This window comes from Lipophrys pholis, assembly GCF_963383615.2.
Source record: "Lipophrys pholis genome assembly, chromosome: 13".
Classification (NCBI taxonomy): Eukaryota; Metazoa; Chordata; class Actinopteri; order Blenniiformes; family Blenniidae; genus Lipophrys; species Lipophrys pholis.
In genome coordinates, this window is record NC_137632.1 from 13,545,561 (window position 1) to 14,122,276 (window position 576,716).

Genomic DNA, 576,716 nt, shown 5'->3' on the forward strand with positions numbered 1-576,716 from the left:
CATTTTATAATATCATACTCAGATTTCCCAGTATTGGGAGTTTGAAGAAATTCCTCAGCACTTCAATGGAAGACCAGTAAATAGTGGCCTTTCTCTGCGTTTAACAGATATATATGAATTCACAGCAACATTTTTTTGTTGCTATTTTATAAAGAAGAGTAGAGTGACACCTCTCTGGTGCTGCCAAACAGGGGTCACACACCCCAGCCTAACTTTTTCATCACACAGGAAGGTACAAAGTTATGCTACCAACCTGCTTCCTGAAGCCGCTGAATTTTGTTGCAGCTCTGACACTGTGGCGGTGTCATTTCTCAGGAATCCAATCAAGGGGGAAGTGAAGGCAAACGCCTTCTGTCTCCAGTTTATCTTTCTGCAAGGATGAAGTTGCTGTTAAAGATTTTAAGAGAAAACAAAGAGTGCTGATTCTTCATCTTTCTTTTTAACTTACTGGTACAGATTGTTGACGTGAGTATGTGGAAGAATGAGAACAACCAAGTAACAAAATGTCGTACAATAACCTCACTCTTATTTCCCTTGGAAATACCCACTGTGTGTGTGTGTGTGTGTGTGTGTGTGTGTGTGTGTGTGTGTGTGTGTGTGTGTGTGTGTGTGTGTGTGCGCACGTGTGTGTGTGTGTGTGTGTGTGTGTGTGTGAGTGTGTGTGTGTGTGTGTGTGTGTGTGTGTTTGTTTGAGTGGGGGTGATGGGATTGAAGAGGTTTGTCTTTACTGAGGCAGGTATGAGGTTGGACTATAAATCAAAGGCATCTACCCACCACTGGCACCATCTGATTGAAAAACCAACAGTGGTGGCAGAAAATGTGAATTAATGGCAACCTTCAGCAAAGTACAAGCTCAATACTATAATCAAAACACTGCTGTTATCAGTGTTCTAGGTTTCGACAGTTCTGGCTTTCACTAATCCATCAAACTGCAGGTATGTAGTAACTAAAGAGAGGGTTGTTGTAAAATAATATACTTTGGTGATATGATACCAAATGTGACAGCAATCGCACCACGACTTCAGCTCATTTTCAGGTGAAAGTAATGGGTCAATATATATGATAAACTGATATAACTGAAACCAAAGGTGACCGGCATTGTAAAGAAGTTCATCGGGCCAATAGGAGTCAATGGGTCAGCATTAGAGGAAAGGGAAAGAGCCCTGATTCAGCACTCTGCTCAGGACACTAATGGAGGGGGCAGGGTCGAGAGAAGCAATTGAACCACCCACCTTTTATGGAACACTGAAAGGAAAGGTTATCTCTGACTTTTGTGTTTGTGTAACACTACAATAATATTGATTTCACCTAGTAATATCCAAAAGAAAGTCATTTTGTATACTGCTCAAATTGTCTTAGTTACTGAAATGCACAAACAGGGCTGCCAAGAACTTACTCAAATATAGTTGTTATGGAGGGAAGAATAACAGACACCAGGGTGTGTGTGTGTGTGTGTGTGTGTGTGTGTGTGTGTGCGTGCATGCATACGTGCATGATACGTTCACAAACATGCAATCAAGACACTATATGCAATCAGATACACAAGTTTCTGGTCTCTATCTCTCTCTCACACACACACACACACACACACACACACACACACACACACACACACACACACACACACACACACACACACACACACACACACACTTGTGGGGACCACTGACATAATTCTTTCCCTGTCGCCCCTTTCCATACCCTACCATCACATCTGACCCAGTCTTTGGATTGTAACTTCTACCCTATTCAGATTGTCACTCTGGTCTAAAAATGCATATTTTGTACAGAACATTGCTTTATAATAGAATAATGACCAATTCAATTTGTAACCAAGTAAGTAATACAATCAAGTTTTTTATAGTGACACCTTTTTTATGTTGTTTCTTTGGTGTGTGGAACTATAATGTCTGCGGTGTCATTGTATCAGGTGGAGTAACGTCGGATGGTTTCACTTTTGATTTCACTTCAAAAAAATCAAAACTCCTTTCACAAGACAGGTATCGTTTGTACAACGTCTGTTGAGAACTCCGCTGGCTGTTTTTCAAACTTCTCTGAAAGTGAATTGACAGCAATACTATTTACCTTCACAGTGATCATACACGGTTACCAAAAGCAGTGAAAGTATGTGTTTATAACGTGACACGAAGCTTGATTTACACTCACCACTTTCAAGCATGAAACCCACCAGGTGGAACGTTTGGTATGCGTCCTTTTAGTGAACAAAAATACAGGGGTGAACCAGTGTCGTCGTGTCGTTTGTTTGAATAATAACGGAATTAAAAATAGCTGAAAAATTAGGGAAATCCTTTTTATTATCGTTCAAGAATGTAATTTTAACGCATATCAAGCAAAACATCACAGATTTGTAGTTTGTTTCAGACCCGCACTCGCCATTCACCCCCGGACGGTGACACGAATGGTTTGCCCCGCCGTAGCGGCGCCTGTCCTGGTCGAGTTGACTGCAAATCAATGAAGGCGGTCAAACAAATAGGGCCGGTGGATCGAAGTTGGGACAATTTACGGAGGGTATATTTTTTTTAAAGGATAGTGGGATAACAAGGACATGTACTTGGCGAATATGCGCAGTAACACGCTTTGTTGTGCTTTAGCGGAGTAAAGAGGGCGCCTATGTCAACCAGTTGTCCACTTCGACGCGGAGTTTTACTGTAACAGCGATAGAATTTTGGGGCTCGCAGAGAACTGACCCTCCTCTCCACAGTGAGGATGATCTTTGCAAATACTGGAAACCCACTGAGGACGCCGTATCGCAAACAGGTAAATGTTTACCAAGGCTACCTGTAATGTTCTCAAGTCATGTCATCTTTCTGTTGTTAAATAGCTTAACGCGAGCTGAGGGAAGTTGTTGTTGTTGTTGTGTAAATGTTAAAGATGCGCTCATGTTTGTAGTTCAATCTCCAAGTATCGGCCACTTCTTCAGCAGATCACTACTTATTGCTCAGGCTGTGGTCCTGGACCAGCAGTCGACCACTGCGAGGCCCAGGACACTAGTACATACGCCTGATAAACAAAAAAAAAACAACCTAAACAACAAAACTAAAAGTTCAACACACTCTGTTAGAGCCCGAGATGTATTTGATAGATTTCAAACTGTGAAGTGCACCCAAACTTGCTATTGACATCATTTTAGAGACAACCAAACCATTCCACATTCTACATATTAACTCATTCAGACTAGCAAATATTAAATACTTTTCTAACTGACCATCTAACTTAAAATGTAGTAAATCTATTTATTATTAGGACTATTTACTGGTTGGATCCCAAGCCACCCACTGTGTTGTCTTACTTTATTAATTACATTTTTTGTACATTTAAAGAAATATGAAATCAAACAATTGCCTGATAGATCCACTTTGTTCGAATTACATAGTGTTCTTTAAAACTCCCTTGAAGCCCCCCCCCCCCTTGAGATTTGAATAAACATATTTACTCTGTGGTGCTCATGCTGTTATCCTGTGGCTAAAGCTCCATGGGCGAGGCCTGTTACTGGAAACCCTGTGTATATTTCCAGCTAGGATATGACAGGGTCTGCTGGTCTGGAGCTGGCTGATAAGATGCCGTCCTCTCCCCATCTCACAGGCCTATATCTGACCGCTCAGGCGCCTCAAAACAAAGTTGATCGTATATAATGCACATTGAGGTTTTTCTTTCAAGGTTAAAAATGCATGTATTTGTCATGTCGTTATATGTAAAGAACTCAAAATTCCTACTTGTAGCCTAGATACAATTAGTTGTTGTCTACCTGCCATTTGGTAAAATGTTGTAATGGTTGATGGGAAATTACGTGTTTTACAAATAAATACAGTTCCATGTGATCAGTTTCAATTTATGCCATGATGCAATTATAGCCTGTACCCAATATCAGTTTGATATCTTCAAACTTTTTGAACAGCAGAAGCTCATTCGTCATTCAGCACTGAAACATAGAACAATAAAAGGCATTCTTTCTGTTAGCCTTTAAGCAATTTAATAACAGACATACTCACAAGGCTAATATGTGGAGGTTATTCTCCTGTAGGCAATTAAACTGTAGCAGAAAGTCGCTGTGCCACAAGATGACACATGAGTGTCGGTCTGAACTTGGAAAAAGAGAAAATGACACGGCGTGTGGTGATGGGATAAAGACATCTCTATTAGTTTGATTCAACTCCTTTTGGTACAGATGAATAGAAATAGTGAAATAACTGATTGGGCAGATAGTTTATAACTGTGGAGGACCTACGGAACAAGCCGAGGAAAAAATATATTATCCTTCGAATAAAACCACGAGATGTCCTATTTATGTGAAAGAATATGCAGCAACGCTATTGAGACTGGTTCAGTATGACCCACACCGCTTGTGATTATTAATCTTGCACATCGCTGTGGTCATTTGGTATTTATTGGTAAGGTTCTGCTTTTACATCTACAACCTTGGCAGCAATAATAAAATAGCCATTTAGGCCACTGTTAAAATTCAAGACTTGCTTACCTTTTAAAAATGTGGAAGCATTTTGTGCGCTCACAATACCACAATTGTTTCTTATTTAACTGTGATGCAGGTCATGCTTTAAAAGGCAGGTGACCGGAGGTTTTGTTGGAGGAATTTTAAGGGTTTCTGCCACCGGTTTTGAAAACAGGAGGCTAAACTCATTTCATGGCGGAGGCATGGGAGGTGGTAAACCAGTCAGTCACAACAGAAGATCCTCTCGACATCCAGACTTCTGTTGCTCAATCTTGTCACCACTTCATGCTTGGGATTCCTTCGGCTTCCTCTCAGCTTGTGATTCCTCAGAGAGATAGAGTTGGGAGGGGTGGGGAGGGGAGGGCGGGGGTTCAGCTGGATAATCAGTGTCAGATAGTCAGGAAAAAGACAATGGTCTGTCAGACCAAGACATCTGGGTCTTGTCAACGTCCAGTTGCTCAACAACTAGAAATGTGTGCTTTTAACCCCTCGCTCTCAGCTGGACATGTTGCACAGCTACGAAAATGCAGCAATAAGAATTTGAAAAAGATACAGCCAAACTTAAAGTAACTTGCATACTATTTAACTGGACAAATCTACTCGTGAATGAGGGCATTAAGGTCAGGAAGTGTAACACTACACCAGAGAGGACAGCGATAGCTTTTCTAACACCTCGAGGCATTGTAGCATCACTGCGACACTGATGTCAAAGCCGGAGGTCCCCGTAGACTGATTGCGCAGACTGTGGAAGTGGAGATTGGTCTGCACATATGGATCACCGCTCAGGACAGCATTAATCCTCACACTGGACAGATACTCGCATGATACTATGATGATGTCCTCTCCGATATCCACACAGAAAATCAGTTTTCCCCTTGTGCCCGATTGCGCAGCATACGAGTGATTTTCAGAAAGTTCTGGCTTTGATGGGATGCCGTTATTGGTGCAATACATTTGTCCAGATGGGTAATGCGCAACAAGATTGACTTCAAACGACTGTGTCTCTGCCTATTTCAGCCACCTGTTGTCCCATCGTCACACCCAATGGCTCCACCCAGTCCGAGCACCAACAACAGCAGCAGCAGCAGCAGCAGCACTGCAGGCTGGGACCAGCTCAGCAAAACAAACCTCTACATCCGAGGCCTGTCCCCGTCAACCACAGACCATGACCTGGTCAAGCTCTGTCAGCCGTGAGTGTTATCTGCTATTGATTGGCTATCGATTGCTTTTAGCCTCCGTGGTTCAGTTTCAGTTGGCGCTGGCTGTCACGTATTAGCAGTCATTGGCACGAACCCAAAACAAGTAGTGAACAAGTTCAACTCTTCGATTTGGATTTATTTCCCTTTTGGAAATACAAGGATTTATATTTGTTGATTTTGGAATTGTATATTTTAGTGACACTGCTTCTATAATTACTACAATTAAAGAATATAAACTTTGAGGGTGTTTTTATCTTCACTTAGAAGTGTGTATGCGTGTATGTTTGTTTGCTTTTGGATGTCTGCCATTCAGAACTCAAATTTCTTTGAAGCCAAAATGGTTTATTTTTCTGCGTGTTTGGCTTGGAGATTCTAGCAATTTTAAATGTGCTTGCTTCACTCCCTTCGTGAATGAAGGGACAACATGAGCTGTAGTTTCCGGTGCATTCAGCGTTTCTCTCAAGATCATATTAATTGCTTCCAAACTGGCTTTCGTTAATGATACACACATGAACATGCAGGAGAATTTGATGCTCCGCGAAGGTTACGGTTGAGAGTAAAACCATGCATCAGCAGGGAAAGAAGGTTTAGTAAGTTCATGCTCTTTCACCCAGTTTGGCATCTCTGATAATCCGCAGCAGTTTGTTTTGCGCCGTGTTTTGCGGCTTGCATCAGTGTCATTATGTGTCACAAATAATAAACGACTATACCTTTCTCCACATTGCTTACATTCAGATTAAATTCACCGCACCTGCGATGAAATGTGTTGTGAACAAAAGATATGGTTCAGATGAACATCTCAAGCAGGATGTTTAGAAAGGAAGTATACATTTCTGTTGTCCTTGTGTTTTATACAACTCTGTTGTTATCACATTTATCTAATACCTTAATTTGTAAGTGAGGGTTTCGCGGTTTGATACCATCTAACTTTGAGCCTGTTTCATTATTACAAGGCGTTCTCCAGCAATTTCCTGTGGTCGAACACATTACTTCAACAGCTCTGGTACATTTTTGGCAATGATATGAACAAAACTGTAGTTTTAATTGCCATAATGTCTGTGTTTATTTAGGAAGGGGTTTGCTATACCAAGAAAAATAGAAAATCAGTTGTCGATTAACTGTAAAGATTGTTCCTGAACGGACAGGGTCATCACCAAGTGACCCATATTCTCTACTGGAAGTCCTTGTATAACCTCTGATTTAGTGTTGTTTGTTAGTTTTTTTGTTTGTTTTTGCTGAAGAAATGGGGACTATTTGAGACGTGTGATGAGAGCTTTGCACACATAGAGGGGTTTTCAGCACCACACGGAAACCACTTCCTGTTTCTCATTTTCTGCTATGATGTCATGAAATATTGCTCAACAGTGTGTGCGTGTGTGTGTAACGAACTGACGATGTCTCACCTTTCTGCTCCTTTTATTTTAGGTATGGCAAAATTGTTTCGACCAAAGCTATTCTGGACAAAGCTACGAATAAATGTAAAGGTGTGTGAAACGTTTCTGTTTGTATTAGCATTGTTATCCCCTCCCAGAGTGCAAATGGAAGTAAAGACCTACGTTTTCTCCAAATTTCCTGCCGAACGGCAGACATCCTGTGTGTGACTCCTATCAAAACAGTCAGTCCTCCAGCGCGCTGTGTGCTTTTCAGATGATCCATGCAGTTCAGGAAACAGACAGCGTGGCTGCTTAATGTTGCCTCCCAGCTTGTGTTATTTTAGGCCGCAGCCCTTGTCTGCTGCTGTCACTGCCGTGCATGACTCCTGGGGAAGAAGTGGCCATCTGGATCGGTTCTAGTGGACTCCCTACCTGACTAAAGAGGGACTCACTGATTCTATATAGTGGCGATGAGATTAAGAGATTGCTATGTCACTCTCCTCTGGATTATACGGATGCCGATTAATCAAAGGCGCCCGGTGAAAGGGCACACCGTTTAAGACCTTGGAGGAATTTCAAATCAAAATCAGCAATGGCTTTTACAGAAACGTCTTTTACATCAAAGATACAAAATTGTCTTCATTTGTCGAAAAGCCACTGTTTTAAAAGAACTTTCAGTCAAAACTAAAGTAGCAATGTTCAGTTTCATTTCTCATAAAACACATCTCTACGTTTTCATAAACAAACAAGAAAAAAAAGGGCATGCTCAAATTTGTGATGCAACAAATCTTCCAAAAATATTTAAATCTGCTTTGGCCACCTTTACTTGAAATATGAATTCCACTTGATTGTTAATAGGAATCCTGCCCCGGCAGTATTGTACACCTGAAAAGAACCAGAGCTGCAAGTGGGGCACAAAAAGTTGCAGAAAGACATTAAAGGTCAGCAGTTGTGAAACCAGTCTTCAGGTAAATAAACCTAAACAGAGCAGGATTTCCTGACCATAGAAATCCCTGTTATGACTGACACATTTTACCACAGTGTTATTAAGAGAATAGCTACCAATATACTGAAAACAAGTAACTGCATATATTTTTTAATAAATTGAAATGCACAATAAATTTTCCATTAGAATTTGTTAATTGGTAGATAGACTAATTGCAATAGATTATAGTAATATGTGGTCAAAAGTACACTCTGCATTCTATTTCTGTTGTCCGAATAGTAAAGGTTTTAAAAAACAAGTTTGCAGGCTACAATGACAGGAGCCCAACGAATGTGTTCTGTGAACTACAGTTTTCCCATGTCTGCTGAAACTCGTAGAATTACTATCCATCCAGTTATCCAGTTCCCAAACTGTTTAATCCAACTGCTTGGGGCTGAATATGGGTGTAGGCTGTGTACACAACCTGTTGGACAAGTCACCAGTCCATTCCATCGAAAAGCAAATTCGCCTTGGTAATTATTTCTAATGAGGAATACATTGATGTGATTAAGAAAAAGAGAAAACCTATGATCATACTGCAACTTGTGTAACCTCTGATTTGTATAAAACATTTGGTAACAGTGACAGGCATTCCTCAGCAGAGAGAGTCGTGACATTTTCACTATACTTCATTTTGAATAGACTAAATATAGCAAGTGCAGTAGAGGCCAAAGACTATAGGTGCACCCTGTTTGCGCCCCCCTGGACAAAGAGCTGACCCAAGCCACTGGCATCTACATCAGCACATTTTGCCTACACAAACACACACACACACACACACACACACAAAAGGACTTGAGCACTTAATACAGACTGACCCGGCCGTCCTATTTAATACAGAAACATACACGCTGCATCAAAGTGAAATCATTCCACACTATAAGCACATCATCATCATCATCATATACAAACTGAGGAACACGCAGCTCATAGCTCTTCATCACAGAGAGCAGCACACCCAAACCAATATTTGGACCGTGATCGGCTTTGTATGTCGAATTTCTCCTAACTGTGCTGCTTGTCTCATCAGGATATGGCTTCGTGGACTTTGACAGCCCCGCTGCAGCTCAGAAGGCTGTGGCTGCCCTGAAGACTACTGGTGTCCAAGCTCAGATGGCAAAGGTAAGGATTGATTACACTTTAATCCTGCTATCGCATCCAAACAAGTCACCCAGTAACACTGTTGTCCTCCATCTGGCTGGTCGGGCAACCTAAACCTAATCCTGGTGGTATTAAATAGCAAGCCTGGAATCCCTGACTGCAGGCCACACGCTCCTCGGACCGCTGGTCCGTGGACTGCTCAGCAGCTCTTGACACACTCGGTTATGAAGGAAACCTGATTTAAAAAAAAAAAAAAAAACCAGTTTGTGGAAATGTGCTTAATCTTTTGTCATCTCTGTCGTTCCGCTCAAAATCTACTGACACACTTACATCTCAAATGTGACTTGTGCGTCAGTCTGTCGCTATCGTCTCCATTTGCTCGTCAATGAAACAAGTTTTTGCAAGGCGTGGCTCTTTCAACACTATTATTGACGATTCTGAAATGAACAGGATAATAATATAATGGGGGGGTAGTGTGTTAGAGGCTGACTGTATTCTGCTAGGTTAGGGTTGCATCATAAATATGAATTGTCCTTCTTTTTCAGAGTGTTAAACAAAGAATTGGGTTGTTGTAGCGTATGCAGCTTGATGTCAGAGCTGATGTTCATCTGTCACCTCGGGACAATCTTAGTGAGCGTTTGACAACCTGTAACAACAAAGATGTTTGCTATATCAACAGAAGCGGCTGCACCCTTTCCCTTGTGCTCCGTCTTTCCTGCTTCCCTATACCTCACCCGTCTCATTTTCATTTTCATTTTGTTATCTTATAAAGTCTGACTCTCATTTGTGCAGTTAATGGTTTCACTTTGGTTTGTAAAGGTGCGGTTAGAGCTTCACCTCTGTGGGTTCATATCATGTTTGTCTCCTTTTGTAAAGGTTTATGAAAGCCTGTAAAAATCTGTCATCGTCATACGGACATGGGATTAATGACAACCTCTATGGATTTAGAAGAATTCAATAATATTAGCACAACACAATAGGTTTATGACACGAGTGAGAAAAAGCATCCACCTTAAGCAGATTAGAGACATCGACAACGTCCTTCACTGAACCAGCAATCAGATGACACTCAGGATTTGCTCGACTCCTCAGAGGCCTTTTCTAATAAATGCCACTGCAAGGCCATTGTCCGCCTGTTGTGAACGTGGCTGTCCTAACATACAGCGGCATCTAAAGCAGCACTGCGAACACTGTGAATAACATGGTCTCACAAGTATGTGAAAGGCCAGCGGTCTAATTGTTCGGCTGCATTCCTGTTGTCTCTCAACTTGTTCGTCATATAATGACGTCAGATCTTTTGAAAAACCGGGTGGTGGCGTTTCCATCAAGGCTTAAACAGACTGTGCCGGTATGGAATCTATGCCCTTTAGAAAGTTAATGGGGCTAGTTGTTCTAACATTAATGTGCAGGGAACAAATGTTTTTTATAGAAATAAATGAAGAATCTGGATGTTTTCCAGCATTTGACTTCCATCCAATCAACAACTTCTAGTTTCACTGCAGTACTAGTGTTGCATTGATGTCCCGTCTTTTCATGGTGCATTGTTAGTATATGTAGCTCATAGAAGCAGCCGCACCGTGTGGAGTTGAGGGCCAAGGTTGAAAGAATTACTGACAATATTATCTCAAACTGCTTGTCGTCAGTCCATGAGTCTGTCTTACTTTCCAACATAATCAAATATCAACATAAAATGTCTTTAAACCATTGCTTGTCTTCAGTTTGAGACAGTCAGAATCACACTGTGCATAACTGATTCAATTATGACTTTGCAAGTTTGGCCCCGTTTACGCGACAACAAATACGAGTGTATTTGCAAAACTTTCTTTACTTTTGGGGGGTCCGTTTACACGACACCAGTGTGCGGATCCACTGTATCCGCAAAGTTTTTAATCCGGCTCCCAAGGTTGAAAGATTCTTTCACGGCCGCTATTCCCTCCTGCAGAGACTGCCCGGAGGCTACGGAGCCCGTTACTGCGCACATGTGTGTCTCTCCCCCTCCCTCCTGCCCAACCACTTGTAAACAAACATGGCGGCCGCGTAGTGGTATGAATCACGGTCCGTATTCTAGTTTTATTGTCTATATCAGTAGTTTTATAGTTGAGACTCACTGATAGCATCCGATGCGTCATCAGTCCATGCGGATGTGCGGCGCTCTCCCACTTTCCTCACGTTGATAGTGTATTGTTCTGCGCACACCCGTCTGTGGAGTTTCATTGCAAAATCGAGCAACAGCGCCCTCCCGTGGCCCGGCATACTAACTACATCGTTGTCTCTGTGCCCGCTGCTGCAGTGTAAACACGGATTAGGTGTGTAGGTCGTGTAAACGGGGCCTTAGAAAACAATACGTACACCTCCAGGAAAACCGTTCTTGCATTTGCTCTCTCTCTCAGAATAAATCAAAAACATCAAATCATTCACACAAACGCCTTTACTTCAAAGCTCTGGCAGACTTGTGATCACCAGTCATTAGAGTGCTCGGACAAAAATAGCTTGAAAGCGCTAGAAAAACATCTAAATATGACATAGTTACACGTCACGCTATGCAAGGTATTGCAATCAAAGAGGACAGATTGTAATGAGTGGCTTTCTGCTGCACTTCCTGATGACATATTTATTAAACTCAGGGATGTTGGAGCAGGGAGACGCCTGAAACCTGCAGGACTGTAGCACCGTCTGCACCAGGAATCCACATCTCGGTTCTCAGTGGATTAAAGCTTTCTCAGCTCCAAATCATTGCACATGTGCTTTACTGTAACATCTTTGATATTTGTTGTATTTTTCAATATTTTGCTTAAAACTTTTCAGTTGGTCAGATTGCAGTCATTAGACATTGTGAGGAAGAGCGTTTGTGGTTGACTTCATCAATAAAACATTCTGTCATTCGTCGCACCCTAAAAGTTTGAATCGCTGAGTCACGAGTCAGCTTTGTGCCTACAGGTAAAACTAAGACCTGGCTGAATGTATGATCAAGAAATGGTTAATGATTGAAAAGATGTAATCTTATTAAGAATTGATCAGTTTCCTCACTGTTGTTTGATAAAGCACATGACAGGATAAATGCTCAGCTCTGCCACTAAAGATCTAAAAGAAGTTGCCTTTCAATGTTATAATGAGCAAATGAATACGCCCGTGGAATAAAAGCAAAACATGATTAAATACACATCATCTATGAGCCATCGCACTGTCTTCAAATCTTTTTGTGTTTTCCTATTCAGCATGAACAATAGAATTGTTGATGACTTGGCTACAAAAAAAATTTTTTGTCCTCCTAATTGTGAAACGTTGGTTTTTCTGCCATTACATTCCTGTTTGCGCTCCAACCCGTTCCTGTTGCTGACTGTGAACAACACCTCACTGATGAATATTAATGATGGGAGGCCACTCTCCAGGGACTTGCAGGGACGTCTCGTGTTTCTGCTGATGCTTTTAAAATAGGTCAAGAAATCGGCTCGTGAGGGCAGTAAGCCACCAGAGGCTGTATGTATATCTCTTATAACTGCTCTTAGTGACCATTTAATACCTGAAATCCCCAACAGAGACACACTGGAGAAACCGGCCATTAGCGCAGTCATGATAACCCCATTACACTCGTCCGTTTTAGGTTATTCAATGCTTAGCCTTTTACTGGAATACTGCTCCTTCACCCATTCGTATACATTACCAACAGCTAAATAACCAATATTGGGAGTGGTTTCAATATTACTGATAACGTGTGGACGTGTCTTCCTCTTTTTTTTTCCATCGTACAGCAACAAGAACAAGATCCGACGAACCTTTACATCTCCAACTTGCCTCTGTCGATGAATGAGCAGGAGCTGGAGAACATGCTGAAGCATTTTGGCCAGGTTGTGTCCACACGCATCCTGAGGGACTCCTGCGGAGTCAGCAGAGGCGTGGGCTTTGCAAGGTTGGTATCTTGTGCCATTTTTAGTTGAATCAAACCAGTGTTGAGAAACGGCGTTCCCCGTGCAAATGCAGTTTAATCCAGGGGCAATCACCATTTGGCCACTGCAATAGTGTGGAGTGATACAAAGGACTGCTTGTTACAAAACCACAAAATACAAGTTGCGCAAGTCACCTTTACTGACAATTAATAGTTAAGAGTCTTATTCTTTCTGATCATTTCCAATCGTTGTACTATTTAAAAGTCAATTAATATTTTGTAAATGTCTCTCTTGACAGCATTTAACAGATTTGTGGAGATTTGTTTAGAAAGGACTCCTTTTGGGGACTTTTTGAGGAAGCCCGTAATTCACATAATAAGTCAAAATGTTTGTACTGGTCATTATTTTTTAGAGCAGGTCCTGCAGGTTACTCACAGAATCCCTGCAGGCTATCAAGTGCACACAAGCATCTCTTTGGCAACCTCCGTGCTAAATATAGCTATAATTGAATTAAGTGAAGTATATCCTCCAGGAGTGGTTGTCAGTCCTGCCTTTTTGCTTTGTTTGCTAAAAAAGAGCCAAGAGGCACATCTTTGCAACAGGTAACGGGAAGAGGTCACGGTTTTGTTCCTAGATACCAGAAATACGAACACAAATGCCCAAATTCCTTTCTTAATAATGGCGAAAAGAAACTTGCAGTTGGTATTGGTACTAATTCAAATACATAATTGCTGTAATACAATACAGCTGCATGACTAATCTTTTTTCCATCCATCCATCAATCTTCTATACCACTTAATCCTGTTCAGATTTGCGGGACGCAAACATAGAGAGACAAGATACCCACCCACTCACATTCACACCTCGGGGCAATTTATGGTCATCATTTAACTTCACATGCATCACATGCACGCTAACCTCCGCTCCATCATGCGGCCTCAATCCATTCTACTGGCTTACATACAATTGGCAAAAGAAAAGTGACATTTTAAGATGTTTTTCAAGACACATGTCAAACAGTTTAATGAAGATTCAGGGGGCAGAAACGTTTTTTTATTTTTTTATTATCATATGAAAACCTCCTTGAGTTTTGACACTGAATTATTATTACTGTACGTGTCTGATTTTATGACGGTGTTTTGTTTAGATTTTTGTGTGGGAATAAGTCTCACAAAGAGTGGTTCTCTCATATTCAGTATCTGATATTCAGTTCCTGGTGTTATGCAGAACTTTGCACAGAAGCTTCAGAAACAAAACCAACGTGCTGGAAACATGATGCTCCAAACTGCTGCGGCTCATTTACAATTTGGTCCGCACGGACAACAGGGAAAGCGCTCTTGATGATCATACCAAGAGGATGGGAAGGCTTTAAATGCTGCGTCACCGAAGGCTTTGGGTGTCAGCGAGGATGAAGTGCTTTGGGAGGAGCAGGCGGAACAGGAGCACTCGAGCAACAATAGCTGGAACGAAACGAGCCGGGCAGGAAATCTGTGGGGAATCACCTGAGGACTGAGTTATTAGACTAATATCCCAGATGTTCACCAAAGTCACACGGTTAAGCATGCGCATGCCCGTGTGCTCATGTCCTGTTATTGATATATATAAAAAATATTAACAACAGCTGTTTAATTCCAAGTGTTTTTAATGTCTTTATTTTAAATTTTTTTTTAAAAGAAAGTCTGAAAAACCTTTTTCAATACAGGTGTCTTGTAAAAGAAAGATTGTCTCATACATTGTCTGGCCCTAACAAAATAAAGTCACCGCTGATGCAGTGAGTAGCTTCTCTCCATGTGGAAAGACACGTCCTGTGGATGTGGAAAAAATATTATTCTGTTTCAGAAGGGTCAAATCCGTAGCGTGCATCAAGCAGAGAAAACATCTAAGGAGTTTACAGAACCTACTAAAAATTGGGTTAAGAATTGTCCAACCCATCATTAAAACTCAGGCTGTGTTTAATAGTGACAGTAAGAGCATTTCCACACACAATGCAAAGAGAACGAGGGATTGGGATTGAACAGCTCTGGCGCTCCCAGAAAACCACTAATCAGTGAAGCTAATTGGGGGGGGTAAAGCTTGAAATTGCTCGGGAGCATAAAGATCGGACTCTGGAGCAATGGAAGAAGGTCCTGTAGTGTGACGATTCCAGATTCCCTCTGTTCCAGAGTGATCAGGGTAAGAAGAGAGGCAGAGGAAGTGATGCACCATCATGCCTCGTCCTACTGAACAAGCCTGGGGGAGCAGTGCTGTGATCTCATGTTGCTGCAGTTGGTCAGGTCTCGCTTCAGCAACATTATGCATCTAAAGAATGAAGTCAGCTGACTACCTGAATATCCTGAAAGACAAGGTTATTCCATCAATGGATTTCTTTCTTCCCCGATGGCACGGGCATATTCCAAGATGACAATCCCATGATTCATCTGGCGCAAATTGTGCAAGAGTGGTTCAGGGAGCATGAGACCTCATTTTCACACATGGATTGGCCACCAGAGAGTCCAGACTTAACCCTGCTTTTCTTTTCTTTTTTTTTTTAGGTCTTTATGTAAAAATAATACTAAAGAGACTGCTTTATTGATAATGACCAGACAGAGGTGCTTGTGCATGGACAAATGCGACTCTTTACAAAGAAAATATTTCCAGACTGACTGGGCGGTTTAATTATAGTGGCAATGATCACTTCCTCCAGCCGTACGTGCCTAACCTGACATTTGACAGAAGTACCTGACGGACAAAGCCAGAGTCAAGATGCACAAGGCAAAAATATCAGCGCGTCATCGGAATGTTTATACCAAGGAGTGCTCTGAAAGGCGTGTCCAGCCAGAATGATTAGGCATTTTAATTTCTTTATTAATCTCCTAATGATTAAACCACCTCCAGTCGTAGATCATCGCATGTTACCACAACAATCAACCAATGCTGTGCTTTGTGTCTCTTGTGTAACTTCAGGATGGAGTCCACTGAAAAATGCGACGCAGTTATTTCTCACTTCAATGGGAAGTTCATTAAGACACCTGCAGGCACCCCAGGTAAGAGCATGATCTACATTCCTGGGATGGTCAGTCTTTCTGCGGCACTTTATTACAACAATGCTCGTGAAAGAAACACCACTGGTCGTGGTGGGCGGGGTTATACAAGCGTGATGATGACTGCACATGGTGATTCATGCCTCGAACAGGAGTCAGAGAGTCTGCTCGTACAGAGCTCGCATACACTTAAGCCCTGAGTGGCAGAGCACAGAGACGAGGGAGGGAGAGAGAGAGTGAGAGAGAGGGCTCCTCTTGGTGTCTACCACTCCTTCTCTAAGCTTTTTAATTGGATTATTAGACTGAAATAGTCTCTGCTGGCCTTGCCCTGTTTAGAAAGGGGAGGGGATTACAGCCTCCACAGCTGCCAAATTAGATGTCTGCATTTCCAGGCAGCCGAGGAAACGCGTCCTCCCATGCTTCGGGGCGTGAATGACGGCATGGCGAGCAATGATCGACAAATATGCGTGTGTGACAGTGTTTGTTAAAGACAAGCCCTTTTGTTTTATGGCCCTATTCTTTTTCTCCAGCGCCATCCGAACCATTACTCTGCAAGTTTGCCGATGGCGGACAAAAGAAGAGACAGAGTCAGAATAAATTCAGCCAAAATGGCCGTTCCTGGGCTCGAGACAGTGACTCCAGACTGGTAAGTGATACCCGGGGTGGAATATGAGAGCTGCAGCAACTAACGTACACCAATCAGTGAACATATCGCAGTCTAAATGAACCAACCTCAGGACTGCAGGAGGACTGGCTCGGTCCTGAGTTTGGTGTACTACTGGCACTTGAGTATAAAAAATGTGTACATAGCAACCATTTCATTCATTTTACATTTGCATTGTGTGATACCATCAACTCTCCGCTGCTGTTGCTGAGCTAATTTTGAGCTCTAGTTCTTATCTAGATAGTCAGACCAGACCAGATCTCATTGCAAATAATTTGCCCTCAGCTTGTTTTGCAAGAACTAACCACAATTGCCACAATGACTACTTGGAGGCATGTTTGTGTAGGGCGTATTTAACAGGTTTTTCTTTTTTTTTTTTTTAAATGTGTGTGTGTGTGTGTGTGTGTGTGTGTGTGTGTGTGTGTGTGTGTGTGTGTGTGTGTGTGTGTGTGTGTGTGTGTGTGTGTGTGTGTGTGTGTGTGTGTGTGTGTGTGTGTGTGTGTGTGTGTGTGTGTGTGTGTGTGTGTGTGTGTGTGTGTGTGTGTGTGTGTGTGTGTGTGTGTGTGTGTGTGTGTGTGTGTGTGTGTGTGTGTGTGTGTGTGTGTGTGTGTGCTTTTAATCTGCATGACAGCATAGTCTTTAATTCTAGGCTGCAGTGTGGCCCCACCCCCGACACTGAGGAACAAAAAGTAGTATTGTCAATCGGCCAAATCTGAAAATGTGTAGGCTCTTTTTTTTTTTTTTTTTTTTTTTTTTTTTTCCTTTACAAAATGATATAAATATAAGCCGTCGATTGTCTTAATTTGTCTTAATATTCATCACGCCCTGACTGTTTAGGCTCTGTTGTAAAGTCTGAACTACTAGTCCATAGTGTGGCCTCCGGGACTTCTGCAGCCCAGGCAGTCGGTCACAGAAAGATAATCATCAGCTTGTTCACACATCTGCAACATTCAGTCAAAACACACACTGATATTGAAGCATTCACTCAGATTAGATTAGGGAGATTTGGCAGAAATTAACTAACTGTGCAATCTGAATCAATTCAAAATATAAAATTGTCGTCATTCAAAGGTGGAGACGGTTTTACTCAGCTGACGTTTGCTCAGGGTTGCTGTAATATGTATTTAACATTTCTTTTTTTCCTAAATGAACTACCTTATCAAAGTGCTGGACTCAAACCTTTTCGTGTAACTTATATATGTGTTTATAACGTACATCACACCCGTGTAACAAATCCAGCTTTCAGCTTCACACAGCAGACGATGACTTTCTATCGATTTCTTTTCTTTTCAGGCTGGAATGACACTCACATATGACCCCAGTACAGCCGCTATGCAAAATGGGTAATTCACGCTTGCACCGTCATGCTCAGCACATTTTTCATTGCACCTCATTAAAAAAGGATCCTGCGTCTGCGTTCACAGGTTTTTTCCACCGGCGTACAGTATTTCAAACAGGATGATCGCCCAAACGTCCATGTCTCCCTACATGTCTCCAGTTTCAACATATCAGGTTTGAATCCCTCTCCTCGTGGAACAATGTCAAGTACTGAAAAGGTTTTAGTCTATAGGTGCATTTAATGTATTAAAGTTTGAGTTTCCCATAGTTTATTATGGGAAAATCAGGATTTACAAGCATTTTCTGTTTAATTTAAGCTTAGAAGTGCTCCATCTTCTCCTGGGAGAGAGCTCCTCTCAGTTATGGGCATGTCACAGTCCATCGTAATGCCTACAGGGAGAAGATGCAGAGCACACAGGAAGGCCTGTAAGCCCCGGCTCGTACAGGAGACGGTCTCACTGTGTTCTGACCTCCGCAATACTCTTTTAACTCATGAAAATCTTAAATATGTTCTCAAAATATCAGAATGCCACAATTGTTCTAGCTGAAATCTTGACGCACCTGCCACACCCCAGTATTTGTATAAAGTATGACTCAACCAATACTTAAAAGGTTTTACTGTAATACAGAAAAGAGCTTGTAATGACTTCCACAAACATAAAGTTTGCCTTTCTGACTGTAAAGAAGCAATAATCTAATAAATTAGTAAAACAAACTGTGAAATCTAGAAATGCAGCGCTATTTGTGTATCGTTACATTATTGGTTGCAGTTATTACATTTCAAAAGGGTTTATTTTAATGCTACTTCATTTGTGTCATAGGTTATTGACAAACTATTATCATAGCGAATCAAATATCTGATTATTACTGTTATTACTATTCCATTTAGAAAAAAAAAAAGGCCACAGTTATTCCATGTTTGGTAGGATTTACATTTTTACATTCTTGGTTGTTCCACTGCTACTGTGCCTGCTTTTTCACTTGATCTCCCCCAGTGGCTACATGACTACAGGACCTGTTATTTTCACAGTACCCGTGTATTTACAGAGTATTTTTTGTGGACCTTGCAGGTCCCGAATCCTTCCTGGATGTCTCACCAACCCTACATAATGCAGCATCCAGTAAGTGCAATAACTGATGGAGTCTGTCCTCGTCGTCTTATCTTTTTCTCCGCCGTGGTTGCAGCAGAATTTTTTATTTTTTTTCTTCTCTCCCTTTGAACAGGCAGCGATAGTATGTGAGAGTAGTAGGTGACACATAAGGTGACACTGATCCCTGACGATTTACAGGACTAAAGTGTTGGCGTGCAGATATAAAAAAACGACTGCTTTGGAGATCCTGCAGGAAAACTGTGTATTTAATGACAGATGCTAAACATTTTCTAGCAGATGGGTGTACATTGAGAGTGAAGCGTCTTCCCTTAGTGTGGAGGAGAGCCAGCAGAGAGGAGAAAACGCTTCCTGGTGCACCGTGCTGGCCAAGATGCTTACAGACGACTTGCACAACTTGTAACTTTCACCCTTGTGTTTGCCTGAGGCCCCGTCCAACCGAACTCTCCTGCGTTTGCATCTTACAATTCATAATTTAGTTGTCCAGAGATTCTATTATCTTATATTTTAGCCTTACTGTAAGTTCACTGGCGCTCTGCATTCTTCTCACCTGCTGGCTCTGTTCATGCAGGGTACAGTAATATCGCCCTCTATGGACCCTGCTATGTCATTGCAGCCTGCCTCCATGATGACCCCTCTCGCTCAGCAGATGGGCCACCTCTCTCTGGGCAACGCAGGAGCGGTGAGAGATTCAGAAATGACTCCACAAACTGTACCAGTAAGCTCCATGGAGGTACTTTAACGTATAACTATATTCCTTCTTCTTCTTTCCCTAGTTTATGGCTGCCAACACAGCTATGCAAGGAGCATATATCCCACAATACGCACACATGCAGACGTCAGCTGTACCTGTGGAGGTACGTACGATAAGCTCCCGCTGTAGCAGACGGTAAGATCCAGTCGTGAGGTTTTTTTCTCACTCTCTTGTGTTCCAGGAAAACGGTGCTCCATCACAGGCAGACTCAACCGCCAATCATTCTCCATACTCCTACCAACCAACCAAGTAGTGCTGAGGTAACATCTGGACAACAGCAGGAACCACCGTGTCTGCGCGTCCAGTGGATCTTCACTGTTTCCCGCGGGGCGTTTCAGATATTTAAGCCAGACTATTTTTGGTATCAATGTCAGAGAGCTTATCCAAGTTCATTGAATGATTCGAATATATTTAAAGAAGTTTTATTTTCATACAAGAAAACGTTTATTTTTATTAGGGTTTTTTTCACTTCGTTTTTTTTTTTTTCTTTTGAGGATTTATTTGAAAAGGATGTTTTTGTGCTTGCTGTGTGAGTGTTCCTGTGGTGAAGTGTTCCGTGTTGTTTTCTTGTAAAGTGATTTTTTTTCTTCTCTATAGTACTTTAGATCGATCTTGCTGTCTTGAGTAAAATTTTGCCTTAATAGTTTTGATACAGTAGTTGTACAGGCCACCGCAGAGGGGCAGAGAGCAAGAACATTTTAAAAGCTATTTCCTGTGGAGTCGGCTGCAGGGATTTTTTTTTTTCTTTTCTTTCTTTTTTCACTTTTATTCTCCAGAAACCAAAAAGACTTTTGAATTTTTCTTAAAAAAAAAAAAAGAAAATAGCTTTAAAATAAATGGCTGCATATGTGATCGTTTAATTGGATTAAAGAGACAGTGAGGACGACCTTCCCGTGGACGTGCTGGAAAGATCACATTTTTAACTTTGCCTTTTTTTAGATACGCACGTAAACCCTGGCGGTGACATGGAGAAAATGTATTTTGATTGTCGGTCAAGGTTTTGGTTCCTGGGTGGTGTTAAATTCTTACTTTGATGGAGTATGTATTGATCAGTTTTACTTTGAAAAAAAAACTACAATAGGAAACATGATTGTTGTGGGGTGGGGGGGTGGGGGGTGGCAAATCAAAGCCTTATAGAAAAACAGAGAGATAAATGGTAAAATGTGTATTTTATTGCACCTCACTCATTGATAGGAGACAAACAAACTGGGCACTTTGAATTGCAGTTTACTTCACCAAATATTGTGACGGAGTTTCCCGAGGAAAACGACATAATTTGTCTCTTAAACCGGCACGTGACTGAAAATTAGACTGCTGTCCGGACAGTGTGCCTTTTTAATGTGTTGAGTTTTTACTGGGATCAGCACACACACACACACGAGCTTCAACAAGTTTCACAACCCATTCTCATAGGAATAGTTCAATGCAATATTGGGGTGAAAATGAAAAATGTCTGCAAAATGACAGTGCTTCTATCTGTTTAGCAGAAAATAAGGCATTGGTGCAGACTGGATCGCGGCGTCTTCGACAAAGTGTGCGCTTCAACCTCGTGGTCAGTCAGACCAGTTATCTACCTCAGACTTTTCTTTCTCCTCTGCATTCGGCCGGGTTAGCAGGTCCAGCCCGTCCTCCCAGACCAAATGCCACACACCCAGGAGCTGGCCACAGGCAGCCGTTTCCTTTTCAGGTTGTTGTGGGGGGGGGGTTTGTTGTTGTTTTTTTCTGATGCATTGTTGTCAGTAGAGGGGGACACCATGTTAGTACTGATGTCCACACGATCTGCTTGTTCAGGAAGGTTGATCTGAAGCTTTTAAGATCAACAATGACATCTAAGCTTGGTGGGTTTTCACTGGATCTGAGTCTTGTTGTTTTTTTTGTTTGTTTGTTTGTTTTTTTTGGGGGGGGGGGCTGAACAAAGCATGATCTAATTTGTAGATAGCCAAATGGGTGCAACACATGGAAAAGGGCGCTGCGATTGTACTTGATCTTGGTGCGTGAAGCATGAGAACGTGGAGTAATACTGTCTTGTGAGGTTTATGCTGCTAGTGTTGTCCGAGCCAAGTGCCATGGTGTCTGGGTCAAGAGTTGGAAGAGGTGCTTCAACCACAAATTGCTCACATAAACAACCACCGTATCGAACAGTCATTAACTTATAAGGAAAAACTTTTAATTTATAAAGATTTTTTTTTTTTGTGTACAGACGGCTTGATGAAATAAGAGATTTTCAGAGTTTTATGAAAGTTTTTTTCTATCTTGTGCCATAAATGCCAGAAGTAAGTGGTATGTACAGTTTAAGGAATTTCTTTTTCTGTATAATTTTTTATTTTTTTTTATAGGGTTTGTTGAAGCCTTTTTATTGAGTAGGTTCTTGCCCGAGGTTTATTCTGTTCATTTCTTTTGACATTTTTTTTTTGAATAAAAATTTCTAAAACGCTGTAAATCTTGTCATTTATTTCCAGGAGGAACTGATGAGCCGCACGGGGGGGGGGGGGATCTTCAGTCCACCCGTTTTTAAATGGCTGCGCCCAGTTGTGACCTTGCAATGTTGACTTATGAAATTATGTAAATATATCAGCGTTTTTTTGTTTTTTTTTAATCAAACATTATGATAAATGTTAATATGATGGAAGTTTGACAGGGATGAAATCCAAAGCCGTCTCACTCTCTTTTTCAGTGGATTGGTTAATGAGGACGTTGGCCTTATTAAAATGTGCAAAATAGTGCCGCTGTAACTTTTAACCTGACAGCTTGAAAATAATGTCTTTACTAAATTATAGAGGGGATGCCAAAAGAAACATATCGATGGATATCATGCAGTCGTATGTGGCTCTGGTTTTTAGCATCCATGGCTAATAAAGGAGAATTTAAAAAAAAAAAGTGGAAGAAAAGGAACATCTGCTTGGTCTCATCATCAATGCAGCAGCTGACGAAGGTCACTTTGCTGCCAGCTTCCTCGCAGAAAGCAGACTCCGCTAATTTGACCGTGGCCATCTTTACCTCGCACATTAATCAGTTTTTCAGATCTACTGGAATTAATGAGACATTATGTTGTGCAGGTGGAATTTTTATTTTTTTTATTTTTTTTTTGTGGACTGAAAGCTGCCACCTATTAGAGGTGACGCTTTCCTCTAAAAAATTGCTATGTTTTGTAAAAAACAAAACCAAAACAACTAGCTAATTGAACGTAGCCTTGTGATACTAATAAAGGAAAGTCTGCAACCACAGCTCACTGAACAACCCATACTTGTGATGCTGCTATGGACCACCAGTGTTTATGAATTGCCTTGCTTACAATCCAGACGGTGGCGGCCTGCTAGGGACCATGTCAACACTGTCACATGGTATTGTTGACAACATGCATGGCCTGGACAGAGAGGCTTTGGGAATCGGGCGGTATGGCGAAGGGCGGGTAGTTGGGGAGGGGGGCGGGGGGGAGTGGGGGTGGGGGCCACTCATGAGGCTTGGATTTGGTCTTCAGTGAGCAGGCCTCGCCGTGGCAGATGGGACCCCGCGGTGTCCTGTGGAGTGTTGTGCCACCCTACGGGGAGCCGCCAGCTCCAGACGAGGAGCAAAACTCACACTCCAGCTTTCTGTGTTTGTGCCACATGCGCCTACGAGCAAGAGAGCTGAAAGCCCCTCTTCCCCAAGAAACACTCTCCTCCTCCTCCTCCTCCTCCTCCTCCTCCTGAGGCCTTCTCCTCCTTCAACTTCACAGCACTGTCTCATAACTGTCTGCCGCTTTCGACGCAAATATTTCATACACAATGGTGTCCTCCAAACTTTGAACAAATTCTAATTAATTGCCGTCACACTGAAAGCTCTGTTGTCTTATTGTGTCACTGTTTATTGGTGCAGACTGATGTTTGGTAATGATGCTCAATCAAATGCTCACAACACAAAGGACTCCAGACTAGGGTGATCGACTTCAGTTACGACCGTATTCAAACCTGTTTCTCTAATAACCAGCATGTTTTTATGAATAGTTGTGAATTTTAATTACAAAACGAATTGTCATAAAGTAACTTTTTACAATTTATTATTTGGTAAATGTGTCATGAATGTAGATATGCAGGCAAAAACAATACTTAATGTACTTTTATAGTTGAAAACAAGTCATGCAAAGTACAATTATTCTACCATGGAAAATCGCTGATTTAGCTTTGCTTACAAAACGTTGATGTGGGGCATTTTTTCTGAACTGTCTTTGATTCAGACGGGCAATTTGAATTGAATAAATGCTGTTGACAACACAACTAATTATAGTTTCTGCTCAAAGAGACTTTTTTTTTTTATTTATTTACACTCTCACCCATAATTGAGTAAGATATAAGCAGTGTAACAGAATGTGCAGTCAAGTCAACATTTCCATACTCCGTTGGCACTCTGGTGATGAGTATGTAATGACATCTTATAAATCCTATGTATAATAAAGCAGCCATGGAGTCAAGGCATGACTTTAATGTACACCAAGTAAACACTGTCGTCACAATGCGAACCATAGGGAAACACAATGCACAATGCAACACAAGGTGTGAGGAATTTAAGGCTGCAGCCAAGAGAGGAAGTCCCACCTTATTGTTTGGGAGGGGGTGAGGCTAAAGTAAACAGGAAAAAATGGGATTGTTTGAATATGAGCCAATTATATTCGCATAATTGCCTATAGCTTCTCTATGGTTTAATATTTCTCAAACTATGTTTTGGAGAGTTAAGTATGGTGGGTTTTTTGCAGAGCGGGTGGGGGGGGGGGGGGGGGTCGTCATGCATTCGTCTCCGTGATTTTCATAATTTCCATTAATGTCTGGAATTACTGTTCACTGCCATTCACAGCATGCGACATGGGTTTGAGCCACACTCTTCTAGGTGCAGAACTCTGTGCCCACAGCGCCATCTGCAGGTTTTATTGTTTAAAAAAAAAATAAACTGAGTTGATACGTATTTAAAAAAAAGAAAAAAAAGAAAAAAGAAAAAGTACTTCAGCAAATGATAAAGAGGGATGAATCAACAAAAATAGTAAGGACAAAGTAAAAAAACGAAACAAAAACTTCAAAATGAAAATGTACAAGAGCAGAAATCAATCTTCAGTGTGGTGGATAAGTAAACAATCAACAATGCGAGAATAAAGTTCAACGTTCCAGGGAATGTTAAATAGAACCATATTGAAGACCAGAGGAGGCCCGCAGCAGGTAAAGTGCTCAAATGCATCACATCCTTTATTTAGAACTCCAATGCAATCCAAGAAACACGAGTGAAAAATAAAAGCAGATTTGGATGTTTTTTTTCCCTGCGCTGCTCTGCAGAGCTGATTCGTGCTGTGCAGTGAGTGGTGTGTGTGTGTGTGTGTGTGTATATATGCGTGTGCGCGCGCACGCGTGTGTGTGGGAGGGATCTCGCCCGCTCACGTTGCTCCTCGGGCCAGCAACGCTCCGAAACTAGTTTGCTCTGCTGGTTTTTCTTGCAAGCTGTCATGGAGTCGCGGAGGAAGAACCGCGGATCATTCCTGTGCTGCGTTTTGGTCCTGTGCGTGGATCTGCAGCAGGGCCTGGCGGGAGGTAAGACCCCGAACCCGATCGGAGCCACGCGAACGCGCTTCTTTTTATTATTATGATTATTATTATTATTATGATCAGTATGTATCTGACGCTGCGTCGGCGTTGTTGCACTTCAGGCCTGCGTTACAGCAACACGTCCTCCCCTCTCTTGTTTGTCCACATGGATCGGACATGTCTGTGTCCACGGAGGACTCTTTACTAACGCAACACCCAGCAAAGTTTAGTTTCCCAGGAATCGGGCGCTCGTGTTTGGCTTTGTTGCGACACAACTTGCAGAGTGACATTGGCGGGCACCGTCGACGCACGTAACTAATGGAAGTGTGTCTCCATGTTGCGAAACAGGAATAAATCTCTTTCTCATTGGCTCCCCCGACTGATCACGAAACCCACCCCCGTGCAAAGAATTCACACTAAATTGTGGAGAATCGTAAGCGAAAACAAATCAAGTTTGGAAGTCTGCGATGTAATTCTGGGACGGGAACATCTCCGGAGGGATGAGAATGAATTGATCCCAGATAACAGGTGCAGAACTAAAATTAACCTGCAGTGGGAACATCGTGAATTAAAATCCTGACACCATTCTCTAAACACGCGCAGTGCATCGATAAAGAGGAACAATGGCCACAGGCTGAAAATACAAGGACCATGGGAGAGGAAACACTGCAGCAGCCTCTTAAATAGCATTAGTGGTGATCACAACGTCTCTCGCTGTCTCTCTCTCTCTCTCTCCCAACTATGGAACAATGATCATAAAAGAAACAGAAACTGGATGTTTAAAAGGCTGCTTGTTCAAAATGTTTTAGGTGCTTCTTCTAAAAAAAAAAAAACACACACAACAACAACAAACGAACTACTTGTTGGAGACTGGCTAAGAATTGTTTATCCTTAGTTTATTTTAAAAAGAAAAGCCGCCGCAGCTTCTTAAATATGTGTTTGAGTCAATATCAAAGGTTGTTTGGTGACTCTCTCACCGGGACCTTTGACCTGCTCCACAAAAACAGCTGACAGTCAGAAGGAAGTCCCATACAGTGCAAACCGGCAGGATTTTCTCGTGAACCCATTGCTTAGTCTGTCCTTTCTTTAGCAAGGTTAGAAATTCAAAGGTTACAACTGCAGTGTGTCGGGGGAAGAGTTAGACGGGAGAACACGGAAGTTAGAAGTAATAAAAGTTGTTAAACTCCATGAGAAGTCTCCCGTCTGTTCCGTCCTCGCAGCGCGTGGACAGAACACATTGCTCTTATCAAGCCAACAATAGTGGGTACATGTCAACGTCTCAATAACTTATCGTGTGCCCTTCAGTGTGAATTTTTTGCTTGACGACGACGACGTCTCATGCTGTTGACTTATTGTCTGCTGAGGCAGTCCACTCTTCTTGAAGGGTGACCCTCCGGTCCTTGAGGTTCTCTCCACGGCCACTCGGCTGACCCCAGAAGGTTTTCTGTCTGATCCTGGTCTGGAGGAAGTGCAGGTGACTCCATCTGAGGAACCCCAGTCTCCAGCAGTCCTTCTCTAATGACGCCACCTCGATGAGAGGGAGCATTGCCGTCTGTGAAGATGAAACGAGGCCTGTGTTGTTCATGCAGCGGCACAAGGATTGGATTTATGTTATTCAGGTAGAGTGGGCTTGTCACTGAAAGTGCAGGGCAGCTCTGTATTGACGAGACACACCTGCTCACAGGGTAACGCCACCAAAGGCTTGTCTGGTGACAACGGTGGCTGATGGATGACGCTATTCTTGACGTCTCCAAAATAGTCGGCAGCCGTCCACACGCACTGAGGCCTGCTGGTCCCTCATCCAGTGTGAATGCTCCCTGGTCCATGTAAGACAATGACGCTGGCGCCTGGTGGTGTGTTCAGGTACCCTCCAGGTCGTCTTGCAGGCAGACCAGGCTGATGTAAATTGTTTCCAATGGTCTGGCGTGACCCTTTGTGCGTCTCACTTCCCTTAGATGTGCCTGGAGTTGAGTGCCATTCATCGTCCGGTTCCACACTGTTCTGGGTCCACAGCCTCGTAATGCTGAGTTACTGTCGATCAGTTGTTGGGGTTTAGGGGTTGTCTTGGTCTCATGATTTCAACATGTGTACAAACAAACAAACAAACATCAACACCACGTCCCTCTGACCCCCACATTGCTCCAGATAAAGGAGACCTGGCACACAGTTTGAGAACTACTAGTTTGTAGTCAGAACTTAGTGGACAGCAGTTTATTTGTGAGGACACTGATTGAATTATCTTTACTCAGCAGAGTTACTCACATGATCCCAGTCTGGGTTTTCCTGCTCGTCTACTCCAACTTAAGGCCTGACGGTTCCCTCCCTCACATACCAAAACCTAGATATTACACTCAGTACACACAGTAATTATTGTGACTACAGTACAAAGCATAGTGAACACATGTGCCAGGCTTTGGACTATAAGTAAGGTTCTGATTTTATTATATTTTATTTTCCTCTTTCTTCAGACTGCCCTGCAGATGGACGTACCTGGGTGCCCTTTGGAGACAGATGTTACCACTTTGTCCATGGAGAAGAAGACCAAATCAAAAGCTACACCTTTGAGAGAGCTAAAACTCTCTGCCAAGACTTTGGTACGTGAGACATTTTACCTTGAAATGTTTTTCTCATCGGGGGAAAACGCCAGTTGTGCCATGTTTTCATTGTGTGTGGGAAGATAGTCTCTCTATTGCTGTTTCTCTTTTTGTCTCTAGAGCTTTTGACCATCCAGAGTGCCGCAGAAAACGACTTTGTAATTCAATATTGCCCAAATGTGTGGAAAGGAAAAGTCAACGTGTGGCTCGGGATGTATTACGACACAGGCGGTACGTAGCAACGCGCTTGTTGAATTCATAAGGTGTGTCCGTTGTCTTGCTGGAGCACTGACTTGGAGCGTCTCCTCAGCCGAAGACATGAGGTGGTTTCACGAGGACCCCGTGAAGTTCACCAACTGGGAGGACGGCTCGTCGCCGTCCGACCTCGTGCCCATAGACACGTGTGCGGCGTTGCACAGTAACACGGGGAGGTGGGAGAATGTCAGCTGCATAGAGGAAGTGGAGAATGGAGTGATCTGTGAAACGGCTCAGGGTAAGAGTCAAGTCTCTCCCGACTGCTTGATCGATGACTGATTTATTAGGACGCGTGAGAGTGTGAGGTTGTGACACGAGAGCTTATTGTTGGGAATGTTTCTCTCACAATGTGCTTTTCTCTTTTCCTCCTCAGAAGCGGAGGCAGCCAAGCAGAGTGAGTCCACCCCTTCAGCCTTTCTTTGCTTATTCCTCTGTGATTTTGCGCTAATCGACGTGACCTTCCTCGCATTGTTTCTCCTCGCCGTCCTCAGAACCGAGCGCGCTGCTCTCCGCTCTGGTCATCCTCAGCGTGGTGGCTATCATCGGGATCTCGGGAGTTGTTTGGTTTGTGCACCAGAAGCACCATAGCGGCTTCGCTATCCTCTCGGCGTTTGAGCACCATCCTCCGTTCCGAGTCCTGGATGCGGACCAGTCCTGCCTGGTTGAGGCTGAGGAGACCAACAGCGTGCCCTAGGTGTTTGATTGTTTGTTTGGTTTTTATTACCACCACTCCTAAAGTAGTCAGTTTTGGATTAACATACAGCGGGCGAAGCGTGACTCGGAACAATGTTGTGTGTTTGGGGAGAAAACTGACACCCAGCTTGCTGACACTAACTCCTTAATTTCACCGTTGCTTTTTTTTGGTCACTTTGTACTAACAAATAATCACCAGTGTGTTTCTCAGATTGGTGCATTTGTCAGGCACTACACATGCTTAAAACCTTGGTCTCGCAGTTTTTTCTTGCGCATGTTAAAATCTCTTTAATGCATTATGGATAACAACAAAAGGCGGAGGAGATTTTCTACTTTATGTACAGGTTTATTTCAGCCCGCTTGCATTCAGACTGATTTGGGAGAATATCAAATGCATGACTTTATGATGCACAAGTTGCTTAAAATCATGTTGAGTCCCTAAGATGCATTGAGCCTCAACATGTTGAATGCTCCGTTTTTTTGTATAATGCAGCCGATCGTGTAATAATTGGATCCTGATCCTGTTTCCAACTCTAGTTTTGGAATCCAAGTTTTGTGTTGACCAGTTGTAGAACTACCAAGCCAAAATAAGCTGACAGCAAGAGAGTTTATTTTTAAGGAGAAAAACTTGCCCGCATTTGTATTCACGGTGAGAGCTTTTTGTAAACAATTCCAGCAAAACCATGAGCGTTTGGGGCTCCGTCCTTCGTGCATTGTAAATGTAGCCAGTAAGATGAAGTTGCACTGTCCGGTGAAGCATTTTTAACAAATGAAATATCCTGACGTGAAAAACTGAACCAGTCCTGTTTCAGTCCCTGCAGTCTTGTCAGGTCAAGAGTTTGTTAAACGGCTATGATTGTCTCCGAACCGGTTAAATGGTGCACTCTTTGTTCGGTAAAGAATTTACTTTCTGCCTTGTGAAATACATTATCGAAATACATTATGAAATACATAATACATTATGTGAACGAGCCCGCCTATGAATGAGTAGACAATCAGGGCTTGGCTGACAGTGACAGTCCTACAGTAGAATGACTACTTCTAGTACTATTGCTGTTTTGGTTTTTTTACCTGCACGCTTTTTGGCGCGTGCAGACTCTTCACTTATAAGTGTAACCTGCCAAAGTGTCCAAATATTTTTAAAAAAACTTGACGTAACTTGTGCATCTTCAATAGGTAAGAACCCCTCTGTGCAATATTTAGGATTCAAATGTTCGAGTCCTCTTGTGCTTTCACAATAAAGTGTGTTTGTATCATTGACCTTTTTGACTTTTCGGCTGTAAATTCACGTCATCGCCCACATTCTGCCGGCCAAAGGTGATCCGGTAAATACGAACCGAGGAAAGGAATGGACCACTTTGAGTTTTGTGTGATCTATATAGAACTCCCCTGCTAAATATATATGTCGATGCATAATTAAGGTGAAAAAGACAAATGAGGCCACCCGAAATTGGGATAGAATAATGAGTTTTTTGAAAAGATATCTAAATCACTGTCGGCTGGAAAGAGCCACGCCTAATAAAGGTTCAGTGGCTCTGTTGAACGTCTGTGTGGTCACAGATAAAACAGAACTGAAAGAAGTCGGCAGGATATCCCCTTTTTTTTTTCTTTTTTTTTTTACTTCACTTTCAAGCACATCTAATTTTGGGTTCCCAAGAAATCCTGTCAAATCTCTGCTTCAAATGCCTCTTTGTTGAGAAAACAATTCTGTCAAAGTTTTAAACACACTGTCCAGAATGATCAAGGCCGCAGTGGACCAGCATTTACTTAAAAGACACATCAAAAGGTGGTTCTAACAATAGCCTGTTCCCTTTAAGCTCTCGAGGTAATGCCTGTTTGTAACCACCAGGTGGAAGAGTAAAACACTAACGTGTTGGGGTCTTTCCCTCTTAACTTCTGAGAAATGTTTTCTAGAGAATACATTTGTTCGTCACGGAGAGTGTTTCTTGTCTTTTTCATAAATACACGAGCAAACGGTGTGGGGGCGGGAGAACGCCCGAGAGGTACAAACCTTAAATGGAAGTCGGATTTCTTTGGGAGGCCAATGATGTGAGGTCGAGGCGTCACAATGACGCATGCACTGAAAGGTCAATCCCGCAGGTAGAACATATTAGGCCGGTGTGGCTTGAGGTGGTAACCTGCTGTGATAATGAAGTGCACGGGAATATGGAAAATACACCTGAGGAGCCCTAAAAAGAGCAGATTAAAGGTGTAGTATTTAAACATGAAGTGAAAGCACTGTTGTGCATTAGGTGGCAGTAGTAGGTCACTGCATTGTCCAGCTTGTGTTCAGTCCTGTGTATTCACCACAAAGATTCAACAATTTCAGTTGTTAAAAGTTCTAAACAACAAACATTCCTGATCACACTTAATACTTGCTCGGTTGCTGTGTGAACTGTGTAATTTATATGAGGGAGGGCCGTGGTGTCAGGAATTTAAAAAAGAAAATGCTGAATTGCTTGAGTGGTTTCCACATTTATTACAAATCTATGGAGGGTAAAGCAAATATGATTATTATATATAATTTTTTAAGATTAGGCCTTTAAAATGACTTGATTGGCGTAAATGTAGATTTATCATCAGACCTTAAAATTGAAGCCGAAGGGTCACTGCTCATTAAAACCCAGTGGTGTGTAATTAATTAGACAGGCAACGTGCTAATTATCTGTACAATAATCTACAAATTATTGTTTTTGACTGGTTGATTGTTTTGAAATGACTGCTTTTTTCTCTCTTTTTTTCAAAGATTGTGGCAACTAAGGCAGAGATCAGACAAAAATACCGTCATTAAAATCTAAATTGCATTTCTCTTCATTCAGCCACATCATTTGAAAATTACAGGCAGAATATGTGATTTAATTTCTGAAACTTGCTAAACTGCAGCACCCTACGATAAGACCAAATGACACAATAAATGGAAGTATTGACTCGACTGGCAAAGTGCATTCGGTGCTTCATCCGTGATCCTGTCCCTGCACCTGCTCCACCATCACTTAGCCTGAGCTGTCAGTTCTATTATTCCCCGCTGCTCGCTGTACTGATAATGATTCCTCCCGTCATTCAGTTCTTTCAGCCGATAACTTGATGGACTGTGGGCTCCTGGCACGATCAGAGTTTGAACATTGAAATGATATACAATTTGAAATATTACAGAATGTTAAAATGTTCAGACTACCCCGGCGACAAAGAGTAAAAATCAGTTTATCTGTATTGCGAGAAAAATGACATTTTAACTTGATTGTTGTTTACAAGCAGATTCCAGGTAAAGTCATTAATCCTGCCTCATTGTTAAAACATCTTTTTGTGTGTATCTGGCGTATTGTCGCAGCAGAATTGTCTCCTCTCAAAAAAAAAAAAAAAAAAAAAAAAAAAAAGCTGTGGTGGCCTATTTTTGCTCAAATTACACCAAATGATTTTCCTCCACACATCTGCCACGCCACTGCTTGGAGCAGGACGGGGTCGACACTGACCCAGAATGACTAATTAAAACGGACATTGGTATGCATGAAAAGGATCTGACAAACAGAAGCATGACAGAATAACGGCGAGGCACAAAAGACACACGTTCATCAGGCATGTGAATGATCTAATCGTCTGTCAGCCTGAGAATGAAATATGGAAACTGTCCTGCTCACGAAGCTAATGTAAAAAAAAAAAAAAACACAGAAAAGAGGAAGGACTCTTTATGTGGGAGACCTTTCTCAAGCTGCTTCTAGGTTTTTGGCTGCAACCTTGTGTTTGGTTCATTTTCTTTCTGAAGATTCTGCTGAATTTAATATATTTGCATTTAGGCTCTTTTTCTATTCATGTTCCCGTCTTTCCTGGAAAAGGTATCTGTACACAGAAATACACGGCATCTGTTTTTCATGTCCTAGTCCTGGAAGTCCCCCTCCCCATTCAGTATCCCAGAACATGCTCCAATTAACCAAAGGAAACCAGAGGCACCGAGATGCTTCCTCTTTGACTGGCCATTCAACGTACAGTAAGACAAGACGTGCTACATTTCCATTCTGAACCCTTAAAGGTGGGATTTCACATCGCAGTATGCACTCAAAACATACAATGTTTAAACTGAATGTATTTGCATCGCTGGTGTAAAACCTTGTATTTAATTATCAAACTAACCAGGCAGCGTAACATCAAATAGACTTTCATTTTTGTTATAAGGGAAAACTGATAAAAAAAAAAGCTTATCTCACACACACGCACACACGCACACGCACACGCACACACACACAAGATGAAATCACTCAGTTTTTAGCTCAGACGTCGAGCCACAAATGCATATGCCGGGCTGGAAGGCTTTGTTGTCGAAGGGATCAGAGAATTGTGTCCTGACATGATTAAAATCTGTATTATTTTAATATGTCAAGGGGAAAAAATTATGGTATCCAGTCCAACTCCTTTGCCTTAAGGGTATCCTGAGCTTTCTCTGTGTAAAATAAGGGCACCTTACAATAAAAAAAAAAAAAAAAACCGCCTCAAACATCCTAATTTGTTTTCTATCAGTCTCCCCAGAGATCATCTTTGCTGTGTCTTTGGTATCTCATTATACTTTCTAATCAAGACCATTTAAAAATCTCTTTAAAAGGGACAGGCCATTTGCCCTTCCCCCAGCAAGCTGCTTGCATTGCAGCCATCGACTGTGACTTATTACGTTACAAATGACCAAGGCAAGCTGACATTTGGATTTTATGTGGCGCAGCTCGGCTCTCATCCATTGCTCATTCTCCTGCATCAAAAAGGCAGGTATCATATGGCTCGGATGACAAATTTCTTAAAGAAGCCTTCGCCTCCCTCACGTTGCCATGTGTGTTTACCTCAGTACAGCTGCTATTGTGCTAGAGCTTCGACAATGGCACAGAATTAATAGGGAGGAAATCAATGAGCTTCAAGGGACTGTGAACAAGAAAAATAAACATGTTTTAAATTACAAATGCCAATCAACGATTTTGTTCATCCCATGATTTGGCTCAAACGAGCCTTTGTGCCTTAATTACTGTATCCACATATTACTCAGGGTACTTAAGCGAGAGCAGCCATGCCAGTGAGGGGAAACATGGCTTCAGGGAAAACAGAGAGCTGTAAGCGCATGTCACCCTGGTTTAAGAGGCATTTAATACACACAAATAAAACACAATGGTTTTAATGGTCAACACGTTTCCCCCGCTGTTACTTTGTTTGCGTTACATTTTGTTGCTCGCGTGGCTCTTCCTGGTGCTTGCTGGTGATTGTATGTTTGCTTAATGATCAGAGGGAAAAAGACAGATGGTAATCCTTGGCCTAATTGAGCCACTTCATTGGCTGCAATGTGTTGCAGCCTTTTTTCTTTCTTTCTTTTTTTTGTTTTTTACTTCATTCCCTAATTCCAGCAGAAAACACAACATTAAGGCATTCATGTTTACATTAGTTCATCTGTAGAAGCCCCAATTTGGCGATGATTTAAATCGTAAGAGACCTTTAACACCCAGTGCCGCTTTATTTTTTTTTTGAACGGGTTGGGCAACAACACATGTGAGCAGTTACCTCGAATTATATTTTATAAAATCCCCTTTATTTGTGCATTAAATGTATTTGTTGTTTCCCCCCGTGGTGACAGAGAGAAAGAGACTCTTGTCATTTCCTTGCAAGCATTCTGCCTCCATTGCTTGTCCCCGTTTCTGATTTCACCATCTTTGTTTTCTGCGTTGTTGCACGCAGTACAAAGTGTGGCAGAGCTGTTATCCCCGCACCATCAAATCTTCTAAAAGGTCATTGCGGGTTTTTTTTTTTTTTTTTTTTTTCTCTGTACGTCTGTTTTTATTTTCATACATTTGTCAGAGTGTTTAAAGAACATTTCAACTGTCGATTGCATTAAGAACACCACCGTCCTCCAACAAAGACATGCTTGGTGGGTTAATTGGTGAGTCTAAATGGCAGGAGGTGTGAATGTGTTTGACTGTGTCAGCCATGTGATGGGCCTGGCGCCTGTCCAGGCTGTACCTGCCAGGACTCGTGTTTCTACACCTGTGGTATTGTTGAAAACCTCTGACAGTTTTCTTTACCTGCTGGTTGAAGAAGTTCACACTGCAAATTAGTATTCATGGAGTGTGCACGAAGCCAAGGGGTGTGTTGAAATGTTTATTTTGAAAAAAAAACAACAAAAAAACAGCTCTGACAAGTGTCGGAATTTCATTTGACGTTCCCCTAATGCAAATATAAGTTTAGCTATTAAGACATTATGTACGTTGGGGGAAAAAAAATACACATCGTGACATAATCTAATAAATAATCCCTCTTCTATACAGCTTTATCAAAACAAGATCCTGGAGATGATAGCAGGTGATTATCAGTAAAGGCTGAGTACAACACACACACACACACACACACACACACACACACACACACACACACACACACACACACACACACACACACACACACACACACACACACACACACACACACACAGGGAATTAGCGTCACCAATATATCTATATATTGTTGGAGATTATAGAAGTCAATTAAAATCAAGTTTTAAACATGGCTGAAAGGATTATTAATATCATAAAGTATACAATGCAGTGAGTTGTGTGAGGTTATTATAGATATCAGATCTTTAATAATCATCAGTGTTCTCCAGATACGGGCTGAGGATTTTTCTTTTTAATGCAAAGATACGAGGGTGAATACAGTTTTACCGAGGAAACAGGAGAAACACTCACTTATACTCACAAAATAAAAGGAACCCCAAATAATAGCCCGGTAGGTCATATATTTGATAAATTAACGGCACACAAACGAACAAGACTTGTCTTTTCTTGATTAGTTCTTTGTTGTTACAATGCTTCTTTTAAATCTTAGTCTTTAGGAAAGCCTGTTGATTTTCCTTTCAAATGTTGCTGTATTTGTTAGGAACACTCTTTAGAGTTGCCGCTTGCTTTAAACCCCATTTCAATGAGCATTGTCAACTTTTGCCATAACTCAAAACAAAAACAAAAATATGGAAGAAAAAAAAAAAAAAGTAAGGAAAAATTGGATTTGTAGATTATTTCTTTGTAGAAATGCTTCTCCACAAAATATCTGATACTAGTGGACATCCAGGGTGTTTTCATTTTAAACGGTGCTGCGTTTGAAAGGAGCATCCGTTTATAGGATAAGCAAAAGAGTTTAAAATTGTTGATTTTGTTTAAAATTGTTAACCCTAACCCTTGAAAGAAAATTGCTGACTCTTCTCTACCAGTTCAGAAGCTTTTTTTTTTTCTTCTTTCTGTCATCATCAAATACACACACACAAAAAAACCTACTAAAAAAACAAAACAGAACTAACTTCAACAGCAAAGAAAAACTGTTTTGGTATTGGTAGAGATTTGATAACAATCCTCATAGCTCTGCTGCTCATCCTCCAAATGCAGGTAGGTACCCTGTTTAAAGGGAAACAAATCAGTGTTCTATTGGTACAAGATTGACTGCAAATGGAAAATAATCAAGCTCATATTATCTGTTGATTTATGTGTGGTTTATTTTATAGTTATCAAAACTCTCTGAGATGTGTCATTGAGGTTCAACAGGACAAAGTGTCAGTGGATGACCTGCCATTCGGCGGCTCCAGACCACCCAGTCCTCATGCCAAGTGAAAGTTTTAGAGTTGAATATCAGATTTTCCTCATCTCTGTCACTCATCATTATCAATGGCTGTTGGGATTTGTTATCCATTACCATTACAACATACTTACTAACACAAATGCATGTTTTAATGGAGATATTTCTAGTTTTACCTTCCAGCTATTCATAGGTTTTGGCAGGGAAAACCCTGCTAAAGGTCACCAGTCCATCACAGAGCAAACACAAAGAGACAGAACAACACACACACACACACTCCCAATTACAACTCAGGGAAATCAAGGGACAGGGGGACGATCATCACATGCATCTTTTTGGACTGTGGGAGAAAACCGTGGAACCGTGTGGAACCCAATGCACAGAAGGGGAGAAACATGCAAACTCCACACAGAAAGGCCAAGCCAGTATTTGCGAACCACCATTCCACCAAACTAAGAATTTTTTCTTGGAAAAGTAAAGATGAAGTGAATCCTGCCTGGATAAAGCATCCCCCTGACCCCCATTGTTGCTGCTCCATCCTGCCTGGGGAAGGGCAGGTTGGCAGTCATCACCTTGAAGGCAGGACCTGCATCTGGTGAGGATTCCTCCTAGTAAACTAAGACTCCTGGATGTGTTCACTGCCTGCTGGTCCTATGCAGCTACTGCTACTGCTGCTGCTGCTGCATCCTTGATGCTCACCGGGAAACCAAACTTTGAATGTGTTCACTGCATCGCGGATGATGCTGTGCAGCTGAAGAGCTGCTCCTGCGGCTGCAGCAAGTCCCGCTGCATCTCCTGCGTGCAGCTGCAGCCACCGCCTGCAGCTCCCCGCCGCATCTCCTCCGGCCACGGCTCCCGATGCGTCGCCTCGCTGCAGCTCCCCGGTGCTCGCTGGGAACCAAACTTTGCCCGGCTCGCGGGCTGACGTCACTCCCGTGGAGTTGAAAACAAGGAGTATGTTGGATCTGCGACCACAGACGTTCAGTCACACTCAGTGACCACTTCTCCATTCATCTCCCGCAAACACCCCAAAAAACACTACAAACTTGGATGTAAAAGACACACTCGCTCGGGCATTTTCCCCCCTCTCCCCCCCTTCCCTCTCCCCCTCTCTCCATGAAGGAATACGCGCTTTCTCGGGAGATAAGGTGAGTTTTTTTTTTTGTTTGTTTGTTTTGTTTTGTTTTTTCTCTCGCTCACGTTTATTTTCTTGTGCTTTGATTAGAGCTAAGCTAACGCCGCGAGGCTACCTCACCGAGCATCCTCGCCTCTCCACACTTGCCTCTCCGGCTCCAGCCTCTCTCCCCGGGACTTCTGGCCACACCGCGGTTTATAACACAACTTCATTCTCAAAAGTATTCACAGTGGCTAGCCCGCCGTGTCCAGCCGAACTTTTCCGCCGGGGAAACTAGTCCCCGTGTTTTTCTGGTAACTTATATCGGAGGCGAGCGGCTTGTTTGGCCACGCGCAGCTGTGCGAGTTGAAACGAGCAAGGAGGTGTCACTCCTCCGGCTCAGCATCGTGTGTCTTTTGTTAGCAGCTGCTCCACTTTTACGCCACAAACCTCGAACAACGAGACAGTCCGCAGTGTTTTAGAAAGGATTATAATACTAAGATAATAAGAAGTGCAGTGTGAGAGCGGGGTTTGCTTGTGCTTTGTGCGGATGTTTAAGAATGACCCAGAACAGCTGATTATAATACAGGTGGGCTTCCTTTTAATGATTTTTTTTATTTTTTATTTATTTTTTAATCTTTTCGTACAGAAAATTATCAGTTGTGAGCCGAGCTGCCTCTCTGTCCTCATCTTCCTCTATAAAAGAAAAATGATGCAGCTGTGATCTGAGTCGATATTTACCTTTTTGAGATTATGACAATACGCTCCATTTTTCTATATTAACAACAAGGCATTCGCCATCTTGGGCTATTTAAACCTGCTGTGTGTTTATTTTAAAGGGAGCCTGTGTCAACCTTCTAATTAAACTTTGGAGGAGGGGGCAGATCTGAAAGGCACAGCCTGGTTTTCTGTTGTGTTGACATTGCAAGCAAGTGTTTCAATTACACTAATGTGATGGTCTCATAACTGATTACAAAACCGTGATTCAACAGCTTTTCATCTGTGTGTGCGTGCATGTGCATGTGTCACCCATTTGCAGGAGCCTCAGCAATTCTGTGTTTTAAGCTCTTGTTATCACGCAGGCGTCACAAACACAAACTTGGCTTAACTTCTAATGTAGAAAATAATATTGTCCTGATCGGCTCCCTGTGCGTGGTGTTTTTATCGGAACTTGGATTACTCTGAATTTGAGAGTAAAGGATGGCCTGTTTTTGCCTGTTGATTTTCACAGTGGAAAATCTGCTTGAACTTGAAGCATCTTAGTGGCAGACAACACATAAAACAACGCATAAACACATTAAAGCAGGACAAGGTGTCGCCAGTAATAACATCAACAATAGGCAGTGTGACAGAGAGCCACCGTGCAATCAAACGAGGACTCAAAACCCCGGAGCAGGTACATGCCATTCAGTGATCATCACTACCATTTGCGCCTTCACCGCTGCAACATGTCAAAATGACTTGTATATGGATCGTAAAAAACCTCGACAAGATCATTTCTCGGGAAGTGAACACATAAAAGGCACTTTCAAACTTTGCCATCAAGCAGGCTTTTTATTTTATTTATTTATTTTTTTATTTTTTAATGCCTTGCACTTGGGTTTGTGCCATCAAGCTCATTTTGATGGCGTAGATTTATCATGCATCATTTAGTTTGTTTTGGCATTCATCTTTTGTTTGCTGCGCAGTGGAGCTGATTTGTCTAAACAGATCCAATTGATAGTAATGAACTAGCATGTGACCTTAGTGCGCGCTGTCTCGGCGAAATGGCAGCAAACATTAGTTCTGGTAAAGTTCATCATTTAAATGGCCTCAGTAGCCAAGGAAGCGAGATAAATCAGATCACAGCCTTGATGTGTTATGCATGCATCCAGTAACTGCCAATGAATCAAAACACAGGTAGAAGGTCACTAAATTCGCCTCATATTTATTCAGTGCACACGTCCTTGAAAAGCTCTGCAGACAGGACCGTGTTGTGCGCCGCTAATATGAGCCTTTAACACCGGGGGAAACAAAAGAGTCAGCAAGTTGGCATTTGAATGGTGGAACTAGTGCAGTGTTTTGTTCTTCTGCCTCCAAAGGCTAAAGGAATTCAGAGCTGCTGAACGAGATAAAATAGATTTTCTTGACCTCTCAAGAAGAAAAAAAAAAAATAATGGTTTTCTAACAAACAGCGTTTGTGTAACTGTACACAACGACAGTAGACATGCACATTTGCCTTATCGCTGTATATAGTTCAGAACTCTAGTAAATGGTGGGTTTATTTATTTCCGACAATCAGGGATTTTCAGTATCTGGCAGGATGTTTCCACCCTCCTCAAGCTTAAACCAAATTGCACCCTGCAACTCTCACACAACAGATGCATTCTCTCATGCCAAGAGACCATTTCTGGTTTAATGCTGGACTTCCTAATTTTGTTCACATGATACATTATTATCAACAGCTGTTGGCATCCATGAAACTGTTCTGGAAATATATTTCAGCTCTTTATATATAATCAGTTACTGTCATAACGGTTATTGTTTTGCAGTAAAGATGACGATGACAGGACTTTTACAGGAGATGCCTCAGCATGTCATTGCTACTTGCACTGTAAATCTGATATTTTGCATTGAAGCCTTCGTCTTGATTTCAGTTAGTTTATTTCACCGAACACTAAGTTCAGTTAAAAAACATTAAGTTTTCCCAAAATTAAAAGACCAACCCCACAGTTTGTAACCCACTCCCCTAGATTACTCACCTGTGTTACTTTTCTTATCATAATGGACCTTTTTTTACTTCAGTTGGACATCAGAGTAAAACATTACTGCCGCCCCTCTTGGTGTGTTTCTATAGAATTTGAGCTGACCCCTTTTTATGTTCCTCTGGCTCTTTCTTTGGCCTTTTGAAAGGGCCAAAGGAGGCAAAAAAACCCCACAAAAAAAAAAACAGGCCCACTAATAATTGTGTTTCACCCATTTTCACCCTGTCTCTCCTATTCTTACCCTTTCCACAAGTTTGCACTCATTAATCAAAGATGCTGGACTCCTGCTGAGGGCTGAGCTGAAGGTTCATCAATTTGGCAGCCAGCTTTCTGTAAGGAACAGAGCCGGGGCTCTTAACACACAAGCATAAATAAATCTATGGTCGTTATATGCAAGCCCTGAAGGTTAATGCTGTATAATTTAATGTACCCTCTTTGTCTGCTGTGATTGATGTTTTTAAACATGTAAGGCTTGACGGGAGTCCCTTTTTGTAGGTCAGTGTTGACACTTTATGATTGGGTGAGCTTGGGGGGAGCGGCACAAGGGAGGTGGATTATTAGGAATATGTCAGGGAGATTACTCTTTTTCACTCATCTTCCTGGTCTATTTTCTCTCTGCCCGGAGATGCTTGTCGCAGTGCTTTATTTGAACCAGTGACGCCTCCGAGATTGAAGCCTGCCCGCTGTGTTAATGGGACCGATGTTTAAAATGCCAGCAGCCCGTTCTGTTTGTGTGGCTGTTCTTGTATTTATTTGCATCCTGTACTGCTTAGATCTCAGGCCTGCTGGAAAGGAATGGATTGACTCCATATTTATAGTTCTTGGTCAGAGAGGCACAGCAATACATACTGATACTGACAGACCTTTGGTCCAGTTCCTGTTGTCAACCACTCTCACACAAAGACTGTGCCTCAGCAGCCCTGCGTTTATTGATCCTCATGCATTTAAAAATCCTGGCACTGCTGGTCACGAGCACTTCAGCTGTGTTGGGCTTGCTGCTGCTGCCACACTTCAAATATTCAATTCTTTCTCCAAATCATATGGCCTGATGCACCCCTGAAGAGGAGAGCTGCATTTCCTCCCAACATTGAGATGAGCAAAACTGAGATGTCAGACTCTGTAAGCACTACCCACTAAAGTCTGACTTCAGCAAAAAGAGGAGAGGAGAAACGATAAGCTACAAATGTGACTGACTCATTATTTGTTTTGCATGTAAACAAGCTCCTTGTGCTCTGAGGTGGCTTACCTGAGTGGTTTAAAGTGATTCATAGCCTAAGAGGAGTACATAGTCTGAAAATAGCCTCTGTGTGTCTTTATCTCACTTAATAGAGTTTCATATAAGAACAGGTGGAGGATTCTTGTTTTATTTCATGATTATTGGCCATGTAACCCCAATAATAGGAAAATATTAGTGTACCTTTATGAATAAAATTAAAATCAATGAATGCATTTTTTTTTTTTTTAATGGGCCAAAAATTTAATTTCCTGCTTTATTTAATTTTTTTATCAGGGGACCTGGTTACACATCCAGGTTATGGCTGAAAGTACATCTAGAGTGCAAGGTGCTATGACTGTGATGACCCCGATAAAGGGGAGTAGCCAATCGAAGCTTACCTCAACCTAACATAAATGGATCACCCCACAATGTGCTGGTGATCCCTATCACCCCAGCTGTAAATCTTTTCTTTTTTTTTTTTACAGTGACTCGCTCTCTGTAAGGCTTTTGAATTTCATTATAGATGTCGCTCCTTACATTTGTCTTGCTCATTTAAATTCTCCAGCAACATCAATTTCGTCATCATGGACAACGTTTTCCATTGTAAAGGTTGCAAAAAATGAACGCGGCAAATTGTATGAAAAAGCCTGTATATATTTGGTTTTAATCGTGTATGCGTTTAATTCTTTCGGCCCAGAATAAGTCATGTATCACAGGGATTTCCCTAATTAAAATGTCTAAATGAATCAATTCATCATTACTTGCATTACCGACAACCGATTAACAACTTTTGGGGAATCGGCTGCTCGGCTGCAAGCTGTGTGAGACTAGTTGCTGTCTGATAATAACAATTATAATACCAACTTTCATCCCATAATGACAACATGGTATCAACTAAAGGGAAATGCAGTGAAATATTACATTCCTGGTTGAGCGTCATATTGGTTCGTTTTGAGAAATGAAAAGTGATTCATATTATTCAATAAGAGGACACCATGGAGTTGAACTTCAATCACCCCCCCCCCCCCCCCCCCCCCCCCCCCCCCACATTTTATTTGGCTTTTCTACAATGTGAATGCAACTCTTTTATTTTGTTTTCATGCATGTGCACGCAATGAAAACATTATGAAATCCCTCATTATCGAAATGGGTCATATAACTTGATCAGTTGGTCCGAACGGACAGGATGAGGTGGGCAAATGAAGTTATGAGCCAGTTGTTGTTGTAACACAAGAGGACTGTGGAAGAAAAACTTTCTGTTTGGATGTAGGTTAACACTTCCCTGACGGAGCAAGAAGCTTTTGTGCGTTAGAAGTTTGTGTCATTATCTGCACTCCAAACGACACGCAGCCAGACAGACGATCGGTAACCCGAGGTGGCTCGGCCTTGTTCTCAGAGTTTCTTTATTATAAAACGAGAAACTGATCTTTTTATCCTTGATGTGGAGCGTATAAGACGATCTCTTTTACTCTGATATTCTTTTCACACTCTCGAGGCGGATGGCATAGTGAAGTACGTGGCCATGATCAATGTACAGCCGAGTGTTAAAGCTGCTCCGACGAGAAGCGTCAACACTCGACTTGAGTGCAGAAATTGTGAGATGATAAAGATCAGTTGTTTTCTGAGTTTTTCTATTTATAGCTGACATAAATCGTATAGCGTGGAAGGCCAGCGACATCTCCAAGAGAAAATATGGCAGATGAAAGTGGAAATTTCAATCCAGAGCCGCTCCACTTTTGAACTTTTCTTTCTTTTTCATCTCGACACTTAAAACACATCAGTTGTTTTTTTGTTTTTTTTTTAGGGTAGGCCACAGTGACACGGAGTGAGCGTCATGTGAGAGAGCTATTGTACCTGTCATGGTAGATATTTTGATCTTAAGCCAACTCGGTTCTTTCTCCAAATAATAAAAAAAAAGTGGCTTTTAAGCGCTTCAAAAACAGGACAGATGCTACTGTACTCCCAAAAATCTGTCTCTGCTCAGTGTCTGGGCCATAATTGTTTTCTTCAATAGAAGCAACTTTAAATTGACCACAAACAGATTAAATCACAGTCAATATTGATAAAAAAAAAAAGATATCTTGATATACATATTCAACTATACTCTCTAAACCGATTAGAAGATGGATGGATGTATATTTAAGTCGCCTCATAGTTCTATCAACGTCTGCATGTGATCAACGGCTGACTGCCAAATCAAATGAATTCGGTGCAATTCAGAAACGTATTGACGTCTGCTGATACAATATTCTCTCATTTACCAAATAAAAATCAGGCTCATTGTCAAAATGAGAGAAAAGAAACAAAATGTGAAAATTGTGCATGTTGACATACGGAACTTGACTTCAGAACAATAAAACGCATTTTACAGGTAATAAATCTAAACGCATGTTGCCTACTATGGAAAGACTCCCTTCAGAGCCATTCTGAGACTGTCAGGACACATCTGCTTGGAGAGCAACCATCAGCACCAGGAGAGGCCCAGCATTTACCCATTTAAAGTTCTGTGTGACCTCATACTGGTCATACTGGACTCTCAGACTACTGGTTCTCTGTGGCCTCACTTCTGATTCGAGTGTTTTTTTTTCTCTTCTTTATTCTGTCTTTTCCTCTCACTTTGTCAGTTGTAAAATGTCTCCGTCTGTCAAAGTTTTTGCCCCTAAAATGCACAGATTTGATTGGCTGCGTGGTGTCACGTGTGACGGCTTAACTCGCATGCAATTGGCCCGTGCGTTTCCTCGTCCACCCATTACCGTAAAGCAGCAAGAGAGTAGTCGGGTAAATCTCCACTCCTGATTGTGAACAGCTGCTTTAAAATCAAGTAAATACACATTGTACTTTTTCAAAGAATATCTAATTACTATGGAGTCACAATGATACAACTTGCAGGCTAAACGGATAAGTCATATCCCCCTGAGGTCACCATTACCATTTTTTATTTCACTTTGATGGAGCAGTTAGATGAGAACAATGCTGAATGAGTAACTCCATTCAAATGGAGCCATAAATGACGGTTGTTGCGTTGTCGGGCGTTTCCAGGTGCGGCGCAGGGACGTCTCGGAACCGAGGACGGTCTCATGCAGCATGTGTTGGATACCTCAGCTGTTCGTTGTTAGTCATGTTTGCCGTCAGGCTCTTTGAAGCGCTCCTTTTTGATGTTGAGTTGGAAACAATTGGTTGGCTTTGTTTAACTGGGGAAAGGTACGCGAACGAGTACAAACGCGGCGCCGCACGGAACACCATTTCAAACTCTTATTTAGCTATAGGATTAGAATATTCCAATTAGGCTGAGATTTAACAAAGTCCTCCTTTATGAAATTAGTTTGTGCTGCTTTGCGCTTTGCTCTCATTTTGTGTGTATCTAATTAATTCCTATCTTTCTTAGAATTAGTGTTAAGGCTTCAGAGCATATTTAAATCTCTTGGGGGACAAAGGAAAACTTTTTTGTGACTATGGGGTATTTTTAGATAAATTACTGCCAACCAAATAAGGGTAATTGGTGGGATTGGAGCCATTGTTTGGTCTTTGTTTTAAAAACTGTTTCAGGCTATTCCACATACAGAGTAGAGGCGTTATGTAGAAATGAGTTGTCGGTGGTGGGTGTATCACAGTTGGTTTCCAGCAGTTTGAGCCACTCTGTCAGAAGAATTGTGGTAAATAAGGATTGTTAAACTCCAGTTTATGCGAAAAAGAAAAGAAAAAAAAAAACCTCCAGTTTATTCTCGTTCAGTGAAACTTTGATGGTACTTTTTGGCTTAAGCCGAAAATTGATGAGGCTACATTTAGATTCAGTGAATATTTGTTGACTCCTCTGCTAAATCAACAGTTTGAAGTGTTGGGACTTGAAATGGGCACACTTGAAATGAATATGTTGTTGTTGATATATCTACAGTAAGTAACATGTGTTTCTCCATCCATCCATCCACCTTCTGTACTGTTTTATCCAACTCAAGTGTACAGAGAGTACACGCAAACTCCCCACAGAAAAGCCCCCAGTCTCATAACGAGCGCTCACTGCTCCACCACTGTGCTGCTCATGTCATTCTCAAATCATTTTTATTTCCTCGTGTTTCAAAAGCCTTTTTTTTTTTTTTTTTTTTCCGTCTGGTCACGTTTACAAAGAGTTACAAATCCTTATGAAGAATTCTCCCTTTTTGCTCTTTTACTACGTCTCCCACACGAGAGCAGTGGGTGGGTGCTTTTTTTTTTTTAAGGAAATACTGTTGAAATATTTGTCATGAAATTCATGACATGAGCAGGGCCACCCTCTGATTTGGAGGAAACGACTCCGAACTCTTTATGCGAGTGACCCTGAAAAGACATGGGTCATCTGCAACACTGCAGACAAGCTGAGCTGAAATGGCAACGGCAAAATGAGCCTCGCCACAGGAACCCCATCATCGTCTGAAGCTAAGCACTCTCCTTTCATCTGCGCATGTAGCAGAACTCCTCCAGGATTTATTAGAGCGGTTATCGGTATCCTTTAGTTTATCTGCAGGGCCAACATTAACTTTCATTAATGGTTTCCATACCAGCAAGTGCCAGGAGTTAAAACAATGGTTGCTTTGCATTGGGATGATGAATGAAGGAACTGTTTCTGAAATATATTTCCTAGAATGTAGCGCACATTTATTGTCTCTATGCTTTACACTTCACTGATTATACATAATATTCAGGTTTTTTTTTTTTTTGTTAAACTATACGGAAACTTCTGAGGGTGCAGTTTGCATTGGTTTTCAGCTGAAAGGGCCATTTCACCATTTTCATTCATGTTGACGGAGGAGCCATAATTGGAGTGACATTATCTACTTAGGTATTTTGTCCGATTCTGATTACATTATTGATGTGACTATTAACGCCATTGATGCTGCTTACCTAGCTTTAAATGAAAGGGAGTGCGGGGGGCTTCGTGGTATAATATGAAGTGTAATTTTGTCTGCTCCGTCTTCGTCTCGACGAAAAGGGAGGACATGGGCGCAGATCAAAAGACCTTTCCTTCACTCGTATATTACTCCGTTGGTGGTGTCCCTTCTTAATGCAGGGTCTATGTAGTGACTTTGCCACATTAGTGAGCAGACGGTTGCTATAAACACTGAAATAACAGCAGCATGTACACACTGGTTTCAGGAAGGCAGAGGTAAAAAAAATACAGAAAAGGAAATAGTTCAACTAAACTAAAATTGAATACATTGCTGAGAATAAACTAAAAATACCCAATATATATATATATATATATATATATAACATTGTATGCAAAGGTCATAAACAACAGATACATTTTAAAAGTAGAAATTCAGTAAATTGATAAACCCAGTGTTAACATGTGCAGCAATACATACATCACCTCTGTGTAAGGTGCATAATGTGTCTATTTGTGGCCGTTTTCAACGACCACGTCATTTAGCATGCAAGATTATTGGTCTTCACATTAGATACCGGACGTTCCACTGATCCCAGTCTTGATTTTATGGTGGTTCCCTCTGCATCTAATGAACACTTAGGAAAATAGTCCGACCCCGCAGACCACGTACATGAAGCGAGCAATACGACTGGTTTGCTTTGATTGTGACTGCAGGAGCTTCTTCCCCAGTGTGTGTCGTGTCCATCTCCGGTGTGTTTGAAGTTCAACCAGGCAAACAAATATAAGACAAGAACTGAAATAATCCAGAGTAGGCTCAGTCGTTTATCAAAACCATGAAACATGCGGCTTTCTGATTAGCGATCTATCGATATTGAGGAGAATTTAGTAGATTTCCTATTCTATCTCTCCGTTCGTGTAGTTTTCGAAGCGTTTTCGGAACATTGCGTACCAACACATTTTACACGGTTTAAAAGGAAGACCAAAAAATTATTTGGACAATCAGATACCAGGAATTTCATTATTCACTTTATGATCCTTCATCCTGAAGCTGATCAATCGTGTTTTGTAGTAAATCCACAGAGGAACACATGGAATATGGTCAGGGCTGCTGGGAAGACTTCATGTTGAATATGAACTCATCTTCAATGTAACACAGATCCTGAGGCTGCTGCGTATTCTTAGGCAGATTTGATCCGAGCAGTTCTAATCTTTGATCCTGGTGATTCCCGGTGTCACCCTCCCTTTTGTATCTGCACTCAATTATCCTGTTTTGAATGGTCTTTGAACTGAGCGGTATCCAGTAATTGCCATTGATCTCTGAAGCAACTCGTGTTGCTGTTTCTTGCCACATTCTGTTCATTTCCTCACTGTCAGGGGGTCCAGGCGGCTGCCGGGCTTCCTGTGTATGCCACATATATAGTATGTGTGTCTATTTTCTAATGTTTTAACATTAAGTTCAGTTACGGAGGGTATATTAACATTAGTGCTGAGTTCACAGAGACAAATCACTTTTGTGATTTTTTTTTTTTTTTTTTTTTTTAGTTTTGTGATTGATCCTAGCAGAGCAGCTCTAATGTAATCTGTGACGGATGCACGAAATCGGTAATGCATCAACAATCAGTCCCAGCCCGTTAGAAGGTTTCTTGTTTGCCGTTTAGAGGTGCTATGAAAAAGCTTCCTCAGCTGATAACAAAATGTATTTACCTTTTTGAAGACAAAATATTTGGTTGAAGCTGCACAGAAGATGTTTGAAAAGCGTAATGGTTTATTTTAATATTCATCAAAGCACAGTGCACAGTGTGTAGCTTTCACCTCGAGGACGACACTGGAATCAGTCTTCCTGTGAGCCGCAGGATTGTTTTGCTTTAAGCAGTCCTCCAGACAGTTACGACCTTTTGGTCGAACTTAAGGAAACTCTGCAACATTTATTTAGGACTGGAATTTTAATTACTGCCAGGTTTCTGCAGTAAGCGCTACTGTAATGGACCGACTGTCATAATGGATGGAGGAAATGGCTGATTCAATGTTACAATATAGAGAAACTCTTTCATCTGCCAATAAAAAACGACCTGGTAGACAGAATTTGGAACTTTTGGACGTGCTTTGAGTCAAAATTTTTACAAGTCGATTGCAAATTTACTCCCCCCCCCCCCCCCCATTTTTTAACAGGTGCTATAATTAGAAGAAAAAAAAAAGGGGATGTAGAAGAAATCTTTAAAGACAGCTGTGAAACTGATTCTCCCTGATGTCTGCTGTTCCTCCAATGTCGGCATGAAGTGTTTATTGGATGACAGATTATCAGCCCTCATCGCCACACGCCAACATCGTGAAGTGTCCTGCCGAGTGTTTCAGATAACGCCTCCCACTGTAAACATCTGTGCCACCATGTCCTGCTTGGTGCGCTTGATTTGGAAACTGACCTTATCTGGTCCGTTCAAGAAGTGAAGCAGGAATGTGTCCATCGATAGATCGACCTCGAAACACTCAAATATTATCAGTGCCAATAAAAATGAAGACGGTTCTCCGGGCGGCATAAACGCCACTTAGCTGGATGAGAGTTTTGCTGGCAACACTGGGCCTGCACGCCGAGGATCCGTGGCGTCAGCTCTCCGACGGTGGCTTAGAGGCGACGTCAAGGTGAATGCTGAGTTGTAGAATGGGAGGAAATCATTGATATTCTAACTCAGAGGCTGCAAATGGCTTGGTGGCAGATGGAGTCTTTGTCAGGGAAGAAAAATGGCAGCGAGGGAGCATCAACACATTTTTCCTCCTATCGGCTCTGCTGGCGGGCGGTGACCTTCTGTCGCTCACCGAGATCCCGGGGCACGCGATCAGTTACCTCACTTTCATTGTTTACAAGGCGAGCGGAAATGGATTTAAATGTCAATTGTTTTCACAGAGACATTGCAGGTGTAATTACCAAACGGTTTTGTTTGTGCGTAATGAGGAGGCGAACAAACACACCTTGTCATCGCTGGATCCCAGTAGTACAAACAAACTCGGAATTGGACTCGCGCGTATGAAACAATGTATGGTTTCAGAAATAATGGAATCGATTTTTTGTTTGGGCCAATTGCTTCTTCCACCTCTACTGCACAAACCTGCAACCGGCTGTACTTTAAGATACAAGTACTTGCATCTCGTAGTTTTATTTAATTATCTCCCATTTCTTTTTTCTTTTTTTTACTTTTAGCCCACGGCCTCAATTAACCAAAATATCAACTGAGATCCTGGAGAGTTAAACAACATGCTTAATGGGAGGGATTCCTCCCGAGTATAGACATTCTGCATTACATTAATGTTGCAAGTGGTTTTCATTAACACGGTTTGACTCAAAATATATAATTTGCTAAAGTGGAAATGTTTGTAATGATTATAATGTTTATGCAAATGACATTAATTTGGTAATGGCTCTTCTCATTACACTGATAACAGAGGCGCAGAATAAAACTGTGATATGGGTTCATTGTTCTTGGCTGTAAACAAGTCAGGATAAAATATTGACTGAACCTGGGGAAAAATGAGGAAAATGAACAAACGATGCGAAAAGCAAATGACATTGAGACACCAGTTTAATATGTATGTATTTCAGCTTGATGGTTGATTTCATTAGCAGAACTCATTGTTATGCATTGTCTGTCTTCCTGCAGTAAAATGAATATTGTATTCATGTAGTCTGAATATTCAGGAGGACATGTTTGGATCTGAGTGGCATATTTAGGGGGAAAAAAGGCATCGTCTCCCTCCTGGAGATTCTGATTTATTATGAAAAAGCCATTTACGCATCACATTGATCTTTATTCATTCAACTATTGTGCTATTTGTTCCGAATGGTTTTGCTTGTAACACGGAAAAATGGTATGTTTGTATTTACATTCAATTAGAATCAAATCAAAAATCTTTTGGATATTATGTTTTGTTTAGGTGTTTGGATCCGTCCGTGACGTCAGTTAATATTTTCCACAACATGCGAGAAGACAAACGGCAGCGTGTTTGAGCTATACATCACGTTTGTGGTATTTTTGGGGCATCAGCTGCATATTTCTATTCCATTTTATCCTCCTGAGTACATAACCGTGTGCTCCACATTTGGATATATAATGTCTGCTTTAAAAAATGGCTTTTTGAATGTCATGCGCTCACTTTAAGTACCACTGCTTGCTGCTTAATGCCGTGCACCTCAGCCCACCACCTTTTCAGGCCACGATGCATAAAGCTTCACAGCTTTTTGATTGTAGTGCCAGTCGAGATTGACACACAGGAGTTTGATATGTAAGCCTCTGTGTGTGTGTTTTTTTCCTCCCCTTCTATGTATGTATGTAATATTTTTGTTCTTGAATAATCTCTGCTACAATTCATCTAATATTGAGGGCTAAAATCTGTGCTTATATTTTCTTGTCCTTTCCCAAATCTCCTTTGTTTGTCTCCTTTTAAATAGTATTTTTTTTTTTTAACATTCTTTGATAATAATTTACTGAGCACTCATATTTAGTACAGAGGGGATTTTATAGAGACCATTTACCTACAAAAGAGCTTCTCCATCGTGTATTTTCTGTTTTGTTTATTCCTTAATAATGTGGAATATTTAGACAATATATTGTGCAGATATTTCTTATGGAATTTAAACTCATAATCACAACCAGAAGAAGGTTACTGTGTCCGTCGCCCTCTCCGACTTCAGGCTTTGCACGAGTTTGATTAGAATAAGCAGTCCCCAGTTACTGGCTATACAAATTAACTCTGGGAAGATAAGGGTAAAGATTTGTGCATGTCTTAAGTGGATTGGCTGTAAAGTCCTCCAAAAATAAGGCTGTTAAAAAGCAGCATAGCACCGAGTGGCTGTTTTACTTGTAAAAGGGAAAATCAACATAAAGTCCTGCCTTCGGTCTCTCATTTGCTCCTGGGGTTCTCCAAACTTACAAACTATGTTATGATCATTCCAGAATGTTTTGAACTCGTTACTAACGGGACCAAATCTTTAAATAAACCTTACCTGTGCACAAATGTTTTCTTAAACATGAAACTAAAGCAAGCCTTTAATTGTATAAGCTAGATTTTGGGTTGCTCGGTGATAACAGTGCTTGGCAATTTAGATGTTTGTTCACTTAACTTGTTTCTCAAAAGGCTCTAATCCATCCAGCTGATGTTTAGTCTTGATGCCGTCTTTTGTGACGTGGTCACAAGAACGGAGTCCGTTTGATAACTTAGTTTTAAGCGTGGATACTACTCAGTGAAATGACTACTGCGATTCCCGTGTCAGCTAAACCTTCTTTCAGGTCCTTTTCAATGACATTTTGAGTTTTGATTAGCGTTTCTGCAGTTTTATCTAAAGACTTTCTCAAGATCTTGTCTTTGACATCTGTGTTTTCTCCTCACTGATGGTGAAAATTGCATGCTGGGGGTGCTTTGATTTCTTTTTCTTTCTTTTTTTTTTTATCTCTTCCACTGAATTGTAGGTGGCAATTAGCTTAGTTTCAGATCATCTGTCAATTGCGTGGAGAACCCCATGGATGTTCTCTTCTTTGAAGTTTCCTAAACTGACAATTCGTAATGACAGTCGCCAAACACCGTTAAAACTCTTGTTCCAGTCCAGCCCTAAACGAAGCACTCAGCGTTTTACAAGCGGAAGGGGTGCTCAAACTTTTGCACGTTGTACAATTAAAGTTTCCATTTTTAAACCGTGCACGTGAACCAAGGGGTCACTTCAGTGTGTTATCGCTGCCAGGTTGTATTTACTACTTTTCATGCTTTGGAACTTGTGTATATTTGAGGGCTGAATATACTGCCTGTACTATCAACGGCAACAATGACGACACGCTCTGCCATAAATAAACAGTAGAACAAACAATCCAAATACTTATATGATGGGATTTTCTTTGTTTGTTTGTTTGTTTTGAATTTGCACTTCCAAATCATCATTCTTGCCCAATTTGTGTCTCGCTCATCTCTATCTCCTGAGCTCAGTACGCTCCCTCTTCAACCTTTACCACTTGTGCCAGTTCATCTATGTAGGGGGTGTTTAACTTTTGAGAGGAAAAAAGATTAAGGTAATACTCTGTTGGTGTTCCTGTCTGTGATGTTGTTTCTTTCCCCGTGGACTCGGTGGTGGAACAGGCCAAAATGTCAGACTGGGGAAACGGCAGGATTACATCTCTCCTTTCTTACAACCTCGGCACCACTTTTGACTTTAGTTTTGAGTGAAATTTTTGCTCGTCACCATTTGGATTAAGTCTCGCAGGTGACTCTATCCTTGAATCAAATGCACAGCAAGCTTTGTTATGTACTGACGTTTAGCATCGTCATACATAAGTGCCACGGATCCTGTTTGCATCACAAGATGAACACACACAGTCACTCGTAGTGATGGAAATATGAATTTAGTAGAAAAGTAGTAGCTCCTCTTGTGAAGATGGCTCAGAGGCAGACAGGAAATTAGTTATTTTCCCTGCACATTCATCAAAATAAAAATAGTCTGAGTATCCCAAGTGACTCTTGCAAATCTATTTAAGCCCACAGCTGCATGTTCTCTGCGCTTAGGTTTAACTCTCTAATGAATTTTCAGGTGTTTTTGAGTACTATAAAAGTCAGCCATGTTTTTTTTTTCTGCTCTCAGTCATTGTCCTGTGTTTTTTTTTTTTTTTCCATCAGCATATTTAAAATGATGAAATGTCCTGTTTTAATTTTATAACCTTTCCTTATCACTTTGCTGAAATTATTGTGTGAGTCCTGGTCACATCCCAGTGCCAAGGACGAAGGACTGTGAATAGCCAGACGTATTGCTATAAAGGGTATTTTGCTTCAACACCTCAGTTTGTGATAACCTCTGATTTAATGGCGAAGAGAAGCAGAGTGTCAACAGGGACTGTCTGTTGCTCTTGTGCTCCTTCCACAGAGAAAAACCTTGTTATATTTTGAGAGCATGGTGAACAATTGACAGACCGTTAAGGAATAAAGTGCCTAGATGTATAGCTTTATTTGAGTGTTGGCTGTATTCTTATAATCAGCCTGATATAACCTGCACAATGTCATCAAGTCTGATCAAATTTTGGACTTCAAATATCAATTATGCATTAGCCAGGACTCCTGTATTTCATGACTTTGTTAAAAAGTACTGTGCAGAGGTATATACTCTTTTTTCTGTATCTTTATCTCATGGCATCAAAATGTTAAACTTAGACAAAATATACGATGCATTGTCCTGTTTTCAATTTCTTTTTCCTACATGTTACCTGAGATCAGTGTTGATAGCTGAATTACATTTAGTCTCTCAAATCAGTCCTGTTCAATTTATTTTCTTCCACCAGGTTAGCTTATAAAAAAAAAAGAAAGAAAAAAAAGAAAAGACAAAACATGTTGGGGGACAACTTTCCTGAAGTGTTCACTCTGAGGAGTTCATTGTTTCAAATGGTTTCCAAATGGCTGCATGAAAAAGCAATCAGCCAAGTGACAGCTTGTCTACAGGTGTATCCTGTAATGCACAAACAGTTGGAACGACTATTAAAAAAGACTAAGACTCAAAGTCTTGCTATATATATGCTTTGTTTTAGGCAATGTCTTAAAAAAAAAAAGATCCTGTCTCGACCAGATTGCCATAACACTATATCATCATTGGCCTTATTTCATGAGTTATAGGTGACACAGCTGTCGGCAGCTGTCTGTCCAACAGTAATAAAAAAATGAAGTGATGTCTGGAGAGTAATCATTGCTTTAAGTTTCAGACTCAGAGTCTGGTCTGATAGCATGTTTCCCCATGACGTGTTACTCCTTGCATCCTCTGTACTGCTTGATGCAACTGAAGGTCACAGGGGGCTGGAAGGCAGAGTCCACCACGTCAGTCTGTCACAGAGCATAGAGAGAGAGAGAGAGACACACAACCTCACACATCACAGGGAATTTAAAGTCGCCAATTACAACGGATGTTTTTGCACATTTGGAGGAATTAGGAGTGCCTGAGAAAGCCCAGGCACTCACAGGGAGAACATGCAAACGCCACACAAAAAGACCCGAAAGCCCAATTTCTTATTTCTTACATGTTTTCATGATTCCACTGAAATAGTTTTTTTTTTTTTTTTTTTGCAGTAACCTAATGCTGTTCCAGACTGATGTGGTTTGAATGAGCTTTTGTGTGAGATGGTTGGACATGCTTGAATGAGAAAAGGTTGGTTTGAGAAGTCCCATAAGATTTGTGTTTTATTGACTCCAGACTGATGGGGGGGTAACAAGGCAAGAGAATTCTATTTGTGTAACACATTTCAGCAACCATGCCATTCAAAGTGCTTTACATCAACAAACATGTTCAGCTGGCTGGAGCAAATGCAATGAGAAAAGTAAATAGAAGCGATATCTGGCAGGATCAGGTAGGGAGAGCATGGTGGATTTGGTTACCAGGTACAAGAAGAAAAAAAAAACAAACGACAAGCTATAGGCTATAAGGTTTTCTACAAGCGTTCCTCCTAAGCACAACTTTTAGCAGATTCTTAATCTGGCCTCATGCTGAAGTGCCGAAACAATGAACTGATGAGTGGTTGTCTGCCCGGACCTTAAATACAAGTGCTGATGAGATGCGGGTGAGTGCAATCAGAAGCCCACGGAGCAGCCACACTCACTGAGAAATCCTGAGAAAAAGACAAAACCGAGAGCCCAGCCTGTGCCATAACACTTATTGGAGAATGAGCTCATAGCTTTTCCTCATCACAGTGACTGTTGTTCATAAACCTTCACGTCTTTCCATTGGTAGAATGAAGCCCAAACACACTGTGTTCATGATCGAAACAGCTTGAATGTATCTAGTTTTAACATAACTGTGCCAGATTTTAAGGTTGCAGTTCTTAATCATTGATAATACTGCATACATGTGTGACCTTGATTTTGGACATCGAGAGCGTGCACACAGATGTTTGTCTGAATGTAAGCAGCGTCATCTGCTTCAATAAAGCAGTGGACATATGGACGCTGTGTCACTAATGCCTTGAAAGGGACACCGAGGATCTGTTTTATTGCTTCATTTGGCACACTGCAGTCCCTCTTCCCATTATGGTTGCCATGTGATTTATGTTGCGCTCCTTGGAGACTGAGAGGAGATGGGAATGAAAGTGCTAGGATGGCGATGTTTACCTTGATCCCATCTGCCTTTTATTTCATCTCGGACATTGACAGTTGGGGTTTAATGGGTTAAAAGCTCTGTCAGGTCTCTTCTACATGAATGTCATTTCCTTGATCAGGTACAGAAACAGATAAATGACATTGTCATGTCAAACCTTCAAAACTGACAGAGCCTTGGACTGTGAATCTGCACAGTCTTCAGTATGATCCCATCATCAGATGACAGCACACCTCCCGCCCACACAACCACCACACAGATTGATTAAATGCCACACAGCAGTATAATCCACCAGTTCTACTCCTCATGTTTGTTTGCCTGACACATAAATATACAATAATCAGAATGTCATGAGGATGTTTGTTACAGGAGAATTCATTATATTGAATTTCCTTTGCTCTGCTGAGCTTTATTTAAAGGTGCAGAATGATAAATAACTTTAGTATCAGCTTTTTACTCTCGTGGAATTTGGACCCGTGTGTCCTGTCAGATTATTGTGCTTGATTCTTACGTCTGTTTTTTATATTTTGATACGGGCAGTTGTGGTTGGTGGTGTGTGTGTGTGCGGTCGTGTGTGTGTGCGTTTTTATTTTAATTTTATTATAGTACGTGAAGCACTTTGTGCTGCAACCTTTTGTATGAAAAGTGCTGTATAAATAAAGTTTGATTTGATTTATATTCAAGCTGTTTATATAAATCTTGCTTATATGCAAATTCACACCTTCCCCAGTCCTTTATTATTTAACTGACACATTCGGCAGCTAAATTTCTTAAAGATTCTGAGTCGGGCATTACAACCTTGCCGGTAGTAACTTAATTTTAAAGGTGATGTAGTGCACACAATAGTTTGTTTCTTAATCAGTTATAATTATACACTGAAAATCTTTTTTTTTTTTTTTTTTTTAAGAATTATGCAAATATTCTGAACATGGGAAAATGTGTGCGCATGTATTAGTATTATTGTACTATTTTGAATTAAGCTGTAGTAGCAGATATGTTTAAACTCCCTCCCTACTTTTTTTTTTTTCCTTTCATTCCTTTTGTAGGTCCGTTTTTTATTTTGGTGATTCACATTTTCAAATGAACTAAAAAAAAACCCAAAAAAACTAAGTGATCAGATAGCAAAAGACAATTATGTAGTCATTACTCTTCAATATGTATTCTACAAGTTGCAGTGTGTTTATTGTTTTCCTAATGGAAGTACACTGACTTGTGAACTTTAAGGGTCATACTCAGGCCGTGTTCGGGCTCTAAACAAGTAGACTATAACTCATTTTTACAGTTGACTTAATTTATGAGAAGTCTCGCTTACTACTGTGTAATATCCTGCTCCGGAAATGCATTAACAATAAAGAATAAAACCACGAGTGACAGTTTCCAAGCTAACAACAAAAGATTAATAGCGTTTGATTGGAAGATGCATGAAATTGTTTTCCTCTCTTTACACCCTCCTCCCCCACTTTCTTCTCCTCCGTATGTGTCTAATTAAAAACACTGCAGGCACAGCCTCACACTTTATTGGCGGTGCTTGCTGATGGTGGGGCAGCAGTAGGCAGGAGCTCAGGGAGCACGCTCATGATGGATGTCAGCCGGTGTAGAACATGTGGGACTCCTGTTTCCAGGCTCCCCGTTCCATCCCCAGATCATGAAAACGGATCCTCATGCAGACTCTCGTATCGCCGCGGTGAAGGACAAATGTACGTCTCGGAAGCATTTCTCACACCGAGGCACCACACATTAATCAGAGCAAAATTGCTGCCAATGACTTTATGATTGAATTCTGCATGATTGATTTGATGAATGTGATAAAAAAAATAGAAATTCTATATTTTTTCTTTTCTTATGATCTCTAAAAGACAAAAGCCTTCAAAGATGAGAGCGGATCGCCTACACTTTGTGTTCCCAGACATTTCCCCTCAGCAAAAGCAGACTATGATCCTTGGCACAGGTGGATCTCTCTGCTGGACACAGTGCACGCATGTATGCCTGCACAGTAGGTTAAAGATATGATTACACTGATGCATGAAAGATTATGGCTGAGACAAGAAAAATCAGGGATTAGATGATGAGTAATGGTGTTTAGTATCAGCGGGGCATATGGATTACATTCAGTGCAATTGTGGGACAGCTGCTCTCATCTCACAGAGCATGCCTGACTCTGTTCGATGTAACCAACACTGTATTGTCATCTGCTACCCAAACCCGGCGATCAGAGTCGTGGATAATTTTCTCCCTGGACTCCTTATGCACGACCTGCATCCATTTGCCTCGGATGAGCTTTTCATCCTTGATGACAACCAGTCTTGCCCCATTACTTGTGAACACGGCGTCTGGAAAGCACATGCTTTCTTTTGACTCCCAGCATGGTCATAAAATAAGGGGCCCTCGCTGAAAAGAGCAAACCTGAGATGAATAATAAACCAGCTCTTAGTGCAGAATATTGATTGTGTAGCAATGCCATGTTTTTCGTTTTAATCACTCAGCACAGCTCGTCTCTAATGACAGGATACTTAATGCACTTGAACACCATCAGTTGAAAGGACAGCCTGTCCCCGTGTGTGGAGATTGTTGGTACTTACAAATTGCTTTAAGTTGGGAAGCAGCAAGGTAAGCAACATCGCAGAGGTACTCATTGCATACATTTAGTGATGCACTCCTGTATGATTATAATTTTCTGCCTTCTTTCTTGTATTTGTTTGACTAAACACAATTAAGCAGTACTATTTATATGAGACAGATCTCTTTTTGGTCTCTACTGCTTTCCACAACTACCACCGCTGGTCAAATTACACAGCGCTAGACCGAGTTTACAGGTGATTCAGTGCCGTCCACAAAATGTTTCAGAAAGTACATTAATTTCCCACACTGTACCACCATCAAACATGGAAGGCAACAGCTGGCCTTGAAAACAGCCCTCTGCTTGACTGTGTGAGTAATGTTGTGGGATACTGTAGTTTTTCCCCGACGCGGGTCTGTCTGAAGTTCCCTTCGGTATCTGGTATCGGTCAGATACAACACTTCATCACTTTCCTGGTAGAGTGGGAGTCGACGCCCGGAGCCATAACTTGTCTTCAGGAGACACGGGCAGAATGAAGAAGTGATTGAAATAGTAGGAGTATGAAATTTCATCTCCACCGTGGGTGTACCGACGGACGTCCACGCCGGGCTGTGGGGACCCGTTCACACTCTATTTGCTGTCACCGCTTGACCATAGAAGCTTTTGCCCTGCTCATCTTTTAGTGTGTACCCAGAAATGGGGGCAAAAGAAAAGCTTCACATCTAATTGACTTCATTTCAGCTTGTCTGTCAACTGACCTCAAACAGAGTGACAAGTGGGGGAGTGGAGAGCCTTTTTTTTTTTTTTTTTTCCTTTCTTTTTTAAAATTTGCTTTTCTGCTGTCAACCGCAGAAGTCTGTTTCAGCCACTCCGCTTTTTACATCCACTTAATTCCTCTCATCCAGAAAATCACAGAGGTCAAAAATGAATGGCATTGGTGTTTTTTTTTGTTGTTTTTTTTCATGGCAGCAGAAGGAAATAATTGTGTTAAGTAAGATGATGGACGCCAGTGGTGCTTTGTGAGATCGGGGATACAGCAGACTGTTAGACAACCAAGCAGCCATGTATGGAATCAATCAAGGAGAGGTTTGAGGTACGAAGAGGTGGCTGTTGCAATGCAATGCTAATTAGCAGCTTACCGGCAGTGCATAGCGAATATAATGAGACGTGAGTCCCCATGATTTTCTAGTTTGATTTCCATAGGCTTTATTTTCATTACTTCACTGTCATCCGAGATTTATGAAAAACAAATAGAGGACCTTTTGAGTAATTCAGCTCTCTGTCTGAGTAAACAGTGTTAAGGTGATATATTGCCTCTTTCTCTCAAGTGTGTGTGTGTGTGTGTGTGTGCACCTTCCATTAGCTGAGAAGACACCGCGTGTGCAGACAGAATAGTGCTGATCCATGCTGATGACTCTGTTAGCGGATTATCGTTGTTAGCATCAGCCATCTGTTATTTGTTAAAACACAACATGAACAAGGAGGGAGATGCTTGGGTGTGCCCCCCCCCCCCCCCCCCCCCCCCCCAAAAAAAAAAACCAACCAAAATGGCACAGGATGAGAGACGCAGCTCATGACTCTCAAAGACACAGCTATGGATTTAACTGATTGGTGTGACATATTTGGAAATATATTGCCTGCCTGATGTGTTCACGTGTCTGACACGTCTCAGTTCAACTTCCCGAACCACTTACTCAACTGGAAGTCCTGCGCGATGCTGCTGGGAGTTCGCTGAGCACATGCCAAATGTTTGAGACGGAGGATGAGGTTGTACATTTCTTCAACATAGAAACTATTACTATACAGGCAGTCAAAAGACAAAATAGTTAAAAAAAACATGGAGCGTCTTATCAATTCTCATAATAAAAATCCATTGATCATCAGCTGTAAAGCTGTTTGCAGTGTGATGAAAATGAAATGCACTGTGTTTGATAGGTGAGGGACATGCTAGACGAGAGGTTAGTTTGGTGATGTAACCTAAGTTCATACTGATCTATCATTTAGTCGACCCCAAAAAGGTCAGATTTATAAGCAACAATATTTTGCAAAATGTATTTAACTAACAGCCAGTAACATTCCAACAGCATTGAAGTGTTGTTCCAAGTGGATGGCGGATAAGGGTAGAAATTAAATCTGCAAAAAGGATAATTAAATGGACACTTCATTTTAAAGCTCTGGCTGGACGAGCTTCGCCGTGAAGCCAAGTGCATCATTTTTCACTTGACAATTTTTTTGTATCCACGGCAACATGTCAGCTGAGTTGGTTCGCGTTGCCTTCTTCACAGCGGGGCGTTGCTCTGTTTGTTCCTGGGGCTCATTCTGTTTGGAGTTTGATGAGTCTGTCTGTACTCGGAGACACTAAAATAGTCTGTTGGTGTGAGCCTGCCCTGCGATGGACTGGCACTAATGTAACTAAGGATTTCCCTTCCATCTGCCCAGTGCCCCACTACATGCTGAGATATGTTCTGTCCACACAAGACCTTGAGTAAAGGATATTCAACACAGTATGTTTTCCCACTCGATAAACATCAATGTATCCTTATTTTACTCGCCGCTGAAGAAAAGTCTCCAGTATGGTCAGTGCTTTGTCATTTACTCAGTTGTCGTTAAAGCCTCCGAGTTTGGACGTGAATATTTGCGGTGCTTCATCGTCACACCACTTGGTAGATTTTAATATTGGTTTTTATGCGAATAGCTTTGGCAGCGTACATTTAAATGATTGATGTTTTTTTTTTTTTTTTGCTTTGTCTCATTACAACCCCATTCTGTTGATAAGCTCATTGTTTGCCTGTTAGCAGATATTTTACAAGCGACGTCGTGTTTGTGAGCTCATATTTACGAACGTGACTGTGATTCAGTCTGACTCATTTGTGGTATATGAGCCTTCATATGACTGTTACCCTGCTGGTTTTAGTGCAACGTGTCTTTTACCACTCACAATCATGGTACATTACACTAGGCGGTTGTGGATGCATCCATCAAATCAATTTAAGTACGAGGGGCACTATTAAAATCTCCATATCTCTGCACTGGTTGACTCTCTACTTTTTTTTTTTTATTCAGTATAAAATCATGTTGGTTTAGTCATTTTATTTTCTTGTTACTAATCTTGAATAGGCTTTCTAAGGCTTTTTACGATTTCTAAGGGAAAGGCAAGCTCACATATGGAATCACAGCGATGGCTGCTAAAAATGTCAATTTGGTTATACGTCAGAGAAAATGACCATCAAAGCTTATTGCTGTTAAACAAAGATGTACACTGTGTAACACTGAAATCTAAAGAGAATTAGTTCGTAACACATTTATCTTTAATTTAAATCATACTGGGTGTACATCCACATAAGACGTCCCAACTCCCGCTCAGCAGAACGCGCGGTCCTTTCCAGTGTGGCATGGCAGCAGCTCTCGTGTCATTTATGCCTTATCAGTGCGGTTCCCGGTGAGGGATGATGCTTGATATTCAGAGGGTGGCTTTGTCTCCTCAAATTAATCAGATGCGCCTGTTTGCTTGCGCAGAGGAGATTCATCAGGGAGATCTAGAAATTGTTGGTGCAATGTAAAAATGCCTTAACAAAACCAGGCTGCAAAACACAGGTGTTATAATGAGTTTGTATAGAAAATCCAGAAAACGTGGTACTGATAATGAGGGTATTGTAGTGATGATGGATGAGAGACAAAACAAGGATTCAGAGAGTCGTCTAAGAAAACGACATAGACTATTATTCCTCCTGTTTTGTGTGTCTGTGTTGACCTAATGTAAAGGTTATGAAAAGAGAAATTGAATATGTATTTTTAAGGGTGAAGATTGCATTATTGATGCCCTCATTGAGTAGTTGCAGTTTCCTTGGCACCAGCTTCGCATTAGAGAGCTGCAGAGACCTTTTGTTGTGAGGGATTTCTCACAATCAGTGATTAATGTGCATATGTGAGTGTCTGATGAGCACACGCTATTTCTCTATTTCTGCTTTTTGCTTTTGCAGGCATGTTGTGTGTCCTCATGTAATTCTATACCACCAGCTTGAGAATTTCTATGATAAAGAATCATTTTGATGCAGAAAAAATGGTCATATTGTAACAAAAACAGTCACTCATCAGACAATATGCTGGGTTTATTTTACAGCCGGGGGCCCGTGAACCTTTTAGGGTCCTTCCAGTGCAAGGCTGTCATGGTTGAATTAGATTAGTAGTACATGTCAAGGAAAACCACAAAGAAACACTTCCTAGAATATAAAGCAGACCTTGGAAAATGCCAATTGATTAAATTTTGTATAGATTTGTTTAGAGTGGCTTTGTCAGCATTTGGCTTCACTGTAATATTTGGGCAAATATGAGATTTGGACAGGGGGTACGCAGCCTTTCCCAGAGGGGAAAAATAATAAACAACTGAATTTATGCTATACTATAAATGTCACCACTCGCTATTGGATTGTATTTTCTTGGAAAATAAAGTGATACACTAAAATTGCGTTCCATAGAATCGCAGTTCAGAGTGACAAATCATTTACTTGATAATATAATTGATTAGGATATGTTTAACATTGTGCTGCTGTAAAGTACTCGCCGTATTGGATGAATTATCTATAGTTTCTTTGGAGTAGATTAGATGATGTGATACGTCATTTACATGCATGCCTTTCAAAAGGCTTCCCAGAGAGATGTGGCCACTGATTTGTTTTTTTTTTCCATCAGATTCCGTACAGACATGGAGTCTGGAGGGTGGCTGGAGTCCCCGCCCCCATCACCGGCCCTGTCCTCCTCTTCAAACGGCTCCTCACCGGCCCCTCCTCAGGCACTCACCGCCGAACACAGTCCAGCCCATAGTCCTGAAATCAGCTCTCATCTCACCGCCCGTGGTATGTAAACACTTTACTATTATTATCTCAGACTTAACTGAGAAATACATTAAGCAGGGACTCAAGCTCTAATCTAACTACAGGTGTGAATCATTTTCAGGTCATTATGTTTGATTGTTTCACTCGCATTTCACCACGTTGGGCACACTAATCAGAAAGTCCTCGAAACTATTTTACGGTGAAATTTAAGCATCCACAGTCACCCACACAACAGCCTTTGTCTCTGCATGTAAATATCATTAACAAACTTTACAATCAGTCGACACTTTACGGCTCCATTTCCTCGCAAACCTTCGAAGTGACAGACCTCTTAGAGCAACCGTCCAACAACATTTTCTGAAAATTTGGAAGTCGAAGACACCCTCCAGTCTTAACGTGGCTATGACAGCTTTGATATGAATGAAAAGGCTGTTGAATTAATAAATGCCAACAATTAAAGGGCTTTGTATGCCCTTGTGGATTTCTTTTGACAACCTTTAGCTCCAGTTTATCTTGTGTGATTTGACATGTCTGTCAGCCGCACACTGTGCATGCAGCCACCGACATCCCCTGTTTCCTCTGAATACTAATTGTGGCCAAAGAGCCATTATGCATCGAGCTGTGGTGACGCATAAGCTGTCAGATTACCCCCTGACCACAAAATAACGCGCACATTTACATACCATGCTTTGTAATTATATTTTTTTTCTTTTTCATGATAAGATGCCCCAAAAGTAGTGTTTTATTTTTTGAATTTTTTTATTTTTTTTGTCATGCTGTCACAATGAGGCACACAGAGACATGCTCATGCATTATTCATTTTCATGTCCTCACATCAAACGTGCACTGAAATTTCCCAGATAATTTATTTTGGACCGAACGCTAAATGCTGAAAGCGCATTGGCACCTCTGTAGTCACATCGTTGTTATGAGTATCAAGTAAATTGAGTTCCTTCAAAGATTTCTTATCCCCCTGTGGGAAAGTAGGGAGAAAAAAAAAAAGGGATATCACATGCCCACTGATAGCAGCAATCTTTTGAACAGAATTACAATCATGCTTTCATACTTTTGCAGGCTGCTTAACTGCTCCCACTCTGCAAGCTTATATCGGAAGCTTTCCTTTTAATGCACCGCCTCAGATTGTATTAAACAGAGTTAGAGCAAGTGTTGGATCCAATATTGGTGTCTTCAGTGAAAACCTTTAGAATTGTATACTTGCCTCTGAATACAGCACAGCATACATGCAGTACACAAAGACCAAGGCGTTGTTTCAGCGCACCCCTGAAGAGCTGATTTATTTAATAATATACAAATATGCAAAAATAGGACTCAACAACATGGTGGAAAATGGAAAAATAGCTTCACTAAATTGCCAGATTAATTGTTTTATTGATTGATGTTGTTGTTGTTGTTGTTGTTTTTTTTAACTAATAATATTCTTTGTTCTCCAGAAGATTTGTCACAGACGGCCAGAGAGAAACACGTGAATATATCTGGCACCGCCGGTGGTTTTAACCTGACCAGTCACCCAGCCTTTGGGCTCTACACATCCAGTGCAGCCCACTCAGAGTTTGGAGGCCTAGGAAGTCTGGGTTTGTCTGCCATGGCTGCTCACTCACAGTTCTCCACAATTCCAGGTGAGACAGCTGATGATTGAGCTGAATTTTTAAAATTGTGATGGTAATTCTTTTTATATATAGAATGAAGTTACTGTCAGAAGTTCCCAGCATTTCTTTTGCTGTCTATACTGCATTTTTAGTTTGGCAATGTGACTGTCCTGCCCACAAACTTGGGCTCTCAGCTTATCTACTGTATATATACGCATGAAATGATGTCTGACTTAAGTATCGCGTTACTCTTCAGATTGGTGGCGTTCACCTGAAGTACTCGCCAGAGGAGCAGCAGCCGTCTTTCCTACTCTTCTCGGGCTGCATCCTGCATTTGTATCAAGCTTGCAGAGACACAATGCAGCTCATTTACAATCCTGCACCTCAGGTAAAAGATGTGGCCCTAAATGTAAAGTTTTTTTTTTTTTAAAACAATAATTCCATAAGATTTTTTTGTGCCTTGTTCTATAATAATGATGATCCACATTTTGAGACATTCTTACGAAGTACGCACAGGGATTTACTTTTAAAATGCTTCTAAAATAGTTATTATACTTCAGTGTAATTCATTTTTTGTCATTAGTGTGGGCCGCGTTTGACTTTTATTGATAGGCCTGAAGAGTGGCTATTTAAGAAAAATGCACAATGTCAATCTGTGTAGGCGTGAATGGAGCGATAAATGGCAGGAGTGCATCCAGTGCTGCGGTGAGCACCAGTTTATTTCCAGCGAAGGTGAATAAAGAGGAACCTCAAGCCGACGGTAGTCGGCGCAGAAGGAGCAGCTGTGAGCTGGGCCGCCTATGCCTGAAGACCGAACGGAGAACCGAGGAGAAGGTTAATATTTTGCCATGTTCACGAACCGCGCTGTTCTGTTAAAAGACAATCCCATCTTTTTGTCCTGTGGGGCGTAATTTGATTGATTTGAGTTTGATTTCACATTTTGTTTTCACTAAGAAACCCTGCGAAAGACAAGCAGAGACGTCCAGCATGAGTGGCAGCCAATCAGGGTCTCTGACAGAAAGCTCCACTGACAGCGAGGAAAGCAGCAGTGACAACATGGGGGAAGAAGAAGAAGATGATGATGATGACGATCAGAGCAGCGACAGTGAAGACTCTGACTCTGAGAAAGAGAGAGCCGGTAAAAGGAAAGCCACAGTAAGTGTCCCTGTTGTGTTTTGTATTGAAGACGTTTAATTTTAAATAGTTCTGAGGAATTCTTAAAATCATCTGAAATATTTGTAATCATGTATTGGTAGATGAACACAAACAACCAGTAAGAATTATAGTAATATAGACACAACAATAACCCATTCATAATATACGACCAAAAAGTGGTTCATATAAACATATACAGTTTGGAGTTACTGGCCATAATTATGCCAATGTGCATAAATTGTATGTATACATATAAATACATATTAAAGGAGTGAAAAAAGCATATAATAGCCCACCATTTTCCAATAAGTCATTAATTAAAGATAACAAGGTTATTCCACATTTAATAAATATATCCAGATATTGAATCTATCCAAATTATTGTTTATTTTATAGTATATTACCATATTGTTTCATGATGCACATTTAAGTTCTAAATATGGGCCATAGTATCCAATATCTGTGTATGCATAGAAGATGGAATTTATGAACATTATACACGATTTCTATTTGAAGTCGGTTTCAAATTTGAATTTATGATAAATTTCCTATAAAGTCAAGAAAAAGAGAAAATACGATTTCCATCGATTTCTTTGACACAAGCACCATTTTCGGCACGACTATTATCTGTTAAGAATCAGCATATTCAAAGTCTTTCAGAGTTTCACTCCACATACGGGCACACGGAATGTTTAGCTTTTTCTTTTGTGTGTAACAACTGCAGGCACACCGCTGAGTAGAAGACAAATTAAAGAGATAAAAGTTTTCTTTTTTTGTTGTTTTTGTTTTCAATGTGACAAATAAGTAAAATGTCTCAAACTATTCTCTGTTCAGTAATTGTTAGTTGGTTTGTTAAAAGCAGATACACTGGTGGGTGGCAAACTGAATGTATGTGCGAGCTGACAAAGCTGCCACTGTGAGGCTTTCCCAGCAGGAGCCGACATGACATTCTGTCTTCTCTCTGTTTTCCTCATCCTCCTACTCAGTGGTCGGCACAAAACGAGAGTAAAAAGAAGAGGCCTCGCCTCGCTGGTAGAAATGCAGCGCCAGACCGCCATCGTGACGGCGGTCCTTTGACTTCCACTTATCACGTCCAGACCTGCTCTCGTCCTGCTGGCCTGCCCCGCTCCGCATCGCTGTTTCTCCAGAGCCCCAGGATCTCAAAGGAGGAGAACAAGCCGCACATAAGTGTGATACAGACCACAGGGGTGGCGGTCCACGGCAGCCGCCGAGCACAAGCCCAGGGCGAAGCTTGTCTTCTAACCTTCAGGTCCTCATCCAACGCCTTCAACTTCTCCGACGCGTCCAAACACGTGTCCCCCTTACCCTCAGCGAAGCACGCACCTTCATTGTCCTCGCGAAAGCACAGCTCGTTCTCGTCCCCTCCTCAGCCTCTCGCCCTCTGTTCCCCTAAGAAATCCCTCCTTTCGTCCTCCTCTCCTAAACCTTCCCCTTTGGGTTCAATCAACCCCTTTTCCGACCCGGCTTTACCCAAACCGCCAGCGCAGTCGGCCTCGAAAAAGCCGTCGAGCAAACCAACGTTTCTGATGGCCTCTCGCAGGCTTGTACAACCTGTTGATAATGACGGCATGAACGATAGCAGAGGGAACCTCAAGGAGATTTACAAATTGAAACAGGTGAGCTATATATTTAACGAGGTACAGTATGTTATTCCTCGAGGCCACAGAGTGGCGTCGTGGTGACTATTCTTACCGTGGGCCTTTCTGTGTGGTGTGTGCGTGTTCTCCCTGCACGCACGAGTTCTTTCTCCTGCCACAAAATCTGCATTTCAGGTCAATTGATGACGAAACTGCCCAGCTTACTGTCGGGGCATAGACAGTGGGAATGAGCTCCAGCGGGCTAAAATTAGATAATGTGGTATATAAGATGAAGTGATATTTGTATTCACACTGCTGCTTTCCGATAGATGTACAGTACACCTATTTATTTATTTATATCTCACTAAAGTATATGGAAAGAGTGACCGCATTAAAGCCCACAAGTACGTTTCTTTCCGTTACATAGTAGTAGTCCTGTTTTTAATTTTGATTTCGTGTCGATCATTGTTTTAAAAATGAAACTTCAAAAAACCCCACTGTCCTTTCACGACAGAGCATGAATGGTCATACATCATTATCAGGGCTTTCATTTGTCCTAATGAGCATCTGACCACTACATGACTAGAAGTGACAATGTGTTTAGCTCTATCGGGAATACTTCACACAACTGACAAGCAATTAGCTCTGTTATGCTTGGGGATGTTTGTTATCAAGAGAGAGAAATTGGCCTCTTTTCCAGGACTCAGTTATTGTCACTCTTCTGAGAAGGAGGCAAAATATAGCAATCCGTAACAAGAGGGTTATAATTCGCATGATGGTTGTACATTAAATGCAGGCTTTTGATTGCCAGAGTCTGACAATGGCAACAAATGCAAGATGACAGCTAACGTCTCATGATGGCACAAAGCCAAACAATTTTGAAAATATTTCTCCGCAGCAGCCGGTTTTTCTCTATTGTTGTTCACAAGCCTGAGCCTGTTCTTCATTGTCCCTGTCACTTATCACACCTTAAATTCTTCATTTACAGCCCACAGTAATGTAATGTGAGTGACAGTTTGTGTAATAACTTCCTCGTTTCTTTGTTTTTTTCCCTTTATTATTGCATTTTTATTCATGAAGCCCCTCAATCCCAAGGATCCTGTGAAGCAGACTTTCCCTCCGCAACCAAAGAACCAAAGCTGGTATAAAAGTCCTAATCTATTCTATTGCTGTGTATACCACCTAAATATTTATCCGATACATTAAGCAGTGATTTTTTATTTATTTTTTTCTGCCTGTCTCAATCAGCAGTAACACCAACCTGTTCCTGAACCTCCACTCGAATGGAGCCATCAATAGTGCAGTTCAGGATGCACCTTTAGCCCTCATCACGAACCCGCAACGGCGGAGTGGTACCCCCAACAGCAAGCCACTGGCAGCTTCCAGCCCCTCGGACCCAATGCCCATGAACCTGAGCATTGGCAGCAGGGATGTATCGGGTACCTCTGCATTCCCGCACACATCTTCTGACTCATCGGGGCTTCCTCCCACACCGGGGAAGACTGAGACCCCCAAGACTGTGACTATGGGAAAGACCCTCACTAAAACCAACTCGCCCTTGGCCAGAGGCAGTGAGTCTGATTTCCAAAGCAGCAAAGACTCGGATGAAGACGAAGATGATATGGACGATGAAGACTCTGGCAGTAGCATTTCAGGTTAGACTAACCAAAGCATTTGATTTAATAGCCTTTGCGAATGGAACCTGTGTGAGACTACCGGCACTCTGTGGATTATGTGAATGAGGAATAATTATTAGGGTCTAATTCAGCTTTCTTTGTCTCTTTGCGGCACACTGGAATCCCCCGCAGAGGTGGAGAGCAATCTCGTGATTGACACTGATGGCTCTGAGGACAATGTCAAGGAGTGCCCGGAGACGGAAGCTGACAGTGCTGCACATAGGGCTCCTCCACAAGCAGCTGAAGTGTCGACTATTCGCAAGTCCTCATCTTCCGTGAACATCTCAACCTTCATCTCCCTGCTCAATCTGCAGATTAAGACGGATCCCAGTTTACACAGTAGTTTAGAGACCCCCACTACCAGCACCACAACGTGGAGCAAACAGACCCCATCCTATAGCTTCACGACAGTGCCAGGTAGTATGTCTGCTTTCATGTGATTCATATACAAGCGCCAGGTCTTTGTTATGTTACCATTATTTGCTCTGACGATAACGTCTGATCCTCAGTCACCATGGTGAGATCTTATTATTAGAAGAAAATGATGTCACTAATTGTTTTGATGTTGTTGGATGTTGCTTTCACTTTAATAACCCAGCCAGATGCTTTATACATCTGATATTTAATGACTCAGAGTGTTGTGTTCCTGAAAGACATGGATCCTGACCTGAGTAATACTTGTTCCATTTAGTCCATGTTTAATATCTTATCATGGCTTTATGTCATGAAACTCTGGTGATGATTATAAGAATAAAAACAGTATTATATTGTTTTTAGTAAGTAAACATTTTTCCACAGTGTTCAAAACTCGTTAAGGTTTTCCCCCAAAATGTTTTACACCATTTCTACCAAACATCTTTAATTTGGTTGTCATTTATTATTGATGCCCATGTACAGGATGTATTTCTGTTTTCTTTTGGGAGGTAGGTTTTATATTTGCAAGGATACGGACGTCTGGTCATCTTTTGTCCGGTTATTCCTGGAAACAGGCAGGCTTGTGAATTTGCTGGGGTCCAACCGGAGGTGAGATGAGCCATTTCTCCTTTTTTTTTTTTTTTTCTAGGCACAGTGAAGCGAAGGCGGATCACAGATGAGCGACTTCTGCAATTGCCTCTTGATTTTGGGTGAGAACTCTCGTGCCTGCACTTTTCATTAAAAGCAACACATGCAGGTTTGGTGGTGTGACCACGTGCCCTTTGTTTTCACCGTTTGCTGGAGATGAAGTGAAATGCCAGCGCTTCAGTGGCTGAAAAGTGACCTTTCCTAAAACACCACCTTTTGTAAAGGTTTTTTTTTTTCTTTGCGGAGCTGCTGAAGATGCATTTTCTTCATCCACGTCAAGCATGATAGGATTTATCTGACTTAAGTTGTCATCTGATACGGGCTTGAAAGTTGTTCCCTGTAAAGCACAAAAACAAGAAGACAAAGTCACAAATCATTGTGTTCTTCAGGATGCCTTTTGTTATGACTATATTAATACAATAGGTGACATCAGTTTCCATACGGAAAATGCTGAAGTTCTTCTACCATTCCGGCGTAAAAAATGTTTATGATGGTGCACATGAAAGTATACTGTACCACCGAACATCTTCACTCCCCTTTCAGGGGACTTTTTGAGTAGTAAATTATTGTGGGGAGGAAATTAAATTGGGCCCCAGCAGTTCAACGCAAGGGGTTAACTGCATCCAGCCTTGATGCAGACGTGCAACATTAACAGCTCTCTGCACACAACCTTGAACGAGAACAGCCTTTCATCTTTAAGGGATGCTTTTTATCACCAGCTCCACTGGAGACAGAGGCCACAGGGCTTTATTTCAACCTCTGCCCTGTGTAGGACAACCACAGCTGCTCCCCAGCGGAGCTCCAGAGGGGGCTGACGGGGGGGTTGCTCCACGTGAATCATGATTGTTGAGGAATCTGATGACAGCGGACGGCAATAATGGCACGGCAAACATCTGTGATTAAGACCTTCTATTTTGTTTGAAATGTCTTTGTGTAGGTGGCGTCGGGAGACTCGGATCAAGTCTGTGGCAGGTCGTCTGCAGGGGGAGGTGGCTTACTTTGCTCCATGTGGGAAGAAACTGCGTCAGTATCCTGACGTGAATAAGGTATATCCACAATGTGCTTCTCGTTTTAGAAAATAAAAGCAAAGGTAACGCTTTCATCGATTGCATGTACTAATTGCATGAGTGAGGCATTATGCATTTGCTGTTTAGTGGTTGAGAAATTCATTTGGCTTAAGGTCCCTATCTATGCTTTAATTAGTGCGCACTTTTCTCTTGTCTGCAGTACTTAGTCAAGAATGGGATAACAGAAATCTCCCGGGATAACTTCAGCTTCAGTGCCAAAATTAAAGTCGGTGACTTCTACGAAGCCAGAGAAGGATCGGAGGTAAATGCTGCTTCTTTTTTGAGGGTATTTCTAATGGGCAAGATTTTCTGTTGTATCCAGCATGTCCTTTTTTTTTTGGTGATGTTTTATTCTACAATTAACTTTAGGATGTAAGCACAAACCTAATAATTAAACGTAATACTGTGACTATTTGTGGGCTTGATACAAGACGGTGGAATTAAACTGTCACACCTCCATGGTGATTGAGTAAAGTCTGTCTGTTTTCATCTCCTTGTCTGTTTACATCAAATCTCCCAGGGAATACAATGGTTTTTGCTTCCCGAGGATGAGGTTGTCCCCATCATCATAGCGATGGATGGTAGGCGCAACCGTGGCGCCAAGTTTGTGGTCCAGCCGTGTGGTGATGGCCCTGGGGTCGGACAGTGGAATTCCCAACAACCAACTGTTGGTGAAAAAAACTTCCGAGACGTCAGTGATGCCAAGCTGTTACGTAAACTGCAGGCTCAGGGTCAGTTTTCATCATCGAAAAGTTTTGATTGTGTTTTCGAAGTCACTCAATAAGTACATCCATCTTAAAATGCGAGCCTCTATTAAGAAATCAACCAGAGATTTTCCCACCTTAGTACGCATGAATTATAATGGCTATACCACATTTAGCTGAATCAATTATCACACCTGTTGTCTTGTTCATCTGCCAAATACCCCCCCGTGCTGCTGGCTCTCCATATTTGTATTTGCATGGGTATACGTGATCTCCGTCTGGCTGCAGGAGCTTTCTTTGGGAAACCTTTTCTCTCACCCTTTATTGACTTTGATCTGTAAGAGGTGCGTTTTCAAATCAATTTTAGTAAATATACGCTTTAAAAAAAAAAAAGACATACCAAAGCAGAAATATAGCATTAGCTGGGCCAGGGGCCACATAGTGACTGAACCACAAGTTTTACTCAATATAAATATATCCGTTTTTAAAAAAAAAAAAAAAAAAAAGCAGTTTGTTATGTCATAATGACAAGATTCTGTTTGGCATCGGTCAAGTTTTTGGTTCATAGTTTTACTGACAATCATGACGTAGGAACCCTGAATAAAACAAAGCTCACACTGTCAAATTTCTTTGAAAAGACACTTTTTGACCAGTGTTCCATTTGATTTTTTCGTTAACACCTTGCAGGCTGGTCAGGGACAGCCAAAGGGCTGCTTGTGTGTCATATAATCCCCACATTTGGTGTAATGTAATCAAGGTGAGAAAAACACTGCATGTCGGGGGCCCATGTGGTGTTTTACTCACTTTGCTCCTTTGTTCGTTTTCTTGTACTCAAACCACTTTGGCACTTCTCAAAAGGATCTAAGCTCCCCCCCCAGAGGTCATTTTGAAGGGATTTGGGAAATAACTGTAGGTCAGTTTTTCATTAAGGTTTTGAACTCGGCACGGCCTGCGATTTCATGTTTCATTTTTTTGTATTTCATCATCTTGCAGAAATAGCTCGACAGGCAGCTCAGATAAAAACCATGAGAAAACTAGAGAAGCAGGCCATGGCGGAAGCAGCCAAGGAGGCGAAGAAGCAGCGAGGTAAACAGCTGCTCTCGCCACAAACGTTCCTCTAATACTAAATACTTAACTGTGTTTCAATGGCAATTTGCTTGTGTTTTAAAGCGTTAATCGCTGCCGAGGAGCGCCAGAAAAAGAGGGAGCAGATAAGGATTTTTAAACAGCAGGTAAGGATTTTCTTCCCCGTGCATTGTTTAATTTTCCATGCAGAACCTCTTAACTGTCTGCAGCTGCTCTGCTCATGTGGAGAGTTTATGCGCTCCAAGGTCAAAAGGTTTTCAAGCGTAGTTGAATCGCTTCCTAAACTCTCCAAGAAAGTTGCCGTTCTTCAAAATGCAGCACCTTCCTCATCTGCATAGACCCACTATACTTCTCCAGCCCACATCCCCCCCCCCCCCCCCCCCCCCCCTCCACCACTCTATAACATGCATGACTTAACAGTTAATTCATTTGATCTTGCCCTCATCCTTTTACCAGGAGAAGATCAAGCGCATTCAGCAGCTTCGTATGGAGAAAGAACTCCGTGCACAGCAAATTCTTGAGGTTGGTCCTGAAAGCTATTGCAGAAACATTCTAAAACACTTCCTTTCTGCTGTTGATCGGATTTAATAAAAAAAAAAAAAACCCAACCAAAAGCTATTCCTAAATTATGTGGCCCTACTTTTAGTCAGTACATGTGACTAATGCTTAATTGGTTTTTTGCAAAAGTACCATTGAATATGAAAATCTCCTCAGACCATGCTGGAGCTTAATACAAACCGCGGTATTTCATTAAGTAAGAGGTGTGCCCAGAGTTTACCATGGCTAGGTGAAATACCTATTTTGCATTCTCTCACTAATATAAGCTGTGAAGTATTTTAGCCTTTATAAATCAAATTCCAGTTGACACGCTTGGCAAGTGGCTCTTAACAGGATTTTGTTGGGGCTATAATTACTGATAGAAATTTTGCTTAATTTATTCTCACTGCCTGCTGGTGTTTTATAATAACTACGGCCATTTTGTCTTACGGTGTTAATGGGGAAAATAATTATCCCATTGCTCAAGACTTTTGTATGTTAGATTTGATATTATCATGGAGCCACGGGCTTTGTGTACAATCGGTCAACACATACGAAACGGACATATTAATTGAAAGGTGTTTTTTTTTTTTTTTGTCTTGTATTGTATTGTTTTAAATAATAGCCTTAACTAATTGACTACTATCTGTTGTCGTCATGACATCGTAGCATCATTTCCAAGAATATGTATATTTAATATGTATATTTTGCTCTGTTAGTGTTTGCTACACTGTTTCAATGTTGATTCTCCTTTTGAGTATTTTGCTTGTGGTGCGCTCCGTGTCTGTGTTTTGAATGAGTATCAGTTGCTTCTGTACCGTGACCTCCAGACCTGTTTTGCATACGCAGGAGAAAAGAAAGAAAAAAGAAGCTGCGGCCTACGCCAAAATAATGGAAGCTGAAAAAAGAAACAAGGTGAATGAGATGGGATTTATGAGCCTTTTTTTTTTTTTTTTTTTTTTTTACTGTTTTAGTCAGCGTCGCCTGGAGTCTCAAACTTCATTAGTCAGTCCTTAATGTCCCCCACACTTCCTCTCTTGATCTTTTCCCCTGCCAGACTTAGTCTTTAGATTTTTTTTTTCTTTTTTTTTTTTTATTGTTATTGGTCAGCTGCACTGCTTCTCCCTGTTGGATTGTAATTTAAGAAAGGATTGTTGTCTTTTAGATCTGCCAATTTAAATGTAAAGTTGATACAAAATAGCTCAGTAAGATTAAAAAAAAGGATGTTTTATTTTATGACTTTACAATAATGTCGACATTTTTGGTTTCTAATTGATCATCTTGTTTTTGAAGGAGAAAGAGCTCCGACGACTGGAAGCTTTTATACTGAAGCACCAGGTAGGCATATTGTTCTTGACCACCTTGAATTTGTATGCAACTCTACATATTTATAATTAATTATATTTTGTTGGAATTTGATTTTCATGTGTTATCTTCTATTTCTTAATCCTTTGCCAACTGTTTCTCCCAGGAGTTGGAGAGGCATAGACTAGACATGGTATGATTATGATCGTTTCTCTGCATTTAACAACTATATGTGAATGGCTTGTGGTAAATGGTTGCCATCGTAGCAATGGGCAAAGTGTCGTGTTGTCTGTAGTTGTTCAACTGTTGTCTGCATGGCTTTCCTCACAGCAGGGCACTTCACATGCTTGTCATAGTGGTCTCTCAGATAAAACACATCCATCACATATAGTGTATGCTAAACATTTGACCAGAATGCAAAACACATCCTTACAGAATCTAATGGATTTGACTCCCTCAAAATGCATCTGTGTTGTGTGGACAAAAATAGAAAATATAACAGTTGGATGTTGTGCTGGTTTCTCATCATGTGGTTCTTGATTGGACTGAATCAATCATCCTTGTGCTTGTAGTTGTAACACATACCTGCTGCTCACATTCAGATTAATATTGCAATTACTCTTTCATCCCCCCCCCCCCCCCCCCCCCCCCCCAACTCTGTGTCTTTATGTTGATGTCATGGTAAAATGTGCACCATTGACCTTTGCTTAAGCTGCTATTGTGCATGTCGCCTTGTGAGTCATGTCTCTTTTCTTCTCTTGAACTGATTACTACAGAGGGTCAGTTTGATATGTGTGTGCTCTGATAGGAGAAAGAAAGACGCAAGCAGCACATGATGCTAATGAGGGCTGTGGAGGCCCATAAGAAGGCAGAGGTGAGTGATTTCAGTCTGCACCTCGGGCAGATCTGTTTTTGTATGCAAGATATATATGTACGAATAAAGATCCTAACCTGTTGCTGTCACACCAGATGTCTCACCAAAGCCCATTCTAAAATCCGGTACCTGTGCAGATCTTCATCTGAATATGTAGAACCTGGGAGATAAATAGGTTTGATTGAGGACGGCCGGATCTGTAAATATTGTAAGGATGCTCAGGTGCACAATGGAATTGAATCAACTATTAATTTTCATTCATCTTTTATGGAGTTACAATAAATATTGCTCGGAGAACTATAAGGAGTGGATAAGGGGTTGCTTTTTTGTGCTGAGAGGGTGAAAAATCAATCCAAGATCGAATATGTCTCCGTAAATGTAAACGAGGTTCTTCTGATACGAATTAGATGACGTATTTGTCAGCGTTGGATAGTTAGTGTGAGCAGGCTTGTACTTATGAGCTGTGTCTGTGGGCTCTTCACGTTTGATGATACTGGTTTGTTGCGCTGTGAGATGCTGGTCGGATCTGAATTGCTTGAAACTAAACACTGGTAATTTAACCCTTTTGTGCTGTTTGAGATATTTCTTAATTTATTTTCTTGGATGTTACTGACTTTCCAAAGTCCCTAAATATAAAGCTTAATGCATATCATTTAGATACAATCAAATATTTAGGAAAGTTTAAAACTGACTAACAACACACATCTTTTACGACTTTTTCTCTATATTTCCCTAAAAAACTGTAAAATATTAGACAAGGTTGTTGCAACCGGATTTTTCACACGCATCCACAAGCGACACAAAGATCTTAATGTTTAGCAAAGCTTTCTCTGAAACCAGTAACTTATCTGACTTATTGTTATTAGTCTAAAATAAACTTAAAGGAATATCAAGGAACTTATATTAGCAATGACTTGGCTGATTACTGGTTAACACGTCTACTTGTCCTGTGTATGGCGTAGCAGGCAACCTGTCTGACTCGATGTCAAATGTTTTTGATGATGTAGCACAGTGGAGATCTGCTTCACCTCGTGGAGCACTGCTGAACGCTGCCTGCAGCAGAGACATTATACCTGCTCTAAGCAAGTCTTTCATTTTGCCGCAGGAGAAAGAGCGTCTGAAGAAAGAAAAGGAGGATGAGAAGCGGCTCAACAAGGAGAGGAAACTGGAACTCAGAAGGCTGGAACTGGAAAAAGCGAAGGAGTTGAAGAAGCCGAATGAAGACTTGTGTTTAGCAGATCATAAGGTATTCACACGCTGTGGAGCTGGTGACAGATGAAAATGTGAGTGCATGTATGTCACCACGGATCAAGCCCATCTGTGGAGTTTATGTGAGAGCAAAGATTGGATTTTCCATCAGTTCAGGGATTTTTTTTTCCCCCCTCTCCCATAGAAATGAACCGGTATAATTACTGTAGGAGCTATAGGCATGAAGATTAGAGCTAGATTTCATGATTTTTTGGGGTTTTATTGTTTCACTACCGAAAAAGATGCTTAATATCATTGAAAGCACCTGGAATTGATTGAAACGGGAGAGTTATACATTAAGAACACTGCCACCAAGTGGCTACTGAAGCCATCACACTGACAGGCAACGTTTACATTAGATACTTATGACAAGTCCTGAGGTGAAATTGTCATTATGCCTCTTTAACATATTTCACAGACTAACTAACTAACCTCAAACAGTAAACCCTCTTATTTTGAAAAAATATCTATTTGATGTTTTAGTTAGAATCAGTGTTTTGTAATTATGGTGAAAATATTGCTATCTTATGACGTGCAGAGCATCTTTTGTTTTGCTTTTCAATAATTGATAATGATGACAGTAATTTTTATTTTTTTTTGTCATTACTTTTCTCCAGCCCCTTCCAGAGTTGTCCCGTATCCCCGGTCTGGTCTTGTCAGGAAGAACCTTCTCTGACTGCCTGATGGTGCTGGAGTTTCTGCACAGATTTGGAAAGACCCTGGGTTTGGGCTTAGAAAATTCAAACGTGCTCACCATAAATGACCTTCAGGAGGGCTTACTCAATATTGGCGAGAGTATGAGCGTGGTGCAGGACGTGTTAGTTAACATGCTCTCTGCAGCTTTGCGTGATCCCGGTATGCCAGCAAATCACAAGGTGAGTGTCTGTCATTGTCATCGCTCATCTCCTGCGTTTCTAGAGCTTATTCAACCACAAATTCTTGCCGAAACATAAATTACACACGCATCCACCTTGGACCCAGCAAATTGACTTGCATCCTCTGTGTTTGACGAGTTTGTCTTTAATCATTTGATCGACTATGATGTGTTTTACTGGAGTTCTGTACCACAAATAAACTGAAAAAAGAAACACTTTTTCGCTCGAGTCCCAGGTGGTAGAACATTTGTGACAACGCGATGGTGGCAGTTTGTTCCCAGCTAACCAGTTAAATCACATATTTTAGAATTATTCAGCTCGTTTGCACGGCCGGTCTAAATGAAGTCTCTTTAGCAGGTTATCAGATTTTAAAGCTCTTAGACATTTTACATTTAGCTCATCGTTTCAGTTCATTCCTCAAGGCCATTTGTCTCGCCGTGTTCTAGGGTGTGATCATGCCTTTATGCGAGTTTGCTAATCTTCTTTGTAAGAGGCTATTCAGACTGTTTGGTAGACACCAGGAGACATTTACATACAAAGGGCATTCAAAAGTCCAAATAAACATTGAGTAGGTTTCATAATAACCTTCACATCCTGGATTTGACGCATCCTGGGGGACAAATAAGCACTTAGCAGCAGGAAGAGATAATTGCTTTGAAAGCACGGCTCTCTACAGGCACCTGTTGTCAATCTACTATCTATTTACTTAACGTTATAATACACAAACCAACCCTTGTTTAAGCTGAGTGGTTTGAAAACAAAAACAGACTTTACAATTTATTTATTTATTTTTTTTACTTTTCTTTTAGAGCAAGACCATCTTGGGGGACCAAGTGACTAATGTAGAGATCAACCGAGACAACGTGTCTGAGATCCTGCAGTTGTACATGGAGGCTCACTCTGAACAGACGGAGGCTGCCGTCAGCCTCATGACTAAAGCTTTTCAGGCCCACAGTCCATCACAGAAGGCCTCTATGCTTGCATTCCTGGTTAATGAGCTTTGCTGCAGTAAAGCTGTGATCAGGTACGAGCCACATTTCCCTCTGAAACACACAGTGTCTGTTTGCTCCAGTTGACAGTTAACACCGCTTAGGTTTTTTTTTTTTTTTTTTAAATGTTTGATTTTTGAGAGAGAACTATGCACATGATACATTTACAGTAGATCTTGTCCTTTGAAATGAATGCATAAAGCATTTCAAAGTCAAACATAAAGGCTGTTTTGTTCACAGAGGCTTCAGCTGTAATAAAATAATACAAAGTGTGGTAAAATCTATGACAAATCATGGTCTGATAGACAGTTTCCTGTGGTTGCATCAGGCGATGTGTCACCATTTTTCATTAGTGCTAGACTTTGAAAACAGGTCTGATGCACACGGAATACATTAAGAATACCTCGCACTCATCTAATTTTCAAAAAGGTCACAGAAATGCCAGTTTCAATATTGTCTGATGTTTTCCAGTGAAATCGACAAAAACATTGATTGCATGACCAACCTGAGAAAGGATAAGTGGGCTGTCGAAGGAAAGCTCCGCAAGTAAGCATAAATGTGACGTTAGCTTCGTGTGTATGTGTACTCAGAGTTATTAAATGACTAAATAAGACGTTACCTTCTTTTTCTCTCTCTTTTTCAAAGGCTGAGGAGCATTCATGCCAAAAAGACCGGAGGGAAAGACAGCGGTGTAGGAGCGGAGGACAACCACACCATTGCCATCCCCACGATCAGAAACAAGCGCAAGAGAAAAGAAGGGGACAGTGAGGAAGAGGAGGACGAATACGACGACAGCTACAACCAAGGAGATGACGTGGAGGAGGACGAGGAAGAACTGGGAGGGAAGAAAGGAAAGAAAGTGGATATGTGTGACGAGGAGGTCAGTGTTAACCCGATTCCCGTGCTTGAGCCGGGAGCTTCATCAGTGTTTATCACAGTGAATATCAGCCTCTCAATAATGAAACCTTCTGTCCAGGATGACAGTGTTCATTCAGCCAGCATTGAGGAACTGGAGAAAGGGATCGAGAAAGAATATAAGGTAAGTTGAACCCTTGCAGACCTTTCATTTTAAGTTGAACTCTTTTTAAGAGATTCATACTTTACTGTCCTGCACTTTATTCTCACTTTAGCAGCGGAGTCAAATTAGACAGAAGTTGCTTGACTCGTCTCACTCCCTGCGCTCGGTGATGATTGGCCAGGACCGATACAAGAGGCGCTACTGGGTCCTTCCACACTGTCACAGCATCTTTGTCGAAGGCTTGGAGAGTGATGAAGGTGCGAACCAGAACTCGAGGCTCAGATTGTTTTTTTTTTCTCCTGCCAGTGTTCAACATGTAAAACAGTCAACTCTTAATTAGTCCCTCTAGGAAACTGTGATATTTTCAGTACAACAATCATTGTAAACTCCAGTGTTTACCCGTGTTTGCAGATTTCACTGCAATTTTTCTACATCGGACACACTGATAAGACCAAACATCTTCAACATTAAACATACTGTATATAGGAAGTTGATATTACGGTATGTAGAAACATGCCGACAAAATGACCACAAAGGATCATAAGAATGGGTGAACTTGTATAGTGAGAAACAATTTCCAGACAGTTCGGCATTGAAGTAAGGTTGACCTTTGTTTACACACTTGGTGCACCACATTGTGGAGGAACATGGAGAAAATGCATTGGTGCAAAACAATGAACAACAACCTAGAAGATGGGCATGTTTTTCCCATTACATTGCTTCGTTTAAAGAGCTACTTTAATCCACTGGGATCTCTTTGGAAACATTGTGGGATCCAGTATTTTGAAGCTTATTAAATAACACTATATGACATCAGTTGCTACTATTTTTGTATTGTGCATTAAGAAAATTGCCTGAGTTAGTGATTATATGACACTTTTTTCAGAACGCAGGAGCTTCAAATATTCCCCTGATTTTAAGGTTTTGAGAAATTATTGCAATTATGACGTTCACATGGTTGGCTTTGAAAAACAGTCATTTAAATGTTGTTTTTGAAACTGCTCAATGTTTCCAAACTGACATTGTTTTCATGTTTTTCAGACTCTGAAGAGCTCGAGGAGTGGAAACAACCGAAAGCTGTTGAGGGGATCAAGGGAAAAGAGGAGCACCTGGAAGAAGCAAACGAGCCAGGAGTGTCCAGCACCAGCGCGAACGCTGATAAAACTGTGCCAGATTTCCAGAAGGACAAAGACAATCTCTTTCTTCAAAAACCTGGCTCCCCATCAAAGCTCAGCCCGCTGCTTGAAGTGGCCAAGATGGCTCAAGATTCATCCATCAATTCTCAAAGCAGTCATCCTGCTGAAGTTTTTACCAGTGCACCTTATCCCTTATGTCCTACCTCACTGACCGCCACTACTCAGCAGGGACCAATAGATAAAACAGATGCCTTGGCAGCATCTCTGCTCACTGATAGCCAGCTCAAAAGCAGCCAATGGATGAACCATAGCCCTCAGTCCGTCCTCCATTACGACCAGCTGTCCAACATACTGACTGAAAAAAACAACCAGTGGTTCAGCCTCTTGCCTCGCTCCCCTTGCGAGGAGTCCTCTGTGACAACTGGCTGCAGTCCTCCAGCTTCCTCCTCTGCACAACCCGTCAGGACCGATTCCCCCTCTGTGCCTTCCTCTAATCCTGCAGCTGGAACTGACTGCAAAGCTGGGATCAATAATATGATGTCGCCTATCCATCAGGTAGGTGTTGTACAATATTGGTGTCTCATCTTCAAAGTAAGCCTCAGGTTATGTTGTTTTTTTTGTGTGCTGACAAGTTTTGAAAAAAGTATATAATGCATAAAGGTTATTCTTAAGTGTGAGAAAGTATAAATGTATTATAAATGCTTTCATCAAACACCATGCCCTAATAGTGGCACACATTAGTCATCTGTTCTGATATTTGTGTCCTCTCAGCAAGTAACGCCTGGTATTCATCAAAGCACACTGCCACAGTGTGGCATGTTCAGCCCAGCGACAACTAGTCTGCTTTTCTCTGGCACTTCTCCATCACCCGTGCTGGATCACGGCTCCCAGCATGCGGAGGGTGACGGAAACAAGGAGAATAGCAACACTGTCAACGAGAGCAAGACACCAGCGCCCCCAAGTGACAACCTCACTTGTGCTTCACTCCCTGCTGTCGACATGGTCAAGACCCAGGACTACTCGACTCCTCAGCCTATCCCAGAGGGTAAGAGTGGCACACTGCCACTATACACAGATCACACATGCTGGACTCATGACATCTGTTGCTATGAGACCACGAGGAAACATGCTGTGATCACAATCAAACAAATTCCCCATATTGGTTTTCAAAAAGTGTACAGTGGTACTTTGTTACTGGTTCGGCAGAGATGCTGCGGGGCTGGTGGACCGTGTCGGACAATGAGAACCTGCAGAGCCTGGCCCAAGCCCTGCACAGCCGAGGCATCAGAGAGAAAGTCCTTCAGAAACAGATTCAAAAACATATGGAGGACATGGCTCTTCTCTCTGCAGACAGCAAAGCCGGTTTTTATATATTTTCTTTGCCCTCTCAACATTTAATCCTCATGCAATGACAGATCTTGTGTGGTGTGGTACCTCTGGAGATGTAAGCAAGTTTTCAGCAGAGAATAGCTGGCTGTAAATTTTTTGATGTGTCTTTGGTGCCAGCAATCGATTTAACAACGCTGGAAAAGCAGAAGCTAAGCAAGGAGATGGTGGAGGACTGGTGTGTGGAGGAGCGTGCCATGAAGGTGGACATTGCTCTGCTGCAGCAGGTCGAAGCTCTGGAGAGGAAGGTCATCGCGGCGGGCCTGCAGGTCAAGGTACTGGAAACTTGAGTGTCCGAACCTGTTTTACAGCTTAAACACCTCTAAACACCTATTTTAGATGCAACTTTGTAGTCAAAGATTATTACGATACTTGAAAGTACATTAGATTTAGGTTAGTGCGACCTTTGTGCAGTGGGTGGCAGTAGTGGGTCAATGTGGTTCTGAGTTTCAGCAGTTTGCTGTCAATTATTGCCAAGCGCTTCAGTGTTCATCAAATTGTTTCTCATGTAAAACAACAAAACAACTACCGCTGCTGCTGTTTATTTTTTGACTTAAGGCGAGATTCACTGCTCCATCTTGTGGTTCCAAGTGGTATTACAGGACATGATGTGACTGGCTAGCCTGTCGACTTCAGTAAATTTCTCGGAAACATTCACAGTTATTTTCAAATGCGGTTCACTAAGAAATGTGCATATTGCAACTGTAAAAAGTTTATTGTGACTCTGATTTCTCTGTCAGGGATGGAAGTGCCCTGAGCCTCAGTCAGACCGCGAGGATCTGATCTATCACGAGCACAAGCCCTCTTCTTCCCCACCTCTGCCTAACAAGGGCCAGAGAGAAAACGACGGCCAGGAGGACTTCCCGGGCTCTGTCGTGCGACGACCCAACAATCCCCTCGACATAGCCGTCACCCGCCTTGCAGATCTGGAGAGACACATCGAACAAAGGTCTGCATGATGAATTGAATTGGAATAAATGCTGACGTTCCCTGTCTGCAGTAGAGGCACTGTCATGTTCCACAGATTGTGTTATTTTCTGTCTTGCGTTCTGTGACCTGACAGCAGTGAGGAGGAGGGGGTTCCAGAGATGAGACTGTGGCGTAAAGCCGTGGGCCAAGTCCACGGCTCGGCTCAGCTGTCGCTCTGCATTCAGCAGCTGCAGAAAGCCATCGCCTGGGATTCAGCTATCACGAAATCGGTGCGTGTCACCTGACTGGTCTCCGGCAACGATTTATCCGTATCATTTCACGTGTTTAACAGGGATGTGGAGCTCACGGCAAAATGTGCTCTCTTTAGGAAGATGAATGATTCACAGTGCATGTGTTTCTCATCTCATGTCATAAAATGGAATGCATTATGGATCGCAGCGCCACATTCATGTTGATGGCGTGAAAACACATACCAGTAAATCTCCTAAAAATGGCAAAGGAGAACACTGCAAGTCTAACGGTGGAGAATATGTGTTTATAGTTTATAATATATCAACATAGGCGGCAACCATTTTGGAAAATAGCATGGTCACAAATATGGGTCATCCAAAACGCCTGGCTTCACAGACCTGCACAAATCACTTCATTTTATTGTGACATTCATTCTCTCGGGTCGGATTTGTCCCTAAAAATGGAGGCGTGACGCTCATTTGCCTGCATCCTTCGTGGTCTTTTCAGCACTGCCAGCTCTGTCAAAGGGGAGATAATGAGGATCTGCTCTTACTTTGTGACGGCTGTGACCAGGGCTGCCACACTTACTGCCTTAAACCCAAAATCATCACAGTACCTGAGGGAGACTGGTTTTGTCCTACTTGCGTCATGAAGGTATGTATGTTTTTATTTTGGTACTCTTGATCCTCTTTTTTTTCTCAACACCTCAGCAATAGATAGTATATTTTGTGTGCCACTACAATCTTTTGAGTGCTCTGTCATTCAGGAAAGTGGTCAGTCCCTCTGGAGTAGAAAGCAACAGAGCCGAACAGCTGGAGGAGGGAAGAGGAGCACCGACGCAAAACGAAATGTTAAGCCATCTGTGGAGGGCGAGCTCATCAGTGAGGAGGATGCCAGCAGCGTGCCAAAGAAAGGGACCAAGGAGTTCAAAAAGAAGAAGAGAGACGACAGCCCGTCCATCTCCCAGGCCAAGTCCGACAGCGCCGTCTCCTGCACGAGGAAAGCCAAGCCTCACAAGGACGACAGAAATGACTTGGCAGCGTGCCGGTACGTGATCCCTCCCCAGATCTGCCCATTTTCCTTTCACATGTTGTCATCCCAAATGCTAAAAAGTGACGATAACGTGGCGGTAATGGCTTCAACATGTCTGCACTCTCCAGAGTCCTGCTGGCTGAGTTGGAGACACATGAGGACGCTTGGCCCTTCCTCAAACCTGTTGACCTGAAAGCTGTTCCCGGGTACAGAAAAGTCATCAAGAAGCCCATGGACCTCGGCACCATCGGGGAGAAGCTCGTCCACAAGCAGTACGTGCTGTTATGAAAATATACTGTATGTACACTATTGTGTGTTTTTATGCACAATGATGCTGTAGTGTATGTTAATTCAAACTGTGAACATTTATTACACAAACTAAGATACAGTATCTCAAAATAGAAATTTAAATAAATAAGATTTCATGAGGTCAGAAGATTTTCCTATTTCCTGAGGACTTGATTAGCATGTCAACATTTAAGCAATGTGGGAAAAACTGGTGTTTAATATGTTGTGAGTGCAGAAATAACGGACAGAATAATGAACTTTATAATGATAATTCATTTGCATTATTTCTATTGAATACAGGTACTCGACTTTGGAGACGTTCATCCTTGACGTGAACCTGGTTTTTGACAACTGTGAAAGATTCAATGAGGACGACTCTGTAATTGGTCGAGCCGGCCACAACATGAGGAGATTCTTTGACCAGCGGTGGACTGAACTGCTGCAGTGAACCTCCGCTGATCCGTCTTTCACTCAAACTTCACCCCGGAAAAGAAAGTGGCACATCACCGAAATAACGTAGAAGTGCTGCGTGACAAGTTGACGGTCCACTGATGGTGGTGGAGAAAAAGCACTTCATGAACTTGGATCTTAAAGTGCAATATTGTTTCCTTGAACGCAACACACAGACTCCTGAACTTAACATTGTATTTGGAAATTGTTTCCAATGTATAAAAAGGCAATTTTTTTTGGTTTTTGCTATATTAGAACTTGTGCGTGTCTGTGTGTGTGCGCGCGCATGTGTGGTGTGTGTATTTATTTCCTGAAGAATTTATGTTTGAGTCTTTTCTAAATAATGACAGAAAATGGCATACGGCTGTTAAAAAAAAACAAAAAACTGCTTTACTGGCTATTAAAAAAAAAATCAAACTGTTTACAACTTTGTGGCTTGAGTGTGTTGCAGGATGTACCATGTTAAATATGAGTGATTACTGACACATGAAATATTACTGCTGTCTTATTTGTCACATGAATATTCTGCACGTACACTTTGTGCACTAATGATGTGTGATTATAACACTGAGGTGCATTCTTGTGTCACTAGTATCCAGTATACGCTTGTTTCATATCCGAGCATTTCCTTCATCCAAAAACCTTGTCAGACAACCTGCTTCTGGGCTTCAGTCCAGTGGGGGTCGGACAGTGGCACGCTCCACTGGAGACATCTGGAGACTGCTGACGTCAGTGGAAAGGCAGTAACTCCACTTCATTATGGATACAGGAAATAAAAGTGGTGAGTTTGGTGTAAATGCAACATTCAACGAGTCCATTAATGCACAAAATATACTTTCTAAAGTAAAATTATCTAGCTGTCACTACTGTCCCATTTGTATATACAATTCTAATTGTTATATTATTTTTACATTTGTTAGGAAGCTTTTCTAATATCATGGGTTGAGTAAAATGACAACCAGACTAGATTTGAGAATCCCACAGGATCTTGAGATCATTTTCAAACTTCAGAAGTACAGTACCTACTTCATTTATCCAGACAATCTAGAAACTGAAGAAGTTGATACACACTAAAATACTTTTAAATACAGCGCGTCGTTTTCGATCAGAATGTGACATTGGATTATTTTATATCGTTGGAAAATCAGTGAGGTTGTTCAGATATTTGTTTACATTGGAGCAAATCAGAATTATGAACTGGAACATTTGCATAAAAAGACACGTGGACTCTGACCAGAACTCCAACCACATGACCGATAACAGGAGATAAACAGACTGGAGGAGGAAGAAGAGGAAGTGTTTGCGCTCACAGCGTTGAGCCTGTTGTTTGTTTCATTTAGAGAAACTGGGAGAAGAAAGAAACAAAAAGCGGAGCCGACTCGTCCCACCAGGTGTCACGGCTGAAGATCCGAGCATTTTGCGCCACCTTGTGAGCGCGCTTCTCCACCCTCTGCCGGGGCATCTGTCACAAGATGGTGTCGGTCGTCTGCTCGCTGCGGCACCACACGGACGAGATCCGCTGCTGCGCCTTCTCCGCGTCGCTGCTCGCGACCTGCTCGGGGGACAAGAGTCTGCGCGTGTACAGCACGGCCGACTTCTCCGAGCGGCCCTTCTCCCCTCTGACGGGACACGACTACGGGGTGCACTGCTGCCGCTTCAGCTCCTGCGGCGGACACCTGCTGAGCTGCTCCACGGACGGCAGCGTCCTGCTGTGGAGCGCGGCCAGCGGGGAGGTGACCGCGGCGCTGCGGCACCCGGCGCGCAGCGCGCTGCGAGCCTGCGCGCTCTCACCGGACTCCTCCTCCGTGCTGGCGGGGGCCTCCGACGGCACCGCGGCCCTGTGGGACCGCACCTCCACCGCTTTACGCAGGTACAGTGCGAGGGTCAGGGTCACTGTGGAAAAAAAACGAACTAACAACACACAACTGACTTTTTGTTTTGTTTTCTTTCTCAGAATTCTGAGTTAAAAGTCAGAATTTTGACTTCAAACACTTATATTCACGCTTCAAATCATGTTTTGAGATTTGAGTGTCTGGATAAAGCCCACACAGACACAGAAAGAACATGCAGATGATACAATGAGATGAAATGCACTAATTTCTACATTCCAGTACAAATAGTAGTTTTCCAATCAGTTCTCTGTCTCACCAGTTGGGAAAGGTGACTGTCACCATCACTAACATCTTGGACAAATAGTCAAACGTTAGACGTGATAAATTAATGACCTCAAAAACAACATTTTAGCCATCCTAAGTCCATCTTCTTTTCTGTGCTTCATAGCAACATCTCAGTCTCCATCAGCAGGTGGAGTTGTCGCGCAACAGTCAGATTTTCCCCGAGTCCTACGTTTCTGGATTTGATCAGCACAAGTATGTGATGCTTGACTTCTCCGTCTGAGCCGCGCATCCAAACTGCTGTAAATGATTTAGGAAAACGGTCAAATAGTTTTAAACGGGCAGAAAAAAACAAAAACTGTATTCCATCATTTGCGGGTGGCGTGTTATTATGACCCCGCTGTGATCCTGGATGGATGAAAGGTTGTTTGTTTGTTTACAGTAAGATAACAGAGAAATATTCAGGTTTGAATTACAGGATGACTTTAGTATAAGTTCAGCTTCTGTCAACCTGGAGAAAAGTGGAAGGAGCGAGAATGAAAGAGCAGAACAAACACCGGAACTACCAGCTTAGTAATCCTGACAGAATCCGATCAGAAGGAAAATGTTAATTACCTGAAGTGATTTTGCTCCGTCATGGCTCCTACAGGCACCCCGAGGTGTGCCACGGTCTCTTGGGGTGTCCCAGTCACACTCCGTCCAGGACTCTGCCGTCTAAAACAAACATCACTCAAAGATCTTCTCCAGATGAAGTCCTGGGCTTTATCTCTTCCCTTTGAACTCACATTCTGTTCACCGACTCTGGACAAACGTTCCCCCTGCAGATGCAGCGTGGTGAGTGAAGCCAGCGTTGTGGCCTGCTGCTTCTCTCCCTGTGGCCAGATGTTTGTGACCGGCTGCACTGGCGGAGACCTCAAGCTGTGGGATCTGGACATCAGCCTCCTGCACCAGGAGAAAGACGCACACGACCTCGGGGTCACCTGCTGCAGCTTCGCACCCCAGTTCAGAGTTGGTAAGAGCCGAGAGTCCGACGGAAAGCGTTGCACCTTTCTTTTTTTTTTTAAATGAAATTCATTGATTCACTTGGAGCGACGTTTGCAGATGATTTCCTACAAAGTCTTTAGGATTTATGATGGTATAGAAACGGGCTGACGTTAAAGGGAGTGTGGCTCCTGTTCTTCCATTCCCCTTCTCTCTCCTCTCACATCATTCTACTGTTTATTGAGTTTTGCTGTGTTGTCTGGTCTCTGTAGGTATTGTTCATGTGTGCCGTGGTTTTATTGTTGCACTGATATCCATGTGAAGAGGACGAGTGATACTGAAGTGCTACTTTCAAAAAGGGGAAATCGACATTCAAGAAGTGGAATAAATAGAATGTACTGGAGTTTCCCCACCTCACTTTCAAACCATTTGAAATATCAGTGACAGTCCGTTTGAACTGTATATCAACCGATTCCTGGGATTTCAACCGAAAAACTTCTTATATTTATGTTTGTTCCCCTCTGTTGTTGGGACATTTTCTCATAAATGCATAAATTGTTTGGATGAAACCGAAGTTTCCTCGACTGTCACAGTTTGTAATTTGGAGTCATTCAAGTGTCGCACATTTCACTTCAATCAAAAGCCCCTTTTTTTTTTTTTTGATCCGTGCCGTTCTCCTTCACAAACAGGCTGTCGGATGATATTTGTTTGTTTGTGGACTCAGCGGAGCGCGCGCATTCCGAGATGTGTGATGTGCCCACTTTTGTTTTGCAGATGACTGCTGTGTGGAGTTTCGACTGGCCTCCTGCGGGCAGGACAGCCAGCTGAAGATATGGATCGTTTCCCAGCGTGAAGGAGCAGGTAGGTCAACCCTGCATCCGCCTGCTCGACCCAGTGCTCTCTCTCTCTCTCTCTCTCTCTCTCTCTCTCTCTCTCTCTCTCTCTCTCTCTCTCTCTCTCTCTCTCTCTCTCGAACTGGTTTAACCTTGAAATTTCTGCACGGAATACGAGCATTTTTTTAGTGTGTGGAGTAAATCAGCTGCAGTCTGACTCATTAATAATGGATCACTTTGAGACACAGCTGTGTGTGTGTGTGTGTGTGTGTGTTTGTTTGTGTGTGTGCGTGTGGACTTGGAAGGAAATCGGGTGCATACATCCTCTGTGACATTTCTATCTCGTACCACTGACAGCAGAACAGGAACATTTTGTGAAGGTTGTGTAACCGGGCCACAGACTGTATTTTCGTTAAGTGCGCGAACATGCCATGTTGTTAGCCTCTAAGATGTGTTGCCGTGGTAACAGCCCGACGCGATGCGTCCCACATGGTGACCCGAGTCCGCAGAGATTTCTTTTTTATCTGTGAGCAGATTGCAGAAGGACGTCGAACAATGCCCGTCCTCTTCATCTCTTCAGAGTGCGCTTCTTTTCATACGTGAAGCAGCTGGCAACAGGCCGGCCTTTGTGAAATGTGAGTTTGTCGTGTCTGAGCGAGAGGACAGGCGTGCTTGAACCCTCCTCTCTCGCTTTGCTTTGGAAAAATGCACTCAAGTGTAGGTGATTCAGGGAGGGTGGATCACAAGCTACGATTGCTGTCGGTATAGAATGTTTTTCAAGGCTCTGCTGGCTTTACATTTTCTCGTTTCATGATGCGGCATCCATCAGAAATAAATAAAAATTAATTTCCAATTATAGGTGGACCATGCAAAGGTTATACATCGAGTGTTCTGAATTTTTACAGTGTGGAAGAAAAATCACATTTATGCTATTAGAAAAGTATAGAAATTCACATTTATTTGCTAAACTATAATAACTAAATGTAAATTAAACCCAATGCAATAATTTTCAAATATCATAAAGACATATTTCTTTCCACATAGAGCATCAGCAACATATCAGAAGTTCAAACAGACATTTTAATATTCATTGAAAAACATTTATTTGATTCTGATGGCGATGACGTCATCAAAATAGTTGGAACAGAGGAAATGAAGGTAATTGGCTCAAATCCAAAACAACAACGCCGGCTGATTGGCAACAGGTCAGTAAGGAATCTTTGTGCTCGGAACATCACTGCGAATACTCCCAGAAACGAATGTCTGTGAACAGCGGTCACCGTGCGAGCCGCTAATAAAAGCTGAAGCTGAATCGTACGAAGGAGAAACTAAACACTTTCCAGAAAAGCCTGTCTTTTTTTTGGGGGGGGGGTTTAAAAATCCACTTTTTCTAAGTCAAAATGGAAAAATCCTCTGCGGTGAGGTGGATGAAAATGAGACGAAGTTAAGTTTTGCTAAGCCACGTGTCCTGCAGACGACAGAGGAGACCGTCCTGGTAGTATTGGTGTCTGTGGTGGTGAATCAACAAAGCAATAGTGAACCAAATACAGCTTCCATCACAGCAGCTTTGGACTTCAGCTGTCAAAGACAAGGGGGCGCTGCACTTCTTTTTCAGATGTGCCGCTGCCGTGCTATTCAAAGTGAGCTCTTATTTTGAAATCTGTAAAAATTTCTCAGTTTCAACATCTGATGTTTATGTTTTAAGAAAAATTTGCTTAACGATATTCACAAATAATAGCTTCTTTTTTTTCTATTTATCAAAACATCCCAGGGTTGAATTTTAAAAAGGGTAAATAGGAGGAGCCGTGACGAGACGTTACATTTAGTTTTTTGGCTTTTCTATTGATAAGAAATTGGGTGGTTGTGTCCTTTAAAGGGACATTTTGAAAGACTCCAGGAGAAATGCAAATGAGAATACACAGAGATTTTAGAGGATCCTGAGGACATGTGCTGGTTCTCCTTCCAAAATGTTTTTTTTATTTTTTTTATTTACCTACTTAAGCATGCAGAAAGTTCTGATATAAAGTATGAACTGGGAGTGAATGGTGAATTTTAATCTAATCTATTGTGTTCATCTACAACATACAGTATATAAATCCGAAAGAGTCACGACACTTTAGTTTGATCTTCTTTTTTTCTTTCCTGTGTTGATGATGAAGTACAGACTCTTCCTCCCACAGTGCCAGGCGCCTCCCATCAATCATGGATATACACAGAATTAAAAAGCCCCTCCGACTGCAAGCAGCATTAAAACTCCTATGGAGAGGAGTGAGCTTTATTACCGGTGCGTTTACTGGCTGACAACATAAATGCTGCACCAGGACAATTAGTGTTGTGGATGTGAACGTCTCGGTGTTTGTGATCGAAAAAGAATGTTTAGTTTCCAAGCAGCTGTCAGCAGGAGGGCAAAGAGAGTTACAGGTTCCTTAAAGTGTTTGAAAGACTGAGTTCAGGTATTTTGGGGGGGGGGACGGCAGGAGGTCCACGGCTACGATTCTCACACACAGTTTCACTTTGCTGTAATCCTGCCTCTTTGTGTGTGACTGTGAGCAAGGAATCACTAATGTGAGAACCGGCAGTTCTTCTCACCGTACGCGGAGGTGCCCGCTGAAGTTTGGAAGTAGATTTCAAGGGTAAAGACCGGCTTTGAAGGTCATGCTAAATTTCAGGCCTCTTAATATCTGCTGCAGAAAACGGGAGGAAGGAGGAGTTTTAAAAAAAAAACAACAAACGTGAATCATTTCAAACGATTGTTTTGCGAGTCTGAAAGGTGTAAACACACATTATCCACAGAGAAGAAAAACACTGCTGGCTCACATTACAAGTTTCCTCCTGCCGTGATCTGCAGCTCACAGCACATCTTATTGACCGGGAGGGAAACGCATCCCTCAAGTTTTAGTGTTTTTGTGTGGGGGGGGAATGAAAATCATTTCCTCCTTTGATTGTTTTGAATCGCAGCTGTAGATTTATCAGACGTAGCCTCACAGCCCAACTGGACTCATCGACACACATTACAAGTTCTCTTCCTTTCTTTCTGTAAAAGAAGAGAAACGAAGCACTGGAAAAAAAGGTTTTGCTGCAGGACTTAATGTCGTGAAGTGGAAAAAGCCATTGGGAGTAGAACTTACTGAAATAACCTAGACCTCTCTTTTAGGGGTACATTATGTAATAGTAGAGTTTTGTTCAGTGTAAAACAATTTATCCTCAATCAATACATAAAACACAAGGGAAAAAAAACATAATCTCAAAGATCAGGCCGCATAAGTGACACTAAACAAAAATGTGTGTGTGTCTTTTCACAGTCTGGTTCGACACTCGTTCATCATTAAAGTCCGTTAGAGAGTGAGTGAACATGTTGCATCACAAAAGTAACTGTGTGTGTGTGTGTGTGTGTGTGTGTGTGTGTGTGTGTGTGTGTGTGTGTGTGTGTGTGTGTGTGTGTGTGTGTGTGTGTGTGTGTGTGTGTGTGTGTGTGTGTGTGTGTGTGTGTGTGTGTGTGTGTGTGTGTGTGTGTGTGTGTGTGTGTGTGTGTGTGTGTGTGTGTGTGTGTGTGTGTGTGTCCGTCAGCCTGCGTGATGAAGCTGCTTCACACCCTCACCAGCCAGTCAGCTCCACTTCTATCATGTGACTTTTCCTTTGACGGGGAGCTGGTCGTCTCGGGGTACGATATGATACGATACACAATTCCCTTGTTCTTCTTCACCTTCTTGTTTTCCTTCTTGTTCCAATTCATCTATTTAAGAGCTCTGATAAAAAAAACCCTCCTGCTTCGTCGGCTGAGTGTTGATCTTCCTGTTTCCCGGTGCCACTTGTTTTGGCATTTTCTGTGAAATGATGTGCTCATTTGGGACAAATTAAGTTTAAATGGATCCCCTCTGCATCCTGAAGTGCTGCTTTTTATCTGAGCTGTAAACAGCAGATGCCAGTGCTGAGCAGCGGTCCTGCTGTTCTGTCAGCCGGCCACCGGAGGAGTGCATGTTGCTGTATCACAGCTTCTGTTGGGTTCTTCTGCTGCTCCTGGATTCAGTTCAAACATACTGAAGGTTAATCTGTGCTCATTTACATGCTGCACGTTACGGATAAATTCACTCTTTTTTTTTTTTTTGCTTCTTTTAGATTAGAAATCTGTGATGTGAACGCATTCGGACTAATCCACTAAACTAATCAGACATTGTTTAATTATTCTGCAGCTCGGTGGATAAGAGCGTTGCAGTGTACGATGCGGTGAGTGAATCACTATCATCCTCCCAATATCAGACTTGCTGCTTCATTTTTCTGCAGAAAAGAGCATTTCTGCGGAGTAATTCACGGACCCGTCTCACGTTTTGTTTTCTTTGTTTGCAGAACCTGGGAACCCTGCTGCACACCTTGAAACAACACAACGGGTAAATGACCTCCTCTGCCTCCGCGGTACAATCCCCGTAGCCAGATATCAGAATGGAAGTCCCGCTGTCTCAGATCAGAATGTGTGATTTTGGCCTGATTAGTTCTTCCCAGAAGCTCTGGGTGCAGTGATGCAATAGTACATTCACTGGCACTTCTTCTTTTTTTTTTTTTCTTCCCCTGTACGGTCATTGATGTGGCACCACAGGTAAGAACCAGCAGAGAGCTTTGAAGTGCTTGAAAGGATTTAAGATCCTGAGCAACTCATGGCGAGGGTTTTTTTTATTTCTTTTTTTTTTTTTTTTGGGAGTGTGAGGTGTAGCTAACTTCTGAAGCCGATCTCTTCCTGTGCCAGTTTCAATTCGTCTCACACACACACACACACACACACACACACACACACACACACACACACACACGTCTCCTCTGTCCCTCCTGCAGGTATGTGACTGCCGTGGCGCTCTCTCCCTCCGCTCCGTGGATCGCGACGGGCTCCATGGACAGATCCGTAAACGTGTGGAGAATAGGCGATGGCGAGAGCCCGGCTGGTAAACACTCGGCACAGACTTTGCTTCTGTTGGCACTTTTCAAACGTACAATCCTTCCACTTTTTTGGGGGGAGAAACCGACCAGTAGTGATGGTGCAAAGCCCCCAGAAGCCGTTTCCAGCCGTACACGCGCCTTAAATGCATGTGTACTGCTGTCTGGCTGCAGCGTCTCGAGGAGGGATTGGGACTGGTGTTTATTAGTGCAGCGGGGTGAGACGACCACCGAGCCACAGAGAGTTGCTGTTATTGAGGTGAACGCTCCTTAAAAGAAAAACGACAAAAAAAAAGAAAATCACTTGAACCCCACATGAAAGAAAACACTGGGAATATTAAATGAAACGGTGTGATCGTCGGACATCTGGAGGCCTTGGAGCTTCATCAGCGTGGCTCTCCCATCTGCCATTAATCAAGTTGCTTTCAACAAAGTAAATTCCTGCCCCCCCCCACCCCCCCCCCCTTTTTTTTTCTGTCTTTGCTTCTTTCTGTCTCTGTCGCCCTTTTAATCTTGTTTCTTTCTCTCTGTTCACATTAAACTTATTCTCTTTTATGTTGTTTTTTTTTCTCTTCTTCTTTCTGCAGCAGCTGAATCAAAGCCGACACCGTGCCAAGGTAAATAAATGCATCAGTGTTTGGCCCTTCGAACTCTTCCTCACTCATTCACATTTTCCCTTTGAGTTTAAACCAGCGCTGCTTTATTTGAACAACTCGCGCATTGCGTGTGAGGTTCTGGTGTCACAGTTTGGTTCAGGAGTTTAATTTTATGTCAGGACTCAGGGAAACAAAACATCCTTTTCATTGTCTTTTTTTTTTTTTTTTTTTGCACATGATGGCAGCCACTTCTTGTGATTTTGTTTGCTGTGCAGGTATTTCCGGCAGTATTCTCAAATATTGGTTTAAATGCCCCGAATCAGGTCGAGCGAATGGAAATTCAAAACAATGAATTGCGTGAAGTAGCGACTGTCTGGCTTAAAAGGATAAGGCTGGCTTCAGTCGGTGTTTCTCCTAATGTGAGCAAATCCATTAAAACAAGAGAAACTGTCTGCTTCTTCGCTCAAATCTTTCCCGGGCCCATTAAAGGAAGTCTTATTTTGCTTTCCAAGTTATTTTCCAAAACATATTGTATCTTTATTTTTCAGCCAAGCTTGTTTAGTCATGAAGGATTTTCCTGCCATGAAACTTTTTTTTTTTTTTATTTCTTTTTTTTTATTTCCACAGAATTTATGGCAACAACATGTTGGTTTATAGCTGCAAACTAATGTCAATCCCATCCGTCTCACACTGTGCTGATTACCAAAATCTTAGCATACTAATTCCTGGCGCCGAGCACTTCCAACACATCATATTGGTACTCGGCTCCGCACACAGTCTCCCTGGTAAAGTCGGAGTAGATTTTAAAGTAACTTTAGAAGCTGGTGTTCGACGTGAAGACCTGAGAAATATTCCGATGACAAATGGTGACAAACATTTGTTATTATAGCCTCAACAATTTGTAACTTGCTATGTACGCTTAAAGCATGCGTATATTTTTTTCATGCCTTTCAATTGGGTTGTTTCACAGAAGTCCTTTTCTAAGCATGACCACACTACGATACTGGAAAGTCGTCTTCCTCACCGTCTTGTACAGAACTGTGCTTGTACAGTGAATTTCCTGTCTCTAATTTCCCGTCCGTGGCTTAATAGCATCAGAGCTGCAGTACAAAGCGCTCAGCTGTCAAACGGAGTAACTTGGTTCCTAATTCAAACTTTAATCTGAGTTGAATCTCCGACCAACCATGAGTGAATATCATCTGGGTTTGTATACATGAGCTTTTACTGAGGAGCAGCAGAGGACAGACAAGTGTAGGAGTTAACTTCATGTTAGACACTTTATTTCAGATATGAATTACTAAGTTGACGGCTGCCTCTCCAGTGTTAGTGTGGACTTTTGGTTGAGACTTGTTGAGCTTTCTTTAGCAAAGCGTTTAAAGCTGGCAGTGGTAAGAAGAAGAAGGAGAAAAAAAAGCTTCCACTTTAATTTCATTTGCCATGTGGTATTTTTACCAGCTGAGAAACTCACAAAGAGCCTATAAAAAGTAAAAATGAGTCACAACAGCTGCATAAATTCCTTGGTTGCACAGACCAACACCAACAAAGCAGACATGATGCAGGAAGCATCAGACTTCCTGAGTTGTGTCTGCACACGTCTCTGACTTCGGTTGTTCTGTGTCTTGGTTACGTTTGTGAGACCCGATGAGGTTCGGATGGCAGCCCGTGCACGCTTCCAATCAATCGACTGCACAAAAAGAGTGAACACACCTGAAGGTGAGCTCACACGCCCCGACTGAAAACACCAAAGTGAACTAGATTCAATTGCTCTGTTCTCTTTCTATTTCTGTCTGAACCAGAAACTGAAGCACAAGAATGAGCAGCCTGAAATAGACTGAGACCGAACAAACAGTGTTTTCACTGAGGGATGATCACACATTAGTCCTGCTCCAGAGTATGTGGGACCGACTTAAGATAAACCGGCAGCGTTGTTTGAAGAAATGAAGGCGCGTCATTGAGTGTGAAAAGTTGTTTCCAGACAACAACACGTCTGAAGCACAGAGAAGTGCACGAGGACTTTTGGCTGAACGAGCAACACTTATTACAAGGATCCGCTCATTGTTGGTTTTAGTCTTTTCGAGGGGATTTGTTGACAGAAAGATAAAAAATAGACCATCGGCATCCTTATCCTTTAGGCTGTGAAGAATGGAGACGAAGAAAAAGGGGATTCATACGTGCATCTGTCCAAGTAATTAAACGCTGCAGTCTGAGCCGGGCGCAGACTGCAGCGAAGCGCTGAGGTTTTCATGCTTCTGGCACGACGACTCCATGACTCAGCCTCCCAGACTGAGAGACTCCAGACACTATCAGCCCGGGCTGCAGAGGAGGTGGCGTTACTCCGCTCACTGTTGTGTGGAGTCGTAAGTGAATATTTCCACTTGGGAACTTTGCTGGGGGCAACATTTCCTTTCGGTAGTTTTCCTCCGGCTAAAAGGAAGCTGACGCTGCATCTGAAACATCGACGGGAGGAAAAGCACCAATTCTCAAGTGTCCCAGCCGTGACCATTGAAACCTGACTAAACAGCCTGCAAAGTATTGCCCGTCAGCAACGGTCTCTACTATGAATCTCCAGTCAAATGAGTGCTTTTTTTATTATTATTTGATTATGTTTGCACGCCCGGTTTTAACTTTGAAGGGTTGTACAACTCCAACCCCCGCCAGAGCTCCTGCGTCTGAGCAGCATGCTGCACGTTAAAGCACAGATTTTTTTTTTTTTGGCAGCGTTATCCAAGAGCAGAAAGGTAGAAGAAGTGAACCGATATTCAATTATTTAGGTCAACTGAGGCACCGGGAGGTGAGGACTAGGGGGGTGAGTGTGGAGTGGAGGCTAACATGTGGACAGTGTGGTAATGAGCTCCGCCTCTCCGCCCGCAGCGTTATCCTTCACGAGGCTAATGATCAGAGATGGGGAGCTGTGAGGCCGCTGCGAGTCGCCATTAACGGGGCCAACGCGCAACAGGCCAGTTTGTCCTCGCTTCCCGTGATAAATGACGGCCACTTGCACTTGTGGTGTCGTCAAGGTTGATGAGCTGCATGCTGTGTGTGCATGTATAGTCTGAAATAACACAACTGGGCTACTTTCTCTTTTTTTTCTCTCTCTCGCGTGGATTGTGTATGGAAGGTCAGGCCTGTGTGTTGCTCAGTGTTTGGTAAGGGAAGACATTAAATCTGTGCCGTCACACAGCGTCTCTATCAGTAGGAAAGCACACGTCTCCAGAAAATAAATGGTTAAATTGCAGTATTACCTTGTTTTACGTTGTGGAAACTTGAGTATCTGTGTGTGTGGGTGTGTGTGTGTGTGCACGCTGAAGTGATTATCATTCCTATACTGCCACAGAGGGAGTGTGTTCTTAGAGTGGAGTGTGAGGGGAAATTGTTTGTTTAGTTACAGGCAATGAAGCCACAATAGAGAAACACTTCCTCCCATCCTGTTGTGTGTTTTTGCAGGAAGGAAGTTGCCCGCTCCCTCCAGGCTGCTGCCTGCCGACTGGACGGAGGACGACGTGCAGGACTGGCTGTGTGAGGAAGGACTGGCGGAGCTCGTCACTACCCTGAAAGCCAACAACATCGACGGACTAGAGCTTTTGCAGCTCAACAAGGAAACAGCAGCTGAGCTGGGAATCGGTGAGGAAGGAATATTATGCAGTCACGCACTTGTGTACATTTGTGCAGCATGCACACACACACACACACACACACACACATCCACTCTCACAAGTACTTTGGGATTCTGTGTTTTTCGAGGGGATTTACAGTATGATCCCAAAACATGACAAGACTGAATTGGAAAGCATTGATATAAGCTCCTTTCATCAATGCTCTGCTCCATTTTTCCTCCACATCTCCGACCAAACGCTGATCTGATTGAGAGGCTGCTTATACAACCCTAAATCATGCCGCGCGGACAGTAACCATGCAGGATGACCTTTACCTCAACAATGATAATCCCTCTGAGAATAAGATTAGTCCCATTCAGAGTACTCCAAGGTCACGGTGTGGAAAGTCTCCTTTTAGGTAAAAACAGCGTTCACCTGTTTATGAGCACCTGTCACATGATTTCTGGTTTATTTTGAAGTTATTAGTATTTACTTGTTTACCACATTCTAGTATGGACATATAATGTAGCAAGGCTTCCACATTATAAACAACATAATGCACACAATACAAGTGTAATAAGCATAAATAGACCGATTTAATCTCGTGCAGAAAGTTAAATCAAGCTCGCATTATCTCTAAGCAATGACCAGCTTGACCGCCACTTAATTCTTATATATTTATATTTTCAGTTTGAATTAAATGTGTAATATACAGTGTCTGTAGAAATTACTTATAAATTCATGCAAAATGGCTTTTTCACGGTCCGAAATTGATCCTTTCAGGCTTTTGGGGAGTTTGGTTGAGCTCAAGTCTTTAATCTCCATTAGATATAACAACTTGACGTTGACTTGTTTACCTATCGTAAGTCTTTGGTGTACGTGTTCATATTACTTTATTTTCATACTGGTCTGTGAAAGGACATCACCCCCAGCGTGGGAAATAAAGTGCGACATAAAGCCAATAACTCACCAGTAACTAATAAACCATAAAATGAGAATGCAGTTCGAGTTATTGATGTATCTATGAGCTCTTCACTCATTACTTATATTGTACATGAGAAGAGCTACCGTCTCTCACTGTTAGCTGCGGTGATATTTTGGTAAACTGGATAAAAATTGCCAGTATAATTCTTGATCTGACTCCTCCTGACAGCGCCATTAAAGATGTCCGACTCTCGATAACATTGAACATTAGTCCGTATCCACACGAGCTGTGATGTGTTTGCATCTCTAAATGAACATTAGCTCAGCTTAGTAAGAGTTTGTTCACTTGCTGGCGACAAACTGGGAGCTTATCTCATTTGTTTTTGTTGCTGCTTCTTATTGTCATTAGTTATTAAAACATTTCTTCCGGTGAGCTCTGCTCTATTCTGCATGACTGCTGAAGACGGTTTCCCCTTCACAGGATCACCTGCACTTAAAAATAATGGCCTTTAATATTGGCCGATGAAGCGAACTGATGTAATTTCAGCTTAATGAGTTAAAATTTCCCAAATTTTAATTTACATTAACTAGTAACTCCACTCTTTATTAAGGACGGAGCTCATTTACAGCACAACACTGATTTTTGGATTTGCTTGGGAGGGATTAACTTGTCCGACATCTCTCCGTCCCCCGACACACGAGTCACAACACCGGCGTGGTCAATGTTGGTAAAATTGTTGGCAACAACTTCATTACTCAATTTATTCTGCGATTACTTTTTATTGCGCCAACTTCATGTGAATAGTAAAGAAGCGGAGCTGGGGTGTTTCAGATCTTTTGATCTCAGTGGTAACAGCATCAGTGGTTGCTACTAGTTACAAGGGAATGTTTCAAAACAAGGGAAAGTTGTGTTGTAGTCCTCGTAGAAGCCATTCTGTCACGTCTGTATGGAATATTTATGCCTATTGTCAGTTAATAACCTGCCTGTCTTGACACTACAAATACGATATGTATATTTTAGATGTGAATAGATTCCATTGACCCGTTTCGAAGTAGTTTGCAAGCCAGAAAACTGTGGGCCACCCTTCTTTAGATGCTTTAAATGTCTTCACACACTTCCTCATGCAGCTAAACTGCTTTACATTTACTGTGCGAGTTCATTCAGGCCATAAAGTTCTCTCTAGAGCCAAACGTGCACCTGGTCATTAAGTATGGTACACATATGTATGCGCTGCAGAATAAAATGAATTATTTTAATGGAAAACTACGGTGAGTTGGTGAATTCCTCCACAAGGGAGCAGTGTGAGTGCTTTCCCGCATCAGTTTTGCACCGTGCTGTCTTGAATTCTTATTTATTCTCCCACTTTCTGAAGGGAATTTAGAAGGCTGTTCTGTATGAAAGCCCAGAAAAGCCTTCTTTAGCCTAATTACAAGTACTTTGTGCCGACCGTAATCACATAACTGGCTGCATAACAATCTCGCCCTCCATCACAGTGAAAACGCTCTTCTTGCCGCTGTTGTGTTTTGCTTTAATTGCACTCCATTCCAACGACAGTGAAGCCAACTCTCCCCTGCTCGGTAATGCAAAGCATGTCCTATGACGTCTCCGTGTGTTTGTTGTGACGGACAGCTCCCGTCATTACACCAGAACGAGGACAGAGGAAGCAGATTGCCACTTTTTCTCCTCTTTTTCTGTGCCGCCGCCTCCCAACAACTATCATTTTCCATGTGTGGAAAGACACACACATACACACACACACACACACACAAGGGCAAATTAGATTCCAGCACACGTTACTTGATGAAATATTCATGAATCTTTGAGTAAAGGGGAAAAAATAAAAAAGAAGCCTCGACATATCTCTGCAGAGACGGCCTCACCCTGCACATTTATTGTACCGCCGCATCGAATTATCAATCTAAATGTAAAGTGGACAGTACACTGCTAATGGCTGGTGTCAGTGAGAAACGTGTGGGAACTTATGGGAATCTTAAATGAAGCATTACCCTGCGAACTGCAGCTTTACCATCCGAGGCTCGTTCATTGGCTTAATCGCAGGACTTAATGGGTTCACCGGGTTCCCTGGCACGAGGGTGCCGAGTGAAGGCTGTCATTATTATTTATATATTTGTTTTTATATGGACCCTTGATCTGGTGTGGATCTCAACAACCACTGCTTCATCTGTTTTGCTCGAAACTTAAGTGCAGCATGATAAAAGCCTGCATGTCATGGTAACAAGAAGGTATAGGCTCTTTTCCGTCTCTACTTCCTGCTCAGTGTTCAGTGTGATGTGCTGCAGTGGGTGAAGTGTCCCGTCTCCTGTGGACTGTAGCTGATTGTTGAGCTCTCTTCAGGCTGTCGGTGGCTGATTGTGTCCTGTTAATGCATGAAATGTCTTCGGAAAATTGCCGTAATTCATCCTGGTATTCCACAGGAAGCACTTGAATATAGCTGCGCAGTTGAATTCAATTCACTATTGTGAAACAAAGCAAGACGTGCTCTCTCTTGAAGAGCCCCATCGCCTCCTTTTGACATGTTCATGTTCAGGGTTTCCACAGTGGATTATGTTCTTCTATTAATCTCCTTTATCCTCTTTCATACACTCGCCTGCATCCATGAACCTCGTCACTTGTCCTCTTCAGCTCCATCCTGAGGATCCTTTTCCCTACTTAGCTATCATCACCCTGACATACGTGACCAAACCATCTCAACCTCACTTTCCTCCCAAATGGTGCAACATTCAATCATAAATCCTGTTTTTAAACTCATTGATCACCACTACCAATGCAGCAATATTGCACAATAAGCACAATATTGACATAAAGGTAATGCGTTTCACCAGAATTCTGTAAGAAAAGAAAGAAAATACATTAATTCTATGGCTGCATAGTCTCACTTGTCCAGGTAGGAGGCATCTCAATGCAAATTGAACCAGGTCAGTTGGACTTGGACATATCGATTCAATTTGCATTGAGAGGAGTTCATTTCTAGTTTATGGTTTCATGAAGTTCTTGTATTTCATAGTTAAATTCTTAGACTTTATAATATACTTCATTCCCTGTTTTTGCTTCATGCATCAACCGGGTCAGTGTTGTATTAGCATTGTATTAAATCCAAAATATAAACCACTTCTGAAACTGTCTGGCGCCTCCTTTTTTTTGTGGTGACAGATAAATAGTTTGGAATCTAAAACGTCTGCATAGAAATGCTCAAGGCATTATATGTTTACAAAAAGAAATAAGACTTCTGAGTGAGTCTTCTCTCACTAAACAGTCACGTCCATTTACGAGTTTCAGTGTTTCTGATGTATTTCACCACCACGTTGAACCTGAAATGAAACCATGAATGTGGGCTTTCAGTGCAGACTAACTTTACTTTGAGAGGGATAAGAAGTTCAGTGTTTTACAATTTACACATTTTAATTTAGTTTAGTTAAAGTTATATATCCTCAAATTTTTGCACCAGAAATCATGATTTTAAAAAAAAGACTTTGAAATAGGAAACAGCACCGCTTCAAAGATAAAATCTGAAAGCTTTTAAACTGAAAATGTAGCATTCAGAAAGACTAGAGAAACCCCAGAAGCTAATGAGATGTTTATTACCACTATTCCACTTTTTTTTTTTTATCCCATCAGTGTGGGAGAACATTTCTTATTCATGTATGAACAGACAGGATCGTAGATGAAGTGACACTATCCAGACGTCATTCGTGTCGACTTCATAACTTCAAACACCCCAATTCACCTGGATGTGGAACTGAATCACATCTGGTATTTTTCCAAGTTTCCAGCTATGCATTCTTTTGTTTTTGTTGTTGTTGTTGCAGGTTAGAGGCCCTCAGATTTAAGTCTTGAAAATTCCACATTCTTTTTTTCTCTCTCTCTCTTATTTTTTTTTTGGGGGGGGGGGGGCGGTCAAAATACTCAGTCATCCAAATTTAACAGGTTTGGAGGCCATCGGTTAGAGTCTGTAAAATCCTGGGTCGAAGGCCCTCAGACCGAGTGTGTAAATGATTCTCCTTCTCATGCTGTGATCACTTTGTTTCAATGTATTTCTTTTATTTCTTTGTAAAGCACTGTGAATGGCGTTGTGTCTGAATGGTGAAAGATTCATATTCTGACAAAGCTTTTTATGAATCGTACCAGCTGTTGACTATGAACTCTTCAATGCACAATTCCCCAGGATGCCTGGTATCAATACACTGACTCAGACTGTGATTCTAGACTTTATAGCTCGACTTTCACTCTTGATGCATGAGAGTTGGCGGCTCTGCTTTACTTGGATTTAAAAGACATTTATTTGATGTGTTTTGACCGGTCTGCTGCTAAAGCAGCTTCAATCACTGTTCGAGGAAGATGGATTTCATCTTCCTGTGAGAGATATTTCAATCAGACATGCGGCTCGTCCTCCCTGGCAATAACTCTGGTTTGAGTTGGATTTTAATTATAAAGCATAGATATTAATAACAGTAATGCTCATGTGAATGTGAGTGGAGGTGAAGGTTTCTTTTTCCCTGACGTCACTGAGCAGAATCCTGAGCGTTGCGCTCTTCCTCAGAGTCGGTGGGCCTCCGCGGTCGACTTGTGAGGAAAATCGAGGCCCTGAAGGCAGAGCAGGATGGGTCGGAAGCCCCCGATGAATTCCAGTGTCCAATCGCCAGAGAGCTGATGAAAGATCCAGTAATTGCTGCAGGTTAGTGGACGAGCATTACAAATAACATAAAAACCCGTCTCCGCGTCAGGCATTTTATCTCCTTTCACAGCTTCACCGCTTTAGTTTCCACATACAAGACCTGAGTGTGCAATGTGTGCTCCACAGATGGATATTCCTACGAGCGAGAGTCCATCGAGAGCTGGATCCGAGGCAAGAACAAAACCAGCCCCATGACCAACCTGCCCCTGCAGACCACCCTCCTCACGCCCAATAGGTCTCTGAAGATGGCCATCTCACGGTGGAAGTGCAGCCAGTAGACAGCAGCCGAGTGTGGCAGGATGCAGATAAACAGGCTCAACAAACTTCCACCTTGTGAAGTGTACGCACACAATCCTCTCTGTTAGAAACTTATACGTTAAAAAGAATCACCTGTTAGCTTCAACTTGGGCTTCAGTGATCCAGTTCAAGAGAAACTGGATCATTTCTCTTGCAGATGTAAACATAGATTCCAGAGGAAAACTCAGTTTCTACACTAACAATTTGGTCTTGGATGAGTTGCTGATTTTGGTTGGCAGTATGAGACAACTCTGGTGTAAAACCGCTGTATATCTTAACAAATCTCCAAACCGTAGATTGAAATGTCAGTCAGCCCGACTGGGATAGTTTCTCACCTCGTCTTACAAGAGCTGTAGCAGAAATATTGATTAGCTGGTTTAGCAAATGTACGTCTGGTTAAGTGCAACCAATGATGCATGTTAATTTATACCAAATACTAAAGAGGCTGTTTTCAGATTTGATCTTATAAGTTCAGACTGTATAGAGTAATATTCCTATGATATTATTAAACTGCGACTTCGACTATTCTTTACGGTTTCTACTCAATTCACCTTAACTTAAAATTGAAATGATGCCATGTTTTGTACATGTGGTGGCAGTAGTGAGTCACTGCACCACCCAGTTTGTCTTCAGTCCAGCTCTTTTCAATTTCTGTTGGTCAATTCTGTTTGTTTAGTTGAGTAAAGTTAGTTTTTTAGTTTGGAATTATTAGCTCCAGCCTGTTTAGTTTACTAATCAGTCTGCCAGTTTCTTTATGTACTTTAGGACACAAGATTCACAAGACTGGCTGACTAACTTGAATACCTGTGCCTTTTCATTTCAATGACAGTCCATACTGAACATTTTAGTGGAAATAAAGGTGGATTTCAATGTGCAGTTACCATCTATAGCCACAGGAGACGCTGTTCAGTTGCTGTCTTCCTTGTTATACTGTTTATTTTGAGTAATGACCTCATGGTCGTGAAATGCTTACACTCCTGTTGAGCATCCCAGCGGTTGTTATCTTCCCTGTATTTCAGAAATAAAGTTAACACAGCAGTTTGCGTTTTCCTCGGTGGGTCTTTATTTCGCTCTCCTGTGGTGGCTATGGCAGTAATGATCTATTACAGTATGTGATCACAGCTAATAAAGCTCACAATACTGAAAACATGGCGACAATTGCATTTAACGTACATAATAAAATAGAACCGATGGCACTGTGCCCCAAAACCATTTCTGCTTTTATAGATTTTTTTTTTTTTTACTCTGTAATACAAACTGCAATTGTAGCATGCACTTAAATCTCAACGTTATTGAGAATCATAAAATGTCTTAGTAGCTGTGCAAAAATAACTATATAAAATATATTGCTTTTACAATTAACCAAGCCATTGGCGCTGTAAATAAATTAAACTAGACAGCAACAACAAGCAGATACAGAAAGAAATTCAGTGTTAATGGTGATTTATATAATGTACAAATATATTTAACAAATGTTTGTTTTAGAACCTTTTAACACCTTTTTGAACAACATTGTGCCGAAAACTCAAAATCCACCAGTCTGGACATGTCAATACACTTAACACGGACCTTCACGTAAAAGAAGGAAAAGTACATATTTATAGAATATACACAGCTTGAGGATTTATAACATCCTTCGTTAAACACAGGAATGACCATCCCTTCAACTTCCTCCTTCTATCTCAGCACCATGGACGTGATGAACACAGTTTACACTGCACCTCCATTCACAACTAATAACAATATACTGTAACCGAGTGTGATGATGAAGCACTACTGTGGACTCACTGTGTGTAAAGTGCTTGCTGTCACCGTGTCGTTCATCAGGATTGTAAAGTACATGTCCAAATACTTCCTTCAGTGCAATGTCTCCAGCTTGGCTGAACAACGGCGGACATGACGTCATGTAACAGAAGCCGGCGGCCGTCAGTGGCAGATTGAGACGGGTAAAACTGGGCGCTTTCTGTACGCTGCTTGGTGTGTCAATTCGCAGGAAAACAAACCGCCTGCAAACTGTACTTCATACAAGGCTTCAAAGTGAGAATGTAGTCTGTCGGGGCTGGTTAAGAAAAAAAACTAAAGAAAACAAACTTAAAAGGCGTTCTCGCTCCAGGTTATTTCTGTTGTGAACTGAAATAAGATCTCTACACATTGGACTCTATAAACGATCGCTTTGGTTTCATCGAAGCTACGTGGATGGCAGGATTATCTCGGGCGAGGCCTGGCTGCTTGGGTTTACTGTCCAGGAAAGCGTGCGGCATAGCCAGCGCTGGCTTGGACTCTTTGTAACAGTTGGCGGCTTGGCAGAACTTTTCTGCATATTCCTTGGCGTGCATGCCGTTTTGCAAGCTACTCATTGCCATTGCCTGAGGTGGTTTGTGCTGCTCCTGGTAAGCGCTGACTGGCTTGCCGTACGACAGCTCGCAGTCGATGGGCTGCAGGCTCATGGCCGACATGTGACCCACCAGGCCATCGGAGGAGTGGTTCAGCCAGCCGCGAGTGCCGGCCTGCAGGCTCTGGTGACTATGCAAGATGTGCTGCTGCTGCTGAATTTGCTGCTGAATTTGCTGCTGAAAACGAGCCGTCTTGTCGGTGACGCCCATGAAGGGTCTGGGTTTGTAGTCCACCGTGGCACTGGCCTGCTGGCTGTGCTTGGCTTTGTCCGAGATCTTGGTGCGGACGTCGGGGCCCAGCTTGCCGCTGTCTGACAGGCTGCTGCTGGAGGCCAGGCTGCTGGTGGAACTGGACACGCGCATGCTGCTGCTGCTTCCTCCCTGCGATCCCACTGCACCACACATCCCATCTTGTCCAGGGTCTGCATGATGGGCCTGCAGGGTGGGACCAGAGCAGGCCAGGCCGTCCAGGGAGGACGCAGAGTGGGCCGACAGCCTGTCTGGCCCCAGACCTTTGGAGCTGCTGTAGGATGAGAAGGAGGCCTGTGAGGAATGGAGACTCTCACCGTCACAGCTGTGACCGATGGAGGTGGAGGCAGCTGCCAGCAGCATGCGGTTTCCATACACAGGCTCATCAGCTGGGGGGGGCAGGGGGCTAATGTCGATACCAGGGCCCGCTTTCAGCATGCTGGACATGTGTCGGCTGGGTAAAGGGCTGGAAGGTGCGTACTGAGATTTGGACCCTGAAGAGCGGCCCCCCATAGCCCCCGCCTGCATGGAACTCATGTGCTGATTGGTCTTGACTATTTGGGCCTGCTTGGTGGGCTGCAGGACCAGAGCCTGCTGGGCCATGGCCTCGCGGTGCTCTCGAGGGTACCGGTGTGGAGGAAGCCTGCCGGGGCCCGGAGGTGAAGTAGGGGTCAGACTCTGATTGTGATGTCCCACACTGCTGCTGACGGTCGCTGAATCGGTGGACAAGACTCTGCTGAAGGAGTAACTGTTCTGGGACCAGCTGGCTTCGCCCGTCCTGTCATGCTGTAAGGCCTCCTCATCCTCGTCCTCTTCTTCCAGAATGTCTCGCTGGCCGTCCACGCTCCGAGCCAGGCTGTGCTCTGAGGGCTCCTCCTGTCCTTCGTCTTGCTCCTGGTCAGATTCGTGTCCTCCCGACGCCTGGCAGGAAGCAGCTGCAGCCCCAGTGAGGTTTCCTTTGGTCTGAGCTCGCTGCATCTGTTTGCACTCCTCCTCAACTCGAGCCAGCAGACGTCGGATTTCCCGGTTGTTGGGGCACAGCTTGGCTGCTTCATGGAGGTCAGCCAGGGCCGCTGTAAACTGTCTGTGGACAGCCAGACGCATTGTTAACAGATGCAGAACACAACGGTGGCCAGTTAACACGGTTACGGAGCTGCTGAACAGCTTACCTGCTGCTTCTTTTAGCTCTGGCACGGGCGTAGTAGGCCTCGTAGGATTTGGGTTTCAGCTCCAGTGCTTTTGTTGCAAACTCCTCAGCCATCCCAAAATCCTACAACAGAAATCTAAAGTTAATTTACTGCTTTTTCAATATTTTGCTGTTGTTATTGCAGAAATCAGTAAAACTCTAAAGTTATTGTCTTATAACTATAGAAGCAAAGCAACTGTGCTGGTAAGAAAACAGTGAACTGCTGTGGGCAAAGTGAACAAAAACTGTGTTCGATCATATGACGAATTCTATATCAAAGAATGTTTTCACAGCATTACCTCGCCATCAGACTGAAAGACTGTCAAGTAGAGCTGGAGCAATTACATCGCTCTCTTTGGGTCACTGGACCCCACAGTAAAAACTCTAATTTGCCCCGTCAGAACCACGACACCACAGTTACAAAGTAACACGGGCAAAATGATCAACCGGAGCAGAAGGAGAGCAGCAACTCCGGTGTTCTGCCAGGTTAAATTACAGTTGTTGTGATCACAGTCTGGAAGCTTTGCAAAGAGTAATTTGACAAGGCAGCTTCTCTTTAGACTGATAACAAGGTGGAACCGTGAGCCATGTTGTTGCAGGCTGATGATTTTTTTTGTTTTATGGCAACCGGTTTTGATAATTACACTACGTTACAGATGTTCAAATGTGTGAAAACTGTTCTCATCCCATCTGAATCTCATCTTTGCAAAATCACTCCACCACTTTATACTCCCTGCATCAACCGATAAGATAGCTGGCACTCAACCCAGGTGCAGTTACCATAGAAACGCAGCCGCGGTCAGCCTTGTGCTGCCAGACATCTTTTGTTGGTTTGCAGCATGTAATCATTGATTCAGCAGCTTCACCCCTAACGGCTCAAACTTATGTAGACAAACTTATCGAGCAAATATCTAGAAATGAAAAAAAAAAAAAAAAACACTAACTACCAACCAAAAAGATTAGGAAATCTAAGAAATGATCGCCTTAAACATTTTATGAAACACGAGCCATCGGGAAGGCCAGTCCATGCAGGAAGGTTTACAAGGAGATTGAGCCCCCTGCCAGTCAGTCTCTGCACAGGCTGAGGAACACAGCAAAAGAAAGCAAATGGAACTTTTTGAGAGGCTTACATTGGTTTTCCTGCGACAGCGGGAGAGATTGAGGTACAGAGAGACCCTCAGGTCTTTGAAGGCTTTCAGGTCGTCACCAAAGCCTTCCCGGGGAAACTTCCTCAGGGCGTACTGGTACCTCTGGGCTGCCTCTTTCATCTTCCCTTTCTGGAGGACACGTGGAGGGCAAATCATGCGGTGAGGACAAGGGCAAGTGCAGAGGGACAGGCGGGAAATGTGGGGAACAGAAGCAGGGCATTCACCAGGTACTCCAACAATATCTGTGCTCTGGCTCAAGACCTCTTCTCATCAATCACAGGTGCGACACACGGCCAAGTTCAAAACACACACGCTCACACACTCGCACACAACCGTCACTCCTGACAGGTTTGTCCTTTCTGCTACAGAACTCGATCTGTTAAATGTCAGACATCCATCATAGCAGCTCCAGTAAGTGGTGTAGAACATGCACATCCATTCATTTTCTACATTTAACAAAGCTGAAAAAAAAAAAAAAAAAAAAAAAAGATGATTGTTATTTTAATGCCCTGAATCAAAATGATACCGTATGATTCCCTTTTCTGTTAAGAGTGACGACGTTCTGTCTTCTAAACAGGAAAGCAGCACAAGAATAGGAAGTGTTTCATTAGTACCAGAATCACATTACCTTGTAAAGTAGGTTTCCCTCCTCCATCAGCTTTTGAAGGAGAATGATGAGGATATCAGGCTTGGAAGTGGCCATGGCCCAGGCAGCGTTCCCTGTGGATACAGACAGTGTGTGACATGCTTGCTTTCTCGCATGGACAGATGGTCACCTTATTCTCTTTGAAATTGGTACAAGGTAAAGTTACCTAAAGATTGTACCTGATCGATCGTAAGGAGACGTTCGGTAGCCTTAGTTTATTGCGAGCAGTTAGGACAGAATTAGAAGGGAGAGAGAGTGAAAAGAAAAAGAGGTCATGCGCCTGCAAGAGTTTTCAATTGTAGGAAGCGCAAAGTGGACGTGCACGGTACATAATTCTATGTTGCTCAGCTTGAGACGCCGCTGTCGCTTCAGCGGTGAATGCATGCAGAGTGTGCTCAGAGAAAATGTTCAGGTTCAAACCATTATCCTTTTTTTCTTTTTTTCTTTTATCCTGAGATGGCAGAGTGTACTCAGATAGGCTGCAGACCCAGATTTCTTTATGAATGTCATTTAGGTGATAAGTCACATTCTTAAATTAGTCCAGCTGCACATGAGGGACTGACGTATCACTGAAAGTGAGGCAGCGTGTGCACGCACCCGCGCACCCACACCAAAGCAGGGATGAAAATAGTGTTTCCACTGCATTCCATGAAGTTTTCCCAGATTATTCTTAGTATCATGAGATATTGAGCAAGACAGAAACAATCTCAACAGAGACAAAGCAGGGCTTAGTGTTTCCTCAACGAGCAACTGACAGTTTCAAGAAGCCTCAACTACTTAGTGGCTTAGTTACTAGGTACTTGACACAAAACATGCCCCGTTTCGTTAAGCTTCAACACTCAGTTCTCGCTTCTTACCCAGCTTGGCTCCTTTCTTCAACAGTGTAACCACCACCGACGTGTTTTTACACCCTATGGCCCGGTCCAGAGGCCTCATCCCGCTGTGGTCCACGTGCTCTATCACTGCTCCTCTTTCCACCAAATACTGGACCTACAAACACACACACGAAAAGAGTCAAAACATTTAACTCAGAATCGTACTGAGATACTAAATAAAGGCTGGATTGTGGTTATTTGTCAGCAGGTATAGAAAGAATCGAAGTTTTTCAATAAATAAAACACGGATTTCACGTACAATCTCCGCGTCTCCATAGAAAGCAGCGAGGTCCAGCGGAGTTCTTCCGTTCTTGTCAGTGTGGTCGATGACCGCACCTTTCTCCACCAAAAACTGCACAACATTCTTATGTCCTTTCAAACATGCCCAGCTCAGTGGCATCAAGCCCTCCTTGTCCATCGACGTCAGTGAGGCCCCTTCGAAACAAAACACCAACAATGAGGCGTCTCATCATGACACAAACTAGTACTGTAGCAGAATCAGCTCTGTGAGTCCCACTAATTATACAATCCAGTTTCTAAACTCGGAAATCTTCCTTCAAAATAAAAACAAAAAACAAAGAAATTGGCGGAAACAATATGGCTGCCTTCAGCAGAACTGTTCCTTGAAAGTAAGTCACTAAATGCTGTGGCTTCGCTGTATCGATGAAACGGTCCAATCATCGTTGCACGAAGCTACATTAGAATACTGCTGATATTAACAGAACACATGTGCAGCCTGGAGTCCTACAAGCTGTAACTGGAGGTCTTCCTGATCCTGCTCACCTTTCGAAAGCAGAAACTCGACGGTGCTCAGGTGACCCTCGCACGCAGCCACCATGAGTAAGGTCCTGCCCTGCTTATCACTGATGTTTATATCGGCACCATGTTGCAACAGCAGCTCTGCGATCTACGAAACAGAAAGGAAACACACGGAATATTCAAATGAAATGAATCCACAGAGCTTCACTTTGTTTCCTCAGTAGGAGTTTTGACCCTCAGACCAGAAACAATGAAGTCATCAATCAGCAGCGTGACATACAGTGAACTGCAAAATAAAATACCACCAAATATGAAGGTGTAACATTGATGTGAAGCTGTATGAAGGCTGTAAAAAGGTGTGTGTGTCAGCCCTCACCTGCCAGTGTCCCTGCCTGACGGCACAGAACAGAGGAGACACCCCCCGTCGATTGACCTGCTGCACCACCGCCTGCTGCTCCAACAGGAAGCTGCAGACCTCCATCTTCCCCCGTCCAGCTGCAGCCGTCAAGGCTGCAAAGTGAGAGCAGAGGAGGACACACACACACACACACACACACACACACACACACACACACACACACACACACACTCTTATTATGACTGGTGCAGAGCTGACTTCTTCACTTAACAGAGGATAAGATAACAGTGGAATTTACACAACCCCACCTCATGATACTTCGCCAGAGAGGATACTGTGCTCTAAGAATTGAACACAACATTTACTAAACACTGTTTAATGAGTACCAATCCACAGATTTAGCAACACTGAGGAGACATCTCGATATAAATAGTTGGTCAAATGCCCAAATCTCTGGTATACTTGGCAAAGATGAGTACAAAGTATGTTTGGTGCTAATTGGGTTTAAAAACTGATAAGTGGGTTTGTGCTTAAAAAACTCATTAAATTCATTCCTTTAGTTACTGTGGCTTTGATGTAAAGTCATTTATTGCTTCAGTAAACACAAAGCAACAAATAATTATCTTTAACACGCTCGCTTATTTAGATATTGCATCTTTTTTCAAACCAAGATTAATTGGAATTATCTGTCTAATTGAGCTCACCAAACAAACGCCATTACTGTACTAACTGGTGCTTGTATTGAAAATAGAGATTTGTGAAATGTCGGGTGCTTACAGCAGATGGTTTGGTCTTAAATGTGTGCTGGTTATCCAAACAGAGAGAAATTCCCTGTAAGATTCAGAGCAGCTCCTCTCTCACTCTCACGTCCGTGATTTAAGGTGCTGCAGAGTCTTCATATATGACTGACATCATCCATCTGGATGAACAGTCATTAGAGCCAAAAACAACCCCACCCTCCATCTGCTCGAAATATGGATATCCTCACACAGCCTGCACAGAGCAGAACAATGACTCGGAGGAGCTAAACTTAGGCTCACTTTAAGCTCCGGGGAGCAACATTACCAATAAGGAGGTCTGGAGTTATCAAGAGAGATGAACAGCTGCACAGATGTTTGAGTCATGCCTCTCACAAGTCATTTCATTTTTCTGTTGTTTGAGCAATTCCCATATACCCATGCCGTGTCATGTTAACAGGAATTTCTTTGAATCTTTAGCCTGGTCGCACCCTACATATTCTTTATTCTTCAGATTTCTCCCCTCCAGAGCAGGAGCTCCTCCTTCTGCCTCAGCTTCTTGTTGTTTTTGTGTGGCCTGTTCTCTTATCTTGTTTTGAACGCTATTCATCAGCCTCATCTCAGCTCTCCTCTGCAGCTCTCACAGCCCACCTACAAGATACTCTGACAACGTCTTAAGGACGACGTGCTGAATCACTGTCGTGAATGGATAAAGAAGGTAAACACATGATAATGCACAGATCCACTGCTACTTCCCTCCACACTTGACAACAAACACAAACAATAATAGAAAGGTTCTGACTGAACCCCCCCCCCCCCCCCCCCCCTCCCCAAGACTTATCGGTTAAAAAAAGAAAACAATAATTTTGGCACAAGTGAATATTAAAAGAGGTATTCAACAATTAGAAACTTCAGACATTTCATTCTCACTGAGCTTTTGTTCCAGCCATCATCGCAGAGTGCTCAGAAATCCATGAAAACTAAAAATATTTAACAAAATGTAATGGCCGTAGGATTGTAAAAGAGTTGCACAACACATATTATTTCAATAATAACAGGTTGCTTTGACTGGGATGACAGTAGATACAAACTACATTGTAAAAAAAACACAAAACAAAACAAGGAAAAACACATTTCTACTGAACACAGAGACAAACGTATTTGGACAGAATGAAAGTTTCAACCATTTATTTTACATAATTCTTAAAATAACAAAGATCAGGGTTATTTCTTTGCTTTCATTAAATGAAAGTTTTAATTTAAAAAAAAGTATTCATAGATTTGAGTAAACTATGTTTGTGGTGCAGGACACATAAATAAATACATGATTGAAGTGCATCTTTCCATCTCTGATATATCTGAGAATATCCCTGTTTGTGGATGAAACAACAGATGAAAACATGCACTTCAATCAGCTGAATGTGTTGTCATCATGCAATGTGAAACACTTTCATTTAATACTGAGCATATTGAGAAGGTGCCTGAGAGTCTGCATCGAACTCTTAAGTTTAAGAAGAGAGGGGATTTATTCTCACTTTAAAACGACATTTAATAAAAGTGCAATGATCACCAAGCAAACAACAAGAGAAGATTCCAAGATGTGTCGACGCCATCAAATTCCGAATGAGCTCATATTTTTCATGATTTTGTGAATTATTGCTTTCGATGTCTGATATGCTGTCTGGGTTGTAAATAAAATATGAGGTTATGACAACTGCAAATCATCTCATCCTGTTTTAATTCCTGTAATCAGAGTTGTAATAGAAATACTCAACGTTGCAAGTGAACAGATGATTGCTATGGCAACAAGTGTGAATGTGAAGTCTTAAAACATTTGCCATGTGAAGTAAAAACTGCTTTAAAACGTCTTTCTAACATTACAAAGGACTGGACTTTACCAACTGAAGTCTCAGTTTGTCTTTGCCTTGAGCCTGTCCTGCTGCCGTCTGTTTACCACAGCGAGAATGAGTCCGTGCAGTTAAGTGGAATTTCGTTTGCATAACAGTGCATCATTTTGCATTCTAAGAAGGGATTTTATAGGACGGTGCTTGCACAGATGTACAATCTGATTTGCCTCTGTGTAAACACAGGAGACAGCGCAGGTTGTTTCAGAGACAACAAAGAAAGGCAATAATATTTCAGATATGCTGCCAGTTTTGAGATTCAGTGCCTCGGAGCACAACGATTGGATTATTAAACCAGCAATTGAAAAGCGGAATGAAAATTTGAGGTAAAACTGGTATTTTACATCACTGATCATTTTTTACTACTTGTATTGAGATAATACGAGTGGAGTCTTGTAATGACACATCGGCACATGAGATGCACCAAAAAGATTATTTCAAGTCGGCAAGAAATCCTGTGATGTAGTGGTTACTACTCTCACGTCACAGGGAAAACACACACAGTTTGAATAGGTGGGTGGAAGAGGGGGGGTCTAAACATGGCGATGGCCATGTGACTGATAACATGTCCAGAGTGTATCCTGCCTTTACCCACATCCAGCTGGGGTCAGCTCTGGAATAAGCTGTATAGGAGATGGGTGGAGTTTTTTATTTTTTATTTTTGTTTCACAAACTTTCTGTCTCCTGAATGAGGATGAGCCTTGATTTTACTTTGAATGATCACATTTGGTTGCTTGGTTTCAGGTCTGAGCTTGTTGTCATCCTGTTGCTCCCTGTGACCTGCCGCTCCACGGCTTTAGAAGGAATGCCGGGAGGTGGAGGCTTTGATTCGACATCAGATGTGTAAATCGAGGTGAGAGATCAACGCTGGAAGACTGCGGCTGCCTCTGATGTCTGTAAGCATGTCATGACTCTTCAGACTCCGGAGCGCAGCTCATTGATATTTTGTGAGACCGTTTCAAAGTATTCAAAGTAAAGTGTGGTCTGAGGTCACTTTAGTAATGAAACAGACGCAAAACCTCGGGCAGACAGGAAGCTACTGACAAGCAATCCGCCATGTTGCCACAGCGGCACCATCAGCAGCAGCAGCTGGTCGCGAAACTGTCCGATAATATAGCTCACTTTGCACCAAAAGCATCTAATGTACACTCATTATACAGTATTTATGAAGAGCTGCTTTCTGACACAGGACTGTAAAAAGGTCTGAAGTCATTCAGCAGGACACAAGCGCCCACTAACCACACGGTGAAAAAAAACCTCTCCACTAATAAGCTGACCTACATTCTTGAGGCACCAAACTCTCACTTGTAATGGCTTCTCAGTGAGATAGACACAAAGAAACTATTATTAACCCCCCCCCCCCCCCCCCTTTTTTTTTATCTACTCTTGTGTGATTATACAAGAACAAACATCAAACTCTGTTGTCAAACAAGAAGGGGATGTTTTTGAACATTTATGGCTCCGGATCATCTCTCTCTGTGCAAGAATTTCAAAAGATGTGAGGATGAAAAGAAAGTTTTCAAATGTGTCCAATATTTTCACACAAGCTGCCTGAACAGAAAATGAAAGATACTTTATGTATCACCAGTATTTTTAGGACTTAGGCAGGTAAAAAAGAAAGAAAAGAAAAGTCCAGGTTGGTTGCTGTTAAATGAACAGTTAAAAAGTCCTGGATTTAAGAAACACTGATATGATCATTCTGTGCATTGATATTACATATAAGGCTCAGTTATACATCTCATCTTTGATGTGCTGCGTTGGGCTGCAGGTATCATGTGAATGAGAACTTCCATGAAACACTCCCAACATCACTTTTTAACCGATTCTGACAACTGGCCCATTTCACAAACATGGGGTCTATTTTTTTTCTTCTAATTCTAACCTTGTTTTATGTATATTTTACCAGCTGCTATAACTTTTTGTTATTCCCCACAGGTATTCAAGCAACTAAAATCCCTTCTGCGATGATAAAAGAAACAATATGCTCAGTCGATACGGCCTTATAGTCTGTCTGCTGTGTTAAGCTACACTGATCAGGTTTTATGTCTCACACCTGACAGCCCCCGTCTGCTTCATCATGTTATTCATGATGTGCCACATTTTGCAACATTTCTTCAATCTGTTGTCGTGATTTGAGAAAAAATAAATAAATCACTTTCAGAGAATCCTCTCAGAAAAAGACACTAACCTAACATTACTGAACCTCCAGCAAACATTGGATTCAAAGCCAAAATGTTTGGTTAAAAGATTAGAAATGAAGACATCTTGTATAACCCTAAAAGAGATTCACAATGTATATAACAGGCTGCTGTTGGCAGGAATTTAACTGAGAGTATTGGAGGAAATACTGCTCTGCAAACCCAGTGGCATGTCTGAAAATGAGTTTTCAAAGGAAAGTCTCTGCTGACTGAGCTCTGAGTACAAACCCACATGTGACAATAACAAGTAATGCTTTTACCAGAAAGTACAGCCCAGGAATACTTATAACAGCAACATAAAAAAAAAAAAAAAAGGTGCACACATTTGGGTCGAGCGACCTCTGCATTAAACAAAGAGCAGTGCTGTGCAGAGCTGAGATAAAGGAACTTCCACTGCAGCATTCAATTACTGCAGTGTGGTCCGGAATGCTAAAACAGCAGGTGATAATACAAAAGAGCGATGTAATGCAAAAAGATGGATGAGAACATACCTGTCTCTCCCCACAGAGTGTCATGACTATCAATTTGCACAGCATGGTCATTATTCAACGCCAGCAAGCCCCTCACAACCTGCCAGGAAAAGAAATTTAGATTAATGACGCACTGTTTCAGCTTAAGATATCAAATGCACCTCCCAGAGGTTACAGTATACTAAAGACCAATTCTGATCCAAAACAACACAGAGTATATAGAAATGAACATCAAGAGAAGAGAGACTTTTGGGTCGCAGTACCACAATAAGAGTTTTAGTTTAATCACATTAAAAGCTGCACTTTAACAGGGTCTCATTTTACATGCAGGTTGATCGCTCGGCTTGGCCCACTTCTGATACTCTAAGCTGATCTTAAGATCTCCGTCAAGTTAATGAGGAAGCCAAAATAAACCCGGAATCCACATTACACCTGGGCAGCTGAAGGCAGTGCACAGTGATCCATCGCAAATCCTTCTATCACACATTCAAGGCTGAATACCTATTCAGACTTTTAAGTTATCATCACTGGGAACATGATGTGCTCTGACTCCATCTAAAGTTTCTTCATGGAAAAAAATTAAATAAATCACATATGCTTTGTGGAAGGTGATTGCATAAAAAGGCGGTGTAGAGCGCTGTAGGGTGCACAAATGTGTGCGCGAGGCGTGGATCAATAGCAATGAATTGTTCCCTACACATTTCTTTTGTCATGAGCAATCAAAAAAAGAAGTCTTACTTTTGTCGTATTCGGTTTGTCTTTATGCGTGGAATGATGAGACTGTGCGTCACATAAACCCTGTGCATGAGTCTGGGTCCTACCTGTGTGTGTCCCATGCTGGAGGAGGCAATGAAAGCCTGCTGCAGAGCTTTGTTCTTCAGAGAGCAGTCCTGCTGCGGCCCCTCAGCACTCCACTCAAGCTCCAGCAGGTACTGGATGATCTCAGGGTGTCCTCGTAGTGCGGCATGGACCAGAGCACACTGGCCACTCTTATCTACGTGATCGAGCTGGCAGACATTCAGGAGTTCGTGTTTCAATGCACAGAGAAAACCAGAATATTCTAGACCATTGAGATTATAGTAGCACACAGCAGAATTATCTGGAGCCATAACATGATGTCCAAAGTCAACATTTACATATGTATGACCAAATCCCAGGCCCTTTAGATCACAGTAAAGTTCTCCTCACCATGGCTCCCCTCTTGCAAAGCAGCATGACGATTCCCGAGTGTCCTGCGGCGGCTGAGTAGCAGAGAGGGCTCATGCCATTTTCCGACACAACGTCGACGCTGGCGCCGAACTCCAGCAGCAGCGCCACGATTTCCTGGTGGCCCAGGTGACACTGGACGCAGAGAATCGGCGCGTTGTTCAGGACTTCTGTGCGGTAATTCACATTGGCTCCTCCCAGCATCAGCAGACGGCTCACCTGATTATCCAAATGTAAAATACAAACACAAGGATTAAAAGTGATTGTTGTACTGAATGGCCATGTACATGTACCATGTACCATTTACAGATAGTACAAGCTCCCGTATTATCTGTCAACATTCATGTTTCTTTTTCCATTAAAACATGAAAACTTTCTTATGTGAAAGCCACTTTAATGCCTCTTTATTGTTGACAAGAGAATCCATATAAGCACAACAGTCTTCTTTCCATCGCTTGCCTGATCAATAGAGCAGAAGACTTGCGCCTTATTTCTGAGTGCACACTGAAGGCTTCTACCTTTCCTCCAAGCAAAGGTCATACACAATTTAGTGAATGTAATTAAATAAGTAATAAATGCTTAGTCAATTACAGCCAAATGAATTGTAGGCCACAGGAGATGAAATGATGGTTATTTGTTGGATCCTGTGCAGAATAAATTAACAGTGATTCTCTTCTTTTTCTTAGAGAACGGCACAAGGTTATTCTGCACATGTCTCTTTGAGTGATTGTCGATGTGTGCTCAGTAACACACAATAGACAAGTGATGAAACCGCTCTGAAACAGCAATGCTAATGGCAAAGAAAAATAAAAGATGCTTCGAGCCAGAATACATCATCTGGACAGAATGGCCTTTCTAGCAAAGGCCAATCATTAACTTGCCTCAAAACACAGCCTGAAAAAAGGCAAACAGGTGGCTGACTTATGTAAGCAGTTTAATAAGCTCCGCTGCGATCATTAACATTGGTTAAATTAGTGGATGTAAATGGAAAGTCATTGCAAAGCCTTCCCAGCGAGGAGCAGAAGAAAACATACATTATATGCAGTCCCACAAAAAAACCCATAAAAGGTTACAAACATATAAAAACATATATAAACAATATTGTAAAATAAAGACCATATGTCTGTCTCGTTTATTTTCTTTTTCAGTATTGTTAATAAATAAATTAGCTTAACATTGGTTATAAAACTGGCAGATCAATGTGTTTAACAAACATCTAATTATATCAGCTGTAAAGAACAAATATTGTAATAATACCTAACTAAACACTGAAGAATGGGTGCAAAATAACTGCCAAGATTAAACAATGTGAGCTTATTGTAGCATTGGAAATGACTTGTTCCATCCATTTTCTCCACTGCCTTAATAAAATTCTTGATCTCAGCTGATTATGGACAAAGGTGGTGTCCATCCTGGACTGGTTGCCACTTTCACAAGGCCAAAACACAGAGACAGACACGTTCACATTCACTCTTACAAGCAATATAGAATCAGGAATGCAGAAATATTTTAACATTCATCTGGTATATTTGAGCTGCATAAAACATGAAAAGCACCTTTACCTTGACGTTTGGTGTGTAGAGGTTCCTCAGTGAGGCCAAGGCTGCAGAGAGACCATCTGCACTGCAGCTGATCCACAGAGCCTGAAGTACACTGGATGACACACCTGTTTTCTTACTCAGACCCTGCGCACAAAAACACACACAAGCACACACACCAATGCATAAATGAATGCACTAAGCCGCAGATGCACATACGGAACATCAGTGACCCTGAGGTGAACAAGCTGTTCTTGTTTCCCTGTACATCTCAAGGCTTATCCACAGCTGGACCACAACAGTCACAACACATAAATAGAGAGCGTGAACGCCGACACGCTGCTGAACGAGATGAATTTCAAATGCAGCAGCAGGTGGAATGTCGGCTCTATCGTATATGTACCTTGAAGATGTGCGCTTTGAGGATGTGGTGGCCCAGCTCCATTGTCTGCTGACGGTTCAGTTTCCCCTCTTGGCGAGACAACATGAAAGCCATGAGAGCATGGCCAGTTCTGCGGTGGAAAAACAACAGAATACTTTGCTGTCAAGGCCAGGCTATCCATCTGTCTCATAGAATATGTGAGTACTTATTTATTCCAGTGATGAAAAGCCCTTTGGCGGTGTCATTGAGAACTGTTTTATTTAGTGCTGGTCTGACCAAGGTAAAATTGCTGAGCAGTGAAGAGGATGGAAAGGACCCATGGGTCCTCCTCGCCATCTTCACTCAGGCTCCCCGTCACTAATTAATGCAGAACTTCATTAAAAGTACATGCATGATTGCAGATCACTTTGATCTGGTTAAGATTCTCTCTTTTACTTTGTGCCCAAGCATAAACAGACAGCCAGTGCAGCAGGCTTTTGTCTGCATGTGCATCTCCTGTGCCAGACTTCGAGCCTTTGTTTTTTTTGTTTTTTTAATGATGGACTTGGAAGGCAGTGAATGACCAGAATATGAAGCTCGGCTCTGATTCATGTAAAGAGATCACTGTGTGAGGAAAGGAGTGCAGCTGGGAGGAAGACGGCAAGTCAAAGTGACATCATCCAACTTATCAAAGAGTAAATGACTGAATTCTCTAATACAATGCCGCCTCCAGAATTATAATTAGGTAGCACTGCTTAAGGAAATTGTCTCGCAGGGCAATAAAAGCTTGGCGGGAATTCATCATGACTGGAATACATTAAAGGATACCACTCAAGGAATGTTCATATGATAGAGAACAAACGTGGGCAACGAGCAGCCTTCCTTATGTTTTGCAGCACATATTTTGCAGAAAAAAAACTGTAACATGGGAATCTGTAGGCAAAAAAGTTGAAGCGGCACAATCCATCCGCCCTTCTTCTATCATGAGATACACTAATTAAGTTGGGAAGTTGGAGCACGAAGCAGAATCAGGCACCATGAGGCCAAACCACTACATCAGTTTAACAAGATCACATTAAATCATGGAAGTCAGTTAATTAGTTGGAAAATTAACAAATTCATCTCATTCATCATGTTTTAAATGTTATTAATGAAAATTACAAATACTTGTTACTTACCACATGTATTTCTTTGGTTTTGAAGTATTTTTTTTATTTGCAGAAGAAATATATTTGTCAACCATGTTCATTTCATCTGTGGATTTCTTTTGAACTTTTTAATTAAAAACAATTTTTGTTGAATTATTACTTGTTTTTTTTGGAAAGGCACAAATCAAAAAATGCATCTGAAATCTGTGTGCACTTATCATTTGCAACAGAGATCGGAGCCCACAGCCCACTGTGTCCCTGTAAACTATATCTTGCCGGTAACAAAGAAACAGTTGTAAAACATGAATTTGCTTTGTAAATTGCAGGTTGTTGTGGTTAGAATAAATACCTGGAAAATCTCAAACTCGATATTCCTCTCTGACTCATAAATGAGTCACGCTGCATTTATTGATTAGAACTACTTGTCCTTTTCTACACAATCCTTGAAGTCAGTTTACTTTGCATGCAAAACAGCAACTTGAACACTTAATTCAAAACCCCACTGAGCTGCAAAATCCTCATGCACAAAAAATAATAATAATTGTCTATGATTGTGCTCCACTCTTGTCTGAAGTTTTAATAGAAAAGCTGAAGTTGCAGCAGTGCTCGGCAATTGAAACTTTGAAACTAAGAACGCCTGATAAAAAGCAAACTACTACTTAACTGATGTTTCTTTGACTTTTCTTTGAGTTATTTCTGAGATTTTTACTCCATTGGTGATTGTTTATGATGTAGTTGTGATGCATCTAAAAACATGTATTTTCGGATACACCACTGACTTGTGAGGCCGATAACAGACAGCTGCATTGCTGAACGAAAGCTGCCGAGTTAATGAATTTGCTTACAAAGCGCCTGACTGACCTGGGGTCACCGAGGAAATCCGTACTCTCTCCATCAGCTCTCCACACTAACCACTCCCGGAAGGAGGGGTGGCAAAACATGCGCGTCTTGTCCCGCCGCTTGATCAGAAAGCATGAGAGCAGCTCCATGCGTTGTTGGAAGTCTTCCCATTGCAGCTCTCCTTGGACGAAGCCGGCGTTGATGGCCTGAAACAGCTGCTCGTCGGTCAAGGGGTGCAGTGAGGCGAGCGCCACGTTCAGAATGGGCAGTGAGCGCTCAAAGGCCGAGTTGGTCATGAATTTCATGTTGCACTGCAGTTGGTACAGCTCGGCCAGCGAAACGGGCACAACTTTGTAGCTCGCACTTTTGATGACGAGGTGGCCCCTCTCAAACAGGTCCAGGGTGAGCTTGAGATACAGGTAGGAGCCCTGGCTGCGGGAGATCAGGTGGCTACTGAGTTTGCCCACGGTGAGTGGATCAGCCTTGCCATTCAAGCTGATATTGTTCATGATGTCCTTGCTGCCATTGATTCGGTACTGGATATATGCATTGAGGTCATTGCTTATCTCTTTGTTGTCATTGAAGTCGTCCAGAGAGATCTTGGAGAAGGGCAGAAGGCTGGTGATCTCCTGAGGGAAGCAAGGTAAACACAACCAGTGATAAATCTCTCTGGAAAGTGGAGGCAACATGCACCAATAAAATGTATAAACCCAAATAATTTGCTATTTTCTGCTTGGGTTCTGCAGTCCAAATTGTATTACTTATTTCTAAATCAGATAAATAATGGGGGAAAAACAGTCTTCACCTCCTGAGCTGCTATTTAAAAGATTGTGCTTGGTTTGTTATCAAAGGGATTTCTTTGAGCAGCAGGGAAGCAAACATGCTGAGCTATCAGGCCACAGCAGACACTTGTTACTGTTAGAAATGGGGCTATGAGGAAAACTGAACCGGGAAGGAGAGTATTAAGAGGCAGGAGATGGATGGGAAGGTGGCTGGCAGGCAGGCAGAGGTCTGCCCGAGAGCTCACGTTTCAATCTATGTCCTGGGGGGTGAGCAAATCAATGCACCTTAATCCTCCAATCCTCCACCTGTCTGAGGCCAGAGAAACATCGCCTCGCTGAGATAACACTTCACTCTTTTTCATCATGACAACTTACAGCAAACACACATGCACACCAACAAAAATGTTCACACGTGCACAAACTCAATGAAATGCGCCGATCACAGTCCATAGGACGAGAGAAGTGTGAGCAACACCTCACAGATTTGTCACGCGTTAGTCCAGCAAACAGCAGAACCCTTCGTCCAAGGTGAGATCATATCTATCTGATGGAAGATCAGAACAATACCAGAACGCTTTCATTTCAATTTGGTGCACAGCTCTGGTTCCCTGGTGTCACATGTGAAATGCTTTAATGATTTTTTTTTTTTTTTTTAAGTGTTAAACTGCCACCAGCAATGTTAAAATGGATGACCATTCTCTATCTTTTTTTTTTTTTTTTTTACATGCACTTCAGGCAATGAGACAGCGCCGCTTTTTAATTTGGGATCGCACACCGAGATCAAAATCTGTAAAACTGTATAAGAGACCTAATAGCAAATCGGACTGAAGAAACACTTGGTCGAAATTCTGATTTCTCACTAAACAAATCAAACACGCAAAACAGAGAGATGAGCACATAAAGTTATAATGTCAAAGATTTAGTATCAATAAATTCAAGCTGAGCTGCAGCTCATTCCAGTTAAAGTTTAAGTTAAACATAGAACTGGAAACCAAACCTTCGTAGTTCAGAGTTTGTGCCAGGAAATGTCTCAAGTCTCCTTTAACTCGGGAGGCATTTGAAACGTTGAATATCTCAGATGCATAGGTGGCAAGGCTTCACATATACTACCCGCTTCATGTAGCTTATACTGCTGGCTACAACACTTGTCTGTAGTAATAAATTGAATGACATGGTTGTAGACCACATACAATGGTGTAATAGAAAAAGACAGCGCTTATTTGTTGTCATGGATAAAGAGTTGATGGCTGACAACACTTTTACAGAAAAGTTATTAAAAACTGCATTCACTGCAGTCAACATGACACCTGTAAAACCCTTCCACCTCATAAACATATCCTGATGGATTACCAGGAGTGCATTAGAGCTATATTCACTATGAATAATATATAGATTTACCACACCGAGGGAAACTTGCCATGAATTCTGAATGCCGACAAAAACAAATCGGTTGAATTCGTTTTACAGAGCAGTGCGTACGGACAGCAGCCGAGGCTTCTGCCGGAGAATTAACGACACGATTTCTGTCATTCGACTGCCACTTTATTATCCCGGGCTTAGCGCTTCATCCCAGCCAAGAAAATCAGTTGTCGTGTGGCTCATCAGGCTTGTCAGAACCTCGGCTGCTGCCAGTGTGAGTTTACCATCGAGCCTGAGCGTCTCCGTAACCAGTTAAACCTCGTGTCACGGAGCTGGTCGACTCAAAGTGATTGACTGCTCTTTCCTGTCATGTACTTTAGATTAATCGGTTACTGTTTTTTTTTTATGTTCCAGCATACAGTATAACCGACTTGTTGAGAGCGTAAAGCCGTGACCATTAACAGTCCAGGTAAACCTTTCACACTTGTTCAAATCTGCAGGCTCCGATTACAGCGAGTGTATGAAGACGTGCCGGCGTTGATGTTTGAGTCGCGTCTTTTCAGAAAAGGGCATTTCTTCTCAACTCAGCAAGATCTGCATAATGTTCATTTTCTTTCCTCACCAGCAAGTTGACTCGGACTGTGACCACCAGTTTAAGCCAGGAGGGGAACTTGGCAATGATTTTAGTGATGAAGGAAGCAACGGTGTCTCCGTAGTCAGGCTTATGAAACTCTGCTTCGTTTAGTCCGTCTATCAATATTATGTGGTCGTCCTCAGGAATTCTCCTCTCTGCAAAGACACACACACACACACACACACACACACACACACACACACACACACACACACACACACACACACACACACACACACACACACACACACACACACACACACACACACACACACACACACACACACACACACACACACACAAGCCAACATTAGTAGGACGGCGTGGAACGAGGTGCCACCCCTAACAGTACCAGCTCTACTAAAATACCCTGTGGTAAGTGTGCATAGAGGAACTATATTTCGGCCGGTAAATAAACCTGGCTCTCTTAAGGGTGTACTAGGAGTGAGTCATAGGCCTTTTGCTTTGATTCATCAGGTCCGGAGCCACTGCTCCTTGTCAGTCCCCACTGAAATGTCAAGTTAACATTTGCTCAACTGGTTATGCTCCTCTGGAATGAAATGACAGAATAATACAAATTATGCTGGGTTATGGCATCTTTAAAAGCATTTCAGCCCTTTGTGCGTGTGTTGTTCTTCTCCAAGTACTCTGGTACTCTCACATAGCCCAAAGTGAATTCTTTCCTGTGGGTAAAGATTTTATTGTCGGTAACCATTTTCATAGTGACCCGGTGACTTGCTAATATTTACTCAACTTAGTGGGTGCAGGGGATAGTGTAAATGTACTTTATGTGATCAGTAGCAGTGTGAAAAGTCAACCCGGTAAATGGTGACCCAGCGGTATAGAGTTGTCAAAGCATTCTCGTGATATATATGCAACACTGTCAATAGAGAATTCAGCTAAATAAGTGCTTAACTGGCAATACAAGGGAGCTCCTGCTCCTCCATGAGGAGGAGGAGATTTGTCGTTAAGTCATGGGGACTGTGATGTCATCCTGTTTAGCTCACTGCACTCTGTTCCTTCAGTGAACCCATCCATGTATCCACCTCTCCTTAGCAGGTGGGGAAAATGTAAGAAGAGAACGCTACATAGAGGAATGCTAATGGTAAATTAACCTCTATTATATTTTACAACCTTAGGGTTTATTGCGTCGCTTTAAGCTGTCAGTTACATTCACCTATTTACACACTGACAGATGCCACAGTGTATAGCACTAATAGCACACTTTGGCACACGAGCAAGCAGTGCTGGAAATTGACCCACCAACTTTGTGATAGAAAAACAGGTTTTACTCTACTGCCTGAACCACAGGAGCTCCTTCTGTCTATCAAATGATCTGGTCTAAGGTATGAGTATACTATCCTGTAAAGGTTATCCACAGAAGAAAAATAATGCTTCCGTAAAGTTTTGGATTCGTCGACAAACCAACTAACTTCAGGCAAGTACAGTTAATGATTTCTAAAGTTCTCTGGAGTTTTCTTTTTCTTTCTTTTTTTTTTTTGCAACCCTTCACTGCTCATGTTTTTCTAAATTAAAATTCTAATTCGGGAAGATTTCTTGACAAGACGTCAAACCTCTCCTGTACATTTGACTTATTTAATTTGTTATACATTTTGAACTTCCTCTTTTGACATTATATTCAAAAAATCATGAACAATTGAAGAATAATATACTTGGTAATTGGGCTTTGGCATTTTACCTTTTCGGAGATTGGCCAGTGGTTCCAGGACTCCTCTCCGGAAAGCAGCCATGGGGTCTTGGACACATGAGCGCAGGCTGAGCATGCTCTGGAGGTGAGGCTCCTTTAACAACAGCTCTCGATATGCACTGAGTTGGTGTGCTCTGCACAGCAGGGCTGCAATACTATGTACAAATTCTGGCACCAAGCAAGTATACGTGTTGTCTGCCTGGCAGTAATGATAGGCCACCACCTGCAACACAAAGTTGGAGAGAGAGGGAAACAGGAGAGAGGTTGTAAACTCTTGGGGGGGAAAATTAAAATGTTGGGAGCAATACATGAAAGGTGCAAATTAAATTAGCTTAGAATTGTGCAGAGATAAATAGGCAAATACGTTTCTTATCATTCAGGCGTCTGAATTAAACACAACTCTGATAATGAAATTGTAAATGCCATTTTTATAGCTTTATAAAACTACCACTCTGGCCCATACAGCAGAGATGACACAGTGCCCAGGCAGTACTCTGACCACCTCATATAAACCCTATATAAAAAGGAGGCTGCGAATCCCAGGTGGACTTCTAAAAGAAGCCTCTTCTGAGTCTGAGCAGGATGCTGCAGTGTTCCAAGGAGGTCTAATTTAATAGGTGAGAGGAAGGACAGAGGTGGGCATGGAGGGAAGAGAAATCCCCCTAAGATGTATGGCTCTGTACTAATTACAGTCCAACCTGGAGGAGCTGACATACTTGCAGGGCCAGCAGGAGAAGGAGCAGGTGACCTGTTCTCTTCTGTCTATTGCAGCATCAACACTGATGACCGGCTTCTAGAAATCTACTGAGTGAAGCCCAAAGATATTAAACCATTCTTTAAAATCAACGTATTCTGTTGATTCAAACTTTTTGTGAACGTGAACCTTTTTCTATTTAGGTCAATGACAAAACACATGTAATAATATAACCACTACAATGATTGGTGTTGAGTGGCCTCTTAGGCAAGAGGGATTTAAAGAGCCTTGCATAAATAAACATACCAACAGGTATAACTTAACTCATTGTATTTATATAGGTAACAGCACTTGTTTTATTGTTAATCCTACAACAGGTTAAAAGGGGGACATTAGTTATAAGCAGTATCAAAAAGGACGGTCTTCAACCTGCTTTTAAAACCATGAACATCTCTCTGTGGATCTCTAAGGAGGGGTCTGGGTTACTCCAAAAATCCAAACACGTGCATACCAGGCACATCAAATGGCCTAAATTTGATTCACATTTCCTTAAATGTTACAAGACAGCATGTGAATCATACACTTAACGTGTTATCATCAAGAAACAGGCTTTACAGGGGTTTTGATGATCTGGTTTGGCCCCATAGAGGCAAACAGTAATGTGAAATAAAGTAATGTGTGATGTGAGAGCAAAGCAAGAGCTAAAAACTGCGGCACTATTTCTTTTTTTTAAGACAGTTCAAACAGTTCTTGATAGGCATCTCACATAAGAGCTATGCATGCTGCAACATCAGTCCTAAAACATAATGATCCAAAACTCTGCAGTGAAACTGCATTAGTTTAACTACAGGCACAAACAATGCTTGAAAGTGTTTCTCCGTAATAGGGACGAGATGTAAAAGTTGTGATCCACCATAAATTGCAATAGCCCCAGCGCCTGTTATGAGACTGCTTTAAATCAATGATTAAAAAGAACTGGCAGAATTTGACAGAAGCTGCTTGCTGTTGCATCAGCATTCACACATCACAGAAAAAGAGCCCCTGCAAGAGCGCCTATTGGAAACGCTTTACACAATAATTGGCCGAAGAGATATTGCTCGGGTGTTTGCAGACGTTTAGCTGAACCTCGGTGCAGAAAGTTGGCAGAGGCGAACTGTGAAGCTGCACAACTGCTGCGGAGGCATCGCTGACTGGGTTCAAGTATGCTAAATCTTGTAAGTGTTGCAGGGACGCATGGTTGTAATGAGGACCACTGGAAATATGGCAAAAAAGAGAGGCATAGCAGATGTTCAACCCAGTTGAAATTTCTTGATAACCTGCAGTCACAAAGCTGTCTAAATAGGGTGAACGATATTAACAAATGTTGTTTTCACAGTTTTAATTGTGACTAATAGAATTCAAATCAATGCCAAAGTTATTATTTTCCTCTGAGGGAAGTGTCAACTCAATTTTCTTTCGATTTTCACAGGCAGTGATGGTATTACATGCTGGAGCAATCAACGGTGCAGTATCATAAACGGCACACATTCGCTGTCATCAGTGAAGTTTCTGCATACGTAGAGAACATAATTACAAAACTCAAACAAAGATAAAAGCTGCCATTTTTAGAGTCGAGTCAAAGGAAACTGATGTGCTTACGCTTCACAATTAAAGTGTGATTTCTCTGCCACTGCAGTCCATATATGTAGAGTCAATCTGACCTGTGATGTGCAAAACTTTGTCCACTATTTATATATAAAAATAGTGGACAAACTGTTGTTGAAGCAAGTCTTGTTTTCCTCATGAATACACTCCGGTGTGATTTCAACAAAAGTTTGGTTCGTGTCTGCATTCAGAACAGACCTTAGGAAGTGACAAGCTCGTGTTCTCACTGGATGCAGCAGATTTTGAATGGAATCCTTTCTGCTTCTGTGCGTTATTTCTAAGCTTTTAATGAGCCAACTATGGCACGGTCTGCCTCTCACACAGAGAGATAGTCACATACACTAGCATTCACTTCTTTTGGGCAATCAAAGATTAAGCATCCACCTCAAACATATGTTTTAGGACTGTGAGGGAAAACCGGAATAACCATAGAAAATCCCCCGATGCACACGCAAGAGCCTCACAGAAAAGCTGCCAGACAGACTCAAACAAAGGATCTTCCCACTGTGAGGCGACAGCACTAACCACTGAACCAGCCTGTGACCTCTCCCGCATGAATTTCATTTACATTACTCAACTAAAGTTAGTCCAAAGTGTAAACTGTGTGTGGCCACAAAGTGAACAATAAACTGGACTGATAGACGAGACCTGAGGTCCAATTTCCCACAAAAGATTTGAGCATTTATTCTGGAGGGGAATTGTTTGTCTACTGAACGATTCCCATGGAAAGAGATGTGCAGAGTCATTGTCCCACTCAGGCAAGTCTGTTTTGTGTTTTTGCCCGAAGAAAAGCGGTCTAAGAAATGAGCGTGTCGCCGACCGAAATGCAACATTTATGCTGTTCTGACTGCAAGTACAATAAATCTTTCCCAGCGGACAAAGGAACTCTTTATCATCCTTACATGTTTATATAGGATTTGATGAGAGGCTTCATACCTTTTCCATGTGTGTCTGTTAGGTACAAAAACAAAAACAAAAACTAAATATCTTTACAAGAAACTGTTGCATGCGAGGAGGGAACGTCAAACGTCACCAAGACGAATTTGTTCAGTATGTGCTGAAAGTGCGTAAAAAACTATTTTATTCACTTTGAAATCATTCCACATAACTTGGCATCGGTACTGCAGCCTGTCATCTTGATTAGACACACAATAGGTTATAAAAACCAAATCCTCTTCACCCTGTTGTCACTAAAAATATAAATTTACAGTAGCTGTGGTTTTATTGGGTAAAAACTAACATGAATATGAATGCTTTTTGCATGATTTGATCATAGAAAAGCTGTCCGTTGCTGTTTTTTACGAGATGTGTAATTTTAATGGAAACAGATGCAGTGATGATGCAAGTTAAAACCATGAAATGGTACATCTCTTTTTGCGTGTGTCTATAAAAACAAACAGCTGACAGTTCATGGCAGATGAAAATGAATAGATTTATTTTTTTCTCCTTCTGTTTAGATGTGCACTTCACATCAGATTCCTCTGAGTTGACGTCACTGGACTTGACAGCTTTGACAGTTTTACATGTCGAAAGTTATCCCGAGTGCTTGCATGGAGCACTGGCTGATGTCATACCTTTGCAGCGAGACGTTTGACAGCCTCCTCCCTGCGTCGCTGCATCTCCGGGGTTCCTGGGCAGCTGTTGGTCCTCAGTGTGTTGGTAGCACTGGATGGCGGAGTGGGCTGTGGGGGCTGCGTGAGAGGAAGTTCAGGGCTTGGTCCTGCACCACCTTTGAGACGGATGAAATATTTAGAACGTGCGCATTCAATAAATCTGAATAAACTAACGTCGGCCAAAAATGGTGACATTAAAATGAGCATCAAGTACTATAAGAAACATTTTCATGATGTAAACACACATGCAAAGCATAATTCATTGTCACACAAAGAGCGGTTACTTTTAGGAGAGGCACTGGGACTGTTGGAGGCAATCTGACGCATGCGTCCTCCATGGCAGCTCAGGGCTACGAGCCGGGAGATGATGGCCGTTTTTCCATATCCCACACTGCCCACCACCACAGCGCCGTGGTTCTCAGTGGACTCGCTGGCCTTCAGGACGTCTTCCAGCTGCTGAAAGAGCCAATCCCGGCCCACAAAAACAGAGTCTGTGGTGATGCTGGGCACCTCGAACAATAAGGGCTTGAGCATGATGTCCACGGGTTTGTAAGGCGCAAAACGCGCTGCGGAAAGAAAAGAGGAAATGAATTGTTATTTTCTCTGTTACAAGCACAACATATGCACCATTAGATAGTATTACATTTTCAGGTCACCTTTGGTATTAATTTAACTTATGATAGAGAAAACAATGACCGCTCTCCCATACAGACGCCCTTTGACCTCGTCTATCACAGAGAAGAGAGATCACTCCACTTTGAGACATTGTCAGTTTGTCAGTCAGCGTGCAGGCCTTTAGCCCTATCTCTAAAAACAAGTTCTTCTTGTTCCTAACTGAGACAAAGCGTCTGCAGATGGTGCATACACGTCTTTATCTCAATTCAATCTATTTGGTCTGCTTTGGCTCTCTTCATAAACAGATTCCCTGAAGGTCGACTCTTCAGAAATGGGATAGAGTGTAGTGCAGTTCACTCTAAATTCTCTAAGATATCTTAATTCCATCTGCAATAATCTCTCTGCATCATACTCGAGTCCAGTCCTTCCAGCTTCTCTCCTGAATTCACTAATAAATTGTCATCCTCTTAATTAATAATGAAAACTTCACGAGTCTCCCACAATATTTTCATCATTCTTTATTTTAATGATAGTCAGTATCCAGATCTTGCAACTCCTGGAAAATGGAAAGCTATGGAAATTTTTACATTATTATTATTATTATTATTATTGAAATTGCATCGTCATTCTTTGCTTCCGTCTATGAATTCACATGTTGATACAAAGACAATGCGACTTCATATATGTATAAAAACATCATAGAACTTATGAAGTTGTGGACCTTTCCTCTACTGGGACCTCTTGAAATCATAATTGACTACCACCGCTCAGCACTGTAGAATGTTCCACACACATTAAAAAAAAAAAAAAACCTGCTCATTGCAATGGATGAATGTTAATGTAAGTGGAGTTATAATGAATGTGAACATGAAAGTGGACTCTATCATATCCACTTGAGTACTAATTAGACCTCCTAACACTTTCTCGCTCAGTGTTAATCCCACTAAATCTGATTTCACTACAACCAGCAGCTTCACTGTTGATGCTTCTTTTATAAGTATTACTGCTACTACAGATGTTCTGAAACTTAATATCTACGTCCTAAAAAACAATTGGTTTTAAAAGAAAATTAACAGAGGTGCACTTGTACCGATAATTGTGAAAAATGAGTCGAGGGCTGCACAATAGTGTCGTGGTTAACATTCTGGCTTTTCATGTTCCACTTTGGCATGTGTGGGTTTTCTCCTTGTACGCCAGCTTCCTCCCAAAGTTCAAAAACATGTGTTTAAGGTTAATTGGTTATTCTAAAATTATCCATAAATGTGAATGTGAGTGTGTGCGCTTGTCTGTCTCTCTGTGTTTGTTCCGTGATGGGTGAACGACCTGTCCTTTGCTCGTGGTCAGCTGGGGACAGGAACCCCCGACCCTGAACTATATAAAGTGGTACAGAAGATGGATGGATGGAAATAAGTTCGCTACTTCTAAGTTGACTACTTCAAAGTCCATTCTAAACGATGTGCAATGAGAGTACTGACATGAAGTATCAAGAGATCAGATTTCACCAATATCAACTTCTCTATATTGTCTTCCCAGTAATATCCTGGCGAGAATCTAAAATCCCTCTTCCTATGTAGAAAGCCTTTAATCGCCCGGCTCCATCATATCTTTTGGACATCATAGCAGCATAATGATCCCAGCAGAACACTCTGCTCTCAAAGTGCAGGCCTAATTCTTAAAGTTTCCAAAAGCAGAATAAAGGTAGAGTCTTTAGCTCCCTCCCTCCCCCCCTCCTCTCTTCACCTGAACCCATCTCTGGCTCACGCGCTTAGTGCTGCTTTCCTTTCACTATCCATTTAAAGTAAACCGAAACAATTTCAAATTGTTTGTGACTTCATGTTTAAGAAAGGATGAAAAAAGAAAGAGAATATTTTTGCAGAGGGCTAAACATCCATCCATCCATCCATCCATCCATCCATCCATCCATCCATCCATCCATCCATCCATCCATCCATCCATCCATTTTCTCCCGCTTATCCGTTTCAGGGTCGCGGGGGTGGCAGTCTGAGCACTGTCACCCAGATCACGTTGCACCGACTAAGAACCTTTCCCGCGGGTGGTGAGTCCACGGGAAGGCTAAACATCTAATGAGGGTTTTAAGGATGATGTTTTCTCTCCTGGCTCATCAGTGCCATTCTTACATCAGTATTTTTATTATGTTTTGATATGGGCAGTTGGGGTTGGTGGTGTGTGTGTTGATATTACAGTATATTATTGCCTCTGTTCATTCATGTAATAAGATTAAAACTTTGTTTCTAGAAATATTCAAATTTTCAAAGTGTTTATGTTATAAATAAATTCTCTCTCTCTCTCTCTCTCTCTCTCTCTCTCTCTCTCTCTCTCTCTCTCTCTCTCTCTCTCTCTCTCTCTCTCTCTCTCTCTCTCTCTCTCTCTCTCTCTCTCTCTCTCTCTATATATATCTAAAGACATTAAATCAACATTAAAAAAATTTATCCAGGCATAACTACAGTTGTCTTTATGTGTGTTAACTTACAAAGGTAAGATCCTTAACGGCCAAAACTGTTCAGAATGTAATACTCTGAACAAGAAGTTAACATTTAAATGCTTATTTTCAGATGTCAAAGTCTGAAGATACTAATCATGCTACTTTTCAAGGAATACACTAACAGCAAGTAGAATTGGGTTCAATCTAAATGTCTAAAGTGTTTACGAGGTCCCTCAAGAAAACAACTGTCCACATCTCCGTAAGAGTATAATGAACATATAAACATATCACCATATACATCCACAGGGACTGCGCCATGCATTGCCTTGAATAAACCAATACAAACATGTTTGTATTAATAATTATTATTTTCATATGCCAGTTCCTGCAGGCTCACAAACTAACAAATAAGCAAACGCTAAATATTACAACATAACTGTTTGGTAGATGTAGGAGCTCAAGTGTTTTCCAGCAAAGTACTGAAATGTCATGGATAGCTGCAGCAGACGTGGCTAAATTACCTTTAGAGTCCTGAGGTGGCCGTCCTCCTGTGTTGTGCCAGGGTAAACGGATGGACGTCCTCAGGGGGGTGTTGCGCTGTTCATCAAGAAAGCTCAGGTCCTCCAGCTTCGTGGAACTGGTTGCTGTAGACAGAGAGGCAAACGCAAAAAATAAATAAAAGAGAAGTGAAGTGAAGCAGACGCTCTGGTGCCTCGTGAGTGCATTTGTCATAACAACTGTAAAGAGCGAGATAGAAACACGCAAGAGCAACATTTTGTGGCACATGTGCCATCTCTGGGAGAAGATGAGAGACAGAGAAGAAAGCCAGTGTGCTCTGACATTTGTAGTTTGCTTGAGGCGGCGTGTGCGAGCATGAGTATACAGTAGCACAAAGAAATGCAGTATCCCAAAGTCAGACAGAAATGCAAGCTTTTTCTTTGATTTGAGATGACAGCGACACACAGCATAGCAGTGAGAAGTCTGTCTCCACAAACAACCCTGCCGTGTTGTACAAATACAGCAGATTACCTTCAAGTTTCAGAAAAATACAAAGCCTGCTGTTTCAACCTGCGTAAAACGTTCGTGCTTCGACATCCGTCATCTGCTCTGTAATGCAGAACAGACAATATCCTAGGCTCAGACAACATATTACTTTCTCTTTCACCATCGTAAAACATGTTCACTGTTTGAAGTTAAAATCCCGTCCTTGTTTTATTAGAATTTATTCCATCTTCGCTGTTGTATTAATGAAAAAGCCGCAGATGTTTCCAGTCCCGCACTCAGAGGACGTCTCCTTTGAAACTAAACTCTGCAGATGAACTACCTAATGAGCCGGTGATTACAAAGCAAATCAGCTTGTGGTTTGAAGTTATGAAATGCGCTCTGTTATCATAATAAAGCTGTGCATTAGTGCAGCAAGGTCTCTTCCTCCAATTGCAGTTCATTTTCCAGTCATGCTATCACCATCATGATCCATGCTCTCTTGGCCCTGTTGAGGAGAATCAAAGCCTGTGTTTTCTTCTGTGTCATCCTCGGCTCGGAGACAGTGTCACAAACACTCAGCCGCACTCGCCTTTCCCTCTCCCGCTCACTCGGCTGACTTTCTCTCTGGAATGTCCCACTAATTAAAACCCGTCTGCTGGCGACAGTAACTGAGGACACCGCCATTAATGTAACTTTGAGTATGGGGGAAAAAAAAAGGAGGGGGGGGGGGGGGGGGGGTTGACAAATGTTACTTTTACAGCAGCAGTTTGTGCTTCCGCAAATATGTTAAGTATAGAGAACAGAGTCTAGCTGTCAGCAAGCAAAAGCAAATTAAAAAATAAAGCAACGTATTCTGAAGTTGGTGAATGAAAAACGATGTTAGGGCTGGTACTGCAAGCTTCATCCTACAGCTACACCCACTTACATCCAGCAAAGCCGGGGAGGACAGTGGGGAACCTCAAAGCCCTCCCCTTCTCCCCAGCATGGAAACACAGGCATAGTCAAGTGAGCCGGGTGTAGACCTTCAGCTAAATCTCTGAAGAGTGCTCCCAAAGGATGAGCTCACCGAGGGCACAAAAGCAATTCCTCAAGCCCAGTGCTCCCATGCAGGCACACTGGCAGCCGAGCAGAGAGCCTGGCTGGCCCCTGTCCTATGCTCAGCCAGTCACTGAGCCCACAGCATTAGGTGCTAATTGAATGAAATGCTTTCAAAAGGAAAGTGTATCGTACCACATAAGCGCCATCTCTGTCTATGTGGCACATACAAGCACACACACACACACACAATTTGGTAAACAGGCAGCACAGGGGGAAGATTAAGAAAATCACAGACAGTGTCTTGATTGTAACCTGTAATCGACAACTACTTTAGTTTTAATCAACAGCCTTGGCTGTAAATAGAGGTAGTAGACATAACAGAGAGTAATGTGGATAAAAAGAGATTTAAAAAAAAAAAAAAAAGCCTGCGGTATCATGACGTAGTGCAAGAAAGATATGGCATGAGACATAAACAGAGCAGATGATGTGTGTCTTCACGTCTCTTTGAATCCCTCAAAGCTTTTGAATGGATAGAATAAAACATTTATTCGGCACCAGACATCTCTAGGAGTGATGCTCCATTTGATTTGTTTGAGTAGTTTTAATGCACATACTCCCTAATTCCTGACAGTGCTAATGCATCCAACAACGACAACCCTACCCATGCCCCTTTTTTCTGTTAAAGCTTATCATTTGGTATTCACCAGTCTTTCAAGGCCAAGAAACCTCACAGGAATCCTTTATATACTTCAAATCCTGTTTCTTGCTTTTTCTCCTTCACTCACTCTGAACCCCCCTCGTATTCTTGCACATCTCCACTCATTGATAAAATGTACATATGATACCTTGAAGTCGGTGCTTGCAGTTACTTTGAGGCCATACAAATGTGTCAGACTGTATTCTGTTGAAAACGGGACTCTTTTTTTTCTTCCTCAGGCAGATCTGCCCTTTGAAACCTTCTGTTCTGTGTTTCCCATGACAGAATAGAGAAAAGGACCGAGCTGCTTTACTCAAACGCAGCTCCCTTCAATTCCCTGGCTGGACTGCTACCGTCTCTTTGCAGGGGTAGCCACTAAATACTCCAGTCAAGTAGCATCTTGGTTTCTGAAATAGAACATTTGACTTTATTTTACTATGTTTTTTCCTATCTGATTCCCCAAATTCTATCTAAAACGAAAGACAAAATATAAAAGGTTACGATTATGGTTTTCTTTGACACGTGCAAATGTAGTTTGGACAATTTCTAAGCAAGCAAAGACTCAAGCACCACCCTGAAGTCTCTCGCACCCTTCCAAGGGTGGCCCTGACACCAGGTTGAAAACCACTGACTGACTCCATGTGACAATATTTCTTTCTTTTAGTTTTCATCAGTTGATTTGCAAGAAGAGGAGCTTGGATTTATATAGCACTTTTTTTTTTTTCGAGGTGAAAGCGCATACGAAAACCATCACCAACATTCATGCACCATTCATGCGAGACACTGCGGGTTAAGTGCCTTGCCCAAGGACTCAATGACAATGATTTGGATAGAGCGGTATAGTCAATAATTATCCAACCACAAAAGGACAGCATGTTGCCCTATTGGATTCTGCTTTCATATGAAGATCTCAGTTTATAGAAATGAAAGCTGTTCCTGAACAAGCATTACAACAATAATGGCATTGGTTTGCCGTCAGTCGGGCTCAGCCAAATGGGTTTGAGGTGCCTGAGAGTAGTGAGCTAATATATTGTTCCTTTATGGCTGGACATTTGATGAGTACTGATATGTCAATGGAGTCCCGCTGGGTGGAATTTAAAAAGGCTCTTCAAACCTCACACAGATTGATCTTTGTAGTGTTTCTTCTTTATTTATCTTCCAGCTGCGACACAAGAGGCACCGGACATTTCTTTTAGAGTGAACCATTTTTAAACGTCTCTGTGACCTTTTGAGGAGACTGGAGGACATGAACGGGATATCTCTTATCTTTTTGTTCTCATTTCAGTCCAGGAACCAAACTGATCAATGTCTATTCAGGAATGACGTTTATTGTCAATATACCACAAGAACCAATCCAGTAATGACTGAAAGTGTCTTCGTAAACACGGAAACATGCTTAAATATCCTGCACATGGCACAGCTTAAGAAAGACATGTGCTTACAGCATATAAAATAAAAAGATACTGTGCTTTTCCGCACTAGTACTATAGACATAATATAGCTTATTGGATTCAGCAGTCATTGCCTGACTGCATGCTGCTGTGCTGCACCACTTTGAGAGACAAGGATTTCAAATTAGTTTCTGACCTTTGCAAACATTTTAATCAAAGCCTTTCACTCAGACAACTGTGGTCTTCCCAATCCAACAAAGATGTATTGAAATGTTTCCTTTTCAGTGTTTTCCAAGACTTTAGAGAGGTCACCGCCTGGGTTTCAACGGCGAAATAGATTTCTTTCTAAAATAATCAATAAGGTTCTGCTTTACCTTGCTGCACCTCAGGCTGCAAAGCTCTGCTGAAAAGTTTTACATCACAGATCTATTGTAGCTGGGCTCCTCAGGCACTGTGACCCAAACTCAACCCGCTTCTCTGAGAAACGCGGCCACAAGCAGCTCAAGCAAAAATTTCAAAAACCAAAAGAATTTCAGCAGCCAACGCTACGATGGCCCTTTGACTCTGTGAGCCTCTCTGAACAGCTTAACTCAAAAACTGAGCTCTTATTAGTGAAGCATAATGAAGAGAGACGGAGGCAGTGTGAGACACATGAAGTGAGATTCCTTTCAGAAAGGAAAAGTATGATGTATGATTCATGGATGCTGCAACAAAGGATGTCTGGAAGAGTACATGCTGTTTGCATAGAGGAAAAAGACAATGACATGAATCAGAGATAGGGTGATGTAATACGCCTCGTTATTGTCATTGATGTGATATGGATTTTGTGATAGGACGAGATATCATCTTAGAGTCTGGATAGGATGACATGATGTAAGCGTTATCATTTTTTGGTTTTGAAAACTGCCTGATATTAGAGTGATGTAACTTTCTAAACTTAACAGACTTTTCTATGTAGGGAGATTTACTCATGGCCTTTTAAATTTAAATGAGTGTTAATTAATAGCCCCAATGCGTGAATATTATCTGAAAGTGCCAATGGTTATCTTCATGATGGGGTTGCCATTTGAAAATGTAAACCGCCAGAGGTGGATACACTCTGTGCAAGAGCAAAGAAATCTATTTTCTTGAGGTGAGAAAATTTAAGGACAAAGTTCATGGGGAGGTGTCCGGAGTTTGGACATAAATCTAGGATCACTGAATCAGCAGGCGTGAGCTGCAATGAAGCAATGTACCCATATAGCATAAAATGTTGTTTCATGTCAAGGAATAATCCATTCCTCTTCCTCTTTAAATGCATCAGAGGTTGTTTCAAAACACAAAGAAGCCAGAAAAAGCTGTTCATATTTCTATTGATTTGTCTGCAGGTGTGCATCTTAGCATTACATGATGCAGAAGCTTCGACGACGATACACAATTTATTTTGTGATGAAAGAATCACTGCATGTAGAGGCCAATAAAGCTACCGCTTTGACATATTGCTAAACTACCTTACAAGATGCAAAACACCAGCTAATGATGTAATTATGATATGAGGCAACTAAATTCAGCCCTGTCTGCTCTGACAGGTGGTGAGTGCCAACATTTGTGAAACCTGAGACGGCACGTGAAAGCTCTGCACGGCGCTGTTCCCACAGAAGCTCAGCTATACACTTCATCTGTCCGTACCCGCCAAGGCAGTACAAATGACACTTCTGGCTAATGTGCAGACATTCCTTGAACATGCATAGCTAGAATTCTTGAGGCCCAGCAATCCAGCCTGTTGATCAGCGTGAGGCAAATGGGTAAAATCTGCTTTGCTAAGAAATTGACCTTTGAGTGCAATTATATGCAATTCTTGCGTTCTTAGTGGTTATCTAGATGTGCCAACCTCTCATTCAATTTTTATAGTAAAAACAGTAATGTACTTCATTCAGACTGAAGAAAAACTCGCATTTACATTTTTGCTGTCTACATCCACACAGAGGATATAGATTAATGAAAGAAAAAGACTGAAACTTTATTACAGCCAGTCTTCACCAGAAAACAAGTCTCCATTAAAACTGCTAACAAGATCAAGAGAATATCGCTCGCACACACACACACACACACACACACACACACACACACACACACACACACACACACACACACACACACACACACACACACACACACACACACACACACACACACACACACACACACACACACACACACACACACATCAATAAAGGGAGACTGAATAATAGATGCACTTCTCTGTGTGGTGCAATGCACTTCAACACCACCACGAAGTACACCTTATAAAATGATCATAAAGATGATTCAACACCACTATAAAACAGTTTGGACCAAAATTGATTGTGATAACCTTCGTGAAGAGAAGATCCAGCGCAGGGCAGCAGTGTTAAGACTGCATTACTTTTAGCTCAGTGAAAGAACTCGGTTTCAGATGAACTCATTTCCAACAACTTGCCATGGAAATAAGAGCTAAAAGGATGGGAGCTAAACAAGGTAGCCGAGACAGATTTTTCCAAGTCACACACACACCAGCTGTTTCAGGGCCGGAATCCTATACTGAATGTTGGTCCAGGTCATCACAGATGGACACCTCCAGACCCCCAACTCAACTGAAACTCTTCTCAGAGTTATTACTGCATGCACATTGCTTCAAATAGAATAGTGTCATAGTGGAAGTGAAAACAAAATCAGTTCAGCTATTTCATATTTTCCTCAGTGCATTTAAGAGAGTTATATTTTTATTCCCATTTTAGATTTCCACGGTCTTGTCTAATGAGAATTAAATAAGTGACATGCCTCCACTCCGGTCCATCAGCAACAATGACTGAAACTTTAAAAATGGTGGCTCAAATATACACACAAAACAAACAATAGTCAAGGTTCAAGTGTGTTAAAGGAATTTACCATTAATCCACCCTCCATCTTGGGGTCATCTGGGGGCCCCACCTCCTCCGCTGAAGTCACTCCTGCTTCAGTTGTTGCCTCTTTTAAGTCATTTTTAATTGAATAAGAATTCGCTGAGAAGCTGAGAGGAGGCTCAGCTTCAACCAAACATGACACCAAGACAGATTCTTGGGAGCCATAGCTGAGGTTGTCTCACCATGTCCTTGATGTCTTTTCCTAGGGTTTGTCACACAGTATAAAATCTGAGGTGTGAATTCCCCGGGGCCCCACAGGGCAACACTGCATAACTATGACATCAGCCTATAAAGTCTGGGAACACACATGGAAACAAGCACACAGGCAAACCAACACACATAAACCACTAAATGTGTCCTAATCTCTATGTTTTGTGAGCCAGTGTGCGCCTACAGTGTTTGTGCTTATATCACATGAAAATAACAGTGAGACGTTAGAATCTACATGTTATGAAAGCAACAGAAAAACCAATAACTTCAATTGTGAGCTACACAGGTATAAAAGTGGTGTACAAAACCAGTATCCACTGTGTGAAATATATTGCTGTGACATGTATACAGTGAGTTACAACAGAGAGTGCACCAGCCATGTGCTCTTTGTCTGCTTCAGTTGCTGGTGCTCATCTGTCTCAGACTTTTACTAAAATTTAAAAGCATATTTTGTCAAATCCATTCTGATAAACAGAACACGCACACCATCGTCATTAGGTGAAGGGACAAGGTGAATTTAAGAGAAAGACATTCGAATTGGGGCTAGATGTTATCAAAGGGTAAAGCACACAAACACTGTGAAACACAGGGTACCACAGACTGCATTCAATCACACTCAGGGAGGTCCAAGTCACATATATTCAAACTTCAACGCACTAGCTGTCTTTACAGTGGTCGATCAGAACGTCATGTCATGTCTGTCATGGCCTCTGCTCTGATCAGAGTGCATTTATGCCTTTATGCTTCCTGTCCCAGTTATACTCCATCTGCCCCTGCTGCTGTAATTTTCAGTCATTTCACTGCCACCAGAGGAGTTGTCTGCTTACAGAGTGCATTTTAACTGCTCACTTTGCTCGCTCCTGTTAATGTCAGTCCACCATTCATGCAATCCACACTCTAAGAGTTTCCCTTCATTCGTTTGGAAGTACTCAACCCTTTGCTTACTACTCATGATCTGGTCCACTAACCAAAAACACATGGGTCACAGCCTTCATGTTTATATTGTTGTTATCAAAGTATCTATCTAACCTGCCAGTAATCATGTGCTGCTGTTTTAGGTATGAAGTAAAATGATGCATGTGGCATTGCTGCATTGCTGAAAATAATAGTTCCCAAAGACCAGTTCAACCATGACATTGAGCAAGGCCTTGAATTTTGTCTACCATTGTATCAACTTTGACTCAACCTGTTTTTAAACATCACTTTTGCTGTAAATACATGAACGAAAATGAAAAACATATGGCTTTCAAAGTTTAAAAAAAAAAAACAGCCAAGGTCAAAAGGAAAAACAGCTCAACAGAAGAAAGCAGTCTGAGGGAGACCTGGGAATAGAAAAGTGAAGAGGGGGGTTTACATGAGGGAATAGGGGGTAGAAAGGAATATCAACAACTGTGACAGCTGTGTGGATATGGTGAGCTGAACCACAACAGGGAGGTTCCAGGGCAAGAATGCAGAACAGATCAGGCAGACAGAGGCTTGTGCTTAGGTACAACATGGCAGGCAATGCTGAGGCACAGCGCACAACAGCTGTCTAATCCCAAACTTCTGCCTTGATACCCCGAAAAGTACAACCTGTTCTCTTAAGACTATTCACTTCAAATTTTTTTCTGTAGCTCGACACGCTTTCACTCCCCTATTTGAGCTACTTGTTTGGCAGCTCGTCAGCCTCAGGCACAGGTCACATCACAGTGTCACAATCTTGAGCTGACTGGTAATGTGACGCTGTGAGAGACACAGCAAAAAAGACACACAGACCTTTTTCCTTAACACCCGCTGACAACCATGTTACAAGTTCACAAACCAAGGCTTCCTACCTGCTACTGAGTTTGGCCTCGGCATCATGAGGGAGGAAGATGTCTGCGGTGGATATGAAATTGGTCCCTCAGGTGAGTGACCTGGAGGCTGTGGGAGGGATGCGTTGAGCAGCTGCTGCTGCTGCTCAGTCTTGGACGGGGTGTCGGCTGGCGTGGCTGTGGCACTGCTGGAGTCTTCTTCGGCCACGGGAGAGCAGGTGTCAGCCCGCACACTCTGTGCCAGGCCATGGCGCCCGCTGCTTCTCAGGCTCCCATCTTTACTCCACTCCAGGCTGGAGCCACTGCGGTCATCATTTTCTGAAGAACTGGTGATGGTGGCTGAGAGGAAATGAAAAAAGGATGGTATATCAGAGATCCATTAATTTAATATGAACATTTATCTGTCTTAATGTATAGAGAGATACTGAGTTGTAATGAAAGTCTTAACTTTGAATAACTGCTCTTCCTCAGTGCCATTATCAACGTTGTTCAAAAGCTAATTTTATATGTACAGCGACTGCCTGCCCACCCTAATGAGATCTTGTGAGCTCTGATGGAATAGATTGGAAAAAATAAATTAAGTCTCCTGACAAACTTTATTCCTTTCAAGGATCACCAGTACAGAGTCCGCAACATCTGATGTGGGGGTCTGGAAGATGAACCGTGGAGTACAAGTAACTATTCCAACTGTAACACTGAATTCAATTCAGACAGGTGTTTTGCTTATATCAGAATAAATCCTTTAATCCTCCGACAGGTCAACATAGCTATCCTTAATGCTGGGTTTCAGGGCCAAATATACACAATGACAGGCAGCTGGATATAGAAGCATCAGAGGACTGGAAATGACCAGCCAGCTGGCTGTGTTTGCATCACATGCAGATAATCTTGATTTCATAATGCAGCAGCACGTTGCATCATCACTAATATTAATATAACTAGCACATCCTAGACCTTGTAATTCCTGTGCTGTTTACCTGGGCAAACACAGCACCACTCCTAACAGCATCACATCGAGCCCTGCTCTGTTCGCGGATCTGTAAACTGTCACAGCACATAAAAGGCTACAGTGATTGCTAACTTGCTTGACCTGTAGGCAACGGCAACCAGAACATTATCTTTTGCTCAAAGCCAGTGATTTTATGTTTTTCAAGCATATGGAGATGTATGCAGTCATTATTTAAAGTCCTCTTCCAGGCACCTCATGCAACATCTCCCGTGGCAGCTAATTTGTAAACCTGAAGACATTACAATGGCTGACCAATTGCAGCACAGAGCTTTTAATGCGGTGCAAAGCCAAATTAATGTGCTTTTGAAATGGGAGTCAGACTACAACTTCAAAAGAACAGGGAGCATTAATCAAAGGCGGGAATCTGACTTATGGACAAACCATGACTTTGTTCTTTTCCTTCCTTCACTGTTTTATCAAGGGGGTGGGTGAGATGCTGTACATCAGTGGGTTTTTTACACCCCCAACCAACTTCACCCAGCTACAAAAGTGCAAAGAAGTCTAGCATAATGTCATAGTCAGCAAATTAATAGTTAATTTAAGAGACTGCATGCCTTCCTCTGCTGCATACATACTGTATAACAACTGTGCTGGGCCCACACTGTTAACAAAGGAGTGGTTGGACAATCAGTGTCTCAGTGTCTACATGAATCCAGCCTATTTCAATATGCAGAGCTAACGAAATGAACCCATAGGATTACACCCCCCCCCCCCCCCCCCCCCACCAGATATTTATAACGATGTGTAACACAAACTAGTTTAGCACGACAAAAGACAAAACAGGCAAAGTCACATTCGAGCAAGTTTGTGTTCTGTCTGTTCAGAAGGTGTTAAATTGTACAGAGGTACCTTGTGACCAGTCAATAAGCACCCCAAACCGATTTGTCTGGGACCAACAAAAGGAGCAGAGACTACTTTAGCCAGCCAGAAGCAAGAGATAACACCCAAAACCAAGTGGCAAGGTCTCATTGTATATCCGCACCCTGCCTGAAACTGGAGATTCTCGGTTAAAGAACCATGCTCATTGTCACATCTTTGTATTCAACCACATGCTTTTTTTTTAATTGCACATGAACAAAGTGGCTTTACAGAAAGTCAGACTATGTGCACTTCAACTTGACTGCATGTTTGATCCTGTGTGACATCGATGCACCAAGCTGGAAGACACTACATCACAGCTACCATAAATTATTCAGCAGCTAGCAATGATATTGCTCTGAGGGGACAGAATGACTGACTCATGGTAATCAGTTATGTCAACGGTGGAACATTGAAAATCCAGACTGCTGCAGAATATTTGACTTTGACATACAATACTTACTACACTGGAGCTGTAGTATCAGTGAGGTACATAAAAGGTTCACCTGTTAATTCATACAATGCCACAGATTAAACTTTCCACCTCAACCTAACAGTGCCACTGCCTTCAGATAAGAGACCTCAAGAATGGAAATCGGCAGAATCGCCATAACCTTCAATTCAAATATTCAAACTCCCCTTTGGGTTCAAATCCTAAAATCTGTATAACAACTGAAGGTTTTGTGTGCAGAACCGCTGGTTGAATTAATGCATCAATAGACTATGCCGTCTTGCTGTCAGCTTCTGTAAATCCCGGGATGTCTCACAGGGCTATTACAAGAAATACAGCACCACGTCAAACTGTGGCAACTGTCAACTCAATGCTCTCTCACACCGGAACAGCTCTATACAAACTCAATCACTGACATGGAAGAAGATGAATATAATGTGACACAAATGTTATTCAGTCCCAGTGGGTTAAACGGAGTGACACATGACTGCCACCACACATGCAAGTCTTTTTTAGAGTAAATCACCAAGCGTGCATTAGGTAAACATTCTCAGATTGCACATCAAGAATAGAAGAGCTTCATGGGAAACACTGTAAACGATATTTGGTCGAAAGGATACTTGGTGAGCTCTGCAAGTCAGTGCCGAACTTGTAATGTGCAGAGTGACGTAATAGTGACTGTAGAATTGTCGGCGTTATTTGCTGTATGTTAGAAATTCATTTACTGATGTATGGTTTAATAACGCCACCACTGGCAGTTTACCCTGTACTAAAGTCAGGCTGAAGTACACTGTGGAGACAATGGTTCCTAATACACTGGTTAATAAATGCATGTCTCTAAAAATCTTGTGCTATTAAGTACATCAGTACTTATTAGTCATCATTAAGCTTTGCAGCCGTACCCTTCTTTATCCATTAATTTGAACATCATTGCAGGAAGCGATCAGCCTAGAAACTCTCTTAAAAGCATTACTCAATAGCTTTACAATCAGTCAAAACCCTACCGACTCCATTTAAATAAGGACACAGGGATCAACCAATCTCACAAATTTTCCTTGTACCATAAAAAGTGCCATTAGAGGATGGAGAGGGAGTTATTAGATAGGCTCCATTGCTCACCTATGATCCCACTGTCCTTGCTCTCGAGTGTTGAGCTGGGGCTGGTGATAGTCCCGCAGGGGCTGGAGTGGCTGAGTGGGGGACGGCTCGTGGTGCTGTTGAGGGTAGAACATGGGCTGTCGGTGCTGGGAGACGCTGTGCTGCTCGTCAGTGTTGAGCAGGGGCTGATGCCCTGGCTAGTCAGCGAGCACTGTGGTGGAAGGGAGACGGCGCAAAGGGTTAAGGTAAACCAAAGAATGTGCTGCTAATTAAAGATGTCAATGAAGTATGAAGTTAGCTCAGAATAAACTATCAGCTGGCAACAAGTTCACATTTTTTGTGGCACGAGCAGAAACAAATACAAAAAATTAAATTAAATAAATCCTTATTTGGAAGAGGAATCGAGAGTTTAAAAAGATATATTCCAACATTGCTGTATATTTGACCTGAACCATGTGAAAGCACATTTAAAAAAAAAAAAAAAAGAAATCTCTTAGAAATGAACAAGAGTTTCATATGTGAGCATGACACACAAGCAGAAAGGCATCAGCATTGTAAATGGAGTGAGCCTTTAAAATTACACACTTGTGTGTCTGGAGGAACAAGAAGAAGGCTGACAAGACTTTCACAAGGGAAGAAGTCTCTACTTTGTTTGTGACACAATAGACACCTTTCTCGTGTCATCAAGCCTGTCTGACAACCATACAACAGCTGAATCTTTGTTCGGGATAACTGACAACCGTAGAAGTCCAAATTAAGGCTGGTTTGTCCCGTTTCCCCATCTTCCTTTAACTGTATTCTATTGCTACACACAATAAACTGTAGCTGAAACAGGTCATCACTGTCCACTGTAAGAAGAACCAAAGCTTTTAAATAAGTTCCCATCGCAATGACGATCATCACACAGCAAGTCTTGACCTTCTTCCCTGTCCTGCTTCAGTAATACTGAAAACAATACATTTGACTTTTTCTTCTCTCTCTTTTTTTTTTTCCCTCCAACTTATTTCACAGACAAACGACTTCAGAGACAAAAAAAAAATATTCAGACAATTGTGGTTTTAGAATTTCTCTGTGAAGTTTAACAAGTTAATCTACAAGTAGATTTTGTCAAATCATCTGTGAACTGTTTAATCCCATATCCCATTAAAACTTGCCGTTACAAGTCTCGGACTAACTGAGGCACCTCTCATCATCGCTCAACCAAATTTGTTGCAGACACTGGCCTGCGGGACTTTTGCCGGCAATGTGTCACTGAACCATTCTTATTTTTTCTGGACCTTTCGAGCTTCTGTCAAATATAATGATGAGTGAATTTACCAAACATCCCACTGGAACACCCACAGTTCATCTGTGGCGACTACATATTGTTTTTTCACACAGCTTCCATATTCCAGGGAAACAATAGTTTTTCTTTTTGGTCTGAATCACAAAACAGTTATGTTGTGCCACACAAGTGTGACTAACTCCGAGATATTTTAACTTCTCTGTAAGGATCTGTGCAAGGAAATTATGACATGAAAATGAACCGAATAAGTGAAGGATGCTGAATGGGTGATGGCATGATTACCAACTTGTGGAGTTTTATCATGGCTGTATAACATCTTATATTTCAAACAAACAGTGTTGTCTCACAGCTTCCAGCCTTGAGGCAGATTCCCAGCACTAATCCCACACAGCAAACACAGTTTGACTGGAATACCTAACACATTTAATTATTTACCGTTAGTCAAAATGAAAAACATGCTGAGCTGAAGACATGTTATAAAACAGAGGAATGAAGAGAAAGAATTGCTGGCAGATGATAGAGGTTTGCTCCTTCTTAATGGAGCTTAAAAAAAAAAAAAAAAAGCATTGTTACACATTAACAGCAGAGTCAAGATCATTAGACCCTCACAAGTCCTGTCTCCTCTTGTCACATCTCAACTAATGAGTGTAATTCACAGATTACTTTCCAACCCTCTTTCAGCCTCTTTTAGAACTGCTCATTCATTGACATTACGCGAGGTGAATGAGGTATAGCGATAGTGATCTTGACTGTGCTCTTCAGACAGTTTCAGCTTAATTAGCAGAGCAAAACAAAGTGAGGCTCGGACCCAACATAACTCTATTTCTGGACCTGAGCTCAGACGCTCTTGTTACATACTCAGGAGCATCTGGGATAGCACTCAAGTTACCGGGAGACTAACACAGCACGCTAAAGAGCTTGCACAGAAATAAAACCACATGCAGTCAGTTTTAAATATGCAGTTACTTTCTTTCGAGCGCATTTAACAAAAACATTTCAAACAAAACAGTCTGACAGTTACCGTTGTCTGTGGTGCCAAAAAAACATGTGCCTGAGGTGCCTCTTAAAACCAAATCCATGAGAGAAAAATGAATCAGGCTTCAATAAAAACGGTTCCATTTCACTGTCACGCTGTCAAAACTAGATTCTGCTCTCATCCTTTCCATCTCCAGTCTATCTCTGTTTCTGTGTGCTGCCGCAAAGGCAGCAACTGTTGTTGAATGAGGGAGGGAGTTGGAGGGGAGGAAGAAAATGAAATACCTTCTTTTCATTCTTCTCATCCATAGGTATGCGCGCCGTACCCGGGATCCCTTCTCCCAGCAAAAAGCCCAGCCTTGTCATCAGTTCTTGATTGGCAGGTGAGGAGGAGCTTGGCTGTTTCTCTGCTTGAAGCTCTAGAGATGAGAGGGACAGAGAGAGAGAGAGAAAGCGAGAGAGAAAGTGAGAGAGAGAGAGAGAGAGAGAGAGAGAGAGAGAGAGAGAGGGGAGGAGGCAGAGAAAATGCTTAAGATTTGTCGTGCAGATTCCCTCTCACTGCTGGATGGCCCACACAGGGCCACGCTGCCTGCCCTGCCCTCCTCAGCTCTGCTCTGAAATGCTGTGCTGCACTCTCCAGCTGCAGCTGATGTGGTGCAGATCCAGAGTGAGAGAGAGAGAGAGAGAGAGAGAGAGACAGCGAGAGCAAGAGAGCGAGACACTCAGGGTGAAAGAGTAAAGGAGGTTGTGTGCAGTGGGGGCTGTGTGTGTGTGAGTGTGTGTGTGTGTGTGTGTGTGTGTGTGTGTGTGTGTGTGTGTGTGTGTGTGTGTGTGTGTGTGTGTGTGTGTGTGTGTGTGTGTGTGTGTGTGTGTGTGTGTGTGTCCCACAACATGCCTCGAGTGCCAATTCCAGGGCTTTCTGGTTGTTTACAGCGCTCCTTCATAGAGCCTCAGAATATCAATGAGTGGACATTGGCTTTCTCCAACACAGCTCCAACTGTCTGTGGTCTTTATTCTCCAGCATTTATACGACTCCAGGCTGCATGACTGGGTTACCACCACCAAGGCAGAGACAATTTGTGATACACTTTCTTTTTATATATAGAAAATGATCCATTTTTGTGTAATAAACCAAACAATTATAGAGGCAACTAAGACACTTTGTGCAAAAAAAAAGCATTCTAGTATATTCATGTGATAGAGCATGTAAAGCCAATGTGGTGCTGCACTTCAACAAAGTGAAAACATCTCCAAGCTCGCACACAGTACGATGATAGGCAAGAGGCACACAGTGTCCAACATACAAAAGCTTATTATGCAGCTCTCCGTCAGCACCTTTTTCTCCTCTCCTTCATTTTCTCCTTTAGCCTCCTTCTTCCACAGTTATTAATATTGCTGACAGTAAATCTGATTAAATATAAACAAGTCCAAGGGAACAATGTGCTGAAAGCCTCACTGAAGTTAAATTCAAGCCAACACACGCACACACGCACGCACGCACACACACACGCAAATAAACAGCCATCATTTTCTCATTTAAAGTAAATATGCAGGTGTATTTTTATTAACAGCTAATATTATACTGAAAGGGTCAGACAAGTCTCCAGGAGGGTATACTCACTTTTGAACAGTCAATATCAGACACAAAAAGCAAAAATTGGGAAGGTTTTTGGAAAACAAATACGACAAATTATCCACGGACAGGGGGAAAAAAAGAATAGTCTGCATTTCAGATTTGACTTTTGAACGATGTACAGCGCTTTGGGACCGATCACGCAGCTGTAAGGCGCCATATAAGTGAAATCCATTTACCGTTTTTTTGGTCCTTTTCGGCAGGATGACTTCAATGGTACCCCATTTCTTAGAGTTGTATATTATGCACATCACAGAACACTTCATTTCTGCTCTGTCACAACAAGTTCAACATTTGAAAGCTGGTTGTGAAAACTGTGGCTTTTTCCAAATATCGCCTGTATGCAAAACAAAACCTTGCACCGAGGAAGCTGCATTTCCAGATATGTTCATTACACCCTGCTGCAGTCACGAGGAAGACTGCTGACTTGAGAGTTCTCTGGAAGACACTTGCTAAAACCCTCCAGAGAAGATGACTGTGGAAAGGGCCGACTGTTCGGAGCGTGAGGGATCAAAGCAGATGCATGCAGAATTGATTGGATGGACAAAATGTGGCGAAAAAAATAAAAGGTGAACCAGCTACAGGGATGACTGCAGCCATGTGAAGATTTTCTAGCAGAGCCGATTCACGGATGAGGAAGAGTTTCACAGGGACTGCAGTGAGAATGGAGTCAGTGCGTCGAGGACGTATCATTTGGAAGAGAGGTAGAGAGACTTCGCAACCAAGTAGCTTCATTTTCAGTGTGAAGTCTTTATAGATAGGGTTGGTCTGAGGTACCAGGTCAGCAAGTCAAGAGTCAATACACCGCCTGAAAGCAGATTTTAGAGATCTTCATGCTTCTGTCGGCTGAAAACTTGATGGAGATGTTGCTTTCTTTTCTCAGCAGGACTTTACACCTGCCCACACTGACTCACAACAGGGAAACTCAGGAGCTGCTTCTTCCCTCAAGCTGTCAGGACTGTGAACTCTGACCTCCAGTCAGCACCCCACAAACAGGGACGATAGATGGACATGGCTGGGGGTACTGTGGCATTGCACCGTTTGTGCTTCTTCTATTTGTGGGTTTTTTTCTGTATTGTTTGTGTTTTTCTTTTATATTTTACAGTTATTGCCTATTTTGATACTTTTGTGTTGTAGAGGCTGGTGGACAGTCGCTGCATTTCACTGCCGTACTTGTATGTGATGAATTTAAAATCTAAATCTAAGCTACAGTAGTGCTTGGCTGGTCATAGTATTACTGGGGATTATTCATTGCCAGTGGGCCTGGCGTATACCTGTGGGTCACTATGAAGGGGAAAATGAAACACCAAACCCCATAATGCAGATGAGGTGAAGGCTTCCCATCAAAGCCACCTTGGCCTCCTTAACACTTTAGAAATGTCAACATCTGATCAACTCATTATCATTATCAGCTGCAATGGTTCTGGAATTTGTGCAAATGGATTCCCGACTGAATGAGCATTGAATGTGTTCATGAACATACTTTACATAAAGTGATAAAACCTCGGCGAGCAGCTGCTGTTCCAGAACCATATCTAAATGATTTACTCCCGTTGTGGTGGTCGTTCTTTTAGACCGTGAATATCTTTATTTATTTTCGTCATCGTGGTAACAGTTTCTCTGCATTTCAAGGTTTCTTAGACACTACAATCCCTCTGTCTGTTTTTGCGCTTTTTTTTAAATTTGTGCAGTAGTAGGGTTTTTTTGGGGGGGAATATATATGGACGGAAAAAAAAATCCCCCCCAAAAAACTGACTTGCCCAGCAAAATACAGCAAGTGAAAATAATGTTGTGTGTGCATGGATTTTCATCGGGCACTCTGGACTCCTTCCACAGTCCCAAAACATGCATTTGAGGATATTTGACGATTTCAGGAGAGACTGAGTGTGCACAACTGTCTGTTTCAACATGGATGGATGGATGGATGGATGGATGGAATTTGTTTTTCAAAAAACATTCAGCACATTAAACAATAAGCAATCGTTAATTGTAGCCTCAATCCATTAGCTCACTAAAACAAAGCTGAACTTTTATTCGGGTGTGGAAAACATGTGTAATCAAGCAGATAACATAAGTGGTGACAAATAATTCAACTCTAATGTTCTTGATTCCCCCTGAAAACTTGGTCATAATTAAACACAAAAGGCTCACACTACTGTAGCGACGACCACAATTTAGTCAAGAAATAGTAGACCATGCCCGAGACTTATCAGAGGCCTTTAAACAAAACTGAATTTGGCATTATGGTCTGGCACGATAATCGTGTGCCTGTATCCTTCAGCCAAGAACAAAATGTGTTAGACAAGATACATGCAGTGTAAGTAATTCCACACCAGCACATATCTTTAACTTCAGGCTGTGCAGAATATTTATATTACCCTTTGACACATCTGCCCGCAGGGGGGCTTGGTTTGTGATGTTTGTTATGTTGGCACTGCCCTGTGGGAAGTAGCTGTACCTCTCAGAAGTGTCTTTAATTTTCAGAAGCTGAAATATTCTATAGGCCTGAAAGGAAACTGCAAGAGTTCCAGGAGCCTGAAGGTCCGACACTGAATAAATAGAAGCTTTTGTCTATATAGCAACAGACAGTGAATTCCAACTTAGCACATGATGTCCTTGCATCACTATTGCAAATATAGTGCAATAGAAACCCAAAACATTGAAAATCTGTTTGTTATAGTGAAGAACAAAGAGAAGCATTGGTGCCGATATCTAAATACAGACCACAATTGAAGAAAAAAGCTTTGTTTGTCACACAAACAACAAATGTACAGCAAAATCTGTGTCCTGCAATGAGCCCATCTCCAAGGAGCAGTGGAGCTCCTGTGCAGTGGCCGTGGGGGCAGATGGGACTCAGTAAGCCACAGTGGGAACTTACCGGAAGTGGAATTCAAACCTGCAACCTTTTGAACACAAGCTTCTCTATCCTCTCATCCACCACCACTGTAGTTGAGAATCAATTTCAAGGAGGATTTTTCAAATATAGTTTCTGACTTTTCATCTCTGAAGGATTCCTGTGGGCACTCCTAACAGACACAGTATCACCCATGCTGAGTGCTCTTGGAGGTGGTCCTGTTTTTGTTTAATGTTACAACCATTGCACAGGCTTCAATGACCTTCAGTGAACATTACAGAGAATGAAAATGAGTCTGCGTCATTTCAAAGGGACACCTTCCACATCACACCTTTATAGCCACTGTTCATTACCAGACAGTGACAGGCGGTTTTCTTCTGATGACATTTGGTCAAAGACAAAGCTTTTAGCTCTGGAAATGCTAACACAGTTCCATAGCGACGACAAACGACAAAGTATTGTTCCCGTAAGACCAATGCTTTAACATTTGTTTGGAAAGCGATTGAAAAACCAGACTACTAAAGCAGTGGACGAGCAACGTCTGAGTGAATTTCATTTACAAAATAAAGAAAAACTGTATATGTGAGTGCATTGGCTAAACTGTGGTACAAAGAAGAAAAATCTATCCGATTTGTGGATTCGGTATCTTTTCACAACGGAGCATTGCTATTTGTGCTCTCACAAACTGTGTGTTCACCAGCTTCAGTCACCAGCCCGGGCTGATAGTTTGGGGTTAAACCTGATTGAATCCGTCACCCAGCTCTACATTTCTGAGCCCTGACACAACTGCTTCATCATATGCTCCTCAAAACCACTTAAACCTGCCCTCTCTGAAAACCAATCAGGACCCGCGAGACTGCACTGGAGATGTGTCCGGCTGAATTTGGATACAAACAGACCGATAGGCTGACATTAAGACAAATGTAACATTTCCAAACAAAAACAAAATCTCCCGGGCCACATCAGCCAGAGGTCCCAATGAAAATCAATGCACTGTGCCAACAATACTAATAAATAGTACCAACTGCATCCACAAAGTTTGCACCGCATTTCATGTTCCAGCAGTTATAAACAAACACCAAGAATAGGAGGAAATCTGTGTTGAACTGATGTTTATATACTGCAGGTATATTCCACTTTTGAATACATTCAGACTGTGCAAACAGTGCGACTCATTATTTATACTGTTTATAAACAGAAAATAACAGGACATTTGTCTCATAGCTAAACTGTGACCCTGGGAATGTTATTATCACCTATTCATCACTCTTGACAACTCTAATATCCGTTGACAGGAACAACAGGTAAATATATTGAAAGCTGTAATAAATATTGAAGGTAGTGGTGAATTAAATCACTGCTGGCTAGGGGGAAAAAAATAACAATATTTATATAGTTTTGTCTCTATTTTCATACCTAGAAGCCTCTAAAAAAACAGCCTCAGCCTTATCTGGAGGCAGTCCTATCTGTTGGGTAAGTGTTAGTCTTGAGGGCAGCTCAGCCATGGGAGTGGGGTTGGGGGGGGGAAATTCTGCTGTTTTCGCTTTCTTTCCAGATTATTTGGATCTGTTTATAGCTCAAACCAGCCACCTTTCACTCATAACCTCTATTCTCTACAGCCTTCAAGCTGATAGAATCTAAAGCCTTATTGAACAGCCATTGGTGCACAGTATTAGCCAGTAGAAATAACATCAGTAAGCTTTCCTTGTCATTATTTCCCTGTGGAGTTTCCGTGCAGTCCTTTCAGTGTTTGGCTTTTTTATGGTCGTGATACCTCGAGAGTGCATTTAGCACAAGCGGATGTCACAATGCGGTATGTGTCTCACACAAGTGCTGTAATACTGAATATATTGTTTAATAAACAGTGGAGAAGAATGTCTTTGTTGGCAATGTCATAAGCTGGCATGCTCTTCTAAACCAGTGGTATATGGCACATCCGAGGACTATTGCGTTTACACAGTGAAGGACATATAAATCAATTTTAAATGTTAGTGCAGAACAAACAAAGATATATCTGCCTGGAATATAAGCATTATGTTTGCACACAAGATATCCCTCTGCCTCTACTGTTATTACTAGTTCCTAAAATCAAAACAGCCATGAAACTAAACTCAACTTTCAATTAATTGTATCGATTTCATAATACAAATAAAGCTTTAACACTAGTTTAAGACCAAAATCATTTTCAGCTCGTCAGTCAGTTTCTAACCAAGCGATCAAGAAAAAGACAGCTCTCACTTAAAAATTGGAAGGTGCGGGGCACTTCTGACTGCAAACTTGTCTCCAGAGATAACCTGAAGGAAGCCGACTACAACTTCCTGGCATACCTTGTCTAGCTATTTCAGATGATATGTACACTCATCTTTTATTGTTATTGTGCACATTGACACCTTCAGTTGAGATAGAGCCTATTCATTGATGAATGTATCTCACTAAAATATACTTATTAGACATGTACAACATTTATGAGTGTCTCTGATCGTGAAGATTCTTGATGTTCTCTCCCAGATACAGTAGATCAAAATAAATGTCCAGCTCTGAAGTAGCTCATTCTGTGTATAATCCTGTCATATAGAAGGTGTCCTTTTTATATTCATGCTCTGAAAATATCCCAATATGTGATGAAGACTAATGTATGTCTGTTTACAAAAGGTATAGGAAATGACAACTGATCATTTGTTTTAGAATTTAATGTTCTGATGCTCCAATAATGAGAAAGTGGAAAAATTAAGTACTAATACAACATCACTTTCTGTAAATTTCTATGACAACTTAAAAATTCTAATAATAAAAGTTACAGTAGCAGTCAAATCTGAAGTCATCAAATAAGATACATCTGTTATCAGCCATCTAATGACAGATACTCTAATAGCTTAAAGAAATTAAAAGCAAATTATATTTTTGGCACAATAACAACGTTATGGCATGTTATGCCTTCATCAAACAGCAAATCCTCCATTTGTATTTGAATTCACAATTACCTAACTCAAAATCAAACTTCAATATTATTTCCCACACAAATATATATGCTTGGTTAACTTAAACCAACACAGTAACACTTGTCTGAGCTGAAATGATGTAAATATACATACTCTGTTGCTAATTGGAAGCTCGTCTCGTATGATACACACCCCATGATTTCACAACGGGCAAAAAAACATTCAAAAGAGTTCTCAAGGCTCTCATTAAGTACTCATCTTGGCTACCTAGTTTATTAATTGCTGCCACCTGAATAGACCACAGGTAAGTTTATGTCTTTATGTGTAACAGGGGAGCCACACCGGGTCTCTTTTCATATGTCACCTGACACTTGAATCGGTTTCATTAAGAATTCCTAATGGACATTGCATTCTGGGAGACACTTCAGAAGGAACAACAAAAATGTAGTTGTAAGTCAACAGCAAATTCACTTGTTTGCACATAGTGAAGATATTTCATCGATCTGATGGAAAGCTAGTTATTAAGTAAAAAAGCTACTGTGAGGAAATAAGCTCAATGGTCTAGATGAAGCATTTGTCTTGTCCCTTTTTATTTTGTACTCATTGAAAAATGAAAAACCAGAGATGTAGCTGGAACCACTTTGTTATCCCAGTAACTGTACAGTGAATGGAGGCACACACACAAAAAACAACATCGTTATCTGCTGCCTGAGGAAGTTTATGAGCAGGTGTGAAATAGCAGCCGCGTGTTTCAGTGATAGAAGAATGAAGACGGAAGGAGGAGGAGGAGGAGCAGAAAATGGGTGGAAGAGGAGGAGGAGGAGGAGGAGGAGGAAGAGGAGGGGACTCCATCAACAGACTGGCTTCACAGGGCTGCCTTAGCTCTCTCTCTGCCGAGAAAACAATCCAGCCGGTGCTCATTAGCAGCTGGAGGTTTCATTACCACAACAGTGTAGCCTGGTTAATGAACCCTCAATGAGAACATACATCCTGTTTCTCTATCGAAGTTCAGAGGTACAAGGTGACGTGTACCCCTGGAGCCTTTACTTCACATTCCAAGGTGCTGTAAGTGCAGACTGAGCATCCAATGAAACATTACAACTAATTAAATTGAGACTCTATAAAGTGCCTCTGAATAGAGAATAATATTGCCTGCGGGAATCGTACTTTGACTGACATATCAGCTTGATGCAATGCTCAATCTTTTATTAATATTGCTGAAATGACAGATACAGAAGGCATCATTTTCATAATGACACCAGCAGAGCTGACACTCAAGCAGCAGTTGGCCCAGTGGGTCATGGTGGCCATCCTGCAAAAGTCCTTTAGAGATGGACGGCACAGATTAATAACACCTTTTGATTCAGTGGGAAAAAAGAAAAATAACAGAATGAATCATCCTCAGACTGCTGATGGAAACAATCCTCAGCAATGAACCTGATTTGCTATAGAAATTTAAAGCACTTGTCACTTTGTCACAGCCAGCAACAAAATCATCTCCCATTGAAAGGGAGATGATTTTGTTGACGCAAAGCTACTATTTGCCTCATAGAAAATCACGAACAGGGTCAGCGTGGATAACATCGCAAGTTTTTATAAACTCGTCACAATTGTACATGATTATACAATTGTGCTGGAATATTAATTAGTTAAACTTATTAAAGTAAGTGTATATGCTGTTTTACATTCAATTGAAATGGCTGATGCTTTTGTGTGTAGTGAAGGCGACTCAAATGTATAATTACTCATGATACCATGACCTTCAACATTTGCAGACACATCCCTTGTATTCATCTTCGTATGAATTCAATGAATCACACAAATCAGGGACTCGTTCAAAGATTTTTCATGAGAAGACCTTCAGTGGTCAACCAGCCTTGTCACTATGACAAAACTAAAGTGATGCTATAACCAGACACTTTAAGTAGCTAATATTCACTAAAGACCAGTTTCATCATTGACAGGGTGATCAATACATGGAGAAACAGGTGCTAAGTGTTTGGGTCGGTGGCCCAGAGCCTCACTGGGGTTGTAAAATGGGCATGCGGAGAAAGACATAATTGTGGGAGACAACAGGACCTGTGGTTTTCCTGATTGACAGAGACAGAGCTCTGAGACCACAGCTGAAACAATTTTGTGGACCGACAGTCAGCCGCCTGTTGCAAACAAACTCACACACGCATGCATAAACAAAGACAAAGGTCCGCACGGACACGTAGTCGAAATAAAAATACACGTTGCATTTAGTACACGGTTACCAGAAACACAATCCTTCCTCAAAGACAGCGCCATGTGGGAGGACACTGCTGCATGTTAAAAACCTGCTGCCTTACTTTGGCTGCAGCCTGGCCTGTGGATACACAAACCAGAGCATGACAAAAAGGAAAGCCAAAGGACAAACCTAAAAGAAGACCTTCATTCAAATTAGGTATGTCAGCCAAAATGAAACGGGCAAATAAGAAATACAACTAAATAAAATAAATATAGTGAAAAAAAAAAAAAGTTAAAACATATTCCAGACACAATCCCAGGTGTGCACAGCATCAATTTTTACACTGTCAGCAGCTTGTGTAGAGATAAAACACTGTTTTAGGCAGTTCAAATTTAAGAGAGACATCCTTCAGCATATGCCTCTTTACAACCTCTTGATTTGTACCCGAGATGTCACCGAGTTCTCGTGCTACAGAACTTTTAACTTCCTGTCCTCAGTCAGCACTTTCTGCTGACATTGACCTTGGTACAAAAACAGCAATATCAAACAAGCATCACATCCTGTCGCAATGGCTGGTGGAAAAAAAAACAACAGGATAATTTATTGTGTCTGATGTAGAAGACAACACAAGATTTATCGACAAAATAGTACTGGATCTGCCCTTGTTACATTGGACCTGTGGATACACATATATACAAGTAAATCTTGTTGCTGGAATAACACCACACTTAATCACACTGCATGGTGAAGTTGCAATCGGTAAACTTGTCAGCTGTGATCGGGCCTCAGCCGACTACAGCTGGGCTTTCATAATTAGCTTCTATTAGTGGGGAATTTACACAGTTCCTCATTACACATAATGACTTAAGTAAGCTGTCTCGCCCCTGTTATTTCTCAGCAGTAAACTTTTACCTGTTCACTACAGCCATGAGAAAAACAGGTACATAGCTTCATCTGGCTTTTTTGTTGACTTTATTGCTAAATTTACTGAATGAACTACACACAGCCACAAAAAGGACACAAGCAGGTTGCTTACTGTCCTGACAAACATACTGGTCATTTCGGAAGACGTACAAGTCACTCAGTGAATAGGCTCAGCCTCACTTAGAAGCCCGGAGCTGTAAAAGGGAAAAGACATTTGCTCTTATTCTACCAGTTAGGAATATTATGTGCTTAATCAGCCTGGATACTGTCCCAACAGATGGCCATGCCATTTCTTGTTTGTCATAAAGTGACCAGATCTCCACTGTCGGGAGCAGACAAGAACAATAACATCCGAGCAAGAATCTAATTTATCATCTCAGTTTATTTTTGGGTACTCCCCGAGGCAAACTAAAGATCGAAGCAGCCAAATGGTGCTATACATTTGGTGTGGCCATTTCTCTGGAGACCCACTAAGTAGGTTTGTCACATTTATGTAAGATAGTTCAGGAGGAGTAATTAGATCCCCTCTTGTGACGTATAATCTATTTTGAAAAAGTAAAATGGATCATTTCTGGACAATATTTACCCCATGATCAAGACATGAAAATGCTTGCCTAGGTTGTGTTCATTTGTGATTGGTTGAAAGTTTGTGCTCTTCACTTAGATGTGCTATGAAGTCATGACCTCTCTAGAGTGTAACCTGGATTTTACCTAACCCCAGCAGGGATATACAGTAAGAGAGTACTGTACTCTGATAGGAGGACAGACAGACATCTTCATGTCTTGTATACAGAAGAAGCCTATTTTTTAAACCAGCAATCATATCTTTGATTGACTGATTAGGAATCCAAACAAGCATTCCACTTAACTTTGGCCAGTATATATATAGTTCTTCTCAGTATTTGGTGATATTTATCCTACCCTTGCTGATCACACCAATGTCCATTCAGGAACATCCCATACATGATACAGTCACCAACCTGCTTCACTATAATGATGATATTGGCCAGATGATGAGCAGTGCCTGGTGTTTGGCAGACACTGTGGTTAGAGTTTGTCAAAAGAAAGACGAGACTGTCCTTTCCTCCATGCTCTCAGGGCCCTTTAAATGTCTGTTGGTAAACTTAAAAAAAAACTGTCAAGTTTTCATTCAGACTGGTTTCTGTTAAATCACTTAAATATAAATAAACAAAGGCCTGACTGATGAAGAATAGAAATGGTTTTACACATCTACTCTAATCTATCTCTCCAAAATGTTACTTTAGAAAGCTACAAAAATGATTTTGTCCTCACAGAAGAAACTCCGGGAGCTTACATTACAGATATGTTTTTGAATCATATCAAGCTGGTGGACTCCAAAAGAAGTTCTGGACACATACACATTTTTTTAAATCATTTGAATTCTCTTGTAATTTTTTTATATATATATAATGAATCCAAGACACCTCTTAAGTCATTGTTAAACCTTTTTTGATGGCTCATCGAGTGATTTGAAAATATTTCTGTTTTATACCAGTGAGATTGAATCAGCAATACAAAGGGCCTAAACACTGTACTTCATGAAGAAAGAGTAATCCTGTTAAGCCCCCTGAACAGTTACTTTAGTCTAACATAAAACTGGAGGTATGGAAGCGCTGAACACGCTGTGTTCTTCTCTAAACATAAGTAGCTTTAAAACACAACCCACCCATCAGCATAATTTTCCCAGCGATGAAAACAATGGAGAAAAATTATGAATAGTACTATTAGAAAGACAGCAAAAATGTGCAAATGTGCATGTATTTGTGTGATGATATGTTTTAAGAAGTTTCATGGCAAATAAATAGTACATATGTATATTTGAAGGGTGTTGTCGTACAGTGAGAAGTGGAATGACACTGTCATAGTAAAGAATTGTGTTCAGACATGGTGTTCAAATCTGCAAAATATCCTCATGCCTCAATTCCTATTCTAACATTCAAATCCGAATCTTCTAAAGTATTTTTAGGTTGCATCTGATTAAATTTAACGTCTAAATATGCCAGTGCATCAACTGTCAAAGGATACGGTTGATCTGCCAGCTGAATGTTTGACACACCCTTGTGTCTCGGTATGCCACAGTCAACGGTGACTGTGCTGCACTGGGTTACAACTGTCTCCCCTTTTAAGCCACGCACAATCAGGGGCACTCTGTCTACTTCGCATTTTTGCTAAAGATAACACATCTAGCAATTCCACTTAAGCTTATGAGAGGAATTTGAGCCTGCCCAGCTGGAAGTCAAAACAGAGCACTCAGTGGAATATTACCCTTTCACACATAAACACAATCCCCAAACAGAACGGAATAGGCGCAATAACTTTAAAGGCACACCTCGCAGAAGTGTGGGAACACAGGAACACACATGTACAGCTCGAGAGAATTTAAAGGTCTTGTCCTCATTACATTACAAATCCAGCACTTTGGTCAGACAGTGTATATCCTCACACTGTGGAAAGCTGACTCCTCGGTAATCTAAACACACACAGTTCAGAATAAACACGGCACTACTGGGTGCTCATATGAGGAACTATGTGAAGGAAAGAATGATCCAAAGCACTCAATTTTACTCATACAGAAAGTGATGATTTGTTCACATGATAAAAGTTGTAGTCCTAAATCTGCAGCGATGAAGTGGACTACAGAAAACATGTACATTTTTCAAACCGACAGTTATTTCATGGAAAAAAACACAAGCAGACAACTTCAGAAATGAATCGTAAGCATAACTCACCATTGTGCGAGGAGTCCTTTTTATCAGCCACCTTCCTCAGTGCTGACACGATGGCATCAGAAGGGACACGAGGACTCTCTACATATTTGGGCTTCCTGATTGGACCTACCAGCACAAAGAAGATACAGGCAGAATGAGCGAGAGCGTCCCACAGAGAGAGCAAGAGTAAAAGACAGTGAGCGAGAGAGACCGAGAGAAATGAGGGAGGGAGAGAGAGAGACAGAGAGAGAGAGAGAGCGAGAGGGCAAGAGAGAGAGGGCGAGAGAGAGAGAGAGAGAGAGAGAGAGAGAGAGAGAGAGAGAGAGAGAGAGAGAAGACAAGAGAATGAGGGAACCAGAGCGAGCGCTCTCACAGGATTAATATGTTCCAGATGGGACGAAGGATGAGAGGCAGTGGTGTCTTCGTTGGACGAGCTTGGCTGCACTCCGTAGCTCACATTAAACTCACTCACACACATTAACATGCTCTCGGACAGCTCCCTGCATGGACTCCCTCCAATTCTTTCTGGTAACGTGAATTATATACCGTCTGCAGGGCAAGAGACCCAGTAAAGCACAGCGGGCTGGCTTGGGGAATGTAAACTACAGCAGGAAACCACAACAATTAGCCTCTTAGTGAACTAAAAATGAGTCCAGCGACACGCATATTCACTGTTAGACATGAGAGAACATATCCAAACCAGCAAAGCCTTTCCCGACATGTTGATCTATCTGAGCGCCGCCTGTTGATAGTGCTTCCTTCTATTGCTGCAACAACAGCTGCGGTTTATGGCTAGGTTAAGGTCCAGGTTTCCTGATGAAAGTCAGATGATGCATCTGGGGAATCAGTGCAACATCTTTGTTTTTATTGACGATTTGACCATGGCTGGTGGCTGTGCTCTGTACCGTCTGGCGAAACCATGAAAAGTTTAGAGAATCCGTTTTACACACACAATGCTGCTCAGTGTGCTGAAACTACAAAGATACATTCCTACACAAAAAAGGTTAGAGAGAAGCGCCTTTAATTTATCCTTTGAAAAAAATTCAATGCAGAAGCAGAAAATTGTTTTGAAGCCAAAATGTTTTGTGGAGTGGTGTCACAGCACTACTAACCTAAAAGTGGTTACAGAGTTGTTTAAATGCATGCGAGACCCAGGTAAAACACTAGTCTAAATACGATGTCAAAAGGAAAGAAACATCTCCCAAGCAACATGCGGTGTAACTTTCTAACCCCTCCAATTGGAGCACAGATTGTAAAAAGGAAATAAATTCCAGAGTCGGGACACATAGTCAAAAAGTAAAACAGCAGAAAAGTAATCCAATAAACAGGAGGCTGTACAGTTTGGACTCAAAGATCCATGAAAGCTAACAGCGTTCCCAGTCTCTGTTGTGCACTGCTCCAGCCTTGACCTACTGTAACCCAAACCTCCTACTTCTGCTCTTTCCCCTCCTCCAGACTCATGTTATCAGATGACTGTGTGAGTAACCCCAGACATAACATGAGGAGTACATGAGAGAGCAAAGGCAGCCATTTCCTATTACCACATTTGATAACCCGTCACTCCCACCTCCAAGAAATCCGGTGAATCAGATGGGACATTTTCCTAAATCACTGCTGCTTGATGCACAGTGCCATCTATGGATATGCAACTTGAAATGCATAGTGACTCCAGTGCAAAATGTAGTTCAAACAGGTTTGTTTTCCTGTTTGTCACCATAACTCAAATGGTATCGTTTCAAGGCATAAGTTGTGGTGTATAGCAAAGAGGATGACTGAAGCGTTGTGCAAATGCACTGTAATTTAGGGATTCAGAGGACATGCAACGTTACAGACAGCTTCATTTGTGTAGATAGAAGGCTTTAGGTCTGAAGGTGACTGGTCCAGTGAAGCATCCACAAAAGCAATCCAAGTCAGGCTGTTATTTGGCAGACAAAACCAAAGGGTGTCCTGAAAACCCTCCATTCATCTGTGGACGGTCAGGCACAGCCTATTACCCAGGAGTCACATGGCTCCAATTAAAGTGGGAACACAGAGACAGAGATGGCTGTATGTGAAACACTCAGCTCAGGTAAATATCTTCGGTGAACAGAAAACTGCCTAATATGCCCTGTTGACTGTATTTTATCGAAAAAACAACAAAGGCTACAGTTGGAGTAATCTGAACCACATGCTCAAGATCACGTTTGGTGTACACAAACCGCCAAGAGGGGCACAGGATCCGCACATGAAATAACAAACATGTGGCTGACTATCAGGGGTAATTCTAAGCCACATATAATGGTTGATAATAGAGGAACGAGGCAAAAGGAGTCTGCTGTCTGAGCATCACACAAGGCACAGAGGAGTTACCACTCCATTCAGAATCTCATCTCAAGATTTAGCAAGGTGCCATTATCACGCTGCCCTTCTTGGTGGAAGCACTAACGAATAAGCAATTGCGGTTTATAACAGGCATGAAAAGGTCACAGGAATGAAAGCCTCAGATATATGAACCTTGAAGGACAATGGAAAAAGGGATAGATATGAGGCACTTGCACCTTCATCATACCTTGTCAGCAAAATTCTGAATGCGAATCGATTTTATGTGCAAATAAATTGGTAAACAATATTAAATGTAATGCAGGATAATAAATGTTAATGTTCCAAAACTGTACCAGAAAGAAGAAGCGAGTATTAAGCACATTAAGCTCTGTTTACCAGGCAACATTCATTTTTGTCAACTGCTGACTCCCTGCATCAAAAGTACAAAAGGACAAAATTGAAACACCTCATTTTGACATCCTCCTAAAAAGCAGGAAACTGATTAGATCAAAAAAAGCCAACAACCTAATATAGATAAACAACCAACTTAATCTGCATCATCTGTTAATAGTCATAAAGTTTTGGCTGTTATGTGTACTTAGCAGTGTTTGGATCATCTCTGATGTTTATGCAAGAAGTTTATGTAAAACTGCCAGTTGTCTGTGCTGCTTCGCTCTGAAGTCCTCAAGGCTCAAGTATCAATAAGACTGCAGTTCTTTTCATTCAACAAGATGCTGCCGTCTTCTTCGCCTAATTTAAATGTTTCTGTACTGCAGAGATACATGTGGATTTCTCCAGAATGATCAATGATTAACTGTAACGAATGAATTATATAACAAACACAGGAAAAGTGGGGAAAAAGGAAGTGAGAGGTAAAGTCAGTTTGCAATTTTGGAAGAAACCAGGGAGAGGTTTCTTTGATTCTTCTAGCAAGCACGTTTGTTGTTGTTTTAGTTTGTTTGTTTCAACAAATATTTATTTTTTTCAAAGACTTATTTTAAGAACTGCTCGCAATGTAAATGAAGGTAAATTGAAATGAACAAATAAACTACAGTGATCAAATAAAACGCATCACAGGCATGATAGTTGCAGGTCTAAATGTAAAGTCCCAGACTCCGATGATGCAATTCATAACCTGTGGATTCCATCAGCCATTCTTAAATTGAAAATTCTTAAGAATCATTTACCAAAACTTACTACGTAGCCTTAGACTCCATATGTGTCACGTGTGATCTTAATAATGTGACTTCAACTCTCGAGTTGGCTGCTGCCCTTTACTTGAAACTTAAAACAGAAATATTTATCAGGGTTTTGTTTGGCCTGCAAATGAAAAAGTTTTAATTACTATGAGAGAGATATACGGATATTTGACCCCATCCCCAACTGCTATAAATCAATTCATCTGAAGAAAAAATGGACCTCACAATTAGCCCATCCTAGTATACAGTGTATTAGGTTCACAATGTCAATATGTCCTAACTAAACATATTTGTCAGCGAGTACACATTCAGTGCAACTTGCTCATTAAGTCCTTGTGATTCTGGAATGCATAGCTGCTCATCCTCTGTGTATAGTGGATATATGTGTAAATATGTATCTATGTAAAGTTATGTAAAATAATTGGGAAGAAATGCAAGTACACAGAGGGAAAGGGGGGCGGTGGATTAAGGAGGGAAAACAGAGCGAAAAAGCCTCGCTCTCTGGGGGTAAGGCAGCTTGGCGAGCTGTGACTGCAGAGCACTCAGCAATATTCACTGCGAGGCTCAGGCATCCACAACCAGCCAGCTATCAGTCAGCAGGCTCAGGCACACATACGTGGACATACCAGGCACTTGAATACCTATCAGCAACAACTTACAATGTCCAGTCAAATGCCTGTGAAAGGGGGGGATTGTTCATGGTAAGGAAGTGATCGAGGAGCTTTCCCAGCATTCTTCAAGATGGACTTTGACTTTTTCACATTTGGACTTATCAATGAGACAGTTTGTGCTCTCTGAGCAGAGCGAGAAGGAAAGTGGTCCCACAGCAGCCGTCTTTATGCTCGCAAACGGAACAATGAAGTTCAACTCAAAAGTGAGAAATAATGTATTCTGAAAAAAACTCTTGGATACGACTGGGAGTGTGAATGCAGGGTGATAAAATACGGTTCACCAGTGTTAGTGAATCAACCTGCACTGGAACAAACATAAAAATCTTAATAACATTATGAAAGCTGAGAAAGAAATATGGTGGGAGTTGTCCTGGGTTTGAATTGTGCTTCAGTCGTCATTATTTTACAATTGGGCATACATTTTCACGCTGTCAAAGACTTTCCCTCAACCACAAACTTTAACATATAAGGGAATTCATTAACACATCTCATTTCTACCCACTTCATCGGTGGAGCGCTGACAGTTTATTCAGCTCTAGGGTCAGAGGCAGAGGGTGTGAGTTGAGATTTTTATTGCGCATGAAAAGAGGAGGATCACACGTGATGAGGAACCAAAGCTGCAGGAGAGTAGTGAAGTGTGGTGAAGTAGAGAACTGGATAGTACTTTGCACTGGGCGCTCATCAGAGGAACCTTTCGAAGGGTCCCTGCAGCCTCACAAGGTCTTTTACAACTCAGCTCTCAGAAAAGCATCAATATTCCCTCCAGGCGATCTGGTTAGTGTCAGAATCCAGTGTTGACTTCAGGAGCGCTCACCTCAAAAGGGCTACAACTGACTTTGAAGAGAGTTTCTACCCTCTTGACAGCACTGTGTAAACCTGCACTAATGTAGAAGATGAAGTATCCACTCAACCACACAATACCTTCTATATGATTTCTATGTTGTCCATGTGGAGTTGAAAATAATGTGAGGAATCCTGAATGCCAAACTATATATTTCTCTTGGAAGAGGTTGGTTAAAATGAAGAAAATTTGCACATGCTGTTAGAGTCTATTCCATTACTGTAACATTGTATGTAAACATGTAATCCCATAGAAATTAGCATTGTGCTATAATGGTTTGCGAGAAATTCCCTGGTTGGAATTTGCATGTTCTCGCCGAGCGTGCACAGGTTTTTTCATTGTTCTTCTTTTTTAAATTACAAAAACATGCATTTAAGGTTAATTGCATACTTTTAGAATGTGAGTGTGTGTGGATGCCTGTGTGTGTTTGTTCAGGGTGTATCCGTCTCCACCGTCAGGTTGCATGGCTGCAGCACCCCGCAACCCTAAGCTCGACACAGCAGTATAGAAAGGTTGGCTCAAATGATCTGAGACTGATATCCAGCCTATAGTTTCTCCTACAGACAGCATATAGCTAAAATAATCACCTCCAAGGCATTCAACAAAAAAAAAACCTCTGGCACCAAGCAAACTGTGTAACAGAGGCTGTTCAAAAAACAGCTCATATCGTCGACCAGCACTCACAGACAAGACAGTTGATATGTTACTGATAGGTATCAAGCTGGGGACGGTGCGGCATCATAACAGAGCTCGCTCCAGCTGTAAGATTGTTACAATTTGAGGAAAAATGTTGGTGTAACAGAAAAGTAGTGGGATAAAATATTTCCATCAGCAAGGTGAACTCCTGCTTGAACCACAAAGAAAAGGGTTTTCAAAGTCCTCTGGGATTATGTCAACATAGCTGCTCGCTGTTTGGCTGAAAAAGAAATGAGTCACCCCTAAACATGCACAAGACAAAACCCCTGTCACAGAAAACAACAATTAACCTATTTAGACATACATAGCAGCCTACCACAGACTGTTCCACCTCTGACCATAGTGCTAAAATAGCAATCACAATAACACACTCCTTATTACATCAGTGCATTCAGACCGGGTGCTGTTTTATGACTGTGTGCAGATTGGAACAGAAGAAAATCATTGCACTAAAATACCGAAGGTCACAGATCAACTGTACATACAATGGGCAAGACATGCATCCTTCCTCCTTGTTGTAGAAACTCATTGTGAGGACTATCTAATCAGCTGCATCTGATGTTTGTTTAGTGTCGTTCACACATAGTTGTCATAAGGTGCAGCATGGAGGCTTCCCTCAGACTAACAAAGCAGTGAAAACCGGGGACAAACGCTTGTCATCCCGCAGAAGCTCAGTAACCGATTACAACCAGTGGAGGTCACTGTAGCGATACCCAGGAGACTCTGGAGAGGCGGAGCAGAGGGAACATCTAGCTGCTGAAAATTACAGGAATGTCTTGCATACTGTGTTGTGATCTACAATTGATTCACTTAAGATGGTCATATAATGAGTTCTTAACCTCTGCTGAGGTAGAGCACAAAGAAAAGGGGAAACGCAGGTACATTTTGTGGAACTTGCTCCTTTAAAGGGCCTTTAAACAAACTGTAAAAGCTAGGTGCTGGGCAACACATGTCAGAGTGCTGTGTTTCATGGTTAAGCTCTGGGTTTAGCTGATCAAAGCCGCGGCACTCAACGCCACCAGACTTTGCGGCTCAGGCATCCGTCACACTCCTAATTACCTCAATGTTTCTCTGTTGTCCCCCTGTGAAGTTTTCATGAAAAGAACAACCACCAAGTTGAGGCCTTCCACACTGCCACGGATTATTCAGTGTGTCAGGAAATGAAGGCCAGCCGCAAAATGCACGCCGAATCTGTGAAACCACATCCCCTCAACGGCATCATTGACAGCAGGATGGGAAGGACATCAAACAGATGTGTGAAGGAGCGCATGCAAGGACATATGGAAAATGTGGGGAAGATGACTTCAGGACACAATTAAAGAAGGTGACAAAACTATTGGAAGTTGAAAAGTTCTCATGTACATAGATTTTCAAGATCTGAAAAGGAAATACAAAAATATTGTTCTGACATAAGTTATGTGGGGCTCAAAATTCCTGTTTGTTTTTCTGTTTTACTCTTTAATGATGTTTACCTTGAAGAGTCAACTACAGGCCAAAGAAACTACAACGTGCCTTGGGGTAAGCCCAGTACTTGGCAGTTTGTGTTTGAGTTTCTTCACTTTTTTGAAGCAGTTGGATTACCAGAGGATATTCGTCTTGACATGATTTGTGTTACGAGGCATCATGCTTGTACTCGTTAGGTCAAATTTAGTTATGACAGAGTCCTGTTATAAACTATGTGACTGTTGAGGGAGTTCTTTCTCTATCTGGACAATCACAAAATAAGAAATGAATAGGTTTGAAAACAAAACATCAGAAAAATGTGTTCTTATAAGTAAACACCATTTGGATGCGTTGATTTCCTGATTTAATCCACTTTTTCCGTATTGCTGACACTGTAGGGCATTTAAGCTGTTTGGAGTTAATCCTGTGATGAACTGAAAACATTTCCACAGTTTAGTCACCCTTCTGCCCCATGGGCTGTTCTTGCAGTAGTTTCCCAAAAAAATATTGTGCAATATTTCATTCATTACACTCGTGGAACTTCTTTTGCACAAGCATTGCCGTCGCAGAACTGAACGGACAAGACTTTGAAACAGACGAAAAACCTTTTTGTGGTATTTTTTTTTTCTTCTATTCTTTGTATCCAACATATCTGAAAAGCTTTGCTCCAACAGACATCAGTCGTAAACGGAGCACAGTCCGTCACCTCTGCGGCTCAGCAAGAAGAAAAGAAGACGGCATGTTGATTTCGTCGCAGAGCTGAGACATTTCCTGCAGCATGTGTTTATTAACTGGAGGTGTGAACTCTCCCCTGCGGGTTATCACAGTTACCTGTGAGGAAAGTGGAGGACTGCCTGCAGACCATCCCCCAATCCTCTGTCACCGGTGTTCCTCCAGAACATCCTTTCTTGTCAGGCCATTTCTTTCCCCTTTTCCATGCCTCAGAGTACCACAAGAGGGAATACGCCTTTAATGAGTGTTCCCCTTGACGTGTCCCCGGGGCCCTTTTCACCTTCACAAACCCAGCCTTTTCTTTATATATATATTCCTCCCTCTGTCCCTTCATCTCTCTTAATGTACATTTTATTATCATATTCATTGCTGCGGTTTGTTCAATCAATACCAGTACTGTAGGTAACTGGACAGATTAAACCTGAGAGGCACTTGAGCATATGATAGATGATTGGTAAATGGTTATTTTGCTATTTGTAAGTCGGCACAGTTGTCATTGTGTATCCGGTTTCCAGTATTTACATCCTGTACATCATCACAATTTCAGAACTACAAACCACCCTGGGTCTTGAAATTCATTTTATGTCAGAAAATGTAGAACACTTCCTTAATAATCAAGTTATTAAAGAAAAAGGCGGTCCAACCATCACCATCCTGAAGAAACGACAAAGAAATGGCAAACTTAATTTTAAACATTAAGTTAAAGCATTAAAGGAAAAAGAGAGGTGAACTTTAACAACCCAAACTTATATAATGATAACATTGTACTATCAGCTTCCCACCAGCCCATCTTTACACTAAACAGATCAAAGCTGTAGCCACTCTAAACAATGGCCCACAGATGAGTGCCACATGTGAGTGGGGCAACATTGACCACTTAAAGGATTTCACTTCTCTGCGCCAAGTCTTCAGAATACAAAGATTCAGGTTGAAACAAGTTAAGCTACAAAGGTATTCCTTACTTTGAAGCACCCACAGCTGCTGACAAACATGTCTTCGACTTGGTGAATAGGAGCAGTCTGGGAAGACTTGAATCCAGTGTAAACACATGACTATTACCAGCCAGTAAAGTGTAAACACATGGTGCAGCTACACCGCTCTCTGCTTGAAAGAAAGTGTTCAATGCAATTGCGAATTCATAGAAATGATTCTCTGGAAGCTGACTGAACTCAGTAGTCAAACCTGTGGGATCCAAACCTGCACAGATATCAAAACCTCAAATGCGCTGAGGTCAATACAGAACCCCTTTCTTTCTTTCCATGATTGACAACTCACATTCTTTTGACGTGTTTCAGAGAAGAGTTAAGGTAAGAGCTGCACCAGCTGTGTTTTCAGGCTGAAAGAGAAAGACTTGCATTTCTGGAGGCCTGTCAGATGTTTTACAATTGTATAAAAGCACCTGCAGGCAGACAAGAGTGATCGCTTTTACATGAGGACCATTGAGACAAATGAAGCTCTCATAATGTGGCTGAATCATTTTTTCAAAGAATAAAAAGACTCAGAATAAACCAATCGCTTGCAGCAATTTCAGATCATATTGGTTAATACCTGCCATATGGTACGGAGCAGTTTTGTTCTCAGATTAAAAGCCCTGACAGTCGCACAGCAGTGTGACTCAGGAGGTGGGATTTAATGGAATCAGAAAAAGGGGTGCAGTGAGTGCAATCTGATCAAACTGATTAGAAAAATGGCCCACACTGTCACAGGCATTAAAAAAGTGTCATCTGGCATGAGAGCATACAAACAGATTTTAAAATACCTACAAATAGAGCAAGGATGGATCAAGTGACATGATTACCTGGTGATCTCTTGTTGGGGCGCAAGGGCATCATGTAGGACTGTCGTGGCAGCAGAGGTGAGGATGGAAGAGAGGTGGACACTCCTTTAGCCAGGCTTAGTCCATGAAGGTGACCACTGCCAGGTCCCTGAGGCTGGGGATTTCCCTCTGCTGGACCTCTTCTTTGAGCACATTGGCTGTAAATATCACCTATTGAGGAGAACCACATGCTTATTACAGCTCTGAAAAATAGCTTTGGTTTCTTTGTACTGAATTCCATTACCTCATGGTGTTTGGCATATTGAATGGACTCATCTTGCTCTCACGTTTTGATCTCACAAAGTTTTCCATACAGTCGATGATTTTGAAAATTTTATGGAGAAGAAGAGGCTGACTTTGTTGTGGATTAATGCAATGGATTTCTAATATAAATTTCATGCACAACACACTCATTGGTATAGGGTACTGAATAAATACAGTGCTTTTTGTCATTGTAGGATATTTCAAAGCGGAAATAAGCTCACACAAAAAAGCCTTTATTTGTTTTACTGATAAGAAAACAATTTCCTAAAAACTTGGCTTTCTTATTCAATCATTGATTTGCTTTATTTCTTGGGAATAATCCAGGCTGTGCACCCTGTCTAACCCTGTGTGGTCAAGACCAGAGATGATCAATGCAGTATGGGAACTTAACCCTATAAGAACTGCAGTAGATTTAATTTAATACATGTTTTACCACATTTAATGAAAGAAAAATGTTACTCAAGGAATCAATAACGCAAAGCCCAGTATTCATTGTACACTATAAAGAAAACATGCATATTTACATTGAGCGATACTTTGCGTGACCCTTTATCCTCCTAAATTAAAAGCTAAAAGTCTTATGTAATGGCTTTTAAACTAGTTCAACAGTTTCAAATCTCTTCATAATTGAGCACATTTCTACAAGGTATTTATACAACAAACTTGAAGAGTGGAAACATTGTTGGGGACAGAAAACTGTCAAAATCTGACCAACATTGTCTTAGTTCTGGGGTTTGAGCTTGAAATTCACATTTTAGAATCCAGTCAAATGTGAAGGTGAAACTGATATTGTTCTGTTTTACCCAATGCTCAATGAAAATACAATATTAATAACATGAAATTATAACATTAACAAGGCATTCTGTAATGTAGTTCTCATTTATTTAGAATAAAGGGTATGTCAGAAAAAAACGCATTTCTTTTTCAGAGATCTGAAAAAAGATCATCTTGATGCTGACTCAAATAAAACAATCTACCAATTCATTTACTACTCCTGATTGTGAATGCCAAGAATGACAAACTACAGAAGAAACCTCGGCAATGGGTTTTTTTGACAGTGTGGCATTTTTGATTGTACACTAAAGAATATTCAAACCACAACTGTCATGCTTTTGTGGAGTTAAAGCCAAAGTGGCGTTTGCACTTTAAAAATTCAACCTTTACTTGATCATACAAAATTCTAAACCATATTGAGCTTTTTATTTTCATATAGACTCCACCGTACTTAGATTACTGTTATGCAACGAAGTCAAACAAGGACGGTGCTCTTGGTTTGCAGAGAAACCAGCTTATCGAGCAGGTCGGAGAGTGGACTTCAGAGGAGGGTCTCCTAATGACACTTTCTATAATGAACCAGAAAATGGAAATGCTGAAGAATCAAATGTTCTAAGCAAACCAAACACAGAACTACAATGCAAAAAATAGTCTGCTCTGTGCACCAACATAACCTATCTAAGACACTATTTCTAAAAGAGAGGTTTAGGTTTTGGGTCGGAGCATAAAATCAAAAGCTTGTCCTTCCAAGTCTACTCAGCCACCATGGTCCACTACAAAAGCCACCTTAGTAATATGACGGATAGTCTCATAAACAAGACCCCGGGGATGTCTAAACTATTGACTTAGGACAACAACTCAACCCCAACCCAGACAGAGACACTTATTATTGTCTTACAGATAACCATGGCCTCACACCAAGAGATGCTGACAATCATCCAAGCCTCTTCACACCCAGTGCACCCTGAAGGTAATCGTTTAATAAAGTAAAAGGAAGTACACATCGATGAAGATCCCTCATGGAAAATGCTTGGCATACTGCAAAAAATTGCCCTTTTGTTACCTGGCATGGGTGATGTCCATGCCCAGTTCCTTAAAGATGTGAGGTTTCAGTCTGCACAGTTGCACCAAAGGAAGCCTGACCTATGAACTAAACTCACCTTCTAGTCATTATTTTGTAAAATTCTGAGTCACCCTTTATTTTGTAAGTACATCAGCATAAAACTGAAGTCTAAATCTCAAACCAGCAGACTGCTGTCAACCACAAATCAGTAATATCTCTTTGTAGAAGAAATTCCCCCACACCGAACCAGATTGTCCTTCCTGTGACTCTGTGCAATTCTAAACAAAGTATTGCAATTACTTTTCAGTTCAAAGAAAAAAAACCATGTGTTTGTGAAGTCAAATGAACACTACCAGACGCCAGCCAATAAAGGACACCAGACACCTAATAGCTTACAAATAAGAATGAGTGATGGAGGTGGAAGAAAAAGCAAAACAGACCTGGATGTGGGGGGACAACCATAACAATGAACATGTACTTAAACCATGGGTCATGGGCCTGTGAGCATTACTCCCGTTACTGGGACACAAGAGAAGGACATCACATTAAAACACCAAATAAAGCGGCGTCATTGACCACAGAGCAACATAACATGTATTTCACTGACTACACTGACTGCTCTTAGCATTTTATTTTAATATTTAATGGAAAACTGTGCTTCATTTCCAATACATTTCTCACTATTGTGATTATGTTTCAAGGCTGCTTCTGCACATTGATGATTATTCTAAAACCTAGAATAAAATGCAACATTAAACATTACTGTTTCTAAAAGATTGAAGGCTATCAACTGATAAAACCAGCATGAATATGCTAAAACTCGACCTTGCTTAAGAGTCAGTTTGCAGGCGAGCCTGTGGGAATCACTGTTTATTAATCATCTAACCAACAATCAACTGTCTCAGAGTGTTTCTAGCATGAGGCTAAAGAAAATGTGTAAAACTCCCAGCAGAATCTACCAAGAAATGAGCAATGAGGCAAGACAGAAGTGGTTGATGTTTCTGTGCGGACAAAAAGAATTATAAAGGACAATGAATTATTAAGGTGTGTTGACATGACAACATGGATTTTCCTTTCTGTACAATATCTATCTTGTTTTAAAACCTTTAGTAAGACATTGTGAATGGGGGAAATTAATCTTAAAGCAATGACAGAACATATATGACACTACAATCCAGACATGTTATGCCATTTCTAATCTTGATGAAGTATACGTTCGTCCATGTTTTTGTTTAATTATTCAGATGTAACACAAGGAAGGTAATAATAGTCTGCACAAAATTCATAACAAAAATAATTGTGGCAGGGTCCAAAACAATCCCACATCCTTTGAAACTGATCATTTGCAATCGCGACCACCTTGCCATATTTCAATGCTCTCTCCAAGCTAGGACTAATGCTTTCTGATCCTTTTTTGCTTCACATATCAAAACATAATTTGTTTTATTCAAAGACATTTTTCCACACAATGTCTGAAAGTGACTTAGCTAAAGAACTAAAATAACTTGAGCTGGCTATTAGTTTGTTCTCTAAATGGAAAATAATGGTTTTGCTTCACTAAAAAGCAATCTTGTATGGAAAGACCAATCCAGTGCCAGAGCCAGCGAACAGGAAAATAATCTATTCTGCAGAATCCAAACTGCTCATTCATCATGCCCTCAATTAAAATGTATGAATTATATACCTCAAGATAACGTGCAATACCTAACTGCTCCTACAGACCATACGTCAGCAGGCCCAGCTAAACCTTTACTGCAGATGTGGGGAACCACAGCAATGACAATTAGCTTTGGTTCTCTTTTCGGGACTTTCGGCAAATTAGCACAGACTCCTGTCTGCAGCCTGAGCTTTGTCGAATCACTGAAGACTATAAAGCATGAGGCAAGCTACCATTAGCAACCTGCGTGTCTGTTTCAGGGTAATGAGTGTTGTTGGCCTGCCCGGCTAATCAGAAACAGAGACCCAATTCCCCCACGCCTCTGCCTCACCAGAGGGGACACAAAGCTGTCCTGTGTTGTAAAGTCCTCCTAAACAAAGAAGAATGCCAGAGACAGGAAGCAGAAAGGTTCCAGTGACACCTCTGCATGCTTTTAAGACCCCAAAAAACCTGTGAATGAATCGAAGGTCACTCGGCACAGACCAGGACCTGCTGTCACCCCCGAACAGAGTGTGACATATCGCATACACACTTTTGTGTGTCCTCGGGGAAGCCTGTGTTAAATTACCAAATGTTGTTTGGCCACAAATTAACAACACATCTTGCTGTCAGGGATAAAATAAAAAAAAGTCCCCATAACAACAGCTTAACAGTGTATGCCTGTTACAAGCTAGGTTATGGTTCTAATTAAGCATGAAGTATGTACAGTATGTACATAGTGCGAATGAGACTCCAGGAAATTGAAAATCAGTGTGTCCCCCCCCATGGAGAAAAATAACCTGTGTGTGACTATAGATAAGAAATGTAAATAGAAATGATATGATGGAGGCAATCCAAGTCTCTCTCTCTTTCAGAATGGTTTGCATTTAACACAAACCATATGACAAGTGTTAATGTGTGTTTCAATTACGGATCTGACATCAGTACAAAATGTTTCCCTTCTGCAGGAGGCTTGAGAAGTTATTACTAAATGAAATACCATGGTGGGCCAGGGGTTAAGGCACTGACCACAAACCTCACATTACCCGTTTGTATCGGAAGCAGACCTTTTCTGCACGACATTTATCATCCCCCACCTTCATCAGTTGCTTCACACTGGTAAGCGGTACCTCTAGAATTCAGTAAAATGCCTTTTGAGGACTGAAGTTCATTTGATGTTTCTATAATGTAAATTATCCGAGTAGCAACCCAATGATGAACTATTGGTTGATTTTCTAGTTCAGGTATGAGAAGTACATTATGTCGGAAAATCTATTCTTGGTTCCTGTGTCAGTACTTTTCTTTTGTGAACTGTAACAAAAATCAAAAGCAAGAAATAAATATTGTTGCTGAACGTTTGTTGACCAGTCACTACTGTATTGAGGCAATATATGGGCCTGTGAGAGGATTGCACGATTTTACCAGAGGTTACACCAGTTGAATGGTAAACTTTGCCAGAAGTGACAACGGGTCGAGTCCAGGCCGATACAGCATGTTAAAGAGATTACGGCAAAGTTGTAATTTTGGTAGCTGCTTCTGAAAACTGGAGGCGCCACATAAAAGCTGGTCATCTGATTTCTGGTGAACGGGCAGCAGTGTGTCATGGTGACTGCATTGCCATCTGACCGATGCTATAATACGCCGAAGGACACAAGGACAGAAACTTGCCCGTGCTATTTCAGTTACTTTCCAAAACCCTGGTTGGGGCAAGGCCTGCAATTTCAGCCCCTGCTGTGGTCGAAGAAATCAGCCCTTTCTAATTATACAGTCCTGCCCCAGGATGATGTAAAAATGATTACAGTCCCTTGCATGCTCTTTCCTTCCCATCAAAGTGAGGGTCCAAAGCCAACAAGGACATGCCCAACCTATAAAAACAGTTCAATATTATTTCAAGACATTGATTTAGAAAATATATATTAAAGGACCAATCAATTATTTGACCAGATCCAATGGGGAGTCACTTATAAACATCTATTCCGACCAATGCTCCATTTTGCTGTGTCCTCATTTTTTCAAGTCACATCTTTGGTGAAGGAAAAATAAAACACACATATAAAACTTTATTATACCACTCTATGAAACTACAAGATGATCTAATCTCATAATAAATTTGAGTTATCCACATTTCTGTTGCAATTTGCTACAATATGAGGGCGGCAGAAGCCCTGTGCAGCCCTCATTAGAGGCTGTTAAATAAACCACACTTGGTTCGAACCAAACTCATTTTCTTCTTCTTAAAAACCGTCACCATCATGTTTTGTTCCACCAAACATCATCTGGGAAGATGCTTAGTCATCCCAGTCAAGTAATCTCTACTTGTATCATAAAGGCAACTTGACATTTGAAGATGTTATTAGAAAGTCATCTGATTGGCTTTATCAGTTGTAATTGATAAGTGTGGCCGTTCCAAGATTTATACTGGTGAAGTCAATATTCCCTGGGCCAATTTTGATCAACATCATTGAAACCTCATATAATTCCAGCTGAATTTATTAAACAATTAGATATGTGCACACATGTTTTTATGGGTTTGTTTTGGAATAGCATGTGAAAATGACTGAAACACAATTCAACCGGCTGTCTCACACTGGAAGGACACATCTGTCAGCAGCAGTGTTTCTGAAGTACGTCTAGATGTGTCGAGGTAGGAGGCATCGCAAGGTCATTGAATCAGGTCAACTGAACTTGGTCATGTGTCTACGAAGATGTTTTTCCCCTTATCATAGTGGATTCATCGGTTCATGCTTTCCCCTTGACTAGCCTGGCTAATCTCATGAAATGGTGAGAAGCTCAGGTATCTAAACTGTTTGGACGTGTCACACAAGGTTTCATATATTATTGGACCATATGGCTCATGGTCTTTTAAGTAATGGGAACTACTCTTTGTAGGAAAGTATGAATTGACTATTGTTTATTCTTCAAGGAACTACAATTCTGCTGTGTGTCTAATCAATAAACATTCGGTTCAGGATGGACTCTTTCATGTTAGGAAGAAAAAAAAATTAATGTTGGCTAATTGAGCTGAAAGTTATATTTGGAATACTGTCGGTAGTAAATCACAGCAGAATAACAGAAGTAGCGGAGGAGTAAAGTTAGTATATTAGTTTGTCCACAATCAAGCTAAGTTCCAATCTGAACTTCCTTGCTTATTTGATAAAAAAAAAAAAAAATGCTATTTGCAAGGGAAATTTTATGAGCAGGAGCAGATTTAGTCCTTTAATAAAAAACAAATAATGACACCATCTGTCTGTACACACGTGTACTGTAAACACCAACAAACATACCCACATAGATGAGCTCTCAGGAGTTCATTTATTGGACTGGAGAGAAAATGAAGAGGGCCTATAATTAATGCAGATTCTTTGAGTCAACACACAAAGCACGATGACCATAGGACAATCCACTGAAGAGGAGAATTCTCTCGCTAGACTGAATGCCAATGTGGATTCCCTGTGTACTTCCGAGACCAGGGTGACAGTCTCACAAAAGCTGTCATGGTTAACACACAGCAACCCACCGAGAGGAGAGAGAGCCGGACAACAAAGAATACAGAGTGGGGGAGGGTCTATGGTATAAGTCATCTGTAATGATGAAGGACAAATTATATCTGATATGTAAATGAAATGCAAATCATCCTGGTTTAAAATCAATTAAGTCATTTCGAGCAAAATTTACATTTAAGACTCAAAGTCACGCAAACAACATATGAAACACTTCTGCGGCACTGGTGCTTGTCCCATGAGGAAATACTAATTTTCGAGCATTTTACTAAGCAATTGGTAGCCATGGGAACAGTCACAATACTCATATTGTAATAAAGCATTCTAATAAAGCACAGTGACAAAAAACTGTAAAATACACACAGATGAAAGAGGATACCAGGAAACAGAAGATAAAGCTTTCTCACTAAACATTGGTCTCAAAACTTTTCCGATGCTGTAAAAACATATAAGAACATAAAATCCCCCCACAGCTGTTTTTTATTGCACACTTGTTTATTATTTCTGTTACATCCCTCCTGTGGGCATGTATTCTATCATGTAATTTTAGTTTTTCGCCTACAATAATCAAATTCCATACATTTCTTTCCCCATCTAAAGACATTTTCTTGCTGATTTCAAAGGATTACTCATCTATGCTGGTGGTCTCTGAGGAGGAACCCCCCCCCCCAACTCTGACAGCGTCTTTAGTTTCAGCTTGTCAGAAACAAGTACACTTGCTTAGGTCCTAACACGTTCAACTCAACTCCACACATACTTGGTAATGACAGCAAATTTAGTCGTTTAATGCAGAGATAGGATGCTGTTGGCAAAATAAGACAGCCAAACATTTCTCGTCGAACGTTGAAACGTTAAAACAGAGTCGATCTCTCCCTTTCCCTCTGATGCAAAGCTCTGCAGTAGTCTGAGCTCTGAAATGCCTTGCTGGCTGGCCCCCGGGGAACAGAGACTGACATGGAGAAGTATGTGTATTTCTTGGGTGGAAGAACCAAAGGAGGTGGAGGAGGAGAAGGATGGAAGGAGGAGGGGGAGGAAGGGTGATGGGTGGCTCTGGGCAGGCACTATGACATTTCCCATTCCTCTTCATAACTTGCCAATTTAAGTGGGTATGGGAAAAATAATATGAGCCAGAGACAGTATCTTACCAAGTTTTACTTTCTGAGAGACGCAAAATGAGAGCAGAAAAACTGATTGCTACAAAGCAAACAGAAGAAAATATCTAATGAAGCGGATTTTAACCAAACTAGACTCACTGAAACTGGGGATATTGCTGAAGACATTGACTGTTTTTATTATAAAACAAATTAACAAGACTAACCTGAAATTGCACACGTTCCACATTGTGCACAGCTGATATGTGTTAATGCATATAAAACAAACAAGTGAAGCAGCGCTACCAGATTTCTAACAGTGAAGGTGAAAGCGTTGGTATCTTCATAATGAATACGACAAGGGCAGAACATTGTGTCGTCAATGATAACAACAAAAACAAATGATAAGTTGCAGTTTGTTAGTGAGAGGAAGAAACTATAGGCCAACAATCCAATTCAAGTGTTTGTTGCATCGACTAAATAAAACATCAATGCTGTCCACTTTGCATAGTGGAGCTAATAGATGACACACATGCAAATGCTTCACCACCTTTTGCAATATAAATGAACCGAGTGGTGACAATTGCTAAAGGTTTGACCTTGCCTCATTAGGGCTTTGGAATAAATTAGGGCGGATCAACGCTTGACAGTTCTGGCTGGAGAGTTATTGATATTCAGACTCTGGACAACCGGGACTCACTCTTCACTCTTCACTCCCACTCCGATGAGGAAATATCAATCTCCTATCAAGCTCCTTTTCCACTCCCTCGTGCAACAAAGCTAATCACCATCAGGCCTTCTAGAAGGAGCAACAGCACATGTCTAACTTTAAGACAACCTGGTGAGTAGGTACAGTTAGGGTCTTGTAAAGATGACAATACATAGATGCACAGTCATAAAGACACGTGTTGTTCTTCTTGCATTTCACTGTGGTAGTCTCAATAATCAGTAAAGGAGTGTCAGGGCGTTTCATTAACACAATTAAAAGGGTGTGAGTTACACTGTTGCTAAGCCACAGACAGAGTAATGCGTCTACAGTAGAATCATAAAAAGTATTCCCTTAGGTTTTAAATGGGGTTAATTACAACAATGTCCTCTACAAGACACTGAAACAGACGCTTAAATGAAGTGCAGATGGACAACCATCACGCACGTCCCATCTATGATCAATCACATTAATGCTCCATGGCCACGGTGCTCCACCACGTGAATCAAAACAGCCCGGATAGAGGTGGACAAGACCTTTCAACTGTCAAACATGCTCAGATTTTTCTGTCGAGGCATTTTCTCTCATTCCTTTAATTTCTCAATTGTATCTGTTGGAAATATGCGTCGAGCAGCTCTGGGACAAATGTGGGTTTTTATCTTCAGGCAAAAGTGCAATGAGGTCTCAAGTCCCTGGTTGCCATGGTGATTTGGTTTAACAACAGATTTGGATTGCCATTAGCACAGACCATTAGGCAGAGTTTCTTCTGAGGCCAGGTGAGGTCATGAGAACACCAGTAACCTCTGGACAACAGCCTGTTCACTAATGGTAAATGGACGAGGATGCAGCACAAAGGCGGCTCACCCCGATCCTTCCAAGGAGCGCCTAATCTCTTATGTAAACATCACCAGAAAAAAACGTGCAACGTTAAACCATCTTTGAAAATGCTGTTTGTAAATCTGTGTGAGTGTTCTCATCAATTAGTCTTGCTTTGTTCAAAGTTTTTTTCCCACAAGATAGCCAAGGCTCTCTGCCATCATAATTCACTTATTAATGTGTTGGTAAAATGAATATGAATTAAAAATTCAAACTAGAATACTACTTCTGATCTATATCTTTTCACCGTGTCAGTAGAGTTGTCAAATATAACAAGAGTCCCCTTTTAAAATAAAGAGAGATATAAATATGAAGAGGGAGCAAATTTTTCCTCTGTGCAACCACCAATACCCTCTGTTCCTGTGAGGCTGCACACAAAGGAACCCAGGTCATTAGTTCAGCCTGCCTCAAACCCTCCAGCGCAAGGGATGGCAAGACATTCATCTGCAGGCACAATTACAAAAAAGGAGTTTCTGTGTGCACAAATGCAGAACAGAGTGCCACAGAGCAAAGCAGGGCTGACGAGAGAGAAAAGGGGCCCCAAACGCTGAGCCTGAACAGAGGTCTGAACAGACAGAGTCAGACAGCATGGGTTGGTGTCCTCATTGAAATGTCATTAGATGAGAAAAACACAAGTCTCAAAACTCTTGAAAATATTAAAGCAAAGTAGGGAAAAGTTCAGCAATGCACAGCGAGTCGTGTGTTGGGTAGGTGAAAGAACTATCCCCTGTAGAGGGAAGGGACATGTAAAGTGCTCATTAGATCACAGACAAAGGTTGTTGAAGGTATGAAAACAAAACTGAAAATCAGACAGAAGGAATGTGTCTGCCTGGGAAGGTCACGCTGTAATTAGAAAAAGCTGTGGCCTACTGACCTCTCCAGCCAATGAACTGCCACAGCGGCCACTATCACCCCTTCAAAGACCATCTTAAAACGCCATGGCATGTTAGCTGATAAACTGTTTTTCCTCCTCTTTGAAGTAGCCGATAAAACAATTTGCCGATGGATGGGTGAGCATTGAGGCTTTGCACGTACTGTTACTGTGGTGCATATGACAACACTTGCAGCCTCCATGTGCTCCTTGTGTATTTGTTTGACTTCTTGTTCGTTGCTGTGCACATCCTTCCAAGGTCACAGACACATTGATGCTGTGTGTATATGGGAGCCAAATTAGGGTAATGGAGAGTGGTTACAGGCTGCCGCGGCACACAGTGGGCCACTGGGAACCATGAAAGTGCATCTCCAAATTCCTGCTCGAAGCTAATCAGCAACCAGAGCAGAACCCAATTTAACCATTAAGCTGAATTTATGTCCCATGTGCTGGGCGGCATGTGGAATAATCAGCTGGTGTCAGATCGTCCACACTGTGCACTTCTCTGTGACTGCGTGACAGTTTTCCATGTCGACTATCTCTGTAACTTCCCAAAACTGAAGATCTGTCGCCTTGACGGATAAAAGCTCAGCACTGGAGCTCAATTTCTAGCAGTCATTTATTATTATCATTATCAAATGCAACTATCTGTGGCATTTTTTATTTCATAACTCGGTGAAAAAGGCAAAATATCTCCCAGAAGAGAAAATGCACAGCCCCACACTTTTATATTTCAAACAATCGTTGCCAAAACATTTTTTTCACAGTCTTGCTAGTGTTCCCAGATTATATGATGGTATCCTCGATATTTATTCAAGTTAGTCAGGTGCTTGATAAAGTAGCGCAGCATCGTCACTGTCTAGCGCTTGCATTGACAGAACCTGGCTTAGTTGACCGAGGAAGGTCGCATCAGCATTAATGCCAGGATCTCACATAAATAGAGAATGACCTCGTTGAATTGGGCAATGTTGGTTGGCCTGTGTAGGACTAGTGGGTGTGCTGCAAAGATTTTGTTAGAAGTCTGTTAGGTTTTTGTAAGAATTAACCTTGACACGTACACCAATTTGTTGTGTCTTTTTTGTGTCTTTTGCTGCACTTTATCCACAGTTGTTGAGTGCTTTTCCACTTCTGTGGAGACAGGACCACACTGTTCTTGGTCACAAGAGTGAGGCCTCAGTGACCCTGTCAATGAAAGACAGATATCAGTGTGCATCCAGGGCTCGAGCCTTCGAACAGCACAGTAGGAGAATAATATTGCGGATACTAGGAAAATTCCAGAGATATAATGTGATCAGAACATGATAGGCAGAAAAGCGTCCATTCTCAAAAGCCTTGTTCGGTAAAATTATAAAAGTCTGGACAAAAACAGACTGAATCAACCAGGTCCACTGCTTTTCCCCAGGAGCCCTTATTTCTACTTTCCGAAGGAGGGACTGGGAGTGTCTAATGTGGATACACCTGAGGTTTGTGGGCGTATGTGCGTCTGTGTTTGTGTGTGCGTGTGCGTATTTGTACATGGATGTGTATCTAAGTGAAAGATGTGGTTTGAGCTACGCCCTGCTAATCGTTGCCTGCTGGCTGCTGCACGGTGCTTTGATAGCTGTGTAGGTCTGTACACTCAATGGTCTCCTTTGTAAATCAGGTGCATTTTTGTTCTCCACCTTTTTAAAGTCTAACCACAAATGTCTGGAAATGAAAATTTACATAAACAGAACTAAGAGCAAAAATAGCAAACACTGTTTTTTTTTTTTCACCAGTCACCAGTTTTTGGGTTGTTTTTTTTACGATAAATGTACAAAATCCCACATAAAATCAATGCAATCACTACATGCAAAGATATTATCTACATGTATGATACAAAGTCCTCATCCATCCATTAATCCGTCTTCTGTACTACCCCATGAATTCCTACAAGCATGAACGATTGGATTTGAACCTTTTTGTCATAGACTATTCAGACTACTTCATCCAGTGTAAGCCAAAAGCAAGCCAGAGTCTCATAGCTGCATGTGTGTTTATGCTACATGTTTCTCAAAACAAGAATCAGTGCTGTGTAATAAAGCAACAATGGGTCTGGTCTGCTCACTAGATATTATGGTTTATCAAAGGATGTTAATAATGGATCCTGAAACTGATGGCCTCTTTCTGTGTCTCTGCTGCTCTGTACTTGTGTGTCTGAATATGTGTGGGATAACAGTCAGGCTTTGTGTTCTGCACAGGTTCGCTATGCAATCTTCAATCCAGACATCCTGTTGTTGACTGTATGCGACTTGTTACGGGTGGCTGCCAACAAGGTTGTGGTTCGATCCCACATCTGTAAAGCACAACCAGATTGCTCATGTATTAGAAATGTGATAGATTATAGTTTCCATTTGTCATTTTATATCAAAAGATCTATATAGAATCTGTTTCAGCCCAAAACTCTTGGTACTTTGTTGACCTTTTCCCACTGATTATGCTATACATTTTTTTGTCATCCAGTGATTATATTAGAACGACAACATGAAAGTGAGCTTTCTTCAGGTTTGCTGCCAGGCCACAGTACAAGGAGGTGGCAGGTCTCAAAATGGCTGTGGTAGGTATGGAGAGAGCGGAGGCTGCCAGCTGTTCCCAGAGCGGAAACCAGACTTATGCAGAGAGTTGGGCAGTGAAACCTGTGGCTCACACAGGGATGAATGGTGTTTCTTGATGTCTGTGTAGAGAATTATTAGTCACCAAATTAAGTCAGGTCTGGAACACTTTTTTCTCAGTGATGCATCCGAAAATGCCTCAAATGCAAAACTAATTTCTTCACAAGAAACATGTTACATATATTTACAATGACAACTACTGAGAACCAAAGGTAAAAACATGGCAAATCTTTTAATTATTGATGTCTCACAGCTAAACAAAGAGGAATGGTTTCATTTCTGGAAAAAAAAAAAAAAAAAAAACTTTTCAAAATTGTTTAACAAGCAAACCAACCCGAATCGTACAAATGCGCATATTACAACTATGTATATTCTGAAACAACTATCCATCAAAAATTCTTCTCTGTTTGGACAAATAACTGCTCAGCCACCTGCGGCTATTGTTTACAGAGGGAAGTCTGCCCATGGCAGTAAAAAACCCTGATGCGGCAGCTGAAAGAGAAAGAGACAACAGCAAAGGAATCTCTGCTATGTCAGCTGCTTTACTGAACTGTAACGCCACACGGCGGGAAATATATGCAATGTGCATAAACAGATTACCATGAAAGACAGAATAAATGGCAAATGCTACCATGAACTTGCACACCAAAAAGCATCACACTGCTTCAAAATGATCACTGACACTAAATACTATACATTTAACCAACTCTACCGTCACAATGGTTTCAAGGAGCAGATTAAGTCTGCAAATACAAACTCAACTTTGTACTGGTTGTCATGACAAGTCGTAACAAACAATGGTTTCAACAGTAGAAAAGTTCACAGAAACTACAGAGAACCATGCCCTTCACTGTGACAGCGAGGGCAACGGAGGACTTAATAGTGTCTTTCACTTCAGAAAAAAACAAATCCTTGATCCTTGATTGTTGCTATTGATCAGAAAATGTTCACAACCAATGTTACACATTTAAAATCCTGCCAAACAAGTTTGAATAGCTATTTTAAATGTTTTTTTGTTTATGAATTCTGCCAAGATAAGACCTGTAGCTACCTTTTGCCCCTCCCTCTCATTTTAATTATGAGACTCAGAATCCCTATTAATCTTGCCAGACAGGGCAATTACTGGCCCAGCAGACGTTCAGTGGAGACATTAAAACAGAACCAGTGGGGGTGTCCTCCTTTCAAGTCAACAGTAGGACTGTATCTTCTTCTCTAGCGAGGTGCAGGTGTGTCCTTTGTCTCCATACTGCCAAACAAACTGAGAAAAGTCCTGCCAACTGGTGGTGGCTAACATATCTGTTTGTGTGTACAAGGCTCGTGTGTGTGCTGGGAGTCGGAGGAATAAACAGCTGAAACAGTTATCGCCCTCCCAGAGTGCACAGCAAGGCACAGTGGTGTGATTAAGACTGTGTCACCCACAACAGACAGACAACTGTTTGGCAGCTGAGCTCAGTGAGCGGGAAGCCCGAGTTGAAGGGCCTTCAGAGGTATGACCCAAACCACAGAGAGTCACACTCAACAATTAAAGTGGAGTCGAAAACCCAAATTCTCGCTGTAGCATCATGAACGGGTTGCAATACAAAGAGAGCAGAAGGCCATATACTTAATACTAGACAGTGAGGCTTTAAAAGGAGGGAGGCAGTGGGGCCTTTATGGGGTGGGATAAAAGGGGACCGGCCATGCCCCTCAGCCAAACAGCCCTTTCAGTCTTTGAGGAATGACAGGGACTCATGTGGCCATTGACTGTAGTTGACATGGTCTGAAACTTTGGTCTGAACAGTTTCTGTTCCCAATACTCATCAAACTGCATTGCACTGTGGATTCTGAAACCTTTATGTTCAGAATCAGCATAGACGTATGCAGCAGTTTGAGCTACTGTAGCGTAACGTACTTCAATGAGCCTTGGCCACATGTGACCACAACTGCCTGTTGATTGCTTTTCCTACTTTGGACCCACACACCCCACTAAAGCTTCAGCTTTGGAAACGCAAAGTCATCCAGCCATAACAATTTGGCTCCTGTCAAACTCGCTCAAATCCTTATGCTTGTTCATTTTTGCTGTTTCTCGCATTTGAGTTTTCATGTCTTTCAGCTATGGACAGGCCTACGTTCAACGTAACCCACTTGTAGTTACACTATTCTCAGAATATGTGCACATCAAAGTCAAAAGGCTACAGCAAACCAGCATCCTAGTCCTGGAATAGCAGACCATGAGCAAAAAGAAAACCTTTAAATAAAGATTCAGATGGCCAGCTCCAAACAAATTCAATATAGAACTGTCAGAGAAGCAAATGGGATGGATGAGGAAGAGGAGGAGGAAGGATCTAGGAGGAGCACAAGATGGAAAGACTAAATTAGCAAACTCTGTGTTTTTGTGGTTTTGGCATTGGGGCAATCCCAAAGGAGAGCTAATGACTGGAGTGGTATCTGGCATGGGGGCCAAGTTTCCTTGACTGCCTTCAGTCCATAGCCACCAAGTCATGAGCAACATATGCTGAACTATCTTGCATTTACATCCATTATCAAGGCCTTTCCTCCCATTTATTTCTGTTATAGATTGTTTAGCAGGCTTTACAGATTTTAGGTTCTGTACTTGAGGAGACGCTTAAGAAGGAAAAGTCTGCATTGATCAACATTGATCAATAGACGGACAAGGAACATAAAACTGAATTTGTCTTTTTATTGACAATTACTGCTTTAAACGTCTGCTGCAAGATAATCTTCTGTAAAGAAGAAAATTAATGAATAATATACCACTTAAAATTTTCTAATCAAAACTGTAAAAGTTTATGCATCCACCTTCTGTACTGCTTCATCCAATTCAGGGTCAGGGGGTTGGAGCTAACCTAAGCTGATATGGGTGCTCGAGGGTATACCATGGACAGAAAAGACCCCACCCCCACCCCGCATGCCAACTAGGTTTCAAAACTGGGACATTAACAAGGCAGGAGAGCTCATCACTCCTCCACTGTGCGGCCCAGCAAAAGTTCATACATAACTCACTTTGGATCAAAACTAAACCTTTCTCCTCACACTACAGAAGGTGTAGTGAATATTTTATGTGCAATATGGAACCATCCTGTTCCAGACACTATGAACTATACTGTAGTGTACCCAGTATGATTACTATGACCTTCCCCATTAGGGTTTGTGTTACTAATTTCATTTTTTCAGTAAAGACTTCTCACTTCCACAACCACAACAACCCCACCAGACTAGAAAACATAACAATAAAATGTCTCACATATAAAGCAATTTGTCACAACAGGTGATTTGAAACGACTCATTATTAACTCGTAAAAACCTGAAAGCGAGTCGATGTTCAGTGGGAGTACCTGCTCTACGCAAAGAGGCAAACGTGGAGCAAAGGGACTGCTACTTGCTGTTGTAACTTTGTGACCTCTCATCAGTCTTTAAGACCCTAAACAAGAGGAGTGGCCACGTTTTATTGTGGCGTCATGAGCAAGAGAGGCAGAGCTGCCTCAGCCTGATGGATGGTGTCCAACCGGGAAAGTGAGGATGAGATAAAGAGGCCATATCCCGCCATAAAAACTTTGCTGCTCCCAGTCTTCACATAAGCACCACATGCTGCGTTGTGTATGTGTCTCTCTGAACAATAGTGAGGCTCCGCTATCAGGGCGATTCATACATGCAAGACGGATTGCAACACCTTTGTAAAAAGTGTGTGTTAGCACAGACTATTGAGAGAAATCACGTCAGACAATAGCTGAAAGAGCAGAACGGTGAGATGTCAATCAGCTGCACACTCAGTCTGAATCACGCCGCTGAAACTCGCTCTGAGGTGGTAAAGCAAGTTTCGGCTGGTGAGTGCAGTGTCAGCATAAATGGTCAATTTTCTGTGTCAGGAAAGAGATAACTGGAGGGGGTGCCACTGTATGAACACGAAACCCGTCAACAATGAGATTCTGACAGTGATTCATTATAAGTCAGGCTGGAAAATCAGCGCGTTCCCAAAAGAAAACATCTGTTAAGACACAAGTCACTGTCTTCTGTCAAAGTTGTAAATAAGAGATGGAGTAAATTCTGCCTTGAACCGATTGTTTTCGACGCAACCATGGTTGCATGAGGGGATGTGTCACATGTGCCACATTGCATGTGAGCTTACATCATTGTGGTTTTCCATCAATTCATCCATCTTCTATGTTGACTTATCCAATTCAGGGTTGCGGGGGCTGGAGCTGATCTTACTATGGACAAGGGCAGGGTACACTCTCGACGGGGCACCAGTCCATCACAGGGAAAATCCGGAGAGACAATTACATACACTCAAATCTACAACTACAGGTAATTTAGAGTCACCTACAAATTAAACTGTGACCCATGTTTTTGGACTGTGGGATTAAACCAGACTAGATGGAGAAAATCCACACACATACTGGGGAAACATGCAAACTCCATGAAGAACGGTCCAAAACATGAATCAATCTCTGTTAGTTGAAAGCATGGTACCACAATGTGGCTCCATTGTGACTTTCTCCATAAAATATCTGAGACCAACCAGCGCAATGTCAGGAATGTGATCCATTTAAGCCCGATTGGAAGACCCTGACCAGCCTGTATGATGTCAATGAGAAATTATAAGTTTAATGTTTCAACTACAGTACTTTCTTTTTTTACCAAGTACCAGAGTTGATTTAGCTGTGTAAATGTTCATAGTTTGTTTTTAATTGCAAAGCTAACAATTGTGACCCAACAAAAATGTTAACCCGGAGGAAAAGCAAAACTAGATGGGCTTATTTGAATGAAATCAGCACGCTATGTTCAAAGATTATGCTTTGACGAGACACAACACCCAGAGAGATACAAGACCTTGACTGATGCAGAGTGAAAACAGGAGTTCATAAAGACCATGCAACACATTCCTTTGTATTTGGAGATATAGTGATATTTTAGTAGTAGTGAGTTCAACCCATGATTCTTCCTGAACAGCAGTTCTCCTTTTTCATGGAACCCTTTGAGAACAATGATGTCCCCATTCCTGCTCTATATCCTAAAAGTCTTACTTGCAAATAAACGTGTGTAAATCTACATATTATGATATTGTTTTGATGTGTCTGTCAAAAACACATTTGATATTTAAACATTCAAGCTCTCTTTTATATTCATCAGCTCCATACAAGAAGAATTTTTCTAACTTTTGAGGAGCATGATTGCTATAACCACCGGCATCAGAAATCTTGGGTTTGGGGTTATCTGTTTCCTGGGCCTTCGCTTTTTGTTTTTCTTGCTGATCTTTCACATACCTGAATCCTTCTTGCCCCCTTTCCCTCCATCTCTGTTCTTCTTCAACACCGCCTTGAACATGGTGAGATTCCTGGAATCCTCTCTGTAGAGACCCTGGGGGAAAATAAAATAAAAACAGTCACTCGCAGCTCCAAATAGACAAATGAAACTTATCCATTGTCACTTTAGATAAAATATGGAAATCAACCAGCAGTGCTGAATGTTACATTTATATTCATGGGACAGAACAAACACTGTTCACCTCTATTCATCTGCAAAAAAAAGAAAAGCATTCATGAACTAGATAGTCTAGCATTGTTTTGTTTTTTTATCTAAATCTATCGGAACAAGATAAAATGTGTCCCTGAAAACCTCGCGCAGCAATGGCAAAACAGTGTATATCCGCATTTCATAGTGTTTAGCTGGCACCCGCCTGGGAGTTTTCCCACAGCACTCCGAATCCTGCAGGTCATCAGTGGAGGGGTGCATGGAAAGAATGCTCTAATATTTAAACAGAAAAGGACAAGCGCTGCTATCTTGTTATGCAGGAAAACAGTCAGTCGAATGCCCTGAATTCCAGATGTAATTGATTCTACAGTATCCGGCTGAACTTGTGCGTTTAGAATTGATACATGTGGTTGTTTTAGAGCTAGTATGCATTTCAAATCTTTCCAATTGAACAGAAAGGGATGAACTCAAAGTCGAGCCTTAATGTACATGTTTACTTCGGAATTATTTATGGTGTTATGCTCCTGGACAACAGTAAAAACATTCCTAATTCAACACAGTTAATTGTGTGGGATTTTTGGTTTCGACACACATTACAAGGTTCTACAGTGTACTATAATAATAGCGACAGAGTAATCTTCCCGACAAAAAGAAAAGATTGGTTTCACCCAAATAAGGGTATGCCATCTGCAAACAAAACACAAATACTCTCAGCCCCAGAAGCAAGGCTTTAAATATCTCAATCTTCATACTGCTGCTGTGACACACTACAGGTTCACCTCTTTTCATCAGACATGGTGCCGGATAAAACACTGACAAGCAAAGCCTTCACCAAATTAGATTTTGGGGGGTGCAAATTCTTCAAGAATCCCTGTGTGTTGTTTTAGCACAATCTTTTTTTATGAACCATCAATCCAAAAATGCAAACTAAAACACAATCAGGAATATAGTTGTAAGGCAGCATTGATTGCTTTGCCAGGAAAAAACACTTGCACAAACGAACAATAGGCAGACCTTTCCTCTACTACAATTGTACCCTTACTTCTCTTGTTTTGGCCCATTTTGTATGTATGGTCATTTGCATTTCAATCTCTACTTGGAGTACTTGGAAAAAGGTTCACAACAGCAGAGCACCAAACAGATTATTAACTCATGAACCACGTGTGAAGATTATGTTTATCTCCCTGTATACAGAATAGATCATTTAAAGGCAGTATAGTACATTGTCTATTGTCAGTGTAACTGCTGGCCGCTGTGTGCTCATCTCCACAGTAACAATAAACACCACACAGGTTCACCCAAAGGAAATGAGAAACGCCCTCCTGAAACACCAAAAGCCAACACGACAAATTCCTTCCACCCCCCCCCCCCCCCCCCCCACACCACCCCCGTCAGTCACCAGACACACACAGAAGCAGCACCATCTATGAGAGGGAGACAGCAGCTCTTCAGCCGTCACCTCCGGGCATGCCGCTGTAAGCCGTTCCTGTCAGGAGTGGAGTTAAGATATAACAATGATAATAACGTACATGAAGAATGAAACTCCAGTATTTTGCTTCCAGGAAGCCACAACGTAGATAAGTACCACTCATACTACGATGGTAAATGATGGCAGGCACAGCTGAATAGACAAACCCACACTGGAATGTAACAGCCATGAGTGCGCGCTGATCAAAATATTATTGTGCCGATTCCATAAATTCCAGACAAAGGTGCAACATTTTTTCAGAAGTTCAAAAGAGTATTATCAAGTCGAGAAAGCAGTAATGTGGTCTTTTTGAGCTTCCATGTACTAAAACCTTCTCATTAACTTGCAGCCATCTGTTGCAGTCATACTTACAATGAGTCACAGTTGCATCCGCCACCCTTACCCCGGCATGATTCCACATCCTACCAGGTTCACTGTGCTATGTTTTATTGTTGCGTGGAGTGAAACTGTGGAACAATTCCGATGGAACACAAGTTAAAGTCATCTTTAAGCAGCAGCATTTCCACTGCAAAGCATCACAGAAAATGGCACAAGCGTGGACAGCGACAGACACCTGCAAATGACTTCATGCTGCAGTAAGTTTCCAGAAAATTAGGTTTGCACTGAGCTCATGTTTTGTAGCAAATTATATACTGGAACACTGAGGAAAATAGAAGTAGATGCATTTATTTTTGTAATTTTTTTTCTGTTTTTGTACAGTGGGCTCATTATCAAACCAAGTGAATACAGGTATATGAATAATTTTCAGGAAGAAATGCTTTTCTGCTAAAAGAATAAGAAATTGTAAAAATGCTTCAAATAAAATGACGATTAAGGTTTTTGAAACAACTTCATAAACTTCATAAAAAAGCCAACCAAATACTTGGTTGCAAACAAAAAGTGTCTTTACCAGGCTACAGTCTGACCACTTTGATTACTGTCTTCTATAACTTGCAGTCACATAATGTCGCAAGAAACTACAACAAAAATATGTGGAAAACTGAAAAGATGCAACTGCTAAGACTTTCGCAGTGTGTCTGAGATGGGCCCCGTCAGTCAGACTTTTATTTAATACGCTTTCTGCGTTCATGAACATACCTCTAGAAGATTCATGAGGACATTATGTGCTGATGAGGGGATATACGGTGACCTTTGTAAGAAAGTCTCCTCAGAGAAGATTTGGGGTCTGCATGGTATGTAGAATGTTGGGAATGAAGATTCCTGAAGACCCCACGGCCGGGTCTATCCCAAAGCATTTAAGCTGTGTTTGGGTATTAGCATTACCCCTCAGAAGGGGCCTCTCAATATTACAACAGAGCAGTGAAAGTCCCACAAAGGCTCATGGTTATTTGAAGACACATGCTGACAAGACACACAAAACAGACTCTCGATATTCACATTTGCGCAGAGAAAGTTTGGAGTATTATGCTCAAAGTAGTACCTCTTTGTGCATTGGAAGTGAGCAATCGCTTCCTCGTCTGAGGGGTTCATCTAATCAAAATAGCTCAGTAAACTGAAGGGATAGCCACCAAATGTATAATAACGCTTCCCCACTGCTGCCATTTTCAAGCAGACTAGTCACACTTAAATCTTCATGTGCGTAGTCTTGAAAATACTGTGGGTTAACAAAGAAAAGGACTTCCATCTGTGGTTCAAATTCAGTTTCTTTCAGAAAGAAGAAATTGGAGCTCAGGGTGGTTAAAACGTGCCTCAGGTTATCAACTTGTTTGTTTTCCAGGTCATGCCTGATGTGATAGAGTTCAAATCTATACCCGTCGAGGAGAAGAAAAAATCCCCACCTGCACAATGCCGATGTGACATGTGGGTAATGGGACCATCTAGCTCGACAGTCATATGAGAACACAGCTGTATATAGAGTGAAATAGGATTGTTTGTCACAATTGCCTCTAGTGGGGAAGCATTTCAAATGTATTGGAGGTTTGCAGGTTCGGGCCTGCTTTGTCCTCTATTAGGTAGCAGATATGACGGGGGGCAAGTTTAAGCTCAGATCGGCTTTACCACTCCTGCAACAAATAAAAAGCTATTTTCCACCCCATGCTTCCATCTCTTTCCCGTTTAAATGCTCCGCCAGCTCTCTGCATCCACCGATTCTACACGATCACTCTCACATTTCAGCATGGATGTCATGGCAACATGGAAATTCTCACCATGAGTTGACCTTCAAGCTGGTTTATTAAACACTCCACAGAAAAGAACCGGTGATACCAACATTTTCACGTGTGCTCCATAATTATCTCTTCTTTTGTTGTCCATTCACCGAGTGCAGGAAACAGGCCAAGCCTCGCCTGCAATTTCAAGTACTCCATAAACAATGGCAAGCTAGGAACAAACCTTTGAAGAAGGAAGTGTGGGGCGTAGGTATAGTGGACAGTACAGTCTGAGTGCCAGCCGCAGTAAACAAAAGGCTGTTATTCACACTTATATGAATGGGAGGGAAACAGCATAAGGACAGATATTTTTATGTAACTTGTCTACCGGTTTGACTCAAGTATTTCCTGCTTTCCAGCCTTTGAGGAGCTGACCTTCACACTGCAATGACCAAAGAAGGGAAAACCTAAAGTTAGAAGCAGATCAAACACACAGGCACTATACTGTCCACTGGATTTTCTCTTAATAGTTTTCTTTGCTCCGATTTGTCTCACACATAGTTTACTGAGTAATAAATACCTAATTTACCAAAACCAGCTTTCAATCTACAAGGTAGACAAAGTAATGCTCTTTTGCAAAAGTATGTAAATCTAATGAGAAAATTAACTTATAATACTTCTGAAACCAGTGTTGAAAAATGTAGCACAAGCCAGTGGTTGGATGTGGGTTTTGTAGCAAATCTTTCAATCGTCAGAAGCATTTCTCATTAAAGATGATCAATTTAACTATTAAAACTGTAAAAGACACTTCACTGAAGTGACAATGAAGCTGTGCTGTTCTTCAAGAAGCACATTTTCAATTTTCATTGAATAGAATATGAAGATGTAAATGCACCAGTCAAAAAAAAAAAACTACTACAGAAGCTAGAAAACTTATAAGAAATCACTTGAAAGAATTCATCTATTGGAAAAGCTCTTCTAAAATTGTGTCAAGTCATTTAAGAGTACCTACAGTAGGCACATAAAACAACCATTATATTTTCGTGCAAAGTCATGTCGCTCCTCTTTAAAAAGTCTATTTACCTACCCCGTGTGATGTGAGAACCTAATTGTCAGCGTTGGATTATGGGTACAAAACAGTATAACTGTGGTTGATTCAGTGGAACCTGTGGTGTTATTCATAAACCCAGAAGTGTTGTAAATGATGAGAAAACAGACTGGAGCTCTCTCATGATATGCCTCTGTGTTGATTCATTTTAAGCTGGTGGAAATCCTTTTGTTTCATCAAAGGCGGGGGAAAATTCAAAGTTCTTGCTCCAGGCAATGCAAGCTAGTTTCTTATTGAAGAAGATGAGCCACATGGTTTAGTGCAAAATTAAAAGGAATAACTCGTCTGAGCCCCCGTTTAGAATGGCGTGAGACAATCAAAAGACAACCAGGAACACAGCCTGCAGACTTTAGTGAGTCTTAAACTTGTCAAGGTCACTATCGGTGAGTCTTGGGAACAAAATGTAGAAAGAAAAGTAATTCCAGAGAAATCGATTTGCCCTCTGAGGGCACATTTCTTTCAAATACAGCTGATGAATGAACCATTCAGTTCGAGTGTTCAGCACAGTCTGAGGCTCCTACAATTTCTTTCACAAGTGTTTTTGGTGTCTTCGAACTCTCGGTATCGGGACAGATATTTCAAAGTGCATAATGATAGTGCATGGACTAGCCTGCCATGTTTGTTGTCAGGTTAGTATTAGTTTCCTCATACTGCATTTTTTCAGAAATGTTCCCGTTGGGCCAGAATTTGCAACTTCCCATTTCACACTATATTGGTCAACCGGTTGGCCGTGCTCCGTATCGTACAATGTAAATTCCATCCACCCATCCATTTTCTCCCGCTTATCCGTTTCCAAGTCGCGGGGGTGGCAGTCTGAGCACGGTCACCCAGATCACATTGCACTGATTAAGAACCTTTCCTGCGAGTGGTGAGCCCACGGGAAACAATGTAAATTCAAATAAAGTTTAAAATATACAATTTATTGGTACAGACTTTCTATCACAGTTGTTATGCCTACTTCAGTGACGTCACCGTCACTAAAGAACTGGGATGTTTGTTCATCATTATAGCCCGAAGCCATCCAGTAAAAAGCTGTTTCAGCAGTAGCAGAAAGTGAACCAGGATCATTTCATCCCAGCAGTGTTGCTCTAGAAGTGTCAAGGCATGTTTGGAAGTGCTCTAAGTTTACAATCAGACCCCGGGCTCAAGAGGCTGTCCACACCTGGATCTACAATGTTGAGAAGAAAAAAAAAGACAACAAATGGGCTTATTTATAACCGACTCTGACTCAGATAAATAGGTCACGCTTTAACATGAACAGCGTGATAAGCTGACATGTGGACTTGATTTTCCCTGCCCACATGCAACCTTTCCGATTTTGGACAGATTGGCAAAAAAATCTTTTCATTCACACACACCAACTTACAGCAGCAGCCTCAACTTCACGCCAAGTCACATCAATCATCTCGTCACAGTTGCGGTCATCAAGCATGGTTATCGCTGATGATTAAACTTTATCACACAATTACTGATTTGCTGCAGCAATCAAGTATTAATGAACATCTAGGGTAAAGATAAATAGGGCTGGACTCTTGCTACTTGCACTCAGTTTGACATTTACCTCCCAGGAAGGCTGGTATTTGAATAAAGATGAAACATTAACCAGCAGCATTTAAAGTTCACAGGAAGTTTCTGCAACACCTGGAGAGCTGCTTACTCATTTCAAGGTTTATGGGTCAGAGGGCCACATCAACACACAACAATATGGAAGAATGGAAAGCACTAACTTTGAACAAACCTAAATTTCAGGCGATTATTTTAGCTGAGGAGAAGAGAACTATGACAGCAACTGATGCAAAAGCAAAGCAAACCGAACAAAGTCATTTGTATTCAAACTCCATAAAGAGGAGCGCAACAAGCAAGCAAACACAAACAATCATACCGACACAGGATTCTTATGAGACCAGATGCTAATCGTTATTCCAAGCATCATGGCGACAACGTGTTAAAGTTAGAAGATTTGACAAATCAGGTTTTGAAAAACATCAAATCGAACAATTCACTAATTTCAAACAAGATTTGTTTCTCCATTTCCTACATATTACAATAAAAAAAGCAAATCCTAAGACAGGCTGGGCATCTTCATGTTTATTTCAATTGTCTGTGTAAACCATCTTACTTTAGAACAGCTTAGTAAAACCACAACAAGGTATTAAGTCCAGTTTTCATTGCAACATTTAAGTAAAAAAGGCCCACGTAAACAGAGAAAAAATAAACTAACTGAAACACTCAGTACTGCACGTACACACAATAACAGTCAATAGTTCTTCTGTGCATGCGTTAGTATATTGACAATAGTACTGGAGAACTCGTTTTACAGCTCTTTGCTTCCGAGTCCTTTGAATAACAGCACTCTCCAACAAAGTGTACATTTACTACACAATCATCTCAGTCACATGTGGAGAGACATGTTTAACAAACACTGGATACTTAGTGGGACAATATAATGAAGGAAGACAGTTTAAAGAAGCTTGAATATTCACATTGTGCTGTTCCCTCCATGCCTAGTTGGTTGTACTACAAAAAACCACAGCACCAAATAGTAGCCTTGCATTAAAGCTACAATCATTTTCAAAATCTTACTGTCTGAAACTTTACTTAAAACGCATAGAAAATACTGTTTGTGGTCAATCTCATCATGTAAACAGGGCCTTAAGCTGTCCAAAGTGTACCCTGCCTTCTCCTATAGTCCGCTGAGATGGCTGGAAGCAATGTATTAGTATGCAACTAAAAAAAAAGAAAATATTGCACAAGGCGAGCATCTTGATGTTACAATTTTTCATGTACCAGCAATCATTTTTATTACACCCAAATGTTCAGAGCAATGAATATCAATGGAAAATTTTGGCCCAAGAAACGTTACGAGAGTTTTTGTGGGGGTTTTCTACAAACCTAAACAATCACCCACATCTATTTTGAACCCACCCTCACAGTAGGGACAGTTTGCACACCTGCAATGGAGATAAGGTTGACAGTTACAGTCTTATCAAACGAGCAGCCAAACAAATCAATAGTATACAATCTGAGTACTTATTCCTCCTCTTTGCAGATACCAATGCAACACACGCTGCTTTTTATAGTTTGATGCAAATCTGACACTGCACCGCTCTGTCTCTTTTCAGGGTCTGTCGCTGAGGGTTTCAAAAAGGCTTGACAAAAATGTAAATGAGTAACAGCTGTTACGATGAAGCACATGATTGAGATACGCACGTGGGGAGCTTGGGGAAACATACGCACAAACGATGGATACATGTGTACTGTACATGCTTGATCACCTGCACTTTCAACTCCTCCTGCAGACAACACTGCAGTTCCACCACTATAAATTAATCATCTGCATATAATTTAGTGCAAACTCATTGATCTGAAAAAAAAAAAGAAGAAAGAAAGAAATAACTGAAAGCACCTGGCTGTCATTGTGTGATGTTTTCAGATATAACCTGGAGGCAAATAGAGCAATTAAGAGGGAAGGCATGTAGTCTGATATGTGCGCTATCATTACACATTAAGAAACTGGAGCTTATGCAATTACACAATCCAACTTTCATTGCCCGAGGGCTTGTGTACGATCCTTCACCACAAAGCTGAGAAACCAACGTGAATTATCTTCCTGACTGTGAATATACAGTTACTTCAGAAGTTATGGACTTCATGACACGTTACTTTTTGCAGAGTTTTAAGACCACTTTAGCCACCCCTTTGCAGCAGATTCTGTCCCTCGCAGCATGGCATGAAACACAAACACAACGCATAACAAACCTGCTTTGTTCAAGTTCCAGAGGCTCAGGGGGGTAACGGCTCCTGTTATTATGCGGTTATTTCACAACATGTCCTGAAACCACCTTAATGCCTCTGAGGTGTAAAAGTGTCTTGGCAGTGTTACATAAATCCCACTTACAATACATATTATGCAAATCCCCGAGATATAGACTGCGAAGGAGATTGCTTACTTCCATGATCAGCAAACAGATAGCGGTCTTGGCAGGACCACACCAAAAATCCAACCGGGAGCGGTCCAGGAGTTTGAGAGACACCTGCCATGTGCTTCATCGAACTAAACCAACATGGAAATGATGTTTTGTTTTACATAAAAGAGTTGATGTAAAGAAAATGCGCTACTACTGCCACATGGCCAGACTCATGGCTATGATTCTGCGCAGTAAGACGTAATTTCACTTCAAGTACACCACCACTTTCAGGACTCATTCACAGACATCCATGGTTAAGCAGTATGCCCACTGTGGGGGTCCTGAACCCGACTAGCTGCTTCAAATCTGGCCTTCCAATTGAGACTGCATGCTAATCCCATTTAATGAGACAAAATCATCCTCCCCATTATGAGCATCAACGCAGTATGCACTGTCTGTCAGGTCACTGGCTCCACAAGCTTCCCCTCCTCAGTCATAACAATGCAACTCTGATGCCAGCATCTGTTCTTGGCCAACTGGCCGCAGACCATGGGAACCGGCCTCTTCATAGGGTGGGAAGCAGACTCTGGTGGCACTTTCAGCGACATGACTGCTCTGAAATTCAAACGTCTTTCTACAGACAATCGTGAGGGGCTCCAGTTTTGGCACAGAGCATTGCAAATCTACTCTAATGGCTCCATAATAGGCGTAAAATTGCCTGAAATTATATGTGAAAGTTAATACACGTGTATATCCCTGTTAACTGGCCGGTGGGATGACTGTGAGCAGCAAAGCATGTTCCACCTGTTGAGTTGGACATGGAAAGGCACAGCACTGTATCTTGAGTTGAAATGGTACATTTTGTGGCAGGCTCTGGCACGGTAGAGCTTCGGGAGGTCACGGGGTTATGAAAACTTCACTGATCACTGATCTGACGACATGCTGAATTGATAACTCAGTGTGCCAACTGAAGATCAAAGTCTCATTCTGACATTTACAAGCAGAAGGTGAAAACAGAGCTTTGAATTTCACAGCCCCTGGCTGAGTTACAAAGGGGGATCCTCCTCGGCAAATATGCCGAAAGCAGCAGAAGTCCCATGCAGCAAGTGGTCGGTCGAACCTCAATGACTCAGTTTATGTGGGTGGACCAGATTACAGTCTTTTAACTTTGAGCCTGCCGCCATATCAGGGTTGGACCCTGATTATAAACCACCATGTCAAATCACAAACTACAGGCTGAGCATCAGCATCAAACAAGACCACACAGTTTAACTTTATTGCTAAAAAAAAAAAAAGTGCCCCCGATAAGCAGAAAATCTAAATAAAGAGTTACGACACATAGTAATAAGTACTGAAGGCTTTGTGAAAATACAATATGATCACAGAAAACCTTTCTCAGCTGCTGTTGATGACTTATCACACCTGCTGATCAGACAATCATTTATTTACATATTGCTTATCATACCTAATTGTGTGTATTACTTTAACATATCAACTCAGTTTCTTTAACTTTCATTTTGGTAGGTGTTGGACTAATAAACATCTGGTTTGTTATTGGTAGAAATGGTAGATTTCCTATTTCATGCAAGGAAGTTATATCAATATCATGCATATGAATAAATTAATCAAAAATTGTTATTTTCGGCCTTTTCTGGCTAAACTATTGTCACACACACACACACACACACACAAACACACACACACACACACACACACACACACACACACACACACACAAACACACACACACACACACACAATACAACTGAGCATCACGGTCAACATAAACTAAAATAAAAACACCTGTGGTCGATAAAGTTGATTGGTTTTGGTTTACGTTACTTTCTTTCAGAGATGTACGTTGGCAAGACGAGCACTAAACAACCTCAAAAAACCTTGTTTTGTTAGAACTCCTCTTTCAGAATTATTGAAATATCCACTTTGTGTTGTTTCCATGCGATATTATATGAACATGAATTTAACAGACGTTAAATCTCGAATGTACCTCGAAAGTGTGGAATGGTGCAACCAAACACTTCAAACAATTTATTCGTCGGTGACTCAGTAATTTTCTCCAAAAAATAGCCATTTAAATTGAAACAGCATACACGTTAGGTGTTTTTTGAAGGTGTGTTGAAACAAGTCAAAAATGAATGTCAATATTTGATAAGTTATGTAAAACAAAACAAAAACCGTAAGACTCCACAGTTCCATCATCTAACATTTTTATCTCTGCACTTAGATATTTATATACTCATTTAAAAAAAAGGACGGATATGGTTTAAAAAGTAGGATAATTATCTAAAAAGTGTTCAGGTATGAATGAAGCGGGCTGGGAAAAATGTAACGGCGCGTCGGTTTCCATTAAAGCAGACAAGCGTGATCGTTCCTGAGGGGAAAGTTTGATGTAACTCAGCTCAAGTTCGACCCGAAACACAATAAGAGTGAGAAAGTGGTCTTTCCTGGAGCTGTCAGTCCCGGTGGTTGGACCTGGGAGCTGCGTAATGGACATGTCCCGACATCCCTCCCAACAAACTCCCACTAAAACTCCTCAGCGGGTCGCAGAACCGAGTTCTCCTCTATGGAAACCACCAGAAACACGCTCAAAGTCTTACCTGATAAATGTCATGGGTGTAAAAGTGGCGCAATCTCAATAGAAAAGTTCCTCCAGTCTTTTACTCTTAACTCCACAAGGACTCAGTCCACATTAATCCACCGCCAAGGTACGGCAGGCTGCGTGTGGGCTCCTCCTCCTCTTCCTCCCCCTCCTCCTCTTCCTCCTCTCCCTCCTCCTCCTCCTGCATGAGGTCATCTGCAGGGAACAGACTCACCCTCCTCCTCCTCCTCTCCCCAGTCCCTGTGCATGCCTCATGGACATGCAAGCTGCACAGAAGAAATCAGAGGAGAGGAGCAAAGTAATTAAGATACTAAATGCATTAGTCAAACAAATAACAAAAAACAAAAACAAATAATCCATCATCTAAGACTGCACTGCGTTATAAACACTAATAACTACACTGCGGTGGAAAGATCCTGTAACAATGATGTCAGTGTGATCAGATTAATTTGATCAATATTTCCATCTTCCCTCCCATTGAAGCTTCAGTTGTGGTGTTGAGCGCTCTCACTTCAAGCACTGGTTGGAATCCTGGTTGGGCTGTTCTATGTTGACTCATAGAGTGTCTGTCCCTTGTTGTTGTCTTGTGATGGACTAGTGTCCAGAATGGAGGACTACATTGTGACTGACTACATCTGCCGCAAGGACCTTATGTGAATGAGGGCAGCCTGTATAATGAAAAGGACACGTCGCATGTCTCCAATTTTAATCAACGTTCACGTGTTTTGACATTTCTACCACGGTGACAAGAAGTTGGGATAATTTACACGTTTAAATGAACAATCATTGGCTCATGGGGCCACAAAGTGTTGGGATGGGGTCTGCATGTGGCCCAGAGGCCGTCAGGAGTCCATATCTGCTGTAAAAACAAACAAAACAAAACATAAAGTAACATAATGTAAAAGAACTTCATGATAGATAGACAGATAGATAGATAGATAGATAGATAGATAGATAGATAGATAGATAGATAGATAGATAGATAGATAGATAGATAGATAGATAGATAGATAGATAGATAGATAGATACAATTGATAAATAGATAAAAATAACAAGAATTATATGGAATACTGTGAAAATATTTCATAAAAGTATGATGTTAGGAAATATATTAAGATTTACTCACTCACTATAATGTGTATATGAATATTTTAATTGTTAAAGAATATTTGTTTCATTCAAGGCAGTTTTATGTGCACAGTGCTGATGTTCCTGCACATTTTGTTTTTTTTAAATTTTCATGTTCCTAAGATAAATGTCAGATGCACTAACAGGGAATAAAACATGTTTGGCTTTTATGCTTTAATGATAAATATTACAAAAATAGCACATATCGTAATGATTAGTATGCATATGTGTTCACGTCTTCTGAAATTCTCTTCTGTCTACCATTGTTAGTGTGCTCATAAACATTAAGAGGCTTCTCTTAATTAAGTTACACAAATACAGTCAAGAGAAATTCCTCTCGCATTCAACTGATCATGAATTAAACATGATTAAGTCTTGTCATAATAAATTAAATCTGTCACGAGCTTTTTATCTTAATTAATATCACACAACACAGTTCTTCCAAAAAAAACTGAGTCACTTCAAAGTGAAGATTAACTGTCTGTTGCAGTCAAAGCTATATAGAATATTATTAATACTGAAATCATTGTTTGCAAAATGATAGTTTGAAATGGTTTTTTTTTTTGCTGTAGGAACACATTTCTGTTCTTTTCATACACACGGACTCGAGGTTGAATATAATTTTCATCTAAAAAAGGTTTGAAGCCACATAATTATATAAAAAATGACCTCTTCCTCACAAAGAGCCGACATAGTCATTTCTGAGGTGAAGGCAAAGAGACCGGGTGAGTTGAATTGAAATTAATTGAATTGAATTGAATTGAAATGAAAAGTTTGTTTCAGACATGGTGAATGGACGTCATTATATAACGCTTTTTTCAGCGCTTTTCATCGTTCATCACATTCACCCATTCACTCACACATTCACACACCGTTGGAGGCTGCCGCCCTGCAAGGCGCTGTCACACCAATGGGAGCAGTTTGGGGGTGGGTCTTGACATGTGGGCACAAATTTAATCATTCCAAATGAAAATAAATAAAAACACACGAAACAAATAAAAGTAAGAGAGCAAAGCAGTTGACCACTAAAGCCATATGTATAATGGTGCTAAAAGCAGAATTTTTATTTTTTATTTTTAATTCCAGCTCCTCAAACAGTGATGTATCTTCGTATTGAAAAATGTTTTGGAACAAAATCAACCAAAAAAACTGGTACATATGATTGACTTAATGAATGATTTATATGATCTATCTTTTAAAAGTCTACCTCACCTTTGTTTTAAATGAATTATGCATATTATTTAGCTAGTGTCATAAAATCCTCCTGCACTGCACCGAAGATATTTGCAGATCATCAAAACTTGATCAATTCTACTTGCACTTTACATTACATACCCACATTAACTTTTCAAATTCCCCTGAACTTAGTGAAATAACATGTGAGACTCAGGTTTTATCCCTTAAACTGGAGCCTTATACACATATGAGTTCACTTCTACAATTCTAAAGTAGTCGTGCATTACTGTAAATTAAGATGCTGAACATGTTTAGTATTTTTTTCACCATTGTCTGATAAACATACACGTAAGTGCACAGTTCAAACAGTCTATTGACAAGCAAGCTTAAACTACCAGCTGTCTCACTGTCAGCAAACTTAGCAAGTACACTGTGTAATTACCTCCCCGTTGATTGTACACTAGTGTAGAAGAGGTTAAAACACAAGTCAAAGCTTTTTATGTAAATGAGGCCTGATTGGTTTGAGTTTGCACTCGTGGCCCGTGAGAGGAGGACGTTCCTCAGCAGCTGTTGGAATGAAAACAATAATCCAAAGCTTGGGCTCCAAAATAATTGCTGCAGTCACTTAATTTCCTCAGAACTCTGCATAGGCTTTTTTTTTTTTTTTCCTCTATGTGGTCACTGGAACAGCCAGAAGTACATGTTAGTCTCTGGCGACCTCACAAGGCGACGAGATTTCATGCAGCTCGCATGAGCAAAGACGCACACAGAGACCGTCTTTCCTCCTGGCACAGTGCATCTACATTCTTTCTGCTGTGGTGGGGAGGATCAGAGTACACCTTAGGATTTCATACATGTCAGATTTTCTGTGCCGTCCCACGCCTCCGTGTAAGGCAGCGCGGCGCAGTGATTGTGTGGCGCTTTCCTCAGCGAGTGTGGTGGGTACCGCGGGGTCGGCGAGGCTCCTCGAGGCTCCTCGAGACCGCCAGGAATGGGCAGACACTGGCAGGGAGATGAAGCCGCAAGTCAGAGGACCACCAACTGCTTCTGCTCCACAGACAGAGTTAAAGGGGTCTCTTAACTTCACCCACAGATGGTACCGAAACAGCACGAGCGTCGCAGAGGATCTTCGGGGTCAGCACGTTGCCTTCAAACGGGCCCAACATTGTGGACTTTTCTTTGGTAAACAAAGATGAATAAATAGAGAGAGAGAGAGAGCACACACAAATGAAGGCAAACAAAGTTGTTTGAGCCCGACCTGTTTGGAGCTCCCTTGTGTTCACACTTTGGGCGAAACGGCCAAATGTACAGAGTCGGATTGTTTAGTTCTTGTGACTTGTCAGAAACAACATCCGGGCCTCGGAGAAAAGTTGCTTCTAAAACCTATAAATTAAACCATTGAGCTCATAAATGCCGTATATAGAGAAGTGATCTTGAGAATACAGAGGAAACTACGAGGAATCATTCATCTTGAATGGAAAATATTCCTTTAATTGTATGTTAAGAAAAGTTGAGTAAAGCAACATTGGTGTGGTTTGGCAGAAAAAAATCAATCTGCCCCGTGAAAAGAGGCAAGAACTCAAATAAGGTGTTAAACTTTCCCACTACATCAATTAACAGGATACGACGTTGGCTCAAATGATCATGTGCTTTCGATGAAATTATACAGAAGTGATCTTTTTAAATGACGCAGAGGAGAAAGGAGGCTAATCAGCAGAAGATGGGTTTTTTTTGCAATATTTTAGGTTCATGTTGTACTTGGACTTTTCAGACGGTCTAAAAGTCAAAGCTGAAAACCAAAAGGTGCCCCTACCGTTTCCACCGGGAACACTCGGGGAGAAAAGGCTGGAAGATGTCGTACCTTTCTTCAAAAAGCTCCAGACGATCTGTTTGACAGATTTGCTTTGAGGTGATGGGAGTTTTATCCCATTATAACTGTACGTTTGTTTATTTGAAAGTGCTCTGCAAATAAAGTTGTAGTTTTGTGAAAAATATTACAATACACCACCAATAAGTGAAGGTTACTGTGCAGCTGTGTACATAAGAGTGTTATCAATAAAATTTTAACTCTATTTTTAGGGGGGGAGGGGGGGGGGGGGGGGTAGATCTTGTACACAGTAGTGTAAAGTGAAGTCTGCGATGTCCACAGCAAAGGAAACTCTTTATAACTTATCCTTACTTTCTTGTTTCCACCTTGTGTACAATTCTCTCCTGGCCTGAATCCATACATGTATGATTAAACAACAAAACCATTGAACTGCTTTAAAATAACTCTTCCTCAGAGCTGATTAGCACTCCAGCCATGTTCATAGCACAGTTTGCAGGCAATCACTTTCACATTGTGAAAACCTCTTCAGAGCCACTTAAAGAAAATGATTTTGTGAACTCCTTTGAAAAAGGTTCAGACAAGCATTTATGCGAGTTATCCAATATAGTATCTCATATTTTGAGTGTGCCCTCACATTGATTATCGAAAATTTGTTTTAATGCTGTGAAAAACCCAAGAAAAAGACAAAATGCTTTTTGACATATTGAAGATGTTTTTTTTTTTTTCCATACAAACCAAACGCAAGCGATTAAAAAGCACATGTACAAATTATAGTCAAGCTAGCAACTCTTCTGTTTTACCTTTCCTCTGGTATGTAGGAGTAATTTGTCCTCAAGTAATTTTCAGAAAGGTCTTTAGGTCATACCGACAAGACCCAGCGAGCCTCTTCTGGAAGTCCTAAAACTGTTTTCCCACATAACTCAACTATGAGTATATGCTGTCAAACGGTGACAAATGCATATTTCTTTAAACTTGCAATAAAAATCTGATTCTAAAAATGCCCGGGAATATATTATTTTAATCTTAATTGCTACAGTATAATTTGAATTGTCTAATGGTACTATACAACCCGCCTTCATTTGGACGCTCAGTTCATAAATGGCTATTTGCCGCCACCTAGTGGTCATACTAAATTGTTAGAAAACGACCTGCAGGGAAAAACAAAACAAAACACGGGAGCCAGTGATGTCATGCAATTTCTTTTTTTAATAAATCTATTTTAAGTGCCAAGCAATCCAATGTGATATTCAAACTTATAAATCCATCTTATAAACCCTATTCACATCCCTAAACCCTTCACCTCAAAACATACTTAGACCAAAATGCCATCTATTTTTTTTTTTTTTCCAATTTGCTGGTAAATACAGCTAGCAAAACATAGAATAATGCTGGTTTATAGTATTCTGACAAAGAAGCACAGTTTAAAAAAAAAAAGAAGCTCGTTTTCTTTCCATCAACACTTCACAGACCCCCCCCCCCCCCCCCCTCCCTCCCCGGTGTGTCTCACACTTCATGCTGGTGTTTCACAGTTGACTTAACATGGTTCCCTCTGGGGCCATCTCTTTTTCTCTTCCCTTCTTTAAAAACACGTTCAAAACTTCCTCGGCTGCTGGATGAAAAAGGTCCGGGGGGAGTGGGGCTTCTCCACGGCGGGGCGCACCTTGCTGTGCCTCACGCTCACCGGCGTTTCCGGGAAGTCGTGGCTCAGCTGGAAAACACCAAGCGGTGGAGTTTGATCACTCTAATGGGGCAGGCGGCCCGAGCGGCAATAAACCTTTTAGAAGTTTACCTTATCGAGCGTTCCCGCGAGGAGCAGGCCGACTTGTTGCATCCTGTTGGAAGTAGCAACAGACCGGCTGCGCAGATTGTGACAAGAGTCTCAGGTTAAGACGTTTTGAAAACGCTGGATGTTTCGATTCGGCCTATTAAAACCACACAACATGTCGGGCATACCTCAACTTATCGGACCTCCTGCCGTCCTTCTCTGCAGTCCCGTGGGCGCCGCCTTCATCCAGGCATTTCTTGGCGACACGCTTACCTCCGGCTTTTACTGTTGACCCAGAGAGGAAAACGGGTTAATCTGGTGCCTGAAATCCATCTGCGTATAAACACACGAGACGTGCATCGATTTGAGAGGAAAAGAACCTTGTGATGGTTTCACATGCAGCGGTCGTGCAAACATGCTAGAAAAAAGCCAGTTACTGAAGTTTGATGAACTAAAGCAATTTGTTTGAGTGTGTTTGCAACTCTGGGCACCTAAAAAAAAAAAATCATTTGTGTGCCTGTAAAAATTCTGAGAAAACCAAACGTGCATTTAAGTTACAGAACGCAAACATAGATTTATGCTCATCATAAGTCTGCTGAATGACGGGGGTCTTGTGCCTGAAAGAAACTGATGGACCGCATGTCATGCAATCTGCAATCTCAGTCAAATCGGGGTTAAATACAATCCCAGCTTTCACAATCACTGTCGTTTTAAACATCACAGGACTATTGAAATTAAAACAGGCCATAAAAGAAAACATATAATGAATAAATTCCAATATATACAAAGTTAGGATATACGTCATAAAGTGATCACAAGTGTCTGAGTGCAAATTGTTTAAACAATTTAAAGCGACTGCTTGGTGATTTATCATTAAAAGGGAAAAAGAAATGTGACGAATTATCAGTGATCCACTGTGCATCTTTGCAGGGCAGGAGGTTTTTAGCACGCGTCCCTCGGCCTGTGTTAAAAAGTGAAGCCAGTGAGAACACGATGTGACTTAGTGCAGGACCGTGAGGCTGACGGGCCTCCTCCTCCTCCTCCTCCTCCTCTTCCTCCTCTTGCAAACAAAAGCTCGGCGCTGCACTTCACACAAAAAAACACCACTCCAGCCTCTAAATCCGAGATTCTACTAATGCAACACGCTGCACACGATTAAAAAAAAAAGATTCATTCCGGTGGAAAACCTGCCGCTGATTCAGCGCCTCGCTTTGTGTCTCCCTCGATCTGGGTCGAGCAGTGAAGAAATGAGAAAAACAACAAAACACGACGAGTAAAAAAAACCCTGAGCTCGAGCTCGAGCTCGGTGGGTTTACCTGCTGGAGGGTGGCCAGCTTTCAGGAGAGGAGAGTCCTTCACTCCCGATTTGGAGAGGAGTTGTTGTTGTTGTTGTTGCACCATTTTGCAAAAGTTTGCGGAGTGAAAAGCAGCGGAGTGTGCGGGACGCCCCCTCCGTTTGTTTTTATGCTCAGACGCAGATGACGTCCACGCGGAGCTGCAGGAAGTCTGCTTCCGCGTGCACGCCCTTTTTTTTTATTTTCTTTTTTTAATCCCCGAGCCCAGAACAGGGCGCGAGATCTCACCGACAAACGACCATAACATGTTATTTATGGATTTTACATCATAATATTTAGAATAATTGTTTCCTATATCGCCATATGTTTAACTAAGCTGCTCACACACACAAAGGAAATGTAGTTTCTCATTTCTTTTTAAAAAAAAAAACACACTCACGTTCAGTGTTTGTAAATGAACTCGCATCCGGTTCTCTATAACGGTCTGATATTTTTGCTCATTGTAAAAAAATAATGTGAATTTAAAAATCAGCTGGATTTGACAAAACAGTACTAATGCCATCTTAAAGACTAATGCTGTGGACAGACAGACTCACAATCTCACGTGCATGTCTGTGAACTGTAAAGCCATGCGTCACAGGAGATTGTGCCATGCTCCGAAATGAAAACTCTTAACCATCTCACTATCATGCAAGCATTCCAAACACTTCACCATCACGCAGCCGTGTGCACGTTACTGGAATGTGTATTGAAACCAGCATTTTAGTTTAGTTTTGCAAAACAAGTTTCAGAGTCACTCACTGAAGCAGCTGGAAGAATAGGGAACACAATGGCTGACGCTCTTGCTGTTACACACTGCAGTAGTTTACATCAGTGGTTTCCAACCTTTTTCTTGGGCACCCACATTTTTACCACTGTAAAGCTTGCAGGCCATTTTAAATAGCATTTCTTAAAAAATATTTCAAAATAAATGATAAACTTCCCATGTAAAAGCTTAAACGGAGTAGTTTTGTGACACACATAAAGACAAGACAGACAAGACATAAAAAATATGTTATTCCCTTTCAAATCAAAGGGGCTTTGCGACCTCCATGAATCTTTGCGGCCATTTCAACGGTGAGGGAAATACCTTCTCCCTCTTGTTTTAGCATAGCAACCAAAATAGTAAGTAGCTCAATAAATTATTTAAAATCCAAAAGCCGAAGTAGTGGGAGAAAACCCACACAGGCACCAGGAGAACATAAAACCTCCTGCCAGAAAGCCAATACTGCAGTATACTGCATGCGGGATCAGACCCAGGTTCCTTGCTGTGCAGCAGCAGTGCTAAACACTGTGTCACCATACCACTGCTTCAAATAACACCGTCAGCTTGGAAGATTGACATGACATAAAAAATGGAGTTTCAGGATGCTTCTTACAGTGATGGCAGTGTTTATTCCGGGTCACAGAGTCAAAAATGTTCTTTTTCCAAGAGGTGCCACACCTATGTATGTCTGCTATTTCAGGACAGAGAGGACACACCTGACGCATCCTTGAAGTTCTTCTGGAAGAAAGACTGGCCTCAGTAAATTCTGAAAAGATCCCAGAGACTGGAACATTGCTCCTGTGGGTTATGAAGCGTCCTCCGATTGTCTGAGGTCAAAGAAGACACATTAGCACATCGACAAGATTTTGTTTTTAGACACCTCACTTTCTCGTCTCCCTTAAATAGATCAGCATTGATTCTATAGCTCATAATCATCACAGAAGTCTTTAAAAGGAATATTAGAAAAATAATGTGGTACATAACTGCAATTTCTCCAACAAGAAACAGGTCAACAACAACAAAACATAACAGAAGTGTATGGTGGATGACAGAAACCCAATTACATACATTAGATATGACAGGCAGGCTTAATACGGCAAAGTTATGGATGTCTGTCTTGTGTCCTGTGTGGAATCCATTGAAAGCTACTGTGTGTTCGCCACTAGGGATGTGGGGTACCGCATCCATACCAAGAGGTCCAGCAGAAAAAAAGACTTGACATTGTCCAAATTGTGGGCATCTGCAATTAGCTCTGTTTAAAGGAGTGAAATAGCTCCGTCAGGTCGACTGGCACCACGATTTAAAAAGGCGGTGCCAAGTGTTACTTCATGAATGTGAGGTTGAGAAGATGTGGCACCCGGAAGCTCTCAGCACTTCTCACATTTGCTTAATATATGACTGAAATGTTATTAGTTTATAAGGCGTCTCATCCCAATAGAAAAAAAGTAGCTATGCCAATCACACAAAAGGAAATCTCCGGAGACGTAACCCTGCAGGATCACCCGAAGATGTTGTGGCACACTGTCAGAGCAAAAAGAAACTCCATAAACCACTTTAGAAAATCCCCCAAAAAAATAAGAGGGAAAAAAAAAAAGTTGTAACACTGGGAACAGACTCCCGCTGCAGCTGCACTTTGGAGCAGGGTTTCTAAATTAATCATGCTCTTACAGGAGTTTAACCCTCACCGCCACCAAGGTCGATGTCATTTCTATCCGTTTAGCTGTTTACACCTCCGTGAACTGTGGAACAATGCTTTTGAGCAAATGGTTTGATTTTTTCACCACACCTTCGGCGGGTCTAATTTGAGGCCACGCAGATGGTGATGTGCAAAGTGGACATTAGGTAACACACGTGAGTGAATCACAGAGTACCAGTGGTGTTTTCTGTAGTTTCCTCACACCTGAAAGATCCCCAGGAGCTGCCAAGCCAACAGTTTCCAGACTGGTTTGGGAATATTTATATGCAAAGCTGTTTGATAATGTGGAGCCACGATAAGGGCCTCGAGATAGTCCAGTTATTTTTTATTTTTTTTTAAATCCTCCGAGCAAATCTTTACTCTCAACATTCTCCAGACTTTGTGTCTACGTTGTGTATTCCTAAATCAAATCGTACAAAAAAAAACCCCAAAACTGAGTTTGATCAAGGAAAGAAAAACCAAAGTGCAGAATGCAGCGAGAGAGAGAGAGAGAGAGAGAGAGAGAGAGAGAGAGAGAGAGAGAGAGAGAGAGAGAGAAAAAAAGAAAAATCACAAGACTCGCCAGCAGGTTAATATAAATCTTCCCCTGCTCCTTTCTGGAGTAATTTAAAGTGAAGGATTACCAAAGTGTTATCTTATGAGTATTTATACATCCCTTTCCTTACATGGCTGCCCAAAACTATCGTAACCGTCTCCTTATAAACTGATATATGAGGCTGTTTCATTGCTTTAAAAACCTAATGAGCAGAGAAAACTCTCAGTATTATGTTGATCCAGCTCATCATTAAATCAGAGCAACTCTCTTTATAAGTAATAAAGTTGTGTGTACTCTATTCTTGCATTACAGTCGCTGAACATCGATGCCTTTGGTCATGGACGAGTTGCAGAGGACAAAGCCTGAGCGAATGTAACTTTGTTACAGGGAATGGGTCAGAACATATTGAATAAAAAGGAAATTAGGACAATGAGATGAGGAACTGATTTAATTTTCCCAAAATTATTTAATTGTTTTCGATGTACAAACAGCAGATGGGAATAATGAAAGTTAACTCAACACTTATTTTATTCTATTTTCTTGGTTGCAATAAGGTTTATAGATAAATAAACCTCTACTTGGCAAGGGAGCCATATATTTTCTTAAATGACTCCAATCATACGTCACCGAGGTGTATGATTGCCAAACTGAAAGGTCCAATAATAAAGACGATCATGAATATGAGGTCCTGAACTAAACTTAGTGGGACTCTTAGTTACCACGCCAAAAACACTTGACCTTTTCAAACCGTCTCGCTCACTGTGCTCTTAGTAGTTTTGTCTTTTATTTGATCACTGATCCCATTTTTCCCTTTTACATGTTGTATTGAAACTCTTAAATTCTCTATTTATCTATCAATGCTTTTCATCTTTCAGTCAGTCCTTTGCTCCAGGGCACAGCAGTAGTCTTATAAAGAGCAGGCTCACTGCTGGTTCAAAGCTGAGCTCCTTCCAACAATGTCTGTGTTAAATACACTGTAATGAAACTCAGAAATGCTTTAAAGTGAGAAGAGTTCCACACTTAATTCAAATCCGTGTATGTTTTAAGGTCTGTGTGTAAATCTCGTGTAAACAGGGACGCACGCACAAGAGAAGCAATCACACCATTTAAAAAACAAAACTGACCTTTTTTTATTATGTTAACATGGTTGTGTTAAGATGCCATCTTTGTCCACATATTTCTTTGTATATTTATATATCTTTAGTGATCCAGCATGGCACAAGTTTTGTCTTTTAACCAGTGCTGATGAGTGTAAACCAGGTAACAGGTTGTTCTTCTTTTTTTTCTGTATTTACAATAGAATGAAAGAAATGTACAAGACTCCATGGCATTACACAGCTTCAACATTAAGTACAGATACAATTTGATCCCTCTGTACAATCTAACATCATTAGTTAACTATTTTTATGCTTCATTTTGTCTTTTTTTTTTCTTCTTTTACAGATATGAGTTCATGATCCATTTTGGCTTCAGCACATACACATTTTTCCCATCGTGACTCTTCCCGCGGACCCTCGCTTAACATGACTCACGGCTTTCATGCTATCACAGCTAAGATTCTCATAAAGGAAAATAAAACTAACATCTAGACAGAACAGGACGCACGTCTGCTCATGGTAGTGTCCAGTATTTGTCCCTCAACAGACCCCCAGCATGATTCTATCTTCCTCTACGAAATGAAAAATTATTCTTATTTTTTTTTTTTTAAAACATTCCATGATTTCCTTCTTTGGCACACATTCCATCTTTCCATCTGTTATCACTCAGTTGAACTCTCTCCCATACACACACACACACACACGCGCACGCACGCACACATGTCCACTTTAAAACAAACACACGTATAAAGTCAAAGTTCATGTCGAAGTTTGTTACTTCCGTTGTGCTCTCCTCGCCTGCCTCTGCTGGGTGATGACGACGCCCCTTCTTTCAAACCCAATGACAAACTAGTGGAGGTGAGAATCTTTCGAAGGTACCGCAGGAGCACCTTCAGACCTATACCCAGGAGTCGGGGGAGCCGGGGTACTGCTCTGCCCTGTAGGAAGGCCTCCGTGTGCTTGCGTAATAGTCCACATAGTTGGCGGTGGATTTCAGTCCATGAGGCTGGGTGTTGTAGTTCACTGAGGGAGGGTAGGCGATGACCTCCTCCAAATATGCGTCGTCGTAGCCGTGGGGCTGCTGGAGGTACATTCTGTACGTATCGTAGTTCCTCCTGCCCGGGTCTTCTGTGTAATATAGAGGCTGCATGGAAAAAGAAACTTATTTTCATTAAAGGTCCCATTTTATGGACAGGCTGTCTTCAGAAAAACATTCTCACTTATGATCATTTCTTCCAGTACCACTGTCTAAAACATTCAACATTCAGTGTTGCATCTCAAATGTTTAATCACCACACAAATCTACAAATAATCTAAAACCCTAAAGCAGTCTGTGCTTTTAGACTAACTGATGTAAAGAACCAATTCACGGCAGAGCATTAAGGATTATGTGTTTGTGAACATTACATCTTGCAAAGTAAATGCGTCTATTTTCAAGATGCCATAATATTGTAGCCCACTGGCAGGTGAAGTGAAAACACCGCTCACTTCTTGATCATGGCACCTGTTGTTGAGCAGGATATATTAGGCAGGAAGTGAACAGTTTGCTCTTTAAAGTGATTGTGTTGAAAGTAAAACAAATGTGTTAAAAGTTTTGTTTGCAACTCCTGTGGAGTATTCCCAGTCTGCAATTGATTTTCGTAAAAAAAGAAAAAAGGGATCGGAATATCCAGTGCATCCCAGTTTGAAGCAAAAGAATTGGCCTCCATTATTATCGAGTCAGTTGGTTGTAAAGTTATGGCTGATCGTGGATTGTGTTTCATTAAAGAACACCTGAAGCCCACAAATACAAAATTGCACTTTAAACCAACCGTCCATTTGATGCTAATAAAAAGTAGCAGCAGAGGCTGACATCCAAGCAGCTTTCAGCAAAGTGCACTTTCCTCCTGCTGGAGATTTTTCATGCGGGACACTAATCAATCATCTTCCTGCCCACACGTCTGTGGCCACTAATGCAACCGCAAACAGCTCCAAGGTAAATGGTAAAAATCCAGAAGATAGATGGATCTGTGTTTGTCTGAAGCAAATAGGGTAATGACTGTCTTCACACATTAGCTGGTCGAAACGTGATGGGAAGAAGGACAGAAGAGAGGTACCGGCTTCTATCGTCTATCCATTATCTGAACAGGCACACATGGATGTGTCCAACAGTGACAGGTGCCTGAGATGCACCCAGACCATCCCAATCCCAGCAGTCACATTCGCTCTGGCTCAAACAATAGCTGATGTTGCTGGGTCATTCTGAGCATTCGCCGTTTATCCGCAGTGGAATATGTGTCAGTCTCTTTGTATTAGACAAGCGTGGGAGAAGAGCCGGTCATCCTCGCCAGGTTCACACACAGCAGTGGGCTTTTTCTTTCTTTTAATCAACGCCAAACTTATTTGTAAGAATGGAATCTCTCGTTTACAGTTTTCCAAGTATTTCACACTAACAAGTTTAAATGAAGCAGACAAGTTGAGCAGCAAAGACAATACATTAGCCACGTTTTCCAACTGTAACTGAATGTTTCATCCCATTTTGTTTATGTTTTCATAGGTTTAGTGGTCTATACAACTACATAACTGAGAATTAAGTTTGAAATATGCAAACTTCAGGGTACTCCAACTGCAAACACTGTATGCTCTATTCACAGCAGATGATTAAGCAGCGGCTGTGAGCTATAAACAGACATTTACACAATACTATTAAATTCACCTGTGTTCTTCGGGGCTCCTCTCTTGTGGGTGACGAGTAGTAATATGGAGACGGCTTCCCAGACCCTGGAAAGAAAAAAAGAAAAGAAAAAAGAAGAAGAAGTGGTAAATCAGATGGTGAGGACTTAAATGGAAATACATCTCATTTCATTTCAGGGGGGGAAAAGTCTGCACATCCCCAAAGGGCAAATGTCTGTATTTAGATAGAAGAGGATCAAGAAGTGCTGTGCTATGCTGGAGAGAAATAACACCAAATAATAGAGTTGGCCAACTGCTGCTCTGTTGTTTACATAGCCCATGGGATGGGTATTTTCATTGGCACTTTATCCAACCGGCGGAATCCAGCAACTCAATTTCCACTTCCCTGTGTGGCTCGTGAATTGTGGAGGCTGTGGCACTTTCTGTTTACTCTGCCCTCCCCCCTGCTCCCGCCAACCAGCGTAGGCTGGCGAGAGCTCTCGTCTGGCTGTAGGATGTCTGGGTACCCACTCACCCACCCCCGTTTTCAAACTGGGCCGGGTAAACAATGGCCCCATTGTGGAGTGTCCATCCCTGACTGGTTGGGCCACTTTGCTGCTGCGCAGGCCGACTATAGCATGGAAAACAGCTCGGAAGTCCTCTGAATTTAAGTGCCTCTGACTGTCTCAGCTGGCAGGCTTTTTGAGGAGATGATAAGCGAGGACTGCCTTTGCGAGAAGAAGAGAGAGGCCCTGGAATCAGCTTGAAGCATTACGAGGGATAAAACAGATAATGCCCTGCACAGAGACAACCGGAGGGCTGCCTGCAGTCTGGAGCTGATAGAGGGTGTGGTTCACATAAAAGGTTTACACAGTACTCATAAGTGACTTTCAAGACACGTACCTAAATACTGTTTTTTATGAATACTGTTGTCTCCTTGGTAATTATAAAATTGCATAGTTGACTGTGCTCTCTGATAATCTCTGATGGTGTCTCTATGCTCTTTGATGCCCAGCATTGCAGGAGACGACGTGGCACTGGCAGCTGCAAAGAGAAGAAAAACACATTTCAGCGTTAAATTCCAGAGGTTTTCCTGTTTCGCTGGCTGTGTCTATTTTCACTCTGGCAATGTCTGCAGTGCGCCGAACGTACCAGGGTGATTGACCGGAGACATCTGAATGGTGCTGGTGTGGAGCGTGGGCTGGGACTTGAACCGGTCCCGTTCCAGGGTCGACACCGGTGTAAGGAAGTGGTTTTGGTTCCATCCGTCCTGAAAAAAAGAGGCACGTTAGTGGGAAACATGTGGCAAACATTACAAAGATGTTACTATTTCCCTTGGAGTTATAACTTCCCCTTGTATTGAAAACAAAAATGATATTCACTGCACATAGACAACATTAGTCTGGTCATTGTTTCAGGCTATTAATCAATTCCTGTGTCCTTACTTTTTTATAGATGGTACGCAGATCTCTGTACTGCCACAGTGTGTTCAGGACTTGAGCAGCTGCTTTAACCACCTTCATAGAGTACCTGAAAAAAGTTACACAAAATAAAAACATATACCAGGAAATCTCAATTTAACACTGATCCATTTTGCTGATCAGATGAAGGTTTGAGTTTTCGATCAAGTATCTTCTATACCACTTTATCTACAAACGGGTCACTGGGTGCACTCCACATGTCACCGGTCGATCGCAGGAACAACAGAGACACACAAACTATTTAGTTAACAATTCACCGTAAACACCAGATTTTGGATTGTGAATTGTGGGAGGACTGCATAGTGACTTATATTAGGTGATATATATTTAGAAGCAACTTATTTAGAAGATATACTAGCACATACTATCTGGGACCACTAGATGGCACTGTATGAAGCATGAACTATCTTGGCCAGAACTAACTTTGCTCTTCTTAACACAGAATTCACAAAATTGTTCTTTCTAGCAGACTATCTATTAACCCATACTCGTATTGCATTTACCTGAATATAACTCACACTTTTTTGGTAGTCGTTTCACTGATCATGATACATTTGAAGAAGTGACTTCCATACCATCTGTTACCACTAGATGTCACTCTATGACAACAGAATGCTGCTGCAGTACAGAATTCAAAGATACGCAGAGCAGAAAACAGAAACAAAGCTACAGAAAGAGTCTTTGGAGTGGCTGAGAGATTTGTAAGGGACTGGAGAGAAGCAACTAAACTGTTACATTGATGCAAACAAAGAAGGCCACTTAAGTATATTAAGGCAAGACGGTAAGATCTGGTGGAGCTTTTCTGTTTTGTGGAGTATGTGTTCTTCAGTTTTTTAGTTTACTGTGGAGCTTTTTCTTTGGGTGAAATCTAACAATTACTGTCAAATAGGGGATTCGTGGATTTTTTTTAGTGGTACTATGGCAGCATTCTGTTGTCATACACTGACATCTAGTGGTCTCAGATGGTATTACTGGTATATTTTGACTTGAGCATCAATGATGATAATAATTATTAGAATTATAGGAATACCAGAAATAGATTATTTGCACTTCGTTACTCAGCACACATCCAAAGCTTCAAATATAGGAGAATAGATTGATTAAAATACAGGAAAACTTATGCTATCCCTTGAAGTTCAACACCATTAGAGTTTTACGGAGTGACATTACACTGGTAATAAACTGCATTGTAAAGATCAGTGGACAGTGCGACTGATGGAAGATAGTGTCCTCAGTGTGTGTTAACCTGGAACATTACTGAATATATAGCAGGCTAGAAATAGCCTCTGTACCATCATTCCACAGGGACGTAAAACCTCAATGCACACCAAACCACCTTCCCTGCGGCTACAGCTTCTCCTTGTACAAGTATTTAAATGGGTGGGTGTGTGTGTGTGTGTGTGTGTGTGTGTGTGTGTTTGTTCTTGTTCTTCTGCACTCGTGGGGACATCAAAGAGATTGCACACAGACCCAGGAGGACTGAAGAGTGGCGACAAACATTCACATGAGAGACATCATTAAATTCCGAGCTGATGACATGTCAATGGGTCTAACTTGCCTGAGGGTTAAGGTTAGGCACATTGTTTTTTACAGCTGATATAGAGCAGGCCTGCAGGAAATGAATGTTAAAGCAACATCCCCAGAAGGCATGGAAACATAATATGTGTGTTGTGCGGTCCAGTTCATCCACACAAGAGAGAACAACAACCCAGTTTGTGCTAAGTAATGGATACTCATGTGATGGTGGGGGAACTAAAAAATGTAATCAGGAAAATCCCATTAGGATAATCTGGTTTTTAGGTGAAGACTTATTTTAAGGTTAGACTAAGGTTGAGGTTAAGATAAGGTCAACCTCATGTAAGTAGCAGTGATGGCTGAGTTTAGAGGAAGTCTGCAGGAAATGCAAGTGAATGGAATGTCCACTGACCAATGCCTGGAACAGGCTGCTGAAGCTCTGCTACCAGGCCGACGTGACAGTTTGGGAAAGTCAGGTGTGCATCTGAGTGTGTGCTACACAAAGAGACCGGACAAATACTTGCTGCTGTAACACACCTGTCCCCTCTGCCCTTGGTCATGTTGACCAGCTTCTCGATGCCGCCCGTGTCGGCCAGGGCCTTGGCGTTCTCCATGTTTTTGCTGGTGACCTCATGCAGGGTGCAACAGATGGCTGCCACCGTCTCGTCTGACAGCAGGTTGGTGTTTCCCCCGGGGAGACGGTTGACCAGGTCCCTCATAGCGTACTTCCCTAAATGGGCGGAGGGTGAGGTGAGACCGGCAAGTAACTCAATATGATACACTTGACAGCAAGTTCGTCAGAAGTCTATGCAGAAAGAGGCCTGGGAGCCGCACATCGCAGCATTTGGTGCATTTTTTATTGTTTACGGGTTAAATAATTTATAAGCAAATGTCTTCTATTGTGCCCTGAACTACATTCTAAACTCTCGACATCACAGTGCATACATTCATTTGGTTTAGCCTGCAGTGCAGTATGCAGTTTGCCCAAATGACATTGCGTTATCATTGCAAGGGCACTGTGGAGAGCGAGAAACCTTTTCAAAAAGGATTGTTTCCCTATCTCTCCCCCAGCACGGCAGCACAGCTAAATACTTGCAGCATAAACACACAGACACACAGACATAAAACTAAAAGCACCTTAAACAATCACTGAAACTCCTTTTCCCCTCAGTGGCATTGCCCCTGCATTGCTAGAACTGAAACTCCTCATTAATTCTACAAAAAGAGCACATTTTTCTGGTAAATGTTTTATGACACAGAAAAGTGCTGGAAAAGGGACGGGGTGTAAAATAGCTGGTCAGTAATGCCTTTGGTTTAATGCGGAAAACAGTTTTTAAACACACTTTTTTTAACAATGATCATATTGTCAACAGTAAAATTAAATAATACATGCATGTTGTTTTAACAACTTTCTAAAGATTGTTCCTGCACCTCCTTACTCAGCACTTTTGTGTGTTTTAACACCAATATCTGTGTCCAGACTAAGCCCATTTACATAATTGCTGCATAGAACCCCCCCCCCCCCCCCCCCCGCCCAATAAAAACAACAATAAAACTGCATGAAATGTAATTTCAGCTGAGCTGAGATGCTACTCGAACATGCACATGTTTGACAGTGAGGCTTCCGACCTATAAGCTCCTTGTTCCTGACATCCAGTGCCATGTTTCTCAGTGCAGTGGCCACCGAACACACCACCCTGTCGTTATCCATCCGCAGCAGCTCCACCAGGATGGGCAGTCCTTTCTCCTTACGCACCGCTGCACGGATGTACGCTGCAAACTGTACACACAGACAGGCATTAATACTTCAAGAGGGTCTCGATGGCATGCGGGAGAAGCGGCCGGTGTTCTGCACATGTGCCTCCGAGTGTAAAGCTGACATCAGCGTCGACTGACACAGAGGAGCTGCTAAATCCTTTTTATCCAGCTGAATGGATGCTTTGTCTCCCAGGTTTTAGCAGAATATATAAAGTCCAAAGAAAATGGCTGTATTTGGGAGTTTTGCGTGGTTCTGTACCTTCCAGTTGCCGGCTGACAGGTTCTGAAGCGACCCGGCTGCACCCTCCAGAGTAGCAGGATTTGAGCTCTCAGCCAGGAGTGTCAAGTAAGGCTTAACCACCGACGGGTGCCACAGCATCTCGGCCCCCTTGGGAGACTTGGAGAAGCCGGGGATGGGCCCCACACCGTCCCACTGAACAAACAACCACAGGTTTATTAGTCAAATTGTGACTTAACATAATGATATAACAAAAACATACAATGCGGTTTTCTTTGTATAAACTGAAAAGAAAATCTAGTGAAATAGCAGTGCTTTTTGCCCTGCATGTTGAGCAAACATTGACTTTTTGATTATTTTTCCAGTGCGATAACCACCAAGCTTTCAAACACACCGTATCTTCCGGCAAGCTGTTTTTTTTCTTTTTCTTCTTTCTGCCCCAGCAGCTGGAGTCCACCTCTTTACTGGGCGATTCTCCGCCCAGTAGGCCGTCCAGCTCCTGCCCCCCTATCTGTCGGGAGGGCGTCATCTCCAGCTCCAGGCGATACGACAGGTTCCTCAGAGTGCAAATACAATTCTCCACAATCTGTCAGACACATGAAGAAAAGAAGTTTGGGTGTGCAGTTACAGTGGCGGTTCATTGAATCACCATGACAAAAGCCACAGTACAATAAACTCTGCACGCCGCCGTCCCTACAGCCAATGTTTGGGAGACTGGCCATCTATTCGCGGAGCGACATTGATATCAATTAGATATAGAACCCTGGGGTTTCTGGCAAGAGAAGATATCTGGACCAAAGAAAATGGATTTGATTCTATAATGCTCAGAGAATGTCAATGAGCACATGTGTTAGGAGTTCTAGTTCTCAAGGGAGAAGATCTTCACATTACAGATTGCTCTTTTGACGAGTTATCAAATTTCTAATGCACAGGTTTGGTCCAGGAATGACACAGGGCAGCGGGATTGTGACAGCAGTAGATTCTAAGTTCAGGGCCTTTCAGTGTGGCGTTTGCATGTTTTCACTGACTGTGCATGAGTTTTCTCAATTGACTACAAATTTTTTCCAACAGTCCAAAGACTATCTCGTTCGGATGACTGATCTCTAATTGCTCGTAGGAATGAGTGTGAGAGAGAGATTGATAGTCTCTGTGTTAGCCCTGTAATAAACTTACTACTTGTCCAGATTGGCTCCAGCTTCCTGAGTTTTATAAAGTTAAAATTCCCTCGGGAGATGACCTCTAGATTACGGAAAGTTTGCTTGACTTTTTTAATGCCATTTTCAATGCACATATTTGTGCTTAGAAGATATGACTATATCTGAAATGGAAACATTATGCAGTTATGGTTTGTACAATGATGTATTAGACCCACATCAGTGGGGATTTTGTTAACTATTGAGGAAGTGGAAAAAGTGGAAATGTCGAAAAGAGACTTTCACACACAAGTTTGGAAGTTTGACGTTTTGGCTTTGTACCTAAAATGAAGTATGAAAAAAATACATTCTCAAGTGTTTATTTTGGGTAACAAAGCTGCGAGTGTCCTTTACACACAAACAGTGAAATTGACTGAAACGGGGACAGGCAGGATTTTCCCCACAGTCTCTTATCATGGGGCTGCATGTTCTCCTCTTTGGCTCTGAGTGTGTGTGTGTGTGTGTGTGTGTGTGTGTGTGTGTGTGTGTGTGTGTGTGTGTGTGTGTGTGTGTGTGTGTGTGTGTGTGTGTGTGTGTGTGCATACCTTGCTGTCAAAGTCAGAGGTGTTTACACAGGCTTTGATGACGTACAGCAGTGAGTCAATCAGACCTTCACAGGTGCGCATCTGTTTTCTGGCCTCCTCACCAGCTGAACTCAGGTTCCTTTTTTTGAAAGCCCCACACACACACACACACACACACACACACACACACACACACACACACACACACACACACACACACACACACACACACACACACACACACACACACACACACACACACACACACACACACACACACACACACACACACACACCAAGGCATTTGATTTGGGACTTTCCTCAACAAACAAATGAACACACACAAACATAATGACAGCAGTGTGTGTGTGTGTGTGTGTGTGTGTGTGTCCCTTTTGAGCCTGTGATGTTGGTTTTGTCATCCCCATACACCATCCATAATACATGAGATGAGAGTGTGTGTGTGGTCTGACTGAGGTAATTACAATACTTTGCTGAGTAAATAGGGGAACTAGCAACCATGTGCAGGAATGTATGCATGGCATGCAGAAGTACTCGGCTCGACGAGCTGTCAGCAATTAAAGGCTAAGCTTAGCATGCTGCACAACGTCTTCAAAGGAAGAAGCCCCAGGAGAGACGCAGGCAGGATCATTACATCATCTTTGCCTGTAATAGCCTACGAAATGATGAAGTCTTTGTAAGTAAAACAAGGCAGGACAGAATTACAGGTACTGGAAGTGTAAATGAAAATTTAAACATCACAAGGAAACACATCCTGACACTGTTTCCTGGATGAATCTATGAAACACTGCTCTATGATTGGTTGTGTTTATGTCGACAGTGGGTCACTCGAGCATAACATTTTCGTCATCGTATGACGTACCTCAAAAATATACATTTCAGCTTCATTTGGTGGTTCTGAAATTGACCAGAGATGTGCACCTGAGTGTGTCTGTGTCTCTGGATTTGCCCTGTGACTTTTCCAGGATGTATCCTGCCTTCGCCCAGTGACAGCTGGGATCATGTCCAGTGTTTCTGGCTTGGATGGATGAATGGCTAAACGGACAACATGAATATAACTGGAGCAGAGCCAAAGTATGACCTCATCCCAAAAGACATGTAATACCATCAGACGTCCACCGTGGGGTGCTAGTGCCAAGTGTGAGCATCAGGTGGTTTACCTCAGGCAGCCTGTGGTATTCCTCAGCACCAGGGAGGAGTGAAACTTCAGCTTGTGGTCGTCGTCGAAGGTGGAGCTGCTCCATCCAGAGTGAGGGATGATCACAGTGTTGGTCAGAGTGGTTAAAGCGTCCCGGATGATTGTCATCTTGACGGCGTCGCACGACGACAGGTTCCACAGCACCCCTGAGGAGACAGAAAGCATCTCTGAGAAGAGTGCAAGCAAACCTCCAGTTATGTCAGCTGTCATGTGTGGTTAGGGCAACATGGACAGAGACGCAGCTCAAGCTTTTAATAACTCAGTAGGTGGGGATGTGTCCATGGACACATCAGGACAACCAGGCAAACAAGAGAGATGTAGAACATGAGTTTATACATATATATATAAAAAATAAAAAATCTGAGAGGAAACCACAGCTCTGGCATCAAAGTATCAGACATTTAGCATGCACAAGCAAAAGCACAATCTCCTCTGGGCAGGGATTATTTGTTTGAAATGAAAAATAAAATAAGCGGATGGGGCGGGGCGCCATATGGCATCAGCTCTGTTATTTGAAATTAAATATAAATAATATAAAGGCTTCACATATTACACTATCTTTCCACTCAATTCAAATATAGTTTTGGTAACCGCTGATAATCGTGCACAGTCCTGGCATCCTTTGATGCAACATCTGTCAGGGATTAGCCAGCATGTAGCATGCTCTTTTAATTAGATGGCTCTTGTTGCTTGGCTGATACGATGATACAGACCCACTTCGGCGGGACATGGGGTAACCTTGCAGGAGGGTAATGCTGCATGCGCTGGAGGCTGTAAATACTCGAGGCTAAAAACATAGGAAATGTTCACTAAAGAAAAAGTGACTGCTGCCACAGCAAAACCACAAGGCACATGTGCAGTATGGCCCGTGTGTCAGTGGTCCAAGTGATTGCTTCATGATTCACACACAGTGCTTACCTCTGCTTTTGTTGTTTAATTCAACAACTTGCACACCTCAGCTCAGATACACAGCATGACCTAAAGACCCATGTATGGTATTAGGTTGAGCCTTGCCTGTGCTCGTATACATGTTTTCTCTCACACATAGACAGCTCATTGAGGTCCAAAATAATGATAGGCTTTCCTGACTTCTGTCTCCACCTCACTGTTGATTTTCTCTCAGTACGCCGTTCCCATTCACTCTAATTGAAGCAGTGGAGACGATAACAGTCTGTAATATGGCCCAGGAGCCCATTTCTGGATGTGCGGCTGCCAAAATGCTACACAGCCTGGCACGCAGTATATACGCCTCTGCCAGTCATTCAATCAACAATTTCACTCACGATTATCTTCACTAATGCAAAATCAATGTCATTTAAAACCCATTAAAATCCTTTAACTTTTATAATTTGATTTATAACTTTTATCAGATAAATACGTCAGGACAAAGCTGCAAATTGTGGCACATTTTCAGCACGGTTTCCCCTTTTTCAGCTTGTTGAGAGTGAATGTAAATGTATATGCCAACATCACGGGATCGGGGGGATGAGGGTATAGTGTCCACCTCAGTCCCTCTTATATCCACAAGGTGATGGAGACGATAAATAATGGGCAGATGTCCAGTCCATCACAGGGCAAACACAGAGGGCAATACAACCGTGCACAGGGAGAACATGCAAACTGAAACAGACTTGAACCAGAGAAATTCTTGCTGAGGCGAGATGTCGAACCGCTACACCACTGCTTGGCCCTTCCATTTCAGCCAGCGGGGTGAAATGTGATCAAACTTCTGCAGTGATCGGCCTGCGCTGCTTGTGCCAGCACATTCCGGACTGTGTTTACCTTTCTCAGGGGAGACACAAAGATGGGCTGTGAAACAGGAGCACTAATGCACTGATAGCGCCGTCACGCCCGCTGACCAGTGTCTCCATTCCTTTTAACTCTAAAAACTACTCAATCCGCAACAAAAACAACAACAGCTCCCGACCTATCCCAACAAGATGCTCCACAAACATCAATTTGTAGAAATTAATGCTCTCTGCAGGATTTCAGACCGGTCCTGTGGCGGCAGCACGCCAGAAAAATCAACAGCAGAATTTACTGAGGTGTGACTGACAACGCTGTCAGTGGAGCAACACCAGCAGCAATACCCATAAGTCATATCTGACAGTCAGATGGAGCAGACCTGAGTGTGCGTGTGCGTGTGCGTGTGCGTGTGTGTGTGTGTGTGTGTGTGTGTGTGTGTGTGTGTGTGTGTGTGTGTGTGTGTGTGTGTGTGTGTGTGTGCGTGCGTGTGTCTGTGTGTGCATACAGAGAGTGCGCTCGTGCAAACATGGGGCTAAACCTCGTTCTATGCTCTGTGACTCGCTCTCTGCCGCCTTTGCCGGGCTTTAAAACATTGACCCAAGGTAAACATCGTTGTGACACCGAAGCCAATAATTTATCCGGAGAGCAGAGGAGCAGGTAGCGGGGAGGTGGACGCGGGGATTTCTACAGAATGTGGCAGCTGCTGAACCACTGATACAGAAACTATTTGAACTGAATACGCAAGGTCTGCAGTCATGATTTAGATTGGATTTAGCTATGAAGACATACAGTTTATGCTCCTCAACTGACTCCCAGCATGTGCCACATCTGTAGATAATAAATTGCACAATAGTTTATTATTTTTTTTTTTTCTTCCAATATCCAAATTCAATTCTAAGTATTCTAATGGTATCGTGTAGACATCTGGACATTTTGGGTTCAAAAGTAATTAAAACTTGGGGGAAAAAAATCAGGATGATCAGGATATAACAATAAAATATTATAGTAGTACATATTTTTATATCTAATGACACTTTAAAAGTGTTCTGGTCCTTGTGTGAAGAGAAAAACAAGGTGGATCCTTCTCTGGACATGTGGAGTGACTGTGACTGTGACTGATCTGGGACGCCTGCGACTGCACCTATGAGGCCATCGTGTCTTAACCCACCGGCCAGCGAGTCATTAACTTTGTCTGGAGTGGTAGCAGTGCCTGGCTCGGCAGCATCTTTTCCTTCGAGACGATGCCGATTACTCAAAAACGGCCCAGTTTATTAACCTGTCAATTTTAAGGAGTTAAACTAGAAAACTGTCAATGCTGCATCGACCAGCCCTCAGAGGGGGCAGCCTGGTGAGCACTTTGGTGGGCGTTTTTCACATTTTCTCCCTCACGGTGTGGAAGACAGTGTATTAGTGCTGATGGGTACAACTGGATTCATTTTTGATCAAAATACTTTTCTCATTTTCCATCTGATCAAAAGGTCATTAACCTTCTCCAATCATTCTCCTTCGGAAAACAAACACGGCATTTCATGCCAATACTTGGAAAAGGCGAGTTTATGAGGTGATGCATTCCAGTTGATCTCACAGCAAATTTAAAGCTTACTTTTCAAAAGTAGTGTTGGTTTGATAATGCGCAAAACAACAACAACAACAACAACAACAACAACAACAACAACAACAACAACAACAACTCAGATATTAGATTTTTCAAGTTACTGTTTGTAAAATTGTGTTTTTGTCTCTTATCACACTGTGATTGAGTTGTAACAAACCTCGGCAGCTATTGAGAAGCCGTTAAAATTCTAATGCACTGATGTGTGTGTTTAAAGTGTGTTTGAGAAGTGAATTCAGGCGTCTCTGACCTGGGAGCTGACGACAGAGCGGCAGACTTTGCCTTTTGATCTCTGGGGCCATCTGAGGACAGATCAACAACCACACCAGCTGCTGGCAGATGAGGCAGGTAAGCCAATAAGATCGCATTCAGACTCCTTCAACAACATGACCCCTGACCAGAAGCTGGGGTGGGCTATTGTCCTGCGCAGACCCCCGATGAGGCTGAGACGACACCTGGACTACTTCATGGAGCTGAGACGGAGCCACTAACACACTGGGAGGCCGAGACAACTGGTGGACTGACCTTTGACAGAGCCGCTTAAGGAGGAGTAGTAACTTTAATGATAAATTCTGCACACATGAAGCTTTGTGGGTGACATGAGGAAGGGCGCGTGAGTGAATGATTGCTGCCTGTTCAGCTCAAGCCTACAGTGTGAGAAGCTCTTGTCGCCCGCAAGAAAGCTCTTTACGTGGATTGTGCACATTAGCTGTAATTATCAGAGGTGATGCAGTAATGCTGACCTTTTCAAAACGCTCCCCATGCTGGGATCTGCACCACCAATTACCCACGGCGAACTCACCGACTAGTGGATGAAAGGGAAATTCTGTGCTCACAGTAACGATAGTAACTGATTGTGGCGGCAAAAGCTTTTAAAGCCTTTTGAAAATGTAAAAATTGAAGAAGACATTAATTTTTTGGGAATGTCCCCATGTGGTTGAACAGAAGCAGAATTACATGCAGAGGTCAATTGTGCTCTTGTAAAATTTGCATATTTTTCTGTTCTTTGGTATGTTGTATACAACATGCACGGCATAAAAAGCATACAAAGCACAGTATATACAAACATATATACATATGCACAGCATATACAAAGCGCAGCAGACACATTTAAGTCAAAAGGGAAAACAATCACAAACCAAACAATGCTAAAAATATTTTTGGGTTGTGCTCATACTCTGGTCACATTGTCTTACATCAAGAGACAACCGGGCTGAAACCCTAGAACATGTAAAACTGGGAGATGGAGTCCAGCACAAACAGCTGACTCAGGCACCCGGGAGCCAAACATCTTGGCTTGCTTGTTTCTGTAGTGCTCCATCCTGATCCGAAACAACTCCGATTGTTACCCTGTTAGCTCCAACAACGCACACATATGCTGCAAATAGTCGAATGCAGAGAGAATGAGACCAAGAAACAGAAAGGCAGGGATGGTTGTCCTCAACCGAAGAAGATGTTAAATCTCTAACAAAAGAAATAGAATGCTTGAAGAAGGAAATCTCACAAACGTGAGTAACGACAGCAGCAGCAGCATCTAGAAGAAAGCCCTTCCTGACTCAGTTCCATTCATAATGTTGTGGTGGACCGCAGTGAGCAGTTCCATTGTTTATTCAAAGCATCTCGATTCACACCTCAACTTCAGGAGCAATTCTCGATGGTTAACCATAGCATGGAGCGCCAAACCATGTTAGCATTCATGAGTTACAGTATGGCACAGTAACCATCTCCACTATAACCCCCCCGCCCCCGCCACTCCCCCAAGGTCCAGGTTGGACAGGTAAATAATTCATCAACGTCTATACAAACGGCGTAATGTTCCCATCCTGCTTTAAGCACACAGCTGCTTGCTGTGATGTGAGCTGAACCAGAACAGTGAAAAACATTGGGGCTGAAATAGTCTCGCTCGTTCTATCACCCAAAAAAGATAAAAGTAGCTTGGTAACTCAGAAATTCAAATAATTAGATGGGAGCTAGATCGTCAAAAGTAAGAAAAATAAATACTGAGGTCGGATTTTGGAAATGTTGCTAGTTTTGTGATCAAATGCATCCACTTGATAGAATTATAGTATTCTCATGGCTAAGGCAGCTCCACAAAAACCAACAGATAGATGGCAAACAACGCTGCCATCCCCATTTAGAAAACACAGTGATGAAATTGTGTTTGTAAAGTCAATAATGTCACTTCCACACACATTCTGTAGACAGCTAATGAGGGTATTACAGAGTGTATCATTAAGAAAAACTCATAGAGTCTTATAGATGCACAGAGGCTGTTGTGTTGAGTGATATCACATCATGTTTTTTAGAGATATTCAAAACTTCTATCTTTGCCCAGTTTTAAAATTTTTCAAGTGACTCACGAATGCACCAAAACTTGCAGCATGAGATGTAAGTGTGTTTATTTTAATAAGGCTTAAAATGATGCACACCCAAGTCTATTTTCACTATGTGGAGAACTATAACAGCCTTGAAGGCGCTTCGTCAACACTGTGTGAATCGTCTCTTTAATATGCAAGAACTCAATCGGGCGCACAGAGAAAGCGCTCACATGACCAACCTGTGACGAGCTCCCGCACTTCTGCATCCACGGTCTTTCTCAGCAGGCGGAGCAGAGCCGGGATGCCTCCTGCGTTCCTGACTGCCACCTTGTTCTCGTCCATAGCTTTGCCGTAGACAAGGTTCCTCAGAGCTCCACAAGAGTTCTTCTGGACCTCGATGACTTTGTGGTCCAGTAGATCCACCAGGTGTTTAATTCCTCCCAGTCGACACACCTGTGGACAGGACAGATGAGCGCACCGACCTATTATCACATGGGAAATGGTTTGCACTACCAATGGTATTTTCTTTTCTCATCTTATACATTGTGCCCAACAAATGCATGCATTTATTCATGTGACGCGAAAATGTACACACACAAAACATGAATTATTTGGGAAAGTGATGCTAATCTATGACGACGGAAAGCGCCTTAACCACGGGAGATAGAAAATGGAATTTACATTTTCCTCTGGAGCACAGAAAAAAGCCTATGCTGAAAAAAAAAAAAAGCTCTATCAAAACAAGTGCTACCTTTTTTTTTTATTGCATAGAATGAACCATTTGTGATATACTGACATTTGGCACCTGGAAATACAAAAACCTCCTCTTCTTGTACGATGTCCTATTTCTCTTTCATTGCTTTTCCATCAAAAAGTAACGTCTTTCAACAAAATGCATTATGTCGGAAAGGACAAGTTTGACCTTTAATGTCTGAAGGAAAAAAAAAAGCAATAGATGCCTGAGTTAAAATACTGTGGGAAGGGAAAGATTTCATAATACAAGGAACTTGTTCAATTTTCACCCGTTTCGCTCACTATACCGGTGCAGAGTGACAACTTGTACTAGTTTCAGCCGGTCTGTCGGGACATTTGCTACGGCTAAAGTTTCTGTGGAATATGTTCTGGGATTTATTTTTCAATACATTACACGTGTTAATGAATGAATGCTTAAAGCAGCTGTATCCAATTCTAGACCAAGAGGGTCATACTTCTCCAGGTGGAGACAGTTGCTCACACTTGTGGTGTTTCAATGCAATTATTGGGATGGATTCTTACCACCTAACGATTGGCCTATAAAATCTGTTAACAAGTCCAAACAGCAACAGGAGTTACACTGTTCTGCACGTCTATTACAACAAACTGCACGGACATGGAGCTTGTAACGTCCATCACATCCCGTGTTTTGGTCCAGCTTACAGACGTTCAACACTTCTGCACACTTTAACTGCACTACAATTTATTCTCAAATGCCTCCAGATCTACTTTTTCCAAACTATTTCTGTGTACTTGCTGTGTGCCAGAGTGCAAATGGTAACATTCACACTTCTAAAATGGACCATATTAGTGCAGAAAAAGCACCAGGCCTTGTTTTGCTCGGGCTTGAACGTGACAAATGCTTGGGTCAGCATTCGGTTCAGCCTCATAATGATCCACTAGTTCGTGTGTGTTGGACCAGAGAATCATGAAGAACCGTGGCCGTGCAGCACCAGGATTGGTTAACACTGGTTTAAATGACATGAAATGACTTGAGGTAATAAGGTTACACCCTTAGAAACATTTAGCTTCAGCCTTTTCCTTTGTCGGTTACAGAGCGTGTCAAATTTTCTGGGGGTGAGAGAATGTTTAGCGCAAGCATGTACAATAATTCTTTGTAAGCTGAATGCGCACAATTCAAGTGTTGTGCTGCGGATTGTAACCTAAACGAACCATTCATTCGTTTGTTCGTTCCTTCTATTTCTTTGATATCACAAAAGAAAAAGTTGGCGCTTGTTATTTTCGAGTATAAAAGCTATGCAGCTGCCACAATGCAGAGAAATATTAAGAGAATTTTAGACCTTGATTTTTAATGCCTGCACATTTTTAATCTTCAAACTATGGTTTGGTGTATTGGTAATAGCACCATTTTCTGTGGTGCAACAAAATAAATAGATTTCGCACAGACTGCCAATTTCGAATAATTGGACAGAAATTTTTTCCTGGAAGCAAGGAAAAGATTGAAGCCTCGTGAGACACAAAATCTTCAAAAGCACAAACACAAAGGCACAGTAAGCTCTTGTTTTCTCTTTAAAACACATATTCCGTTCACATTTGTACATTTTACTAATTGTTACCTGACAGATTATTTCTAGAGGTCGTTGGGTACAGCAGAACTAATAGTTAAAGCTTCCTAAATTAAAAGAAACCATCAAACATCACATGATGATGATTGCACAAACACTGTAAATCATCCGAAACTGAGGAAGATTCCCTCTAATGAGCAACAGCAATGAAATCATCCCGCACCTCAGTCTTGATTCGATTATCGCCGAAGCACAGGTGCTGCAGGTAGGCGGCTGCGTTGGCCTGCACAGAGGGGAAGTGGTGCTGCAGCATGTGAATCACCTCCGTCAGCTCCGGGTCACGCCACGCAAACTCTCTGGAAGCACAGGTGGGGGGAAAAAAAGGTATCAGCATGGAGACAGAAAACAGTGTTTCCTCCTTAAAAATCACACCACAGGCACTTTCTCCCCTCTCAAAATGAATACCGCAGCGCCGCAGGGCAAACTGATAAACCCAGGAAATTACATTCACATCTGCTTGCATATTCCAGTCCACTTTGATCACACTTGGTTGAATGCCTTTTCTGTAGTAAACTACACAAATACAGGAGGAATTCAATGCTCTTAAAAGATATTGATTAAGCCATTTTTTTCCCAATCCATATCACCACATCTCTTATTTAAATGTTTTCTCTTTGTCACAATTTGCACATATTTTCTCCGCCAGAGTAGCAGCCACGCTCATGTATCTCAAAGTAGGCGACAGAGTGATATTCCTTGCATCTGAGTTGCAGCTGAAAAGTCTTTGCCCGACTGACTGTGAATTATGAGCAGGAAAAATCCCAGACGAGTCCAAAGAAATTTGTCTTCGGCGAGCCAACGCTGAAAAATTCACTCCAGGATTTCCCCAGACAGGAGTCCTGTTAAGAAATATTTTAAAGGAAATTTTCTGCCAGTGCACTTCCTGAATGGACCCGGGCCATGGTAATCCCTGCGGCGGACTCGCGTGAAGTAGTTACGCTACCGCAGCATACACGCATTGTAAACACAGCTCCCAATGTGCAGGGTCAGGAGTTTACTACAAGTGTCAATCCACTCGCATACGTCTGCCGCACAAGAGCAGACGCAGCACTCCAGTGCATGTGAGAATCTATTGTTAAGTAGCCAGGCATAGTTGAGCCAGCTTAATGGCTCGAGCTGTGTGTGTGACTACCCAGGGGGGCGCTCTGTTTGAATAGTAAGAGGACACTGGTGTTGACCCAGCAGAAACACGGATGTCCTGTAAGCGTAAGTCGCTCCATTGAATAGCTGGTTCGTGCGACACTACGCTGATTACTAAACACAGAATAGTTCAGGGTCACAGTTAAAACACCGAAGTGTGAGCAGTATTTACCTTGGGTCCTTCTGAATGCTGTCGATAGAGGGAGAACGGGTGGCACCATCGTCCATGACGACAGCCTGGTGGGTAAAATTGGGATCGGAGGGTCGGTACTGTGCAGAGCGGTAGGGATCAGCGTATGTGGCTGCGGTGTTAAGGGTGTAGTTGTTTCTTTGGTAGGTCATGGCACTGCGCTGGCTGGACGTCCTCTGCAGACTCCCCACACCTGAGGGAGAAAATTGAAACAGTCAGGAGGATTAAAACTTACAAAACAAACACACGCCAGTTGAAAAAGCCTTGTCGGGCAAGATTAGCAGGGTTCTGACCTTTACAGCCAAACGCAGAGCTTGGGACACAGCATACAACTATAGGAACTGGAAACACACGCATGCGGCCTTTCTGACACACTCAGCAAATTCTCAAATCTGGAACCAATTAATGATGAGGGTAAAATGCAGCTCCTGTGGTTGCACAAAGCAGAACTCTTCTCCTTCAAAGACCGCTTTACTTGTTTTGCTTTTACAAGGCTGTGTTTAGCCAGAGGGTTCCTGCTGGTTTTCAAAGAGCATCCGTGGATCCAACCTGCGTGATGATCCAGAAATCCCTTCTTCACCGCCTTCTCGCTCATTCGATACACTGTATCCCCACACAAACTTTGCCGAAAACAGCGCAGACTCTTCTGTAAACCACGGCGAGTTTAAAGCCAGTCGAAACACACACACTTGTAAAATGGAAACAGCACAAATACAAACATTAAAAAAACAAGTCGGCATGAGAGCATCTTGCTTCAGTCCTTCTTCCTCATTTCATTTGCGCCGAGTGATATTATGACCCAGTTTTAATAAACACAGTAGGTCACAAACGCAGAACTGCATAAACAAGCTTTTTGGATTTAGCCCCGTTTCTCACTGGAGCCACGTGATCTGTGGCAGCATGACTACTGTGCCGGTCAGATCTGTATCAGCCGTCCAACATTGCTGGGCACAGGCTTGCTTAAACTCCCTCCTACCAGGAAACCAAAGACGTCAACTTGTGGGGTTAGTCCAAAAACACAATTTCTCGCATCGGTGCACTTTCATGTTGGCCGGTAGCTCTGCCCTGCAATATGGTTATCTCCCCAAAATGTATCCTCACAGCGTCAAAGACACTGGAGGACAAATTATAAACAGCATAGTGTAGCTTTGCAAGCTTAGCGGCACTACTTACAGTCCATTCCTCTCCTTTTCAGCAAAGAATTGATATTCCCATTTTTAAAAAAAGAATCTTGCTCCCACCAAAACGCATGAAAAGCTGGTAGAGGAAAATTGCCCATTGAAATGTCATTTTACAGCATAACAAAGCAAACTTGGGTATTAAATTGGATTCTTTTTAATGAGGTGGTTCTTACAAAGATTCTATATTGGAAACCCCCCGCTCCCCCACATCTTCACTCCACTCGCCTTTCCTCAGTGCAGCTCCCATAAACACATTATAGCGGCTTGTCTGTGAGACTCCTTAGCCGCATCAATAGCATTTATTAGTGAGTTTATCGGTCTAAGCAGATCTCCGGTGTGCCGAGGAGGGGGCTGGATGCAGTGTGTGTGTGTGCGTGCGTGTCGGTGGCAACTAAGCATGTGTGTCTGAGGCAGGAGAGGTGATGAGAAGAGAGTGCCAGCATCAGGAGAGCAGGCAGCGAGAGCAGTTTGTGGATGTGGGAAACCGAGCCGTCCCCTACACCCCTACGCCCTTCCTCTCATTCTCAGCGTGACACACGGGTAATGGACTCTTTTGTGGCAGGATGACATATCAGAACCTGGCTATTAACTCATGTCTCAGCCTCTCCGCCTGACAGTTGGGGAAGCGGAAAAAGAGGGTGGCAGAAAGAAACGTTGAAATCAAGAGACAAAAAACAGGAGAAAAAGACATAGCATGCATGGTGCCAAGGCCATATGGAAGGACAAATGGTGAAAAACACACCAGAGTCAGGGCCCCCCGATAGGTGACGGAAACCTGAACGTTGTGCGGTCAGACATGTATAAGAACTCTACAAGAAAACTAAAACACTCCTGATGTGAGCTTGTATTCGTCTGAAATAAAAAAATGTTGTGAGTAGCGAGTGTGTGATTCTACTCCTTGCAGATGGAAACAACCCGAAAAAAGAAGAGGGAGGAAGGAGAATACCAGGACAAATAAATGGAGTTTCTGGTAGATTTGAAAATAATTTGAAGGCTGATCTGTCACACACACACAAAAAAAAAATGCACTTACAACAACAGTGTGTATGGTTTGCTGCAGCTTCCTCCGCACTGAGCAGTGCTGTTTGCACACTGTTCAGGGTGAAGGCAGTGTGACTGAAATAAACCCGTTCTCATTAAACGACTTCTTCGATGTCATCGCTATGAAACAGTCACATTTGCGCTTAAATCATAAGTTACAACTTAGAAGTTTATGTGCACTGTTATAGAACAAAACATGTACACAAACAACATTTTTAGGTTGTTTTTTTTATTTTTATTTTACCCCAATATACAGAAAATAGATTGATCGGCTACTGGAACCGGTTCAGGTTTCTACTCTCTCTCGTTCTGGGTCACTGGTTGCCTGAATTCAATTCCAGGTAATTATGGGCAAAGACCCAGGACAGGTTGCCAGTTCATTATAGGGCAAACACAGTGGGGCAAAAAATCCCACACACACACTCAGATTCACACCTATGTGCGATTAACCTCACATGCATGTTTTTGGACTGTGGGAGGAAACCAATGACCATCATAATAAATGTTTGAAGCATGCAAGTGCCACGTGCATGAGCTGGCTGACGAATAACAAAAATATTATATTTGATTCAAGTAAGAGAATTTTAAAGAATCAAAACCCTAAATAATATTGGACCAACCTGAGGCGCTCCTGTAGAGGGTGCCCTGCTGGGTGTGGCTCGGGCTGCGGAACAACGGACCCTGGAATGTCCGGTCCTCGTAGATAGGTGCGATGTGACGGTCCGGGGAGATGTTTGACCTCAGGTCCTGGCCCAGCTGACTGTGTTGACTGGCATACGAGCTCCGTATCCCTGTAGATGTGAAAGGACGGTCAGCAGATAAGCGGTGGATAAACAGTGTGTGGCAGTCTGAGGTGTCAAAGGTTTTGGGCTTGAAAGAAATTGTTATTCAGCGTACAAGTGTCCTGTCAAAGTGTTATTGAGTAGGCCACTAAATTACATTCTGATTATTTACTACGATAAGAGTATCGGACAGGACTCCTGAGCAGAGAGCAAAACAAGCAGATATAAAAGCTTAGGTCTTGATTTTTTATTTTAAAGACATTTTCAAACTAAACTTCATCAAGTTACATTTAGAACTTGAGGATTTGGGACCCGGGTTTGAATCCTAGATGCAACCCAGAAATTCCTATGATTAGATTGAAGCTGCATTGAAGGCGGTTCCTCACTTTAACACTTCCAACACTCAAGACTGAGCCGAGATCCTCCGACTCTCTCGGCTGCTGTTGGTAACAAATAATTCGGTCAAGGTATAGTCAGCTTGAAGTCACTTGATACTTGTTCCGAGTTTGGCAATCAATCACAATAAACAGCATGGCTCCTTTTATGGTCGTCAACGTTAATGTCATTCTTGCATGATAATGCGGTTCACCGATTTGCATCGTCGGCACTACATCAACGCAGAGCAAATAACGCAACGTGGACAGAAATGTGAGCAGACGTGGTGCCACTTTGACCGACATGTAGCACAAATCCGGCAGCTGGAAGTTGATCCTCATAGTTAATGAAAATTTATTTTATTTGGCAGAAAAGAAATCATATATAGAGCCCATATAGAGTCTGTAGGCATATCTACAGAGATGAGCAAGTAACCAACATGACACCACTGAAATTAAGCCAGTATTTCCACATCTCTCACAATGGCATTGTATTAAAGGAAGTCAGTATTTACGATTGAAAAAAACAGTATAGTTTTGGACAAGATAAGAAAAGACAGAATGAAACCACTGCATGCGAACAAAGACAAACAGTACAAATGCAAGAAATGCACAACCGACTTCAGCTCAGAGTGAGCTTTATTCTGAATAATGCACGTGCATGCATGGATACAATCACACCCATATACTGCATCTGTTTATCATTGAAGAAGAATTCAAGGCAAAAACATCAACTGATGAAGAAACATTGTTTTAAGGAGTGCGTACGAGTCGCCTCTGGAACAGACGTTATCACACAAAAAGGGAAGAAAGGAGAAATAGATTTTCCAGCATGCTGTCTTCTTTGTACTTTTTGAGAAGATATATGTCATGGTAAATAAATGAAAAAGTGGTAGAACTATTTTTCTTTCAAAGTAATGTTCAAATTTTAAGAAGTGCAGCATTTAATAGATCTGCAAAAGTCATGGGTAGGAGTAGATTGACTTTGATATAGGTAGAATAATCTGTAATAACTCAAATTGCTATTCAGGAAAAAAGATGAAACACTAGGTAAAAGAGAGTTTGTTAGTTTGGGCGGGAGACGGATAATAGGCTGCACAGATTTCCTCAAAATAACCGAGGGCTGATGCTTGAAAATGGAGCACAATCGTGGTGTGACTCAGCCAATCATTTCCTGATTTTATTAAACTCGGAGCTCAACAAGCTGTTGAGACGCAACAAACCTTGCAGCACAGTCAACAATCTTTATGCTTTAACTGTTAAATTAGAAAACTGGGTCAGGGTCTGAGCTCTCATTCAAGCCGAAAAAAACTTTTCAGACACATGAGGATAGTAAATGAAGAGGTGGAGATAGCTTTGTTTTCCTTCAGTCCGCATTCTTGTCTACCTAACCCAAACAACTGGAGGAGTTTTTAACGCCTGTTAATGTTTGTGTCGAAGCGCATAACAGTGAAGCTCACTAAGCTGTGAATCTCAGTGGACCGCCGTACAGTTGGCAACTTACTGCTCACTGCACATTTCACGAGCCCCTAAATGTCGCTTGGGTTTTCTCCGACTGTACGGGCTCAGGCGCAGACTGCCGCTCAACACTGGCTCCGCCATGCAGAACCAGCTAAATGAGGGCATCTTGTCAGTTTGAAACAGAGGAAATTAATAAATAAGCATATTTGTAGCCTTTTCTAGCAGAGAGACTCAGGGGGGGAAATCGAGTAAAGATTGTCAAAGTCAATAGTGGGCCGGACTGATGCTGAAGTCAGAAGTGTCTTTAAACATAACCGGGGAAAAAAAAACAAGTTATGGTACGGTGGTTTGAAATTGAACGAGGAGAGTCTGAGAGAAAATAACAAGCTTGGGCTATTTTGGTCTCTTCTCTGCTTCAGTTCATTATTGCTGCTATAAAACCAACTAATATATAAACAAAAAACACACAATCAGGTGTTATTTTTAATCAAGAAAACAAGCTTTTTCATATTTTCTATCACATGTCCAGCATATTGTGATAAAGTTGGTTGTTTCTAATGAACAATAGCAACGGTTTGTTGCCGGTGGTCAACAGGCTAAGAGATGTTAAGCTTCCCAGGGCGCTGTGAAGCCGATGGATTTAAAACAGTGGACTGCATTAATAAGCAGTATGAGATTAAAAAAGATTTGTTTGTGAATCTTGATGAAGGTATTTTCAAAGTATGCAAATGACTACTCAAACAACTGGCACCCTTGAAGACGACTAAAAAATGGGCGATTTTGGCAATTTCAGGATTAAAATCTTCTTTTTGTTGTTGTTGTTGTTGTTGTTGTTGTTGTTGTTGTGCAGCACGAGGGGTTTGCAGCTCGTTAACGTGGCAGTTCTGCACTCACATACGGCCACCGATGATCTGACACTGTCACAAATCCAACAATCACCACCTCAGCACACTGCGCAGTGTGGTTGCTGCCACAAGCTGCAGCCACTCGCATCAAAACAATTTGCAGATCCTCGAGGAGGTAAAACGCTGGACCACAGCCACTTCCACCATCTACTTCTTTTTCTCTGCACAGAAATGCTACTGGAACAGATCGATCCCGAGTTCATTTATTTCCAGGATAACTTTTAGTTTTTTTGTACACTGAAGTACATCATAGTAAGAGTAAAACACTGCGCAGTCAAACTTACTGTCATACGTGAGTTTATGAAATCCATGTTACAGTGTTGCAGCTAGTAATTTTCACAAGACTGACATTTAGACTTTTGGTATTGAATTAAAGCTGTGAAGTTTCTTTTTATTACTTTAGATTTTTGTCTAAAACTTACAGGTAAAAAAGAAAAAAGGAAAAAAAGATTATCAGTCAGTGATTATCTATTACAACGTAATTTTCCTCCCACCCACATCACAACACTCAACATTGTTTAACACTGAGCGAATATCAGTCTGGCATATTTACTGTTTGGCTGTTGTTTATTAACAGTTAGTTTTTTTTTAATTAACAACTAAATACATTATTTTCCATGTGATTTAAATAGTCCAACAGGCCACTTAAAGCAAACAACTTAGAAAGTTTCAAGCACTGCTGGGAGTATGTCTCTTAGCTTTTAGTGCTCTCTTGTGACTTATTGCTAAATAAACCACTGCAGCTGCAATATGCGCTGCAGCTTTGCCATGTCAGACTTATCGATGGGTTCTATTAAACGCTCAGAGCGCTTATGTGAAACAAAATGTTTATACCGAACAGACTGCGTATAAACAGCTACTCTCGAACTGGAGGCATGTTGTTGTTCATGGTAGGGAGTAAAACAGCATGGAAAAAAAAAATACTAATAATTCTGCTGCTGTGTGCAGTTGTGGTGCACTCAATAGCCCAGGAAGCCTTTCACTCTCTGTGGCAGCTCACACAATAGCCACTAACAGCAGCTTGGCAGGAAATCAGTTCAGCTTCTGGTGTTCAAAGGTTTCGGTGGTGGTGGTGGTGGTGGGGGCGGGGTTGTAGAGCGAAGAGGTAGTGGGAAGGCATAAGGACAGGCGGGAGCATCGGGACAAAAAGTGCAGAGAACAGAAAAAAAAAAAAAGGGGTGGGGAAGAAAAGATGGAAATGAAAAGGGGGTTAATGAGGCCATCTAGGACCACCAGAGACTTCTCATCCCATGTAAAGCTTTGGCCACATGAATGGGGTGTGGTGGGGGGTGGGGGGTGGGGGGTGGGGGGGGGGGGGGGGGTGTTGGCACAGCTGTGACCAAGTGAGAGCGACAGAATCTCACAGGCACAGGAGCCGTCGTCCATATCTCTCCTTCTCAGTGCTCCTGAACGTGGCAACATTCAAACCACCTTAGAGGAGCCTAATCTGTCTGCCTTCTTTATTCGGCTCCCCTGATAGAGCGGCTGCAGTCACTTCTAACAGCATCTGCAAATTGTCAGGGACAAATAACATACTGCTGTCTATAGAGGATGAATGGGCCACATTCCTGCAGCGTTATAGTCATTTAATTCTCCCCCTCAGTCCTCTCACCGTGGCTTTAACAGATTACACTTGGCAGAGAGGCTAGATGAAGGGCGAGGCGGCTTGGCGTGTGCTTGCTCCGGAGAAACAAACACTTGAATGGATGCAGCTGAAAGCCTTGCTCAACACAAAATTACTTTAAAAAAACCTCCACAAACAATCTGATCTCATCAAACGAAGCTGGGAAAATTGCCAGAAAATCTTTATACATAAAAGTGAGAATTGAGGGTAAAAATAGACCACAACATGCTAAAAGTACCACAGCAGCCCGGATGTCAGAGAGAGAGAGAGAGAGACAGAGAGAGAGAGAGAGAGAGAGAGAGAGAGAGAGAGAGAGAGAGAGAATACACACATCCCATTTCCCAAGTCATTCCTCTCTGTCCCATTCTCCTCTGAAATGGACATGCAGTGTAATGAGTATATTATTAGGGACAATTTGTCTTCATTTTTCAGCAGAGGATGGGTGGCTGAGACATCCTGCCAACGACAGTGCAGGCAAGCGGGGAGAGTGGACCGTGCAGGTGGGTGGTCGTAAATAAAGGCGAGCAGAGAAAAGGGCAAGAGACAGGACAAATAAATAAATAAAAAAAACAACAGTGGGAAAGGGATGCAGGTGTGTTGGAACTGAAAAAGTGGAAACCACATGATGTTTGCAAGAAGGATGTGAGCAAGGGCTTCAGGAAGAGGTGCCGTCAAGAAAATCACCGACATCTAAAATATCAAGTTTGAGCTATTGGATAGTGTTTGTTGAACGCTGGAAATCGAGCCAGATCATGTGATCATCCCATTTCCCACTGCTGAGCCTCATCAGACACTCGTGACAAATTACCGTGATAAAGGCAAAGTGCAGATGATGTGCTGGCGAGGAAATGGGAGACAGTGAGGAGGAGGCGAGGGCAGCTGGAGAGAGACAGACACAGAGAGAGGAGGTGAAAGCGAGATGAGGCAAAAACACAGAGACGATGGCTTATCGGAGGGAGCGAGTGGATGGGGCGCGGGGGTCTGGGTCGGCTCGGAGGACAGGAGCTGAAAACCCCTCTGGGTCGGCGAGACACATCATCAATCACAGCAGTGTGCGTGTGCGTGTGTGTGTCTGTGTGTGTGGTATGAAACCCCCCAAAATTAAAAAATTCATAGCAATTAATAAACGGAACCGACCCGCATTTGAGTTTCATTTTTGAATAATAAGAGCTGCTTAGTCTTTTGTATTGACTGGGAGACATTTCATTCAAAACTTGGCCCCATGCTTGCATTTGGTCACATAAATCTGCAGAGTGGTATGTTTAACATCCTGTGCATAAAAAAAAATAAAGAAAAAAAATAATAATAACAATAATAAAAATAACTTAAGCTTACCCTGTTTTATAGCTTGTACCAATCTAGTTATAAATAGTTCCAAAACAGTACATTTCAAGAAAAACAAGAATTAATTCTACCCTGAGTTTCTCACTTCTTACTACCGTCGATTTCTTTCCCCAAAATTACCTGGAAAATAATATGTTGGAAATTACTAGTTTGTTTCTCCGATGAACTGGCTCTTTCTTTCTACATCTACTAAGTTCCCTTCCTGATGATTCACAATCTTAAATAAATGTTTCCTTGCCGCTAACTTCTATTGGCAAGAACATTTTCCCTTGAAAGACAAAACAACCATTTTTTTGAACACTTGCATCGGCGTACTTACATGTAATACTCCTCTCCAGGAAAAAAACAAACGTTTCTCTAAGCTGAAGTCAAAAGTTTTCACACATTGTGGAAACACAAAGCGACGACGAGCAGAGGACCTTTATAGCAGAGGAACAACTGGAAAAAGTTTCCAGGTATTTTGGTCAAAATGGGGCAAAAAATCGTGACGAAACCTGCGACTTGTGAAGGATTCACCGTTCATAAGTTTAACAAAGAGCTCATTGACACATTCTGCACATGCCTGACAAAATATCTTTAGAAATAAAACAATTTCAACATGTCATCAGCTTTAAGTGAAGAAACAGTGAACATCCCGTGGTGCTCGCAGAAGCACCAGAGCTCATTGGAGTTCCCCACAGGACAAAACTCATGACTCTTGCAGGAAAAAATAAATAAAATAAAAAATCAAGATGCTGTTTCACATCCTTGCTTCTTTTGGGTCACATGACTCGACTCACACAAAGCTAATCACAATGTAACGAGCACACATGCACATGCAGGAGACAACACAGACAACGAGCAACGGGACAACCACAGAAGTTCACCTTGAACGTCAGCGTCAATGAGGGCATCTGAGGATAAACCCAGGCAGCATGAAGTCGAGGAGAAATAAAGTCAATTAACCATAAAACAGTCAAGATGATTTAGTGGAAAAGAGCTCTTTTTTTTTTATGCTTCTCGAGGAGAGATCAAAAAAGGTTCTGGGGTTCAACAGTGGGAACGACAATCCACCAGCTCTTAAATGACTCATTTCATTCTCCAGCTGAAGACACAAACGTTACATTGAGATCCAACGAAAACTCTGATTATTTATTCATTTTAAATATTTACCATAATTTATAAAGAAACATTGGTGTTTATGAGAGAGAGAGAGAGAGAGAGAGAGGGAGAGAGAGAGAGAGAGAAAACTACTAGTTTGGCTTGAAATCATTAACCGGCTCTTGTTTTTGTCCAATTCTTCTGAAAAGGATTACAAAAAACTAATTTGGGCAGGCAGGTTGTCTGATAATTATCTTCCTGATCTGTGGAAATCACACACACACACACACACACACACACACACACACACACACACACACACACACACACACACACACACACACACACACCTCATTCTTCCCTCAGTGATTGCAGTGGCAATATTGCCTTGATAATGTGCTCATGAAAATAATGGATTGGGAAGCGACTCCCATTACATGTTGTGGAAACGTTTTCTTTAATGTCCTTCATTTGTCTTCCAACATAAGGACACTTCTTCTTATAAGGATAAAAAGCTGTTCAGGTATCTTAAGTGACAATGAATCTCATCCCTGAATGACGGTCAAGCATATACATTATGAACTAGGGCTGCATGAAAAAAAAAATAATACTCAAGTGTATGATGATAATGTGTTTGTGAATCGGGACTGGCACTACCAAATAACAGTGCTCTTTCTCTTGGCACAAACTGAAACCAGGTGGTAACAGGCCATGTTTATCGTTCTTTGTTTCTTTCCCATCACACACGCGTCTGCAGTTACTAACAGTCGCATTTAAAAGGCGGCGGAGTTTGTTGATTTGTTGACAGATTTTTGTTCATTCGCCCTTGAGTCTTGTGGCGTTTTTCCACCATGCGTGACATAATGTTAAACTAAGTCTGTGAAAGTTGTGAGGCACCCTCCTGTCTGGCTCAATCTCCTCAATTCAGTTTCTGTCAGCAAACATAGCAAACATGAGCAACACCTAGAATTGGTGCAAATCACATGGAGTGTTATGACACAGTCGTGAATCACCAAAGCTGCGTCCGGGGTGAACCAGAGGTTAGTCAGGAGTCGTTCCTCCCTTAGATTTGTCTCGCTCGTCTTGGAAACTTCTGCCATCAAGACACTCACTGAGCTCTCTACACAAAGTTGTCACCTCAACCACTCAAAGCCACACTATGTGTATGTTGAACTCATACAGCCCCACAAATAATTACTGTTATTAATTGTAACGCGCCACTCAGATGATTATCCTGGTTTTGGTGACTCCCAGTGGTTAAAGTCGCCACCTTGCCAATATATGTGTGCTTCAAGGTGTGTTGGTGCTTCTCGATGGCGTGTTGTTAAAATCTCAGACCAGACAGACCAATGAAACTAAAGGTCTTCTCCCATAGAGGGACCAACCGAAAAGTCAAACCTCCTATCTGGTCATTTAAACCCCATCCCTGCTGGCCTCAGTGTGACGTCCACAAGCTGCCGAAATACACCAGAGAAATAAGTCTTCTGTGTCTTTTTTTTGTGTGTTGCTTGACTTTGTAAAAAAGGAATCCACATATAACCTTGCTAAGCGGACTTCACTTTTGAAATGCGTTTCGCCGTTTCAACTTGTTTTCACATGATTTGTCACGTCACATTCACATGCTCGCACACCACTGGGATCCAACTGGTGTTCAGTGTCTTGCTCAAGGACACTTTGTAATATAAACATGATGACATGGGGGGGGGGGGGGGGGGGATCAAACCCACAACCTCGTGACTGGACACCAACCTGCTCTATCAACTGAGCCACAGCTGCCTTGTGCTTTAGAACTTCACAATAACTCAAATATCAAATTTGTTGTGTCCTGACATTCAGATGAGTGATGGAATATTTCTGACAAGCTAATAAGTAAGCCCGTGTTCACGACCGTGACAAATACAGAATAATGTCATTTATTCTCGTATGTTTTCCTTGAGCGTTGTGTTTTACAAAACATGGGAAATCATCAGGACACACGCTTTGTCTTAAAGTAAGAGTGACAGAGTTGTCTGCAATCAAAGAAATCCACCCGAAGCGTGCTGGAATATAGAGCAGGTTATGAGATTAGAACAGAGTCAAGAAAGCATAAGACATTAGATATATATAGGCAACGGCATTAGTGCCGATATATTGGATTTTCCTATTGTCTTTTCATTAGCAGATCTGCTTCATTCATGACTGTGATTACTGGTCTATCATCCTCTTTCAGCCAACATTAGTAGTCGTGCAGGAGTCTTGTTTTGGCTGAGGGCATTCACAGACCTCACAGTCACTGTTTCCTTTCACATTCGATATGTAAGAAAAGAGCCAGCAACAAGCCAAAAAAATCTTTATGTAAAATCAGCTACTGCAGCGTGCCAACAACCGACAAAACTATTAAGTTTGACATGCCAAGTGTTCAGTAATGTTTTTTTTTATAACTAATGAAAACATTTTTTTTTTCCAAGTTCAGAACTGTATTGAGGAGATTTCTTTTAAAAGACAATGTTGACATGTGTTCTCTGTAGGTCATGCACCATTCAAATACTGACTCATACAGAGCTAACAGTGATCCTTTGTGAATAATCAGAAGACAACTTCTGGTTATTCACAAGATGCTTTTATTTCTGAACAGATGTACTTTCAATAGCAGTGTGGCCTTTTGTGTGTATGTCTGTGTGTGTGTGTGTGTGTGTACCTGCAAGGCTGTCAGGTCGCGTCATCCTCTCATAAATGTCGTAGCTCTGGGGTCCGTAGGGGTCGGCGCCGTGAAGCAAAGAGCGGGGCAGAGTGGAGCTGTAGTGCTGAGGCACCGCAGTCATACTCGCTCTGACCGGAGACGACGAGTGAGTCGGCTGCTTCGTCAGCGGAGGGTTGATGTTGTCCACCATCGTTAGAGGGGAGCCCATGCGGCCCGATGATGACCCCGCAGGGGCCTGATATGGCGAGGTCGTGCGGCTCGCGCTGCCAGAACGAGAGTTCGTGGAGCCCACTCGACGCAGGGCGGCGGGGGAGTTCTTCTGGGTGGAGTACGGCGAGCCGCTGCCGCCGGTGCTGGCGCGCTGGGCAGAGGGCAACGTCGTAGAGTAGATGCTGGAGAGGGGCTTGGGTTCTGTTACGATCGGGGAGCCGTAGCCACTGCCAGCTGAGGTACGCAGGGAGCCACGGGAGGGGGACATGCTGCTGGCATAGGCCGGCGAGTGAGAGCGAGAAGGCACTGAGCTCACCCTTCGCATAGCGCGGCCAGGCACGGCGTTGGTGACCGCATGAACCTGCAAACAAGGGGAACACGTTTGCACTGTGTACTTGTCGACATACAGTATAACTACAAACATGTTATGTTCTCTGGTATAAATGGGCTTGTGCAGCGATAATGAAACACTAATTAACACAGCATTACATAAAGCGATTCATTACAGGCCACGACTTTACTCGGGTCCGTATTTATTTCACCTTTTGCGTCCCCCTCGATAGTGTGACACCAACATTTGGTCCATGGATAAACACATATTTGTGTGTGTATACATGTTTATCTCATGTTTTTCATTCTTTTACAAGTGCGCATGTGTGAAAATAAAACCAAATATCTTAGTAAACATTTTTAAAGTGGTTATACCATGAGCGACATGTTGCAACAGACACTTCTGGAGCAATAAGGAGATGAATCGCATGTTAAATAAATTGAAACCCTTAACACAGCTACCACTGCGACACAGGAGTCACCATGTTCAACAAGACAAGGATGGAGGTTTTGAAAATCACGGTCAGTTTGAATCTTTCGTCACTACGCATGTTCTCTGGACGAAATTCAAAAGTCGAGAGTTTTTCAATGATCACATTTATGAAGCCATGTATGCAGCAACTAAATAAAGTAGTGAAGACCAAGACCTGCTGATTATGGAATAATGTTACCCATTTTAAACATTTTAATGAAATAATTTGCTAATAATGTAAGAAATGGTGAAAACATTACAATGATTGAGACGGTGATCCACTGTAGGTATAATCACTGAATAAATATAGCCACCATGTAACCCATTATCCATATTAAATACTGTCTTATGAATTATTATCATTATTGGGTGCAGTCACAAAATGTTATTTATTTTAGTTTAGTTTTTTTAAAACTACTTCAATAACCTGCCAATGATTTATTGAAAAAAATGTATTACGATATTGAGTCAAATATTTCATTACACTGTTGGCAAATTATAAAATTTTTGACTTTATTACATTTCAAATAACCAAAATTATTACTGTTTACTCCCAGTTGATAGATTTTCATAACAATGTAAACAGACTCATTGAGCGTCACAGAGCAACATGAAACGGCGAAATGTGAGGCCGCCGAATTTCACAAGCCTCTTGAACATCATGACAGGGATAAGATGTTTGACGGGATGCTTTCCGGCAGCCATACGTCGTCCATCGATCACAACACGTTGGTACCTGGGCTGAAGCCTGGCCCTCGGCCCTGGCGTTCCTCATGAGGGTGCCGGCGCCAGCGCCAGGGAACGAGTGCTGCATCCTCAGCTCGGCCTTGCCCAGGTTCTGGCTGCTGAGGTAGCCGCTGCTGGCATCCTGGTAGCCGCTGTCCGAGTAGGAGTTCATCTGAGTGGAGCTACACGAATTTCCCGCGGACCCTGAGACAGCGACCAAAAAAAAAAAAAAGACAGAGTGAAATGTAGAGAGGGAAAAGTCAGAGACACATCGTGAAATGTTTCATAACAGCCATGACCTTTGCCTAGATAGCATTAGCCATGACAGATGACACAGCAGGAGGGGTAATAATTCCCCCCCCCCCCCCCCCCCCCAACCCGGTGACTTAGTGTGCCAACACCATCTAGTATCCATAATCTGTGATATCTGTGACACTTGCAGGTATAAGAATCAGTGTAAAACTAGACAAAGCTGTCAGATAAAAAAAAAAAACAAGCTGTTTGTGTTATCAAATGAAAAAGCTCGGAGACAGTGTGCAATCGACATAACTGAGGGAAAAAAAGAAAAAAGAAAAAGAAAGGCTGCCAAATATATAGAGAAGACAATAACAGACCCTCACTTTCATGAAGGGAGGACTGCTCCGGGGAGTACAGAGACACCTGCTCTGACTCAGCCCTGACGCGGAAGCTGGGCGACTGGGAGCTGTCAGTCACCCGAGACTTGGTGTCCCCCGAGGCGGCGGCATCTGAGAAAACACAGCGGAGCAGAACGTCAAACAGGGAGGAGAAAAGAGCTTTGAGTCTGAAACAATCATAGAGTTTGTGCTTTGGGACTGAAAGATTATAATAGTCATTAACGCCGTCAACAGTTTTTTTGGTTTTTTTTTTAGGGAATCGAGAGGGGAAACAACAACAACGACAATCATTTCTACAACATTAGTTCCACAATTGTTTACAGTTGGAGTCATTAAATTTTACTACGAGACTAATTTGGGCAGTCAGAATTGGATAGCCCATCATTTTGTATACCCCGTATATAGCCATGCTCCAAATACTTTCACTGCTGCAACATTTCCCCACACCCCTCCTCTTCCCAGGCATGAAAACAAGCAGTGTGGCAAACAGACACACAAATTAGCCAACTAATGTCCCCGTGCACAACACTTTCTCATAGTCACAATCTAGTTAAGCGTGACCGCAGTCAATGGGTTCTTTTGCCATGGCTACAACAGCAGCCAGACAAGGGAGGGAAACACCGGCGGCCCGGATCAGTCCAATCCTGCCCATGTTAGCCAGAGTGTGAATGAGAGCTGAATCCCAGGAAGAAGAGGCCCGGTTGCCAACGCTGACCTGTTGAATAAACCGGTTGACACATAGGCCGAGTGTGTTTGACAGTCTGGCATCTCACACTCCCACCTCTGGATATCTAAGGGCGCTTGCCTGTTTACAGATGGGATTGACTGGAGGCAGATTAATGGAGTCAAGAATGTGCTCAGCATTTTTTATCAGCTGTGCTAGTTCTAACAGGGCTTGATATTTTTCAATACTTGAATGTGCATTAAAATGCAAAGAAATGGATTCTTGTTTCTGTGTCCTAATAGTTTTGCATTGTCCATCTTCCATTTGTTTTTCCTCTATTAGAATAAACAGACACACACATTCAAAGGGACATTTGGTGAGGGGAAAAAAACAAAACAATGTTGGGTCCGTCCTTGATAAAAAATGACACATATTGAAAGATCAAGAGGTAGTTTTAACTGAACCGTTTTACTCAATCAAGACTAATGAAGAACAAAAAGATGATCAGTGTCGCATCATAATTGTTCCACCATTGTGTTTGCCACAGTGATTTTCTTAAGTTTGTAAAAGGTGTATTACGTGTGAACATTTTTGCACTAAAACCATCTATCATCCATCCATGTACCTATCTGGCCCGTCGCTGATCCAACTGGGTTTGATGTATTCCCTGTTTTACTCATTTACTTTTTTATGTTTGATTTTACTAAAGTTTTGATATTGCAATGATAATGTGATGTGATAATATGTTGCCACATTCAAATGTGACATGTGGAAGAGTTGTAGCTAAATACTTTTATATATTTGATTATAAATGACAGTAACAAGCCTGTTTGTTTGCCTAGCTGACCTCAGTTGATGAAGATGTTTTTCACATCAGTGGCACAGGAGAGTTAATAATGTATTTACAGTAAAACAGTGTGACTTCTTCTAAATGTAAAAGATATTTTAAAAGGACCTCAGCCCGACGTGATTGAACAAGCTTTTTGATTCGCTTCGATTTTGGCACTCTGGTACCAATTATGTTGTTTAAGCACCACTTTCTATAGACTTGTGCTTTCTCACAATTTGATAAATGACATGCCAAAAAGTCAAAAAGGGAAGAGGACAACAGAGAGAGACAGTAACCCAAATGTGAGACAGAGCCCTTCTCCACAAACCGAAGATGATCTATGTACGGCTGAGGCTTTCGGCACTCACATTTAAGGTCACCATGTGTAACAACTCCATGGCGTCTGTTTTCACACATGACCTGCCCACTGCGGATAGAGAACTTTTCTCTCCAAGACGCTGGGGAAAAAGAAAGCCGTTACTTTCCACATTTATGTCTTGGGAGTGGAGTTTTAAAACCTATTTTATACTTGAGCGTTTTATCTGTAGCATGTGCCCGTGCGTCGGCAATCCCATGAGTAGTTGTCTTAGCACAACGCAGACAGTTTCTCATCTATAAACGATGCATTAGATTATACTGGAGAGGAAAAACAACCACTTCCCAATTTACACAATAAAGAAAAGCCCGCACAGATAACCACTTTGTCTTTATCTTCTGTCTGTAATTCTGTCAGGTATTTATGGTCCTGGAAAACATTGCAGTAAAGACTTTTAAGTAGACTATAGTGCAACTCAGCATCCCTCAGTTTCAGGAAGAGGTATAGAAGATGGATGGATGGATGGAGTATCAAAGGAAGTGCTCTAGATACAGAATCCAAAGTTAGTTCTGATGTTGAAAAAGTGTGAAATACATGTCTGTTAATGCCTTAATGACTACAACTACTTCTGCTCCTTTTGGGCTGCCTTAGAACTTCGAAATTTCGGATTTTTTTGGAATTGATTCTCAAGATAGTTGAGTTTTCTGACCACTTCAATGGCGACCTGCGTGTATGCCTTGATGCTGTTTCTGTGAATGGAATGAAAGAAAATAAGTCTGACTGAAGGTGTTGTGATGTATGGAAGGCTAGAAACATCTTATTAGAGAACGTTAATATAATTGAGTGAGGATTTTCAGGCACTGGAAACAGCAGGATATCAGCATTATTGTCGTTTTCTTGGTGTTCAAAAGGTGGGGTCAGTGTGGAGAGCAGGTCAAGAGTCTGTTTATGTCCAGTTCTGGCACCCAATATCGACAAAACAGCCAAAGTCATACCAAATATATTTCTTTTTGATTTTTTTGGACCAAGTTTTACACCAAGAACTTTTATGGACTATTCATCCATCGTCCATGCCACTTCATCCAACTTAAGGTCCTTAATGCTCAATGCTGAATACACAGATGGACAAGGATGGAGCCTTCTGCCCATTGTCTGCCATTTTCAAAACTTGTGTAATTTCGTACGATTTCAGGGAATTTACAGATGCTTAGCAAACGGAGTAATACCACTGATGACCTGAGGGGCAGCGGTGCGCAGGGTAAGAACATAAAAGACAACTTGGAAGACAACGGATATGAGCAATCCCTTTGAGGAAAGACTTACTGAATAAACCATGGACATTACCTCGTCTGAACATTGGGAAGCTTTAAAAAACACGAGGAAGGACTGTTGATGTTCAATATTACAACACCATAAATTTCACTGCCCTCTATTGGATGTACTGCTTAACAAACCCACAACAACACACTCGCATACAGTACTTATTGCATTAATTCAACTATAAAATTATTTTCTTTAATACCATAAAATAAATATGAAAAATGACTAATTACTAGCAAAATAGCTTGATATGATCTTAGATTTTGAATCGTTTCTTTACCGAGCAATAGTATTCTCTTTGTTGAATAGCCTCATTGTTGTATGTCACATATGTAATGAAATGACATATCAAGGATTGTCAAACTGGTTGACATTGTTTACCAGTTCAATGAATCATTTCTATAATGGCTTGTCTGCCTAGAAGGATTGTTTTTGTTTAATTTCCAAAGCATAAGGTTATGACGTTGCCCTGAGTTTTATTAAACATGTCATGGAGAGCTATTTCGAACATGCGGCTGACGCACTCGACTGTCAGCATTACGATGAGCGGCTGGTGTGAAAAAAAACAATAAGTAGCCAAACGGAAAGAAACAAGGGGAAGCTTTCTTTCAAGGGTGTGTTTGTTTTCGATTCTCAATGGGCATGAGGTGTGACTGCATTGACATTTCCTGAGGCTAAAAGGCTCATTTCTACAGTAACACTTTCTCAGGCAGTGGAGACATACGGGCGACTCGTGAGGCCGATACGGCTCGCAGGAAAAACCGATTAGACTCTGTGCCGCACATTTAGAGTTTAATTCATTCAGATTCGGGGAGGGAAAGTACATTACCGTATCGTATCATCATTTATCATCTACACTACAATAAGAAATCAATACAAAGCAAAACAGTGATTGCGATCAGTCCCCAACTGTTTCAACACTAATGAAATGCATTCAGAAAGGAAAATGGGAAGCGGGCTTCAAATGAGCAAATTGTGTAGTATTAATCCTACCAGAGTATATGTACAACTACAACCCCCCCATGGGCTCTGATAATGAGATAGAAAATAAAAGATTAATGACCATTGAAGAAATTCTGTATTCCACTCTGCAATTAATAAGCCATGAAAGACATTAGTGACTTTAATTCATTATCTGTTTTCTTCTAAACATCTTCTGGGCTCTGAGAGAAATCCTTCCGACACCTGTCGCTGAAGGAGTTCTGACTGAGTGGGCAAAAATATCTTAAGTAACTATTAAAACAAGAAAATGCCTGAGGCCGTCCGTCGCCCGGATGAAAGGGCTCATATTAGCAGTGATTATTGTGGGAATGTAAAGCATAACTGCACAGCACTTCACACACACGCAGAGAAACACACACTTGAGAGCGTACGGGCATTTATGCAAACCCCCATTTTATTAAACGGACAATGAGATTCGAAAAGCACTTAAGTGAGGGGAGACAACTTACTGATGTTACATATATTAGTTTTTATCATTATCGTGTCGACTTCACTTCACATCACAGTCTACAGTGGATCTCAAAAGGGAGGTAGAATTAACAAATGGGTAGTAGTTAGTGACTGTTGTCTATTTAAACCGTAAGACCTTCAGAAAATACCCGCAGAAAAGCTGACCGAGACCTACATTAAGTCAGAGGGACCTCATGGACCACTGTGTTCCAGTAAAACAGCCGTTGGTTAAAACAAAAGCTTTAATTTAAAGGTTATACTTGCGTTAATATTTTTTAACAACGCATGAGCGTTACAGAAACAAAATAAAATACACAATGCATGTGCAGAGACATAGAAAAATGTATATATTTTTTTACCTGCAGATCTCCAAGGCAGGGACTTCTCAGAGGAGCTGTGTGGGGGGACAATAGATGGGAAAGTGAATACATGCACAACAAACCGGTGGCATCACAGTGAGAGACAAGAATGATCTCGTTTAGATACACTGAAGATACACAATAAGATCAGAGATGGTAATCACTACGTTTAAGATAACGACTCTGGTCGCTGGCACCGTGAAATGATGGTTGAGTGTTAGCTGACTCTATAGATTTCCGTACTTCTGGTAAAAGCATTTTGAAGAAGAAGGGACATATTTCAGACTTGATTGATATATTCAGTGGCCAATTGTGCTGAAAGTGCACCACACGCCCCCATCAGTTGGAATTGATATTCGACGCCAGCACTGCACTGTTGGTGCAGTGGAGACACCCTGCAAAGCTGCATACATTTCTATAGGATGCAGCATGAGAAAACGCTTTCAACTGCTGGGTGGGTTTTCAGAGATTTGAGACCATTTCTGACCTGAGAATACTTCAATAATATACTGTATGTTTTGACAAGTTAACTAAACTACGAGACCACAGAAACAAGACAAAAACAACAGATATCTAGATTTTTTCTTTTTTTTTATAACATGAACTCATTTTGCAACTTAAAAGAAAAGTCCACACCTTGTAAACATTCGGTGTCAGTTTTTCACTGAAGATAAAAGCTGTTAGCATATGTCTGGAAGCTGTTTTTTTTTCTTCAAAAACATGCAAAGTCAACGGCCAACATTTCAACGTATCGGGATCTGAAGCGAAGCACAGCCGTGCGTGGGCAGCCCGCAGAGAAAATCCAAAAGTCATGATACTGTACATTCAACCACCTGGTCTACAGGCTCAGCGCCCTGACATCCTGACATCACCCTGATGTGTTGCCAGTATTCATTGCAGCGCAGAGAGAATCGCACAGAGGTAGAGGGTCCCCGAAGAGAAGCACGGGAAGAATCATGGTCCAACCTGAGTGTGTGTCTATTATTCAGTGTCAGCACACAGAACAACGAGAAGCAAAAGCAGAGTGTACTGACAGCATGTGGTGACTAATGATGAATGATCCTGAACCCGGGGATCATATTTCAGAGTGAGCTCTGAGGGAGAGATGTAACACCCAGTGCATATCCTGAAAAGATCCTTAAAGTTACTTTCAGAAACTGCATATTAAATGTCTGCATGTGCTCTGGATTTCATTTGGGATATAAATGAGATTTACTATGAAATATGCTGGATGACTTTAGTTTGATACTCAATGTCATTCATTTGTGTTCCCTTGCACAAAAGTATGATGTTGACTTGAGGATTCTGATTATAAACGCTTTTCTAAACCCTTCATATATTTAGCTTGAGGTTACACTTAATTACAAAAGTTAAAAGAGCTCTCACACTGCTGGTCACACTGTGGTCATTTCTGATTGAAGGACTCTTTAATGTCTTAGTTCTAAAAGATATCACTGTTTACAGCTGTTGGAATCCATAAAATGCATAACTGTTCCCATGGTGATTCTTTTTATTGGACATATCTGGCAAGCATATTACATAATGTTACCGTCATTATTCTTAAATTAAATTGTGTCGTAAAAATGTGAGTTTTAATAAAATAACTACTATTATTCTGCTACTTGTTTATAATTTATTTTCCATGTGAAAAAAAAAAGGAAAAATATCACAGGGAAATGTGTCCCACTGAAGGTCTACTAAAAGCTACTGCTTGAGGAGAGTCACACTACGTGAACTTAATACTGGTAAATCTAAGTGAAGACCAATCTTGTTTCTGACGACTGTATAACATAAAACACACCATTGTATATTTTTCCTTTTAATGTGTGTTAATTCTCATCTCTTCCTATTACGAATCCTAATACTGAGCAATTTAAAAAAAAAAACATTATGGACGAAAAAAAGAGAAAGGAAAGATAAACAAAATGAAGCTTGCGATTTAAAAAAAAATGAAAATAAAGCCATTAGAACTGCAAATATGCCACTTTAAACCTACAAAAAAATGAAAGTGTTGAGCTAAAAAGGTAATTAGTTCAATTATAGTAATCCTGCTTTTTGCTTAAAAGGTTTTGGTTAAAGGCTCAGCAAAAAGGAAAAGTGGACATCGGTGAAACAAGCCATCATGTATAGACATTTTAACAACCATCTAATGATTTCAAGTACCCATGAAAATACTTTCTGAACAAAGCCGGAGCAATTTCTCTGAGCTATTTGCCGAGGCCGGTCATTAGACCGAGGCCTCGTACAAGACCTCGGGAGAAGGTGTAACCACCCTTCTCTTTGTAATATTTGCTATTGGACGGTCATTACTACCAAACACTCGATGCTGCTGTGGCTGCTATTTCTTCCATCTAAGGTGACACGAAATGAGCTTTAAGTAGCACAGCTCTCAGAATTTTAATGAGCGTGCAGGCAATTAAAAAGAGGAAGTTGGGCAAGTTGTGCTCCACTGAACCATGGCAGATAAAGTAGAAGAATGGCGACCATAATGACGATGCACCACGCATGCTGCATGTCGACCAGCCGGCCCCGTGAAGGCCCTGGAAAGTGACAGTCAAACTGCCTTCACAGACACACAACAGGTCCAACCCTGGCAAAATGCTTTATTTACAGTCAGAAATGATGGCCAGTAAAGGCACCGCCTCCCGGGGGGTTGGAAATTTGCCTCGAGTCACGTTTGATGACCACCCCTCGTGTGTGTCTGTGGAAATGAAGGAAGTGGCCGGCCGGCTCCAGAGGTGCCAGGAAACGTCACTCGCGTCGCCTATCGGCTGCCCTCCCGCTGGGCTATTGTGCTAATCAGCGTGACCTCGATGTTTAAACTCAATCTTCATTCACACACAAATGTGCAGCGACAGGCATCTCATGTGGATGCTTCAGAAACAAGGTGTGAAAGTAGTGTTACATTGTTTTCTTCACTTGGTCCTGGCAGGTGGTCCTGGTCCCCGAGGGAGAAACCTGTCAGAGTTTACATGCGTATGACAAATGTGCTATCTTTAGCAGTAACCTCAACTGAAACATTATGCATATGGTACATTAGGGTGCATGCCCCATAAGCCACAAGCAGCAAACCCTGTGCCAAAAAGGCCTATGAATATTTGAAGCATCAGGTACTGATGTGAAAATTAGTCCACGATATCACTAAATCTGAATAACAAAGGGAGGTTTCAGCTGGGGAGACTTTGTTATTCACCCATTATTCTGCTCTTTGAGAGTTTTTTCAAGTGTGACAAACATGGTAATAGGCACACGAATTTAAAACATTTTATTAGCATTAGATTAGAAGAAGAATATGAATGCAACAGGGAGAAAAAAAAAAGATGTGAACACAGCGCTGATAACCAGCAAATTTAATTTTACAGAGCACAGTTTTGATCGGAGTGGGATCTTTGCCAGGCGTTGTCAAGAAGACGTTGCAAAGCTGAACCAACACATTCAACACTCCGGTGACTTGATCAGCATGATTGAGTCAGACTAACATCTGCATTTGAGCGAGAAACATTTTTAAACTGCTGTCAGTGCAGAAAAAGACGTGTTCGCACCAGAAATCTTAGAAAGCTCCTGTAAATACCAGCGCATTTCAAAATAGCAGTATATGTGCAGCAGCTCCTCCACCGAGTAGAAGACACATCTGGATGAGCCATAACAAACTAACCGCTCGCTGCAATATCAGGTTCCAAAACACTGGAGCTCATTTCACTTTGATCGGGAGTCATGGGCTTTTTAATCAGGCAGGAACTCAATCCCCCGCAAGATGATGGAAATGTGGTTTGCACTGGTCACAAAATGATTCAAGTGAGTTGACGCCATGAGAGCAGAAAACACACAAAAAAACTGCTTTTCTATCACACAGAATCCAGAGAAAGTCAAAGTTGTAGCTCCTCAACTGCTACAGCTCACACCAATACTTGAAGGAGAGCTTTATTATTTGTTGTCTTCTCTATCATTCTTTATACGCACGTTGCATTTTTGTGATTCTATTTTTCTTTGGCACGGTATCGCAGTGGTTCTAATCCATCTTTATTCATGAAGCACTTTTAAAACAACTGCAGGGAGCCAAAGTAAATAAAAACAATACAAAAAAACCTTAAAAGACAAATAAATACATAAAAAATTCAAAAAGCTGTGCTGTTGCTTCACAGCAAGAGGGCTCCTAGTTCAAATGTTAGCTGCATATATATATAATTTAACATTTTTTTAAGCAGTTTAATTGTATCATAATATATCTAGGATTCAGCCAGTAAAAAAAAAAAAAAAAAATTTATATATATATATAAAATTCATCTGTAAATACCAGTAGTGTGACTAAATGAATGCCTTCAAGATTAAAAGAACGCAAATAGCTGGGGAGTGTACAGTATATTCTCAGTGAGCTGTTGTCCTGCTCCCTTTTTCAGCCCATAAACCTGCACCGAGGGAAAAAAAGGGGAAATGGACACTCACTCCTGAGTGGTGCATGCTGCTGGCAGTAAGTGGGCGCTTTTTGCAGGTCTGGGGGCTGGAGTGCGAGACCGGACTGTCTGAGGGCTCAAGGCTTATTATCATGAAGGCAGAGAAGATCAGAACGAGCCATCACAGCCCCCCGTTGAAACAAAAATGTCAAGGATCCGAATATATCCCAGGTCTGTAACGGCCCATTTGACAGTGAGCGCAGCTCAGACCTGCCAGCACTGTGAATATCAGTTGACCATTCGGAACGCTATTATATTATATTATTAAAAAGCTCCTCCATTGCTTTGAGTAGAAGCGCCCTAAAAGCAGTCTTCAGGAGTTTATATGAGAGTTTGAGGCAAAATATAGACAATTTGAGGGAAACCATGCAGTTGCCCTACTCTTTCTGCTGAAATGACATTGTGTCAGCGCAGAAGCGGCATACAGTTGTGTTCAAATAATAGCAATCCAACATGACGAACCAGATAAATTACTGTTTTGGGTAGAATTCATATTACCGCATGGCAAGAATCCAAAAGGAGAAATTCACGATGTGCATGCTCCCGAGTCTGTGGAGTTGAGTATTTCTTTTGAAAGGGGTGTGTTCAAAATAATAGCAGTAGTAGAGTTCAATTGGTGAGTTCATTCCTTTTGTGAAAAAACAGCTGTCAATCAGTTGGCCCTTATTTAAGGTCGAAGCCAGCACATAAGAGTCTGTAAAATTCTCTCTGAAAACGTGAGAACAGTGGGTCGCTCCAGACACTGCTTAGATAACGGCCTAAAGATGTGCAGGAAATGTTGAGCAAAAATCCTGACCCTTCAATGCTTTAAAATGGAAAGCAAAACCAGAGACTCATGAAAGCAAACAAACGTCGACCATTGACAAATAGCCAGAATGGCGAAGGCTCCGACTATGATCAGCTCCAGGGTCATCAAAGATAGTCTGAAGGTAACTGTGAGGACTGTGACAATTAGAAGACACCGGTGTGAAGATGATCTATCAGCAACAAGCCCCCGTAAAGTCCCACGGTTAAAAAAAGACAAAGAACACATGGCCTCAGGAGAACCTGGGGCCATAGATCAGTTTGCATGTACATGACTTTAAGACGTCATGTAGCCTTATGCTGAAGAGGAAATGCCCTAGAAGTGGGTGTTTGTACAGAAGCTCATGACTCTCAGAAACCCAGCAGCATCTTTATGCCCAGCCCAATCCCTGGACCTTAATCTGATGGATGGTGCGGGATGACACCAAAGATGCATTGTCCGAGTCAAAACTAAGGAATGTCGAGGGATTGTGCAGTGATGGTAAATATCTGTTCCACGGAACACCCATGTGAAACGGGTCTCAAAAAAGGTGGTTTTAAAGTTAAAAATATTAGTTTAGTTATTCAAAGGAAAGCTATTCTAAATCCAAAAACATTTTTCAGTTTAAACAGTAAAGTTGCCGTGTTTATACATAAAATTTGCACAGATATTTATTTAACAGCCTAATATTTAATTCTGTTCATGTTCTGTAAAGTAATAATAAAATGAAATATTCTTGTTCATCTCTTGATTCAGAATATAATGTGCAGTGTACCCAATGCATGGAAATAAAAACTATTATATTTAAAGACTTTTAAACACACTATTATTCTGAACATGACTAGATGAAGAGAAAACCAACCAAGCCACAATAGCATCAGTACTGAAGCTCCATCGTCTTCACAATGTTAGATACAGTAACCAGCATATCAGTACATTGACATGGGTCACGTATGGTTTTCATGTGCCGAGAATAAAATGCAGGAAAAAAACAACAACCCTTGAGCTCAAAGATATGCTTTGGTTTATGTCCATGGACATATAACTTTGAAATAATGCGAGCCCTATAGACAGCTGTATTGATTGTCAGAAGTGCAAGACGAAAGACTGAAAATCCCTCTGTGATGCACAAAAGTCAAGTCCTCCTGTTTCTTGGTGGCTCAATATGAGGATTGTGGATAATTCGACCCGCCTATAGTGGTGAAAAAATATTATTATGGCAGAAACTAGACTTAAAAACAGCCCAATGAAGCCGATAGGTGCTTTACAGAGAGCATAAAGAATTTAGCATGTGCCCCCACTATTCAACACTGATATGTGCCTGGCTCAAAAGAAAAGTCGCCACCTGGATTTAACTAAGCAAATAGGTAGCTGCCTCCTATTGGATAATTACTGCATGGGTGATTATGTTTCAGCTGGCAACAAGTTATCTAACTCCCACTGATGCAGTGAGGAGCTTCTCATTTCTTAAAAAAACCATGTGGAAAAACAAATGCTATTTGAGAAGGTGAAATCATTGGTATGCATCAAGCAGAGAAAACATTGAAGGAAATTACAGAATCTATGAAAATTGGGTTAAGAATTGTCCAACGCATCATTAAAACTCAGGCTGTGTTTAATAGTGACAGTAAGAGCATTTCCACACACGATGCAAAGAGAACGAGGGATTGGGATTGAACAGCTCTGGAGCTCTCAGAAAACCACTAATCAGTGAAGCTAATTGGAAAAAAAAAAAGCTTCAAATTGCTCGGGAGCATAAAGATCGGACTCTGGAGCAATGGAAGAAGGTCCTGTAGTGTGACGATTCCAGATTCCCTCTGTTCCAGAGTGATCAGGGTAAGAAGAGAGGCAGAGGAAGTGATGCACCATCATGCCTCGTCCTACTGAACAAGCCTGGGGGAGCAGTGCTGTGATCTCATGTTGCTGCAGTTGGTCAGGTCTCGCTTCAGCAACATTATGCATCTAAAGAATGAAGTCAGCTGACTACCTGAATATCCTGAAAGACAAGGTTATTCCATCAATGGATTTCTTTCTTCCCCGATGGCACGGGCATATTCCAAGATGACAATCCCATGATTCATCTGGCGCAAATTGTGCAAGAGTGGTTCAGGGAGCATGAGACCCCATTTTCACACATGGATTGGCCACCAGAGAGTCCAGACTTAACCCCACTGAGAATCTTTGAGATGTGCTGGAGAAGGCTTTGCACAGTGGTCCGACTCTCCCATCATCAATACAAGATCTCAGTGAAAGATGAATGCAACACTGGACGGAAATAAATCTTGTCACATTGCAGAAGCTTATCGAAGCAAAGCCACAGTTGAACGCGTGTCTTGATTAAAGCGACTTTCTTTTGGGCCAGGCAGTGCATGATGCAGTGCTTAATCTGTGATGATGCTAAACGGATATACACAGTTTAAATGGAAGTAAAGGAGCGAAGTGACAGGGACGACGCTTACACGGTTGCCTGTTTGAAAGACGAGCACTGTGCGGTCACATCATATTGAACTATTGCTTCAGTGACGAGAACCCACCGTTCATCAAAGCCCGTGAGTGCTTTAGTGCTGACCACATGAACCCAGATCCCATTAAACAAGCACAAAGGCAATTCAAGTCATTTAAAGCTGGTATATCATATCCTTACTGCAGCAACCTTGCGCAATCATGAACTTTTCATTGAGACACACACACACAAACACACCCACACCCACACCTACACCCACACCCACACACCCACACACCCACACACACACACACACACACACACAAACACACGCGTCCCTAACGGATGCACATCCGTGTGAAGTTGAGTTAATAATTGGTCACATACACACACAGCCCACACAACTATGCTCATATAGTTGCAGGCCGAATTTAAAACAAATATATGCAAGAAACAAAAAGAAAAAACCCTCACGCTAATGTTGTCTGCGAAAGTTAACTATTGAAAAGACTCCTAAATGTCACAGTCCTCTACTGTAATTTCCCCTGCCACTTTAAAGTACTACATTTTTAATGAACTCTAAGATGGTCCACATTCTGCCTGCATGAAAAGTGCGACAAGAACAGGGGGCAGGTTGGAGATATATCCAATTACATCACGAAAACATCTTCAAAACATTCTCAGTTTGACTTTTTAGGCAGTTCTGGTAACAGGGCGCATACACATATCACCATGCCTCAAATCTTAATACGTGGTATTTTTTATCCTACTGCTACAAATACCGTTATAACAGGTGAAAGACAAAATGAAATAAACCAACTCTGAAATTAATACTGTACAAATACCAGTATTGATTTTTTTTTTTACAGCTGCTACTGGTCACTGCCACTATCACTTCTGTATATAACGCTGTGCTTCCACATAGTTTTGTCATTGACAAATGACACTGGGACAACCATGAAACTGTTTTCTAATAAGAGGCAATAAGCCGGCTGTTGAACCTTATTCACAGTGAGCCTGTGAAGCCCGTTGGGATATTGTATGTGATACTGAGCTTTACAAATGGACCTGACATCTCTGAGCCACAGCAGACAGGACAGAATGTGCGGTCACTGAGGTGTGATGATCAGGCAGCCTCGTGTCTTAGCTGATGAAGTGGGAATGAGTTCTCAGGGCAAACTCAATGACAGCAGTGGTCCACTGAGGAATCGGCTCCTCGCGGTCATGCACGTTCCAAAACACACGCACACGGTCTATGTGCTGTTTAAGTTGCACTGAGAAGTAATACGCATGAATGTACCACGACATATCTAAATGACTGTAATAGTGTTTCTGAAAAGCTTTTTATACTGTACACTGGAGGAATTCCCCCGCCCCCCAAAAAAAGACAGGATGAGCAATGTTTACAATTACAGTCCAATCATATCCGAGCACAACAGGAAGTTCCATCGTGATGCCATAATGCCATACGGTTACACTATGGAATATGGCCACTGCTGTGAAAGAAGGAAAAGCCATGTGTTGTACTGCATATTTGTTTGTGTGTGTGTGTGTGTGTGTGTGTGTGTGTGTGTGTGTGTGTGTGTGTGTGTGTGTGTGTGTGTGTGTGTGTGTGTGTGTGTGTGTGTCTCCTCCCATTACCTGCTGCTGCCATCGCCTGGTGACTCGGCCCCGAGTCTGCATCTTTCCAGCTGATTGGCCACAATCTGCCGCTCTACTTCCAGCTCCCTGGTTAGCCGCTCAAACTGAAGCTCCTGCACATGAACACAACAAAAAGAGGAGCTGTGGAACTGGGGCTTGGGAATATGTTTCCATCAGAGCTGTACATACGTCTATTGACAAACATGATGAATGTGGAGTCGATACGAGGGAGGCAGGCTGAGAGCTGACAGCTTGTTCCTACTGAGGTGTGCCTCGTGACAGCTAATGACAGCGTGACAGAGAATCTGGATGTGCGGCAAATGAGTTAATTTTCTCAAAAACAGCTTCAAAATAGAGACCGTGTAAATCCCTGCAGAGAAACTTTGTTTTATACACGTACAAGTTTCCTATGTGGTCTATTTTCAAGCCCACTCTGAGAGATGAGCACCACTTCAGTGGGTGATATTTAACCTTGGTGGCACTGTTCCTATAGGAGTTCAGTATAAATCAGCATTTGAATAATTACCCAGCCCGAACAAGGCCATTACTTGCACAACTCTCCAGCTCTCGGCGCTGCATCATGACACTCAAAAGACACACACACAAGGTCTTATGTACACAGGGAGATAATAGCCCCATGCACACACACCCATTTGCATACCTTAGAGATATCTTTTTATACAGCGGCACCACTACTGTGGCAGTATAAAGAGTGCCGCTATTACTGGCTGTCCCATGTAATGCTCATTATCATGCTTGATTACATTTCTAGCCAGCTGCAGAAACACACCCACACACCAACACACACATGACCCTGCTATCAGCTTCTTCTGTGAACCCGACCTGTCTGAAAATGTAGTCACCAACAGCACCAACACCGGCTTACACTTCACACCTCCTCTCCTGTGTTCCCTGGGGGTACACTGAAATCTCCCTCCACATTGTCGACATGCTCTCCCCACCCCTCCCTCCAAACTGCTCCCCTTGCTGAGGATATGTGAAGCTTGACTGCAGCGGGAGGGAGAGCTCCTGCACTGTTTCCTTGATGTAATGGCATTTTTTAATGCGGCTGGAATACCTTACTAATGTCATGAAGAACTTTATTTACGACGCACTTAAAACACACACGCACGGAACACAGGATATCTGAAGCTTTAAAGAGCTCCGGCAGTAAAGTATGAAGATAGAGGACAAAACTGTGGTACCAGAAGTACCAGAAGAAAGACAAATGAAAGAAAGAAAGCTACATTGATGGAGACAACAGAACGGTACGAGACGGACAGCGGGCCTGCCAAATGTCGCCACTTGTCATTATGAGAGGGGTGTGATTTGCCAGGTGGATACAAGAGATATACTATACCTCCTTTCTTGTCGACATCATCGATGAGAGGGAAATTGCTCCCTTCCTGACAGTAATTAAAGATACTCCACCGGCAGAACGAATGAAACACATCAAATAATTAGATTTCAAACTCTAAATAAAGCAGGATTTGTTTTTTAAAATCCCATCCATCTCCTGTACTGCTTTATCGTGTTTAGGGCAGACGATCCCAACTAACTATCGGCGAGAACATTTTATTACCTTTACAATATATACCATCATTTTTAAGATGGTGTGTTTTAGTGAATTGGTTAATTTTACCCTCAGCTTGTTGTGTTTTTATCTCGATTCCCTTTCCGAATTTAAAAGGAAAGCTGGTATGCTGGGAAAAGCACCCCACCTCCACGCAACCCCGGGTGTCTCCACAAATCTCTCTCTGATGTTAAGGGCCTGCGAACACCACGACGTTGAGAAAGCGAAAGCTGTAAACATCTGTTGCTTGGGCACACTATAGTCACAGTATAGTTCAAGAACAGTAACAATATTGGATTTCAGGTTGCTTGCGCTGCTCACTGTTTTGAATTGAACACCATCATCTGGATCACATGCGGTGCACATTTCTTATGTACGCCAGATACTGAGTGGGCTTATGTGAAGAACAGTTCAAAAGGAGTTGGAATGTTTACATCGTACTGCATGCGCGGTTGTCTTACAAAATAAACACTGCAGCAACAAGTGGCCTGACGTCCAAACTACGGCGTTTAATGTTTCTTTCGTTTCCAAAAGTTTGCCGTCTGTACGTAAAAGTTTTCTCAAAGAAAAATGAAAATCGCTGCTGTGTAAACATTAAAGTACGTATTAAGTAATTAATTCTGCAACTAAACAAAGACAACATAGCCATCACAAGTTCTATTTGTAAAATAACTACTTTTTGAGCTAAATGCAACTGAATTCTAATTTGTGTTGTGGCTTTTCTTGATTCGATTTAATTGGGGTGGCCCTTGCCAGCACACATGAAAGCCTGAACGTCTGAAAGCCCGAAGTGACTGAAAAGATTATATTTAGTCTGTTAGATCATTATCTGAATCATTTGACTGCCAAGCACAGGCCAGTATTTATAGACAGATGTAAGAAATAGCAGGGATAAAAGCAAAGTGCCTTTATGCCTATTAGAAAGTAGAACTGCATCTACAATACAGGTGCAGGGGTTTGTGAAGAGCAGGAGCGAGTGGCCCCAGCACGTACACTGAGGAATCCACCATCAATCCTTTTTATGACACATGAGAGCAAGGCCAATTTCACCCATTCATTCCAGCCAATCATGCCTGCTTCCATTCTCACTTTTCTAGAGACAGATGAGACCAGCTATGAATACTCAAAACACAAAATAATAAATAACCCTCTAAATTATGAGGGGCAGAAGGTATAGCTTGTTCTGACGCCGTATTCTTTTTAAGACTTTGGATGCTGGAAAACAGGCATGTTTAACAGGAAATAAGAAATAAAAATCTGCTGATACTGACACTGAAACGCAAACGGAGCCTCAAGGACAAAAACAATAAGGAATTTTCTCTGATGAAGCCCCAAAACTAAACCCCACTAACACTCCATTAACGCTCCATCCTCCAGTCAAGCTCAATGACATGAAGCCCGAATCTGTATGGGCCCCTTGCTTGTCAGCCAGACACGATTTCACTCAAACAAGATTGGATGGTGAACTGCCGTTTCAATCAATAATGGAAATAAATTCAATTACACTGATGCTTAAATGTCAAATAGACCTGAACCATGAAGAAGATTCTTTGTCGAGAGCGAGAAGTATGACAGGTGACTCGTGAATGGATCCATGTTGACTGTATTGCACGTTGAGAACACACGCAGTCCGCACATCTGCTGTGTGAAGCTGCTGTAGGCGACCAACAGTGTGCCAGGGCTCGCCGCGGGACCAGGTAATAAGATGAATTTGTTGAGGAAACAAGAGGTGAGAGTTAAGGAGAGGACACTGAATGATAGTGACAAGTGGGTGAGCCACACATGCATGCAGAACCCAGAGGGGTGAGGCGGTGACTCAAACGCAGCCTTACAGCTTCCTGATACAGATCGGGGGAATTAGTCGAGTGTACGGGTCTGCCAGCGGTGTGCAGGAGGGAGAACATAGAGCCGCAGTGACAGTGAAGGGGGGGATAATCCACATGAACACGTGTGTAAAAGAGCGAGGAGCGAGACAAAATGTCAGCATTCAGATGTTCTCACATTATTCACTCTCACTGTGGTAGTCCAGGAGACGCGTTCGTGGTCTGATCCGAAAGTGTTACGCTGTTATACTAAAAGCACACACACACACCGCCATTCATTCATGCACACGCTTCTGGATTAACCTCCAGTTTCAGGCACACAGCTTAAACAGTTGTGCATTGCCGATATATTAATGCCTATTGAAAGAGATAAGTTTCATTCTCAATGAGGAAAGAGACTTCACTGCTTTCCCAAATGCAAATGTCACTATTCTTGGCAAGCCACTTTTATGCCTTCTGCCTTCTAAGCTTATAATCCAATTGTTTTATTTGGCAAGGCATCGCCTTCACTCGTCCAGCATCTTTATCTCAGCCTGCATTTCTCACTATACAGGACCACAAGTAAGCAAAGAAAAACTAACAGTTATGCCTCTCTTAATATATCACACAAAGTGGCTGGCCTTCAGTTCTGCTGATGAGATGGTCCATGATCTTGATCAAACGCAGTGGAGAAAGACATCTGCTGCTGCCATAAGGCTGTCACTACTGATAATCAGAGCTTCTCCAGGTCTACAGCAGCCGGGCGTCCTGCCTGCACGCCTGCCCCAGACCTGCTGTTTTTTTGTTTTTTTTGCAGTGGGGATGTATGGAGTCTTGTCCTAGAGGTCTTTTTTTTCTTTGTTTGACAAATTGACTGTCTTGTAGAATAATGGGGACCCGTGTACATGTTCTTTTTTCTTTTTTTTGCATTTACTGCAGTGTGACTGTACAGTATGTGGTGTGGTGGCTTCACAGAGATTAATTTGATTCTGGATGTAGATGTTACCACAATTTAACATGCATACATTTAGATGAATTAAGTGTATGCGTGCGTGTGTGTGTGTCTGTGTCTTTATGTTATCCTGTGATGGACTAGTGAGCCGTCCAGGTTGTAACCTGCCTGAAGCCCAATGTCACTGTTATTAGCTAAAGTTCTCCACAATCCTAACTTTGATGATACAGGTATAGAAGATATATGGATGCAGGTGTGACAAAGCAGGAAGCTCCAAGACTCAGGTGGCTTATTCTCTGTCTCCAATCCTATCGCCAGGCATCCAATAAGAATATGGCTTTTCAGTCATGCTCAGTTTAGTGGTCTGTTAGGTTCCACCAAAGATTACTGTGCTGACTCTTGCCACCCCATCCTTAGGCTTCCTCCAAGCTTTCTCTATCTCATTTTCAGACTCTGTTAATAGTTCATGAGTCATTAAATCGATTATGAATATGGATCCAATATTTCCATAAGTACCCTCTGATAACAAAGGGGTAATGTACCAAAATGAGGTCCCGCTCTGATGAAATGGAGACAAGAATCACATTCATAAGTGTCTCATAGTGTCTCATATTAGCTACAGAGAAGAAAGCACTTACTGCTGTGATAATTCATGAATTTTCCATGGTTGGCTCCAACACTGTGAATGGGACATACAGTGAAACACTCAGTCAGGCCAAGCACTGCAAAACAACCATTAATGGGGCTTACGCTTATTTAACCAGTGTGGGTCCAACATTGCTCAGTAAAAGGCATATCAGAGAGCTGGAACAATGGGTAACCAGCTTTGCCATACCAACAAGGCCTCCCCGGTGCCTTTATTTGCCTTTACAAAGAGCCTGTTAGGCCTGATCTGTCCCTAGTCCCAGAGCTGAATCAGATCCTGTCCTCTTGTGTCCTCGGACAGGCCCTAAAGAAACAGATGACATACAGCAGCAAACTAACACACACGCGCATGCACACGCACACGCACACACACACACACACACACACACACACACACACACACACACACACACACACACACACACACACACACACACACACACACACACACACACACACACACACACACACACACACACACACACACACACACACACACACACACACACACACACTTTCTTTCTCTCTATCATGTCATCTCTATCAGTGCTGACAATACAAGGCCCCTCTGAAATGCCTGAAGTGGCTTTTGCACACTGCTGCTTCAGCATATCAGCCGTGGTTCAGTATAGCTAAGAGAAGCTTACGCACACATAACGGCCAAATGTCATACAGCTCGATTAACATAAACTGACCACAGGTTTTGAACCGCACACATAGACGCACACGATTCTGGCTTTCACTAATGAACGAAAATATGAGGACAAAACCTCTCTGCTCAAAAGCACTGGCACCTCCAAGTTTTAAGATTTTTCACTGGAAATATCGTCACAAACAATTGCAAATGAACCACCTCTATTGAATCAGAACCTTTTCAATTGAAATGAAACAAACAAAAAATTCAATTCTAACTTTTCGAAAATTTTGGGTCGCATCAATTAAAAGTCTTTGAGCTCCTCTTCTTCCTATCCAGAGGCTTATTGCACCTGCTTGTACTGCTCGCCACTCTTCTTTCTATTGCATTCAAGGTCCACAGTGAGTTTCAAAGGGTTTCTGATGGATTGAGCTTGACTCGTTGCGGGCTGGTTTAAAACAGTCACAGACAGAAAAAGTGCAATAAAAGGATGTTTCCATGCATTGTGCATTCAGTCTTTATGTCGACACATTTGCCCTGGTGCCCTGGATTCCTGCCCACCTGAGTGCCTGAGGTCAGAACGCGTGTGCCAAGAGCTTAGAGAGAGCGTTCTGAGAGTGGAAGAGACAGAGATGAGAGGACTGTAAATTAGATGCAAAAGAAGAAACACGGTAGTTTGTAACAGATTAACATAATCCACTTACATTAGTGTGTATCACATGTTCACCTAATATCAGGCAGACCTAATGTGAATGGTGAAAATCAAACACAGTGTCACTTGTCTTTGAGTTTGTTGAAAGAATAAAATGGAATTATTAACAATTGTCACCAAACCAATGGGAATGGTTAGAAGTTGGCATACTTTGTGTGTGCTTTTGTTGAAAAACAATATTTAAAAAATTCTACCGACTATACAAAATAAATTTGCTTGCATCTATTGAGCATTGTGCTAAACCTTTTGCTTTCGCCTCACCATTTCTGAGCCCTTCACTCACTGCGTGGTGTTGTCAAATGTTTCAATTGCAAAATCTGTTTAATTTCTAGTTACTGGACTGACTCCAGTTAGTATATATAGTCAGTCGGGTCCACATTACGCTTCATCTTGCAATGTGCTACTGTGTGAAAGAAAGCCCCAAAGCCAAGCTTTGCTTTTTAAACATTTGTCCTCCTTTTTATTCATTTGTAAAGAAACTCAAGCCTCCCTTACAATGAGCTTCATTATGTTTCTTCAGTCAGCTGGATAGACGAATCAGTGGTTGCTAACTGTTTCTACCATTGCCAATCCCCAGTGACCATCCTTGACTGGCTCTCCTAATGTTAACTAAAGATGAAAAAGATAATTAGGCCCTGAGAATTTACGAGCAGAAAAGGGTGCTTCATTTTGCACACGCCACAATTACACTTTTATTTTCTTCTGATTTCTATGTTCATCAATTAGTTACACACCAACTCCTGAAGAATTCATGTTTAACAATGCATGTCTAATGTCTTTCTGTATTTACTTAGCTTCACTTTGAAAAGAGAAAGAGAAATTGCGCAAATTTCCCTCGAGTGTTTCACACATGTTGTTTAATTATTATCTTTCTCTCACACACTCACACACACTTGTCTAGTTGCTCAAAAAGAAAAAACAACCCTCCAAACAATTCTTCATTCATAAAGTGAGCCTGCTGTCTGTGAGGAACACAGTTGTTGCCAATAAGCACAAACTCCTCAATCCTCATGGCTCATACAGTGCGTGTTGTAATAAAAAAAAGTACCTTCAAAGTCTCAGGAATCTTTTGCGTTATCACTGGTCAATATACACACTCCACCTTAATGTTTTCTCCGTCTATCAACCATTCAGTCGAATTGACACATGCAGCAGGCATAGGGTATAACTCTGCCGTGCAGTTTCGCTTGCATTTTTTTTCATTTCGAGAAACTTGAACACATTTTAGAAATCCGTCCATTACATACTCAAAGCTTGGCAGGTGTGGAGAATGATGAAGAATAATTGTATTGTCTATAAAGGCAAATCTTATTAGAGTCAAATGCATCACTGCAGATTTTTTCATCGACAGAGTCTATATGTGCAGGAAGATAAAGATCATGTTCCTCAGCACTGACAGCCGCAGGTAGTGAACAGATGCATCATATCAACATCTCTGTACCTATGCAATCAGCCATTTAAAATGAAACTGGGCATATAGTCAATCTCGTACCACAGCTGCTGTCATTAACCTGCATTTTGGCTCATTTTATCGGACAACGTGCTGATCATAAAAGATGGACAGGACCACAGGAAAAGCTCCGTTCACTTCAAAACTGAATCCAGATTTTCTTCCTCCTTTCCCTTCTGTGTCTTTCGTCATGTGTGATATATTCACACAAGACCTTAGCTCTGAGTGAATCAGATAAAAGATAAGGAGCCTGAAAATATAATAGAAAAATGCTTGAAATTCAGAAATGACAACTAACCTCAAGCCAATTGTTTTCTTTTTATTAATACTTTACGTTTATATTCATCATGAACATTTCTGCATATACATTTCAAAGCTTCCCAGGAGTTCAGAGAGGCACCAGGGGCCAAGCCAGGTGTGTGGACCACAGTGACAAACACACAGACAGTTCGCCGGGAGCTGATGTGACTCCCAATCGAGCAAGTGTAGCATGTATGCTCTTTTCTGACGCCGAAATCCCTTTTTGCATAACGAGCGCTGACAGTTTTTCCACCCAAAATATGTTTGTTCATTACGTGACGACGAGGCCCGACAGCTCTGCGCCTTCACTGCAGCGTTGCAGACGCATTCCAGAGAGAGACCAACGCTGCTGCGCAGTGGGAGAATGACAGCAGAGGTTAAAGGATTTCTGCAGCAGCGGGGGAAAGAAAAGCCGGCCCGAGGTGTGAGCAAAGGGAACGAGCCACAAAAGCAGCCTGTGTGAGCGGACCTTAAGGAACCATGCAGAGCAATTACTTACAAGACTGCCAGAAAGTCACCTTGTTAGAATGCTGGGATTTTAGAAAACGGAATCCACCGTGATGAACACCTCCATGGCAGAATTATATCAGCTACGTTGCAGTGAAATAGGCATTTCAAAGTACAGTAAAGTGGCTTGCTGGGGAGAGAGTGCACACCTGCAGGCAAAGCTATAGGTGTATCAGAGGGTGGAAATGACTCTACTACACACATCTGTGAGTGCTTTAATAATGCAGAAACTGATCATTTGACAAGCTTCCAAAAAGAGCAATAGGAAACATAATTTCCCAACAAATGATATAAAAAAAAAAACGTGTGTTTACAATAAAGTTATTTTTCTGTCAGGATTTCTAAAGCGACATTACAAGTTTTTAAACTTGCAGAACAACAAAAAGCATGCGTCTGTTGACTGGTGGCTTTTTTCAGTACAGATCTGAGTCATTACAGGGACCCGCTGTGCTTTTTCTTTTTCTTTTTTTTAAACCACAATTCCAGCGTAAATGTTACAACTCTGCTTTTAGTGTCTATACTTTCGTGCTCACTAAAAAACAAGGACCAAGCATGACAAGATTTATATTTTCTTACTTGATTTAAGCTGTAAATGATAAAAGTTGTGTCTTTAACACAAATGAATCAGCGATTTCTATTTAATAAGCTACACTTACACCAACAATAGTTTAAATAGTAGTCAGTCGGAGTTGTGGTAAACAAGATCGCACAGGTCAAAATTAACTGCTTAACCTGTGATTTGCACTGGATGCTGACCCTTCAGAGCAATGTACCATTAAAACCTTTAGCGTGGTAGAATATACATGTAATTTAGCTACAGACATGAGTGAAACTGATTTTTTCACAGTTGTTAAAATCCATCCTGAATTGGCCTGTAAAATTTTTAACACATTTCAAAAATATGTTTTGGTCATGAATTCTTCTTTTGGACAAACAAGCATCTTAAAACAAAACTATAGACAGGTGAGCAAATTTAGATAAAAACTGTACTTTAAATTTGAAGTAAAAATGAACATACACTGATGGAAAGACCAAATTAAAAGAACATGGAACATGCACATCCGACAAGCTACATTTTGGCTTGATGATTTAAAAAAAAAGAAAAAAGCCTTTTGAGACTGTCATATATGTGGGAAACATTATTAAAAGAGCTGTCATCTGCAATGGCAAGCATGACAGCCCGTAACAATGACAACAGAAGAAAGACTGCCAATAACAAAGGCTGTACGAGGGGGAGAGCGAAAGAATGGAAAGTCGTGTCAGTGCTCAACAACACACTCAACAACTTTAGAATTGGTTCAGAGGCCATTTTTCTTTCTTCTTCTTTTTTAGTGAGCGTCCCCAACTTTCTATCCAATTCGTCAGTCATGACTAATTTACAAATAGCAACCAAACAGCAGTCAAATCTCTCATTTTCTTTTTTAGCCCCGACGGGAAAAGGTGGCTTGCACACGCAGAAGGACTGCACTGGTTCAGTCATTTCATCCATCCATCTTCTATCCTGCTTTATCCAGTTCAGGGTCATGGACAAGTCCCCAGGTCAAACAGACAGAGACACACACTTATAATCACACATACAGGCAACTGAGAGTCACCAGTTAATCTGGAATGCATGCTGTTGGACTGCAGATGGAAACCAGAGGACTTGGAGAAAACCCACAGAGGTATGGGTGCAACACTTTTTCAGAAAACAACCTAGACTTGAATCAGGGACATTTTTGCTGTGAGGCAACAGGGCTAACCACTGCACTACTGTGTGGTCCTGGTTATTATATCAGATAATTCTTTTTCCCAGACAATGAAAATTAAATAAGGCAGTGTGTAAAAGGCTGATGGGCAGTGAGGTAATGTGTCAGTGCTGTCTGACGTATGTTAATCCTTAAATCATTTCCAAAATTTAACTAAGATAACAACTAAGAAATGCATTAATCAAATCAACTGGATATAATGCTGCTGTGCGCCACACGCAAGCTGACATGTTTGTAAACCAGGAACAATTCATGGTCATCAGCAGATGCATTTTTATCCATTGGTCTGATTTTAATGTGGATTCTGCTTTCATGGAAATTGTTTACATTTTGTTTAACAATTTGGTTGGGACTTTCATCTCGCAGGAAACAAAAAATAGACAGCTGCGCATTGCCAAAACTGTGCAGGAAAATTGCTGGTCCAGCTCTTGTCGGCTTCACTAACCTGCACAATGTGAAAAAAGCCAAATGGATCCTGGCTGACTCGCTACAACCACTCCACCAGTTCCAGTTTCTTACTACTGGATGCCGCATTCTCTGAACCAGAACTAAAAAAACAACAACATTTGTCTCTGTTGCGATCAATCATTTAAATGGCTTGCAAAGCATTTTTTCGTTCATGTACAGTGTTTCTGTATTTTCTTTAATCTCCATGTGGGATAACAAACATTCCTGAACTTGGACTCCACACACAAGGCCCTCGAACCGGACTCGAACCAGATATAGCCTCGCTGTAAGGTGAGACCTTAAAATATGGATAACAGAATCAATTTATTTGTATTTCTAAGTCATCATTCTCAGCATGACATTTACAATCACATTTTAAATGTACTATCCATCCACAATTTGATTATGAAAAGGAAACTCATTTAAATGAATTTGAATATTGATGCACCACAGAATAAAGGGACAGGCTGTTTACTGTAAGGGACAATTTCTCAGACAAGAACCTTACCTTTTAAAGTGTTTTAAACACCTGACTGCTGTGTGGTGCCCTGTCTCCCATGGAAACAGTTTTCGAAAGGACATGCAGGTAATCTGACAGCATCATCCTATCATCTTTGCTTTTAGCCTAAAAGCCTGGATCCATAAACAGGGTTTACAGCCGTGTGGTACAAAAGTATTTGCCTACATTTTTGAAATCCAATATTTTCTTTCTTTATCTCGCAGGTCTTCTGATCAAAGTTTTGTACCTCTTTTGTTTTGTGCTACATGGCGTTGAACATCTACAAAAGCTTTTATGCGATGCTGCTGATAATAATGCCGCGGCACAGTGCCAGTAAATGAGACTAACTCACAAAGGCAATCTGAACCCCTCGATTGGAAGAAAAAAGCCAAAATGCTGCGGCAGTGCAATCACACAGTCAGTGCGATTCATGTAGACTTGTGAACATACAATTCCTCTGAGAGATCAATACTGTTGTGTCAGACAAAAAGAGCATGGCTCCGGGACATTATAAGGAGAGCGCGCAATTTAGGGACCGTCAATCTAGAGGTTGTGGTGGAGAACAAAGACTGAACTGACTTGTGCGAGTACCGCATGAATCAGTCATTTAGAGAAAAGTGATCTGAGGACGATACAAAGATATTAACCTCAGCGACGATTCCCCGGGCTAACTTCCTAAACTTCCTCAGCAGATGTATGCTAATCCAAGGACAGCCCAACAGTGTCCAACAAACCCCTGGCAACAACTCCTACTACGCAGTGACCGGGTCCTCTGTTGACGATGACTACAATTATAAATGATAATGACGATGAGGATGACAGTGATGGTGATGAGTATTAACAGTCTAGTTGGGGGTAGATCTCCCATGGCAGGGTTCAAAATGACAGTGCTGCGCCGGGCCAGACTCACCACTCCTTTGACATCGTGTCACATTGGGAGCAGATTATCTTCTCTTTCCTCTTTTCTGTTTTCCTGCGCGCTGACAGCCTCCTGTCACAGCGCTTTAGAGAACCATTCACAGGTGACAGCCTCTCTGACTCTGCCTCCCTCCATCACCCTCGTGCTCACACTTTTGTCCTTTCCCCTTCACTCATCGCCCTCCATTTTTGAGCGTTTTGTCCCTCCCTGCATATCAGAGCACTCTCCTTCACCTGCATCCCTCCATTCTGAAACTGTCTCACTCTTTCTCTCTTATATTTTGCGCTGCTCCCCCATGGGGTAATTGCTCGGAGCCAGGCTTCCATTTTTATGACTATAATCGAGGCCAGAATGCTTATGCCTCTAGATTTCTCCTTGCCTGTGTCACAGCAGCAGCCAGAGGAAGGCAGATAAGACCCTGAGGAGTGGAGAAAATCACCAGTCGATTGTAATTAAAGTCCTTATTTCGCCTATGGAAGTGGAACAGACGCTATCGCCTACAGTGAGAACTCAACCTCTCCGTGGCGCATATGGCCTTGAAAGACGTTATAGCAAAAACACTGCATTGATGCTTTGCCCTGACCCCAGATATTAACTCTTTAAGCTGGGTCACTTAGACAAAGATGACTCTGGCTTCATTAAAGCAAGATAGAGGCCTACATGGGTATTTCAAGTGGGTAATATTTCAACTAGCTCATCAAGCTGTTAACAGCATGCTGGAGTTGTGGCACTCAAAGCAAGGTCAGACCTCCATCTTTGCGAAGAGCATCCGCATGCGTGTGTCGTTGCCCGATTTGGACGGAAACAGGGTCAGCCCCGGTTTGTCAGGCACAAGCAGGAGGCAGGCAGATATCTTCTGTGCAACAGACTCCAGCAAAGCAGAAAAATTCCACTGTGGTGCTTTCTTGTGAAATGGTGTGTTGAAACCGTATAGTGTGGTGTGCCTAAGAAGCCCTTTTCTGCCAACTGTGTGGTACATACAGGCATGTCCAGACACAGCTAATGACAGAGTTACTCCGAGGATGAATCCACGCAAGGCAAGAGGAATGAGAGCACATCAACTCCTCACATTTCTCAGACCAAGGCACCACAGTCATGATCACAGAAATGCACTATTTAAAAAGTGAATGACCTTAGAATTAGGCTTTTCTCCCACCACACAGAAAGGATAAACAACTGAACCGATCCTCCATCTGAGCACTTCAAACACAACTAACGTACCACCCACACACAGAATATAACAAAGCACAAATACTTACACTTAGTGCAAAAACGTATGACCAACAAAAGGTTGACAAGCAAAAAACAAAACGGCTTCCATCACTTTGGGTGACACTTAAGTGCTGCTGATGTTGAGCATAAGCCATCTGTTTCTAGGTAAAACTGTTCATGTACTGGCAAAAACAAAAAAAAAACAAAAAAAACAACCCGCTCTACAAAATCATTCTGTATGTGAAGATTTTTCTTTATAGCTATGAACATTGGTGTTTCTGCAATACATTTTGACATTTGGAGGCTTAAGTTAATTATATGCCAAGCAAGCTGTCAGGGAGCCCCAAGCTTTATCGTCACCTAACTACACCCCCCCCCCCCCCCCCCCCCCCCTTTCTGTTTTTCCTGCCTGCTGAGGCTTTATTACATACATAACTAAAAATAGGTACACCGAGGAACGGTTGACAAGGGGTGCATACATTGACAGGGGTCTGCAGTGGATAAGATCAAAGTTAGCATAACTAAATGGCCCTTTTATTCCAGCAGCCACTTCTTTGCAGGGAGATGCGGCGAGACCGGGTCAGAATCATGAGTGAGATGCTCTTTCAAGATCTGACCTCTCACTCTTTGATGTCAGTGAACTCAAGGGCTCCAGCAAACTCATTTCAAAATCAAACCTGACCTGATCCACCAAAGCTTATGAATATGGCAGCTTGGGGCTGCTAGAGAGGATGCGACATAATAATTATTTTTATTTTTTTTCCCTTCGTGTTGTCAAGGTCAGTGTCATGCTTTACTTTGAAAAGCGTTGCAGGGGACACATAGTAGTACTATATTACACCAATTTAAATAAATAAAGGCTCATTGATGCAGAGATGCAGATGGAGGCACAGAACCTGGCAACATCTAGGACTGAAAAGGCTTCTGCTAATATCTCAGCACACATTAAGAGACCTAACGAAGTCAATGCCTCAACCAGCCAGGGCTGATTTGGCAGAACAAGTGGGGCCTAAACAATATTAAACATAATGTTTTGGCTGATCGGTCAATATAGCATTGTAAAACATACGCAAACATGTCGTCTGACCCATGTGTTTCTTTTCCATGCATATAAACACATACAATGTTTAAAAAATAATAATAAATCAACCATTTTTTCATTTAACTACTGAAAACTGTTGATGTTGAAAATTCTTAAAGGTAACTTGACAGAGCGCAGCGATTAATACAGTACATTTCACAATTGCTGAACGGCACAGTGAAGTTCTACCTGCACTCTCTGGAACATCCACAAGCTCCAAACATGCCCTCAAGGACTGGAATATAAAACCTAAATGTAACATGATGCAGTGATATACAACATGGAGACTTATCCACATTATTGTCCTTGTTACGATAGAAAGAATGCTTAACAAGTCATGGTTCTAGAAGTGAAGTGTGTAGCCAATGCAGATACTGATGCAAATTGTGATGATCCATTTATCTCAATGCAATATACTGTATTCTATCATACTATTGCTTTTGAGGGATAAATGCGTCAACGTTCATAATCAAGCTCTACAACGTTGATTAAGTGGTTATTTTTCTGAGTAATTTGTGAAAGTATTGCATTGTTTCAACCTGAGCATGACCTTTTACTCGTCCTTTTACTAGCTAGTCCTTAATTCAATTAAATTAAATTCAACTGTATTTATTTAGTGCTGAAAATCATTTCAGGGCACTCTTACAGAGAAAAGAAACAACACATTTCTTAATGTACATGATATATGTAATACAAGTGCCGTGCTTTCACTTGAAAGGTGGCCATTTAATGTTTTGAATGCGAAGACTTTTATCGTACTTACTGACTTGTGTTGGAGAAGCAAGAAGCAATAAAAGTCCAGTTTGATAGTTTTATTGAAAAAAAAAAAAACATGCACAGTAATAAGAATGTAATTTTCTTATAAAAGCTATGTAACATACTGGCTTTTATCAAGAGCGAATTCAGGGTGCAACCGGACTAAGTATAACTTACAGCTCGGCCCTTCACAGCTGCCCTTGTTTTTCATGTGGCCCCTCAAGAAATCAATTGTCCACCACTGTTCTAGTACCTCTACATTATTTGCAAGGAGTAACATACTGGAATCATGGCTTGGACCCAAAGTAAAGTTTACTCAACATTTAGTAATAAGACGGGTTTGCCTTGAGCAAAGGATTGTTTCATTTTCTTGTTACCTCAGGAAATCAAAAACTAAACAGAATGAATTCTCAAAGTCTTTGCATCTCCAAACAAAGGTGCGAGCCAACGTAAATACTTGTGGAGCATTGTGCGGAAGCAGCAATGTAGTGGACTGCTATGTATCGCGAGTTAGGTTTTTTTCTGGGATACACATTTTGGGGAAATTTGTGACATGCTTGACAGTTTGGCGAGGCAGCATTTTATTGCAGTAATGGTGGTCAGGGTTTATTGTATGCTTTGTGCACTACTTGCATAAACAATCAAGTGTAAAAAGGATTAGCGGCTTAAATACACAGAGAAATAAATGCCAATGTGCTGACATTGCTTCCTCAGATGACAGTTTGTCCTCATCTGTCGCCTAATGATAACAACGGGTAAACAGACTTTCCTGATATGGAATGTTTTTACCATGTAAACTATAATTGATTTTAATCACACACCAATTGCAACAGTTACCAAGCAACGCATCAGCAAGATTATCGGGAGAAACTTGAGGTTTGATGTCTTGTCCTTTGTCTTACACTTTGTCACATGACCATGAAGAGATGCGACTGAACAGCTCCACCACCTGAGCCACAGCAATTTGATATGAGGCACATTCTGTGCTCTAATTAAATACAATTACCTTTATCACCTCCATTACCAGTTGTTGGCAAGATTAATGCTTTTCTTTTTTTTCTTTGCAAATCACGTCTTGGCAATTATGGGATCGTAAAAAAAACTCTGGCCATACTTTACAGCTTATATAATTCCTGAAAACTCCTCTTTCAAGTTGGATATTCCTTACAACACTTTATCAGCACAAAATACTAATTTGACAAGACTAAATGTTTTGCTAATTTAGTCCCCAAGTCACTCTCTGTGTGTATAGATGACAAATTTAAAACTTATTTAGTAGTGTCTCATGCTTAAAGTGTTCAGACAGTGACTAAAAGGATGAAACACCCCTCGTTTAAATGCCATTTAACTTGTTTGGTAAATTAATGATGGGGCACGCTGTCACCCACTATACGCTGGAAAATCATAATCAAAGTGGCAGAAAAGGCCACCAGAAAATGACACATATCACTTTCATACAGGCATAACTACTAAATGCCACATGCTCCCTTTGGGTGGGCAGACGATAAAATGAGACGATATCGATCTGCACTGAGAAGTCTCATTAGTATGGAAGCATTGACATTCATTTTATGTGCCATTCCATTCCAGTTAATATTAATCTGCTTTATTATTATAACGCCATCCCTTTGGGACTTTTTGGAATGATATTGGCTGAGTAGTCCGTCCCCCTCATTTAAAGGGGACATATCATGCTAAATCCACTTTTTTAGCCCTTAAATGCATTTTGTTGTATATTTAGAGTGTTTAGGAGTACAGAAAAGTTCAAAGTAGTCTCTTCAGGTGCTCCGTTGATATCTTTATATTCTGTTTTGGTCATATTTTGCGATCGGTTTCGATTTTTCTATTCTCTATTACGTTTTTTGAACAATGACGTCACAGTATTCTCAGCGGAACTGCCAAATTAGGACATCGACATTTCGAGCAATCCGCCATTTTTGTTTCTCGCTGCGATTTTGTAGTCCAACCGAAGTTACGAGAGGATAAGTCGAAATGTTCGGTTGTTGGATGTAGTAACCCACAAGCTTCGTTACACCGTCTCCCAGCATCAGAACCTTTTCGAAGTGCCTGGTTGAGTTTTATTTTTCACAGAAATGTACCCACATCTGTGGGTAAGGTCATTTTTGTGTGCGCGAATCACTTTAAGGACGACTGCTTCAACAACCTCCGCCAGTATAAAGAAGGATTTGCCGAAAGACTTCGTCTGATTGAGCGGTCAGTTCCTTCTATCTATGGAGACGACGAACAGAGCACTTCGGTAAGCTGTATATAACACTAAAAAGTGTGATGATAAGACGTCCCTGTCATTGTTTTGTTAGCATTAGCAGTTGCACCGTCTTCATATGTTAGCGCTGTGTGCTCGTTTTAGATTATAATGTAACTTCTGTGTTAAATAGTCGTTGTAATACAGGCAGTATTGTAGTAGTGGGCATGGATGGAGAAGTTAGTGTAAATATAGTAACACACCATTGCGTTACATCCATATGAAGACGTTGTTCTGTAGGTGCATCATCGTCATTTTCATCTCGCTCCGCCGGGTCCGACTCTGGCTCCAACATGTATGGCTGGATGGACAAATCTTCCGTTGTTGACATTTTGTAAATAATGTGTGAATATAAAGTTTCTGCGCCGCTAGATAATTGTATCTGTTCTATCAAACTACAAAGATGGCCGAACAGGGTGACGTTGAACCGAGTGTCACCTCTGCAACCTGGAGAGGAGGCGCGGTATGAAGTGTCTCATTTGCATTTGAAGAGACCGCCCCAAAACGAGTTGCTCTCAGAAGCACATCAGAAAAGGGGTTGAAAAGGGGCCTGTGGAGCTCTAATAATGAGGAATTCAGACCCAAGCATTGCAGTTTCGCGTTGTATAGACCACAACTGTATGATTTATATGTAAAAAGGAAGGATTTAAAAGCATGATATGTCTCCTTTAAGCAAGGACAGCAAAAGTTAATCAGGGTTCACATCAGAAAACCTCTTTTTCAATTCAAAATCACTACAAGCATTGCCACATATTTCTGTTGTCCCTCTCCACTGTGGCCATGTCTAACATCTCTGTCATATTGCAGTAAATAAACAATTTTTTTTTTTTTTAAAGAAAATCTCTCTCTGTGAAAGCCTACTTCTACTGAATTCAGGTTTCAAAGCTTCAAAAGGAATCCCGGAAAAATAAAATGTAAATTAAATTGACAAGCTCTTGTGATAACATTCAGAGAAAAGACAATCTGGATCCCTTCCACAACACCTCACAGCTGTAATTACACATAGCATGAACAACAGAACACTAATGATAAGGTTATCCTTAAAACAATTCAATCAAATGTCAATATGATAATCGGCACTGAGGAATGAAATACTGTAAAGCTATTGTCACACTGTGATGCAGTATGTTCAATATTAGTAGACTCTGGCCTTTAAAAAAAAAAAAAAAAAAAAAAAGCATGTGTGGCTCTTGGAAGCAAAAAGCAATGTGCAGCAGAAAATACACTGACATTTAAACCTTTAAATTGGGTCTGTAATAAGCCATAATGGATGTGTCATCCAGCTACTGGATGCTATTAACGCAGTGCAGAGTGAGAAAAGAGCTCGAATAACCAGGAACTGCAGTGTAAAAGAAGTGAATCCTAAAGATTAAAAAAAAGATAAAAAATAAAAAAACAACGACTGAAGTTTGTTAGTAAGAAGAAACGGAGGGGGAGACAGTAGACATGTCCGAGCAGATGAAAACACGGAGAAGATAATCATAATGTACAAGTCTATCCTTGTTTGGGCATCTGGGCAAAGCCTGTGCAGCAGGAACCAAGTTTGGGAGGAATAGAGAGAGACGACAACTGAAGAGAAAGAAGTCTGACAATGAGCAGGCAGAAAAGAGGACAAAAGCAATAAAGGCTGCACGGCCATTGTATAAACACTTACCAAACACACAGTCATCCTGAAGCCTGAGCACCAGCCATGACCGTGGCGACAGTATCGCCGACTCACATGTTTACATTGACAGTGTAATCCCTCGAAGGTCTGTGCGTCCCGGCAATTGCAGGAAAGCCACTCGCAAAAGCACAAGATGGGAAAAAGAAACCAAAACACTCGTACGCTAACCTCGTCTCTGACCTCCTACATAATTTCATCCGCACTCACCCTTTTATTTGCCACTCCAACTCTGCGCTGTGTAAATGCCGAGGAGAACGATCATTTTACAGGCTTGACTATTCAACAGGAATCCCCCTTTGAGGCATTTCTCTCAAGCCAGTCACTCTAAAAGCAACAGCTCAGGCAGGCTGCTCGCGCTTCCTGCTTGGCTGCATGGATTTCTGCACTAACCGGACGAGCCGCCAAGGAAAACTCTAGGGAAGGAAATGACATCGACAGGTGCTCCCTCCTTCCTTGCTTCCTTGGTCCTGAAAACAACACCTACTTTCCAATAGCAGAACATAATGGGACTTCTGTGAGCCAACTCACAATGCATACCAGAGCATGAATTAGCTCAGGTGAAAATGGGGGGGGGGGGCTTTACACTCAACGGTTCACATGGGCAAAATAAAATGATTAATAACAGGAAAATTCCCTGCAGCCCATACTGCTGAGCGCTGGATTCCCGTGACTATGGAATACTGGAGTGACGCCAAAGAGGAGTGTGTGTGCATGTGTGCGTATGGATGAATCAAAGAAAGACATGCAGAGATTGAGTGAGTCAGAGGGCATGTCCCTCCACAGGCTCTCAACCCTTTCCAGAGATGGTCATCCTGGTTGTTCACAAGTGCAAGCCAAGTCATGGCTGCAGGCAATGAGCAACTAACAGCTCCCAGTCAAGGTTAGTTTGCTCGAAATGTTCCAGGAGATAATCGTGTAAACAAAATCCTCTCTCGTATGGTATCTTTCTATCTTTTATATAGTTATCAATGACTCAAATTACCCCCCCCTCCCGAAAAAAAACAACACACTTTGCCTGGGACAGTGGATTTCTACTCAGTGTAACACACATGATGGAAGAATCAACCCAAAATAAGTGAACATTCTGAAACTGTGATGGTAGAAAAATGATTCATAAAAGCTTTAATGGTGCCATCCTAGAGGAGATAAAGTGAGAACAGAAGGGGCGCCGAGCAAAGCCTTATCAGAAAAAAACATGCTACCTGTTCTTTGACGGAGGCCAGGATGTTATTGGCGGTGTTGTCAGCCTCCATGCTTCGGCCAGTTGAGCTGTTGCGGATGGTCAGCAGAGGCCCCTCCTCCGTCACTGGGCTCTGCTCAGGAGCTGGCATTCCTCCTGCGTGGACACATGACCACACACACACACACACACACACACACACACACACACACACACACACACACACACACACACACACACACACACACACACACATACACACACACACACACACACACACTGATCTGGTCACCACAGGCACTCAGCTAAAAAATCTTGTACACACATACCAGACTATGGGCATGCGTGTGCAAACACACACACTTCCCTCATGAATACACATTCGATTGAACCCCCTCCCTGACACATACAGGCGAGTGATGCTGAGAAGTGGCTCGCAATGGTCACACACCACACCGACAACACACAAACATACAAACATACACCCACACTTGCCATATGGCCCAAAGAGAAAAGGACTGTTTATGTTTTATGTCCGCGGCAGTGCAAATGAAAGCCATATGGCTTTCAGACAACACATGATCTAAGAAGTGCTTTGTGTATGAAATACAGTCACATAAAACATACAACACAAATACAATAACAGGGAGGGATTCCAGTCAAGCAAGAAAATGGAATGAAACTTTTAATCCCAAAAATACAAAAAAACTGCATCAAAAGCTGTGTGCAACTAAAGACTATGCATGTTAGAAGCAGAGGAAAGCTGCATGACATGAGCACAAGCAGGTCTTTGAAAAACAAACCAAAAAAAAAACAAACAAAAAACGAACAAGACAAAAAAAAAAAAAAAAAAACAAGTCAGTGGTCTGACAAAGATGATAACGGGTTCCCGTCTCGGCTCCCCGGCCCTCTTGTCCGCGATTGAAATGAGAAAGCAGCACGAATAGTTATGGTCTCATTATATCTGTTGACAGAGAATGTGTCAGGGGAACGCTGCTCAAGGTGGATCCATATTTACAAAAGGGAGCCTGTTGAGCAAGAGACGACAGCTAAAGGCTGCAATGGCTGCAGGGGCACACAAAAACAAGAGCTCCAATAACACAGCAGCTATATGACTTACAGGCCCGGCGCTGCTGTCATCTACAAGCTCCCTATATGCATGTTGCACATCAGGGGGTCCCCACACTTGGACGCATTGTGACCCTGAAGTATTCTGGGAGTCTGCCGCCGAGGCAATGCAAGCCATTCAAGGTGTTGCAGCAGCACTGAGTCATGTGGTTCAAAACAACAGATAATGTTTTACTACTACCTACCACGTATGTTTGCTCACACTGGGTATTTCACGTCCCCTACTCCTCCCCTCCTTTCATCCGCTCCCCAGATTCCTTTCTTGTTCATTCATAGTTTTGCAACACACCGCCGTCCTCCCACCCGCCCACACTGCACTGCAGCCCCCGAGTCAAGGACATGGCACTTATTTCCCAGAAAACTCAGCAACAGGAAAAGGGAAAGGCTGTTTGAATTTCACGTAGCTCCTCCTCCTCTGTGACTCCTGCACAAACACAGATGAGAATGACACAGGCAGGACAGACGGAGTTCAAGTTGAAAATGGCAGAAGTTGCCAGCCGGGTCAGGGTACACAAAGTGCTTTTTGTTTTGTCGTTCGGTATCCTGAAGGACAAAGAGAGGCGTGCAACGGCAAAACCATGATTGTCATTTGTCATCACAATAGATTAATAAAGGAATGTGCCTTAACATGTCTGACCTTTCTATAACCTCCATTGCAATCCAAAAATCGTCTGAGCAATACACTAGCAATAACGCCGTCATGAAAAAAAAAAAAGAACCTCATCATAGCATGACCAATATCTGTGCCGAGGAGTATTTTGATTATAAACAGTCTAATCTTCTCGTTTCAGTTTTATTCATACACAGCCAGTTACAACAAAGCTATCACAGGGCACTTAACATTCAAGCAAAATGGATAGTAATGAAAGCTGAAGGAAAGTGCACACCAAGCAAAATGTATGGCATAAACCCTCCCAAAAAAACACCACAGGAAAGGAAAGTAAACGTTATCGGAGGCACCATTAAGTCAAGAATAAATAGTGATATGTATCCAAGCCTACCTAAGACATTTCCCATTATATCGGGTCCAGAATGAGGTCTCCTTGCTTAGCTTTGACTTCTGAACGGCTTTGAATCAGGACTGAAAACAACAACGCTGCAGTCAAACTATCACAGTCCTATAGGCACACGGCTGACTGGTTCCTCAGCATTTCTTAGTGTTTCCCTCCAAACAAGGAGAGAAGAAAAGCCTGGCTGAATGCCTGGTTGGAAACTTTGGTATGTCAGACCCTTCAGAAGTTTGAAGAGCAAGTATTAGACTGAGAAGTAGGTAAGAAACAGAGGAGACGAGCCCATTCAGAGCAGGTTTCTTGGCTGTCATTAGGGTAATGCCTAGGGACCATACTGTGTAGTTCCCACAGAATAACGATGACCTAATAGTGGGGAAAAACGAAGACGCAAACCAGTGTGTAATTATTACTATTATGGTCATTTCCCTTGACTAAGCAAAAAAAGAAAAAAGCAAAAGTGCAGTGTGGCAGCATAATAAGATCACAGCTCAAGACAAAACACAAACTAGGTTTCATTCAGAGTCAATTTTTCAAACTACTCAATACAGAATAATTAGCCTCTATTTTAGCACGCATTCTTTGGAGTCAAAGCTAAATCTTCCATTTAAAGTGTTGTAATCCTCGGTGCATCCAAGCCTGCCAAGAAGAGTCTTAGTGTGACCCCACCCTGACACATTGGACCACGTGTTCTGATCTACTGACCTCAGTCCCGGCCACTCCTCTGAGCCTCTTACACAACCTCTCTTTTTACAACTAGGACTACAAAACGACATATAGTTTACAGCGCCTGGGAGGATAAGGTGACAGCACAAACAGGGTTTAAAATAAAACTATTCCTGCTATTTCTCAATCCGAACGAAGCAGCACGTTTCTGAGGGAGACAGTTATGACAGATCTACAATCCTTGACTCAAAGGCTGCCCTTCCACATCAATTTCATATGCAGACATGAATTAATAAGTCCTGCGATACCTCTAAAAGCCACCTGTGCCTTGTGTCACCTTCCCCGAGCTGCACTAGCAAATCTAATACCTGCCACAGGCTATGTTAAGGAAGCAGGTCACTGCGAGAAATTAGGTTAAAGGAGAAAATTGGAGAATGAATTTATATGCATAACCGTAAAGCGATTATCTTTAACAAACATGCTTACATGCAAGTCGGCCAGTGTAAAACTTTATCCCTGAGGCATATTTTCAGAAAACACTGCATATTTAAAGGCATCGCTCGTTTCACAGTTTGAAACCTGAAGGGTGAGATTTCTGGCATTTGGTTGGCCTGTGTGGTGACAGGTTGGGATTTTAGGTAGAAGGACACATCATTTTACTATATTATTCTTATTTACTGTATTATAAATAATACATAGATTATTACGGGTGAAGCAAGAAATTACTCAGACGTGTACTAGTTTTCGACTCGAGTAGGCCTTAATGACAAACTCAATATATGTAAGTTGTTCTAAAACCCAAGGATACAGATGTCCAATTTATTCATACCCCTACGTTCCAGGTTGTGGTCCGATGCCTTAATCCTGTTAGCATATTCTCCTGCTGTGGAGTCCACCAGAATCTCTAACGAGTATACAGGATTACACATTGTTTAAAAAGGCTGATTCCCCCCGGCTGTATCGCACAGGTCAGACCGTATGATGATAAGACCCTAAACACCCAATGGCCCAGGTTCATCACTGACAACGTGTCCAGATTGTCCCCTAGTACATTAGGAGTATGAGCTTACACAGTTCATCCTACACCAAATAGCTAAAGGTATAAGAAACTCTCTGCACACCTCCAGAAAGACTCATATTATGGCAAAGACTTAAAACCATATGCAAAGCATTTAGAGATAAAAAAGGAGCACAGTCTGAGCAAACGGGTTCTTTGTTAAGAAGGTGATCATGAGACGAACAGTCAATCTGCACAAGCTTCAGGACTCCTAACCAGAGACTGGACAACCTTCTTTTAGGATGTCTAGCAGTTGGGCCTTGTTAGTACAGTGTCACTGTTTTTAATGTAAAATTGACAAGAAAGAAGATCATTTTTTGACAGAAGACATCATTTTCTTTTGCTAGAACACCATGCGCAACATCCTGTAAACACCAGACAATGTTCCCCACTATGTGAATACAAGCGGCTTGACAGAGAGGGAGACTATGAAGGAAGTGGGTCTGGGACAGGAGGCGACAGTTCACCTTTCCAATGAATACAGTCAATTGATTCTAGGACAAATCTTTAATGATCTCTGAGAAGCTCAGTCAAAGTCCAGACATAAACCCTCATAGAACTTAGCGTAGAGAGACCTGAAGATGGTTTACTGAGGCTTCCCAATCTGACAGAACCTGAAAGGATCAGCAAGGTAGAATGGGATAAACTGGTGCTCAAAGCTTGTAGAGGCTTACCTAAGAAGGCTTAAAGCTGTAATTGCTGTCAAAAAGGCATCCAGTATGAAATGAAATGAACTGTCTGGATATTTTCTGAAAGGTCAGTTTAGCTTTTTATCTTAGCTTTCAGATTTTAAATGCGGACTTTAACAACTAAAAGGAAAAGAAAAAAAAAAAAGTAGTCAAAGATAGTTGAACGAAATGGCAATTTCATCCACGTCAAATGAAATCGTCAACATAAAATGTAAGAAAAAAAAAAGATCAGTCGTAAAATTGCAATGACACTAAGTAGTTTTTTTTAACACAAAGGTAAGATGCATGTGTGAAATTATGACAGTGATCCTCCTGAAACAACATGCAAGTAGTGGGGTCATCTTCAGTTATTTAGTAACCCAAACAGCAGCTGTTTTTATTAGTCACCTCGAGTAAATTATTTGGATTATGTGGATCAAGGACTTTTGTAAGTCTAAACTGACTCTCGCTATCTCACAGTCAACCGAGATAGGTATATAACAGTAAAATGCTATTCGCACTGATTTATGCTCTACTTGTGATCGAAGCTGTGAAAGCTTAGTAAACTGTGTCAAGATGCCACTTTATCCAATCTTCCAAATCCAACAAGGAGCATCCAACTTGTTTTAGTTCACAGTCCCCATACAGCCCAGTTTTACCTTTAATAGGGACTGAGCGTCACGCAGATAGTAAAATAACACCTAAAAAAGACACACACACACAGGTTGGATAAGATCTAAACAGTAATCTGCATTATATATTATTTTGTGCAGAAAGAGTATAACAGCTTACTGGATGATGGTAGAGGTTTGCAGCATAAACACAGAGAGGCGCTTTGTGTCGTTGCTTTTTATATCCAACTGAAACATCAAGACTTGCATCAAAACAAATTAGTTGTGAATCAAAAGCGATCAGAAGATCAATATCTGGCCCAAAGCACAATAATCTCTCCAATAGTGGCAGTGCCCTGCTGTGACATTGATTCAACCCATCTGAGGTGGGGTTTTTTTTTTTATCTTGTGCACTTACAAAACATGGATGGAAACTTGGTAAAACACATGGCTGAGAACTCACTTAAAGCCAAATATTACTTTTTTTTATCCTTTCTCTTTTGAGCCTCAGCGGGAAGTTCCAACACAAACCTTCCGAGCTGGCCACATAAATATTCCTCTTTGATAAACTGCCATCACCTTAACACATGCATTGGTCCTGAAAGCAGCCCCCTTGAGTCAAGCCCATTACACCTGTCACGTGTTGTCTTACGGAAAGGAAAGATTTTGTCTTCAAAAGGCTGAGCGACGCGACGTCGCAGACATTCGGTAAAGAAATTGAGATGACTTGAGAAATGACCGCACATTATCCTGAATTTCATTTGCAGAGTGTCTCAGAGGTACCCGCACCACTTGATTACTCTGCCTTGCTGAGTTAAAAGTGGCAGGAAAATCTATGGCTCGAACCGAGCTTCAAGAGCAACTCACAGAATTATTCTTGATTATTTCTTCCAGAGACTGAAAAAAAAGAAAGATTGTATTTTATGAAAAAAACAACAAAAAAAAACATCCTAAAGTTGTCTCTGCCGTTATCACTGGCAGCACAAACAGTATCGTGTGTTTGCTTTAATAAATAGTTTCATGTCCATTTTCCATTTCAGTTGTTCTAAAGACTCGAACCCGTCAGAACTCCAAGATTGAATGTTTTGGTCAGCGTAAAGTTTAGTTGCCTGTGTGCATTTCATGCAAGTAAGAAGACAGATTTCTCCAGTGCACCTGCAGTGGAAGAAACAGACTTTTATTTCAGACACATGGATTATGTTACTGCAGACACAATCAAGTTCCAGACAAAAAGTCTTACCCAAGATTCAGAGACTGATAGCCGATGAGGTATCTCTGCTGCAAAAATGAAATCGCCTGCTGCATCTAATTTAATATCCCCTTAAATCTCCAGCATATTCACTCTCCGGTTGTGAAAAAACAAATGATATGCACGGTGCATATCTAATTTAAAACCCGTCTGTGGCTTCCTATGAGATGGCAAAATGATCCTGAAAATAATCTGGAGTATTTCAAACAAAAACCCACGGGCTCTCAAGCCTGTGTGACACATGATTGCTTCCAACTTATCTAGACTGACCTAGAAGCATTATGTAGCATGTGAAAGCTTTGTGGGGAGCATTACAGTCCCATAACTAATCTCTCAGCAGCGACCAGACCGTCCCCAAAGACCCACGACACTTAATTGCCTCTTTCAAAAACAGTGTACTGACTTTCCTGATAAAGCCAACAATTTTGGCGGCGTAAAATTCACCAGAACCGCCTTGTCCTCGACAATGACCCGCCGCAGCCACTAAAAATAGACGCGAAGGTCCAAAATCTGTTTTGCATCAGATTACAAAACCTCAAGCAATCATAGCAGTGTGTTTGCAGGCAAGACAGTAAATCGTGATACGATTTTTGCAATCGTTTGCTACCGTGCACGCTATTAGACTAATGACACGGATAGGAAGTGCTGACGGAAGCCCCGACAGAGTGATTGCAGTGAGATGACGCAACAGATCAAGCAATACAAATATAAACATGGTCCTTTACACATTGCCTAAATGTCGGGTGGTAGTCACTCCTAAGTATCGACATGATACAACTTCTCATTAGTGTGAGAGACGTTGGAGACATCTTTTCGGACAAGGTGGAATTCTCATTGCGTACCACCCGGCGGACTTTCCAGCATGAAAACACAAAAAGTTATTACTAGTTCCCTCGATGTTTTCTGCTTTCTCAACAGCTGAAAATGCTTTGCTCGTATCGGCACACCCAAAAGCAAAGGAATGTCTCCTTTCTGGAGCAGAAACTCTTACTCCAACTCACAATCGCTCTGTCAATGATTACCCATGTGAATGATGTCGTCTCCTACAGATAAACACATACCTGTTCTTCTTTTATGGGATGAAACGGAGGCGCAGATTAATCAAGAAGCGATGCATGGCGCTCTGTGGAGTGGAGACAGTCTGACAGCATCACCTCCACCTTTCCTTTAAAGTTAGAGCGCAAGAAGGAAATCCTTCCGGGGCTGCACCCAAGCCTACCTCACACATTGGACCTCACCCCAGACAAAATGTTGCAATAACCCGAGGTCTATGTGAGCATGTGTGTCCACGGGGCAGGGCTCGTCTCAGAGCGGAGGCAAGAAGCACAGGCCATCTAAAGTCTGTGCATTAGGAAATGCACAGACTCTACACCCGAAGCTCTACTTTATCTCGCAAGATTTGTTTACTTATGAAAGGATATTTGAAAGATGGCTGCACAGATAAATAACCCATGTTTGCACAGTGCGGCAGCGAAAGAAATACAACACTGAATTCCTGTGGATACAACCCCACAGTGATCATTCACCTTCAAAATCCTTTCCTCACAACAATACCTCAACTAATGAGGAGCTGAGAGGCTCAGCTGAAGCCTCATCAGCTGTTTTCAACATGTCACCAGCAGTAATATGTTGCGACAGGATGGGGCATAAATTATAGTGATTGCATGCAAATCCCTTAAATAGAATCAGAATGTGTGCTTGACAGACATGGTGCATCCTGTCACACATTGTTAGACAAATACATTTACCACTCTAATGCCTTTTTTGCATGCAATTATAATGTAAACACAAACAGCTACAGGAGGAATTATAACACAACAACATTGTGCACATCTGCAAAGGAGTTAATGCAAAAATGTTAATTCTCTGTGCGACAGAAAGAGTGTTAGACACATGCAACATCAGATATGATCAAGTCGTGGGTGTGTTCATTATGAAACCTTATTTCACAGATAAACTGCACATCATATCAAGTCCATGCATGCCATTATTTTTTCCTCTCGCTGCGTGGAATAACCATCTGATATCCTTATGGGAATCAAATCAAAAACTTCTGTGTTGTACATCATGCAAGGTCCTGCAAGATGAGTCAGACAGAACCAGCAACACTATCTCCACAGATATGAATTGAAAAGGAAACTCAGCATTGCTCTTTCTGGCTTTGTTGTGGCTTTCACTATACAAAGTATCTCAGAGGTGAATACCTGAGCATACTCAGCAATTTAGTTTATATGGATGCTATTGCTAAAACAATGCAAACTTCAATAACTCCTTGATAATGACTTTTGTACATTCAGGAGTACTAGCTTCTGCATTTACTGTCATACAAACATGTTGCTCTGACATGTTTCTCTTAGTGTTTTATGTGGGTGATCAACCATATGAGAAATAAAGATCCTTTTCTTAATGTCTCCAGACGATGTCATGGATCTGCATTCTTTTACTGATATACTCTATCTGTACACATATAACATAGCTTGAGTCCCACAAGTGGTTAAAATAATAGTCACACTACAAGCCAGAACATCACTGAGTATTCTCCAAACAGGCAACTTGCAATGCTACATTGCTCACATCACTATTGTGACCTGTCCGGCTCCTAACCGCTGCCTGCCAAATACCCCGTGTAAAACTAAACCAAACACCTGCAGATGACCTAGAAAGTTCACAGCCAGCATCCACTGAAGCTCCTTCACTTGCATGTGGAAAAAGCAGCTTATAATAATAGGTAACAGACAACTTTCTGGATGAGAGTAACTGGACCAGCTGAGGAAATCTCAAGATATTCTTCAACGCCTTCCTAATGGTTTGTCCTAATTATGAGCAGGAAATTGATTCCACTAACGGTAGCCAGCAATATTTACAGGAACTCTTCATATACACTTTTCATTTTGAGCTGTGAAGAGGATCATTATTTGATCCAGGATCTACTGCGCGAAGCTGCTCTAGTCTGAACTGGTCAATGTGAAAAACCGTTTCGGATCGCAATGATAAAACATGGAAACACAATGTGCTATCAGTATAACTTCTGAACTTTGTGGGACTTGGACAAACAAATACAACAAAATCAAAACTCATGCTACCGTGACGTGTTAAAAGTGAAACTTAAAAAGCAGAGTGGACGATGAGAGGTCTGAGGGCTATACACTGAAGACTGATTTGCATTGGCAGTGCCTGTTCGATGCCCTGAGCTCCACAGTCGACTCTTCGGGGGTCATAGAACCACATGCTGTGATCCATTCAAATTTGAGAGCAGCAAGTGAAATCTGCACAATGTGACGTCAAAACAAAGCTAAAGAAATAGTCTCAAATTAAAATCCCCTTTAAAATGAAAAAAGCTAAATCTTTTTTGTTTATATGTGCAGAGTGTGCCCATGCTGAATGTATGCTATTTTGTTCTTTTTATTATATGATAATAACTATTCTCATTGACTTGGCAAGTTATCAGGCACACTTGTACAACTACGAGTTAATGTAATAAAAACAAACAACACACCGGAACTAAACAAAACTGCCTTAATTATGTAATTAATTTTTTTTTTTTAGAAAATTGTGACTTAAGTGACCTTGAAAGTGGCGTGGTTGTCATTGCCAGAAGAGCTGGTCTGAGTATTTCAGAAACTACAGATCAAATGCGATTTTTATGCACAACCATTTCCAGGGATAGAGAATGTCAAAAAAAAAAAGAAGACAATATTGGGCGAACGACTACTCTATGAGCCAAAACACCACGTTGATAATATAAAATATGGATCCATCCTCCCTCGTATCCGCAATTCACGCTGCTGATAGGACATTAATGGTGTGGGTCATATTGCATTGTTTTAAACGCCACAGCCTCTCTGAGCATTGTTGCCGACCATGTCCATCTCTCTATGACCCCAGGGTGCCATCTTCACACAGACTTGCAGTTGGATGATGCGCCATGTCACAAAGTTCAATTCACCTTAAACTTTTTTCCTTGAACATGGCAACGAGTTCACTGGACTCCAATATCCTCCTCAGTCAACAGATTTCAGGGATGTGCAGCCAAGAAATCTGCGGCAATCCTGTGGTGCAATATTGTCAACTATAAACCAAAACCTCTAAAGAATATTTCTGAATCCTTGTTGGATCTATGTCACCGAGAATTACGGTAGTTCTGAAGGCAAAAGTAATACAACACAGAGCAAGAAAGGAGCACCTAAAAAGTGTGTTTATATATAATTTCAGCTCAGGCATACGCTCTCTATTGTGGCACAGCGTCTATCGAAAGTGATAAAAATACAAGTAGACGCAAGTAAAAACTAGTTTTATTTGTGCTTTACCAAATTAACACAAGCCATTAGTTGTTAAGAATGTATTGAATCGCCCAAGTACTGAAAGTCAAATAGGGAACACGTGTAAATCTCGTTGTCTTTGGCAAGCATTTATATTCAGTCCACACTTTTCTATAAATGTTCCCACCATTTTCTCAAAGCTGTGACCTCAAATCGCTGCATATGAAGAACTCTCACATTACATGAACATATTTTTGCAGGAGGAACAATTTTGTTCATTAAAGTTCTCGAGCTGGAAATCCCCCAAAAGTAACAGTTCATTTTTGAAGCAATGGAGCCGACTCCAACATGGTATTTTCCACTATGCCCGAGAGTGATCTTTTGATTTGTTGAACGATTGGCTTCTTGTTGAAAATGGATATTTTTTTTTAGTAGATGGCTGTAAAATATGACCAGAGATGACAGGCTACTGTAAAGAAGACAGCTGAATAGAGTGCAGGTAAAAACAGCTATGATCTTAATGGATATTAAAAAAGAGAGCTGCTTTGTGGTGCACAATGAAAAGCTGGAGGGACTGAATGAAAATCAAATGCAACGTCCTATGACAAAAAAAAATAGCAATATTACTTCAACTGAATATTTCATTGGCCATCTTTCAGTGCCTTCTTATTAAAACTGTGGACTTGTACTTTGGATCAAAAAAACAATGGAGTTCATTTGCACGGATGACAGATAAAATGATCTCCATTAAAATCGAATTGAAAGCAAAAAAGGGTAGCATCCAACTTGATAAAATAATGACAAAGCTGTCTGGAATGTTTAAAATTGTTGCGATCTACTATCAGGATGTAATCACAAAAACAGTACCGGAGTTCATCAGACTACACATTTTAATGTCCTTGAAATGATATCATGAATAGAAAACGTATGGCAATGTTTACAGAGTCTGGCAAAAAAAAGGTAAACACGAGGAGCTGCACTGATATGAATGCAGTGTTTCTATTAGGTGCCACTATATGGATCCAGCATTAAAGGAGGATTTAATTGAAAAAATAAATCACACTCCACATGTTGACAAAATAAATTCCCCTTTAGTTCTACTCTGTGGTGATTCATGAAGGAGGTGTATGACTTTGCACTCCTGCAGCAGTATGCATGGCTTCATTCGGCGGCACTGCCTACAATTTATATCCTCCGGGGTGCTACAGACTGCAAGAGTGGGTTCATCATGTCAAACAGACGCACTCCTGTAAGTCTTTTCTCATCTTCACTGTGTGACACAACAACACGTCATCCCTTGTCCTCGGATTATTAACAAGAAATACACACCTCTAGTGTGAGTAATGCCCCCCCCCCCAACGATTTAGGGTTTATTTGAACGACACAAAAAATCTGCAATAATGTGAGTGCTCCTGGGAGTGCACGTCGATCCAAAAATAAAGGATCTTGGCATTGTTCAGGGTTACTGGCGCATGAGAGAAAAGTGCACTTCAGATCCCAGAAAAGTAGTTCTTGTCGAGAGGAGAATGAGCCCTTTAATGGGTTAGGTGTGGTTGTAAGCTGGTAACATAGAAGTCAGGGATTCTCTACTAAAGTGGCAACACTTTATACATATCAAACAGTATAGTGCACGTTCCAAGATATTTCTTTGCTTCTTTATAAACCGAGATGTGTGCTACGTTAAAAAAAAAAAAAAGAAAAAGAAAAAGAAAAAGACATCTTCAACATGAGAAGTGTCTCGTTCATTTTGTGCGTTTCGACGTGCACACCTCTGCCTGAAGGGGACAAGTCAGTCCACTTTGATGTTGTCACTGTATCAGGTTACTCTGACGGAGGAGGAAAAGATACGGCGTAAGCTTTGATATCATACAGCTCGCATCCGCCTCTCAACTCTAAAATGTCATTTTTAAATGTCATATGCTTGAACTGTATTTACTTGTTCATTTCCAATGTAAACGGCTCCTCTTTCCTTTCTCGAGGTAATTTCACTTTTGTTGCAGTGTTCTAAATGTCTTGACATTTAAGGAGTGGATCTTTTTACAGAAACAGGTGAGGTGGACACATCCTGCAGATTGTTTAAATTTCACTCGCAGTCTGGGAACAACCAAAAGTCTTGTGGTCAGTAGAATGACACTGGGGGGGGGGGCTTCATCTTCTGACTAAATACAGCCACCAAGTGCACTCGCATACCACTTTGGGTTGACATATGATCCCACAAACAAGCAATTTCAGCTTTAAAAAGGGTCTAAACGGAGTGGCAGACAGCTGGAGTTTATCTTGGTAGCTTTATTGTTAAAACAAAAAGGCCAATTGAAGGATTAGTCCATTGGAAGAGAACGAGTCAAGTTATTTATAAAAAGATCCCTCTTTCCTGGTTCTAGTTAATGTAGGAACAGTCTGATAGATTGCTTGTGAATGAGCGGCAATGTATAAAAAAGCCGAGTTGGGTTAAAATTCTGTCTACAGCAGTGGTTTGAGGGGTTACAGCAGCATGGAAATAAAATAATTGTTTTATCAAAACACACGTTCACAACACGTTTTCTTGTAAGTTCAACAGAGATTAACTTTATCTAGAACAAAGAGCTTTAATGCAAAATCCAGTTTCACAGTGACGGTGGTTGCAGACTATAAGCTAAACTTATCACAGCACCTCAAGAGTACAAACAAAGTATCTGTTGTCTTTCCAGTGGAGCCCAACAGACAATCGGGTCTCGTGTATGAAAAACAGTAAAAAACAGAAAAAAACAAAACACTAATTATCTTCAGTTATTCTTGCATTATACACTTGGCTGGCATTAACTACTATGCCACACTCCCCTTTACCATTGTGAAAGACAGACCGTATTTGCCTGGGGTGATAATGTGAGTAGCACTTTGAAATATTCAACACGGTATTATGTGCCCAAGTTGAGGTAATTCTACAGCCAGATGGGATGAGATGAGTGAGATTGTTTCAGAAAGGAGCGTGCAGGAAGACTGTGGTACTGTCCCAGAGCGCTGTCACTCCACTGCTGCAGTCCACACAGACGCTGATGAGGGGCCGTCTTTCAGACTCAGCATGTCGGGCCTATGGAGATGTTGGAGCCAAAATCCTTTGTTCACTCACCCTCATGAGGAAGGGGGGGGGGGCGAGGAGGGGGGTGAGCCACGTTTCTTTGAGAACAAAGAAACCATGTGCTCAACCCTGGAAAATTCGCCATTGATCACATGACCCCCCCCTGGGGGGCCCCCGGGTCCCCCCTCCTCTAGCTGCGGCACTGCAGCTCGACGGCAGGGGGACCCAAAATCCCGTCATCACCGGGTCACCGGCCCGGTGACGCGCAAGCCAACCCCGCGTGGATTGGCTGAACCACGGCCAACGCCGCGGGGAGCCCGGAAGACATCATAACGGTATAAATTCAGGCCCGGGAAGAGATCCAGCCTCTTCCAAAACGAAATCGCGTCAACCCAGACGCACCTTTTCGTAAGGAGACAAAGCGCCTCGTGTTAACGCACCTGGACCGGGCCTGAATTTTCTTCACCTCGCTGGACGAGCTCAAGAAAAGCGGGAATTCCCTTTATTTTTGGTTTCCCCTTCTTTTTTTCTTCCTTTTTTGTTTGCATCATCCGGACCCCGAGCGCGCGCTGCAACCGCACGCTCGTCTGCAGACCGACCTGAGCATCGCTTCTTCACTCCCCCCCCTCATCGCAAGAAGCTGCTGATCGCCCCTCGGATCACACTACGGGTTTCCCCTCCGTAGTCCACGTCAGGTCTCTATTTTCTGGGACGCCAGAGAACCGCCCGCGGCCACAAATCGACGGATTTCACCTGGCCACGGAAGCACGTTTCCCCCTCGTCCAACCAAGTAAGGCTTAGAGTCTGGGCAGGAATTAGAATAACGTGATATTATTATTGCTGTGTGTTTATTGTTGGTACTTGTAACTTTGGGACGCCGATCCCTGTTTCTGAGTACTTTTGTGTCTACGCGTGGACGGCCATCCACGCGAATCATCGCACGCACGCGCGAGCCTCCTCATCCTCAGCTCACGCTTCTGCTCCCAGAGTCCATATCTGCCTGAACAGCCGTTTTTGGACTCTGTACGTGTAAGCTGAGGCGGTCGCGTCAGTGTACACAGTCAGACACCCCCTCCTCTCTCCTCTCTCTCTCTCCTCTTCTCCTCTGTTTCCCTGTTCACTAACCAGCGCACGGTACGGCCGCCGCTGCCTCCAAGCGCCTCCTTTCAGTGCGTCCCTGGGACCGTGTGTAGTTCACTGCGGCTCGGATTTCTCGGCCACAAGGAATCCGGCGCGCTCCCGACGGCTACGGCCCGTGCGGAGCTCAGTGACGTCACGCTATCCCAGGCAGAGCACGCCGAGCGCCTCTGGTGACCGGGTGGGTAATCACATCGATTTCCTCGCCGGGTCGCCGAGCCGTTTGGCGCCCTCTGGTAGTCGCGTGGGTAATTGCAACCGCTCGTACCGCCATCTGGTGGTCGCATTAAGTCATCACAACTGCCCCGCGCGCCGACGCGCACCTAGTGGCCAGATCGGGTGATTACACCGGACCGCCGACGTCTACCTCCCTCTGGTGGACGTTCGTGGTCATTACCCTCTCACCAAGTCACGCCCCTTTCGCTCCACAAACCCGCACACACACACACACACATCGCTCCCCACACTCGAACACACACACACCCACTCACACACATCGCTCCCCCACACTCGAACACACACACACACACACACACACACTCACACACACACACACACACTTTATTAGCTGGCTTTGTTTTGTATTGTGTTGTTTTATGAGATCTTGCTTGATGTTTATTGATTAGATGTGATTCATAGATTGATGATTTAGGAATAGACGTTTGTTAATAAACACTTAATAATTGAATTGAACGATTCTTGGTGGTTTTTGTGTGCTTTTCAGCGACAACTGCTGGTTGTAACAGTCAGTGCTCGGATTTACAGCCTTCCTTTCCTGCTTCAGTTAAATTGCGATTATCATTTCAATCAGAAATAATAATTTAAACATTTTAATTGAACTTTCTTTTTTAAGACTGATGTTTCGTTTAAGACCCTAACTTCAGCTGGTGCCCCGACTTTGATTAAGTAACGGTAATATTCAATTGATTAATAGTTTGAATGGTTTAAATCAATTTCAATGATTTTGACGCTTTGGGTAATTTAACACACCTAGGAGGCGTTGGCGAATGAATGCAGGTTTTCCACGGGAATAACCCGCATTGCTTTTAAATAATTTTAAGTGTTTCATCGCATTTTCTGTGGTTAATTACCCGCACTATTATTGATTGATCTGTTACCCAGTTAACCTAATCACAACTTGAATTGTCTCTAAGCTATTGTTCATTTATTTTTGTTGCAGATAGATAATTTGTATGCTTTATTAATTAATAAATTAGTCAATTTATTCAATTAATACTCAAGAGTGCTTTTAATCATTTTTAAGTGGTTTTCGTGCATCTCAGCATCCAATTATCCAGTATTATTAATTCATAAAGCGCAAGTTTATCCAATTAATAATCCTAACTGCATTTAATTCAATTTCAATGGTTTAGCTCATTCAAATAACTCATTGTATTTAATTAGTAAACCCCGACTTTACTTAATTAATTCCAACTCCTCCTTGATTACTCCCGATTGTTATTAGATAAATAACCAAACTTGTTTGATTAACAATCCATTCTAAATTACTTGCAGATCACCTTCGGTGGTCCACTCCACCGAAGTAATTCAGCCTCCCCTCAGTTATTGACTTACAAATCGCAGGTTTGTTTCATTGATAACTTGAATCATAGGTTGCTCTCCGTAATTTAATCATCACTCGTAATCAAGTACCGTTGTTCATTGATAGGTCAATAGCCATTTGTGACGCCTTCGCAGCTTGAGCTTTTCCCCGGTTACTCCAGCGAGTCGCCTCCTGTGGGTCCACAGGCGCTTCGGTAGGTCACGCCACTGACCCGCAGTTGTCAACAAAGGAGTGACCCGTCACGCCTGTTGACCGGTCGTGCCACTGGTGGACCGCCTTCGCGATGGGACCCCGTGGAGGTTCCTCCCGTCAGGCGACCCTTTTTAGCCCAAAGCTGTTGGCCGATAACTGACTATTTACTCCAATCAACCTTTATAGCTTTGCATAACTTACACTTGGTACATTACCTTAGTAATCTATTACTCCAGTAATCCATTACTTTGGTGGCCTACCGCTAGTGATCAGTAATTGTCAACCCGTAAATAACAATTTACTTCTGTTTGGCGATTCGTTTATATGTAAATTACCTCTGACAGGGTAGAACCTTCCGGTAGCCTACCACTAGGGTAATTTGCATATTCTGATCACACGCTGACCCCAACATAATGGTGCCCCGTGTGAGGCTGTTGTAAACCAGCATTGTTACGAATAACTGCACAAAATAATCCTGAATCGTTCACTTAAGGTGTAGCCGTTAACTTTATTCTCCCAGAATTGGTTTTCAAGATACACTTTTTCAGCACTGTCGAACAAAGTCACTTGTGGTGTGAAATCAGTTGTGAAGTGGTTAGTGCCTTGCTTTCCCTGCATTCTACGCATGATTAACACGCTGTGTTAAGATTTCTGACTACGATTAATAGACACTAACAATATTGCTCGCCAAGGTGTTAGACGCATCTGACTAACTTGGATAGGGTGCAGCTCGAGCAATTAACGAAACCGAGAGGTTTGTAAGACACAGGTACAGCCGTTACCTGTGCAGTAGCAAAGCTAATTTGCCGTTAACCACAGCTAACGTTGTTGACTTCGGGCGTAAATCTCAACCACTCAATGGAGGGTAAGAGTTCCCGGGCACAGGGAGCCGAGGCTCCGCCGGTGCTAACTGAGCCGGCCATACGAGACGTGGTGTCCCACCTCGTCCGTCTCTCCTTGGAGGAGAAAGCAAATCTCGAACGCTACAGCGTTGAGATTTGCGAAGAAAAGATCCGAGAGCTGGTAAGTTTTGTCAACAACCCAGGGGACAAGCCGGCACGTACAGTGCCGGACGTCCTGGGCCAGATCAGCCTGCTCTACCAGCGTAGAGCAGAGCTACAGTCAAAGGAGGCGGAGGAGCGTACGGATCGGCTGCGTCTGGACAACCAGAGGCTATCCAAGGACAACGCTCGCCTCCGACAGGAGCTGGACGCCTCCAAGGACGAGGATCAGCCTTCAGAGCCCGAGAAGCAACGGGCTCTGCCTCCTCATAAGGAGACGAAGGTCGATGAGTGCACACTAGAGAGTGAGCCTCAGATCCAGGAGTTAAAGGAAAACCTAGAAGAAGCTCAGTCGCTAATCGCGATGGGCATGGAGAGGGAAGAAAATCTCCGACACCAGCTTTACACTGCCACCCTAGGTGCGCAACGTGACCCTAATTGGGGTCGTCGTAATCTGGCTTCGCCAGAGAGGTCTGGCACTATCGACTCCTCATGCGCCACAACGCAGAGGTATGACGCCTCATATAGCTTAGATGGTGATTCTTTTCAGCCCACGCGCAGCCGCAGCACGGTGCGCTTCGACGACTCCGCCACTCCTTCCCATCTGCAGCCCCCACGCGACGCTAGCAGTCGGGAGCAGGGGTCCAGGAGGGTGCCTCTACACCCCAGTAGACCTCCCTTGTATGGCCCTAGCGGCCCCGACCCGCGTCAGACAGCAGTCCACGGGGAACTGTCGTCAGAGGACTCTGACGGCCCCAGTCCCGTGAGGGGGTGGGATGTCCGGACCCGCCAGCTCGAATCCCTCGCAAAGGACATCGAACGCTTTGACCCGAGCAACAAGGACGCGAGTATCGAGGACTACCTCCGTGAGGTTGAACGCTGCCTCCTCGACATCGCACGTCCTTCCATGCGGGAGAAGCTAAAGCTTCTCTGGAAAACAACGTCCAGAACAGTCCATGTTTTCATGGAATCCCTGCCGCCAGACACCCGAGACCGGTACTCCACCCTCTGCCAGGCTCTCCGGGAAGAGTATTCATTGTACAATGACCCTGCTTCGGCAACGTTTGGTGCATTCGCGATCACCCAACGGAAGTCTGAACCTCCAAAGGAGTATTACAGGCGCCTACGAGTGGCCTACTTCCAAGGCCGCAATGCACCGGGGTTGGAGGAAGATCACGCCTTCAAGTCTCTGTTTGTCAACAACCTCCACGACAGTGGGAGGTTCGATGTGGCTCTATTTTGCAGGACCGCCAAACCCACCATGAAGGAACTGCGCCAGCACGCGCAGATGGTGTGGGAATTGCGTCAATGCCCGGGTAAGAAGCCTGACATTGACCAGAGGGTCCTGGAAATGGAGCCAAGGGAAAACACGGATTTGAGGCTTGAGGGCGATGAGTTGCCGACACCCAGAACGAATGCTGGAGGAGGGTCTGGTACACCCTCTCCGTCTGAGCAGAAAGGCGCACAACAGAATCAAAAGGGTGGAAAATGGGCCAGGTCAGAACAAAACTTCCAACCGAAGAAAGGGCCCGACCCGAATTCAAAGTGGAAAATGAAAGGTTCGGAAAGGGACCACGGTCGCTACAGAGCTGACCAGTTAAAGACTGAGCTACAGCAGTGGGTTCAAACCTGCATCAAAGAGGCTGTACAGAACTTGGACCTGTCCAACCAAAGGGGGCGCCACCCCCCCTCAAGGGGACGGGGACGTAGGCCCCCTCCCTCCTGACTAGAGCGGCGGCCCCGACCCACCACAAACAAGGTTTACCTTGTCGGGTGGGGGGGAGAAACAGGTGAGGCGGGAGAACGTTCAAGAACGACAGCTTCCCAGTCCACCGATTTGCCGTTCCTGACTTTCTTAGGCAATCTCGTGCACCGAGAGAACGCCAACCGCATCTACACATCCGTGGTGGTGGGAGGATGTGTAAACGCCCTCGCGCTGTTAGATTCCGGGTCCGAAATAAGCCTAATGTGTTCAGCCACCTTCGCCGAGCTTGCGAGAGCTCTGCTGTCTCTTGGAAAGCCACTGCAGGTCGAAGCTTGCAGCATTAACATCAGAAGCTTCACTCAGGACACTTCACCCATCACCCAACGCGTCTGGGTGGATGTCACTTTCCAAGAGATGTCTTTGGTGCATCCCATCTATGTCACCACGCTGGACACAGAACCATTACTCATTGGCCAAGATCTCCTTAACCGATTAGCCCCACTGATCGATTGCCGTCGCGGGTACCTTTGGGCCCAAGTACGCAACCCGACTCGAATCGGTCCAGACATGGACCCTCCCTCTTCTGACAGCATGAACGCTGCCATCGAGTCCAGAAGTTCTAATCCCATGTGTACGCCTTCCAAAGAATCTGGCTCAAACACCCCTCTTGTCATGCTCCCTGACGGCCAGCAGTCGCGGCAGTCTAGGAGCTATCAGTCTCTGAGAGAGCATCCATCATTCCTATGCGCACTGGCGAACGATGGATCTCCACTATACAATCCCCACATCGTGGGGGGGGTACACCTGAATGGGACCTTGGTCCCAGAGACACTCTTGGCTCTGTGGTCAGAGAAATCTGCCATTGATGCCGATCTTCTAAAGGATCTGTGCCAACACCACGCACTCCTTGTCCAAGTGCAGCACAGCCATCGCCTGCTTGCGAAACAGGCAACGGTTCACATGCTTGAACAGTTGGACAAATTCATGGTCACTGAGAAAGACCTCAGCGACGGTAAGCGACCCAAGCGGTTCCTCGGTGCACTGCTCTCCGCAGCAGCAGGCATCGGCTCGCTGTTCTCGATTGGCCTCTCCGCAGCCAACTCGGTCAGCCTGAAGGCCCTTCAGAGACATGTCGGGGAACTCGAAGAAGAAATGCCGGAAATCCAACAGAGACTCCTAATACAGAGTGAACAGTTACAAGGCTTGACCAAAACGGTTCAGGGAACCATACTCACTGTAAACTTGCATTCTGCTTTAATCAATAACACCTTGCATGCCTTAACAACCTTGTCAAGTATCGTCAGTGAGGACATAACGTATGTGCGAATAGTCAGGGATCTTATGCAAGATCTCCTTAGAGAAGTCAGTTCCTCCGTGAGTAGCCTCAGTACCGGGAAGATCCCCACGTACTTAGTTCCACTAACACTGGTTGAACAGATTCTCAAGACCACTACCACCACTGTTGTACAACCTTCACAGGTACATCTGGCATATAGTCTCGGCAGTGCTATTCCGATCTCTGTGAACCCACAGAACCTAGAGTTAGGATTTATCCTAAACCTACCAATCATTGAAAAGCAGAATGTGTACCGTTTAAAAACCGTATTGAATGTGGGATTCTGGGAGGGTAACACACACGTACACCTCCGAACGCCACCCACACTCGCCTACCACGACGACAACCCCTCACTCTACCTGGTCCCCAATCTCAGCATGTGCACAAACACCAAAGACATTCACTGGATCTGTCCCAGCAACCCTTTCATTAGAGATGTCACCAACTATCTATGTGGGCTGAGGGCAGACGCCCCGGAGCAGAAATGTCAAGGTAGTTTGTCCATCAAAGATGAAGGAACCGAGACCAGAGTAGAGAGAGCAGGTAGTCGATGGCTCGTCAACACACCTCATTCTGAAGCGACCATGTCCTACGACCGCCATGATATAGCCACCAAGCTCACCCTGCCCAATCAAACAATATTCCTCAATGTCCCACCAGGGGCTACAGTACACATTGACGACATAATCCTCCATCATCTCGATGCCGACCGACACGAGGTGGAGATTGAGATGATGGATGCATTCGTCGGGCACAATTTCACAATTGATGCCACCCTCCAAAGCCAGCTTCTGGCTGAGGGAACCAAATTGATTAAATTCAATTTAAAGCCCACAGGGCTCTCAGCCACTTTCCCTAGGCGGGCAGGTGGACACCCATACCAAGACCATCCCATCAGCATGGCAGCGCTCGGAATGTTGCTCAGTGGCTGGATCATCACGGCCGTAGTGGCGTACGCGATGTACAAGTACATCCAGAAACTACAGGCCCGACTGGATTCCCTGACCCTGGTCTCGCCACGTTTTGTGGGCCCATCCACAAACACACAATAGGCCAGCCCTCACCCAACCAAGAGGTGAAGGCACGGCCTACTAACCCTTTTCCTAACCACCCGTTCCCTTCCTATTTCTCACTCTCCTGTCCCTTTCCTACCTCTTTCATGTTCACTGGTGACGACCCTTAAGAAATGAAATGTATGTGTGCTTAGATAGTTAGAATAGAAATAGTAAGTCTGCCCAGACTAGCCTTAGCCTGCCCAGACTAGCCCAGCCTGCTCAGGAAATAACCTCACGTGTGAACTGGTGGACAGAGAAGGACAGTATGTTTCACAGGACATGGGGACGTTCACAGATTCTATGGATTGTTCGGCCCAGGTTTGCTCCAAAGACTGTGACCTGCATCCCACTCTTCGGAACAAAGGGGGGATGTTGGAGCCAAAATCCTTTGTTCACTCACCCTCATGAGGAAGGGGGGGGGGGCGAGGAGGGGGGTGAGCCACGTTTCTTTGAGAACAAAGAAACCATGTGCTCAACCCTGGAAAATTCGCCATTGATCACATGACCCCCCCCTGGGGGGCCCCCGGGTCCCCCCTCCTCTAGCTGCGGCACTGCAGCTCGACGGCAGGGGGACCCAAAATCCCGTCATCACCGGGTCACCGGCCCGGTGACGCGCAAGCCAACCCCGCGTGGATTGGCTGAACCACGGCCAACGCCGCGGGGAGCCCGGAAGACATCATAACGGTATAAATTCAGGCCCGGGAAGAGATCCAGCCTCTTCCAAAACGAAATCGCGTCAACCCAGACGCACCTTTTCGTAAGGAGACAAAGCGCCTCGTGTTAACGCACCTGGACCGGGCCTGAATTTTCTTCACCTCGCTGGACGAGCTCAAGAAAAGCGGGAATTCCCTTTATTTTTGGTTTCCCCTTCTTTTTTTCTTCCTTTTTTGTTTGCATCATCCGGACCCCGAGCGCGCGCTGCAACCGCACGCTCGTCTGCAGACCGACCTGAGCATCGCTTCTTCACTCCCCCCCCTCATCGCAAGAAGCTGCTGATCGCCCCTCGGATCACACTACGGGTTTCCCCTCCGTAGTCCACGTCAGGTCTCTATTTTCTGGGACGCCAGAGAACCGCCCGCGGCCACAAATCGACGGATTTCACCTGGCCACGGAAGCACGTTTCCCCCTCGTCCAACCAAGTAAGGCTTAGAGTCTGGGCAGGAATTAGAATAACGTGATATTATTATTGCTGTGTGTTTATTGTTGGTACTTGTAACTTTGGGACGCCGATCCCTGTTTCTGAGTACTTTTGTGTCTACGCGTGGACGGCCATCCACGCGAATCATCGCACGCACGCGCGAGCCTCCTCATCCTCAGCTCACGCTTCTGCTCCCAGAGTCCATATCTGCCTGAACAGCCGTTTTTGGACTCTGTACGTGTAAGCTGAGGCGGTCGCGTCAGTGTACACAGTCAGACACCCCCTCCTCTCTCCTCTCTCTCTCTCCTCTTCTCCTCTGTTTCCCTGTTCACTAACCAGCGCACGGTACGGCCGCCGCTGCCTCCAAGCGCCTCCTTTCAGTGCGTCCCTGGGACCGTGTGTAGTTCACTGCGGCTCGGATTTCTCGGCCACAAGGAATCCGGCGCGCTCCCGACGGCTACGGCCCGTGCGGAGCTCAGTGACGTCACGCTATCCCAGGCAGAGCACGCCGAGCGCCTCTGGTGACCGGGTGGGTAATCACATCGATTTCCTCGCCGGGTCGCCGAGCCGTTTGGCGCCCTCTGGTAGTCGCGTGGGTAATTGCAACCGCTCGTACCGCCATCTGGTGGTCGCATTAAGTCATCACAACTGCCCCGCGCGCCGACGCGCACCTAGTGGCCAGATCGGGTGATTACACCGGACCGCCGACGTCTACCTCCCTCTGGTGGACGTTCGTGGTCATTACCCTCTCACCAAGTCACGCCCCTTTCGCTCCACAAACCCGCACACACACACACACACATCGCTCCCCACACTCGAACACACACACACCCACTCACACACATCGCTCCCCCACACTCGAACACACACACACACACACACACACACTCACACACACACACACACACTTTATTAGCTGGCTTTGTTTTGTATTGTGTTGTTTTATGAGATCTTGCTTGATGTTTATTGATTAGATGTGATTCATAGATTGATGATTTAGGAATAGACGTTTGTTAATAAACACTTAATAATTGAATTGAACGATTCTTGGTGGTTTTTGTGTGCTTTTCAGCGACAACTGCTGGTTGTAACAGTCAGTGCTCGGATTTACAGCCTTCCTTTCCTGCTTCAGTTAAATTGCGATTATCATTTCAATCAGAAATAATAATTTAAACATTTTAATTGAACTTTCTTTTTTAAGACTGATGTTTCGTTTAAGACCCTAACTTCAGCTGGTGCCCCGACTTTGATTAAGTAACGGTAATATTCAATTGATTAATAGTTTGAATGGTTTAAATCAATTTCAATGATTTTGACGCTTTGGGTAATTTAACACACCTAGGAGGCGTTGGCGAATGAATGCAGGTTTTCCACGGGAATAACCCGCATTGCTTTTAAATAATTTTAAGTGTTTCATCGCATTTTCTGTGGTTAATTACCCGCACTATTATTGATTGATCTGTTACCCAGTTAACCTAATCACAACTTGAATTGTCTCTAAGCTATTGTTCATTTATTTTTGTTGCAGATAGATAATTTGTATGCTTTATTAATTAATAAATTAGTCAATTTATTCAATTAATACTCAAGAGTGCTTTTAATCATTTTTAAGTGGTTTTCGTGCATCTCAGCATCCAATTATCCAGTATTATTAATTCATAAAGCGCAAGTTTATCCAATTAATAATCCTAACTGCATTTAATTCAATTTCAATGGTTTAGCTCATTCAAATAACTCATTGTATTTAATTAGTAAACCCCGACTTTACTTAATTAATTCCAACTCCTCCTTGATTACTCCCGATTGTTATTAGATAAATAACCAAACTTGTTTGATTAACAATCCATTCTAAATTACTTGCAGATCACCTTCGGTGGTCCACTCCACCGAAGTAATTCAGCCTCCCCTCAGTTATTGACTTACAAATCGCAGGTTTGTTTCATTGATAACTTGAATCATAGGTTGCTCTCCGTAATTTAATCATCACTCGTAATCAAGTACCGTTGTTCATTGATAGGTCAATAGCCATTTGTGACGCCTTCGCAGCTTGAGCTTTTCCCCGGTTACTCCAGCGAGTCGCCTCCTGTGGGTCCACAGGCGCTTCGGTAGGTCACGCCACTGACCCGCAGTTGTCAACAAAGGAGTGACCCGTCACGCCTGTTGACCGGTCGTGCCACTGGTGGACCGCCTTCGCGATGGGACCCCGTGGAGGTTCCTCCCGTCAGGCGACCCTTTTTAGCCCAAAGCTGTTGGCCGATAACTGACTATTTACTCCAATCAACCTTTATAGCTTTGCATAACTTACACTTGGTACATTACCTTAGTAATCTATTACTCCAGTAATCCATTACTTTGGTGGCCTACCGCTAGTGATCAGTAATTGTCAACCCGTAAATAACAATTTACTTCTGTTTGGCGATTCGTTTATATGTAAATTACCTCTGACAGGGTAGAACCTTCCGGTAGCCTACCACTAGGGTAATTTGCATATTCTGATCACACGCTGACCCCAACAGAGAGCTGTTTTACTGGACAAAATTCTATTGTGCGCCTAATCTCGAAAAGCGCTGACATGCTTTGTGTTCTGTATTATCTTTAGCTGTCCTGGATCCAACCTCGAGGCATGAAATCTGGGCTTCTGTCTATCTGTACAACCAGTTAGATCAACAATCAGCGAGCAGCTGCACATGTCACAGCTTATCCACACATGCCAATGTGAGATTGAGCGCAACAGAGTTATAGCTCTTTAATTGGTGCCTCTTTGTTTTGTTTTTTTCTTCATTTGATTACAAGGAATGTCAACCATAGGAATGAACAGCATATTACAGTGCAGAACCTTGCCTTTCAACATTTTTTTTTTTCTTTCTTAAAATCCGAACGACACAATAGAAATTCCCTCTTTGATGAGTTGTGGTTTGTTCTCAAGGGAAACGAGAGAGAAAGAAAGCCCAAAACTGAAGGATGGAGGGACGCTACATCAGGCGGATTTCAAGGAAAAATAGAACTCATACGCCCAAGGATGAATAAAAGCTTTTCTTTGGTTGATTGCGACAGCTACCACGAACTATTATTATCATCCCACACTGGCGCTACACCACAGTAGCTAAGACGACTTCACGGGAAACAAAAAGCACAGCCGCTGAGCACCACTCACACTTTAGAGCAAGTCTCCACCATCATACAAACTCTCCCAGTACTACGGTTTTTAGTCAAGTCCAACAATCAAACACGGCTTCTGCTCTCTAAATGAGACTGGTACATTTGCCACAGTGTTTGTGTCAATAAATGAATTACAGTGCATGAATACCCATATAAAATAAGGTGCATTTAAGTGTTGGTAACAGCGGATGTAAAACACAACTGTCATTAAGCCCAAACTTCACTCTCGGGAGCACTCAACTGATTGAATTGAACGATTGCTGACCTTCACTTGACTGGCTGGGGGAGAAGGTTTACGCGTTAGCACTTTAAATGCAAGGAAAATACCTATTTTGTTCTCAAGCACACAGGCCATGAAACCAGAATACTTTTTTCATTCTTAAAGTGAAAGGGGTGGTGGGGCAGACACTTTTCTAATGTAGCAGAAAGAGGCAAATCTGACAAGCAACATGGGGGTAAGGGATTAAGCCCTGGTGTAGGGCCAGAATTAGAGAGGGAAGAAACAGCAAGAAGCAGAGCCCTGCCAAAGAACACTTAACTATTCAACTGTTGTCAGTTACCATTAAAGACTGAAGACTGGATCAACCATATATGCAAGCATTTGCAAAGTTCTTCTTTTTTTTTGCTGCAGCAACGTTTGTTCATTACATGTGCACAGTTAAATATTTTGCAAAACTTGCACAGAGCGAACTCAACATGCGTTCAACTTTACCACAGTAGAACAGATAAATGGCCGAGTGCATGACAAATGAAACGGCCATCTATCTGGCTGCACGTCTGACTTGCCTCTCCCCGTATGCCCAACACAGTGCCTCTGCTTACAAGCAAAAAAAAAAAAAACCCAGGAGGTGGGGTTTGACTCTTTGGCTTAGAATCCCAATGTTGTCTCTGTTTCCGAGTAAACCAGAGCAAACCACAACCACTGCTTGTCAACTGAGTGGCTGTGTGTGTGTGTGTGTGTGTGTGTGTGTGTGTGTGTGTGTGTGTGTGTGTGTGTGTGTGTGTGTGTGTGTGTGTGTGTGTGTGTGTGTGTGTGTGTGTGTGTGTGTGTGTGTGTGTGTGTGTGTGTGTCTGCTGAGCTAATGCGAATCACGAGGAGAGCAACCCTGAGATTCCTCTTGAGTGTCAGCATGTACGCCTGCATGAGAGAGTGAACAAGACAGTGCATGATAGTATTTGCCAAATGCATGTCCAATGCTAATTGGCTGAGATACAATTAATTTGCACCATGGTTACAACAGTGCATGCAGGCAGATAACCTTTCCACACCTGTGTAGCAAACAGAGCCAGAAGAGCTGCTCCAAGCCGCTCGCATGTGACGAGAGGAGTGCGAAAACTTGACCTTTAGTGAACACCCATCATCAGAAAATTAATAAGTGCTTCTTCAGCTTTTTAGTTTTCACTGCTTTGGTCTTTATCAGGACTTAAGCATGGCACAAAGGGATTAAAATAGCAAATACCCCGTTCCCCTTGGAATGACATTCCTCACAGTGGGATTTTAGGGGCAGTTTATAAGAGAGGAGCACGGGGTTATTAGATGAGCGGAAAGCTGAGCAAAGGCCTTTATGTTGCATGTGAGACTCATTCATTAATAGGAATTTCAAATCAATTGTCTCACATTGTGATGGTCCTTAATAGACTAAATTATTTCAGGTCTGAAGCAGAAAGGAGACACAACAATCGACAAATGTGTAGTCTAAGACAGCCTGGGAGGATATTACAAGGCAATGCTCGAGGTCAGGTCATTTCAATGGAAATTGTACAAGCAAACACAGGTCCAAAATCAACATCTTGTGAACTCCTGTGCTATAATTAAGTCAAAATGCATTTACCTTGGTGAATCAAAGGATCATACACTTTTTGAGAAAACCTCAAAATTCAACATCACATACTTTACCCAATCTGGGATGATTTCTTCTTTCGCCTAGAGAATAACCACACTTTATATTGCATGTGTGCGATAACAGTAGTCATGATCTGTTCATTTCGCTGCAGGGGAGACTTAAAGTTCCTTCCAAAATAAAATGTGCGCGTAAATCGCATCGGCAATCGGCTAAATGACTTGGAAAATATTGCCATTTACGACCCTTGCAATAAATCCAACAACGTGCATCGTCAAGGTAATGTGACTATTTCACACAGCCACCGGAGCAACAAAGGTGAAACCCATCCTGTCCTAAAAGGGAGTCTGATATCACACAGTGCAGCCCAAAGAAACCAGAGTCACCGTTTCATTTTAAAAGGAGCGCGCCTAATTAAAATGCAGATTAGGATCATTGAATATGGCGTAATCTCACCGGAGAGACTGACCACGGGGGTAAAAAGGTAAACCCAATCTTCAGGGAGTTTGGATCTCTTCCCCCGGGCGACCTCGCATTCCTGACAAACCCCCCCAACACACACACACACACACACACACACACACACACACACACACACACACACACACACACACACACACACACACACACACACACACACACACAAAGCTCACCTGCCTACTTAGCCACACGTTTTCAAGGACAATACCAGTGGAAGGGGGTAAAAAAAAAAAGGAGGAGTTTCTTTTCGATTGTGAGAAAACTGAGCCCGGAACAGTTTGTGTGTGATCGAGCCAAGTTTTCATCCCAGCGGCTCTGCAGGGCATCAAGCCGTGCGCGCTGAAGGTCTCAGAAGGTGTGCTGTTTGCCACGAATCGGTCACAAGAACCAGATTAGAGTAGCATTAGATTCTTCCCCGCTGTGAAGAAGCCTGGAGAAGCTTGACTTGCGCCGCATATCTACTGAAATCCCCCCCCCCCCTACACTTTCTTTTATTCAAGAGTTTTTTTTTTTGAGTTTAAGAAACAGTCCATAACCTCCTGCCTCTCTGCGCGCAGATGCTTTGGTTGTTTTTTTTCTCTGCGTTTTTTTTTTTTTTTCTCTCTTCCTTCCTGGTCATTTCTGAAACAGAGCAACCAAAATCACTTAATTACCTTAGGAGGACTGTTGTCGCGAGGGCTGAGCTGCGGCTCGGATGAACATCGGAAGTAACTTCATGTGTAAAGTCCCGTCGTTTAGTCCCATGCATGTGGAAGAATGAAATGCGCGTCCATAGCGGGGAGAAGAAGACGAGCTCAGCCCTCCGCTGCTCCTGCTTCCACCAGGCAGTCCCAGCGAGGAGCGCGTGCATGACGTCATCGGGAATGTGGGAAACCGATCTGCACTTGTGATTGGTCGGGACTTCTGGAGTGGGCGTTTCCAGGGAGGGACTCGCCGTTGAATTGACCAATGGTAGGGCAGATGTAGTTACCCTGGTTACCAATTTTTTTTCAAGCCATACACTGAGCAGAGAGGATAACGCAAGGTAAGCTAGGCGGCTTCGCAGATCAGAAAGTATAGTTTTGAGGCGTGTGTATGCTTGATTTGTTTGAGAAATACAGTTTCATTTTTGGCCAATCGCTCGGGCTCATTTACTTTGAAAGATGAATTGATGTGTTTGGTGAAAATACGTGATGGACTGGAGACCTGTCCAGGGTGTATTCTGCATGTCAATGGGTGAATGTAAAGTGCTTGGTGAACTGCACAAGCAGTGGAGAAGTGCTATGTAAGTGAAATCAGTGTTTAAAGTAATATGATGGGGGGGTTTTTGTATGAAGACCTTCTTTGTTGTGAGTCTGTGATTAATTCGCAATGCTTTTTGCCCCCTAAAACAGATCTAAAGGAAGAAAACTGAGTTGTGAGTCCATGATTTATACAAATATTAAACTATCACTTTATACCGCAGTTGAATATTGTCTCATTATGAGATAGCAATGTTTAGGGACATTAAGTCTGTGAGAATCAATGGGTGATATAGTACATTTCTATTCTGTCTTGAAGACTGACCTACTTTTCAATTTAATTAATAAGAAAAGCATTGATATGTCCTGGAGATGTTAACAAACAATATCCCTTTTCAATGGGCCCAGAGAGCATTAGTGTTCCTTACACTCTTAGATCCATTCCTGCATGCTTCACACCAGCCTTTCACACTCTGTACATCTCAACTAACACATATCCCATGAAGCCAGAATCTTTCCAAGCTTAATCCAAAACAAAGACACAGAGATGTTCCAGCAGCATATCTCACACTGGGTGCACCATCTGTCCCCTCCCAAGGTCTAAAACTTGCAAGAGTCCACTGATATTTCTTAGCAATGTCATGCATGGAATAAAGTTTACAAGGCTTTTGATGGGATCTTTTGCTTTCTTGCTTGTGTCTCACTGAAGCCATTGATCTATGCAGGCAAAAGAGTGCGTTTTAAAAGTTTGCTCAACCTCTACATACTGTATGCCACATGTCAATGATCAATTTCTGTCTTTCTCAGGTATTATAAGTGCTTTGTTGATGAAGAAACCTAAAAATGTTCACTCCAAGCTCCAGAACAAAAGATATAGGTAAGTGGGGAAGAAAAATCCCATTGGCTTGTTATAGCATGATCTGTTCAACAGACATGACCTGGACTCATCGGCAGTCCCCATGTTACTTGTTTAGATGCTGTCAAGTCTTTGAAGTTTTGTCACTGGCAGGATTTCTTGTGTTTATTCAGTTGCTTCTTTGAATCACGGCTGAACCTTTCAAAAAAAAAAAGTCAGACACAGTCAGTTGAGTCCCTGCCGTTCCCTCCTTTGGGGCAAATATATCAGAATTAGACATACCCTTTAGCACTCAACAAGAGCCATTTTTCTATTGCACTTACTTCATTTTTTTTTAGATTTGCAGATGTCAGCATAAATATAAATATAATAAAAACTTTTTTTTTTCAAAACAAATTAATTTCAGGCATGTGAAATGTGACATTTCAAATAATCACATAAGTAACTAATATCCATATACACACATATATACATATGTTGAAGATGATAAATAATACATTTATAGCTTATGAAAATATAATCTATATAAATATAAAATCTATGTTTAAATATCCCCACACATATTTATAAACATACATACACACACACATACATACTTCATATATCTAATTATCATGCCTGAAAAGGGGTAGGGAACCCTTCTCCAATATTCAATAGTTATATTTTATAATTATCTTTCTGCATTAAGAATAGTTAGTGTTAAATATGTAAATATAGCAGTTAGAATATTATCTAATATAGAAGAGATATATATATATACATACTCACACTCACACATACACCCACACAAATACATATATACTGCGAATATACATATACACATCTACATATAAAGACTACATTTCAGATTATCAATTCTTCCAGGGATCCTATAACCAAATATTTGCTTTGGTCCATGCAGAACAGAAGAAGGCACAAATGAAAAGTGGTCTTGCCAGCTCAAACAAACCGCCTGATTACGAAAAACTGCAGGCCAAGCGCCTGGAGTTGGATGAAATTGGGCGAAAGGTAAATTGTATTCATCAGTATCATCAGCTCTCCTAAAACAGCAATGTCATTATTGAGTCTTGATACATTTGATAAAACAGGAATTCAGCAAAATTGAGAAGAATACACAACAGCCGTACTCATTAGCCGCCACAGGAAGCGTGTGAACTGAGGGGTGATAAAAGCAGCATGTCTTCAGTAGTAGGAAATTGTGCAATTTATTTCTTTGTCTCCTTTTGGTACCTCTTTCATGCACAACACACACAGTAACAGGATTTGACTCCACATAAAATAGGCATTGCATAACGTTTGTAGTTCATCCAGCGACATAGAAAACAGCGGTAATATCACTGCCACACAGACTAGAATTAACATGAATATTCATTTGGCTGCCCGTGGTTTTTCCATAAAACTGTTTGAAGTTCCGAGTCATATGACTCCGAGCAGAGCAAAAAGTTAATGCTTGGGGCAGCAGAGATTAAGCTGTTAGACCTGCCTTGTTTTAATTGGTAAACTGTGTCAGTAGTCTTACAGCATCACTATGGTAGCCCATGGCTCCTCAGAACCCTGCTTTCTGTATGACTTAGATAAGACTGGGCTATGCTCGCATTTGGTCGCTCCTCTTAAAGACATTCTTCTCTCGCATCTCCAATCAGTGACATAAGATGTGGTTCGAAAACATGACATGAGCACGGTACCATTTGTGCTTTCTTTGAAGAAGTCTCAGTTAGTAAATGCTAAGCCCTTAGCAACCCAACAATACGCTATATAAATGTGTGTGAGTGTTGCCAAAAAAAAGAGAAACAAACGTGTGCTTCGTTTTTGTTGGTGTCATCAGGCAAATGAATGCGATATTGCCACAAGCTCTCCAAATGTATATGTTTTTTAATGTTACTCTGATAATATGTAGAGCCCACGACTTTATTAAGAAAATATGGATGTGCATAATTATAAGACTCCAGTCCCGTCTTCACTGTTTCACTCATTATTTGCATACTAGCGTTTTGATGTAAATGTATGAAACAGCATACAAATACCAATACATATACGTTATCGTACAATGAAATGTTTGAATTCAGTTTTCACATCAATGAAAGAAATAAGTATTATAAAAATCATATTGCTACAAATAGGTAGGTAGTTTGTCTTTGCTACAGCTTTCTGAAAAACATATTTTAAATTGTGTTAACCTCAGTTATAGCTCCACCTACCTTCAACCGGATCATGTTTTGTTTGCCGGATTCAGGAGAACTATCCGTGGTACAATTATGTTCAACATAATAATGTGCTTTTACAAAAAATTTTGGTATATTTAGGGAGGCCACAGGCCCTTTTCAATAAACACATGCCGACATGTCATAGTTAGAGAAGTACACGTGTGAATAACAAAAGAATGATCGCTTGATCCAATTGAGCTTGTTTTGAGTGCTCAGCTACAGGAGCCAAAATACTCTTCATTGTATTATTTACTTTACCCTCCTCTTTTAGAGCAAGAGTCATCAACCTTTTGGATTCTGAGAGCTATTTCAAGTATTCCATGTAATACCATGGACTACTCACCATAAGGTCAAAATATCTGTACTTGCCACGGTTTTTCAAAGTACAGATTTTTATATTCATCTTTCTTTATCATTAATATATTTCTTTATTGAAATCTGACAGCAGTGAGCTTTCATATAACCATTGTTTTGCTACGTATGGGTGATAATCTATTGTATACAATGACAAAGACTGACACATTGTCACCATAACAAGCAGTAACAGTCAGGTAATATATGCATTCACATTATTCACAACCGGTTCAGGTTCTATAGCAGTATATTTATGCTGATAGTGGAGACCTGGGTTACCATTGCACCTTTCACATCATTTATCAGCAGATTCTGCCTTCAGATTCTGGCCTGACTTGATAGATTTTCTCTACTATCTCTGACAATGGGCATCAAAATTAGACTAAGAACTCAATTTTTTTGTTTTTAAAGTCAACTGATTTTTTTTCCAACCAAATGTATGTGTGAACATACACTGAGTGTGGCATCTTGACTTTGTTTTTATTAAGTGATGGTGAACCCCAATACACATTCAAGCTGTGGCATTCACTGCTGTAAAAACATGTAAACAGAAATGCTCAAACCAAACAAGGTTCAAGCTTGAACAAATTTATTTATAAAAACAAAGCAACTCCACTACAGCAAAGAAAAACATGCTGGGTTGAACAACACCAATTACGGTGGATAAAATTAGCTGTTACATAAACAGAACCAAGCATAAGTTTAGTAAGTTTAACATAAGTTAAATACAAATTAAATGGGGAGGTAATGAATCTTATATTGTGTATAGGGTAACTGTTCTTTTATTTATCTGTGTCAGATAATGATGAAACCAAACATGACGGAGGTTTCTTTCATGTCAGATTTTCTCTTCGGTGTCAAATATGTGATGACTCATCCTCCATTCAAAGGCTTTTGTTGATTTGACATACAATAGTAGTACATATACCGTTTTGCAGGTGCACCAACAGCAACAGCAGAATTTTCAACTTTGTTAATTGATAATGCTTTTATGAAGAACGAGACAAAAGCATTTGAGACATGTGCACACAATAAAACTTATGTTATTGTAATGTATGTTAATATGTCTGTGGATATACCAACATAATCTTTGGCACTGACACAGATCAACGGATATTAATTTAAGTCCGAAACTAAATTATTTTGCCATTAAAAAGCAGACATTCACCCAACAATACCATCTATAAAATGCCATGAATCACATGTAAAGCTTTCATTTTGGTAGGACTTCTATTATGTAACATATGCAGTAAAAAAATGAGAAACCAGTCAATCATGTTAAACACAGGTACCTGACAAATCTACTTAAGTACACTAATAAAATACATATACTTAGTCCATTCTCACTTCTGATGGCAGAATTGATGAGTTCTGTTAAGGTTATGTACCGACATAATCAGCTGTTGCACATCAGGATGTGGCCATATGGAAGCGATATCTACCTGTTTTGGATGTCTATGGATGAAGCCTACTCAATGGAAATATTTTTTTTTACTCATTAAAAGTTTTTTTTAAATCCTTTTTTTCGGTGCAATGATTATTAAACGTGCGGGATTTGAGTTTGCTCGTCACTATTGGGTAAATATTGAGACACTAGTTTTGAAGAAAGGAGGATGAGTGAACTTAAGAACACACATACTGTCACCACACTTGTGGTTTTCCTACAATTCAAGGTGTCACATTTAAAAAGGTCCATTTGTGGTGCAGAATATATCAAACATGGTGCATTATAACGCTGTGAGAGCAGTGGATGTAAACAGAGTTTCCAGAGATGTATTTTAGATGTATTATCGTCCTCTGAATAACAGCGAGGCAGCATAACTTCTTGATTTTTATAACTCAGGACCTCCATGTGAATCTCAGAAGAAAGCATGCAGTCCAGCCAATTTTGATATTTGATAAAGATGAAACCTTTTTTTTTTTTTTTTTTTACATTTTCAGCCTGTAAAGCCTCAAGTGTTGGAAATACCACAATTTTTGTTTATCACTGTCAAGAATGTGCCTCACTGATAAGAGATGTGAAAAGCATGAGAATCAGACTCCGAATCTGCGAGAGCTGGATTAGGAGATGAGCTCGGCTGATATGAGAAGATATAAAAAAAATAAATGGTCATACAGTATATATACTGTACGTCCATTGTTGAGTGGTGAAAATAATAATACAAGTGATAAGAGCAATGAATGCCATGTAGCCATTATTATGTAAATAACAATAAGTTGTTCTCATGCACATTAATGTGTTTAAAAACGTTCATTAGTGAAAGGGAAACGGGGAAACTGGTTTTGTGGTTACTTCCGGACTAATAAGGATGAGCATTAATTGATTAGTTTCATTTGGCGCTGTGAAATGAGAGATTAGTTAATGTAAGTTGATGTTTGGCTTTAGGCACAGTTTGTGCAGTCTCAACTGAGTCATTAGACATTGTGTGCAAATGAAGATTACCTATAATGCACTGCGCCTGGAATAACATTTTCGGCCCTTTTACTTCCATTGTCGTACAGTTTTCACGCTGGGAGCGATGGAATTAAGCTACAACAAAATTGGCATCACAGTGAGGTTAATATTATATTTTCTTTGCAGTAACAGCAGCATCCTTCAGACCAACTCTGCATATATTAGCACCCTTAACCCCTTTAATGTTCCTGCTAATCTGTAATAGATTGTGCTGATGTGTTAGCCATGTGAGATTGTCTTTTGTACAATTATCTGAGCCACTGCTCTGTATATAAAAACACTGATACGACACAATGAACTGCTGCACTGAGAGCACACAGAAGGCGGGCCGCGATGAAAAAGAGGAATAAATGAGAGTAGATTAAGACTTCTACCTCCCCTTTCCTCCCTTAATTACATATTGCATGCATGTCATGCATGTTTGTGCATGATTATTTGAAATTTGTACCGTTTATTTTGCTTTCATGCTTCAACAGTAATACGGTTTCAGCTGAATTATTTGTGTTTATGATCCTCTTGCACTCACTGCACTAATAAAGACCAGAACAAATGCTTCGAGCAAAATATTGCTAAAGGAGAAAATAATTCACTCTGCTGTGTTGTTTTGATGTTACTTGCAATATAATAATTTCCACGCTTCATTTTAGTTCTGCTCTTCCTGCCAAATGGTACAGATAAGTGATGCATTAAGATGATTATGACAGCGGTTTCTCAAGGTAGTGGAGTTAATTGCAGGTGGAAATAATTGTCATGACATACAGTGCAGTATTCCTTTTTTTTAATTCCGTGAATTTTGCAGGCACTCTAAAACCTGTGTATTCTTGCTGTGCATTAAACCTTTCTGTTATAGGTTGAAAAGGCTCGCTGTGCAGCCAAGGCAACCAAAGAGAGCTCCATGTTACGGCAACATAGACAGGTGTGGAACGGAGAGTGGTCTAGGTACGCTCAGAAAGGCTGAGTAAGAGCCCCCTCTTACTCCCTGTCATTATCTGCTGCGGTCTTCTGAATGTGCTATTACACCATGCAACCATTCCACTTAAGCCTTGTTGCACCCAGACAGGAACCTGCGTGGAAAAATAGGGTGGACAAGAGTAAACCCCAGGAGGTAAAAAAAATAATAATTTAATCTTTGCTGAGAAATACAGGAAGAGGAGACATTTAAGCCCACTCATCAACTGTGGTGACATTGAATTAGGGCAGTAATCAGATAAAAGTGGGAGGCTGTGGCTTTGTAGAAGCAGAGCGCGTACTAAATGGAAGAAAACTGTTTGTGTCCGAGCTGAAGCAGGAGTGTGGTACTGGGGCCCCGGCAGTGTCATGCCTTGTGAAGTGAGAAGGGCAGCACTAGCTCTGGGGTGCAGCTTGTTTGGCTGCGTAATGACTGTGTCTGAGCCACCCAAGGTTAATGATGTACACAAGCGTGAGTCTCCGTAATGAGCCTGGTCATAAGGATGTGCCACCGCTTGCAACTCTATATATATCGACTTAAATTATTGCGAGATTCAAAAGCCACATTGTCGAATGGGAAAATAAGCAAGCCCATATCTCATGTCAACCCCTGGGCTAGTTAGTGAGAAGTAAACAATTACCGTTGCTCCTTCCACATGCCTGGTAATGTGATGCTGCCCACAGCTAGAAAACATCCTGCCCACAGCCTGTGCCACACTCTTGGAAAAAAACCCCACCAGTGAGGTCGGTTTGTGTAATGAATGTGAGAGTTGACGTGGCTCCAATCCCTAAAGAAACCATAGCAAGAGCAGGCCTGTGAAATAGAATGTGTATTATTATGAGAAACCTGAAGCTTTACTTGAGATTTAAAGTTTTTTTTCACCATTACATATTTCTGCTTCAATTCCCCGTAAGAGGGCAGACCTAGAAATCTAGATAGAAAATTAAAGAAGTGCCTGTTTGGCTGCCTCAAAGTTAAGGGATTACCACTGTAAGCCACTGCAATTTACACCTTCAATTATACTTTTTACACAAGATGCCCCTCCCGCTGCAAGTCAGAACGGAACATCACTCCTACGCAGTCGGGTTCAAGACTAAACCTCGAATGAATTAAACAAATTGTCCTATATTCTTGTAGATTAAGCTTCAGAACAACCTGAACTTGTTGAAATGACTTCTGTGATTGACTTGATGCTTGCATCGATACACCATCAATACTAAAAAATATTGTTCTGAAAAGAGCCATTTTGAAGAAATAATAAATGAATAATTTTTTTTAACATTCCTCCAGCAATGGTAAGGGAACAGATAGGACATTCCTGAATAAAGTCACAACTGTATTATCCTCTTACAAATGTTGTCCATTTAATGTTCCCATTAGTAATCAGGAGTCAACACTTGGGTAGATTACTCAAAAAGAGAATAGAGAAGAAATGGTAAATGGAGTTCTCTTATATAATACTCTTCCACTGATGAACAGTCCCCGAAGGCGTTATTCATTCCACATTCACCCATTCACGCACACGCCACAGCTTATCCTTTGAATTTAGCACTAGAATTAGCTTAGCGACACTCAGCGAGCAACAACATTTGTCTCATGGTTGACCCGTGTTCTTGAATTTACCGCTGTGGTGGTATTTAAGTCCATTTTTCTTGTTCTTTTTAAACAGGGAGAACGCCGAGAATAATTTTCTCAAGAGGATGAGACAAAGCAGTGTTAAAGACTCTGCCGTATTTTCACTTCAGGAAGATGGTAACTCCCAAACTAACATTGAGCAACTGCACGGCACCTCAAGTCTCTGATATGTAATATTTGCTTTCTTCTACGTTTTTGGTGGTTAGAGCGGTCTGTTGCGAGAGATCGGGAGTCATACAGGATGGCTCCCGTGGAGCCTGTCTGTCCCCTGAGAGATGATCTGCGCTTCAGACCTGGTGAAATACAACAGCAGCAGTTGTCTGCACACCCATCAAACTGTGAACAGGTAATACAGCAGGTACAGTATATGAGAAATAAAGGCATCACTGAATCCCTCCCCGTAGCCATAGTAACAAGGATAGTAATGACCGACCTTAGTGCTTAATTCAGCAAAAGCTTGCCGACATCCAGAATTTCTGAAAATGGAAATTTATATATACATAGTATTTATGTCACCTTACAGAATAGAAAATTCTTCAGCCTTTGAAAATACTAATTTGTATTTTACATGTTTTTGTTCTTAGTTGTCGATAAACCATCTATGTTTGATCACAGCACAAAACAAAAGTCTATCTTAACTTTGCACACGTTCTGCAGGTACTAGATAAAAAAAAAGAAAAAAAAGAAAAGTAACTTATGCACATCCAAATTACAAATTCCTGCTTTTTCCCCACAACAATCTCAGCGGGTGCACTTTATTCTCTGCCCATGAAGCTCTTATTTGTGAGCTACCCACAGTCCCAAAGTCATCAATTCTGTCTTTGACTCTCTGAGGCTTTTTGCAGGCTCGAGAGATGAATGCTGAGATTAAGGAGTTAGCTGGGGTCTTTAAAGACAGACCGCACTTGGAATGAATCTTCTGCCAGACATTTTGTCGGCTCAGTGTTGCTCACTCATGCTTGTTTCTTTCCCATGACCTCCTCTTCTCTCACTGGCTCACACACACACACACACACACACACACACACACACACACACACACACACACACACACACACACACACACACACACACACACACACACACACACACACACACACACACACACACACACACACACACACACACACACACACACACACACTGCTACTACTACTACTACAATACCTTCACTTTTAAGTCCCTTCAAACATCTTTTTTTATGTTGCCATTCCTTTTTATCACTGCTTCCTCCATCAAGTCAATGAAGGAGAATCTATGTAATTAAACTGTACAAATACTGTATTAATCCCAGAGGGAAATTCTTTCATGATTACATAATTTACATCAATAGTAAGGAGTTTAAAGTGCTATAACGGACTACAACGGAGTACAGTAAATAAGGCTTATCCCATGCTATTTTTCTGGCTGATAAAGTTGGCCACATTTCTGGCTTTGCCAGATGTGGTTTTAATGATTAGGATGAAGCTTAGACTGGATAAAATTCTCGTTTTATATTTCTTACAAAAAGAAAAAAGAATCACGACCTTCCCTAATCCTTATATTATAGGTGGTAAATGGATTTCACTTATATGGCACTTTTCCACTGCTTGAGCAGTCCCCAAAGCACTTTACACGGTTAATCACATTTAAATTCACACACCAACGGAAGCAGCCGCCATGCGAGGCGCTCAATCCGAATACTTCAACACGTCGACAGTGGGAGATGGGGAATCACACTTGCAACCTTCCCATTAAGAAACAACCGCTCTCCCAACCAAGCCACAGCTGCCTGTGTATTCACAAAGACGTCACATAGTGGTGTAGTGAAAGCGAGAAGTCCCTAAGTTTAAGTACTGTCTCAGATAGCTTTCTGTAGTTTTCATCCTCTGGGCGTGGGTATTCTCCAGGTCTCCACTGATGACCCTTTATTGCCTGTAAGTGCAAATGTAAGTGTGTGTAGATGGATGGATGTAGGGATGGTGACTTCAAAATTGCTCAGTGAGTGAGTGAGTGAGTGAGTGAGTGAGTGAGTGAGTGAGTGAGTGAGTGAGTGAGTGAGTGAGTGAGTGAGTGAGTGAGTGAGTGCCTGTCATTCCTACAGTGATCTGTGATGGATTGGTTCCCCGTCAAGGATGTACTCCGCATTCACCTATAGTCAGCTGGGGTTTAGCCTCCAGCCCCCCACTTTCGTCCATCCATCCATTAGTTACAGCTGTTACTACTCATGTGGGCTTTATGAGTAATCATATTGAATCAGAGGCAACATTGCCAGGCTTTCTTTGTGTTTTTCTGTCACAATTGGCTCCTTCCATCTTTCTTGTCTTTTTTCGAGATGCCTTTTTTTCAGTCTTTCATCTGCACTGAGGCATGATGTCCATCAAGCAGCTAAACACACTCATTCTTCATTTATATAGCTTCAATTTTCATCCATTGTAGTGAAACAATGGATTCACATCCTTTCTTTGTCCATAATAATGTATTTACATGTCATTGTGGATTGAACTATTACTTATTATGATTTACTTAAATTTTTAACATTCAAAATAAGGAATATCTTTAATATGTCTTGCTCATTCAGGTTTAGATCTCCTCTGAGCTTATAAAGACTCAAGGACATTTCTTTGCACGATAAACTGAAATCTTGGCTTTCGCCACTCAAATGTACATAATAACATTTCATTAAATCGAAGCACTAATGCAGTAGGTGCTTGAAAGCTGGTAGCACCTAGAAATGAAGTCAATTTAGATTTTCATTTGCTTTTTCCCGTCACTTCTCGTGTGCCAATTTGGTGAGGCCCTCATGGAAATACCGATTGTAATTGTAGACAGTGAAGTCATTAAAAGGTGCTGACTTCCAGGGTTGAGACTACCGAGTATGTGACCGTCTGTCTGATTTTTCACAAGTTTTATGCCAGATTCTTTTCCTGATGTATCCTGAGCAGTTGGGCATCAAGGGCCACAGAGGTCACCCATATGTATTAGGATGTAAACCAGGTAATTTCCAGTTACAAGCTGTTTGCTCTATTACAGTAACATTTTTAAAATCAAGAAGAATCTCTTGATTACTATTCGGGGTAAGCGCCTAAATGGCATAGCTGTGAAAAAAGAAGCAGTTACATCAAAGAAATACTATTGCAAGTGACTTCAAATTAAAAAAATATATATATATTTTTTGAAAAACTAGTTTTGGCATAGTACACATTTCTTTCTTTCTTATGAATGCAATGAGAAACAGTTATTTTTTTCCCCTCTCCACCTTGTTCACAACTTGGCCAATTAACACATTTTCAAAACATATTTTAACTGTGACTAGTGCCATAACATTTCCATAAACAAACAGAGGCACATTTATTTTTCAGTGTAATTATAATCATATTTTGTAATACAGTGAATGTGGCCTCATTGTTAAAAAAAAAACAACTATTTCCAACTAGATGTTTTTCTTACTTTAATATGTTTTTCTTGGAAAAAAGCTGCTGATCACTTGCTAATAGTGAATCACTATTCACAGTTTCATAATCCAGACAACAGAAAGGACATAGGTTAGGTGATATTAAAGTAATAAAAACATTGTGAGACAATCCTCCTCCAAGCGCTATTAGAACTTGTAGCCAATTTCTCAATTTTATTGTCTTGCCTCATGCTTCCCTTCATGAGACTTTTCTTTTTTAACCTTTAGGTTCATTTGGTTAAAGACCAGCAGGATGGCATAAATGCAGATCTTCATGCGGAGAACTTGGACTTGGAGAGGAGGATCAAGGACCTGAAATTGGAGGTACGACTTGTATTACTGAAGTTCTAGTGAAGTATGGATTGATTTCATTTATTTATTCATTTTTTTTATAGTTATACTCCCAACATCAAATATGCCAATGGGCTTGTTTGTGGAGTGACTTAACTGTTAGAAAATTGATAGATAGATAGATAGATAGATAGATAGATAGATAGATAGATAGATAGATAGATAGATAGATAGATAGATAGATAGATAGATAGATAGATAGATAGATAGATAGATAGATAGATAGATAGATAGATAGATAGATAATATGTTGTGCAAAACGGTTTGGGCAACAAGTGAGATGAATCAAAAAACAACAGTGTTCACTGCTCAGATATTTTGAGTTTAACATTATGACACTTTTAAATTTTCTAACGTGCTTTGGATTGTTTTCTTGGTTTAGGCGCCAGACTCTTTACAGATTCACTTTACTGCGCCAATTGTTGCGACGCAGCATGTTCTTCTTTCAAACTATTCTAACTTTGCATTTTATGTGTTGATTACAAGACTTGTATCTAGTTCTATTCGTCTACTGCTATATGTCCTAAAGACAGATTAGATTACCCTACACTAATTGTTCAATATTTGCCACCTAATTAAGTTAGGAGCTCTGATCAGAGCTGAATAGCAATGAGGAAACATCATAAAGATATACAGTTATACAACCTTCTACAGAGATTGTCATGGTATCTTTCTTTGCAGAAACGTCTCACTCCAGATAATTTGGTGACTACCGAAAACATTCCAAAAGATGTTCTGGATTCGGACTGCCCCTACCCGGAGCTGAAGGACTCGTTAATTCAAGCCTTCCTCTTTCTGTCAGAAAAGTATCAGAGCAGGTTACAGAGTCTTCAAGAGCAACTTCAAACAACTGACAGGTGGGCCTCAAGAGAGTTAGACTTTTGACTTTGCTCCTTAACATCCTATTGAGTGCTTGCAGATTGATTGAATGGGGAAAATGTGGTTAGAATAAGTAAATGCAGCAAGTTCCTAACTATTGTGTTGCATCGATTTCAATGAGTACATTTAAAAGCCGAACAGATCAAGATCAGTGATTAAAATAACAGCAGGGCATCGACCCCGTGTAGAGGAGCAGTCATTTTACAGTCCAGACAAGGGGTATTTACCATTATATCATGACAATGTCTTAAAGCTCCTTTATAATGTGATTGTTATTTCCACGTAGTTCCTTTCATTGTGCTGTTGTATACCACTCCCATTTTCTATTTGTAGCTTTAGGAAAGGTAACTGGAGGAAGGGGAAGCATAGTTTCTGTATATTCTTCATTTTTATATTACCGTAATCATGGATTTGTTTTAATTCAATGCAGGTTCTGTGGCTGGTGTCCAAAGGATCATGAGCAATTCCTGTTCATATTGTCTCACTACACTTATGGCGTACCTAACTACAGAGAGCTGCGCATGGACATGCTGTTGAGAGTGTTCCCTGGGAAGACAAAACAAGAACTGGTATGTCCTTGGGAGACAAATAAGATGTGTTTCATTGTTAATTACAACACAGTTAAAGTTAACATGCAGAAAAGATGTTGTCTTTGGGTAAATGTTGAGACATGTGCATAGACAGGTACAGTAGATACATACCTGAAATGTAGTACAGACCAAATAATCTAACTCTCTTCAAAGTTGCATATGTATATTTGGGATGCTAAAACATATATTGGAGTCAAACTGATTGGGAATTTGCACCATTTCTAACTTACATGTTTTTAGGCATATTAATGAGTTACAAATTATTTGTAAGCAGCCTGTTTTAGAGGGCTTCTATTCCCCCTCACCTTGTTTATAAAGCTATCCAGCGCAACAACTGTTTCACCTTCTGGCTATTAACAAATTCAGAGTCATGTGCCAAACTCAAGATCAAAATGTATCTTGCTGTAACTGTATCCTCTGGAGCAATTATTACTGTCAATTGCAATTCAGTCTTTTATACTTTTCTGCATGTGGCACAAAACACACATACTTTACGTTTGCATGCACATACTGTAAAGTAAAGCAGCATCTAATATTGACACACCCATCTGAGAATGCACCTCCCCCCTGTGTCGGAGGCAGCCCTGCAGTGAGTCCCACGCTCCCTCGCCAATGTAGCTGAGTACCCTGAACGAAGCAGACAGACACACAAATAAGCCTGGACAATCGTCTGCTCGGCACGCTGCAGGATGTGCCGCGTCACCCACTGTGGACGTTTGGCTCAGGCCACTGCCTAGCATTGCCATGACAACCGCCGGGCCCTTCCTCTCCTCCGTCACCCGTGCCCAGAGACCTGTCCTCATATCAGTTCCAGCTGGGTGCTGCATTTAGAACTGTGATCATTCAGCCTTAGGGGTGGGGGCTCGCGAGCAGGAAAGATGTCTCTCTCTCTCTCTCTCTCTCTCTCTCTCTCTCTCTCTCTCTCTCTCTCTCTCTCTCTCTCTCTCTCTCTGTCTGCTCTACACTTTCTCAGAAACAGACCCAGATAAGTCTGACTCCACCTAATTCAGATATTACACTTGATTAAATTCACATGTGCGTAATCAGTGGGACCTATAAATTGGTTTTCTGAAACCTTTTTAATGAAGTGCTTAAATGCAAATCTGCGATGAGTACTCCAATAAAGGAAGCCATAATTTTGTAGGGGCATTCTTGGGATTTACTTTATCTGATACCTCAATCTAAATGAAGTGAATTAAGTATGATGCTGATTACTTAGCTTCAAGGCTGGACTCCCTGTTTGAACTGAGCTCTGTGCTTGTGAACTTTCAGCTCCATTAGAAATAAAGTAAAAAAAAGCAAAAAAGAATTGTGACAGGCTGCAGTGTGGCTAGGGCAGATATTGTATTTGTTCATGAAAAATGTTTCCCATTACTCTTCCACACATTACAATGGTGTGGATTTTCAATTCTTTGCACTTTGGTTCCAATTTGATTATGTTTCTTTGGAGTCAGCATCTCAGCGCTTGCCTTTTTCTGTGCCGGTTCTTAATCTTCAGCAAAGGAACATTAAAGGACTGTTGTGGTTTGAGCTGAAATGTTTTATTTTTTGCCATCATTTTAGGGTGATGCCATAATTATTCTATGCTCTGTGTGGATTTTCCTCAGTAAGATAGAAGGTGAGAGCAGAGGCAAGTGGCTTGTAGGGTTCCTGGTTGATGAATAAGGATCAGTGGTCATCTTCGATATATTTCTCTCCCTCTGAGCTTTCACAAAATGCCCCAAGCAAAATAAAAGAACAGCAAATGTTTTTTGTTTTTTTTCAGCGATGCTTTTTTGCTCTGGGCATTTTTTGTTTTTTTTACATTTTCTGCATGAGTTTGTCTGGCCATGGACTGTAAGTGCAACCCGTGTGTCATTTGCTGCAGCATCCATCAGGTTTTCTATGCCGTTTTCACTGGCAAGTGCAACAAACCTCTAAGAGTCACTAACATCAAGTAGTGGTACTCCAGCTAGCTTTGAGTGGACATCTCCCCCTGCTGGATGGGGTACTTCATTGTCTACTCTATTATCTCCTACAACTAAATAAAACCTGCAGGATTTCATAGTGATGCCCTCATTGTGTTTCACGGGAATAGTGAAAATAATAATTCATACCTCTCAGTATCTCTGACTTCATGTGGACATTTTTTATCTTCTCTTCTTTGTAATGCTGAGTTCTCATGGAGACAGCACTCCACAGAGGAAACGATGGTGTTACAGTTCAACTAGGTGTTGTGACACTTCACAGTGTGAAGCAGACGCCATCTTTCCACAGACACTAGAGTATCATGATTAAAGTGGATATACGCCTGTGTGCTCTCAAACTTTGAATGCATGAAATATGCAAGTCATGGATACAACACACACTGTGTGGAGGGTCGCTCTCTTATAAAACAACACAAGGAAGGTAAGGTTGAGAGGGAGACAAGCAAGGGAACGTGAGGAACCGAGGGTGGCTCTTCCCCGAGTTCTTAAGTTGTGCATTAATAAACAGGATTTGCTTGACTGCCTCTGACACTTGTGTTCCGTTGGCAGGCCTGTCAGCTCACTCATTTTCAATAAAACCAGTCAGCCGTCTAATGCCTTCCCACCGTCAGTTAGCTGCTATTAGCCCATAGATGAATATCATTCCCTCTGTTCCAATGAAGCAGCCAAGTGGCGCAGCCTCTGTGAGCGTTGACACAATGATGAATAGCTACAGGCAGCCCTCACACAGAAAAGGAACTGTTTTCCTTCACTGCTCCACGAAAAAGACCATTTTATACTCCAGCAGAGGTAGATTCTACACACGGTTACCCTGCTGGGACCTGTTGCCATTCTTACAGACAGTGTATCTCAAAGTGGTATTTGAGGAATTCTACTACCATATGGTCAGTACGGTGCAGCACAGTGGCTCATGGAGGAGAGTAACCATTCAGGCTGGCATCCTTTGTTATCACCTTGTCTGTTCCTCATGTTTATCTCCTAAGTCTTTTCTTCTTTTTTTTATCTTCATTGATTATATTTTTTCATTGCATATACTTGATACTTTGTTAATCCAGTTGAGAAATGTCTCTACCGAATTGACCCATCAGTGGGCGGCAAGAGTGTGGCGCTCCAAGGAGGTGGTAAGGGTCAAGGGTCTTGCTCAGGGACCCACGGTGGCGGCCTGTACGATGATACCTTTATGTCAACCCGTCTGTACAAATGCTCTTTCTGGTCTTGTCCTCCCAGTGGGATCATGAACGTGTGTGGGACTTTCAGTGCTTCATCCAGAACCAGCTGAGAGTGGTAGCCCAGCAATGGCAGCGAGACCAGGAGGGGCTGCGGTTCAGAGCCCTGGTCCTACTCCAGGAGGCTAAACATGCCCACCAGGCGGAGCTGGAGTTCCGCAGAGACCGAAAGCAACAGCAGGACCTCTGCTTGCATCTCAAAGAGAAGGTTTGTATCAGTTTTACCTTCATATCCAGAATATACTATATAGCGTGATGTCCTTTTCCTTCATTTCCTAGGAAATATTGCACGTGTAGGTAGGACATGGCCATGCGTTTAGGGGCCTGCAAAGCAGCAGTGTCTTACTGCCTGCTTGTGCACAGTGTATCTGCTGATTAGACCGTATATCACCAGACTGCCTGACAGCATCTCTCGCTTTAGCTGCCACTTGGGATGGGCTGTGAATGCAAACAAGCTAATAAGAATGGTCCCGCAAACATGATGTCGCTGTCTCTTCCGGGTGCTGCTACACATTCACACAACAAACAAGTTACTCATGTGAACAAATCCATGTGACGTTGATATAGTACTGTACAAATTGAATTTGCTTGCCCTGTGTGCTTTTTTTTTCTTCTTTTTTTTTTAATGCTGTGGTTGTCCCGTGGCTAAAACCCTCTGAAGTGTGATGTACAGCTTCTGCAGTCCGACACCAATGATTTTCACTTAGTCAAATAACAAAACAGTCTGGGGGTTTTTCATTACTGGCTTGCTGAGTGTAAGATTTGTTTCCTTGAGACTGGTGGAGTTTGCTTATTCTCACACATTGCATCAATTAATCATTAATTTTCTTAAAATTTCTTCAACTCTATATTGTGACATATTCTTTTGTCTGGAAAACTGTGACCTCTCTTTTTGTATAGTCATAGAAAACCATATAGAGGCCAGAGCCAACAGCTTGGTTTCATACCACTACCAGTGACAGGCATGTGAAAAAAACAATTGTTGATTGGTTTGCTTATGTGTGTTGTAAGTCCTGCCTTGGAGAACAATTTTCTTAAAACTGCAAATGACAATCGGCAACATACAAAAAAAACCAAACAAACCAAAAAATAACTCCTCAGAAGGAGGTAACAGCTCGGCCATTAACTGCTTTTTATGATCATTTCAACTTTTTATGTCCCAATTGCCATTGCTAACGGTTCAAAGCATAAACTCTGGTATCTTTGTGATAGTAACTGAGTAGTTTACCACCTGGTCAACATTAGCTTCTGGGACATCCACCAATCAATAGGCAGCTTGCACATTTTTTCACTTTGACTGATGTTTTACATCCTGTTTTACAGCACTTATTGTTTTTTACCTGCAAATACTAGGCCTCTAATATTTACACTTAATTTCTGTGTGCACTGTCAGTTTTACTTCAGGGCAATGATTACTTTACACCCTGTTCTCCCAGAATGGAGGTACTTCAGACACAGCTGCAGTGACTATGGCATAATAAAGCTATGCAAGTATAAAGACATCAAAGGTTTTTTTCGGATGATGGAATACATTATCGACGACAGCAGGGGTTTTCTTCAAGCTCCATTTTAATGTATTTCTGACAACAAGGGAGCCTTTGACTTTAGGTAATTTGGATGAACCCACAGTAAAAACATAAATGACATGCATATGACTTTGATAAACACATCTCCGAGTTTCACTTTCACTGCCCGCTGATGCAATAAGAAAAATAAAATTACACAGATTTCCTTTCCGATGACTTTGTCACATTCACACTTTGTGTTGATGTGCATGTGCACATATTTGAGTTTGTGTTGAGGCTCAGATGGATGCCCGTTTGCATCCAATCTTTCTTCTCCCTGCCGTTATCGTCACAGCACAGTAACACAGTGGCGAGGCAAGATGGATTCTCCTCCTGTTGCATCTGTTTTAACGCTCTTGGTTTCTGCAGCTGCTGCCTCTGATCCAAATAGCTCTCCTTGGCTCCTCTGTGAGTCCCTCCCATTGTATTCAGTGTCCTGTGTAATACGGTTTTGCGGCGGTCTGGCGCAATGCAGTGTGCAGGTCACGTACACGTTCAATAGAATGTATATTTTATTGGGGTCATCATGATACATAATTTAGGAGTAATTCATTCTCAGTCTTATTTTACAAATTCAGGTACTCCGGAGGATGGTTAGCAGAAAGGTGAAAAGAGCAACTCATTTTCACAAATGAGCTCAAATGAGACCATTTAAACCCAGAAACTGTCTAAAGCCGGAAAGAGTGTTTACCGTGGGAAAAGAAAAGGTTAAGAAATCAAAGGGTGGCGTCATGATGTGTGTCCGTTAGGCAAGCATTTGGTATTATTTATTTATTGTTTCTAATTTATTCAGTCGATATTAGGGTATGTTAGTAAGAGGAGCAAACATGAAACAACAGTGATACCCGAGCTCAAAGATCAGTGACGCTGCAGTGAAGGCTTCTTCTTTCATGTCGAAGTAGCATTAGCATCAAAGGAAAACTGAGGATGAATTTGTCTGGACATACATGCTGAAAGCTGCAGCAGGCTTTTTTCCAGCATCAATCTGAGGAGAAACATTATGACACACACGATTTAGGATCTTTCAGATCGTTTGCCAAACAAAGTCAAAGTCAAGTCATTGGTTGCGTTTTTGGGAGAAACAGAATTTGGGAAAATACGAAGCTCAAATAGAGGACCCATTTGACCTTTCAGCACCAGGGGACACTATGTAAATTAACATTAACATTGCACTTTTTTTTCTTCAAAGTTGCTCTCTTGTTTAGGTTCTGTAGATAGATAAAGATGTTTACCTAAGTTTACAAAACAAAGGGGAACATTTGTAATTTTTCGTTTTTATAGAAGATTATTATGCTCTTAGTATAATGGTCTGGAATTTGTTGGATATTCCTGTGCCAGATTAAGGTTGTATTGTTTTGGAAAAGGCAACCGTGCCACACGGTTCACAAGCTCCACACAGAACTGCACAGAACCAAAAAATGGCTGTATCTGCTGACACAGATGACATCACTGTTTCAAAAGTTCCTTTTTATGAGGATACCCAGATGTGACAGAACAGTGTGAGAATTAAAGAGGCTGTTTGCTGGTGAAGTCAAATTGAAATGGATGATTAAGCATGAGACATTGCTTATTTCACTCTATTTTATTGTTTGAATGCGGAGTCCTCTTTTCAAATCATCGGCTGATTGTTCTGGCTGCTGTAATTAGTCGGTATTGTTCTGAGCGCTACTGTTCATTCGAGCCTTTCATTCTGCCCTTGCTTTCATTTTAACTCCCGCTTATATCTCTCGCCCAGGCCCCTTTGATGAGTGATTGTGTTTCCCACATGAGAAAATAAAGCCTGGAGGGATGACAGATTGTTGCGACATGCTCAGGTGGGAGAAGGATTGGCTGGCCAACATAACACAAGTGGCACAATGACCAAAAAAGAGAGACATTTACAATATGTGTTCTTTTGTGGCGACAGCATATTTTCCCTTTTCCCTTTTCCACACAGTTCTTTGAAAAGTAGCGTCGTTGCTGAGTTAACCTGTGGCCACATGATATGTGTGTCCCATCTGCAGTGATCAGGATATTCTCCAGGCGCAGTTTTGGTGTTATAACTATCAGGTCGCTCTGGCGGCCAAACGGACACGGCAGGGTCTCAGTCGCTGACACAATGTGTGGGCTGTACAGTGTTTGAGCTGACAAGTCTCTGAGGAGTTAATCGCTTATATGTGTATAATTTTTTTTTCCCCCTGCAAAGTGGATAGAACCGCTATGGACCTCAGGAGAAATCAGATGGTGTGAGCTGAGGCAATACAGCTGTAATTGCATGATTTCACTTTTCTCCTCTCATAATGGACACGAGTTTTTGTCTTTTTGAAGATCCTGTAAATCTGGTCTATCATTAACGTCACTCAGGAGAGTGGCCCCACACATGGTGTGCTCTCTCTCTCTCTCTCGCTCTCTCTCTCTCTCTCTCTCTCTCTCTCTCTCTCTCTCTCTCTCTCTCTCTCTCTCTCTCTCTCTCTCTCTCTCTGATTTGTTATGGCCCACGTTATGATGTAATGGTGAGCTCTTTCTTCTTACGGCAAGAGTCTGTCTAAAGGTCCGTCTGTGTGGCGTTTACATGTCCTCCCCGTCTGTCTATCGCTCTGTGTTTGCCCTGCGATGAACCGGTGACCTCTTCAGGATGTACACCACCGATCAGCTCCAGTCCTCTCACAACCACTAATTAGGTGGTTTATAATAAAGTATTTGATTCATAGGTTTGCCTGATTTCATTTCGACCTTTGATAGAGAGCTGTGGTGGCTGCTGTGCTTTCCCTTAACAGAAGAAATTTAACTGTACAGTTATATGAACAAAGGATTCAGCACTCAGATAAAAAGACTATCCCTCTTTTGTTATTCTGACATCTTCGGTTTCTTTTGTGCCACCACAGAAAAATAATGGCATCCCATTACCATTTGAATTCAGAGAAAATGAGATTCCACTGACAAATTATTGTAGACTCTATATAATGACCATTTTCTTTCCTTTGTTCTTCCTGAAATGCTTCGTCACGTCTGCCTAAACAAGCAGATACGCTAAATGCATTTAGACACTGTGGATTATGAATCTTTAAAAGATATGTCTCATCTTGTTTTGTGGTTTTGTGTGGCCTCATCCAGTAAATGAACTTCAGATGTTTTTATATTACAGACTACTGGCAAAAAATGACAATGTCTCAAAACTATGCTTTACACACTCATGCTGTTTACACTTACAATCGCCCACAGTGCCGGCAGTAAATGTACAGGTATCTCATACAGGATAGGCTTTGCTTGATGGATGGTATAATTATGCGCAACGTGTTTTTAGGTTTCTTAAGAGAAAAGCAAGCACCTACAATATTCTCTGATTTATTTTTCTATACTTTATAGAAATTAATATTCTTTGAATAGCACTTTTTTTTCAGTCATTTTTTTTTCAACATTTAATACATTTTTGATACTTTACAAGACAGGCCACGGAAAAACATCACATACAGATGGAACTCAAGCCTCTGCATGCACTATATGAACAAAAAGGGAGAAAAAAAAATGGACTCAATTATCATTCCTGAAAGATTGTATAATAGCTGTATGGAGCTGTGTAAATGTACGTTGTGTGGAATTCCTTTAAGATTCATGGAGATCAGAGACAAAGATTTCTTGTTGATGTTACTAATGTCTAACAACTTTATGATATATTTCATACATAAGGCAGACGTGTTGTATGGTTGATAAAATAATGTTGCTATTCAGTCTCTACTATTGCACAACTTGTTCGTACTAATGTTTGTGTCTGTTATGTTTTTTTTTTTTTAATCTATGCATTTATATCTGTAGTTCTGCGTTTGGTAAACACTGCTCATGCTATTTCGGCTATATAACTGTTATTGGTTGAGGATGTGGTTTCTGTCTGTCTATTATACACTCAACACCTTCTGTCAGTACCGAGAACTTGTGAAAATGACGACTGGACGTTCTAATCGACGCTTCAGAGAAATTGTGCTACAATTGAGGATATAGAAATGTCTGAAGATGAACCGTGTGGTATCCCCAGCCTCAGAGCTGTTAAGTAGAAGTGGATGAGAGGCTGGATTGTTTAAGATCGTCTCTCAAACTCGCAGCTGCTGCTTTTTCTCAGGTGGACGTCAAGTGTGATTGACTTGATGATGGTGGTAGTGTTAATGCACGTGTGTGGCCATGCTAATTTGCAGTCAATTCCTTTGGGGATTCCTAAGCTCTCCTCTGACGGATCTGTAAATCTGTCTGCCTGGTCGGAATGCAACACTCCAATACCCGGCACGCCACAGTGAGGCGGCTGTATAACGAACCTGTCACTCACTCCCAGGCAAATATCGGACTCTGTGTATGTGTGTGTGTGTGTGTGTGTGTGTGTGTGTGTGTGTGTGTGTGTGTGTGTGTGTGTGTGTGTGTGTGTGTGTGTGTGTCAAGATGTATTTGTGGAACCAAAGTTTGTTTACACACTCATAATATGGGGACTTGTTGTCTATGTAGTTACAAAAAGCAAATCTCAATCAGGCAAATTACAAAATTTTGAGGGATGGGCATATTTTAAGATGATGGTTAGGGTTAGGGTGTAAGCCATAGTTATATTTGTGATTAGAGCAAAACCATGGAGAAGTAATGAATACACAATGTGCGTGAGCGTGCGTTCCTGTCTTTCGCATAGTGGTGTCTAAAGATTCGGAGTAGCAAATGGTCAGACACTCTACATTTGGGATATTTTGAAGTGTTAAACTGTTGTTTTATGCTTCAGGTTACAATTGGGGTGACTTGACACTTTCTCTCGACTCTCTCAGTGTTGGGAGGCTTACATTGTGGAGGTTGTATGTTCTCTCTGTGGATGTGTGGGCTTGTTCTTTTTCCCCTCCCACGCTCCAAAAAACATACATGTGAGGTAAAATGGTGACCATGAACTGCCCTTAGGACTGTGTGTGTTCAAGCTTGCTCGATTGCCTTGTCCAAGGTGTCCCTCGGCTTTGCTCATAGTCGGCCGATAGTGGCTTCAGTGACGATCAATAGACGGGTGGACTGATGACTAATGTTCGAGAGGTTAGGTAATGCATTATCTCAATGTTGCGTTTAAGAGACGACTCGGTGACGATGTTACCAAACTTCCACACATGTTCAAATTGAGTTTACACCCCTTTTCAGACTCATTGAAGCCAATTAAACCCAGTTGGAAAAGTGAACTTAGTTGCTTTCCACAGCCGTAACCTTTTTAAACTAAAATCTCTGTGCTCAAGTTTTCTTGGCATATTTTTGTATGGTCATCTGTGGATGAATATATCTGTTCTTGACCTTTTGAAAGCCCTATTGAAATACCTGACCCGAATGTTTGAATATCTCCGACTCTTGAATGAATTCAATTCAGTGAAGACCTTGAACAAAGGGGGGGGGGGGGGGGGGGGGGGGTTCTTTTTAAACGATTCGGTTCTTTGAAGGATCGAGTGTGAAAACCAGTCTTGACGCCTCTTCTGAAGCTAATGCAACACTTTGGCACGCCGGTCCTCTCCCTGTGCGTATTTCTTTTGAAAACGGATGTTGGTGGACAATAATATAGTTATTTGCATGTGTGTTTGTAGTTGCAGCAGTGGCGGGCTCAACAGGAGGAGGTGGCTAAGCTGGAAGCGGCGATAGCAGCAAGACATCGAGAGAAGGAGGAGGCCAAGTTAAGAAAGCAGCAAGAGAAACAAGCCGCCCTCAGGTCACAGCAGAAAGAAAAAGTAATGACATTTTTACATCTGTCACCACAAATCTGATGCACCCTTTTTCAAAAATAGTCACACTGGGGAATGAATGAAAGGTAAAAGCTTTGTTTTCACTTATGTGTCTCTCACCAGTTCAGTGCAGTAACATAAAAAAATGTGTTTCAAATACATTTCTTAACCTGTATAGTACCTATGTCCTTCTGATTTTTACATGCTAATGCAACTTGTTTTTATTTATTTAATGTCACTCTCACGCAGTCTATTCAAGCCTTTGTGTTCTTTAATAGTGTACAGTAGATGCGCTATGCTATAAATTTGATTTGATATGACAACAAGACGGCATACACGAATTTCAGTGTGAAATAGAAATTTTGGTAAAAGGTTTACGGGGAAATATTGTAAGTGTGATATTAGGTAATTTCTTACCGATTAATGTTAAAAAGCCTAAAATTTCAAATTTGAATGAGTATCTCATTTGATATGTAAGAATTAATACAAATCGGCATCAATAGATTCCAAAATAATGACAAAAAAAGGACCATTCTCCTCTTAAACGTGTCCAAATATAACCAAGTTCAATTAATTTATCATTGTAAATGAAATCTTTAAGTGTACTGTGGACGTATCACAAAGTCTTATCCTAATCCATTACATGCAGGTTTAGTTTTGCATGACATCTTTTGCATCATTAGCGTGCGGCCAGTTCCTTCAGGATACAGATAACTTCTCCAATCTTAGGACATAGCCAATGAAAAAGAAAAGGGGATTGTGTACTTTGTCACATTCTACATTTGTCAGTAGGCTTCAGACGGCTTTCCACCATGTGTCAAACATTTGTCTTAGAAAAATAAGTTATATTGGCTCAGATTGCTCTTAAGTCCTCAGCTCAGAAGTGGGGATGATTTCACAAGTTGTATTTGTCAGCTAATCCTAAACTCTTCTAGTGTACATGTGGTTGAGTATATGAATGAATTTCTATTGTCAAAAATAATAGAGTAAAACCGATTATTATTGTGTTATCAAATGTTAAAGAGTCTAGAGTAGAGTTACACATGTTCCACAGACGTTAATATGAAGAGTGATTTGATGGAACATTGGTTTTGCCGTCCTTGGAATTTATGTCTAGAGGAATTAAAACTGAGAGTGCACTGAAATCAAATTGACGGCATATGATAATACAATTATCTTGGTATTTTCATAATTTACTTGAGTGATTGAACTATCAGATACCACCATAGCAAAGCGTGGGTGTGTGTGTGTGTGTGTGTGTGTGTGTGTGTGTGTGTGTGTGTGTGTGTGTGTGTGTGTGTGTGTGTGTGTGTGTGTGTGTGTGTTTGTGTGTGTGTGTGTGTGTGTGTGTGTGTGTGTGTGTGTCCAACTGTTTAATTAACTCTCTCCTCAGGGGTCTGCCAGGAGAATATGGGCAACCTGAGACACTCTGATTAATGAGAACATTTAGGCATCATTGAGTCCCATATAATTTAGCACAATAGTCTGGGAGACATTGAAATATCATCTCATTCTTTCTATTTACACTTATCTGATTCCTGCTCCGTCTCAATCAATAGGACATGATGATCTTAGGAGTTCTGCTGGAGTCGACTCGGTGGAAGTGGAGCCATTGTTCTTGTTAACTTTGTAGTCATTATTCCTTGTTGGTTTTTTTCCCCCCGCAGGTCAAACAGTTTCATTCGGAGGAGCAGAAAAGGCTGGAGAGGCTGGTGCAGCGGTATCAAGAGCAACTTGATAAACTGAGGAGTGTCATGGCAGAGCAGGCGAGGCAAGATAAACAGAGGTGAGTGTTGCACCATGGGACATCACGACCTGATGCATCAGGGTTGTTTAACAATCCACAACCACAATCCCTAATTTATTTATTTATTTGTTTGTTTTAAAGCTACTCGTTTGCGAGCGGTGAATAAAGTTTTAGAATAGCTTCGTCATTAGTGAGCCAGTTTAAGTTGGATTAAAGCAGAACCTGTGCAACACGTCGTCAATCTGACTCGAAGCTGGTTGTCATGTTGAGAATGGTTGTCCCCTTCAGTCTTGAAGCTCCTTGACAAATGTTAAAAAAAAATCCAATGGGTTTGAGGTCGGGCGAATGTGGAGGAAAGTCAGCACTCCTTAATCTCAATCTTTAGGATGATAAACCACCTCAGAATTGAATAATGCCCATTACTGTGCTTCATTGTTGAGTTAATAGAGAGACTATCTCTCCCGTCCATCTGTTTACGTACACTTTTCAGCTTGCTTCTTTTCAGGTTGGGACATGTCACGCTGGCACGACATCGCCCTTAGGCGTTTCCTTGTTTCGAGGTTGAACCACAACACAGCCCCCGAGGCTACTAATACACACACACAGCCTTCTGTGGCTACAGCTGTGGGTGCAGGATGACATTCCTTACTGAGCCCAAACTGTATCTGTAGTGAGGTTCCTTCAGCGTGTATGGTAGCGCTTTCTTTTACTTTCAAATTATTGGAAGAATACAACTGAAAAAGAAATATTTCCAAGAAGGAGGAGCATTGTCAATGTCACTTAATCTGATGACATAGAAAGGTTGCAGAAATCTAAAAATGGAATCTTCAATTCACACGTTGCAATGTTTTCAGGTCATATTTTGCTTGTAAATACAGATGTTTGTTGTCCATAGCTGGAGTAAAACCAGGAATGGTGTCGTTTTGTGGATTGCACCGTCTAAACGGACCTACAGGGGGTTGCTCCTGTCAGTAACACTTGAACACAACTATGTGTATTGCTGAGAAAATGATGACTGAAGAAACCTCAGAATTGCACATTATAGTACTCAAGCAGCAGACACAGTTGAGCCCGAACATACCATCATGTACGTTTCATGAAAAGGCAAATGTTTCATTGTGGAGCCACTACAAACGGAAAGAATAAAAGGACTGATGTATATTTATGCTGCGGGGGGACTGAACCAGGACTGCAAAATGTTGTGAGGTTTATTGTTGTTCCAAAACTATATCTCTTTATATAATATACCCACAATGCAAGCTTGACAAAATTGTGTAACTTTGCAAGAAGACCCACTTTGAGTTCCTTGAAAAATATTTTGCTGACTCACAAAAGCAATAACTAAGAGCAATAAAAAAAAATCACTGAAGTGTAAGCTTTTCAATTAGAAGAAAATAGTGTGAAAATAGCTTTTTCTTTTTCTTTTTTCGCTGCTGCTGGTCCCTTGTAGGGTCAGTGGCGATGTGAACCCTCTCGAGGAGCACGCCCACAATCATCAGGGGTGGAACATGCTGAAAGGTTCCCCACAGAAACCCTGCTGTTGGGAGGATGCTAAATTATTTTTCCCCAAAACATTAAAAGGTCTCTGCTTGATGAGTTTCGTCAGCAGTTCTCCTTAGATGCACATGGTGATTACCATCACTACTGTATAATGGCGGTGACTTTGGCTGTGAGAGTAAACACTGACAGGAATGAGAAACTGAATTGTGTAGGGTGAGAAAGAGATTAAAAAAAAAAAAATGGTGATGGGAGAGGAGCTGCATTCTGGCAGCTCCATAAAACCCATCCACAGCCTGAGGCCCACTGTGTCAGGAGCGATAGGTAAAGTTGATTGTGTCGGTGGTAGTGGAAGAGAAGGGCTGTTCAGATCTGATGTCCACACCTCCCCTTCTTCTCCCTCTAGAGTACAGATTCGGGCGGAATTGTTAGAGCAGCGAAGGATGGATAGGAAGGCCCGGGAGCTTGAGCAGCAAAGAGAAGAACAAGAGAGAGAGAATCGTCTGCAAGCTCTCAGGAAACAGGTGGATCATTATCTGCCGTTAACACTTTCAGCCACTCGGATTTGTTCTGTCACTTGAAATCACTCAAAAGAGAAGAACCAGGACTCACCCTTATCACTGTAAAGGCATCACTGCCACCTAATGGCGCTGTGTTTTAAAGACAAATCCATGCCATTGAATGTATGTTTTGGGGATTTTTACCGAAGGTGGAGGTGGTGGCAGAGGCCGACCCAAAGAGGGTGATGGCGGATACAGAAGCCTGGAGGAGTCGACGCTTGGATGAAAATGGGTTTCACATCCAGAAACCCCTCTACAATGTAAACACGTACACAGACACACAGGTGAGGCATGATGACATATACTCTCCTTTGACATTCACCGTTTGCTCGGAAGATTTCAACGTCTCTAAAGCTGCGTTATCGTTTTATACTGCGCGTACCCCCAGTACCCCATTAGCTCGATTACATTCAGTATTCTATATGTCCTTTTATCTTGGGTGAGACTGACCAGTGACCCATTCAGGGGAGGAAGATTATGCAAGCAGCTTGACTGGTCATTGTAATATTTGTTCTCGTTTCCAGCACACAGCCTTGATGTCAATGCCTTTGAGTCAATCAATGAACTGTTGAATCCGTGTGCGAGTGTTTTTCTTTTCACCGTGGAGAAAAACTTGGGTTATTGTATAACGCAGGTAATAAATAATGATTTCAGGATCGGGATGGAGTTTCTCCTGGGGTTAAGTTGTCCAGCTTGTATCACGTATTAAACACGCTACAAACTGTGACCAGGTAGAAGTAATGTAAAACACCTGGAAGTCTATTATTCATTATGGTTTTTTTTCTTTATAACATCTGTTTTTCAGATTCTGTCTGACCCACGGGTGCGTGTTGAGTTGGCTCTGCGGGAGGCTGACATGCATCGCAGTCAATATGCCAAAGAAGTTCTGTCAGTTGTCAGGCCCCGTAAACCTCCGCGTCGAGACACCCAGTCGATACTGGAGTTCTAGTTCCTGTTTTGTTTGGGTCAGACTATAAATAAAGACCCCCCCCCCCAGATTTTAAGCATTTCATTTCATGTCAGAAATACAGCCGATGAGAATTATCCACCCCTTGCTACAATGGTTCATGTATTCATGAAGTGCCTTTTCAAATACTGTATTGACCACCAAGTGACACAGTGCTTTATTTTTCAAACTCGTTTTTAATATAGGTTTTATACCACATTACACAGCATCAGAGTAGAAGAATGATATATACATAGTCCTTCAATATAGCTTGATTATACACAGACTGATTACATTAAGTTTGAATTTGTATAAGTGACATATTGCTGAAGCTATATGAATGCAATGTTTGTCTGTTTATATTTAATGACACATTTGATGCTGAAACATGCCATTACATGATCTGCTCATTTTTAGGAAAAATATGCTAATGAATGTTGATAGCTTTTCATTAAACAAAAAAATTCATTTAAATGCCCTGACAGACAAACCCACTGCTCACAAGTAGCTTATTCAAGTTGCCGGTTATATTTTAATCATTACAACGTTACGTTTTGCCTTTGCAAACACCCATTGGGGTTGTTTTGGTTGCATCTCTGTTGAAATTGTAAGTAAAGCTACTGTTATCATAGTCTGTAAATCCCAGCTTCAGCAGAGAAAAACATAGAAATCAATATACAATAACACGTAATTTTGAAAATGTGCATACCCTATGTAGTTTTCAAACTACAAACACAAAAAACACAATACATATATATGCAGCCTTTGTAGTATTGTAGCTTCATCAAAGACATATTGACTTTTAAATAGGTATCTAATTCACATGTTAAAATGTTTATATACATATTCACATATGAGCTGTGACTGACATGTGAATATGTTTGTATACATATTCACATATCAGTCACAGCTTATGTACAATGTTTTCAAGTGAGTGAGAGGTCAGACGACGTGTCCCAGGCGTTTCTTAATGAAATGGGACACCAGTACTTGAGGTCTCTGCTGGTACTCCACCAGGACATCATGGGGGGATTTGATCTGGTCGCCCTCAAAGCGATTCAGCAAAGTAACACAGACCACAGCAGCTGGAGAGAAGGAGGAGATCATGAATGAGGAAATAGGATGTGGTGGCTTCCATGTTGTATTACATCATATCACTGGCAGTAAGTCAAAAAAAAAAACAAGGCGCATGTACATATTCTATGCCATTTATATCTTTACTGATTATTTTGAGGTAGAGGAAGAAAGATAGCAACATTTTAATAACAAATACCTTTAAGGCCACAGACACGGCACATAGCAGCGAAAACCGTGGACTCCATTTCAATATTCCTCACTCCAGCCTCGTGAGCTTTCCTCAGATAATCCAGCTTTTCTTCATGGGAGAAGGAGCAGAGTGCTCCGTCTAGACGGCCTTGACCTACAGAGGCACAGCCATGGATCAGTCAGCAGAAGACGTAGTGTAATATTCTTAAACCAGTAACACTGTACCTTCATAGAAGTCATGTGTACACATGGTGTTTCCAATCACTGTGGGGATGTTTTGAAGCTCAGAGGAGCACTGCAGAAGCTCTTCGGCCACTCCCTCGTCCAGCTCGGTGCTCCTGGTGATGACCTTACCCAGAACAACCTGTTCGAACTGGGGCCGGAAGGAGTAGTCCACTGCTTTGTCTGTGACCACCACTGTCCCCGGTGCCAAACCTGCAGATGACACCAGCCCTTAATTACTGGCATCCTTGCAATTTGAAGAATACAATGGATCGAAAAGTTTTGGGCGTTTCTAACTTCGAACCACTTTTGGAAAAGCTTATTTCTTACCAACGCCACCGGATGTTCCCAGGCGGAACAAGACCACATCCTGGCAATGGGCATGGTGCAGCAGCTTGATGAGCTCGTGAAGCATGATGGAGATGGATGGAACACCCATGCCATGCTGTGACATGAACAGAACATTTATGTTTTAGTTGTTTTTAGAATTCATTGAAATACCTGCTCCTTCCTTTGATATTTGAAGGATTCTCCACGAACAACGGCATTCTTACACTGAGGGAAAGCACAGGTCCCACTTTGTACATGCAGTAGCGGTCGGTTCCCTCGCAGATATCTGCGATTTCTTCTGGGTTCCCCGAAAGCTTCAGCTCCTGGTGGATGAACTGCGCGAAAGCCTTCATTCGATTTGCGCTGCCGCCGACACACACAAACTATTGGAAACAGAGAAAAGCAGAAGGATAGAGAATTACATTTTCTGGCTCTTGAAAATAAAAATTAAATTTTTTTTGATTTCTCCAGGCTTTTCTTTCACCACAAACCTTAATATCACCAAACATTTCAGGGAGGTTGTGAGTCTTGGTGCTCAAGCTTAAGTGGTAGAGAACGTCCTCTTCCATGGTTTCCAGGTTGGGATTGTTCACCCGGACTTGCTGCCTGAACACAACATACATACATTAAAAAAAAATAAAATAATAAACATAATTATAGACTCTTTATTAGCTCCTAATAGACTATCGGAGACAAAAAAATGTACTTACTTGATATACTCATTGTGCTCACTTCCCATACAGTTCAGAAGAATCGGTGCCATGGCTGCAGGAGCTGCTTTGAAAATAACTTTAAACAGTCTTCAAAAGTCGCTCCAAACACTGGTGCTGCTGTTTCGAAAATAAAAGTTAAATCTGACTTCAGAGCTGATATAGAGGTGACCCCTGCCCTTCCCACTGATTGGCTCCAGAAAGAGGTGTAGCACTTGTTGGTTCCAGAAAGAGGAGTAGCGTTTTTCCCCAGACCCAAACAAAAAGAACAAAATTAATCAATAACAGAGCTTCCAGCTCCAACGTGTCTGTAAACATTCAAAAGGAAAAACACAACAAAACCAGGCCGCCGTGTTACCAATCCACTCGGTTACCACTAAACTTTGCAAACTATAACCTGCCCTGTGTGAATGTCTCTCTGGCAGAGGGAGTCGTGGATAAAAAGGGTTATGACATTGTGTACTTGAAGCGCCGAGAGATAACCTCTGACGCCAGCATGTAACATCACATTGGCAAATCACAACAGTGACACAGCGGAAAAGCACATTGCAGGAGTACAAGGCGCTTTTGGAGAGAGCAAAGGAAAACAAAAGAGAGCTTAATGAACGTTCGAATTGTTTGAACTTTATTTGACTCATCAATCTTTTCATCCGTTAAGCCGCCATTTACACAGTTACAGGCGCAGCATTAAAAAAAAAAAAAATGGATGCAGTTAATGAAGCACCACTAACAGACTCAGAACAAGGAGGCGCTTTAAATCAGCAAAGTATTTTCACACATCAAAATGACTAAAGAATCAAAACCAATAATTAAAAAAAAACATTGCATGTGGCTCGTCATGTAAAGGTAAAGAAATGAACATTGGAGGAACGGACGGTAACGTTGGGGAGCATTTGAACTACTTCATCCTTTCCTCACAAACCTGGCAGTCTTTCAGGCTGTTGGCATGGAAAAGTATAAAAGCAGGAGTGAAATCATGAACACAATAATTCACTAACACACTATAATGTCATCAAGCGTCATCAATTCCTAATGGCTTAAACCTTAAAGTTTCTGTCTCTTGTCATTCCGTGGTGGTTTTTCAGACGCTAGCCCCATAAAAACCGGAGAGGCCCAAACTGCTTAACTGCGTGCTTTGATTTTCGATTTCATTGTGCTGGGAGTTCATTTTAAAGCATGATAAAGAGGCGACAAATGGAAGTATTTTATCGTGACATAGTTACTGATGTCCTGCCAACACTACTTACTTGACACCTCACTGGGCTGGCTTGGTGCTTTCAGCATAGCCGAAGCTCAGCAGCTTAGACATGTCGACAGGGGACGGATTCTTAGCATGTGCTCTGCAGAAAAAGGAAAAAAACAAAAACAAAACACATCAAGCGCAAATGTGACAGGAACGTCAAACGTATATCGCTCTTATCTTTTTCAGCGGGATGCGACATTGTGTAAATGCTACAAAGGCCACACAAGAGCAAACATTAAACATGAACCCTACCCTTTAAACACTCTATACGAAGATACTGGCTACTTATTACAGAAAAGGGTTGTTGTTTTTTCCCAGAAATGAGAATCGCAGTCATAAGGAATGATTGCAGTGGGCCTTATTCTGTTGATCTTCTACCAAGCAACCAACTCAAATTCCACCTGCAGCATGAACACGTAAGCTCCACGCGGAAAGGAACGGTCACTCTGAGGCGACAACGCAAACCACTGCACCAGCATGCAGCCCAATTTCAGACGTTATGGAGCTTTAATCGTCACCATAACTGCTCCCTGAACTAGCAGTCATTTCCAGATTATTTTGTAACATTGGCATGTGAGGTCATTTTAGTTTTTTGGGACAAATCGGTGACATTTTCCCCCAGAAGGTACAGGGGCAGGGTACACACAGCTCCGCTCAGCTGGGAGCCAAAACAAATAGATGAATGTGCAAAAACTGTCTTTGCTCTTTGTGCTGTTTTGTTTACTCTGTGGATGCAGCCAGTCCACGAGCCTTGCTGCTTTGTCGTCACAACACGAGACATGACCCGAGTCATCGTGTCCAGTTTTGTGCTGTGGTCCCAATAACAGAAATAAAAAAACCCATGTCAAGTGGAAAAGCTTGGCAAAATGTCTCCGAATTATGAAATGATTCACAGTCATCAAGGGAAATAACACTTTGGACAAGTTGAACTTTTTTCAGTTCCTCATTTGCAAAAAATAAAAAGATTAATCACAAAAAAAAAAGAAAGCGAGAGAAGAAACCAGGGACAGGTTTTCCAAGTTGGATTGTTTTGATTGGAGAGAAGATGGCCCATACAGCTTGTTGTCAGTGTTTATTTAATAAATCCAGCTTTCCTGATGACTGGGGGGTCCATTAGTCCACATGGCAAACTTGGTTTGCACATCTGCGAAAGCTCCGTTAATGCTGAATAATATTTACAGGTTCAAGTGCAACATCTGCTGCAGTCTCCTTTAAAGTCGATCTGACTTTTTTTTCTTTCTTTTTGGAGAAAGACGATGGGTATTTTTTTTTATCTCAACTTTAAAGTTGGGCGGCTCTTCAGCTCCTATTCTAATTAAGAGCGTAAAAAGATTTATTGCAGCTTTTGATGACTTTTGAATCCATAACAATTGTTATGCTCGAACTCTTTCAAAATGGCAAGAAACTAGAGTTGATTCAGCACGGTGGCGAAATGCCAGATCCAAATTCAAAACTAACTTATTCAAAAAAGAAATTCTAATAAAGTTTATATCAGATTTAACTAGGCAGGGTGAGTTATTTTTTTTTTTTCTTAACACAAACTGAGCTGATTTTGTGCTAATAAAACTGTGATTTTGCAATTTCTTCTTAAGCTGATAGTTGGAGCTGTTATTGCCATTTTCTGTATTTGTGTTGCAACTGTATTTCTGTAACTCTGAGTCATAATGAACAGTGGCTAAAAGAAGTAATGAACTAGTTTGAAGAATGCAACATGTAAAAAGTACAGATATTTGTGTTTTTTAATGTAGCAACTAAAAGATAAAAGTGGTCAGAAAAGTAAATACGGTCCTACACAGATACAGGAAAAAGTCAAGTTACACTACTTACAGTAACTAAGTTAAACAACTCATTTCATTGCCACCTCCTGATTATTTAATCTTCTCTATCCCAAAATGATGGTGCCTGTCAGTGACCATCATTGTGAACTGATCCATAAAAGGAATAATGTGCATTATGAAATAAATAAGATGAGTTTGTGTCATAAGACTTTGGGCATATTGGTTACTGTTAATCTAAATAATTGATGTGATTTGTGCTCTTATCTCCTCGTGTCACCCTCAAACTGACTGTAGCTCAGAACAACAGCACCACCTTGTGACCACATAAGCTCACCTCCTCTTGAAATTGCTGGTTTTGCAATGTTGATAGGATGTCACCGACTTCTCCGTCTGGCTGTCATCAACATTGTTGTTCTGAACACAAAAGAACCCACAAACTCACTCAGTGGACAATGTTTTCTAATTGCATTTTTCAGCTTGGTGGGATGATGTGACTGTGAGTCTCAGACACTGAGAAGCGAGCATTTGAACCATAAAGAAGGTCCTGGTGAAAATAAAATTACACTAATTCACTGTGAGCTTAGGGTCCTTCAAAATAAACTCAAGTATGCAGTCCAAACACAATAAATTACACAAATGATGAAACGAAGTGTTGCTGAGTATGCTCATGTGGCTAAATCACGTTCCAGACTCCTTAAACATTTCTGTTTACCTTCTCTTTTTCAATGTTGGCGTTGTCATCCCTCTCCCAGGTAGACATATTGTCAGTCCCAAAGGGAGGCTCGAGTGCTTGAAAAGCTCCAGGGTTGTTCTTCTCTTCACTGTTAATGAGGCTGTTGGAAAAAAACACAAGGGTATTAACTGGATACTTAAGGAAGAAAAGCAGTAAGAATCTGCTCTATGGTGGAGGAAATTAGAAGCAAGTGTTTGTGTGGCAGAAAAAAATTCAATTACACTTTTAAGTGACATAATACCCATGAAAAATATTCCAGGTACCTTGGATTGCTGATGTGTCCTGACACTGTGTCTAAAAGGTCAGAAGGTTCGTATGAAGTGGGCTTAGAAATGTTAGATTCCTCATGCCACAACAGTCCTGTTGAACAAAAAAAAAAAAAAAAAAAAGGGGGGGGGGGGGATACAGCGTAAAGTGGGGCCGCAAAACACATTGAACCTTTAAAATGAGATAAAATGAGGCAAACACATCTTCTAAAGTTTTGATATATAAATATAAACTGTATGTTGTTGCATTTATGTAGTTTCAATTTTAACCTTCGTTTTCAGCATTTTATGTTTTAGACAAGTTTTAGCTGTTTTAACCGTTTAAGCAATTTTTTTTTTTAAGTATTTCTATCGATTCAATTTTGGGACGTTAAAGGCTAACGGCGTCTCCATGGCAACAGACCCTGATCTCTTTTGATTGGCCACCTGAGCTACCGAGTTAGCATCGATATGAGCTAACGGCTATCATGCCAGCGATGCTAACTCAGTTCCGCAAACAAATGTGACGTTAGAGAAGGTTTGCACTCTGCTGGGGGCCTGTTCTAGTTTAAAGTTGTTTTAGAAGCTTTTTTTCTCGCCATATTACTTGTAGTTTGGGCTATGTACCCCCATTTCAGTGGTGCATTTGTAAAGTCCCATTTAACCAGGAGTTAATAATCATTCTGAAAATGACTGTGTGTGTAAATAAAATGAAAATAAGAGCAAATTCTTCTTTCTTTATTTTTGAAAAGTTCAGTATGCCATTATAGAGGGGCGTTAAAGAGCCACAGGCCGCAGACCCCTGGTGTGGGGTGGGGACATGTGGGGGTGGGGGTGGGGGAACAGGATGAGCCTTTACCTTTATGTCCTCCTTGTTTTGCAAGCTTTATATAGTCCGAATCACTATCCAGGACCCGGAACCTTCGACCCAGAGCCTTTTCCTCAGAGGAAGTGCTGACGGTTGGAGACAATCCGGGGATCTGAGAGATGTGCCCGTTCTTAGCATGGTATCCTGTTTTGACACCTGCTGGGATAGAATGCACGACTGATAAAACACATCTCGTTTGTAATGTTCATTACTGAATCAGTTGCTCTTTGCTGACACCAGTGACGGTAGGACTCCTCTACCCACAGTCCCGGATCAGCATAAATAGTTGTACTTGCCAGTTTGTGTTGGTGGGAGATCATCGCTCGTGTGAACTGTGGAATTTCTAGTGGAAATGGAGACAAAACCCCGGCACGGATGTCAACTTTTCAGACGACGGTTAGTGCAAGCGAGGCTTCGGAACAAGTAACGCCAGCTGTTGTTTCATTCCAGCCTCGAATTAAACACAAGGTCGGACACCCACACGGATAAGTAGAAGAGAAACACACAAAAAGATCAAGTTTAGCTCCACAGGTGATAAACTTACTCCATGTTGGCGGTGCAGAGGCAGAAGAAACGGCTGAGGTGTTGACTGTGTTTGGAAAGTGAGACCGCGTCTCCAAGGAAACGGAACAGCTGCTGTTCTGAACCATAAATGAACAGTTGTTTTTTTTTATGGGAATTATACATAATACACATCAAGAAATACCCAAAATAAAATATGTACATAAAACTTGAAAATAATTTGTATATATATAAAAAATGTAGATAAAGTTTGTCGCTTACAAACAAGAAAATCAATCATTCTGCTGTTGAGTTCACAAACTTAACAGCAGTGTGTGTGTGTGTGTGTGTGTGTGTGTGTGTGTGTGTGTGTGTGTGTGTGTGTGTGTGTGTGTGTGTGTGTGTTAAATGAGTTGCTCGTAGAATTTCTTACAAATGTGAACACAATGTAGGGGGCGCTATGGAGCCTTTTTGCCGGACACGTGGAATGACCATACATTTCTAAAAATGTCAAAAATACTGCAGTTTGGACAGGAGAAGAAGAAATCAAAAATAATAATGATAGTAATAATAATCTCTTGCATTCCAATAGGATCTCGGTCAGCTCTGCTGGGATTCGGACCCTAAAAAAGTGGGTGGGCAAAAGCAGCAGATTTCTATACAGGATATATACAGTGGCAGGCCTGCTATGAGTAACTGTATGGTTAGTTGGTTAGAGTATTGTTGGGTGAAGACTTTCCCTTTCTTATCCAATGATTGTCTGCCAGACATATTGGCAGTGGGGACATTTGGCGCACCCCCACAGTCACTCTCTCAGAGGTGTTGCTTCCAATCTCAGGCACCGTTGATTTTCGTTGAATTCATTATAAAATGAATTTTGCAAAATATGACCGCTTTAAAAAGTGTGCGCTTCAACAAGCAAATCAGAAATCAAACCCTATATAGTATGATTGGGGTTTGCCAATCCCAACCAGGCTAGGCTCTCCCTATGACCTTCCCACAATTAGACAGCTCTGTTCTGGGACATGTCTCCAAGAGAGGAAGTACTTCCTCCTCTTCCCAAGATGGGCATGTGTGGGTGGAGATCGTCCAGCTCACACAGACACAGCAGATTCTGAATGCAGCTCATATGATCCAATATTCATATGGATGAAAATCACGGAAAAGCTGCATTTGGGGGAGAAAACCTTGAATACAACATTTTTGGATCAACGAGACTCATGTGCAATTGTTGAAAAACTGTAGAATATGACCCAGACACTGAATCTGTCAAGCTTGCTTCAAGCAATAAGCTCGTGAAAGGAAATGTAGACTTTTGCTTCAGAATAAGATCCCGGTGAAACCAGGAAGTTTGAGGTCAGATTGGAACGTGTGCCAATAACGCTGGACAACGCAAGATTAATCATTATGGAGTTTAAAGTATTTGAATTATGCCCAAATATATTTAATCTACACAACAATAATATCTACTCAGAAGTAATAAGTCAGTTAAATAAATTATTCAAGTGAATTGTCTTGGAATAAACACTTCTATTGCAGGGGGCATTGTGAAAAACTTAAAGGTGAATCAGTTGTGCCACTTACTTAAGGTCCTGTGTGAAACATTTCTTTATTATAAAGGGTGTGCTCCTACTTACTACTAATCATCCAGCATTGGATCAAATTACTGCACACCTATGTGTTTTAAGACAACAACGCATTGCACACACATTGTTGTGGATTTCTTTTTTTTATTAAACATATACAGTATACAAACTTAATTAAGGCACATAGTATTTACTTGTACATGTTACACCCATAAACACACGGATAGAGCATCCAATATTATCTTGATCTGTAACAAGAAAACCATTATATTCAACAAGCAAAGATATAAAAGTAAATTAGAGAAGTAAAGGTTATCTAACCTAAATGGACACCGGGGACATAGAAAACATTTAGATTCAAACAAAATTTTCCATTACTGACTACAATTTACAAAATGACTCATTTTTCACTGAATTCAAATCTTTAGCAAACAATGTTACATCCCTTTTCCAATAGATGATTTTCCGTTTGGTTTAAAAAACAAAACAAAATAAAAACTACATTTATGAATGAAAATGTGGACTTGATGAAAGTCTTGTAGTTCAGTTTTCTGGCTGGGTGCCATTAACAACTTATTCCAGTATATCTCAAACAGTTTAGAATTGGTCCACACTGACTAACCACATTATTACATAATAATAATAATAATGATAATGATAATAATAATAATAATAATACTTTTTTTTAAAGCGCTTTTCAAGACACTCAAAGACACTTTACATCATCATATTCTAAAATCAACAAACATAAAATGGAGAACCATCATAACATCATAACACCAGGGCTGCTCACATGGGTTGCTTACATCATAAAACACAAGTTAAAAATTGAAGTATGGAGATTATTGTACTTGGGTATCTATAGAATTACATAGCTGAATGAAATCCATCTGAAATGTACAATAAATACTATTTAATTACAGTAATGTTGAAAGCCGAGTACACCAGCGAGAAGTTGCCAATCCATCACAAGGCAAATACAGACAGACATGGTCCCTTCAGCATTTCATCTCAAAATAAAATGCAAGCCCACATGGGAGAACATGCAATCTCCACACAGAGAGCATTTGAGCTCAGACCAGCTTTTTATTGTCTTTGCACTTGTGCAATCACAAATAACGTTTCTATTCTTTCAATAATATTAATTTTTGGATTTTTGAATGCAGGAGGAGGAGGAAGAACAAGAGGAAGAGGAGGAGGATTAGGAGGAAGAGGAGGACAGGGTTTTACTGTGAAGCGCCGCCTCTCTCTGTGCGCGCTGTCTTGACGCGCCGTGTAACTACAGTGAGAGGCTGAAGGTAACTTCCTCCAATCCTGGCTTTCTGCCTTCCCAAGCGCTGCCACCGGAGTGCGGTGGGCTGCGTGAAGTGGGATTCGGTTATTAAAATGCCCCTCAGCCTCCGTCTCACGGACACTGAGTGAGTTGCTGACTTTTCTTTGGCCCCGGCGAGTGAAGCGGCGGACGTCGCTGCCGGCGTCATGTAGGCTCTGCTCGGCGGACTTTTGGAAAACAAACCGGGGTATTGTCGCTGAATTCTCGGGAGATGGCAGAATAGTTCGACCTGCGCCACCCACCGAGGACCTCATAGAACATTTCGGAGAGTGACCCTCAAGGTAAGCTGAATCGGGACGTCTGTGAAATGACATTTTGACCAGAGTTAATGTACGCGCACGTACTGTAATATGCGTAAAAGGCGCTTCAGTGGCCGTGGAAAAGTTTGCTGATTCGCTGGAAAAGGTTTCGTGACGTGCTCCCCACAAGAAGCCCCTGCCTCTCTCACCGTCTCTCCCTCTCTCTGTCTGCTTTTTTTCCTTCCTGAAATCCTGGCCTGCCGTGCAGTTCTTTGCAACCAAAGTCATTTCAATTGACGCGCATTTTCGACCTACATTTCGCCAGATATCTTCCACAGTCCTGTGAAGCCTGCAGTTTCGAATTGGCCGTGGCAGAGAGATGTTATTTGGTGGGCGATAAGCCCCGGGCCATAAGAATGGAAGTAAATGTCCGGTTTACAGCTGCGACTCTTCGTAACAATGTGATATATTCTGCAACCTGGCAATATCACAACTAGTTGGGAGTTTGCGGGAGTTTTTAGTTTTTAGGTTTTTTTTGTCATGCAGTCAGTGGCCCCATCACGATCGTGTGTCTCCGTCGCATGCTGGGCACTTTTAACATCACAATTGCAGCGCTGCATGGGGGGAAGAGTGCAAAGAAACACGACTATCCATCAGTGTCCTTGTGGTTCACTCGTCACTACCTGACAACAGAGAAATGCACCTCCTGGTGCCAAAGTGTTTGCGCACCTCTTCCCTTCTCTAGGCTGTGGGATAGTCAGACCAAACAGGAAATGTAATAAGATTTGCAGGGGCAATCCAATGCAAAGCCGTTAGACTTGCTGATGGGATGGTGTAAACTTCATTACAGAGGTGTTAATGCTGGCTGAAAACATTCAGAGATAATTGCCCTGATTACTAGATGTGTGAGTGGGGAACGTCTCACACTCAAGTGTTCTCTTCTCTCTCAGAAGCAACTCATTGTGAGCCAAGCTCCCACAAAATTCACATTCCCACACACTAAACGTTAAGTTTTCCTTCACCAATCTGGAAGGGATTTGAATCTGCGTCATTTTTTCCATTAGTATCTCTTCTGATTAAACATAGAGGCTTTCACATTTTGTGCTGCACTCCACTGAACCGCTCATTCGGCTGTGCATATGTGCACGACACTTTTGACAGTCGAGTACATTCATCCACAGTGTCTGGGATCGGAGTCTTTTTAGTCAGTACGGATTACTGCCACTCAAAATGTATTTGGATGCTAATGACCGCCATCGCTTGAATCTGCTGCGCGTAGACAGTTGGGAGAATTTCTGATGACTTCAGAAACGATGCGAGAAACCCAAAGTGTGTCACATCAGTCACGCCTTTGACTCTTGCGTCCAGATGGAGAGTCGATGAACTCACTGACAAGGCGGTGAAGGGGTCGAAAGGTCCACGCTTTGGGTAATGGCTGGGTGTTTGTGTGATCTGGAGAATGTAACCTCATAGCTGACCAGTCACTGAGCTCTGGACTCTCTGTGGGCGCCTGCTGTTCTCGGGGGGGCTTGTGCCGCGGAGTCTGGCAGATAGTGGTCTGATAAAGAGGACGACGGCCCAGTCTGGGCAGCCGTAAATCCTCCAGCTCCACGGGATCTTGGGGGCGCCGCTCTGTTCAGCCGACGAAACTTGTCACCACCCTCCTCTTCCTGGAGCTTTTAGAACATGTCGAAGTTTTCCACAGACATGGAAACCCTTTTCAGTTCTTTCCTCAAACGTTCTCTCAATTTTATTTAACAAACATTGCATGTATCCTTCTCGCACATCATTTGGTGCAAATGTAATACCTGAGAGCTCACAACAAAACAAAGATTGCTCATATCATCACAGACAGAATGACAAGGAATGGTGGCAGGCAGAACATATTTTGACTCCAGGAGACTTCTACTAGTTCCTATATAAAAAAATAAATAAATCAAGATTTGTTGCTTACATGGTCAAAAGCTGTTTGTAACATTGCTACACACGTCAGTGATTTTACATGAATTAAAAAAAAAAAACTGTCATTAGCATCTTTAGGAATGGCACAACAAAGATCAATTTCCACACATCTGAAGATTATAATATTTATTGGATGAACTCCACAGGAAACTGTAAAATATAGAGATTTTTTCCCAGTTTGATTAGAAGTAAAAGACTTTTCTTTCTCGCTCATTTTTCTTGCACACAACTTTGGTTCCAGTGATCTGATGCGAACATCTGCTATGCTGTAATTGGTTCACTCTGATCATCTTTCTTTGTGTACCTTGTTACCAAAAGCCCAACCTACAAGTACATGATGACACCGAAGTCTAGAAATTGGCCCTCTGATATGCGCTTGAATGCCGTATTTAGCAGGCAACAGCAAAGTTCAGGCTTGTTGGGCCTTTATGGCTCCAAATAGGCTCATCAAGACTCAGTTTGAACAAACATGGAAGCTGGAGTGATGGAAATTTACTGTGTGAATCAGACTGTGTCCCCGTTGTGGTGTGAATGCAAAAATCCAACATTAAGTTAGTTCAAAGTGAACTCCTGGGGAATATTTGAGTCGAAAAAAAAGAATGTCTCTTGTCATTAGCACATTAATTCCTCTCATTTCCGGAGCTCCTTTCCCACAGAAGAAAATTAGTTTTGGGATGGTTGTGCCTTCGTTAGATTCCCTCCAATGTGAATGCTACAGGGAGTATGGCCGGAAGATTAGTCCACCCATGAAACCTCTTTGAAGGTAGTATCAGAGGTCATAACAGAGACATGATGGGGTCTGTGTGAAAGTGGTGAGCTGGCACAGTGGGAATACATGCACACACACACACACACACACACACTAATGAGGTATGCGTTGCACCTCTGTCAGGTCTGTGTTTGCAGGAAACCACAGGCTGTTAAAAATCTCACGTGGGGTGGTCTCCGTTTCGTTTTGAGCAAATTGCTAGAGGTTGAAGCATAAAGGGTGAGTCGTTAAAGCGCTGTTGCTAAATCTCTGTGTGAATTCAACTGGAGGGAACCTATTTTTTCCCCCCGACGGTTTGGAGTTAGGCCTGCCTGAAGCGAACAATGCTCTCCCAACAATAGAAGTGGTTCAGTATGCAGCACATTTGTGGTTGGACCAACAGCAGGCCCCACTTTGTATAACCAGTGGTTTTTAGATCCTGCCCCCAATGTTGACACAGAAAAAAAACATTTGACCAATGTACGACATATTTGGTTGAAAAGAAAGCAATGTGGAAACGATGCAATAGAGCACATCTAGGGTCGGGTTGATTAAACAACCATGATACACAACTAAATGGCAGTGAAAGATGGCTCTGCAATGAAAAATGCACCCGAAATGGCAATAATGGATACACCGAATTAGAAAATTCACTTGACTGATACTTCAAAACATGTGTTTTGTGGTGCGTGTCTGTGTTTTTATGTTTTTCCAATGAACAAATCCTCAGCGCACCAAATGAAAAATAAAGGTAAATGTGCTTCCAGGTTCATGAATTGTGTGAAAGCTGAGTAATGAAAAGGGGCACTTTGATTGAGATGTTTTAGTAAAATACAACAATTATTTTAATCAAGTTTGATGTACTAATCATTTGACCTAGCAAAAGCTCAACATGCTCATAAAACAAATCAGAAAAGAGCCTCCTTTTATATTGGTGATTTGCTCCTTTTTTCACTTTTGTTTCAGTGTGTTTGACACACCGTTGAACACGTTATGTAAAGTTTGAATGTTAATAGCCTTCTGCTTTTTTTAATAGTTGTTATTACAGATTACAGACAGATTAGTTGTCGCGTCGCCTCGGATGCCGCTTTCTGCCCTTGACAGAGATCTGGTGGTTATGACCCTTCTTCACCAGTTTCATTCAAGTTTTCACTTCCACACGGCTGCTCCTACATTCTTTGACTTCAGGTCTGCGGGCACTTGTAAACGGACATCGCAGCGTTGCTGAATCCATTCTGCTTTTCGGAGTTTAAAGTGTATAATTTGGCCACAGACATCTGAACATTTCATATAACATGCAAAGAGGAGACGGTGGTCGTGGGGCCAGACCTCAGATAGCAATCATTTCTCTCTGCACAATAATTTGGCTGTCAGAAGCAGCTGGCAGTTTGGTTTGGAACAATATGCAGATGGAGGGAGAGAGAAGTGCTCGCTCCATAAAAGCCTGTGACGAGTGTTTGGGCGGGGGGGTTGGGGGAGCGGGGGAGTTGGGGGAGCGGTGGTGGTGTGGATGGGATGGGGGGGATGCATATGTGTGTGTGGAATCAGGTTACACAGCCTGTCATTAACAAGGGAGATGCAGTTATGAGACCAAGATAGGCAGCTTCAAGTCTGAGCAAGCGTCTGAGGCTCTACGCTCTTCAATGTAGGTGGCTTGTAAGTTTGGGAAGAAAGGAGGGTAGCAAGAAGGAGGAGGGGGAGTGTGTGTGTGTGTGTGTGTGTGTGTGTGTGTGTGTGTGTGTGTGTGTGTGTGTGTGTGTGTGTGTGTGTGTGTGTGTGTGTGTGTGTGTGTGTGTGTGTGTGTGTGTGTGTGTGTGTGTGTGTGTGTGTGTGTGTGTGTGTGTGTGTGTGTGTGTGTGTGTGTGTGTGTGTGTGTGTGACATTGTACAAGACTTTGTCTGTAAGCAGGTGGGAGGATAGAAAAGGGGGCAGGATTTCACTGGAACTCTGGCATGAGACTAGCAACCTTCAGCTATGTTGCCTCACCTTTTGTCCATATGTATGCTCAGAGCTGTGTGTGTGTGTGTGTGTGCTGATTTACTAGAAAGTTTGAATAACAGCAGACCTGGCATCAGATGAGGCAGTAGGCTGCTGAGAAAGACTGCATGTGGGTTGAATTTGCTTCTCCTCTAAGCTCTTGTCCAGCTTTTTAGAAAGGGGCCCTCTGTCTGCAGTGTTATTTTTAGTGAAAGGAAAAAAAAAAAAAAACCTTTTAATAATCATCAACCTTATGTGTAGCTCAAACACATCACGATGAGAGGAGCAGTCTGGGACTTTCAGGCTCTGCAGACCCAGCAGGAGATGGGAAGTTAGAGGAGAAGAAGAGGATGAGATGAAAAGATGGCCTGTTGTATGTGCCAGATTTCTGTCTTTTCCCCACTGTTTGCTATTTGAGAGTTTGCCTTCTTCATCTGGTGTCTCTGCACAGACTTATTGATTCCCCCTATTCCGTGTTCAAATGTGGATGAAGAGAAGGGAGACGAGACACTGTCTACACGCACACAAACGCAGACCTACAGTGCTCAAGGCACCTCTTCTCTCTATATACTAACCCCAGACTGCACTGGAGACAGTCTGCAATACACATTTTATGAGCCCTTCATTCGCTCCAGTGCTCTTGTCTTATCACTCAGCTGTTAGGGGGGGGGGAGTTATGGCTTTGTTTCAGTTGCTGCTTCTCTCTGATCTCTCTCCCAGGCCCGTGCATGGCCTCTTGTTTGGTGTGGGCATTTTGTCTACGAATTGAAACTAATCTGCGTTTCATCTCGCGGTTTACGGGGTCGTAAACTGAAGCCGTTGTGTTTTGATAGCCGTGTTTGGCTGCCATTCGTGATGGGGCTTGTCTGAATCAGTCTTGCCGATTCGCCACGCTTCAGCCAAATTGGGTGTTTATGATGTTTCATTCAAGTAGGGCTTGGCAGTATGGCTGGGATCACACAGCATCATTTTTATTTATTTATTTTTGCTATGGGGCTTTCTTGTATTGATTATTTTCATTGTCGGCCTGTTTGCATACTTTTACAAGTTTAATTAACAAATTCAATAATTAGTTGCTATTTAGTGAAGTTAAATGTGATTAATAAAGAACAAATAATTAAAATCACTGTGCCGATTAAACTATATTTGTTAATTAATCACGTAAGTGATATTTCTGCCCTGAACCAACAATATGTTCACATTTTGTATTTTATGGCCAGGAAACTCCAGACCATAAAGACTTGATTGGCAGCAGGATGTCATGGCCAGGTTTGGGGCTGTATACTCCTTTATTGTTTTGTTGAACGCTGTTTGCTAGGTGATTATCATCTCAGTGATGAGGGGTTTGATCGATGCATGTTTGGCCCACACAGTGTGGTTTATCGTGTTGGCTCCCCATCTCCCTTTGACCCCGTTTCTGCTGGTAAGGGTGCTGAACCAACTGACACTGAATGTTCCCTGAGCTTTGAGAAGCTACTTGCATACCTTTCTGCTGTGTTTGCCTGGCTGACTCACTTCTAGAGGAGGAAAATGTGTTTAAAGCATGTACTGTGATACAAATCAAGGTGTCCTTTTGAGAGAAGTCTTGCCCCAGGCTGGTGAACTTTTGGTCATTTGGAGGGAGACTGTTTGTGCATTCCTCTGTTGGCAAACATGGCTGAAAGACATTTAGATGGTGTTTGAATTGGCTGTTTCTAATGTTTTGATGGCTGTGTGAAAACGAATGTCTAATTGCTATGGTGACGACTGCATGGAAGAGTTGTTCAGTGTCTTCACAGTGCGGTAAATCCTTTAGGGTTGTGTCTTATAAGACATCAAACACAAAGCTTTAATGCCGCTTGTGAGAACTTCAAAAGCTGAAGTCCCTGTGAAGAAATCGGAAGGAATTGCCTCATGCTTTTTTTGGACAGGTTAGGATTACGTGTTGTGTGGTCATTTTGAAATTAAATAGATTTTTTTTTTTCCCCCGCATTGAATGTAAGTTATTTGTTCCTTCTTTCCTACAGTCTGTCAGTGTTTTTGTTCCTGGGTTATATGTCTCATCTGCAAACAGATTAAATTCTGTCTTGAAATTTCACGAGACACAAAGAGTAATTAGAATGTGTCTTTGTACTATGATGGGTGCTTAGATAAGTGCTTCTGTGGTGTTAATGCTGAGGCAGAGGAGAGGGTGGGACTACATGAGGAAGAAAAGGCCACCATTGTCTCCGATTACATTTGATCTCCGCTGAGTACCCACCACCTCTGTCTTTTGTGTGCCCTTGCATACACCCTGGGTAGCACTGTATCCAAGGCACCAAAGCTTGCTATGCTGTTACCTACTACAGTTGATGTGGAGTGAGAATTGAACATAAGCAGGGGGTCATTTGCATTTGATTGCATTCCTCACATTGTGAAAAGGGGCAACTACTGAGACACTGCAGGTCCATGAGAGATAGAGCCTCGCTTGACCTAATGAGGCACAGCAGATTTCACAAACTCCTAAAGGGGATCACAGAATTCCCCCCTGGAACTGCCCCTTTGTGACCGAGAGGTTCATCAAGTAGGAAACAAAACATGTACTGGAGCACTGCTTGACAGCTTGCAGAGATATTTATCTTTAACACACAGACCCAGGTAGCCGGCATTGTCAAGTGTCTTATAACTCCGAATTATTCACGTGACAAGGACACGTCTCTGAAAACGCAACGTCTTTAAAACAAGTAGTATTTGCAGATGCCACATGCAGCGGTGAGTTTTGTGTGGGCCTCTCTGTTAAAGTGTACATTTACTACACCATCGTCTGGATCACATGTGGAATCACTTTTTATTTCTTACAAACAACCGATACTGAGTGGACCAAAACAATGAAGACAGGCAGTTTAAAGGAGCTTCAGTGTTTATAGCGTTTCTGACATTTTAAACGGACATCGTTTTCAAAGCGTTGCCACCTAAAAGTGAAACTTTTCTGCTAATATATCCTGCATTTCTTTCTCATCATGAGCACAAGCAACCTTGGGGCAGAAATGAGTCATTCAAATGGTTTCAAAACATCTTTGTGCTATTAAAATATTTAAGCTTTGTTTAGGCTGCGAACAAGTCACTCTGCGTGAAGCCATATTGTACGCATGCATTTGGGTCCTTGAAGGAGACCTGAGTTTTTGGGGGACTGAAAACAGGTTGAATTTCCAAAGTTTTGAAAGCAGCAAAACACCACAGAGCCTTTTTTTTTTTTTCTGAGACCCACCTATACAATAGGCTTGCAAATTTCCGAATGCCACAGGGTTATACCAGCCCTAAGGCCGACGCCAGCCATAAAACAAAAGAACAATGGTTCCTCACGGCACCAGATGTCATTGGAGGGGCAAGGCATTCCCTGTTGTCTAATTTTAATAAGCAAATGTCAAAAAAAAGCCATCACCATCTTTCCACTGTTAAGACGTAGATGCTGAACCGGCATTTTCAGATTTATCTACTCTGGAAGCTGATTTTACAAAATTGGTGGTTTTGCGCTCCACGAATGCCTATCCTTTAAAATAAATGTACACTGCTAAAATAAAGCCATGTGTACGTCACCTCAGTCATTGAGGTCATTTTAGAGGTATTGTAGTTGTTTGAGACCTCGGTTGCTTTCACACAAGGAGAGTCTGGGGACTTGGTTCAACTGGACAGGAAATGCTGAAAACATTCATTTAGTTTGGATCTGCACTGGTCACTGCACTTTTGAAAGCTGTGACGAGGTCAACAGCTGCTCTTTTGGGGGGCTGTTCCTCCAAATATGCACTGACTTGGAATTAAGAAAAACATACAAGGAACGAAAGAATCCCGGCTCCCTGATTGGTCTCGACTGAAAACAGAACTTCAACTGTAATATCTGTATAATCATCTGCCCGCAAGGCATTTTCCTAACTTTTGAAAATTTAGATTTCCTCAGCTTCCTTAGGGGACTCTGTTGGCTTTGTTTTGTTTTTTTTTAATACTCAAAAGGCACCACGCGCTATACTTCACTGCCTTTGGTCAACTTCCTGTATTTGCTTCACGGTATAACTCGCCAGCATTCCACACTGTAAACAACCTGTACCAAAGTTCACTTGCAAGACCCACCTTTTCAGGTGGACACTTGTTTGGTCTGTAGCAGAGTGTCCACCCACTCCCACCTGCACATACCAAGTGGGCCATCTGACGAAGCAGCTGATGATTCCAGATATGTTGTTTTCCTCCGGATTCAGAGAGAGTGCACTCTGTTTAAAGGTTGAATAAAGTCAGTCTGTTGTCTCATAATCCTTTTAAGGTTTTGAGTTAAGGCTGTGATGATGGTTGATTCTTTCATTGTGGCTTTCCTGAGCAGTGTTACACGTAACTTGGCTGAGAATGGTTTTCTGCTGAGGTGTGTGTGTCGATTTGCTCAGCCGCTCTGTGAATATGAATGTGGGCTGCTGCAAAGAGGACGACTTTCGCCCTCAGGTCTGCATTACACCCACATTCACCTAGGAGCGAACCATCTGCGATTCCCTGATGGCATGCTGACAGTTTGGCTGTCTGGGTCTGGGTCTGAGAGAGGGACAGGGACACGAACAGCAGGCTCCGCATTGCCCCACTCACTGACTGTTTCTTCTCTCGCCGCCCTGCAGTGTGCTGCAGTTTCCTCGGTGCCCAGGCTATTTGTGCCATGGTAACTCTGCCAGCCTGCTAGCTCAGACACAGATTCCACCTCTCGTCTGCCTCTTTGCCAGCATGATGACTCAGCAGCTCCTGCAGGGCTTCAGCCTCCTCCCTCCTCAACCTCGGTGATACACCACGCTCATCAGACAAAGTAGTGTTTTGTCATTCTCTCCTATGACTGACCTGAATACAAAACAGCCCAAAATTATATCCCATCCAGTTAGGCTGGTGTTTTGCTGGTTGTGAAAGCTACTTCAACAACCATTTCGTGACATGTCACCTGAATTGTCGTGACAATATTGGGTTTAGTGTGAGATTTGAAGATGTTGTCATGTCATCAACTGTATTTAAATAGTTATGGCTCTCTTACCTGCTTTTTGAGGTTCAGTTGTATAATTAAAGAAACCAAAAAAACAGGATGTGAGTGGCATGTTTAATCATCTCCATCTAATCACTGTAAGCTCGTCTCAGCTTCTTAGCATACTGCTTATCAAGACAGCCCTCTGGAGTGGGATCACTGGAAAGGGTCTGGAAAGGAAACGCGGCGTCACAAAATGGGGGCCATGATACGTACGATCGCTTTCAAGTCTCTCAAGCAGAACTCCGCAGGAGTTTACCCCAACATACTTTTCACTGGGCCATGCCTAGTCCAAATGTTTCTCTTGGATTGTGCACCGCTTGTGTGGAGCCCAACGGAGTCGCCTCAGTTTCCTTGTACAAGGCCAGCTCAGAGGCTCTCAAATCATTAAACAAAAAACTGTGGTGAGAAAAAGTGTTCAGAGTCTTCGCTTACTTTAAAAAAAAAAAAAAAAAATGGAATAAAGATAGTCTTACAGTCAGAATTGCATTTAAGTGTCTATATCTAACATTGAAAGGAATGTATTAGCAACAATGACACTTTGGTTAGTGTTTAATCATCCGTGAAATCTCCAAATGAACTCTTGACTCCTTCCAAACGAGGGAAGATGCAGTCTCTCAACAGCATTTTCTCCATTCTGGAGAGTGTCTTAATGTGGTTTTTTGACATGTGCAAATCTACTTTTGACAACATCAGATCAGATGAAGCCTGTGGGCTCCCCCTGTGAGAACCACAGCTCTGGAAGAGGCTTTCTGTCATCGGTGCAGGTTTGGCAGTAACTGTCGACTCGGCTCTATATACGTATGAATAAAGCCTCTTTGTTTCCGAAATATTGCAAACCTAGACAAAATTGTTAGGATATAGTATCTGTCTGCACTGCAGTGATTCAGTGGTTATTGGCACCTCTCTGTACTTTACCATGAACGAGCATCAATGCCATCAAAAGTGTTATAAATACTCCACAAGGGGAAGCAGTGAATGAGCAAAGTACAAACGCCTAAATTCTTTTTTTTGATTTTCTTATTTAGTTACAATTGAACCTTTAACACAATGTAGAAGGGATTTGTAGTGCGGCGATTGCCTTAATTTGTTTTTTCACGACTCACTCCTGGTTTCTAGTCCCTACTCGTATCATGCCACCGTTCATGTGATATTTTCCTCTGCGTCATAATATAGTAAAGCTCCTGAGATTATTAGTCCCAACCGCAATAAGCAGGGCGAAAATCGATATCTAAAGTTATAATTACCTTGTGGTATTCATAGCAGTTTCCTATTACAACACCACATCAGAGGACATAGGAAGAGGGAATAAAAGGAGAGATTGGGGTTGAGGCAGATAGACGGGGGTGGGGTGGGGGGGTGAGAGCACATCCTTGGCAGGATGTCAGCTCTGTGAACACACTACACAACGCTGCCAGAGAATTCAATACGCAAGAGCAGAGGGCTGCAACACACACACACACACACACACACACACACACACACACACACACACACACACACACCAGCCAGAGCACAAAATTGTCTGCTCAGATCGTAATCGCTTCTGCAGATGCTGGCCCTGCCTCTCTGTTTCCTATGAATCCCTTCTGAGGTTTCCAATGTCGGGGCTTGTGCTGCCTGCATATTCATAAAGACAAGCTCTTAGCTAGTTTGATGATGTGTTGCTTCTAACGGTGTGTGCTCATGCAAAGTGAATACAGTCATTTTTGCATACATAGAAAATCGTATCTTTTTGGCGCCGGGCACGTTTAGTTTTCAGTCTGTAGCATTGACCACTGCTTTTCCTTCTGTTAGAATAGAACCAGTAAAAAATTGTCTCATATTCAAGATGGAGAATGTGAAAGTCCTTATATCCCAAGTGTGACGGGATATTGAGGTTAGTATGACTTTAGATTTTGAGGTTTTGTGCACTACATATAAACTGAAAGAGTTAGAGATCAGCCGACTTAATAGATGCTGGGGTTTGACGTGTGTAGACTGAAATATTTGTTGTGTAGTTAAGAGCAAACACAATAGACGTCTTGGCTGAATGGATGTCTGTGAGTGGCTCTCTCTATAGCTTATTTAAAACAAAGTATCTGCGTGGGAGAGATGAAGTGAGATGGAGTTTATTTGACTGCTCCATCGAGGATCTTTTGGCAGTAAATATAAACAACAACAAAAATGCAGCAAATCATTTACCTACACTAATTGAGGCCATTAAGTGAGACCTCATGACATGCTCTACTTAGATAATTGAGGTGAGTTATTGATCTGTCAGCAGTGTGTGAGTCATGATGGTGTGCTTGTTGCTGTCTTTTCACAAGTCAATATCAAGACATTACTATGTTTATGTAATTTTTTAAACATCTCTGGGTCTCTTTGTTTCCTTAGGCCTCCTGACTCTATCGTAGTCCAGCCAGACCTCCCTCCCTCCCCCCCCTACCAGCATGGTGCCCTTCTTCCCGCTGTCCCCCTGGGTGCTGACACTAGACACCTCCTCGTTCCACTCCACACAGCCCACCTCACTGTTGCAGCCCCCATCTCTCACTAATGCTCACCCCGTTCTCTGCCCTCATGTGACCCACTGTCCCCCAGTTGCCCCTGGGGCCATACCCCCCTTTGCCTCCTCATGCCCTCCTACCCGTGCTCGGCTCCCGCTGTGCCCCCCCCCCCCCCCCCCCCCCCCTCCGGACTGGGGGGAGCAGACAGAGCTCCTGATTATCTCTGTGTGGCAGCCTCTGTTTTGTGCTCTGATTAAAGGAGCAGCATGTGGTCTGTGTGTGAGCGGCCCGTGCAGACGTCGCCGTTGGGCTAATGCTAACATTACGTGCTTAATCATTTATGTCTGAGAGACGGGCACAAAGGCTTGGAGGGGGCGTGCAGGGGGTTAGGGGATGCCGAGGTATTTATCAGTGGCACAGATGCATTCAGGCGCACATGCACATGCTGCCAAGATAACGTCCCCGGGTGCTTGGTATATCATCATAGGGGCACACTCGAGGCTACGTCTCCACAAAACTCGCTTATTCTTAGAAAATGGGTTGTTTTCAGGGGATAATTTCCCCCTCTTTAGAGTTTGTATTCTCGAGTTATTTGTCACACGTTAAAGCAAACACAGTAAGCCCAACCGCACAGCGATCTGTGGATGTTTCTCCAGGTACATTAAATATTGAAGGATAAGACCGTCTCCAGGTCTCTAAACGATAGTATTCAGGCACCTACACTCAGTCTCCTCACTGTCCTCCTCTCCTCTTTCTCCTCCTCCTCCTCCTCCTCCTCTTCATGTCTGCTCCTCTCCCCTCACCGCCAAGCAGCCTGTCCCTACAACACACACACACACACACACACACACACACACACACACACACACACACACACACACACACTGAGCAGCCAATAGGAGAGCACCAGTCTCCCCATTGCTTGCCACTCAATGCCTTGTTGCCAGGACAACAAGAAGGCATGAGACCCACTTTACTTGAGCATTTTAAACTTGGTGTTGACTTTTTTTCTGAAAACAAGAAAAGGTCTCCTGTAAAATTACTCTTAACACACTGAGGTTGCCAGTAAATCCTGCCATTCTACGTCTGGCCACCAAAGTTCTGATCAGAAAGGTGTTTTACAAATAGTTGAACAGCAGACTTTGATTTTACTGTGGCGACATAAAAATCTCCACATAGTTTCGGACACCGTTTAAAAAAAATTATTTCGTTTGATTTTCTTTTTTTCTAATGTCTAGGTCTACGATGACTAGTGGGAACGGGTTTCTGTTGGTTGTGATCGCCCTGGTCCTTCCCTGTTCTAGTTTGGAAGGTAAGTGTCTCATCACACGACGCTCTTATTTAGCTCTGATGTGAACGGACGTCTCTGTTAGTACAGACCTGGTCCTCTTCAGTCTGACCCCTGTGCTTCCTCTGGCGTTATACTGCACGCACAGAAGTTGGAGGCCATTCTTTGGGAATTTTAGCTACATCTGATCTAGTCATTGCCTTAAACCTGTGGTTGTATGACGTACAGTGGCAGCATGTGTTACAGTCAGTGGGAGGATCACTGATCGTTATTGTCATGGGCACCAGACAGTATCAGGAAATTTCACATCAGCAGTCTCACTGCGCCGCACAGTGTGACCGCCACAGCCAATAGAAATTGAGGCTAAAATGACGTGAGGATCAAAGCTGCAACCAAAACAATAGTTTGCAGAAGGAGGTAAAATATTTCATCCATATTCTCCTTCTGTGATCGGGCCTCGCTCTTTACCATAAATGCTATGAGAAAAACTGCTTGTTGCGCATTATGCAGTGAAACTTACTCTTGTGTCCGTGTTCAGAAAAGTTAATGTCACACAGTGTAGCGACGAATAATCCTATGAGACTTTAAAAATTTGTAGGAGTCTGAAGGAGGTGTATACTAGACATTTGTGACAGTGTCTTTTGTATACACCAGTATTCCAGGTTTTTTTTTCCTCCCCTCTTTTTCCGCCCCTGCTCGGTCTGTTTACCTCTCATCTGCTGTCTATCAGTGTTATTTTCGACTGCTGCAGTGGACTGCAGTGGAAAGTGTTTTTTTTATATTATTTTTGCACGTCACACACTTTGTCCTGTGCCTACAGGATATACACACATACTGTGGAGATGATTAAGCACTGATCATTTACTGTCAGCAGCATGAGGGGGCATATTTCTCCTCATTGTTAGTCATTCACTATCGATTAAAAGAGAAATGCTCATTCATGACGAGATTGTCTTCTTTTTGTTTGTTGCTTTTTTCCCCCCCAGGTGATGGTGTGAGAAATGAATGTTTGTGCGATGAACCATCTTGCGTCAATGGGAACCGGTGTTTTGGCCGGCAGTGCTACACCTCTCTCTCATTGCTCAATGGGACGTCGGTCTTTCGAAAGGGTTGCATTCAGGATAATGAAGAGGAGTTCCTTCACTGCAGAAGCGCACCAACTCCGGAACTCGTGGTAGAGTGCTGCTCAGGATATTTGTGTAACATGAACGTCTCCTTACAATTTCCAGGTAAAGATGAGCCATTTGCAAAGAGCATTATACATGTTTTGTTTGTATTTATCTGTGCTGATGCATCCAATTTTGTTCTAAATCAGTTTATAATGACATGTCTACAAATCTAAGCTTACATTTTTTAGAGATGGTGTCATCTCGATTGAATGTAAACTCTTAAAGAGTCCAATAAATGTTAAAGGTAGTTTATCCAAACAGAGTTGTATTCATACAGGGAGAAATAATCTTTGACAAACAGGTTTATTACATGACTGTGTGTGACTAACAAACGGGCCACAACGTCGACTGAATGCAGAGAGAGGTAAAGCAAAGAATTTTAAGTGCTCAAAAATCAAAAGTCAGCCGGCACCAGTTTGTCATCAATCAGTAGGACAACAATCCAAAATAGACAGGAAAGCAACTCAAAGGCCATTCACTGGATCGCAGACCAGTTTGGCAGCATTCTACTTGCTGAAGACCTGACGAATGGGAGCGACCTCGTGAGCCAAGACGGCAGCCTTTTATGGAGAACCATGGCGAAGATGGGTCATTTATGCACTGGAGGGTTTTACTCTTCCTCTATCTGCAAATAATTAGCAGAAATGTATTGCTTAAGATAATGGCGTCTTTAAATCCTTCAATTCTGTGGAACATTTTAAATGGCTTATAGCTTCCATGCAGCTAATTCAAAATAGACTGCTTGCCTTTGCAAATATGTGTGATCCAGACTAGCGAGCTATTTGCTGAAAAATTAGGGGATTTACCCCCCAAAATGTAACTTCACTTTATAGCAGTCAAAGCTATTTTACCAGCTCGAACAAAGAAAATGGATCTTTTAAGATCTAGGTAAAGTAGTGACTGCTGACTGTCATGCAAATCACATGTGCAAATACTTTGCTCAATGTTGAGTAGTGATTATTGCCAAATGCTGGATATTTTGTTTTCATAGTAAAGGAGAATATAATAAATGGTTATGGACCGATGAAAAAAAAAAAGGCACAATAAGAAAACTGTGAAAAGTTAGATGTTTTAATATAAACCCCTACAATGAGAACCTGTTCTAATATGTGATCATTGAATAAAACATTCCTACACCACCATCCTCACCACCTGGAGGAATATTTTTTTTGCAGATAGTTAAGATATGACAGATAATCGGATATCAGCATATGTTATGAAATGATAATCCCCTGCAAAATCTTGAGAAAGGATGCCATGTAATTATTAAATTGACCTGTGTATGAAACGCGACCTCGAAGCCCAGTTTGTAAAGCTCACGGGTGTTGAATCAGTTAAACATTTAAAGGGTTTAAACAGTGTCAAACAGGAAAAGAGTTTCTGCTACATTTAAACTTACTTGAGTGGCCTCTTCAATGTGTAGCCAAGAACAAGTCATTTTCAACCTGCCTGCTCTCTGATGTGAGTGAATGCCATTTAATTTAATGGCTTGCTAATGGTATTGCTGTAATGGGTTTTCCCATATCTCTGTTTCCTCTTATCAGATGTACGACTGTCTGCTGGCAGACCAGTCCTCCGAGACCAAGAGTGTGTGTGCGAAGGCGGCGTGTGCGAGCGTGACCGTCGCTGCACGGGCCAGCACTGTTTCTCCTCCATGATGGTGATTGAGGGGGTGGCCATCCAACAGAAGGGCTGCCTGAGGGACGACGAGCAGGGCAGAGCCACCTGTACCATGCCACCCTCTTCGGCTCATGTTGTCAAGTGCTGCCAGGGCCATCTGTGTAACATGAACGTCACTGTGCAAGCTCCAGGGAAAGGTGACTTTGTGCACATTGTGCACATTTTTGTTGGCTGCTGCCCATCATGTGCCTTATGTCACATAAATTTGTGTAAACTTTGAGCTTTTTTTCGGTGTATCTTTTTTGATACGATACTGATTTACCCCTTGATGTTTTCTAATATTACCTCATCTGAATCTCTTGCAGCGGAAGAAATAAAACCCCTGAGCAGAGATGAGCATGAGTGCGTGTGTGAAGGAAGCGGCTGTGCGGCAGAGAGCCGCTGTCTGGGCCACCAGTGTTTCACGTCTCTCACCGTTAACGCCGGCTCTCTATTGTACCAGAAAGGCTGCTTTAAGGTCTACGAGCAGAGCACGCTGACCTGCAAGACCCCGCCTTCCAGAGACCAGATTGTGGAGTGCTGCCAGGGGCACCTGTGTAACATGAACAGCACCGTGGAGCTGCCTGTCAAAGGTACAGCATGAGAACTGCCCAGGATTCGTCACATGAACCAAGATCGTCCAAGATTTTCATGAGCTCCATCTGTCTGATTTCAGTTTTGAACTTTGTGTCCTTTCAACTAAACCACTCAATCCAAACACATAAACTACGATGGCTGAATTTCCTTCATTCACGATTGGAATGGCGATGTAGGCTTGATTTAGTTTTTTTGTGCGTTCTTTATTTAATATATGTTTAAGGAGTTTAGAGAAAAATACATTTCGATATGTCTATAATCCTGCTCTGTGAAGCCTTCACCATCAGGTGTGAAATGATCTGAAACGGCTGTTCAGATGGTTTCTGTTGGCTTGAGTTACCTCTCTGTGGTCACACTCCTGGCACCTCATGAAACATATGAGAGGGAGTCAGTCGGCAACGAGAGGGAGGTTTTGAATATTATTTAGTCATGGTCCACTACTCCTCTGCCCTCTCAGTGGCTGTCAGAACTGGCTGACAAGAACCCAGGGGGGGAGAGACATGAAGCTATGAAGAGACGGAAGGTTCTGGACTAAGATGTTTTAACCACGGAGCTGGTGTCGTTATTCCATTACTTGTAGCCTTTGCAGACAGTTAATGAATTGTATACCTAATATTATCGTTTATGTTTTTATTTCTGCTGTTATTACAAGATGAATAAGTAGCATTATATCAGACAAGCCTAAAACTTTCACACAGTACAGTTTTTATAGCTTAAGGTAAAATAAAATGGATTTATTGGTATTATCTATGTTAATCTGATTGGGGACAGAAATTTAATGGCAGCTTCTTATATTTACCATAATGTAAAACTGTCGTTAATCATTGCCACATATCTTGTCAGGTGACCACAGAAGCAAACAATGCAGAGCGTGTTTCTTTACGCGAGGCTTCAAAGTTGAGTCCATCCCCTCCTGTGCGTTTGAGCTCTCAGAAAAGTGTCGCGAGTTGGGTGTTTAGATGAAGGAGTTCATTATACAAGTTGAGAAAAGGGGATCATTGTCTGTGCTGCTGACAGAGCTGAGCAGTCTTTCCCCAGGAATGTTTGGAAAGTGTGAATAGTGGTCAGTTCCTCCGACTGACTTGATGAGATCCACTTTGTGTGTGCATATGAGTGAATGCTCACACACACACACACACACACACACACACACACACCACCCACCTTGCACGGTTTGTTACTTCAGAAGGTTTGCACAGTGCAGCAAACCTGTGATTTGTGTTTGGTTGAGGTGCAACATGTGTGGTCCAGTCAGACAAAACGGCTCCAGCATAGAAAGCTTCTTCGATGGAACAGATTTTCAGGTTAAATTCTAAACGCCTTTTATGTTTCTTAAAAAACAAAAAAACAAAGTGTGCCTTCTTTTCCACACAGCAGAGGCAACTTATTTGGTCTTCATTCATCAAAAAGTCTTCTTTTTGTTCCCTTCTTCTCTCCTCACAGCTGACGAGCTCTCCAGCTACAGCGTGACCACATTGGCTGTTGTCATCGCGGGACCCATCGTCGTCCTCGTCGTCCTCTCCGCCATCGCCATACTGGTGTTCAGACGGATTCACCACAACCAAATGGAGAGGTTAACGTCACGAGATGCCGAATATGGAACTATCGATGGCTTGATAGCGTCTAATGTGGGCGAGAGCACTCTGGCGGTGAGCGGTGGCTCCTATGAAATGAAACCGTGACCACAGAAACTCGTAGACGTGACCCTGGTTAGATGGAAATGTCGCCATTAATTTGCAACAATTGTCCTCTTGTGTTGTATAGACTTTGAGCTTGAGGTGATGACTTAGACAATGGGATTAGTGGGGAATTCGATCTGTGTTTTGTATATAAGTGCACTACTTACATGATAATGACAGATGAATTATCTATGATATAGTAAACAGGCCTGGGATTAACCCACTCGTTGGGTGGTTCTGTATTTAAGGGTTTTGTCTCATACCGCATAATCTAATTTTAAAAGAATATTGTCTGCCACTCTGTTTATGGCTTTATATTTTTGGGGGAGAAAAACACAGTGCTGTGATGTTTGTTTTGGTGAAATGGGAAAGAAAGACTAAGCACTCGGGTAAAGCCTTATTTATGCGGAGGTCTGTGTGCAAGGTCTGTCGCCAAACATCAGTGAGCAACGCGCGATGCAATTTGAACTTCAGTGTCCTTTTTCAAACCTCAAGAGTATTCGTAATTGTTATTTAAAAATGGAAGCAATTTAACCCGGATGCATATGCATGAAGTTTTTGTGTTGAACGTGTGGGCAGTACTGTTGATGAGATCAGAAAAAACAAAACTTGTTTTGCACCTTCTCAATCATTTTTCCACTTGGTTTCAGGAATGTCTTTAGCTATTTATTTTCTCTCCACTAAAACCAAGGACTCTGAGCTTTTCTACAGAGTGGTTTATTTTTTTGAGGCCCGCTAAACGGATCCAGAGTGTAGGTGGAGTCCTGTGGTTTGGATTTGCTCTGAAAGACAACCCTGCACATTCACTGGCTTCTCCCACTGTGTAATCAAGTTCAGCAGAAACTTCTCCCAGAGCACTTGGCACTGTCGCCATCAGTTTGGTGACTTTATATATTCACAAAAACCTTTTTAAATTCCAGATCATCCGTACATTTTTAAACAACATATCTGAAGTATGTTCATGTTCATCTATTTATCTGTGTGTGCAACACACACACACACGCACTTCATCTACTCTCAAAGTCCATCAATAAACCTGGCAATGACTGCGCCGAATGTTTGCCCCGGCATAATTAAAAAGTGCTTGGCAGCGTCGTGAGAAAGGTTATTAGGGACGGTGTCGTGCCTGAGTAGCAAATCGGACCCAAACACATGTGCCCGTCTCTCCGCTGCCTGCTGCCCAGACACCCGCGATGATTATGATGATATTGCAGCGCTGATTGCATTCTGCTTCTTAACGGCCTGGCTCAAACAATCCCTCCTAAAACACAATCGTCCCGTACCAAAGAGAGCGATTTAAAATCTCTACAGAACACCTCATCATCATATTTTTTTTCCTTTTTTTTTTTTTTTTTTCTACTGCCTCTGTCATTCCTGTGTTTTGTTTCCAAATTGTTTCTGTGGCAGCTTTTGCATTATGCATCTATTTAACTGAAGAGTCACTCTTCAGTTTTTCAGTTCTGGTTCTCCCCTCCCAGTTTAGTGGCTTGTTTTGCTGGGATGTTGCTGGCTGAGTTGCTGTGCACTGCCCTCCGGTGTCAGCGCTGGGTCACTGCACGTCTTACAGATGAGATAAAAATAAAAGGCTTAGCAGCATTGCGCCTGTTTTGGAGTCTGGCTCTTGGATTAGATAAAATCTCCAGTGCCCACACCAGTTACCACGGTGGGGGTGGCACTTCTGTTGTTTACTCAGCAGGGGGCAGTCTACACCTCCAGCACAGACCCCCCCCCACCCCACACACACACACACACACTACCCTGGTGTATACACACAGCTTGCTTCCCAACATCCTGTGTGGGTGCCACATCAAAGACGGCCTGCTTGTATTAATCTCCATCTGAGTCCCAGATGCTCTTTTTTTTTTCATCATTTTTAAGCTCGAGCCACTGGACTCCTTTGGGAAGGTTTTCAGTCGGATCACCCAATTGCAAAAAATACCCTCAGACTGTCTGAAACACACAAGCTCTTCGCCCTTCATTTATAGTTGCTTCTTTTCTCTTTGCCAGGATCTGCTGGATCATTCCTGCACTTCGGGAAGCGGGTCAGGGCTCCCTTTCCTTGTTCAAAGAACTGTTGCTCGACAAATAACGCTCAATGAGTGCGTGGGTAAGTGTCCTGTTGAAGGTTTGTTTTTGTATTCATGATAGTTCAGCCTCATTCATTGCAGCGAGTCTCTCCAGCTGTGCTGACACATGGGCCTCTGGCAGGAAAACATGGTGAAAAGCTGTAAAGGATGGCTCTCCTCCGAGCTGGGAGCAGCCGCACATCATTAGGGACTGCTACAGACTATCAAATATGTGAATGGGTGCACATACACCACACATACTGTTATTATGGACTTTAAGCTGTTTTTTCTTTGGACGCATTCAGAGGACAAGAGATTGCTACTGCAATAACTGAATCTTGACTCTAGAAATAAAATTACCTACCAAACGATCTGTTTCATAGTTCAATCTGACCTGAACTTTATTTCTATAGCACTGTCAGTGTTTTATAGTTTAAAAGACACAGCAATACAAAAAGATTAAAGAAAACAAACGTGGATTTGAAATAAAAGTCGATATCTGAATAAATGTGATCATAAAGGAACTAAAATGAATAGAATATAATAGTAGTATAATAGTTGTGTCTTTATTTTTGAAGTCTTAGGAGAGTTTGCCAAAAAAACAGCCACGTTTGAAAAGAGTGCTGTGGAAGATCCAAGTACCTCGAACAAAAAGTGCTATTTCATCTGGGACATTTGTGAGGCCTGAAAAAAAACCTACACAACTTACAGTTCAAACACTTTAATGAAAACCTAAGAAAATGGACTGTTAAAAATATTTAATCTGAGTCTTCAAAATCAGAATTCAGCTTTTAGATTGTTTGTAGCATCTCAGGAGTACTGTTACTGTTACTGTTACTATTACTCGTGTTTTTATATACTGGCATACACGTTGCTGTAGTTTCAAGTGATCCGAATGAGCACATGCATCGCGGCCTTTGTTGAGCTTGTGTGCGTCAAATTATCTTTGGCCACTAGGGGGCAGTAAATTTACATTTACGCCAATATCCCCAGTTTACAGAAAAAAGACTTATGTTTCTTTGGAAACTGCTACCTGGTTACACATTAAATATATTAATGTCTTTTTTAGCCATTTATCTTTCTTGCTGTGATACAGATTGATAGAAATAGTTATTCTACCTTCAGTTTGTCTTATTCACTGCTGGATTTACCAGATATGAGACTTTTAGTGTCTGAATATTAGATATTTGCCACTAAATATTCAACAATGAAGTATTTCATTAAAATGTTCTTTGTTGTGTCACCCCTCAATTTGTGTATTGCGTATGTATTTTGAATGGTGTGTTTTCAACTGGAGGTTTTTGTTCTGTTGTGCCATAATTTACTTTAATGATGTTGTATTTTATTCTATTTTAAATAAATAACATTTTCTACAAATTAATCCTCCTTGAGACTCTGGTTGAGTTAAAGTTCACCTCTTGGCTTTGTCTTTGGGATGCAGTCTAACCGAGACCCAACGCATGTTTTTGCCCTATTTCACTGACAAGTACAGGCTTATTTTGAAAGCTTTGGCACTTGTTCTGCTTGTTCATTTCCCTTTTCTTTTTTTCCTGCCAGGTAAGGGCCGTTATGGTGAAGTGTGGAGGGGTCAGTGGCAGGGAGAGAACGTTGCTGTTAAAATCTTCTCCTCCCGAGATGAGAAGTCGTGGTTCCGGGAGACTGAAATCTACAACACCGTGCTGCTGAGACACGAGAATATCTTGGGTATGAAACTGCACGACACAGCAAACATCATAACCCTATGTGTGCGTCTATATGTGGGTTTGTGTTCAACTGAGGATTTAAAGATAACTTACACACCTTGCATTTGGTCATTTCTAAGCTGCGGTGTCTTATTTTCTATGTTATGTATTCGGGTTAATAATATTTAGTAATTCAAATATTTCCCAACTCAGGCTTCATCGCCTCAGACATGACTTCAAGGAACTCCAGTACTCAGCTGTGGCTCATCACTCACTTTCACGAGATGGGCTCCCTGTATGATTACCTTCAGCTCAGCACCCTCGACGCACCCGGCTGTCTCCGTATGGCACTCTCCATCGCGAGCGGCCTGGCACATTTGCACGTCGAGATCTTTGGCACTCAGGGCAAGCCGGCCATCGCCCACCGAGACCTCAAGAGCAAAAACATCCTGGTGAAAAAGAATGGACAGTGCTGCATTGCTGATCTTGGTGAGGACGCTGGGTATTCATGATAGGCTTCGTATTCTAAAATATCACAAACATTGCATATTGTGTTTAGGAGAAATGTTCAAAAGGATGCACCGGACAACTACACTAATAACTGAATATTTCAACATAATATGGCCTCAATAAAAGCGCGTTGGTACTCATGAGCTACCTTAAAGCTAATGAAGTGGTTCAATGGACATTACATAAGCACTGCATCTGCTGCAATATCGCTTTCCTCCCATATTTCCACTGAGCAATATTTGTTGTCAAATTAGGAAGAGCACCCAGAACTAAGTGTTGAACCTAGCCTTTAACTGAAAACACATTTGCAGGACCCAGGAACAATTTATCTAATCCGCCAATGTTCCATTTGAGGACGCTTGAATAACATCTAATGCAGGTACGAGCCATAACCCGGTGACAGGCTCCACATGCTGGCTAGGTGTAATGAATTCTCTCCTGGGTGACTCATTTTGGTGCCCTGACAGACATGGCAGCAGTTGTTTGTCTTCTCGGCGAGTTGTTGTTGTTTCATCCTGTGTGAGTAAATAGGGCTGTGAGCAGCAAACTAACCTGAACTCCCCGAATGCAAGAAACATGGCTTGCACGCTCTTCACATATGAGGACAGCCAATTTGTGTGTGTGTGCTCACACAAAAAGGCCTGTAGGTGAACATATGTAATTTCTTACAGTGTAATCGACCTCTTGGGGGAGAAAAATGTCAATGGGGAAACCTGTAAAGAAGACTCCTTCATTGAGTTCTTTGTTTGTTTTCACAGGCCTGGCTGTCATGCATTTTCAAGACACCAACGAGCTCGATGTAGGGAACAACCCCAAAGTGGGCACAAAGCGCTACATGGCCCCCGAAGTGCTCGACGACTCCATCCAGATGGAGTGCTTTGAGTCCTACAAGAGGGTGGACATCTGGGCTTTGGGCCTCGTCCTGTGGGAGATCGCCAGGAGAACAGTGAGCAACGGTGAGTACGGGTGTTACACTGCTGTGTCCGGTATTATTCAGTACAGCGTGGTCTGTATTGCATTATTTGTTGTAGTTTTAGTATTTGTATGCACGTTGGCAGAGTGAAGCAGTTGTTATTACAGTTATGTGAGGAAAATTAGCTATTTAACACTTGATGTATGTTATAAATGTGCAATTGGTGGCTTGCTGGCCATAACAATAGGGTGTATAACCATGTGTTAAATGAATAATGAACTGGCTTCAGAGGCGATGGAAGGATTTAATCTTGTATCAACTACTGTATAAATAAATATAAATATCCAATACACGTAACCACAACTCTTATCCAGCCTACTAGTTCAGTCATAATTTGGTGTTGCTGGTAGTGGGGATATCATTTTTGTGGTTCTCACAGTTGCCGCTCTGCACTATATATCGTACATGCCTGTGATCAGAAAGACATGTTGGTAAAGTGAGAGTTGAAAGTCTTTGCAAACACGTGACGGTGACGTGTCGAGCAGCCCCGGTCTCCAGATTAAACACTATGTCACAGAAGTAAGTAAAAGCTTTTCTGCTGCTGATGGGAAGATTGGCCCGTGGTGAATGTGCCTCCGTCCACTTAGTGTCTGTGGTTTGTGGAGTAACCAGAAGCATCTGCGCCTATTTACGTGAAACAAAATCCACTTTCTTCATTCACCGTCAAATCAGTTTTTTATCACTTTATAAAAGGAACTGGGCTCTCAGAAACGTATTGATTTTCCCTCGACGCTGTAACCTCACCGCTGAAAGCCACAACCTGAATCCTTTTAATATGCACCTGTTGTTGGATATCAGCGCAAGTTGCTATGTGGTGCATTCTCTGCTGTGCCTGCAGGCATTGTAGAGGACTACAAACCACCTTTTCATGACCTGGTGCCAAGCGATCCCAGTTTTGAGGATATGAAGAAGGTCGTGTGCGTGGACCAGCAGAGGCCAATCATCCCAAACAGATGGTTTTCAGACCCAGTAAGTAACTCTCAAACACACATCCACTAACGTATATTTATCTACTCGTGTCATGATGGGATGTACTGATGCATCTTCCCTCCCTTCATTTTCTAGACTTTGACCGCCATGGCGAAGCTCATGAAGGAGTGCTGGTACCAGAATCCCTCAGCCAGATTAACAGCGCTGCGCATCAAAAAGACTCTCACAAAGATCGACAACTCTCTGGATAAAATCAAAACAGACATTTGACTGTTTCTCGCGGCGAAAACAGCAGATGAACTTAAAGGGACTTCGAGGGACTCCATGGGTTCACGGGCCCTTATAGTGGCACGGGCCTATATTTATTTTAAAACTGTTGGCGGGACATATTTTGGAATCCAAAGGTGGCTTTCCGGGCATTTCCCAGACTTCTGCTCGTCTTGGACAAAAAAAAAAAAAATTGAGTCAACTCATATAATAGGAACTGAACTGTTTGAAAGGTTCTTCAAGGAGGAAACTGTTACCTGGACGATTGAATAGAAACGTGTTTGTTAGACATGCAGTTTTAGTTTCACACTCTTTTTTTTTTTATTTCTTTTTTTTAATGTCTGAACATAACAATCTCAGTCTTATATTCTCACCTGTGCTGCATTGTTCATTTGTATTTGTGGGGAATTTATGTGGAAACGCAGTACGCCTGCCAGCTGAACATGAACTTTTCAGGCTGCGTCCTCTCTTCAGACAGTGATTATTTTTGTCATGCGTTGTGTCGTGCACCGCTGTTTACAACGCCGTCAGAACAAGTCTCCTATGACTCACATCGTCCATTTCAACAAACTTTTTTTTTTTACATCGTCATGATTTTTGTATTATGTACCTGCCCTGTTTTTCTTTTACAGCTTTACAGAGACGAACGCTATAAACAGCAAATGAAATACCCACTAGATGCCGAACTTTATCCCTCCAGTGGCCTGTAAGTAAGCAAGCCTGTAAAGCCTGTACTGTTGTCTTAACGCAGGCGTCGTTGTCTTAACGCGTGCATTTACAAGTAAATGAAGTGAAACTTCAGCCTTTTCTTTTTTTTATTTCTTTAATATTTTATATAAATTAGTCATTTCTATTGCGTAAATAGGAATAAAATATTTTATCTATCTCATTTGTCTTGCTGTCTATTAGACCAAATTATTTATAGTATTTTCCAGAGCATATAGTTTCAGAGTGTTGGTCTGCTGTACCTTGATGTGTGTTGGGTTGTTGTGAACGTCACTGGTCACTTCAGAGACCACATGCAGCGTTATCTATTTGATCTCAAGTGGACCCAGTGAAGTGATTAAAGCATGGACAAAGACATTATGAAAGTCTAATTCAATATCTTTTCTAAAAAAAAAAGAAAAAAAAAAGATGACATTTGCCAAGACGGGTATCATTTCAATGAGCAAAAATACAATGAACTGTTGAAAAAATAATTGGTTTTGTATTTTCTCTTTTTAAACTTGTAAAATGTCGAAAATGACTCGAACGAGTGATGAGATTATCTGAAAGCTTTAGAATTCCTCTCAAGCAACAGCGTCTCTCCTGGGGTGGATGTTGTTTATTCAACAAAGTAAGAAGTAAACAAATGGGAAGCAGCTTTTACTTCTGTTAAAATGAGAAAAGACTGTTTTATTTGTAGTTTTGACTCTTTGCAAGGTGGTCATGTGAGCTGGATTCGAGCCTTCGGTGGCGCACATGCTCAAGAGAGGTGAGCTCGAAACCTCCAACGTCGCTGGTTTGAATCCCTGGATCAGCGGGAGAGGTGAATGGGGAAAGTGAAAGCCAGAGGACACCACAGTGGCTGACCGCTGGCGGGAAGGAGAAAACGCAGAAAAGAATCTCACTGTACTTTTGTTTATATATGAAAAATAAAGGGATTTTTTTCCTCCTCCATTTTGTTTTTTAATTAGAATATCATAATCTCTGAGGAATAGGTGTTATGGCCAAGTACTGCCCGACTGCATCGCCTCCAGCAGAGCAAATATTGGACTTTAGTACTAATAACTCCAAAATACTAAATGTGTGAGCCTCCCCAAGTGCACTCTATTAAGACGTCCTATCTGAGACAAATGAAAGTAACAACCAACTTTTGTTTTACGGCAGTACATTTTAATTCACTTGCTCAACAGTGAATCTCGGTGATCTCGACTCTGTAATTTCCTTCTGAGCTGCTGATATCAGCAGTGATGAGGCAGCAAATGAATATTTATTCGCTAAAGGTCAGAATCCTCTGCTTTTTTCCTCGCCAGTTGTGAGCTCAAGCTGCACACAGAGCAGATACCTTGGCAGATGTCGAGCACCCAAGAAAAAAAACAAAAACCTCCTGATGGCTTACACTCTAATTAATATGCTGGAAGAGTCCGACACCAGATGACAGAAACGGTACTGAGACACCCAACCTGCGTTTATCCAGCGTTGTCAGACTTTATAAATATAAAATCTTTAATATTTAGTGTCATTTAATCCATCGTGTGCGAGCAGGGAACAGAGGAGGGACTCCAGCTTGTACTCGAGTGTCACCTTGTTTCACCAAAAAGTTTAAATACAAAGACTGTTTGTCTAAAGAGGGAGATCGCACATTTTACAGAAGGAAAGCTACTCCGATTTCAATGTGCTTCTCAATGACGGGTGCGATTCCCCCACTGGGATGTTGTGGAGCTGTGGCTCACCTGGGGTCCAGAACCAGGGATGTCAGGTGGCCTGCTCTGACTTTATCAAAGTTAGATTTACCCATGTCAAAGAAAACCAAAAGATGTGCTTTTCATTGGAAAAACTATCCATAGTTTTATTTTGTAAGAGTGATGTATCCACCCAACCTTTTAGGTTAAGCGCTTTGGTATATCAGAAATTGGAGAACCCTAAAACTGAGCTTCAGATAAGCCACGCACCCCCTTTCTGAGTGAAAACATTGAAGCCCACATCTTTAGAGATCTGCGGTGTTTAGATGTGAATGCAGATGTGCATATTCATCGCTGATACTTAGAACCTTAAATATGAGCACTGCAAAATGCTTAATTAGTGTGAATTTAAGCTTTTTCTAATGTTTTCTTTTCTATTTGCAATGCTGTCTTTAAAAACCATGTTGTATTTAGTGCAAAGGGAATCCCCGTCAGTCCAGTGGAACTTGTCAAAAAGACTCATATCTTAGTTGTTACTTATTGTTTTCAATAAATTTCATGAATTGAGAAAACGTCTGACAAACCTATGACATACTACAGTGTTCTTCAATAATCCATCTCCTGGTGGATTCTGCCTTTGACCACAAAACTCTTTCTCAGTGTTGACAGTTCTCCTATCAAACCTGTTTTGCAGCACTCGGGTGGAACTGCACCGAAGAAAGCATATTAGTAAATATTGTTAAGTGCTTTAAAAGCACCAAAGTTGAGTTATAATTTGTATGATTGGGGCCATCATATGTCCAGCTGACAAAACCAATTTGAAAGATGGTGTTTTAATACACATTTCAGTTAAACATTTCAACCCAGACTCAAGTGGTCAAAAGTAAAATTTTACACATTGACTGTCTCTTTAAAAGTTTTAGTTTGTCCTTTGAGCCGATATCAGCCTATTTGTAGTGCCTTTATGAAGATTGTGACACAGTGAGAGCAAAGGTGTGTTTGATTTGTTGAAACTCAACCAAAATATCCAGGATCCAGCAGCAGCAGCAGCTGTATTCATCTGGTTTCCTACTGTCGGGGAGAACGACTGAGGGTGAAGAAAAGCTTGTGCCTGTGTGGCCCCTGTGATTTACCCTGCTCACTTCTTCCCTCTCCTTGGTGACATCGGCATCCCATTGTTGCTATGGAGCCTGAACGGCAGAAACATGACTCAGTCACATAAGGCCATCTGTAAATAACTTCTTCAATGCAGCTGAGAGTCGAACTACGTAAACGAGCAGCAAACTCATTTTAAATTCACCAGCTGAGAATCTTTCTGCGTTGCCTCTCTGCCGGGGGATGCCAGCTGTGATGTATGTGCTGCTTGAGCTCTCCCGTTTTGCACTCCTGCGCACATCCACGTTGAGGTGTGAGACAGACTGCAGGCCAGATTACCAACCTGGCAACTGTCAGTCCCTCAGACATGCACAACTTTCTACTATAATACCTGTTTTCCCAGTAGGTGGATGACAAGAGAACCCATGCCAGCGGATCTCTGCGGATGAATTCCAAACAATCTCTTCAAACATGAATGAAATGATAACTTAATATTGATGAGTCAATATTAATACCTGGAATACTGCAGCTTTTTTGTGTGTGTAGTCAACTTTCAACTTTACTTGTTTAATATTTATTTCGAAAGAGTCCATCCTTAATAACACAACATGGCATGTAGATGGATAATTGAATATTAACTTCCTGGACCTCTCCAAATCTCCCAACCTTCTAAGAGGGCTGCTGCAAATTGTTCGGATGTATTTCACACACTTGGAACTGCCAGTTAGTCATGCGTGCAGTATGTGTTTATAATTCAACAATTTTTTCTTGCTTGTATTTTTCACTGTGTAAATATTGAGAAACATCAGTCATCTATCGCCTGTACTGTTTAATAAAGTTCAGGGTCACACACACACACACACACACACACACACACACACACACACACACACACACACACACACACACACACACACACACACACACACACACACACACACACACACACACAGAAAATGTATGAATTTGCCTACACATCCAGGTAGATTTTCGTTATGTAGGATTTTTAGAACAAGAAAGAATGAAGAATAAACATCTTTTTCTCTCAGTCACTGTAGCAGTGCATCATTCCTGCATTAAACCTAAAACATGAAGAAAGTCTGAGGAAAACATAACGTTGAGATTCTATATCTCATGTATCCACCTAGTGAAAAAGCAGTATGTCCGTTCTCAATCAAACACCCATTGCATCAAGGGGGTGATGTTTTATGAGCAGACACGTGATATTGTTGAACGAACTTAATAGAATATAAAAGGTTCTTATGGGGTTGGAGAACTTTTTCACCACAATTTGGGTGGATGGCGGAGATAATGAGTTACAAACACTCATATCAGTGTAATTAGTGGTATTTTGGAGTGGTTGTCTCATGCGTATTTTTCAGGCAGTGAGTTATTCCACTCATACTTGAGTAAAAATGACAATACATGATCTACTTTCTAAATGAAAAGTGGCTACTGAGTTAGTCTATGATGAAAAATGTATTCGTTGTTTTTTTTATTTGTTATTAAACTCGATTTTTTTTTTTAACATTTGCATTTGTTTTGAAACAAATTGCAGAAGTGGAATTACATTCTACTGATATACTTTATTGTATATCGTCTCCGAAATGTGCTTCAAACAAACATTTCACAGGTAAATTGGATGAAATGACAAGACATTTGAATATCTCAGAGTGACAAAGTAACAGTGCAAGTACTTTGTACTTAAAAATGCGTGCACCTTTTCAGTTTTCACCTGCGGATATTTACATATAAATGATATTATTATAGTGTTTTATTGAACTTCACTTTAAAAACAAGCATTTTGCAAGCTCCATTCTGCATTGTGTACTTTGTATATTCAAAAAAAAAAGAAAACCCTCCGGCTTACATTAATCTATTCGGTGCAATGTGAACTATTTGGCTTCGCTCCACAGAGGTTGTTTCCACGTTCAACAGGCGGAGTTGAGGCGGCTTCGGTTCAGTTAAATGGATGTGCCGCGCACTTTCGCTCAGGCTCCCATTCACATGTCTTCATCAGAGGTCTGCTGCGCTAATCCTCTTAAACTCCAGTCAACAGAGGCGGAGCGAGCCGTGTTTCACAGTTTCCTGCGCTGCCATTCACGGTGGGAGACGGTAAGCGGCGGCTCGCGTGGCCCACGGACCTCCCGGCGATGCGTTCAGGTTCGGGACTCTGGAGACTCGCTGCGTAAAAACGGTGCGTCAGGAACGACGGAGCAGATGCGGCTCTTACCATGACTCGTACCGGGGAGCGCAGCTTGCAAGCGGCGTTGATCTTCCTGTGCGTGGCCCAGCTGACTGCAGGTACACCGTGCTCCATGTGCATCACGCACGTTCATCGTCAAACCTTCTCATTTAGTAAATTGCGCTGCGTTAATTTGTCCATGACAGGGATTATCCTGGCTACAATTCACAGTGTTGGAGAAGTTGGGATTAAATTCAGCCGATCTATTAAAATCGCTCGTTCTGTACGACCTGAAAGCTATTCCTAAAAAAAAAAAAAAAAAAAATAAAAGATTTACGGGTTATGTCATCAAACAAATACTGTTTAGGGGCACATTGTTTACTCTGACAAACTTTAAACAAAAAGTAACCGCAGGGATTTCAGGAGCATGCGTACTTTGGTTTTCCGTTTGGGTCTAATGTGTTTTGCTGTGGTCCAAATGGCAAAGAAATGTGTTGTAAACAACAACAATGTCTATTAGATTTAACGTGTTTTCCATTTAATGCAGATAAACTCTTCATATAAGCAGCACGAGGCTTTAAGATGTCCAAAAATAGTGCACAAGTTAGATACAATAAAATTAAAATAAAGTTAATGAAAAGATGCAGAAAAGCAAACGGTCAGAAATGTCCATCTCTTTTCTAAGAACTTACTAATAATATATATTATATTGCCATCTTCAGTTCTCACTGCTATTTCCTGGTCAGCACACACTGTGACATAATGAAAAGATTATAATGTGCAAGAGCAATACATTGATTCATTAAAACACACACACACACACACACACACACACACACACACACACACACACACACACACACACACACACACACACACACACACACACACACACACACACACACACACACACACACACACACACAGGTGTGATGTTCTCCTGATTCCTATTTGTTTCTGGCTCATGGTTGCCTGGGTGCCTGTTTATTTACATGTGCTCCATGTGAAAGTCAATAAACCTGCTGCAGTTGCTCGCACACATGCCATTGGCCGTTTACCATGTCATACTCAGCAAATAAGTGTATTTGTGTTGCACACTTCTTTGTAGCTCATTTTATGGCCTTAAGTCCTCACTGAACGTTACAGCGAGTATAACACAGGTAAATGTATCATATAGAGTCATCTAAGGAAAGATACCACAAGTACTGGCACTCTATTAATAGATAATATCTTAATGTTTAATATGCTGCTTGAAAGCTACTTTTCATAGCAACTGGTTGTTGTTCAATGTCTCTAAAGTTGTTCTCTTAACTTACCGTTGTGCTGAAATAGAGTTGCATTTCAATAACAGCTGGACTAGTCTCTGGCTGCAGCAACATTTAAACAAAATAAGCAAACATGACCACAATCACTGGAAATAATTAGGTTGTTGTTCTCCCATTTATGCATTTAAAATATTCCTCATCTGTGCAATGTTGGTTGTGAAGTTTGGCAAAAAGTCTTATACCACGCCTGTTGATGTCGTTGTTGACAATATCTGTCGGGACCTTTCCTCAGAGCTGGACAGCCTTACTCATGCACTGTGTTTTACTCCTCGTAGATAAGTACAGAACATCTTAAAGAGTAGATCAAGTTTTAAACAGCCATAAGTAAAGATGAGTGAAACGTGCGATTGTTCCTGTACGACTCTATTAAGCAGCTCCTAAATGATAGAATCCTGGTGTTAGATTGAGGGAAATGATATGAAACATGTACACGCATTCCAGCTTGTTTTCTAATTTAAAGCCTTTTGGAGGTTTAGTCAGAACAAAAGAATTCACTTATCATCTTGCATTTGGATTGTTGTTGGGAATGCAGACACACAAACTTGACATCCCTTGAACAACAACAAGCCATAAAATCAATGACGTCCAACTAGATTGCATGTATTCACAGCCAAGCACCAGTTTTGTAATATTTTTTAGTTATTTTGTTTTACTTATTTATGTCTATTGAGTAAATGTTTTCTTTTCTTAATACTTCTGTGCTCCTGCAAAGGTTTGTTGGTTCATTTACAACATTACCGATTAGCCAATATACTTATCAGCGACATTCATAGGATATATTCATCCTTTTGTCTCATACTATCCCTAAAGTCCAAACCAGTGCAGCAGAAAGATGCCCTCTCTCAGCCTGGTTCTTTAGAGGTTACACGTTCTGGTAAAAGGGGATTTTCTTTTTTATCTCCGCTCTGACCCGTGTCCGATCTTGTGTGTTTGTAGGCTTTTTCTCTGTTAAAGTGTCATGAGATGCCAATGCTGTAATCTTCATAATATAAATGGAACTGAATTGATCTGAGATTGAATAGCATCTTTGTCTAAAGTTAATATGTGATCATGAAGAAGCGTGAGATGTGATTATGAAATCTGACAATGATAATCTCTCAGGTTGTTTGTCATTCAACCAGGCATCATTCAGTATTTTTAAATCTCTACCTTTCACTAAAGTTGTCATTCATCAAAGTAATTGAGGATTATTTGTCCTCAGTAGCATCAGAAGGCCTGAAGAAAACATGTATTATTACACTGTTGACATATTAGTGGTGTGCCAAGGTGTTTTTTTTATAATAAGGTGTTTAATTTCAGAAAATATTGCAACAGGGCTGTTCCAATTCAAAGTTCTTGTACAGAACCACGGATGTCCTTCTGTCTGAATAGTGTTACTGTATGTACAGTTAATAAGCTTGCCATGCCTTGTTGTGAAGGAAGACTAAAAAAACACAGACTTTATTTCTTTATTTCGATTAATTGCATGTGAGTCAAAAGCAAACAAGTTTTTTTTCTCTTTGCTCTCGTTGTTCTTGAGGAAATAGTTTTAGTTTTTGAACCAAAAGATATAACTGATTGAGTTTTGTGTTTGATTAATTTTACGGTTAATTGGTGACTCTAAATTGACTGTAGTTGTGAATGTGAGTCAGCTGTGATCAGCTCAAGACCCCCAAAAACCCTGAGTTGTATAAAGTGGTATTGAAGAACTGTGGATGATTCTTTTAGCAGTTTTAGTGGTTTTGACGTTTATTCCCCAAACCAGGCCCAGGTCTCACATACTTTTATGTCATGCACAATTTTAACATATTTGCACATTACCACCATACATAAAACAATCCTTAAATTCCCATGCTGAGTGATTTTACCTGCTTTAAAGGAGGAAAAAAAAAGAAGTGCCAATTCTTAGTCAGAGAGCGGCACTGTATTTAAACGTGCTTGTCCTTGAGCATGTTGTTACTAAGCAACTCCCAGGTTTGTTGTGAAGGGACAAAAAATGGCATATTCCTCTTTCCAAAAACAGACACCCTGATGTACACCCTGAAGCTTGTTTTACTGTTAGAGATCCTTTACAAACCTTTGAAAGAAAAACACGACAAGATTCAATTGTAGTTCACAGCGATGACTTCCAGGAAGCACAAGAACAGACACTTTTGACTGCCTTGTTTGGGCTCCAGCATCAAAATGAAATATGTACCGTTTTCATTCATAAAAAGAAATAAAAACAAACAAACAAACTACAGTGCCCGACTCAACCGTTCAAGGAAAATGCTGGTGACAAGGATAAACTATAAATTTGTGACGTACGTATGTTGATAATCATGTCCATATCAGGTGTAAATGACAACTGACCAACCAAATGTGTTTTATTTTGTTTAAATCAACTAAAATGGAGGAAGGTTGCAGTACTTTAGCAAAAAGATTGTCTGTTGAGATGTTAGAATATGGCATAAATACTTATGTAACTTGAATTGTGGGCCATGCGGTGGTCTACGGCCCAGAACACCCTCAGTTCAAATCCAGTGGACGCCTTTCTTTGTGAAGTTTGCAGGTTCATTTTGTGCACGTCTGGGTTTCCTCCCACAGTCAGTAATTGAGGTGTGATTGTGGTTGTGTGTGACTGTCTGTCTCTCTGTGTTTGTTCTGTGATGGACTGGTGAACCTGCCTTCGCCCATAAAGTCTTTAAAAGTTCCTTGAGAGGACTGTTGTTATTGGCACGATATAAGTAAAATTGAACTGAATAGATTTGAATATGTTTACTATTTACACCCACTTCCCATCAGACTTCATCTATTTGACATGCATAACACAAATTCACTTTCAAGACACACTCACAGCTCATGAAGACTAGTTTGAAACTGGCCAAATGAGCCACAGAGCTGAGGACTCAGCTGTCGGCAACACAAAATCAATGAAAAATGGATTGAACTTTCTTTGGCCAGACAACAAAACGAGTGTTGTGGATGGATTGCAATCAAACTTCCTGCTTTCATGTCAGCCAGTGCTAATTTACAACAATTATTTCTGGAGAAGGTACCTCACCAGCAGCAGCTGTGCGTGTTGATAAATCTCAACAATGTACCCAGAGATGGATGGAAACTTTCTAAGAAGGAGTCTGTTGTTGTTCGTGATAATAAGACACCTTTCTGTACCCTGTCCAGAGTGGCTTCCTTCACACGCCCTATAGTCAGAATAAAGTGCTTATGGAAAATAGATGGAAACTTAGTGTTAGATATTATGTGCTAATGTCCTAATATCCATGTATCAATCTGCAATATCCACATTAGGGTGTACGGATAAAAGCCTGATCCCACAACACAGGGAAGAGAAGTGTGCACCCCGTACAAATGGACAGATCACACAGGTCAAAGCAGGGACAGACACGCACGCACGCACGCACGCACGCACGCACGCACGCACGCACGCACACTCACACTCAGTTTGCAACTTCAGGAGAAGTTCAGGGGAAGTTGCAAACTCCACACAGAAATGCATTGTTAGTCAGCAGCTTCAGACCAGCAACCTTCCTGCTCTGATGATACACTGCGAACCACTTTTACACTCATTTCAGACATACTTTAATCAAGAGCTATCAGTTTCTAAATCGAGGTATCCATAAATAAACATGGAAAATAGATTTACAGTTTAAGAATGTGATCTTGATTGTGATAATTCTCTTAGGGGCTTATTGATTAAAACAAATTTACATAATAAATTGTTTCTTATGTCTATATTTACACAGCTCATAATAATTCCTATACAGATACTCTATACATTTTTAATTGTACTGTTAATTTCTGAGTACCATAAAAATAATTTAATCAGATAATATACTTTATTATTTCCATGTTTTTCGAGTGAGTGGACGACGCGGACTTGCTTATCAATCACTCAACTCAGCTTATCAAACAAAGCATGACAGCGGCTTCAAGTAGAACACGAGATTATGTGGGTGTTAAACTAAGAGGCATTACACCGGTTCCTCCACCTCCAGCCATTTAAGAGCAGGGGCCTTGTTATAGAACGGGAGCATCCCGGTGCTGGAGTGTTAAAGACCATTCGCCACGCTAGAGCGTGAGTCAAACCGTTGGTCTAATGTCTCCTCCCTCCCTCTGATTACAAATCAATAAATTAACTTGTGCCGGCCACAAAGTGTTTTGTGGCGAGAACAGTTACCTAACCAGTGATCCACTGTCATGCAGGTCTGAAGTGCGTGTGCCAGCTGTGCGCCAACCACACCTGCGAGACATCCGCAGATGGCGCCTGCTGGAACTCTGTGATGCTGATCGATGGGAAGGAGGAGACGGTCAAGTCCTGCCTGTCGCCCTCCGAGATGAAGGGGCGCGTCTTCTGCTACAGCTCCAGAAACGTGTCCAAGAGGAACTGCTGCTTCACTGACTTCTGCAACAACGAGACTCTGCACCTACACCCTGGTACTATACAGCGCCTCTGAAGTGATATTGTTGTCCTTGAGTGCAATTATGTCAACTTAGACTAGTAAAAAGCAACACAGTGCAGGTACATGTAGGACTTCCCTGCTGTCGGGCTAGAAAACACAGATCTCATCTGAAAGGAAAGACACAGACCAGGAATTAAACAGAAGAAAATCGTAGGCATCCCCATTAGGCAGACTGTTATTGTTGCACAGCTCGGTAGTTTTCAGTATTCAGTCAACAGCAACACCAATCTGTGTGGGATTTCCCACTCATTCTGGTCCCGGCTAGACGAGGTGGATGCTGATCCTCCTAGATCCTGTGACATAACAAATCTGGCAGAGGCTATGGGACGGCAGTTAGTGATCCTCCCCCTCCCCTCTGTGATTTATAAATAAATACTTTGTAAGGCATGTAGTCCTAAAAGCCTCTCATGGCTCTGCTGTGTGGAAGCCGGCCTTGAAGCGAAGGAGGCCAGGAGGTGTTACTTACACACCTGTGAACGTACAGCTCACCCCAAAACACAAGGTTTCTTTTTTTTGTTTCAGCTCCTGCGAGTTGATGTCAGTTGAGCAACTTTGCAGGCTCATGCTAATTTGAAAAGGTCATTTTTCATTCACTTTGGGCCAGAACGTCATTACAAGCCAACAAGCACCCCGTGCTTGACACATTGAGGCCTTGCAAAGTTTATATGAATCCCATTAGCATCGATTCAGAGACTGAGTCTCTGTGCTCGTGACTCCGCCGGAGTTTGTTTGCTCCACTGTGTACACCAGCTCGCTGCTAACTTTGCTGTTTGGTGTGAGAAAAGCTCAGCGCAGTGGGTGTATCAGAGCCTTTTTGCCTGCTGTTGCTGTGGGTGATCAGACAGAACCAAATCTGTGAGACGTGGGATGTGAAAATGAAAAAAAAAAAAAAAAAACAACAAAAACCCAAAACAATAAACAGGCTTGGAAAATACCAAAAAAAAAAAAAAAAAAAGAAAAGAAAAAAAAAAGCTCCTCATAGCCAAGAAAAGCTAACAGGTCAGGGGATAATTTTCTGAGCTTGTTGACACGAGCTCGCCTTTACACAATATGCATATTTTTCTGACCTCCAGTGCAAATGAGGATATTGATTTGTGCAGCTTTTAAAGAAAAGAAAAAAAATATTGTGTTTTCTGTGCAACAGTAACGTCAACAGACTCACCCTAAAACAACACAATCAGAAATGAGTCCATTGAAGGAAACAAAAGACATTTATGCACCACACTCTGGTTAGTTCAAGCAGAAAGAAAATCACATACGTACAAAAAACGACTTAAAATGTATGTTGTAGTCCAGTATCCATTCTTAACATTAATTAGACCGAAGCAAAGTGGAAAAAAAGCAGATTTGTCCTTATTATCCAAAATAATTCCACAACAATCCAACAGATTTAAAGTGTAAAACACGTCAGTCTGCTGACGAGGCGAGTCGGGGGGTAGTGAGCGCCCCGAGGCTGCGATAGTGTCGGTTGTGAACCAGGACACCACAATCAATCTGTTCCATCTGCGTGAGCTCAGCCAATGTGTCCACTTGTACACTTACAAATAGGCTTTTTGTCGATTAGTGGCTAATTTCTCAGCATTTCATTAAAATGTATTGCCAAACAAGCAGTGTAAAAGCAGAAAACAGCCGCTGCGATGACCTCCGTGACCGTGCACAGTCACGGTGGCAGTTCGCAGGGGATTTCATGCCACTGGGCCAGAGGAGGGTTAAGTTCTGCTGAGCCCCAGTTGGACACAATGCGGGACATGTATTTAGGTAAAAGGCGAAAGATGTCCCAAGAAGCTGTGGTTCGGTTCACAATGTGTTGCATTGCATCTGCAGATGTTGTGTGAGGACACTCCATCCATTTGGGATTTGGAAAATAAGATAAAAATATTCACAATCTAAATCTTGAGCATGTGTGTGTTGAAACTGTTTCTGGTTTTTGGACACCGTGCCTGAAGTAAAATTGACAAAATTAAGCATTTACTCAGTTTCAGTTCTTCATGTGGCCAGTGGATTATCTGCAGTAGCGCGAGGACGTGGAATCATGTTATGCACTCATTATGCATTATTTTGTTAGCAGGTCAGTAAATCACCTCATGCACCCACCCACTCTGCTAATTCTATCTGTGTGCAGGTTCCCTCTGTCCACCCACTGGCAGAAGGAAGGTCAGAGATAGAAATATCAAGTGACACCGTTTCACTAAACCCATCATTTTGTGACAAGGTCCCAGTGGTGCACCTGCTTTTTCGTCCGCATGTGCCACCTGTTTTAAATAAATAAAAGTCAGTTGTGGAGTGCAAACACTGAATGACACTGAAGGTCTATTTATTCATTGCTTCTGATTTGTTTAAATAATGGGCTGAGGTTCCATTTACTGGCACTCTGAAGAAATCTTTTATTAGACGAAGCTGTGTATTTCCTCATTGCGTATTAGTCTTTTAAAAAAAAAAGAACTATGTATAAGACCAACAAGTATACTCATGTACATAAATAACGTTAATTATCTAGACCTTCTCTGTGTTCATTAACAGCCACCAGAGGGTGCAGCAGATTCATAAATCACGGAGCACAATAAGCATATAATTTCCAATACTCTTTGTTTGGGTTTTATTTTTTAACATAAGGAATGACTGACCATATGAAGTACTGATGTTCTGCTCATTGTAAAGCCTCCTCATGTCTGTCTTCAGAGCGGCCTTTGGACGACACTGGCTGGAGCAAGCTGCAGGTCACGGTGGTGATCCTGGTGCCGTCCTGCCTGCTGTGTTTGGGGGTCCTGCTGGGTGTGTTCATGGTGCAGGGCCACCGTTGTGCCTACAGCCGAGCTCACAAGCAGGACTCAGAGGAGCCTCTGGATGACCAGATGCTCATGTCGCCAGACAAATGTCTCCAAGATCTCATCTACGACATGAGCACCTCGGGCTCCGGATCGGGTGAGGGAAACTGCTGTTAGGGTGGTGGAGGATGATTTAATTTCCTGTTTGCTGTGAGACAAGTATAATGCTGAAATTAATTCATATTAGCATCGACTTAGGACATTCCAAAACACTTGCCTGTGAAGAGGAAATGGGAAAAGATAGGGGGAGCTTGCACAACTAAATAAACACAACATCTATGCTTATCCTTTCTAGTTCAAGGCTGAACTGTACCTTCTGCAATGTCAACATTTAAGATACGGAGATGTGAAATAGAATAATTTAGGGAAGCAACTTTACTGGCTGGAATGTTAGCGATGATGCTAAAACAATTGAGAAAATTTGATGTGAAAATGCCTAAAAATGATCAACTATTTTGCATTAGTCAAACTGAAATGAATCTAAAAAAAACCCTGAACAATAGTAAAAATACTAAAAACTGTAGTTATTACTGTCATTTTATTCTATGGGTTGAGATTGTGGAACAGTTTGGATGTGGAACTTTTGTTCTGTGTTTTTCTATTTGGATCCCTCTGTTCCCTTGTACATTGCTATTTTTTTGCAAGAAGAGCATGAGATTAACATTTCATTTTAATTTAAAATTAATATTATAGTATTGTTTTCGGGAGGTGAGACTATGAGATATGGGCAGGGATGAAAAATCTTGTCTATTGAACTAATCATGAGCCGTTCTTTACCCGCCGCAGGACTGCCACTCCTGGTTCAGCGCACCATTGCTCGAACCATCGTCCTGCAGGAGACCATCGGGAAGGGTCGTTTTGGTGAGGTATGGCGGGGCAAGTGGCGGGGAGAAGATGTGGCCGTGAAGATCTTCTCCTCCAGGGATGAGCGGTCGTGGTTTCGCGAAGCAGAGATTTATCAGACCATCATGCTCCGGCATGAGAACATCCTGGGCTTCATTGCTGCCGATAACAAAGGTAGTGGTCAAGCCTGATTGAATATATTTTACGCACAGCTCCCGGAGAGGCTTGTTAACACGTTCCTGTATCTCTTGTCGTACAGATAATGGCTCGTGGACTCAGCTGTGGTTGGTGTCAGAGTACCATGAGCACGGCTCTCTGTATGACTACCTGAACAGGTTCACAGTCTCAGTGGAGAGCATGATTGTACTGGCCTTGTCCATCGCCAGCGGGCTGGCGCACCTCCACATGGAGATCATCGGCACACAAGGTACAGACACTCTTTGCGAATGAGGAACTTGTGTTCAAGGACAACCCTATATTAAATATTATAATGATGCTTTTGTCTGCACCACTAACTAAGATTGTTTATCAATAATTAATTTGTTAATCAAGCTAGTAATTAGGTTTTTTTTTTTATGGTTTCAATTAGCCTTTTTTAGTCTAAATCAAGTAAGATGGGAAAATAATTAGGAGTGTTTCTTTATGAATGACATGAAAGCTACTTTATTTATTCATTCATTCATTCATTTATTTATTTATTTAAAATATTTTCCCTTTTTGTTCATATCAAATAATTGACCATACTCAATTGCATACATTTTTCCTTTTAGGAAAGCCTGCCATCGCTCACAGAGACTTAAAGTCTAAAAATGTTCTGGTGAAGAAGAACGGAACGGCCGTCATTGCAGATCTGGGTCTGGCCGTGAAACATGACTCCAACACAAACACCATCGACATTCCGTCCAACCACAGAGTGGGAACCAAGAGGTTAGACTTACGTCAGGACACACAATTAGCGCACGACAAAGAGAAAAGTGGTTTTAAGCTGCACTTTATATGTGTAAACAGTTTTACTGGCAGACTGCCTGGTTATACCTTCCCTCTGGTTTATGTTTCCCTCCTTCTGGACAGGAAAACAATCATTCTCTCTTCATAGAGTTTAAACACATGTCACTGGCAGACACAGCTTTGGACAAGTTCCCTTTAAAGTCTAAGCAAAGTGTTGATTTACACTTTGATCGTAAAATTCTCCTGATCAATTCCAACATTATTTTGCATTAAGTAAAAGGTTTGTTTTACTTGTTATCAGATATGTCGTTATATGAACTCATGTATTTTAGTAGGATAAATGTCACTTTTAGAATCTCCTTATTCATCCGTATTATGATTTTTTAAAGAATCTGGCCTGCTTGAAAACCATTCCGCTACATGTGGTCAGTGTCTGAATGACTCTGGTCAGCATGTTTTACTTGAATTGGTTGGCATTAATAAGTGTCTCTTCACACGAAGAAAGCCAGGCTTTGTTTTGTCTCTGACGAAAACAGAACTGTAACTACAAACACAGGTTTTATTATGTTAGAGACACTCAGTCCAACCATATAGTCCGAGAATAACTGTAATGCTTCATAGTTGTAAGGTTGCCTCAATGAAATATTATGTTATTCCGGCAAGTATTGTGAGGCAATTATGGGAAATCAGATCAAAAGTCATGAAGCCTCCAAAGTATTTATGTTAAAGTGAAAATATGACTCACACAAGATCCTGACATACGGTTATTTAGCTTTTCACCCTCAGTTAGCTGTAATAGCACCAGCCTCTTACTGCAGTTGAGTTAAAGCAAATATAAGAAATGAATGGAGGATAATCCAATCTGTATAAATGATTTTATGCTGGGGACAAAGCTGACTACTTGTATGTGGAGATTTAAAACATTTGGACTTTGGTGACTCCTAGTGGCTCCATGGTGAGCTTACAAAATATGTTGTTTTAACGGCAGTATTACTTTTTGAGATTGTGTGAAAAGACTCTTAACGACCCCCCCCCCCCCCCCCCCCCCCCCCCACACACACACACACACACACACACACGCAAGCTGATTGAGTATTTTAATGAGTGCAAGCCTTTTTATTTCATTAAACTCTTCATCATTTTGTGCACTGCAGGTACATGTCCCCAGAAATCCTGGACGAGACGATCAATATGAACAACTTTGAGTCATTCAAGCGGGCGGATATCTACTCGCTGGGCCTGGTGTTCTGGGAACTGGCCAGAAGATGCTCTGTTAGAGGTGCATAGAGAAAACACACACATTAGTTTTATTAAAAAAAATGTATACTCACAGATAAGTCCTAAGGAAAACTGTAGTATGTCAGCAACATGATAGAAATACTTCAACATGCATGTCTTTTTGGCTCGTGGGCCACAGAGATGAAGAAAACAAGAAATAGACGAAACATCTCTCCGTTGTTGTTTTGATAGGACTCCATGAGGATTTTCAGCTGCCTTACTATGACATGGTGCCTTCAGACCCCTCCATCGAGGACATGAAGAAGGTGGTTTGTGATCAGAAGCTCAGACCCAACATTCCCAATCAGTGGCAGAGCTGCGAGGTGAGACAGATCCATCATGTTAAAGTAAACAGATGTCATCAGTGCTTCATCAGTTAATCCCTCATAAATGTAGACAATTTCAAGTTTTGGCTATGAGTCATGTATCAGCTGATGTCTCAGAAGGCATATCAGAGAACTGAAATAAAGAAATGACTCTTTATATGCAGAGCTATTGATTCATCAAGGATTTGAAACCTTTATGTGACTTGGAGGTTTTATGGTGTGCTGTTACAACAGTCTATCTATCTATCTATCTATCTATCTATCTATCTATCTATCTATCTATCTATCTATCTATCTATCTATCTATCTATCTATCTATCTATCTATCAGATTACATGATGTTGAAAACACCCATCTCAAATTTAATAGAGTTTGAAAGTTTAATTTTTATACTATAACTCTTTTTCTGTCAACATATACAGTATATACAGGGAGTGAGTGTCACTGCCCCTATTTCCAAAATAACTTCTACTTTCATTTTTCCTGTATGTTTTTCATGGTTCTGAAAAGCTCCTGTTTTAAATGTGTGAATATTGTCTGTGGTTGGTCAGTTGAACCGACGATGTCCTTGAGGCCGCTGTAATGATTTGTATTCTGAATTGTAAATCTCATAAAAGGTCAAGGGAACTGATGTAAAGTAGTAATCTGGTGATTTTTCATTGACAACGTTGCCCCCCTTGTTGATCCACTAGGCTCTGCGTGTGATGGGCAAACTGATGAGAGAGTGCTGGTACGCCAACTCTGCTGCACGACTCACTGCTCTGCGGGTCAAGAAAACCGTGTCTCAGCTGTCTGCCATCAGGGACGTCAAAGATTAGCTGGACTTGCTGCCCTGCAGCTCTGCGCCGGTGCTGGCGCCGGTGCAGCTCGGTGGACTGGGACCAAACCGGGAGAAACTGTGTGGTTTCTCACAGTCCGAGGCTTCCCCCGTTCAGGACATGACCGCAGCCTCAGAAAGCTTCAGCGGGTTGTTGTTGGTGCCAAATTATCACAAAGGTGTTTGTGGAAACTTTACACAGAGACACCAGGTAGGAAGAGCCATATGAAGCAAGTTATGTATGTATGTAAATCGTTGTTTTTTTTTGCTACCTCAGTATTTTAAGTGCCCAAAGCTTGAAGTTGCACGTTACGTTTTTGTGCCATATCTTGTTGCAGATGCAGTACTTTTGAATAGGTAGTGTGCTAAATGACAATCACAGAGGACACTAGATTGGGGGGGGGGGGACAAGATTTGTTAATGACACAAATATATATACATTCCTCGATAATCGGAATGTTTTTAATCCAAGCTTTGCACACGACACTAGAAAGTGTTCTACTATAGGGATCTAAGGCTGTGATCTAGTTCAAACTTATTGAGCATCAATGGTGTCTTTTAGGTGAAAATATCGGTTGTTCCAAGTTGTATATCTATTTTTTAAGAATGTTTTTACCTGCTTTATCAAAAGTTAGTTCGGACTGAATGAATGGTAGCAAAAATGCCAACCTGGGGTACAAAAGTTGATTAAAAAAATGACCGGACTGTTTACCTTGTGCCACAAGAGGATGTCAGTTCAGTCAATACTCCACTTTTAAGAAATCAGATTCCAGTGTGACAAAACTCCAGGTTGTTTGAGGTCTTTATGACTACATAAAGACGACCCGACCCTCTCTTGCACCTTTCTCAAGCTCCGCAGCACTTTTTTTTCTGTCCAGTTGCAGGGAGATCTCTTCAGTTTGGGAGTGTCATGAGACAAAGTGCTACAAACATTTCTATATGATTCCTGTCAAGATACTACAAAATCCTGCAGTTTTGCTGAACTCCCCTCTGACTGCTGTGTCTCAGCGTTTGTGTGAACCAAAGCTTTTCATTCACAAATTTCCGTGAAATTAATTCAAGTGTTGTCAATGTTGGCTGAAGATGTTTTTAAAGGGGAAAAGTTAAAGAAGTCATTTACGTTTTTATCAGCCTTTGATGCAGTTTTAGTGTAGTCCCACGTGTATGTGATGACATTTGAATATATAAAAATATATTAGTATACAAATAGCAATGAAAACTCCCCAACGGAATCCTTAAAGTCTTGATGGAGAAACAAGTGTTGCACAAAAGGATGCTATGTTAAATGACACACTAATGCTGGTACTCAATCAGTTTTAGCTGTTTTACAAGGGGAGCGCTATTAAAGTGATGGACGTACATTAGGATCACTAATGCTACTGTCTGACGTGGCCTACAAAGCCTTGATGTAACAGGCTTAGGGAAAGTGCAGGCAGGTCAACTTGGTGTGCTTGTGTGAACCGATACGTGTACCTGCACGTGTGTGTGTGTGTGTGTGTGTGTGTGTGTGTGTGTGTGTGTGTGTGTGTGTGTGTGTGTGTGTGTGTGTGTGTGTGTGTGTGTGTGTGTGTGTGTGTGTGTGTGTGCGCACGTGCGTATGCGTGTGCATGTGCATGTGTGTGTGTCTATCTGCGCATTTTAAATGTGCCGTGGATTTAAAAATGTGAATCTGATAAATCACTGCAGTGTTTGTGAAACTGTTGCATTGGAAAAAAAAGAAGAAAAAAAAAACCTAAACATATAAATACACTGAGGCTTTTTTTTAACTGTTTAGTTCCACCTCCTGATCATATTTTTTTTTTAGTTGATGAGGTGAATTACATATTTCCATGTAGGTGCTTCATACCAATGTTGACACACATTATGATGTGTTTTCTTATCAATATGTCTCCTGATGATTTAGCGACAATATGTATGAGCAGTGGTCCTTCGCTTCATGTGAGAGTTTCCATGTTTTTCTTTCTGAGAAAAGATTTGTCAACCTCAGTTATTTAAAATTTCAGAAATACAAAAAAAAAATAAAGTCAATCAAGTCGACCAGCTCTGCTACATCTATCCATTGACAAATGCCTGTTAAAGTGGTTTTTATATTGTGGGGCACCACAGAGCATTATCTTGGTCACGTTTTTAATTTTTGAGAAGAAATCATGATTAAAAAAAAGAAACAAGTTAAGGGTAAGCGTTTATTATTTTACTGATTCGTAACGGTTATGACAGTTGCACACTATATATAAAGACTGTATAGCATCTGAGAAGGATTATGCTTTCTATTGCCAATGGATCCAAACAACCATTAACTGTAATTATTACATGGAGTGAGACCAAACATGTGCTGCATAAGAGTTGAGGAGTGTAGTGTGCTCATTCTCCCATACTTTAAAAACATCCGACTTTTAACATTTGTTTTAGTTGCTTTTCTTAAGTTATATCTGTGCTGAGCCAAACATGTTGTCAATCTGTCTCTGTGAGAATCAGAACAATGACTCAGAGACATGGATCGCGTGTTAAAAGCAAACAAACTTATCAGTCATTCCAAAGACGAGTTCTCACCATGTGCAATTTTTAACTGGTGTCTTTTTTCACTCATTGTATACAGCATGGTTATTTTGAAACACATGCTTTCATTTAATACGACCTACCCCGGATCTGAACACCTCTACACTCATTTCGATTCACGCTTTTCTTTTCTTTTTTTTTGTGTGTCAAATGTGAATTTCATGTCACTGCATCATATTTGTTTCTCTTGCACTATTTATTCTGTATACAAATGTCATTCCAGTGGGTCAATAAACTGTGTTTTCATAAATTGCTGCTTCGATTTTTTTATTTTTATTTTATAATGTGTCATATCGTCATTGTAATTCTGAAAGAGGAGATTGTGCTGAGAGGTGCAAATTACTGCATTGTAGGGGAGGATTTCCCGGAGCTCCTCATATGAAACAGGTCGTTTTTATCGTCTCCATCACACTCTGGCCTTAACTGACATGAGTCATCTCTGCTCTGCGGCGGACTTTGAGTACGTCTGTGAGAGTCCGTTAGACGGAGGAAGTAAAGCTGTAACCCAGATGCTTGTAGAAGTGCAGAGATGAGTCAACGCTGAGAGATGGGTTAACAGATTTCATGTCATGTAGGGAAAGGCCACACGGTGCCACTTACCTGCAGTTCTGATGAAAACTGTCACACGTATTTGCAAGAAAGCGGCGAAATCAGTTATGCTACAAGCATTTCCTTTAGAATGCTTTTCCTGTAATGAGATGCTAAAGGGAACCGAGGCGATCTCAGCACCTTGGGCAGCTCACGGTCCATCACAATATAAACACAGAGTGACAGACGACCACACGCACTCACATTCACACTTACAATCAGTTTAGACTCATCAATTTATATCGAAACCATTGTGATCAACCAAATAATGGCATTTGTGTAACTGTTGTATAACAGCAATTCAGACGAAAGGAGTTAAAACTGCGAAGAATACTGTTCTGTACTTAATGCAACAAGAATGTGGATGGGGGGATTTGCCCCGTCTGGTGAAATGGGATATCTGTGTTCCAGACGGTCCCATGGTTTGTTGGGTACTGCTGCGGGTCAGTGGGGCAGAATAGATTGCTGTGAAGCAATCTGTTAGTCAAGGAGCCTTTGAACTGAGTTCCGACATCACACTGGAGTGAAATGCTTATTTTCTTATAGAAGAGAGTGTGTGAATTGATTTAAGTTGTGCAGATGTCAAAGACGGTACTTAACATTTACCCAGATAAAACAACTTTTGAGAGCAGAGGGAGAGAGTGTGTGTGTGTGTGAGTGTTCAGTTTTCTTTATCGCATCAGCTATTGTTTTCCTCCCGGCCTGCTGCCCGTGTGGGTGTGTGTGTGCGTTCGTGTGTTTTCTTTTGATCCAAGCATGTCTGCTGCCTTCAGCCCAGTGACCCATGCTGTCTGTTTGGGGAGCGTGACATTGGCCCCGAGCTAAATCAGCCTTTTGTCTGTCCTCATAAGAAAAGTGTCCTTGCTTGACAGAACACAGGATTCGGGCTGAAGCTTTGCCCAACTGAGAAACCAGAGCGAGAGAGGCTGGAAGCAGGTGCCGATGGAGGAAAACAAGTGGCACTTTCTCATGCATTGCTGATCTTTGACCAGGGACGTGAATAAGAAAGTACCTGTTTGGCGGGGAATTAAACACTCCATGTATGTTTCTTTTCAAGGCGGCGGATCAGCACTTCTCAAGAAACAGAAGGGAAAAAAAAAAAGCTGAAAGAGGTGAACAGGAAACGAGGTATGTGAGGCTGTAATCTGCTGAAGCAGGTCCACCACAACCATCACATGATGTGGATTTCCGCCTTCACGCACTCTTCTACGCTTCTGGCTGCACAGCAGGGCAGGGCCCCACAGCCACCGAGGAGCTGCTGCAGCAGGTCATGACGCTGCTTTGAGGACTACTCTACCATGCAGTCCACCATGAATTTCGATGGACTTCCACGCCAGGGCAGCCAAGACAATTGCTCTCTGGATAACACTCTGAGGAAGAAAGCCTCTCTGTGGTACCGACGCTCGCTGAGGGGGATCAGTGAGCGACAGCGGCAGACCACCAGCTCCCTGGCCCGGGGGTGCAAGGTGAGACAGCCACTCAAGTGAAGTACATGAACAAAACAAATGCCGTGCAAACGACGTTGCACTTATGTTGAACATCTTTCAACGGCTGACGAATTGAGATGAGACATAAGGTTTTAATGGAAAAGTGAGTTTTTAATGAGACGTTCACTGATTCACCCAGAAATAACACAGCAGCTTCACTTCACCTGTTTAAACGATTGAAACCATTTCTTTTCATTTTCACAGTAATGTAATAACAGCATCACCCCCACTTTAAAAAAAAAAAAGAAACATCAGAAGTATTATATAGATTTACAAGCTAAAATAAATAGATGATGTATTTTCTTCTGAAGAGGAACTCAAGTGTTTCTTCTTTTTTGCAGCCCAGGCAGACTCGCTCAAACTCCCTGGTCGATTACACCGACCCACAAAGGTAAACATGTCACATTTCATCGACAGTTTCTGATCATGGATTTCACTTTTAACCTTTAAGTTGTTGTTCTGCATTTTGGATCAACTTCCCTCTCACGTTTTAATTTTTTAACTACATGTACCTTTAATCTCTTTTTGCTCCAGGACAACAATTGTACTGGAAAAACAAGACAATGAAACATTTGGATTTGAAATTCAGGTAAGCCAATAACCGTTTTATCACATTATTATCATCAGAATTATTGCATCAAGTAGAGATGCAATCTCCTAAAACAAGGATAATGTGGAAAGGTTTTTTTGTTTTAACAGCTTCTCCGACTTTCAAGCATTATTTATAATGATAATCCACTAAATATATTCTGTAATTTCCATTACCATGACCTTAAAGCTAAAACTTTAAAATGACTAAAACAAGAAGGGGTTAAAATATGTCAGTTTATTAGTAATACATTTAAACTTATAAGGAAATTTCAGTGTTTCAATATGGGAAAACTGAACTTTTCATTACTTTCAAATGTTTTAGACACACCTGTACATATTAATGAGGCTCATCCCGTCTTCACAGACCTTTAAGATGACAAGTTCTGGCAAAGTGTTCACAAGTCTGTCTTTTTGCAGACGTACGGCCTGCAGTTGAAAAGCAGCTCTGCAGTGGAGATGTGCACGTTTGTGTGCAAGGTGCAGGAGGACAGCGTGGCAGAGAGTGCTGGCCTCATAACAGGTGAACTAACCACATCCCCTCCAACCTGACAGGCCTCATATAGAGCCGGTGCTCAACCTCGACCTGCTTTAAAAAGAGCGACAGAAATATGACTTAACACTGCACATGAAAACACACGAATAGTAATAACCGAATAGCTGACTTCTGGTTGCATCCTCGTCCATCGCAGGCGATGTCATCGTGACCATCAACGGGGTCAGCACTGAAGGCTCATCCCATCAGCGCATAGTTGATCTGATCAGAGAATCAACCAACAGTCTGAAGTGAGTGACTGCCGCGATGGCACTCTACTTTGTCATGCCGGAGTGTGTGTTACAACAGTGTTATTGTGTGTTTCCAGGCTGGAGACTGTGTGTGGAAATATAGTGAAGCAGATCGAGCTGGAGAAGAGGATGGCCCTGCTTAAGGTGTGTGTTCTCATTTCAGTGTTTTGTCAGCTCATCGTGGAACATGTTTTTTTTTTTTTTGTTTGTAAACTGCTTACAAACACAAGGACAAATATAACAGCAAAAAATGGCACACTGAAGTTAATTAAAGGTTGACTTGTGTATCTGTGAAATAACAGCACTGTGTGATGTTTTACGGTGTTAAAGACTTCCCAGGTTAATGCTCTCGCTGCACGAGACAAAAAAAAAAAAGAAATGTCATGAAGTATAACTCTGTTGTCTGTCACGCACACAGAAGTCACTACGTGAGAAATTGATGGAGCTTCAAGCGCTTACATTACAGGAAAAGCGCCTGGTGCTGGGTGAGTTGTGCTCAGCTGTCAGACCACAGCACTTCCTTTCTCACAGCCTTTCTCGTTTTGAAAGTTTATGCCGCTGCTGATGTGAACCGAAGTGTAAACTCAACACCATTTAGTTTCTGGTGGTGTTCCTCTGAGAAATGGCATGACGAAGTTCCTGTTTCAGAATTCTTTTTGGATGATGAACCATCAGTGACTTGGTTGTGTGTTTTGTTTTGGTTTTTAGGTAACCTAAATGAGAGCATCTCCACAGACTCGTCACCCAGCCTGAGCTCCCTGATGAGCCGCTGTGGCCAGCGTTTCTCCAGCGACAGCAGCTGCAGGAGTGCGATGACGGACGACAGTGACCATGCCAGCGTGTTCGGGGACGTGAGCTCGCCCGGCCCCTGCAGTGCAGCCAGCACCGCAGACGACAGCTGCTTCTTCACCAGAGACTTCTCCACGCGTGGCAGCTCGGGGAAGTGCTCCTCCAGCTCCAGCTACCTTCACCAGGCCCTCAGCTGCTCCAGCAGCTCCAGTCTGGCCGGCAGCAGCAGCTCCCTCTCTCCTTCCTGGGAGGAAACGAGGATCTCGTCCCTGTTTGGGACTCTCCCTAGGAAAAGCAGGAGAGGCAACGTACGCAAACACATCCTGAAATTAATCCCTGGACTTCAGCGATCGCTTGAAGAGGAGGAGATCGGAACAAACACTCAGTGACACGTGTTTCGTCTCTTTGAAGCTGAGGGCTACCAAACAGTTTCCAAACCTCCCAAAAAGTTGGAGAAAGGCACCAAACTTTTTTTTTTTCTTTTACAAAACCTTTTGAATGGTTTGCCTCTATTAAAGTTGACCACGGCGTTTGACTCAGTACTTGGCCTTGAGGCACAAAAGCATTATGAAAATGAACGTGTCTTGAATGAATGTAAAACACAGCAGATTGTAAAGTATTACTGATGAAATCATGATGACTACAGACTTGAATATATTTTCCTTCCTTAATATCTTACTCATAGTGTGATTAGCATTAACGACAGGAGGTTGACCTACAGCAAATGCGTGCATGTTGTACACTTTGAGCTTTCCTTCTGCAGCGAAGCAGAGATGTAAGCAGCCTTCAGGTCACGTTCAGGTGCTCAAAACCAGACCTCGAAACCATAGATAGGGCTGCTCAGCTCAAAACAGGATGTGGGTGGGAAAGTAGTGCTTTCGTCTTCAAGAATATTTTCAGATGATCTGCAGCTGAGCTTTAGTGCTCATACAACCTTAGAATTGTGTGTTTTACCTTCATATAGCGAGGAAAACCAGCGTTGTAAATAATGCGCATTTTATTTTCCATTTTGCAATCAACATGAAACTTTATGTATGAAACAGGCTTATAAAAAAATAAACTTGTAAACTTTGATGGCCGTGCCTGTGTTTTGATCCGTGCTACAGTGAGTCACAGATGTTGGGTCTAAAGTTACACAATTTCACTCGAGAAACACAACTTGAGATACACTTACAATTTCTGCTAATCAAACATGCGGGCATTTACTCTAATCGACACAATTTTTTAAGAAACACATTTAAAGTCAACAGAAAAAAACTGTTTCCTGTAAAAAGTCTCACTTCTTTGGTTTCCTGTTGCTTCTGTGGACTTCCACCCACACACACACACGCACGCACGCACGCACGCACACACACGCACACGCACAAGTCCTGTACAAGTGAGCTCCAGAAGATTATGATGAATTCAGTTTTATTGCACATGTGTACAATTCAGAATGATGCACTTAATCTTGATGCAGCACACATGAATAAAATCTCATCAATGAAAATATCAAAACAACTCAGTGAACTTATGGCGATGGAAAAGTATTCATTCATTCTAAGTATTCATTACCGGTGAGCTTTGTGTATATGCGATACTGTACATGCATCAGCTATTAGAAGACATAAATAAAAGGGGTCATGCCACGGTGAAATGTAACAAACATAATGTGTAAGCACTCTGGTTGGCACTCTTGACTCAGAGCTATGCAATTCCATAGTACGCACAGTATTGTCCGAGGCTGATGGGTGCTCAGCCTCGGACAATAAAACACTGTGAGTCATCAAAGCTGCACAAAGTCATTAGCCGCCCCCGGTGCCCTCCCAAGACAACATTGAATCCAAAGGACCTGACGCACGCTGAACCCCATCTATTTGAACTGCTGCCATCAGGCAGATGCTACAGATCTTTGAAAACATCCAGAAGTAACTCAAAGGTGATGTTCCAGGGCATTCTGTAACTTTTGTGAATGCTGTATCAGCAGCTCCGGTATGCCCAGGCCTTAAAGACTTTATGTTCTTAAAACTCACGACATAACACAATGTTCTCCTCAGTACTTGTGCAAAACCTTTACAGGTTGGAGCAAACAAAAGCAGTAGGGGAATGTTAATCCCGACCGAAAAAATGTAGCAGAAAGCAGAGATTTGAAAACGAGCACAAGCGCTCCATATGCAAATGCCAAAGTCACAATGACCCCTTGTTAGTTGTACAATAAAATCTCTGTTCTTCACTGATTCTACACAAACAGATTTACGTTGCGCTCTGGAGAACAGTCCACAGCCTGATTTCGTACTATTTACTGAAAACGAAGGATGGAGTCTTTCTCAGCCGTTTGACAATGGGGAAGGAAACATGCTGGAAGCAGAACCATTTCTAACATTCGGGTCAAGATAAGACAGATGGAGACGAGCGCAATCCCTCCAGATGCCTCCAAACGCACAGCAGAAGAGGACGATGCTCTGGCTTTTCAGGTAATGGAGATCATTGATGGGATCACATGTGGAGCCGGTCAAACACCAGAGGAGCCCGAGGAGAAAGACTTGTGGTCACTGGAGGAAGGAGACGACTCTGTGTTCTACAGCGACGAGGAGCAGGCTCACCAGGACCTACGAGATGCAGCACTGCCAACTTTTGGTGCCAACGGGTGTCGACGTCTCACCAACAGCGTGGCAGAGGATGAACCTGCTCAGGCGATGGAGGGAGCCGACGCTGCCGAAACAAAGTCTGGGATGGAGAAAGAAACCATACAACAGGTGATGTGGACTGAGGAGATGCAAAGAAAGCTTGAAGCACCAAAAACTGCAGGAGTGATCTCAGCGGTTGTAAAGGGAGGTATTGAGTCAGATGGAAGCCGTGGAGAATCAAACAACACAAGACGACCTGGGCAAAAAGGTAAGACGAGTGTAGTTTTATTACTGTGCAAAATTATTTTTTTTTTATTTCACTTCGATGTGATTTAAAGCAGCAGATTCTTCTTTGTATCTTTTCAGTGAATCAACAAGTTGAAGAGGACGTACAAGAGACGCAGACACCAGAGCATGACGCCTTCGATGTGTCTAATACACAAAGTCATGAGAGGCTGAATGGAGAGGCAAACAACAGGCAGCTTGAGAGCGACCCAGATTGCGAGCAGGACCACGACTTCCACGCCGGGTTTCATCACAACCACGGTCCGGGTTATTTCACTCTGCCTCTGATGAAGAAAGCAGCTCCCGGCGTCAGCCACCAGAAAACCTTCAACCACCTGAGCTCCTCCAAATACAGCACCACGTCTTACCGCAGGATCCGCCGAGGGAACACCCGGCAGAGGATAGAGGAGTTTGAGTTCATAATGAAGGGTCAATGACAAGTGGGGGGGTTTTGGAAGTCCTCACACACGGACGTGATCTATAACTTCAACAATAATAATACACTTCACTTCACAATCCCACAGTATCAAAACAGTTTGAAATGAGGACTTGTTTCTCTTGACTAATGTCTCATTCACTGACGTACTGTAATTTGTTTTGTGAAGCATTCAATATGCAAATATTTGAGTAACAAAGTAACTGAATATGAAGAAATGTATGTAGCACTTCAGATGTTTGCTATCAGAGATGACGTATGTACACCACCTCAGAAGGGACCGATATTATCAAGTGATTACTATATAATATATATTTACAACTCTAAATGGTTGGGGGAAAACAAACTTTTAAATAAAACCACATTGTTCAATCTTATCTTTGCAATTTTATTATTCTTTTATCAATTTTCTCTCAAAAAACAGACACACATCATTGACAACTGAACATACAAAAAAAAGAGCAAATAAACACAGCACAGCATAATTGAGTGTTCTGAACCAATACTTCCCTCTAGTGACAAACCAAAAAACAAAATAGAAAATGGTACAATTGTATCATTTTCACAACATTGCAGCATTTTAAACCAGAGAAGCTATAGGGCTACTATAGCAGTAAAATAACTTCTGTATGGGTAAAGTTATTTGTCTTTGTAATGAGAACTGTGGGGACTCCGACTTGTGCATACACAAGTTTTTAAATGGGAAACAAAAACTCTGGAGTGCTTTTGAATGTGAATAAAACACAAACGTGACACTAGTCTCCTGCTGCAAAATAACTTTATGCAGAACTCAGACATATCACAGCCCAGGTGAGCAGTCTGACAAGAGTGAGCCTGCCAGACTACAATGAGGGCAAACAAAATACCTTAAACTATCAAATTTCCACTGGCAGGAAATGCAGTTGGTCAGGTTGTGGGCCTGCACAGATCACAATATGGACAAACCAAACACATGCATATTTGTCATTTTTGTTTACACATGAACTTCCCGTATGCACACATATACTGTATCTCATAATGGAAGTACATACTCACAAATATTCAATAGGGACACAAACATCAATACGCATTTACAAAAGGAAGACAAATCACTCACACAGCTCTCCATACGTGCACACACGGGACATTTTGCTACTATTTCAGCCCCGTGAGAAGCAGCCATTTCACCCAAAGGTTGTGAAAAAACACCAAATACACAACATCCTGAAAAGCAAATGTACCCAAAAATATGATATGTTTCAAAAAAAACAGCGAGCAGGTTAAGCCCATTAGACGCCTTTTAGTGTTTCCCTGCCTCTGTAAAGCACTTTTAGTTACCCTGCATCTGAACGGTACCAGTATGTATAAAATCACAGGCTTATTCATGTGTTTGTCTGCATATGTTGCAGACATTGAGGGGAGTCGTCATCCAAAGGGAAGTCCACAGCTCATGAAAGATCCTCACAGAAAGAAACTCTAAAAGTTTCACAATGCGACAAGGTCCCAGTGCAAACCTTCCCAAAAAGAAAAAATATTTGGACTTCTTTGGCATTAAAATCCCTCGCCGTCTACTTTCTTATAACGGTGAACCAAACGTTACTCCTCCTCTCCCTGTGCAGTCGCTTTTGTGTGGCTGGAACACAGACCAAATAAACTGTGTTGGGCAACCAGAGTTCCAGAAGTATGTGTTCCGACACATAAATCTGGTTTGTAGGGTCATCACCGAGCATAGTAGTGTGTGAACTGCCACTTTTGGAAAAGGTTGTTGGCGTCACAGGCGCGGAGATGAAGAGCTTGACCCTCAAGTTTGCCTTCCAGGCACATTCCACGGAGGACCTCTGCCGAGAAGTGCTCCGCCTTGACAAAGACAAAGCAGGAGACGTAATTAGGCAAGAAAGTTGTGTTTGCATTGGAACTTAGGCGGATCCACCCTGTGTGGCGTTTCACCAGGGTTTTCGAAAAAAGCAGATTTGTGAATCGAGGAAAGACACTGAAAAAGTTAACCTACGAGAGATGAGACGGAGGATTTGTGTAACCAGCGCTGTTCATTCTTGGCGTTGTCACACGGCTGCAAAGCGAAGTTGTTGCTCTGGACTTGTGGGGCAATGCACAGCTCGTGGTGCCGAATGTTCCTCACCCAGGTGTAATTAAAGTGCTGAGTCTGAATACCACAGAAAGCCAGAATGACCAACAAACAGAAACAGTCTCCTCCCTAGACTCGTTTATTGTGGCTGGAGTCCTGTCTCCACTTCTCGCTGCATTTGTCTCCCCATAATTGCGACTGTCGCGACAATATAATTGCACAATACCTGCAATGCTTTCTTCAAAGAATTGCAATTCTTTAGTTTCTTTTCTGCAAAGCCTACCTGTTTGCTGAGATCACATGTCTCAAATGACAGAGAATCGCTCTGCAGCGCGAGGCATTTTCTTAACCCTCGGTTGTAGACCTGCGGAGGAGACGAGGAAACACCTCAACAGAACTGAAAGCGAAACGCTGCAAACATTAGTGTGCTAATCCGGGGAGGCACAGAACGGTCCTTATTGCAGTTTTCATTACTTCACTGAATCCAAGCAGCGCTATCACAGGCTTTAATGAACAGTGATTCTTTGTTCAGAAGGGGGAACAACTAGAGCCTGTGTTTGGGTAGATTTTGTAAAAGTTTTCTTAGTAGACAAATGTAAGCTTTATAGTGTTGGTGTAAAAAAAAGAAAAAGAAAAAAAGAAGCAGGCAAGTAAAGCTATAAACAAACAAATGGCTCCACATTGTCAAGCATCCACGTACCAGGCCGCCAGCTTTCGCTAAAGGAGCATTCATGTCTGGATACACGTTGTCCAGGTACCACTTGAAGCTCTGGCACTTCAGCCGCTTCCTCAGCCCGATCTGGTCTGTCAGGTTGCCAATGTCGATGACCTTTTTATTCAGCAGGTGGGTGTAACCGTGGCCATAGAAAAGGTCCTTGTACTCATCAAGCCAAACCTCCGCCACCCGTGCCAGATTGCGCTCCACTGTCTTCTGCCTGTCTTTGGGGAATTTATAGGGATTCTGTCCCCGGAAAATGTGTCCCACCCGGGAGCAGGGGATGATTTCGATTTCACCTCCGCACATCCAGATCTGGTAAAACAGTGGATTCGTAACTGAAAGTGAAGGTCGACGAAGCTTCCAAGATGATAAATATTAAAGAGAGGAAACGCACCTTAAAGGAAATCTCCATGTTCTCTCCACCCCAAACGTCCAGGCCGGGATCATAGGAACCGAGCTCGAAAAAGTACTTTTTGTCTATAGAGAAAAGACCTCCAGCCATAACCGGACATCTGCAAGATTATAACAAAATACAAGAAATAAAATAGGAAAATAACCACTAACACACCCAGAAACTTCACAATTAATAAAATATAAAGATGTACATAAGAATGACAAATGTATAATATTTGAACGCTTCAGACTTTTTGGACACTGAATGAAAAATATGTTGTGTTATTTTGTAAACTGAAAGCGAATAACCAATATCCATAATTGCAAACGTAATTGTAAACCTTTTGGATCATTGTAAATAATGCAATGAAATGGCAGCTCGCAGGAAGTTAAGACAAGAAGATGTGAAAAAACAATAAAGACCTGATGAAGGCGATGCGTAAAAACAGGTGTGGAAGTTGATATACTGACGGTACACTGAGGATTGTGTCTGACAGACATAAAAATAACATGCATGGTGGATATAATGACACAATATTAGGTGGTCTGATTTATAAATCACTGTATTGATTTGCAACGACCAAAAGTAATTGGATTCTTTACAATTGCATGTGAATGCACCATATTGGAAAGGAAGAGGTCATTTAGCAGAGATGGTTACTATTACAGTGCTGAGAGGCATTTACCCAGTTGGGATTAATAAAGTATCCTTTCTTTCATTCTTTTTATGTCACACTATTTAACTGTACCTCTTCAATATGTGTGTTAATCTTCCTTAACAACACTTCCAACGCCACGTTGAACTTAATTTTGCTCTTGCGGACACTCAGTGCTCCATTCAGTCGTTCCACGGTTCAGACAAACGATAACAAACACAAAAGCCTCATTTAAATGCTCTGATGTGCACCTGTTGTCAGCCAGGCTCCTATTTTTAGCTGATCCTCGGCTAAACACGCACTAACCGAAAGTGTTATTGTGAGCATGCAATTCAGCCGCTCAATGAATGAGATCCTACTTGTACAAAACACACACGCACATTCAAGTGCGGTTGATCACTTGTTGTTGTGATGGCTCAAGGGTAGAGAGTGGAGGCGCAGGATTTCATCGACGTGTCATACCGGCCTCGGGGCAGAACGTCAAACAGGTGGCGAGCTCGTTTTGGAGGAGTGTTTTGAGGATGAAAAACGGCGAGGGACTCACTTGATGGGATCTGTATCTTTCATTTTGTTCTTCTTAATGTAGTCCGCAGGTACGGGGCTCCAGCCAAACACCAGGGGCCATTTGAAAATACCTCGTTGAAAGTTGTCAACCAGCATGTAACTGTTGACGAGGAGCCAAAACAGAAGTCACAACGTCAAAATGACATACTGCTTTGCTTCTGTTGCACTGAACATTCAACAACACTTAAGAAAAAAAAACAAAACAACTATGTTGTTTGAATTAGTCACCTCATGTCCTTATCACTGATGACTTCTATAACTGGACAGGGCACCTTCCTGCGATCCAGATAGACCCTCTCCAGCAGCGGCTCCAGCCAGCCCACGTTACATTCAACATGGGAGTCCAGGAAGGTGAGAACCTCGCCTGCATTAAACAAACAGTTATTCAGTCGACTTCACCCAAGAGCTCTGAATGGAACGTTTACTGAATGCATGTAAACATATGAAGGTGAAGCTGTCAAGTGCCTCAGCTTTTCCTGTATTCATCCGTCTGTCACCAGAACACCTTAAGCGACGTCTGAGCGTGTCACCTTATGACTGTTTGCTAAGATTGAGTTTCACCTCACCCACCCATTGCTGCTTCCTCCGGCGCCCCACACTGTCTTTTCCTGTCAATTACATCCTCATCATCTGTGTTCTCAAAACAAAACTTTCTTCCTGCTGCCCCCTCGCCCTCGAACAACCAAACCCTTCATGTGGCGGCCATTTTATCTAAGACAAGATGAATCCCACAGGAGAGGAGTTAATCATATGAATTTGATAAAAAAAATAAAATAAAAAAAAATCAAAACTGCCTCCATAGGTAAACATAATCCCACAACAATCAAAATGTGGATTGTTAAATATTCGTTCTCTACCGTCCAAATCTTTACTTGTAAGTGATTTGATAATAAATCACAATTTTGATTTATTTACCCTCTCTGAAACCTGGTTAAAAAGAGATGAATATCTCAGCCTAAATGAAGCAACTCCCACCACTCATGTTTATCATCATATCCCTCGAGAAACTGGACGAGGAGCAGCATCTATTTATAACTCTAGTCTTCTTATTGATCCCAGAACTAAAACTAACCAGAAATCCTTTGAAAGTCTCACCCTGAATCTCTGAATGACTGTGACCAGAAAACTCAGCAGCCAGTTTTACTTGTCGTAGTGTACCGACCTCCTGGACCAAACTCTGGTCAAAGTTACTAATGATCTTCTCATGGCCTCAGACAAAGGACTGGTCTCTGTTCTGGTCCTGTTAGACCTAAGAGCTGAATTTAATACGATTGATCATAACATCCATTCAGTCCAGGCTTAAGTTAAACATGGAGTTCCACAGGGTTCTGTCTTAGGTCCTACACTTTTCACTTCAAACATGGTTCCTGTGGGGAATATTATTAAAAAACACTTCATTAACTTCCATTGTTGTGCAGATGACACACAAATCTTTTTTTTATCTATGAAACCAGATGACACTAATCAACTTTCCAAACTAGAAGCTTGTCTTGAAGACATAAAGGCTTGGATGAGACGTAATTTCCTGCTTCTGAAATCGGATGAAACTGAAATTATTATATTTGGCCCAAAACATCTGAGAGAGAAATGAGCTAATGATATAGTAACACTAGATGGTATTACTTTGACCTCCAGTACCACTGTGAGGAACCTGGGAGTTATTTTTGACCAGGATTCATCTTTCAACTCCCACATTAAACAAATCTGCAGGACTGCCTTTTTTCACCTTCGTAATACTTCCAAAATTAGAAACATGCTGACTCACAGTGATGCTGAAAAACTAATCCACGCATTTGTTACTTCAAGAGTAGACAATTGTAACTCCCTATTATCAGGGTGTCTAAATAACTGCTTAAAAAGTCTTCAATTGATTCAAAATGCTGCAGCGAGGGTCCTGACAAGAACCAGCATCAGAGATCACATCACTCCAATACTAACCTCTCTTCATCAGCTCCCTGTTAAATCTAGAATCGGATTTAAAATCCTCCTCCTAACTTATAAAGCTCTTAACAACCAGGCCCCATCATATCTTAAAGAACTGTTTGTCCCATATCTCCCCAGAAGAACACTTGGTTCTCAGAGTGCTGGCTTACTGGAGGTTCCTAGGTTTTCTAAAAGTAGAATGGGAGGCAGAGCTTTCAGGTTTTTGGCTCCTCTTATGTGGAACCAGATCCCAGTTTCAGTTAGGGAGACTGAAACAGTCTCTACTTTTCAAGCCAGGCTCAAGACTTTTCTATTTGTACGTCACTAACATCCTGTCTCTCTCCACCTTCTCTTTGTATCTTCCTGCAGGATCTCTGACCAGTAAAACTGGAAGTTTGAGATCTGTCTGTCGTTCCCTCATAAAGTCTGCAGGAAGTAGATTAGCATGCGGTTTGTTGCTATCTGTCTGTCCTATGATGTTCTCTCCTTCCAACTGACCCAACCATAAACCAGGACAGCAGAACAGCTGCAACGTTTGAGTCTAGTTCTGCAAAGATTTCTTCCAAAGGAGATTTTATGCTGAATCTGGACCTTCTCAAGTGGGATTGTTTTTCTTTTCTTTTCGTTAAAGTGGCATGGAATCTTGTATTTGCACTATATATATATATATATATATATATATATATATATATATAAGATAAACTAAATCAAGATTTCATCATGCCTATGGTGTACTCCTGCATTATACTTAAATGGTTATGAATCTTTAAAAGCTACATCAGTACAACTATGTTTTAATCTAAAAAAACAAACCAAAAAAAAACATTATCTCATGCTTGTGTGCAAATATTAACTCCAAACTGTTTCAGGGTTAAACCACTTTAACCTTGTTATCATATCTGCGTGTATGTTCTTTATTATCGTCAGTAGCTTGCAAGGACAAAGGCAGAAAAACAAGATGGACGATACATGTACTTTTACGCAGGGCACATACAGCTCCTGTTCACATGAATTCGAGGAGCAAGGCAGGATATGCCATTTGGGTTTGTACAGCAAGGCAAACATACATAAAGAACTAACAAGACACCATATATCCAATAATATCTCAGTATCATATCAAACTTTACAGATGTATTATTTTTCAGTGGCTGACATGAGGTCCTATGCTTGCGGTTTGTCCGATCATATGAAGACATGACGGTTGATGATTTCTCCTACATGCAACTTCTTTCGATTTTCTCTAAATAAAACTTTCACCGCTACTATGAAAATGTTTTTTTTGGAGAAGAGAAACCTGTGATGGCTTACCTTTGGCCACAGCAGCTCCAGCAAGCCGGGCCCTGATCAGGCCCTGACGCTCCTTCAGCCGAATGATTCGCACTTTGGGAAACTGAGACATGTAGTCGTCCAGCTGCTTCTTCAAATAGTCTGTCAGAGCAGAAACCACACATCAAGTGACTAAAAGCTCATTTCAGTGAAAGGATACAAAAAAAAAAAAAAAAAAAAGAAGAAAAGAATTGCCATCATTTCAAAAAAGAATGGAGAAAACAGTTTGAAGAGTGAGAATAAGCACATTTCAACATAACAGGGTTGAGTTGCCTATAATGAAGGTATGATGAAGAATACTGCCGAGTCTCGCTTTCAAAAGGAGGAGAATTAGATCACACTGTGGACTAATTTGGAGATGATGTAGTAAATATGATCGCTGACACAAATATAAACATATACCTATTGTAAACTTCATTCAGCTGGACTGCGTTATAAAACGCAATCAAGGAAAATGGGTGACAGTGGTATAGTAATTAGTGCTTTTGCCTGTGCATGAGTGTGAGCTATATGTGGGCGCTAAGGTTTACTCCCAAAGTCAGACAACACTCATTTTAAATGAATTGGCGACATAACTGTGAATGACAGTGTTTCTGTCTCTGTGCTCGTGACCTGTGCTGCGAACATCCTGCCTTCACTCAGTCAGCCCGGATTAGGTGCAGTACGCCACAACCTTCAGTCAACTGAAAAGTCAAGCAGACTGCACCTCTGCTTAAACCTTCCTATTCATAATAGGGATCACATATTGTCTACTCATCTTTGAAATATCAGACAAGTCTTTCAACCACTTCATCTTGTAATAACTGATTAGATATAGAATTCTTTACATGGCACAAGAGTTAGTAATGAGGCCTGGCAACCTACATGTAGTAACAGAAGTTAAGTCATGACACCACTGAGGCTTTAAAGGAGCTCTGCGTCACCTCATCTGCTTGTGAAACATAAAGGACATGATTACCTTTGGTGCTGAAATCATCCACCAAAATAATCTCTTTGAGGAGGTTTGGCGGAGACCTATTGAGCACACTGTGCACGGAGCGGAGCAGCGTGGACCACACTTCATCCACGAAACAGAAAATCACACTGGTGGATGGGAGGTCGTCGTGGATCAGACTTTGTGCGCACCTGCAAGCAGCAACAGAAACAGCAAGTCAGCTTTGCAGAGAAAAGAGGGGATGGGGAGGTGACGTGCTTAAGAACAAGAAGGAGACTCACTTCCGAGGCCTGGTGTCTGGAATGGCACGGTCCACTGGGATCTTGTCACTGAGGTAGACATTAAAATGGCCCTCGTTCCACCTCTTCTCCACCTCTGAATTCTCGTGATTGGCAACAACTGCTGCCTGACCAAACTGGCCCACTGCTTTAGGATCTCGAGGGGAGTTTGTGGCATCCAGAGACAGCACCTTGTGAACATCCGACTTTCTGACAGCAATGGTGCTCACTCTGGACTTACCCTCTGCCGGTTGATTGACAGCAGGCTTCAGTCCTTTATCTGCACCAAGATTGTTCTTGTCCGTCACCTTCACTTGCATCTGTGCCACTTTTTCATTTACCTCCTTCACATCCTGGTTAGATAATTGATGAGGTGTTGTTTGTGCAAGGTGTGACTTGATGGCCTTCGGCTGGATCTCGCTCTTAACGTCTTTAACTTTTTCATTTGGTTTTGAATCCACCTTATCCACAGCTTTATGTGCAGCAGGCAGAGTTTTAACAGCTACTTTCTGTGTGACCTCAGCCCCTACTGCATTTACATTTAGGTTTACCGCTTCTTTCTTTGCAGGACTGTTCTGCTTTGGTGCATTATCATTTTGATGGGCAGCTGCATTGCCCAGTTTCAGATCTACAAATTTGGAGTGGTTACTTTTGGCAAGATAAAGAGATTTGTGCTGCTCGTCCTTTACCCTCTGACCCTGCTCCTCACCTTTGTGTCTGTAAACTTGGAATAGATCGTCCTTTGGCCTGCGTGGGGCTTTCTGAGTACCAGGTAAGTCCGCCACCCTGCGCACCGGGTGTGTGAAGCTCCTCCTCGGGTGCAGGGCCTGCATGGACTCCTTCTTGTAAAACTCCCTCTCTCTGATGAGACGCTCCTTCAGCTGCTGGCCGCTCACGTCGCTCAGAGAAATGCGGAGTGCAGCCATGTCAAACAGCAGCCAGATGATAGACGCAACAAACACAAAGGCGAGCACCCGACCACTGCCCCGCAAGTACTTTCTAACCTTCATTTTCTTTTTTTTAACGTGGCACGAGGAGAAACTCGAACACAAAAGTCTTAATAGTGAAAGAGCTCCTTGAGACTTTCCTGGTCCTTGGAGAAGTTAGCTGCCTGCGTGGCATGCTACAATATGAACCGGAGAGCGCTCAGCTGTCAGTCACGAACCTGGAGCGGTTACCTGAAGGAACGGTACCGTACCGCGTCGCTCCCGTCAAGTCCAACCGTCTGTACACATTATCGTGTTTCGTCCCGGAGAATTCAATCAAAAAACTCTTCCCCGCGTCGGAGAAACTTGCCCCAAAAAACTTCCAGCGTCGTGGCAACTCCAGAACTTTGACTTTAGCGTACTCTCAGATTCGTATGAGGACGTAGCAGCCGACGTACGCCGAGAGAGTGACGTGATTGGACAAGACGAGCTGGACACGAGTCAGCACGACACCGAAGCTAACACGCGCACGGCCCCAGCGGAGGAAACCGAAGAGAGGCGGAAAGAGACGAGAGAGTCGAAGAGTGACGGAGAGAGACGGAAAGAGCCGAGCCGAAAGAGCTGCGGGAGGAGGAGTCAACATGCACTTAGGTAGAATTATATATACAGTGTATATAGGAGAAGGAAAATAAAACATATAGAATTTCAGTCGGAATAAAATTCGTATAAGCAAGGGCATCTTTTTTTAATTACTTTTTCTAATAAGCAAATGCTGTAAAATTTGTGTAGTAATATGCATAATTCTTATCAGAACTGTTTTGCCTGAGGGTCTAAAGTGGGATTACCACAAGATTTGAGAGATTGAGTGGTTAGTTATGCATCATATCATCAATCGTCCCGCCTTTATTTATCATAATACTTATTTGAACAATAATACCTTGATTGGCAGCTTGCTGCTGGCAGTGCAAATAATCCCCCCATATTTTATGTTGCTTTTTCAATTTTTGAGTGGGTTGCAGTGGGGTGGAGGAGAGTTAGGAAGCTACGGCTGATCCCAGCTGCATGGGGGAAGGGTACACCCTTGACATGGTCACTGGTCCATTGCAGCGCAGCACTGCACACATTCACATCTACAGGGAATTTAGAGTCACAAATTACCTTAAATCTATGTTTCTGGAATGTGGGAGGAAACGAAAGTTCCTAAATGCACAGGGAGAACATACAAATCCTGCCCTGAAAGGGCCAAATCATGGACCAGAGTGCCATGACCACCACATCATTGCACTGGTAACCACCTCCTTCAGGCCCTTCCTGTTCACCACTGTTCAGCTTGATGGCCGCAAAGGGCAGCAATAGGTCAGAGGCCACTACATGGCTGACTGATAGAACTTGAATGAACAGGGAATTAGAAAAGTACAGTCTTGACAGTGATTATAAAGGCCTCCACCTTCTCTACCTAAGTAGAAAACATACATTATTATATATACCATCTTATTCACAGGAGCTGATGAGGGTCAGGCATCATTGCTCAAGGAGCTACAGCTATAACCTGTCAGCTGTGGGATTTGAACCTGCAGACTTCTGGTAAAAACACATTTCAGGTATTAATTATGAAAATTATCAAATTGATGTGAAAACAATAGAAAACATAAACTTGTCCTGAAATTTCTCAACTGCAACTCTGCTGAATTTAATGCACTCCAACGCTGCACACATTGCAATCGCTGCTGCAACTTATTGAGTAGACTCTTATGACACACTCCACACACTGCAGCCTTCTAAAATAGGTTACGTTTTAATTACAGACAGGCCCGGTCCCATAAGGTAAGACTTTATTGAGCCTCAGGGGAAATACACAAGCTGACGCAGCCTTATGTAAATTAATCGGTAAAAATTCACCTCTGGCTGCTGCAACATTAGTGCTTCACGTGTAACTCTTACATGTATTTACACTAAACTCCTATGTACGTGAATATCTGGTCATGTTATTGGCACTTATTACTATTATGTAGCTTCATTCAAAATCTATTTGGGGCAAAAGAAAGGGAGTACTGCATGTACTGTACCTATTATGATTTCCACGGAGGGTAACTGGGTCTCAGCTCAAGGTCCACACACGTGGAGTTAAATTAGATAGTCACTATTTGAAAACAAGTGAGTGTCCCGATTGCTTCTTGTCCATGTTTGGTGAATGTTGTAAGCCGCCCTGCTGATGAGGACAGTGTGCTGCAGCTCAATGCTTCAGCTGAAGGACAGAAATGTCCCGAGATGTCTGTCGGCTGCTACTTTCAAGGTCGCGAATGCTGACAAACTGAGATGAATTAGATCAACCTTGAAGAAAAGTTCAAGGTGTTCACAATAACAGAGCACTCCCCCCACCCCACACACCCCACCCCCCACCACCCCAACCGCACTAGAGAGGCAGAGCATGATAAAAGCATAAAAAAGGAAAAATACATGTACTCATTATTTTTATATACAAACGCAATGCTAACTAGATTGGAAGGACCAGACGAACGATTGTAATAAAATACCTAATGATAACTTCACTTAACCGTATGTCTCCTATTGCTCATACTTTTTCATTACAGGTACAAGGTATTGTTCTGCAGCCTTGTCAAATGTGCAGGATGACGATATACGCTGAGCCTCAGGAAACTTTAAACAGTCGGTAGTGCAATGATTTACGTATTACAGGATGTGAGCAGGTTTTATTGTAGAAGCCAGCGTAACCTGAAAGGCGAACATTGGAAACATTGGACACACCTAGAAAAGCAGAAAAACTTGACTTACCACTGTGATTGCGTGCGTGTTTTTGTGGCGTCACAGTGGAAACGGTGACTAAAAGTCTGTAGCAATAATGTTAGATTATTCTCAGTCATTAAGTTGTACTCAACAACACACATTATGTTGAAAGTATGTACAAGTGAAAAACTATTCAATGTACTGGTACTACTTTTTAACAAGCATTTGATTTGATTTTCATGTATAAAATGTCGACGTTCAAAACACATTTCTCTTTCCAAACCATGACGTTTTTAAAATGACACTATGGTAATCTGTAATTTATACAAAATAGGCTTAGAAATTTTTGATATTTTTCTCTTGAAAAATAAACCAATAAAGGGGCAGAGCAATAAGATGTACATTTTTAAAAGGATACAATAACTGGAAGTGACCTCTAATGGTCAGTAACAAAGTAGATTGCATAGTGGTATTAATTGGTCATACTTGAAAAATAACTGAATTACATTATTGTGAGTAGATGAGCGGGTGATCCTATATCCAGCTCATTTAGCATTATAAACCTGTGGCTTTGGATCATTTAACTGCACACATACAAAAGTTTTCGGCAGGGCTGTACCTTGTTCAAGAAATATTTTGCAAATGATTATTTTGTTTGACGTGATATTCATAAGGTGGAAGTAACTGTGACTACTTGCATTACTGATATTTATTTGTATTTTAGCATACTTGTATTTTGTTTTTTCAAGTTTGTGGTTTTACTCACACAAACGTTCAATTTCCCAGATGTTACCTACTCTGCTACAACTAAAATCATAAATCTGTACTCCATCATTTGAAATTGTATTTAAATCTGCTGACTTGCATTTCTATAACCAATGAATCTATTGAGTTGAATGGCTGCTATTAACAATGCAAATCAATGCTTTGAACAAAAAGTATTACCTCCAGAAGTTTGGAGGAAAGTATTTTACTTATAATTGAGTATTTGTTCAAGAACAGTACTATAATTTGCAGTCAAGTTCTGTTTTCAACATGTAAAGCCCTTCACGCCACATTCTGATTGATTGAAGTGCGATTTGAGCAATGTGACACTTGTTTTACTTGAGTGAGAATTTTTTAAACTTTACCACTAAAATAGTTGAGGAGTTATGTGGTTGACAAGAAAATACATTTTTTGGGTTTGTTACAATAGAATATTGACCAAACCAGCACCAGGTTGATTGTATTTAGTGTTTTTTATGTTTCTTGTGGCCTAACAAACATTTTCTTTGTTATTTTACATAAAAATAAAACTATAAAAATAATAATAATAATCAATTGACAATTAGGTTCACTTTAACCCAAATATGTTTGTTCCTATAATAGGAATTGTCACTGTGATTTCACTTTATAACAAACCATGACCCACACCAGGACTATAAGATCGATCCATCTCTCTCTGAGCAGTCAGGTGATTTATACTATAGTGGTGTATTAAAACTGCAGTGTTTCTGTGGTGTGCTGCTATACCTGTGTACCATCGCATTTGTAAAACGTGTGTTACTGCAGAAATTAGGCAGTGATTAGTGGAGGCAACAACAGGCTTTCCTCTTCATCATGAAGCCTCTCATGGGAGAGCCATGGGCTCCATCCAGCCTATTAACAGTCCCCAACATGAGCAGGGAGGGGAGTGGTACCTCCCATGGTGGCTGCCCTTAGCCACACTACACACACTTTCATTAACGTGTTAGCTAAATGATTGGCCTCAGGATAGCCCCCGAGCCTCGCAAGGCACGCGCATGCTTATATGCTCCTTTTGCCGGGTGATTTATTCATTTATTCACAGATTAACACGTTCACTCTCATGGAGGCATCATTTGGTAAATCTGACTGTGTTTTGTCCAAACCGACTGGACACAGGGTTTCAAGATATGACATTATCGACAGATACAAAAAACAAAAACAGGTGTCGGTGTACTGCATGTAAGTTTATAAATTGATGGAATAGTAATAGGGTAGGAAATTCAATAAAAAATGTCTTATATACAATGTTCAATCCAGTTTGATATGGTTTACTTTTAGATTTTTTTTTTCTTCCAAATATGAGTTGATATGATGCACATTATTATTTGAAATCATCTCAAACTGAATCTTTATTTTCAGAAAAAGATGGCTTATTAAAAGAGAAGGTTGCCATTTACAATCATTACTGACATTTTGACAAATTGATAACTCGAGAAAGTTATTGGCAGATTCAACAATATTAGAATGTTTAAGTTGTAGCTGTTTGCTTGCTTGTACTAATATTAATAAGCAGTCTTTGCCAGTCAGGAGTGTCAAACAGACGGCTCACCTACGTCTTATTCAGTCACACAATGACACACGGTGTAAAAAATGCCAAGAGGATGAAACATCAAAAGTAACAGTTATTTCTAGTTTGTCCACTAGTCTTCCCTCATGTAAGGTAGCAGAGATAACACAAACACAGACCCACATTGTGCAATGATAGCCAGCTCACTTATTTCAATCAGAATTACATTCCAGGTTTTGTACAAATGACATTTATTATAAATAGGTGTGAACTTATTTACACATTCATGGTAAATGTGGAATTGTGGAGGAGAAGTTCCTTGTCAGGATCTCTTATTTTAGAGGTCTCATAAACTGAAAAGCTTCCTAAGATTAACCAGACACAGTTATTTGCTCCTAAAGATGATAATATTAGACAACGTATTCAATCATACTGAACTATATGAACTAACATGACGCAGGGCGTTGTTTCCATCACTCCTACTAAAAGATTTTACCTGTTGGTCTCAGGAGAATACAGTGAACAAGACTGTTAGAAATAGTCAGAAATAGTCTTTAAAGTACAGTAAGTCACAGGATGTGTACAAACTCTCAGCACCACTGGTCCTGAGTTATAGTGGTGGTGAGACACCCTGACAGGAAAGTTCAGGACTCAATATAAGAGGCATGAAAAAAAAAAAAAAAAAAAAAGCATTTTTGCCACAGTAGACCTCTGAAGCTTAAGCTATCGGTTTCTCATCAGAAGGATTACACAAATTGAAGGCAAATGGCAGTCTGACACCGGCACGTGTAAAGTGAGCTAAATGTACTTGTATGATATCTTTGGAACATGTTAATTAGACCCTGGAATTAAAATTACAACAGTTGGTCTGTGTAATTTACATAGAGGTCATGTTGTGCTAATATGGCACTCGTTGAAATAGACAGCCAGAAACAATATGGTTAAGTCTGACCCACTGACATTTTCAGCTCCAAATTATGCACATTGTGTGAATTAAATTAATTAGAGAATTCATTAGGAAATATGGCTTGCGGAAACGAGTATAATATTTAGTTATGTGATGTAATTTTCTTTCATTGTTAAAGCTAATTTGTTTCATAACAGTTCCTGCGGTAGTTTCCCTCCTGTACTAACTATGATGTATGTAATTTGTTGGCCATTTAATTAATTATGATTAGAATTAGTGGATGTACAGCTTGTTTTGACAGATGGTTCCCATCAGTGAGACCTTTGCACAATTAACTTATAATCAATTATATCCCGTTTCTTTCTGTTTGTTGCATCTTGAAGTTTGTGGAGAAAATGCCCACAGCCTATGCATCATATGAAAGGTTTCCTCTGAAAACACCAGATGAGAAATTATCTATAATTTGCTCAATAATACAAAGCAGGTAAACATCTTTGATTCATGCTCTGCATATTCTGCCTGTGAGCTTTGTGGACTCCTTCTGCATGGTTTCATCTGTATTTAATTACATTTAGTTGTGATGATATATTCATGTGATTCTCATATTATTACTGTTTCTCGCCTGTAAATGAGATTCCTATAAAACATTTAATGATCGCTTGACGGGGCTTGAATTTTCTTTCTTCAAACACGTACCATATAATTTAACTAAATGTATCGAGCACTTATTTGATGGCTTTTGGGACCAACATATTCTTGTGCACAAAATAAATCCTTTCAAGGGTTATGCACAAACAAACAGAATCACACGTAAACTGATGAGCGTTATTGAGGTCCCTCTGTTGTGCTTGTTTTAGCCCACAAGATGGCGCTTTAGTTCTGTTCTTGTCCTTGCTCCATGAGGACAAGACTCGAGGACAAAATGTGCAACAAGCATTCCTACCGTTTTATTCCTACAAATGTGTTCAAGTGAGAATGAAGCAAATATGTAATAATAATAATAATAAAAAAACACACCAAACAAACTAATTGTGCATTGAAATACTACAATCCATCTTCTAAATACAATTTAGTTTTTATAGATTTTGAGAGTTTCGTGGCACTCTTATGTTGATGATTAAAGGAAGCGCCTATGGAGATGTGACGCAGGTGTTTGGCAATGTTCTATAACCGGGTCGAATTGTGTTTAAAGGTGGTTTTTGGTGGGAGGAATTATAAACACTGTGGTGATCAAAAATGCAGTATTTTTCTCATTTTGATGCACTTCTTCTGCTCTTCTTCTCGGAGATGACCACAATCACCAAAGGAATTTTATTGTACTTTTGACAGCATCAATGTTAAAATCTATTTATTCATTAAACACATAAAATGACACAGGGAAGAACTGTAAAGTTTTTTGTTTGTTTCTTTCGTACTGGTTTAAGATTTAAGTCTTTGAGAGCTAAAAAGCAGAAACATCTTCTTTCCAAAAATATTTAACAGGCTGTAATTTTTATGGCCGTATTTTATGTCAGTCTTTATGTTATAAATCAAGTCAAATTTCATTTTTCACTCTTTTTTTTTTTGTGAAGCCAGAATACTTCACCAAATTGAATGATGCCCCTTTTTAAGAAGTCCACAGCTTTTATCATTTTTTTTTTTTTTTCCAGGTGACATGAAGGTGATACTGATTTGGCTCCCACTGGATATGGCTTAATGTCTGACATAAAAAATAACTACATAATTTGTCTCAATCCAGAGGGCTGACTTGGCATGGACAGCAGCAGTCCTAAATGTCACCCTGTAATGAGTTCTGGCCAAAGGTACACAGTTAGGACAGTGCCCGCTGGCACCTGGGATGCCCACTGGCTAGCTTTGTACCCCACAGCCATTTGGACAACCCCGGCTTTCTTTGTGAACGATGCCGCAGACGATTTGCATCCAAACAAAAAGTTTCAGTATGATGAAGTTTCATTGCGCCCTGGCTATGGAGTCACACACAATAAAGACCATGACACAGTGTGTTTAGTTCATTGCAGAAAAATTACAAAAACAAAGGAGATATTTGAAAATAAAATGAATACAGCAGGGGGAAAAAAAGGGGGCGACGTCCTTCCAGCCCAAATGTCATTTTGAGTGCAGAAATATACACATGACATACATTGTTTGACATACAGTGAGACAGATACGACTGAGAACATGCACCCATGTCAGGGAGACAATTGTATGGGCTTAAATTACTGCCGCAACTACATAACCCTTTGAATGATCCGCCGAGTTGCTGTCGTCTCAAACGAAGGCAGGAAGACTTTCAGTTTTGAGGAACTTGACTCCTTTTGTTTGACTGCTATGGGACCTATTGGCAACATGCTGGGCTTATTATCTTACAAAGACACGGGAGATGAGGGAACATTGTATCTAAATTAACTTTTTTCTATTTCCTGGTGAATGAAATCAATTCCATCCTTTTATGTTACTTTTCATCTGCCTTTTGTCTTGTTGCAGAATCTTTTCTCTTTCTCTCTCATTCATCTGTTTTGCCCTTTCCTTGATCTGATAGCATTAAACATATAATTAAGTCATAAAGGAGGGGACTGATGAGTGTAGCAGATGGTAATTGCATCCTACATTTGAATGAAATGATATGCATTGCTACAATTTACAGCCTCCGCCTCATATTTTATTCAGCAACCTTTTATCTCTGTTCCTGCAGAATTATTCTGCAATAAATTTAGACATCTTATCAATAGCTGGAGTGATAGTGGCAGAAACATGGAAAAAATGAGCCTCTGCCGTTTTATGCTGTTTAAAATAATTTTCCATAATAAAGGAGCTATCAGAGCAGCTCTATCATTGTAGAGAGGCAGATATTCCTATTCTTGTAAGGCCGCCCTTGGCTTGTGGACAAGCTGTCACTCTCCTGTTAGTCTGAAGAAATGTGAAAAGACAGAAGGAGATGATTTTGTCAAGTTCAGCTGAGGCCTCTGAATCTCACACGAGGACAATAAAGTATTGGCGTCAGGACAATGTTTTTCGTGCAACATTTGGAAGAAATGGTGGAAGTTGTAAAATCATACCAGAAAGGGACGGAACTTTGTCGGACGGAAAGGTTTTGTGTCACCTTCAGCAGCGCAAAAACCAGAACTGAAGCTTTAAAAGTTATCAAACTTATTTTTGACACAACCTGAAAAAACGAGTGCTGCGTGGGCCACACTGATGTAGTGGTTACCACTGTCGCCTCAACAATGATCGCTGGTTTGAAGGAGCTGAAGTTTATTTTAAATGTCCTAAAGGTGAGCATTAGGGTCTGTCTGTTTGTCCCATGATGGACTGGATACCCGTCCAGCCAATACTTTACCTTCACCCAGGAAGGACAGATGAAAGTTCTCCTGGTCTGATACAATTCACGACACTGAATTCACCCCCCCACCCCCCCCCACCCCACATTAGTGCAACTTGACTGTAAAAGATTCTTTGTGTGAACAGGATTCAGTTGGAGGAAAGGCTTGTGGTACAATTCCAAGGTTGCCCGTTTAATACCCCCGTCTCATAAATGTAGTGGATGGGTGATGGCTCATGTTAAGGCACATTGAGAATGCCCAAGAAATAGTCTATTCCTGTTATTCCTGTTAGTTATCTTCCAAGGAGGCAAGGCTGCAGCTGCTACTTAATGAACTTCATATTAATCAGCAAGATTTATAAGATGTCTACTTGTTCCTGTTATTTAAAATAAAGTACTCAGACACACACATACTACAGCCTCTCATAATCTTAAAAAGATTGACAACATCATGGCTTTAATTGATGGTCTGTTGGTTCAGGCTGGGGCTGTTCGTCTCAACGCACTTGATAAGCACAGGTGACAAATTTTGAAATGGTGATCGTGGCAATGTTGTAAAAGCTTCTGACTTCTCATCACGTTAGTATAATAGTAGAAAAAGCTTGAAGCCAAAACCTGTGTTGTGCATGCTGCTTTGACATGTAGTCTACACTTTGCTCATGGAAGAACTCATGCTTTCATATACAACTTTCAGATGGATCGCTCCCTCATTTATACCTTCTGCAATTCCTCAAGAAAACTTTCCTGTTGTCATGGCAGGGAGCAGAACAGTTGAGTGGAGTATTGCCAGGAGCAGGTTTTTGTTCCACTGACATGCTTTTCCCTTCACCAATCCCTGGTGAAGTACTGGACTCCACTGATATTTGAGAATTGGGGCGATATAGGTTTAATTCTCATGTTCCCTCCGACCTGCCAAGTACAGGCACTGGGTGCCAGCTGGAAGGCTTACGTACGTCGAGGAGTGAGGGTGGGGGGTATTAGCGGGGGCAGAAAAGATGAGGGCAAGTGTACAGTACGTACACAAGTGCCTCTAGACCTTGAAGGTGCTACAGAAGTGCTTCCTACCTCTAGACACCCCAGGCACGTAGCGTTTAGTCATGATGCAGGTCCATTACCTTTAAGTACAAGTACTTATGTTTGGTCGCCTGTTTTTTTACAGCCCTTACAGCTAGAAAGGAATCTACCCGGGGTGACCCAACTCTATTTATTGATGCCTCCTGAGTTTCCACTTGCTGGTAATAGACTGGAAAACACAGATAATATGTTTGATCGATCAACGTGAACAAATTTCATTTGTTGGGATCAATAACCGTTTACAGTCGACAGAGCCCAAAGAACTACATTTATTTTTGCTTTTTGATTGAAGCTGTCTTGGTGAGCCAGCAATGTGAGGCACTCCAGACAGGGCCCATGTGGCAGGCATGGACTCTTCTGTTCTATTATTGCCAGCAATCTGTATTTAAAACTAATATCAGTGTGTGCTGCATGGCTTGGGGCAAAAGGCACCAAACCAATCTGATATACAGCATGTGTTTCTTTTCGGTTCCTTGCGATGTGAATTAGAATGTGAAAAATAACAATTCCCCCACATTTTTCAGTAGTATCCATTTTTTTCATTTGAAGGTGTAATGATTAGATTTTTTTTTTTTTTTTTTTTTTTTTTTCCAGCAGCATGATTTGTATTAGGGTTTCTCTGTGTTCAAAACATAATAGAAAAGCGATGTGGAACCAAAGGGAAAAAGAGGAAATTAACTGACGTGCAGAAGAAAGACGTTTCCACGGCTCAACCTTTTGCAGTTTTCTTCATGTTTCTGCTTTTCATGATCATGCTCTGTGGAACACCCTGAAGACATGAGAGATCTTGCTCCGTGTCACACAGTGCAAGGCCAGACCGTTACCTTCTGCACACACAGACAAAACAGCACAAGATGGGAAGTCCACAAGGATAAACATTTACTATGGTAGGTGTTGCTTCAGGCGAGTGCTATTCAGGGGGAATTTACTGTGTATACGCCATTGTTACGGCAATAACCTTCTTATAGAGGTGTTTTTTGCAAAGCTTTTTTACTTCAGTGAAATAAACAGACTCATGCTGGCCATTGACTTGCTTCTGTTGCAGTTCAATATCGCACATCCCATAAAATAGTTAATATTCTTGCGTACAACTTGGAAGCACCAATAATATTCTTTCGGTCTTTACCCCCCCCCAAAAAACACCTTTATTTGTAAGTCATACCAGAGGACATCCCTCCTTTACAGATATGGACATTGGAGTTGAACTTGAATTGAATCCATTAGTCACTCGTACTATTTGTTGTAAGACTGAGGAAATAAACTGCAATGTCCTACATTAAGTTGGAGTTAGTACATTGTTATTTTGTTGTTGGGTGTGAACCTTGCATTCTGAAGCTGAGAATCATTTTCATGTACAAAGGGACTTACACCTCATGGCATTTTCTTTCCACAATAGGAAACAATAAATATTTCATCCAATTACCCATCTGGTCAATCCGCTTTACCAATTTAGATTCATGGTGATTGGGAACAAAATATATACTAATAATGGTGAATTTGTTTTTCAAATCTACGTATTTATTCAAATGTATTTATTTAAAATTTCCACAGTGTAACTGTTTTTAACAGCTCTGTTTTGCGTAACCAGCAGCTATAGAGCAACATTGAAATTCAACTGTTGAGCTCAGTTTTTCTTGGTTTTTAGACAGATATGACATGACAAAAAAATTATGTTGCTGACTCGGTGGTGTACTATGGGTCTATGATCCCCTTTCAGCAGAAAAGGATAGCATGCAGACATACTTTGTTCCAAATTCGACCAACAGTGATGTCAGTGACAGAAAACAACCAGGCTGTGCACCAGAAATCAAAATAACGGGTGCAGGATATTATGGAGCTCTGTCAGGCTGAAGGCCTCTGCAGAGTTACAGTTCATATCGGCCACTTTTCTTTGAGAAACCCCACATTACATACTTAATCAGTTGTTTATATAAAGAGATACATTGCAACATGTCCAAAAGTGAAAAGAAGCAAGAATCAACACGAAGAACGTAAAAAATAAATAGCAAAACTTTCTTTGCAGGACACATGATGGAAACGGTTTTCCTTCTTACTCTTGGCTTTCCAGCATGACCTTATTTCAATTTGTGACCTTAGCACTGCAGGACAAGAACAATAATGACCAGTGCTGCAAGTGAAGATGGTGCCTTTTTGCAGCCTGCTCTTTACTGCAGGCTCTCTGTGTGATTGTTGTGTGGCTGTACTCACAAGGACAAGCGTGCACTCGGACTGGAGGACAATGCATTAAGACTGCTGGTCCCTATGCCTTAGATTTGGCACAGGTTAGGGAGAGGCATGAGATGCATATTGTTTGTGTTCATTTGAATAAGGACAAATGTCAGATTTCCATGGCTCCAGGCGGCCTGCATGTTAGATGATCAACTCTTTTGGGCCCCTGGATGTGGGGTCATCAGTAGCGCTTCCAGGTCACTGTCACTGCATGCCGGTTTGGGGCCATAATTGACCTTTTGACAGAGCACAGGGAGACAGCTTTTCTCTGAGGGCAAGAATAATCACTTCAGATTTACTTGTGGCTGTGCTCATGCCAGCTAATTAAAATGTTTGTTTTGTCAAAAAATGGTTTTGTAATGTAAGAAAGCACCTTTATGGGGAATAATTTGATAAAACGTGAACAGTTGCATGACAAGTTATATTCACAACAGCAGTCATTCTGCAGATTTCACAAGATTTCATTTCTTCTGTATGTTCATTTGACGTTCTTGTTATGTATAAGGACATGAGTCAGTCCTTCTCATGGCACACTGTAAAAGTGCCATCATTGCCCCTTGTTCTAGTGTGTGTGGCTCCAGAGAAAGGTTGAACACAGCCTGTATCTCACAAGCCTCTCGAGCTCCCCCAGGCCTCTTTCCGGTCCAGAATCTCCAAAGAAGCGTGCGTTTACCCTTGACTGTGCTTGTTATTCCTCGCAACATAGCACCCACGGTCATGTCTCTGTTTTCATAGCCCTTAACATTTACTTTCATTCACACTGCACTCCCTGATTACATAGGATATTTTCATATCCTTGTCTTAGTTCTACTTGTTCTTTACATTAATTGGACCTTTTCTGCTTTACAGTCACCTTTTTCCAAAAAGGCTGCATGTGCTTCAAAGCATTACCCTTGGTTCGTGAGTTATCGTCTAATGCCACAAAAAAATGTTTCTACTCACTAACACATTGTTTTGGAGTGTTAGTTTCAAGCACTATGCATTAAATCGAGTTGCATGAGTTTGAGAGTGAGCAAAAAGGCTTCCAGCATCTTTGCTGGGATCTTTTTAGTATTTTCCCAAAAAAAGAAAGAAAGAAAAAAATGCCAAGGGCTAGGCCTTTGAGACGAGGGTATTATATTATTAATTAAAATACAAGTCGCCTTGTTGCCCATGGGTATACAATGTAACACACTTGATTGAATCAGGTAGTGGCAGTCTGGGTCTTTTGTATTTTGCACTCGGAAGAACGAGAGAAATTTGAGCCCGGCTGTAATACTCTACACACAAAAACATGTTTTGAGAAACAGTTGTGAGCTGTCATTCGAACCTATGCAGTAAAAATGCAGTAACATTCTGATGCAGGAAGTGCATTTGATTCATCCACTGAGACATTTTTACTTTGATTAATTTAAATTGCTTTTGAGCAATGATTAGATCAATCCATATATACACCTGCCAGGATGCTTATTTTTTTGGTACAATTATGGACACAAACCTTTTTCATTAGTTGGAGTAGACATAATTACTTTCCCATTACAATGTGCAGTAATATAAAGAGGATATTCAAATATATTTACACAAAAAGTCTCAAAACCTTTTAGCAATAGCTGTAAAATAAAACAAATATCTGCCATGAATGCAACCTTAAATTGTGATTTTAGAGTGCGTTTATAGTTTGGTTCAGGTTCTTCGTCATTCAAACTAGAAACTAAGCAGGTTGTTTTTCATATAATTTTTGCCAAATGGAATGTTTACTGCAACATGTTGCAGGATACAGTTTGTTTTCAGATGATTGATGTAAAGTCACAGTCACTACATTGCATTTAACAAAAGCTGTCTGATTAGTGCTCATTTAATAGTTGTATGAACCCAGTAGTAAATATTAATATAAAAAAACATGAACCACCACATCAAAAATGGAAATTCAATCAAATGAATTGTTGAAACATCTTCTTAAGGTCATCAGGTTTGACATTGTAAAATCTACGCCAATGTAAGTACTTTATAATTACAAGACACCTTTTAGGTTTAGCCTCTGAAGTAACCTCAACCTTTCTGCTGCTCCATAGGTCCATACAATATTTAATACAACTGAAAAGAACAATAAAGAAGCAGAAAACAATTTCAATTCTGAAACAAATTATAAAACCCTTTATCCTGTTTCCTGCAATATTCAATTCAGGAACCTTGCTTCTTCAGTATTTGTGCCACGACTATAGGTTGGGTATCTTTTTATTTCACCCACACTTTATTCTTATAGTTTGTCAAGGTAGAAGGGGACAGGATTCTCCCTTCACCCTCATTAAGACTTTGTTCTACAGAAGTGTGAATATGCAATCTTTTAATAAGCACCCTGACAGAAAGTTGGCTTCAGCGCTTTAAGAGCTCGAGAGGTAATGGCACCGATACTGGACAGAAAAAAGAAAGAAAAAAAAACATAATGAGTGCCCGCGCGTGTGTGTGTGTGTGTGTGTGTGTGTGTGTGTGTGTGTGTGTGTGTGTGTGTGTGTGTGTGTGTGTGTGTGTGTGTGTGTGTGTGTGTGTGTGTGTGTGTGTGTATATATTTCAGGTGAATACAGAAGAGACATTCTCAAATTCACCCCCTCTTTCAGATTTGTATTTTCCTTCACCGTGCTCTCTTCTTCTCTCCTCTGATTCCTACTGACCTCCAGTCTAGGTCTGTTAGATGTAGTCCAGGTCATAGCAGACAAAAGAAAGATGGAAATATCAAAGCCAGCCCAAGGCCTTTACATTCGGTTTTCTGCTCCAGGTAATCACAGTGTGCAGATCAGTGCTGGGCACAGCTGAGGCCTTGTCTTTTTCTTAGTCTGTCTTTTATTTCCCTGTCCACCTCCATGGGGTTGAACGTCCCTTAGAGTATTTCTATCATCATCAGATAATTGCAAGGTGCATTTGTAAATACTGCTTCATTTATAAAGAATGGTAAGATTGTATTAATTGAAACTGCAATCCAACTGCTTCAAGGACAAGCTTGAATCTTTGGGATGATGGCACGGTCTGTCCATCAGACATAAACCTGGATGCATCTGGAAACAAAGTGTCTGTCAGTAAAAGAGCCCAATTGTGTGTGATCGCAGCTGGCTGTTCGGCGTGTGAGGTTCTGAAGTGTATCAAGAGGCACAGCTGAGTGAGTCGAATAGTCTGTGGTCTATTGATAACTCGTGCCTGTTTTAAAATCCTGGCACAACAATGCAACTAGGGCCTTGTGTGCTCCACTGAGCAACAATACCTTCTCTCACTGGCAGCTTCAGTGTAACGATGACAAACAACAATAACGGGCCTCTTTTTTCATGGGCCTCTCAATTCCTGGTACCTTTTGATAAGAACAAGTTTATCCAGAGATACACCCTTGTGTTTTTCACGGGTGATATTTATTTATAAGTTTTTGCATCTATTTAATTAGATAAGCACAAGTCAAGGAAGAAAGAAGCAGTGGAAAAATACAAGAGGCGTATCTTTCAGGGACCTACCTATCTTTATTCCTATCCTTTCTTCTTTGCTCTTTGTGCCCACCACTATCTGCCCACCTCCACAGGCTTGCACGGTCTTCATTTCTCCTTTCTTGTTCCTCTCCCTGTCTGTCTCGGCGTGTGCGCGGAGCTGGTTGGCTGGCCTTGTGGCTGGGAGGTATGGTGGAGTGTAAGTTGTGTTGATGTGAATGGCCCCTGGTCAGAGGCCAGGGCCTGGCTGTTAAAATGCACCCTCTTTTGTGCGTCAGCGCCAGCATTGCCAGTCCCATTCCACCCCTGTCGCTGAGGGTGGGGAGGCATTTACCCACCGCGTGCATTCATTCTATTGGCATTGCTTGATGCAGGGCTAAATGGCATTGTTACAACGCGCCTCTGAGAAGTGTTGACAGGTCCATATGCTAATTTTAATGAATACAAGGGAGATGTGGTTTTATTCACTTCAACTCAGCTGCAGAATCCTATCTGCACCTAGGCTAGCAAATATAATTGCGGCAAACTCAAATGAGCTCATTAGGAAATGTATTGAATTTACACATTATTTCCAGTAGTTAAGCTGAGTTATTTTCCCTAAGGACTCAATTACATACTCATTTGTGACTCAGGTAAATGGCTTTCTATGTGTGACTTTTTCAACTGCAAAATTGTAGTCACTGAATAATTTGTAAGAAAGCTGTTGTACAAGCACATCTATTGACATTCATTTGTGAGAGGATTTCAAAATGGGGGGGATACAGCCGACAAGATAACCACTCCCTTTTGTTCTTTTATTCACTTCATTTGATTAACTCATAACATTCCATTCACACGTGAATTATTTGATCGCGTGCTAATTTGTCTTCACTGGCTTCCCTCATCGTGTTTTTGTTCACAACAGTCTTGTTTGTCTTTTTGACACAAGTAATTTCATCAGCGAGTGCGCGGCTGAACTTTAGCCACTCAGAAGTGCCAGTGCCAGTGCTTTTTTTCCACAGTGGAAGAAGGACACAACACTCAAAAACCCGGTGAGTCAGGGTTCAGTATCAGGGATTATGCCATCCTACTGCACTCCGAGATGAACGTGAACATTCATCGAGTGACTCACTTCTTGAACCACGTCCCCGCTGAGCCACAATGAAGAGATTGTTGGAGGAGCGGACATGGTGTGGAAACTATGTGACAAAGAGGAGTTCCCGGGATTCAAATGGCCTGTCAAATTGCTGTTTGTTCTGTGTGAAAATGGCTCGATTTGCTGGAAAACAACAAAGAATTTTGGATGGGTAAGCATAAGGATTTCCACAGAGCTCTGTATTGGCTTGTAGTGGATGAACTAAAGTGACTCTGGCTTTTGGCAGCGTTCCCAGGAGCACACTGAAGACAGTTTCAGGCACTTGCAGTGGACTTCAGTGATCGAAATGTGCCACTGATGTGTGCAATGCATGAAATAATGTTCAATTATTTAGCTGTGATCTCTTTATGACTGAGAGTGTGGTGTACTACAGTGAAACAACAAAACAACTGGCCCTCTCATATAAGGGTCTGCTTTACTTTGTTGCATCATGTGTTTTGCAGGGTGACAGGAGTGATTTTGGAGAGGATGACTTGTCATAAAGGTCATTCTCTAATTTCAGAGTCTGTGTATTTTAAGCACATGGCTAACTCCTTACTTTGCTGAGCCAGCAAGCTGTCCAGGGCATGTAAAATTGAGTTCTGTGCCATTGTGTGTACCTCTGTGTTGTGGTTTCATGGTATCATGCTCTGTGCTGTGCTGGCTGTCCTCGCCCCTGGAGTGGCCATAAGGGGAACGGGACTGGGTCTAGCGCAGGCCTGGCCCTGCAAGCTTCGGTCCAAACACATCCTCCGCACTCAGCTGTAAATATCACCAACAGCTGGTGGCACACAAGTTAGTCGTGCTTAAACAAATATGTGGCCTACATGTGGCGGGGCAAGGGGCTTTTTGCCTCCTTGTCAACTAAGTTTGCATGTGAGAAGAATCTGATTTATTAAATTACATCGGCATGTCTGGTCAAAGAGACAACTTGGGGTAAAGAACAATTTTATTGAGGAGAAATCTTTCGAGAAATACTCAGACAGTTCTTTCCAGCGTGGCAGATGAACCACAGAGATTTCCCCCCAATTTGTAGAATCCACTCCAGTTAAAAAAAAAGAAGCCCAAACTTTTTAAGAAACACAAACCTGTTTGATCCCGTCCAATTCATACGTTCCCCTCACAGACATTTAGCTCTGTTCGGAGAGATAGGATTTATCAAAGTCACCTTTTGAGCTCAGTAGCCCATCTAGTGCTCATGGTATCACACATAATGACATTCAGTACAGCCTAGATCACATTTGTGATAGCATATTTGATACAGCTGTACACTGGCAAAGAAGATCGCAGCCTAAAAGAATAAACCTCCTTTTTTCAGTTTAAACACAATCCATTTTCCAGTGTAAATCACTTGTCACTCCATTGCAAATGTAACTGCTCTGATCTGAAAGAGAGAGGTGGAGAGAGAGAAAGAGAGAGAGTAAAGATTATCTTTTGGGCCATTTCACTGGCACCGTTGCGTGACAGAGACTGACAGCTCTTTCAGATGACTGACAGGTGTCCTTTGAAATGCCGGAGAAGCAGCTTCTGTTCAGACTGTTGAAATGCATATTTGGAGCTCTTATCATAAAGGCATGGATGGCCCAGATAGGTGCCGTTAACATTGCAAATGGCTCCAGAATTATTCATTGTCAGTGCTGCGGGAAAGAATGGGGTGGTGGTGGCGGTGGGGGTGAAGTTTGATTATTCTGCTCACACAATGGCAGGGTGCTTAATGATTCCTCTCCACCTTGGCAGCGGCATGTGCCGACTTCAGGCGCTAGCGGCGGGTGACACAGGTCTGGCCAAGTGTTAGAGCAAGATCATACGTCCGGGCCCAATTTTAATTTCTAATACATTAATCTTTTCCTCACAGATCCTCCATGAATATTCCAGGGCTCCTTGTTTGTCGGGAAGGCTGTCTCGCTTTCATCTATTCAGGTGGTTTCATTCACTGTGAAAGCCAGCTAAATGGACCCGATCAGTCAATGACAACCGGGATACAATAGAGCCCGGTAACACGTCCCTTTTCTCCTTTCAGCCTTCTGATAGACAACCCTGACACTTGGTCCCTGGGGAGACCGTCCGCCAAGTCAGTGCACAGTTCCTTGAGAGACTTCCCTTACTTTATCAGCCCATAAAGGATTGTCACAGGTGACTGTATCTGCTGAGGTATGGAGCTGCTCCCTCTGACCTGCCCCGGTGCTGTGCGGTCGAGACACCAAGCTCTGCATCACAAACGGATTAAGGTGGCTTAAATGCTGTCATACAAGCAGATCCAGTGCTTCACACTTTCTAAAAAATGTTAAGCCTTTGTTCTCTTCAATTAATTAGCATTGTCTTAAGTTCATTAGACCACCGCTCATGTTGTTCCTAATGAGGCAACGTGGACCACCTACATCAGCTGTGGCTTTGTAGAGCCTGACCTGACAAAGGCTCCTGTGCTTTCTTGTCCAAGGCATAATGACTTACACACAAAGGGATGCAGGCACACAGATACAGCCCCAAGTGAGACTTCTCAATGGTGAAAATTTCGACCTTAATTATAATTGCCTATTAAAAACACAATGATGACCTGATATGTTTCAGCAGACAGCACAAAATGTTTTCTCAATTTCTATTTCAACTGATGATATGTTGATTTGTATTTATGGTCATTTTGTTTTTCATCTTATGTTAATTGATTGGAATAATTGTGGAAACATAGGTTTGGTGGCTTCAGAAAAAGTTTCTTCTCTTCTTTTTTAAAAGATGTTTCAGGGCAGAGCACTTGTGCTTAATCCAAATGAGCCGATCAGTCAAACCTCCCTTTACCACAGCTAAATGAGACTCACAGGGGCCTGTATTCTAGAGCGGCGCCACACAGATGCTATAACTCAACACAGAGCACCCCAATCGTGGAAACTTAAATGTGCATTGGCATATATGGATATTACAAGTGTCAAACCCAGTGATGTAGATTGGGTGCCATTCATAATTATGATATCTGATTTAGGCTCAAAATGGACGCTCTGGAGAGAAAGCGAAGGGAGAGCACCAATATTTTAATGGAGAAGAGACAGCCTTCTCCCTCAAGGAACATCTTCACTGACACTGGCTGCTGGAAAATTGGGATTTATACTTGCTGTTTTCTATTAATATGGAGATGAATACAGGTGTCTCTGTGTCGTAAAATTAGTTTAGCTCTTGCAAATTGCAATTACATGTGTTGGGGAAAGAAAAGTGATGTCTATGCATTTTCAGAGGCAAGAGAAAATGTGAGAAAATTAGGAAAAATATCTAGATTTAAAAATGAACGCAATAATGTGTAATTCTATCCTACCCCTGCCCCCCTCTGCCCAGTCTAGCAGCTTTAACTGTTCTGGTGGCTTAACAGACAAGGACACTTTCCCTTGTTTTTCATGGAGAAAAGTGAAGCAAATAAGCTGTGAAATATTTCCCTCTTCAAGGTTGAAGACCTGGGATCAGCTTCAAACCCCAAGGAAGTCTTCCAAAATTGTTGCTGTCCTCTGTGGGGATTTGTCGGGTGCAGTGGTGAATTTACCAGCCAGGTTAGGTGGGGCTGTACCACCCCAATACCCCAGCAGCTTATAGCTACTGCACTGCCAAAGCAGCTCACCAGGGAGAATCCTTTCCCTGACTGTGAAGAGAGTCATACATGTATAACACAGTGTGCAAATGGATCCCGAGTAAGCGTGAGCCTATACATTTACAATGGCGCTGCAATATTCAGTCATAAGTAGGATTTGTTCACTTTTACAGGTTAAAGTAATTTTTTTTGCCACAACTTGCATCCCTAATTCATTTCAGTCATGCCTTTAAAGTAAATTTGCACCTGTAGTCTACAGAAGGTGAGTGCAGTTTAGCAAAAGGCCTGAAAACAATGGAGAAAGGATAAAAAGATTTTTGAAAAGTCTATTTTCGACATTCTTTTACCTGAAGAAATTACTTCACTAATATTAGTAGTTGCCCAGAATTAAATATAGGCTGAATTTCATTACAACTGCTCCAAAATCAGCCACTCTTTATCCCCCGCTATTAATAACCATTAATGCAGTTTTAGTTTGCACTGTATCAAAAAACAAATGCACTGCTGATTTATAACAAGAAGTGCACGTAACAGCATTTACCATCAGGCATCAGGCTAACTTTCTCTCCACAGCCAATAGAGAGGCTCTGGTACTGAGGCGAGACATTAATTCATCGTGTCAACCTGTCCCCTTGGAATATTTATGATGCTAAATACATTTAATTAGGCACTGGGAGCTCTGATGGGAGGGAGAATTCACTGTCAGTTAAAAAAAAAAGAAAAGATTTTGTTACCTGTAATGCTGATGGGCTGGTAATGCTGCTTACTCATTCTCAATGACAGGAGGACCCGATGCAGTGCAGAGGGATTTTGAATCACTCAAAAGCAATTGTGGCATGTTCATTACAGTGTCATCATTGCACCTGAAGTGGAGAGTATGGGTGTTTATTGCGATGAGGAATTTTTACTAAGAAGTGTTTGGCATGCATAGGCAGGATTTATTAAATCACTTACACTGGGAGTGAGAGAAAGATGCGAAACTTAACAAATCATCATCAATCTTTAATATACTTTAAGATAAGAGACTCACATCATGTCATTACTGATTTGGACACTCACGTATGTAAATTGTATTTCCAGCTAAAGCTAACATTACAAAATAATAATTTCATCAGTGCAAACAAGAATCAGAATTAATGCATATGTAATCATGGTGTATTCCAAATATCACAAAAAGACAGGTTTTGTTGCACTGGCTGACAGCCTGGAGTAAAGTGAGACATCATGTCTGTGTGTGATAAAAACATGGCTACAGTAAATAATAGTCAGTTTCCATCTTGACATCTGTCATCCGAGTGGAAATGGATGGGGAAATGACCAGCTCTCTATCGGCCCGAGCTCTGGCTGTGTCGCTGGCTGAATGATGCAAATAGAAGATAATATCAGTGCTATACTGAATGGCATTACTCCAAATCTAATGTCATTAAAAGGGTGGGTATTAGCTTTGCTGTCTGGAGGTGGTGGTGTGGGCTGCTCCGGCTTGACTGACACACAGATTAAGTGCAGTGACAGGGAGCACAATAAAGTCATCAGAGAATGTGACATGTCAGTTAGGGGGGATGAAGGGATGAATTGTCACTCTCTGTCAGAGCCCATCCTCTCTCTTATCCATGATGTCCCATACACCACCGTGGGAAAACAGGACGGCACCGCCACATCAGACAAATATTTATTCAGGTAGGGGATAAGCATTTCCACTCAAGTCTTTCCTGTTCACTACACATCTGCAAATTTACTGGAGGGAGCAGAATAGATGCTGTGTGGACAGTCGAAGACTTTGAACTCATTTTTTGAAAGAAAAACATCACAAAAACATTGTTAAATGATGGCAAAAAAATTTTAAGAAAATAAACATGCAGTACCAATATGTTGCACAGTTGTTTTTGCGCGTCGTGTTTAAAGAGTTCAATATAATTAATTCACAACAGATTTTAAGGTTGTCTGTATTAAAAGGGAACATTATACAATTAAATGAACATTAAAAAATAAAAAATCCCCACACAGTCCGGTTGTTTCAATGAAATAAGTACACTTAAATGTTTACTCATTAAACATGCAACCATTAAAAAACATCTATATTTATTTTACTATGATCCAGAAATAGAATAAAAGAACAAATCCATCACCTACCTTTGTGTCAGGCTACCTGAGCAGCCCAATGTGGGTTTGGAGATGGGGTATCCTGGAGATTTTTGAGTATACAGTCTGGCCAAAAGATGGCAATGTTGCAGTGCTGAATTCCAAATGAGTTTCCCACTGCTTGGCCCCCCATCACAAACTAGTCACTGGCTTTCCTCTGCTGCACTCTTCTTTCCAAAGTAGCCCAGAAATTTGTCATCCTCCCTGGGTACGACCACGCTGAAGAGCAGGAATAACGTTGGAGCCAAACATTAAAGTTATAACCAGGAGAGTTGGCGGTATGGAGGACGAACGGAAAGTCAAAAGTTAGGTGTGATAGGTTGAGAGAATTAAGCCACAATGCGTTTTATGTAGTTTCTCCTTGTCACACACTAATTAGTGATCTGTCTTTTTGAGAAACTGTTGGTGGATTTGGGGAACGCGTTAAAGTCTTAAGGCACATGATTAAGGATAATTTTATGTCATTTATAGCAAGACTATATTTTATTTAATCAAATAGAACAATGTAAAAAATATCTGATTAAAGCCACTAGTCTTGTGATTTTCTTTTTTCTTTCTTTCAAATGCATTCGCCCTCACATTTTGTTTCATGTCAATACATTTTGACATAACGTTTGAAGAGATGAGCTGCAATTTGTAGATTTCCTATGAGTGATTCTGAGTAGTTACAGACAGTAGGAAGGCATTTCAGCGCATTCGGTGCAGCCAAATAAGACGCCCAACAGGGCAGCAATTGTACAGCTATTATAGCACTAAAATACTTGCAATGTACTTTTTGTAAATGGATTATGAATTTATGTCCTGTACTGAATGGGTTAACACTGACCTGCTGAAGAAAAAAACCTCTTATGGAAATTACATTGTTCTTTCATATTTGAAGACAGTTACAGAAATTTTGAGATTTAGGGGAAAAAAAAAAAAACCCAGCTGTGAAAACACTACATTTCCATTAATAATATGATGCAAAAAAAAAAAAAGAAGAAGAAGAAGAAGAAGAAATAGAAAAATCACTTTGTTCATGAGGTTGCAGACTTGTTTGCTCTGTTGTTTTGAAGGTAGCAGGAATAGCCGTCTCTCTGATGGCCACTTTGCTGGTCTTTATTATTGGCTTATTGCCTTTAAGCTGTCACCACTCAGAGCATTTCCTTCTCTCTAGGGATTGTCTTCTGGGACTCAAGAGAGCTCGGCTCTGGCTACTCAACTCTGTTGAACGCTGCTACTGTGTCATACTGTATACTGCTTATTTTCTGCACATTTACTCGTAACACACCTCATCTGACACTAACAAGATCCAAAGCACTGTCTCAATGTCTAAGTTAATTCAAAAAAAATAAATAAATGAAAGATGAACTTTTTCTTTTTGCTTTATTTGAGGATATTCCTTTAGCTTTATCATGTCTTTGATGGAATGAAGCAGACATGATCCTGTTTGGAACTGCTTTGTTTCTTAAGCATATAACTAACAATGTACAATAGGTTGCAGATGTTTCACTGCATAAGGTCAATACATGCGAAGAACACAAGAGCTGAATGCCAGTTGAGCCTCAGTCAGGTAGCCTCGTAGCCTCAGGCAGTGACTGTTTATTGGCTTTTGCATTAAAGTGAAACTGTACCAGGTAGATGTTCAAATAAAAACCCAGAGACAGAGACAAACATAATAAATATTTGTAATTGGGGAGGGGGGGAAAAAAAAAAAGCACCATCACACAAATAATATTGGTGTTTTCTTTTCGGCATTTCCCCATTAACTGCTTTACTTCGCATGATTTAATTAGATTAAAATGATATTCAAGCTTTTGTTTTGGAAATGTGACAAACTGTGAAGTACAAAGGGAAATAGCTGATTTGAAGTGTATAGAAATCTCAAGATTTAGCAAGAGGGTGTAATTTTCTGCTCCCGAGCCTAATCCCACCATTCCTCCACCTCTCCTCTCTTATGCCAGTCACATTTTCTAATTAGCTTTCCCTGTGGAGGAAGAAGATGGATTATATTTTAATATCTGGGGCCTAAAATTAGTTTATATTTTAGCAAGTTAGCACTTCTCAGAAGTTGATTTACTCTTGAAGCTGTAAAACCCGTGAGCTTGCAATTAATCATTCTCTTTAGTCTTGTTCTTGTGGAAAAAGAAGCTGCAGTGTCACAGGCAGGATCACAATAGGTAAACACCTAATTTACACTATTTAGAAATCACCTCTCTGGTATTGTACAACTCATGACACTCGCTCCCTCAATTGTTCCATCCTGGTCCTGTTATTAATTACAGCACACTTTTAACAAAGCGACATTGTCTATGACTAATCATCGACAGAATGATTAAAGATGCTCTCCACTTTTTTGAATAATTTGCCTCCTGTTCGTCTGTGTTCTTTTCTGAACTACATGTCACTGCCGCTCTCTTTTTTTGTTTTATTCACAGTCAAGATGTGAGTTCGATGATATTCGATCACCAGCGTCCAGAGAGGCGTTCGCCAGCCCGTCCATCAGGACTAACGGGTTGAGAGAGAGTTTCGACAATGCTGCTGCAGTGAGGTGAAGCACTGCGGGGCTTATGGTTAATAAAGGGTGTACATGGTTTTATATAGAAATACGGAGCTTGCCATGTAGGATGACATTACGCGATGCTCTCAGGTGTGATTTTATAAAGGTAATGCATGTTTTTCCCCAAATGTGTAAAAAAAAAAAAGTCATCTGCAGAACTTCAAAAAGGTTCATACTATGGACAAACTTTAACATAAAATTCAAGAAAGCTTTAATCTAACTTTAGAATAAAAGAAATAGCCAGAGGAAGCACTCAAAACTAGTTAAATAAACAAAGAAACAAACACAAAAAGCGGCATGACTGATAGGTGCTTGAGAGAAGAGCAGGTGTATGGATGCTGTTCTCCACCATGCAGCCACACCGTGTGAGGAGAGCGTCTCCTAAGCCTGGATCTGGCATGGCTTTGGAGTGCTGTTTGGCGACTGGAGGCAGAGCGGTGTCGGGAGGATCATCAGTCGCTCTCTCCCAGGGAGATGAGCAGCATAGGCCAATTTCATATGCGGGGCTCGGCCCCTGGGTCTGAGTGGAGGTCCACCCAGTATCCTGGCTTCATTAATCATCCCGCCAAGGCTTACCGGCAAACCCCCTCTCCGCCCTCTCCTAGACAACCCCTTGGATTACACAGAGCCAGTGAAATGTCAGCCCAAATCTGAGTCTTGATGCAGATAATCATTTCAATAATATTTCTCCATTTGTGCCCCCGATGCCAGGGGAATAAAGCTTTTCCACTGTCAGGTAGCATAAGACTACAGTTGGTGGGAATACTTGACTCTGAGCCAGATGGCTTAGCCATGCTTGCAGCATATGTTCAACAAGCAGTCCTGTGCCAAGTACGCATTAGGTTTTTTTATTAATTTGAAGCAGCCAGGAATGCATACGTATATATTTACCTGATCCCACCACTGCTTGCTCCCCCTCAACCCCAGCGCTCCCTATAGAGAAGTTAACTAAACTCAGCTGGTGTCTGTGATAAGAAGAAATATAATTCTGCATATTATCTGATAACTTTAAATATTTTAGTAAGAATGCTACATTTACTATTGTTTTAATAATATCTTAAAATATGTGTTAACCGATTATTATATTGAGGAAGATTCAATTAAAAATAAAACACTTCCCATTTCCATCTCCCTCTTCTTCTTTTTTTTTCCCCCAAATGAAGGGAGTTTATCACTAATCAAAAGCAATTATAATGTATATTTACAGCTCTGAAATCTGCCATAGTGGTAGTGGTTGATGCAAAGCAAATTACCATTTAGATGCATGAATATACTTGGGTCCAAGACAAAAGAAACAGTACTGCATGGGAGGGCAAATTTATTCATTACCACTAAGTTGAACTTCCCTTTAACAGCCCTGTGCTCTGCAATCCTGGGAGTTCTTTTCTCAGTGACTTATAGTGGTGCAGGGGGAGGGGGTACGGCGCGCCGAAAATGTCAATAGAAATAGTAAGTGTGAGAGGGAAGGCTTGCCTAATTAGTGCCCATTTAGATTTTATGACGGCTCTGAGATCTGCTCTTCCTGACAGAGAGCACTATAGTTGCATATTGTCCTAGCCTGAGGGAACCATAGGAAAATCCAGATTTATTGTACCTATCATACCAGCATATTTCATTTGCCATTATGAGATGCCATCTTGCAATGATGCCAGATTATTTATTACAGATTAAATTGTGGGACCTAGGTGGTTGAGGAACATTTCAGAGTGCCATTCCTCTTATTAACTTCTTCATTATCTGCCCCACTGTGATCTAAAAGCTCCCTCCTTCCTACCTGCGTTAACAAATACATTACTGATTGGACAATGCCTAACTGTTTTTCTACACTCTGCATTAGTGCTGCCACGCACAACACAACTCATCTGTTTCCTCTGCTTAGGGCGGACTGTGATTTCATTAGGCCTAATTTCACATAGGGAAGTGATGTTTCTTTTGTTCTGGTAGTTTTTGTTCTAGTTATTCCACGCAACCCGGACTAAAGTAGCCAGGCTTGGTTTAAACTGTGAGAGTTTTTGCTGCAGCCAACAAACAACATATTTGGAAAAACCCTGAGTTTTAATTACACCAACAATTACACTTGTGTCTGTTCGCAACCGCACGGTGTTCAGGGGTGTATTAAAGGTTGACACTGAGTGTTACCCTTCTCTTATTTATTCCTGTCTGGCTCTGCATTTTCCAGACGGTTCAGTGGTTTTATATATTCAGTGTATTAGGTAGTGTTTATTTCCTGTGTACCTTAAACCCCACGATGTTGGCATTTATCCTATTTACACATCAATATTACATCCCCACGAAGGCCTGGAGAGTTGCATTTAAGTCATTGTACAGGGTGGTATTAAAATGTACTCCATACTGTGAGGCGAGCTCGTCAGGGAATAGCTGGGCCCTGGACTCCCATTACCCAGCATAAAAGTGTCAGCCACTTTAATTACATTCATGCCTTCCTCAGTCCATTTCACTTCATCTGCAATCAGATTTCATGCACAGATCTCATGCCGTCGTTTCAACCAGTTGGACGGGGATAGCGGTGAGATCATGATCTAACAGGATTTTTTTTATTTATTTTTTTTAGATGTTATTTCCCGTCTGTCTAGCTGAAGTCATGATATATGACTGAGTGCCCTGTTTAGACATCAGATGTTACAGGTGTTCCCAGCTGGTCACGGATCTGCAGTCACAAGCCAAACGCCTTGCCTGCTGCTTGATCCCTCAATGTGAATTTGAGTATCTGCCCCTGGAATTGTTGATTAAGGTGGCATACCCAGCCACTAAATATCAGTGCACCCCACTGAGAGTGGAAAAATGGGCTGTACACAGGACACCATCGCAGAGGAGGGTAAGGGGGTGGATGGGTGGGGGGTGGGGGGGGTCAAGTTCCACTGGTCAGACTGTTAGCGAGCGCGGAAGAGGCAGTGTCACTTACTGTTTCACGGGGAAGCTTCCTGACCTTCTAGGAGTGAAAGCGAGATTCTCTCTTGTTTATACTCAGCCATGGATCAGTGCATGGAATATGTCTACATCCTCTCAGCCAATTTCACACAGAGGAGGCGCAGTGTGGGCGGCCGACACAAGCCGTTTCCCCTGGACGATGAGGCCCATCCCTCACGCACGTCCTCTGTCTGTGACTGGAGGTGTACACATACAGACAAAGACAGAGGCAGTCTACTGCTCCACTGGGCCACAGAACTATCCCCTCCCCGGGGACACTCGAGTTGGGATCAGCCTTTAGCTCTGGGTTCATATCCCAGAGATGGGCGTCTCACTCAGTCAAACACTAATAAAACAATTTAGAGATTTATTGCTCTGTAGCTGTTCCCAGATGACGGTTTGCTTCTTTTTGAGGTCCAATTCCATATAAGTAGTGTCATTTTTAATTTTATTTTCACCCATCTTCTCCAAGCTATTGGGGTAGCATTGTGGAGCTGCGTCTGAACAGTGAAGTGGTGGGGAAAAAAAAAAAACACTTCAAAGAGACTCATTTGAAAAGCCTCGTATTGAAATGATGAGTCAACGAGTCCTTCTGAAGGTAATTTATAGGCCAAATAAGTGGACATAAAGCACTCAGGTGAATTATCAGGGAAGTCATTAATTACCTCTAATGATTTGAAGGCGACAAGCACATTTGCTATAAAACCTATTTATGATACACATTAAGGTGGAGCTTTTCTTAAGACCAACATTCAAGCATGCATCGGCCATGGAAAAATAAGGATAAAATCATCCTCCAAACTCTTAATGACAAAATAAGAGATTTATACCAATTTTGCATTAACCATCAAAAGGTAATCAAACCCCTGTCAGTGATCCCACTTCAGAGCCACACACTGCTCCTGGATAAAGCCTCTTCACTTCATGCCCAATTGATCTAATTACATGAAAAAATTCACACTCTCCGTCTTTCTGATATAGTGGGTCCTGTTAGATCTGGCTGTTCAGTTAATTAATTCTTCATTCTTTATCGCTGTAGTGGCCTGGGAAGCCAGTCCAATATTCAGCACCTTCGTAGCTCTTTTTTTTTGGGGGGGTGGGGGTTGTCTTGTTTTTTGTGCAGCCTCAGGTAAGCGCAGCTCCAACCACAGTCCGGCGTTGGTCTGTGCTTCTTCCCCTGTAATCAGCGACCCCTGTTACTCAATTATGTGGTGTGAATTTGGGCTCTTTGGTGACCTTCTCACAGTGATCCTACTACTGACCCTTCAATAAGACCGTAGCCTTCCCACCACTGCTTTGTGTGTTGCATCGCTTTTTTTCTTCTTCTTTTTTTTTTCATTTGTGGGATCTTTATGAAGAGGGAAATGAAAGGAAGCGGGTCACTCATGTTGTGTTCTCACATCTACCCACTTCAGAGGCTCAGAGCTGGAGGTTGGTGTTTACTTTGATTCTATGTAGGGTACACCTGAGGTTCAAGGGTTGGAGGGCAGGAAGCATCACTCTCTTGTAGGTAATCATATCCAGCTTTGTGCTCCTTGTACCCCGACACTGAGGGTGGCAGCTTAAAGGCTGTCTCAAGCCTTGTTCCAGTCCACACTTTTGATATCGTCAGCAGCAGTAGCAGTAAACCTGTTTCTCTGGTCTGTGTGATCACGGAGGATTCGGCTCAGTGCCGTGTTGATGTACACCTCCCCTCTGTAGCAGATCTTTAGCGGTAGTGGATCTTTATGTACCGTACCTCACTGCGGGTACTCCACGTTTTTAAGATGACATATTAGCCAGCTCCAGGGTGGTTAAAGGTGATGCAAAGATTACAGCTATTTACTGAATTATCTGTCTGTGAGACTACCCTCATATCTCTGCATATATTACCTTGAGCTTGAGTTTAAAGAGCGATTGCTCAGAACAAGGAAGTTAAAGAGGCAATTACATAATGAAATGGGCCATCAATTCTGTTCGTGGCCTTTTTCTCTTTGAACAGAGATGGCCCAGATATCCCTGGTTTAGCTGACCCAGTAGAAGTACAACTGTTTGTATTGAAGTCTCCTTTATCAAGGGACCAGGAAGCTGCATGGGTCTGTCTGGCTTTCTATCTGCATTCGGTAATTCAGTTATTAATTACCCTTCCTCTCAGAGGAGCAGTGGCCATTGTATTTACAGTGTTTCCATGGTGACCCAAGCCCATTTATAAGGTTTGCGTCAATATTAAAACAAGACCTGTATTCAAATGGCCTCCACCTAAATATAGCCAGTGTCTCATAATGTGCAGTGGGTTATTATAGTGAAATTAACACTGCTTCATTTCAGCCTGGATTACTGGTAATACTCTGCAGTCCTGCAGCTTGCAGGGGAAGTGTAGGAAACATAATTTTTAGCTTATGTCTCACTCACTATATTAGAATATTATTGAAGGAAGATATTTATATTCTATCTTATTCTGCTCTGAGATGAATAAATTGGATTGTATATAAAAATATGTGCACACTCCACACACCATTTTGAAACAATATAAATGCAAAAGATTTCCAAATTTAAAAAGTGGGAAATCATATGAGATCAGTTACAGGATTCACATTTTTTTTCTCTGCTTATTTGTTTTTGATTATTACTTAAAATATTTTATTACCTTTATTTATTAACATATGTATGGTACAATGATCAATATAGCATATAATTATTGTTATGCATATTGAGTGGAGGAAAAAGTAATTACGTACCTGCAATAACATACATTGTCACAATAAAATACACAATACTACTGAAAAATATTAATATTTTTGTTAAAACAAATGTAATTGTTTCAAGTGATACAATAATGAAGTTAATCCCTATAGTTTACTTCCATCAAAACATTTTTTCGCATTGCTTGCACTCTGTTTTTTACTAATTATCTCCTTCTCTGTTTGAATAATATCACAATGCCGATTAACGTTTATCTACTGTTTAACTGTGTTTAGTGGTAATCAAATCAAATCATTTGGCTTTCCATTTTTAGGCTTATATCATTTAACTACCTTGTTTCTTTATAGTTTGTGTTTTTAAGTAGTTATCTAGTTTGATTTATTGGAAATGATACCTGGTATACATAATAAATACCTTTATTAATTTTAATTATCATTGCATTATTACCTGGAAAATATTTATTTCGTCTGTAAAGACATTGAAAGCACTCACACTAATTATCTGCAATTGCATTTCTTCTCAACTACACATTATGATGACTATTTATGCATTGCACATTTTCACAATGACATCTTTGAATCTATAACCTTCAGTTGAGGATAAAGTTTCAGCAGGTATCTACAGTAAATGTTCCCAATGCAGCCCCGGTTTATGCACTGTTTATGCACAGTATTACTCCTATAGTTTGTACTTCTGTTGTGGAGAGTCAAAGAGTAAAATAGCGAATGGCTCTTATTTGGGCCCAAACAGGACCCACACCTTCTGTCACAGCCTCCAGCCCTGGGCCGACGGCAACCTGCTGCCAGGGCTATGCGTGCTGCCAGTTGTAGTTTTAATTGGCCATCTGGGGAAAGCTGGATCTAGTGGCTGGATATTAATCAGTAAATTAACCCAGCCATAATACAGCTTCCTCCCAGTGGAAGCCCGGCAGCTGTGGGCAGAGAAAAAGAGAGCGGGAGCACGAAAGAGAGATGAACCATAGGCTGGAGAGGCTGAAAAGGGAGGCTCCCGAATGGGCTGGCCCATGATTGAACATTTCCTCCATGTCCCTCGCCGCGCTCCCCTGTCTGCAACAGCGCTGACCCCCAATTTGTCTGACAATCACATGGAGGATTATCTCCAGCATGTCAGTGCAGATGTCACAGGTACTTCCTCTCACTGAGGACAAAGCAACAAATTCAGACTTAAAGCTGACTTTTTTGGAGGGGCCAAAACTGACAGCTGTATTGAAGAGCTGGAGCGAGATTGGAAGGAAAGTGCTCTGTAAAAGTTCAGGGGGAGGTTACTTCTGCAAAGTCTCTCTGAGAGAAGGACTCTCTCTTTCTGTGTGTGTGTGTGTGTGTGTGTGTGTGTGTGTGTGTGTGTGTGTGTGTGTGTGTGTGTGTGTGTGTGTGTGTGTGTGTGTGTGTGTGTGTGTGTGTGTGTGTGTGTGTGTGTGTGTGTGTGTGTGTCATTAGTGTATTTGAATGACTGCAATTGTTAGCAGTCCCCAGAGTTCACCAATTAAAAGGCTAATGAATATACAACAGCTAATTATTATAAGCAAGCTAGATTATCATAATAGCCTGTTCATATAGTTTCAAGCATTGAGTTTGGACACACTGAGGCTAGTTACACTCATATTGCTGTTAAAATGACCCATGTATTTACTCCGAGATGGAAAAAACAGAAGTCACATCGGAAATGATTAGAGAGCATATAAAAATAAATATAAATGCCTCAATTCATTGTGGAGGAGGGAAATATACAAAATATCACATTATCGTATTTGTCCTTTTATACAGCTGTAATAACCTGATAAAATCAGTTTATTTGTTACTATTAGTTTGTATATGTTATTTTTACCAGGTAAAGTTTATTTGTTGTTTATCTGTTCCTGATGACAAAACAGGAAGGGACTACTTTGTTGTTTTAAGGGGAGTGCGGAGGGATACCATGAGGGTGGCCGGAAAAAAAAGGAAAAGGGATATACGAGCCGGAGAAGACACGACAAGGGGCGAAAGATAGTTTAAGGTCTTTTCAGAGTTTGTGGCCTTCTTAATTCTTTACTCTTGTGAAAGGGGTTTTCTATCCACCCGCATTATCACACTGACCATACATTGTTAACGGAGCCAATTGTGGACGTCTTTGTCTCTGAGTTGCAAGCTAGCCACGTTAGCTTAGCTCACCGGAGCCACAAGGACAGGACGCACGTGGGGATCTCCAGTCGGCACGAGAGCTGGGAACAACTGCAAGGCAACAGGGAGGCTGCCTGTGCCCAGGAACGTCTGCCTGCAGGTGTGTCAGAGTTGCCTGTCAGCTGGGGTCGTCCTGCCATGAGGGAGGCTAGCCTGCTGACAGGGAGTCTACATTTGCGGTAGGACTTGCCCAGTTCTGAAACTGTGCTCAGGTCATCTTTCCTCTCTATGAGCTCCAACAAAAAGCGCGCCAACGAACATTAAACCTCTCGAGAGTGCACTTTGGGTGACAGATTAGTATCTGATCAATCCCGGGTCTATTTTATTTTCACTCATTTATTATTGGTTCATTCAAAGTGTTTATTCTCATTCAAATCATTGTTGTTTTTTGTGTTCAATACAGAGTTTGATTTTCTTTCTTGTGGTTGTGATATTATTTGTATTTCCTGCTACATTACCCTAGACACGTTACATTACATTGAGATGTCCCTTTCACCATTGAGTTAGAAGTGTTTATTTAAAGGGGCAATCACGTTATCAGTTTAATTGTAAAGATTTCCTCTCAGTACGAGCCTATGGTGAGAGGGTTACATTTTTGGGGGCTCGTCCGGGATAAAAGTTATTTCATTTTCTGTTGATGTATAAAGGTGTTTGTGGCAATCATAGTAAACATTTTGTGTAACTTTTGTAACTTCCAAAATGGATGCTGTTGAGATTGAAGCCTGGTGTAAAAGAAAACAGTTAGCTCATGAAAATGCACTAGTGCTGAGTAACATTGCTCCTGATGTTACAGACGATGTACTGCTCAGAGCTCTAGGTCAAGTAAAAAATTTGGGTAGATCAAAGATTGTTGACCGCTGTGTAGACACTGCCACCAAGACACAGTTTTTGCTCATTCAGACTTCCACTGACTTGACAAAGCAAAGCCTGCCTGACTGTGTTGGACTTCCTGGGGAGGCCGGTCCTTGGCCTGTTCAAATACTTCCTGGTTCCCGACCAGAGGAAGTGTTTAAAGATAAACTTCTGTCTTTTTTAGAGCAGGAAGGCAAGACTGTCGCTGACATCCAGGGGTTTGTGAACCCATCCCCACTAGATTTGAACACAGCACTGATCAATGCTCTGAGTTCCATAGTGGACAAGTGTAACACCAGCCCTGTTGATACCCATAGCTACCGCAAGCTTCGCACGTTTTCTGGAGTCAAGCCTATCCCTAGTGGAGAAGAGGAGTATGATGCTTGGGCAGAGCAGACAATGCATTTGTTGGAAGAGTGGCAGTGCAGTGATGCTGTGAAAAAACAGAGAATTGTGGAAAGCTTAAAGGGGCCTGCTGCAGACATTGTCAGATTTTTGAAAACGCAGAACCCAGCAGCTGCTTCACACGACTATATGCAGGCTTTAGAGGTGGCTTTTGGAACCACTGAGAGTACTTCTGATCTTCTTGTGAGATTCCGGCACACATTTCAAAATGATGGTGAAAGACTTTCCAGTTATCTGCTGAGGTTAGATAAATTGCTGCATTGTGTGTTTAGAAAAGGCGGGATCAAGGTCTCTGAAATGGATCAGCTTCGTATTGACCAGGTTGTGAGAGGTGCGTTACCCAGTGACATGATTGCCCTACGTATCCGCATGACCCATAAGTTACGAGCACCTCCTACTTTCAGTGAACTGTTGAAAGAAGTGAGGGAGGAGGAAGATGCGCTTCAGAGCAGACATGATTTCAAAAGCACAGTTCTGTCTAGCACTGTTTCGGTTCCCAGACCAAACGATGATGCTAAAGAAAACTCAGAAGTGGAACAGCTGAGGAAAGAGATTAGTGTCATGAAGGCCGAGATGGTGAACCTTAAAGCCACAGCAGTCGGAACTCAATCAGACACCTATGAACCACAGGCTGAAATCCCTGCTAGAGCGAGATTCAGGAGAAATGATCAGTCACAAAAGTCCCGCTATGATGAGGACAAACCAGGGATTTTCTGTTATAAGTGCGGTGAGGATGGACATTACAAAAGAGAGTGTGATGGTGAGGAGAACCTTAAGAGAGTCAATAATCGACTGATCAAACTCGCCAAGAAATCGGGAAACTACCGCGGGACCCAGTAAAGGAGCGGCCTGGTATCCCGATGGTCAAGACATGCTCCACCAAGTGCATCAACAATGACAGAAAAGTGGTCAACACTATACCTGAAGGCTTAGTAGGCCCTAATTCAGCTGTACCAGTACAGATTGAAGGTGTTTATGCTAAAGCTATCCTCGACACTGGTTCTCAAGTTACTTTGTTGTACAGATCCTTCTATGACAGATACCTGGCTCATTTGCCGTTGACATCCATCAGTGCTTTGCAGATATGGGGTCTCAGCCCATCTGATTACCCTTATGATGGCTATTTGTCAATCAGGCTGGAGTTCATGGAGGCTGATGTAGGAGTGGTTGAGGCCATTGATGCCCTTGTGTTGGTCTGTCCTGATCCCACGGTTAAAGGCGAGGCATCCATTCTTGTTGGCACAAACACACCTACTGTGCGGCGATTACTAAAGAGCTGTAAAGAAAAGGGAGGGGAGAACTTTTTGAACACAAGGCATATTCACCCTGTTTTCAAGAATGTGTTTGAAAAGTTAGCTTACCTGCCGCTCCCGAGTGATGATGATGATGACAAAAGAGGGACTGTGTGGTTCACTCAAGCAAAACCCATAATCTTGCGCCCTGGAGGGGTAGCGAGAGTGACAGGTGTTCCAAAGTTTCAGGGAATTCCCAGTACACAAGCGATTCTTGTTGATTCACCTGATGAGCATTTGGATGACTCAAGGTTTCCTGAGCAGATCCTAGTAAGGTCAGAGTTGCAGGCGTCTTCGGCCGCGATGTCCAAGAGAATCACTGTACTTGTTAGAAACGTGTCAGCTAAAGAAGTCGTACTGACCAAGGGGATGCCAATTGCTCACCTGTTTCCTGTAGAGGTGATGCCGTCACATGCAGTGAGCAACAAGGCTAGTGATAACTCTACGGATAAGGTGACACCAGTTTCTTTCGAGTTTGGAGATTCTCCTGTCTCGGGGGAATGGAAAGAGCGGCTGGTAAAGAAACTCATGGAACGAAGTGAAGTTTTCTCCACTCACGAGTTTGATGTGGGATGCAGTAAAAGCACTCACCACACCATTAAAACCACAGAGGACAAACCATTCAGGGAGAGGTCTCGTCGTCTGCCACCTGCTGATGTTGAGGCATTGAGAGAACATTTAGCACAACTCAAGAATGTTGGGGTCATTACTGAGTCACGAAGCCCTTATGCCTCCCCTATAGTAGTGGTGAGGAAAAAGAATGGTAAAATAAGGATGTGTGTTGACTTCAGGACCTTAAACAGGCGCACTGTCCCGGACCAGTACACGGTGCCGAGGATTGAAGACGCATTGGCTTGTCTAAATGGCAGCAAGTGGTTTAGTGTGCTAGACTTGCGGAGTGGGTACTATCAAGTGCCAATGAGTGAAGCCGACAAGGAGAAAACAGCTTTCATTTGTCCAGTTGGTTTCTACCAATTTGAAAGGATGCCGCAAGGAGTGTCAGGGGCTCCTGCGACTTTTCAGCGCATTATGGAGAAAACTGTCGGAGACATGAACTTGCTTGAAGTTTTGGTCTACCTCGATGACCTTATTGTGTTTGGTGCCACACTCGAAGAGCACGAGGAGAGGTTGTTAAAGGTGCTTGACCGACTCCAAGACGAGGGCCTCAAGTTGTCACTGGACAAATGTCAGTTCTGCCAACCTTCAGTGACATATGTGGGACATGTCATATCCCAAAATGGTGTGTCAACAGATCCAAAAAAGACAGAAGCGGTAACTACATGGCCCAGACCAACGACAGTGACTGCGCTGCGGTCATTTCTCGGGTTCTGTGGATACTATCGACGGTTTGTGAAGGATTACTCAAAAGTCGCTCATCCTTTGAACCAGTTGTTATCCGGGTATCCGCCCACTGTCAAGAAGTCGAAGGTGAACAAGAACAGACATTACCTTAACCCAGTTGAGCCTTTTGGGAGTAGATGGGATGATAAATGTGAGGCAGCCTTCGAAATGCTGAAGCAGAGACTTACTCAAGCTCCTGTATTGGCTTTTGCAGACCCACATTTACCCTATGTTCTGCACGTAGATGCTAGCCGAGAAGGTTTGGGTGGGGTGCTGTACCAAGATCAGGGTGAGGGGCTAAGACCAGTTGCTTTTGTAAGCCGGAGCTTAACTCCCTCTGAACAACATTACCCCGCTCATAAACTTGAGTTCCTGGCGTTAAAGTGGGCCGTGGTGGACAAGTTGCACGACTACCTTTACGGGGTTAAGTTTGAAGTCCGAACAGACAATAACCCATTGACTTATGTTTTGACATCTGCTAAATTGGATGCCACGGGTCACCGCTGGCTAGCAGCCTTGTCTACCTATGACTTCAGTCTAAAGTACAGGTCTGGGTCCCTGAACATTGACGCAGATGCGCTGTCTCGTCGGTCACACTCTACAGATGTTTTAGAACAGAGGTGGCAAAACATCTCCGCTGAGAGCGTGAGAGCCATGTGTCAGAGTTGTGCATTAACTGAGTCGATGGGTCATTGTCTAATGAGAGCAGTTGATCACTTAGTGCCCCCAGTGCAGGCCCTCCCACAGGCTTTCTGTAATTTGTCCACCCTGAGCACTAAAGGAATGCCGGTTTTGAGTCAAAAAGAGCTGTCTGAAGCTCAACAAGATGATCCTGCCATTGGAGAAGTGTGGACAGCTTTTCAACATGGAGATGTATCACGAGTTGATAGGACTAAACATGGGACCTGTCCATTGCTCTTGAGAGAATGGGATAGATTCAAGATACAGCAGGGTGTCCTGTACAGAGTCACAAGCCCCCCTGGCAAATCCCATAGATCCCAGTTAGTTTTGCCTGAAAAGTACAGGGAGGTGGTGATGAAGTCATTACATGATGACTCTGGTCATTTAGGCATTGATAAGACCTACGGCCTAATCAAAGACCGCTTCTACTGGCCTAGGATGAAAACGGCAGTAGAGGACTATTGCAAGACATGTGCGCGTTGTATTCGGAGAAAAACTCTACCCCGGAGAGTTGCTCCATTGTCTCATATGCACAGTGATGGCCCATTAGATCTCGTATGCATGGATTTTTTATCCATCGAACCAGACTCCAGTAATACCGAAAACGTCCTTGTTGTAACCGATCACTATACAAGGTACGCTCAAGCCTTCCCCACAAAAGACCAGAAAGCAGCCACGGTGGCTAAAGTTTTGGTGGAGAAGTACTTTGTTCACTATGGGTTGCCGAAAAGAATGCATAGTGATCAAGGACGTGATTTCGAGAGTTGTCTTATTCGGGAGATGTTAAGTATTCTTGGCATTGACAAATCCAGAACTACTCCCTACCATCCCCAAGGAGATCCTCAGCCCGAGAGATTCAATAGGACTTTGTTAGATATGCTGGGGACCCTAGAGCCAAACAGAAAGAAAAGGTGGAGTCAGCATGTTGCGCACTTGATTCACGCTTATAACTGTACTCCGAATGAAGCCACCGGGTTCTCGCCCTATTATCTCATGTTTGGACGTGAGGCCAGAATGCCCGTGGACCTTTGTTTTGGAACATCAAGTGATGGAACCCGACAGAAAAACTACCTCAAGTACGTTGCTGATATGAAGGAGGACTTACAAGCTGCGTATAACATTGCTGAAGCAGCCGCTGCTAAGCAGAACAAAGACAACAAGCGAAGATATGATCAAAAGATCCGTTTCACACAGTTGCTGCCTGGGGATAGAGTTCTGATCCGGAATTTGGGGTTGCCAGGGAAGCACAAGTTGGCTGATCGTTGGGCTTCTAACCCATACATTGTGGAGAGTCAAATGTCAAACTTGCCCGTGTTTCGGTTAAGACCAGCAAATGGAGAGGGACCCACCAAAATCCTCCATCGAAATCACCTGCTGCCCCTGGGACAAACTGTGACTCACCCAGTTGCTAACCCTGAAACTGTGCCTCCTATCAAAACTCAGCGCAGGAGGAGAAAGAGACATTGCCAGAATGCTGACCCATCAGACAATGAACAGACACCATTAACATCACTCAACAACATGCAGGAAAGTGGAAAAGGAAGACCTGTTGTCGATGATAAACAAAGTTCTGACTCAGAGAACGAGGAACATGGTGTATGGTTTGAGGATGGAGATCTAGAGGATAGAGGGGACAAAGAAACTCCTGAACCTTTTAGTCTTGACCTTGATGTCCTGTGGAGGGATGAGAGTGAACAGCCACAGACAATGGATGCTATCACTTTGACAGAGACACGTGAGGATGAGAGAGACTCGGAGACTGCCGGGACTATTGAAGAGCTTGAGCCTCCACAGACTCATGACAATGAGACAGAACTTGGGACAGACACTGAGTTGGATGCTGACCTTTGTACCGACACCAGACGTGCACATAGACTCAGACGAACCCCTCTCAGGTTAACCTATGACACGCTTGGCAATCCCAGTATTACTGCTACTCCTGTAGTTAAACATGTTTCTTGTTTCTTTCAGTGGATTGGCACGCCTCTTGTTGCTTGATTGTTTTGAAGTGTTTGTTGAACAAGGTACAAAGTCATGAGGGCATGCCTTTTCAATTAGTGGGGGGAGAGTGTAATAACCTGATAAAATCAGTTTATTTGTTACTATTAGTTTGTATATGTTATTTTTACCAGGTAAAGTTTATTTGTTGTTTATCTGTTCCTGATGACAAAACAGGAAGGGACTACTTTGTTGTTTTAAGGGGAGTGCGGAGGGATACCATGAGGGTGGCCGGAAAAAAAAGGAAAAGGGATATACGAGCCGGAGAAGACACGACAAGGGGCGAAAGATAGTTTAAGGTCTTTTCAGAGTTTGTGGCCTTCTTAATTCTTTACTCTTGTGAAAGGGGTTTTCTATCCACCCGCATTATCACACTGACCATACATTGTTAACGGAGCCAATTGTGGACGTCTTTGTCTCTGAGTTGCAAGCTAGCCACGTTAGCTTAGCTCACCGGAGCCACAAGGACAGGACGCACGTGGGGATCTCCAGTCGGCACGAGAGCTGGGAACAACTGCAAGGCAACAGGGAGGCTGCCTGTGCCCAGGAACGTCTGCCTGCAGGTGTGTCAGAGTTGCCTGTCAGCTGGGGTCGTCCTGCCATGAGGGAGGCTAGCCTGCTGACAGGGAGTCTACATTTGCGGTAGGACTTGCCCAGTTCTGAAACTGTGCTCAGGTCATCTTTCCTCTCTATGAGCTCCAACAAAAAGCGCGCCAACGAACATTAAACCTCTCGAGAGTGCACTTTGGGTGACAGATTAGTATCTGATCAATCCCGGGTCTATTTTATTTTCACTCATTTATTATTGGTTCATTCAAAGTGTTTATTCTCATTCAAATCATTGTTGTTTTTTGTGTTCAATACAGAGTTTGATTTTCTTTCTTGTGGTTGTGATATTATTTGTATTTCCTGCTACATTACCCTAGACACGTTACATTACATTGAGATGTCCCTTTCACCATTGAGTTAGAAGTGTTTATTTAAAGGGGCAATCACGTTATCAGTTTAATTGTAAAGATTTCCTCTCAGTACGAGCCTATGGTGAGAGGGTTACACAGCAATAGAACTACTTTCTATGAAGTGAAGAGGAGCATTTTCTCGAAATCAATTTCAATATGTTTTCTATTCTACTGAAATAAACACTTAAATCATGGAAATTCGTGAAATGACCTGAAAAGCCAACATTTTCAAGTCATGCTCACTCATTTGCAACAATGCCCTGAACATCCTAACGCAGACAGAGGTGGGAACTGTTTAAAGCAGTTACCTCCTGAAGAAACTAACAGACAAATGTCTCCTTTCATTTATCCAAACTTCTTTATTTTTGCTACTGAGGGAGGTCAGTTGGATTGATTCTCCTCATGCAAACTCTCAGTTATTATCCGAATCTGAAAAAGCATTTTGAGTCCAATCAGCTTTTTGTTACAAGGATCATTCATGTTATTTTTCTTCGGGAACATGCTGCATTGGGATGTCAAACTTGCACCATTATGAACTGCAGTTGCTGACGTGATACGATAGCCTGGCCGTTTAATAAAAGGGAGGGGAAAAAAGCATAGCAGTGGATGTCACAATGCATCACACGGAAGCAATGTCAACCACTAACCCACTCCACCTCTTATATATTCATGCATAGCAAACACAAAGACTCAAACCCATGTGGCATATGCCATATGACCCTGCGGAGGGCTTTTATGGTGTGATGTCATCACGCCCCATTGTCATAAATGAACCACCTCACTTCTGCGCCTGTCTGTCAATAAATTTTCAAGGGGCCTCTGTCATATGTCCTGACGCTACTGTGCTCTGGATGGACATGAAATAATTGCCATGCAAAGAGTTGCACGTTTCCCTTTCTAATTTTAAGGGTCAACAGCATTTTAATACCATTTTAAACACACACACAGTGTTTTTTATGATGCATGTACAAGCGGCTTTTGATAGCTTAACCAGCCAAGCATGGTTAAAGAGAGAAACCGTTGCAGCTGCTTCCAGGACCCACTTAATTTAGTCCCCTGACCCTGGTTCACCTGAGTCTGCATGGAAATCATAATGCAATTCAAGTGTGAAGAAAAATGATATACTGTGTATTTACCCCAAATATTTATGCAGGACCCACTAACAGTCATGCTTACTTCTAATAAAGGGAAAGTGATGCCTTGTAACACTGGAAATGTTAGGTTGCTGCTACATTGCCTGAGGCCATTGTTTCCTCCATTATCATTTTCATTGGATTCTATACAGGGCAGTGTTACCAGTGTTTACAATGTCTGTCTCATACACTGTAGACCTTAGGTGTTTTACAGAGCCATTTTGGATATAAAAAGGGTTCTTTTTGAAATTTTGAGTTTATTGTCAATAAATAGTCTACACTGTTGTATTATTCAGTCTCAGTGACATATGAGCCATACTGCATTCTGACCCATACACTATAGAACGTTTCTGCTATCTACCGACCATTGGCACAATAACTCTATGGGTTGCACACAGCTCACGAAAGAAGCATTTTTCCTTTCATTTTCTTCTGTCCACTCAAGGTTGCAATTCACTCAAAGTGACAGCTGCTGCAGGCATCCAACAATGTGTCTATTGCTTAACATCCCCACCACTATCTGCTGACCTGATGATACCGCGTACTACCTGAGGGATGAAAAACTCAGTTAGAAAACACAATGGAATAAAAGAGGAAATTCTCTATATACAGTAGCACCTCTGAATTGGATGGTTATTCTTCAGTTTAGGTCCTTAAGAAGTATGTCAATAGTGATTCAAGGCGATCAGGTGAGCCCTGTTATAACCAAGCAGAGCTCCCTGAGGCACAATCATGTTCTATATTTCCAGAGGGAAGGTCTGCGCTGTACTCTGGGTAGCAATCTTCCAGTGGCCTATTAGACTGCTGTAGCTGTATAAAGAGTCAAGCAGAGAGGGTGTCTCATCAGTGCTGATAACAGGGTATCTGGTCAAGTCATTAGCTCTCCTCTTATTGAATTCCTCCAGCCAAATAGACCAAATGAAGCTAAATAAAGCTATAGATGGTGAGGAGACTTCAGCCCATTAATATGCTGCCACTTCGCTCTCCTCCTCCTCCTCCTCCTCCTCCTCCTCCTCCTCCTCCTCCTCCTCCTCCTCCTCCTCCTCCCATAGCCACAGACATTCACTGGTTTTCTCCCCCTTTCTCTCTTTCTTGCATTCTCACATTGCTCATTTTCTTCCCACTCTGTCTATCTCCCATGCTCCACTTTTTTCTACCTTCTTTTGTCCTCCGTCATTCATGGCCTCCGTCTTTCTTTTCTCCTGCCCTCCCTCCCTCCCTCCCTTCCGTCCTTCTATCATCTCTCCTCTCTCACTTTTTCCTTGTCTGGGGCCCTAATGGCGAGCATGTACAGCAGCTCTGACACCGTCACATCTGCTGGCAGAGAGGGTCTCTCCCTCACCACACAGCCTGCTAATGAGATCTTCCCCCATTTAATTAATACCATAAGAATTTTAATTCTGACTGAATCAATTTAATGTGATGTGATTTTGTCAGCTCTATTCCCCAAGTAAGGAAAAAAACAGAGCGGGCCCTGATGCTTATTACATACATCATTTCACGGGCCCTGCATTCCCTGCTGACTTAAACAAATTCTAATTAAGACTAATTAAAGCATCATTTATGAAAACGCTTGTGATAGTTATGCAAACATTCTGGGTGGGTATGCGCTGCATGATAATTACCCCCCGGTTTAAATTAAGACCTGTTCCCTGGCAATTATGCTAGCCACACACCAGCACCTCTTGGAAAACGTTCTTTATTCAATTCCTGCAATTAAATGTGAGACCTGGCTCCTGAACTATCCGCTCAGAATGCATTTTATAAGAAGAAAAGGGTGATTATGCATTGTTGTTTTTTTCCCCCCTCTGTCAGGTGGAGTTAATGGAGCCAATCCAGTGCTCTGTATTGGAGCTACATTGGGGCTAAAGTGATGATCATAAAGCAACCAGCGGTGACTGGTAATCCGAGCTGACACCCGCTGCCTCTGGATGAGGTGATTAGTGTGTGTTATCTAGGTGAGTTTGTGTCACATTGATGCTGGTTAGGCAGATGTGAGCAGATGCACTGTCTTAGATCACCACTCCCACTCATCAGTGACTTTCTCTGCATCTCTTCAAACACACTTCAGACACGCTGCATGCCTACATGGACTGTACAGTATGTTTTTGTGATGTTTTGTTAAATTGGCTCTTTTCTCAGAACAGAGTGTCTCTGAAAACAGTCTGAGTTCATAAGAATGGTTTGAAGTGGGTTGTAGAGCTATGGCAAGTGGGTACAGACATGCTTTTAAGCTCGAACATATTTACTCCAACCGTGGATTCGAAATTTGAATGATTTGACTGATCACAAAGGTGAGTTATACTTAAAATGCGTTCTGACAGTTTCTGGCGAGAATCCTGATTGAAAAAAGAAAAAGAAAAGCATAGTTTAAAATTAACAAATTATTTAATTAAAAGACAGATTTTCTGAGCTGGCTGTGAAGTAAACAACTAATTAAAATGAGGAATAAGCTCCAGTGAACAACTATAACACAAAACATGACAGTTGCAGGCCTACATATTAGAACCACCTGACTTCTATCTCTTACTACAACTAAAGCTTTTCATTTTAAATTTATCAGGTAGCTTCAATCACTGTTCGAGGGAGTAAAATTGTAATGAAAATAATTCACCAGAAGTGAGGATGTGTCAGCATCTGCAAGTCATCTCAATTTCTTTTTGTCATTGATCATATTTTATTGATTTGGCACGCACAGGGCACTGGTATTACCAAGTATTTCCCAAAGTGCAGGGGTCTGACTGTTTCTTCAATCTCTTATGGAGTGATAAAAGTCAATTACAAGCATTGCTGTGAACTCTACATTCGGCTCTTCATTTTGACAATATCGTCAAGGCTGACAAATAGTGAACGTTGAATTATGTCACGAGTGAGGCGTTTTCGCTCTTTAAATAAATGTGCTGAACCATTTGCTTATGTCAGCTGGCTGTTAATAGCCATCCTGCAGAATGCCGCCTCTTTATCAGGCTTTTAGCAGGAGTTTACAGTATGACGCCATTACACCTATCAGCTCTGTTGATACAGCAGCACACTCCCAGCAATACATTGTTTCACAGAGCTGTGGACCGGGCTATTCTTACTATATTGGCACCATTCAAGCAGCTTGAGACACACTGAAAGTACTGTTAGTGTAGGAGCCCCCTGTCCATTGCTAAAAACAATTCTCCAACTGACTGAAGCATCTTGTCTTTTGCACTTATTGATTTTTTTTTTAATTGACTTGGTCTATGTACAGTGTTAAAAAGTATTTCCACTAAATTATTGATCAGTTCATTAATTTTAATGCTTTGATATTGATCACGTGAGTTTAAATTGGATTGGTTCCACATTGACATCAGTTAAGTGCTGCTATTTAAACGAGTGGATTATAGCATTCCAGTTATATAGCATTGTAAAAGTGACACATGCTATTGTAAACATTTCTTATTGCATGATTTGCCGCTACTTTCTTACTGTGATACATATTATTTGTATATAACCTGTACTTTCACAACAAACGATCCAAGTATTTTTCCAACACTGCGCATGGTTCAGGTCTCCTTTGACTTCCCATCATGGTTAAACAATATAAGCCTACTTTTCACTTTTTCCCACACAGTTCTCTTCTCAATCATAAATGACAAGATTTTTTCTGCAGGTTTAAAGTAGAATACTGAACAGATGTGTAAGTGGCGAGACAATTCCTCCTACTTCTAAATGCTTTTAATAAAGTTATGGCTTCCCCACACTCAGATGGGTCGACGCGGTGGTGTTGTTTATATGTTTGCACAACACTTATCACTCCTGTCATGTTTGTTTACTTTTCTCAGTGTGTTCGATTTTGGCAACGCCGCAGCATTATTGCGTTTTATTTCATGAGAGGCAGCTGGTTCAATAAGATGAGGGGGGGAAGGAAAAAAAAAGGGCTCTATTCCCAAATCAGTAGCTGGTGAGGTTGAGGGAAGTGGAGCGGCAGGGAGCAGACCCCGGTTCCTCCCACGTCCTGTTTTACGTGCGCTGCCTCTCCCTGTACATGCAGATGGCACAGTGCTCCCAGATTTCATTTGAGGTAATCTAATCCCTCCACTGCTCCCTCTAGAAAGGAAGAGTATTAGCGGCCATATGTCAACCAGATTTGTCAGATTATTCATTACAATTAATTGCTGTTCCACTTAAGGCCTTTAAGGCTGTGAATTGCTCCGAAATCTATTGCAAACACAAAAATTATGAGTAAAAGACTTTGGCCCTGTCATTCAAATTTCAGGCTGACCTTTAGCGGAGCCAGGCTTTTCTGAGGGAGTGCAGGAGAGCGAGCCATTCTAATTGGTGTTTCTTCAGACCTTTTTTTTTATTTTTTTTATTTTCCATCTACAGGTAGAGTGTCTCTGTTGACAAGGAATACAGGGAGGACTGTCTTCGGGTCCAGAATGATTATGCCTGCTGCCCACTGGAGTCCACATTTTGTGGCAACACTCGCGCCCAAATACATACTTACATATTGGTAACATTCATATCTGCAATTTGTTGTGCTTATTGTTTAGATGCAGTGACACCTTAGTTAGCTTTCTGCACACTGTACACGGTCAACTGAATATCAATGTAGACTTTTTTTTTGAAGGCTGGCTGCAAGGGAGCCTAATAGCCACCTGAATTAATGTGCTGTCCAGCGACATCAGCCATAATACTTTGGTGATTAATGTTTCACTGGTGCTCGGCTTCCACAGTTAAGGCTCAGACCCCAGAGATAAACTATTCAGTACATACTCAAATAACATTCGCCCAAAGATTCACATTCAAGGCTAAATCTGACTTCTTACGTATCTTCAATTCTTTTCTTAAGAAAACCTAAACCCCAGTAAAAAATATTGACGTTATTCTATATTAACCCAAATCACACCAAGTAGTCCTTGAAGAAAAAGTCACCGCAAATTACAACATTACTGTGACTATGATTATGATTGAAATCCACGGGGCTGATTTATTGCTGATGATGTATTTTGGTTAATTAGGAGTTAAGGCACTAGAGGAGTGACTTTAAGCCTGTCTGATTGGCCCAGTTAATTGTGCTTTATGAGATAGGGCTTACCAAGCAGGGCTTAGAGACTGAATGTTAGGGCTGAAGTAGGAGGAGAAAATCTCTCCCAGGTCATATTACCCAGGCCAGAGTTAATGAGAAGGTGGGGGTAAGAGAATCCATCACCATATCAATCTGCACCACCTCTCTTTTCACCTCTGCTCCCACTGTTTTTTATCTTTTCCACATTAATCATCATTAACACGATACAACATTGTCATAATTGTCATATTTCCACTCACAGTTAATAATAGATCCACATGATTTATCCTTTACTGAATAAATCAAAATATAGGAAACATGCTGAGATATTTTAAAAAGTACAAAGTTTATATTGCCGTAATTGATATTATCTTGATTGGTTGAGGAAATAAATGATAATTTGGTGCTCTTCAATAATCAAAGACAGGAGGGTGCATATGCCTCAGTCATGTTTCTCTTTGTATTTGATTGCTCAGGCTGCCTCGAGTGCCTCAGAGTAGCTCGATGAGATCCCATATCCACTTGTATATTGGGAAAAGGAGGTGTTGAAATATTTCAGATTCTCTTCTATACTCGTGGTGCCGGTGGATCGATGCTCTGAACACCGGTTGCCTGGCCTCGTCTCATCACTGTACTCCCACCGACTGACACATCCTCATTACATTACAATACGGTTGCCACTAAAGGTCATTCTCCCAGAACATAATCACACACAATCAAAACCACAAACTTCATATATCAAGGAGACAGTAAATAGCCTCAGGGTTTATTTGCCACTGCCACAGAAATGCTTTTGGTCTATTCATAAACCAAAGTTGGGCTGACTTGAATTAAGGTATGATACCACATGAATGTGACACAGGAATAAATCCTCAAACAGACATCCCTTTGACTTTTTTCATATCTTTACATTCAAAATTGAGAAACTTTTTTTTTTATACAGCCCACTTCCTATCGTACCAGTTAAAATCAGTTAGTATCCCTCATTCAGCAGCGATTTGTCCGATTACAGTCACTTTAGGAGATGGCTGTTATGTCCACACTCCTCATCTTTTCCTCTCTACGTGTAGGTTGTCATGAAAAGAAGTGTCAATGTGGGAAAAAAAAGAGCGGAAACACACCCCTCTCCTCCATATTACCATAATGAGGAAAACACACTTAGTGGGCCATGACCTGATGTCATCTGATTATACCCATGATTAATGATATCCTTTTACCAAAACATGCCACTACTGTAACTGTCTGGGATTAAAAGCAGCAGATGGTAATGTATTCATGCTTTCAGTAACGTCTTCTTATATCCAGTGTTAAACAGATACAAGTGCTGTGTGTGTGATACTTACAATGAGATTTTGTGGACTATATTTTTTTATTTGTCTCTTTTTCTTACAGATTTATTAGGTTGCTTAATGTTAAGGTGTCGCATCCTTGTGCTTCTTTAGAACTTTTTGCATGCTTTGGATGACACGAACATCATCTGTAGAGGAATTAGACAAATTCACTTTCTATATTAGCATCAAACTGTGTAGTCTGATGTCAACCTGTTTTTTTTTTTTTTTAAGGTATAGGAATAGAGAAAACTGTTTGCAGTATGGTCTGTAACTGATCGACAGTATAACAACAAATCGTGGTGGGCACTTTCTGCTTCGTCTGCTGGGAAGATGCTCGTAATAACGGTGCAACAGTATCCCACGAGAGAGAGAGAGAGAGAGAGAGAGAGAGAGAGAGAGAGAGAGAGAGAGAGAGAGAGAGAGAGAGAGAGAGAGAGAGAGAGAGAGAGAGAGAGAGAGCTGAATTAAAGCGTCTTGTTTTGTACTCAGACTCTGGTCCACAGATACCAATGTCCAGTCGATGAGTCAGTTGAAAATATTTTCCTCTGGTTTTTCCTCCGTCCAGACGCCATGTCAACAAAGCTTCCAGTGTTGCCGTGATGTAGGAGCTACAATGTCAGTCTGTCTGCTTAATTGCGAGTGGGATGAATGTTAATTTACTCAGTAAAGAACCCCCTTTGTAGTCCTTTTATAGCCCAGAGGTGTAGATTTACATCTTAGGGATACAATGAGTTTTAGCTTGTCCTAAAAGGGGGGTGATAGGGCCCACATTCCTCAACTTCCCACTGCATATTCTTCTATTGTACATGAACACCTCTCTACCACAAAACAACCAGGGGTAGGGGTTGGAGACGACCTAAAGCTGAACTTGGGCAAAATGAAACACAGTATTTGCTCCTATCTTCAACTGTCCTCAGCAGACCAACGGTGGGAAGAGTATGAACATTTCTTTTGTCAAGTACAGCTTGTACAGATTCCTAAAATTGCACTAAATACTATTTGTTACTATAGTATTTGTTACTTTTAACAACATTTAAATATGTTGTCAGTGAACGGTATTTGGTCTCAGTTTTGTAATTTTTTCAAGATAATTTTCTAAAGAAGCAATGAAGTATTAAAAATAATTAAACTCAGAAGCAAATGTATTTTTGATTAATTAGGATTTCTGCTGATTAAAAGAACACATTCGTTGGCTGCAAACATGCAGATCAAAAGTCTTGAGTGTTCATACACATTATGAGCATGCTCAGGGTTTTGAAAGTAGCAAAATCGACTACCTCATGTAAATTTGTACTTAAGTATTATCAAAATTACATACTTGAGGAGAGAAATTATCAAATGTACAAGTACACAGTATACTACTTATTTATACCAATAGCAGTATTTGTTATTTATTTCTTGCAACCTTGTATACATGTGAACATACTATTATTATCTTTTACCAGCCACTATGTGATGTGTGTGCATATATTGTGTTTTTTAATCCATAAGACACAGCTAATGGTATGAAGGTGAGAAGTGAACGAGAACCCAAAAGACGGCCTGAAAAACAACAGTGTACTACTCAAAGGGAAATCTAGTTCACTACTACAAAGTGTAGTACTGTGTAATTGTAATAGAGGTGGTCCTGGCCTCGGGGGATTCTTGCAAGACTTCACCAGAAAGGTTCCCGTGCACTACATGAATATGCTCAAGAAATCCACCCTGTATTTGTGTATTGGGCTGTCAAAAAATTAAATGAAAAGTCATTCTAATGGGCGACCCTTGGCCTAGTTCATATTTCCTGTCAATTATAAAAGTATGAAGTCATGCATAGTTATGAGGCATGGGTGGGCCTATTAAAATTCATAAATGATTTGTGTTTATACCAGACTACTCTAAACCACTTAATTCTACGTGGCCATGTAGAACTAATGCCGCTCCCCATTGTATACCTTAAACAAGCAGGTGTATTGTGTTCCTCCCAAATTTTAATAACCCAGTTCAATATTTAAGAAAGAGGTGAGCCCAATTTTTAAAAAAAACAATACTAATTAAACAAAATAGACAAGCTTTATTTAGGCTTCAATATTGACAGTATGTGATTTTGAAACAGGGTTTTCATAATCAGGTGTTTGTTTAAAGCCAGAAGCGGCACTGAAAAAGGCCCTTTGCCAATTGCCATGACAATTGGCTAATTGTTTTCTGGTAATTATACCTTCTTCACCAGTAAACGTTTTGCGGACCTCTTGGGCTCTTGTGTAACTCAGGTGTGTGTAATTACATTTCTTAAGGTCAGCCTTTCACCAGGATGAATTAGTAAAATTGCATAGTTGACCACTTCAGGGCATGGATCCAAATGTAATTATCTTTATTAACAGATCTGCTCTTCAGTGGTATGAGATGATTCAGAATGCGATTGACTGACTTAAAGCATGTGGTTTACAATTGTGTCACACCACCTTTGATTTTACACTCCTTCATCGGTGAAGCATGATGCATTTCCAACTCAACCATCCACTTCTTAACTCAAATTAAGTAGAAGTGTCCTGGTATTGAATCCTGAATGCCAGTGTAAATACGGGCTTGAAATACACAAACACTTGATTTGTTTTCTCTCAACATGTGGGGCCTGGTGCAAGATATTGATCAGCGCTTATCCTGGTCAATCAGACTAAATGATTGCCTATAAGCCCTCAACCTCTCCTTCTTGCTGGAAGGCATGAGGGGGATCCGGAGGAAACTGAATTATAGGCGCCCAGATATGAGCTGCCTGGCCACTGATAGTTCCCAGCAGCGTCATGGAACTGAGCAATGCAAATGTACAATAAACAGGGCCTAAGCTGGTGGAGGTCTTTCAATCACACAGGGGTAATAGTTCAACCCCCGTCATGCATAATCCCAGCCTTGAAACCCCTGGGACTCCAGCTTCCAACCTCCTCAATGGCACAAAGATATTAGATAGCCATATGTAGATTCACTGGGTAAACAGACCCTCATGATAACACAATACGCTCTTTTTTCGACCAGGAATATATTTGATGCAAACTTCTGCTTTTTTCTGAGGAAAGGCTCAAATTGAAGGCTTAGCTTCACACCATCAGAATTCAATGCAGCTGTTTGCTTTGTTTAACATCCTTGATATATCTCTTGCTGAGAAGAAATTGGTATCTCTTTTTTGTGAATTAAGTTGCCTGGGTGTTTGCATTATAGACCAGCCGAGACTCAAGTGTGGCTTATAGAGGCTCTGTTGATGGGGGGGGGGATGAAGTGTGTGTAGGTTAATGGTAAGAAGAGATATAACAGCACACAACAATCATGAAAATAAGATATTGGTGGTGGTGGGGGTAGAAAATGGACAAGGGAATATTTTACATGCTTCTTTCTACGCAACTGTCTTATTATTCGGAAAGAGCTTTTTCTTTTGCTGCACATATATCAAGCAGTTAGTCTTTTCCCGCAACATGTTTACATTCTCACACTTTCTCTTACATGCCCACACACTCTTCAAGAGTCTGTAGAACACTCTCTTAAAATCATTCACACGCAGCCACACAGGCGGGCCTGCATGAGGACACACGCGTGCACAATCGCTCTGTCTTTCAGTGACTCGTGCAACCACCGCTGAAGCCCATATGGCGACAAGAGTACACACACACACACACACACACACACACACACACACACACACACACACACACACACACACACACACACACACACAGCAGGGTGTGTGTCTGTCTATATGTGGGGGAGGGAAACGAGGGATAGAGAATAGGAGACAGAAATGGGGTGGAGGGTGATGGGTAAGGTTGGGGAGGGGGACTGTTGATAATATTCTCCAGAAGGGTGTAACCCCTCCTTCATCCACCCCCCACTGCTCCTTTACCTCCCTTGCCAGCAGCTCAGTAGTCCCAGCAGTCCCAGCAGGAGCCACTCCAGCCTGGGTAGAGGGTCCTTCCGGCCAGCGGGGGTCCCAGAGAAGAGGTGGGGTCGGGGAGGGGATGTGCACAGACAGCCGTGACACGGGCCACTTTTGGTTTGTGTCACATGATCCGTGTGAAAAGAGATGGTTGACGAGGAGCTGACACCGATCATCAGTTCTGCCTGTCCATTATGTCAGATAGTGTGAAGTGACAGAAGGACATTGTCTTCAAAATCCAGTAGATCAACCTTTTTGTTTGCAACAAATGTAGCAGAAATAGCCACAGGAGTCCCGGGAAGGATATGGTTATTCAGAAATAGCTCTCCTCTAATGTGATTGCAGTTTTCTCACTTCTAATTGCTTCTAGACTTGTTTCGTTCAGTTTCATACCTATACCATTGATCTGTCTGAGCAGTATATCTGTGTATTGGTTGCTAATGATGCCTCTGAGGTGCATTTTATTTTGTCACAGATACAGTGCTATAATTAAGTGTCTCAGTCCTGCTCCTCAGTACCCAGAGTGCTGCTTGTTTTCGGTCCTACTAGAATCTTAATTTCATTCAGCTGGTGTTCCCGGACTAAATCAACCCCTGATTACATGACAAAAATGAGAACCAGCAGGGCTCTGCATCCGAGAGGACCAGGAATGAGAACAACCGAAACTCGCTGCACAGTAGAAAGCAAAATGCAAATGAGATCATTTAAAAAGTAACCAAGTTTGTCAATTTTCAGAACTTGTCTGTAGGTAAGCTGAAGGCGTAAGAGTGGAGCTGGCTGGAGGCTGTTTCTTTTGGTACTGAGCACATGTGAGCCTGTTTGGAAATGTAAGCACTTGTGTGTAAGAGATGATAATGATGGTATAATAGGAATCTATTAGTCCTTCAGTTTTTGCATGCTTAATAATTAGATTAATTGAATGACACTCATTTAGAGAAAATGAGGGACCCAGTGGTGTTAATTCAACCTGTGTTTCCAGATGCTCATTTCTAAACAGCCAAGTGAACTACCTAATCATAGCCCACCATCTGGGAATTTCCCTCCAAGGCAGCAATAGGAGATGGTGCCATAATAGGTTTTCAAGGCATCGACTGATGGCTGCCCGCAACTAAACATATTGAAGCTGCTGTTTAGCTTCTTCAGCTAACAAATGGCGGGTAAAAGTGAGTGCCTTGATTATTAACTCCCAGTTCATTTAGGGCACCTAATGCTAATTTCTGTCTTTTATATGAAGGTAAATAAGGTCATTATGGCTGCGTTAATGATTAGCATATCTCACAGGTGTACTTCTCTGGGAGTATTGCTCTGAGACTTCTTTCCTTCAGTAAAAATCACTCAGTGCCATGCCAACAAAGATGGGAGACTGACTAATTTATCCCCAAATTTGCACCATGTACAAAAAATCATGCAAATGAACTGGGTTCTCAATTGGAAGACACAGCATTTGGGTGACATTAATCAAAGAAAAATATGCAGACAAAGGTGACAGTAATCCCAATACTCGTGCATAAGTGGCACAGCTGTGATTCTGCTCACTGTATAGTTGTACAGTTCTTCACATGCACCAGGGGCAAAAATGGAAAATTCTATACATTATAAAACCACCTCCACTCATTATTTTACCTCGAGGTGATCAAGCAGTGATGGGCTTCAAATAAAAAAAAAGTTTCTTTTTTTTCACACTTAGGTGTTCATGCCTTCCAGTTACAGTAATGCAATTACAAGTATGTATCTGCAGGTTTTTCCATTATCACTTAAAGTTGGTAAGAAGTAGAACATTTCAGCTTGTCAAGAATAGATATCTTGTTATCTGAAAATGAGCATGTAGGTTTTGTGGCCGAGATAAGATGTACAGTGCTCGACCAAAGTTGAGAAAATTAAAAATAATTTGATGGAGGAACGCTGTCTGTCAAGATAAACTATGTTGGTTTATATATGTCTTTCAGTCTGGTTAATGATGATTGATATAGACATGCGATGATTGTAATTATCTCTTACTGCCTTCTTGCTCTGTACACATGTGCATCTTCATTAGCTCAGTCAGCCTACACACAGAGTATGGCCACATACGGTTCTTTGGAGTGTGACATTTCCCAACATCCATCTATTCATCTGCTTGATGTACAAGTGTTGTGAGAGCAGTGCACTGCCACAGTCTGAGCTCACCTAAGCTCTCCACTGAGTTGTAGTGCAACGCCGCCTAATCCCCCAACAGAGCCGTCAAGCCAGCCTGCAAACAGAGCTCACTGCTGGCTCTCTCTGCGTGGAGGGAGCAAACCAACATCATAACAAAGGGTGTTTATGGAAAAATAGATGCTGGTGCAGCCGACCAGAAAGGGCTTAGCAGTGATCAGACCCCGCTCCCACCTTTATCCTTCAACGTTCACATTGAAATGCAAATATCAAGGCAGGGTTTCCACCCGCGTGCCACTCACAAATTGAAAAGCAGTTTTTATCTATGCAAATGCAAGCATGGTAATTGAAGTTAATCAATCAATGCTAGCTTTCACTAAAACCTTGAACATGATTGAATAAAGTAATTATCATTCAGGAGAAAATGATGAAGTTGTAGACAGCATGAACCTTATTAAAGGAGGATTTTGAGTCACAATGGCTTAATTTAGCCAGCAGCCCCCTCTGTGTCTTCCTCCTCTTCTCCCCTCTGTCTCTGCATCTCTTTCTCACTCCTCACCCTCTTCCCCCTTTCTTCGCTCACTGACTCAATTTTGTGTGAAGCTGAACAGCTCACTGTTAAGAATATGGTAAGGCGGTGTGAAATATGCCCAAGTCAGACCACTTGTGTTACAGGTATGGTGGAGGTATTTATAGCAGATTTAAAACTATTCCTTTTGAATTTATTATTGCACTTGGAGTAAGATTATGTGATTTCTTTTTGAAATGACAATCACACACCCAGGTAGCCTCATAACATCGGAATAAAATGAATATGCATTTTATTTTTTTCCACATACACACATTTTTCGCTATTTTGCAAATGTTCAAGTTCTTTTTTGACCCTCCGGATAAAATCTGATTTAAAAGGAAAAAATGTGATTCCTGTCTTGCAACTGCAATCAAAGTGCTATCTCCATTTCCATAAGATGTAGCAGCATGCCATGAACTGCTTTTTGTAGACTTGTATAACTAATAACCTCGGGTTTGTCAATCCACGAAAAGCAAACGTGAGTGCAAACAGTTTTAGCCCCACTTTTGTTGTGAAAATGCCTTAGTAAAAGTACAACATAAAACATTTCTGATAAAGCTCGTGAGAGGAGAACTGTGCTATGTGGGGGGAAAAAGTAGCGTCCCCTCAAAGCTCACACAAGCTGCCTGAACCCAAACCCTCCCTGATTCTCACCTCATGTATCTGTTCTTTGAGGCTGAAATGACACTTGTACATAACAGTTGAGGTTAGAGATGAAAAAAGAGAGACATCAGTGTCAACCATTTTCAGATGAAGCCCCCCACTGCCCCCACCCCGCCCCCATTCAGCTTCCACCTGTCAGCCAAGGCGGTGGTAATTGAGACTTCCAGTGTGCTATAGCTGGCTACCTTACTGTGGCTTTCCTGGCTGCTCTCCTCATGGCAGGGCTAGTTAAAGGCCTCTTTGGTTTGTCACAGAGTTTAATATGCACCCTACATAATTATGCAGGATTCACAGTGCTATCAAACTGCAATTCAAATTAGTTCAGGATTAAAGGCACAGAACAGTACTGGTTCCTTAATTGCATTGTACTGTGCTGATCACATTCAAATACCCATTACTCATTCCCTCTGTGGAGCAATAAGTCAGAGGGATTAATACTGAGGCAGGTGACAGGGCCAAGCCATTAAAAGGCAGTTATGCAGAAAGCATGGCTGGTTTTATTCACGTTAATGAAATCAGTGAAATGAAACTGTAATAGATTTATCAAAGCTCAGATGGATTTGCAGTAAATCAGTTTGATTCAGGCAATCAAACTGGACAATGGAGATAGTTTTCAGCTACAGCAGTGGATATCAAGCAGCAGCATGTGAGAAGTGCTGATATTCTTCTTGTGAGGATTTGGTGAACACCCGGTGCCTAGGCCCTATTCCCAGAGCTGGGCCCGCTCATTTTTGTCAGCTAAATGGTGCCAGTGACTGATAAAACATACTGCCTTCCAGTTAAACACCATATTCTTCTACCCCCTTCTCTCCTCTTTCTCTCTCTTCTCTCTCTCTCTGCCTGAATTTATGGACCGTGTGTTGCTGATTCTGGCTTGTTATACAGTGCACAAGCCCATGAATTAGAACCTAAATTCACTTACATCAAACGGATTAGTGGTGAAATCCGTCCGTCTGAGCTTGTCTCATGGCACAGAGCTTCGAATGGCTGTCCAACACAAGATGTTTGCCGGACAAAATTTGAGGAAAATGATGGTCAAATTAGACATATTTACACTATTATTTGTTTACAGAAAATCAACCACGTACAGGAGCCCACAGGAGGTAGAGCAGCCCCAAGAAAATTAAAATTCTTTGATATAAATTATGCACGGATACTCCTATAATGATCCTATGATGTACCGGTATTAATTTTATTGCTAATAATCACGTATTTACAAAAACTAAATATTTGTAAATGTTAGTGCATTATATATATATATATATATATATATATATATATATAAAGCACATAAAAGCATTTCTCTTTCCGGAACAGCAAACAGACAAATCATTAAGTGACATTTTGCATCTCTAGGTATATACAACCTATATAATGCGCAGCGAGAGAATATAAAAACAAGACATGCCCTTAGTCCTGCCTCTCACTTTTTCCGTGTAAAAATGGTTAAATGACCTGAGCTCAAATGACATTATTTTTAAATGTGTTCTTAATGAGTCGTCCACTGTACAGTATAAATTCCAATTACATCCAATTAACCCCAATCAGAAGCACCTCATCTCTAGCCTCTTTTTTTATTTAATGGTTCGCTGCTGCTTCGACCATTGATTAGGCTGAATGAGCAGCACTACTAAATGACCACCTTGAAGGAGACGGGGGCTGTTAGCCTTAATAGAGACCGTGTGGCCATTACACCTCTGCATGCACAGTCCCCCTCTTTTAACAGGCAAGATCAACTTTTATATTGGGGTCTGGTGGGAATCTATCCAGGTTGATTTTGACTTTAGCCCATTTGCCGCGAGGGAAAATGTTAAGTAGAAATCTTCCATCCATGATCACTGGCCCATTATTTTCTAATTACGATGCATTTAGGTCCTTCAGCAGGCACACATGATTATACACAACGGCATCTGAACGTGTACACAATAGAGCGTTTCACAACACAGTTATGAAACTGAAAGTCATTGTTTGAGTGTCTTTGTGTCTCACTCAAACGTACTGGAGGAAAAGTTGTTTTTCTTATTTTTAAAAAAGCCTAAATTCTGGAGATTTGTATTCATATCATTTATAAACAGGAAATTCTGCAGTGGTCAGTATCTTGTTTTCATAGAGACTGTTAGTGATTATAGCAGCTTATTATATTTTCTCCCTTGATTTAGTCAGGACAAGACGCTCTGTAACTGCAGTTGAGAGACAAAAAAGACTAGAAATAAAAGCATAAATCCATTCAACATGTAGTATCCTCGAGTGTTGAAACTGGCAGCAGACGCTCAGATAAGCCCTCCCACATACTGAGTCTTGAGAATTTCGCTGTTTGTGTTCTCTTGAAGAGTTTGCATTGCATAATACCCACGTGGCTAGACATAACAATCTGTAGATTAAGCCCAACAAAAATCTGTGTTAGAACTCCCTGGCTTTCAAGTGCATTCAAAACACAATTCCCTCACAATTCGAGCTTTGTAAGAACATAAAAAAACTGTTGGTTTCTTAATGAAAGCACCCATCGTCAACATTAGAAGTGGATTAACCAGAGGAGAACGAGAGATGCATAATACGTCTTAGAAACAGGCTTCCCATGCAGTTGTCAGAGCCAAAACATATGAAGGCTTTACAGTGATGGAGTGCATAAGAAAATAATTGGTTTATTTATAGATGCGGTGAAATTAAACACACTTAAAAGCGTAGGACAGTATGGTTTAATCAACCCCCTTCAATCCAATCCGCGCTCACAACTCACACGGCAACTGAAAGCAGGGAGCATTAAATACATTCCCTTATTACTCTATAAATGCAAGTGGCCCAGCAGACAAAACCAAAGTAATAAATTAGTAGTAATAAAAACACCAACTGCACGGACAGATGCAGAAATTAAAAGCCAGCAACAACAAGCGGTCCAGCTTAATAAAATGCGAGACAATGACATTTCTTGCAACCAATCAGATGCACCTACTGAATGATATTTAAACATATGTCATTTGTTTCTCATTTAGCACTGGCTGAATTAGTATAATAAACCATGAGTATTTAGGATCCTTTTAGGATCTATCTATCCATCTATTCATTACTTATACCAACTTTGCTCAAGACTGGAGTCATGGAGAGCATATTTCAGGGAACACAGGGTGAAAGGCACGGTTCAGTATTTACTATTGCAACAACACATCATCAGGAACGCAAAACTAACCTGACTCACGACGGTTAAAACCCAGCTCATGTTCCCTTGCTATGATTCAGTATGATTCAGTTTACCTGTATAACTATCTATGTCCAAAACACAAACAATCACGTAGATAAACATGGTATGTTATAGTAAATGGATGGTGATATAAAAAAAGTGTTTTTCTCAGTCATAATAATACATTTATTGTAGATCAAAAAATTTAAATAATAATACAAATTGTGTGAGTACTCAGTAGTAACTTATGTTTATCAAATTAGATTACATGGTATGAATTGTACATAATGATGGATCAAATACTAACTTACAGTAATTTATTTGTTTATTTATTAGTATTTGTAAGCACTGTATTATTAAGTACTGTCACTTCATAGCATTAGGTGCCTTTCTGTGTGAAGTTCTGCTTGTGCATGTTTCTTATTTTTCCCACAGTCATAAAACATGAATACGAGTTTATTGGTGAACCTAACACTCCCTGGAGGTGTGACCCTGCCTGTGTCTGGAGTCAGCTCAGATTGGCTCCAGTACTATGCAAGTCAATGCAACATAATAAACTTTGCAATGCCCAACATAGAGAAAGTGATCTAGGACAGCATGACTTGGTCTCACCTTGAACCAAATTAAACACCTGAATAACAAAATACACGTATTTTTCATACACCTTCCCACAAGTGTCAGCTGCTGACATGTCAGTTTAATATGTTAAAGAAACATGGATCTTTTTGAAGGACTACATAATGATAATCAGAAACTCAATAATATTGCTAATCCCTATCCCATCAATATTGTTATATTACTGTTTTGGTGACAATGCTTCTTGGGCATATGTGAGCAGGTTGGTGACCATGGGGAGGAGGTGCAATTAAATGTTTTTCATTGGCTGAGTATTCAGTCCCCCCTGAGTCAAAACTTTGTAGAACCACTTTTAGCTGCAAGTCCTTTGGGGCTTGTCTCTACCGACATTGCACATCTAGAGAGTGAAATTCTTGACCATTCGTCTTTGCAATATAGCTCAAGCTCAATCAGATTGGATGGAGAGCATATGTGACTTGAAAGAGTGTAGTGAAGGGGTATGGATACCTTTGCATGCCACACTTTTTATTTTCTAAATTAATAAAAAAATAAAAAAAAAGTGAAAACCAAGTGTCATTTTCCTTCCATTTCAAAATAGCGTGCCACACTGTATTGGTCTATCACATAAAATACGTTTACATTTGTGGCTGTAATGTGACAAAATGTGTTAAAGTTCAAGTGGTATCAATAATTTTGCAAGTTACTGTAAGAGTCAACAGCAAAGGAATTCTGTTCATGGGTCATGACCATCATACTCAGCTCTGCCACCCATCCTACGAATGCATGGTCCTTATATATGTGGCTACGATTAAAATGGAAGTAATCAGGGTTTCAAATGGTGTGAAATGTATTACCAAGAATAATTGTTACAACAAGCAAATAATTAATATGACATACATTTCGATATATGCATTGTATAATTTTTTCTTTTGTCAATTCTATGATCTATAGATCTATAACATAATACAATCTATAACGTGTTGTCATGAATTCATCACGTATACCACCTGCCAAAACCCTTTGAACTTCTATCACCCCATCTTCTAATTATCCAGCAACAGCATACTAGACTGAAGGACATACAGTAAGTATACAAGGATCATCACTTAGAACCCACAAGTTTCAAATTGAAAGCTCTCCTAATTAGTTGGGTTTCACCAGAATGTGTCATCAAAATGTCAGAAGCCTCACTTGAAACGCACAGCTTTTCGACATGTCGTACAAGTAAAATTCACGTTTCTATGACAGTACACTGCTGATGGAGCACGGTAAAGAGAAAGTATATGAAAGATGGTGAGTTTTTATAATAAATCACCTGTGCAAGAAAGACGAGAGCCATACAGCCAAGTGTGATCATTCGGACAGTGACACGAGCGTAGTTTGTGCACACACACATGCTCTCAGGTTTGAGATGGGTTGAGATTCCCATGACCTCCTACAGCAGCAGGGGCCTTATCTCTGGAGGGTCAATTACCATTCGCTTTTGCTTGATCTTGTTTGTTTAACTTGACACAGTGAAGAAAGGCCTGACATTGACCAGAATCCTCTGCATTAATGTGTTCCATGTTCTGCATTCATCACTGTCACCAAGCTGGGGAAGAGTGCGGGTGTCACGGGAGGACAGCAAAGAGCTTGTATTTGCGTCTGTAGCAGAGACAGATGGCAGAGAAATGACTGAGGAGAGTGCGTGGAGGTAAAGTGAGATGAAAAATAATAGATTTCTTCTCTCGAAAAGGAGCATTTGCATCATGTCTCATTTTCTTTTTATTTGCAAGATTTTACTTCCTCCACTTTTTCTGTAAGCGCAATTAGGACTTGAGCGTTTAGATCAGACTGAACACTGATGCTGTTGTACAAATTACTAAATAGAATAGAATAGAATAGAATAGAATAGAATAGAATAGAATGACTATATTAATCCTATGTTAATATATTAATCTTTTCAAGCATTACACAGAATAGTACACACAGAAAAAACCCGCTATAAGCTTTACAGTATCTATATATCTATAGTTGTAATCTTGCATAAACCATGAAAATACCAGCAAACCAAACAAGGCTGCTCTGAAAAAAAAAGTCCAAAAATCTTTCTGAGTGAGTTAAAGACAGACTAATATTGGCACTTCATATCAAGAGATGATGAAGGGATTCTTATGAATATGTCTCTTCAGTATTTACTGTTGCTGAAATGTGTTTAATCTAGAAATTGTGCTGATAGAAACTCCCACACAAGCCCCGTACAGTAAACTCACATCTCAATTAGTGGTGCGGTGGGATTTCATGTGGGGAGACCTGTAACTGGCTGAATCTCTGTTTACAGATAATCTATATGTTTCCTATCAAACTGAAGTGAACTAACGACATGGCCAAGCTATAGTATTACTTGTTAAACCTCAGCGGGTCGAGACTAGCAGTGATTGAATGATTCCATTTAAAATGGGTTAAAGACACAGTAAAGCGGCGTTCTACCAGTTAATGACTTTTTGTGATGTACAAAGTAAATAAAATGAAGTACAAGGTTATAGTCATTCTCATATTATAACTTTTTCCCAGAATTTCAAACCATGGAGGTGTAAAAAAACTTTTTTTTTTTTTTTACTTTTTGATATTGATATCAAAATTCATATAAAATACAGTTTAGTTGAGAAAAAATATATATTTTATGAAGAAACAATCAGATATGAGCACAACATGGATGTGCTGTTCCTGTCAACATCTGGAGTGTTGTCACTGATCCTGCCTATAAGACCCAGAGTCTGAGTGTCATGGTTACTGAGCTAAAAGAGGATCATCGGCACAGCGCCTCTATTAAAGAGGAGAAATCTAAAACGTCTTTTCATGAAGGAACAGCAGAGAAACGCCCACTACTAATAATCAGACAGGAGTCTGTTCATAGGCACACACACGAGCACGCACACACAAACACCTGCAAGGTTTTATGAGGATCCATGGTTAATCAAACCTTTGATTTCTTTTTAAAAAAAATAAAAATGTATAGAACCTTTACATGTACCTGTCAAAGGACTAAAGAGGAACATCTGTAAGTGGTCCTCAGAGACCATTAGAGAACTTTGGATTGAAGTGGTATGGAACAAAGGAAGTCCCTGATGGTCGTTGTATTTAGTAGTGTAAGTGCACAAATCTCAGTCACTCCGTTTTGTGGTAGTTTTGGAATATACTAGATATCTTTCGATTGGTGTGGAAGACATGCTTATTAGAATATCACATATAAAGCATTTGCACCACAAAGTTTTCTGGGGAAAAAAATTTATATTGATTATTATTCGGCAATGACATGAACATGTTCAAGCCAGTGCTAAAAGATTATTTAAAATACAAGCAACATGAAGTACGGAAAGAAGATATTTGGGTTTTATATGGTAAAATTATTAAAAATCAAGTGAAAAAGAAAAAGAAAAAATACATATCACTGAAAGACTTACATAAGTTTATTCAAAGCATCTGGTGTCTTTCTAATCAGTTTGATGTTCAACAAACTGACATTGTTTCCGGGTTTATTTGAAGTTTAATCGAAAGGTTCAGATAAACGGAAACCTACATGATCTTATAAATGTCACGAGGATTGCTTCAACGTAGTAATAGTAGCAGTCCAAGTTCACAAGTCGTCATAAAGGTGCAGTGTGGTATGCGCGGACAGTAATCAGATCTACACTTGGGCTCCACGTGACGTGCAGAGGAGAGAATGACAGGAAGGGTGAGGCTTCAACTAAGCTCTGCATAATCACACTGCATCAAAAGTACAGCTAGGTAAAGCGCCAATAATAGAGCAACGCAAACAAAAGTCCTACCAGAAATAGCGGGATCAAAACAATGCCTATTTTGTGCTCACGCAAGCAGTGTGAATGGCTTTTGTGTAGTGCATATTATTGCGTTCTCAGTGTAGCAACGCTGCTGAGCAAATCTCAGTAATTAACCTATGGTAATGACAAAAGCCAATTTATGGCTCTTAAAGATCAAATGTATCTGGGTTAATGTGAGGTCAATCTAATGCATGTGCGGGAATACTGGCGCTGGAATTGAAGTAGCTGATTGGGAAGAGGTGCAGTCTGCTGGGATTACTGACAGTGTCACTGGTGCTGTCAGAAACATCCATTCTAAATAGACAATAATACATTCAATGTTGTCGAGTCTAATTTAAAACAGTACCAGCACATGTTGTGAATGCTTTTGTACATGAAGCCTCTGGTTGTTGTAATCAGAAGGAAGATTAGAGAAAAAAAAAAAAAAAATGAGAAGATGTAATGCAGAAACCTGTCTGTGCAAACCCTAATTGAGAATAAGCCCCAACTGTCTTTTACAGAAAAGAACATTTTGGATATTTGACTTTTTAAACATTTCTCAAATTCAAAAATGAACTATTTTAAGAAGATGAACCCTCAGTAAAATGAAATTAAATACAGGCTGTTCAGATCAGATTGTTAACACTGTACTCTTTACTGGAGCGAACAGCCAGTAAAACAGGGTTCTTACTGGACAAGTTGCCATCCATCACACAGAGACAGTCATCTACAATCTCACCCAGGAGCAATAGAAAGCCACTGATTAATCTCATCATATACAGCAACTAAACCAGATTGAATGCTGGAATAGGGAGAACATGCAAACTTTATTCCGAGATGCCCAGGAAGGAAATCATATATTGTGACAGTTCTGACCAGTACTCCACTGCGCTACCTTCACTCTTCTATCTACTGCAGAACTGCGACTTGTTCAGCCCAAAGAGCACAAAACTCTTTCGCTTTCCCTCATCAAGACTACAAGCAGTCAATTAAAATCAATTCTGAATCAAATTAAAATGTCTGTACATGATTTATGCACGACAAGTGCTTTTGAAAGTCGCAGCATTATTTTTTAAGACTATGCAGCATGTGCTTGCGAGCTACCTATACCCATCGTTGTTGAGTTAAAAGAGTACAATTTGATTCACCATTAACCAGATAAAGGACACAAATAAATAGATATACTTGATGTATGTAGAGCAGGAACAAAAGCTTTCTACAATTGAACAGTGCTTTTAACTAATGGCTCAGAAGTTAGTTCATCATGCGGGAAAATCAACTGTCCACCCCCGTTTTACTGATTACTCGATGGGAAACAAAGTAAATTAGTGGTCATGACATTAAAATAATTTTTAAAGTAGCATTGCATATAATCTCTTTAATCATAATTAACTTTGATATTTACCAATTAAAGATTTATAATGGAAAGTAGACTGCAAAAAAAGTAATTGAAAGTAATGACATATATTGTTTGACCAGTTATGAACAATGATTATAAGAAACATCTCAAGAAATATCATGACAGTGGTCCTTCAAGGGTTTTTGTTCCCCTCGTTCCTTTAAAGGTATTATTGCCAGTTTAGTCTTGTAACTTATGTACAGTAAAAAAAGTGAGCAAAGGCCAGCTAAAACATCAGAGCAGTGGTTTGTAACTAAACAATGAGTTAAAGCAGGAGGTAGCCAGTGGTTTGGTCACAGACCTGGTAAGTAGCCCACAGGGTCTGTTCTAAAAATAGTTCTCCGCACAAACAACACGATTTGAACCCACAGCGTTTCGTAATAAGTTGCTCTTTGTATTACCTCAAGACCCCTGAAGGAGCCTTTAGTTTAAAGATGGCTGATAAGGCCTGAGTCATGATAACAGGGTTACAATAGACTTCAAAACAGCAGGTTTTGTCTGACTCATTCTTGGTGTCTTTTGCATTGATTGAGTCTGATTATCAATGTCTGCACTTTGCCTGTTGCTTTGAGTTTATATTCTGAAACTTTTTTTTTTTTTGTAATATTTGCTCTTGAAAAATGTAATTAACTTACACTTCTCCAGCTATACGGTGCCATGTGACCATTTCGTAGAACGTGCCCGTGTAGGTAGCGGCCAGATGTTGGACCACCTGGACACAGTGACACACAAAACAGACATTCGCTATTCAGCCAGACTCCAAACAGAGCCTACTGACAGATCATGGCTCCTGGGGAGTTATGCTGCATTTAAATAGCACCTTTTGATATTAGATCAATACACCGGATTAACAGTCAAGTCACTCATGGGCAGATGCTGCGGGGAGACAGCATGCTTTGACTGTGATACATTATGTGCCAGAACTAAACAAAGAAGTTATTTCAATTCCAATGGTTTTGTTACTTTTTTTTTCACAAAAGGTCAAGCGCTGTCAAAAATATCAGCATATTGACCTTTTTAAACATTCCAGAAACATTGGGATCATAGATTATGCTTTCTTCCCCTCTTTCTCACCAACAAAGGGTTAAAACTCATTCACACTGAAGTCGCAGGGGGCTGCAACTCTCTGTGCTTGTCATTTGCAGGTCATTGTACAGTTTATTTGAAGGCTAACATGGCATGGACTGTCCCGGTGATCTGTGTGTATTCTCAAGCTAACCAAGACACCGCGCGCACGGCGACAGCAGCCTCGGTTCTTACTTGAGTCGCTCGGCTTACTTCTCACACGCCGGTGGCTCGTGAACAACTTCCGACACCTACGCATATGTCTTCATTCATGTCTGTGTCCAACCCGAAAACCTGGCAAACTCTTTTTGGAATTTTGATTTTCTTTGCTCTTTGTTACAACGCACTTGTTCAAGTTATCTGTTCACGCTTATGTCTGGAAGTTTACCGATTGTGCTTCAAAAACCATCGACAATGAGATCCACATGGGCTGTTTCCAAATTGAGTAATAACTTATTTTCCTAAAGACTTGTTCAATAATACCATTTTATGGTTTGTGTGGTGTCATTGGCATATCTGGTTAATTTATTTGGATGGGACAGTGCATATTAAAGAACAAGCCGTCTCTTCACGAGGTTACCGTAAATATGCTGAATTTAGCACAAGGCCAATTTCTATCTGTTGTCCCACATAAAACCATACAAGGTGACAAACATATAAAAACAATAACAACATTTAAAAACAATATGGTAAGACAAAGGCAAAGATGATAAAATAATTCTTCCTCAAAAGCCTACAACGAAGTGCAAATATTAAAGTGTTTACTCAGTAATCTGACATTGGTAAAGTGCCAGTTTTTAAAAATATATATATATTTTAAAGTGCATGATTGTCCTAATGATCACACGTTTTGTTGTTGATCAGCCATATCTTGTACTGTTTTTTAAAACCAACAAAGTTCGCGCTTTCTCAGATAACTGCAGATATAGTACTCCAGTTTGTGCAACCTTTAACAGATAAGGCATTCTGGGCAACAGAGGACTTTTTAAATTTAATTTCATAATCACCCCTGGTGGTGGACCTGGTATTAGTAAGGCTGTTTCTGGTATTGATAAAAATCCCCCAGGGACGGTGGGGCCATTCCATGCATGGATTTTGTATATTAGGCAGACACTTTTAAATTTTAAATTCTCAAAGCTAAGAAGTTGATATTTCTTTGAAATTGCACAATGATGTAATGACTGACTACGGATGTTTTTTAATGAAAATGGTTGATTTAAAATGCACAGCATTGGGCAGTTTCCTAGAGCTGCTCTCAATTTATGGAAGTTTATTACGTTTTCTTTCTCTTTTTCTTTCAATTTGCATATCTAATTTTGAGAGCCTCCAAGCAAGGCAAAGCCTCAGGCCCTCCCTGTGATGCCTGCTGCCCTTCCAAGGGGGTCCGATACTCTCGGTCAGAAACTATTGATATAGATCATTCCTCTTTGCCATAGACCTTTATTGATGTCCGACAATGATTGAAACCACATCCCGGACACACATTACTGCGGTGAGTAACATGATTCCTCCTCTACGATGACTGTGTCCGCGACTGTTTATTTGACACAAAATAATACACTATTGATTTCAGCTTGAGCAACGTCTCCAGAAAACCACCAGAGCAACTCTTTTAGGAAACATTACAAAAAAAAACTGAATAAAAGGAAAAACATTTTGAACTGTTTGTGGAGATTCACTCTGTGTCCTCAGCATATGTAAGGACGAATGCCACAGAAAGTAACAAAAGATGGATAATCATGTTGTTATAAACTACACTGTTTTTCTATGTACCTATTAATATATGGACATTTGGATACTAATAGGCTATTAAATACTGGCTGATGTCATTCAGTCTGATGAAGCTAATACATTTATTAAATTTGTATTACAATGGTCACAAGTTCAGTATGTAAGGCTTTGTTATTGGAAAGTGACTCAGTTGCTTCACAGTAGAGGAAACTGACCAAACACCTTCTGTGGAAAGTGACCTGATGAAAGAAAGTGAAACACACACACGTCGGATATACAGTGTTGCACAGACTGTGTATGTGTGTGATATGCATGTAGACAGTATATATGTATGTGTGGGTGTATGCATTGTATTCATACATTCATTTATTTACTTATTTGAATCATTTACATAGAAAAATGTACAAAGAAAATCCAATTTTTCATTATTTGTCACCATGTCTCATAGGATGTTCACCAGTTCATTGGCACCGCTGTCAACAATATTACGCCTGCTGTCATGCGAGTGTCCTTGGAGTTGGGCTTTATGACCTCAGGACCCCGAACACTTGAGGGTGCAAGAAATCACCTCTCCTGTCTTGAAAAGAACGACAAGCACGGACAGCCATGCTGGAAAACATAAACATGAAGACGCCAACATTTTGAAAACACACACATACACATCCTGCATATATACACACAATACTTGTCTCCGTATGGAACAGCGCACACTCTTGTCTGTTCTCTGTCGCCGTTACCGCAGGAAAATAAACGGGCTCCAGCTGCTCCCTCTCAACAACCTTCTTTTTCTTATATTGCGGTGACATATAAATGATTAAATATTAATACGCTATTGTGTATTGATTGAAACAAATACCTGCCACTATAATGGGCCGGTTGATATTTCTGAATAAAACAATGACAAACTCGTTACCAAAGGGCATTTTTTAAACATTCATGACAAGTGAGTAGCTGTGGAGCAGAAGGTCTCACATGAACAATAAAAAGCATGTAGATGAAGACAATGCCCATTTATAGTTGTTTGAAATGAAAGTTATGCATGATAAACAAAGTCTCTGGAGCTGAATTAACCTTGTAAGACCTGGCATCAAGGGTTTAACAGTGCAATTGATTATTTTGATGGGTGAAAAGGCTCAGCTAACACTTCTCCTGAATGCTTACAGATCAGTAAAGCATAAAGTTTATTCTGAAGGAACAATAGCAGAAGAATTTTGATGTAAATTATTAAAGTGAACAAAAGGAGAAGTCCCTTTGCTTAAGAGGGCTTGGGGACTGCACTGGAAATATTCAAAGGAAAAAAAAGTTTTTCATTCTTTAATTCCAGAGGCACAGCGAGCTGCACTGATGCCTCCTTTGTTCGGCTGACTCATGATTGGGGAATGGAACTGTTGTGTGGTGTGGAAAGATTTCACCACAACACCAGAAAAAAGAGTCCTCTTCAGGCGACAGGAGAGAAACAAAGAGAGCCTTCAAACACGCCAGTCCAGGCAGCAGCGGAGTCCACTCGAGTCAAACTGAGAAGAGTGGAGAGGAGATGGACTGCAAGACATGCACAGACTGGTGTGACTCTGAGACGCTATGGAGACCCTTCTCCCTTCAGGGAAGGACTAGAGGAGATACTGGCTGTCCACTGTGGGGGCCAGTAGGTCTTCTGAGGTGTCACCTCCACACAATGTGACAAACCCCTCTGGTATGACCCCTCTTCACACTCACCCATCCCCTTTCTTCCACAGTCTTAGACAAATGAGTGAAGACCCCAGCCTGGGCACTACCACAGGCAAGGACGGAGCCCACATGGACTCCACCAGTCACGGCTTCTCGCTCCATCACTTCACACTTATATCCCCCCACACTCTGCTTTGTCCCATGCCTTCATTCTTTTTTTTTTTTTTTTTTTAAGGCTTCAGGCTCTCTCTGCTCATTTTGTGACTATAGGACTTTTACCAGGGTCTCGCCCAGACATACGCCACATGTCACCCTGCCGTCTGTGGCCATGCTGCCTGAAGCCAGATGTAGTCTCAGGCTTGATCTGCAGAGCCACTCTGACACATCCCCAACAACCCTTTCTCTGTCTTTCTCTTTATCCTTTATCTCTGACAGTACATTTTGAACAGACATATCAATCCCAAATCTTTTCTTGAGTAACAACACTACTATTCAAGAATAAAATCCAGTATTATGAATATGCATAATACAATAGGCAGAAGTAGGACAATATCACTACAATGGTATATTAAGCGCAAACAATGGGTAGTTTCCGAACCCTAACCCATGGGCTCAAATTGTGCTTTTCTACTCATCACTCACTCTTATGAATCCATTTGTCTTACAATCTTTTCCCAGCACTTCACCGTAGATCAAATGGACTCAACAGCTGACTTTTTGCAGTTTTTTTTTTTTTTTTTACTTGAACGAAGAGAAAGCAGAGCTAATATTGAGGAATGCAAAAGAAAAAAAAAAACCCTCATGGACTAATCTTGTGCTGAGTACAGCCATGATAATGATGATGGATTAGAAATACAGCAGTGTATTGGGATTACAGCGCTATTAACTGGCCAGGGGAAGGGGATGAGGAGGCTGACCAGTATCAAGCTAATCAATCAAATAATCGGGACAAGCCCTTGTCTACTAGAAACAATTAGACCACTTCTCCAAAATCAATAACCCTGCATTCTGTTTAGATACCCACTGGTCACTCATTCAATAATGCCTTCGTAGCTTTGATAAGCCTGCCAGTCGGCAAGGGCCATTTGAGGCTCCGAGTGGGAACAAAATACATCAAACTGGCTCCAGGAAGGCCTCATAAAAATTGCAAATCGAAAACAATATAATTTAATGTGGCAAAGGTTATTTTTCCACTTGTTCATTATCAAATGTCTCATGTGAAAGCATTGCTATAAAGGGGAAAAAATCTATTCTGTCTTGAGTGTTTGGGGAAAACAAGAGGGACATGTATTATATCTAAAGGAAAACAAAATAACGATGGAATCAAAAGGGTTCATAAAGTTGCTCTGAGAAATAGTCCTGGTGGCGGAGGTGTCTCCTCCTTCCAGCACAGCTCCCATACATAATTAAAACAGGAATTTGTATCTGTCTCTACTCTGTGGCCTCCTGATGAATTAATATCTGGTGGAAGTCCAACACAGCGATCAGATTAGCTCATTTATTTCTGTCAGCTGCTTGCTCTATCAACCATTTGTAAATCAGAGAGGGTGGTTGGGTGAATGCCGGGGGAGGGGGTGGGGATTTTTTTGGACGTGTATTTATTATCATAAATGGGTGTTATGAATTAGCTCTGATGCAAACGTCCTGGCTTTAGTGCCGCAAGTGAAAGTGCACAGTGATGACTGTTGTTTTCCTTTGAGAAATGTCATGCTGGTTGTTGTGAAAGTAATACCTGAGATCACAGCTGCATTTAAACAAACATACTGTCATGTATAGGTTAGGAAATAAGACGGTTCCGATATAATGAGGAAATGCAATAAAAAGTGTAAAAATAAAAACGGATAAACCTATTCATTTACTTTCTTGCAGCAGGGTAGCTGTAGATGTTAGTCAGAGGTTGATATACACTGATGCCTTGTCATGTGTGGGTGTATTTAGGCATCTTCTCCCAGGTCAGAGAGAAGATGACAGGAGGAGATCCTGTAGTTCTGTGTTGTCAAGACTGGAGGTGTGAGAGCGTTATGTGCATGAGAGGATGAACGGCTACGGAGAGGAACAAACAAGAAGACTGCATTAACCTTTGGTCTGGTAGGGAGGGGAGGGCACGGGCAGGCCGGGCTGGTTGAAGGGACACCCCATAATCAGGCTCCTGTCAGTGCTGTTTCCAGGAGATTAATTCAGCTGGTTTCAATTCCAGTCGCTGCTCCCCTAGCCTCAACGCAGGGTGCACATATTGCCCTGTTTAAAACACATGCACACGGCACCGACTCAATTTAACTCAGGAATGGCTGAAGGGGAAGGCTGGGTCACGGGAGTAGCCCTCATTCCCCAAGAACACAAATAACATGCATCAACAAGAAAAGTGAAATCTCAGCCCTTCCCAAGTCAGAGAAGAAACTAATGGAAAAGAAGTAGCAACTTCAACTCGAGATGAAGTTCAAGAGCAATGTTAATATTAGGATTGAACTAAAGGTTTACATGAAGCCATGACACACCTTCAAGTTAATCTAAACACCTGCTCTTATTCAGGCACGAGCTGAGCTGCCAGGCAGAGCCAGCTTGTTGTGGCCAGAGGCTGAGCTCTCTACTGGAGCTAACTAATGAACTGATGAGACGGCACTGCTGAGGAGCAGGTGATACAGGAGGATAGTGACAGAGACGTAGGGGTCCACCGTTAGTTACCTGTAATAGCCTAGGATGACGATGTGCACCCCAGCACTGGGCTGACAGATGTCGGGGTTCTTCTGATCATCCATTTTCCACCGAGCGTCCGTAAAAGGTCCCGTGGCATTGATAACACATTTGGCTCTGACATCAAATTCCTGCCCTATGAAAGAAAACAGCATCAATCACCAGGGGCTATTCATCTGTGGCTGGTGACAAGCTGGATTATTAATTTATCAGCGAACGCCCCCCTCTCTCCGTAATAGAGTGGCTCGAGTGTGTCCATGGGAGACTTCCCAGGATTGTAATTAATAGGAAACAGACATACCTAATTTCCCTCTTGCCTCTTTGTGTCACAGAGCAGCTCAGTGGCAGTGACTGAGGGCCCTTTGAATTTGTGGAAGGGAAATGTTTGTTAATGTGATGCTTGATGTTGACGAGCTACAGTATATAATGGGATGCATATCAAAAGATGCGACAAGGACTGCAAATGATTGATAAATGACAAAACTACCTTTAAAAATTTGACGCCTGTTGTTGCCACCGCAAAGACAGAAGAGGAATGAAGCTTTTCATGAGACCTAAATGTAGTTTTTTTTTTGCCAGACTGAAGACAGAACAGAAAAAAAGACAAAGAAAAAAGAACTGTTGACAAAACTGTTTCTATTATCCTTTCAGTCTCAGCCCTCCCCACGTGAGGCCCTCCTCTCAGATTATTAAAGCGAGACATCTCCTCCAAGAGCACACTTCCATCTTTTAAAACATCAGGGGGTGGTCATGTATTGAGATCCTCAAATCTTGGTTATTCATGAAATGTTTCAGAATACCATCTTTTAGCCGAAACTGCTTTATTCTTCCAAAGCCAGCCCTATGCATGACATTTAAAAGGTAAGTAAGGCCATTTGGAGTACGCTAATTCTGTCTTATGTTCCTCCCTACAAGATCTGAAGCAGCCCTCTACACTATAAAACGCTTATAAAATATTAAAAGCCCCTGCATTAGATGTGCGGTGACTATGTGCAAACTAGCACTGAGTAAGAGGTGCTGGGAGGGCCCCTGTTGCGAGGGCGAGAGAGAGTAGGAATAGAGCGAGGCAGGCAGGAAGGAAGCGGCTTTTGTTGGATTTACCTGTGATCACATCCCTGCAGTGCGCTCCGCAGACCCCCTTCTTCCCCATCTGAGGGTCTGCCCTCTTCAGTAGGTGCACCACTTCAGTGTAATTGGCTATGGCAGCCCCATACCTGGCAGCAGTGAGGGCGATGGCGAGGTTCATTCGAGCATCGTTGTGTTGTCCTGCAGCGGGGGGACAGGACCAGAGCAGGGGGATGTGAGTCACCCCGAGCCTGTGACTGGTGGTATGGAAGTGTGTCGGAACCGATATGTCACATCTGTCCCTGTCACTTTGCATCAGTGCGATGGCTGCTCTGGCCACACAAGGAGCACACTTAAAGCCACAGTGGCCCTTTGGCCTGAGCGTGGTGGCGCGGTGGCGCCCTCCCCCACCCCCCCCACCCGCCCTGCCTCCCCTTTCGTTCTTCTGCACTAGGAAGGGTAACTGCCTGTCAGGAAAAGGCAGGAAATGTAGGGATATGGAGTAGATGCATCAGAATCCTTAAAAACACCGAGTGTGAGACGGTAGGAGCGGCTAACCCAGCACTGCTCTTGTGTCGAACACATGGTAGTTATTAGTACATTTATTTTTTTTCTTAAATTGCATTTTTAAAAATGTGTGTGATCGCCCCACAGAAATTAAGATTTGAAAGAAAACCCTCCAAACGATCTCCAAAAACACTCATCAGTCCCTAATAATGACTTTTCTCAATGTGTCAATATGATAGAAAACAAATCGTGACAGAGGCTGGTCTTCTTCTCTGGTGGAAGATCTGCTGGCAGAATACTTTTAATGAACAGAGAAATCTAGTATCAAGATTTATGGATTAATCCCTCTTCAGCTCTAAAATACCAGAGATCTATATTCAGAGTCACAAGGTCACAAGTTTTGTAATTTAAATGAAAGGGTCTAAAAGGTGACAAATGAACAAAGCCCAGTTTCATTAGCAAGTGATTCTTATGTACATCTTTGAAGATTTATTGCTGGACAATCCCTTGGTTCAAAAGTAAAGAGAGAACAGAGATGATTAATCACTTTTAATGTTGGTGTCTCGGGTGACTTTCTTTCTATTTGTTATTGCCAAGGAAGTTCAAGTCCTCACTGTTGGCCGGGGAAAATGTTGCTACTTTGCAGGAATGAGCAGGGTCCTTTGTGCCCTGATTTATTTTACGTTTGAGCGACTTGAGGCTAGCTGGCTGGTGGGTTCTGCTTAATGCTACAGCATGCTGCAAGCCATTCCTTCACTCCTAAAAATAAATAAATAAACTGGAGGCTAAACGTGGAAATAAATAAAAAAATAAACAAAGAGGAAAAAGTAGAAAAAACACAACAAGAAAACAACAGATTTAAAGGCCACATTTTAGAATGAATTACATACAAGAGTATGCACCCTGCCATGATGTATTAGGAAGACCATGGAATCCACTTCTTCATCTCTGTAGGGTGAATGTGACCATTATAGTATGTGGTTAGCAAAACTTATGCCACCGGTGGTGTACGTGCACGACGCATGCACATGCACGCACACAGACAGACCGGGTTTGAGAGGGACTCGGTACCAGTAGGTAGCGTCTGATCCTTGATGATTGGCGAGCCTTGTACCGACCTTTGAACCTGTGATTCACAGCTCTCTGTTGTGAGCCTGTCAAAGATTGGCACCGGGCAAAGAACAGGAGAATTAATACTACATTAAATGTCAGGAATTCAAGGATTAGTCAGATTGCAAAACCGGGATTTATGAATGAACAGCATAGCAGCGGCTGTGATAACCTGACACATTGATGATGATAACAATAATGATGATGATAATTATCATCCAGCAATTAAAAGGCAAAATGGCCGAATGACAGAACAGAGCTAAATGAGCATCAAAGCTCCCTGGAGGACAGAAGCCTACCCCACCCCCACATCCCGCCCCTACCTCCGCTCGGCTCACACCACCATTCGTTCCAGCCTCCTGGAGGTACAAAACTCAGTGGAGTGAGAGGAACTCTGCGGCTGGACAAAATGCTGCAAAATGACAGGGACAATAATGACAATGAATTTCATGTCTTCCAGTCATAGAGCCAGAGATGCTTCAGTGGGCTGACTTGTCCAATTAAATTGTTACAGGTACAGCAGGAGATGGAGTTATTATCCTACATTCTTTAGTCAATTACTCCTCTAGCACAAAGAAGAAGGGCAAAGTTGAACGGTATATAAACACACAACAAGAAACAACGGCGCACATACTTAGCATAACAATATTTTAAAAACTCTTGTTGTTAGGAAATATTTCGAGTTTATCTATTCGCCTGTCTTATTTACCCAGACAAACCGTGACAATCTGTTCATCTTTTCATATTAAATTGCATGTTGGCAAAGACTGTATTTTATGAGGCGAATGCATGTCTATCTGTTGAAACAATCTGACCATGATGGCTTGAAAAATCCTGAGGAGATGAACCCGAGCAGTCAAAGCCCGATCCCCAGTAAAGAAGGTCAGGACAGAAAATGTCACTGCCATAATGTACCCAGTTGCGTATGGGAAAAAGGGTGGAAAAGACAGCTTGAGGAAAAATTAAACACATGTAAATGGTCTAATGTTTAAGGTTTTTTTTTAGTTTTTTTTTTTAATTCCCCTGCTTCCAATTAACATTATGATGGGAATTTAAATTTTATTCAGTTTACACCCGTACAAATCTTTTTCCCCCGGATTGTGATGATTTTCCTTTTGAAAAAAACGCTGGTATAAATGTGAGCAAATATAAATAGCTCATGAAAAATACCCCCCTCTCCTACTTACTTCTGCTAAGTGAATAAGGTTGACAGATCACTGCTCAGATAGTGGCCATATTCCCTTAGAAGTATGTTGCCTTTTTGCAGTACATGGGAATCCACATATCCTCAAATGCTAAATGAAGTCTGACAGATAGCCTAGAGAAACAAAGTTGGGAGTTTGAAGCTACAAGGGAGACCCTGAGTGAATGGGACATGCTATGTACACCCTGGCTAACAATCAACATATGCTTTGTTTTTTATGATGCCAACACGAGGCACATATGGCCTAGAGAAAGATGGATCCTGGGACTGGTTGGAACGCGATGCCCACTGGCTATTTTTATAATGTGTTTACGCTCACGTAAACAGCAATTACACGGCTGTGGAAAATACAAGATGTCTTGTGTGGAAGGTATGATCTAGAATTTAGGACTGCAGACAAACATACACTATGTGTTTGATGCAATTTACTTGTATAAAAAAATATCTCAGGGTAAAACACATTTGTCAGAGATATGATATGGTATATATAAAAAATAAAATAAAATCGACAATTTCAAATTATTTGAGAACAAAAAAATCCAATTTGATTAATTACAACTAATTCGCTACAAAAGGCATATCAAAAGCTTTGAATAATAAATGAAGCTGCTGGCTACTCCGTAGCAACTTATAAATGCAGCAAAGTAGAATACATGGTTTAATTTGTACTTAAATATCAGTAAAATCACTTATTTATAATGAATACTACAAGTACAATTCAATCATAAAAATAAGCATCTTACTTTAACTCCAGACAACTATTCTATTCAGCTTTCAATTTGTTAACATTCATTTGTGTCTCCCTCAGGCTTTCAACCCCATAATTCAGGCTCAAATATGCTCACCAACACATCTTTTGTTCACTAACGAATGTTTTTTTAGTGAAGATAAGATATCGATATCTCTAAAAGTTGAATTTCTAAAACCCTCCACTTGTTGTTCAGGTAAAATAAGAAAAGAATAAGTTTTGTAAGCACACTTAACAGTTCTGGTGTTCTCCAATTGGCAGTGAGATTGCTGCTATCAGAGTCTCCAGCTGTGATAAGTGCTATAATTTTTTAACATTGCACAAAGTGATGCATACACCTTTGTGGCGCATAGTAATGTGCACAGCATATACTGCTCAGGAGAAAGATTTATCATTTCAATCTTCGAGGATCGTAAGCAATGAGCAATGTCTCAGACAGCTTGTCTTCCGTGAGCACGGAGCAGGACGAGAATCATCAGGAAAATCAGGAAACATCAAATCGGCAGGGGGGGGGGGCTCTTCAGGATGTGGATTACATGTTACGACATAACCAGACATTTTTCTTCTTCATCAGAGTGTCTGCAGATTCTCGCTTTGGCACTAAAAAGGTCTTCATTTCATGGTGGTGTTGAACTCAGATTTGACTGATGTTAGTTGGGTTAGATGTGGCTTGGTGTGAGCGAAGGAGGGGCTCTGGAATGGTGACAGGCAGCGTGATGAGTTAAGACGCTGCCACGGCCCAGCAATGAGAGGGAAATCAGAAAATCTCCTATCCCCCTCTCAGTAATGAACCACACCTGTACACTGCTTTAAATACCAGAGAGAAGCTTTAAATGTCAGGTGCAATTAAAGCTTATGATTCAAGGCTGCACCAATCAAATCAAGGCCTCCGAGTTCACCCAAGTCTGAGAGAGCAAAGGCGAGATGGCGCAGAGATGCCATGCACTACTCTTCCTTTACCTTACAATTCAATGAGCCTCCAAGCCCAAAGGTGATTGTAAAGTTTACTACCAGTCAGCTGAACTTCTCCATCTCACCAACTCCAAGGCTTTATCAAGAGAAAAGGTTTACTGGAGGTTTTTTTTCTGTTATATGAGGTGAAAAATTATTTGAGAAAAAATGAAATGATGGGGGAAAAAAATGCAGCTGCACCTGAAGTTTTATGGATAGCGGTGCAGACAGGAAGATGTGAAAGTCAACAAACTCATCCAAACATGGGCTTGAAACAAAAGACACATATTTTCAAATAAATGTGATTATGCTAATTAATAAATCCATCCTTCTATCCACCTTGGGCGTGAGGAGGGTGCTGGAGCCGATCCCTGCTGACTTTGGCTGAAGACAGGGTACAGAGAGGACAGGTCAGCAGTCCATCACAGGGCAAACACAGAGGGACACTCACTCACACAGCTTTGGGAAAACATGAGAGACGAAAGACAAATCATGCATGCACGAGGAGAACACACAAATCTCACACATAGACGCCTATAACGGCAGAACCCTTGTGCGGCCTATGTATTACTGAGTATTCAATGATGCTCTTGATTGAACCCTTTTATGAATTGCTGAGCTGTCCACATCGTAACCTACCTGTCCCCCAGTGTCAGCTGAGACAGGCTCCAGGTTAAGCTTGACTTAATGGTGTTACTGTTTTGCCATGCGACACCAAATATATCAACATTTTTTTTATTGTCCTCCAGTTACTGATGCACATTTGTTAGCAGATCTGTCTTTATCATGGGATCAATATTTTTCGACTGCACATTTTAGTGAACAGTAAATTATTATTATTTTTTTCCAAATCTCAATAGAAAAATTAATTTCGGGGGTAAATAAGTGAGTAGAGGTTTAACGTTCGCAGACTCCAGTGGCTGTTGCTTTGATTTGCTCTCTGTAATGTAGTAAACATTTTACTGTTGAGCTGCTGACTAAGCGGCAGCGTTTCCTGCAATCACACTAATTGGTCTCCTCTGCTGTTCGCTACCAGCGTCCTCATGTGTTCATACAGATAGCACAATAAGGGGCCTAAAGAAAACACAGGCCGAAAGTAATGAGATACCTCAAAGAGTGGAAAATGTAACAGAAAGTGGTGACATTTTACTTTGAACCAGGGTGGCTCGTCTTAAACAATCATAACAAAGGAGGACACATGAGTGTCATTCCACCTATTGCTGAGGGATAATTTCATCAATTAATTCACGATAGGATAACAACTGAGGTCTGCCAAGTTGTAAGATTTCTTTAAAACAACTTCAGAAAATTCCAGGCAGGCAGTCATTCAAGGCAAACATGTCACTGCTTCCCGTGAATGAAAAATGAACACGTGGGAGTAAATAAAGCAATATGACCAGAGGGACCAGGAATTCTGCAGATAAGTGTCAGCTGCAGAGAAAAAATGAAGCATTTACCTGTTTGTAATCCAATTTCATGATGGCTTTCTGTAGATATCGGACTCCTCTCTGAATGAGCTCGGTGCTGCGGCTGCTGGCGCCTGATGAGAAATCGTCTCCCTGCACAGGGGCAGTTTTGAGATCTGACAACGGGGAGCCAAGGAAACACATCAACATTTGGATACTTATTGTCCCAAATCTTTAGAATGGATCAAGATGCTATTCGCATATGCACAAGTTTCCACTGTAATATTCATGACGAGAACAATATTGTGAGGCCATACATATTCCATTGGTTGAAAACAACAATCATTTCTAGCAGCATGACAGCAGGAACAGCAAAAAGGGAAGTGGCTGTTTCAAGAAACTAAAGTTGGAGGAGAGAGCCAGGAAATAATTATTTTCCTCAGCACAATTTTGATAAAAGCAATTTAGGAAAATCATATGACTTTCATAATAGTGAAATCGCTCTTTACTTTGCCTATTAGAACCATCTCTGCGCTCCCAGATGGTCTGTAAACCCCAGTTTTGAAAAGAAGAAAGGGAGAATAACCGAGGATTAGAAAAAAAAAAAGAAAAAAAAAAAGGTTTGAAAACCCCCCTCTACACAACCAGTAGGCAACCAGCGTAAACAAAAGGGGCAAAACACATTTAAGAAGCCTCTAACCGGCAGCATAGATAATTGATTTGGTGTGAAACGGTAACCACAAGAGAACGCTTTTCCCCACAAAACTGTTACCATTCACTTTCTAGTGAGTGGACGAAACCCCATGAAACATGTTAAGGAGAGAAAGCATCCCAGTGCAAACATAGTGCTGCTCTGAATTTATGGCAGATGTGAAGCATCTTACAGTGCAGCCCCAGATGAGTTGGAAGCAGCTCCACCACAATAGCAAAAGGGGGTTATGCAACATCAGGGTGGAGAATACCCATCTGCAAGAGTGGGACATGGAAACTCCTTTCGGAAGGCTCAGAAAAATGACATCTCTGTTACAGCAGGAAAAACTGGACTTAATAAATTCAAATACAGAAGAAAACAATTCAGCATGTGATTCATATAATATGGATGACTAACAGTCCCTTATGAGACGTTTTTTTTTTTTATTAGTTTGACCTACTACGAACTTACCAAATCAGAAATAGTACAACTCTCTCACACTGACTATTTCTGTGACAATCATCAGTAATTTTGTCGGTATACAAAATAACAGTTAAAAATATATATATAGTGTCGACAGGTGGACGCAAGGCCGTAAATAACTGCGAATGGAGAATGTACTTCACATAAAATACATTTTCATGATTTACGCTGTTAGTCGTAGTCACACATTTGCCCACCAATCGGAGCGACGGCCGTGCAAGATGATTGACCTCCACTGAGAGCGTTTTGGGATTCAGCATCTGGGCTGAGGGCGCTTAAACACATGGAGACACCAAGATGAGGATCGCTCCTCCAACCTCGGGATTGGTTGGCGACTGCTCCTCCGCCAGCTGAGCCGGGTCAAACTGAATCAAGGAAAGCCTGCACACATTTTTATTATTGACAGTTTTGATCGGTCGTGGCTCGTTGTCACGTCGTCATTGTCGTGCTTTCATCTAAAGAAGTGCCCAAACTCAAATTATCATTATTATGTAGTATTCAAGCTTAAAGATAGATACTTGTTTCATATGTTTCATAGATGCATTTGGAATTAAGAACTACTTTATATTGAAAAAATAAAATAGATTACATTTTACTTTTTTTTTTTTTTAGCCCATTCTGTTAAGCCACATTTTCATAGGCCCGATCTGAATATCTTTCACAGGTTTAAATAAAATCTCTCATGGTATATCATTAGAGTTTAAATCACATTGCCCCAGCTCAATTGAGTTTCAGATTCCTTAATCTTTGTCAGATAATATGATATTTTTGTTAATGGCTATTGAAATGTGGAAGTGATAAAAGGCATAAGTCCTTATATACTGTATAGTGTGCTACTGTTGTAGACACAGCAATAGAAATGACAGTTTGGTCTTCACAAACACAAATAATACTGTTACTTAAACATGTGTCCTGCTCGTTTCTTCATATCTCTACTATATTTCTACATTACCGTAGCCTCAGCTTCTTTATATCACATACGTTTAGTTGTACACTTTTGTGTGCAATGAGAAAATAAGAAAAACCTCAAGTCATCGCCGTTATGTTCGGACGCCAGAAGGAAGATATTGGTGTCTTTAAAGATCTTTGAAACAGAATTGTGAGGTGGCGTGATCCAGCTGTGAAGTTTTCCCAGTGCTGTAATCAGTGCAAACAGATTCATCTATCAGACCGAGCTGTTCTATAACTATGATTGAGAACCAAACCTCTGGAGGTTTATGGAATCAAAGCGGTGGCACTTCCTGACATGAAAACATTGACCCTGGCTTCTTATACTACTTATTGTTTCCACCGGATGTTCTAACTTTTTATTCTGGCCTACAGCCCAGCTGTTAGCTGATGGGTGGATACCAAAAATAACTATGAATATGGGCAGAGGTTAATAACAATAGTAGTAATAATAATAGTAATAATAGTAATAATAGTAATAATAATAATAATAATAATAATAATAATAATAATAATAATAATAATAATAATAATAATAATAATATACACGTGTGCTGAAATTCCAGTTAGTTATCACCTAAAGCAGCAGTTTTCTTAGTTTTTTTGTTTTTACTATAGTACATTGAGTATTTTCAGCCCTTGCAGCAGCAAGCTAATGGATATGGGATTAATTCAAGTATGTCTAGAGTGCCCATTTCGATTACATATTTATCACCCATTGCAACCGTGTGAGTTGGTGATGTATTCTTAAAACCAGAAAAATTAGCTATATCAGGTGTTTTCTAAGGCAAACTGACTTGTCATAGTTTGGAAAGCACAGACGTATTGATACTTGCCTCTTTCCATTTGGAGAAGGTATTGATTCAGAATGTTTAAAAAAAGGCTTCAGATTAACAAGGATATGGTTTTACTTGATACTTTAATTCCACTTCTCTGGGTATTAGTGTTTGCATGAGCATGTGCATGTTTACACATACATGTGTAAACATATGTGTAATGTGCAAGAGTGAAAATATTTTCCCTTAAGTGTTTCTGTCAATTACTTGTGGAACACTTTGAGATTTCATATAATTAAAGATTATTTAGTTGTCTTATTCAAATGTTTTATAGGATTAGTTTATGGTAAGGAAAATTAGAATAATAATAATAATTCAACACTTCAGACCATGAATATTTACAACAATACACTAGTAATCTGGTAAGATGTGCCCAATACAACTCCATCTACATCCTGGTTAACCCTTCAGACTCCTGTGTGACCAACATGATGCTGCTTTCTGACCTCCTCTGAATGGGACCTCTTCAGTCCATGCAGCCTGTTTTCACCTTCACGCGTGAGACTCAGGACTTTAGCATCTATGCAAAAGGAAACCAGTCATCCATTTCATTGTCATATGACTGCAGGGGACAGTGCACATTAATAAATGTGTTTCATTATTATGCATATGTCTTTATAGTTCTCGTGATGGATTTGGGAAAAGGAAGCCATGTATTTTCTGTGACAAAGCTGTCAACACACTATCAAGCAATAAAAGACAATATATCACACGCTTATTTACATTTCACTCACAATAACATTTCAGAATACTGTCTTTCTAGATTAATCACAGAATCTGCATGTGGCGTGCAGACGGACACCAGAGAGACGTGCTAACAACCAAACTTGACTAATTGCAAAACTTAATAAAGACGATGATGGAAGCGGGTCGTCAGAATTAAGCAAAGCGCTAAAAGACAAATGACAGCGGTTGGGAGCTTTACTGCAGTTGTGTCTCATGTCCACATAACATTGGAGTCATCGATCATTAGCCTGCAACAATAAGCTTTAGGTAAAAAATGAAAAGTAACTTTTATTTTGCCTCCAAGAAGCCACCAATCATTTAACCCATTTAAGATGTGCACCACCCAGATTGATCGTGTAAACTCTATCTAATGATAATCCACTTATTGAATTGTATTTAAATTTAACTTTGAGTCAGATACATCATGAGACTTTGTTAACTGAGCCACAAACTATGTGCTGCTCTGCAACACGGGCTCTCATATGCTTTCTTGTTGTATTCTCTCAGCTGCGTAAGGTCATAAAATGTAAACAAGCTTCCTCCCTGCACTGGCAGCAGTCCCCATTACTTCCTGGTGGAAAGCCATGCCTCCTCCTGCACAGCCCAGAAACAGCCCAGCTGGTGATCAACAGGAAAAAGAGAAAAAACAACAGCAAACATCGTCGCGTCAGTAATCCATTGCTGAAACAAACTGCAGACCGCAGGCCGACTGTAGCAGTTTGACTGCAGTCAGAATTTATCGAGGGCTTCTTTTATGACTTTACCCAAAGTTTTCTGGCCTTCTCAAGGGGAACACTGGGAAATGAAGTATATTCATTCAAACACTGCACTTTAAATCCTGTGATATACTGTATGTGCCTGATGAATGAATTTTGTAACTCTCATCTTATAATTAAACAGCACACCTTACAAGCTTATTCAATACTGTGCCTTAGTAATCTCTCATCTTTTTCACAACAATTTAAAAATAGATATAGACATCAAGATATGTTGGTTTTGTTATAGTTATCTTCTACCCTATAAAGACCTCTTTGACTTGACCTGTGACCTCCGGAGGACACTGAATCAGTTCAGGGCCACAAAAAATAACTAATAATTCAAAGTGTCTTCATCTAAAGTTGCACAAACATTTTGTGGACACTGGTGTGTGTTTGGCAAGTTCACTCACACATCAGTGGAATGGGAGAGTTTACTGAAACATGTATATTGGTCTTTTTGCTTTTGACGAGATTTGAATACTTCCATTGCAGAAAACTGTACTTGTGCTGGATCGTCACTTGGCCACAACCAGGTCTGCATCCTCACACCCCAGCTTGGATTGTTCACGGCAAACTGCACCCATGAGAAGAAAAAATCCTCCCCCTTCAGCTGCTTAGAGGAGAAAGCCTCACAGCTTAGTCAAAGCTTTATCCAATTCCCTCATTATCCATTCTAGGACACTTTAGTCGGGCCGAAATGGAGTCGCTGCAAATTCCAGTACAAAAAGAAAGTCTGCCACACTGTGCCGACTGTCGGGGTAAAACCTCAGTCAAGCCACCACTTGGTCTGCGCAAACTGTGAAATCTCAGAAAACCTCAAGCTCCTCGGATGAGAGACAAACTGTACAAAGCATTGAAGGCAGGTCTGCATTATGAAGTGAAAAACACCAGAACTGTAAGCTGGAGCTGAAGTTCTAAATTCATTAATCCATTCAAATGTATAGCGGCTGCTAAAAGACAGAAAAACAAAAGAGTTACAGTAGTTTGCTAACTGGGTTAGAAAGAAGACTTTTGTAGAGCCGCTACTTATTTGTGAGGATTTCTAAGAAGAGCACATCCCAGCATAAAGGAGTGATCCACATACTGTATCTTGTATCCTGCAAAACGTTGTAGATGTAAGGCAGATATGAATGATATCGCTCAGGTGGATAAAACGCAGCATTAAGCAGTAAAAAAAGCCCAAATATTCTGTCATGAGCTAGTGGACATGAAAAACTGATCGAAAAAACCATAAAAGGTATTTAGATGTCAATATTTGCAATTCTTTTTGCAAATTAAAAAAAAAAAAAACAGGGGTCGGGGGGTTGCCTTTTTCCACTCAGATTGTCTTTCTTTTAAATTTTTGGAAGAAAATATCATCAAAAGAAGTAAATGGACAATCGAACTGCTGTATTTTGTATGGTTAGTGGTTAGCACTCAGAAAAAAACTTAGATCGGTGCTTGGCTGGTGTTTGCATGTTCTCTCTGAGCATGCATAGATTGTCTCCAATTATTCCACTTTCCTTGAACAGATCTAAGTCATGTTGGAGGTTAATTACAGACTCTAAAATGCCAATAGACTGGAGTTGTGCTTTTTAATTTCCTTTGCAATGTGGCTCAATCTCTCTGAAAGCAGGGGGCATTTCCCAATTACATGCAAGATCCCTGTTCTATTTGAATAGCAAGTAGTTTTTTTCTTTGGAAAACAAAGAAGTATATTTTTCATCCACCATTAAAAAGACATAATCTTATTTAGTTATTTTACATGCAAAGGCAATCAACACATTTCATCTGTGATTTTCTCGAAACAGACCAGCCGCTGACAGTGGCGTGATATAGAGGAGCCTGTGAGGTCCACATCCATAACTATTACACACAAAAAAGAAAATCACTTTGTGCTATTTAGAGTCCTCTCAGCTTCTTACAATTCAGATATATTATTAATCAAAGAAATTGACAAAGAAACTAATGGTTTGTCTGATTTTCACTGGGGTACAATCCAGCCAGCAATTGATTGTGGCACCAGGGACACCTGCAGCTTCAGAATACATTTCCACTTTCAGGAGGACAGAAAAAAAAAAAAAAAAAACACCGCCACAAGGAAATATTGCCCCACCACATGAATATGCAGAGACTTGATACCAGCAGTGTCATTACTAATGTTGCTGCCAATTACAGAGCATGTCATGACACTGTGATTCATGAATATTCATCGCTGACTGATATAGACAGCAGCAGTATGCAGAGGCCTCTATTCCCATTTTACTGTCTCATTGTGAATGGTGAACAGGTACCTCCATCATGCCATGGAGGCGCCTTCCAGCTGCAAGACAAGCTGTTCCATAAGGCATTGCTAGTTAACAATGTGTTATATAAAGGTGTATAAAAGTGATGAAGTGCTCCCTGGCTCTAAAGAGCAGGCATTAAAGCATATTAAGTAGACATTTAAGCTTGTAAAGTGGGAATCCAGAAATGGAAAGAAGACACTGAGCAAAGGGATGCCTTCAGGGTCGGGCTGTTCAATTCTCGGAAAGTTTGATACCTGCCGATGCTCAGAGATGAAATGAGGTTTGCAGACCTGAACGGGAAGATATTGCAAACCACCTTGGCTTTAGTTTAACAACTTCCTCGGAATTCAGATCTCTCAAAAGAATTACAAACGAGTAGCTCAGCTTAGTTTTCAGTTGTGTTGAGTGATGCGCCTAAAAACTGTTTTGATTAAGCACGCTTCATAGACTATTAACATTTCCATCAACTGTATAATTCCCAGTATATTTCAGAGTTAAACACTGATCTTAACTCACAGGTTATGTCATAGCTGATGATGTGGGGCACGTTTTTAAATCCACTGAAAAATTTTGAGAGAAATTTGCATGTTTTTCCTCCAAGTGACTCCAGTTTCCTTCTACGGTCCAAAAACGTCTTTGTGATTAACTGGTGACTCTAAAATTGTTCAGAAGTTTGAACGTGTGTCTCACTCTGTGTTTGGTGTGTGATGAACTTGTGACCTGTCCATGGCGTGGGCTGCCTTTGCTCGTAGTGAGCTGTGATTTACTTGAGCAGAACCTAAACACACATTGGATATGGCGTTATAGAAGACGGATGAATGGATATTGATTCAAGAGGATGAATTCTAATAATTAATCTCAATACATTTTGCATTGAAAGTTCTTATCTAAAGAGTTCTTATAGTTGTGTTTGGTATATTTTCTATCGACAATAGATCATAAATTGAATTGGAGCAGATCTGTGACATAACATGAAAAAAAGACAAACATGTTAAATCCACATATACAGATAAGGTTCATGGTGTATCAGTGCAACATGCAGGAGTGACAATTGCTTTAGAATGACATTTTTATTTATTAATTCTTTGTGCTAGTCAACTCAGCCACAAGTTTACTTCTAAGATAACTTAAAATTATTACATCAGTCTTAAGAGTACGTAGATTATGATGCTTTTAAAGATACAAAGTTAAGCACACTTAAAATAACTGAAAATCATAGAGGTTTTATAAGTTAGGAAATCATATGCAGCCCACATCTTTGAAAAAAATTCTGAACCATATTTATATGTGCATAACAAAAATCTAAAACCTGTAAAAAAAATCTATATATCTCCTTTTTGTAACATACGTGTATCTCTGGAGTCATTACAAAAGAGCAGGGCCCCTGTCATGTGAGGCAAAAGCCAAATAAAGCTGATGGAGGGTCATAGTATAGGGACCACAGGATGCTGGTGACCTAAAACACATCGTGCTGATACAAACTGAACCAGATGTGTTACAGAGACTTTAAACAATAGACCCTTATATTACCTTTGCATGCGGCTGCCATGTGCAGTCACACTGGAGAAATATAGTTCTGTCATGATGGGACAGAGTGAATCAAGCGGGATGACTGTCCATCTCCCTGCTTTCTCTGTGAGTCGGCCCCTCGGGGAGCAGGCTGCCACAGGTCGGACTGTAACTGAGATCCATAAGTGTCGTGTGACCTTGAGACGACCAGACAGTCCAATCCACTAATAAAGCACACTTGCCACATTTCCAAGAGAGTACAAGAGAAGAGATAGATGGATGGCTGATTGGATGGAATGGAAGAGGAATAAATTGATCACCTAATTAGTAATTAAATAAATAAATCCAAATGTCATTAAGCCAATAAAAACAATGCACCTCTCTCACATGGCTGTGGGCCGGCAGCTGGTAACATCAGAAGGCATTTCTTTCAGGAAAGTTGAAAAATCATCTCAGGAAGCATCTAATGTGGTAAAACTAACCCCTCACTTTCAAATTACTGTCAATTAATTGTGCATATAAATGCAAAGTTAATTATTCTTCGGTGAAATGGCCAATTAAACTGCTAATTGTGTTTTTATTTTTATTCTAAATGGTAATTTGGAGGAGAGATCCTCTACACATTCTGTCAAAAATACTTAGATCATGCAGATTATTTAAAGATTTCATACTTTATCTAAACATAAGTATGATCTGAAAGTTTTGAAAGACCATTAGTGTAAAGTGTTAAGTAGGAACTATGTTGAAAGCAAGGCATTAGTATTTATTTTATTTTTTTCGGATCTATTTAATATCTTGAACTTTTTCTACACTGTCATTTCTGTGCCGACACAGTGCTGTGTATGTGGAATTATAATTTACAAATCCTGCCATATAGCCCACCTGGAAACGACTGGGTGTGACCACACTGCGTTAATGGGGTTGGGTTAATTAAAAGGTTAATTGTAAGAAACAGGAGCTGGGTGATGTATGGCTGGTGAACAATAGTGTCCTCTAGAGGTGAGTGTAACCACCATACTGTTATTTCTGCCTTCCACTCTTTGCACACTGCTCCTATGCAGTGAGTACAAGTCAGCACAAATAAACTGCTTTGAGACTGATGGTTGCACTGGGGTTAGTATAATAAAGCATCCATCCAGGGGCAATAACATATGATGCTGCGCATTGTGTGACGCTTTCTTTTAGCATGTGAGGCCAAACACACACACACACACACACACACACACACACACACACACACACACACTCACACACACACACACACACACACACACACACACACACACACACACACACACACACACACACACACACACACACACACACACACACACACACACACACACACACACACACACACACACACACACACACACACACACACTTTCCATTTCGCTCCCACCAAGCGGTGTGCATCTAGAGAAATCCAGGCCACCTCGATTGGTTACAAGGTGTTAGTGTAAGATTACACAGAGATCAGTTATTCCATCGCTGCAGAACAATAAGGCCAGAAGATTATTTTGGCGACTGCGTCAACTTCAGCGTCTTCTGCGTCACTCTCCATTCTGCTTGCTCCTATCAGGTTTCCCTCTCTGGGGACTAAATTGGGTCCCCAATGACAACTGGCTACAGGCCCACTAATTATCCCCCCTTCCTCCCAGAGGCGCGCGCGCGCGCGCGCACGCACACACACACACACACACACACACACACACACACACACACACACACACACTCACGCACACACACCACACACACACGCACAGGCACGCGCGCTATGAATAGGCAGCCCACCTCAAACGCCCCACCCCATCTGAGATCTAAATTTGGCACACAATTGAAATACAGGAATCCTGTCAGAAGATAACAAAGAATAATATTGACCCCCGCTTCATTAGGCCTATTTCATAGTACTTTAGAGCTTCATTGTGACATAACTGTACCTAGATGTGCCAGTGTACACTCAGTGGATGGGATTTACATAATTATAATTTCTACCTTTATATATTTTTTTTTTTTCTTCTTCTCTTTTTTTTTTTAAATGCAGCAGGGTGGGAATGATCACAGGTGGTCTGCTACTATCAGGAGTTCATATAAATGTATGTGGAATAACAGAAAATCAAGTGTGCGATGTTAAACCACAGTCATTGTCAGACGCAAACAACGTCATAGATTGACATAAGTCAAAGATCCCAACGTGTCTGGAGGTGAGTTTCTAGGTGGGTTTACCCTCCACTACATCTCTGCCATTGTCCATGTGGGAAGCAACACAGGACACATACCACAAGACAAACACTCTCCAGAAAAATTGGGGCTTGAGTAAGTTGCCGCGCGGATTGGTGGGCGTCAGCGCAGACGCCGATGACGTCGCGCTGTGAAACACGTGGGCCATGGTATCCAAAGCTCACATAAACAAAGCCACATTGGCCAGACTGGATAGTCGAAGCTCGTGTCGCTGTCAGTGCGCGGAGTTACACGGTTTGCCCGCTTAGCGCTGCTGGTACCGACGCGCACGATTTGGAGCTTTTACCAAAATTGATGAATACCACCTACATGCTTATCGCATGGACTGAAACTCACGATCCTGATGTGAAAAAGGTAAGATTCACTCTTTTTCTCACCCCTCTTTGAAACATAATAAGACTGCGCTTCATTTGCACCGATTTCTTCAGATCGTTTAAAAATTAAAAATAAAAACTTTGATTTTAAGCAAAATAGAAATCTGAGTAAGACCGTTGAGATCTGTGGCTGTTGCTGTTATTTAGCGACAATTTATAACCTTTTACTTCCACTATAAGTTGTCGCTATATTGTCAAATGTGCAAAGTTTGTCCGTTCCTACCAAAAAAAAACTTTAAAGGAATTGGATATTGTTGAAACTATAGTATTTTTTGACAAATTCATTTGACATTTTGATATTTTTTTTATTCCAAATTGTTCCGCGCAATTACAAATGGGCTTTAAAGTTTGCGCGCAACTGAGTAAGTTCAATCTGACAAGATCGGGGATCTTGTGATAACTTTTATGATTTTTTTTTTTTAATCATTATTGCATTATCCAGTAAATGTTCAAAACATGTGTTTTTTATCAGGGGAAGATCCAGAAAAAAGTCGCTTTCTTCAATCCTGACACACATACAACTCCTGACATTATCCATTTCAAGTGTCACCGGACAACTGTCAGAAGACTTGAGGTGAGATATAGAAGAAATATTGTACAATTACACAAACATAAAGCTTTGCTTTGGTTTGACTTATCTTTAAAAAAAATAAAAATACATTTGTTAAAAGACATTGCTTACATTTCTATTTCACTAATTTTTACATTGACCTGTAAAACTTTCTCCACAGTTTAAACACCTATTTGAGAGATTCTTATGTTTATACCGGTTTGGTTTTCAGCCATGCCCTGCGTCCAGGCTCAGTATGGATCATCACCTCAAGGAGCTAGTCCTGCTTCCCAGAGCTACAGCTACCACACTGCAGGAGAATACAGCTGCGACTTCCTAACACCCGAGTTTGTTAAGTTTAGCATGGACTTGACCAACACTGAAATCACAGCCACTACTTCTCTCCCGAGTTTCAGTACATTCATGGACAACTATAACACCGGTTACGACGTGAAACCGCCCTGCCTCTATCAGATGCCCCACTCTGGAGAGCAGTCGTCTATTAAAGTGGAGGACGTCCAGATGCACAGTTACCACCAACAGAGCCACCTGCCACCCCAGTCGGACGAAATGATGGCTCACTCTGGGCCTATGTACTTCAAACCGTCCTCGCCTCACGCCCCGAGTACGCCAAACTTCCAGGTTCAGCCTAATCACATGTGGGAGGATCCTGGCTCCCTTCACAGTTTCCACCAGAACTATGTGGCGGCCACTTCTCATATGATCGACCAGCGCAAAAACCCCGTGTCGAGGCTTTCGCTCTTCTCCTTCAAGCAGTCCCCGCCGGGTACTCCCGTTTCCAGCTGTCAGATGCGGTTCGACGGGCCGCTGCACGTCTCCATGAACCACGACAACCCGGGCGCGCACCGCGGCCTGGACGCACAGAGCTTCGCTGTGCCCAGCGCCATCAGAAAGCAGGCTGGTCTGGCATTTCCTCACTCACTGCAGCTCAGCCACGGACACCAGCTGGTGGACAGCCAAGTGCCGTCGCCCCCGTCCCGAGGATCCCCGTCAAACGAGGGCTTGTGTGCGGTCTGTGGAGACAACGCAGCCTGCCAGCATTATGGAGTGAGGACCTGCGAGGGCTGCAAAGGATTTTTCAAGGTGGGCTGGTGTGACAGCAGCCATGAAAGAGAATTACTGTTTTACATAAGCGATGAAAACTTTCATAATCATCTGCGGCACCAGCAGTAAAATACGGAACAATTTGTCTAAATATAATTAACACACATTCTAAATAGCCTACATGTAAGGGAAATTATTCCCCGCGTGCTGAAATAACTTGATCACAGACATACTTGTCCACACACACACACCTGACCTCAAAGGAACCAGCAAAAGGGAAAGACAGCGGCTGCGTATTTCCCGTGTGTTGTTGCTGTTTAATCACACATTACCAAACACGATATGAGACTGATTATTCAGACCGTTTGTTATGAGTTTTCTTCAGTGCAATTTTATACAGCCTGGCAACTGGGCCTAAAAAGTGACCATATGTTTGTTTCTCTTTACAGCGCACCGTTCAGAAAAACGCAAAATACGTGTGTTTAGCAAATAAAAACTGTCCTGTTGACAAACGCCGAAGAAATCGTTGCCAGTTCTGCCGTTTCCAGAAGTGCCTTGTCGTCGGAATGGTGAGAGAAGGTATGTTTAGGCCATGTATAATTTTTTTTTTCCATGCAGAAGTATATATATATTCACACACAGAGACGCGCGTGAAACCTCTTTGGAATGAATCTGCCTGCATTCAAACGATTACGCACGCCTCGAGAAATATGTTCATTTATCAATATCGTTTGTACTCGCAGTTGTCCGAACGGATAACCTGAAAGGTCGAAGAGGACGCCTACCATCCAAACCCAAAAGTCCCCAGGAGCCCTCTCCGCCCTCGCCGCCGGTGAGCCTCATAAGCGCACTTGTTAGGGCCCATGTGGACTCCAACCCCTCCATGTCTGCTTTGGACTACTCCAGAGTAAGTCAAAGAAATGAAACACACAGACGCACTATTTTCAAGAAAAGAAACGTGAAGAAGTGTTGTTCTGAGAGAAAACAGACTGAACATGATTAACGGCCTTTTTAATTTAGTTCAGCTTTACAAAAGGAATTTATGACTCTCCAAGTTTTCTGCAACAGACTACAACGCTGAATCCTAAACTTTGTCAGGCTTTTAATGCAGTATATTTGAAGTAAATTGCGTCTAAATGCAGAACTTAATAAAACAGGAGACATGAATTTAACAGTAAAAAGCTTCCTCTCTCTCTCTTCCTTTCTTGGAAACGGGCATTTGCAATTTCACGGATTATATATTTTAAAGGACCTCATTAAGGCGCTGTTTAAATTAAATTCCAGTTCCAGGCTAACCCTGACTACCAAATGACCGGAGACAACACTCAGCACATCCAGCAGTTCTATGATCTCCTGACGGGCTCCATGGAGATCATCCGAGGCTGGGCAGAGAAGATCCCAGGCTTTTCCGACCTACCGAAGCAAGACCAAGATCTCCTCTTTGAATCCGCCTTCCTGGAACTTTTTGTCCTACGGCTGGCATACAGGTGAGCCTGAGTAATTGCTAAACAAAACAATCCGGGCTTTAGATAATCATCAGTCCCTCCTTCAAGCTTCGTTGCTTTGTGCTTTATTAAGCTGCCCAATAATTAAAAGGCTCTTAAATTCTCGTTTATTGCCAAGCTTAATTAATGGGATTCTGTTATTAATTGCAGGTCCAACCCCGTGGAAGGAAAACTTATTTTTTGTAATGGAGTGGTGCTGCACAGACTACAGTGCGTCCGTGGATTTGGAGAGTGGGTGGATGCTATCGTGGAGTTTTCTTCCAACTTGCAGAGCATGAATATAGACATCTCAGCTTTCTCCTGCATCGCAGCTCTGGCCATGGTAACAGGTGCGTAATAGCAGCTTCCCTTCAAAAAAAAAAAAAAAAAAAAAAAAAAGGAAGAAAGAAACAAGAACTTGCCACAGCACTCGAAAAAGAAACAAGGGGAATTTAACTGAAATAATATTCCTTTTGTTACTGTTTTTGTATATTCCAGAACGACACGGGCTTAAGGAACCCAAGAGAGTGGAGGATCTCCAAAACAAGATAGTCAACTGCCTCAAAGATCAAGTGACATTCAATGGCGGTGGCTTGAATCGTCCCAACTACTTGTCAAAACTCTTGGGAAAGCTCCCCGAACTGCGCACACTATGTACCCAAGGTCTGCAGCGTATCTTTTACCTAAAGCTCGAAGATCTAGTCCCTCCGCCAGCAATAATTGATAAACTTTTCCTCGACACCCTACCTTTCTGAGTCTGACTCCAGGGCGATCAACTCAAAGAACTTCCAAAAAAGACTGTTTGAGTCAGACTTGGCAGATTTGTAACGTTATTATTTCGGAATAATTGCAAGCTCCTTAGGCGAAAAGAACAACATTATGAGAAAAAAGGATTCACGAAATAAGAAGTAACTGGAGGAAAAGATAGAAAGTTTAATTGCTGTGCAGGCCTTTTAATTCCTCGACCCCCCCCCCCCCCCCCCCCCCCTTCCTTTATCCGAGTGCCAAACGAGTGAATTCTCACTGGGAAAATGTCTTCGTTGGACAAATTGTCAACAAAGTTATACTGATCTTGAAATCAATTACCGTTTATTTAACGTCGGCTCTACTGATTCAGCATACTCAGATGTAATATATTCCATTTATATATATATAAATATATATAAAACACACGCACATACACACTGTATGATATGATAGAATATGTGATGCTTCCCAAATGCATCGGTTTATAACATGTGTACATAATTTGTTATAATGACAAGATTTAATTTTTTTTTTGTTTTTGTTTTGTTTTGACTCGTGCCTATGTGTTTCTGACAGGATCCCAGAAGTATCCAGAAAAAGATAACGCATGTTCTAGTTTTCTTTTCCACCCTCTTTTTTTTTCTTTTCTTTTATAGGCACTTGCTGAGGTGATGTCTATATATAATATATACCGGACACTATGTAGTCTGCTAGATTTGATACAGATTCGTAGTATTGGCACTCCTTTTATGTATGACGCATATGTGGAAAATATTTCATCTGTATAGAAAATGAGGGACCCATGGTGTTTGTAAAACTGTCAGACATTCCTTGTTTGTATGTGCTGTAAGTATTGTTGCTGTTGAATATAAACGTTTCTATATATTTATTATTTCTATTGCCAAGAGCTACATTAAGCATGGTGCAATTTAAACAATTTCAAACCACCCAAGTTCATGCTGAGCACGTTGTCTATGTTTTATGTCTTATGAACGTCTAGGTAGTTATGATTTACCACGTTTTGGAAATGAGAAAAAAAAAATCCATCTTATATGAAAAGGTTCATGAGTGTGTGATATAGCCCTACATCTTTGGCATCATGATGTACTTACTACTTATGTAACGCATTTGGTGCCGAATTCAAAAACTTTAGAGAGAAAGAAATATTTAATGTTTACAAATAAAACTTTTAAATCAATTCTTTGCTAAACATCTTCTCTATAAGTACATTCAAATTCAACTCGTTCTATACAACACGGAAAACTGGCAAATCCTTTCAAAACGAAGAGTGATCATTTACAATGAAAAGGCCTTTTTGTCTCTTTTCAATTATAACTTACTTTAAAAAAAAAACATGTTTAACTAAATGACGCACAATTGTTTGGTTTAAAAATGGCCATGGTTATTTTTAAATGCTGAAAAGATTCCTTAAATAACGTGTTTTATTTTGAATTCAGATTCTATGTTTTGTTGGAGGAGAAAAATATGCCGTCTGGTATTTACGCGTATTTATGAGTTATCGATGTCGACTAGATCAGTGATTTAAAAAAAATCACGTTACTGCTTCTAATTTATTAAATCGCCAAGAAGCACTCTCGTGCACGCGTGTTCATATTCAATAATTGTTAAACATTTTTTTAAGGTTTGGGATCGGCCCATTCGTCTATTAGAACTAATGTATTTTTGTTTTCGAGAAAACAATCATTGTAACGGATTCAAAACACATACATGTTATGTAATTCGGAATAACATCGCATTTTTTAGTTTCTCTAGACCCTTTTGTTGACGCAAACTTGAATGAAAATAAAACTTTAGGCTTATTTCTCCCCAGAGACATTTCTGCTGTCTATTGGTCGGATTAAGTAGTTGACAGTCATTTTAACGTTAAATCAACTTTGCGTAAAAATCCATTTGCGCCGCCCGCTTTAGTCTAAATCACTCGGAATATACATTTAAAAAAAAAAAAAAAGTCACATAACGTAGTTTTGTTTCCCTGATGGCAAATCAGAGCGGGACACGAACTTGCTCATCTGCTAATAAAAAGCCGGAAACATGCAACAGATAGGAAGCAGATCTGTAGACGCGCGGTTTGAGACGTGGATCCTGGTTGCGCTCAGGTGGCGCGACTTTCACATTTCACATCACAGCGCTCCTCCACTTGTCTGTGAAATGCTTGATATTTCATCAAAGATAAAGATGTGCACACAGGGAGCATTTTTACCACCGTTGCGCAGGTTTAACGTTCTTTTTCCTTTTGCACGGAGACGAAAACACAAAGTAACCTAGTTTGTTTTGCTATTTCAATACCGAGCCCATCATTACCCGCAACCTCCCACAAACTCCCGGGGGAGCCCAGATCTGCGCTTTTTTCTTTTTCTTTTTTAAGTTCCTTCACAGCATCTCTCTGCATTTTACCAGTCATTGAAGAACACGACTAAAATGAGCGCTTTCATCCAATTTACTGATCCGCTCTTACGCAACTGGTTCAAACCTCTTGCTGCACATCACATCTGCATCCCAGGGACCGTAAACGGAAGAAATAAGAGTCATTTAGGAGTGTGTGCTGAACGGCAGTGATTGGCCCAAACAGAGTGAAGCAGGGCCGCTGTCAAAATGCCTTTTCTTTAGTCTGCGAGAGGAGAGAAGTGACGCCAAGCTCTGAGGCATGTCTGGGACTTATCCACAGCAATCCCACATTTACCACACGATCAAGATGAAGGGAACAGCTTATTTTGAGAGATATTAGCAGCAGGCAATAAATTGTCTAAATAATTAGATCGTCACTGTAAAGTGCTAATTCCAAGACAAATTGGGATTACATTCAGAACCAGTTTGCTGACATTTAGCAGATCTGTGGAAAGGGTGCATTACAAAGTCACAAGTTTCATCTATTGACTCTAAGTACAGTAGGTTTTTAACATGTCTATCTCGGTACAATAAAACATGACACATGTAGCTAATACTTCTGTCAGTGTTTGTGCATGATTATATATGCTGGAGGACTTTCAGTCTAAACTCATTAAGACCTAATTTCTTCTGCACACTTGGCATGAGAGGAAGGTTAGACACGATTGTGTCAGCGTGAGTCGGTTTGGAAGAAAAGGAGGATATAATTCCCACTTGTTCAGTCACATCTTTGAACTCTTGCACACAACAAGCAAAACCAGCAGGTGGAGGTGGCCACATTTTGAGAACAGGGCTTGCTGCAAAGTGCTCATACACATAGTTAAAAAAAAAAAAAAGGACCTAAATTATCACACTGACTCCCAAGATTCTCAGATCCTCTTTACTTACTACCTCAGACCACTTTTATATGCTACCACAGTCACTAAAACAGGCTGCACACTGTGATGGCCAGGGATCATGTCGCATGCACAGATGAACCAACTCTGTGATGCAATATGACAGGTTTACACATCTGATGTACGGTGGCTTTTAAGGGCTGAAACTCTTGCTTTGTATGTTTCACAGTCATCTGCAACACCAGGTTTCAGTTGTAATGTGTGGCGCTTGAAAACTATTTGTTTGCTCCAACTTCATTGCAGTCTTGAGATGTCATGTGTGAAGTAATGAAGGGAGAAGCAAAGACAAAAAGTATAATTCGGGTTCCGGCTGATACTCGTGGTTGGAGGTCGCTTAACGGGTTCGTGACATGATAGAAGTCAAAGAGGAAACTTCACTTTTTCCTGAACCTCTGCCGAGGTCTCAAACTTTTGAAGAATGAAATTCAGCTGTGAGCAAGAGAGTATTTATAAAGCCACATATAGTGCGTGCAAAATGATGCACAGCTATATGCCAACATGCAGCCAATCAGTACAGTGCATTTCAACATTAGAACAAACACATGGTATGAACTATGGGTACATTTATTTTGTTCGAGCTTGCAAATGAATAAGCCAAATATAATTGAAAATAAGAGTTTCTTTCAAATACATGCATGGGTGGCATTAAAAGGTATTTCTAAGGCACCCCGAGTACTTACAAAAATAATCCAACTGGATATTATTTTGACTAAACACGACAGGTTCTTTATAACCACTTTTTTTTGTCGCAACACAATCACAACATCACTGGCTGGATTTTCTCTCTCTTTAGCTGCTCCTATTAGTTAAATCTATAAATAATTCTGTTGTTATTAATTTATAGAGTTCATTCAGTCGTCCTGAGCATCACATCTCTCCATGTTACCTTTCTCACTGTTCAGGCAGTGCGGCGCTTTCCTCCGCGAGGCTGCAGTAAAACATGTTGATTACACAACTTATGAATCTCACGAGTCCTGGCGAATATAGCGCTAAACAAAATGAATGAATAATGAGCTGAATGATGGCTCTTTGGATACAACTGTCTATAGTTATATTACTGGAAAATTTGATTTACCATATTGAGATGCTGATGATTGTTCAATAAATAATGCAAAAAGCTGCTTTCCGAGTGGCACGGCAAGAAAAGAAAGCCACCTTGCATATAGATGGAGGTGAGCCGTGTCTGTCCCTCGCAGCCTGTGGCCCAGAGCAGCTTTATCATTCATAGGACTAAACAGACAATCAATTCAGCAGCCATGTATGAAGGATGAAGGGATGCGACAAGCTGTGAATGATGAGAAGCCAAAAATCAAAGGCCTCACTCCTTCTTAGCTCTAATGGCCATTACCAGCCCAGACAGCACCAGTAAAATGAGGTTAATCATTGGCACAGATCCTTTCAAAGAAGATTGACTGAACTTGATGTCTCGTCAGATCACTCATAAATATTTACTTCATATTAAACAGCTGTGTATGCTCTGTTATTGGGCATTGATTTCTGATGGATGCTATCAAATTATTGTTTCAAGTGTGGTCAGTGAAATTCATTAATGTAGTGCTTCTACCAGGACTCAATTATGCTAACCAGGAGAAATTAATAATGCAGTAAAATTGACAAAACAGAAGATGGAGAAGGGGTTTTCTCTTTTGAACTACACGTTTGGATAAAAAAAAGAAGGGTGTGTTTTTGTCACAGATGATCATAAAACCATCAGAAACCGCAACAATTCAAATTCCACATTTACTACTGATATAGTATATCGTCTCTGTCAGAAGTAAATTGCCCTCCAGTATAAAGCTCCAGTTTAAGTTTATGGGCGCAGCATGTATCAGTATTGAACACATGGACCCAGTCCTTTGACCTTATTGACAAAATGAAATCGGAAATTTCCTTTATAGAAAGAGTTAATGTTTCCTCAGGCAGACATGTTTCCGATTCAATTAGTTTTAATGAAGCTGGTGCTCAGTGGTTACTGAAGTAGAAAAAACAGGCATAAATGCCTGATGGTAATAGAGGACATATTAAGGAGGAAGGGATCGGACACAGCGCGTGTTTCTAAGTGGCGAAAAATGCCTCCATCAGGCTAGCAGGAGCCAGTGGCTTGGGAAGCAGTGAATTGTATGAACCTCAAATGATGCATTTGGTCTCTGGGGCGAGGCTGGAGGAGACTGAGGAAGAAACTATAAAGAGGGAAAAAAACACACGGGCGGAAGAACCTGGCTTCAATGACGCATGGCGTATCATCAAGTGGACAATAATGCTCATTTAAAAATCCAATCTGCCTATTTTTATCTCAAGATCAGAACAAAAAAACATCTTCTTGGTACTGGCGATATCTTACACAATTATCATATTTCACATGAAAGCAAAACTAGCATCCCCTGGTGATTATATTCTGCCCCGTTTATACCTCCCACTGGTAAATATGAGACTGAATGCAGGGATGCAAACTATCCCTCCATCTGATGTCTGCCTGTAAAATGTCAACATGGTCAGATGCTCTGGCTCTGTTCCCGTAAGGATATGCTCTTCTCCTGTTTTGGTTTGTGCTGCTGCTCCAAGCTAAAGTGAAACATATTAAGCACACCCATGCACACGTAATCTGTTCATGTCTTGGAGTCAAGTCATGTGTGGTCCATCAACCTCTTGGTGTTGCACCTCCTCACTCTGCTGTCTTATTCATATGCTTTTAGTCATGCTAAGCTAAATCAATCTGGATGTAAAAGAACACATGCAGTCAACCTGGGAAATATTGACGACGATAAGCTGATTCAAGATACGAACCTGTGTTATTCACCGGCTTTCTTTTGAGGCTTGTTAGCCTTACTTTTTGCCGTCTCTGGCAGGTGTGCGTTTGCATCTTTAAGAAGGTACTGTGAGGAAAACATTTGTATTGAGAGGTTTTTGAAGGTTCAGCTGATAAATTATTTTGTAAAAGCAGCGCGAAAAAAAGACCTCTGTAGTCTGTTCTCTTAATTGAACGAGAACACGCTGAAATATGTTGTATTTAGTTTTGATTGCTGAAAAGTTCTCGCCTAAGTATATTTAAACCTCCAAATTGAGACTCAAAAGCAGCCGAGAAAAGGAATCAACAGTTTCAAGTTGACGCTACAATGTCATCACGCTATTTAGTGCGACGCTCCACATGCTGACTGAAGGCAGTACGAGGCCTCAATAGTGCAGGTCTAAGCTTACAGCACAAACTAATGCACTGTGATGGTTTTATTAATCTCCCACAGCCAATTTAAGTACATATCTGAGGTGAAGAAAGAGGTGGAGGATAGTAGAGCGGAGGAATCTGGAATGGTCAAAAGGAGAGTGTGATGTGTGTTGGACAGAAGGGAAGGGGGCTGGGGTGGTGGCGTGTGTGTTTGTGTGTCACAACAGACAGAAGAGATCCAGCCCAGGCTCCCACACAGCTTTGTCATATCACTGGGAGATTAGGAATACACACATGTCAAGCGAGGCAGAGCTGCAATAATGCACCTGTCAGCTCTCAAGATCCACTCAAACCTCGTCCAACCTCTTGTCCCTACATGCAAGCACAAATGCACACAGTCGGAAATTAACCAGTTTACCAGTTAACCAAGATTGACACCATTCATCATTCTGCACAGACCGAAGGAGGCGCTTTCACATCTTCGGGAGTCATTTGAAACAATAATACACTTGCCAGATGAAACTCGCGCCGATAGAATACATGACGAGAACGGAAAAAGCATTAAAGGAAAACGTACCTCAACATACATGAAATGAACTACACGTAAAATATCATCGACGTGAAAAGGTTGGGAGAAGGGAAAAGTGGATATTTTACATGAAAAACCTGACAGGAGAAGGTCGTTGTCTTTCTTCTTGACAGAGTTCCCCAAGAAGAGGAGAAAGAGGGCGGCTCAAAAGAGATTCATCTCCACCAGGAATCAAGGTCATCCAACCTAGTCATCCTAGAAGCACTTGAAGAATATGGAGTGAAGACTGGAGGTATTCGTTCCCCCTAAAAAGGAGCATGGCGGGAAGAGTCTGACTGAAGAGAATCACTGACCTTCAAACAAGCTCTCTATCCATATAGAGTAGGGGAAGACATGCACAATCCATCAAAAATGCACATGAACTTTCCCTCTTCAAATAGTTCCCGCTTGAATAGCAGTCAATGGATCAACTATGAATATTGCATGTACTGTATTGCAGAGGATCAGATTGAATTCACTGCAAGAAAACATATCTGTGATGTCAGAATGAGAAACTTCAAGTCTGGATTTTGGAAATGGTGTTTAGTGTACACAACAGATGATGGATTTATTTGCAGTTTTCTGAAACGCAAGTCTGATTCCTTCACCTGATAGAAAAAAAAATCACTCCTGACATGTACAAATAAATATGAACAATAAAAAAAAAAGGGTTGAGGAAATTCTGGACAAACACCTCAACCTATAGTCCTAAAATTGCCTTTTGCCACAGTCTCTCTTCAGGAATGGAAAGATCAGTGTTAATTTTCCTCCGGTCTTTGATTGGATGAACCTGCCTCCCTCTTGCACGACATGGATACCACAGGTCAGTGGCTGGTGCAGTGTTGCATGAAACAAACAAATAGAAAAAGGCACCTTGTGGCACTTGACTCTCACCAGAATGCAACTGACGGCAAGCCTGCCAGCGTCCTGTAATAACGGCCAGTGCTTTATAAGCAAAGAGTGGGGGAGGAGAGGGAGCGAGAGAGAGGGAGGAGAAAGCAGAGAAAGAGGTGAAGACGGATTAAAAACTAGACATGGCTATTACAGACAATAGCATTTTAGTGGTATACAACCCAGCAGAGCAGAAGCAGTTTAAAAAGAAAGAAGTTTAACAGAATAGTATTGTCCACATTAGAGGAGAGGAAATAGCGAAAAATGACAGAATACAAAAATGTGATTTGTCCCTCATTGCAGTAAAACTTGGGAGTTTGAAAATGATTAACATGCGCAATTGTGTACTTGTAAGTCGAATCCAAGCTTTTAATACCTCGTCTGCTCATTTCTTCTTTCTACAAACAGTACCCGATCGCTGCCTCGCAGTGGCACCGTGAGCGTGGGCTTTCCTCGCACAGCAACTTTGTGCACCGAACATTGCAAACTGAGCGACAATAAAATTCAAAGAGCTGCTTACTGTAAGGTCACCGAGCTGCTCGACTACTGTATTTATTTAATCATCACAGACACACAGACACATGCGAAGATGCGCGCACAGAAAAGGCTTCGGGGATGTCACCAGTGTTACACATTGGAGTTTGTTTACAGGTGTTAGAGGAGAGCGAATGCTTATGTGCAAGAAGTTTTATGACACTCTTTGTGGGTCGTGTGGGAGCCGCGCAGAGCCTGACAAACGGCCACAAGCGATGTCAACCGACTTACACTTTAAGTCTGTAAATTAAAATGAGAAAGAAATTGAGTTTTTGAAATGTGCATAGCTCACTGTTGATCTCGGCGTGGAGTTGCATTATTTATCAGTTGCACGACAAATAAAATATCTGGCCAAACGGAGACAAAATGCCTGACAAAGGGAGAGGACACATCCAATACAACAGATAGTATAGTTGAATCAACCTGCATGAATTGCTTTCAAAATGCCTTCATAAATTCTATTGCTGTCAGAGATTACAATGCCTTTAATGGCCAATTCAATAATGATGATGAAAACAATGATGTCAAAGTGTCCAGTAGAATTAAGGAGTGTTTAATGTTAAACCAAATCGGAAAGAAATTAAATAAAAAATTAAATTAAATGAATTTTTTTTTTATAAATATCTAACAAAACTGTGTTTGGAGATGGACCTCTGTAACAGTCCACATGCATTTACAAAAACCCTCTCTGAAAAGAAGAAGGGAAGATGCTCAGAGGAGATAGTCAGTCCGGTTAAAGAAGAGGGGAGAGGGGAATGTAGAACAGGACAGCCAGACCGATCATCCTGTGATAAAACAAGGAAAATAAGTCTGATTATCACAGAGGCTGGGAGCATTAGACAGACAGTTGGGACTCATCTCAAAACTCAGGAGGGAAGAGGCAAGACAAGAGGTCACAATTATGCCCCGCGAGCTGCACTCCCCTCCTCCTCATGAAGTCCTCTAATATATTCGGTTAGTTCCTGTATGGCACGGAGGGGAAATTCTAATTAAAGGGAGGGGGGAATTTTGACACATGTGAGGCAGAGATCAATATTTAGCACCATAATCAGCCATTCTTGATGGCTTGACGGTGTCACTGCGAGCAGACTACCACTCTCCATTAGAGTGCTTGAGAAGGAGCAGACAGGCAGGCAGGCAGGCAGCCAAACAGGCAGGCTGCACACAAGTGCCAAACTCCCAGCCATCATGAATCAAAGCAAGTGATGCTTCTTGTGCTCCATTTTGCTTTGCTTTTTATCTTCATTCATCCACTTTAAGGAGAAAAGTGAACTCTGTCAGACTGCTTTGTGGAAGTGATGCAGGGGAAGAGGAAAAAGAAAGGAAGAAAAATGCTACGGAAGGGATTCGCTTGATCAGGAGGAAGTGCAGCTGTCAGGACTTTGGACTGTAAGATAATTGTAAGGTACACAGATGGTCCGGTCCATGTGTTGAGTCATTTGTCAGTCAGTTTGACAAATATTTCCTTTTTGTCTCAAGCAGAGGGGGAAATATGTACGTGGAATTTTATAAACAATGTAAAAAGACTCTATTACAAATGCTGCATTTAATATATTATGTAAGGAAGGAATTTTCACAGCCAAAATTCCCCTTTAAGTGCCATTAGGGTATTAAATGGCACCTGTATATTTTGGAATTATTTATAAATAAAATGTGATGTCTGTAAATTACCTAATTATATAAATATTGTTCCAATCCAAATTTACAAAGTAAAATGTATTCTCCTGTATGATCTGTAATACAGTGAAACTGTGGCGTGAAATTAAAACAAATATTTAAGTAAAAAAAAATCAAACAATTTGTATTTATCTATTTTTTGATTCTCTTTGAAGGTATGTAGTGAATAATGTGAATGAAGTGTTTGAGTTTATTTTATCATTAGCATCATAGTCACAGTTATATTAACAAAAAAGCTGTACACACACACACACACACACACACACACACACACACACACACACACACACACACACACACACACACACACACACACACACACACACACACACACACACACACACACACACACACACACACACACACACACTTTTTTGTGGTATGTGAACAAGACTGCTCAGCTGACACAGATAGTGACCACTGGTATTAAGAACATAGTGTTGTTTCCAGAGGGCAAGGAGTGAGGGCGGGGGGCAAGGCAGGGGGTGTGTGTGTGTGCGTGCGTGCGTGTGTGTGGACGTGTGTGTGAGTGGGAGGGAGGGGTGTTGTAGCCTCGCCCAGGTTGTCCCCTGTCTCCATGTGTCAGCCCATCTCCTTGTTCTTGCATGTCACTGACACACACGTGGGTACTTACCAACCCAAGTTGCTCCAATTAATGGCTGTCCCACTGCGCTGTCCGATGTGCAGCGCGCGAGCCTGGGTGACAAGATATGGTCTGGGATCTGTCTCTCCAGTGACATAAGGAAGGAATTTTAAGAGGGAAAAGTGATGCAAACACACACCGTCTCACGCTGAGCCCAGATAGGTAGATAACAAAGACTCTTGTAAATGAGTGGCAGCGAGGAAGGCATTGAGGATTCTCTAATTACTTGCTGCAATCTATCTAAGTCAGTGGCCTTCTAATTTGATTTATCAGAATGCATGAAATCCCTTGGAATAATGCCCTTATTAGAAGGACAGAACTGACGGGGGGACAAGAGGTCTGCTGAGAGGAGGAGGGGCGGGGAGATTTAAGCATCAATTACAGTCAAAAGGAGAATTAATAGTTATTAATCCACAAACATAGCCACTGTTTCTCTGCTAAGTCTCTACGACTTGGAGACAATCCGCTTCACACTTGCCCCTCCACACATGTTGGGTCGCACATACTTTAACGACATGTGCTATTAAAACAAAATGATTCTTCATTGTTGATACACAAAAACGTACAGACTTAAAATCATGAGGAAGGACACAAGGTCAGAAAAAAAAAAGGCAATATTAAGGAAGCAGTCATAAATAATGCTGAGATGAGCAAAAAGAGACTTTTAAAAATAACTCATATGAGCAGGATCGTAGAAACAAAAGAAAGATGCCATAAAGATCTCCGGCCGGTTGAATCCTCGTGCCTGCCAGCAGATCAAAGGTCTTTAACTCTTTAACTAAATTCCTGACGGATAAATTCAATTGCTGTCAGTATTCCAGGGCCCTCGATGTAATATGTGCATTTTGATTCAATTTGCCCGGCAAATACATACATATACATATTGTTTATCTGGTTATGGCTACAAAAAAATCAATACTTATATCTGTGCTTTGTCATTCCTAAGTGCATCATGAAATAGCAAGAAATCGCTCTAATTGAATCCAACAAAACAACATAGATTGTTAATTTTGTGCTATTAAGCTTTTGCAACATTTACAATGTCTCTTTTTGCCTGTTGATGACTCTTGTACGTCTCCTTGTATGGGAAAATAACATTTTCTATATTTTAAAATTTAATTTGAAAAGGTCAATTTCCAAACAAATCATAGTAAGTCAAAGATGAAGGATACTTGTATTATTTCCAGAGCGGAATTCAAAGTACAGAAGAAATATTTTTTTTTATCAGCTCATTCCACACACACACACACACACACACACACACACACACACACACACACACACACACACACACACACACACACACACACACACACACACACACACACAAAAGGAAAGAAAGAAAGTCACTATTTTGCTGAGCGTACTTGATTCTCTAGTGTGGAAAATCACTATTGAAATCATTGCAATGACTGCAGACACATGCATTATTTTCAAACAAAGTCACCTGTGTATCAGGAGAAAAAACTCAACGACAGCTTGTCATATCAAATAATTTAAAGATCTGTGAGGAAAGCAATGCAGAAGTAGGTGACACACTGGCCTGAGTTTTACGTTAAATCCTGTGTTTTTTTTGTTTAAGGGTGGCTGAGTGGCTGGAAGGGGGGAACACGAGCGAGCTGCTGCCTTGCTGTCAGTCACACCGAGGCAGTATTTAGACAGGGAGCTGAGAGGTCTGCTCCGCCGCCAGCTCCTGCCTTTTAAACAGCCCTTTCCTCAGAGAGACAGCTTAGCACTGAGTGCCAGTCAACCTCGCCTGCCCGGCCATGCACCCCCTTCCCGACACACACACGCGCGCGCACACACACGCACACACACACACACGCGCACACACAGATAGCCCCTTGCTAAAGAACAATTTGGCAGAGGGGGAGAAATGATCGTTTATGGTCAGACCCAAAGGTACATTGTGATGGGTCTATCCTGCTGTTTCAACAAAGTGGAGTGAAAGGCATCAGGACAGCAAATTCATCAGCATTACTTGAATGGAGGAACAAGCTCATACAGCATTACGTGGCTGACAGGGAAGATGAATATAGGCATCCCGGCGCATCAGGGATCCTCACAGGCCTTCAGTCATGGCCCGTGGTAAAGACTGAAGGATGGGAACGAGGTTGTGGAGATAACACATCACGCCCTGTCCGCGTCCCATATTATGGTGCTGTCCTGTAGAGTGTCTGGGACAATACTGTGTTAGCTGCCAGAGTGCCGTTGACATCATTGACAAACCTCTATGGTGTCAGGCAGTCACTCACACTTCTACTGGGTGTCTGTCATCATGCTCAAACAGTCAGGCACTGACACCTTTTCACGTGAATGAAGATTCTCCAGTGACTGATATAAAAAAAAAAAAAAAAAAAAAAAAAAAAAAACAGTGGATGGCCTTTAAGGAGGGGGAAAAAACACAGCAAGAATAGCACCTCTCTTCAAAAGGAGAGACTTATAATTTGCAATAATGGCACACCAATAGCTCTCGAAGAGAAAATTACAGGAAAAAGCCGATCTGAAATATCCTTTTAACTGGCAGAAACACATCCATTGTAGACAGAAGTCTTGTTTACTTGGTAAAATGGCATCAATTAGGAGCGGATGGCAAAATTAGCATATTCTCTTAATGGACTGGCCTTTCTTGTGCGGCGCTCTCACACTGATTGTATGGAAGGGACATGTTAAGGGAGACTGAGAAAAGGTCAGGTGTCTGCACCGTTCAGGTGATCATATTTTTCACCAAACAGTTGTGCATTCTCCATGGCTATTGTCATGTTATACTGCAGCGCAGAGCAGCATTCCTGCATGCAAAGAAATTCTTTATCTTGAATTGGCGAAGAAAACAAGTCAGTCATTCTGACACGTTGGAGATACTGGACATATAGTACCTTCAAAATCCTGCAGTGCTGAAGATATTTTCTCGTTTCTTCGCTTCATTTTTGAGAATATCAGCTGTTCATGAAATGTATGCACATGGGAAAATGATGGAGATCTTTTTTTTTTTTTTTAATGTACATTTGGAATATAGCCGGTAATTTGATAACTTAACAGACTATAGCTGTGAGCTCATCTTTTTCAATGATTTGCCAGTTTGCCACTTCGGAAGCAAATTAATAATGAAAAGGATATTTCATCATCAGTGCTGCATTACGTTTCTCAAGAAAGACTCAGCTCCTCCCAACCAGATAAAAGCCGCAGACTGCAAATTCGCTCCCCTCATCCTCCCCCCTCCCCTCCCCTCCTCCCTTGTGCCTCTGCTCCCACCACCCCAAATTGACTGGTCTTGCACAGTTGCAGCTGAACAAGAAAGGAATTGCTAGTGTCAAGACACAGTTTACAAATATGACATCTCCTCTGGCATGGCTGGAAATATGAAATATTGATTTATGTGCAGTAAAAGGTCTTATAAAAATGATCACATACACATGAGGGATTAATGCGCAGAAGATCAATAGAAATTTCATTCTTGACACTAGACTGTCACCTATGGTGAAATGCTAAAATAAAGAAATCAATATTATCTATGAAATGTCAAATTTATTATAATTATGTGGATGAAAGCTGGCCAAGTGGCTCCCAGGGGGCCGAGAGGGATAGGTTACCACTCTCAAGCATCCCTCATGTCCCTCCTTCTCATGCTGCCAATTTTGAGAGCAATATTGGTGTAAAGGGTTTTCACCCGTTATGTATGGCCGTGTTGAAACAAATTCCTCCTGGAATATTTAACTGTGGGTAGACTGACAATGGACAGAGCTGCAGTTCATAGCCCAAAGGTTGTGTAGTTAACAGCTGTTAGCTTTGGCACAAATTATATGACTTTGCCCCCTCGTTTGAAACCTATTTGGCAGCTGCTGCTGACACGGATAAGTCGCAGGCCACTAAAGTACGACATCTCAGCATGTGTCCTAGTTTAAAGATGACAGATTCAGTCATGTTACATATTGATCCAGAGGTGGCAATGTATCATTAATAACAACAATTTCTCCTTGAAAGAGTAATAAGAATAAATGGAAGCATATGGAAAGGCTATTGGACTTAATTGTTAAAAGGAAAAATAATGTTGCTAATTGTTTTGTGTGCTCATGAATGTTTAGTGTTTTCAAGTCTTGTGTGTTTTTAACACAAAACTTTGGAGGCAGATCAACAGCTCTTTATGTGTTATTGGAGTTTCTCGAATCCCTCTCTGTGTTTTATTTGCTATTGCATTTAAACTAAAAGCTATTTGTGTTCATTCACTTGTTTTCCATGTCTAATTAATATCCTTTGAATGTATGGCGATCAATTTATTTAATCAATGGTGGGTAGCGCCTCTGGCCTTCTAAAGGTCACTTTGATATGGAATGGGAAATCATCAGAGCTGGATCACAAAGGGGCAAACAGGTAATTTGAATGTGACGGGCAAACTTTGCATGTCTGATCACCGATTTCTGAAAAAAACTGCAGGAAAACGGTTTTCCTCTCTGTCCTCCCCTTTTCAGGCAATCGTCTTTCTTTCACCAGAGGCCCACTGTACACTCCAGAGTGTGGCAGCTGTGTAATCCCTTTAACAACCAACGGGGCTATTAAATGAACCGGCAGCGCAGCTGCAAATAGCCAATAAAGCCAGCACAATATCATCCCTATTAAACAGTAATCTCGGCAGGCTTAAGAAGTTTCCTGAAAAATGGGAGGAAAACCATAACAAAATGTAATCAAGCAAAACATGGGGATTTTCCTCAACAAAATAAGCCAAACAATTTTCACAGGGGCTTACATGAAAGGTGTTCAGCGACAGCACTCGAGCCTCAGAGAACTTCTCAGCCGCTTCAGGTGACCACAGTGTGCTGCCTTATCACAAACACAAGAGGCACACAACAGAAAAACCAGCCTGTCAATCGAACCAATTTATCGCCACAGATATTAACAGAGAAAGGGAAACAGGGGAAAATAACAAATTGTGCAGTTACATTTTTAAAGTGACCAAATCGAATTCATAAGATCACAATTTGAGAGATAGAACCCAGTTTATTTTTCCTCCCTTTCACCGGCTTATGTGCTCTGTCAGATGAAAGCGGAGCAGAGAGCTGCTGTTGATGGAGCCTTTGAGCCCGGGAGAGGAGGCAACGCAGCCTCTTGAAGGGGTGCCGAGGACAGCGATAACCGGGGAGGCCGCGGGAGCTCCCTCCGCTGCTGAGGGAAGGTGTTCCAACTTATCAGAGTCTGCACGCGGGGAATGATTACCCCCTCTGCCGGACCGATTACTGCTGGCTCTCTGGGTCAAAAGCAGGCCAGGATGAAAGAGAGAACTGAAGCCTCCTATCCTGCCTCCAATCATCCATTAGCACTCAGAGCGAGGGGTTTGTCTACCCCTCCACCCCCCTTACGCTTCTCTTCAACACGGGCTTGTCAGTCTGGTGCATAAGAAGCAGAGGGACATAATCACAGGCAGGACTCTCACTCACACCGATGTCATGGAGGGCCTGCAGAGGTAATTTATGGATTTGAGTATAAGCACTTCCTTGACATATTATTTATTCATTTGAGTTTGTTTAAGAACAACCCATCATCTGCAGGGTGAGGCAAAGTGTTTACACTATTGAAGTAGGGTATATATGCTGATCCGAAAACATGAATAACAATGTGAAACACACCAGATAGTATAAAACAGCCAGACACATCAAACAACAATAACTGACTGCAACACACACCACTCAAGATTTCTCTCTGTCTTGTTTGCAGAATTGTAATAATGTAGAAAAATGCATGAAAAATGTAGCCCGGTTGGTCTGTCAGGGCACATCTGAGGTTTCTTTTTTTCTTCCCACACCATCTATATGCATCTCTGCTGAAAACCGAAGGAATATCGAATTTTCTATGAAATATCACTAAGTATCAAAATAAAACACATCAACCTGAAACGGATATTCAAGCTCCCGAGTGACTGAGAGGCCGCACTTGGAGTATCTACATTTAATGCTTCACTCTGTATGCATTCCCCAGCCACCACCATGTTATGGATGGACAATGGGCTGGCATAGCACAGCTGACCAGACTCACCTCTTACTTATAACAGCACAACCCTTTGGATTAAGGTCAGTGCTCCAGCCAGCTACCTTTCACTCTCCAAGCCAATAGTTTGTTGGGATCTGTGATGAACAGAGTGTAGGAAATCTTCTTCCTATGCCTCTATGCACAGGTCAGTACAGAGGTCTTTACAATACAACACAGTGATGCCTTGCTCAGAAACCTCAAACGTGTAATTCCAGTGACAAATCTGTTTGGTAATATGGAGACCGGTGTCTCAGGGGAGAGAGTCTGGCTGGGTGATTTTAGGCCAAATGAGCTGCAGAGAGGCTGCCGGTCTGTCTTGGGAAAGGAGGAGTGAATGCTGCCATTTCCAGGCTGCAGTCGCACAACCTCAGAGCCATCGTATGATATCTGCTCAGAAAAATGCAAATCAACTTTTCAACAACTGGATGATCTCGACCTGCAAAAGGAGAACATGCAAAATGAAAAGCTTTACAACTTTATGTCATGAGGTCAGGCCTGTTGGTCTATCATTTCATCACTTTAGTCCTTTACCTCAACACCACACACATTAAGGGCTTACAGAGAATGAATCAAAATGACTTTAAAAATAGTCTGACTTTTCTTCCAGTAGCACCATGAAGTTGACATTTGTGGCTTTCAGAGAAATGTCACAACAACTATTAGACAGAAAGCTGTAATATCTGGCACTAATATTCATATCACTCCCAGGAAGAACTGTCATTAGTACATGGCTTGTTACACAGTGAAAGTATAGTTTCTGCCTGCAACAAATATGTGTTGTGTAGGTGATTGGCATTATGATGTAACATGATGGCAATTCAGTTTTGACATACAACTGAAGTTATGAATGTTCTATATAATGCTACTGTAGATGTACAGTGTCCCGTTACCACTTCTAGTCTAGGGTGAATTTACTCTTAGATGTAAAAGTTCTTTTAGTTTCATAAAGGACTCAAAAACTGGTCTCTTGGATAAACGTTCTGCTCTTCGTCCTATTTCTGCTCTCTGACACCGATTGTTTTTGTCTTTATTCTTTCACTAGCATACATTGCTTCAGCCATAAACATTCCAGCCACTAGAGGGCAGAAAACCCATAAATTGTGGCTTGCAGGAGGATTTTTATCCTTGTTGGGATGACATTTAAATTGTCTAAGATAACGGCATCAAGACAACATTTTAATGATTGTGTTGTGTGCTGAGCTGAGCTCGATGGCGTCAAAGCAAGTATGATTAAAATCACAACTCAAGTAATAATTCAGATTTATGACTATCGTACCCAGGTAAACCATGTTGACAGGAGCGGTAACAGACACCAGCATTTTAAATAGTGCTGCGGCAACATCAAAACCGGGACAAAATCTCACCATAATTGTGTAATGAGAAATTACTGAAAGTGCTGTAGAATGTGTGAAGAGTGACGCCTTGTGAACAAAGGTAGCTCTTAAATTATCAAAAGTAAATGCTAACCTTACCTTTCTCATCGAAAGCAAAAGTCTTTGTTAATATAAGTATTAGAATTAAAGTAAAGGATATTATTCTGTTTAGATTATCTTGTATTTCTTGAAACTAAAAGTAGAACACATAAAGAAAGACTCAGAAAGTAAAAACTATTATTAACCATCTATTATTAAGGATCATTCGGATCAAAGTGCAAGTTGAGCAAGGAAGCAAATTTCTGAAGCCGACGTAAACAGAGTGAGATTTCAATACATGGCCAGACCTGTGGAACTGCTGTTTTCAATGATCCAAAGCATCTTGTCTTGTCCTTTTCACATGCTTCCAATGAATTATGTATCTGCAGTGATTTATGGCGCGCCAGCCTTCTCCCTCTCAGTCTTCAGTGTGAAATCCGACATGGATTTTTCACTGGGAGCCAATTGGGAAAACCAAAATTGCTCAATTTAAGGAAGTAATTAAAACTGTCTGCAATCAATATTTATCTTTAGAAGGACCCTGGTGGGGGTTTACCAACTCACCATCCCCCCGTTTTGAACATGTCTGGCCCTTCGTCCCCTTGCTCTTCTTATTGACAGCTGTTCAACGCCTTTAAATAAGCCAGAAAGAGGCACAAGCTGTTCCCACTCAGGATAAAAAAAAAAAAGACATGTTAGGTGAATAATCAAATGACCCCAGTATAAGAGACAGACCAATACATGCTCAACAAGTGCCGATTTTGAGACACAATAAATTTCAGTTAATGTACAAGAGGTATACCCGTATTCTGTGCAATAATTAAACAAAATTTATCATTTTCTCACAAACTGAAGATATTAAACAAAACTTTTTACATCTCATGAATAATCAAACGCTGAGCACTCTCTTATTTTGATACTCTTCACTGAGATAATTAGTTTGACATTATCGGCTCACCTGTGCACAAGTGGCGCTACACAGATTACTATAATGATATTTAAAATTTAGTTTTTTCTTTGGATCAGGTGAATCATAATGCAAATATAAATGCAAATATAAATCTCACATTCTTAACAAACTCTTTTCTTAATGGGTGTGATTATTTATTCAATATGGAAAACATTTGGATTTTGTCACAGTGACATAACTTGGAACGCTACACTTTCTCAAAAATCAAAGTTTTATAAAAACAAGTCTTTATAAGCTCAAGGTTAATTAACTCAATTATAAATTACACATTGTTTAAAGCGGAATAAAAGAAAAAGAGTTGAGTTTGTAAAATGTTTTAAATGTTGGCCATCATTCATTGTGTAAAGCAGCTTTAATCCTTTGGAAAATATATTGGATTAGATATTGGAAAATGTATAAAACACCACTGATGATAATATTAGTCTGGTACAATGACAGAATAAAAGCTTTTGGAGGAATTTTGGAGTTTTTTTAAATCCACATTTTGGCTTGGTCCAACAATTTGTCAGGACCACCCATGCACATGCTGTAGAATTTTTTTTAAACATTTAAAATAAAATAAAATCCACCCACTAATTAACTGAAAATAACACAACCTCAACTCAACCTCGCAATGTTACAGATCTATGAAGAGGAAAAACAAAAAACGAATCCAGGCTGTTGATAACACTTTAATTCAATAGACAGTATTTACTTGGGATCAATTTAGCGAGGTGAAACAGTCATGTAAAACATAATAGTGGTGGCATGACAGTTTGGTCGGACCGTCTTCAGAGACCTCTTGCTGCAGGCAGAAATCATGTCTCTGTCATTCTATATCATCAATTTTAATTATCCTCACAAGTGCTCATTCTGCTTCGGGCAGCGGTGGAAACAGGCAGAAAGGCAGAATCCGGGAAAAATCCCTTTAATCTATTTGGGACGTGAAGTGTGAGGTGAGACCTCTGTCTGTCACACCTCCCCACCCCCCGCCCCACCTCACACATGAGCACGCGCACACGAACACGAACACGCACACTATTGGGTTCAGCTGGGAGGCACACAAATGTACTGTAAATGAGAGTCCGCACGCTTTACAAAATTCACTCCAACTATTTGTTTACCAAGTCAGTCAATCTAATTCATTTTCAGTTCAGCAAAAGTTTTTCACCTTTCTCGGTCAATGTTGTTTCTTGTTTTGCTGCAACACCTCACTAGGAGTCAGGCAGTAGGTCAATATAGCAAAGGTCATGCACCTCCTCGCCAATCTCCTGCTGTAACTGATCACCACGGACGTTTAGTGGTCATTATGACAGTCCTGGTTTCTTCTCTTCTCAATAGCTTGGCAGGGGTCTCATGGGCCACCGCCCCCCCTGCTGAGTGAGACCACCTCCATCTACCAACAGGATCATACACACTGCGTGGTCAATGTCTGTAGGGTTTTCTAATTGGGTTGCACTGGGGTGAAGCGCTGGGTGATACAGATGCGGTGACATTGAGCTCTGCCTTAGCAGGATCGGACTATTGATGGAGTTGACCAGACTGGAGCTGAACTTGAAGACTGAAGGTTTTCTGTTGTATTTGTCAATCACTTACAAGCACAATCACAACTTCAATTTAGGCATGAACTGTCTGTTATTACGGATTCTGAAAGAAGAAGTTTGATTCAGTTGTGTGAGAGTTTATTCCATTCACCATTGCCTTACTTGAGCTTCTTGACAGGAACTTTGTGAATTGAGAAAGAATGTGGACTCTTCAGAGCGTTCCGAGGACGCAGCTTTTTTCCGTCTTTGGAGGGTGAGCTCCATGAAGACTGGACAAACTGCAGGACAGAATGAAATTCGTTTGTGGGGTACTTCTTTTCACAAAGGTGAGTCATTCGCAGTAGTACCTGGCATCAGGTCAGCACCATAAAGGCAGAGGGAAATTTGAAACTTGAAATTTGAAAGAGAAAGCCAATGATGACAAAGAACTGAATGCCGGGTCAGGATAAAGTCATACACCAGTTCGCTATGTTGCGTAAGACACGCAAAATTGTTATGTTTATAAGCGCTTTGAATTTTGGGATATATGATGCCGCAAAGGATATATCCTCGAAACAAGGGGCATATTTGTGTAAATCTGAGATATATTAGAAAAGCCTTGACATGCATCTGACCCCATTTCGAGCCAAGTTCAACTGTCAACAGATGCAGCTCCTGAAAATGGAAACAGTTAAGGTAATCAGATTACCATTCATGCTTATATTTTTCTTTAATGATATTGTGAGGCTGCATAGGAGCCCTGTGATACCCTGAGACTCTAAGTTGGATAAAGCAATAGAAAAAGATGGGCGGTTTGTTTAATCTTGGTTTTCTTTCCATTGTTGTCCTGTTTTGTCTTACTGAAAGCAACTTTATTTAAAATGAGACCATAGACGATGCTCAATCATTGATCATCAAGATGATTTTGCGAGATTTCTGTTCAGGAGCAAGGACAAGGTCTGTAAATCACACCAAGTGTTTCGTTAATTTGTGAGGAATATTTTGGTTATGGTACATGAACTCTAGTTTAAGGACACAGTTAGTGCAATCAAAACACTATCAGGTAAATGTTAGGAAAAGGTTATAGTTGCAGTTAACAAAAAAAGTTGGGGTTTAAGATTCATGCGTCTTCACCTGCACAAGAATCAATTAAACCACTAAATATGCATAAATCAAGCAAAACGATGCTATATGGATACAAGAGAGTTTATAGATCAAATACCTTACAGTGAGTTAATATTATCCAGTAGATGTATAATTTCTTTTTTTTTTTTTTAGCATTTATTATATTTGGAGCTCTATGCAGAGGAGCCAAAGTTGCAGTTGCCGGTTTTAGCCTGAGAAAAAAACAAACAGCACCGCCTCATTTATAGTTGTAGTTTTGTGACGTAAAAATCATCCTTTTTCAAAATTCTGTGGTATTTTCAGGGTGCTGATGCCATTATTTACCATACAATGAGTGACGTTCAATCAGACCCTCAGTGATTGGAAATCTCTAGCACATAAGTATACAATATGGTGAAACCTAATCGAGGTAAATTGCGTGCATTTTTAGGGATCATTAAGTTATTAGCATCACTAGAGGGGGCAGAAAAACACTTGAAAAAAATCTTTCTGCTAATTGCAATCAATTTTGCTCCTTTCCTGAGAAACTTCTGATGCTTTCGAGTAATCTGCTCTACATGGATTTCTGTGAGGCTCCACAGACCTCATCCTCACAACAGCAGCAGCAGCCGCGCTGGCCTCTGAGAGCAGATCTGTACAGGCATTTCCGGGGATATACAGATAAATATTGTCATGCACTGCAAAACTTGTTTAGGTACTTCCCAGCAGGTGACCTTTGCCGTTATAAGTGCAGCATGAAATGACCCATAAAAAGACATAATTAATAGAAAATGCAGTAGCATGTGATTGGCAACTTCGGAAAAGTGAAGCAGACAGAATGAGGAACTGATAATGAGTTTCTACATCGGTGAAAAATCCTTATTGCTCCGGGGTGAACAAGAAAGGTGCTTCCCCCTCCATAAAAAGAAAGGATAAAAGAAATATGCTGGGGAAAATCACTGGGCAGCTTTTATGTTTCACTCTGTCAGCTGTGTGTCAGGGATTTGCTGTCATAAAGATAGTGAAAGCTCAAGAGCTGGTGCTTACCAAGAATTAATCAGTTTAGGTTTCGGTCCTGAACATAAAATGTCAGACAATGCCTCTCAACACTTGTAGGTGATTTCTTTGAGCCGAACAACACAATAATCCCACTCTTCACTTCTACTGAAGGTCAAAGTTGACCAGTGAGCCAAGAAATACCATATCAGAGCTTCCTTCCTCCTCAATCGCGATGAGTATAAATTATGGAATTAGTGTATTGATTGCTGACTATAGCTTCAAGCAATCACTTTTACAGCCATGACAAGATTATTTTATCCTACTTTTCCTGTATTACTATAGGAGGTGTTTGAGTTATTCCACCAGCATGGGAAGTGACAGCCTGAATTTATTCAATAAAGCGGGGCAGTTAGGAAAGCCAGTGAGGCAAAAAGCAGAAGACATGGCATGAGGAGACAACATTCCCGCCTGCGAGCCTGCCATCCCAAATAAAGAAAGATATCTGCCCAAAGAGAGTGCTGATCAATACATTCATACAAACACAAACACATCATTTGTTAGGTCTTTGGTGATAACATCATGGTGTTGCACATGGGGAACTGCAAAAGCGCGAGAGAGAGAAAAAAAAAATAAAAAGACATCATAAATTACAGATAATAGAATTTGCAGAGATTTTTTTAGTACATGATTTGGTAATGCCCTGTTGTCTTTGAGGGGCTAACAGCACATACACCAGGGCTCCTGTGCTCACGTTCTCCACTCTGCAGTGATGCAAAATATAAACCCCTAGGGTTCAAAAGTCAAAAAACTTATTTCTTCCTCTTGGGAGAACTTGTTTTTCTCACTTGGTCCCTCCTTTGATTATTAAAAATAGCACCTGCAATCACTAACATATAAGATAGTGGTGACATTGCCACAATGAAGCCTAATCCAGCAAAAAATGAGCATGTATTAAATTTGAAGTGCACCAAACCTGTCTGTATAAGGGAAAAGCATGCTGCAATTGTGTAAGAATCATTGCTTGCTTACATTTTGCAGAGTTACTAGTAAAAGTTATGACAAAAAAAATAACAATAATGATAATGATCATATCAATCTTTACTTATATAATATTCTTCATTCACAAAGTGCAGCCCAGATGTGCCTAACATACAATAAATATTAACTGAGGCTAAGACATTACAAACAGGCTTAAATTATATAAGAAGTCATTTAATAAGGTAACATCCAAACCCAAGCACATACAAACAAGGATGAATTCTATATTTTGAAAAAAAGTCATTTACAAGCCAATATAAAGACACAGTCAAAAGGGAATCAGGTAAACTATAACATTAAAAAACCAGACAGATGGAATAATTCCCCTGTTTTCACTAAAAATGTCTTAGCAAACATGGTTTGGCTGAGGTTTATAAGGTGGAGGTGACCCCAAAAACTGTTAGAGTTGCAGGTGGGGCATGAGTCATGTTTACGGTATTAGTTGCATGCAATGCTTCAGCACAAACACTGCAACTACACACTAAAGCAGAATAAGCACAAAACAGTGTTGCACACATAAAATAATGATTTAGGAATCACGAGTTAATGTGTTACTGTAGCATGTGATAAAAAACCCTTTTTTTGCCTCGGATAAAAACAATAATTTAACTAAGTGAAGATTCATGTTGCTGCAGCAGCTGGTCGAGTGAAAAAGCAATATTACATGTGTGCTGTGATTGATGCGCCTCTCCATTTATAATCTAATTTGTATTGGTTGTCACCTATTCCCAAAGTGATTCAAAATCCTACAAGGTGAGGTGCGAGGTAAACCGTAAAAACAAACCATATATACTGTACGAACAAGGAAACATTACAGACGTTAAACAGGGGCGACTTGATTTCTTTACTATCTACTTGTAAATTTCATGACCGGGCACATACAAGATGTAGTCCAACCATTTCCACTAAATAATGTTTAGATAATGCTGTTAATTTAGATAAAAAAAAAAAAAAGAACAAACAACCATCCACACAATCATAACAAAAGAGGAGGTACTGTTTTCTCAATAACCTGCAGCCAATTAGTGGAAAGCATGACTGTACATTAAACTATCTAGGCCAGCTCTCTGGAGTTGGGGTGTTACTGCCCTAAGACGAATATCTGGGGACCAATCTCTGAAAATAGCGTTTAGACGACGCCTCAGTCTGCACATGACCGACAAATATCTGTGGTCTGCATTGCATCAAAATGTCAGGACCCAACACAAGTAATCTGACACATCTTGATCACAGCACAGTTCTGATCTTTCTGTCACACTGGGGATTAAAACAGAAACACAGGGCTAACAAGGGTCAGATATGAAATTTCAAGGAAGTGACACATGACAGGACAAACAATTAAGTGTCAGTGTGCTGACCTTGGGGCAACAGTTTTACACCATGACCCTGTATGTATTAGTCATTCCACCACCAGCGGAAAAGGGGAGGGGGGGGTAAAAAAAAAAAAAAGAAAAAAAAAAGAGGGAGCTTCACTGCTCTCGTTAATCCAATACCACCAGCCCGGTGTTGTTCATTGTTTAGTCGTTATGATTAAAAGATGTACAGCACTATGGAAATTGCGGCGCTTGTGATTTGTCTTTGTCTGGTCAGCCTCCTGCAGCATTCTGGGCAAGTTCCAGAGGTGCAGCTCAACGTCTTGATATCAGCAGCGCACACGAGCGAATACAGTTCATGAACACACACACACACACACACACACACACACACACACACACACACACACACACACACACACACACTCATCATTACAATTCAAATGGCATAACATGCCACAAAAATATATAAATATTGATTTTCACTCTTTGTTTTTGACATATATAACCACTTCTTAAAAGATAGAGCCCCTATCAATCCAAAGACTTCCCCTCTGCGGAGGCTGAACAACAGCACCTCAGAAATCAAAGATGTAATTACTCATGCACAACGTGAAGGAGGAAAAGCTCTGTTCTGCTGAGTATTACTTTTAGAGGAGGCAACCAAACAAGCAGGAGCTGCACTGTAATCAGTCAGACCGCACAGCTAATTCTTCAGGTGGTGAAGACTGCAGCATTTGTAACGCTGGAGTCCTGAACCACTGTCGCTTCTTTCCCCCCTTTTTTTTTTTTAAACAGAATATAGCAGGATGACTTTATCTCTCTGACCCAGAAGTCATCAGAAAACTTTGGTTGTAGTTGAAATGTATAATGAGTTAGTAATCATGCTCACTTTATGTAGTCGTAAAATTACTGTTTGTATGTTTATCATTGATCTACAAAAAAAAAAGTGAAATGTGTAACAGCGGCTATGGATCCATCTTAAAAAGAACACTGTTCATTTCAGTACTATTGGAGAGTTAAATGTTTTTATCATTTAAACTATTTCCTCCACCTGTTGAACAAATCTAATCAATATACCAGTAATATTTATCATTTTGAAGCATTAAGACTAATAATCACAGAAGAGTTTAAGATAGTGAGTTTGAGGGACCAACTTAATATTGACCAGTGCCACTGCTGTTTAAAAACAACGCGATCGGCTAATTAATCATTAATTTCTGAATGTGTTTTTTAATCATGAAAGACGATGGGCAGCATGGTCTCATTTCTCTGTGACAGCTGGTGATGCTTTCCTGTGATTCACAGTAATCCACTTTTTATTATGAAGAAAATACCGGTATTTTCTTTTTTTTATACAGCAGGGAATGAATATTATTGTATGAGGTAGGGACATATGGTCTAAACAGAAGAGAAATGGCAAGCCAAATTTCACCAGCAATATTCAACTCTTCTAAAGGTGACTGTTTTGGATTTTATTACATTCCACGAAAACATTACAAACAATCGGAATGTTTAATTATCGACGTCATAGCGAATAATAAAGCCTACATGTAATACTAATATTTATTTCTGTATCCAAAAGAAGACACACGTGTTGAAATTAAAAGAGACTTGTGTACTAATTTAGATTTCTGAGATTTCAGAGTAAACCATGACTACTTAGAAATGAATGAAAGCATAACTTTGGGCATTTTGTAGATGCACTGGGAAAACTGGATCATAAATGTAATCATGGTAATTACATTTTATTGATAACAACCACAGCAATCAATAACTATCATCTTTTTAACAAAACTCAACACCAAATTCAACTCACGACTCTCAAAGTGTAAACTATTGTATTATCTTCTGTACGCAGGAAGAGAGGAAAACAATATATACTGGAGATGATGCAGAATCCTTCAGACATACATTAAGTTTTCAGGTAATAAGGCTCAATGATTAAGTGTAAGCACTTTGCCTCATACTGTAGTTTACCTGCTTTGATAATGCATACTATTATGTAAATGAACATGACATGACCCAAATCTGCTCGGTGTAAATTAATGTATTTTACCTTTAAGATAAGTTGTTGCGTATCCACCAAACCATTTGTGTAATATGTTAACAACACTGCGTAGCTGAGATTAAGTAGCGAAAACGTAGCATAAATTACAATAGAACGATTTCCGGGCAATAATATTCTATTAGTAATCACAGTATTTCTAAGACGCTAAACAAATGTCATTACTCATATGAGGACTGTGCACTGCAGCGGAGTGGTGCGCCAGCTTCTTCAGTGTTGTAGACTCAGAGCAGTTCGACCTCAGTGCGACTGAAACTGCCTTGCTTGTTTTGCTCAGGAGCAAACCCACCTGGCTCAAGTTGCACGTTCTTGATATTGATATGCGGTTGTCTACTACTTTGTTGTGAGAGGATTTATTTTATTTTATTTAACTTACATGCATTCAGAATAAACTGCATCCCAGTTCGTTTCAGTTCATTCAGGTCAGTAATAAATGTATGTTGCATGAGCTCAAAGTATCAATATAACCCAACTAATTTTAGAACAATTCTTTAATTCCTTTCATACAGGGCAAATCTCACTAAGACCACATAAATCATGACAATACAAAGAAATCCTGACAAATGTAAACCTGAATCAAAACCATACAAACAAAAAAAAAAATACCCAGCTTTTCAAATGAAAACACAAAAAACAAACAAACAAACAAACATGTACAAGTTTAAGAAGCAGATAAGTGGGGTTATGACCGCTACAATATGAAGCAGGGAGGTTGTCTGGATGGGAACAGGGGGCTGGGGACACCTTCTCTAAACTACTTCTCCTGCAAACAGCATTATCTTGATTAAAGTTTAATTAAGGATCACATTTGGCTGTGCCTTTCACAGCGATCTACATGAGCAGATTTCCTGGGGCTTAACTCCATCGCTGGGAAAATCCTCCTTTATTACTTTCAACCTGTTGTAAAAGCTGTTGGCACGGAGGGACGGCTGCCTCATTCACTGCCCTTGTTTGCTGCTGGAAAAATCCCGAGTCTCAGGAGATCTCCCCACAGTGGTTCAATTTAATATCTGTCCTATCACTACAAGGCTGGGGCTCATTATTAATGATACTATTCATTAATTTCTTGTTGGGCTGATGTTATTTATTAAAATATTAAAGAAAGCTCCTGAGACACTCTCACGTAATGAGGGATGTGTCCTCCTTCCACAGCTCCCCTCCACCACCACCACCACCACCACCACCACCCTCACTGCAGCACCCCCCCTCCTCCTCCTCTGCTGGATGGATGGTGGGTGGAATTACCCCACTCGGACGCTGCTAGCCTGCGCACCCTCATTAGTCGTTCTCCAGGGCTGAGTGACACCATAAATCCATTCTACACGTCGGCCAACGGCCGCCATATACAAACGCACACGGCTCGCCTCGCCCCGTTAATGAGCCATTCCCATGCACAGGGAATTGACTAGTGTCCATCCACCATAACTGGACAGTATTTTTTGGAAGAATTAAATTGCAGTCATGGCATAGATTTAGGGTGCCGGATAACAGTTTCACTTCTCATTAATAAACCATCATGTTATAAACTTGAAATTGAAATTTAGCAGCACTGTGTCCCTTTTTAAAATTCTGCTGTAGTAAACAGAGGGGTGCTGATTGTTGTGACATTATTATAATGTATGAAGACACGAGGGGAAAGCTGCTTTTCTGTGGCAACGCACAAATACTACATAAAACAAGACGTGAAGTGACTTAAAGCCACTGAAGGATATTTCATTGCACACAGAGTGCGTAGTGTGGAATCATCTACTATTAGGAGAAACCTCAGATTCAAAGAACCATTTGCAAACAATTTGAATCAAGACTGAAAAATATGATGATCATTAGGCTTTACAGCTTATACTGCTCCGTGGCAACTTAACTTTGCATGTGTTGCCTGTTTAGACCCCGAGTATTAATGGTTACACAGAGAAAGCCAGGAATCCATTAATCATAATAATTAATCTGATCCAATTATATTGCAAAGAATATAACAAATTGCAGGGAAAAATAATGATCTATCACTGCCATGTCATAGAGACATGGGACTAAAGCAGTAATTAGACAGAGGGATTTAAAATAGTACACACCGAGTGAGCAGCTGATGGCTCTACTATTTGAATCTGATAATGTAATTAAAGATGAAGTTGAACACAGAGTTTTTGCTGGTTCAACTAATGAAGGTCTCGCTGGGGGTTTAGCCAGTGCTTTTAGGAAAGATGTCCAAGTTATTAATGCAAACTTTGTGCCACAATCATGGAATTTGGCTCCAGTTTATCAACACAAGCTACAAATTAGAGGTGGTACAATATATAGTCGACTGGAAATGTTCATATGATCTATGAGTCTTGTACGTCACATGATGATCCGCACGTTTTTTACTGGGCATACATTTTATGTGGGATGCCCTTCCTGGAAAAGGCATCGCCCTGACACCCGGATCCTCATGAAACCTCTCTGGCACCCCCCGGGTGGGGGGAGGGGGCTGTACAACACTTTAAAAACCACAGCTCTAAATGATGATAAAATGCATCATGCGGTTACTACGCTGAAAGTTGTGCTTTTTTTTTTTTCTTTTTCTTTTTTAAATCTAGTGAGACATGTGTCCTCAAGCGGCCTCAGATGACGATAACTTTGATGTCAGCATCTCAACAAAGCACAACGCTCTCGGGCAGTTAGCCGAGCTGCACGAGGGCATCTTTACAATAAATACTCAAAGGCGCTCTGAAACATCTAAAGCTGTTATACACAGATTCACAAAGCAGGTAGATTTTCAGGCATACACCATCTGATATACACTGAAATCACTGTTGATTGCCTGATAAAACAATATCCTCAAACATACAGTACAGTGTGCACACTGTGTGCAGCATTATCACATGTAATCTACACTAATGGGAAACAATAAAACATGATATGGAAAGAAACAGGGAAGGGAAGAGAAGCAATGTCCTCTACAAAAAAAAATAAAAATCTTTTTCTTCTGTGCTTCTCATGAGTAGTGAATTAATCAATTAATCACCTGCCTGCCTCTCTGGTCTGTGTGCTTGGACCTCAGGATGGAGGTAATAAGACAAGCCCCTTCAGGGACATGCCACCGAGTATAAATATCAGCTGCTGTGCATATGTAAATCACCCCCAGATTTATTTGTTTCTTGATTTGTTCTCAAAGGCTCAAGTGTGCTAATATCAAATAGCAAGCTTTTAGGGAGTGTTTAATGGCTGTTGGTGGGAGGTAGGGAGCGGCGGACTCTGGAGCGTGCGCCAGTTCATGAGTAATTAAGGGCTGTTTTGCCGAGCATAAATAATGCTGTTTGTATTGGCTCTGTGCAGGAGTGGAGCGCGGAGAGAAAAGAGGAGGAGGCTTCAATGGGGGTGAAGGTGAGGTGGGTGGTGATGGGGGTGTTGGACAGACAGGAACGGCGGGGGTTGGCCCCTTCGACACACACACACACACACACACACACACACACACACACACACACACACACACACACACACACACACACACACACACACACACACACACACACACACACACACACACACACACACACAGAGACCTCTGTGTTCAGCACTCGGCACCTCTTAACACAACGCACAGGCATGGAGAGGCTCATTTGTTAGTTCTGTACCACTCGGCATTACTTAAAGAAAATTATTGTTCACGAGGATCACTGTGACACGCGGTTTGTGCTAATACAGTTGTCTCACACTCCCATTGTTAAAAAAACCACAAATCTAATTATAATTATTATGACATGTGAGGGATATTTTTAAAACAAATTTCACATTTAACCTGAATCTTGGCACATTTATTGAAGTTACCAGTCTTATGTTTATCATCTCCAATACTTTGCTTTTAGTGATATCCTCACTGTAAGTGGGACTATACACTGCGCCTTTACTTTTAGGAATAATCTCTCTCTATATAAATAAGCAACCACAGCAGAGTAGAGGAAATGAGCCAATTTTTGTATTTCTCTGGTATTTTCAATCTGATTGCAATATAGCAGCACAGTAAAACAAAAGCTCTTCAGGAAGCATTAATGCATTAATTGCATATCTATTACACCGCTTTAATAGTATAATCACTGGGCTTTTGTCACAAATTCACCATTAAAAAAAATCTGAGCAGTGTGTGTAGTCTTAGTCCTGTCAGAGCAGGTAATTTTCACTGGGGAAGGAAATAGAGTTATTTCCTCACACATTAGTAGAGGAGTTGACAGGCCATAGAATGTACTACACTTGAGCACACTAATGGTCAGTGAGTAACCCTTCCCTCCCCGACACCACCGCCGCAGATCATCAGAGGACTGGGAGCCATTTATAGATTCCCTCCCCTCGTGTGTTTCCCCTCCAACTCGTTCAACTGAACTCTCAAATGTGGTCCAGGTGTGTGCAGCCCTTCCTCCTCTTTAAAGATATCACTCAAAGTAAAAAAAAAAAAAAAAAAGACAGTTTCTTAACTTACATCTAAGTTGCAGCAGGTGCATCTTAAAAGATTTGAGCATAATGGCAAAGCTCAGTTTTCCAACAATCGAAATATTCAAATAGTTGACATTTATTACACAGTGTTTTTCACAGTCAGATGCTTTTTCTTGAGTTTTTAGCCAGGGATCGTAAACATTAGTCAAATCTTTACTTTATCAAATTGTACCTTTTGAATGATTTTCTTTTTTTCTCTCCCACAAAACACATCATAAATCGTTGTAAAGACTCATACTTTTGTTTGCATTGATACAACCGACGCTGCAAAAGCAGAAGACTTTCCATGCTTGAAATACAAAGCTCTAGAGGGAATCAGTGATTCTAAACGGTGCTCTACTTTATGAAACTGTGATCCAATATTGTCTCTAACAAAGAGGGAATACATACCCTGCCCTCCTCCTCCCCGCGGTTTTAGATGCCACACAGGACTGCGCTGTTGAAGAGAAACAGATTCACAATATAGGCTTACAAGTTCCTCTGGGTACAATTATACCATATCTCTCTAGTAACAAGTGGCTTAGGTAAGAGGGACAAGGGGACAACCTCTTGAGTGAAACAATTTAGCTGTCATGACTGTGTGGCAGGACCCAGTCCTGTTTGGGAAGTAGGTCGATCCCCAGAGTCAGAAGATAATCGGGTCCGGCCCAAAGAACCAATAAATCAATCCACTATAACAACCATGTTTCATAGGCCTCTGTTTAGCTCGATCAACACAGAAAGCTTTAGTATGTGCCTTTTCAACGAGGTGTCTGGCATTTTTCAGGATACAATCCCAAGAAATATCAAATAGGACCAAATCACATCAGCAGGGGAAGCACCTAATCAGATGAGGTCTCCTGAAATGTGCTGAAATCAGACATATTTTGTGGGCCTCTATTAAGTTTGTCCCAAAAAAACCCAAAAACATTATTATGTTCTGATTTAAACAAGAATCAGCATTTTTCCCCAGCTTGTGATGACCACATACACCAAATCACATCAGCGGGAGCAGCAACTAATCAGATGATTTCTCCCAGAATTTTGAGCTGATTGGAAATAATTATTTACTGATGATGTTGCCACGGAGCCGCTACTGTTGCTTGATAAAAAAAAAAAAATGACCACAGACAGGTACGACAATGCATGCTTATTCCACTATCATATCCATGGCTGAGAGCGTAAAGGACTATTTATTCATTAGGCTTTTAATAAGCAGCGGTATCAGAGCCAACACGTGCTGGGGTTGTTTATGACTCACCAGGAGGTACTGTAAAGCTAACAGGGACTGGCAGCACCTGTGCCCCCACGTTCCAGCTGCCAGCGCTGTGCTGCGGGGCCGTGAAAGGCACATTAGCCGGGGCTGTGACTGGAGCTCCACTAGCCCGGTCATGCTGGGGAAATGTCAGCCGCGAAACCAGCCAGGTCCACTAAGCCCTGAGCCTGGCTCTGGCGCCCAGCATGACTCTGACATGATCATGGAGGGCGGTTGTGACACATGTAAGCAATGACTCCACACAGCTATCTGATCAACATTACGCCACTGTCAGAAGGCTCTGACTACAAGAGCGTGATGAGAGCTGTGATAGGGCTCCCTCTCTCATATGGGTCAGGGATGGAGGTGGCCAGTCCACCTTCCTGACAGCACTCAGCACTACTCACTTTGGTTTTGTTTGTTTTTTTTATAAATCAACAATACACAAAATCGAGCAAAGAATACACTTTCCACAATTTCAATGATTCAATATGTGGTTAAATCAAATTATTTATTCCTCACTAAATAGATTTATTTATTTTAATGAACAAACAAGTAGGGTTTGAAATATACCAGGAGAAAAATAAGCATTATTTGTCATAAGCCAGTTTGTGTATCAACCATCAATCATTGCCATCAGAATTGCCACAGTCTGCTGTCAGGGCCTATTACTGCTGAATTCATTTCCCTCAATTAATTCAAACTCTAACCCCTTGGCAGCCACCAATGTATGTTTTTTATATTCATCCACCCACCTATTTGTCACAATGGACTCTGTGACAGTACAGTAATGCATTCATTATAAATAGGAGAAACAATAGTGCACACATATCATTAATTAACTCAGCATTTAGAAATACACAGCAGCAGTGTTTCTGCAAATACTGTGGTGCTAAAATCAGGAAACTAAATCTAGGTATAATTCATTTCCTTTCTTAAAAAAAACAAAACTGTTAGAAAATGTTTTTCATCACATCTATTAAAAAAAACAGGACAAATTTAGATTTACCACTCGCCTTTGATTTGACTAGTTTCACTGAGGTTTTAAAAGCAAAGCAGATATATGAGCTCCGATCAGATAAATCAGAAAAGACAAAGAAATGTCATGCGAGTGTGGCACTGTCTGCTCATCTGTCTTATCTATCCCCTACACACACACGAACACAAACAACAACATAAAGTGAGCACATAATTAATAAACAGCAGAGTGCAACTACCCTTATCACTGAGGCTTGCTATCCTATTATAACAGTTTTGTCTTGGGGAGGACAAGGAGACTTTCATGCTTAAAATGTAGCGTTTAAATTAATTAAGTGTGAACATGATTTAACTTCAGGATATCATTTGAAAGTATAATTGCCCATAGGGATTAAAATGAACTCGGTGGGCTGCGGTGTCACCCCACTGTGCTCCGCATGTTGGGAAATGTCCAGTTTTAAAGATTAATTTGCATCTTTGAGGAGAAAGTCTTAATCTTAATCTTGAAAGACATTAAAAAGGGAGAGAAAAAAAAAGAACTTTCCCGTAATCAGATGCCACTTGACTAAAATGTTCACCGTGCAGAATCCACGATTGCATGTTTCCTGTGCATGATTCCAAACGCTTTAGTGGCTGTGCAGGGAGCATTTCACTGTGCATATTAATTACATGGGGGCTTTTGTCATGTGGGGGTCATGATAGCCATGTTTGCTAAGCTGGGTCATTTGAACTGGGAGTGCAGCTTTGTGAGCCTGCTGTGCAGCCTTAGTCCGACGGCAAAGAGCTCCGGAGATAGGTAGCTGGTGTGATTACCAGTTGTGTAATAAATACCAATTTCTCACTGGCTCCTGCAGAATTTATGCGTCTAAGCAGGGCACAATAGGATTAAAATACGCCTATTAGACTGCGTTTATTACAGATTAGAAAGTTAGAACGGCCAATTATTACAACCACTCGGAGCACTAACCAATCATTTTTAAATGCACTGAGAGGAAAAAAGAAAAAGAAAAAAGAAACCAATTTACACCCATGGTAAAATATGATTTGTAAAACTTGCACGGTTTTGCAACCCATAATAACCAACAACTGATGACAACCTGTTCTTTAACCAACAGATCAGTTTGCTGTGTGGACCGGTCGGTTTAATTTGTTTCGCGTGCAGTGCCTTTGCCACAAGAGTTGGCTGACATGAGCTCATGTGACATTTGAGAGGAGGGACAGGCACAAGTCGGGGCTGGTTAGGCATACAGCAATGACTCAGCTTGTTGATGTGTGGGACATTTCTCACATCTCTCAAGGCGCAGACCCTCGCGCCAAACAGCTCCAAATAGCTCTTAACAACTACAAGATACACACATATATATACACACACACACTCAAAAAGTGATTTTTATCCTATTTTTTCCAAGCGGCGCACATTTTGGAGGTGGACTTTGTGTTACTCGGAATATTTAGAGGACACGGTGACAATTAAAATCCTTCACGAACCTCACAGTCAGTCTGTGGATATGTGCACACACATAGGTCAAACGGAGGAACATACGCACACGGACAATTTCAGAGTGACCAATTAGTACTGAAGGATTTTGGACTGTTGGGAGGAAACTGGACTGAAGAACATGCAAACTTCACACTGAAAGGGAACCAAGAATTCCCGGACTCGAACCAGTGGTATCAGAAGTATGAGGCCAGAGTGTCAACCACTTTAAATGTGTATTTCACAAACTCCTTGATCAATGTTATCTGTATTTCAGATTTTTTTTTTAATGTTTACAAGAAACATAAAAATAACACTTCATCATTATTGTGGCATCATCTAAAATAATGCAGTAATAGGCAGTAATATGTTTGCCCCACTAAAAATTTACCGGAAAGAAAGATAACTGTGGGCTCACAATGCGCAAAAACAAATGATATTGTAATATTTGCATCAGGAAGCACACCTGCAGCAACTGTGAGTGTCCTTGAAATAATTACACTTGCACTGTTATGGAGGTCATAATTCATCCTCACTGTCATGGGTTTTCTGTAGGAAACAACAAAAACTAAGGTAATCTCAACACACTCCTGCTAATGTCCATGAAGCATTCCTTGTGCAGTGGGAAGCACGAATTAGGTCCTCCTCGGTATGTGAAGTGATAGCCAAATCCAGCGATGTGTCCTTTTGAGGCTCACCTAACAAGTTTCCTCATTTCTGATTAGCTCAGCAGAAACGGTGATAGTTTACCTTGATAAATTAGAGGAGGCAAGATTTAATGAATGGAACATGGGGGTCACCTTTGTTTCTTGGGGTGATACAATAAGAAAAAAAACAAAACAGATTTTTCTTGCTGCCACATGCCTCTCCTTAATAATCAGATTTCTCATCCTCCTTGTAATAGAGGGTGCACAGAATCTCATTACCTTCTCTAGCTGAGGGGAGAGAGGCAACACTTCTTCTTTGACTTCCTCTGTAAACCATGGAGGGGGGAGACGGGGGGGCAGGGGGGGTTGTGGTGGTGGAAAAAAGCATGGGACACAAAGTTCTGCTTATTTGCACATACATTGACATCCCCTTACAGATATGTAAATGACTCAGGCAAAACCCAAATGCTAAAGTCTACACCATTAGTTTTCCACTTCATAGTCTCCACATGGGGCCGTTAGAGGGATAATGTACCATACAATACATGGTTTACTTTTAATTAATGGGGAAAATGTATTTTGAAATGAATATTAAATCTAGATTAATGTGGAAAATCTCACGGCTCTCTGTAAATGTATGGCTCTGCTCTTTTGTAAGAAAGAGAGAAAACAATAAAGGCAGTCCACTTGAGATATATATATATATTAAAAAAAAAAAAAAAAAAACATTAAGACATTTTTAAACCGAACTCGGGAAAGTCAGGAAGCAAAGTATCAAAGTATCGAGCAAAGTAAAGAGACAAAACTGTCTTGTCAACATCGAAAAGGTAAATGAAAAACTGAACAATTTCAAAGCTGTGAAAAATAATATTATAAAATATGAATGGGTTAAACTTCTGCAGATGAATTGTAATAAACATAAAACAATACCAAGACTGGTGCGGTCTGAAGCCACTCTATTCCCCCCCCGAGGCTTCACACAGGCTATGAAAAAGCTGCATGTGGTTTAAATTAATGCTTACAATGACAAAGTTTGGATGTTAGTATTTGTTTTGTTCTTAAATCTCTGTGGTTGAAAGGATCGCAATTGTATTGTGTGTGAATGTTTGACATTCAAGCATGTAACAATTATCTGCATATTTTCCCCACAAACTCCAACCTAAATGTAAACTATGCAAATGATTTAATATCTATAAATGTAAATAAGGAGCAGATTGGAAAACACAGTGTAGGAATAGTGTACGATCTTTTATGTGTACTCAGATATTGTTTGATATGGATATGCTCAAATCACTTGTACATGTATCAACAGATGACTGGGTAAATATTTAAAATATCACAGGAGAATGTATAGGACGCCTGCTGCTCTAAAGTGATAGCTGATGGAAAAGCAGGTAATATATATATATATATATATATATATATATATATAGTAACTGCTATAGTTTCACAACTCTTTCTCTTATTTTGTTGACTTTTCGGGTTGCCAACATATTCAAAGTATCCATCAAAGTATTTAAAGGCAAAATAACTTCCAAACTGTCACTGCAAGAATGAGCCTGTTTGGAGAGAAGTTCCATTCATCATCCGTCTTCTAAGGATTTCCACCACATCTGTTTGATCTCCTTTGATCACCCTTCTATCATTCTTCCATCCAACAGACCACAAAGTATAAAGCAAAAAGGACAGCCCGCCCCAAACCCCCCTCCCACCCCCACCCCCCCACCCCCACCCCACTACCTGAAGTATAACCCACTACCTGCTCTGCACTCTCCAAATGCCAGGCTTTATTGCCAGGTTGAGCTCCAGTTTCACCGATCACCACTTTATATGTCCCCATTTCCTTTCTCATAAGTCCATCTTTGCGACATCACAAACTTCCTTGATGGACATGCTGTTTGATTTTCCCTTGAACACGCAGGCGTGTCACCCAGGCTTCACGGCTTGTTTGTTTACTCATCTGCACCCGGGCAGTGCTTGAAGTTTAGTACAATTAAAAATAGTTGTTTCCTCTCTTCTAGAGTCGGTAAGGTCTAAGTGGGGCACAAAGGCATCTGGCAAGACCTGAAAAAAAAAAAAAAAAAAAAATTAAAAAACATGTGAGCTCTTCATATTTCCATAAGTAATGTGTTCTCTTGTACAGAGCCCACCTTGTTAAAAGAGGCCCTTTGCTTTTCGTTCATGGCCAACGTATGCTCTCTTGTGCATTTGGAAGAGGAAGGTATTCATTAATCGTCAATCATTATCAATCTGCACAACTACTATGTGCCATGGTATCCTTTAGTTTGTACATAGCTCCTATTGCCTTTACAACATGTACATAATGCAAGACCGTTTTCCGGTTTCTGCTCATATATACTAGTTATTACAGTGACGCCAACGCTGTCCTGCCAGACAGGATTTACCAGTGGATCACACATTTGTAACATGAGCTCCTCAAAAACACACAGTAATATTGAATAACTGCCAGATATATAAAAAGGGGAAATTTTCTTTCAAAAATGGGTAGAAGCACTTACTCACTGCACATCTGTGGCTCTTCTTCGGCCATAAAATTGAAATTAATCCAAGTGGCCTGGATTTAATTATTATTATAAAAGGGTTAATGATCGCAGGTCATTAAAAGAAAATATCTGAAAGATAAATATAACCCTGACGAGCCCAATTACAAAATGAACTGTGCGAACAAGTTGAGGTAAAAATGTACTGCGCTCATTCAGATTATCACCCATACTTAACTGTGATGAAAATGTTCCTACGTCGCTGTTGATCTTCAGTTGTTGTTTTTTTTTTCTCCACCTAGAGCAACCCTGAAGAGGTGACAAAGCATTTAGCAGCTACTCTACAGTAAGTGACACATTTGGCTTCGGTTTGCATTAAGTGCAACAATTAATGCATGTTAATTCTTAATTATGCTAATTTCATTTGAAACGGGCTGCGAGGTTCTAACAGGGTGGCTGGGTGAGAGAGGATCCTTTGGCAACATGGGGTTGTTGTTTCCTCCGCTAGTGCTTCCAGCACATTCACATGTCCTCTGGTGTTAGAAACCCTTAATGAGGCTGGAAGTTCAAAACATGACATGCTCTCAGCTCAAAAAAATAATTGGGATGTTTTTGTTTTTTTTTATCTGTCAAAAAATCGGGAAACAACGTAATTCATTTGCATGGTCCCCTTGCAAAATAAACAACAGCACTTTAAAAAAAAAAAATAAATAGTTCTTACACAAACCAGTTGTGCAACCAGGAAGGTCCGACAACGATTGTTCATTACACATAACCGAACAACAAAAGATTGCAAATTTTAATTTCAAGTTTGGGAAAATATGACTTGGCAGATTTGGGAGAAAAAAATGCAATTGCAGACATTTAAATTTATTACAACACGGCCATTGTTATTAAGTTCATGTTTCTGCAAAGTGCAAACATTCTAGGGTTTTTTTGCTAACCACATCCAGCTGGACGAAATACATTTTGGTAAAATGAGCTAAATGTATAAGCACCATGCACTAATGCCACTAAGACTAACAGCAACATTCGCAAAACAGGAGTATTTAAATTTTGGATTTGTGTAATTTAGGCCCTGTTTACTTGTAAACGATCTGCTTTCTGTGTTTGTTTTTGTTTGCCATGGAGTGATTGGATGGAGCGCCGAGTCCGAAATGTGGAACCGTGGAGTTGAATGACATCGGCAAACAAATCTGAACGTGGCAGAGAAGAAAGACGAGAGAAAAACTGAAATGAAACATGTGAGACAATCTGTCAAAGAGTCGCAGCTGTTGAAAAACCCCGGAACAACAAAGAGATTTGGAGAAGAATGCAGGACAAGAAAAGGCGCAAAACAGAAAATATTTACAATAAAGTGCACAAATAAAACTCAAAGAGAGCCAGCCAAGAAAATGCCCCCAACAAAATAACAGGAGGATTTTTAGGCTTATTGAAAACAGACACAATCAGAGACCAGGTCACATTGCTCATTGTGCATAAATGTATTCTTAAAAAACGAATTCCAGTATTTTACAAACATGCTTAATGCATGGTGTGTTTAATTTTTGTACATTAAATCCTCAACGGATCTGCTTTTATTTTTTGCATCCGTTCATTTGGTTGTACCCTGAATCTCAACGTCATCTTGTATTGACCACTTTGGGTCTGACTTTCTTATCCACCGTGCATGATCACAGCTTCACACTAACATCATAATTCCCCTGAGGAGCACAACAAAGCAATCTGTCTGGTGGGTAATGTACTGTACACACGTGCTATAATGAGATACAATTAAATAAAACCCAAGCTTACGTATTTAATTTGTGAATTTTTTTTTTTTTTTGGGCTGTAAGCATCTGCAAGGCATATTTTGTGACTATCAGCTGTAAGTGTCAGCAAAACGCTCCTCCTAAAATGTGTTTCTTAAAAGTGTGCCATCTCATTAGTGCAATTCCCCAACCAGGAACCTGCAAAATGTGCACTTTTGATTTTACAGTTCCATAAAATGTCTTTAATTCTCTTTATTCTCCTGTGTTTCAGGTATTCAACGGGAATGAACAAGACATGGTTTGCGCTCTTAAAGACTGTGGCAGTTGGAATATTTCACCTGACACGAGCCGTGTAAGTCGCGTGGCACAACTAACCACAACTGGGCCATTAAATATATGTAAATGAAGAGAAACACAAGAGAGCTGGGTCTAATAGCACGCACAAGGGAGAAATGGATCCTGGGTAGTGATTAATTTATTTGATGATGCCTCTAGTGAGGAATTTTAGGTCACAAATGAAGTGACAGGATGACAAATTACCATTTTAAGGAATTTACTGGGAATCATTAATGAACAATTGTCAGGTAGTTTACTGCAGGCAGAGAAGATGGAATAAATGTAGATCTATTTCCTTATTTAAGATAAATAATTTTATTCTTTTTTAGCACATCTTCGTCTGCGGTGCACAGTGATAGAAATGCGGGAGGGTGTTCTGATTTAATTGTAAACATAATATATAAGTGGTGGGAATGTCTCAATTAATGGGGTGTTTTATAGGGGGTAAAAAGTTTGAGGAAGAACAGGAGAAGCAGCTTGTGTGACTGAACATTACAGTTTCCTATCAAAAAGGGGTTTCTTTGTTCTAATCAAAATAAAATATTTGATCTTGTGCCTATTACAAAGCATTAAACAAAAAAAAAATCAAACCTTCAAAAATTAGCGGAAGCTTCAGATTCTGATTTTTCTATTTGTCCGCTTGATCCTGCATTTGAAAAATAATTATGATCAGATTATGATGTGTATCGCAATGTACAATAATGCTTGATAATTTCAAAAGCATGCCTAATTAAAAAAGGGAACTGCTGCAAAGCCTGCAACACTCCTAATAGTAAATCATATATAGATTGCCTCTGGCATATCTTAAACTATTTGGCTTGGTCACTGACAAAATAAATCAATTCATTAATTAAAACGAAGCAATGTGCAAAAGACAGTATCATAGTTTATTTAAGTGTTAAAGGAGACAGATGCTCTTTCAAGAGTCGCTGTCAAGCTTGTCTGTCCCGTTCAGTTTGCTGCCTTTAAATGGCTTTTAAAAGCCAGTGGTAAAAGAGAGCCGAGATGACAGGAGGAATCTTCACTGCATGTATTAATCCGACAGATTCCTTGATTCCCCTCCTGGGCCCGATGCTTCAGCGACTCGATGGTGCATTACAGTAGGTGTGACAAATATCTTTGGTCCCGAAGTGCTTGTGGTGCGTCGGTTTACAGATGACAGATCACTGGGATGTCTGAAAACACTCCTAATTGCACTTTCCAAAATGGAAGCAGTGTCCCAATTTGGTTGGTGTAATGATGACGTGTCCTCAATAGGATGCTACTCTGTGTCTGATACTGTTATATTTGTTACGAGCAAGGCTTCATACGAGAAGAGCAAGTATCACTTTCATTTGAACAAATAAAAGGGAACCAGTCTTCCGAAATAGCAACTTTTCAATGGTACAAATGAGCCTTGGAAAAATGACAAATATCTCATTTGTTCAGTAAATTCATAGGACACTGAAATTTAAAACCATTCCTGTTGGTTGCATAAGAACATGTAAACGTGCATACACTTACTACCTTGCAGGAAAAACATTACCCCTCTCATTTTAAACCACTGTGGAATATCTATAATTATGTTTTATAATTTAGCAATCGGCCATAAATTTCTGTCCATCCATCCATCAAACATCTATAACATTATTCACAACTCTGGGTCATGACCAACAAACACAAGCACACTTACAGGGTATTTAGAGTCACTAATTGGCCTAATGCATGTGTTTTGTAGCAGGAGGAAATGGGAGAACCCGTAGAAAACCCCCCTGCACACAGGAAGAACATTGAAACTCCACCACTACACCACCAACATAGGTCAATTGTTTGGGTAATTTCATGAATGAAAGGTATAACTTTTCAAATGAAAGACTTGAATTGTAGTGTCAAAGGTGGAGAAAGTACCAATAAAAGATACTCAAGTACAAACACTGTTACATTGTTTGAACTGTAGCCTTGCTTATAAACCTTTAGTCTACTGTCTAAAGTTGGACTTTTGTGACTTTTTGATTGAGGCTGTGGCTGTGGTGGGGTCTTTTTGTTTGTCGATTTTGTTTATTTGCATTCAGTTATGTGTTTTGCGATCATGTTGTGGGTTTGTTGCATGTTGACATGGCCTTTCTGGGCCACATAGGTCATGCTAATGCCAACAAAAAACTGCAAGAAATGCAAAGGTATACCGATGAGTTTAACTTTGTATGACTGTTACGTCAACTACAGTAATGTGAGTGTTCGTAATTCTTCCATCCCTGCTTATTTTTGGGAAATGTTGTAAGGGAACACACACTTGCATGGAGACATCATGTTTTATGATGAAAGTGAAAATGGTCCATTGACATTGACCTGGTAATTTCCCCAAACCCCTCCTGCTGCAACAAAATGAAGGAATTCAGATTTCCCTGATACGCCGATGTCCGCTTCATACCAGCGCCTCCACCCACAGATACATTGTTTCCCATCAAATTACAATTGTAACCTCATTCAGTCAGAGCTGCACATTTGTCCCGACATTGACTGACCATCCCAATTAATTAACATTGTTCAGGTATAACAAACATCATCTACAGAACAAAACCAATAGCAGAAATGCCCTCTACTGTCTCCTTTACTTAACATTTTCTTGAAGCACAATGTGGACTTGATTTATGTTAGAGTACAACGTAGCAGGGCACCATACCAATTCCTCTGTCCCAGAAAGCATTAAATCAAACATCACAGAGGAGTGACTTAGTGTTTCTGGGTTATTTTTCCTCACAAGTTTCCTCCAAATTAATTACATGAATGATTACTTTGCACACACATACACACGCACACACACACACACACACACACACACACACACACACACACACACACACACACACACACACACACACACACACACACACACACACACACACACACACACACACAGACACACACACACACACACAAAAACACTCCTACCGAACATGAGCCAGGCAGTAACACAACAGTGTCTCTCAGCTCACTGGTGCAGACAAAGCCCATTTTTACTCACCACATAAGTACTGCGTTAGAGGGAAACGTGGAAATTGGATGCTGAAATTGAAAAGTCGTCTTTGAGGAGCCAGCTCTGCAGAAGAATGAGCCATTTCTCTTGTTCTCTTCCAACGATGAAACAGTGTATTGATTATTTGATAAAAATGGTGAGTGGTTAGAAATTTGGAAGAAGGAAATTAAGCTAATTTATCTTTAAAATTATTATACACCGTCTGGTTGTGCTTTGAACTGTGGTAATTAACATAAAATCAAAAACACTTTACATAATCAACGTCTGAAGGTATTTCCTTTAAACATTAGACATATGTAGTGGATTGAAAACACAGCTATATAAGGATTTCAGATCTCCACAGATGGCCTTTTGTTTTCCTTCTTTTGGTTGTTTTTATTATTATTGATATTTACCCAATAGGAAACATGAATAGTCTACCTCTGTATAACCTCTGACCAAACCGCTTTGGTGTCACAACTGAATGCATGAGTGACCAGAGTAATGTTCACACTCTGCATTGGATACACACTGCATGTACCATGAAAGTGACTATGAGCTTCTTTCCAGATTGTGCCCAATTTCATGGTGCTATACACACACAGCATCAGTTCATCACACTGATTTGCCATCTACCTACTGTTTTCTGTGTGTCTACAGCATGCCTCACTACAGACAGCAACGCCAACATTATAACGGAGTATTCTGCATTTTAAGTTGAGGCGCAACTTCTCTCCGAGGGTTTTAAATCCTTATTAGTCCCAAATATTTTCTTGAATGTGTTGCTATACATAGAAATGTCTTTCCATCTGCTTGAAACTTACTGCAGCAGCCTATAAAGGAAGCAAGCTATTAAGTTTGACTGATTATTACACAAAGATATTAAAAAAGAAAAAGAGCTGCTGTCACCTCACAGCAAAAAGATGCTCGTTCAGCTTTAAACCTCCACCCTCCCTGTTTGCATGTTCTTCCCGTGTGTCTCCCACTGTATAAAACACTTAAAGATTAATCTGAAGCTGAATTATATGGAGGTGGTTTAGGTGCCAATAACTCTCTGCGACTTACAAAGAAACAGAACATTAATGGTTATTTAACATTCATCCATCCATGTCTGTTATCATATTTTCAAATAAGTTAAGTCAGTGTTTTTTCAAGTTCTTGCACACATTTTGATGGGCTATTCTTTGCAGAAAACAAACAATAGAGGCATCATAAAGAAATAGATGTGTCAGGAGTCACGAAAAGCTGGAGATCAGGGGTGTCAAACTCATTTCAGATAAGTTTATTTAATCTTGAGTGGATGGACAAGTGAAATAAAGGCATTCAAAATGTTTTTACTGACTTGAAATGTTAGAAACAAAATTAAACACAATATCTGAACAAGTTGCAATTTTTGAAGAAAAACTGGTGAAACTTTAAATAAAGTCATTTTTTAACATTGCCTTTCCATGCTGCTTTTGTTTTCCACTTGAACGTGACGGTGCTTTCAAAATATGCTTAAAGAAAAACATGAAATCTGATTGCTAATTGCGTTTCCCTTCAAGTTAATGATTGCATAAACCTACAGCTTCTTTGGAACACAGTTTCTCAGTCTTCTGCCTTTCACAACTTTACTGTCACATGACAGCTTTGACACCAGTGCTACGCGCTCACAAGTTTCAATGTGTTAGGTCTGCTGTGCTTACTAAACTGTACAATTCTGACTAAATGTTTTTATTTTTTTTATTGCTTTTGATGGAAACTTTTAAATGTAATGGGTTTTTCGAAAATGTTTAAGGTCATCCTGCAGACCAAATGATACTCTGGCCTGCCGGTGTTGGCTCGCAGGTATCTTTGACACCCTTGTGCTTCACAAAGAAGCATCTAATTTTATGTTGAACATTTTTAGCGTGATCTCATTTTACTACAGTAAGAATTCGCAAAGCCAGTACAGTATTTAAAAGCATCACAACACTGGTCATTCAGACATTATGCAACCCTGGGAGAACGTGAGCCCGTCTTCCTCACTGATGCAGAAAATCATAGGTACCCTTTTTCTGTTCCTCTCCTGCACTTGGCCTTTGGGGTGAGAATAATAAGCTCAATGCAGTTGATGTGTGTGTGTGTGTGTGTGTGTGTGTGTGTGTGTGTGTGTGTGTGTGTGTGTGTGTGTGTGTGTGTGTGTGTGTGTGTGTGTGTGTGTGTGTGTGTGTGTGTGTGTGTGTGTGTGTGTGTGTGCGCTTGTGGCTTGATTAACCTCTGCTCCAAGCTGTTGCTCCATGCAATATCATTGCCTATTGACCTGCAGGTGCTCAGGGGTAGAGCCAGTGCAAAGGTCTGGAGATGTGGGACTGGCTGCGGTAACAGGCCGCGGCCTAATTGTCTGTTCTTTGTAAGCTGAAGTTATTGGCAGCTGCCACTGTCTCAAGCACTCCATTCTAGATGTGGCAAAACCAACCAGGGCCTGCTAATTGCAATGGCCTTTACATCATCTCAAATCAAACACTTCCGTACAAGCTAGGAGAGGCAGCATCCTCCCAGACCTTTACTGAAGTACTGTAAGGAAAGCATCACCACCACCATCACTCCCAGGATGTTATGCACTCACACTCACTGGCTATGAGTATTTAGCACAAAGCCCGAATGACCTCCTCTCTCTCTCTCTCTCTCTCTCTCTCTCTCTCTCTCTCTCTCTCTCTCTCTCTCTCTCTCTCTCCTCTCTCTCTCTGGTTCTCTCCTTACCTGAATGCCATAACCCGATTTTACCAGTCATTTAAGAAGGTGGCTGGCAGGAGAACGGACAGCAGCCTGGCTGGTGGGTGTAAGTGGGGGTGTGATGGTAGGGTTGTTGGAAAGTTCAGCGGTGCTGGATTGTAAGGGAGGGCAACTGGTCCTCCTGACAAGAGATCAATACTGTCCTCCGAATGGCTGGAGTCAAGCTGCTGGGTCTGACAGGGGGCCGAGTGGCGTAATTGGATCAGGGGGCGCAGTAAGTCGCCTGCCCACCCCCCCTTCACTACTGTCACAGCTGTCACATGTCATCCCCCTGCACTGTTGTCACCCCAGGAGGCTCGCGGTTCTCTCCCTCTCCCTTTCCCCTCTCACCCATGCAAATGTCCACTTAGCAGATGAATGCAGCCAATATTAGGCACATTCTTCATGCTTTTATGCAAAAGTTAAATCTATGTCATTTGAGAATTTCATGGAAATAAAGTCACCATTTATTCAGAGCTGAAAGAGTGAAGCCGCCTGTAAAAAGTGAAAATGGTTTGGTTCAGCTTATTAAAAATGGAAAGAAAATAAGGCTTTGGAAAAACAAACAATGAGGGGGTTGAGGATTAGAGGAAATAAAAAGAAAAGCGAAAGAAAAAAAACTTTATAGACAACATAATGAAAAATCTCCCGCTTCTATATTACCTCATATATCTCAACAGTAGCACTTAATCCAAAACTATTGATTGAGTGACGTGTAAGCTCTCAGAAACTCCGCAAAATGAAACGTGCAGTGAGAGATGTAGGCTGTTTTCCAATAAATATTGGAGCCCCTTTGCCTAAGATTGAAAAAAAGATGGAGCTCTATGCTAATTAACTCTATTTCAAAATGAGACACCTGATTTCTTTAATGCGTCATTTTTCACAAAAGCACAAGGGAGATGATGATCGATTTCAATGGGGAAGAACTGTGTGCTGTAAAAAGGCAATAACAAGAGCTAATAATTGCCTATATAGTGTTGATTACAGCCGAAAGCCGTTTCTCTATTCTCTTTCTGAAGGGAGAAAAGGAATGTTTTGTTCACCATGACTAAAACGTTTCCCAAATCTATCTGTTTAAAAGCGCCAGTAATTCCAACCACTTTATCAAAAACAGCCTGAGCACATTTGGAATAATCACACATCATCTGACAGACATGAGTATTTCCGACCGCAGACATCACAGAGCTGGGTGGATTAAAGACTGGTTAAACATTAAAAGGGAATCCATATGTAAATTTACAGCACCAATTAGGAGACTCTGTCTGTGATGTGATCCTCCAAGAGACTCTCTGCCCTCAATTTTCACACACTTAATCAAATTAAAAGCTTAGGAGCTGCATGATTATCGGATTATCACTGATACATGTACAATTCCTTCTAGTTTGGGCGAATGAGTGGCTTCGCGTACAGTCTAAACAACAGCTTTAACTCACTGTTTGCTTTGAATGTCTGAGGGTGGGGCGGTGGGGAGGAAAAATCCATCCCGGGTGTCAGAAAAAAAAAAAAAAAAAAAAGATCGGTTCATAATGTCTCCTAGCCGCAAATGTAGTCGAAAAGATGATCTGAATGTGTAGAAACACTCGTTCCTTCTGCTTCTGTTCACATTTCTGCCACATATCAGTAAAGGGGTAGAGGCTTCACACAAAGGCATCGCACATTTCCTACATGCACACACAGTCACACTGTAAGGGTTAATACACCAATAGAACATGTACTGAGTGAACTCACACAAACACGCGGGTGAAGCTGAATCACTTTTTCACTGAACTATGACAGCAAAGCCTCCTTGTGGGACTGCACGTTCACCTTGGCAGTCTCAACGGTTCAGCGGTCCCAAGGATGTGGTTAACAAATGGGGAGAGCGCTCGCTAACTTCAGAGCGGTTGCAGGCTTGTGCTAAGTGATCTGTATTCTCTGTGAATCTGCTGTTCCTTAACCCTGTGAAATTAAGACCACTTCCTGAAACTAGCCTTCTGACCTCAAACATAATACAAAATTCAAAAAGCACCATGCATCATTGTCCTTATGGAATGTAAAAGGAAAAAAAAACAAAAAAAACAGGCAGTAGCAAAGCAAAGGATTTTATTCTTTGAACATTTCTGGAAATCCTTATGATTATTGTATATTATATAGACAGTGCTCCCTCCGTCTATGTCACAATATGCAAAATGAGAAGGCTGTTTAATTTTTCTTCTTTGGTGAGGCTTTTCTCCCTGGTGGGAATTCCATGAGGATATACCCAAGTTTTGTCGAGGTGTTTTGTAGACATAATTTACCAGATACCACCTGCTGTAAGACAGTTAACAGTATAAAGAACAAGGCTCTTAGAGTATCGAAGGAAAGTAAAGATTGGCAGGTGAAAGTGAGGCTTACAGGCTGACCTACACACAAGACCTCTTCATCCGTGACTCATAATCACTACTCTGGGGGAGTCACATGGTCTGCTAAAAGGCAGCCAAAGCCATTATGGGGGTGCTTAAAACTCCACTTAAAGATCACTTTATAGCCTATTACTTTAACTGTGGTTAGGTATTTACATGACACCTCTAGCAGCTTTTTGGTTTGGTAATACTTGTGGTTGTGGATGGAGCATCTTATGTGACAGTCTGCTGTGACAAAAGTAGTTAACATCCAGGAAATTGCTATATAAATGTGTAGCGTATCTTTGCTCATCTGCGGAGGATTCTGAATATTCCTGGATTTCCAGTGCAAATGTAGAGCTCACAAAAAAGGTTGTTTTCTTTATGAGAGATGTTCCAAAATGTGAAATTCAGAGTTTTAATTTCTTTGAGGATGTATGTAATGTGGAATTAAATGGTGCTGCTGCTACACTGTGTATTACATGACCGGAGTCTGGCTCCCTGGCAGGATAAGCTCGGATCAGTGGAGACAGCCCCCGCCCTGAGGTCAGTCGCGACCATGTGGCCACACCACTGTGACGTGACGGCGAGCTGGGGCGATGGTGTGTAAATAAAAGGAGCGAATTGTGAATCTCGTCAGGGCTGCGGCGAGCGAAGCAGATCAAGCAAAGATGGTTGCCCGCAAACCTGACCGCGAGGTGGTTTGTGGCTCTGCGTGGAGGTGGCTGACTGGCCGGCTGACTTCGGGAGGAGAATGACTACCACCACTGCCTCTCACCGCCTCCCTCTGGCCTGACAGCTCAGGAACAATTCACGCGGCTGCTCGCTGCTGACATATGACTTAATCAACAGCATGTGCACTAATGAATGGCCATATGAAAACAATTAGGGCTATCAGAGTGGCCGTGGCAGGTATTCTGTTGTTAACAATCCAAGCTTTTTCTCAGCGGCTTAATCATGTCTGAGAAAGTATGATTAGTTGACTCCGGTCATTGACAACTTCCAATGACAACTTTCCTTTTTCTCTGCCACTTTGAATATATGGTAGATAATAACAGTAAATGAAAGGCCATTATCGGGAGTTTTCTGACAATTAGGCTACAGATGGATCAAAAATAATTATTTTACTTCAATATTTCTATATCCTGCTCTGTGTGAACTCCATGTATTGTGCAAATGTCTCCTCAACAAAGGATTACAATCAATTAAACATTTATAGAAATGGCATCGCTTCCTGTAACACCAAGCTATTTCCCCTGACATTTTGCACCTATTATATTTTCAAGACATTTGATGATGTTCCAGACTTCTCCGTGGACATTTTGATAAACACTGACATTGACAAGACAATGGAACTGAGTGCATTGAAGACATCCTGCGTTTCCTCACAGATGGTGGCCTTCAATAAACCATTCCATAAGTTAATAGGAGCCAGTGAGCAATGTCTTTAACAAGCAAATTGGGGCTAATTACAGACTGATTACAATCATTATCTTTAATTTAAAAGAGGCATCGTTTATGACTTGAGGGGGAAGTTTTTAAAGACCAGAAAAGGTTCAGGTGAGTTAAAACTTTTTCCTCCACAATAAACACTTATTCCTCCATGTGGTGATAATACAAGTGGAAGGAAAATACTGTAAATGCTGCATACGCCTTTCAAACGCTTAGATGAAAATATTAGTAATACCTTGAGTCATTGTATTGACACAAAACTATTGAAAGCAGTGCTTTCAGCTGAGAATATGAAAGATATAAACACAATCTTTAGGTTACATAGGCAGACCTCTTTTAGGACTAAAAATACTTCATGTTTGTGCAGATGGATGAAATCATTTTACACTATATGACGCAGTGCAACCAGCATTACACCTCTGTGTATGTGGCCGTTTAAAATTCACAGTTAAAAATTATAAATCACCAATGACAATCCATCTAAATATTACAAATCTATCATTTATCATACACATCTGAATCTAAGTATAAATTAGCTATACCATTTAACAGTTTGTCTTTTGCTTTTGACAAAACACTTGAGCAATGCATATTTCATTCCTTCTATATATCCTCTGCATTATTGCATGAAAAAACTCTGCTTTTATACATTTTTACTTTGACATAAAAAGGTCCGTAATCCATGCTGTCATTCTGAAAAAAGAGAGGAGTTCAGATAAACAGCATGGTTCATTCCATCATAATTCTTTATTCAACTGGCATATCATGGAAATTTCAACAGTCATAGCAGATTAACCTTGTGTATGCTTTTTAAAGGCCTCTCTTTGATACATTTACATGCATCCTGATCAGAACTCCATTTGGCGAATTACTGCTTTTCCATATTTTTTTCCTCACCAGCTTGACCTTCCTCTTGCAAAATAATCACAACTCTGATGTTGGAATATTCAGTCATAGTGATTATATAAATAATGAATCTCTTGAGGTTGGAGTGTGATTATTGGCCGATGTGCAGAGAGCATGTCAGCCTCCTGTCTCGTAATGTAATGTATGGTATAGCTTTCATACCAAGGGCGTTCTATGAGAGTGAAGCTTTATTAGTCAGCCATAAACAAAAGAAAAGGGTTATTTTCATGGAATCATTCAACTTTCATGAAAAGTGAAGTCATGTTGCAGGTGTGTACTGCAACTTGTGTCCAGGTGAAACATGGAGATTGAAGGTAACGTCTGTGTGAAAGAAAGTGATTCATTATACAAACAGTTCTGAAAATTTGTAGTGGAAATTGGACAAACTGCTCTGCCAACATTATTCAATGAAAGGCTGAACTGGAGATTCTGACTGTGTAACTGAGCTTCATCTGTTCCATCTCTTCTTCATATTTGACTAAACGTCTTTCATATTTGAAAGCAAATGTCATTTTGATATACAATAGACAACAATATAGATGGTTTCACCATTGCACAACCTTTACCCAGTGGTTTACAACTGCTTTCTTTCTATAGGGCTATAAATATTCTCACAATTTTTAGATTCCATGCCCTAAATATGTGATAATGAGACCTTATCATTCATTTTCACTAATAAAGGTATTGTGCAAATACTGTATGTATTGCTTCAAGAAACTGCATTCATACTATCAAGTAAAAATCTTAATTGCAGAGATAAGCACCCGGCATCAATTGACTCATCAATAACTGGCTCAAAGAAAGAGAATACATTTCTCTCTTTAACTCCTTGCAGGTAGTGACCGGATTCACCGGATAGTACAATGCATGTACACCTCACAACCAATCATACAAATGACAGATTTAGTCAATATCACCTCCCCAAGTTTCTATTATTTCTATTATTGTTTATTTCAAAACAGTAATGAAATGAATTTGTTGAGCTGAGCTTAAATTGAAGGAAGATCATAAAACAAACACTTTGTTAAAGTAGATGACAAAGCATTTTTTATCCTAATTCTGATATTTACTGTTACATTCTCTAAAAAAAAGTGTTTGTTTCAAGTATCCCTGTATTGCATAGAAATATAAAGCTACCAATTACTTATTTGATCATCTTTAGATCAGTCCCTACTGATTACATGAAACCGGTTACACTGTGTGATGACAATTAGTGTAACAACAATCTGCAATAAATAAAATCAGGTTTGTCTCGATCTTGAAGTTCCTGCTCTTCATGTACAGACACAAAGTCCAGCAGTGACTCACTGTTCATCTTATAAAATACAGCCTGTCTGCTCACTCAGCTTTAAGTATCAATGTTTGATCCACATTCAACCATTTTTCTCTTGTCTCCGTTTAAAATGGATCTATGATGGATTCCATGTATTTCTGACAGTCACAAGCGGCAGCTCTTCCCCTGACATGTTTTGTCCTCTACAGTGAAGTCGCTGACATTGTTGAGTGGTGAGCGAACATACAAAAAAAAAAAAAAAACACACACACAGCGTTTTGTGATATGCTTCACACTGGACTGTATTCTCACTACTTACAACAAATTAGTAATGGTATTCCCAGGTGTAATGCAGAATACACAATGGTGTGATTAAAATATCCATATGCACTGTGGGGCCCAAGGTATGTAGAGGAAGATAGGAATCCTCCATACAAATATGAAAATCAACAGAGTCCTCCTATTCCATATATAATCAGACAGCACACTGCAGGAGGTGATATCAGCCCAGCTTTCCATTTGCTGATAGTGGCATGCGGCGGCATTAAGAAATCACCCTGAATGTGCCGGAGCAGATAACTGAACATGTAGGGTGTCTACCGGCGATATATTTACACAAAACAGGGAGCAGACAGGGTAGATCTAATTGACTAGGTAGCAGTTCGCCAAGGTTGGTATGGCAGGTCTCAGAGTGGAGTGGATGAGGAGCTTACAGAGAGGCTGTCAGAGAGCAAAAGATTAGTCCTGACGTCTCTGCCACATCAATTACAACCTGCTGCTTGGCTGGAGAGAAATCTCCACGACTGCCTCTTCAAGGCCACCAAGCACAAACTGGGTGTGTCAGAGGTCATCCAGGGGAGGAAACGGCAAGGCCCCGGCCATCCCAGTGGGAGTCGCTCCTGTGGTCTGGTAGTTCTGAGTCCCCCGTGGAGGGAGGTGCCACAGAGAGTTTCACCGCAAACACCGGACCTGTCACTCACTGGAGCTGCATGGTCCAGCGCGGCTGGGGGCGGTGGCCAGAATGTAGAAAAATGTGAAGCTGGGGCTATTTTTCACTCGCTGCTTCCATGTTGTTGTGTAAATGCTCATTAGTGTTTACATATCATGTTGGAATGGATTTATTTATTCTTATTCATTTCACCATTTTACAAGTCATGCTGTTTCTCTAAATTTAACAGATTGTGCTGTGAAACCACTATTTATTTTCAGGGCAAAACAAAAACAGACTTTTCAACAGTCAATGCAGCGTTTCACTTAATTAATAGCTTCATAGCAATCAAGTCCTACGATAAGAAAAATAAAGCCAAATATTCCAAACTAGGACTGGGAGTTTAACGTGATTTGTTCATTAATTACAAAAAATCTCATTAAAAAGTCTCATTGTATGTAATCATGTTTTCTTGACACATTAAACTCAAATGCCTTTCAGTTCCCTGCATACGGCTCATCCTAATGCATCAGGTGCAACAAACACTTGTGCATACGATAGATATGAAGTTTGACACACATATGAGATGTGGAAAGTTTATAAAGTGCCGGACGGAAGCACAAATAAGAACACGGCTATGTGTAAAAGATCCAATTAAAGCAATTCAAGTCTTTGGTATCGCCTCAATGCTAAACATGCAGCCACAAGCATAGATAACAAGAGTTCAAATTAAGTTATATTCAAACACACAATTGTTGATGTTAGACGTTTAGATGACTGCAGATACACATACATGATTATTAAACATTCTTAAATGTATTTATTGAATAATACAGCTACCAAAATCAATTTGATTTGAAAAATATTGCTTTTTTTTTTACCAAATAGTAGGATGCCATTAAATGCGATGTGATTTTGATTAATTTCAAAACTGATTTAATGCCCATAAATTTATATTCAATAAATTATAAATCAAAAGCTTATGAAGTTTGTCTTACTCTTAAAATAAAATCATGGTAACAATTGTTACAGTGTGTTAGAATTGATTTCCACTACCTTGACTGTAGTATTTATTTTTTTAAGATAAGGTTGGACACCACTTCTTAAAATTATAGCTTTTCTTTTCATAACAAAAGTCTGTTTGTACAAAAAAGAAAGAAAATAACTCCTTAAAATATAGTTCCTTGAAACCCTTTTGAGGATAGATATTGAAACTACAGTAGTGCAGTTAGAAAAAAAAAATCAACACCATACTTTCACTGTGTGTAAAGCAAATATGAGATTTTTGCAGAGGGCTTTTCTTAACACACGTCTCTGATAAACTGTTCAACCATAGTGATACCTTTAATCTACTCTGCTGTCAAACCCAAACAACTTCTAAATCCAAACAGTTGTGACTCCAAAACATGTCTGAGCCTCAGTTAACACAGTGTCTTGGTTCTGAAACCAGGCCAGAGCGGCGTGAAGCCATCACACAGAGTTAGCTTGCTTACACCCCCCCAACACAAACACAAACACACACATCATACAGACACACACACACACACACACACACACACACACACACAGACATACATCTGGATCTGCATTCACATCCATGTCAGTGGGGGGCTGACACTAGACATTGCTTGTGGGGACTCTGATATTACAAACATCTTCGCCTTTGGCTTGAACCCCCACCACGACCCTCCACCACCAGGCAAAAAGCAACTGTGACTGTGGTGTACAAAATGTTAAGCCTCATACCTCACTTTAATATTCTTAAATCAGCAACATCTTTTCTATTGATATATTTCCAAGTAAAACAAAACAGAAATTAATGTTAAACACTTTATTAAAAACCTTGTTTTTTAAATTACATGTATATTTATACATGTACAGTTTTTTTTTTTGGAATCATAATCAGAGGCAGGTAGATCACAAAGCTTTAAATTCAACCAGTTATTGTATACGGCAGCTCACAACAGTGTGATGAGACACTGAAAAGAGAAACTCTTTGCCTAAATGACGCTCAAACTGAACTTCAGAGACTCAGAGAAAGGCATCATAATCCCATTAACTTTAATTAGATTTATGTGATGCTCACCTTTCTTGTGTGACAACAAATTAATGATGAGCCAAAGAGAATTAAAACAGTGGTAAGTGAAACCCTTTTCGTCCCCCCAAGGCTCTCAACTGGGTCCCGGCCTCACCTAAAAGCTCATGAGAATTTAGATCAAACCCCTCCTGTGTAGAGCCGAGTGAGACCAGCCATAAATTGCTAATAGACTAAATGAAACGAGGTAGGAGGCTTCTGCTCAGCAGCAATTACCCCTTAGATGTAGTCGTTCATATCCCTGCATGTCTGGCTTCATCAGGGTAGCGCCGGCAGTTTGTCAGACTGTCTTTGTTGCGCAGCGCCGTGTACGGTTGGAGGACTGACCACAGCCCCGATGTGCAGGGGAGCATTTGAAACAACAAAGTGCCGTTTGACTGGCTGGCCGTTCACGAGAATGGCACCTCTTCCTGCCTTTCATGTAGCGTGCAATTGTATAATCAATTATTAATCAAAGTTGCGTTTTGAAACTGAAACTCAAAAGACGCGGCTGCCACACTTAAGTGTCTCCCTGTGTTTTCTATTTGCTTGGTCGCCTTTTCATGGTTTTATTTATGATGCTCTCATGTGTTTCTGATGCTTTAAAGGTGGAATGTCATGGGGCAGCCGGTTCATTTTTGGGATGTGAATATATATATATATGTCCAAATAACGACCAGAGGTTCAGACAACCACTTTAAAGCAGACACATATAACTTTTGTTCCCCCGTCCTGGTTCTTTGCATTAAGTGGGCCAACGTGTAAAAAGCCAAAAGTTTCACCGTCGATGGGAGTAAAAAGGTCAATTTAATCACAATGGAAACATCAATTTTAATTACTCTGAAATTAACTGACTGCATTATAAAGTAAATAAAATGCTGCTCATATATTGATTCATTAAAAATAAACATATGTAGTTAATTATTTTCTGTAAATACTGTAGAGTGAGGAACATTTCTGTGGTACTCGTATGCAAATCCTATATCCATTCTCAAGGGAAATCCACAAAACAGCTTTATTGATTAGCGCTGTCACAATTAACAGAAATGACTTGCTCTTTACCATACCCCACAAAAAATATGTATTTAAATTTCTATTTTGCCATATAATACTGCTTTAGTAGAGGGGGGCAACACAAAAACAATAAGGAACAGAGTTGTGATGCAAAGTAAAGTCAAGCTCCACTTCACAATAATTAGGAAGAAAAAACATCTATTAAAGTAGAAAATGAGAGAGAAAATCCTTAAAAAAAAAAGAGTTTTATAATTTTTTATATCAATGAAAAGTAATTGTCAGGTACAGTATTGATAAAGATCAGAGATCAAACCTGCGAGGAACTGCTAGGAGTAACCTCAGGGGCTGAGAAGAACGTTTAATCAATCAACATGTTAATCTGTTCTAAACAAAAAAAAGTACACTTTGGAGTCCAGTTCATGAATACCTAAATATCGATCTTGGGCAAAAATTTCACTTCCTGCCCTCAGTTTCTGATGGTTGCTCTGTTGCGGGGGGAAAAAATCACTCAATTACATTTGCTATGGGCAAATGGCTTCATTATTCATGATTTGTATTTATATGTTTAATGCCCAGGTCCTTATTGAGGGGGAAACACAGTTAAAACATGAACATCTGCTGCTGAAGACAAAGTGCCTTGTCTAAGTGTGTATTTGACATTGTTTACCAAGACAACAACAGAAAAATCCCATCTCAATCAGACTTAATCAGGATTATAAATGATAATTCAATAATACTGTTTGTTTGGGAAGCACGCGACACTGAAAAGCCAGCTCAAATGAACCTCGGCAGTTGTTGTGTCACTCCCGTTTTCGGTGGAATAACACTGAATCAACACCTATGAATAAATACTGTGCCACTTGCAACTCAATTCAGCCACTTGATAAAAAATTCATCCATTGTTTGGGAAACTCCAATTCTTCTGTGCACCTTTTATTGTTAGACAAATTGAAGTGTGCACTGGGAGGGAGGCCGGCGGTAAACACAGAGAATCTATTTAGCCATCCCATTCCCGGGCTGAGAGGAGAGTCAGGTCCTTCAAAGGCAGAGGCAACAATGTGAGTGACATCAGGTCATCCTGCCTCCTCACAGTCACCTGGCTGATAGAATTGTTCTGGGGGGAGATAGGAGGGACATATGAAGCACAGCTTTTTTGTCATTGCCATATCTTATGATTGATGGCTCCATGGCCGCAGTGAATCTGCCCTTTTTAAATAATTTATGTTGCCCATCGCTATGGACAAGTAGCTTATAACCGGGTTGTTATTTTTCCATTGACTGGAGAGATCAATACTTTAAAGACATGACACAGTCACTAATGAACTACTTAAATGGCTCTCTGGAGTGCAAAACAATTTACTCGAGGAAAAGAGCAAAAACTATTTTATTGCACCACATCTTAAAAGTTCTACTTTAACAGAAAGAGCGCAAAGAAGAAAAAAAGAAAAACAAAAGGTTGAGTTCAGATTGCTTTGAACTGAAGCTTCACAATAACAAGTAGACATGAGACCAGAGAAAATCCTGTCAAGTGTCATGATAGTGATGTATTTTGCATTCTAAATAAATACAATCATTTATGCAGGCGATGCTGATGAAGTCTTGAATCATGTTGCTTGTTTGTGTGTTTTTTACCAAATACTTTGTGACCCCAGCCACTCACATCTACCCCGTGGGCAGACAGTTGGGCTTTATTTGAGTGCCCGAATATCTTGACGTGTAAAGTGCATTGAAACACAAAACATCATTTATTGCAGGTCAGTCATTTAATCGTTTGACAAAGTCTGAAATTCATGAAAAATGTTAGAAGTTTTTTCAACTGTGATAATATATCATGAAAGTAAGGCCTTTAAGTAGAAGCATGCAATGATGATTTCCTCATCTCAAACAATTGATGAAAACAGAAGCCAACAACAGTTGAGGGTATACCACAATAAAAATGTCTCAATAACTTATCGTGTGCCCTTGAGTATCTATTACGGCTCGACAACGTCTCATGTTGACTTACTGTCTGCTGAGGCATCCCACTCTTTTTGAAGGGCGGCCCGCAGGTCATTGAGTGCAGCGTTACGAGCCTCAACACGGAGATTCAGCTGATCCCAGAAGTTTTTTGAGGTACCTTAGTCTCCAGCAGCCACCACCACCAAAGGCTCGTCTGGTGACAACAGTGTTTGGTTCGTAGCGCTCTCCTTGACGTCTCCAACATTGTTGGCAGCCATCAACAGAACTGAGGCCTACTGGTCCCTCATCCACTGTAAATGCTCCTTGGTCCATGTAAGACAATGACGCTGGTGCCTGGTGGTGGCGTCTCACTTCCCTTAAATGTGTCTAGAGTTGAGTGGCATTCATCATCCGGTCGTACGCAGCACTGTTCACAATGAAGCAGTCATCAGTGTGGGATGTGCCCAAAAGACGTCCAAATCTATGTTTTTCTGTGACTATTCTCGTTTCTCTGTTTCTCTGTTCAACCTGCTGATGACACTGTGACACTCTTAAGCTCAGTGGACTCATCCATCTGAGAACATCCTGTCTGAAGCCTCGTAATGTTGAGTTACTGCTGATAGGTGTGGTCTTGGTCTCATGATGCCAAAATGTGAACAGGATGACAAGGAGAACCGTTTAAATACCAATTCTAAATGAGCCAGGTAATGGATTTTGGTGGTTCCATGGATTCACAACACCTGTTGTTAAATTTGCTGTTAAGTTGTGCAAAAACATTAAACAGTTGGACATAGTATTCAAAAGTTTAAAGAAGGTCACATTAACTTCACCTGTAAAAGTGCATTTTACATTCACCCTGCAATTTCACCTGAAAGCCCAATATACCTAACGTTTTGTGAATAGTGTAGTTATTAGTTCAACCCTACTTTGGACTGCACTATAATTGAAGTATAACTCTTGTAACAACCAATAACATAATAATGGCCACTGATATGCTAATTCTGAGCATTCTGAATGTAATAAAGCTGATAATGTAATAACTTTCCAATAGTGTAAAACAAGAGTAAAATATTTTTACAACCAAGATTGAGAGAGGGTGTTGCAGAGTATGTATAATCAATAAACTATTATGTTGACTATCACATCCACAATGCTATTGTGCTAATGTTGTTGCCAAGAGATGCAGCCATATTTAAGTATTTACTGCTATATTAGCTGCAGTTACTCCATTATACAAGATATTTTAAATGGTACTTGGTTATGATAATGGATCAAATGTCTAATTTCACTATTGGCACATCACTATATCCTCGGATTTATTACATTGACAAAACTATTACAATATTGGTCATTATTACATGATTGGTTGTTACAAGCCTTCATGTTATCTTTAACAATTGTACACTAACTATATTGCTTTCATGCAACTTAAAGTTGCTTACAGTTGTAGAGGAATCTCATCTGACTCTGGAAAAAGCAGATAAACCTTTTATATATCTGACTGTGAGAGAAACCCACAGAGTGCACTGAGAGAGATTTCATCCAAACCTTTAACAAAAGCTGGGTAATTCCACGCAGCGGTCCACTAGAGTTATGTGTTGTAAATCAAAAGGCCGTTGTTCATTCCCCCTCGAAACAAAGTGACAAATTGGGCAAACAATATTGTTTGAATTCTTATTAAAGTTGATTAATTCATATCATTAGTTGATCACACAACAGCTCATAAAATATAGTAAATTAATTTCTTTACTGTGATTAATACATGAAACACTTGAATTAACATCAATAAATCAATTTGTGAATCAATTACATTATCATGTTTAAATACAGAGCTAATAGTGTACATTAACTAGCGCCGTGGAAGTGATCATATATCATTTGGCATTCTAAAGAGGAAGAGCAGGAGAGCATCCTTAAATGATCAACGATTAAAGAGATCCCATGCTGACCCTAATAGGTCTCAATACATTGTGATTTGAACTGATGGTACGTTATCAACTGCGAAACAAACTTCTTTTAATCTCAGATGTATAAAGTTGTATAAAGAATCTAACAGTGGTCCAATCAACTGAGGTTAAAACTATAAAACTAGCAGCTGACATAAGATGGAGTACAATGCGACAAATGTAAAAAATAAAAAAGAAGTCTGTACTCTTTCCACTTCAACAATGAAATAACTGCTGCACCGCCGAAAAGGAAATGACTTCCCACCAGTTTTCCTTCTCTAATGCGACGAGTGTTGTTTCATATGTGTTCAGTGTACAGTAAGTGAAGTGGAAATACTCCCGACTAAACACTTTATCCAATTTAGCACCTGGAACGTGTCTTGTACAAGCAGCTACCTGCTCCGGCATGAACAAGCCAGCCATGAAAAAGCATGTCAGTGTTTCTCTCTGGTTGCACTGCGGAGCCGCAGACACCGCTGCTCCCTCACAGGACTGCTGCACGGAGGTGGGAGAGAGGTCCGCTCAAGCAGCTGTTGTGCCGATCACTCAGCGGCGTTAACGTGACACACTTTGTAGAGAATTACACTTCCACGGCAGCGAGCTTCGGTCCTATATGGTCCCGCTAATAAACCTGGACCTTGTAATGGCTGTCTGATCACTCAAACGCGGGAGCAGCGGCAACAGGAGGACAAGGAAATGTCATCCAACATGGATAGAAAATGTACCTCCACCTTTGTTTAAGGTTCATGTGGGCTGAGTTTGATTGGTTTCTGTGTTTGTGCCAGTACTTGACTTGTTAGATGGTATATGGGTACCAGTCTTCAGACGTTATTTAACGAACGAGCCTGCCGGGGGAACCTGGCCGTCCGATTTGAACTGAGTTTATGAAAGGACCTCAAGGAGCTGCAGTAAATGTAAAAAAAATAATAATAATAAAAAAAAATTGTAGATTAACTAAATTATCCAAAAGTAATGAGACTCCCAACAGTGTGGACATGACAGGTGTGTTTCCACAGGCTCAAAATGAGGTACTTTGGCCCAACAATAGGACCAATATGTTCCCATACCTGAAAATCAGATATTCGTATTAAACATAGGTACTGTATGATCAACGGAAAATAACAGTGACAAGTAAAGTCACTTCCTTCACGGAAAATGATTAAAGTTACAGCTTCACCGCAGTACTTCGCAGTCATGTTTGGCATCCTTGTGTTTGGTGTTTCCATGTTGCATTAGTTCCCTGTTCTCCCAGTACCACTCACACAGAATCAACCATGGATTTGATCATACTTACAAATGTGTTGGTTGTTACTGGATAAGATTTTTGACTTCAACTTTGACTTGTTGCGTATTTAAATGTTTGTATAGACAGCAAGTCATTAAATTCAAGCTGATTTGGAAATGTGTACTTGTCTACATCAAATCTAAATCTAACCTATAAGTAGTAATAAATACGGATTAAAGTCATTTTGAAATAATGTCTTTCTCCTGGTCTTTGAAAATTTTACAAACAATAATATTGGAGCATACGTCAAAAACTACTACTACGACCACTACTACTACTAATAATAATAAAAATAATAATTTCCAAAAAACATTCAGGAATTAGGATTTTATAAATGGTGTTATGTATTCCAATATTGTACACAAGGCTTTTTTTTGTGTCTTAGTCAAATTTGAGTTTTTCAAAAAATTTATTTTATTACTTTAACTTTGCTCAGTTTTGTTTTTCTTGGCCACTGGGTGGCAGCATTGTAATCTGCCGTCAGCGATTTTCTCCAGTAAAGAAGTAGCATGTCCAGCTCGCAAAAATCCTTTCTCTAATTTGAAAAAAATAGTCCAGTATAAGAATAAATTCAGCGACCCACTAAAAGATAAAAAAAAAAAAAAGCAATTTTAAAAATAATATATATGGATTACATTGTAAATATTTATCATTTTTGTACTCAACAGCCTGACTCAACAACAGCATCAATACTTCATTGGTTGTAGTCTTTTCAAAGGATTTGTTGATGATCAGGAAACTATTGATCATATCCTTTAAATACCCTCATGGTTAGTCTGTGGTAAATACATGCCATTAGCGGCATAGTACAACGCACTTGTCACCCACATACACTACTGAGACACACCATGATGACATAAGATCAATACTACCCTGTTATTTGTATATTACATAAGTTCCACCTGCCGTTTAATTGAAATCTGAGGGACTAATGCTTCTAAATATAAAACAGATAATAGCCAGTGACTTTTTGTATTTCCTTCCATAGACCATCACAATTTGTTGAAAGTCATATGATCATATTAAAGACATCAAATGCGTAGCAGAATGGAAATGCATGCCATCTTGAAAGAAAACCCAATTATATCAAGAAAGCCGAATTATTTTCTATCTCTTGAAGCAAAAAGATAATTTGCCATGTAATTCTTTTCACCTACACAGATGCACCAGCATATAACACATGCCTGTTTTGTTTTTTTTTTGGTTTTTTAACATGATAACAACCACTAATTCATCAAGAGTAAATAAAATGTTTAGTTGAGAAGGGACATTAATTATCACATTCATCTGCTTGCTGTTCCAAACTGAGCTATAATGAAACGTGCTGTAATAGAGATTGCTCTTGGGGAGGGAAGCCGTTTATGAATCGCTAGAGGAGCAGCAGCTGCCTTCCCCCTCGAGAGATAGAAATTTATGCCGTATACCCTGCTGATTGTTGAGAAGGTAAAGAACCAATAGCAGCATGTTCAGAGGTTTAATTTAAAGTGTGTTTCTCACTAGGCTGCTCACAACACTTAATTAAACTCTGCTGTTTTGGCAATGACAAATGCTGTGGTGCAGGAGGAAGCTGGGCTGCTGTGACTGAGAGGCTTTTGTAATTTCTTTCATGTGCAGCGATGGCCAGATCCAGGTCAAAAACTGTAGAATTAAAGAACTAAACAAGATTTAGACATGGGGAATGGGAGGGCAAGGAGGTAGGCGGTTACAGTCATTTCCTCCACAGGAATACATCTATTTTTCTCCCCCTTTTTTTCCCTCATTTTTGGAAACTTTTGTCATAGATTTATGAGGGCTGAGCTCCCGCCTGATTTTTTTGCACTTATTGCTTTCCACACTGCCGTTTCTTAAGGCATGTGTCTGCTTGAGAGAGAGCTCAACATTTTACTGAAAGGTATGACGGGTAAAACGAATAGTCGGTTCCTTCACACCATGATATTCCTATTATGTGATCTTTTTTGTGAAGTCTCTCATCCCAACTCCTGGTTTTTCCAAAACCACATTTTTACCAAAGCAAGCACTAAGTTTAGATGTTTCATACGTATATAAGTGTGAAATTTACCTTCAGGAGTCTCGCGTGTGCGCACACATACACACACACGCAGACACACACACACACACAATCATCAAACACAGAGCAGTCAACAAACTGACGGGCAGTGACTAATAGCTTTTTTTTTCCCGGGTGTAAATCCAATTCATGCCAAACAAAAATCTTATTTTGTTTCTGTAATGGTATGACTGTATTACTGTGCATTTCATGAGATTCATTTGAAAAGGTGGACCCACTCTTGCACACAGCAGCGGTGAAGCCCTGCTTGCTGCTGTGTTGTGATTTTGCAGAACTCTGGCTATACAACCAGGAAATAACCACAAAGATGCCTGCAGGGCATAAACAGGAGCTGGAGCATTTCATTCAATAATTTAATCCATACTTTTAGGTAAAAAAACCCCTCAATTTTCATGTGCTTTCTATTACTTGTGAATAGTAGCACATATTTTTTTTTTTTTCTTGTCACATGCCACTCTCTTTTTGCAGAGGTTGACTGCGACTGTAAAGGTAAGTAGTGATTTTACTGGCTGTGCAGCAGACGGAATACAAAGTTACTATCTCAGGTTTGGGAACGTGACACAAGATTTAAAAACATTCAGCCTATCTGCATTATTACATTTACCTCAGGAATTCATTATCACATATAACATATTTCCTCTTGTTGAAATCTACTAAAAATGTCTATTAAAATCTTATAAGCGTGTCAATAAAGCTGCCTCTAATAAAAAAAAAAAAAAATCTGCTTCCTATTTAGGAGAGGTTATACTGGCAAACTGGAGCACAGTAGCCCAATTACATTGCACTGAAGGAAATTCTCTGACTATAACAACATGCATGTAAAAAAAAGTATATATTTTTTTCAACTAGATATAAAAATATTTTGCCCACTGAATGCATCACATCAAATTAGGAGCGTCTGCATATAGGAAAACAGACATTATATTTGTATACATTCTCTATAGTAGTGCAAACAGCTTCATATGTATTTTGGTGTTCTGTAAATGCCAGGGAGACACGGCAGCATCCGTTGGAGTTAACGGTGCAGCACTTTTGTGTTCAGTAGCACAAATCATTAATCATGAGGCCGGCCATATTCTTGTAGTGCCTGTGCTTTCATTACGGGGCCTAATTAAACAGTTCTGTGAACTGGAATCTCAGATTCCTCTGTTACAGATTATCATTAATTATGGTGAAAGTGCTCAGAGATGTTGGACTCAATTATATTCTGCTCAACCCTGGCAGCGGGGTGATTCATTGTTCTGAGCACTCCACAGCCGTACTGTCTCTGCTTATCACCAACCTCCACTTTTGTAAATTGGGCTCTGCCAGCCAACAAACTAAGAATTATGTGCTGCTTTTTTCATTACAAACATGTTGGAGGAGCACAGACCAATTAAGGGTGGGATATTTTGTGTGGAGTGATGAGGCAGGCATTGGTGCAAAGAGATGGGGGTTGAATGAGGGTACTATGGGAATGAGCTCACCACCATGCTGAAGTTGTGGCTTTATTGCCATGTGTGGTGCAGTCCTCCACCATGTATATTTATTGATTATGCTCAGTAGACTTTCGCAATATCTCAGAGCTCTCGGCATTGTGGCACTAAAATTAGAATTCAGACAGGTATGATATTGATATTTCCCTGCGAGTACTGTATATAAACATAGATTTCCATTGTCCTGGAGGAAGGTTTAAATGGAGATTTCTATTATACTGGCAGCTTGAAGTGCATATAGCTAGAAGGAAAGCGTTAACTTTTCATAATATTTGTGTATGACATGCAACTTTTTATGCAGCTGAACAATGTCAATATTACTTCTATGGTCTTATGTAGGGTACGTGGGGGTCTGCAGCGGAAACAGTGTGTGAATGAGATTATTGGTCACCTTTTTTTAGGGTCAAGGAATCGAGAGGAAATTCTGAATCAAAGAGAGGCAGACGTTCCATTGGTAAGCTTAGGCCTTAGTGGTTTGTACAATTTCATATGCCACAGTTGGCAGTGATTTTAATATATATGAAAATCAGGCAGAACTGTGTGCATGTCTCTTATAATATTGGCGGTGGGAGATTTTCACAGCTTTACAAAGCAGGACTGTTTTTCGTTTTTTTTCCCACTACAGTGTGGCTCACAATAAAATATCCGTCTCACATCCATTTACTTTGAAACTTAACACCTGGCAGAAAGAAAAACAATAGGAAACAAAAGCAAAGACGGGAAAACAAAGCATAATCTGGAAAGGCAAAAATTTATTTTACAGTATCTTTGTTCTCTTCATAGTTGCTTAAACACTGGTTGATTTAATCCCATAATTCCCTTGGCAAAGGGGCAAGAAATGGGATTTTTTTTTTTTCTTCCAGTGACATAGAGCGAGCTCGTTGAAAATGTAATGCACTACTTCCAAGTCACAGGTCAGCTGGCAATCTGAATTTTAAAAGGACTGTGAATAATATTCTGTTTTATTTTGAAAATGAACTGTGTGGCCTCCATCATGAATCCAATATATATCTTAATCTTCTGGGCTCTTGAAACCCACATATCTGGAAGAAGGCCTTTGACTCCTGAACCTAATAAGGAAATCACTTGTTTTCTCATCCATCTTCTCAGTTTTTATAGTAGATGACACAAAACAGGCCGTATGTTTTAAAAAGAAAACCTGATGAACCATTAAAAAAAAGCTTAATATAGCATTTTATGCATCTTTCTTAACAATAAATTAATAATGATCATCACAATAGTATTTTTTACGTAATGAAATGATGGTGGTCGTACCATGTATCTTAAAGATGAAATGCTTTACGTCTATTGTTATTCCGAACTGAACATGGCTGACAGTGTGGCAGTGAATTTGAGCGTTAATTACACACTAACCTTTTCAGAATGGATATTTAGACATGCTGTGTCCTGCGACTCTGAATGTTCAGGAAATGAAAACATCCAACAACCAATCAGTATCTGCTCACATTAGCATAGTCTTTTAAAGCCCAGTGCCCTAAAACATGCCACAGAAATCCTCCCCTATTTATCTTAAAATAGCCACTTAACTTTGACTGACACTAATTCTTACTACATGAAACTGTAGAAACCCCTTCATTCCCCCCTTCTGTCTCTGTCAGAAAATTACAAAAGACAGAGTTTGTGATGTCCCCAGTGTGCAAATCCTTTTATTCTGTCAGATTACAGCATTTGATATGACGTAGTGCGGCATTCTGGCCTCACATGCCTGCCAGAAAGAAGGGACCTGTCAGCGGCGGAGGAGAGCAGTGCAGATCATCACTCTGACTGATCCACAGGCCCGGAGACTGTCATCTCCTCCGACTGTACAAGTCAACACAAATAAAAGTGAGGAAGCAAAAGCCATAATGACTGGGAGAGATCCAGGCTCATTGTGGCCATTACTTTTATTCAAACCTTACAGATGACATGATGTGAAAAATGAGCCTGTGTCTAGTCGGGTGCCCATTAGTGAGTGAGCACATTATCTTCCCTTTTTCACATTGAATCTCCTCCCTGCATGCAGTGGCAGATGCTCCCGAGGAGTCACTCACTTTTATGGGCTTTTGACTGCAGTACTCTTTTAAATACAGGGGCCTGCACCAGGCAGAGATGATGTATGGCTGTCAGTGCTCTTTACCTCACTGACAGATGCCTTCAGTGGATTCCTCTTTAAAGCTTCTGTCTAAAACTAACGGGGACAGCTAACCTCTTCCTTCACAGAGCAGATAAGCATGCATCAAATTGATTATTGCAGCAAAGGAGGAGATTTTAAAAAAAAAAAAGAAAAAAAAACTCTTTTACCAGACAATTACTATGCAATTGACTTATTTTGGACATGGTATTAATGAAATACAATTTCTTGGAAGCAAAAATTAAAACTAATATAAATATTGAATTCTTTATGATGGCAAAACATATACAGAATATATTGGATCAGAAAATTTGAAATCAACCACAACGTGGATACAGCCAAACACAGACACTGTAAAATTTCTTTCTGTCTCTAATAGCTGTTAAAACGCCTCCGCCAGCTGATGAAGGAAAATCAATTACTTTGTCGAATCGCCGTGTTCCTGAGGCACAGATGTGGCTGAAACTGAGGTGAAGAACAGGTGCGTTTTCTCTGCTTCTTTTATGTTTTGGGAAAGTGAGAAGTTCACACATGCACGCATGCATGCACACTTGCACACTTCAACTGCGATTTTACATAATTCCTGAAGCAAAACAAAATTACTTAAGTCTGACTTGTTTTTCTCTCAGTAAATTAAAAAAAAATAGACATTTGCGGTCACTTTCCTACTAAAAATCACACATCTGATATTTTCATCGGCAACTGGAAAATTATTCTGAGCTGGTTAAAGAAAATAAAAAACAACAAGGAACGTGTATGCTGAGAAATCTACCTTGTCAATGATATTCAACCACATGGAAACCTCCAGAGAAGGTAGAGCTTATTTATAAGAACACATAAATGTGATTTTACATGGAGAAATGAGTGTGGACGGCGTGCTGCAGAACAAAGCCCAGAGGTTGTGCTCAGTGATGGGGAGTCCCGGCTTCTCTCAGTGTGAACCAGAGCCGCTTGGTTCAATCTAATCTCTGACAAGAAACAACAAGCCTCTGGGACACCCCTGCGGTCCGGCTCCACACCACACAACATTATAAGCAGTTCAATTCACAGAGTTAGATCTACTGTAGCTGTCAGGGGAGAAATATGTTTCCATTTTACAACTTCAGTGGCAGAGAGGACCATACAAATGCTCTTTGATTTCCTCCACTATTGCTCACTCGTTTGGATCTCTTTCCTCTCTCTTTTGCCCCTGTCAGTTTTCCCCCAGTACACATACTCAAGGGGATTTCTTGGTGACTGCGTCCCATTACTAGCCAAAGACAGCTGCACAACACAGCCGAGC

The 576,716-nt window shown here is 41.5% G+C and overlaps 16 protein-coding genes across 28 annotated transcripts; 10 read left to right on the forward strand and 6 right to left on the reverse strand.

Annotated features, from left to right (window-relative positions):
* The first annotated feature begins 2,449 nt into the window (after positions 1-2,449).
* On the forward strand, positions 2,450-22,331 carry rbms1b (RNA binding motif, single stranded interacting protein 1b). Of its 2 annotated transcripts, none has more exons than XM_080478804.1 (13): positions 2,450-2,778; positions 5,486-5,658; positions 7,093-7,151; positions 9,056-9,147; positions 12,876-13,033; positions 15,954-16,033; positions 16,561-16,676; positions 17,988-18,037; positions 18,119-18,206; positions 19,103-19,153; positions 19,713-19,823; positions 19,918-19,998; positions 20,077-22,331. In XM_080478804.1, the coding sequence occupies exons 1-13, from the start codon at positions 2,728-2,730 to the stop codon at positions 20,146-20,148; spliced, it is 1,182 nt and encodes a 393-aa protein (XP_080334930.1). In that variant the 5' UTR covers positions 2,450-2,727; the 3' UTR covers positions 20,149-22,331. The 2 variants fall into 2 exon arrangements, with proteins under 2 accessions (XP_080334930.1, XP_080334931.1); XM_080478805.1 differs by having other exon boundaries at positions 2,467-2,778; positions 19,758-19,823; positions 20,077-20,958.
* A 2,644-nt stretch (positions 22,332-24,975) lies between these two features.
* On the forward strand, positions 24,976-30,240 carry cd302 (CD302 molecule). 2 transcript variants are annotated; one of them, XM_080478428.1, is made up of 7 exons: positions 24,976-25,078; positions 25,355-25,444; positions 27,907-28,032; positions 28,153-28,263; positions 28,343-28,525; positions 28,661-28,681; positions 28,779-30,240. In XM_080478428.1, the coding sequence occupies exons 2-7, from the start codon at positions 25,360-25,362 to the stop codon at positions 28,979-28,981; spliced, it is 729 nt and encodes a 242-aa protein (XP_080334554.1). In that variant the 5' UTR covers positions 24,976-25,078; positions 25,355-25,359; the 3' UTR covers positions 28,982-30,240. The 2 variants fall into 2 exon arrangements, with proteins under 2 accessions (XP_080334554.1, XP_080334553.1); XM_080478427.1 differs by lacking the exon at positions 24,976-25,078 and having other exon boundaries at positions 25,255-25,444.
* Positions 30,241-62,855: 32,615 nt separating this feature from the next.
* Positions 62,856-85,662, forward strand: LOC308118675 (bromodomain adjacent to zinc finger domain protein 2B-like; the record flags this gene model as incomplete). The annotated part of the gene is made up of 36 exons (XM_080478185.1): positions 62,856-63,006; positions 64,437-64,622; positions 65,254-65,426; positions 65,547-65,747; positions 66,734-67,384; positions 68,426-68,487; positions 68,594-69,000; positions 69,154-69,438; positions 70,085-70,145; positions 71,021-71,129; positions 71,311-71,412; positions 71,671-71,881; positions 72,848-72,940; positions 73,025-73,086; positions 73,397-73,462; positions 74,327-74,392; positions 74,771-74,815; positions 74,949-74,975; positions 75,591-75,656; positions 76,762-76,902; positions 77,522-77,779; positions 78,589-78,803; positions 79,240-79,314; positions 79,414-79,648; positions 79,745-79,807; positions 79,899-80,043; positions 80,828-81,477; positions 81,694-81,967; positions 82,129-82,284; positions 82,429-82,583; positions 83,049-83,257; positions 83,372-83,507; positions 83,977-84,123; positions 84,236-84,516; positions 84,630-84,773; positions 85,090-85,662. The coding sequence occupies 36 exons, from the start codon at positions 62,856-62,858 to the stop codon at positions 85,235-85,237; spliced, it is 6,456 nt and encodes a 2,151-aa protein (XP_080334311.1). The 3' UTR covers positions 85,238-85,662.
* LOC308118773 (WD repeat, SAM and U-box domain-containing protein 1-like) lies at positions 85,491-105,244 on the forward strand. 2 transcript variants are annotated; one of them, XR_013935903.1, is made up of 12 exons: positions 85,491-87,109; positions 88,178-88,365; positions 89,109-89,195; positions 92,735-92,828; positions 93,358-93,391; positions 93,512-93,552; positions 93,992-94,098; positions 94,678-94,707; positions 98,131-98,307; positions 103,763-103,897; positions 104,024-104,311; positions 104,352-105,237. XR_013935903.1 is itself a non-coding variant. In XM_080478320.1 (11 exons), exons 1-11 carry the CDS (start codon positions 86,712-86,714, stop codon positions 104,173-104,175), a joined length of 1,443 nt encoding a protein of 480 aa, XP_080334446.1. In that variant the 5' UTR covers positions 85,491-86,711; the 3' UTR covers positions 104,176-105,244. The 2 variants fall into 2 exon arrangements, 1 of the variants encoding a protein (XP_080334446.1); XM_080478320.1 differs by having other exon boundaries at positions 104,024-105,244.
* On the reverse strand, positions 105,234-201,618 carry tanc1b (tetratricopeptide repeat, ankyrin repeat and coiled-coil containing 1b). 2 transcript variants are annotated; one of them, XM_080478318.1, is made up of 27 exons: positions 201,493-201,618; positions 190,078-190,171; positions 171,385-171,573; positions 161,725-161,829; positions 148,698-148,831; positions 146,174-146,363; positions 142,758-143,075; positions 134,224-134,346; positions 130,929-131,210; positions 130,606-130,760; positions 126,685-126,916; positions 124,974-125,140; positions 122,232-122,839; positions 120,265-120,373; positions 119,886-120,008; positions 118,306-118,542; positions 117,939-118,124; positions 117,139-117,217; positions 111,827-111,960; positions 111,475-111,598; positions 110,951-111,126; positions 110,674-110,806; positions 109,996-110,025; positions 109,799-109,890; positions 109,153-109,299; positions 108,006-108,106; positions 105,234-107,920 (listed from the first exon to the last, which is right to left on the reverse strand). In XM_080478318.1, the coding sequence occupies exons 2-27, from the start codon at positions 190,136-190,138 to the stop codon at positions 106,339-106,341; spliced, it is 5,817 nt and encodes a 1,938-aa protein (XP_080334444.1). In that variant the 5' UTR covers positions 190,139-190,171; positions 201,493-201,618; the 3' UTR covers positions 105,234-106,338. The 2 variants fall into 2 exon arrangements, with proteins under 2 accessions (XP_080334444.1, XP_080334445.1); XM_080478319.1 differs by lacking the exon at positions 109,996-110,025.
* Positions 201,619-206,813: 5,195 nt separating this feature from the next.
* On the reverse strand, positions 206,814-208,866 carry dap1b (death associated protein 1b). Its single transcript, XM_080477926.1, has 4 exons — positions 208,709-208,866; positions 207,581-207,677; positions 207,417-207,483; positions 206,814-207,335 (listed from the first exon to the last, which is right to left on the reverse strand). Exons 1-4 carry the CDS (start codon positions 208,791-208,793, stop codon positions 207,219-207,221), a joined length of 366 nt encoding a protein of 121 aa, XP_080334052.1. The 5' UTR covers positions 208,794-208,866; the 3' UTR covers positions 206,814-207,218.
* A 4,162-nt stretch (positions 208,867-213,028) lies between these two features.
* pkp4 (plakophilin 4) lies at positions 213,029-311,345 on the reverse strand. 8 transcript variants are annotated; one of them, XM_080478600.1, is made up of 24 exons: positions 311,157-311,285; positions 282,218-282,351; positions 261,850-261,962; positions 252,531-252,565; positions 249,452-249,541; positions 247,570-247,701; positions 246,966-247,159; positions 245,215-245,788; positions 242,324-242,350; positions 235,588-235,758; positions 232,728-232,938; positions 231,579-231,711; positions 229,316-229,529; positions 223,363-223,546; positions 222,203-222,320; positions 220,859-221,050; positions 220,486-220,659; positions 220,098-220,248; positions 219,006-219,198; positions 216,918-217,002; positions 216,625-216,742; positions 216,376-216,516; positions 215,516-215,580; positions 213,029-213,964 (listed from the first exon to the last, which is right to left on the reverse strand). In XM_080478600.1, exons 2-24 carry the CDS (start codon positions 282,344-282,346, stop codon positions 213,719-213,721), a joined length of 3,690 nt encoding a protein of 1,229 aa, XP_080334726.1. In that variant the 5' UTR covers positions 282,347-282,351; positions 311,157-311,285; the 3' UTR covers positions 213,029-213,718. The 8 variants fall into 8 exon arrangements, with proteins under 8 accessions (XP_080334726.1, XP_080334727.1, XP_080334728.1 ...); XM_080478601.1 differs by lacking the exon at positions 242,324-242,350 and having other exon boundaries at positions 247,576-247,701; positions 311,157-311,335; XM_080478602.1 differs by lacking the exon at positions 249,452-249,541 and having other exon boundaries at positions 247,576-247,701; positions 311,157-311,333.
* A 2,152-nt stretch (positions 311,346-313,497) lies between these two features.
* On the forward strand, positions 313,498-340,633 carry LOC308118676 (coiled-coil domain-containing protein 148-like; the record flags this gene model as incomplete). Its single annotated transcript, XM_080478186.1, is given in 14 exon segments — positions 313,498-313,587; positions 318,443-318,532; positions 318,534-318,550; positions 320,211-320,293; positions 320,383-320,534; positions 323,838-323,933; positions 324,642-324,817; positions 325,270-325,408; positions 328,624-328,830; positions 335,746-335,886; positions 337,548-337,666; positions 339,531-339,648; positions 339,834-339,968; positions 340,490-340,633. Coding segments are annotated over 14 exon segments (1,707 nt in total).
* A 158-nt stretch (positions 340,634-340,791) lies between these two features.
* upp2 (uridine phosphorylase 2) lies at positions 340,792-343,612 on the reverse strand. Of its 2 annotated transcripts, XM_080478688.1 has the most exons (8): positions 343,159-343,298; positions 342,940-343,054; positions 342,673-342,831; positions 342,449-342,563; positions 342,122-342,331; positions 341,904-342,050; positions 341,550-341,715; positions 340,793-341,494 (listed from the first exon to the last, which is right to left on the reverse strand). In XM_080478688.1, the coding sequence occupies exons 1-7, from the start codon at positions 343,209-343,211 to the stop codon at positions 341,573-341,575; spliced, it is 942 nt and encodes a 313-aa protein (XP_080334814.1). In that variant the 5' UTR covers positions 343,212-343,298; the 3' UTR covers positions 340,793-341,494; positions 341,550-341,572. The 2 variants fall into 2 exon arrangements, with proteins under 2 accessions (XP_080334813.1, XP_080334814.1); XM_080478687.1 differs by having other exon boundaries at positions 340,792-341,715; positions 343,159-343,612.
* Positions 343,613-343,761: 149 nt separating this feature from the next.
* LOC308119081 (uncharacterized protein C7orf57-like) lies at positions 343,762-348,660 on the reverse strand. The gene is made up of 8 exons (XM_080478913.1): positions 348,570-348,660; positions 348,322-348,368; positions 348,017-348,181; positions 347,176-347,272; positions 346,892-347,012; positions 346,514-346,593; positions 344,406-344,498; positions 343,762-344,096 (listed from the first exon to the last, which is right to left on the reverse strand). The coding sequence occupies exons 1-7, from the start codon at positions 348,572-348,574 to the stop codon at positions 344,414-344,416; spliced, it is 600 nt and encodes a 199-aa protein (XP_080335039.1). The 5' UTR covers positions 348,575-348,660; the 3' UTR covers positions 343,762-344,096; positions 344,406-344,413.
* A 2,712-nt stretch (positions 348,661-351,372) lies between these two features.
* Positions 351,373-377,787, forward strand: LOC308118840 (activin receptor type-1-like). Its single transcript, XM_080478460.1, has 12 exons — positions 351,373-351,726; positions 365,095-365,168; positions 366,131-366,373; positions 367,858-368,130; positions 368,299-368,565; positions 370,013-370,218; positions 372,256-372,355; positions 373,872-374,018; positions 374,210-374,485; positions 375,265-375,462; positions 376,318-376,448; positions 376,545-377,787. The coding sequence occupies exons 2-12, from the start codon at positions 365,102-365,104 to the stop codon at positions 376,677-376,679; spliced, it is 2,043 nt and encodes a 680-aa protein (XP_080334586.1). The 5' UTR covers positions 351,373-351,726; positions 365,095-365,101; the 3' UTR covers positions 376,680-377,787.
* Positions 377,788-382,148: 4,361 nt separating this feature from the next.
* acvr1c (activin A receptor type 1C) lies at positions 382,149-396,850 on the forward strand. The gene is made up of 9 exons (XM_080478498.1): positions 382,149-382,459; positions 387,848-388,078; positions 390,784-391,026; positions 391,716-391,946; positions 392,032-392,199; positions 392,543-392,699; positions 393,875-393,999; positions 394,191-394,321; positions 395,017-396,850. The coding sequence occupies exons 1-9, from the start codon at positions 382,390-382,392 to the stop codon at positions 395,140-395,142; spliced, it is 1,482 nt and encodes a 493-aa protein (XP_080334624.1). The 5' UTR covers positions 382,149-382,389; the 3' UTR covers positions 395,143-396,850.
* A 2,308-nt stretch (positions 396,851-399,158) lies between these two features.
* Positions 399,159-403,009, forward strand: cytip (cytohesin 1 interacting protein). Its single transcript, XM_080478499.1, has 8 exons — positions 399,159-399,751; positions 400,114-400,163; positions 400,307-400,361; positions 400,781-400,883; positions 401,053-401,146; positions 401,224-401,290; positions 401,565-401,631; positions 401,855-403,009. Exons 1-8 carry the CDS (start codon positions 399,584-399,586, stop codon positions 402,322-402,324), a joined length of 1,074 nt encoding a protein of 357 aa, XP_080334625.1. The 5' UTR covers positions 399,159-399,583; the 3' UTR covers positions 402,325-403,009.
* A 1,022-nt stretch (positions 403,010-404,031) lies between these two features.
* Positions 404,032-406,019, forward strand: ermn (ermin). Its single transcript, XM_080478277.1, has 2 exons — positions 404,032-404,809; positions 404,908-406,019. Exons 1-2 carry the CDS (start codon positions 404,317-404,319, stop codon positions 405,261-405,263), a joined length of 849 nt encoding a protein of 282 aa, XP_080334403.1. The 5' UTR covers positions 404,032-404,316; the 3' UTR covers positions 405,264-406,019.
* Positions 406,020-406,023: 4 nt separating this feature from the next.
* galnt5 (polypeptide N-acetylgalactosaminyltransferase 5) lies at positions 406,024-415,493 on the reverse strand. Its single transcript, XM_080478276.1, has 10 exons — positions 414,120-415,493; positions 413,863-414,029; positions 412,887-413,006; positions 409,884-410,019; positions 409,636-409,755; positions 408,437-408,554; positions 408,025-408,354; positions 407,608-407,688; positions 407,250-407,402; positions 406,024-407,098 (listed from the first exon to the last, which is right to left on the reverse strand). The coding sequence occupies exons 1-10, from the start codon at positions 415,124-415,126 to the stop codon at positions 406,961-406,963; spliced, it is 2,370 nt and encodes a 789-aa protein (XP_080334402.1). The 5' UTR covers positions 415,127-415,493; the 3' UTR covers positions 406,024-406,960.
* An 88,808-nt stretch (positions 415,494-504,301) lies between these two features.
* Positions 504,302-508,277, forward strand: nr4a2a (nuclear receptor subfamily 4, group A, member 2a; the record flags this gene model as incomplete). The annotated part of the gene is made up of 8 exons (XM_080479020.1): positions 504,302-504,403; positions 504,896-504,997; positions 505,206-506,077; positions 506,488-506,617; positions 506,782-506,945; positions 507,323-507,525; positions 507,694-507,872; positions 508,021-508,277. Exons 3-8 carry the CDS (start codon positions 505,208-505,210, stop codon positions 508,275-508,277), a joined length of 1,803 nt encoding a protein of 600 aa, XP_080335146.1. The 5' UTR covers positions 504,302-504,403; positions 504,896-504,997; positions 505,206-505,207.
* Positions 508,278-576,716: the final 68,439 nt, after the last annotated feature.

What these genes read in the sequence shown, in the direction of transcription:
- acvr1c (XM_080478498.1), top strand. Translation starts at nt 382,390, where the DNA reads ATGACTCGTACCGGGGAGCGCAGCTTGCAAGCGGCGTTGATCTTCCTG. An exon ending in GACTCTGCACCTACACCCTG is followed by an intron (nt 388,079 to 390,783) that starts GTACTATACAGC and finishes GTCTGTCTTCAG; the next exon opens with AGCGGCCTTTGGACGACACT. An exon ending in CATTGCTGCCGATAACAAAG is followed by an intron (nt 391,947 to 392,031) that starts GTAGTGGTCAAG and finishes CTTGTCGTACAG; the next exon opens with ATAATGGCTCGTGGACTCAG.
- rbms1b (XM_080478804.1), top strand. Translation starts at nt 2,728, where the DNA reads ATGATCTTTGCAAATACTGGAAACCCACTGAGGACGCCGTATCGCAAA. An exon ending in GAGACAGTGACTCCAGACTG is followed by an intron (nt 16,677 to 17,987) that starts GTAAGTGATACC and finishes TTTTCTTTTCAG; the next exon opens with GCTGGAATGACACTCACATA. An exon ending in ACAGCCGCTATGCAAAATGG is followed by an intron (nt 18,038 to 18,118) that starts GTAATTCACGCT and finishes CTGCGTTCACAG; the next exon opens with GTTTTTTCCACCGGCGTACA.
- galnt5 (XM_080478276.1), bottom strand. Translation starts at nt 415,126, where the DNA reads ATGAAGGTTAGAAAGTACTTGCGGGGCAGTGGTCGGGTGCTCGCCTTT. An exon ending in CCAGACACCAGGCCTCGGAA is followed by an intron (nt 414,030 to 414,119) that starts GTGAGTCTCCTT and finishes TGCTGCTTGCAG; the next exon opens with GTGCGCACAAAGTCTGATCC. An exon ending in GGATGATTTCAGCACCAAAG is followed by an intron (nt 413,007 to 413,862) that starts GTAATCATGTCC and finishes CTGCTCTGACAG; the next exon opens with ACTATTTGAAGAAGCAGCTG.
- LOC308118840 (XM_080478460.1), top strand. Translation starts at nt 365,102, where the DNA reads ATGACTAGTGGGAACGGGTTTCTGTTGGTTGTGATCGCCCTGGTCCTT. An exon ending in GAGACACGAGAATATCTTGG is followed by an intron (nt 374,019 to 374,209) that starts GTATGAAACTGC and finishes TTCCCAACTCAG; the next exon opens with GCTTCATCGCCTCAGACATG. An exon ending in ACAGATGGTTTTCAGACCCA is followed by an intron (nt 376,449 to 376,544) that starts GTAAGTAACTCT and finishes TTCATTTTCTAG; the next exon opens with ACTTTGACCGCCATGGCGAA.
- ermn (XM_080478277.1), top strand. Translation starts at nt 404,317, where the DNA reads ATGGAGACGAGCGCAATCCCTCCAGATGCCTCCAAACGCACAGCAGAA. An exon ending in AAGACGACCTGGGCAAAAAG is followed by an intron (nt 404,810 to 404,907) that starts GTAAGACGAGTG and finishes GTATCTTTTCAG; the next exon opens with TGAATCAACAAGTTGAAGAG.
- upp2 (XM_080478687.1), bottom strand. Translation starts at nt 343,211, where the DNA reads ATGGCACCGATTCTTCTGAACTGTATGGGAAGTGAGCACAATGAGTAT. An exon ending in GACCTGTGCTTTCCCTCAGT is followed by an intron (nt 342,564 to 342,672) that starts GTAAGAATGCCG and finishes TTCATGTCACAG; the next exon opens with CATGGCATGGGTGTTCCATC. An exon ending in CCGTGTCTGTGGCCTTAAAG is followed by an intron (nt 341,716 to 341,903) that starts GTATTTGTTATT and finishes CCTTCTCTCCAG; the next exon opens with CTGCTGTGGTCTGTGTTACT.
- cytip (XM_080478499.1), top strand. Translation starts at nt 399,584, where the DNA reads ATGCAGTCCACCATGAATTTCGATGGACTTCCACGCCAGGGCAGCCAA. An exon ending in AGAGGATGGCCCTGCTTAAG is followed by an intron (nt 401,291 to 401,564) that starts GTGTGTGTTCTC and finishes TCACGCACACAG; the next exon opens with AAGTCACTACGTGAGAAATT. An exon ending in GGAAAAGCGCCTGGTGCTGG is followed by an intron (nt 401,632 to 401,854) that starts GTGAGTTGTGCT and finishes TTTGGTTTTTAG; the next exon opens with GTAACCTAAATGAGAGCATC.
- LOC308119081 (XM_080478913.1), bottom strand. An exon ending in AAAACAAGGAGGACATAAAG is followed by an intron (nt 347,273 to 348,016) that starts GTAAAGGCTCAT and finishes TTTGTTCAACAG; the next exon opens with GACTGTTGTGGCATGAGGAA. An exon ending in GGACACATCAGCAATCCAAG is followed by an intron (nt 347,013 to 347,175) that starts GTACCTGGAATA and finishes TTTTTCCAACAG; the next exon opens with CCTCATTAACAGTGAAGAGA.
- cd302 (XM_080478428.1), top strand. Translation starts at nt 25,360, where the DNA reads ATGGAGTCGCGGAGGAAGAACCGCGGATCATTCCTGTGCTGCGTTTTG. An exon ending in AACTCTCTGCCAAGACTTTG is followed by an intron (nt 28,033 to 28,152) that starts GTACGTGAGACA and finishes TTTTGTCTCTAG; the next exon opens with AGCTTTTGACCATCCAGAGT. An exon ending in GATCTGTGAAACGGCTCAGG is followed by an intron (nt 28,526 to 28,660) that starts GTAAGAGTCAAG and finishes TTTCCTCCTCAG; the next exon opens with AAGCGGAGGCAGCCAAGCAG.
- dap1b (XM_080477926.1), bottom strand. Translation starts at nt 208,793, where the DNA reads ATGGTGCAACAACAACAACAACAACTCCTCTCCAAATCGGGAGTGAAG. An exon ending in AGCTGGCCACCCTCCAGCAG is followed by an intron (nt 207,678 to 208,708) that starts GTAAACCCACCG and finishes CTGGGTCAACAG; the next exon opens with TAAAAGCCGGAGGTAAGCGT. An exon ending in AGGAGGTCCGATAAGTTGAG is followed by an intron (nt 207,484 to 207,580) that starts GTATGCCCGACA and finishes CAATCTGCGCAG; the next exon opens with CCGGTCTGTTGCTACTTCCA.
- pkp4 (XM_080478600.1), bottom strand. Translation starts at nt 282,346, where the DNA reads ATGCCAGCTCCTGAGCAGAGCCCAGTGACGGAGGAGGGGCCTCTGCTG. An exon ending in CCTCTACAGGAGCGCCTCAG is followed by an intron (nt 232,939 to 235,587) that starts GTTGGTCCAATA and finishes TTTCTCCCTCAG; the next exon opens with GTGTGGGGAGTCTGCAGAGG. An exon ending in ATAATCGAATCAAGACTGAG is followed by an intron (nt 229,530 to 231,578) that starts GTGCGGGATGAT and finishes TCCTGTCCACAG; the next exon opens with GTGTGTCGACTGGGAGGAAT.
- LOC308118773 (XM_080478320.1), top strand. Translation starts at nt 86,712, where the DNA reads ATGGTGTCGGTCGTCTGCTCGCTGCGGCACCACACGGACGAGATCCGC. An exon ending in CGATGGCGAGAGCCCGGCTG is followed by an intron (nt 94,099 to 94,677) that starts GTAAACACTCGG and finishes TTCTTTCTGCAG; the next exon opens with CAGCTGAATCAAAGCCGACA. An exon ending in AGCAGCTGAGCTGGGAATCG is followed by an intron (nt 98,308 to 103,762) that starts GTGAGGAAGGAA and finishes GCTCTTCCTCAG; the next exon opens with AGTCGGTGGGCCTCCGCGGT.
- tanc1b (XM_080478318.1), bottom strand. Translation starts at nt 190,138, where the DNA reads ATGTTCAAGGCGGTGTTGAAGAAGAACAGAGATGGAGGGAAAGGGGGC. An exon ending in TCAAAGCGCACATCTTCAAG is followed by an intron (nt 120,009 to 120,264) that starts GTACATATACGA and finishes TTTTGTGCGCAG; the next exon opens with GGTCTGAGTAAGAAAACAGG. An exon ending in CACTCTGTGGGGAGAGACAG is followed by an intron (nt 111,961 to 117,138) that starts GTATGTTCTCAT and finishes CTCACTTTGCAG; the next exon opens with CCTTGACGGCTGCAGCTGGA.